This window comes from Vidua macroura, chromosome 14 (genome assembly GCF_024509145.1).
Source record: "Vidua macroura isolate BioBank_ID:100142 chromosome 14, ASM2450914v1, whole genome shotgun sequence".
NCBI classification, from domain to species: Eukaryota; Metazoa; Chordata; class Aves; order Passeriformes; family Viduidae; genus Vidua; species Vidua macroura.
The window spans coordinates 8,404,031-8,980,746 of record NC_071584.1 but is presented as its reverse complement, the minus strand read 5'-3'; the positions used below and the strand labels follow the sequence as shown (position 1 = coordinate 8,980,746).

The window sequence follows — 576,716 nt, the reverse complement described above, 5'->3', positions numbered from 1 at the left end:
GCCAACCGTTGCCAATCAGCATTTAATGAACCAGAATACGAGAAAACTACCACCATAATTATCTGCTGTGGTAATTTAGCATTTTCTTTTATTAAGTGAATGAAAAATAAAGTGACTACAATTATCTGAGATTCTAAGTGAAGTCTCCCAGCCATCCCACAGTTACTCGAGTATGTGACAGTACAGTGATTCCTCCAACTGCACAGATGTAAGAGGAGGCCACCCTGGGGTGCAGCACCATATGCATTGTACAGGCAAACACAAGGGAGAGGCAGTTTTACCTACCACAGGATGTGGATACAGCTATTTTGTAGGCAAGGACCAGATCTTGTATTCACCAACATCAATGAGCTCCAGTGAAGTGCCATCAGGCCAAACCTGGTGTCAGCCAGATGAAAAAGACCAGGTTCATTGGTTACAAGTGCTCAATGCCAGTCCCCTGGGTGGCACTGGGTGGCTCAGAAACACTGGAAAGCCCCCAGAAAACCCAGAGGAACAAGGACATTCCCTTCCAGCATCATGCCACTCTGCTAAGCTGGGAAGGGGTCAGCAAAGGGAATCTCCTGTTGGGTTGTGGTACCTGTGATATGACATAAATTAAAGGTGACTGCACTGCTGCCTCCCAGGAGTGCCGCCACGGCTACCAAGGTTGTGCTGCTGCAGCCAGGAGGGCTCTGAAACACTTCAGCCTTCTGCTCTGCAGTGAAGTCTGTAAACCCAGTGACCTGACACTGCTTGACAGACAGAGGAGAAGACATCCAGCATATTGAAGCTGTTAGCAAGAGCCAGGGAACAACAAACAGTGTCAAGCTATGAAATTAAATTGAAATGCAATAAAAGTCTCACATGGGAAAATATGCAGATCAACCTGAACTTTGTCACTTTGCTGAATTCCAGCACGTTTGGTGACAGGGATTGCTTTTCAACTGGAAAGTAACAGATTTTTCTCTCTGATGTTGCTGAAATCTGGACATAAAAAGCAGTTTTCTTAGGAAGTGACAGTAGAAATACAATAGAACTTCTAGAGGATGTTGCTTCCTTTCATTCAAAGGGATATCGGTTTTAAGGAGAATTGAAGTTTTAATCAAAGATCTTTCTTATGTTTGTCAAAAGCAGGGAAAAATGACAACTGCTTGTTGGCTGTTGGCTCGTGCTGAGCCAACCCTTTGAATATTATTCCAGTTGATTAAATTTGCATTGCTAATGGGGGAGAAGCCATATGCCTTGCACACCTGTAGAATACAGCTCTGGGTTTTGAAAGGTTATTAATGCACCATTGTGTTCTAGCAAGGAAGGATTTTATCAAAGCAGGATGAGGAGCTGCTGGGGCTGCAGAGAGTCCCCTGTCACTGCTCCCCTTCCATGCTGTGCATGTGCTCCCTACACAGCTCCCCCCAGAGCTGGCTACACAAGTGTAGCACCAGGGGAGGGGAGAAACCTGCCTCTTCCTAGGCAAAAACCCTTCAGCTTCAGCAGGGAAGTGTCTATCAGGGCAGCATAAAGTCTCACTTAGAAAAAGAAAAAAAAAAAAAAAAGAAGAAGAGGAGCATGCAAGAGATTTAAATCTTACAGAATGGTTTATAAGGATAATGGAATTGGTGCTCTCTGTATGCCTTCAGCTGAATTTTAAATGTCTTGGGTAAAACAGAGGGGTTTCTTTTTCCTGTTGTCCAGTTAAGAAATTTGTCATCACTAGAGATTGCTGAAATTATTGCTTTCTCCTTCAGGTCATATTAAAAAAAATTAAACAGACTACTCCTACTCCCCTTAAGACTTTGTAGAGGGATTTTATCCTGATTAAAGCATTAAAAATTAATGCCACTCAGAACAAGTCCCTTTGGATTCTACAGACTGCAGCTATTGCCTGTCTCCTCCAGGTATTTCAGTTGACATTATCTGTAATTAACATTACGTGTCTTAACCAGTGGCTTTTTGACAGAGAATTTCCAGCAGTGTAAATGGGAGACAGCTCTGCCTACTGTGAAAACCTGCCTCAAATGCTAGGCAGATCCAGTCTTGTCCTCTTCCTGGCATGCAGCTTTACTAGCAGTGAAACAAACACTATATTGAGACAACTTAGTGTGCATTTAACTTTCCAGGCTAAGGATCCTGGCAGGAATCATTTCTCAACCCTCACTCCCACCCCTGCCACATTCAGGCTCAGACACCATTTGCTTTTTCCACTTAAAAACTGTTGTCTGGGGAGAGGACAGTGCATTCCAGGCAACTCAGCTGAGCTCACTCTGTGTTTGATACAGGTGGGAAAGTGTTTGGACTCAGGATGAAAAATGACTGCCAGGAGCTCCCATCCACCCCCAAAAGAGCCCTGTGCAAGCATTACTTTCACCACTTACCAACCCCATTAACCCAGCCTCAGTATTTGGGAATTACAAGTCTCATTCTCCCCTGAATTTCCAAAACTTTATTGGACTACTTGAGAACCCTTGAAGGACAGTCAGACAGAAGTTCTTCACAGCAGTGGTGCAGAGAATGTGATAAAGGGACAGAAACATGGGCTGGTATTTCTTCATAGGCACGTGTGTGCATTCTCCTTCCTCCGTGGGTATCTTTGGACAGACAGAAGGAAACAGAAGCCTGAGTGCCCTTTTTTCCTAAAGCACACTGATAATCCTGAACCAACCAAGAGGAACCAACCAAACACTGCTTTTTGTGCAAAAACATACAGGAAATACCTGTTGCTACCAGCTCAGGGATGTGTCCAGGCAGCAGGATCCAGAGCACAGCCAAGCAATGCTGGAGAATGGAGGCAGTGGTTCCCCGCACAGGGACTGGGAAGGAGCCCTGCAAGGCAAAGGGACATGGGGAGGCAGTTCCAGTGGCTGCAGGGGACACCTCTGGCCCAGCATTTATGAAAAGCAAATTTCCTGCAAATACCCAAGGAAAAAGTTGGCACCTGGGACTTTTAAAGACAAGAGGAGAGATGCCCTGTTTGTTGGCTATATTAATGTGTATATTAATGTTAAACTTGCACTGCTTTGGTCCCCCTGCACTGGTTGGAGAGAGGCAGCATTGGCTGCATTTTCTTCTGATGCACAACACCTGTCCCTTCCACCTGCATCCCTTTCTCAGTTTTACAAATACACCTGCATCAAGATGCTGCTTCCTATCATGATGCCTGAAATAACAGGTTGTCGGAAATAAAGGTTTTTTTTCAGAGCTAGCAAGAACATTACTGCAGTCAGTTTGTCAGAAACTTTTGTTTGGGTTCATTAGCAATTTGCCTTTTTTAATGGCAAAATCATTTAGATTTCATAAAACTTGTCAGTTTCCCAGAAATGTCTGAGGTTAAATTGTCATTTAAAAAATATTCTTCAGAGAAACTTTCATTTAAACTTATTTGTCAAATTATGAGATGCTTTTAAAACCAACAACTCCTTTTTTTATGTTTCCAAACAAAAAATATCTGGGATAACAGACGGGATGAAGGAGGCAGTGGTGGCATGAAATGACTTCAAAATTTCATGTTCTTGACCTTACACAAGGCAGAAATGTCAAAGCCTCAAAACTGAGTTTGACAAGAAATCAAACCACCCAAAGGAAGCTATACTGATTCCTTAATGCCCATGCAGGGCTCGCTGTAACATCAGCCATGATCCAGATGTTGTTGGAAACCTGCTTTACCTCAAGTTCCAATGACTGCCACTCCAGCACAAACAAGGTGCCTTCTCCTGTGACATCCCACTCCAGCAGCCAGCAGGGCTCTCCAGTCTGGCATGGATGCACAAACTGTTCCTGTTGCCTTTCCCAGAGCTGTAGAAGTGCCTGTGTGGTTGGAAAAGGCTGGTTCCAGCAAGGGGCAGCTCTGCTCGTAAGAAAGGCACAGAGCACAGATTCCTATGGCAGGCTTTTTATAAGCTTCCAGTGTTTACTCCTTCCCAGGCAAGAGAACAACAACCAAGGAAAGCAACAATTGCCACATAATTGCAATATTCTGAAAATAATCCACTTCCTTTGATAAAGGAGCATGTTACTAACAAATGTACAGGGGGAAGATTGAAATTAAGCTGTAAGGTAATGAAAAATATGCAAGGAATCAAAACAATTCCCAGCAGAACAGCACAGCCTCTCCCAGGCTCAGCAGTGACATCCCACATCTGGGACAGCTCACTAAAAACACCCAGGGTACAGAGCAGAGCCTGAGCTAGGGGCAGGAGCGGAAGCTCAGTGGAAGAGGTCAAAGCCCTCTCCAAGGTGAGCCAAGGCAGCTTATGTGGTGTGAGCTGGAGAAGCCATGGGCACAGTGAGCCTTAGGAGACAACTAACAAGGCACAAACACATCCTTTAGAGCAAAGACAACTCCTCCCTAGCCACACTGTGCACTAAGCTCAAGGACGTGGTGTGTCAGCACACAGAGCTCCACTCTCTACTCTCTAACTTGGAAAGGGCCCTGAATGCTCTGCTTAAATTTAATTTATAGGCAAGAAACCCAAAGTTTCTTAAAAGAGCACATCAATAAATTAGCATCACATTTTGCTGCCTTGTCAAGGATTAGCAGTTTTAATCCATTTCAAGTATGAATTGGGAATTAGAAAATAGTGCTGAGATATTAATAACAAGTAGTTCAGTGTGTGCCCTTAATTCACACTAAATTTAAAAGGGCTGGTAGGAATTTTTATGCAGCGGTGATAGAGCTGAGCAGATAAAATAAAAATGTCTTAATGGCACAACATACCTAGAGTTTGGGGCTAAAGCTCTGTTTTTCTACTGCTTTCTACACCAGATATTTGCTGGCTGTCTGAAGTCTTCTGCTAAATCCTTCTGTCACTGATGATTGCTGTCTCCAGCCATTTACCTCCTCTTTCCACCAGCAGCTGGGAAGGCAACTGAAGATGTGCTTGAACAAGCAGAAGTTGCCTATTAGAGCCTGTAGCTGGGAGTGTCAGAGTCAGCCCATGCTCACATCCTCACATCCTCTCTGGACACAGTACCTGCACACACGGGGGCCTCCAGCCAAAGCGCTGCACTTCCAAAAGCAGAACAGATGGGGACAAAGAAGGGAAGATACACCAAAGGGTTTTTAAAATGATTGTCAGCACCTCAGGGATAAAATTTACATACCCCAAGGTGTTTGGAGAAAGCCCACAAAGCCTCCTCTCCAGCACAGCCCCATAAATCACCGATTTAATGGGTGTTAATGGGCTGGTGCCTTCAAAGGTTTTCAGTCAGTGCAGATGTTTCTTCTTTGACAAACCACTTTGATCATTTATGCTACTAGTAATTTTTAATTCAGAAAATGTGATATTAATTGTTTGAAATGTGCTGTACAACAGGCCATGGTATTGCTGATTGCCTTCCCTAAAGTCCTGCAAAACAAGTATCAAAAGTTCGGTCCAGGCACATCAGAAGGAGATGCAATTAATATAAATTGAGCTGTAAGCTAAGGTTCTGTTTCTCCTCCCAGATAACAGTAGATGCCATTGGGATAAATTGTGCAAAGAAGTTGAGACAAGACTGTGATATTATGGTCATAAATCACAGTGTTTTGACATAACCTCATTTACAAAATGCACCTCATTCACATGGCCCTTGCCATTACACAGGAAAACAGAGGTCCTCCAAAACAAAGGAGAGATTGCACAACTGAAGTGAAGAGAGCAGAGACCATGCTCATCAATAGTTACATTCCAGTAGCAGAAAACAGTCCTCAGGCAGAATGACAACAGTAGAAATCTCATGTCACACATTATATTACATCTCTAATCTTGTCTGTCCAAGGTTTTTCAACAGTTCAGTGCATTTTCCCTTTCAAAAGAACTGCTGTATCTGGAGCATAACAAGTAGGGTGACAAAAAAAACCCCAAAGCTAAACCAAACAGCTGCAGATCAACCAAAAACTGCCACTAGCTGACACATCAGCTCCATGCAGAGGGGGACAGATGACCTGCTCAGCTGCTCCATCAGTAGCACTGAATGCTGGTCAGGAGATGAGGTCCCACCATGGGATGTGCAGGACTGCTGATTGGTTCCAAATGTTTTGCACAGACTAAACTGTTCCTAAGTAAATTTTTCCTGATAATGTAAGAAATTTTTTTTTTGCTGATAAAATTTAAGCTGTTTAGCAGTATTTCCTATAAACCACTCCATACCTTTGCTAGGATCTCCTAGGCTAAGATGAAGGAAATCAAAAAAACATTAAGAAACACAGAAAAAAAAATGGCTAAGATGGTATTTGTCCTCAGTTTGACCTTATTTTGGGACAGGCCATAACAAAATGAAAGTAAATCTTTCAAAATAGAGGTACAGGTTTCAATTGTTCCTAATTAAAAAATAGCTGTAAAGAATCTATTTAAATGAAAGTGCTTGAATAAATGAGGGGAGGAGGTGCATCCCACCTCCTCTCTTCATTTGAAACAGACCAAATCAGCTTACTGCACTTCCAAGTTGTTGACATTATTCCAGAAGTAATCATGTTGCTGTCTAGCCAGGGAAGATTGATGCCTATCTGTGCTGACATACATGCTGATGCCTCTTCTCCTCAGGTTTCCACGATTATGGTTTGACAGTCAATTAAAAAGTTCTCTCTTCCCTGACAAACTGCTGGGCTCCACTGACTTCTCCTGCCCCTTCCCTACTGATAAAACACCTTCACATTGTCCCCTTGACCACAGGCATTTTATGAGCACCCTCTTTCAGCAGCCTGTTTTGGGATGACTTTCTTCAAGCTTGTCTGTACCACAGAGGAGCACCACAGCACCCACAACTGGGCACTGCTCACATCTCCTGCCAAGGTGACAGAGGGACACAAGCATCACAGCTGCCCTCACTTACACAGGAGGCTCAGCATACACCACAAAATTGCTGGTTCCCTGCTGCCACTACCAACCCTGCCAGAGAAGGATGGAAGGGGTCTGTCCCCAGAGTGCTGCCCGTGCCTTTCCCTGCACAGCAGAGCTGATCGCCACCATAGCAGGATCCAAGAGAGCAAACCTGGACAGCGTCAAAGTTGCACATTCCCAGCTTTATTCTTCTACCTGTAGATGGCATGGATATACCTTGCTATCTCAAGCAGCTCTCCACTCCTGCTCACGTGCTTAACAAGCAGTGTTCTAGAGATCAGCACTTTTAAACATGAAGTAGTATCTAGTGGGCGAAATTACCTCCCACTGACTCAGGACACCTATATAAAGTGTCTGTGTGGAACACCAATGCTTTTAAGGGCACTGAAAGTATTACTCAAGTGAGAAACAGCTGTAGGGACTATTGCACTTGGCTTTGCAGTAACATCTTTATGCAGTGATTTCCCATGGCACATGGAGTTGCCTGCAGAGTGAAAAACAAAACCTGACACGCTTCCATAAAAACAAACAACCAGGAGAAAGCCATCTGAGCAGAATCCAAGTTACACAAAGTGTAGGACAGCGTGCCTGTGCACTTCACCCACCGAGACATCCCTCAGCAAATACTACTGCTGAGACAAGCTGTAGGAGGCTGCTCTCAGGAGAAGCTGCCTATCTGGCTAAATTTGTTACTGTGCCTGTGTAGCTTTGGGCTGCTTATGCAAAAAGTATTTCAGTCCCTCAAGGGTCACAGCAGTGCTTAGTAAGAATGACAGGAAAAAGTCAAAAATCCAAGCAACTGTGACTGAAAGGAGAAGGAAGTACTCTTGCATTTCTGTAACTCTCATCCTCCTTCCCTGCCTCCCTCCCTAATTTAACCGGTTAAGCACCTTTGTAAATCAAACCCACAGCATCTTCCTTTAGGCACTCCTGAAAAGTTTATTCTTAACCTTAACTAAAAAACCCTCAGATTTATTTTTTCCGCCAAAACATTTCGACATTTTTGGCATTTAATTAAAACAAGGGATTTACTCTGCGCAGAAAGCAAATCTCAAACAGAACTTAATACCTTCAGCTGAGAACACCCACAAAAGTGATTCAGTGTCTGCAGGGAGCTGGAGGTTATCTGTACAAACTTGCTTGCTGCAATGCCTGTCCTCCACAGAAAAATAATAATATTATTAATTTGTGGCATTTTGTTTAGCTGCAGTGTTCAGAAGTCATTCCTGCAAAGGCTTCTCACATGGTGCCATTAGCACCTACTTGCAATGCACCACATTAAGTGTGTAGGCAGGACTGTGGAGAAGTGAAGTCAAAGTAATTTGTATGTGCAGCTACCTAGGACACTGCTTAAAAGACACAACAGAAATCCTGCACATAACTTAGTTCTCACAGCCATTTCATTAAGACTCCAAAATTTTCTCATATACTAAGAGCACCAAGCAGTTTCAGGTCTTCCTAGCTCCTGACTTGGATAAGTAACCTCACCTTAGAGCAACAGCTGTGTGCTGAGAGTGTACCCTTATTTTACCTCCCCCCATACCTGAGCCTAGCTCTGCTAGTCACTGTTGAACACATAAATCACACATCCTTTTGGAAATGAAAAAGCATTTGAAATCTGGACTGACTTCACACTCTGGACATGCCAAAAGTTAGAAGAATTAAGTTGGCATAAGAAACAATAAACATTAAATCATGCCTGCATTAGGGACAAGGGTTCACTCTGAAAGAACTAGTGCTCTGTTATTTTATTTTCTCATTCTTTTTAGAGTTGAAGAAGAGGGAGGATGACAGATTTGTAAAAAATTTTATCAAGGACAATATTTTAATTGCAGCTTTTAATTTTGAGCTTTGAAAACACGCCCATATTCTTCAATGGGTTTGAGAAATGCTAACCTTCATTCTTAAGTGACTAAAATATCTTGTTCACATTCATAAAAATTCTGATTCACTCTGTAGCATGAACCACAATGGACTGTGTTTATCCTTTAAAATGATCAAATGGAGCAACTGGCAATGCAATTCCTTTTTATGCATAAGAAAATAAAGAGGCAATTTCCCTGAGTGTGGAGTGATACCGCACATATTTAGTACCCTGCACCGAAATTAGAATGTGTTTAAAATAAAAAGCCACATGGAGAAATGGGAGTGAAGCACAAGACCCTGTTACAGACCTGTGAAATATTCAGGGCTGTTTTTTCAGCCAACATGTTTAAGTTCAACTCATAACACTAAAGGACAGTGCCAGAAGCAAAGTTTCATCTTTTGTACTTAGACTTCATATTGATTTAATCAAGATAAATTGGCATTGCCTTATAATTTACTATATCTGAGGGTTCCATAAACACCTCTAGCTTGTTTGGTGCTATGCAAATTATTAAATTAATATAGAAATGAAGACAAACTTCTCCAAGATGTTCTAAGTTCTGAAAAGAATAATTAAATTTGATCTTAGCTCTGTATTTTGGTGTTTGATTTCTCACCTTTTACTATCAAAATAATCCTCCTCTCCATATTTATAAATCACACTCCTTCTCCAATTCTGCCCCTCCTAGAGATAAGTAATTGCACAATCTGTCCTCTGCATTCAGTTAGCTGAGAACATATTCACAGGCTCTGAGGGAACTGGCAGAGGGAGTGACTAAGCCACTGTCCCTCATATTTGAGAAGTTGTGGCTCTCCACTGAAGCTCCCACTCATTATAAAAGGTGGAACATAACCCCAGTTTTAAAAAAAGGTAAAAAACCCCAAAAACAAACAAACAAACAAACAAAAAAAAAAAAACAAACAAAAAAACACACAGGGAACTACAGAACAGTCATTGTCATCTTGGTGACCATCTTCTTCAAGATCATGGAGCAGATGCTCCTTTCCATGCTAAGGCACATGGAATATAAGGAGGTGGATGGTGACAGCCAACACAGCATCACTAATGGCAAACCATGCCTGACAAATTTGGTGGCCTTCTAGGATGGGGTTGCAGCACTGGTGGATAAAAGAAGAGCAGCTGACATCTACCTGGACTTGTGCAAAGTGTTTGACACTGTCCTGCACAACGTCCTTGTTTCTAAATTGGAGAAACATGGACTTGATGGGTGTGATTGGTCTGGTGGAAGGTGTCCCTGCCCATGGCAAGGAGAGTAGAACTATATGATTTTTAAGGTGCCTTCGAACACAAGCCATTCTGTGATTCTATGATTACTTATGCCAAATGTTCATTTGGATCCACTGCAACCAGAAACAACGTGCCTTCCATCCTCCAGCCCCATCCCAAAGCCCACATTTTAAATATATTTGGTCAAGTTGTCCTATCATTCCCCTAACAGAACTGCAAAAATACAGGGTTTTTTTTGATAAATGAGCTATTTTTAGTAAGGTACAGAGAGTCCTTTGGGTTCAGCCATTCTCCATCTCCATTGCTGCACATTCTCTACCCTCAGTGCAATTATATTAAAACAACACAAGTTGTTGTGCTAAGGCCACAGAAGGTCTTGACTACTTGGGGTGAGCCAAGCAATAACTCATTTGCCTCTTAGTCACACTCAGTTATTTTGTTGTTTACAGCTGCACACACAGGGCCAGCCTGGGACTCCTGAAGAGCTTGACTAGTATGGCCAAGGCAGTTATTTCTTTTACTGTTTATTTCAGTTCACTCTTGACCTCTTAACACCTACTTATAGTCAAAGGTATGCCAGTATCTCAGCCTAAATAAATCTGTGGGCAACCAAATGACAGTAACTGTCTCCTCAACTACCACACGAGTCAAATTCTTCCCTAAAAGTAATGATCTAAATAATCTCCTACACTCAGCTACAGGCTGCTGTGAAGAAATAACATACATCCATGGAAAATAAGTGTCAAACTTGGAACACAAGCACCCTTATAAAGTTGATAAGCTAGAGTTTCCAGAAAAATAAAAGCTTAAAAAAACTGCCTTGAGAAAGTTGACATTGGCATTGATCACTAATGCCCCAAATCAAGAGAGAGCTGTGAAGTCCATGAGCCTATGAAGATCTCTCTTTGCACAAGGGTCTGTAAAATAAGACTTTGCAAACAGCACTTTTTACTGCACCTGATCATTTCTGGACCTCACAGCAGAATAATGGAGAGAGAAACCTCCAGGCAACAGTTTTTATTCCATTTTCCCTGACACCCACTAGCATTATTCAGTGTTGACTTCTGACAAATGGAATGCTATGGGTGTTCCAAAGGACTGGAAGAAAATAGATGGCCAGAATAAGCAGATGGACATGAAACAATAATCTTGTGTGAACCCAAGCAAAATCACAGATAGGCTAATATCCCATGCAAACACAAAAGAATTAAGATTATAACATAACTGAATGTCCCATGAAGATAACTCTGCTGTGAAACTCTAAGCTCTGGCTAATAGAGATGACCCTGTTGGTTCAACATGCTTCTGTATGGTTTTTTACTCAAGTGAGTGACTTTATGCCTGCTGGTGTTGCAGGACAATATGGTCTAAAGTCAGCACTATGGATACATCAGTGTAGATCAAAGTTAATTGAAAAACCATTAACTGACATACCACAAGAAGCAGTTGTAACATTATAAACCCACTCACACTGCAAGGTGATTTCAGGCAAGTCACTCTTGATTTCCTGGCAATAAGGAGGTTCACAGAGAGACACCAACAGCTGGCAGGTAGCTGTAGCCTCATTAGGTCTGCGAACTCCAGGCCAAAGAATCACATTAGATCTGAAATTAAGACAACATGTTTACAAAGCCTGATACTTGATCCAATCCTTCTGGAGAAAAAGGACATTCATCTGCCTCTCCCAGCTGTGTTGCCAGTGGAGGAACTTCTGTAGAGTGTTACCTGGCTGGCTTCTCTTCCTAGAGATGTGTTGGATGAAGGGCTGAATGGATTCTCTCCTTGCCAAGCCCACTTGTTTACCTTCTTTCCTTTTACCTGAAGATACAAGGGGCCACTGGGACCAGCCACCCTTCTAATTGGTCATAATATGGCACCTTAGGCACCTCCTGTGTTCTCATAGTCAAACTGTGCCAGAATCCTGCAAACTCTTTCAGGATAAACTCAGTGCACAGACTCTTCTCTACCTTCACCTAACCAACATTGTCATCTGGGTGGTTGTTCCATGTCTGGATCACTAACACTGACTTCCTTCCAGCTTGCAAAATATGATCTTGCCCTACATGCTTCTACAGAATATAATCTGACAAGGGTTGTTAACTTCTACACATATTCCTACTACAGTCTCATTCCCAGGTTTATAAACTAGGAAAAAAAAAGGTAAAAAATTTCCCAAATGTCTGAACTGCAACTTTCACAGTAGTTTCTTGATCCACTAGGATTGTATTTGCTATTCATGTGAGTGTTAACACAGCAGGAATAATAAGCTTGTCCTAATCAACACTGCTCCTTCTCATTTGCAGAAGGGCTGATGGACAGAACTGAACATGCCTGCAGACCCCCAGAGCTGCATGACACACCATCCTTTCAGCTTTCAGAAAAAAACACATTAATGATTTATTCACCCAGCAGAAGTTGTGACAAATCAGCACTGTCCAATCCTGGGGCATCAACACCATATATTCTGCTGACTCTCATGTTCCAGCTAAGTGCATCCCTCCTGAAGTGATGGGCATTCTTCCCCCTGGTACTCCAGGGGGTAGGTGCAGGTGCAAATTGCTGAGCAAAAATGCATGACTCAATGGTTCTCAAAGCCTGTAACCTACTAGAAGACTCCTCTGCTATTCAGTTTCACTGGGGGAAAATATCTGGGGTCAGTAAAGGCTCTGCTGATCTCTCACTGCTGTCCTCCTTCACTCACATAATCCTGGCCTACATTAAAATCCCACTGGAAGCTGAGAGCAAATTGAAAGTAGCCCTCAAGGAAAAACCAGTTTTACAAAAAAAAAAAAAAAAAAAAAAAAAAAAAAAAAAAAAAAAAAAAAAGGTGTCCAGTTAAATCTAGTTAACATTTTTAAAAAGTAGCAATTCTTGGCCTGGAGCAATTTTATGCCTCACCTGGAGGCTCCTATCCTTAATCACAGCAGGACAGAACTACCAGTTTTTTAGAAAACACAGGGAAACAGGGAATCAGGCCTCAGCAAGAAACAAAGATGAGCCATGTAAATACAATCTCTTGGACACCAACTGATGCTCCACTCATGTCTGTCCCTACACAGCCTGGCACCTCCCTTATGGCAGCATTTCCCTGTCCCCACCTTCCTCAAGAAAACGACCTTTTCCAAGAAGTCCTGATGAATTTGCAGCTGCAGACCTGCACTACACCTTCAAATCTGGAAGATATTTCCTTTATGCATAGTCTTGGTAGCAACAAAACACTTTTATTTACCCACAGCAACCCAAGAGGCAGGATTCAGACCTACTACTGTGGAAGAAAGCAAATTCAGCACACAAATTTCAATTACTTGGGTTAGACAACTGATTTCCATTACTGCTAATGGGATTTATGCATCCATTCAACTGGTATGAGCATGGTACTGAAAATCTGCTCCTCATTCTGACCCTAGATGTTTCTCTTCCCCATATAGCTTGAAAAGAATATAATAAAATGCAAATAAAATGAATGCTGTGTTTACCACTCCTTTAGTTTTGGGCCATTAGCAACACCTCTGCCTCTCTGGAGTGGCTCATTTTATTTTCAATAGACATCTCTCCCCACTCCAGTGATGAAGCCATTGTCCCAGGTAGTCTGTCTGCCCTGGGTTTATGTGCTGCCAGTACTGGCAAGTTCTGTTTTCATTCCTCTTCCTAGAAGTAAGAAAGCTCAAGTGCTTTGAGATCCTTGGCTTTGTCAGACATCTTCCAGAACTCAATCTTTCATATGTGTTGAATTAACACTGCATGGGGAATCTCTTCCCTCACCTGTTTCCTACATGGAAGGCACAGGTCTGGAGGAACAGTCACCCCCAGGAAAGTCTGCTTAGTAACACTGTGCTGCCACTAATGCTCAAAAAGCACACAGTCATATTTTTTCAGTGGTAAGAAACAGTTAAAACTTGAATTGCAGCAATGAAAATGAGAATGTCAACACCTCTTTGTCTCTTGGATGATTTCCAGACTAGCTCTGTTTATTTAATAAGAAACCATGACATGGCCACCTGTTTAAGGAAGCCTCTGCAAGCCTCTTGCTAACCACCTTTGCATTTCATTTTTCTTAAACTGTTTATAGACACGGGAGGGCTCTGTCCCAACCAGAGTCTTGAGGCTTCCTGGTAGTTTTAATGAAAAGGTCAACATAAGAAAATTGTGTGCTGAAGAAGGAGGTAAAGCTTGCGGGAGCTGCATCCTGCATGGGATGAAGCACAGAGGGATGACACCAAGGAAATTCTAGAGATTTTATTATTTTTGGTCAGTTTGGTTGTGTTTTCACACCAAGGAGTCTGTGAAGCAGGTACTCTGGTAATGGAGTATAAGGGGATGTTAGGATTTATGCGTTGGACATAATGGTTACAGGTGAAAATGCCAGGAATACCAGATCTCTACAAGGTTTCCCATGGGGCTGGACTCTCACATCCCTGCTGCTGAAGGAAAATGAAAAAACATCGTCTTCGCTTTCTGCTTTGACTTGTCCTTCTCAGACATAGCCTTTTCCCCCTTTCCAGACAGTTTGGTCACTCCAAGAGCATTCCGATACCTTCAATCTCTTAAAAGCAGTAAACTGTTTTCATTCAAATGTCACCTAAATGTCATCCGGATTAAATTTATATTTGCAAGACACAATGTCACTTCAGACTGTACTAAGTCCACTGCTGATGGAAGCTGCCCCCACTGACACACATGTTATGTAGCTGTCCTCCTGACCCCACTGAGCTGGGACATCTCTTCAGTCTTGACCATCCTACTATCTCCTCATGGGATCTGCCAGAGGACATAGAGACACTTTCCCAGTTTCTTCCAAATAATAAACTAGTGTAACCCAGCCTTAATGCAACAATCACAGCAGGTCAATACTTAATACAACACTTTAAGGTAGCTGAAAGTCACATCCCAGACTGAGCCTGAAATAGCTATAGGCAAAGTTTTAACAGCTTAAATACCAGTTTAACAAGTGTGGAGAAATAAAGCACAAGCTTGTACTTCAGGTGAAATTATATTTCCAGGGCAGCCAAAAAGCCAGAAACCATGTCTTTGGACATGACATTAAGAGGAGAGGTTCCTTGCCAATATCCCAAATGTAAATGGGGGGTCTGGGCTCCTTGGAGAGTCAACTCAGCAGCAAACACTGCAGGGCCCAAAGGAACCCCTTCACATCCAGGCTGAGCCGCTGAGCTCCCTCTGTGAAATACAGGGAATGATCTAAGCCCAAAGCTGGACAAGGAGTCACCATAGGTGGCTGAAGCACAGGCTAAGAAGGTTTTGTCTCAAATCCTGCTCCCTTTTGGACACTTCCAGCCTAGCAGTTTTGCTGTAGCAATGCAGACACCTCCACACAACAAGAGTAGGACACATGACTGAAACCAGGCTGGGGAACCTGTCTAATGTAGAGTTTGTTTTGGGAATGGCAGAGACAACCGCGAGAGCAAGGTATAACAGGCAGAGATCAAAAGAGAATAGGCAAGCACAGCAAGTACAGCCATCAGATCATATTTTAAGATTAGTTCCGGGGATGTAAAGGACTATTGTTATTCGTTTCATGCAGGTGTTAGAGATACCTTCTGCACTTCAAAACAGATTCTCTAGCAAGGGCTTTAAAAGTTTTTAGTCCTCCTCACACTCGTGTTCTTTAGGTCACAGAAATCACTTTCAAGTCAGCAAGGAAAAAACACCCTGCTGTCTTCCAACAAATAAATGGGGCATACCCTCGGGCTGTCAGCAAGATTGAATGTAGCCTCTGTGCTCTGAGAGACCATAAATCCCTTTATTGGCACAGATTACCAACCTGATTGCTTGCATACAGATTAATGCAGCAGCATGAGTCCTCTGGGTGACTGCTGAGCAGGGAAAGAGGAGGGGGGAATTTATTTGCTCAGAAGCTTGTGATATGTATCTATCAATCACCACAGAAAAAAAAAAAACATTTCATGAACTTAATTCCAAAAATAGCTTTGTATACAGAGAACAGAGAGCTGAGAAATTTACCCAGATTAACAGAGGGAAGGAAACAGCTCTGTAGTTGTATACATGAAAACCCAAAGTTGTGCTAGCTGCCCAGGGTCCACATGCTGTGACACCACACCTGTGACCACACCTCAGGTCTCCCCTCCAGCTGTGGGATTTCCCAACCTACATCACTCCAGCAGTAAGTATCAATAAAAGGGAGAGCACAGTTGAAAGAGGAAAGCTAACACAGAAAACAATCATTCATCTTCCTGAGAGCCTCAGCAAATTCTTTCCATTTCCAGTTTTAATTCACCACTAAGTACGATGAATTGAAGAGAGGTTGTGAAACCTTTCTCACAGCAGGGAAGAGGAAGGGGCAGCCCCGTCACAATTTGAAATAAGGATGATGACAATTGATAGTTTATCACCTCTATTTCATGCTCCTTACCCAGTCCCTGCCTTGCTGATGTGACCAGCCATAGGTGGCACAGTGTAAGCCCCTCAGCCCAGGGAGGGGTCCATCCCCCCAGCCCCCTCTACCCCAGAGATGCTGCTGCCTCTGCTGACAGACCACTTGGGCACAGCTGTTTTACTGCTGGGGGGAGCCAGGGCCAGCCTGTGACACACTGCACCTCTAACAAAGAGCCACCACCAAAATGTTCCAGCTGCTTCCAGGGACCCCACAGAGAGCCAAGCCAGGAGCCAGAATTTTTCTTCTCCAAGAGGCTTCCAGGAACTGGGGACCTACTGCTCAACCAAGCCACCCAATTTAAAGACCTGTATGATTAGTAAAATATTGCTCTGGTGCTCAAAAGCAGGTATGTGCTTGCTGGCACCCAAGTCAATCTGGGCTCCCAGACCTGACCTGCCTAATGCCAACATGTTTTTGGCAGCTGGATGTACTAGCTTGGCACTCCTGGGAAACAGTCCCCACATTTGAAAACTGGCCTCAGACGTTGAAAATGTGACTTAAAAATATAGACACACAAACTGTGTTCAATTAAGACAGCAGCACTTTTTTTTTTTTTTTTTTTTTTTTTTCTACTTTCCTGTGCTTGGCTCTCCCTGAAATTTTTTACTAATGAAATTATTTGAGCAAATTTCTCAGGAGACAATAAACATTACAGACTCATTTACCAAAAGGGAATTCTTCTAAGCTGAATTGACTCTCATATATTAAAATTGAGACCTGCTGCTAAATGCTTTGTCTCCCCCCAAAGAGCAGACTATAAAGTCAATAATTAACATGATGATATATTTACCAAAGTACTAGATGGAAAAAAAAAAAAGAAATTATCTGTTCCTAAATAAATTTCAGTATCAGGAAAACAGTCTGGTGCCATTTCTGAAGTAAATACTGCCACTTGCACCACCTGTGTTTTACCCAGTTCAGTATCAGAATGGTTTGGGTTGGAACAGAACTTTGAAGCTCCCAGTCCAACCCCCCTGCAATGAACAGGGACATCTTCAACTAGAACACCTCAGAGCCTGATCCAACCTGATCTTGAATATTTCCAGTACAACTCATTGATGCAGCTTTCTAAACACAACAGGAGCAATAACCAAAAAAAAAAAAAATCCCAGTCATCAGCACAAAAATATTCCAGCCATCACTTGATTGTTTTTTGTTAATTATACTTTGGACTACATACAATATTTGTTTTCTGACATGCTACAGTTACTCTGTCTGAGCCATAAAAAAGTGACTTTACTTGGGAGAAAACAAAATACTATCTATGGGAAGTGTTATTGCCAAAAAAAGAAAATTCTTCCAAAGTAGCTTCAAAATTTTTGTGTTCAGGCAACAGGCCATCGTTTTTAGGTAATTTGATTTAAAGAGAAAAAATGACAACGTCATAACAGCACTATCTGGATACAATCCAGTAACGTGGACTTAATTCAGGACTTGGATGCAAAATTGGGTGGAAAATTTGAAAGGAAAAGTAAGTATTGAGTTGCAGTATTTGCAATTATTCTACTTTTTAAGTTTTTAGAAGTTCCACGCTGAGGATTGGTTAGCACAACCTAATGGGGATGCGCCTGTCCCCAACACTGATTGGCAACATCCTTCTGAGAGCGTCCAGGCCTCCACACTGGTCCACACAAGGGAAACATATCAGTCAGGAGGCTGATACAGAATGAAAATAAGAGGAAAGAAAGTAGAACTAACAGGACTATCACTGAGCATTTGGGCAAAATTAATGGCCCCTCCTTGTCCCTGTTTTCCCTCCTCTCCCAGGAGGGCAGGGAGCAATCACAGGTCAGAGTGGCATCACAGCTCCTCTGGCCCTGCTTAGCTAGAGGAAATGACGAGGCAGCTGCTGAGGGCAAGGCTAAGAAGGCAAATCAGAGTTCATCTGAAAGGCAAATGCAGCCTGTGCCATCAGTCAGGCTTTGTTCATTGCCTGCACAGCCCTCAGGATGCCTTTCCCAAGAGCTCACACTTGGTTCTGGTGTGACAGGGAGAGCCAGGCCTCTGCTAAGGACGGCCAGGGAGGGGAGAAGGGGGGAAGGTGGTGACAGCCACAGGTGCACAGCAATTCTCTTCCAATCCAGAGACAAAACTACAGCCAGCTTGAGTCTGAGAGATAGGAATTAAAAGGCAATTAAAGAATAAAGTGTTTTAAAGGAAAAGTAGAGTATAAAGCTGCTTGTGCCCTGCAGTCCATGCTGAAGGCAGTGATGCTGTGTGGGTGGACTGGGACAAGGCTGCCAGGAGGCTGCACGGACCTTCTGGAGCCACAGCACACAAGCGCAGGATGACAAAAGGAAAGGATCTGTTTGTAATGACTTGCATGGACCTGCCATGCTCCTGAGCACTGACCCCTGCACACAGTCAGGTCCTGTGCTTTTGGAAGCAGAATAGCTCTTTGATTTCCCAGAAAGTAACAAGTTGTTCCACACTAAGAGCAAACACAGCCTAACGCAGCATTTATGCAGCACAGCAAAGCCTGCAGAGGGTGGGAAGAGTCCTCTCACGGAAGGATGATGACCTTTGCTTTTATGATCTACACTCTGAGCACACTCCCCAAACCATACATGGAAAATCGAAGTAAACAGAAGCCAGGATGTGCTAAAAGCAAAGCAGATTCCCTGGCAGTTTCATCGAATTTAAGAGATTTAACCTTTTCTTTCTCTTGCTCTAAATTGTTCTTAAAATAAAACCATGACTCCTAGAAATTTGTGTATCCAATTTAATAGGCAAAGGTGTCACGAAAAGCTGTATTCATTTTTGATGTAATTAGAGAGATGCATTTCCTCTTATTTTTTGTGTTTTCAGCCATAAACATCAAGTATGACCACAGCTGTCCCTGGTCCTGCTCTGCAGTTACAGGCCGGCCCTTGAGTCCTCTCCAGCTTGAGGACTTCACGTGCTGCTGGGTGCCCATGTCACAAGTGGGGCACTTGGAGACTTCCCACACAGCAAGTGAATCTATCAATGCTGGATCAAAGGTGACATTTCCAGCCCAAGCACACGCTGCAGCGTTAGCAGCACACCTACAAAGGCTGCAGCAGGCCTCCCTAATCCTCTCAAAGATGCTATTTCTTGCACATTTCCTTGGTCCCTGTCCTGTGCTGGCAGCCTGCAGGGCAGCTCTCATCACAGCCACATGCATTTGCCTACACTGTAGTTTCATGAGGGGCCTAAGCTGACATAAAGCAGCACTTAAAGGAAAGAGCTGGTTCCTCTCTACTCCTGTCCTTCCCTCCTGCACTCTGAGAAAAGCAGTACTGAAGGGTTGCTTTAGATCACAACTGTTTTTTACTGCAGGCTGGTTTTCATTGGACTCTCATCGCTGTCCTGCCCTGCACAGCCTCCCAACATCTCTGCCAGCGCCAGGAGAGCCCGGGGGTCACGGGGCAGGAATGAGCAGCACGGACAATGAAGAACAGACTTGGCAGGCTTCCCACTTTGAGCTTTGACATTGGTTTCAGCTGACCTTGGCTGCCCTCACTGCTGGAACAGGAACCTCAGTGACTTACCCCACATCCCCATCTATGTTTGCATCATTATCTTTGTGCCAACTCCAGACTGCAGGAAAAACAAACTTATGAATAAAATGCTTTTCCCTCCTTTACCTTTTGTCTAACCAAGACACAGGTGTTACCCTCAACTAAAGTGGCAACTAAAACACAGCACTAGGCTCAAAATTCAAACATGTCATTTCAGCTGCAAGTTTGGAGGCTCAAAGCCCCCCAGGACACAGGTCCAGCACCAGGTTTGGCTCCTGGCACTAAACCTGAGTGAGCACAATACACCTTTGGGGCGGAGCATCCCTTGGCCCCAGTGTTCACAGCTTGCTCAGTTCTCCCATTTGAGCTGCTTTGCTTCATCTGAAAATAAACACATTAATGAATCCTTGGTTTCATTTGCTCTGCAAGCAGGGAGTAGGCTCAGACCTTGGGTGTGAAGCAAGCCACATCTTTCACATCAGTGAAAGCAGAGCAAGTGTTGTTCTTACCTGAGCTCACAGTTCAGGACCTTTCAGCATCAAAAGGGTCTTATCTGAGGTCTCAGGGGAAAAAAAAAGAGAAATGTGCTAGCCTTGGCCAGGGAAGGGATGAAAACATTGATAAAATCTTAAAAAGGAGCCTTCTAATCCATGCTAACTTGATGGACACGACAATGGTATCAGCAGGGCCATCCTCCAGGCATGCTGCCAACAGATGGACTTGGTACAGGGAAGGGCTGAGGCCGCACACCCTGCACCCCAAAGGGCTGGGGACACCATCCCACTCTTGACAGGCATGGGAGCCCAGAGATCTTGTAACAACAAACAAAGAGCAGCCTGGAGAGAACCTCTTCGGAAAAGCACCAAGACCGATGTGGTTAGACAGCCAAAGGGTAAGCAAATTGATTAGGAAAACCAAAACGAGTACCACCAAAGCTGCAGACAGCTCACACACCACAGCTAACACCACCAGGAATAAGAGAATGGGAAAAAGTAGTTGTTTGGCTTTGTCCCCTACATCAGGTACTTCACTAAGTAGTTCAAAACACCCTCCCTCCAGTGGTTGCATAGCAAAAATGATGTGGAAGGAACTGATGTGTGCAAATATCTGTGTAATTGTCTGTTCTGGCTCACAGACTTCACGTGATCACAGCAGTACTCCTGCGTGGGAAAGTGAGCTCAGCTATGCAAGTGGAGATAGAGGAGCTGTGCCCAGCCCTGGCCTGGGAGGAAGAGTCACAGGGAAGGGATGAAAATGCAGTAGAATTAATGAAGAATAAAGTACTACTTTAATGTACAGTTTCATTTTTTCCTATTGGCAAGAAAGTTTTGTGCATTTTTTGTTGCTCATGAGTAGTTAATTTCTGCGTTGATAAATGCTCCTATAAATTGATTTTTAGGGTCTGCCTAAACTCAGAAATATTTCTAGCTTATTTTACAGCCAGTTCTGCCTAAATGATTTCTAAATTGGTTAAAGTCATCACATGGATTTCAGATAGTGTAAAGCAAGCAGCCAATTTTTTTCCTGCACTAAGTTGAAGGTAACTTTGAAAAGTCCATTAAAGCTGATGCAATAAAAGTGTTCAGATCACCTGTAGTCTTGTTGTGCTGGTTTTGGCTGTGGTAGAGTTTGTAATATTAATAGTAGAAGCTGGTATGGGACTGTGGTTTGGATTTGTGCTGAAACCTGTGTTGATAATACAGAGATGTTTTTGTTGTTCCTGAGTAGTTCTCACCCAGAGCCAAGGCCTTTCCTGCTCCTCACCCACCCCACCAGCAAGAGGCTCCACAAGGAGCTGGGAGGGGACACAGCCAGGACAGCTGGGACACAGCCATACCAGCTGACCCAGGGGATATCCCATAATATGGCACCATGTTCAGCCTATAAATGTGGGGAGAAGGTGGAAGGGGGGACATTTGGAGGGATGGTGTTTGTCTTCCCAAGTCATTGTTACAGGTGCTGGAGCCCTGCTGTCCTGGGGATGGCTGAGCACTGCCTGCCATGGGAAGTGGGGAATGAGTCCCTTGGTTTGCTTTATCTGTTAAACTGCCTTTATCCAACCCACAAATTTTCTCTCTTTTACCCTCCCAGTTCTCTCCCCCATCTTGATGTAGGGGATGTGAGCAAGCAGCTTCAATAAAATCATTGTGAATAAAACACTTGGGAAAAAATTTGGATTGCCAAAACCAAGATCCAAGCAGGTACTGAGTTAACTGGTAAGGAATCACCTTATTCCTTTCTTCCAACTAAACTACAGAAGGTAACAGCTACTGCCAAAAAAGGTGGGGCCATCTAGAATCTAACTATTGCTGGAAGGAGGAGCTGGGAACAGGCTGTCAAAGAAAGGTTTCCCATTGTTGTACTTTCATCTGCACTTGTGATTTACCTCACCACGTTGTGATCTCAGGTCTTGTGGTCCCTACACATGCTGACTCTTTTCCTGCTCTAACTCTCCATTCCCTCCCTTTAAACTCCATCAGTCAGGAGGAGCTGGGAGCAGCTCTGAGTTGTATTTACTAGCTCAGCAGCCAGCTCCTGCGGCTGCTCCTTGTGGGCTGACTTGAGGCTATATTTAGAGCATGAAATCCCTCTTACCTCTATAAATTCTTTCAGTGACTCATCACAGGGAAATTAGCAGCCCTACACAACCATGCAAACAGAGAAAAGGATACTTTTGGGAGTATTGCCAACACCCTTTATCTCCAATGAGACTTTTAACTGGCACCAGCATTTGTGCTCATTTTGATCCACACTTCCATACTCAACACCGATATTTAAGCATGAGAAGGCGTAGAAGTGGTACAGATGAGGCATGTGACTATGAAAGCCATATGGGAAAGTGCTGATCCCCTCTCTCTAGTATCAGCCTGCATTTATTCCAGAGTCTCTGCTGCAACTCAAGGTTTACACAAATGCAGCAAAGATGGTATTTGCAGTCAGTCAGGAGCACACAGACAGATGCTGCACCTCCGCTGACAGGCAGTAACACCTGCTCTGCTCCCATGCCATCATTTAGAATATGGCTGGACCAACTTACTTTCCAAATGCCACATCCAGGGTGGCAGGCAGGTGTCTACTCAAGCTCTGCTGTCAACAGGAGGCAAGAGAACAAAAGGTCTGGTCCTTACCCCCTTCCTAGGCATGGATGGATCTAGGGCACAGCATCCACCACAGCCTCTGTGTCTGCCAGCCTCAAAGAGAAGCCACTTGCTGGAATATGCAAACCTTTGCTCTGCTCTGAACTAAGTGGAACTGGAGTGAGAGAAGCTTTAGCATTCTTGAGCATATAAATGCTCCTGAGATCAGAGTTCAGTGCACACTTTGTTCTTTCATCACTTCCAGCTATTTCGCCCTGCACTAACAACTATAACAACCCATAACAGGGGAGCCACTCCTGTGGGCTATGAGCCATGCCAGAAGCCTGGCTGAGACTATGGAAAGCAGTAGCTCAGGAGACAATTCAGCCCCCCAGAATTACTTCACCAACATCACTGATAATAATAAGCAGATGCAGACGATTAGTGACTGGGGAAAAGCTCTGTGGTTTCATTCAGTCCTCATGAAGTAAGAACCCTACAGTGAGAAAGTCTCTCAAAACCAGCTGAGTTTGTGTTTGGGTTTTGTTTCCCAGTGTGCAGAAATTAGGAATGAAATACTGCTGTAAATCAGGCTGTTAGAAGAGCTCCCCCAGCCCTTTACTCACATCAATCATCTGATTGCCTCCAGTGAGAGTGTTTCCATGAGTGAGGACTTTTGGCAGGAGTAAAGTTGGAAAGATGAAGCACTTGCACATAATGACAGATTCATGGAATAATATGAATATTTATACACACTGGCATGGGAGCACTAAGCTTCCCATACAATTATTTATGCTCTGTGTTCAGACATGCCATTTATCTCGGCTGCTCTCAATCGAGCAGGTTTGTGGCTCACAGAGACAGCCAATACACACTCGGCCACACTTTGCTCTGGTTTGTACCAGCTCTGATTCCATCCCACAGCTCCTGCTGAGCCATGCCAAGGCAGTGAGGGCAGATTTCAGCCCAGCACTATCATAAGAGCTTCTGCAAGCTTTACTGGCTGGCCTCTCCTCCCCACAGCTCTGCTTTCTCCTTGCTTTTGCATGAAGCCAGAGGGGTTCTCCTCCACCGCCTGACATCTCAAGGACTCATGGAGGCTGAGGCCCAGAGACAGAGCTTGAGAGCTCTGGACTCTCCCTACAGGTTTGCCCATGTGGCAAACACCATTGTTTGGTGCCAAAGCAGTATTTTCAAGAGCATGGTGTCAGCTGCAAAGGGGTGAGCAGTTAAGCTCAGACATTGCAGAGCTGGGGTGCCAGCTTGCTACAGTATGCTGCAGGAAAAGAAAATACTTTGCTATTGTTACTTCTCATATTGGCAATAGGAATGAACCTATCAAATGTATTATAAAACATCAGGATACAATTGTTGCAGAAAAATCTACCAGACATCTCACTGGGATACGAGCAGGCACAGCGTGGAAACAGTGCAGATCTCCTGCCCAAGAAAACCCGCCTGGGAGAGGCCTTCACCATGGTGAGGTAAGAAACCTTACATAGTTACTGTATTGACTAAGATATTTTCCTACCTGCAGTATTTTCCTTTGTAGAACAGAAATCAGCAGAGTAATACTCCTAAGCCCATGGCGTGGGTGGCTGCCTGAGCTGAACTGTGAACTCCTAAGCCCAGAGTGCTAGGAAAACGTGTTCCCAGGGAAGATTGCTTTCTAGCAGCATTTTCCTCCTTATTTTTTAATATACAAATGCAAACAGCACCGCACTCACAGACTGCCAGCAGCAATAGCGTAAGGGAGCCACAGCCTGCCCCTCTCATGTAACACCTTCCCAATTACTGCTGCCATCCTGCACAATCAAAACTAATTACAGCCACACTGTCACTTCTCTAGCAAGGAGTAAAATGATGATGATAACGATGATGGGGTAATAGAAACATTCATCCTATGCACATCAGTAATCTGAACTTGCTCGTGTGTTCCGAAGGCATTAGGGTGGATGTGCTCTGAATCCAGAGGGGTTCAGATCAGACTGGGGAATAGCTGTGTGAATATTCTGACCATAACCCCTCAAAGTTAATTAAAACATCAAGTGCCTCCAAACCAGTGGCCTATAAATAAACATTTTTCATAGGTACTCTCATTCATGAAAACATAAACACAGATTACATCAGTAGCAAGGAGATATCTGCCATTCTTTCAGGTGGAAAAATCCCAAGCTCATCCTCCTCCACTGCCAGTTGCTGAAAAGTGGTTTGGGAGCACAAGATCCAGCAGCAGCAGCCCTGTTGAGGGACTCACCACAAGAAGCTCTTTGTGTGTAGCCCACACTCAGCATCACCCAAGGAGTCAACTGTAATGAGCAGAGCAGGTTTTCCTACCAGAGCATGATCTGAACAGGGCCACCATGGGTAGGCCATGTCCAGGGGGTCCCAAGAGCACAGTTTCTCTCTGAATCTCACAAGATCTTCATGGCCATAATATACAGGAGAACACCCTGAGCCCTGAAAATCTCATACGCACACAAAGCTCTTTCTAAATCATGCATGCCTAAAACTGAAACACAAGCTTTCGTGAGCATTTGAGTGCCAGACTCCCCTGTGTGAAGCTCATTTAAGTCACACAGTTCAGACACAAAGGGATTTTCACCTGTGTTTCATTACACATACCAGACTCAGATGCTGAATCATGAGCAATTAGCAGCAGTATCCTCTGCTGACAGACAAAATGCCCCAGCACAAATGTAGCTATGGGCACTGCACCTTTTGGTGAAACACAGGAGGAAAGTCAGTCTGGGTGCCCAGCTAGGTCTGGCTCTCAGAACATTTAGCCAAGAAAGGTGAATAGACAAAGACTGAAAACAGGCTAAAAGTCTATCAACAAAAGTTGTGCTGCATGGTAGAGTTTGGAATAGAGCCTGCGTGTCTCCCAAACCCATTTCTTTCTGGCCCATATCTAAACTCAATCTATTGCCTTCCCCTCCCACCGGGGAGAAGATTTATGCAAGACTCAAGCAGGCCTATGTCAAATTGAAAGGTATTAAACATACAGAATGCTGCTTTACTTATCACAATGCAAATTATATCAGCCATAAGCCATAAAAGAGATAATTTCAAACATCAGTAATTTAACAGAGTTATTCCAAGGAGAACTAGTGGCTATATTTGTTTTCTTTCTGATATTGCAATAGCAAACAATACATGAAGTTTATTAAGCCATGCTAATGTCTTTCTGTTCTAGCACATTTTAGCCATATGGAGAATCTGGCTGGTGCTCAAAATACAAAATTGTTATTTGGGGAAAAATATCCTGAAAAGCTTCAACTGCTCCAATTGTTAACTTCTTCAACAATGTGAATAATACATAATTAAAATGTCAGAATGGATGTGGTACAACATGTTGGAATCCATCAAAAGAAAGTAATTTGCAGACCCCAAGGGGAGACAGACAGGAAAACATCTGAGTTCACATGAAACATTTGCCATAACCTGAAGGGCTTGTGCTCCCCGGGAGAGCACAAGCTGGATGCAGAGCCCATCCAGACCCAAGTGCTGTGTCATGGAGAAATCCCTCCCAGGGCAGCCACATCTCCAAACTGAAGGCTGGAGATGATAAATCTGTGGGGAGAAATCGGGGTCAGGTTCAAATCTCAAAGTCTAGCTTTCACTGTGACTTTGGCCCAGAAAGCACCACAGCTCATCCAGGGACACAACCCCCACCCAGGTGGGCACTGAGTGGGAGACAGAGATTCAGAGGGAAGAAGGATGATGCTGGGGTTATTGATACCAATTCCATGAATCAAAAAGTTCAAAGAGTTTACACACAGAAACAAAAGCCTGAAAGAAGCCTTCTCAGCATAGAGAACCTCCTAAAAGTTACATTAAAGTGATTTTTCAGGTGAAAAATCTCTTTAAGGTGGTAAATTCTGAATCACATGCAATTCGCAAGGAAAATCTCAGCAAAGGTTGAAACTTTGAAGTTCATCACCATCAACTACCTTTGTTAAACTTTCCAGGCCCTTCCAACCATATAACAAATCAGTATCAATACACAAGATTTGGATTTCATAATCAATTGCATGCCTTGCCTAATTTATTTTTATATTAGATTGATGATTTTCATTTTATTGAAAGATGACACAAGGTTAGTAAATTAATTCCAAGAAACATTTTACATGCCATCATTTTTTTGCTGTCCTCGGGACATACTTTTTTTTGGTGCTGCTATAATTCATGCCACCATTTGAAACAGTGACTTTCAGTAAGGTTAGCCATAAAACAAATCAGGGCTGATAGTCTTATGATACAATCCAGTTATTTTTGAAAAAAGAGATTTTATTTTATTACTCCCTTCTGACCTAAACAATAAAATGTAAAGACTTGAGACTGCTGAGAAGGAAGACATGAGCACCAAATCATGACATATGAGATATAGTTAATATGAATGATATGGTGGAGTTTTATTTTTAAATATTTTAAGTAATACTGACTGTGGATCAACAGAATTTATGGTTGCATGATTGCCAGCTTTTCATTACCTGGCTCTGAAACAAAACAGCAGAATAATTCATGTTAATGTTGTTCTTTTTAACTGACGGATAAAAAAAAGTGAATATTAAGAACAAGGTAAAAATGTGCAAAACACCTGAAAGCAAATTGTCATCTAGGTGATCTTGAGGAAAACCCATGTGCACACCCAGTGCCATTACTCAGTGTTTTAACTGTTACTTTGAGAAAGAGAATAGAATATGTCAGAAGTGGAGGGGAGCCTGTACCAAAGCCTTCATCCACATTGCCCAAGAGGATGCTTTTGCATGAACACAACAGCCATGCCTGCAAGCATGGCCACCCTCCACAAGACCTCATCAGAGCCTGGAGGAAGAGTGGAGGCTTTCCTACAAATACATCCTGCAACCTGGAAAGGATGGGCAGGCAAGGCTTGTCCCCCCACATGCCTGCACAGAGAGCTTGTGCCAGCTCCTCCTTGAGAACATCCCACTCTGCAACCTCTGTCTGACATCCCAGTGGCTGGAAACCCCCTGCCCTGAAACATGGGGCTAGAAGGTCTTGAAAATTGGCTTCTGCAGCTTCTTCTGTGTGAGCTAAAGCAAACCAGGCCTGCTTTAAAACAAATCTACCATAAGATCTACCTTAAATTGCAATAAACTACTTAATACAAATTACAGTTTGGTATTACACAGTACTCCAGCAACAAAAGCTGTGGATTTGGTTTTTGTTTTTTGGTTTTTTTTTTTGTTTTTTTTTTTTTTTTGTTTATGCAAGCAGACAGTTTAGAAAATGGCACTTGGGGACATGATTTAGTGGGGAACACAGCAGAGCAGAGTTAATGGTTGGACTTGGTGACATTAGAAGCCATTTTCAACTTTACCTATTCTATGACTCTACAAAAAAGAGAAACCAAGATCAAATCTTTGCTGGTTCTCATTTTTACACACCTTGCTGTATGACAGAATAAAGATTTTCACTAACTTCAACACAACAACTCATGCATTGCTACTGGACTAAGCACAGTGGGTCCTGAGTATAACCAGGTGTGATGGGTTGACACTGGCAAAACACCAGTACACCTACGAAAATCATTTATTCATTATCTTATGCTATAGTTAAGCAGAGGGGGGGGGAAGAAAACTCATGGGGTGAGATAAGGATTAGGAGAAAACATTTTAATGGCAAAACAGGCTCAAACCTTTAAAAGATATAAAGATTAAAAAATTATTAACAAAATTAAAAGAGGATAATGAGAACTAAAATAAACCTTTAGAACATCTTTCCCCCACTCCAGCCCTTCTTTCCTTCCCACCGATAGTGCAGGCAGACAAAATATGGGGTTTTTAGTCAGTTTGATACTTCTTAAGATCTTTCTTCAGTTCAGTTAGGGAAAAGAGTCTCTTTTGCTATGCCATGGGGTCTTTCCCTATGGGAAACAGTTCTCTGTGAACTTTTCCAAGGTGGTTTTAATTTTCACGAGTAACAGTCCACCCAAAACTTGCTGCAACACGAAAATCCCTCCCACCGCTTGCAGTCTTCCCACAACTGATTTTTGTGGGCCATTTAGCTTATGGGGTGCAGTTTTTTAGGATGAGCTGTTCTAGTATAAAAGCAAGCATGTCCTTCCTCTACCTCTGAAAGCAAGAGCTCTCTCTGTTCAAGCCTCTCACCAGATCACAGCTTGTCAGCATCCACACGCTCCAGCACGGGTGCCTTTTTCTCATGGGCTGCTGGCGAATGCTTCATCCCCCCCATGCATCATGAATTACAGGGAAACAGTTTGCTGTATTACAGTCCTCACCATGGCTTGCAGAAGAATCCCAGCTCCAATGCTTGGAGCACCTCCTCCTTCCCTTTGGTCTTTTGCACCAACCTGAGTGTGGCCATGCTGTTCTCCTCGCGGGCAGCATGGCCTGGTGGCCGTGCTGGGACAGGGTCCAGCAGCCCCTGCTGGGAAGGGACCCAGCTGGTCACCCCACTCCTCTCTAGAGAACAGGGAGCAGAAAAGCTTCCCATGGTTATTTCGTTCTTAAATATGTTATCATAGAGGTGTTTCCAGCTTTTCTAATTGATGTGGCAGTGTGCCTATCTTAGAGCTAGCCAGCAACTGGTTTTGCTGGGCATGGAGGAAGCCTGTAGCAGGTCTTCACAGAGAATCACTTCCATGGCTGACTTCTTCCCTCCTTACCAAAAATCAATTAATGCAAAACCAGCACACCAGGCTCCAAAGAAGCTCATAAATCCATGTTTCTCCTGCCCGATGGAACTTCCTTCCAAACAGAAACTGCTGAAATCCATTGTTTTGTGGATCTCAAATGATTCTTAGAAAAAAAAAAAAAAAAAAAAAAACAGGATGACATGAAGCATCTCTCAGGAAAAGACAGTATTTTCTGTATAGTGAAAAATGTTAGAGGGCAAACAAGCCCACTGCCCCCACCACCATGCTTGACACATGCACCGAAATAAACCCTTCATTTTGCTTGCTGAAAACCAGCAGGAGATAAAAGTTTAAACAAAACAATAATCAGATGTCATCACACAGGCTCTCCTACTTGAACTACATGGGAGCTGTGTGACTCACTGCTTCAGTCACGGAGCAGAGGAATGAGTGAGCTGCACTGAGGAAGAGTAACTTCCATGACAACTTTTGTTTCCAATATAGAATTTAATTTTCAGCATTAAAAGGAGATTATTCTTTCCACAGTACTTATACACATGCAGGCATCTGCTACCAGATGGAGCCAAGCCCCACGTTGTTTTAACACCTTTATAGATGCATGGGAGTGGTTTACTCATCCCAGTCCTTGACAAGGGCTTGCTTAACAAAGGGAATGAAGAGCCTCTTATGGTTCTTATTCCCATCTGGCAGTTTTGGAAAGATAGACACAAAGACCAAGTTTTTCAAGGCCTCAGGAAGAACTGGCTTCAGAGGTGACTGTACTGGCATCTCCAGGATTTACTCCTCCCTCCACTGAGCTAACTCATAGCAACACAGAATCACAGATTGGTTTGGATTGAAAGGGATCTTTAAAGGTCATCTGGTTCAATCTCACTGCCATAAGCAGGGACATCTTCAACTAGAACAGGTTTCTCAGAGCCTCGTCCAACCCAGCCTTGAATGTTTATAAGGATGGGGCATCCACCACCTCTCTGGGCAACCTGACCATCCCACCACCTACAAGGGGAAGGGACTTGCAGCCCAAACCACCAATCATGCTGTCTGGGAAGCCTCCTGCTATCTTGCCTATTTTCAGTTTTGCTCAGTTTTGCTATTTTCAGTTCTGCTTTTCCTAACTTTTGCCATTCCCTGGGCTCACCTGCACCCTGCAGATGTCGTTGTACCACACTCCACCTCAAGCCTGTGTGTCCCCACCAACCTTGGGATGCTCCTTTCCCCTTTTTGCACTTCCATTTATTCCACAAATTTTGTCCAAGTGAGAGAGGGGTTTACAGCCCTGGGAAAGATAAACTCTAGTGAAGCAGAAGTAGGAATATTTTTGCATCGAACAATAATTACTGGACATACTTCCTTCTGAGGATTAAAAGGGGTTTTTAAAAAAAGTAATGAAAACACCTGAGTTTCTCCATTCAAGTGAGTCCTAAAACTCAAAGAATCTGAATTAGCCTCATTTCGACAGGGAAGAATTTTTTATAAATGCCATTTATACATTCTAGAGACTTAACCTGGAGATCCACATGAAAGCTTAGGGGAAAAATATGAATTTAAGTGAAACATCCTTTCAGTACTTCATTTCTGGTGGTTTGCCTTTGGAAATACAGAAAGTAAGCAGCAGAAGAGAAAAAAGAAAGGCAAGAAAATTTTCATATGTCCACCTCTACTAGTGACACACGTCAGCATTTCCTCACCTGTACAACCTTCATTGCTATTTGCATTTAATTACTTCTGTGTGGTCTATTACACAGTCAGCAAGGCACAGAACTTGGCAGCATCCTGATCATCAGCAATGATCTAGGTTAATTCTAGGTTTATCTGAGAATATATGTAATAAGAAAAAAATAGGAATAATAATAAAATAATTAAAAATATCACCTACTAGCACTACAAGAAAACTTATCTGATGCAGAATCAAGTGCAAAAGAAAGTGCAAACTCCCCCTTGCAACTAGAGGGACACTCTGTGCTGCACACCCTGTGTGCAGTGATGCCACACATCTTAGAATAAAAAGCTCCAGGGACACCTTAGAGCAACTTCCAGTACCTAAAGGAGCTACAAGAGAGCTGGAGAAGGACTTTGGACAAGAGCAAGGAGTGACAGTACAGGAGGAAATGATTCAAACTAATAGAGGGCAGACTCAGATAAGATATTTGGAAGAAAATCTCCCCTGTGAGGGTGTTGAGGCACTGGCACAGGCTGTCCAGACAACTTGTGGATGCCCCATTCCTGAAGGTGTTCCAGGTCAAGTTGGAGGAGGCTTTGAGCAATGTGATTTAGGGCAAGGTGTCCCTGCCCATGGCAGTGAGGGGTTGGAACAAGATGATCTTTGAGGCCTTTTCCAACCCAAGCCTTTCTGTGACTCTTTGACTTCATGCAAGATGAGCTGTGGTAACGGTATGTGCTCCTCTTATGAAAAAAAAGGAAAAAAAAAAGTAAATAAAAGCTCTTCAGTCATTGTATTGGGGAGAATTCCTCACAGAGTCATGCCAGGATGATCTAGAAAAGCTGTAGAAAAGCTACAAACTAATGCCAGATCTCCTTCCTCCCACTCTGATACTTTTAGCTCTAAGGCCATCTGGTAAGAGGGATATAAAGCAAATTTTAACTTGCACTCACAACACAAGCATAGTTGAAAACTAGATTAACTATAGTCCATTTGAGCTCACTGGAAATGTGCCAACCAGTAAATTAGATTGATCACCACTAATCTCCATCTCCATCACTGCTGGTCCCTGGTTGAGCCCAGGGACAGAACCAGTAGAGCCAAATGGGAAGAAATTGAATCAAGGGTTTGATTGTATGTCTTCAATAATTTTTAAGGAACAGACTGGCAGACCAGGCCACTCTAAGCTTCCAACTCCTTGTGGTAAAGAAGCTATGGAGAATTAATTTGCAGAAAGTTTGTCCAGAATTTTGAACTGCGACTAAAAGATGATTTTAGCCTCATTAACCAGACAAGTGATTCCTTCCAAGTCTGACACGTAACTGCAAACATGCAGTGGATGTATGCTACAAGGCATTCACATCATAAGCTCTGCTCCTTTTATTGTTTTACAAGAGTTTAGTCAAAACAAACCCTCTCTGAGGCACAGGTCATGTGTACTCTGCAGAGAGAGATCCTGCAAATTCCAGGTAGTGAAGAAAGGTTCTGGATGTTTGTGACATTCAAAGGCAGAGCTGGCTGAAATGACAATTATGTCCTCTGGAAAAGTAATGTTTGTCTGTGCTGTGAATTTCCATAAGAAAAACCAAGTCACATCCTGATGTTTAAATTCCTCATAGAAGGGCCAAGGGGAAAAAATAAAACAATAGAACAAGAAAATATGTTACTGTTGATTTACATTAATCTCATTTTTGAATCACTAGGGCATGAGCCTCCTCTGCTGAGCCAAACTTGAGCATGAGGCAGCCTTTAAGCCACCCCTTCCAAGTCACGGATCCCTGACCTCGCTGTGCAGCACGTCAGCAAACGCAGTGTCCTGATTTACTGATTGCCCTCATTTCAGGGGTTAGGTATCATGGGCCAATGTAATCTTCATTTAGACACAGCTTTCTAGCATTAATAGTAATCTCAAAAATATTATCTTGATTAGTTCTACATCTCACTGACCCTGAGCCATGTCATATTTTTCAGCAGCCTTCCCTCTTGCTACTGCTCTATTTCCTTCTGAAGTTTTCAACTAAATCCAACTCATTGACGTAATTCAGGCATTTTGAGGGCAAAACAACACCCAACCCTTGATCCTGAGCCAGAAGTCTTTAAAAACCATACTGAGGTCAAGTCATTAGGATTTCTCAGATGACCAGAGAACTTCGTGGAAGGAGCTCCTTGTGCTGAACAGCTCCAAGGTGCTGTTTCTTAGACAACCACAACTTCTGCTGTAGTTCACTGAGGGCCTCAGCAGCTGCCGACACTGATTGCTAAAGAAGCTTTCTTAGTTTAGCAGATGGAAGTTGGATTTCACATGTGTAGCACTTGTATACATGAGCAAAAATAAGATATCAAATGCCTCTCACTTCAAAAAATAATGTATGCATCAGTATTAAAGATTTAAGCTCTCAATTTCCAGACAAACCAGCCCCTTAATTCATCTTGAGTGAAGGCAAAACTACCCTCAAGGACTCCCCATTTGACAATGCTGAGAGATTATCAGCCATAAAGCCATAATCTAAACTGATGCCAGAGTTTAGATTTAAATATTGCTGGTTTCTCCTTGTGTCTTGTAGTTTTGCATTTTCAATATCTGCTTTCAGAAAGATATATCCCTGGTTTCATTATTAACAGAATTCTACTGTGAACATTACTTGAGTTGTTAAGGAAAGAAAGCAGGAGGTTTCTGCCACGTAAAACACCAGAGAGCAAGAAAAGCACCAAGCAGTGTTAAGAGAGAATCAGAAAATTTGTAATTGAACAGTAGTTAGAAAATAACAGCATCCAACCCACAGTGTAACTACACACCCCCCACCTCTAAGAAGACATCACTATACAAAATTTTTAGTATCTTGGCTGTTAGTAGGGCTACATGTGCAAAGCTTGTTATGAAACAATTTTAAAAAGTAACATTTCAGTAGTCTCATATCTCCAGCATTACTTGCAAATTATCTAAACCTGCAACATTTTCTGTTTTAATAATCTTTGACAATCTTTGCTTCACTACCTCTAGTAATCAAATACAACAACAGAAATATTAACCTTGAAAAATTGCATGAAGTGCAAAGCTGGGCGTATATTTTGGCAATTTAACTGTACTTTACCCAGTGCAGTTCAAGAAGCGATGTGATTTCCATCTGTTTTGTGTGACTGGCATGCTGGACAGATGTTGGAACAGATCTTTTCTGCATCTGGTAAATGGATTCTCTGCTTCACCCAGTCACAAACCAAGATCTTCACCAAGGTGCCGGTACCACTTCAGCAAAAATGGAGGGCTGACAATAGGTGGGCTGAGCTACTCAAAAATGATCGTGAGATCAGCAATGACAACATTTCAGAATTTCATATTTTAGGAAATTGAGCCAAAGAATAATGCTCTTATCTGCAATTCCATGGGAAAATTAGTTTCTCCTATGTATGTCATAGGAACATCTTCCAGTTGCTTTTGCTGAGGCTTAAACTAGCCAGTTCACACACACTGAGCATGCTTTTAGCTGGCCAAGTTACAGCACGTGGGCTGCTTGCCAGGACTCATTCAGAATAGAGCACTCGGTAAATGCAGCTTCAGACATATCCATCCATCTGCATCCCAGCGTGACTTGTCAACTGGACTGCACTACCACAATGGGCTAAAGAGACTGGAAAAAATGTCTCCGGATAAAACAGGCACTAGGTCCAGCACCTGAGGAGCTAAAGGCACCTGGGCCATGGCAGCCTACACTCTGCCATGAAGCTCTCTTTGCACTAGACCTCCGCTCTCCCTGCCAAGTGATTTACCCAGTTATTGTCCAGAAAATGCCACAGCCCTGGGGAGAGCTGGGGGCTCACAGCCATTGCTGTGATAACACCCAGGCTTCCCGTTACATGTTTGTGGTGCAAAGGCATTCAGCTCCCCATAGGCCATGGCTGGGCTGGGGGAGTGGAAAGGGACTTGTGGGGAAAGCAGGCAGAGCCCAGCCTGCCCTGCTTTTGACAGAGCAGCATCTCCCTCCATCAATCCTATGACTCTCCTTGCCAACAGCTCCATTCATCACTTGCTTGGTCGGGCCAGAGAGTGCAGACCTGTGTCATGTGTGGGCATCCAGTCCCTGTCCAGCCCCAGCCCAGATGATGCTGAAAGGACAGTTTTTGTCACAGTAACTTTCACCAGAGATTCCACTCTTACTTAAAACAGGTTTCTTGCCTGTTTTAATGTGATACTAATTGTTAGAGTAATACAGGGTCACATCACACTGATAACTGTGACATTCACATTCTCTGGACAGAGAGACATAATTCTGTCTCTCAGGATTGCATGGAGAGAAGAGAAAACAATCTTTATCTCTGCTCCTTTGTTTTCCCCATGTGGAATGTGGTATGGAGATTGTTTACCTGAAGTGATTGCTGGGTTGGATTCTGGTGAAGGTTGTTTGGGTTCAGTGACCAATCAGATCCAGCTGTGGCTCAGACTCTCAGCAGAGAGTCACAAGTTTGGGTTAGTTAGATAGGTAAGTAAGAAGTAAGTATGTAGAATAGGATAGTCTCTCTTTAAATAGTATATCAATGTAATATAGTATAGTTTTAATAAAGCTATCCTTCAGCCTTCTGATCTGGAACCAGACATCATCATTTCTTCCCTGAATCTGGGGTTCACCATATTTTTACTATAGATAACTGCTACCAAACAATGAAAAGCTTTTACATCCCATTGCTGAAACTGGGAAAATATGGATGGGAAGTTGGAAGTGCCCAGACAAGTCCCACATCTCTGTGCTCACCTATTTCAAAGGCATAAAGAATCATGGCTGCACTGTCACCTTATTCCAGTAAATAGGGATCAGGTCTTTACCAGTTATTACAGCTGATGTCATCAACCCTTTGGTGATCAGCAGCATGAAATCTGGTACACTTGTACTGCAGTGATTCCCTGGAGATGGGTCCAGTTCATGTGGGGCTTCACTTAGGAACAAATCAGCTCCCCAAGGATCACAAAGACTACATTTGCAGTAGATTTTTTTTTTTCTTTTCTTCTTAGCTTTGTATTCAGCATTCCATTTTCCTGCTGCTGCTGGAGCAGTTTGTCTGTTATGAACACAAACCACTGGGAAGGTCCTCACAGACCCATCAATCTGCTCATGTATATTCCAGTTCTCAGAGCCATTTGCTCCCCCGTTTGCCTCCTACCACCATATCTTACCCCACGAAGCTCAGCTGCAGCATCACTGCCATGCTCTAAAGGAGGTGTTATCAAACACCTACCTACCTCTTCCTGAATTTCAAGAGGCAAGATGTGGATTCATGCTGGCTGACATCAGGTACTTCACCTCTACTTTTTCACATCCCTGACAGTGTCTCACTCAGGTAGCTTAGGTGGTGGGGAGAGCTGAGTGCTAGAACTGAGCTGGGTGGCAGCAGTGGTGCCTGCTGCACAGCCAGACAGGCCTCATGTTCCAGGCACAGAGCTTCTCCTGCAACTCCAGAATGGGTGGTTGCCTTCCACAGAGAGAGGATGGCAGATCTCAGTGCCCCCAACACCTCTCGTGGTCTCACTCTAATCAGGTTACTGATCACCACTTTGCCTTTCGAGACATCTGAGTTTCCACATGCCTCACTGCAGCTCATTTCATGTTCCAGACCAAAACTCTAGAAACTGCAACTGGCACCAGCCCAGCCCTGCATCTGGCCTTCATTTCTCATCTGAAAAACACAGATACTCCATTCACCCCACAGAAGCCGAGACATCAAAAAAAAGTGAGCCAGTATTTGCCTTCAGCAGATTGCCTCCTTACTGCCCTCTGAGTGTCATCCATGGAAATGGATTACACTAGTCTGGTTCCCTGGAGCGTCATGGAGCCTCTCTCAAGTGTTTTGTTGGCCAAAGCCCATCTGCCAGCAGATAGCACCAAGCCAGCTCTCAGCAAGAGCAGCTCTGGAAAGCTTGTTTACAGTTTTAGTCTAAAAGTTTGACAAGAAGTACAAGTTCTAGTTAAAAAGTTACTCAGATATTTGTCTGAAATTCATTCTCAAGCTACAGACGGCCACCCCATTTCAGCCAGCACAATAAGCTACAAGGATTCAGAAGGAAAGAAGGGGTGGTGTGTGGAGTTGTGTTTTTAGGTGGATTTTTTTTAAACCATAAAAGCCAAACATGAAAAATGAGTATTTCTTGGGTAATACACCAACATTCCAGTGAAAAAAACAGGATTTGATTTGGAGGAAGTAAAAGGCAATGGCTTTCTTTCCTAGTAGCCTATACTTCCCCAAGCAAACAGGGATGGGAGTAGAATAAGAAGAAAACCATTGCCCTAAGGACAGTTCCAGCACTCAGCAACTTGCTGAGCACTGAAGCTGCACTGACAGACTGATGAGTGCCAGGGGTGGTTAAAAGAGTAAGGCCATCAGAAAGAACCCAGGCTTTTGGAGAGCAGTAGAAGAATCTTCACAAGACATGGGGGAAAAAAAGCATATAAATAGTAGCTATCATTAGCAGATGCATACAGACTGAAAGGGAAGGCAAGGCATGGATCACCATACCACAAATGTTATTTTAAGACATGATGAGAACATATCTAACATATCTCCATTTTTATAAAACTTTATGCATACTATGGTTGCACTGTACCCTAGTGGATGTCTATCCACACAGGAAATATTTTTGTTGTTAGCATCTATGTGTCTCACCATCAAGAAAATGCACCTCACCAAGTAAGTGCAAGCATTTAGTTCTTATTGGGCTATTCAGCAGCAGAACACCATCAGCACATCACCAGGATGCACTGGAAATGATGCAGTGCTCTGTGCTGGAACAAAACCAGATCTAAACCAAAAAACTCCTTAAGTTTTCATGATAATTAGGTGCCTGTAACATCTTCTGCCTCCCAGGGAGGGAGGGAAAGAAGTAATTATCAGCTATCCAAACTCCCTGCTACACAAAGAGGGCTCCCACGCTCCTGTCATCTGTGACAAGAGCCAGTTCTCTGTGGGCAGCACCTGTCCTATCCCCCTGCCAAACAGCAGCTGAACAAGGCTGCTTTCACCACTCTGGCATGGGCCACCCTCCTGCACAACACAAACTGCCAGGCTCAAACTAAGGAGCTCATTCCCAGCAGTCTTTAGAGCACTTTGGAGAGACAGGGCTGATGACTACCAGTCTCAATGCTCACATCTGCAATCTGTAGAGATCACATCTGGGATCACATCTGGCCAAAGCCCATCTGCCAGCAGAGAACACCAAGCCAGCCGTCAGCAAGTGCAGCACAGCAGCTTTGAGAGAAGCTGGGAGCTGGGATCACTGTCCTGCCCCACGGGCAACAGCTCTGCTCTCTCAACTCATGGATGGCTGATCCTGCCTCAAGAAACAGCAAAAGCAGAACATTCATTCTATGCTCATAGATTTCAGTAATCATGTTTCAGCCAAATTCAACAAGGGCAGAATAGATTTTTCTTAGTCAGTTTTTTCTTCCGCTTAAAAATAGGTGACATCAATTTGACTTGTCAGTTTTAATTAGTATTTGCATTATGTTCTGCTCTAAAGAAGTTGTTCTGTTTTGACAAACAAGGGAGAAAAAATCTGATCCATAAATCAAGCCTAGAATTTAGGATGTCAACATGAAAGGCAAAACTAATTAAGATGCTTCACAGGAGATCCCAACGCTTCCCACAAACACCAGTAACATGATGTTTTAGACAGGCATTCTTTATATTTGTATATATACAGACACATCCAAATAGTCAGGGATTCACAAAATTAAAACTGACATCAATTAGTGCTAGCAATGGAACACAGAACAAGACTTGTAGCTAAGTTCAAGCCTAATGATACTGGATATTGCTGCAAAAACACATCAAGAATCAATCCCTATTCCAAATAATACAGTGTAGTGACTCAAGACAAGGATGTGAAGAAAGTGTTGTTAGCAGCAGCAGCTAATGAATAGAAAATTGACAAAAAAGTGCAGATTCTCTAGACTGCACTGCTGTAGTCAGTCAGTATTGCATACAGATATAACCCCAGGGACACCAGCAGAAATAAGGATAATTTTTAAAAAGTTATTTGACTTATTAGACGTTTCAGTTGACTCTGAAGCAGACTGACTGAACAAATCTTTTCCTTTTTTTGAAGCATCTAACCTAACCAAACTTACAGGTGAAGTGTGCAGTCAGGGCAAACTCGTATGCACATTCCAAGGATTCTGTTTAATTAGTGCCATTTCTGACACTGCAGAGTGTTTGAAGCGTGAATGATGTACAGCACTGAGGAGTATCACTGAGAGGTCAGTCAGAGCACACTGGGAGGTTCTTCTCCAACCCTTTGAGGAGCCTTCAGCTCTTACAGTAGGAAGAGGCCCAAAAAGATAGGAGCCATTATCAGTCCTAGAGCAATATTCAAGTTTGAATTCTTTTTCCACTTGCCACAAATTGTTTAGATGCCACTGACGCTTTTAAAACCAAGTTAAATGTGCACAGGACAGATCTACACAACAGAAACAGCAGAAACATTTCCAGTTGTGTGTATTCCCCTTTGTTTCCTCATCTGTTCCCAAAGGCAGGAAAAGACACTGCTCCAAACAAGGCTTCCCACAGCACAGGGAGGCAGAGCACAAGAACTTCATTTCTCCTGTTTTGTACTTCTGGCCTTACCTGACCTGAAAGCAGAACCTGCCAGCATTAACCAAGGCACGAGCAAGGATAGACACAGTAACTTTAATGGAATTCAGCAGCAAGACAACCTCAGTGAAGAAGGGGAAAAGCTAGATAAGATGAAGAACAGTGCAAAAACTCCCAAACACTGACATGCAGGCAAGTTTCACTGAGAACTAAGACAGTCACTAGAACAGCCTTCTAGGACCTAGAAAGGGTTAGAGTTCCCTTTCTGGGATAAGATCGAGCTTTGTTCTGCCTATGATAGTTTGTGTGACATAGCTGGATGCAGTTGTGAGTGGTGGGGACACAGGCAGGACCCATGACCAGGGTGACCTCTTGTACATTCCTTGTGCCAACATCAACTGCTTGCTTGAAGTGTGCTTGAATTTGAGAAAGAGTATTGGGGAAGCCTTGGTGGTAGGAAGGGGTGGGGTGAACAGGGAGGAGAAGGCATAAATACTTTTAAGACAATACCTCAGTTTTGCAGGACAACAGCTATTTACTTGTTGTACAAGCAAGTTATGAGACTCTTGGGAATCAAGCTTTGTACTGAAGTAGCAATTGGCCTCTGATTACAGCAGTGTGAATTCTGCTGCTCTAATAAAACATCAAAATCAAAGCTGTACCATGCCACAAAGGGAAGCTGTTTTGTTTTTTGTTGTTTTTTTTGTGGGTTTTTTTTTTGGTTTTTTTTTTTTAATGGCTGTGACCTGTTCATAATGAGATTAGCCAAAAAGCAGTTGGTGGGTTTTTTCCTTAATATAACACAGAGAACAGTGCAGACAAGAAAGGTAACTCAAAAAAGGGAAATGTTTGCATTAATAGAGATGCTAGAGTGTTTCAATGGAAGAGACCAAGTGCTTTGGTTCATCCCCCTCTTGTGTCACAAGCTCTCCCCTCAACACGTCACTGTGGTAGGACCAAAGCTTGCCAGAGGGAAGACACGCTCATTGCAGGGATAAAACACCAAAAAAATCCTGCAGTGAAAGCTCTCTGACTACCTCCATGAACCTTGCCCCTGTAGAAATTACCAGGTTTTATTCCCCCGGGTTTTCTGAAATGCTCTTTCCTTTTATCTAAACTTGATTATGGTGCTCACTCGCAGATGAATTCAGCCTACTCCAGGTATTTACATCTCTCCTCACAGGAGGTACTCAAATTTAAATTCAGGGTTATAAATTTAAACACAGGAGACCCAAGATGGGTCTGAGCATCTTTGTACATGGGCAGAGCAACAAACTCCATCTCATTTGTCAGATGGGAACAAAGGTGACAATCTGAGACTCTCCAAGGTTTGAGCCCAAAGATGAACATAGCAAGTCTGAGTAAGACTGCTGGGCTCTGTGACCTCTGCTTCACTGAAGCTTCTCTCTGGGCACCTACATAACTTGTAGCTGTGTGCACAAAATCCTCAAAACTGAGGTGCTGAGTTGACATCACCCAGGATGGGACCTGCCCAGCATCCCAACAAGTTAACAGGATGACTTCCCATCATCTCTCAAGAACTCCATGTCCCATGCCATAGCTACAAGAGGGATCTGTAGCAGGCTGAGGATCAAGCACAGCATGGCCACATCATCTTTTTTTAAAGCTCCAGCTGAGCAGAACAACTTCACATGAATTAAGCCCATGCATCAGTCTACTGGTCTGTTTCCAAAGTTAAAGTCTTTTGTAAATACAACACAAAATAAAGGAGGCTTAAAAATTTCACCAGGCTCACATAAATGCCTCTTCATAACCTTGAAATATTGATGTTAATATAGGACATGAATAATTGAGCTTCTGATTTCTCTGAAAATCTAACCTTACCAAATGTTACAGGACATATAATTTATATTTGGGTAGTAGAGGAAATAACAAATGGTTTCACCTCTTAAACCAGTCTCATAGGCAGCCTTAAGTATACCAAAGTACAGTAATTGCTATAATGGCAGCTTGCCCACATTAAAGCTTAATAATATTATAATAAAAAGAGTCTTTATGGCTCTTCTTTTTAGGATTGAGTCACCTTAAAAAATAATCAATAAATACATTTTTTTCACTTCATCACTGCAAACAGCTGCTTGGTAGTTTTTAGCTTTTCCTGCACTCAGCTTTGCTGGAGTCCTACAACAGTGACCCACCTGGTCACAGATGCTCTAGGCATCCCCTCAATCTGCAAGTGTCCTGGGACAGATGTAGAAACAAGGAAAGACAGGAGCAGTAATTCTGCTATGTTTCAGTCTTTCTATTGGACTCCTTAGCCCCATTTCCTATCACCAGACTCCCAAGCACATTTTATTCCAACAGTACCCAAAAATAAACATCAGGTGGGGCCTGACGAGGGCTCAGCTGGCTACCAAAGCCTCTTCCACAGACTTTCCCAAGAACCACTGGGCACTGTAGAGGACCCTGTGGCAGAATTGCATCCCACAGGCCAAGCCAGTGGTGATGGTGCTACTGGCACAAGTGACTGCAGAGCTCTGTCTGACGGAGCACATGAATCCCGTGACCAGGGAGTCCTCAGAGCAATCACTGTGTACCATCCTCTTTGCAGACTTTAATGGTGTTACCTTTCCCTCTGGATCATGCCTTCCACATTGTTAACAGAACAGGGGGCCTAAAACACCTTCATTTCACCTGATTTAACCAGCTATTTAGGAATAAGTCAAATTAAGAAGTGATTGCATTTCCCTTTACAAAAAGAAATACCACCACAGTAATTATTCTTTACTGACATAATAATATTCTGATATCTCACCTAGAGCCAAAGGCAGTGCAGTGGGAGCCAGGCAGGTGCTCAAAGATCCCCATGCCCAGCCTAGTCCAGTGCTGAGGTGCTCTTAATTCAGGCTTCTATTTCTCAGGGTTCCTGCCTAACTCCATATATCATTTTAGGGCTGTAATTGAGCACTGAAGTCACCCGTGCTCCAGTGACAGAGCAGGAAACAGGTATCTAAGGCACTGGCAAAGAGTCAAGATGTCACTGCACAAGCTGCTCACCTGAAGCTGGACCAGGGATGAGCATTTAGGTGGAATTTCACACAGCTAACAACAGTCCTAAAATCAGTTAAATTATTTAAAAAGGATGGTTACAAAAGCTCTGGATATCTTTCTGAATAATGAGACCCAGCAGATAATATAATTGAATATCTAATTTCACAGCAGCTGTGAAATTGTCTGCAAAACATTTACTCCTCATGCATCTCATCCCATCTACATAAAATCCAATCCAAGTGACTTAGAAGCAGTAGAAACTCAGTCTAGCTGACAAACCAAAGCAGTGGATGCAATTTTACAGCTAATTCTGGCAAATTCTGTTTGGGCCAGTCCTGTTTATTATCTTTATCAGTTATCTGGATGAGGGGATCAAGAGCACACTCAGCTTGCATATGACACCAAGCTGGCTGGGAGGGCAGGAAGGCTCTGCAGAGGCATCTGGGCAGGGTGGATTGATGGACCAAGACCAATTGTGTAAGGCTCAACAAGGCACAGGGTTGGATCCTACACACACAACAACCCCCTGCAGTGCTCCAGGGTCGGGGCAGAGGGGCTGGAAGGTGCCCAGAGGGAAAGGACCTGGGGGTGCTGGTAGAGAGCAGCTGAACAGGAGCCAGATGTGCACAGGTGGCCAGGAAGGCCAATGGCACCTGGCCTGTACCAGCAATAGTGTGGCAGCAGGAGCAGGGCAGTGACCACCCACCCGTGCTGGGCCACACCTTGAATCCTGTGCTCAGTTCTGGGCCCCTCAGGACAAGAAGGGGCTGGAGCTTGTCCAGAGAAGGGAATGGAGCTGGGGAAGGGTCTGGAGCACAAGTCTGATGAGGAGCAGCTGAGGGTTGTTGGCCTGGAGAAAAAGAAGCTCAAGGGGGATTTTATCACTCTATACAACTGCCTGAAAGGAAGTTTTAGCCAGGTGGGTGTCAGTCTCTTTTCCCAGGTAACACACAACAAGAGGAAATAGCTTCAAGATGGTCCAGGGGATGTTTAGATTGGCTGTTAAGAGAAATTCCTTCACTGGAAGGGCTGACAAGCACTGCAACAGGGAAGTGGTGGAGTCACCATTGTGGGAAACATAGTAAAAGTAAGATTATTTTCAGAAAGCTGTAGAAGTAGGCCTCAGAAAGAGAAAGAGCAGAGAACTTGGAGCTTCAAAGTCTGAAAGTAGAAAAGTTACAATAATACTATTGTATTATTGTAGCAAGCAAGGACATGAAACAATAGTTTTAGGTTTAGCAAAGATAAACCTTAAGACTGTAGAAAAATATGCCTAACAAGATAGTAGAAGGTTTTAAACTTAATAATAGAGTATTGTGTATTGTTAATAGAAAACATACAAGCAAGCATTGTTTGAAGCAAGTGTACGTGTGCTTTTAGTGACTAGTTAGAACAATCATCCCTAAGCTTTAACAATATGCTGTTGGCTAGAAAGTTTTTAAAATACTCTATAACAAAGAAATCTTTAGCAAGAAGCGAGCTGTTGCCATCTTTCAATTGTCTCAACCATGTAATGAGACTGATACCACAATAAAACTCAAAGAATGTATCCCAGCAATCCTGTCCTGTTTGTGAAAACCTCCAACACAACCATTCCTGGAGGGATTTAAAAGACACACAGATGTGGCACCTGGGGACATGGATTAGTGCTGGACTTGGCAGAGCTTGGTTGAACTTGGTCTTCTTAAAAGTCTTTTCCAAGCTAAAGGGCTCTAATCCAAGTGATGAGATATTCTTGTTGAGAACACAAGCAATTATGCCTGTTTTGACAGGCCTTCACTGTAGCTTAAAATACACATTTTCTACATGAATTTATCTCTCACTAGTGCACACAGCCACTGCTATTTTTCCTCAAATTGAGAGACTCTAGCAGTAACAATATTACCTGTGTGAGTTTATATGTGTGTATGTATATATTAATGTAGTATCTCTGATTTCTCTCTCCAAATACAGTCTTTCATTGCATTTAAGAATATTCAATACAGACATGATGTAGTTTTGTAGAATATAGAAGTAATTTTAATACCTTTTTTATATATATACACCATTATATACATAGCTACCATTTATATAGATATATTCTTTTATACATATAATTTTTTATAGACAATTTTTTAATGGTGTAGTGAGACAGAGTGACCCCTAGCCTCACAGACTATAACTCCTACATTGCTTTTTAAAAGGGCTTTTGCCTGCCAACTCCCACTAAATCCCTAGTTCCATGTCAGCTGAACATGGTACATTTTCCCCCCTTGCAAACATCATGGATATTGTTAATTTTGCCTACACTTGAACTGCTGGAGCAATCTCCAATTTTTTAAAAAGATCTATTTATACTTCTGTTATTAAATCACTTATCACTTTCATTTTTTATTGCCACTTTTACCTCCAACAGTCCTAATTTCTAACTGATAAAACCAAATCATTTTGGATTGGGCGCAGTTCTCCTCCTACACTAATGCTACATTAGCATAACTACAGCTTTCAGTGAAATTAGTCTTGTTCACTTTGCTGGGAAACAAAGAAAAAGAATCGGTCCTACTGTTTCCTCCCTAGTACACTTACAGGAGGAGTTTAGTCCACAAATACACATGCATGACCCAATGCTGGAGGGAGAATTTCTCAGTATGGCCAAAGAGTATTGCAGCAAATCTAATGTTTCATTGTCACTAATTATTTTCACCAAGAAACTGGCTCATTTCAGTTATCACAACACCTGCAGACACTAGAATTAGACAGTAGACATTACTAAGAACACTAAATAAACCAAAATAAATTCAGTCCTATGTCTGCATTGAAACAACTCCACAATACCATGAGGAAATTATAAATGAGCTTGACTGGACTCTAATGTGTTACAGATAATTGCACATCTAAGCAAATCAAGCATGGCCTGTAGATCTGATCTTTCCCCCACTGCTTTTGACTGTTCTCACAACAGTGTTCTGTTACAGGAAAAAAAAAAAAAAAAAAGAAAAAAAAAAATCAGGGGACTGCACCAGTGTGACAACCTGTTTCACATGACCCAGGCCCTGGATTTTGCCCCAGGCCAATATAAAACCATGGGCTCTGCAAAGCTTTGTCACTGTTGATTTATTCAGTCCTCTACACTTCTAAAACCAATACTCACCTTTGATTTTCACTTCAAAGGTCCTGCTTCAGCAGGCTTAATGAGAAACAAAGAAATCACAAAGCAAATTAAGGATTAATCATTGTGCAATTCCCTTAGATAACTTGTCTCATCCTCAGTGTTTTGCAGTGTAATTAACTACATCTCGGAACTAGAGGTAAAACACGCTTCAGTTCAAGGTCACAAATCAAGGAGAAAGAGGCAAGAACAGAGGCAAGATGTCCTGACTTGTCACCTCCATTCAAACCCCTGCTTCAACCACTAGGTAGCATCCACTCTTCAAGTTGACACAAAACCCAGGAAACCAGAGTCAGTGCCAGCTGCTAACTAAAAATATGAAAACAGAGGCTGGGAAAAGGAGCCTTTTCACATTGATCATATAAAGGAACCGCAGGTTAAGGCAGCGTTTTTGTGCAGTACGTCTGACAAATAGTAACTTTGTGTACAAAGTTATCTAGCTCTTTTTACATCCTTGTAAAAACTTACAGCAACTATGGACTTAAAAGATTCAAGCACCATTTCTGAACTCAGCTGTAATTTACTCTTCCTTGCTGAGCTCTTTATCATCCTAATGGCCCTGCCAAAGCTAGAATAAATTCCTTCAGACATATCATTAAGGTATTTAGTAATCACTACAAGACAGTGACATAATTCACTAAACAGAAAATACCCCAAAATGCTGTTTCTGTCCCTTTGCAGTTACTGAAGTACCTTAATGAAATTCTATTTGTCTGCAAAGTGAAGATATGGATGGATTTACACATAACATAGAAATAGCCCATTTAATTAGCAGCTGAGATGTTTAATGGCTAGTATTAATTTCTGTTAAATACTGAGACATAACTCTCAGCTGAAAGCTCTGAATTCGGAAAGTTGTTCAGGATTCATTTTACTTCAAAGGCTCAAAGGTGAATTTCAGATGTAACTGCACAACTAAGAAGTCTGCGTTAGGGGAGCAAATCAAGAGACCAACACTCAGAATTGAGAAGACCTACAGAAATTGCTCCAAAGTGGCCATCCCGCCTCCATATCAGGCTGTAATAAGTACTCTCTGATGCAGCCCCGGGGGACAGTGAAGTTAGAGAGGTGCAATTTGTTCCTTACCCAAAAGCCTTATTAACATACTCCACAAAGCATGAAGATGGAGAGATTGTGCAATTGCCATCCCAGCTGTTATCACCAGCTGTGCAGCTCCAGCCCAGCTCCGTGCAGCTCCAGCCCAGCTCCATGCCCCTTCGAAGAGGTCACTTATATGTAAGAGCAATTCCTCAAACAACAATACCCACAAACTCACTCTAAGGCAGGCAGCCAGCTCCAAGCATTCGCAAGGTGCCGCTTCTTGGGGTGGGAGCAGTGAAGACTATTCATTGTTTTCCAAAATTTCAGCATCAGAAAGCAGAGCGAGGGAAAGGTCTGGCATCTGAAATGACACCTTCTGTCAGCCCAAGGACCCACAATTAAAAACAAAGTCTTTATTTCCTTCTTGGAATAAAGCCTGGCTAAATCTCTCCAGCCCTCAGCTGGATCAGCAGGGGAGAAGCATCCTCACTTTTGAGCTCTTACAAAGGCACTGAGCTGCGCCGGTCCCGCTGCAGAGCAGGACTCACACAGACAGCCAGCACCACTGGCCTTGCTTTCCATCTACAAACTTCACTTTTTAAACATGCTGAGCACAGGAAACCCTTCAGTGTCTGTATTACCAACCTCCTAATTCTTTTTCTGCACAGTCCTAAGAACATGGCAAAAATAAACTGAGCCTTCCATTGCCTGTTGAAAAAGCAAAAGAAAAGCTTGTGCATGGCAACTAAAGCAAAGCTCATTTTACACTTTTCAGTCACTGATACACAAAGTGCAAACCCCTGCATTCCCTGATGGAAATACAGGGTCTCCTGGGAGACCTTATAGCACTTTCCAGTACCTAAAGGAGCCAGAAGAGAGCTGGAGAGGGATTTTTACAAGGGCATAGAATGACAGGACAAGAAATAATGGCTCCAAACTGATGGAGGACAGGCTTACGTTAGACATAAGGAAGAAATTCTTCCCTTTGAGGGTGGTGAGGCCCTGGCTCACCTTACAGGTTATCCAGAGAGGTTGTGGTTGCCCCATCCCTGGAAGTGTTCAAGGACAGGCTGGATCGAGCTTTGAGCAGCCTGGTCCAGCAGAAGGTGTCCCTGCCCATGGCAGGGGAGTTGGGATTAAATGAGCTTTATAGCGCCTTCTGACCCAAATAATTCCATGGCATTTCCTCAGTAAAAATAAAAATACCAGCCATCTTCCACATGCACAAAACCCCACATTTTTCTTTGTTGCTTGTAGGTTATTGATTTTCAATTGTTCAAGTATATGTGAATCTGTAAGACTTCACCTCCAACCATCCTGCATGTGCTTTTATGTTACAGAGCAGTTTCAGGCAGCAAAATGTCAAAATAAACAAGATAAACAGGTAACTGTGACAAGTTTTCCCAAGGGTAGAAAAACATTAGCAGCACCTGCTGCGTTTTCCATCTGTTCTGAAGTACCCAGGAGGAAAAAACCTAGAACTTTTGTGTAACAAATAATTTGAAATGTATGACTGGTCTTGATTCCTCTAGGAAAACCCAGGCTGTGTCAACAAATAAATAATCAATAGCTATACACATTTCTATACAATGAGGAAAGCAGTATAAGGCCTACTCTAGAATCCAAAGGGCTTCAAGTCAAAGTGCAGTTCTTTCTCCTTCACCTGTCTGTTCCTCTCTTTCAGTGGTGGCCTGCAGGGAAGGGATGAGCCTGGGAAGGAGGGAAGTTTCTGGTCTAGGAGACATCAGGAGAGTCTCACAGTGGAATCAGTTGCCCTCAAGGTTTGCAGATAAAGGCCCAGCTACCACTTTGATGCATGGCTTGGTTATGACTAACCCAAGCAGGGTTTAACCTGTGTCATTGCCTAAGTATTTAACCCTTCTCACACCCCCAGGCAGAGCTAAGTGTACTGGGGCTTGGTGCCATCAGCTCAGTCAGGAGCACAGCAGCTCTGTGAGGACAGGTGGGCTGGGAGGGGCACAGCCAGGGCAGGGCAGCAAGAAGGACAGGTCCTGTGTGTGAAAAACACCCCTTGTCACCACTTTAATTCCTCCATCACTACCAGCAGGGCAGAGAAAGCCACAGGCTACAAGGACAGAGCAGCTCTGTTTCCCACAGGAGATATCTGCTTTCTGGAACATCTTTTGACTTTGCCATAAAGAGCATTGTGCCAAGGAAGCAATCCTACCACCCTCTGCCCCTGGGGCAGAACTGCCCCCTCCTACCATCAGTGAGGTGTCTGTCCCGGTTTAGTCTCACCAGTCCCCACTGGAGCTGGATGTGGTCCCACAGCACACAGCATCCTCCTCTTCCAACCATACACAGCCTGGGAAAGCAGAGCTTCTCCCCAGAGGGATTTAAGCCCTTGGAGGCTCCACCCTGCCCAGGGGCAGCTCATTAGCCCCATCCTATCCCTGCCTGGCTAAGCTGTGCCCAGGTTGCCATTCCCACAGCTTGGGGCTCTCTAGAGCCAGACACAAACCAAAAGAAAATTGTCTTTTGGGAGCACTTGACAGTAGACACTTCATTTTATTTACAACTACATCATAGCTGGGGAGGGAAAGAGAAAAAATACCAAAAGCAAAATCTTACTGGTTTTCTCTAGGTTTCTTTAGTTTTCCTTACTGTATTGCCTGTTTCTCTGCAGCCAGACACCCATTCCCTGCCACCTGTGTGTCCCTGTGCCATAAAAATCCTTGGGTCATTTTTTATATTAAGGGGTTTCTTAACTTCATTGTCCTCTCCAGATGCCAGTTTAGTACAATCTCTTCAAATATTTCTCTCTTATTTCAACCAGAAATGTCTATTACAATTACTTCCTGCAAATTGTTTTGGAGCTTTTTCCACACCCTTTTTTTAAAAATTACAAAACAGCTGTCACTTTTCACCCAGAAGATGGTTGCATTTTGATGCCACATTAAATCTCTATCCTACACACTTACCAAAACCAGTGGAAACCAACCTCAAGGCAAAGCAACCTGCTTACAGTTGAGAAAACAATTTTGCATCCTATTTCTAGGGAAATTCAGAAATTTTGCTTGCAGGAAAAGCACAATGATGAAGGAAGGACATAAGAGTTTATTTAATGTGCTATGTATAAAATATTCCACATATGAAATAAATTATGTGCTTCAACTGGACAGACAAAATGGTTTGATGGCTCAAGTCTATTTAAAAGGTAATCTAAGCAAACCATGACTGTACAGACATTGCACCTAATCTAAAAGACATTAAAGTTTCCCTGATCTCTCAGAAGCAATCATTTGAGTTAAAAACCTTATCAGGAGACCATGCTTGGAAGAAAACATAGAAACATATTTCAGTTAATGGTTCAGAACCACCTTGTTTGCTCTGGAACCCAACTCTGTACTGTAAATTCTATCTCTGCTGTACAGTACTTATAGCCCTTGAATAATGGATATTATAAACAGGCACTAGAAAATGAAAATTCAGTTAACAATATTATGGGGCTTCCATTCACAAGTGTAGTTCGTGAGTGATATGAATTTTATGGTTCTTATCACCAATGAAAAAAATTTACATATCCCATCACAGAGTTCTTACCAGAATCTATTTTGCATTTTTTATCTCAGGGTTTTTGTGGTAAGAAATATTGCATTAGGTCCAGTGATTTACATTTTTTTTCAATAAAAATTTAAATACATATGCAGTAGCTCTTTACTGACTGGTTTCATGTCATAAATTATAAGCTTGGAGGTAAATACATTAGGACAAATATTGGTTTCTAAATAGCCACTATGAGAGAGATTTTATCCTGGTATTAAATTACCACACCTCTTGCATTTTATATCTGTCTTATCTCACAGTTACTATACTTTGTGACAAGTAAGTAAATAAATAACACTGCCTTACTTTTGACAGTTCAATTCATTCTGTTCTACATGGTAGAAACAGCAGGTACAAGTCCATGAAAGGGTTTTCTGGCAGCTCTGCACAGAGAGACATTTTGAGATTTGCCACTATCATAAACACTGTTTTCACTGTGTCACATCACCAAGCATTGCAAGCTTTACTGTAGAAGCAGCAGGGGAAGTCCAGTGCCTGTTGGAAAAGATTAGGGAAAAAAGTAACAATACTGCTTGGGGGTGTAATTGAATGAATACTCCTTGTTCATTCAACATGTCTGCTCCATGGCCTTTCAGGAATTCTTTGGTTTAACGCATGTTCTTTGTTTTACTGGACAATCTCAGCCTCTAGTGCCTTAACACCATGGCTACATGTGACATCTGGTTAGGAAACAGGAGCTCAAGCTGCAGGTACAATTGGACCCTCCACACTCCCATATTTGCTGCTTCAGAACCAGCACAGACGCCCCCAGAACAGCTCCTGTCAAGTCAGCATGGGGATATAATCAGTGCAACCTGTGGACAGAACCTACTGGCTGAACAACTGAGTACAGCAAAACCTGCCCCAAAACAGAGGTGGGGAAAAGAACACAAGTAGAACATCTTGGATACAGCATTCTCAGAAAGCTCCATGATGGAGACCAAGTGTGTGTCAGCCCTCACTGTGCCCCCAGCCAGGGTGACCCTCTCAGTCCCATCCCTTCCCTACAATCCAACACCACCTTGTGCCCTGACTTGCAACCACCCCGCCTCCCACAGCCTCCTGTTCACAGCTCAGCTGTGCTGTCCTTCCCAGGAAAGAGCAAGGAAATGGAAATGGCAAACTCTGCTTCCATAGCAGACACATGGATAGGCACGGATAGGGACAAGAAAGACAAAGGACACCGAAGGAACACACAGTGAGAAGACCAATGGCTGTATGGAGAAAGTTTCTTCCCTGATGAGGAAGGCCAGAGTGCATCAGGCAGCTGGCTCACAGGCAAGTGGAAGAAAACATGTGGGTCCAAGGAGATGTCTCTGATGCCCAGGGTCATTCACCTCCAGGTCCAAGCTGGGCTGCTGAGATATGTGTGAACTCAACCATGTTTGTCAATTCAATCTGCTTTCTGGGAGTCAACAAAACTCGAGCTGATGTTCCAAATATTTATTAAAAAGTAACTGCTAATGGAGGAAAAAAAAATCAATAAGTAGTCCAATGGCAGATTTATTACATTTTTAACAGGTAAAGGGAATTAATCTATTTTATGAACAAAAATGCAATAGGAATGTATACTGAAGGATTCTCAATTAGCATTAAAATGGAAACAGCATATGCAATATACATTTATATATAAATATATTGGTTACATTCTTCTTAAATTGATGAAACAGCATTCATTAGCAACACCCAAAAAATATTTCTTTGTGGCAAGAGATTCATCTTTCTTCACAGCAATACTGCCTCTCCATAAGTTTCCACAACAACAATTTTAGAGCTTGGGATTAGAATAGGTATTTGACACACCATATCAAACCCAGAGCAAGTGATTTGAAACTAGTTTATATGAGATCTCAATGAGACTTAAGGCCAGATATGCAACAGGTGGGATTGGCAGGATGTGATTAAAATTGTGGGATCGCACTGAAATCTCAAATTTGGACTAAAGCTAGATTCTCATAGGGAAACTGTGACACTGCTCAGCATTCTCAGCTAAAACACACTTCTCTTTTTCTGTAAACAAATGCTAACAAAAATAAACTCTCTGTACCCTGTTAACCATTTCCTAACATAAAAATAAGGAGCTGCTTGGGTAGTTTAATAAGTCAATATAAAACTCCATCCTATCCTAAGCGCTGCCTCTCAAAGTGCTAACAAACGGCACAGTGTTTCCTGTTTGAGGCTACATTCCCTGCTTTCCATGGTTCATATTGCAAACCTCAGCTCCAGCAGGACTGAGCTCAAGCCTCCAGCCATGGTGGCTGAATCAGCCCAGCCCTGGGCACCTCCCTGTGACACCCAGAGCCCTTCTGAACAGGTTGTGCCAGGGCTGTGCTCCCTGTGCTGCCAGAGCCACCCGTGCCCACCGCAGAGCCATCCCCAGCCTGCGGGGTCTGCACTGCAGGGAGCTGCTCAGACCCACTCCAGCACAGCAGGTACTTTGCCTGTCCCCTGCAGAGATCTGGAGCTGCTCAGACCCTGTGGCAGAAGACGAGCAGATCATTTTGCATAGTTTGGTTGAGTGGTGACTCTGTGAGTCCTGGGGAGATGCCCTATCGTGCTCCTGCTGCTCCCATTCCTGCCAGGTGTAGAAGGGACTCTCACAGCTTGCCTATTCAGGACCTCTTTGGCCTTGTTTGGTTCAAATACTTGCTGGCTGTTAACTTTGGAGCTTGAATAAGAAATAGTGCAAATACAAGCTTAAAGAATAAAATAAAAAAAACCATACCACACTACCTTCACTGAACATTCAGTTAAAAAGACAAGAATCCATAAAATGAAACCCCAGCTTTGGAGTATTTGAGATATTTGGCAAACTTGCACAAGAGTCTTCACAATTGTCTTAAAGCAGTATATTTCACTTGGCACTAGATGCTTCAAATTATTTGCTAATGTGATTCTAACTAACACTGTTGTGGCTAATTGCAAATGACTTTGAAGACTAGTCATGGAACACGGGACATCTCCCAGGCATGATGGGACAAACACTGCCTGCAGTTATGTGCCCTCAGTGCTTTTCTTATCCAAGTTTAACTCAAAATGATTTTGCTTGCATGGAATGGTGTGAATTCATCCAGGGTGGTTTTTCTGGAAGGCGAACAGACAACAGTTATTTCTGAGGGTCAAAATACCTTTATTTGGCCATGCTGAGGCAGATTAAGAGGCCAAAACAGAACTCAGTTTGATTCCTATTATGGGAGGCTGGCTGCAGTGCATTTTAAAACAACATTCATCTGAAGTGGCTGAGATGTTCAAGTTTGAAACTTCCTAAGTGCCAGGGCACCCTATAAATGCAGGGCCCCCCTGTTACTGAAGTGACCTTCACCACATGGCAGCAGCAGCAGCAGAGACACTCAGTCCTCATGGAGGCAATGCAGCATGCAAAGTTCCTTGGCCCACTTCAGAAAGTGTCTTAATTTCTCTCAATTCCTCTTCCCAAAAAAAAAATCAGCAGAAGGGACATTCAGCAGCAAGTTGGTTTCAGAAAGCAGTGCACAAATGGCTTACTATTTTCACTAAGGATTAGGCACACTGCCTGCTCAGGCTTTGGGGAAATTCTACATACCTCCATCTCCAGGCACCTACAAAGTCTGGTCTCGGTCTTTCAGAGCTCAGTGCTGGGAACTAGTCCTGCCTTGGCTAGAACCAAAGAGAGAAGACTGCAGTCCTAGACCAGGGCAGGGCTGCCTGCTGTCCTCGTTAGACCCCCAGGGCTCAGACCTGCCCTCTCTCTGCTGTGCCCCACAGCACACCTGCATCAAGGCAGGGGTGCTAACCTGAAGGTAGGGTTGCACCAGGGGAGTCTTACCTGTTGATTTTATGTGATTGTTTCAAAGCAGGATCCACATTTAAAGCCATAAAGACATGAATTCACAATGAAGCTAAGGAAATGAAGAAGTCATATCTACAGACAGCTGCCATAACACACACACACACACACACACACACACACACACACCTTTTTCATACTCCATGAAAGAAACAGCCTTATCTTTGCCCGTGTGCTTATGTCTAATGTGATACTGGCCTCCCCAGAACTTCATGACGTTGATACAGACAGCACAGTCCAGGCTTAAACAGAACTGATGCATAATTATGCTTAAGTAGCTTTCGTCTCCCCACTCCGTGAGTTAATTACAGTTCTGTACATGAATAAAATGGGAAAAAAATCTCTACTTTTTCTCCCATCAGCAAATTCATGTTCTGTGATGGGCAAAAGGAGGGATTTTTGGAAAAACACTGCCTTCCCCTTCTGCCTTTGTCTGCAAGCATAAATGTTACGGGAACTTAAAAGTCGCAATCTGCGTTACACAGATGGGACTCTGCTATGTTCATCTTTTTTATTGTGATGTTCATATAGCAGTGACTTTTGAAAGATGTTTGGAATGACTGCTGGCCATGACAGGATACTGCCTAAATTAGAATCAGGCTCCAAGTATCTTACTGCAATTAGATTATGTCATATGTCATATACTTACTCATGGCCTGGGAAGGAGAGTGCAAGGGTACTTAATGTCTGTAGATACTCAATTAAAATGAGTGCATCAGACACACACTGATCTGGCTTCTGCCTGCCTCACATCTAGCCCAGGCTAGCTCCTAAACCTCAAGAGAAAGAAAAAGGAAAACACACACCATGCCCATACATACACCTGCTGGCTAATATGGTTACTTATCTGAAATGTAAAAAGCCATGCAGGTCACACTTTGTTTGATACAGTTCCGGTTAAGTTAATGCTAGAAAAATAGAATTCAGAAGGAGGGGAGAAAGCAAAGTTGCCATTTATTACAGACAAACCTATCTCTTGAAGGCTGCATTTCAAGCATTACTGCATTCCTCCATGCACTCTGAACGCTTCCCTTTTCGGGTATTGGCATGCTTGTGGCAAAAGCAACCAAACCGATTAATTAGGCACACAGTGAAAGATGACATACATACATATATATATATATATATATATATATATATATATATATATATAAAGATCAGTCATTTCCATTCTGAAAATTCTTATTCAAAGCCTTGATGTCACAGCAATAAGCTAAGCATGAAAGGTTGCAGACTCCTTCCTTGCATGAGGGCAACACCAGCTGTGCAATGAACACAGCTAGAAAGGCTCTTATATATTGTATATACAACTGTAATCCAGAATAAATAGTAGTGTCCTGACTCATAGGTGTATTTCAGCATGGTTGTTGTTGGTTGTTATGGCTGGAGAATGCTTGCTTTTCATCCCTTCTGTCCCGCCCTTGGACACATCAATGAACAGCAGCCTGGGAGTCCACAGTGTCAGCAATATCCTTTTGTATTCCTTCCGAAAATTCTGGTTAAGAAGCCCATAGATCACAGCATTGAGGCAGCTGTTAAAATAGGCCATAAAATAGCTCAGGACAAAAAGCCATTCTGGAATGTGTGGCTGCACTTTTGAAGGATTAATTGAAACAGCAAGGCCAATAAAGTTTAATGGTCCCCAGCACACAGCAAAAAGGACAAAAACCACAAACATAGTCAAGAAGTTTCGGATGTCAGCTGCCCTGAGTTTCTGCTTGCAGTCTTGTCTCACCCGGTGTTTGACTTGGATCACCAAAATCCAGATCCGTAGGTAGCAAAACGTCACGACGGAGAGCGGGACAATGAAGTGAACCACCACCACCGTGATGGTGTACGATGTGCTCACTGTCTGGGCAAAGGTGCAGGAGTAAATCCGGGGGTCGTACTGCAAGGAGCCAACAAAGAAGTTTGGCACAATTGCCACCACCGTGAGTATCCAGGTCAGGCAGAGATAGCAGCAGGTGTTCTTCAGGTTGAAGAGCTTATCGTACCGAAGGCTGTGGCAGATGTAGCAGTAGCGGTTGATCGCGATCGCCGTGATGTTGAAAATGGAGCCAATGACACTTAAGCCCATCAGGAACCCACTTATCTGGCAGTGGACATTTCCCATGGTCCATCCATTGTGGAAGATGGCACTTAAGATCAGAGGGTATGGATAAACTGCAACCACAAGGTCTGCAACGGACAAGCTGACAACAAAGATGTTGCCTACAAAAAAGAAGAGACCGTGAGAGGTTAGTGTAGGTCCAGATGGACAACTTGCAACTCAAAACTCCCCTTTAGGCCTAGGTCTTCTGATGGGCTTCACTCTACTCTTCACTTGGAATTTGAAACCCTAGAAAATAAGACTTCGCTCTACTAGTGACAGCAAGGGAGAGTGCATGATTGACCTGCATGTTCCTTCTTAGGAACAATCTACACTAGAAGTGTTACCCTTAACTTGGCTACAGCTGGGAGTCAGCTGGGAGTACAGCTGTGGTCCTCTAAGTTGTGTAGGAGAGAAGGATTTTGTTCTCCTTGTTAACCAGCCAGCTTGACTCTGACCATCATGGGCCAAAGGAGTATGATAGGCAGGTTATGTTTTCAGTGCTTTATTCATTTCACTGACAGCAGTTGCACAGGAAAAGTCTCTTTTATTCTTTTGCATGTAAGCAGGTATGCATTCACCAGAATTTCTGCACTGTTCATGCTAATGATTGTGTGCTCTTCAAAGAACCATGGTGCAGGCAGCCTTGATATGCTTATCTCATTTCATATATTTTCCTGTCTTTTTAATGTTAAAGCTGTCCAGTTCAATATGGAAGGTCAGTCACTTCTTCACTGTCTGGTCCTGGGCAGAGATTGTGATTAATAAGCTGCAGTCAGTCATCTCTGCAGAGTATGTGCTGCAGGTTGTTCATTTAGGCTCTACAACAGAGAGTTGAGAGTCTCTGCAATATAAAACAATTTAAGCCTTATTGGATTGAAGATGCTGCATTGTGTGGGACAACACCTGCCAGCTCCACTGTGAGGATCAGCTTCCAATGACCCGGGTGACCAGTGACCTTCTAACATTACTTGCTGCTCATTTCATTAGTCTGATGCATTTTTAGGGAGGCAAAAAGCCTTTCTGTTCAGTCTGCCAGTCAGCATAGAGGATTGCATTAAGAAAATGAGCATTTTTAGGGAGGCAAAAAGCCTTTCTGTTCAGTCTGCCAGTCAGCATAGAGGATTGCATTGAGAAAAGGACCCCGAGGTCTTGTGGAAACTGGTGTAACTACAGGACTAGCTGTAATGTTGAAAAGGACATCTGTCAGTACTCAGCATTTTGATGACCACAGATAGTGTCATTTCAGCAGGAGCTCAACACTTCAGTTAGAGGACAGCACACTAGAAAAAGTAGTTGGTTTTCTTAACTATGCAACTTTCAGGTGTATCTGCAGCAGTGAGAAGGAAAATATTACTAGACAGCAGATAAATATACACATAGAGAAAGTATATATACAGAATAGAGTTATATGTAACACATTTAAGGTGTGAAGACCTGTGCCCCTATGTGATACAGGCAACATCCCATCCAATTGATCACACGTGCACCTCCTCTTCAAAACCTCATATCCTGCTGTCTAGTGAAGCAGATACATATTTTAAAAAAACACTAAAAGGAGGTATTTTTGTGTAGTATCCCTGAAAAGACTCCCTTACATCTTGATTCAACCACGTCACAGGCTTTAGCACTTGGGAAAGACACCCAAAGGCTGTTGGAAAGCATGGCTGCATTGCCATTGCAGTTGGGTCATGGCTATGTTTGTGCCAACAAAAACTATCAGGACAAGTCAACAGCTCATATCAGGCCACTTCATTCTGACCGGAAAGCAGTCCAGACTGGAGAACAGCCCCCGGCAATGTGCAGCTGAGGCAGCTGACACAGACTGTCACTTAAAAATAAGTATTAGCAGAGGTCATGTGAAGTGCTAAAATCTTTTTAGAGAGAAATTTTACATACACAGGTTTACCACAGCACACAGCTTCTGCATCTGCTGGGCCTCAGTGCTGCTTTCTTGCTGATTTAATAACTTACTGAGAGCCTTTTAAAATGCAGTTACTGAGCCTGGTCCCCCATATAATTAATTCCATTTATGCCCATTGTCAAGGGCAGAACCAACTGTGGCCAGGCTTAGTGAGGCTGCAAGTACCCCAGGGAGGGAATGCTCTTCTGCAGCAAAACTTTTATTCACTCAATCAAAAACATGCACTTCACCAAAAAGAAAATGTGCCCCCAGCACCAGAATTTCCTTTTGGAAACCTTTTCTAAAACAATTTTCAAAAGAGCAAAACAGAGACAGAAAAGTATCAACAATTCAGTTTAGGAGACTTCCAGAGGATACTGGAGACAGACTCCACTATCTGGACCACAACTCTCCCTCTTCATCAGACCTGTCCTACGTGGATACACATTTATACACAAGCATCTAGAAAGCAAGTCTCTGCCTTTGCTGAGCATGAAAGAGACACATTCAACGTTCTGAACCAGGCAGAGCAGAACAAAGCTGAATATTCCCTACTTAAAACACCACATCCATGGATTTAATCCAAATCTTAGAAAAATCATAGGGAAAATCACTACTCCTACTTCAGTGCCAGCTGCTGGAAGAAATAAACCATTTCTGCTAGTCTTTCTTAATCAACTTGAATATTTGAAAGGAAGTAAAAACATAAGGAAAAAAAAATCCATAGAAATAATATTCACAGGATGAACTTCATAGTTTGGATTCAACCCAAGAGCACAGTATTGTGTGTATTATTTTGACACAACTTCATGGCAGGGAGAAAATGAGATGGTTTTATCAAGAAAAGAATAATCTCCTCCTTCACTCAGGGAGCAAACCTGCCCTTCCTTGCTCTGTACCTTCCATGGTGCAGTCTCACCTCTCCTACCCACCAGCAGACCTATGGCCCAGGCAGGGTGCTGGGTGCCTGGAAATGCAGGCAGAAGGGTTCACTCAGTACTGTTTCCCCAGTTTATGTGGGAATGTGCTCAACTTCATCCTTTTCTTCTGGTGAGATGAAAGGTCAAGTCAGACCCATATAACAGCCGCTTGCAGGTCAGTCCTGGAAATCAGTGCATTTTTAATGGCTGAGTACTGAAAAGAGGGGGCACATTGCATGTCACCAAAGCAGAACATGCCCTTCAAAGTGTGGGAACTGGCTATTGGCTATTGGCTAATTATTAAAGTAGGAGTAATCTGAGTTAAACATTGCTTTAGCCTTGCAGTCCCTGGTTTGCTATGAGACCACCGTGTGCTGAGCCCTGCACCAACAGCTTGTGTCCTTCCCTCTGTAGGATGAGGTTGGACCCTCCTTCCCAAAGACACTACAGAATGGGAAGCCATCTAATATAAGGCTTTTAGAAAAGGTAAAGAGCAGTCTCCTGCCAATGATCTTCATTACTGCTTTTTTTACATTTTCCCACTATAAAGCAAAAGAGTCTGGCCCATAAATAATACCAGTAGGGCTTTATCTCCAATTTAAATTTATCTGCTGCAACAATATTTTCAGATGTATCTTTTTCTCTTTGTTGGCATGTGACTATATTTCCTTATTAGCTTTCACATTTTCCATCCTTTTTTAAATTTCTACTTAGTATAAACACAGTGGCTCATGTGCCACTGTGCTCCATCCCCAGTTAAAGAGTCAGACATGAAGAGGCAGGAATGTGGAGAAAGGCAAGTGTAACACTGGTAATACAAACTTACCCACATTTTCAGAGAAATTATAAATTCTTTTACATTACAGAAGTCCAACACAAAGCTACAGATTATAAAGGTACAACACACTGTTCACAGTGTAATCCACAATTGCTTAGGGAAAAAAAAACAACTCCAAGCAACCTGAAGCCCAGCTGCAGAGCAGATTATAAGCATGTGCAAATGATGCAAAAGGGAATTTATCCCAGAACATCTCGTGCCCTAGCACTTCTTTGAGTTCCCCCTCTGCTCCCATAAACCTATTTCTGCCTACTCCAGCAGTCTGCTCCTGTACTCCAGCAGTTCCCTGGCTCTACCTCTCATTCTGCCTGGATTATCCAACAACAAAGGTTATCTGAGGACTTATTGTCATGCCCTGGTTCTAGGAAATCTGGAAATATCTCAATGAATTCTGCAAATCAATAAACCACATACGTAAAAGTCTTCACTGGCAGGCTGCCCCAACAGCACCTGACTTTCATCCAAGCAGGTATCGTTCTACAGAGATTAACTGAGCATCACTGTACAAACACCAGGGTCACTGGCACTGCCTGCCTCAAGAGGCTGTTGGAAATCCCCTGGTGTCCAAGCTCCAGTTGCACAGATCCAGCCTCTCCCTATTTTTCCCACACAGCAGCTGTGGGCTGTCCTTTACAGGCTGTGGTTTACATATCCTGAACCTAGAACCAGAGTTAAAAGGTGAGGGAAGGGAGAAGGAGATAAAACAATTTTCTGAAAGTTGTCTCTTTTTGTACATCTCAAAATGTTCAAACACCCAAAGCTCTTGTTTCTTTGTTATTCGTATGAAGTTCTTTTGCATCCCTTGCTGAAGTATTACAGAACTACAAAACTGTTTCCTTCAGGTGAACAACACAGAGATGCTCAATGCAACCTGAAGTTAGCACTGTTACCTGTACACCCAATGCTGAAACTGAATTGTCCTGAGTGACAGGATTTGCACCAAAGGAGAGACATAGTTGTGTGGATCAACTTCTGCTCACCTGGAACAGTCTAACTCCAAGTGAGCCTGCTGTCCAGGCTGCTGCTTCCTCCCCTCCTCTGTTCAGGGATTCAAGTTGCTCCCAAATAGACAGTGCCCAGCACAGCATTTTGAGGCAAACAAAACCACACACAACAGCTTCAAAGGCAGCAAGTGAGAAGCTGACCCATGAGCACAATGGATGAGTGCCATGGGACTCACTGCATGACTAGTCACCTTCCTCTTCCAACCTCTTCCCAGCAGTGAGATCAGACCCTGGTGTCTGTCCAGCTTCTGCCAGATTAAATGACAGCTGTATAAAAGCAGGTCTAAAAACCTGTATTGATAAAATTGTGCTAAGATACACAATAAGAGAATTACAGAATCACAGAATGAACTAGGTTGGAAAAGACCTTTAAGATCATCTAGTCCAACCTATGACTTAATACCTCCTGGTGTTCGTAGGCACTGAGTGCCATGTCTAGTCTTTTTAAAAACACCTCCAGGGACGCTGACTCCACCACCTCCCTGGGCAGATGATTCCAGCACGCAATCACTCTTTCAGTGAAGAATTTCCTTCTAACATCTAACCAAAACTTCCCTTGGCACAACTTAAGGCTGTGTCCTCTCATTCTGTCAGTTGCTGCCTGGAGAAAGAGATCAGCCCCCACCTGACTACAACCACCTTTCAGAAGTTGTAGAGAGTGATAAGGTCACCCCTGAGTCTCCTTTTCTCCAGGCTAAACAACCCCAGCTCCCTCAGCCATTCCTCACAGGGTTTGTGTTCCCAGCCCCTCTCCAGCCCCGTTGCCTCCTCTGGACACACTCAAGCGTCTCAACGTCCTTCCCAAACTGAGGGGCCAGAGCTGGGCACAGCACTCGAGGTGGGGCCTCACCAGTGCCGAGTACAGGGGAAGAATGACCTCCCTGCTCCTGCTGGCCACACTATTCCTGATGCAGGCCAGGATGTCACTGGCCTTCTTGGCCACCAGGGCACACTGCTGGCTCATGTTCAGTTGGTCCAGTACCCCCGGGTCCCTTTCTGCCTGGCCACTGTCCAGCCACTCTGCCTGTAGCACTGCAGGGGTTGTTGTGGCCAAAGTGCAGGACTCGGCACTTGGACTTATTAAACTTCATGTTGTTGGACTTGGCCCATCCATCCAGCCTGTCCTGGTCCCTTTGCAGAGACCTCCTGCCCTCCAGGAGATTAACACATGCTCTCAGCTTCATGTCATCTGCAAATTTACTGATGGTGGACTCAGTCCCCTCATCCAGATCATCAATGAAGATATTAAACAAAATGCTGGAAGTTTATTGATGCAACTGGTATGTTTGCAGTGACTTCTTACTACTACAATTATACTATAAACCACAGCTTATAATAAAGTGAATCTTAAATTTTATGTTTGTTCATTCACAGTTTATGAAAAAATCAACAGACTCAGGTCTTCCAGATAAATGGGATTTAAGACACACATCAGCCTCAGAGACATATATATAATGAGGTTCAGTAAACAATTTAACAGGCCATGACTGTAAAGCAAGCCTCTGATGACCACTTACCATAATCTAATACTCTCTGTTTAACCTTCCAAAGCTTATGCTCACTGCAAAACAGAAACAAAATGTACTATTTGCTTCAAGCAAAAAAATTAAGTCATAAAAAGCTTTATTCAGCATGCAACAAGACTCTTTATTAGCTGTGATAGCCTCTTTTTCCTGTTTGTTTTTACCTGCCACTTGCTGTGTGATTGCTTGTATGTCACTAACCTCCGGCCTGCAGATGGAAAGTGTGTGCTCAGTTCTGCAAACTAAGTGGCAGTTCATAGAAAACGCTTTCAGATCAATTTTCTTCTTTTTATGACATAAAAATACCACTGAGCATGTGCAATCATACTGATCATGTACTGCTGTAATTAAGTGCATGGCCATGCTGTGGTGTTGGGGGATGCTGAGCCTGCAGCCCTCTCTCTGGCAAGCATTTCTTATGTCACAAACTCTAAAGGGTCGTTCCTGGGTAGATAATATTTACCCCATCAAAATGCATTAAGAGTAATCCTTCTGTAGGGGAGTGTGCCCCATTGCACTGATCCTTACAAGCTCCTGGCTTCCAGGGCAGTGTGAACACCACACACAATGACACAGGAAGAATCCCAGACTGTTGTTATCTCTTTCCATCATTCTGATAAGCACTGATACATTGATGTACCCACATGACAGCCCAGTGTATACTTACCCATTTTGACAACTGAAAATGTTTGACAGGGTAGCACAAGTGAAAATCAGCAAAATTCTCACTGAGATCCAGGCCAAAAAAAAAAAAAAAAAAAAAAAAAAGATTTGTTGTTCAATTCATTAATCCATAAATTTTAATTGAGGATTTTATTTGTGTACTTAGGGAGTATGTTCAAAGAGAGGAATAAAAGAAAGGAAAAGGCATTCAATTAATTATCTGTTATCATTACTCCATTAGCATTCAGACAGGGATAAAGTGTGGTTTCCTGCAGTTAAACAGACAGTGCAGTTGGGCTGTCAGCTGCTCTCAAATCCTGACTGTGCTGCATAAAATGATACACAGGGTAATAACAAAAAGGGCAGGAGGTATTGTCAGCCCACAGCATTCTTAGGATATATGATTAGACATGTGGAAATATCCAATTTAAGGACATTATGAAAGTCTTAAAAAATGCATGAAACTCCAGAATAATTTAACTCCTGAAAACAGTCCTTTGAGATTTCTCAGGACAACCACAAAGCCAGAAAGCAGCAGTATGCTATGGGCTACCAACTATTATCTGGTTTGCTGGCATCATTCCCTGTGGGAAAACTGTGGGCACTTAGAGCTGCTCCCTGCCTTGTGCCAGCCCTGCAGATGCACAGAGTAAGGCCAAGGCAGTCCACAAAGCAAACTTTCCTCCTCCTCCTTGCTGTGACCAGGCACTTTGCACAGGTTTGGCATCACTGACTCCGTGAGCCTTCTCATCAGTACATCACTAGAGCTGTGAAAGCTGCCCTTCCCTCTGGACCTCTGAGAAAGGAGGAGAAAAACCTCAGAGTATTTACTGGACAAGAAAGGACCAGCCCTGTAGGGCTTCAATTTCATTTGTTATGCACTATATATTACCTTGGCTGATGGCTAAAGAATTGCTTACATTGCCAGGTGAAGGACTGGATGTACCAGATTTACACTTTTAAGTCATGACTTTCTAATTGTCTTGCTGCCAAACCATACTTGAGCCATGCCTTCAGCCACTCTAACTGAATGCAGAAAAGGGCAATAGTTGGCAGTGTTCACACCCCAGAGATTCATAACTTTCATTTGTCTAAGATCAGCCAGATTCACAGCCTTAGCTGAGCTCAGAAGTCTGTGGAAATGAGCTAGAAATTAGAGAATGGCCCCAGTAGCATTGTTTTGTACCTTTCCTTATATCACTTACCATTACACAGGAAGCAATGTAAAGGGGAGGATTTTTCTCTTGCTGTTACACAAATGGTAGCTGGACATTCATTCTCAAATGAATAAATATTATTTAATTATGGCTTCTGAATGCTTAAAAAGTGGTCAGCCTTCTTTTGGTACGAATGCAGAGCAACTTCCCCATCTTCAAAATTTCAAATACTTTATAAAGAAAAAAAAGTTTTTACACCATCTTAGGGAAACAGTATTTGGCAATTTTCCAAATGTTATTACCCATTAATCCTAACACATCCTGCTCACCTTAAGGACTCCTTCCTGAAAAGGTGATCTGAATATAGTATAAAGAAAGGAAAAATTATATGAAGTTGACATTTTACCTACCTTCAACATTTTTCAAGTTTCTAAAATACCATTTAATGTTCATTTAAGTGCCTTTTAATGACTTCTTCCTGTGTTTTCCTGGAAGTTCTGACCCTTTGCATGAGGGAAAACTACAGTGCTGTAATTCTTATGGATTTCTAAACTTGGCTCTTGCTAGTGGGATGTTTTTCCTGGATGCAATTATGGCAACTGAATCTGCTAGTAATGGAGGAGGAGTAAGTGGTGGTCTTGATCCAGCTCCTAATAAATACAAAAAAAAGCACTAAAAAGTACCCTTTCAGCTTATGAGCCCCAGACTTCTGTCATTTCACTGTTATATCCACCAAACTCATCGCCTGCAGTAACACTGTGAGACCGTGAGCCAATCCACACAAAAATCTTGATTCCTTCTCATATAAATTCCAAATTCTTGGACTAAAGATGGGCCTGGAAACACTGCCTGCCTTCACAGCACATCCCAGCAAGGCTGATGGAGAGCGTCAGAGTCAAGAGGGCTTTGGAGCCACCCCCAGCTTGCACAGAGTGAGAGGAAGCCTCAGCAGCTCTGCCAGAGCCAGGTGATCTGCAGAGCCCTCGCTGCCGTGTCTGACTCTGCAAGGACAGCATGGCTGGTGGCTACCTACTCCCTAAGGCAGCTTCTTGTGGGACACAGATGTCTTTGGGAAGAGTCTACACAAAACTCCACACAGCCAGAGGTCAGCCCAATTACCCAAAGTAGCACCTGACACCCTGGATACCAGTGTCACCCCCTGAATTCCAGCTGTGTACCCTCCTTTTCTGCCGGAAATCCCTGCTGAGTGGCACTGTGGTATGTAAAGCAGCTGCCTCATCCACCTCCAGGCTGTGTAGGAAGCACAGGCCAATGCCCTTTACCCTCCCACACTGGCCACACGGGCACAGGGATGAGCTCTACCAGCCCATGTTAACTCCAGGCCCATTATTTATCACCTGGTTTGTAAAGTGCTCTCAAAGAGGAAAGACCCTGTATAAACATAAATATGAATTATTGCCAGCATCCACTGAAACGACAAACCAACATCCATCCTCTCCCAGTCCTAGCAGCTGTACCACCACCATTTGCCATCTGTTACTATTCTAGAAAAAAAAAAAAATCTGTCAACTCAGGCTTAATAGACTTAATAACGCTCCTTTGCTATTGGTGTTGGTCAAAGTGTGTTCCCAGAAAGGAGCTGTGTGCAAGCAACCAATTCCTAGGCAGCTGTCAGGCAGAGCATACAGTCAGATATGAACACACAGCTCATTTTAGTGTTAAAAATCTTGTCTGACTGCCCTGGAGAGCCCTGCTGAGCCACCACAGCTGAGCCTGGGAGCTGGTCCTGCTCCTCCTTGTGCCTCACCAGCAGTTTGTTGACTAAACCATAGTGCCAGCACCAGTCACTACAGCCACAAACATCCACTGCAAAGGAGCAGATGCTACCCTGCCACAATTAATAACTTGTCTTGACCTCCCAGCCTTAACATACCAGGGATGAGTCTCTCTCCAGTCCCAGCTCTTCCTGCTTAGCTGGTGAGAATGGGAGGTGGTTTTTTTTTTTCCCACAATTTTTTTTGAATTGCATAGGGAAATGATGAAGCTACTAAAGAAACAGTCACCATACAAAAATGTTTCCATTAATGCAGGCCATTTAGTGTTTTAACTCATTCAGAACAAATTCTAGGTCACCTAAATGAAGGCTTGGGTGTTAGGGCAGTAGCAGGGTGATAATCACCTGTGCTTCTGCACAGCATTTGCCACTAGACTTAGGGAAAAGAAACATCATTTGGATCCAAATTATCTCCAAGGTGATAGCCTAGTTGAAAGCTACAGCACAGTCCTGGTATGCCTTACAGGGAGTGCTGTGCCCCAATTGATTGGCTTTTCTTCAGAAGACCTTAACATATTTTTTTCAAACAAAAAATCTCCATGGGCTAGATTTAGATCATAGAATTCCCTAGAGCCCACAGTTTTTTCTCCTGTGGCCTCATGCTGAACCTGGCACACAGCAGGCACAGCCACAGTATGCACCAGCAGTGGAGATGAGGCTGGAAGGGAAATGATGCCATGAGGGACAGGAAAGCAGCATGACCTAGGGCAATGAAAAAGGCTGAGATACCTGAAGTACTGTTCATCCAGCTTTCACAATCTGCTAGGAAGAGAAGTAATATTCCTCGCAAAATTAACAGGCAAAGAAAGAGTCCCAAGATGTCATGGCTTCATCAAGACTGTGTGAACTGTGAGAGACATAGTGCATGCAAGTAGGAGAAAAGAAAGTAAAAGAAAATCTGTTCTGGACCTCCTGGTTCATTCATAACTATTTACTAATCCCACTGGAAATGGAGAGTTACTTTCACCTGAAAACACTTTAGGGACTCTGATACAATTACATAGGCAAAAGTCCAATGCAAACAGTTAAAGTTGATTCAGTAAGAATATAATGATACTGGAAAATAAAAAAAATTAAAAAAAACTCTCATGCCCTCATTTTCCCAGAAAGGAGTCCAAAAACACTGTTTCCCAGAACATCAGCAGAAGTTTCACTCTAGATATTCCACAGGGTTTACAGAACTCATGTCAAGCGTGGGTACAGGACGAACAACAAGAAATTATCAATGATATGAAAAACTTGGACTAGGGAGTCCCAAATGTATTGCTGGATGGCATGTGCTACTGTTCTTTTCCTAATGACTTACAAAACACTGAGGTGCAATGTGTGGGTCTATAAAAGGAGAAAAGATGTTTTTGCAGTAAAGTCCAGAGTAAATGTGTTCCAACATGAGCCTCTGTGACAAATGGTTCAAGTGGGTGTGCTCTAACACTGATCTCAGCGGGAGTCTAGTGGTGGATAATATCCAAGTGGCTTGAAGGCATATAAGACTCCATGGGACAGTGACACCTAAATTACTGAAGGAAGTAAATAGTCAGACTTACAGGCAGCAATACACACATTCAAGGGCAGATCTCACACTTGTGGATAATACTTGAAGAGGCTGGCAGACACTTTGCTATCAACAGCTTCCAATAGAAGAGCATTGCTGGATTCTGCTCTTACAAACTATACTTTGCCCTCAGCAAAAAAAGGGAAAAAAAAGCTCCAGAAAGAATAAAAGTTGCTGAAAAAAGGCCATCCACATAAGCCATAGAAACTCTGACGTATTTAGCTAAATTGCCTAATCCTGGAATACCCCCGAGTCCTACTTTCTAATCTGTAGTGATAAGGGCAGGCCTACTTTTAGAGTTGTATAACCACCATCAATTGATGGTGCTTTCAGCATCCCCTTAAAACTCTTCCCCTCCTTTCCCTTTTTCTCCCTAATGAAATTTCTCAGCAAGAAATAAATCACAGACATTTCTTCTCTCTGAAGCTACTTAACATCCACATCCACAGCTCCATACTTCAAAGTGGAAATGTGTTAACTTGAGCCTCACGATTTCCATCAGGAACCCAGGAGGTGAGGGCTGCATGCAGCCCATTAATGCTAACCCTGAGAGGACCTTTCAAGCCAGTTGGAGGTTGGTAAAGGAGACTCTGCTCCCCAACTCCATGTCTGTACAGCCAAGGGTGTGACTATAAAACCCATCAGCAACAGAGCTGAAGGGACTCTGGGAGGGTGACTGATCATCCCCCTCAGCCACAGCTCTTAAAAACTGCTGACAAGGAGGAGCCTTTCTTCACTTGGAACAGGCTGCCTAAGTAAATGGTGGAATCACCATCCCTTCAAGTGTTCCAAAAGTGACAGAATGTGGCACTGGAGGGATATAGCTTAGCGGAGAACATGGCAGTGCTGGGCTAATGGTTGGACTTGATGACCTCAGAGATCTTTTCCAACCTTAATTGAATCTATGATTCTATGATTTCTATAACTACATTGACCTTACTCAAATCCAAGCTACCTTCCACCCTACCTGCTACCATTAAAAAAAAAAACCTTTAGGAATGTGCTGGTTGAGTAAACTCAGAAACAAAGGAATAACTCAGCATCTTCAGTGTGAGATCTCTCCTCTGGCAGGGGCACAAAAGAGAAAAAAGCTATAGCTTTTCACACCACCTTTTGCTCCTAAGTGTTGGAATTTCTATCAGTTTTAGAGGTCATGCTTTCATTTGCCACCCTCTCCAAAGACAAGAGAAATGGTCAAGTTTGCTAAATTTTCAAAAGAAAAGCCTCTCTCACTCTGTGCAATTTCTGAAAAGCCCTCTTCTCCACTCCTATATTGCTTTATCTAACAGCATTTTTTGAAGAGCTGTCATTCATTAAGCATTAGATATTAATTCCTGCCTTCAAGTCTCTTCAGAACCATTTATGACCCTCCATTTCCTCTCCTTAGGATTCCCTGCTACTTTTCATTTAATTGCTGAAACCCCATGTTGTTATCTGTCCCTAATAAAGTAATTTTGTTTATGAACTAACTCCAAAGTAAGAGAAATTTTAAGGATTAAATGAAGCATGGGCTTAATGCAGAGTCTTCTAGGGAGAAGTATTTGTAACAAATACCAATGCCATACATTCACCGTGAAATCTTCAGGGCAGTGGGAATATCACATATCATTAAAGATACTTTTCTAAGAGGGGTTGATTTGGCAAGGTTAGAAAGGATGAGGGCTTGTAGTCCTCAGCCGCAGTGTAACACAGACATATCCAGGTAGGGAATGAAAACTCACGGCATGTTTCCCACCTCTTCCTTCAAAGGGAACCCCAAAAGCACAGAAACACAGAGAGGACAGGGAGACATAAGGCAAGGTAAGTGTGCATTACAAAGAGCTTTGCAGAAATTCCGTCCAAAAATTTGTTTGGCACATTGCTGGCAATGGATGAGAGGTTTGCACATTAATGAGTGGAGTCCAGCAAGTTGTCTCTGCTTCCCAAGCAGAGCTGGCAGCAATGATATGGTGTGTATTTCCCTGTCAGGCAAGGGAGCACACCAGTGTTGGTTGCACATTCATTTAGGCAGCTCAAAAAACATCTTGAGAGTATGGGAGTCACTGTCAACCCAGCAGGACCATCCTTGTACAACAGCCACATGAAATGTCTAACACTGAAATAGCTCAGCTGAGTTCTGTATGTACTTTAAGGAATCAGGGGGTTATTTGTAACATCAGAGTAAGGAACCAGGATTTGCAGATTCAATAACAGGTTTACACAAAATAACAGAGTCCAGCTTTTGCAGCAAACTCTGCAGTCTGGACCACCCAAGAGCCTCCCCAGGGTCACACTGTGCCCAGGCCACCACGTCACCCTGCTCTGGCTGCCACATCTCCCCGCTCTGGGGCAGACAAGATGAACCCCAGGGAGCATGGGCCATGTCTGCTGACTCAGCAGGTCTCACAGCCCTCATCTGGGAGCACAGTGCAGGAACACACACTGTTTACTGCACTGCAACGAAAAACAAACCTCGAGTGATTGCCAGAAGTCAGTGTCTTGGCACTGGGAGCACAGGGCGTGGGGTTTAACTGCTAATTAGGACAGGCCAGCAGCAAGGGGGAGAACAGGGGAAGAGGCTGGCTTTGGCTCCCTCAGGAGTTGAAAGGCTTTCCCAAATTCAGCCTCATAACGCATCCTTTAAAAGGAGAGCGATGGCTTCTTCTGTGTTAGCAACAAAGCAGAAACTCTCATGCCAGCACTGCCTTCTGATACTAGCTGTCCTTTTATCATCTATTCAGGAATAAAACTCTCACAAGGCAGAGTTATATCAAATCACAAATAACAGCTGTAGGGAAAAGAAAAAAGTGTTGCACTTCATTAGAACTCTGTACGACTCTGACAACCAGAAACACACTGCCAAAGTGGCAAACACAGCCAAAAAGACAAGAGAGATCTCAGAGCAGCTGTTAAACCAAATGGGAACTTGTTAAAATTAAGGGCCATTTCCCCTCTTTCATATTTAGTCTCAAAACATCATGTAAAGAAATTCAACCTCTTACAAAGACAGACTGAGTCATTAGCGCAGAAGAGATGCGACACCCTTGCAAAGTTTTCAGTTTAAAAGGAAGCAGTTAATACCCAAGCAGTTCCTAAAAACCCTATGAATATGTTAATCTGGTATCAGCTTAAATCCTGCAATATTAAAGTAATAAATCTTACCAGACTGAATTTTACTGCTGTTCACTTGGTGGTACAATATTCCATTATAATATGCAAGGATTCAGCATGGAGGGTGCTGATGGGCCGGTAGCAGCAATGCCATCCTGGAACAGACTACACATTTCCTTCTTCCTAGAGAGGTCAAGGCCATACCTGTCACCACCTACCAGCACTCCCAAATTCTTTGTGCCACTGGTGACATGTGACCAGTGAAAGCAGCTGGGATTGCTGGGGAGACAGGATTGTATAAGGCATACACAAGTCACACCTGGAGTTGATTTTGTAAAGGTACCACAGAAACCACAGGGAAATACTTGGGGCTAAAAAGTATCCTGCAAGCCAAGCTGTACATTTTGCTGGAAGGACACTGATTTCCAGAGGGGGCAGGATGATTTTGCTTCAATCAGACTCCTAATAAACACTGACAAACCAAACAAATTAAGTACATAACCAGCAGCCAGTTCCAGATTATCCCACAGCAGGAGAGTGCGGTGCTGACAGGTTTTCTTCTCTATTTCTTTAGAGGACAGAAGGTGATTGCACTGTGTAATTCTGCATTTAATTAGTAAGAGCTAGTCTTATATTGGAGAACTGAATGTAAGGACAAATGAGAGACACATTCTTGTTTCAAGCAAGGACTTTTCCAGTTAATTGCCATGCAACATGAGCAAACCGCTGCCTCGGCATGTTTCGGCTTCCTGCTCTGCCAGCAAAAGATCTGCCTCCAGTGGATTCACTGATACCTACAAGTACGAGGATGACATTGGCTGGAAGGCAGAATAGAAATTGAAACATTTCCAACATGCTCACCTTCTGGCTCTTGGGCAGCCCTCCCACACTGAACACTTTGCTCCATACAGCTCTGTGCAGAGCGGGCTCAGGGGCCTGGGACTCGCAAGAACAACCAAAAGAAGTGGGATATAACTGACAGAAGCACATCCCTGTTTACCAGTCCTGGAGTTCCCCACAGTCCCCCACACTAGGAGGAGTTTAGGTGAGAAATGCTGAATGTAGCACGTGCAACTTTAAATTCCAAAGGCAAAACTTCCCACCAACTCCGTGGAGTCATTCCCCACCATGGTACCAGAGGAACATTTCCTGTTGAGAGGTTGCTGCTGACTTTAAGTGAAAGTAACTCATCTACAATCTCTCATATTAGAAGATGAAAACTCATTGTGGGCAAGAAGTTATTAGCAGAAGTCTCCTCTAAACCAGTACTTTTCCCTAAATCCCTAATTGCATCAGCGACACCAGCAAAGGCAGGGATAATAACTGGCATACATGTTTCTTGGAAGAATTTGAAAAATGTAACACCAGGGAATTAGCAAAGAATCCTCAAAATATGGACATGTTAGGAAAGGTGAAAAAAAGTGAAAAAAGTCTCCATCAGTGGTTAGACTTCAACTGACATCAGAACCTCTGTCTATGAGGAATCTCCAATTCTCTGTCGTAAGAAACTAAAATGAGGAAAGCAAAGGCTGCCAAGACAACCCCAAGCACGCAGACCATGGAGCCTGCAACACATGTTCCAGTGAACAGTGAACTGCGGTACCTTTACAAAATGTTTCAGTTTCCTGAAAGGAAACTCAGAGCTGGCACTGAATAATGATGGACACGTAAAAATGTGCAGTTAATAGAGGCAACTTCTACTACAGGCATGTTCTGCAGAAGCCTACAACAATGATTAGGATTGCATAGCTCCAGAAATCAGTTTTCAAAGAAACGGTTCATTCACAGAAGAAGCAAAAGTTGCCATGAAAAAAAAAAAAAAAAAAAAAAAAAACAAACTAAGTGAAATCTGCTTACAAAAAAAAATTTAAGAGGCCAGTAAATTTAGTTTTATGCAGAGCAAGCACCATGTAATGCTGCAATACAGCAGTGAAATTGTGAGTTACCTAAATTGTCACCTAAGGGAAAAAAAAAAAAAAAGAAAGACAAAGAGGCTGAAATGGTATTAGCCAGCACAGATAAATCGGTTGACTAATGGATTTGATGCTGACTTAATCTTCTTTTTGGCAACGCCCTGAAAAGCCTGCTTTTTTGCCCTTCCTTACCTAAATGAAATTAACCTATTCCAGAAAATTAAGAACAATTTATCAAGCCACTGAAGACAGACTGCTTCTTGGATCTGGATCTATATTATTCCATCCAAAACACAAGATAAACTTCACAATTCAAAAAACCTGAAAATTGAAGGATTGGTAAAGTGTGACATCTGGAGTGTCACTGCTCTTTCCTCACATACTTCCTGGCACACAGATTGTACAAATAACCTTTTGTTTGGAACAAGAGTGTTTGGCTCCTGCTACAACACAATTTGTTCTTCATTACTTCGGAAAATGTAATTTCCAGTGCATCAAACAAGAAGAAATTTGGGAGCAGAATATTTCACTGTGACTTCAAGCTCTTTTACGCTCATTATAAAACTAAAGTGTTGGGTTGGGGTTTCTTTCAAGAAAGTTTTACATAAAAACCTTAATTTCTGAAAATGACAAAACCACTATTTTGTTCTTCCTCACAACACAAAAAAAAATTGTTTTCTGCAAAAAAGAATCTAGGAAATTGATTACATAATTTTCCACCAACAAAGGTTTCTTCTGTAAAACATTATCACCTTGAACTCATTGAGGACCTGCAGTGTTGCCATTGCTCACTCCCTGGAAGAAAATGCAGAAACACATCTGCATCTCAACATTTCAGAAACATCACTGGTTTGAAAGCAAACAGGGAAAAAAACCTAAGAGTGAGAATTAAAGGCCATATTTTCTTCTAGTATTAACTGGTCACTTTCTATAATGAAGGTTGACAAAGAAAATGTGGCTAAAGAATTGGCTGGAGCCAGAATGCTCCATCACAAAGGAAATCCTCTCAGGGAAACCCCAGCTTGGCACATCTTTCCTCTCAACCTTTGAGCTCTGCCTGCAGGATGCAATAAAAATGCAATTATCTGTAAAACCTTTAACGGTGATTTTTAACTTGAGACATAAAGTAGGGCAGGAGGAAACACGCTCAAGAAAAACAAAAAGGATTCACTTAAAAGGGTTTTAGGTGAGAAAAAGGCTGTGGAAAACACATAGGTTGCACTACATGCCTACATCAATACGACTGAGTGGAATTCCCACCCTCCTGCAAAACTCACAGATGTGACTACAAGGCCTGGCATCACCAATGAAAGCAATGGGAGCTGATGAGTAAAGTGTCCCCTCCTTCTGCCCTGCTTGCTTGCTGCAGTCAGCGGGACAGTTCCCTCTCTAACGTGAGGTTGCATTCAATGAGTAGAGAAAAATCAGGAGTAAGAGCAGTACGTGCAGGGCAAGGCTTAAAACTGCTGCTAGTTCACTTTAAGTGACCCTCAGATTCATTCTGGGATGCATGTGACAGCAGGAGGAAAATGACAGCCCCTCCCAATTCCCTCTGCTGTTTTCATAGAGGATTGGGCTGAAACAAAACCCAGGAGACAGGTTGTGAGGGAGGAAGGGGACGAGGATGGATGGAATGCTGGGGAAGTCAGGGGGTGGGGGCACTGCACGCTCTCTCTAGAGACCCAGAAAGTACAGTTGTCTTCAACTTTTGACACTTTGGGAATCATGCAAGACCCCCGTCAGCAGAAGCACAAGGCTCAGCCCTGTCCCTGCAGATAGCAGGGCAAAGCATAATGACACATCTGCATTTCACATTATCCATTTACGCCAGGATTCACATTTTTTTTTCCCCTCACATTGCTGTGTCATGGGAAGCCAAACCCAGTTCTCACTGAACTAGTGTGACCTCTGCAAGGAGAAGCAGTAGATCTTAAAATGTTCCTTCATTTCCCTACAGGCAGAGCTAGAAATTGAAATGCTCTGTCCAGTACGTGCAGCCTGAGCCAGGGCGAGCGTGCTGGAGACTGCATGGGAACAAGCCCTCTGGAAACAAACCCAACTTTGCTATTTCCTGGATGTGTTGAGTCCAGCCTCTTTGGGCACATGATGAGAAAGATGCTTTGTGCCTTACCTCACCACAGTGCATCCTAGAACATGTTTTGGGGTGACGTGTCCACAGCACACACCCACTAGCTACACGCTATGACAGTACCTTCTCTAAATATTTACCCTCCCTTACTTATGCATTCTCCTGCAATTTGCCAATGGTGTATAAAGATGGTATCAGGATTAATTTGGATTGTTATCCATGTACAGGGGTTTGTAAAAGAAGGCAAAGCTGGCTCCTCTCTGTATTAGGAAGAAAAGGGAAAACACTTTGGGAAGGTTACTATGCTGCTGACACCATTTAAAGTCCAGAAAAAGAAAGCCTTACTTTAGTAGTCTTCTGATCATTTACAGATTTCTTTCCATGGATGTGGTCATATGTTTACAACAACATTTGCAGCTGCTGCAACAGTCACATAAACATTGAAAGGACACAAATTCAAAAGTTCAAATAATGGCATTCCTTTAATTATGATTAATGTTCATTACTAATCATCCCAGAACCAATACTCTGGAGATGTATTTTGCAAACTTGAATGACATAATATGAATTACCCTCGAAATATCAAACAGAAAACTAGACACTTCATAAAGCCCAGGTTGGAAGCCACAAATTTCTTCAACTCTGTAGCACTTAGGGTATGCAGTTGTTTAGATAATTACACAGATTTTGACTCTGGCACAGAGTATCATGTGAATGATTATCTGTGTACACACATTTCCCAGAGACACAATCACAGAGGCCTTAATGGAGAACACCACACAACTACATATGGAAAAAATAATAAGAATCAAACACACTTAATCATAGAATCATAGAAAACCAGGCTGGAAAGGGTTCCCAAGAATCATCTGGTCCAGCCTTTCTTGGGAAAAAGAAATCTCCCCAAGACATTGTTGAGGCACTGAAAAGATGTGGAAAACTGGAAAGAGCACTCATTCTGAGAGCATAAATCATCATGCTCTTAAAGATAACAGAATTGGATTATTATTTCTCACTAGGAAAAGCAGAAAAGCATTTTATGAGACTTATAAATCCACATTCCACAGACAAGGGAATCCTTACCATTCCTCTCTTCCTCATTTCTACCCCACTCCTTTGGTGCTTTCTTCTATTTTTCAGTGAAAAATAGGAAAAATAAGTGCAGTGGGAAACCTGATGTGGCAGGAAAACTAACCCACTTGGTACTTCCCTTCCCACTACTGACAAGTCTCAAGGGTAAATTCCTTCCTTCTCCTTTTATGGGAAGGGACATTCCCAACAGGGCTGATCCTGGTGTACTGAAGGAAGCATGAACACTCACACTGCTTCTGTGACAACAGCATCAGCATCATCCCTTCCAAGATGTTTTTGAAGGGTGGATTTAGCAGAGTATTATAGGTAACCTTATAAGAAATTGTTTCTGGTGCTTTTCTATTCTTCAAACTCCATTTCATCCCATCCCACAGCATTAACTGTCCTGTTTTCAAGTTTTAGGAGGATAAAGAGCATCAAGCACCATAAAAAAATAAAAACTGCAGAAAGTACCCACTCATAAAGTAACTTTAAATTCTTCCTCTTGATTGGGAATATACTTGTATACATCTGAAGTGTATGAATTCACATAGTTATGTCTGATATAATAAATAAAAGGCTTCCCCAGAAATCATATAGAGCACTAATGCAAGGGGTTGCAATACATGGAGCTGTAGAAAGCTTACATTTTGATTGTTTTCCTTTTGGTTCAGTACCCTGCATTTTCAGGTCTATCTATAAAAGATGGCTTGGACTTTCTGAGTGCCACTAGAAGCTAAATGTTTTCAGAAAGCCAGGTAAATAAGGTCAGTATTTGCCACGTTGAATTAATCCACAGAGGTCTGTTAAGGTAGTGTTGTCTCATACCCCATGGAGACCAAAGGGTTGATGAACGCTCTGAGCCTGAGAACAGCCACATCAAAGCAGACCTGAAGGTCATCTGGTCCCGTGCCCCGTACCACCCCTGCCAGAAGGAGCTGCCTCATGGAAAAGTTCCATTTTACCTTATATGCACATTTACATTTTTCAGCACTAATAGAGTGTTTTGACAAGCTGCAATCGACCTCCAGTCTGCAGTGAATTTTGACTTTTTGTTCCAATTTTAAACACCAAAATCCAAATCTGGACATGACAATTCCCCATAGTACAGAAATTAAGAGTCAAAGACATTCACTTCCTAAAACAATATACAAGGCCAAATTCATAATATTTCACTGCCTTTCCCCATTTGGCAGAGGGGAATAATTCCATATAATGGCACATGTCTGATATGACTGTCATGGAGAAATTAGAGTCTTATATCTAGAGAAGGAGAAGTTCTACATTACTAAGGTTTCCTCTGCCACCAAGGGAAAGAAACATTGCCTCCTGGTGATTAAGACTGTAATTATTATTATAAATTCTGAAACACTTTGAATTATGAGGTACATTTTCTTTAAATGGGCACCATCGTTAGTGCAAGTTGATTTGAACCAATGATTTATTCATGGTCTAATAACCCTGTTTGCTTCACATTCTTAGCACATTTTGCTCAGTATATTGTATTACTGGCTGGTTGCTATAAACAGTCCATTTAAATTTAGACAGAAACTTTTGGAAAAGTTCTATTTCTAACAGATATGTGAATTAGAACACTAACTGCATTGATCACGGACTAATGGTTTCTTCTGAATGTTTTAACATTTACCTGTGTGCCTCAGGTTCTCAAAAATGTTCAAAGGTTCTAGCTGAAGTTCCCATTCAAACAAAGCTTTCTATTCAGGCCAATCCTAATATTCAGTCAATTAAAGATCAAAAGGAACTCTGCCAGACAGCACTGCCAAATTGTGAAGTTTCTGCAAATAAATCAGAATCAGACTTCCCCATCGTGGTGTTAATAAAATACATCCAGCCTCACCAATAAATCTGCAGTACCTTTCTCCATGTCATGAAGTATAAAAGCTTTGGCTTTACTGGTGTTGTTGTAAAGCAGGTCTTAATCAAAACTAGCCATGGAAGAAGAGAAAAAAAGTCTTTTAAATTTGTCCAGATACACTTTTGTCAAAAAATTATATCTTTTTAACCACTGTGAAATTAAAATGTACTTTTTTTACTGAAATTCTTCCAAAGTTCTGTCTTGAAGGTGTTGGAGAAAAACCAGACTACACCACTGATGATGTACAGAGCTTTACAGCCAGCTCCTCTTGGGCTACTTCATATTCTAATTTTTAAAGATATTGCCAGGAACCAAATACAGTTGTTTGCTCTCCACAGTGCTTACAGCACTTTATAAGGGTCATATGCTGTTCCCTCTCCTGAAATTTCCATGTTGCAGTTTCTTAACTGGTCATCATTTTCAGGATGACAGTTTTTACTTGGCTCTTTGGAGAAGGAAACATTTCTAAAAGCAGCATCACAGTCAAGTATGCATAAACCTGGGAGAAGCAACACCTGTTCCCTATTATATGCCTTTCCTCTGCTCAGAGCAGGAGATGAAGTTACATCTATGTTAAGAGGCATTGCTTGTTTAAAAGCTTTTTTCTGAATGGTGCAAAAAATCAGAGTCTAAATCAAACATGAATTAGATAAAGCCATAAGTTAGAATGATGGGACAGTGATTGTCCCAGTGCTGGGCACTGGTCAGGCCACACTCTGAATGCTGAGTTCAGTTTTGTGCCCCTCAAAAGGAGGACATTGAGGGGCTGCAGTGTGTCCAGAGAAGGACAACAGAGCTGGAGAAGGGTCTGGAGCACAAGTCTGATGAGGAACAGCTGAGGGAGCTGGGGATGTTTATTCTGGAGAAAAGGAGGGTGAGGGGGAACCTTATCACTTTGTACAGCTGGCTGAAAAGAGGTTGTACCCAGGTGGGAGCCAGGCTCTTCTCCCAGGTAAGAAGCAGTGGACAAGAGGAAGTGGCCTCAAGTTGCTCCAGGGTAGGTTTAGATTGAATATTATGAAAAATTTCTTTACCAAAAGGGTGGCCAACCTTTGGAACACACTGCTCAGGGACAGAGTAAAGTCATTATCCTGTCGGGGATTTAAAAGACGTGAAGATGTGGCATTTAGGACATGTTTTAGTAGTGAACATGGCAGTGCTGGGTTAATGGTTGAATCTTGCAGGTCTTTTCCAACCTAAATAATTCTATGATTCTCTGATGTATTGATATCCTAGTGATGCAATCATTATTTTTGTTAACCAGCACATTTCAAGAAAACATCAGGCTATCAATTAGTATGCAAAAAGTCCATTGTTTAGCTCAAACAACGTGGCTGGCAGTATCTCCATTGTCTCAGAACAACACTGAAACAAACGCCCTTGTTTGGTTCCTTTAGCCTTTAAAGCATCTGCACATACAAAACCCCTGCCTGAGCTGCCAGAATCACTGATGAAACAATTTACTTTTTTTTAGAAGTTGCAGCTTTTGGTAGATGACAAGACACATGATACATTCATGTTTGTATATGAGTGCCTGGGCCAACAGGATCGGTTTTGTGTGTTTTTTTAAACACTTGACTTGGAACAATTGAAAATAAAAATCTGGTTTTCAACATAGATAAAAGACAATAAAAGTTATATGAATAAATAAATATTAAGTAAGTAATTAATAGGTATCACACTCTCAGATTCCAATGCAGCTGTAATTACAGACAAGACTGTGCAGGAGATATTCAGAGATTAAGGAAGAAGACTGGCAGAAGAGAGCAAATATTTTCCATGCTGTGAAACCCAGCTCATTGGCTTTACATTGCTTCCCAGAGTGAAACTGTCTTGGCCTACTTCCATGGGAGTGTCACAGGAGAGGGAAGCTGAGATGAAGACTCATGGCAGGCAAACCTAAACATCAGACTTGATCTCACCCTTTCCTTTTAAACCCTATATAAATCCATTCACATGGACAATGGCTTATGTTTCTGAACATTGATTCAGAACACAGACCTTAAGTCAGAAGGCAACAAGCTGCTTCACAAATTAATTTTGGACTCTTCTTGCTCTATTTCTGCCTTTTTGCTGCTTAAAACTAGCTGTGTTTTGTTGCTCTGCTAAATTGTTTTAATGCAGGTCATTTACTACCCAGACAGAAGGGAAAGGGCAAAAGCAGAGGTGCTTGATCTCTTTTATGCACAATCTTGCAGCACTTTCAAAATCCATATGAAGATTGCCTTGGCCTGCTTTGAATTTTATCTGGCTTCTTACTTCTCAAGATACTCACAACACAATTACAGGCAGACACTGTTAGCCCCTGAAAAAAATTAATACAGCAGGACTGTGAGGAAGGCAGGGAAGTACAAGAGACGTAAGGAACAGAGCTGATGCATTAGCAGATATCCACCTTTTGGATTCATAGATTTAATATATTTAAACAACCCATAAACATTTGCAAACTTAGGTGTTACTGGACTGATGAGTTATAATACACTTTTTAATAGAAAATGCAGATGAATTGTGCTGTTGGTGGTGGAGATTGAGAGTTTATGAATGTCAGTAGCTTTCCACAGCTTGGAAATGCACTTAAAAGCTAAAATAATTTTAGATGAAGGGAGAAAGAATGAGACAAAGAAACTAATACAATGTGAGGGGAAACTATAGCTCCACAGGCAGGTGATCTGTAGGTCTCACATCCTACCACCAGCATTTCTCACAAGGAAGAAGCATTGTCCCTGATGCAGCTCTTAAAATGCAAACTAACAGAAATAAAGTACTTCTGACAGAAATAAAGTAAACCAGATGATGGGATAGTGTCATGCTTTACCTCAGAAAGTAACTAAATTCCATATAGCTGCTCACTAATCTCCTTCCAGTGGAATGGGAGAGTGAATGGGGGGGTGGGGGGGAAGACAGTGTTGAGAAAAAGACAGTCTAATAGCACAGAAATGGAAGGGAAGTAATAAAAATAATAGAATTAGAGTATGCAAAACAAGTGATGCACAATGCAATTGCTCACCACCTGACAACTGATGCCCAGCCTGTCCCTGAGCAGCAGCCCCTGGCCAGCTTTCCCCATAATTTATAGGCTGAGCATGACACCATACAGTCTGGGATATCCCTTTGGTCAGCTGGGGTCAGCTGTCCTGGCTGTGTCCCTTCTAGCTTCTTATGTCCCCCTTGCTGGCAGGGCAGCATGAGAAGCTGAAAAGTCCTTGAGTTAGTGTAAACACTAACTCAGGCTTAGTTAGGCTTAGTTAGTTAGTGTAAACACTAACTCAGGCTGAGTTAGTGTAAACACAGGCTTAGCAACAACTAAAACACCAATGTGTTATCAACACTATTCTCATCCTAAATCCAAAGCCCTGCACTGGGCTCCAATTAACTCCATCCCAGCTGAAACGAGGACAGATGGACACAAACACATCTTAGCTTCTTTCACTTTATCACAGCTCTAGAAATCTCCTTGTCTAGGACAGAGAAAGCAGCACATAGTCTGTCTGAAGTGTATTGGTCTGGCAGCAGTCCCCTGGAAAGGAAACTTTTTACAGTCCACAGCTCATCATCATCCCAAAGAAATCACATCTTCTGTCTTCCTTTCACAAGGGTGAAAGATAAACATTAACAGGCCCAGTTTTGTGGAAGGGATATCAATAGCATTGGGGTTTGTTCACAGCTGCCCAGAAAGCCAGCACAAGAGCTTTCCAACCATTCACACCCCCCACAGAAGGAAACAAAACCGTGTTTGACAAGCACACAGCCACAGGGATCACAGGCAGAGGCATATGAAAGGGGCTGTATACAAGCCAAAGGTACTTTCATCTCTTTTGCCACTGAAGGACACTTCAGCTTCAGACTGTCCTTTTACAACACTGCAGGGAACTTCCACAACAGCTTCCCCTGTTCTATTCCTGTGCCACTTCAAGGCCACTTCAGCAGAGTCCTCACCTTAAAGTCAGCACCAGCCAGGACAAAAGGTCCAGAATCAGAAGACTTTTATAAAGTCTCATTTTAGCATGATTGCAAAATATCTATCTTCCTATTAGAGCTGAGCTGTTCAAGTATTTGTTCAAGTAATGTTCAAGTGATTTGTGTCCAAAGAAGGACAAGGAGGCTTGTGGGAACGTTAAAAAAATGCGTAGATGTGACACTTAGGGACAGGATTAATGACGGACCTGGCAGTGTTAGGTTAATGGTAGGACTCAATGATCTTGGAGATTTTCCAATTCTACTTTGAGCTCTAGGATGACTGGAGTCTTCTACTTTGAGCTCTAGGATGACTGGAGTCATTCTCTCTCCTGATTCCACTCTGTTTTCCCCCACTCTCCTGCCCCCAAGGACCACTCAGCACAGTGGGAGAACAGGATAGACACTCAACACCCTACAGAGACACAACACACAGTGTCCAATGCCTTTGTTCCCAACAGGGAGCTCCCGAGCCCTGCAGTCCCTGTTGGTGTGGCAGCTCAGAGCTATGGCATTGCAGCCAGGATGCCACTACAAATACAGCTGTACCACCAGCCACTTACAGGATTTAGAAGGCTCCCAATTGAAATCCAACCCAGTTACTTTAAAAAGCATGCAGCACACACTGGGAACCCTGCTTTCAAAAAAGTCCAGGAGTTAAAACAGATCCCTCAGAACAAAAAGTGCCACTGGTTTCTGAAGTGCAAGCCACTGCCACATGCTTATCTGTGCTGGCATCCTCATCCACCCTGCAGTCAGCAACCAAGTGCATTTAGATGCCCCACACACAGCACCTTTCCCCAACCTTCCTCATTTCCTGGTGAAAGATCACTCTCAGCAGAATTAGAGAAGCAAGGACAAATACAAAATGAATGTTTAGCAGGAATTGGCTTCTCTGTCTGTTCTTTAAAAAAAGAAATGCTTTTCTAGAACAACACAATGCAGAATAACCATTCAGCTTTCTATTTTAGAATGAATTTGTCTTACATGTCCATGGCAGAAAGTTAAACTCAACAAAGAGCTGCTCAGCACTTCCTCTTCATTGACATGCTGTATCCTCCCTTCCCAGTTTGGGGACAATTTTAGCCCAGCTAAGGAAAGCTTGTGGCCAAGGGCTTGACACAACTCCCCAGGCAGGGACATCTTCCACTAGACCAGGCTGCTCCAAACCAAGTCCAAACTGGCCTTGAACACTTCCAGGGATGGGGCATCCACAGCTTCTCTGGGTAACCTGTGCCAGTGTCTCACCATCCTCATACTGAAGAATTTTGTCTTAATATCTCATCTAAACCAGCCTTCTGTCAGCATGAAGCCCTTCTGCCTTCTCCTGTTCTCAAGTTTTCTTGCAGGCCAGGCCATAGACAGTTTTGTTGATTACCGGGAACTGAAACTCATTTAAAAACAGGGAAGAGAAAAATAGAAGAGTTGATTACAAACCAGGATCATATTCCAGGAAAAAGGTGTCAGAGTTTGATCATTTGTCTTCATTCCACATGGGAGGAAAACCTGGTATCTTTACGTATTTGTTACAAATTATTAAAAGAATCACTTTTAAAGGTAAGAGGAAACTGTAAAAGACTGGTCTGCCAAAGCAATGGGAACAGCCCAGCAGCAGCAACTGGTTTTGTAATGTTAACGATCAATCAGAAGAAATCCAGCCCCTCCTGGGAGAAATTTGTCTCAAAAAGGAAATAACAAATGAGAGAACTGGAGTCAAAATACCAGTAAGGAAGAACAGATGCTGCCACAGCAAGACTGAAACAGTCCAGCTCCTTGTAAGCCCTGTTAGTTGCTTCCTCACTCCTCTGTTTCCATATCTGTATAATTTATTCCAAAGCAAATTCATTATTTTAAAGACTCCATGGAGAAGGCTTTGTGTGTGCTAAGGGACACAGTGCTAACTACTTCTTCCTCTTCCCTATTATCAAAGGTTTTGTCTAGTCTGGGATTTAGCAAGACTTTTAATTAATGGCTTCCAATGGTACATCCACAATGGAAAGACTTCTCTCATTAGCTAATTTGTCTATTGTCTTAATTAGGCAAGTCAGTTTTACTTCCTCGTTGCCTTGCATGGGAAACCCTGGTTTTCCCACCTAGGTTTTCCCTCAAGTCAGTTCCCGGCTTCTCTGTCCTCACTTGCTTTTGGAAGGACTTAGAGCAAGGTGCTGGCAGACAGCATTGCCTCACCTTTCCATGCGAGTCTAGACTAGGCAGGGAATGTTTTGTTCACTGCAGCTGTTCTGAAAACAAGGCCCTCTCGAGTCCCCAGCAAGGTCTTGGGTCATTAGGAACTGGCTCATCAGCATCTGTCAGGAACAAGAGTGCATCGTCTTACAAATTCTGTTTCCTATGAGGATAACACCAGTGCCAGCAGGGTTGGAATGAGATTATCTTTAAAATCCCTTCCAAAACAAAGCATTCTCTAATTCTGTCCCTGAAGGATCAGAAGACCAGCACATGTGCTGAGACGTTCAATCCTCCTAACCGAGGTGAGGAGTGACCTGAAGTTGGGCACCTTCCAGCAGGCTGTGTTTGTTGAACTGCTCTGGGTCCAAATGTATCTCAGCAAGGAATGCAGGCAGATCATCTGCAGGAGCTGCAAACTTGTGCCTTGTCAGAGACAGCAGAGCTGTGACTCCTGCTGCTCCTCCTTGCTCTGACTGCTGGCCATGGTATTAACTCTCAGCAGACAGGACGGCCTCTTCCAAGGCAGGGATTTGCTCAACAGCCTCTCACCACAAGTATCCATCCTCTTCCCATCACACATGCCCCTCCTTCTCCCATCACACCTGTGTTTTTCTGCAAGTCCTCACACTGCACTTCTCTCTTCCCTACAGAAACTCCCACGGATGAGCACGGCAGAGTTTGCAATCCACATTGTAATGTCTGACCATTTTGGTGCCTATCAGCTACACCTACTCTTGAAGTGTTTTGTCAGCAAGCTTTCCACTTAGTCCAATTAATTTTGACTAATCATTTTTGGTTAGTAGAAAGACTGTTTAAGACACAAGCCATAATGGCAGAACTAACCACTGACTTAATGCTCACATCTTAGGTACAGTAGAATTTTTTTTTTTTATCATTTCTAGTCTTCCCTTGAAAAAGCCAACATATAATCTCTGCCTTGACAACATGTACTTCTACATAAAGGCACCAATATACTTCATTCTAGCTTAATTTCTCCCTGCAAAGCAGAGCACTGAAAACTCCAGAGATGCTGCCTATATTTTTGGAAAGGCCAGAAAGAAAACAGGCAGAACTAGCAATAGGAAGCAGAGGATAGCTAACTCTTCAACTCATTTTCATTTTGGAACACCTCTCCTATGAAGGAAAGGCTGAGAGAGTTGGGAGTGCTCAGTCTGGAGAAGGTTCCAGGGAGACTTTACAGCATCTCCTAGAACCTAAAGAGGTCTGTAAGAAAGATGGGGACAGACATTTTACCAAGGGTTGTTGCACGAGGACCAAGGGGTAATGTGTTTAAATTAAAAGAGGGTAGATTTAGATTAAATATAAGGAAAAAGTTTTTTATAAGGAGGATGGTGAGCCACTGGTACGGGTTGCCCAGAGGGGTGGTAGGTGCCCCATCGCTGCAACATTCAAGGCCAGGTTGGACAGAGCTCTGAGTGACCTGATGTAGTTGAAGATGTCCTTGCTCTGTGAAGGAGGGTTGGATGGACCAGATGACCTTTAAATGTCCCTTTCAATCTAAACCATTCTGTGAATTCTATGATGTTTGCTACTGCTGTTTATTGAGGTGCTGAGATCATACTGACCACTTGTAAATAAGCTAAAGGTGCCAAACTCAGAAGAGACAGATATTTTCAGTCAGATATTAACAGCTACTGCCAGTGTGAGCATGATCTGCCTTCCACCAGGAGTCAGAAGAGCGGAGGTGAGAGAGGAGCTTAAGAGAAAAGCAGGAATACTAACTTTGGCAACTCCAGACTACTCCAAATGCTACTGGAAACCTCTTCCAGGAATATTCTATGTTGTCATGACTTGCTTTCAATCTCTGTACCAGGAATTGGAAAGGGTGTTTACTACACTTGAGGTAAAGCTGAAGGTAATAAGGTAATGCACCTTATGCCCACATCTTCATTGCACCACTGGCCAAACTCTTTCTGAGTTTCAGCTCTGACCTCCTCCCTTAACACATAGAGAAGCCACAGGACTGTCCTGGGGGTGCTGTAAGGCTGCGCTACATCACTTGGCTGGGCAATCAGTCACAGGGCCTGGGGTTTGCTGTTATTTGCGCTGGCTCATGTCAGCTCTGCAAAGAAGCCATCAGGCCAGTGGTGAGAGACCTCCACCACCTTCCCAGCACTCCACAACTGAGACGCTTCAGAAAGTTCCAGAGCATCTCAAAGATGAGGAGGGAAGACCTTGACATGTAGAGACTGAAAAACTGTCTCTAGAGGTACTGAGGCTGAAGAACAAACTCAGCTGGAAAAGGTGTAGTAGTAGGGGGAGACTGCCCAGCCATTCAGCCCTGGCTCTGCTCCCTGAGGCACCTCTGGCAGTGCCAACATAGAGATGACCCAGACAACTTCAGGGAAAAGCTGCAGGTAGAGAATGACACAACGCACAGCCCTTGTCCTCAGACAGCATGGGGCCAGGCTAATGACACAGGCTATTGTCCTCCCGTTCTGTTTAAAAAAGCAATAACTTGCGTGGATGTCAGCTTTGGAGTACGTGCTTGGCAATGCCAGCAGATAAACAGAAAGGATTTCCATGGAGTACCACTTCTGAAAGAAATACATTTATGTTATTTTTGAAATATTATTAAATCCAGTACTGAGTATTTTGAATGTGGTATAATCCATTTTCCTAGAAACCAGCCAAGAAAAACTGACAGCAGCACAAGGAAGTGCCACCATGCTGCCATCCCTGTCTTACTGTTCCCTCAGGGACATGAGCAGGAGCCTCACACACCTCCCTCCTCCATCAGTGTGCCTTAAAAACACAGTTCCTATCAGCTCTTCCCTCACCAGGCGAGCCTGGATCCTTCCTGCTGACCCTGACCCTGCTCTCCTATGAGCCAGGGACCCTCCATTGGCCCATGGAAGCCCCAAAGCCGAGTGCTGACAAACGCATTGAGAGGGCCCATGCAAGCCACTAAACAGACTGGGCAGGGGTATTTCAGCAACCTGCAGGTGGGACTGAGGGCCAAAGAACTGACACAGTGAGATCTGGATGGCTCTTGCCATTGAAACTGGCCAGCAAATGCAAGCAGGAGACAAGCAGGTGGATTGGATGGGTGCAGAAGAACCACCCCTGAGCACAGATCATCATCTCCCAGTCTCCTGTAGTTTTACCCTAAAAGCAGAGCCCAAATCCATACCCAGGCACCAGGACTCCAGTCTTCTACTCCCTCTTACCTTCTATGTGCTGTTTACTCCACAACCCCCCCTATGCCATGTTTGTGTGCAAGTCCAGGAATAGCTTAAGTTGCAGTGATCACCTAAAGGAATAGAGTCTCCTCACCTTAGGCACATAGGAAAGAAAGTTAGTTATTCTGCACAAGTCATTGGAATATCCTGTACCACCTGGAGAACATCTCCTTTCCTAAATCACTCCTTCTGAATCTCCTCACGAGTAGGATAGAGCTGAAGCCACCAGAGGAGCCTTGTGCCCCCATCCTGGCCCTCCCACCTGGCTGTCAGGCAGCATTCCCTGGGGTAGCATAGGCCAGGGCTCCATTTCTTAATGCATCCAAATGCAACTCTGCTGTGGATTTCACCCATCCCATTAAGATTCAATTTGATCTATTTTCTGCTGCAGTATCTGCAGAAATAAAACTCACAGCTGAGATCTGAAGGCCAGACAACAGGCCAAGAGTAAGATGAAATATGTTAAACTCCATTTAAGTCATAGCTTATAGAGCCCATGGGAACTGCAGGTTGTGTGCCTGCTCAGCACCACAAGGCTGGGGTTTGCTCCTAGAAAACACTAGGGTCTCTCAAGCCCACCTACCCTTACTGCAAAACATGAATGTCTCCAACAGGCAGAGCTGCCAGCTCTCCCCACCTTTCCTCTCGGGATGGGGAAGAGGTACAGCTCAGTCAGTCTGAGTATTCCACTGCCCACCCTGGGCACAGCTTTTGCTGTGCTTGGTACATCCCATCACGACTCCTGCTGCTGCCAGATTCTCACCAGTCCATTAGCACTCCCACTTATCCCCCTCCTCCCTCACCCTCTGTGCATCCTCCTGTCCCAGGCCCAGAAGCATTGCATCCATGTCAAAGGACAAGCAGGGCTTCAGGGCAGGTGGGACTCTGGGCTGCTGGACCCCAGCCCCCTACAGACACTGCAGCATGTGTCAGCATCACATCTGAAGGTGATGCTGGAGTTTGTTCAGCAAAGCAAGATCTGAGCTCTCAACACAAGGCATCACAGGGATGGTCTCAGAAGAGACTCACTGGTCCTCATCCCAATTTTCAGAAACGAGGAGAGTTAAACATGAGAAAGCTACACCACAGGTTTCCTTTAACATCTTCCAGAAAAAGCAATCCCATCAGACTGGGGCTGTTGCAGACATGACTGTCCTGGGATTGTAGCACAGCCTTCTCCTAAGGACTGTCCTGTCCTCCTCCACCCCTGCTCTCTGCTGAGGGACAGACTTGGAAGGAATTAAACATCCTCCACAGAGAGACAAAAGCAAACAAAATGCAAACAACAAAATGCAAACAAAATGCAAAAAAGAGAAAAGTATACAAAACCCATATCTGAATTAATTTCCATTTTATTTATAGGCCACGACATGACAGTTGTCTTTCTAAGCCTTTTAATTAATCACAGGGAACAGTTACCTTGAGCACGTATGCCCACCTTCCCTCTTCCTGAAACATGCTCCAGCTCCTATTGAAGGACTGTCTGCAAGGTAATTAATTATTTACCTTATCTACGACAGTACTTGGCTCTCCAGATTTTTTAGGAACATCAAGTCCTCAGGCAGCAATCCTCTTTGGGGCTGAAAAGAAAAGAAGAGCCTTTGCTAGAGACAGGGAAGGGCACAGGGCTTGGAGGGATTGAGAAAGGGAGAAGGGGAGCTCAGCACTGTGCTGAACATGGCTTGCTCTCTTGTCCATAGGGTGGCCATCTGGGGAGGCAGGGTGTTATTTTACATTATACAAGACACAAATCTGCCTAATAATAGGATTTTTGTTTCAACTAATTTGTGGGTAACTGTATAGAGACCTACATGTGTAACAGAACTTTTGTCAAATACTGCAAAGACAAATAATCTTCAGTTCAGAAATGCCAGAATTACTGTTTCTAGTGGAAACCTGATTCATTGGTGTACTGGTTTTGCACAGCCTGATTTTTGGTAGCAGGGGAGCCACAAAGATGACTCCTATGAGAAGTTCCTGGAAGCTTCCACCTTGTCCAGCAGAGCCAATCTCTGATGGCTTTGAAGATGTACATGCTGCTGGCCAAGGCTGGGCCAATAGAGAGGCTGGCAATGCCTCTGTGATGACATATTTAAGAAGGAAATCAAAACAAAGTCACAGGTTTTGCTTCTAGTCAGAGGAGGAGGTGAGAACATGTGAGGGAAAACAACATGGAGACACCAAGGTCAGTGGAGAAGGAGGGGAAGAAGGTGCTTCAGGCGCCAGAGTCGAGATTCCTCTGCAGGCTGTGGTGAAGACCATGGTGAACACCACCGTGAAGCAGCCCATGGGGATGCAGAGATCCACCCACAGCCCCTGGGGATCCATGGGGGTGCAGAGATCCACCCACAGCCCCTGGGGATCCATGGGGGTGCAGAGATCCACCCACAGCCCCTGGGGATCCATGGGGGTGCAGAGATCCACCCACAGCCCCTGGGGATCCATGGGGGATGCAGAGATCCACCCACAGCCCCTGGGGATCCATGGGGGATGCAGAGATTCACCCACAGCTCATGGGGATCCACGGGGGATGCAGAGATTCACCCACAGCCTGTGGGGGAGGTGCCCATGCCAGAGCAGGGGATGCCTGGATGAGGCTGTGACCCAGTGGGAGACCCAGTGGAGAAAGAGGGACCCTTCTTCCAGGCTGGAGCAGCCTGTCCTTGGAGGATGGCACCCCGTGGGAAGAGAGACCCGTGTCAGAGCAGTTCTGGGAGGACTGTGTGCCCATAGCGGGAGTTCACGTTGCAGCAGGTGTGGTAAGGCTGCTGCTCATGAAAGAGGACCCAAGTGGCCAGAGAAGTTCATGGAGAACTGTCTCCTGTGGGAGGGACCCCATGGTCTCACAGGGGAAGGACTCCTCTCCCAGAGGAGCGGAAGAAAATCTCAGTGATGAGCTGACCAAACCCCCATGCCCTGTGTCCCTGCACTGTCAGTTGGAAAGCTGGGGGGAAGCAGTGTTTTAAGGGCTTATTTTACTTCTCATTATCCTCCTCTGGTCCTGTTAGTAATAAATTCACTTTCCAACCATAAGTTGAGCCTGTTTTGTCCTTTAAGTGTTTTTCCTGGTCCTTATCTCACTCATGAAGCATTCTTTTTTTTTTTTTTTTCCCTCTCCACTGCCCAGCTGCAGCAGGGGAGGGTGAGCAAAAGACTCTCGTGGGTGCCTGGCATTGGGCCAACAACAATTCCTCTAAAATCACATATATATCACTTGACCACATACCATCTGGCTCCCAAACCACTGGTACACCTGAAGAGCATGCTGAGCACTGCTGACTTACTGAGTGACTAACAGTGCTTCAACTCCATTCCCCAGCCACACATCCATGACTTACAGTGTTGTGTTCAAGTCCTGCTCCAACTCGGAGTTTGGGAGTGGGAGGAGCAAAAATTTCTGCTGGGAGTTACACAGTTTCACAAAGGGGCTCCTGAGATCCAGTGCTCCTAAAAATACTCACATCTACATAAAGACTTTTTTTCCCTGAAAAAAAAAATAGAAAAAACAAAAAAACCCCAAACCCAAATATTGGAAGCTTTGACCTCACAGAGCTGATGGGATGGAATCCCCTTGGGAACCCCAGTGGAGCTGCATGAAGGACCAATTTAGAAATATTTCTGAAGCTACTGTGCTAGAAAGCAACTTAGGAGCTGCTCATGCCTGAGTGAGCTGCCGCTTCCTCCGGAGCTCTGGGAGCACAGCATGGGAGCAGCACAGCATGGGACCACAAATGCCACTTGGAGTAAGACAAGACCGTGGCTGAGTCTCCTCCTTGGCACTCTGGACACAGCCCAGGAGGAGCTCAGAGCAGCACTGCTGGAAGGAGGGATGTGCCAGGGCCTGGATGGGAATCCAGCCTGAACCCTCACCAATGCAGGAGCAGGTGAATGTGAAGGTGATGCCATCAGAGACCTCTCCAAGTCAGTTTGGCCATGGGGCTGTGCCTGTGGCTCCAACACAGCCCAAACAAATGCCCTGTCTCTGTGTCTCACTGTGCATGACATCTTCTAGGAAAAGACAGGTCGCCACTTTATGCTCCTACTACACTTAAAGTTCGCACTTCACCTTAATCCAAATTTCTCACAGGTTTCATCCCAGTCACTCCCACTTCTCCCAGCTCCCGCAGGCAGCAGTCCCACTCCAGCACCCACCTGCAGAGCCACGGGAGCAGGGGCTGCAGCAGAGGGCAGATCCATCCCCACCTGCACTCCTGCTCCGCTGCTCCCAGAGCCCACCACACCCCCACAAGAGACCACTTTCAACAACTTCTCTGCAGCAGCCCCACAGCCCATGCCCTCGCTGAGCTGAGCCCCAGCCCCAGCCCGGCTTCTCCGGAGCAGCCCTAACGCTGCAGGTACCGTTCCCATGGCTGGGGCACCGGGGAGCACTGGCAGTCAGCTGGATACAGCAAACTCATCACCCAGCAGCTGGTGCATCAGTAACAAAGCTAAAAGCTGACATTTGTCAGCAGCTCACCCCTCTGATGTCACAGGTGCCCATCCCTGCTGAAGGGCAAGGGCTGCTGGGTGCCACCCTTCCACATCAGAGGGCACCCAGGAGTGCCAGCAGCCTTCTTACTGTTTAACCAACACACAGCCTGCTCCCCTCAGCAGAACCCCCCCAGAAAGCCCAGCCACCTGCAGCAGGGCTGCCTTCATTTCAGGGGACCATGGGCTGGCTCCATCAGCAGCACTGGTAGGAGTTTGCTGTAGACAAGTGAATCAGTGGAACAGATGAGCAGCTCCTGAAGCATCTACCCACAATGTACAGCAAGAAGAGATGTAATTTCAGGCTTATGGCAGATGCTGGAGGGTTTGTGGTGCTAAAAAAAAAAATTAAAAAAAAAATAAATCTCAACACCTACATATAATAGATAGCTTTCTAGGACAAGGAAATCCTGCAGTAGCTGGAAGAAAACCAGTCACAGTTCCCAACTGCATTTGAGGTAACGAAACAGAACATGGTCCAAAACAACATCTCCTAAAGGTCAGTTTCACAAAACTAGAAAGAACCAGACACAAAAATAACTGAGAGAAAACATCTAAATATAAGTAAGTGTGACAATGCTTATTGGAGGATTTTTAAAGATGCCTTAGTAGAGCCCTCTTTCCCACCAAGAAAAGCAACAGTGTATTTTTAAAAAATTATTTGGTTTAAAATAGAAGTTTTTAAGACACGAGCCAAATTAAAAAAAAAAAAGAGCAAAATAAAATTTTAAATCTACTATTAAATTAGAGCCAATTTTATAGAATTCAACACATCTTATAAAGAAAGCTAAAAGATATTAAAAAAACCTAGAGGCAATAGGTCTATCAGGAAAAAAGCAACAATTTATCAATACATTAGGCTTGATGCTAAAAAAGTACAGTGAAAGTATCCTAATATAGATAATGCAGAAAGTATAAGCATTACTTTTATCTTTGCAAATAAGGATGACTTAAACCTCAGCTATAGCAAAATTCTCTGAGAAGCGAGTTGGGAAGATCCCCAGCACCATCTGCTAACCATCCTTCACATCTGTAATGAGAAAACCTGGACTCAGAGCCTATGAAGGAGCTCACCCAAATTCCTAACATTGACTTTAAAAAAAAAAAACAAACCAGAAGCCTATCCCAGGCCAGCCAGGAAGTTCCAGAGGTCTTGGGATAATAAATAAAAAACCCTGCTCAAGCAAACAAAAACTTAGCACAGTGCCAGTATTTCCAGAGGGCCAACGGCTGACCCGGAAAGTGCAGGCTGGTCACCCTGCCCGTGCCCTCAACAGGGCAGGGAGCGTCCAGCACTCAGGGATGGAAACTCAACTCCTGTTAGTCAACAGAGTTTTCTGGCTGGAGGGCTTGTCAAACAGATCTAGGATTTCTTCTTAAGAGTTTGCATTTGGCTGACAAAGGTAACCGTGTTGACATAATACATACAGACTTCTGTGTGACGCCCGACTTTGGCTGGGGTGACAGTTCAAGAACAAAATCCTCCTCGCTATGCAAACAGCCATGTATAGTGTATATCCAGAGGATTAAAAGCCAGTTGAGCCCAGTGACCTCATTAGAGTTGTACCTGCACTGCCTGCCCCTAGAGAGGTTGTGGATCCCCAGAAATGACATTCCCAAGAGCGAAAAGGGCCTGTGAGGCAGCAGAAATTGCTCTCTGCACACAAAGCTCCAGGCAGCACTGCTGGGAGACACAGGTTTCCAGGGAATGCATGTTTGGGCTGTGTGCCTGAGTTTGCAGTGAGCTCAGAAGAACTAGAGAAGGGTATTGCCAGCCTCTGCCTAGGGAGCAGGCTAACTCATTTAAAAATATTGGCTGGTTTTAGAGCTGATTTTCACACTTGTAAAGCTGGCCAGAGGCAGAATGGAAAGCTGTAAACTCAGCCACGCCAGCAGCCTTCGGCTGGTCCTGATCCCGCACGTGCCCCATTATACACGGCTCACTATCATTGTTTCTTACTTGGGTCCTAAGCTGTGCTCAGCACTCCGAGCACCTTCCAGTAACAAGATGGGACACATCACCTTCCCAGATGGAAAGAGAAGTGTGATTTCTCTTGAAAGAGCAAGTTTTTCCCAACTCCCCCAGTGCCCAGTGCACTAGAATGATGGTCAGGTTTGTCAGAGTTTTCAGCTGCCAAAAAATTTCACCCCTTCCAAAAAGACATATAGACATCTTTCCTGTGAGAGAAGCAGGGTTATTCCTCGCACCCTTCACCCTCAATCATGTCACTGCCCTGCCCTGTCTGTATGTTTGGACATACAGACCAAAGCCTGGAGCTTTTTTTGAACCTCTTTGACCACACAAATATCTCCAAGTGTCCAGGTAACACTGGATGCAGGAAAGCCTAACACCAGATATTCTACAGCATGACTGGCTGAACAGTCAGCTCTGGATGTGAACTGTCTACCACAAAGGGCACCTGGGGCTTTCAGTGAATCCCAGTTTCCTCTGCCCACAGGCACCACTCACCTCCTTCTCTTCATTCAGTTCCAGGCAAATGCTGATGTGAGATGCTGCCCAACAGTCACACTCTTGTAGCTATGTGCCATTGCAGCTGTGGGGAGTGCTGAAGTGACAAGTGACAAGTTCTTCAAAAATGTCCAGGGTAAGAGACCAAAAACCCCCACCCTCACAAGAGTGATCACCCCCACAGCTACTGAAGCATTGCCAGTTACACATCCCAGCTTGAATCCAGCTTATACTGACAATACAGTTTTAGCTCCAGCTGGATGACCTTGCATGAGCTTGCTCCAGAAATGGAAGACTTGGTCCTTTCAGGATTTGGCAAGAGCTGACACAGCCATCACAGGTGCCCTTTTCATTTATTGAACTGGCTTAGGGTATATTTGCACATGAGCAGATAAACTCTTTGTCCAAAGGACTTCAATCTGGCTGCTGGGTTCCAGATGAGCCCCTCTCATTCACGTGGCTGTTCACATGTCAGGAGGAGCATGAACTGAGCTGAGATCCCTGACTTTTTGTCCTGCACCCAGGGAGGCTGACAGATTGCTTACTTCCCAGCACAGAGAGATGCAGTATTGTCTGAACTCCCTAAGCACATATGATCTTTTTAGCAACACAAGATGACAACACTTAGATGCAGATTAGACACTTTACTGAACCAGACCACCACCAGCATCCTTCTGCAGCTGAACCCCTTTGTGATTTAGCACAGGCATTCCCAGTTTAGGCTGTGACTGAAGGAAGAACAAGTGCTCAGGTGAACAAAACAGGATGGGTCTTGGGACTTACGACTGCTTCAAAGTCTGTTACGCTGAATTCCCCACTAGTCACACTCAAGTTCTGTGTGCAACAAGAGCCACGTCCCCTCAAATCAGGAAGGTTAGCACTGTTTGCACTTGTGTTGACTTTATTTGTACACACGGACAGCTTGTACAGAGAGCAGACAACAGGCTACTGACAAGGACTAAGATCTGGAAAATATCTACGTGATCACTTCAGCACAAAGCTGTTCTTTTTCACTTTCACGGGAGCTTTAACTCAACTCATAGTGGAGGCAGTCTTAAAACATGATATGCATTCAAGTGATCAACGATTTGAAAGGTAATAAAAGCCGTTAATAGCTTCAAATCGGCTTGCAGCCAGATAACATAAACAGCTAGTTATCTTGGGAGAAGGGGAGGGTGCTTTTCTTCCTCAGAACCACTGATTACAGGCTTGCAGCACCACATTTTAAAGCAAAGCTGAAGAGAAGAGCAAATACCATTTCCAGCTATACTGCAGTTTCTCATAAACGCAGTACAGCCTGTGTACTGTGGGTGCTCTGGGCAGCGTTTTATGCACCAGTTAAAAAGCAACTCACTATTCGAGGTCACTGCATCCAGCGCCTGGCCAAGCCAATGGCCATTTCTGTGCTTTCTATCATTAATAAATCAATCAGATGTTAGAGGCACTGGAGTGAAATTGTCCTGTCAGCCTTATCCATCCAGTACTTCTACTGAACCTTGTTGAGTTACTGCTTATTTACAGAAGACTGAGAGAGACACTGAGACATCATCATCCCAAAATACTTACAATGTGCACATCATAAACACTACAGATATTTCATTAAAGCCATTTTACAAGCTATAAAACTGAAGGTCAGTTTATGTCTCTCTCTATAAAAGCAGACAGTGATACAGTCCTCAGTAAAACATACTCTATGGTGCAATTTAAGCAGCACTACATAGACTACTTGAAACTCCTTGCTTATATCCAGGATAAGTTCTCTGTTAATACTGATATCCAGTATTTCTTTGCTAAAACAACAAGACTTTGAAGGAAAGAAATTTACACCCTCAAATAACACAGCCTTCTTAAAAATATTGAATAATACTGGTTTAACAATTTTCCTAGATTAATTTATTAGGGGGGTCAATACATAAGGCTACAAAGCAGACTTCCAAGTTACCCGTGGGAAAAACACGTAAATTCTTGACTCTGCTTTCAGCATAGCAGATTTATGATAAAAATACTAAAACACTGAAAGGCTGGAACACAAAAGCAAGTGTACAATGTTGTAATGGACTTGTCTTAAAAACCCGAGCACTCTTGCTCAGGACCTGACGCGGCACTCGGAGTCGTCCTCACCTGCACCTCTGCCCCGCTCCTCCCAGCGCGGGTCGGCTGAAGGGACGTGGGTTTTACCTGAGTTGGCTCCTCCGTCTGCAGCTGCCTCTGGGGGACAAAAGTTTCGAAAAGTCGGAGGACAGCAGCAGCAGCAGCAGCGGGACGGCACAGGCAGAGAGCTAGCCGGGAAGCCGGCGGCAGCCCGGTCACCGGAGAGAAGCGACGGGCGGGCACTGCTCCGGCACACCGGCAGCTCGGAGCCTTGGCCGGGGCAGACCGGACCCGGGGCTCCCCAGCGGAGGTGCCCTCACCGCCCCGGTGCGGGACTGCCTCTGCTCTCACCGCCCCCCGCGGGCTCCTGCCCCGCCACAGCGGGGCCGTGCGGGGCCGGGGCGGCGGAGCCCGGGGCGGCGGAGCCCGGGGCGCGGTGCGGTGCGGTGCGGTGCGCTGCGGGGCCGCTCCGCTCCGCCCGCCCCTCGCGCCCGCCCCGCGCCCGCCTCGCGCTCACCGGCGTTGCGGAGCTTCTTGTTCCGCAGCACAGAGAGGATGACCAGCGCGTTGCCCAGCACGTCCACCACGATGGTGAAGATAAGCACGGCCGCCAGGCCGGTGGCGGCTCCCGCCGCCGAGCCCCCCTCCAGCCGGCAGCCTGGGCAGCTCCCGTTGCTCCCCGGCCGCTCCATGCGCGCCTCTGCCCGCCGCCGCCGGGGCCCCTCCTCCTCCTCCCGCCCCGACGGCAGCTCTCACCCCCGGGCCCCGTCCCGGCCCGTCCCGGGGCGAGCCCGCCGCCCCCTCCCCGGCGGTGCCGCCGCCCTGCCCGGGGCGGAGCGGGGGGGGCCGGGCGGGGGTGCCCGGTGCGCGGCGGGGGCACTGAGGCGCTCTCCGGGCCGATGGCGCCACCGCGCGGCGGCGACGGGCGGCGCGGGGCGGGGGCGGGCGGGGGTCCCCGCTCGGCGCCGCCGGCCCCGCAGCCCTGCCCGCCCGGACCCGCACCCGCCAGCCTCCGCTGCCGCCGGGACGCTCGCCCGGCGAGCCCTCGGGCAGAGGTGCCGGCAGGGAGGCACCTACCAGGCGAAGTTTCGCACCTCGAGTCGCTGAAGCCTTTCCCGGTGCCTTTGCTTCCTACCGCCCTGCGGCTCCGCTCCCAGCCAGCCACCCCTCAGGCAAACCCATCCCCACAGGGACTTTTTCTACCAATTACGCCAGAATAAGACCATTCACTTTCGGTTTTATACTTTTTACCGATTGTAACGTGTGCACTGCAGAATCCCCGGCAGTAATGTAAGCTCAGCAGCCCCCTCACTCAGCGGCTTCTCAGCCGCAGGAAAACAGCGCTCAGTCAGGATACCCAGCTCCTGTAGCCGGGATACCCAGCTCCCTCAGTCGGGATACCCAGCTCCTGTAGCCGGGATACCCAGCTCCCTCAGTCGGGATACCCAGCTCCCTCAGTCAGGATACCCAGCTCCTGTAGCCAGGATACCCAGCTCCCTCAGTCGGGATACCCAGCTCCTGTAGCCGGGATACCCAGCTCCCACAGCCCAGCCCCGTGGCTGGGGCTTCCAGGCACCTTCTGTGCTTTATTCCACACCAACATGAGCAAGAAGACACCAAACCACTTGTGGTCAGGCTGTGGCTGCAATACTGCAACCGCATGAGCTCTCAGCTTTGTTTAGAAAACAAAATCAGAAAAGAGAAAATAGGGATACTATAGAACCATAGAATGGTTTGAGTTGGAAAGGACCTTAAAGATCATTCTGTTCCAATTCCCCGTGCCTTGGGCAGGGACGCCATCAGGAGCACCAGGGTGCTGAGAGCCCCATCCAGCCTGGCCTGGAACATTTCAAGTGATGGGGCATCCACAGCTGTTCTGGGCAGCCTGTGCCTCATCATCCTCAACAGGCAAAAATTTCTTCCTTATATCTAATCTAAACCCATCCTCTGTCAGTTTAAAGTCATTCCCTCTTGTTCTATCACTTCATGCCCTTGTCTAAAGTCCTTCTCCAGCTCTCTTGCAGTCCCTTTAGGGACTGGAAGGTGCTATAAGGTGTCCCTGAAACTTTTTCTTCTCCACGTTGAACAACCCCAGCTCTCTCAGCCTGTGTTCATAGCAGAAGCGCTCAGCATCAGCCATGGGCAGGACAGAGGGCAGGTCCACACTTAGGCTGTCCAGCACCACCTCCTCTGGCTCCTGCCCAAAGCCACCCCTCTGTGTGCAGGTCAAAGTGTCCAAGCAAACATTAAGGTTGTGTCACAACCCATCGTGGGGGTTTTACAACTGCCTGGTCGAGTAAGTCAATAACAAAGCAGAAAGCAAAGCCTTTGATGGCTCATTCCCTGCCAGCAGAGTACAAGCAGCAGCAAGGCACAGCAGAGGCCAGCAGCAAACAGGATCTGCCCTGGCCTGGTGGCCCAGGGTCAGAGCCAGCCCCACATCTGCATTCCTAACCTTGCTGAGCCAATCCACCTGAAATGTCTTCTTACCTTTTCCCCATGACTGAAGAGCATTCAATTAAAAAAACAAAACAAAACAAAACAAAACAAAACAAAACAAAACAAAACAAAACAAAACAGGGTTTTAAACAAAATTATCAAAATCCTGCATTCTTGAATTGTTAAAGACAGCATTTTGGCTTTGATATGATCTTTTGGCTTACTTTTGACACTCTGCACTGAATTCTGCATAGTTTTCAAAATATTTTCTCTGTGTAAACCAAATAATTTTGTTCATGGACTTTCAGCTGCTCTGTTCAGGACATACCTGCAGGCAGGAGTAAGGTCAACTCTCATGGACATATCCTTTCAGCACCTTTCACCTTCACTCTCCTCATCTCTGTCAGTCTTGCACCATTTATAAGATGCTCTCAGGAGTGTTTCAGCTGTGGAGAACGAGGATGTGACTTCAAAGGACCTGAACTTTACATAAAAATGTCTTGACAAGAGCACCAAAGCTACCCAAAAAAGATTTTGGCCTCACACTTAACAAAACCTTGCTCACAGAACAGCGCGAGTTGCATTCATTAAATGAATGCAACTGGGAAAATATAAAAAGGGCTTTTTATCTGGCCACTCTTTTGGGTGTGTAATTTGTACCTGCAAAAAGCAGTCTTTTTCCACAGCCTGGAGTGACTGCCCTAGACAGGAAGGTCTGCAAAGCTCTACCAGGCATGTGTGCATCTGCATAGCTGCAGCAACTAATCTTCCCTAAGAAACTTAGAAGAAATTATGATAGATGTAGTGAGCAACTGTTTTCATCACTGGAATGATTTAGATGAATGATCTTCAGGCTGTTTCCTCCCACCTTCCTGCTAAATGGACTCTTCACTGGTTCAATTAAGACAAGGCAAGCACTCTAGGAAGCAGTGGCAAGGGAAAAAAAATTAAGGTAGAGGTATCAATGAGACCTTTTTAATTACACTTTACCAGTACTGCTGACATAAATCACACTGAAATAAGAGTATCCTCCATGTGTTAGAAGAATTTAGGCTCATTTGATTGTGCAAGGATTATGAACGTGATCGCAGGAGAAGGCATCTGAATTAGGGTCAGAACCCTTCAGTACCTGAACTACACCAGGGAGAGTAGGTACATACATGCAAACAGGAAGACCAAGTAGAATGTAATCAGTGCAAAATATTCAAGAACCATAAATGCACACTCCTTATGCAAAATTGTCACAGCTTTGCCAACAGGGAGGCTGAGAGGGGCAGTGCCTGGCACCCTCCTGCCATGCCCATCACAGCAGCCCGGTGCACAGCATCTCTCATCCCTTGCTGACCATGTCCAGTGGTATAAAACAACCCCGTTTCCCAACCCTACCTAGCAGGGCACACAGCTTAGTAAGAGTTAATCCAGGTATACTGTAATAAATGGAAGCTTACATAATTGAAAAATAGCTGAGGCATTAATCTTTCTTCTCACTACCTTGAGTCCTCTTTAAAAAGATTATTTTGTCTTCAGAGACAGCTTTAATGCTACTTAATGAATCGCTTATAAATGAAGAAATTTTTCTCCTCCTATACAGGGACAGGCTGACTACTACCCTGATTGTCACAGAGACAATTAACTTTTGTCAAATATACAAAGATAATAGCTGTTCTCTACAAATACTACTATACTGAATTTGGCATATTTAAGGCAAATTTTTCTTGCTGTTTTGACTAAGCATGCTTAGTGACAGTGACATTCCCTTTAGCCAGACCTGGGAAACTCCTCATGCTTACCAAAATAATTAGTGGCCCCCTGGGCACATGCTGGAATAGGTAGGTTACACTGGATAAGGATTACCAGGTTGGGAATTTCAGAATTCCAACATGAGCTCATTCAAAGGTGTCTTGGCATCCCACTTCAAAGGAGGGAGGAGACATGAAAAGAAATGAGAGAGATACAAAATCAGAGCCTCAACTTCCCTGCTGCCTGTCTCAGTTGCAGACAGGGTGCAGGCAAGCCATCTTTGATCTGTAACTCCCTCCTTGCACAAGCAGGCACCAGGACCACAGGCACCACCAGGACCACAGGCACCAGCAGGACCATGGGGCAGGTTAGTGGTTTCCTCACTAAAAATAACTCCCAGTGAGCTGCAAGGGCAATTTTATAGTCACTCCTGACACTGAGGAGTAACACTCAGTTGTCTCCCTTGCCCATGTCCCACCAAACACCTGCTCTGTTCCCCAGATCCACACATGCAGGGCAAAGGTGCTGAATGAAGCTGAACCCCTCTTCTCCCACTACACCAGCCTGGCCAAGTACTTGTATTTATTTCTAACAAAAACAGCAGGCAATGAAAGTTGTAGTTTCTCAACACGTGGGCATTTTAACTCAAGCAATGGCCTTTGGGAGACACACTAAGCAGAAGCAGAAATGAGGCTGATAAATCCTTTGCCACATGGACTATTTCCACACTCTATCCCCTGCATGGCTGTTCCTGGTGATGGGCAGAGCAGGTTTCCTCCACCCCTGAACAGAGTGGGTGAGAGTGTAGAGGTCTCTGCTGCCTCCCATATTGGTACCAGCAGCCTACGGGTGTTGAATGCCACAAGGATGCAGTGCTCAGCCAGTGGATAGCTTCAGCACGTGCTTTTCCAGTACAGTCTGTTTTATTTGTTTAAGATTCTGATCTAGAGCCCAGACAATGGAGGTTCATTCCTTGGTGCAGTCTAAGACTCACTGAGCCCATGAACACAGCTAAAATAAGTCATTTAGTCCTGCCATGCATCATAACTATTAGCATAAAAATAAGGGCAAACACCTTCCCCCAACACCCCTTATCTCAATTCTGCCCTTAAATCCAGCACGTGGCCAGGAGGCAGAGTTATTTCCAAACCATTACCTACAGGGGAATCACTATTGCCCACCTGCAGCTCTCTAGGCAAACATACAGCAGTCGTTCCTCTCTCCCAAACTTTTCTCTCGTCCAGTTGGACTGTGCAGCTACGTGCAGAGGCGACACAGCTGTACTGTGCACGGCGTAAGAGAATCCCAGTCCTGGGAAAAACAGCACTGGCTGCTTCAGCAGTAAATAGATGAATGCAGCAGCTTGCCCTGAGCTGCCATCGCAGAGGAGATCAACAAACAAGCAGCTCTATTTATGCTGTCGTGCTTGCCTAGAAACTCCAGACAAACGAACAACCTTGTGTTCAGCCACTTCCCCTCTTTGTCCCCGAGCAGCAGCCTGACGCAGCGCGCACAGCCCGCTGGCCCAGAACAGGCCTTTTTGTTAATCGCTGCGAGAGCCAACACAGCCTTTTCATCCAGCCCAACTGCTTAATGCTGCAATCTAAACAAAAAGGGAAAGAAGGAAAACTCTGTATTCCTTTTGCAACCCTGAATAATAAATGATACCATCAGTGTTGCCTTGGGAAGCAACATCAAACCACTTCCTTTGCTCCAAGATGAGATTTAAGAAGAATGATTTTTAGGCTGACTTGCCTTTTCCAATATCCCAGTTTTTTCTCCCATCTCAAACTCGAGGATGCAACATGAATGAAATCAGAATTAGCCTTGTTACAAACAAGCAAGGGTGGGGGGGCTGACCTAGATTCACTCTACCTCTCGGAAGGAAGTGATGGCAAAAGTTTAAAACCTGTCATACGGGGCTGCAGCACATTTAGGTCAAAGTTTGTTGCAATCAAATCGTGCTTTCTGAAAAGGCTTTTACTGGTGGGATGATTTATATGGCAGCAGCTGAATTATGCATGGGATTTGTATAGTCTCTGCTGGCAAATAAATATGTGTGAAGAAACTCAGGCTTCTTCCTGCAGCATCATCAGTGCCTCAAACCCAGCTCTGCGTCCCTGGGGACACTCGTGCTGGGTTTTGTGGTAGCTCTTACCACCAACTACATCGGCAGCATCCCATGGCTGGAACCAGTCTTGCTGCACGTCTCAAGATGCTAGGACAGAACATGGGATTTTTCATTGACTTTACTTAATCCTGACCAAAAAAAGCCAAATTAGAGGGCCTGCTCCCAGCAAAGACAGCCTGGTTGCTGTGTAGGCTGCTCAGGGAGGATGTTCAGATGACAATTGAGAGGTAGCATGGGACTCTCCCAGGTAACAATCATGGCTGAAGGAAAGATATGGAAATGGTCCAGCTGGTGGGGTTTGTTGGGGGGAAAAACCCTCAGGGAAGGATTTAATTGATATATTTATTAGCTAACAAAACCTAAAGAATTAAGTGTTTTAGTATCCAAATAAGAAACTTCTGCAAATCAATATAAGGCAAAGAGAGGAAAGCTTGTTCATGACAGACCAGTCCCCCCACCCCATTTGTGTTCAAGATCTGCCTTTGACTCAAGCAGAAGAAAGACCACTCATTCTCCTCACACCATCCCCCAAATGTGTGTGCTCAAGTGAGGCTGGGGGAGATTTTTCCCTTCCACAGAAACCTCTTGGGATGGTAGGATAAAAAGACGGAGTAAAAAAGGAGCACTTCATACTTTTTCTCATTGAGATTCCTCATCCAGTCTGTTTTCCTACTATTAGAAACCAAAGCCAAACCCATTCCTGCTCCTTACAGGTCTCCTTTCACCATTCCCTTTCCTTTTGCCCCAACACGCTGTGCACACAAAAATCTTGCTGTTCTCACAGTTTCCCACATCAGCACCTAGAGGGACACTGGCTGAGTTGCTCTCGGTTTTCCTAATGCAGCTCTCGCAGCCTCTCTCATTTCACTTTGTCTCCCCTTACTTCCCCCTCCTCCAGCCTGGGGTTCTTCCCAGTTAGAGATCAGCTGGAGGTATCAGGCCAAACTTTTGGAAACATCAGGGTACTACGCAGTTCACCACCACCTGTATGTGGAGAAGAGACCTAAGTTTATCCTCTGACTGTTCAGGGGCAAGAGTGTGAGAGGAAAACTGCTGAGATGCTCTGGGGACTCTCCCCTTCACGTTCCCTGCCTCCCCAGCCTCCATGTGCATTCAGATCCACACCCACCTGCAAACATTCTGCCCACACCACGTCCAAGCTACTTTTCCAGCTGGGGATGGCACAAGGCATTGCCATTAGCAGTTGCTTTCCAATGCTAAGGCTGAAATTCCCATGGTTGTCCTCTGCCAGGAGAGAAACAACTGTCTTAAGAAAGAAGACAAGGAGCTTTCCCTCTCCTGGAGCAGCCCCTCCTGCAGCCTGGATTGTGACTTGAGCAAACTTCAGGAGCACTTGGCACTAAGCATCTTGCTATGAGGCAGCAGTGTAGGAAGGACAGTGTGACACTTTCTTAATTATGTCCCAAGCAGCACCTCTGCGCCTGCAGTAATGAGGGCTCAGCTACATCCATGGCTGTTAGTGAGATCCTGTTTTACTTCATCCTCATTATAGGAAATAGCCTGCTCAGATCCAGCAGCCGTGGAGATGTTTCCTCTCATGAAGCAGATTGCCTTCCCCTGTCAATTAGGAGCAGAGAGCTCGACAGCCCTGTGCAAATTGCTGGGTGAGAGCATAAATAGAAGGACATGAGAACCGATTACAGCCTTGGTGGCAGGCTTGCTTAAAAACACCTGATGGGAACAGGAAGGTCAAGAGTAATAAAAAGCAGAGAGGTGATGGTGATGGTGGCTGGCACAGCGGTGCTGTGGAGCCAAGGGGGATGTGTGGTACCTACCTGCCCCTGCAGAAGTGCAGCCATCGGCAGTGGCAGTGTGGTGGGAGTTAACAGAGGGGCTGCAGCCAGCTGACTCCACAACCAAAGCTTTTTCTGCAATGGAGATTCCCTTTCCTCAGCCTATCACTTTGGTACGTAGCAGCAATGTGCAGCCCGTAGATGGGAAATCCGTGTCCTTTGTGGAAACGGAAATGATTGTCTTCTCTCGCTGTACTCCCACTAAAAGCTCTGATTTCACTGGACAATCCAGCACACCTGCAAGGCTCTGCAGCATTTCCAAGAGGCGAGCAATCAGTTCTCTGGGCTGAGGTTGCACACAAACCTCAACACAGTGCACAGCACTGGTGCTCACACAGCCCTCAGCAGCTGCTCTTACCTGGGGAAGCCCAGTGTTAACTTCCATAATAAACAGATTCTTGTCCTGCTGGGTGCCCATTCCAGAGAACAGGATGAGAAAGTGTGTGTGGATTTTAACCAGTGGTCTTGAAGATGGTTTGTTCAGCCATACAGACATTGCTGACTCCTCCTGGGCCTGCTTCCCAGCCCCGTTGCCCTGCTGGACCCCTGGAGCCTGCCTTTACTCCTTCCTTTGGGCAAGGAGGTGGCAATGTCTCTTCTGCCTACGGGTCAGCTCAGGGTCAGGGACAATTAAGTAAAGGAACAACTTTCCTGCAGCAAATAGCTGAGTGCCCATCTCACAGAAATCACTTTGCTCTGCCCTACAATACATCATTGCTCATGAACTTCCACTGGTCTTCAACCCACCCCCCATTGCCTGGTCTGATCTTCAGCTGCCCCCATATCTTCAGCCTGCCACTGTAAGGTCCACACCAACACCCAATGCACATGTGAAGTACCACTCATGTTTGCTCTGTCCCACCCATCCCTTCAATAACTGCATCCAGAAACCTCTGGGACTCAGCTCTGCACACTGACACCTGTCAGTGTTTTTGCAGGCTCTGCAGGAGGGCATTGATTCCTGCTCATAGAGCAGTTCTGTCTGAAGGAAAGCTATTGTGTTTGCCTGAGTAGGCTTTGAAAGTGGGCCTCTCTGTGCCCTGCAGATCCATTCTTCACCTTTCCACTCCTGCCATCCCCACAGACGCACTGGGGTTGTTCACCCTCCTCACCCCAGCCCCTTTGCTTTCCTTCTAGACCCTTCAGGCAAAGCTGCCTGTGATTTATTTCCTTGTATTTAATTCTGCTAAGTCATAGGCACCAGAAATCTGCAGCTGGCAACTCCAGGCTGCTTTCCAGCTTCTCCATCCAGACCTGCCAGCAGACGTTTTCAGTTTTGGTTCTCAGATCTCCAAAACAGTGTCTGGTCTCAAAACAGTGGATCCACCAACCCTCCAACTGTGCACATTCAACTCCACAGCCTTAAAGCTGCTACAAATGAGCTGCAAGTTCCTCCTGCTCCTCGAGAGAAGAGGGTATCACTCCAGTGCATATTTCTTTGGCAGAGAGTGGTATCCTTCAGATCTCCTTAGCACAGTTTGGTGCCTGGTTTTCTCCTCCTCCCCAGTTATAGGCTCATAAGCAAAGACAGCTCTCTTCAGATCTTAAAGCTCTTCTTTATCAGTAACTCCACTTACCTCTGCAACAAGGTGAAAACAGTGCTTGAATTTCTGCTGCTTTCCTAGAGCACTTAAGTGACACTGGGCTGTAGGAGCACCCATCCTCCTGCTGCCTTTCCCTCAGCTCCTCACTCCTGGTCGTGCTCTGCCCTTCCTTCAGGCATTTCTTAATAAAACCGGGGTCCAGGTTTTATTCAGTCATGGGGAAGAAATGAGAGCTTCGGTTTATACCTCATAGGAAATTTATTGAAAGTTGAACGAATAACTTCAGAGAAGAGAAATGGAAAGAAAAAGGAAGGATTTGCATGTCTCAAGTTCACCCCACTTTCCTAAAATCTGATTGAAGAAAGCAAATTTGGAGATGTTAAGTCAGTTATAGGGTTTAAGAGGGTTGTATACAGTTAAAATGAAACCCCCAGTAGATGGGATTACCTCCCCCAGTCAGAGTTTGTCCCTGCTCCCAGGCAGTGTGCACTCCAGCCTGCATGCAGTGTGCACAAAAGAGCCTGAAGGAAAAGGCAAGGCTGCTGAAGGAAAGCTGGATGCAAATTAGATCTGTAATACAGAGAGCTTGAAATTAAATATAAATTCGACTATAGAAAAGGTTGCCAGAGATATTTAGGATTTGTATGTGTACATTACATATATATATATACATACACACACTCATATATATTTATAAAGACCAACAAATCCTATCTTTGTTCAATGTGGGCAAGATGTTGCTATAGCAATCTTAATTTTACATTCCTTACATTAAAAAGAAGATTGCAAGTTGTTTGGCACTCAGACTGTCTTTTTGTTATAACATGTGCTGCATTTAACCCAGTGGGACTCTGTTCTCTACCTCTTGGAACTATGGAAATAGAAAGAACTACTAACAATAATGTCATCATTACATGGCAGCCTTGGATTCAGTTTCCTTTAAAAAAAGGGGAAAAGAAAAAAAAAGGGGCAGACAGATAAAGAAACAGCCTGTGCATGTTAGCACTGAATTTAGGCTTGGACATGAACATGTCCTTGAGGACAGGCAGAGACCCAGGGAGACACTGGGAGCTGCAGGGGAAACAGGGGAGTCCTAGGTGGGAGCGGGGCAGAAGGAGAGCACCTGCTTCAGATTTCATGTGACACCATCTGTAAATCAGAAGTGACTCCACCAAAGCCAGGAAAGGCACCAAAGGGAGGTAAAAAAACCCAAGTGAGGTACCTGTGCTGCAAACACACTGCCTGTGATGAGATGGGGAGCTTCTCCAAAAGCTGCCGTGGGACAAGGGGCTCTCTGCCCACACTGGGGGTCTCTACCTGTAAGTGGGGAACTAAAAATAAAACTTTAACACCTCTCCCAAACCGGCCTCCCTCTCTGGTAGGAGCCCTGCAGGTTGGAGGGTGGCACAGGGCAGCTGGCAGGAATGGGGCTGCACCCCAGCAGCTGCACACAGCCACATGGCCAGCCTCAAGGCCACCCCCAAAGTCTCTACCCCACAGGAGCTAACTCCTACCTTGGTCCCCTTCTGCAAGGAGCTGGGGGCTGCATGAGGCACTACAGCCTCCAAAATCTGGGGACCCAAGCCCTCCCAGGGAAGAGGACAGACAGCACTTTGTCTCCCTGGATTTGCTGGAGTTTCAGGTGGTGCCAGACACGGGGAGGTGTGAGGTGGGGATCCACGCAGCCCATGTGCACATCCTGTGCTCTGCAGAGACAAGCGCTGACTTCGAACATCCCCATCTGACATCAGCTCCCAGGAGTGTTTGTTTTCTCCAGATTGATGGTGTTTACAACTCCAGGCATCTTCTCAGTCATCTGTGATCTCTGGCCAAGAGTGGGTCTCTTTGGGACGTTGAATGACAAGTGTTGCTACAGTGCCAAGGAGATGGGACTCCCAACTGCCTGTGGCTGGCAGATCGCTGTGAAGTCATGATTTATCTGGAGTTAGATTAAGTTATGTCTCTCGTTCCTGCCTGCCCTGGCAGTGGCTGCATGCAGGTATGCTGTATTTCTTCCTCTTAAGAGGACAACGTGGGGCCATTTACCAGCAGCCAGAGGTCAGAGGGTGCCCAAACGTAAACTCCAGGACAAAGCTTGTCTGAGCACATTTGAGGGACGGAGCTGACAAGTGACAAACGGCCAGAGCTGAGTTCGCTCTATTTTGGCATTGCTTGGGGAAATACATGAAGGGAAAACAGGTGAATTATTGTCACCTTCAGACTTAAACAAATGGAGGCTTCAAACAAAATTGCATTGCTTAGACGTTCAGAGGGGGAAATATTTACCTCGCATGCAGAAATAAATGTTAAAGTTTATGAGTCACATAAAGCCTTTTTATGCTGAAAATCCCTTCTGGATGAGAATGGGGATATTTCTCATTGTGATCTTGATCCATCCAATTTATTTGTGGATCAAAAGGATCAGTGAGGGCCTTATTCTGCAGAAGATCTGGCAATGGGAAAAGTTCTTTCAGTGGGGGCTGGATGCCCACCTGTTTCTCCCCATCCTGACTCACACAGGTACCTTTCCCCACCCCACCTTCGCACCTGTCAGGAAAAGCTCCGGTTGCCTCTTCACACTGAGGGGTTTTGGCTGCAATAACAGGTCTGCTCTGTCATGTGGTTGCTCCCCAGAGCCAGGGGATGGAGTGGGGCTCCTCCAAAACCCCCTGTTCACAGGCAAAATCAGGCTTTGGAGGAACACAAGGAGCAGAGCAATTGGAACACAGGAACAGGCAGGCTAGGCAGGAGGAGGGTGCTCTCTCTCTGTGTCACTTCTTGCAGCCCTGAGCACCCACCTTGCTAGGACACAGGATGCCAAACACTGGCATTCAGTCCTCTTCCCTTAGCATGTGAGAGGGAGGTGCATCAATGCATAGAATAATGGATGAGACAAAGAGGGGCAACCCCAGCCCATGGGTGCGCTATTCCTGAGCTGCTGGCACCACATTCCAGGGAGACAGACAGCAGCAGACCCTGGGAGAGGCAAAGGCAGGGAAAACTCATTCATATGCAAAGGATTTAGATCTTGGGGAGACTGGCAGTGAGCTCATGCAGCACAGAATGAGCCTGCCCAGAGTTCTCTGCCTTTTGGAAAAAGACATTGCTACTGCAGGAGCCTCAGGCCTTGTGGAAAAACCACCATTTCCTTCATTGGTGATGATTTATTTGGGGAGAAGCCTCATTTTTCACTGATTGTATTAGAAGCACAGAATGGATTACAGCATGGAGTAACCCTGATAGCTGAGAAATTCAGTGTATGCAAATGTGAGCCTTAAACAGCTCATTCTGTGAAAGATTGCCTCTAGCTGGGTGGGACGTGTTGGAGATGTGGCACCAATGAATAGGCCGGTATTTAAAAGCAGAGGCTCTGCCACAAGGTCTGCTGACATTTACAAATGCAGCTGCTCCCTGTGAGCACAACTTGCATCTCTGCTCTGTAAACCTGCTCCTTTTGCTGCAGAACCCTGTGCCCGGTACACACGCATACGTGCACCAAAAGACTGCTAAAAACAAACACTAAGTCATCTGCAGCGTCCATGAGCTCCCAAGGTCTCCCATGCTGTTCCCTTGTACCTAAACTGCAGCCCAGGAGTGGCCAAGAGGCATCACCAAGGCCCTAGGGCTGTTTCATCCTCTCCCACCTCCTCCAGCCCCTCAGAGCTCAGGCATTAGAGGGGAAGAAGGCAAGAAGTTCAGGTGAGAAGAGGGATGAGGTGAAACTTGTGTTTTGCCTGGACTGATGCTGCCTTTGCCTGGGTCACCTGCTGCATCTTCCCTTGGGTATCCCTTGTGGACCCAGGCTGGACCCACCACCTCCAAGCAGCACAGGGATGGACAAGGATGCACAGGGATGCTGTGCAGTGTGTGGCAGCTGCCTGAAGATGGCAAGCCAGCACTGCAGTTTATAATACATGCAAATAACCCTGCTGGAGGAAGAAGGGGGCTCCCTACAAATAAGAGGGCTATATTTTCTTGGCAGCCCATGTAATGCCAGAACAGAATTTAAATTGCGGTGTTTATCAGATAAGCCTGAGCCTTTTTTTCTTTCCTCTTCTTTGTTAAATGCTGCCCATCTTGCAGAATTTTGAGCAGTACTCCTGGTACTGCATTAGTCCTCAAGCCCAAATGCAAAGTCTGAGGAAGAAATTGCAATGCATCCTTTGGCACCAGGGAGCCATAGAGCTGGTGTGTGCATGCAATAATTTATCCTAAGCCTTCTAGTGGCATTTTATGTCTTTTTGCTGTAGTGCTATTACAGCTTTGATTACTCCATTTTTATGTTTGTCAGCACAGCATATGGGCAAGATAATTTGTATTCAAAGTATTAAACTGGTAATGTAAATTATTAAAGACCCAATTCATAAACGCATTACACACCATATGCAGATTTCTTCCCCTTAACTCCCCCCTTCTCCTCCTCCTCCCCATTTTGCAGACCTGGATTCACACAGCTGGAGCAGGAGTGGGACCACTGCCAGCTCCCACCCCATGGGCACCAGGTTCATCAGGTGCAGTGAGTGTCAAGTGAAGACCCAGCCTCTTCTTTTTCCTGCTGCCCCCTGCACAACTCATTCATCCCCAGGTGCCTGTTGCCCATCAGCTCATCTCATTTTGGCACCTCCAAAGACAAGAGAAGAAGCTTTTCCCCATTTTTACTCCAACCCCTATTTGCAGCAGACTACCCTCCAAAGTATGTACATCTCCCAGTGCAGCCATTGCAAGGAGGCATTGGAGTGGGCACAGGAGGAGGAGCAGACAATCACTGTGGCACTCCCATCTCATGCCCATCTCCAGTTCCACACGTGCAGGACAATGGCAATTTAGCTCTGGTTTTGTGGCAGGGGCTGCTGCACCTGTGGCAAGCACTCTGCCTCATGGGCAACAGGTCATCTCTGCCCCTGCTTGGCCCCAGCAGGATTCCAGCAGCGGCTCTGAAGGGCTGGGGGCAGTGAAACCCTCCAATCCTGCATGGAAATTGGGCTGTTCAGCTGTAACCCCTCTGATAACAGGCATCTCCTTTCAATAGCTGTTTACCAGACCATACACAGCGCCATTGTGTTGAGCAGATGCCGTCTTCTGTTTTTCTCATTACCAAGATTTACTGTCTTATAAGCTTATTATTGACCCAGGCTTTAGGCTTCCTTCAGGGCTGAGGCCGAGGGGAATGCAAACTCCCAGCACTCCTGTTTGCAGGAGCATTCCCCACTGAACCCAGGGAACTGACACGGGGCTCAGGGCTGCCTCCTCCAAACCTGGATTCCTCCATCTCACAGCAAAGGTTTTGACAGCCCAGAAAAGTATCAGGGAGCTGCCCTGTCTCTGCCCTGGGGGATGCCAAAGCCCCTGGACAGCCCCTCAGACTTTCTCCTTGGTATAGAGCAGTTCCAATGTTTTGTGCTGCCAGCACTTCTGAAAGTTACATTACAGTGTAGGAAGAATTGGGACTGCGATGCTTAACTGCATTTTGTGTATGTAAAATCAGGCAGGTCTCCTAACCTGGAATCCCCCCTAGCATACAAAAAACCTTTCTGGCCCTGCTTTTCAGGCAAAATACATGCCTCCTCCCACCCTGGGACAAAAAGGAGTATTTTGAATCCAGCTTTCCAGAGGTTTGGCTTCCAGGGTGCCCAGGGGTGACCACAGCAGTTGCTCTACTTTTCCAGACATGCATTTCCCCAGCCTAAAGGTGCTGTTGGCACAGACCAAGAGGCAGGATCCCTGGTACATTGGCCCTAGCAAAGGAGCTGTTTTACCTGTGTGCCCACACTCCACCCAGTGCTAAGAAATCGCCCTTGGCAGAAGCTCCCTAAGCTTCTACCCAGAAAAAAACCATACAATTACATTTCAACCCAGTAGGACACAGAAGTACACAAAAAGTAAAAATGCTGCCGGTGCCAACTGGGACTCAGCTCTGCTCCCCCAAGCAAAAAAAAAGCAGTTTTGCCAGATGAGAAAACAAGGCAGCACAGCAGGAGCCACTGGCCATTGGTGCTGTACCCAGAGCCTCAGGGGTCAGATTAGTGTGTGTGTAGCTGACAGGTAAAACAAGAACATCCCCCACAAATTATGAATTTTGCAGGGCTTTCACACAACCTGGCCACATATTGCTGAGTCAGAACTTTCAGCGACGCTGCCACACGGCTGCATCCGGCTCCCTCCTCAGCCCTGTTTTAATTCCCTGGGAGATCACGTCCAGCAGCAGTGGCATTGCCAGAAACAGAGCAGGGTGGGAATCACGCTGCTCCCTGAACAAGAAACCTCTCCGTGCCGGCTGGAGCAGTGTGACGCTTCCCACCTGTGGCAGGCACAATGCTGCTCCAGCAGCAGTGGATGTGTGCTGGGAGCACTGCGAGGCTCCAGCTGTGAACAGCCACGTTTGGGTACGTCACAGCTGTGGCCAAAATTGAAGCTGCCAAGGCAGGGTATGCAGGAAAAGGATGGAAACATGAGCAAGGAGCTGGAGATAGAAGAGCAGAACGGGAGCACATGCGGAGAGGCTGGGAAAGAAATTACTTTTTGGGAAAAAACAAACCAAACCACTGTTCTGTTATTTCTGTTCACAACATATTTGCCATTCCTTCTCCAATACTGTTTTAAAAAAAGCAGAAGGATTTTTCAACTCCTACTTCATCATCAAATGAAGAAGACCCTGATCCATCTCTGATGACCAAGCCATGAACCTTGGGCCTGCAGGGATGAGGGTGAGGGGCTGGGAATGAAAGAGGGATGGAGCAAGTGGAGCTGGCCCCGGGCAGACAGTGCTCCAGAGCAGATGCTGCTGGTGGCAGAGGCAGCCCTGCACTGTAACAATGGGCTCAGCTTTGGGAGAATTGGGCTCTGCACATGGGGAGGGTTCAGAAGCCCCAAGCTAGGTTTTCTCCTCCTCCCCCATACATCTGCTTTTCTGGTGGGCTCTGCAGAGCTGCCCCTGCCCAAAACCACAGGGGGCACTGTGCAAGCAAGGGCCTGAGCATCTGCTGTGTATCACCAGCCACGGGGATGCATGAGGTTTCCCCCCAAAACCTCGGAGCAGCAGGCAGAGGTGGGGCATGCAAACAGTGCCATCAGACCAGAGCATGTCCCTCCAGCGTCAGAGGGGGAGCTTGAATGCACGGAGTTCTGCTGGGGAGGGTGGGGTCCTCTGCAAATAACAACAGTGATTGTTATTTTGGAATATATCCACAGAGAACCACCGTGATCCCAGCGTGCTGCTCATTTTCGGCGCCTATAACCCACATTACAAAGACACAACCCACCCCAGCAGACGAGCTCAACAGCAGGCTTCCAGATGTCCACCCGCTCGCCCATCTCAGACTCCTAATCCCCTACTTTGTCTGAGCTCTAGCTCATTTCTGATGCATTCAGATTATCCAGCGAGCATAACTGCTAGTGAACATCTGAATATTTCCCCCTCCATCTCACATTTCACCTTGGAGGAGAAGCACTCCACAGAGCCCAGGCCCTTCTTTATCAAGCCAATTAGTGCAACACAAAAGCAGTGAATAGGACCAGGCAAAGCTCAATGGCCTGTAAAATCCACAATATTTCAAGATGGGCTTAGGCCAAATATGACTGTTTTTTAAAAAAAAGGGAAAGCCTAGGGTGAGTAAACCAGAGTGCTGGCCTTTCCAACCACATTAAAAAGAAAACCCAGCAAATCAGCGCAATGTACAAGGCAGTGCATGGATCATAACTAAAAGTTTACAAACAGAGCAGCTATAATTCCTTCTATAACATCGGAGGACCCAAGTTTGCAAGGAACAAAAGGAAATGATTAACAGGGGAAATATGCATGGTACAAAAAGACTTTTTAGTCCAAAAAAGGATGTCCATATTTAGAAACACTTGATTCCTGTTGTCAGGGCCCTGCTTTTCCTGAATGTGTTTCTCTCCTGTGAAAGAAAAAAGTCACAAAGAGAGTTTGTGAGCAGCCATGTCACATGCACACAGGGCACTGCTGATTTTTCTCTGGGATTACGGGAAAAATGCAAAGGATTCCAGCACTAGCAAATAAAAAATTTTAAATAATCATGTCCATATTTAGGAGAAGGCTTCTAGCAAACCAGCAGCTCCTCTGGCAGGATCCCCTTTCCCACAATGGGCACCCTGAGCCCTTGTCAGGGTGGGCTGCCCCCACAGAACCTTCCCTGGGGGGCTGCTCAAGCACCCATGGCAAGAAAGTGGTTCTTGCTCCCCTGGGGCTACGGGGCCTGAGGCAATCCTGCTCCGGATCACAGGAATCTGCAGCTCTGCTCTGGGAAGCGCTCCTGATACAGGGTTCTGCCACCTGCTCTGGCACAGCCCCACCAAGCAAGCATGGCCTGGAAGGGGGAAAAGAGACCCTAGCAGAGCACCTCTGATGGACAGGAACCTTGTGTTTGGCAGGATGAGAATGTATATGAAAGTGCTTCCCACCTACACATTCACTAACGCCTTATCTCCCCCTTAGCAGCCTGTTCGTGTCCCTGCCACGAGAAGGTGTGCCCAGCACAGCCTAACATTGACAATAACCACCTCCACGAGAGACCTGAGCACAAACAGCAGCAAAGATTTCTGAGCCCAGCCCTTGCCTTTCATCCACAGTCACTGCTGAAGCTCGTGGCTCAGGCCGGCTGTGAAATACAGCACCATATGGTGCCCGGCACGGGCAGAGACCCTGTGGGCTGGATGCCGTCTGCTCCAGACCTGGGGACCCGCATCCCTCAGCTGCCTCCTGCTCCTGTTTCCCACCTCCATCACAACTGTTCTCCCCACATGGGTTGGCTGGGAGAGCACGTCCCAGTCAGCAGCAGCTCCTGCATCCCCGTCACCTCCATCCTCATCTTGTGAGCACAGAAATCTTAGGGGAATGGCAACAGTGAGTGTCTGAGCTGGCACAGAGCAACAGCCCATGACAGTGGAAGGTCTTCCCTAAAGCACCTGACTACTGGGAAAACACAGTCCAGGCTGCTCCCAAAACTTAAATGCAAATCACACCGCCTCAAGTAAGCCTTTGGGTCAGATGTGCTGACCACAGCAGCTGCGCTGGACTGAGAGAGCTAGGCAGAGAACAGGAGACAGTGGGGCACCCACAGCTTCTCATGGGCAACCTGTGCCAGTGCCTCACCACTTCTTCCTAACTTCTAATTGAAACCTACTCTCTTTAGTTTAAAATAATTTCCTCCTTGTCCTATCACTATCTGCTGGTGTAAAATGTCACTCTCCCTCTTTTTCATAGGCCCCCTTTAAGCATGGGTAATGGAAAAGTCAAAGGGCTGAGCTTTACATTCTCCCCAAGCAGAGTGCTAAAAGGAGACAGGCCCATTTGTTCCCTCTTAGCAGCAATGCATCGGGAAGAGTAGAAAACGAACAAGGCTAAGTCCTTCTATGTTCAAAACCACTGAAAGCCTTTTGGGAGTCACCCTCAAGGTTCAAAATATGTGGTCTAGTGGATTTTTTTGCTAGACAGCTCAGGTGGGAATCACCAACAAATGGAACACAAGTGACAGTAAGCAATTAGACAGTCTAATGCTAGCCTTGTCTAGGGGGAGGTGCCCCTGCCTATGGAATTCAAAGATTCTATGATTCTGTTTGGTCAGGTTCTATTCCACTTTCAGACACGTCCTTTGAAGAAAGGGCTCTCTTTAAGAGTTTTACTGACATCTTGATCTTGGAGCTTGACTTGAAAAACCTCCCAGCAGCTTGCAAAAATTAAGTTAATATATGAAGCAACAAATAAAGCAACAGGAGACCCAGCATGTTTCCTTCTGCTCTCCCTGCTACTGGGCAGAAATCCTAGCCAGGACCTACAGGTAGTAATGCCTTAAACAACTGCAGAAGCCAAGCCCAAGGAAGACCCCCAGTCTAATGTCTAAAGAGAACAAAACTCAACCAACATATTTTGTAAAAAGTGGGAGACCAAATTGACCCTGTTTATACCTTTCTCAAGCTTCTTTTTAGGGCCATGTATTACTGCTGGCACAGCCAGGTAACACACAGTAAAAGAGCAATCACACACTCATTAGCAGCAGAAAAGAGGCATTTATCTCAAGCAATCCCTCAAATCACTTCATCCTACTATGGGTATTAATTTTCTAAACTAAATAAAGCAAATTTTAAGCTTCACAAAGAAGCGGTTAAAAACACTTACAAGCTATAAGCTCTTACAACAACAAAGCCAGACCATGTTTGATTAATATTTTTAAAAAGAGCATTTTTCTTACTTTAAATACCTGAGGGAGCTTTACAAGTGGAAGGGCTGGGAAGAAAAAGCAACTCTGTCACTCACAGCATCCTACGTGACCCCCTCCTCACACAGGTTTGGCTACAGTGGTGTGTGACACTTGTGCAGAAGGGCTATTTTGGCTCCCCAGGTGTCCCACAGAGAGCACTGAGCCAGAGGAGGTGGCAGGTAAGGAGGCAGAGCAGCACCACTCTGCACTCACAGGCTCAAAAGTCAACCACAAACACCATCAAAACCCCCAGCCCTACATCAAGGCTGGGCTCCCAGCTGTGGTTTGCCTGGTCTCTGAATTCAGCCAGAGACACGAAGTCAGCTGTGTCAGGGGACACAGTTACAGGACAGGCATCCCTTTACCACAGTACGTGCATTTTCATCTCAACAAAACAAATGTCTGCTTTTACACATCCCAGCCTCCAAGGGTCTTAACCCCACCAGAACAGCAGTTTGCTCCTCCACACAACGTCCAGGCTCCCCACTCCTGGGGAAGTCACCTGCCACCCCTGCTCTAGCTTACCATGAAGCCCTGGCTCAGCCACTTCACAGGTGTTTCTGTGAGGCCGTGCCACATCCAGGAATAAGAGGAGGAGTTACCACCCAGGATACAGAGCTGTCAGCTCCAGTATGGCTGTGCTGCTTCTCCTGCCTAATTTAGGGATCCAGGTGCAGGAGGGCACTCAGGGAAGAGCTCTTAGCAGCAGACAACTCCAATCAAGAGCATTAGCACATGCAAGAAGACATTCCCCCCCATTCACATATTGCTTTAGCACATAGAGATCAGATCTACTGGAAGGATGAGATGTTTGCAGAGTGCTTTGAACACAGGTTATCAAATGCTGCCCAAGCAGGGGCAGGCACGCACCAGAGCCCAGCCTGCAAAAGGGGATGAAGACACTTCATAGGGCACAAAACCCCCTGTCAGGCATGCTGGTTATTCAGTCCCTTCCCCACTGCAAGCTGACACATTTAGAGAGCAACTGCTTGGTAACAGGGTCCCCAGCACACTTTGTTTGCAGCACTGCTGTGATTTGCAATTCAGTTTATTACCTTAAAATGTGGTGCAGCCGTAGCCCTAGAAGGAAATAAACATGCCACTTGTCACAGTTCCTCCCGTTATCTTTTAGAGGAAAGTGAGCTTGGGTGAACATTCATAGAGGGGAGTCTGGGGCTTGTCAGAAAGCACTGCCAGAAATGCAGCATCCTGCTCTTACCCCACTGGGAACATCCTATCTCCTCATCCAAGCTCCCCAAAATCTGCAGCAGGAGACAGCTTACTTGGGAGATATTCCTCTGCTTGTGGAACAAGAGCCTGAGCAATCAGAGGGAAAACAAACTCAAGGTGGCTGCCAGGACTGTGCTGGAGGCTAGAAGTAAAAAGCCATTCACCTGCTGATCCAGGACCAAGAGAACCTTGCAGCACCTTGCTGCTGCTCCTGCAGGGTTTATTAGGAGTGAGTAAAACTACCTAAAAAAGAGCTGTTCAAAGGGAGAAGGTATGAGAGATGCTTTGACTGTGTTTGTATCCTCAGTCCCATCCCCAAAGAAGGCTCTCTCTGTCCTAGGGAGATATGCATTTGTACTAGGATTTTTAATTAATTTTATTATATAAAATTAATACACTCCTTCCCCACAGATGTGTTAGGGTCCTGACACAGCAGTAGGAAGCTGCTACATCCTGCAATGTAGTTTTCCTTGTGTCTGCTTGTGAGGAGCGACTGCCACACCCATGGTGGGACTCCCCTGATTCAGCCCCTTCCTCCCAATCTAAGTGCTCAGATTTGGCTCACACCAAGTATTTACCATATCTCAACTGAATTTTGGAATATATAGGCTACAGAACAGTGGGTCTGTAGCCTCTGACTCTCTGGGTCATGCTAAGACTCCCAGGCTTCTTTTCAGGGGCAGATTCTGCCCTTCACAGAGCAGCTCAGCAGCCCCAGAGGGTTTGATTCCAGAGCAATGTGATGCACTTTGGTAGCAACTGTGTTCTCAAGAGTCTGGACAATCCTGAGTGCAAACCAAACAGCACTAACCACGGGAAATGACCTGCATGACATGGGTCAGTGCTGTCTCTGCCCCACATCACCATCAGATGCTTTCTCTTGAGCAAAAGTTCTCAGACCTCTGACACCCGTTTTGGCATCCAGAGAGACCATGCCACACAGTCAAGCCTTCCTCTGCCTGCCCCCAGCAGTAAGTGGGTTTTAACAGCTGCAGAACCAGCACCATCCCTTTTTCTTAGCCGAGCCCTGGTCCCTCACCCCAACTTCAGCAGGGAGAGGGGCATCAACACATCACATTTTGGAAACATAAGCAGTCTCACAGTCAGTTCTGTCAAATTCATGCAAGGAAACTCTCTTCATCCATCCCCTCCCTTTGCCCAATCTATTTTATCTTTACTCTTCTCTACATATCATGGAGTTATTAAGAGACATATTTACTTTGCCTGGCTTGGGACTAAAGTTGAACTAGAAGTTAGAGTTGTGCTGCAGCACAAAGCAGAAATGTCTTCTCTGAAACACCACAAGCATTTCAAAGCAGAGACAAAAAAAGAGCATTTAAAGGGTGTTCTATGAAAATAATGGAGCTGGGTGAAATCAAGCAGTTCCCAGTATTTGAGATGACATATCAGAACACAAAACAGTGGGGGGGGGGGGGAATTTTGTGTTATTTATATGCATTCACACTATGGCATTTATCAACAGCAGAGTATTCAGGGAAGAAACGTCACCACTACATCTGCAATATCCAAATGTGAGTCCCTGGAATCCCACACTAGTGCTGTATTGAACAGCATCCCCAAGGAATGCCATATTTTAGGTGTGTGCAGAGCAGCAATAGTTAGTGCACTGTAAGGTACCTTGATCAAGCTCTGCAACTTAAATGGATTTCCAATACAATGAAGACAAAGAGGTGTCAGCTCTAGTCCTCCTTTGCTGATACTATCAATAGGGGCTCAGCTCACTAGCAGTTAATTCACAGCCAAGCTCGATTTGCACAACAGTGATCTACACCAAGTCCCATATGTGGCTAAGGGGAGATTTTGCCAATGAGACAATAGAAAGAGCATTAGAGCTCCTGAACTAATGCCATCACTTTTTTTTTTTTCTGCTCCACCACTTCCCCATCTAATTTCCACAGCCTGGGATATCCAGCTGCCTACTCCCTTGCATTAGAAGACATGAAGAAAGGGTAGCAAATACAGAAGTACCTATTTCTTTTCCAGATGCAGTTTATTGAGGCTTTTAAAATGCAACTGCCCATAAAATAAGGGCGAATACCACTTTTCTGTGCATTAAGGATACTAAAAATGACCATAATTAAGCAACTATGAAAGTATTTCTGAGTGATTCAACGGTCACTTAGCCTTAAAAACGAAAGTTGCTACGTGTTGCTATGTTTCATGAAAGTTTTCTAGCTTGCTCCATTCTGAAAATTTTGCTTTCAGGTTTTAGCCCACCTCAACACTAGACCAGACTGTTTTGCCAAGCTGTTGTTGGTGAGAAGTTGTCACATTGTTGAAAAGACAGAGGAAGCCAGAAGTGCTACCCAATTAGGCAACTAAGTAGTTTTACCCACTTTCTAATGTTACTGCCTGTAAGCCTGGACCCCACTAATCTCAAACTTGGCTCAAAAGCAGAGGTGGCAGCAGCCCATGCCCAGTGTTCGCACCTGCGAGTTACTGTGTCTTCTGAAACCAGCTGGACACAACAGCCCACAGCTTTGAGGCTGCTAATGCAAGTACCCTCACCTCCCCATCTACTCTCCACCAAGCAAGCACCAACCACTAGAGCCAGCACAGGGAAGGAATTCAGGGGTAGTGTGGGGTTCTAGAGTTTTCCCAACTCATGCTGTTCCCATGCTAAGGAAAAACAAGGTGATAGTCACCAGTTAGAGACCCAATTACCTTTCAAGTGCCACAAAAACATCCCCAGCTTGGATTTGGAAAGAAGGCAAGACTTCGACACAACCAGCTGGTGACCAGGGGGGAAAGAGACCTGTCACTCCCCCACCCCACCCTCAAAGCCCCCAGTTCCTACTGAAACTTGTGTCATTAGAGAAAGGACAGAGACCAAGTACCTGTGCCACGCTCCTACTTCAGCAGGGAGTTAGACATAGGTGCCTGGCTCCTGCCACGAAACAAGAGGCTAGAAAAAACCACAAGTCTGAAACAGTTTAACACAGGACAAAAAAGGCACATTTTAATATGTACAGCAATGCATTTGGGCTATAAATTTACCCAACACAACTGAAAAAAATCCAAACTATGCTTTTATACTTATTCCATGGTGTCAGCCTCATTCCTAGCCACCTACCTTTCTCTGCATCTCTGAATGCTGCTATATACACACACAAACAAACAATTACGTCATGAATGTTCATTTAGGCTCCCAAGTTCAAGTAATAAAGTTCAAACTTGCATAGCATCTTATGCCACTCAGCCATAAACAGTTACGATTGCATATTAGCTGGAGCAGCCATCTCTTTCAATTCAGCCAGTTTTGGCTGGCCACCATTTTTTTAATTTTTTTTTTTTTTTTTTTAATCCTTGAGTCAGAATGTTTCCTAAGTCACCAGCCCTGAGGGATGCCACAGACTTCAAAATGAACCTCTTGCTGTTGTTAAGATCCTCTTAAACCAGAAATTTAGAGTGTTGTCAAGAACAGTTTTAAAAATGTAATACTGTTTATTTTGCTTCAAAAACATTTCAGCATTCTAAACATACAAAAAAAACAGAACGTTGCAAATTTGTTTAAGTACAGAGTGTTTTTGAACTTCAGTTGCTGCACTGGCTCTTCACTTAGTTGACGATGAAGAGATGTCTACAGTTTCAGTTTAAAAACTACCGCACTTAACTAAAAAAACCCATACACTTCTCATGCCAGCTGAACCCCCTTCCACAACTAAGAATGGCAGCAGAATGCTATTTCACTATATACAGAAAGACAACTTTAAGCTAAATGGACGCCCACTGTAGTGTAAATAGATCTACCCTCACAGTGCATGCTTTGGGCCATGGCACCTCGGGGAACGTACAGCCTTTCCAAGTAATCACTGCTCCTCTAAGGCATCATCACTCTAAGCATGTACCACAAGAATCTGTCTAGTTTTTACAAACTATAGATATGTACAGTTTATAACCCAGGATTTTCTAGCCAATAACCATATAGTAACACCACCTTACAAATTAAAAAAATGCTTGAAACATTTTTAAATGCTTTGTTACACCAACAGCAAAGTGCACAGAGTTAGGAGAACACTAGAGCGCCTTTTCATTTTAAAAATGTTTGGAAATATGTACAACTTTGATACAGTTTCAGGGTGCTCACTACACCCATGGCCACTTCATGTAAACCAGTTACAATTTCTAGAGCACTTTTAGAAACTACAACGCGATCGGAATCCAATTTTTTTTTTAATTAAGCCTAATAAGGGCAAGAGACACCATCTCAAATAAGAGGTGCTTCATTTATGGTGTTTCCCCTACTCTATGGTATTCACATGGAGACAAGTATTGTACAGTTTTATTCATCATCATCATCTTCATCCTCCTCTTCTTCATCCTCCTCCTCCTCTTCGTCTTCTTCCTCTACCTTTTTCCGAGCAGCTTTGGTTGCTGCTCCCTTTGCGCCATCAAACTTTCCTTTAGACTTGTAGTCTGCAACATCCTGCAAAGTCAAGGGGATGTCTTAATTTGCTCTAAGCAGCAAACACACACAGCATTTGTACAGCAGCGGGCGTTAAGGTAAAGGGACTGGCCTTCCCTGGCTGCACTCCCAAGGGGACACAGCCAGCACGGGAGCACACAGCTGTGCAGACACCTCAGCATGCTCATGAGTCATGGAGGTCTGGAACCCTGCATTCATGGCTATTTCTTTGAGGAGGAGAAGAGAACCCAGCCTCTCAAAGTTTCCTGATAGTGGGACAGAGCTCCAGTAACAGCACAGCAGACCCTTTTTGAAGCAACACGAGCAGCCCCTGCTGCACATCACTGGGCAAAGCTCTCCCTCCTTGCTGAAATCTGCCTGTGGATCTCTATCCTGCTCTGCGCCAACCTGAGTAAAGCTTGGCTCTAACTATGCTGGGGCCAACTGAGCTGGGCCTATGTTACAAAAGCACATCAACAAAAGAGCTGGTACAGAGGAGGCACGAGTGACAACTCTCCTTACCTTCTCGTACTTCTCCTTCAGTTTAGCTGCCTTATTATTGTAAGGCTGCTTTTCACCATCACTGAGGTTGTTCCACATTTCGCCCAATTTCTTCGCTACATCCCCAATAGATATGCCAGGGTTTGTGGACTTGATCTTGGGACGAAACTCTGAACAGAAGAGGAAGAAGCCAGACCTCGGGAAGAAATACCAGAGGACAGTCAGCATTTGCAGCAGCACACCCAGGGAGCACCCCTTCCTCCATCCCTACCTCCCCCACAACACTGACACATGCATGAGCACAAAGAGTAGAAACTTTTTTTTAATTTACAAATTCAAACACAAGCTTAAACATGTTTTGATTTTACTGAGGCCCAGATCTGCAGCCTCCTTCCCTCAATGCTCTTTTTTAATTAAGCATTTTGCATCCCCTCACCCAATTCCATCTTAGATATGCAAGTCTCACTGTGACTCAGCCACTTGTGTTTTCCATCACTAGGAGTTTGAGTACCAAGTATTGACAATTTGTGTCAGCGGCCCACATGCTGCCTAGAAGGTTTATGAGACAGTATCACTACCAGTCCTGCTACACCAACACTGTGTCCCCCATCTACCTCCTTCCTGGAAACCCATGTTACATACAGGGTGTGAAAATGAACCAGAACACTTATGCATTTAATGTCTCAAAGTTACTTACGGTGGTCGTTTTGGAGCATTGGGGTCCTTCTTCTTCTTGCCACCCTTAGCTGGTCCATAGTCCTTCATTTCTCTATCATATCGTACCTTATCAGCCTTTGCCATTTCATCAAATTTAGCCTTTTCCTTGCTTGACATGGTCTAAAAAACCAAAACATGAGACACCAAACTTGTGATTACCCAACTGTTCAATAGCTGGCAAACTTTATGTAAACAAGCCAACACTTATCAACTCAATACGAGAGTTTCAGAATTTGTTTGTTTTCTAACTGGACTGTCCTGTACGGGAAATCACAGCCACCACAGATATACTCAGCAACAGAAATGAGACAAGCACAGTCAGAGTCCTCCTTTGGACACACATTTGGAAAGAAGTAGCTGCTGAAGGGCATTACTTGGGAATCAAAAAATGCCAGACTCCAGGAGAAGTGTCTAAATGCACAGATACACAAGGCTAAAACGTTCAGTATTGCTACTGGCTTCAGCAGCACCTGACCAATGGCCAGGTCAGCTTGCCAAGAACAGCACATAGACCAAAACAGCACCGGCTCCCTTCATGTTCAGACACACACGCATCATCCTAGCAGATACTATAAGAGGTTATCCCTTCAGGAAGTCACAAATTAAGGTACCTTCCACCTCTCTGAGCACTTCTTGGAAAACTCTGCAAAGTTGACTGGAACCTCTGGGTTCTTTTTCTTATGTTCCTCACGGCATGTCTGCACAAAGAAGGCATAGGCAGACATCTTGCCCTTGGGCTTCTTCGGATCACCTTTAGCCATCTTGACTCTGTAGGGACAGAGGAAAAAATAACAAATGAATGATATATAGATGAATGCACACACATATGGTAGGCATATATTTATATACACATACACCCCCTCATCCTCTTCTGACATGATGTCCCATCAGAAACACACCCCTTTCTTTCCCCCGACACCTCTTACCATCCCCAATACAGAGACTTAAATTATTCTCCCTTGATACTTGGGTTGCAGACAAGCCAAGAGAAACCAGTCATTGGATTTAAGTGTTACATTAATATATATTTACATCATGTCCAAAGACTGGAGACAGACTATTAAATATACATACTTCTGCCTATTAAGCGTTATATATGAACTAATATAAAGTATCTGTTTTAGTTGGCTACCACACTGGGGCTGGAGCGGCATGCACAGTGCCAGGCAGCGACTTATCCCTTCAGGAGCTGGAGTCTATGACTTAGCAGCTACTGCCCAGGTAAGCAGGCAGGACAAATTAGTTGCCCCGAAAAAGTGCAATAACCTTTTATATATAAAAAGGGCACAAATACAGGCTGACTTTAACCACAATAAGACCCGTGGAGCTCTGCGAGGCGAGTTGTGCTTGCTCTTGCTCCACCAAGTGACACATGTTTGAGGCATAGTGGTCAGTGCAAAGATGCAATCGGCAAGTTACCGAAACCATGGTGCTAACTTTTGGGCTCCATTTATTTTCCTGCTTCCGTATGAAATTTTCCCCGCTTAGTAAAAAAAAAATTCATAAGCCCGGAACAGTATTTTCTATTTACAGCTTCTAAGTCCCTTGAAAATTTAATTTTTATTAGCACAGCGTTAATATTTAATTGCGCCCATTAACCCGCCAAGTGCAGCAAAAGTGGCTGTGAGCCGCCCTGCCCGGTCCGGCCGCTGCCGGGACAGCGCTGCCCCCGCGGGGGCGGAAAACGCGCGGTACCGGGGGTCGGGGCGCGGAGCCGGCCCCGCTCCGAAGTTGGGGGCGAGCGGCCCGCGGCGGCCGGTCCGGTCCAGCCCAGCCCGGTCCCGCTCCAGCCCAGCCCGGTCCCGCTCCGCGCCCCTCCCGCATCTGCGCCCCCCCAAGGTCACAGCGGCGGCCGCGCTCCGCGGCGCGGGCACCTGCGGCGGGGCCGGGGCCGGCGGGGGCAGCGGCGGCTCCGCCAGACGCCAATAATTCATCTTCCATTTTGTGAAACGCCTCCTGATGAAAGAAAGTGCCCCTGAAATGCGGTGGGGCGGCGGGCGGGGGGCGCCGGGGGGCCGGGCGGCGGCCGGGGGCGCGGGGCGCCGGGCCGGCCCCGGGCGGCCGGGGCAAGCGGCAGCGGGAGCGGCGGCGGCCGCGCTCCGCGCCCAGGGCCGGCCCCGCTCGCTAAGATGGCTTCTCCCGGCGCCGCCGCCGCCGCGCCGCCGAACAAAGCCGCGTTCCCCCTCCGCCGCGCTCGGCCCCCCGCGCCCGCCGCCCCCGGCAGCCAGCCCCGCCAAAACGCCGCCCCCGCCGCCAAGGGGCTCCCCGCTGGCCCCCCGGCGGGCGGCGGGGGCGTCGGGGCCGGGGCGCGGGCGGGAGCCCCCCCCCCCCCGGCCCCTGCCTAGCGCAGCGCTCTCTAACAAAGGCTCCCGTGCAGCCATTACCGCCGCCGCTACGCTCCTCCGCGCTGCCAGAAAAAGAGTGCGGGGAGCCCCGGGGCGGCCCCCCAGCGCCCGTCCGAGGACACGGGAAGGTGGGGGGAGAGGAGCCGGGGCGAAAGCGAAAGGTTTGAGCCCCCGACGGGGCACCGGGAAGGAGATTTTCCTCGCCGCGATCCCCCTCCCCATCCCTGTGCCGCTCACACGTCTTTCTTCCCTTCGCCGGGGCTCTCCAGCGCCAGCCATATTAATGCCCACAGCACGGGCGGCGCGGCGCGAGGAAAAGGCGATGCGGGGCCCCGCCGCGGGCGCAGCCCCACCAGAGACACGTTCTCGGGCAGGGGAAGAGCGGCGGAGGCAGAAGCGAAGGGATCGGGGGAGTTTGGAGGTGGCGGCGGCGAGAAAAAAACTGCTTGGCCGGGACCGCCGGGCGCAGCGCGCAGGGTTTATCCCTGTCAGATGCTAAAGCGACAGCCATATTAATGCAGAATAAACAGCGGGCACGGCACTGCGCACGGCCGACAACTTTCCCACCGCCACCAGCCCCACCGAGCCCACCCTGGGAAAGGGGTACATAAAAGCCGAGGGCGCCGCGCGTTTTGCCGTGCGACATTAGGAGGCGGCAGAGAAAAATCCCTGCCCATGCGGGGGAGAAGAGGAGTTAGTCCCGGTGTAGTTGCTGCACCAGCCATATTACTCTCGGCGGCACGGGAGCCCAGCGCGGAGCTACGGGGCTGCACCGGGGGCAGGTGGTCCCTCGGCGGCGGGGGGAGCTCCCGGCGGGGCAGGGCAGGACGACGGGGGACAAACGCTGCGCCTCGCCCGCTGCCCACCGCCCCGCCAGCTGCGCACAGCATCTGCCCCGGCACCGCCGATCCCCGCGAGAGGGGCGAAACAAAGTTTTGGGTGAATTTCCTGATTTTTTTCTAATTAAAAAAAAAAAAAATCAAAAACTCAGAGGAAGGAAGAAACGGAACGCAACGTTTAAAAAAAAAAAAAAAAGCGGAAAAAAAAAAAAAAAAGCATGCCGGGGCAGGCAGGACAGAGGGACGAAGGCGCGGGGGCAGAGCGGGGAGGGGGCAGCCGCCCCCCGAAAAGTTGCGGCGGGGCTGCACGTACCTGTATTGTTCGCGGTAGTGTGGACAGGAGCGGAGCGCAGGGCACGACGCGGGGCTCGGCGCGGCTCAGCCTCGCGTTGGCTGCCTACGAGAGCGGCCTGATTGGCTGCGGGGCTCTGCCGTTTAAAACAACCTCCTCGCCCGCTCATTGGCGCGGCGCCTCATGAATATTAAGCGCGGCCGCGCGGCGGTTGGCCGGCGCGGGTGAGGTCATTCATTCAAAAAGAGCGCCCGCCGGGGGGACCGGGCAGCGCGGCGGGCGCGCGCCCCGCGGAGCCCCCGCCACGTGCGGCGGAGCGGGACCCGCGGGAGCGGGCACCGAGCGGCACCGAGCGGCACCGGCCCCGCCGCAGAGCCGGCCCCGCTGCCAGCGCCGCGGGACGAGGGGCAGCCCCGGCAGCATTCCGGGAGGGGCGGGCGGGACCCCCCGGCCGACAATAGCCCGTTATTGCTGCTTTCTGCCCTAAAACCGTAAGGGGCGGTTCCAGTTGCAGTGCACTGTTTGGGAAGCCGGCTACTACTGCGCGTAGTGGAACCGAGCCCAAAATAAACTCTGCTGACAGTCCCAACACACAAGGGGTGGAGAAGGAACTACAGAGCAAGAAACTGCGTGTTTGTGTGGGGAGGAACAGAGCTTTACCCACTCGTTCATCCATAAAGAATCCGTTTGAATTACTAGTTCTTACACACTTCTACAGTTTGTTTGGTATTAACTTTCCAGGATTTGCTTGTTATTAAAGAGGCTGTTTGCATACAAGGAAATCTGTTAAGTGGGTACTGCTGACTGAAACCAGCTCAGTGTGACTCTAGGGCTCCTTTGGCTCTCTGGAAAGAGCTGTTTCCTATAGGGCAGCTGCCAAATGGTTAAACTGGTATTCGTGGCTGACCACAATTGTTGGTTGGCTCGGAAAAAAGAGCTGTTATTTTTAAGGATGGAGCGGTAAGACTCAGAAACCACCCCATACTGTTATGGGTTGTTCATAACTGCCACCCTGTTATGATAGGCAGAAGAAACAGTTGCCCTCTTTAAGGAACAGATAGTGAAAAGAAGCCTCCACCCTGGGTTGAGGCGCTGTCAGGCAGCAGGGTTTACCAGATACCGCCCTGTGGAAGCGCTTGTGGCTATAACAACATATGGTCACAGGTTGCCTTTGCCGGAAGAGATCAAAACAACACGACTGATGAGAACAGAAGAGTGCCAGCCTCCTGCTGACAGATCCACTGGGAAGCATGCAGAATTTCACCCAGGACTTTAGCCAAAGTCCTGCCTGGATTTCTCCCTTAGGGTACGTCTCTAGCAAGCACCCAATCCAATTGTTGGCCCGTGCACATTATATGCTTATAGAAACCTTACAGCCACATCCTTGGGCTTTTCAAAGCACATATGATAAAATCAGTCTTACTAGCCTCTTGCCCTATTTCTACTTTCTCAAACCAAAAGTATAAAACAAGGGGTTCGTTCATAAACATTAATGAGGTTACCTGAGGGACTGTATTCTGTAGCATCATCATAAAATAAGACAAGCAATACTACTGCAGGATAATCTCTTTGTAGCTGACAAACATCCCTTTCACCTATTTTTAGGGATACTTTCAAGTGTTCCAAACTAGTTGAATAATTAAAGCTTTTTTCTTGGCTCTTGAATTGCACAATTTTTTATTCTGGATCGCTTTCTTCCTCAAACCACAATCTCACCCTTAAGAGCACACCAAGCAGAGAGCATTACTAAGGGGATGGACAGGCTGTTCAGGGGATGCAGCTGGCTTAGGAGAGACACCTGGTATGGCACTGAACATGCTGTCCCATAGTCATCTCCAGAGCATCCCCCCGAGTTCTCATGAGCCAAAGGAAACATCCCCTAAGACACTTGTTCTAGGAAGGCCAGGAAAATTTTGACAGCTGGCCAAGGGGCAAAGGAGATATTTTGGTAGCTGAGAGACAGCTGGCTTGGAGGTTTTATCCTAGCACTTGCACCGTGCTTTTGAAAGCAGAGGAGGGCTGAGTAGCAAATGGGTGAACATAACCCCCAGAGGGAAAGCTTCTACTCACCACTGCTGCAATTCTCCTATGGTGCCCTCAGCTCCACACATTGCACCTGGCCCCTGTGTCTGGGACCTTTCCTGCCATGCACCAAGAAAATCACCCAGAAAGCTGGCTGAGCAAATCTAACCCTTCACTGCAACCTCCTCCAGTCCATGCAGTCCCCCTTCCTTATGCAGCTCACTTCTCTCCCAGCCCCGTTTGGAGACAAGGCAGCTCACTAACCCAGAAAAAAGTAAACAAAGCCCAAAATTCCACCTCCTTTTATGCTGGCTTAGCTTTCTGCTGGATTAGTGGACCGAACCAGTGTACCGAGGAGTGAGGTGACTACTGGAGCCAAGGCAAAGAAAGGAGTGTGCAGAAGGATACAGCCAGCAGCAGAGACACTCCCAAGTGTGGGTTTGGTAAGTTTTAGGGAGTTTGGGGGTTCTTTTGGTGAGTTTTTTTTTTTAATATTATGTATTACTATGTATTTAACGATAGGAAGCATGAGAAAAAAATCACAACTTAAAGAAACTTTAGGATGCCTGGCTTTTGGCACAGCAGGCAGCAGTGTTTGCACTGATGCTAGGAGAGCTCAATACATAGTTCTGCACCTTCCCTTTAGAAAGTCCTGACCTGATCCCCACCAGGCAAGATTTATTTTGCAAACACATACTACATTTTTAAGCAGCTGTCAGCCATAGCCTACATCCCACAGCAGGGACCCAGGTCAGTCAGTACCTGAATGTAAGGACTGAGGCCTAAAATGTTGGCCAAGGTCCCCTAGCAAGCAGACAGCTCCCAATGCTTGCAGTAGCTTGTTGCTGAGAAGATGGATGGCAAAGACCTGTCCCAGGCAGAGTCACCAAACACTGAAGGCCTCTGGCCCATGTACATCATGTTGGTGCTGTCCAAGAAACAGCAGAGATACAAGCAGCTGAGTCCATGCTGTTACCTGCCAAGATGAAGCACTATCTTCTCTTCCACTAGAGATGATGGAACAGGGAGGCAGCTGTGAAAAAATCTGCAGTCACTGAGGCCCCTCCAACAAATAAAAAGACTACATAAACATACTTTAAATTCAGTAAAGTCATCCACAACTGAAATTGCCTTTTTCTGCCCCATGTAACTGCCTGAAGTTTAGAGTAAGTTCACATATTACCCAGCCAACAGCCACATCTCATGTGAACATCAGTGACAGCTTGGTGGGACTGGCCTTCTTACAGCTCTGTCCGTCTTCTGTTGTGCCAGAGGGCAGCAAATTAAGGCCCACTGTGTTCTTAAGCTATTCAGAAATACAAGTGCTAAAAAGGACCAGAGCTATAAGTGAACTTTGTGGAACATTGATCACTACTGATCAGCTCCACAGCTCATCCAGCCATTCTCACAATGTTCCTCCACCATCTCATTCTCATTGGTGAGACCATGAATGCCTTGGAAGGATCATGGAGGACAACAACTGTATGTTAAAGACCTTTAACAAGCTTCCCAGTGTGAATCCAGGTTGTCTTGATGTAGGAAGTTAGCCTGACATTAACTGTGCTCGAGCTTTTGCTAATTGCACTGCGCCACACCTGGGATGATGTGATGTCTTTACTGGGCTTGTCCAATATTGATCAGAGCATGTTGTGCTTGCTATGTTGGATATCTTCCTCACAGGCAGCATCACCTACTAGTAGCTAGAAAGAGGCTGCTGTGATTTCACACATTGAAATTGTAAAGCATCTTAGTGAATTAGAAGTACACCAGTCACAGAAAAATTATTTGGGCCTGTAATACAATGATATCCCCAAAATGAGCTATTGTGCTGAAAAGCTTCCCAAACATGCACCATAATTTCCAGGAGGAATAAAATTTACCTGGTTCCTGTTTTGGAGTGGCAGCTCAAATACACAGTGCATTGTCAAAGCAGTTCCCTTACTGACGCGTATCTTGGGCTCAGATTTGGCAACATTTCTGGGAATAGCCACATAAGCTCCTCTGGTCTGTAGCATACATGCTTGGATATGTGCTATTTCAGCCCACCAACCTTCATTTTTCAGTGCTGATACCTGAATTTCCACCTTTTTTATCTATCAGCTGATGCAGGTATCAGAAAGCAAAGAAAATTTGCAGAGGCAAATAACTGCAATGAGGCATTGGATACCAATATCAGTCCATTTGCTCTTTGCCTACCTTTGGAATATGTTGAGCCCATGATTGTGATGTTAAATCGGAAGCACCTATGCTGTTGTGCTCCTGACCATAGCACTGGGGAGCTTATTCAAGGCAAGGAGTAGAGGAGCCTTCAAGAAACCTCACAGGAAAGCTGTGTGCAGTCCCCCTGAGATAAGAACTAATTTTCTGAGGTCTTCTAGGCCACAGAATACCATGGGTCACAGAAAATAAACAGAAGTGTCCCAAGAATAAACACGGTTGCTGTTCACAGAGTGAGGAAGTTCTGGAAAACATTTGAGAAAAATACTCAGGTCTCTCAGGTATGCAGCTTGGTTCCCATGAGATGCTGCTTCAAGCAACCTGGACATCCAGCATCAGCACACTAAAGGTGTGTTGGCAGCCCTGGCAGAAACACCACATCAGGGACATCCCCTCTGTCCCGAGGGTGTAGCTACCAGGCAGGTGCCAGCACAAGGCACCCTCCACTAGCCCCACTCACGGCCCTTCGCGGGGCTGGGAGCGCAGCGCACTCGGATGGTCACAGACAGCTGAGCTCCCTCTCAGCAGCCCTGTGAACCTGTCCCAGCCTGGGCACAGCAATCCCAGCACATCATCGGAGGTATCAAACCATCCTGCCCTCAGCCAGTCGTTCCATTGTGGTCACTGAGCTGCAGCTCCAGCAGGATAATTGTAACTGCACTTGGCGCTTCCACTTCTATCTTCATTGCATCTCTTCAACACTCGGGCAAAATTCTCTAGTGGAGACTTGACCCGAATGAAAAGGCTGATATAAATACATCCGTAGGGTTCTGCCAGCAATTAGGAGTAAGGATGGGGGGAAATCCCTCCTAGGAATCTAACAAAGCCAGGAAACCTTTTTAAGCAGAACCAGCCTATCAGAGTGACAGAGTTGACATTTAAGGTTGGATGGACAATAGCGACATGAAAAGTGTTAAATGACCTGTTTATCTCACCAGCATATTCATTAGGCTAGTTAGGGGGCTGTTTCAAAAGCCTTCAGTGTGGACCTGGCTTCTCCCACCACTGACCTTCTGTGCTAACATGCAATGGAGATGAAGAGGCTCAATTAACCCTTCTCTAACTGGTATAGTCAAAAGCTGATTGAAGAGGTTTCATTTGCAAGTCCAAGATTTTTATTTTATTTTTAAACTAAAGTTTAACTTTAGTAAAATGAGAAGGAATCCCTCCACACACAACCCTCCCAGTCTTACAACACTTGGGATTTCCACACGTGGATTTTCTGATGCCCACAGCCTGAGGCTGAATTCCAAGTCCTGTAACTATAATAAAATATTTGTAATTGCTCACTGGGATCTCAGCCAGTTAGAATATTTCCTCTTTAACCTATGAAACAAAAAGAATTATCTTAAATACACGATGAAAGTAGAAAATAAAATTAGCAATGGTGTTTAAGGAGCTTGGCAGCATGCAAGTTCAGAGACACAGAGGTTAATCTGTTCCCAATTCAACTATGAGAAACCTTATGTTCCAACAATTAAAATATTAGTCTAAATGACCAGGTGACCCCCCAAATTCCCTAATGGGGTGGCACAGTCTGTTATCCCCTGTAGCCATATCCCATTAAGCTGACACCTCTGCAGGAGTGGGATACACTCTCAGTTGCACACACAAAATTAATTATTGTCAAATGCACTTCATGGGGACTGAGGTGAGAAATACAAGTTAAAATAATTGACAGTCATAACCAGGCAGCAGTTCAAAACCTCCTTGCAGTATAAGCACAGGCAAGATAAACAGAAACTCATGGTTACCTTCACAGGTGGCTCCCCCCATGTCTTGTCATATTGTCCACATTCCTCTTGGGACTTTTTCCTTCCTTTCCCCCCCCCCCCCCCCCCCCGCCCTCTGCTTTTGCTTCTCTTCACACCTTGGCCCTGCTCCTTCCCAGCACATGCTGCCAGGATGCCCAGGGGGTGGCAGGCAGGCGATTTGCCCCTGCACACCTGCTCCACGAGATTTGCCACTGCAGTACAGCACCTCCTACGCTTCCAGACTGCTGGAAATTGTGTGCCCCCTGCATACTGCCTCCTTACATTCCTGGCTCGTCTCTGCTCCCTCATCTAACACATCCCTCCTGCCACAACACACTTTCTTCAGGCGTCTCCTTCCATGCTCAGCTACCACAGGGCCATCTGCTTTCATGTATTTCCTTTTTAAAGATGCACTGTCACAAACCTTGTAAACTCTAAGCAACCTGGCATGAGAGCAACGAGCAACACTCAGCTTCAGAGGGGTCTTTCTGCTTCTGCTTCACATGCACAGAACTACACCAAAAAAAATGCATTTAATGAATGAAAACAACAACAAAAAAAAAAAAAACCAAAAAAAACCCAAAAAAAAAAAAAAAAAAAAAAAAAAGAACCACACACACACAAAAAAAAGGCACATTTATTAACCTACCCCACCAAGCCAAAACCTAAAAGTAGAAAGACAGGACAACTGGAAACAAACTCTTCAAGTTTCCCATAGCCTTCAGAGAAGGTGGAATTGAGGCACAATTTTAAAGGAGAAGATTGTAAGTGTTTCCCTTGCACTTTAATTGGCAAGTAATCAAGACCACATTCAATGCAACACAAGTTCTTGCAATCATGCTGTGACAGCAGACCAAGAAACTCTATTAAGAATCCCATGCAATTACAACCCAACAGCAGTCCAGCAAAGGGCTGGATATAAAGGGAGGCATGACCCCACATTAGAAAGAAGTTGGTGATGATACAGCTAAGGTGTAGTTCAGACACCACTGATGTGACACTAAATGAAGCAATCAGAACGTCTGGCACTGGAACAAGTAAGCTGCACTGGATACTTATTTCACAGTCCTGAAATGTTGCTAGAAGGAGAGCTGCTTTCAGATCACTAACTGTTCCCAAAGCCAGGAATACCTGCTCCCACCCCACACCCAGCACCTGCACTCAGCAATATCTGCACTCCAGTGTGCATCCTTTCCTCTTTGGCCATCCTGCCACTGTCCACACTTCCAAACAGGACCATGGCAGCACACAGCACACTGACAACATGATGCACCAAAACCACTCGCATTCAGATGAATGAAAGAGGAGAATGTTCTCCAACAAGCATAATCTTGGTGCTACTCTATCTCACAACACGCATCTGAATGAAGCTTTGAGTCTGGCTATGGTTTTCAACGTATCAAGATAGGCTCCTGTCTCCAGTGTCACTGTGAGAACAGGGAGTGACGTACAAAATCCTTGGCTAGAGAGAAGGAAAGATGAGTTCTCTCCACAGGAGCTGTGAACTGAGTGCTTGGTCTCTTCCCCACCCAGTCAGGCTGCCCAGAAATCAGCTGCAGGGCTGCTTTGCACAGTCCAGCTTCTCCAGCTATCATCTTAAGTAGGCTGAAGGTCCAGGTGTAGGAAAACACAGAGAACACTGGGTGATTCCAGCCGGGTGGGGAAATACACTGCTAGCACAACAGGCCTTTAGGAAGGGTTAAAAATCTAATTCTCAGAAAAGACATTAACAGCACAGATGCTGCAAAGGTGGAGAGGAAAGCAGCTTTTCTTGATCTATCACCTGCACTACACTGCTGGGACTTAAGATCTCCAAAACTGACTGTAAAGCTATGAAAAGAATACATTGCTCATATGCATGTAGATGCAGGAGAAGCAAAGGAAAAAAAATGTGGATTGAAGTTATAAGTGTTTACAGTTTAGGGGAATATTTAATTGTTTGTTAAAAAACTCATTGGGGTGACACTGCACAGGATGAGTCTTGCCTTCAAAGGGTCAAGTTAAAAAAGGAAGGCAAAAAACTGGCTCAGGAAAGTGCTTAAAGCCCCTTAAGCTTTCCCCACTCTTCTCCATGACCTCTCTGTCCCTATACTTTTTTTCTCTTCTTATAAATCTGTTCAGAAAATATTGTTTCCTTTTTGGTATCAGTTTTGTGCCATCACTTCACCATAGCAACAGACAGCAAACAGCAGTTCGAACAACTGAAGTTGTTGGCTTACTCAGGTAGGCTCTCCTGCTGCAGCAGCCATGAATGACTCCCTGCTTTTGGAAAAACAATCAGTTGCATAATTCCAGGTTTATTTCCACTAAAAGAGAACACGCACAATTAATTAAATGCCACCAATTAAACTATCAATAAGGCAGGGATATTTTCAGTACTGCCCTTGTACACAGCTACACTGATTTTAGAGTACACCAGCAGCACACCAGGCTGATTTTAGAGTAACTACCTCAAGTTCTGGGGACAGACACGGGCCACAAACCCCCGAGGACAGCTGGGTCCATCCTGGGCAGTTCCCCTGCACACACCTCTGTGCTGGCACAGGCCAGGCTGCCAGCAAGGCCTGAGCTACCAGACTCTGGGGGTGAGGTTTTGTGAAAGATCAAAAGTCCAGCTGCCTCCCAAGAAGTGCCCAGTGGTGAGAATGGATCTGAGCTAAGACACTGGAGCAAAAACTGAAGCACATGAGGCTCAAACTCGATACTGGACCATGCAGATGTTTTAGCAGATCAGCAGGAAGATAAAGAGGTCAACAGGATGATGAAGGAGAGGAAGGGAAGTTGGAACTTACATGAATATCTTTACATCACTGAAAAGCACGGGAAAGTCATAAACTGTGACAAGGTACCTAACTCAGGTTGCTACCAACAAGTGCTTACACTGATCCTTGATGATGTTGAAGGAACAATTGTTCTGGGGAGAAATTTAATAATAAAGGGTGTAGATTTCTGCCAAGTGCTCCCAAGTTATTCTTGCTTTACATTCATTGGACATCGTGTTTTGTTAACATATTTGATTCCTGTTTTGCTTAGGAGTGTAGGAACATTACAGTGAATGAATAAAAATATATTTACAGTGAAAATGTTTTTTAAATTGTTTCATTTATGCACATTCCTTTTAGAGACATACATATGTATACAAGATACATTAAGAATCACTTTAAAGGAATATGAACTTCCCCACAAAAATTGTGCTATTTAAATTTTCTTTTAGGTTTGTTAACCCATTTTCGGTTTAAAATACATTGTCTATTGAGATTGGGGAGTGTATTGTATATCTATAATTAACTTTTTTATTAACTACAACTTCTCATATCAAGACAAGTGTTTGATAAAATTTCTCCAAATATCTCAGCTGTCTGCTTTTCCCCATCTAAAATTAAATGCTTTTCAAAGAAAAATAGCTTCAATGACAAAACAAAGACAAACACACTGAAAATATTAAAGCAAAATAAAAATAAATCTGCCAAACTTCCTTCCCGGTATCATCAGTGACAACATACTTTCAGGATATCAGCAGCAGCCTAGTGTGGCATTTAAGAATATCCAAATAGCTTAGACCCTGCACAGCCCCTGATGTTCTTTGATTTATAGACTTGATTTTATTGTCCAAATCCTGACCTCTGGTTACAAAACCCCACTGAATTCACTAGAATTTCACAGATGAAGTTCAGGACAGAATTCAGCTTTGAGCTGCTTAATTTTAATTAACCCATAGTATGTTTGTTGTTGGGGGATGTTTTTTCCCCACCACTAAACAAACTGGGAAGATAAAAATTTAGTAAGTAAAAATGTTTTCCAGAATCCTACTTTCCTAAGGAAAAAAAAAAAAAAAAAAAAATTACATGTAAATGGCAGAGTTGTTTGATCTTACTGTGAACATGGTAACTGTAGTGTCTGGGTTGTCTTGTGATCTTTCTGTCCTTCCATCAGCTAACTTGTTTTCCATGTGACTGCTTGTGTACTCACAATTGTGTCTGGTTATCATATGCTGAACATGATTGTTTTTCCACTCAGACTTATTCCCAGCATGAAAATTATTTGAAAACAGGCAGAAGGAAGAAACACTGCCATCATTTGAGAAACTCACACAGTAGAGTGCTCAAGGGCTTCCTTTCAGATTTGCTTTCCATACCAAGAAAAGGCATTGTTACAGTGACAAGTGTGTTACAACAGGAAAATCATATACATGCAAAATTAAAATCTCAGTCACAGGTGAAGAATCAAGGCAGTAGAGGAGAGCATACACAGAACTTCTCTTTTCTCCCTGCCTCCCAGGAAAATTTGGCAATGCCTTGTGCCTGCAGAGGTGATGCTGTGAGATGTCCAGTGCCCATGGCAGGGTAGTGAAGCACCCTCCCAGCACCGTGTCCTTCCTTGGCTCTGCTCAGAGCAGTGACTCCCCAGCCACCAGTCAGCATCAGTGCCCCCAGTTCCCCCAGCCTGGGTCCTGCTCCTCTCTAGCCAAGCTATCTCCATCTGACCCTCTGCTCCTCTCCCAGCTCCTGGAATTGCTCAGGAGGGGAGACTGCGCCCACGGCAGGGGCAGCAAGTGGGACAGGTCACCCCTCCCGCCAAGCCCACAGCCCTTCCAGCCCCAGCTCAAAGCTCTGCCAGCACGGCCAGGCCTGTGGAGCCCACCAAAGGAAGAGGTGACTTTCTGATACCCCGAGCCAGCGTGGCCACCCTGGCAGGATTCTGCAGCACAGCCCGAGTGTCAGTGGGACTCCCACGCTGTGTTAGGGTTTCTTCAGGGGAGCACAGGCTGGCACCTACGCTCAGCCAACGATTTGAATCACCCCTGGTGACAATTTAAGTCACACTCATCAAGCCAGTGCAGATCCAGACAGAAATCAGGTGCGATTTCTCCACGCATGGAGCACTGTATTTCTGAATGGCAGATTATGCTCCTCAAGTTCCTCTACTTTCAGCTACTAAGCATTTCTTCCCTCTTGTAGCAATTCTGGCCAACAACCCCCACTACTACTTACCCTCTTTGAATAATCACACCCTTACAGTACCTCTCACAGCCTAACGTTTTACAATGAAATCTGAGAAGCTCTGAATAATCCTAATAGCAGTTAGGCAGCGGCAGTCACACAATTATGATATAAAAGGTAAGTGTGCTCCCACCAGCTCTCTATTTAAATTTATAGTGATTGGTTCCATACAGTAACATGGTAAATGAAAAACATCCCCCAGCCTTCATTTAAGAGGTTTATAGTAAATAAAAAAATGCTGAGGGTTGTGTGCTGGCATCCAGCCTGGCAGCTCTGTGTGCAGGAAGGGGATTCAGGCTCCTTTTCCTAGGCACACATAAAATGCTGGGTGATACATGCTCTGCTCCACCAGGAGTGTGGCTGCAGCAAAAGCCTGAGGCTGCTGGTCCTAAGGAAACCTTCTCTGCAAGCCTAGGCTGGGAGGGTTAAGGTAGAAATCACCTGTGTTGTCCTGCGACCTGCTTTCCAGAGAGACTCCAGCATCTCTCCAGGGTTTGGTGATTGTACTGTTTCCCGGCTACGAGGCAGAATGGAGTTCCCTCATTAATTCAGTACACACTGCCCTGATCACATTGAACAAGGGCTGGCAACTGTCAGATGTGTCAAGTGCTGACTAAATTTTTTTTTTTACAAGGAACACAGACCTGGAAGATTTTTAAACCTTCTCCAGAGACTAAAGACTGCTCTGTTGTTCTGAGCTTAGACTGCAGGGAAAACAGGTCTTCACTCACGAGAATTTAATTTCAGTACCTTCACTAGTACCTTTAGAAAATGCAATGGGGGACTGACCCTGACTCTTACACTTAACTTGCACAAGATCCTGTGAAAGTTAATTAGAAGAAAGGTGTAATTCTGCTACATAAAGCCAAGCATCTGGGGGATACTCAACCCTATCTTGCTACAAAGTACATCACTCCTGGGTGAAAACACCAAGGTACCTGCTCCTCTGTGCTCCTTCTGTCTGAGGGGCTGGCAGCTTGCAGGTCCCCTCTGCCCCTCAGCACCAGACCCCACACCACAGCTTTGGAGTAAGAACAGCCAATACAGCCACACAGCGAGAAGTGCCCATGGCTGCTCTCCTCAGACCAGCTCCAAGATGGGTCCTGCAGCCCAGTCAACCAGTACAGCAGACACCAGAGAGGCTTTCATCATCTTTACACTCCCAACATCACCTGTGCATTGATTCTATGGTGCCCAAAACTTCCTTCCTTACCATGAGCCTGCATTGCTTCTCCTGGTGCGGAAGGGCAGATCCTTCAGGCTTTCACGCCTTCATCAAGCTGCTTCTACAACAGTGCTCAACACCCTTGCACTGCTGCAGTGTCCTGACACTGCTTTTCCCTCATGTTCCTCTCCATCCATTTCATCCTTAAAATAAAGAAATTAAAGAAGGCATTTCTGGCTGAGCCTCAACCCTACACAGCCCACACTACTGACAAGCCTTTGCTGTGAGGCTCCTCTCCCCCAGAGCTGCCGGACACAGCACACCCAACCTGCCTCCGTCACCCTGGTTCAGCCTTCCCCACTGCACATCCACACAAGGGATGTTGCCTGCCTCTAATTTGCTGGGATTTCACAGCAAGAAATGAATGCCAATGTTCATGTGAAGGGTGAAAGTCACCAGTCGTGCAACATCCATTGTCAGATTGCAGCTCCTGGCCTAGCTGGTTGTGACTGGCATCTATCTACCTTGCAATCCCTTCACTGTTATATCCCAAGGCTCACCCTATACTTAAGGAAATTCTCCCCTCCCTACAAGAGGGCACAAAGCAGAATGGACCAGTTTGTGTTTCTCAAGGCACACTGGGAAGTCAGGGGTGAAGGAAGGGTTGTGCAAAACTGCCTTAGTAAATCCCTCAGGAGGAGAAGTTACGCTGCCCCCTCCCCCAGCTCCGAAGCTTCACACTCCAGCAGCGTGTTCCCGGTCTGCCTTGCACATCTGCTGAACTAGGGTAAAACCAGACACTGCAGAGCTGTGATTGATGTCACCAGGGTAAGGCACTGCTGGAGAGGTCCCTCCCTGCTGCAGGAGAAATACTCCTGCACACTTCTCTCCCTCTGCTCACACATCCTGCCCCTGTGATCACGGCACAGTTAGAGGAGAAGCCTCTTAGGAAATTGTCACCTCCTCTGCTCGGACTCTTGCAGTGTCCAGAAGTCCCAAGGCTTGTGGCTACTGTGCCACCCTAAAAAGGCAGAGGAAGGGCTTGGGCACCCCTGATAGAGTTCCTTCACACAGTACCCCCCAGTCACCGTGCTTTGGAGCAGCATAGGCAGCTTTACCTTTCACAAGCACTAAGTGAAGAGCTCCAGCAGAGCTGGCAGCCAGCTTAGCTTCAAGAAGAGTTAACTCGGTGGAAGGAGGCAGAGGAATAAAAGGCCTTCCTTTCTCCGTTTGTCAGGCAACAGGTCACACATGCTTGCAGACAGATCCCAAAGCCTGTCTCTACTCTCACATTTCCTCTCTTCCTTTCTCTGACGCTTTCCTGACATATCTTCTTGTGCACTTTGCTCAGCTTTTGAAGTAACACTCCTCCCTGCTTGTTCTCCTTCCCACTCCTTGTCACTGAAGTCCTGCTGCTGTCATCACACTCCCATCAGACTTCTCCTTTCAACTGTGCGTTTCCACGCTGTCTCTCCCAACTGTCACACACGCTTCTGGTTCAAACATCTGTTCCTCCCCCTCCCAGGGAAGTTTCTCCAAAACAAGCTGCTTTCTGTCTGAATGGCAGGGAGGATAGATTTGGTTGTACATGTGGCACCACACGACCATCATGCTGCCAAGTGAAAGGCTCCTCTTCTGTGATTTGGTCACATCAATTCCCAGGGCTACAGGCTTAGGACCTCCTTATTCTGCCAGGAAGAAGAGTGAGAAGCCTGTTTCTTGCACCTTACAACCTGGTTACTCAGGGCTCAGCCTCTGCTCTGCGAGAAAGCAAAGGAAGGGGATACTTGCTGCCCTGCACAGAGGAAAGGTCTGCATGATCATTCTCGTAACATCTAAAGGGATGCCCCTGCAAGAATGGCTCAGCCCAGTGAAGTACCAAGAGGCCAGCAAGGAACTGGCAAATTACAGGAGCACTGTGGCTACCCAGTGCCCAATAGCTGGTGTTGCCTGGTGATCTCAAAGGTCTTGTGTCCTTGCAGGTGAGTCTCAGGCCAGTTCCAAACTCAAAGTGGGGTTAACCCAGGCAGCATGGCCAGCAAGGTGTTCTGCACAGCCTCCCAGTACCATGGGGCTCAGAGGCAGAGCACATCTCCAGGTCTGTGCAGAGGTCACAGCAGCCCCACTGCCTGCATGCCCAGCTCTGCTGGCAGCCTTGGACTGCCCAGCCTCACTGACACCATCAGGAAAGAGAACAAGTGGTCTCTGGCCTGCTACTTGCTCTGTCCCATGTGCTGGCTGGAGGCAAGGCCCCAAAACAGGTGTCAGAAATTAGAGAAGAAGGTTCAGAGAGGTTTTATCAGCATTGCCAAGTTGTGCCCATTGTGAAGAAACAGAAATGTAGTTTCTATTCTATTCCCTTTTCAGCTGCTTATAAGTTTTTCAAACAGATTCCTATTCAGGGTGAAATGTTCAGTGCTTGGTCTCAGATCAGAGATGATTTCTTTTATTTTTCCCTACAGGAACTGTGAGCAAAATACTAAATTGAGTAGATTTGGAGTTTGGGGAGCATGAGCAATCAGATATTTCCCCCTTGTTCCCTCTGATACCATATGTTCCAGTTGGAAATTTTACACTTGCAGACCGGTAACTCGTAAGTGGTGGAGATGATAGACTTCAAATGTTCTCATTGAGAGGCAGAAAACAAACCCAGATTTAACAAAATAATTGGTTCAATACTGTTAAGATGAGTTTAAAGAATTCTGATAATGTCCCAAGAGAGACAACTACACACATTTTATTTCAATCTCTTTGCTATTATTTTAAGGATAGCTGACAAGAGGTGGTCTTTGTTAAGATGTATCTATTTGCTTTGAAATCCAAAGAAGTTCAGCACTTGCAGGCTGCCAGAAATCACAGACTTATTATTTAAGGAACTTTTGAGCTGTGCTGTCAAACCCATCAGAAGTCTGTACACTGAACAGCTTCCATTCAATGCATTTCTGTGCTCATTTACAAACTCTACAGTGGAATTGCTTGAAGCTTTATTCTCCTCAACTTGAAACTCACTTAAAACTAAAGCCAGAGAACCCCAGCATTCTTGTAAAGGCATGTTTGGAAACCCAGCCTTACAGAAGGCTATATTGACACCTATATTGTCAGCTAGGTCACTTAAAACATCACAGACCAGCTGATTTTTTTACTTCAAAGTGAATCCTGCAAACCCCAGGCAAGCTTTGGATAACCTGTTAATACCCTGCATGTTGGTATAAATGCAGAAGTTGCCAGACAGACAATGAGCTTTAAGCTCTGACAGTTCCTGATCACAAGTGCTCCGTCAGGATCAGATTCATGTATGCACCATACCCAAAGATGGTTATATACATTATCTTTTCCAGGAGCCAGGTTTACTAAGGGAGACAATACCCCTGTTTCCCTCTCCCATTCCCACTGCACAGCACAGATGTCCTTTTGTATGTGACTGGGGAGACACTGAGCAGCTGCCCAGCCCATCCTGCTTCCCCCACTCTATCCGTGGTCCCACTCACAGCCGAGAGAGGCACTAGTGGCAGCTCACATGTATTTAACAACTTGGGCAGCAGGTGATTACCAAAACAGCCCAGCACATTGTGGCATAGTAAAACAGCATACAAAAATCACCTTGTTTGTGCAAAGAAGTCTCCTGAGCTGGAACTCACCACACACCAGGGCTGGCAGACCATCCAGGAGGCAGGTGATGGCTCTCTTCCAATCCCACTGACCAAAGTGACCCAGCAGCCACCTGGAACACAGCAAGAGATGAAATCTCTGGCAAGCAGCTCCCAGCCTGTTCTCTGCCTCCACAGCATCTGGCACAAGCTACTTTCACCTCAAGCTCCTGATCTCTGTGATCTCCCAGATAGTTATGTACCTTAATGATTCATGATTGTTATTTGAGTCCCACCTGCAAGCAGGAAAGCCTCCCCACCGGCCTACAAAGGTTATGGGATAGCTGTGGGCTCACTTCCCCAACCCCTCCTGGGAGCTACTTCCTTACACCAGTCTCACAGCATGGTAATTCTATTAAATGCTATGGAATTAATCATGATTTACACCAGTTGAAAGGAGAGAATAACCAAGTCCTGTATCCTCACCTCCTGTACTACTGGTACTGCTCTAATCTTCTTCATACTTTGAAGTGCTTTATTCCAGCCGGGTTGTTAGAATTACTTTGTGCCTGTACCCTTAAGCTCTGGTCATTCTTTGCTGTAATTCCTTGCTGTGGCTTCTGGAAAGGTGTTTTTCTGGCTCCACTCCCCACAATAAATGAGTTTGTCACTTGAAATATACTGCCAATGTGTTACATGTCCCACAGTGTTTGTGGTTATATCAGAAGTGTTTGTTTATAGCACCATAATTCAGCAATATCTTGATTACAGGAGAGATGGTGTTGTAACTCAGTGTGGCTTGAGAGAATATTATTTTTCTTTTCCTTTAATATAAAATGTTGATTTTCAGTCAATACACTGAAAGAAAAAGGTGCAGTTGTTGCCCTAGTAACCAGCTGCCTTGTAAACCATAAGATGGTAGGAGCACAAGGTGTTAATTGTTCCAAGTGCTGCCTGTGGTCAAGGGTAAAAGCTAGAATGGGAGAGATCCTAAGAAACATCTGGGAAGATAAAGTCAGCTGGTGTGTGATTGGAGAAAGCCTAGCAGGTAGAGCTAAAGTGAGAAGTACCACTGCCACCAGAGGTTACAGGATGAGTGGAATTGTGGCCACATATGAAAGAGTCCCTGAGTGAAGCCTGCAAGAGCACAGCACACCCTGGGAGCTTGATGGGTTTTTACCAGGCACGCTGAGGGTTCAGCACTCCATCACCACAGGCAGTAGCCCTTCCTGACAATGCTCATTCCCTTCTCCTGACCAAACCCATCTCCATTTACCCTTCTGCTCTGTGTCCTGGTGTCATGGTATGCTCCGCTCCAAAAGGTTCCTTCCTTCAGCATGAATTTAGGCTTGTCCTTCCCATCACACACCTACCTGGGCTGCAACACACCTTCACTGCCCTGCTGAGCAGGTCCTGCTGCCGGGCTCTTTGCATGGCACAGCTTGGCACAGCACAGTACCAACATCTTCCTGGATGATCCTGCTGTGCTCATCCTGGCTCTGCTGACTGTGGATGGCCAGGAGGGCAGACTGAACTCAAAGCATCTGTGCCTCTGCCCCATCCCTCTATGAGGCACAGCCCCCCAAATCCAGTGGGTTTCGTGCTGGGGCTGGAAGGCAGAACCAGGAGGACTCTGCAAGGGGCCTCGGAGGGAGAAAGGCTGCAGGAGGGCTTCTCTCCCATGTCTCCTCCCTCAGACGAAAGCAAGCTGGCAAGACAGCAGCCTCATGCTCCACAGCATCTGCCGCCTCTCCCCTCTCTCCCCCTGCCCAGCCCTTGCCACCTGGAGGACAAACAGGAATACTGTTAGGTCTGGGGGAAGGTTTTCTGCTTTGTAGCAATTTACCGTATCTGAATGCCCACTGAACCTGCCAGCACGTGCATTCCCTTAGGAAATAAAGGCAAAGAGCACAGAATGGACAGTATATTTGCAAGATAAGCCCCTCCCAGGGGCAGGGTTATGCTAAGCAGGAGCCTCTGCCTCAGCATGGGACATGGATTACATCTACACGACAGTAACATATGGAGAGGAGGGCTCATGTCCTGCAGAGAAGAAGGATGGGACACCAGTATTTTTCCCCCTTAGACTCCATTGTCCAAGGATGTATTCCTGATGTCTCATTAACTTCTGGGGGGCAGCTTTTCCCCCTGTTGCTTTTATTTACTAACTCTTGGTGTTTATACTTTGCAATAAAGACATTGCAGTGAGCCATGCCACAAAGCCCTGAGTGCAATCTAATGACATGTCACACTGGGGATGAAGCCTACATTTAAGCAGAGGCTTATTTTCTTTCTCCTGGTACAGCTGCCCATGACAACGCAGACACCTTTCTCTCAGCACAGCCTGATGTAGACCTCTACTGCTGAGCAGGGCTGGGATTTCTGCCATTCATCCTTTACACTAAGAAAACACAGTGTGAGTGAATAAAGCTGAGAAACCATGAATTTTTCCAAGCAGAGAGTGCCTGGGCAGCACTTCAGATAGCAAAACTGCATTTTAACTGGGATCTGTGGGAAAGGCTAAAAAATAAAGATGAATGAGTTTTGTTGGGTAATGAGATAATAAAATTGAAGGCTCTGGAGTTTAGCCCAGAAATATAACCCAGTATATGTGGCTGGCTAGCCTGCTCACTCTCCTACTGCTGGCAGCACCATCTTAACCCAGCGAGGACATCCGTCCTTCAGAGTCCAAGCACAGAAATGCATTTGTGTAGCACAGGATCAGTGGCACAGGATCAGTCCTGCCCTCTGCCAGACTCCCAGCAGCTGGATTTACTCCCCACAGGTGAGGCAGGGCTGCAGAGAGGTGCTGCAGGATTCAAAGTGGGCTTCCCAAACCCAGAGGGGAGTTGGGCACTGGAACAGGCTCCCCAGGGATATGGTCACAGCACCAAGCCTGACAGAGTTTAAGAAGCATTTGAATAATGCTCTCAGGAACACAGTGTGATTCTGGGGCTGTCCTGTACAGGATCAGTGGCTGGACTTGATAATCCTTGTGGGTCTCTTCCAATGCAAGAGATTCTATGAACTCCCATGCATACCTTGTGCCAGTAAATACTACTGTGGCTCTGTAGAGGGTGGTGTTTCAGGGTAAAAAGGGCAGCAGAGCCAGTCTGAAAGGAAAACTGGGAGTGATTTTGCTTTCTTGAGTGACTGTTTTCCTAGATTCAGTTTCCAAATTGCTGCAAAGCTGAAAAGCAAAGCAAAGGCAAGTTCTCTTTGACTTGGGAAATATTTCAAAAATAAAGCAAACTCATTTTGAAAGGCACTTTGTCAGCTGCCCTATTTTTAGGATTGACTCCTACAGGTCCTTCCTTCAATGATAACAGTTTTGCCTGAGCAATGACTAGGGACTGCAGGATTTAGGCTTTTAATAAAGCAATTGTGTAATTAAAAATAAATGGGTCTCTAGTGTCACTATTTAAAAGAAAAGAAAACTTAGATCAAATAAGGTATTTCTTTCTTTTTGGTTTAGTCTGCTTGGATCATGCAGAGCTTTAATGACGCAGTCACAAATGTTGTATTTAAAAGGCCTCTTAGTTGCTGAGAGGAGCCCCAGGAGAGGGCTATTAACTGGCCAAATTAGGCTATTTATTTTTGTGAGTTTTGCAAGTTTGAAAAAGAGAGGCACATTTTCACTTAGGAGAGTGATATTTCAAATAGGTCACAGGAAACTCTGGCAGGCGGGGAGCAAAGCAGAGCGTCAGTAGGAAAACATTAACCAGAGACATTTTGCAAGTGTAAGTCGACATTTGGGTTCCTAATGGCTTCTGAAGTCCATTCAAAAATCTTTCAGTGAACATAAAATAGGAGCAAGGCACCGCAGCTGTGCAGGAGCCCCAGCCTGATCCTGAATCCCTTTAAAATGGCAGAGTCATGCCCAGGGTGCTGCTGTGAGAGAGCCCAGGGCTGCCAGCACAGCCAGTGGGACATGTTTGGAGGAGATGGACTCTGTCTTTGGTCAGGAGAGAGCTGGGGCTCACAGTCAGTCCCAAAACCTCACTGCACCTTTCCTGCCTTTAGCTGTGATTTTGATTCTTAGGACAAACCATGAACTTCATTTTCCTCTCACATAATCACAGTCTGGAGCAAATCGGGAGTGACTTTAGTAAATCCTGTAAAGCAAGCTGCATGTACAACTTCAGCATCAGGCACAACATATTTTCAATACAGGTTGGAAAAGGTGCCTCCACACCACCTCTGCAGGCACAGCACATGCTCACCAATAGTACACCTTTTTCTCCTTTTCACCTTTGCAAACAGAATCAATTACCTTAAAGCCCACTCAGGAATGATTCAGGTGTAATTACTTTGAAGAACTGATCCACCTCCCATTCCCTTCAGCAGCTGAGGATGAAGTTACCCAGGAGTTAAGAAGCCTCTGGAGCAATGTCAAGCTGTCACTGGGTCCTGTCCTGCTCCAGCAGGGCTGGGGTCCCTTGAGCTGCTGCCACACAAGCAACAAGAGCACCACAGCATCTGGATATAAAAGTTTTGCAGGATCAGGATGAGAAAAGAAATTATATAGTAAGATAATAAAAAGCAGTGCTCCTAGAAAGTGAGGTCTAATGGGTTCCTCTTGGTGGATTATAAATCCAGCAGCCATACATGTCATGAGACAAAACCAAAGTTAAGTAACCACATGCCTATTAGAGCAATATTCCTCAAGTTCTTTCCCTACATAAACTGGGTAATTGAGGACTCAAAGTACTGGCATATCTGAGGCTGTGACTGTCGCATCAGTGCTTCCATCAGTGAATAACAAATCTCTATAAAACCACCTTTCTGTGACTGTAGTGGGACAGGCTCCCAGTCACATTCTCCTCCTCTGTCTGGGTGACCAGGAGGAGCTGCAGCTGCTTTGTGCCCAGCGTTTTCACAGGACTTCAGGTTTTTTATTACTCAGACAAACCACTGGTTCACTGGATCAGAATTACTGGTGTAAAGGGAGCTGAAAGAGAAATTTGGAGCTTCACCAAAAACCTTGTCAGCTGATATACAAAATGTCAGACAGACCTGACCCACAGCTTTATTTTTCTCATAATCATTGTACTCTGTCATACTAACATAAAACAGCCCATCCCACCCTGAACCAACCCAACCAAAACCAGGAGGGGTTTCTGGCATGGCCTTGTTCTGCACTGTAAACAACACTGCACACTCAGCAAGAGGAAACCAGGGGTAGAGTCCTTCCAGCTGTGGCGTAGAAGAAATCCCTGCTTTGACCCACGTGGCACGCGACAGGGTGGGCATATTTTTCAGAGGTGGGGAGGGAATTTATAGGTAGAGGGAAAGCACAAACATATTGCTTGTCTGTTTGGCATGAAAGAAGCTATAAATAGTGTGACAATTGTCTCGAGAAACCCAGGACAACCTCTGCCCTCATTAGCAACCACATACTGTCCCTTTGGACTTTACTGATGCCATGCAGGTTGCAGTCACCAGCTCAGCTGGCTCACTTGTCTGTTATTGCCTTTAAAACTGCCCTAGCAAAAGCTTCCTTTTCCAAGGAGAGACAGAGGCTGGTTCTCTGCTTCAGACAAACCTGCTGTAGCTCCAGTGTTGATTATCATCCAGTTGAACAGTAGAGTTCTCCAGCTGGACCCTGTGCCTGCTTCATGGTTGTAATTTTTCCAGACCCCCTCTGTATATTAGCTTAGCCCAGCAATATTTATTTAGCAGATAAAACTTTGATGCTGCTCCTGTAGAAATAGTTTGCAATATATTAACAAGGCCCTAATATTAGTCAAAAGCATTTTTCATGTGCCCCCAAATGTTTGGTATAAAAGAACCAGCAGATGCCAAAGATGACAAGTTAACCAATAGGTAAAACAAAAGGATGAGGGTGATCAGGGGTGCCATAAAACACTCCCTCCCCCAAGTCCTTGCAGCTCACAGCATGCTGTGTATAATCCATGCAAGGTTATTGCTTAAAAGAATTCAATATGATCCAAGTCCACCCAGACACAAAGAAAGAATTCATCCTTTTCCCATGGTTCAATAAACCATGCCGTAGTGCCATCCAGGGACAAATAGGTGATTCTTGTTCAATGCATCTGTATTAACTCACACTGCCTGCCTGGCTGAAGTGGAGCTTTTAGGAAGGCCTGCAAAGATTTGGGTCACTCTTGCTTTCCCTAAACCACCCCATCCCATTGCTCCCCTCCCAGTCACAGCCACGGTGATCAGAGCCCATCACAAAACAGCTCCTCCTGGCCCCATGCTGGGGGCCCTCCAGCAGCAGGGCCACGTACCCCAGGGAAGGGCAAAGACATTCCTCATGGTGATGGGGGACTGGCAGTGCCCACTGCACAAACCTCCCCCTGGCCTGTTTTCTTTCTTTCTCTGTTTCCCCATTCAGGAAAAAGCTTCTGTCACAACAGCTGCTGATTCATTTTCTGACTTGGTGCCGAGCATGCCAGACATAACATTTGTTTGCTGCCAAAGTGGTAAAAACAATGACTTACCAGCTCATTTTTCATCAGTTGATTATGTGGTGGGGGGAGATAGGAGCTTTAATTAAAATTAGATAAGGAGGAGAATAAATCCACTGAGATGCAAAGAGCAATGCTCTGGAAGGCAGGAAAGGGGAGAGCATCTGAGGAGGTGCAGGAATAACCATCACTAAACAAAGGAAAACAAGGGAGCCTATAGTCAGTGGTGAGGGACTCTGTGGTCCCTTGCTGCCCTTCACCAGCTTCTCGTCTCTACACTTTCCACCCTCCTGATGTCAACAGCTTCCCAGACCAGGAACTCTCAGATCCAATACTTTGCCTTCCAGATTGAGAGGAGAGAAGCCACCTAAAGATGGCTCCAGTGAGGGCAGGCAGGTATACTGCTCTTTGATCCTTTCCATTTTTCTTCCCTGATTTGTCTTCTGTGATGGAGGAGTCCCACCATCAACATTTATTTGCTTCTTAATACACTAACTAATAATTTGCTCAGTAGAGAGAATCTACATCCAAGTCACATTTTGGAAGTGTTCAGGGCAGAGTGACTGGACTGAGATTTTGGCTTGCCTCTTATGCACTAGAGCCAGGTCTGGCTCCAGTGAGTGAAAAGTAATGGTCACCAATGTGAGGGTGAGGACCTGCTGTGGATGAACCATCCAAAGCCATTATCCCAACACAACCATTATCATTTCATCTGATGATAAAGAAAAGGCTAAATCATTCAGAGGCTACAAGAGAGATTTTCAAGGGAGATGGGGAACAATCCTTCCACCGGTGGAATGTGGCTGTGTGGTCAGATGCTACAATTCAAACCAAGGACTTATCAAGGACTACTTATCTAATGCCTGCTAACCTCTCCAAACACATGAGGAGGAAAAGCTCACTTTTATACTTTGCAAGCTCTTGCATTCTTTGCTTTAAATAGTTGTTTGCTCTTTTCATCTGAGGGGAATACAAAGAATGGATATTTGCAAATGCAAAACCCAAGATCAAGGAGTCATTCTTGTTCACCAGAGAAAATAAAAAAGACACTAGAGAAGCTCTTTAGAAGGAAGGAAGGATTTTCAAGAATACCAAATGAGGCACCTAGATACCACCAACAAGCCACAGAAAAAGCTGCACACCTTCTTGGAATATTTTTGGAAAATCACCTCATTATGTCAACTTGTATTCAGAACCTGAAAGGAATATCTTCACCACCATACTTTCACAGAATGGGAAGAGGGGATTTAAGAGGTATCTTATGTTCTCCACTCTTATCTCTGCTACACAACTGAACTATTCTTTCCTTGACTTGATCTACCTCCATCACTTCGCAGGTCTTTTATACACTGTCTCCTTGGATGGCATTGCTAAATTACTTCACCATAGCAAAATATAAGTGTTTAAGAAAATCACAAGTTGCTCTCTCAACCAAGCATGTTACAAGAATACCACCAAGAAAGGTTTCTCCCTTCCATGACCTTTTGTTGATTCAGATCCTACAGAAAGCAATGCTGCACTGCAGAGCAATGCTCAAGCTGTGGATTGACATACCTGACCATCCAGAGACACCCTGACCTTCTTGGCTTCAGTTGGACCTGTAGTTTCTCAGCACCTTTGCAAATTAAGTCTAGAAACTAAAACATGAAATTATATTGCTGCATAAGGACCTTCATTTCCAGTCTTTTATCAGCAGGAATGATATTGCCATTCTATGCACTAGACCTGTTTTTGAAATACTATGGTTCATCAGAAGTTTTTATGTTAATACCAAATCAGAAATAATACACATGTGATTCATAATAATCTAACTGAATGGCTGCACTGAATGTATTGTAAGAAATTCTGGTTAGGCAACAAACTCATTAAAGAAATAGTGACTACTATTATCCCACAGCATATATTGTTCTACTGGAAAGTTTCCTTGAGTAGTTTCTTTAATTAGCAGTTTGATATTTTGAAATAGTGTGATCTCCACAACACACAATTTGTAACAGACTTGGCTGGCAAAACAAAAGAAAACAAGCAATCTTTTCAGAGTTTGCATCTCTAGGGCATATCTTGTCATTTGCTGCTGTATATATGTGTATAACATGGTGACACTGTTCTTGTGGGATTTTGATTCTTAAAAGTTACTTAGATAAAGAGCTTTTTTATTGGAACATTATATATTGTCTTTCTTTTCCTTTTTTAGAAAATCCACATAAAATATTTGCATAACTTTGGGCTATTCAAATAGAAGACATTGACCCCAGCTGTGTTCTAGTGAATGAATCATTTATGTAGGAGCTCATTGCACAGAACGTATGGTATTTTATCTTTGCTGGGTTTCTGCCAGATACAGTCTGTAACAATTTTTCCCCTTTGCCGCATTTACTGTTTGATATCCTTTAAAATACCAGCTCCAAGTGTGAGAAAGCAAAAGAGATTCTGGCCAGCTCCGGCTGAGAGCTGTTTGTATGGATACCCCTGTGCTGGCACCGAGGTGCCCTTGTTTTTGGAGAACATCCATTCCAGATCTGAGGCTCTCCTTGCACTGACTGCTTTTAATAAACATTGAATCAAAGATAATTTAAACCTGCAGGGAACTGCAAAAGCCCAGGAGCAAGGGAAAACAGGGATCCTCTTCATAAGCATAGGAACTGCCCCAGTGAGAGAGACAAACTTCCACTGTCTTGAACATGCCAAGCTCTGAACCTGCAGGGAAAGCCCGCAGGGAGTAAGGGAGGATGTTTCTACCACAGCTCTGCTCAGTTACAGCTATCCTCCAGGTATCACTTAAGTGGAATTTGGGCAAGACATATTTCTGCCCAGAAGGGCAGGGAAAAAGATTATTTCATTAAGTGGCTGAGGCATTGCATGACCAAAGCCACTATTACAGCAGGTTTGATTTGAAACGGTAAGCGAGAGGTCAGACTCACTCAACACTGATCTCCCAGGGGAGAGGAGATAAGGCAGAGTGCTAAGGTTTCCACGCTCCCACATGAATAGATAAGGTCTGAATGAGCAGCTCATCTGTAGGCTGCTTCCCTAAGTGTTTTTCATAGCTTTCACTGGAAACCCTCATACCTTTCTACACTGAATCACATAATTATGGTTTCCACAAGAAATTCAGAGCAGGATCTCCTCCCACAAAATTTCCTCTCACCTGCACTCCTTTCATCACCAAAGATGACTATTTGTCAGCACTATCTCTACTGCTGAAAGGGTTCACAAGCAGCTCAATTTAGCAGCCAGAGTCAAGAATATTTCCCCATGTGCAAGCTTCTAAAAGGTGTTTGTGTGTGGCATGAGCATCTCCATGAGGAATCACTCATTCAGGACACACTTGCAGTCTCGACGTGTTCTCCCTGCTAAGCAAGGAGCTTCTTTTACAACAGACAACCTCCACCATCAGGAGGTTACCTTCCAGTTTCCCAGAAAAGCCTTGCTGAGATGGAGATATTGCTAGCAGGATGCAGCCCCATTAATCTCTGCCATCCCAGTTCCTTCAGCCTGAGCTGTTCCCTGTCACAGGAGGCTCCCTCTTCATCACACCCTCCCACGTGCAACAGGAACATAATAGTCTGGTTAAACCTGACCCTGGGTAAACTCCAAATACAGACAAGACAGTGCTCTGAAGGTCACCAGTTAATTCATCTTTCAGCAGCAGATTATTTCTGATGTGAAATGTTTGCTCCTATTCCCTTAAAAAAGCAAGCCAGAGTTTATCACAGCTCTGCAAGTCCTTCCTGAGAGAGTCACCCAAGAACCTGCACTGACACCGGTGCCAGTGTCCCAGAGTTGAAAGTGCTGCTGTAATTACACGTGACTATTGTACAAACTCCAGTTTTGGTTGCTCATAACTTCATCTATAATAATTGTTTAGGCTGAAAATTTCTCCAGCTGGATTCAGCCTCAGGCTAAACTCTCATTTTGGCTGAAATGGCTTGTGTCTCTCCCAAGAATATATTTAAGGAAAAAGACTCTCTTTTGCCCCTGTTAAAAGGGTCTTTTTGTAATTTACTGAAATGTTCTCACAACTCCATGCTTCTAAAAGCAGCACTTTGAAATACTGGCAGACTTGACTGTTGTGAAACACATTTCTTCATATTGTCATGGGGAGAGAAGGATCACAATTTGGCCGTTTTCAGCCTCAGACTTAAATAAACATGTACAGGTATGTATATACATACACACACACACACACACACATATATTTAACTCTGACTACCCTCAGTGCTGAGCAAGCTTGGTGCCCCACTGTGCCAGACACACCAGTGAGGGGACACACACAGAATCCAGCAGAGACCAAGGACACTTCTGCAGCCACAGGGCCTGTAGAACTCTCACTGCAAATGTGCCCTTTGGTTGCAGGTTCTCTGAGGTACCAGGCCAGAAGAGAGCTGGGGGCAGGTCAAGCTGAACAGGACACAGACACGACATCTCAGTGAACACAGGAGAAGCAGCTAGTAAAAAGAGCCTGTGATGAGCCTGGCCACAGAGCAAGGTCTGACCTGTAGGCAGTGAAGATAACCCTGGGTGCACATGGAGCAGCAAAGACAAGTCAAAATGTTCAGAAGCAGTTCAGTAATCAGCTTCTCTCTACTCTGAAAACAGCAAGAGGTGTCTCTACAGAGATCTGTTCTACAATGAGACAGAAGTGGAGAAAATGAGTATGTGATCACTCATGATAAAGAGCACAGCACAAGGCAAGGGGGTTGAATGCAACCTGCATGAACCTAAAGTTTTCTTATTCAGGAAGATCTGAAGTTGAAACCTTATGACAGACTAAAGATGTTGTTCCCACTTCCAGAGGAGGTGCACACCAGTGATTTATGGCCATGCAGAAAACACATCTGGCTGCAGAGGACAAACCCTAGAAAGTCTTGAAAAATCTGAACAGAAAAGTGGAAATTACTTTGTTAAAATTTTACCAATGCAATAGAGTCCAGAGATGTCATTAGGAAAAAGAAACCCCAGCACACATCTGCCTCCGAGTGTTGTATGCCGCATCTGAGCTAACCAAGAAAGCAAAATGGCCCCACTCTAACTAAGAAATTAAAACACTTATAGACAGTTCTTACTACTCTGTGAACATGAGTCAGTACAAGTGAAAATGATGCACAGATGGGCCAGCACAGAAGCAACAGAAGTGCCGTGATATTTACAAGGGGGAAAAAAAAATCTTCCTTTACAAGTGTAAATATACCAGAGAAATCATCCGCTCACAGCACAAACTGGGCTTTGATGTAGCAAACACTCCCACCAGGGACGGCACCGCTCCGCCGGGAGGAAGAGGCATGGTAGACGCTGCATCTGGAAGACAGTAGGCTCAAAGCACTGAGCTTTTCCAAAGAGTCACAACACACAGGAACATGCCAGACACACAGACCATTTCATAGTCTTCATGCAACTAGCAGCAAGGGGCCAAGCACTGTGCCAGGCCATAGAGATGCTGAGAAGGAAAGAATTGCGGTGAGTGCTGGGTCTAACAGCTGGAAAGAGCATTGTGCCAGCCCCACCAGCCTGGGCTCTGGTGCACCGCCCATGACACCAGACATGCAACAGCTTAAACACACGAATCAAAGCTGGTGGTGTTCTGCACAGAGCCAAGAAAGTGGCACCTGAAGCACTCTGTCCAGCTCTGGCATCCACAGCACAGGAAGGACATGGACCTGCTGGAACAGGACCAGAGGAGGGCCATGAAGGTGACCAGAAGGAAAAGGATCCAGGAAGACCTTAAAACACCTTCCAGTACCTAAAGGGGCTACAAGAAAGATGGAGACAAACAATTTACCAGGGGCTGTTGTGATAGGACAAGGGATAATGGTTTTAACTAAAAGAGCTGATTTTCACTAGATGCAAGGAAAAGCTTTTTTACAATGAGGGTGGAGAAACACTGGCACAGGTTGCCAAGGAGGGGGTAAATGCCCCATCCCTGGAAACACACAAGGTCAGGTCGGACAGGGCTCTGAACAACCTGATGTTTGGCCTGAACTAGATGACCTTTAAAAGGTACCTTCCAACACAAATCATTCTATGATTTTTGGGGTCCTCAGACTCTCACAGAGCAGCAATAACACAGGGGGTCTTTTTCTTCAGCCTCTCTCAGGTCTCTCCCTCAGTGCAAACTGCTTTGAGTTCACAGCAAGAGCATGGGGCTGAGCTCTCCAGACTAATCACATTCCTCCCCACACGTCTTCCCCTCACCTGTAAAACAGCAGTAACAATATTTACACTTCTCCAGTTGGCTCAAGATGTGGAATGAAAATTTAATTATCATCAGTGCTATTCACCTGTGAGGAACAGCTCACAGCCTGACCACAGCAGGAATGAGTCGAGCCTGAGGAGCCCAGAGTGGAGCTGCAGGAGACAGCACAAATCTCATCCCAGTGGTAAAAAGGTGTGGCAGGTTTGAATGGGAGAGAAACAGCTTCCCCATCACTTATGAACTTGTTTATAGCAAATTATCACAGAATTTTGTAATGGGTTTCCAGTTTGCAGGTCAGGAAAACTCCTGGCATTCAGCTGCTCTGCCCACTGACGCTGCAGTGACACACATACTTGTGTTCTATGGAAAAACCAGTTTTGAACAATAAATCCAGCTTTCCAAACCTCTCGCCTCCCCCGGGTCCCTCTAACAACTTTTGTGGGTTTGTGCTACATTGTCTCACTCTTGAAGACCTTTTTTTCCCCAGTGTTGTGTGAAAGACCCAAGCACAGCAGGAGAAATTAATTAACGGAACAGACAGCTATTCTGCCATCAAATGAACAAAATTAAATAGTACCAGAGACTTATAGTCACCTCACCCCTAAGTGTTTCACATGACAACAGCAGGGAAAACACAGTCCAGACTGTTGTTTTAATGTTGATAATATTCCAAAATCCACAGCGCTTACCAATTTCTCAGTGGAAATAAAACCTTTGACACCAGTGGGAATTCTGTCTGGGCATGAAAGCTGGTTGTTATATTATGATCCAGCAATAAGAGTCTGTTTTGATTGTCAGATGTTTAGCACCATTCCCTTCTAAGCCTGCCCAGAGCACCTGGACTGACAAGCAGAGGACAAAACTTCAGTGGAATTGCATTAGACATGAATACATCTGTGCACTCATGTGCTTTCTGCCAAGGTTTGTGCTGGTGAGGAGTTGATTCTGTTCTCCACTACGGGCAGGGTTTATTTATACTTTGCAATCACCTCCCAGCAGCTGGAGGGCTGCCTGATGTGTCAGCCTGCTCTGCTGCAGAGGGTTGGCTTTTTGCATCTCAGCTGCTTTGTTATGCTCGGATGCTGACCAGGACTGGGCTGCTAATTTCTCCCAAAATCATGAAGATGTTAAGGAATATAGGGTGAGGGAAGGGAAGAAGGAAAGTGTTACGAAACAGCAACAGTAAGAGGGAAAAGAGTTAAAATGAAGACAGGAACAAAATTCAAAGGTGCACGAGTGTAAGACAGCATCACTTCAGGCATATGTCAAAATAGTGTCAGATTTTTCTCTGTTCATTAAGTCAACAGTTAAACACCCACCAGCTCTGCTTTTTACTAGCCCTGGAGTTTTGCTGCACCTGGAGAACCTCTCTATGACACCAGCAGTAGAAAAAACTGGTTTTGTCAGCAGACAAGCTCATTCATGAGTAGGTTGAGTAACCCCTTCCACTCGTGTCACCATGAGGGCCACAAACAGGGGTCAGGTCACAGACTCCATGTGGTGAAGACCAGCCCAAGTACAACAGAAGCAGTGGGAAATTGGCCTGAATTTTAACAATTTTTCCTAGTTTTAAATAACACGCAACAGCACGTAACAACACTAAGTATTTGTCCCCAGAGTTTGATAAAAAGAAAAGTATCCCCATAATACTAAATTAAAAGCATCAAATTAATATCTATCCAGCTAAGGTGGTAGAGATCACCAGCCTGTGGTGAGGAATGGTCCCAGCAAGGGAACATCTGTGCATTCTGGGAAAAAATCTCCCCTCTCCAGCACTTGGTGTTCTTAACTCCCTCTCATTTACAGAAGATTCACAGAGAAAGAACATGAGTGCTTTTCAACAGGACTTTGAACCTGTAACAATATTTGATATAAAATTACTGCCCAATTATAAAATTTTGTGGTGTGGCTAAAGAAAACCCAAACAACCCACATGCAATAACTTCAGAAAAAAATGTTAGTTTCCCTTTTTGTACATAACTTTTATTATACTCATTGGAACTTTTCCATTACAGGTAGAAGGATGAGTAAACAAGCAAACCCTTATTTATAAAAGAGGGCTAACATTGTCCAAGAGAGAGTGCATATTAGATTGAGACTATGGTAATTTCCTAGGACTGCATTTAGATGAAAGAGTCTGGGGTTTTTAGCGGTTTTGGCTTCAAAAGCCTTCCCAAGGGACATGTATAATTTAGCTGTGATAAGTCTCCCTTAAGTTTAGGAGCCAAGAAGACAGACTCATCTCTCTTCTGCAAGAGCCAGCATCCAGAATTTGGCAATAAACACACTTTCCTCCCAGGCAGTGTCAGCCCTGAATCGTACCTGCTCTTTGCCATTATACCAGCCCAGGCACATAAATCACCCCTGTTCAGTCTGAGGGAAAAACCCCACACAGACACCTCAACTGCCCTGACACTACCTGTTCTGCACTCCAATTTCCACATTTCTCAGTCTAAATAAGGCTGCTTTATGCACTCTTTTATTACTTCAGGTAATACTGCACACTCTCAGCAACAGGAACAAAGACTTTGGTGAAAGCAAGCTTGTTTGTCTGAAGGTTTTGGGGTTTTTCCCATTAAAAAAAAAATTCTCCCCATTTGTAACTATGAACATTCCTCAACAGTCCTCACCTCACTCAGCCAAAAATCACATGAGGTCTTTCTGAAAACTAAGTTCAGTGCAATGAAGTTATTAACTGCTGGGAAAGGCAGAAAAAGCTTTTTTACAGCTGTTCATTGATGCACTGAACGTCACCTTACACTCTATAGCCCTTTTGGATTCTGCAGACTTCTGGAATAGGCTAAGAAAAACCAAAAATCTTGGCCAGAGCAGTTACACTGCTTCTTCAGACCTGTTTTTTTTGGGTTCAGGCCTCAGATTCTCCGCCAGCAATTTCTGTCCCTGGTGGAAATAAAAAAAAAACAAAACAAAATGCCAAAAAAAAAAAAAAAAAAAACCACCAAAAAAATCCAAAATAAAACAAAAAACATAAAAAAAAAAACCACCCCCCCAAAAAAAACCCCAAAAAAACAAACAAAAAACCACCACAAACCACCACCAAAAGAAAACAAAAACCACCCACAGAACATAGCATGTTTGTCTGCTTTTTAGGAATCCAGAGAACAAATATGAGTTCCTAAGGCATTTGCAAGGGATGTGAATTGACCCCAAAGCCCCAGCATCCTTCCATGGAAGATCACAGTCATTCTGACAAAAGCCAGCAGTGCCTGGCTCTGGACCAGAGAGCTCCCAGACACACAGTGCTGGGAAGTGGGAGAGGAGCAGCCTGGCCATGCCAGCTCCCATTTGGCACCCTGTGAGCCACGTCCCTGTGCACACTCCAGTCGTGCTCCCACAGGAGGAAGGGGACAGCCTGGTCCACCTGATGCTGAAGTCCCCATCACTGATGCTTGAGCCTGTCCACACAACGGCTTTAATGACTCTCAGAAACTTTTCACACAGGGACCACGGCTTGTGCTGCTCAGTTCAGTTTCAGACAGGTGCACAAACCCCTTGGTTTAACCAATTGGCTGTCATCCTGCAGTGAATGAGGACAGAATTAATTTTCTCTGTTTAATTTATGTTTCAACATTTTTATTCTAAAACTGTACAGGGATGCTTGGGTACCAGCAGGTGCATTTATTAGTACAAAAACCACACCCAAGCAGTCCTGTTCTCCTCCCCGCTCCTGTAGGAGTACACCACTCCTCACACCCAGTCTGCTGCTTGGCTTCCTTTCCTCTCTCTTTTTTAAATGGCACAGACAGCAGATGAAGAGCCAGGCACTCACCTTGACCCAGACTTGAATCTCCACCAGACTTTCTCAGCAGGAACAACCAGGTTTGAAATGAGAGGAAATGCTTGGCAAGTGCTCCCAGGGGACTGGCCAAAAATAACTGCACTCTCTAGTTAATGTCCATCTGAGTACTACTAACATTTCTCCTTTAAGAGTGCGGCTGAAGCATTTGATTTACACAAGGTGAGGCATTTGTTTGCAGTTGCCCGGCAGACCCAACACACAACAGGGAACAGTCAAACCCATTTTAATCACCTATGTAAGGTGCCCGTGCTCTCCATACAGACAAGGGATCTTTTAGGGTGTGATTAACGGTAATTAGGAACCTACCTCTCACCTTTGATTATAGCAGTAGTCTAGACAGCTAGTGTTGGCAGAGAACTGACAGACTTAAAATTACCTCGTACAAATATTCCCCAATGCATCGGTTATGCAAGAAAACAGACCGGAGGCTCTCTGGGAAGAGGGTTATACCGACACTTGGCAGGCAGTGAGGAGCAGGTAAGGCTGTTTACAGGGAGCTCTACTCAGCCGTGACTTCCACGAGGCAACTCCCTGCATCCAGCACAGAACGCCGCAGGTTGAGCGAAGCGGGTCCCGACGCCCCCGAGCCGCTCCTTTCCGCCCAGCTGCTGGCGCTGGAGGAGAAAAGTCTGCTGGATGTCAGCTCTGGCGCAGGACCAGAGCCAGCAGCATGGCCAGCCGCCAGCCCATTGCTCAGGAAAACCTACTGAAAACCCACTCCTTCCTTCGGCACGGGGATGCAGCTGTGCCTGAGGAGCCCGGCAATATCCTCAGTCCTGTAGCCGCGGGCTGCTGGGTGATGCAGGCTGCCGGCTGCTTGTAGCTCTCATCTCCTACTACTGCTTGCCTTTTTTTTTTTTTTTCTTTTTCTTTTTGTTTTTTTCTGCTTTTTCTTTTTCTTTTTTTCTTTTTTTCTTTTTTTTTTTTTTTTTTTTTTTTAAGGAGCCACTTGGATCATAACTTTAATCAAGACTTTAGAAAACAAGGCATTTAGAAAATTTGGCCAAATGCATCCCAGCTTCATTAAAGAATTTAGAAGCTGCCCCCAAATTAGCAAAATTTCTACTTGAAAAAGAATTATTGTATTTGAAAATACTGCCATAAAACAATACCTCAGACGGAAGATAAGACTAAGGTCAAAACATAGTTCAGCCCCTGAAATTACTCGCTTTAAATTGCGTATTTTCATTTTCCATCTCAGATAACTGTGTGGCAAGGCTGTGCATTGCTACATGACAGCTCGTTCTGCTTTTAAAACAGCAGCACTTCAGTCGTAGCTAAATTGATGCCTTTTATGGGTCCATCACTTCCCGAGGGTAATTGATTAGTGCCTGTGAGGGGCTCTGAGATCTAACAGATTACATGTTCTGAGCCTGGTAAATTATTTTAATAGATTTAGGAAGAAAAAGATTCAGAATTTTCTGTGATCCAGTATTACCTTTCCCAATCAGCATTTCCCCTTCCCATATATTTGCTAAGTTAGAAAACATGTGTGCTAAGCCCCGGGAGCAAGAAGAGTTGAGCATGACACCTGTTAAAATATAATAGAAAGCGAGTATATTTTTCCACTGAGAATTTCTCTGATGACTGTTTATTCCGCTATTTAAAGATTACAGCTTTAATCTAGCTCAAGAGAAGAAAATGGAAAGGTCACAGCTCCGTCGAGCTCGGAGCGATCCGCCGGGCAGACGGCACTGCAGCCCCAAACAACACGCTATGTTCGAGGCTCCAGCCTCGCAACACATCCTCTGTGGTGCAATTTGGAACCATTTAAGCTCAGCTGCCTTAAACACAGCCCGAACCAAGAATAGCCTCGGCTCCCGGGCACAGGTCAGGCGATGCTGAGTCACTTGCTGGCCGGGGCCCAGGCTTTCCAGCTGCCTTGGGCTCGGCCTCCTTAAAGACACAACTTGTGTCTGCCGCACACAGCCCCAGCTCCAGCTGGCCATGACCAGCCAGGGGTGGCACACTTGGACGCCGGGGGTTTAGCCAGATGATTCCACTATAAATTCCTGGTTCGTACCGCCCTGTTTCCCTCCAGCTTCGGAGCGCAGCAGTACTGCTGCCTTCCTGCTCATTCAAAGCTTCACTCATACATCTCTTCGTAATTATGAATCAACTCCCAGGCATCGGTGCAACACCCCAGGCTCACACAGAACGGCAAACAATATACTGTCACGGGTTGCATCAGCTGCACGATGCTCTCTCATGCCTTCAGGCTTGCTAAAGCTGATCCAACGCTAATATAATAATAGCCTTTTTACCCACCTCCTCCCCCAACAATTACCGGAGGCTTGGAAAGCCATTGAAATGCAAATAGCACACGGAGAGGTTATTGGGAACCAGGCTGGGAAGACACAAATGCTGTCCTGCTAGTTTCCTTTAGTTTGACACGAACGGGACTGTAGTCCTGAATTCCTCTCTGTAGAAACAGGGAGAGGGGCAATATCGTGGATGTACAGACGGCCAAGTGTAGAAGCTGAAGTGCATCTTTTCCAGCACGGCTTCTCTTGTTTGGGACCACTGTTACTGCCCTTAGCTGCTGCAGTAGCAGAGAACTGCGCAGCACAGAAGTGTCTATAGCTCCGATAATACGAGCGTGCCCAACTACACAAACTCACAGAAACGCGTGCAGTGTGGGTTTGAAAGATCTTGCCCTCACGGGCAATGTACTGTGGAGCCTGCAGTTTGCTCTGTGGCCACAGATGGAAGTCAGAAATACAGCATCCCTCTCCCTGTTATCCCACCGCATCCTTCAGCCCAGGCGCTTCTACAGAGGACAGGACCCCCTCCCTCCTTCCCACCCCATCACGGTCTGTTTGCCTACTATATTTTCAGGTAATGTTTCCACCAAGAATAAAAAAGGGCTTTCTGGACCCAAGGCAGTCCTGACACTTGTCTGGAGCAGCCGGGAACAGCAGCGTGTACCACCTGCTGTGATACGACATGGGACTACGATGACCCAGACACTTCTTCAGCCTCTCAGTCTCCAATAAAGCTTCAGGAATACCTCCTAAAAATAGGCTGCATCCTCATCCCTTTTTCTGTAGCAAAACAACCTATAAATATCACAAAGATGTTTACCCTGTTATTAACAAATTCCTACCCCCGTTCAAAAGAGCCATAGAGAAGAGGGTCCAGCACCCGGTGCACAAGGGGTAACTTCTTTGCTTTGGCGAGAAGGCAGCTGAGGCAAAGCTAACGGCAGTGTACAGCTACTCAAGCACGGTTAGTAACACGGCAGAGCCAACAGAGCTGCGGCAGATGGCTAATGGGTCAGTGGGAAGGGCAGACTGAACCCAGGAGAATCTTCTTGCCAAGGCAGTGAGACACACGGCCACTGGTCATCTCTGGGGAGGTAGGGGAGCTTTCAGGCCTGGACGTTTTCAGACGTGGCTGTGGCCGATGTAACCCGGTGTCCCATGGGTCCCGCTCCGATGGGGCCTTTGGGCTGGAGACCTCCAGAGGTCGCTTCCAGCCAACAATTCCATAGCTCCGTAACCTCCACGTTAAATACTTGGCAGTAAAGGGTGAAACTGCAGCAGCTCCTTCCCCTGTACTTCTGTACTTTCCCTGGAGCAGGGCACAGCGCCCAGGCCGCACCACCGCCCCACGCCAGCACCTCGGCGGCCTCCCAGCGGGAACGCGCGGCCGTCCCTGCCCGGGGTGCGGGCACACGGGGCTCCCCAGCGCCGGGGGTGACGGACGGCGGGGGCCCGGCAGCAGCAGTCCCCACCCCTCCCTCGTTCCCTCGTCTCCCCATCGCTGTTTGCCGCCCGCGTCTCCGCGCTCGGGGCAGCAGATGCGGAACTGACGCCGGCAGAAGGATGCCCGCCGGGGCCACGTTTTCGGCGAGAGGAAAAAGCCGGCAGGCTCCGCCGTCCTCCGGGGGCCGCGGGGCTCCTCGCAGACACCCCCTCGGCTGCGCGGGGCCGGGGCGGGGGCGCGGCCCGGCGGGGAGGGCGGGGGGCGGTGGCGCGGAGCGCCCGCCCCTCACGGCCGCGTCCCGCCCCGGCGGAGACGGGAGCCGAGCCCGCGGCAGATGCAGCCGTGCCGCGCCATGGCCGCCCGTCGCCTCCTGGGGCTGCTGCTGGCCTTCGCCGCGCTGCTGGGCGCAGGTAGGGCGGCCCGGGCCGGGCCGGGCCCGGCGGGGCGGCGGCGGCCGGAGGGGGCGGCCCGGGGGAGAGGGGCCCCGGGGGGTGCGGTGTGCTGTGCGGTGTGCTGTGCGCATGATCGCGGCGCCGGGCTCGGCCCAGGAACGGCGGACCCCCGCCCCCGGCCGGGCTCCCCCCGCGGGATGCTCCCCGCGAGGGATGCGGGCCTTGCGGCCCCCTCGCCGTGGGGGCTTCTCGGGCTGGATATTCTCCCGGTAGCACGGAGCCTGCCCCGGGGGGGCGGGGGGAGGCTCACGGGGCCGGAGAGATGCGCCCCGAGGAGAGGCCGCAGCTGGGAGGGTGCAGCCCCGGGGGATCGCCTCGGGGAGGGGGCTGCACCCTTCGGGCCCCACCCTGCGCAGAGCACCCCGACTCCGCAGCGGATGGCGGGGTGCCAGCCTGTGCATCAGGGCCGGGCCGCAGACGATCCTTGTCCCCCGTCCTTCTCCCGACCCCCACCCCGCCTCCGTCCCCCTGGCCCTGCTCCCCCGCTGGCGATGGGGCCGGTCCCGCAGCGGTACCCACAGGTAGGGCGGCTCGAGCCCGCCTTAGGTGACAGTGCTGGTGACGGGCGCATCTCGGAGCGCAGCGTCTGCCTTCGGGTGACAGTGTTACAGCGATGCTTAAGAAGCGCGATGCTGCAGGTATAAAGCTCTGGAGCAGCCTGGGGCTCAGTTAATCCTAAAGAGAGGTAGCCATGGAGTCTCCGCGAAAGGAGTTTCGGTTTGTCTCTCTGCTGGCTGAGCTGATGGATTAGCAGATTCTCTGTGTGACCCAAATTTGTCGGGCTGCTGGTTGTATTCTCACTCTTTTTTTGTCCCAGTGTTATTTCTGCAGATCAGAACAGTCTAACCCAGAAATTGTTCCCAGATGAGCAGCAACTAGGAAGGAAAAAATAAAATCCTGGTTTTAAGAGGGTGGGGAGGAAGACATTAAGATCAATGCAAAGTTTACCACAACTCTTTATCTTCTTAAAAAAACCTCACAATACTCTTAAAAAACTGTGTGTTTGAATTGCAAAGAAACGTCCTTCTAAAGGTTTTAAAGAGAAAACAGACAACAATTACGTCAAAAGCCTCAGGAAAGTTTTTCGAAACAAAATCTGCTATTAACTAGAAGGCACCCGGCAAGCACAGACTGGTTAGAAGATATCAGCATCAAAGCAGATAGCGAACTGAAACCCAAGCAGCTCTTGCTGTTGGAATTAGGTTTTCCATGAGTCAGCCTGGAATTAGTTTGTTTTCATTTGGTACCTACCTGTTTGTGCACCTGGAATGGTAACAGCGTGGTACAGAGTTGCTTATGCTGGCCAGTTTAGCGGTGCATTTTTAATTGATGGATATCAGTTTGACAGGCAGAGCTGAGATGGTGCATAAAATCTTGATTTTAGGTTAAAAAAAAACCTGATTACTCAGTACTAAAGCTATTTGCATTTTGTGTTTTTCGCAATGTGGGTAAACAAAAATGCTGTTCTGTTTAATCTTGGAGCTCTTGGGCTGCAGAGTCCAGTTCTTAAATATCCTTGGCTGTGTTTGTATCAAAATGAATTTCATTGAATCATTCATACATCATTCCTGCCAGCGTGAGGCTTCACAGGTAATTGAACAACATTGTTTGTCTCCTCTCCGAACTGCTTTAAATTGCCTCTCCGTGGCAATCACTGTGTCAGGGGAAGCGGGCTCTGCTCTTGCCTTCCCTCCCGTGCAGAGCATTGCCGACACGGGACACAGCAAACCGAGGTGCTGGTGTGCGGCACTGCCTTTCCACGTGGCCTCTGGTTCCTCCCCCGGTGTATTCCGGCAGTGGCTGTCCCATGGGTGGGTGCCTGCTCCTCCCCGCCTTCCTCTCCCAAATGTGTTGGAACAGCTTTGCAGCACCCCGAGAGAGCCTTGGGAGCCCTTCCCCACCTGAGCACTGAACTGGCCTTTTAGATACCAGCACAACTTCCCTGCCGTCATCCTGTACCCACAGGAAAAGAACAGGCAAGGCAGGGCATTCTATGCCATTTCTTCAGCACAGCAGCAATAGAAATCACACTTCTTCATTGCCTCTATTCCCCGGTGGATATTTTTTTTTTTTTTCCTTCTTCTTGTTCTGAAACAGTTGCTCCAGTAGTGCTGAAGGCAGGCTGTGGACAGCCCAGTCTCTTGGAAGCTCAGAGATTTACAAATTAACAAGAACTAAGAATAACAAATAATAAAATCAGTACCTAGCGTGATTCCTGCTATTGTGGTCCAGCTCCACTACTGACACAAGACTGAAGTGTGTGTTGTCTGTGATTGTCCAGTAAAGCAGGAGCAAACTTCACTTTTTAATTGGAAAAAATGGCTTTGGGTTTTTCTTTGATCAAATTCTAGTGCATTTCCCTTCATTCATGGCTGTGTGCTTCAGTGCCCTATCTGGGCTGTCAGATACAGCTGTGCCACATCTGTCTGTGCCTCCAAGCTGCCTCTGCCCACAGCCCATCTGCCTGTGGCTGCAGTGCTGGAAACAGGCATTGCTTGTAGGGCCCCAACCCATTAGCCAGTGCTGCTAAACTCTGCCCTATTCCCAGTGTGCAGAGGGGCAGAAGCATTAAAGTACTTTGAGATGGTGGAGAAAACCAAACACCCTGCAAAGCCTATTGGCTGTAGCCAGAGGCAAGCATTCCATGTGCCAGCATGTTGCATGGTGCTTTAAATCCACAGATCTGTGACTTTTCCAGAATGCAGTTATGTTTCATGTTTATGAGTCATCCAGGGTTAACCACATGCTTGTGGAAAACAGTAAGAGTCGAGTAAGAAACTTAGCACTCTTGTTGTTTTCCCCTCTCCTGTCCTCAGTCTCATAAGCCAGTACATAAATGCATTGATGCATTTTCTTTGAAAGCTGGCAAATTTGACATCTGAGGGTTTTTTGGAGGGAGCACAAGGTTTCCTCTCGCAGGCCAGGCAGAAGGGGCACGTACAGTTTTTGTGCTTTACGTTTTGTAAGAAAAGGTTGAAGAAAAGCTTCACTCGCAATCGGCTATAAGAGCAGTTGGGCGTGTCCTCCAAAGCTGCCATCGCAGCGCTGGCAAGCTGTGTTGTCACCCGTGTTTTCACAGGCAGCATCTCACAGGTCACCTCTCCTCTCGAGTGTGACTACCAGCACCCAGCAGCAATTGCAATAATTACTTCAATGTGAAGGCAGTGTTGGACAGTACAATTAGCTCTATGGAACTGGTGCACAGATGGCTGCAGTCACTGCGGGCGGCTCCCCTGCACTGGCTCCACTCCACAGTGCCCAACGGAGAGCACGGAGAAAGCGGAAAGGAGCCATCTCTTTTCCAGATGTTTTTAAGGTGTCTGGACTGTTTTGCACTGGGCAGGTGTGGATGCAGCTGGCAGAAAAGGGGGTGCCAGTGCCAAGTGACCCTGTGTCTCTGTGTCCCATCACTTGCTAGGGTCACTCGCAATGGATGTTCCAGAAGAGCTGCACAGAGGAATTATTTGGAGTAGAAGAGAAAGGCTGGGCTTGGCATTGTTGTCGAAACTAAAGGGGATAGCAGCATTGTATAAAGCTGCTAAAAATCTTTGTTATAATATATTATTGTGTTATTAAAGTTATAATTACCAGGTATCAGTGGCGAGTCAAAGTAATACATTTAAAGAATAATTTTTACTTAGATAATGTCTTTAGTGTGTATGACAAAGCAGGAGACGCCAAATTGGTTTTCTTACAAATTATCTCTGATCTTTGAGCACATATGCATTAATTAAATGTGCCATGTTCAGATATTTATGTACATAGCTGTGGAAATAATTAATTTCCATGGTTCTGCTTGTATTTAGAATTTTTTTCTTCTACCAGCCTAGTGATAAACATGCTTGGAAATGGCTGTTTAACTTTTGAGTTTTTTTCCCCCTCTACAAAAATGTGATTATTTCCTTACATCTGTTGCAAACATTTCAGCCCTTAAAGCACATAAAACAGAAGTGTCTATTGATCTCCTGATTTGACTAGAATAAACTTTTAAAACTACTTTGTTTAAACCCAAATTTATTTTCTTTTGGAAGAATATCCCCTGGAGATTTAAGGCATTAGCTTTACAATTAACTGAAGGAAAAACTAGGGTTTTATTAGACATTGCTTCTGAAGCAACTCACTGAAGCCACTCTAATAACAAAACATATGCTTAATAAACTACATAACACTGATGGCAAAGAGAAAAGCTTTGCAATAATGCCTTTGTAAGTTGATTGATACAATTCACAATCAGTGGAAGTACTCAAATAGAGGAAAGTGGGAGAAGATGAACGTGGCACATCAAAATGTAGAACATGAAAGGACTTTGAAAGAGAAACTTCAAAGTTGGGGATCCAGATGCTGGAGTAACTAGCTGTGATTTAGGATGTGATCACGGGAACGTGACTGCTGAGGGAACAACACTTTTGAGAAGAAAACAGAGTCCTGATACAAGCCCAGTAGCCATGGCAAAGAGAGAGGTGAGTGCTGCCTCTGCACTCAGAGGGATTTCAGTGGAGCTGCTCAGGGTCAGCTTTGGGTTTGATCTTCTTCGAGCTCAGCCTGCTGGTGTGATGGAGGTGAAGTTAATGCTAATACATATTTATGAAACTGCCTTGCAGTCACTCCAAAATCCTTTTCCTTTGCTTTTCAACCTTGTCTAGGAAACCCAGAAACTTATTGTGGGAGGAGAACTGGGGCCACAGGCAGAAAGCTGATGCTGAGTGTTAGCTTTGTTTCCCAACCACATGAGCAGTATCTCCAGGGAAGGAGATGGCCAGGTTACTGTAGGGATCTGGTGTGGTCACTATGTACATGTGTAAAAAAATCAAAGCAAGGAAAACCAGAGGCATTGGCAAGATTTTGGAGATGGTGGCTCAGACAGGGAGAAGGGATGCTGAGAACAGCATCATTCTGCTGTTGCAAGGCTCTGCAGGTTGGTACAGGGTTGTCTCCAGCAAACAAGGTGCTGAGGAAAGAGAGCTGCTCAGAATTTTGCTTCTCCTTTGAAATGCTCTCTTTTCCCATGCACAAAGAAGACTGGGTAAAACAAACTTGTCAAAGTTGGAATTATCTTACTGAAAGCCTGCTTCAGAAGGACATGCTCCAGGTTGGGTGTTCAGGGTAACTGCAGCTCTGGCTCTGGGAGAGCAGAAGGCAAAAGCTAAACAAGCAGAAGACATTTCCAGCCCCAGCTGTGGATGTCAAAATAGGTGCTTGTGCTGCAGAACAGATGTTAGATAGCTGATGAGATTTTGAACAGCACATTAGTCTGTGTCCTTAAAACTTTGTCTGCTGACAAAAGTGTCCTTTTAGGAGTAGGAGCTTGGGAAGTGTCTCTGTCTTAATGTCTCTCTGTGGGGTGAACTTGAGCAGCTTGGTGGGATGTCTCTGTGGTGACCAGACACCTCCATTCAGGTGTTCCTGCTAATGCAGGACTTGGGTCATCTTTCTAGACAGTAAAATCTGAGTGAAAATAATGCCAGGCCAATGTAGACTCATTTAGAGTAAAAACCTCCCCAGGTCCCATCCTGCCATCTGGTACACAGCCTTCCTCTTGGAGCTTTGCTTAGTTTCCACTACAGAGCCTGAAGAGGTAGAAAGACTCAGAATTGGTGTAAGTTCACCTAGCACATTTTCTCACCCTGGAAGTTATTTTGGCCAGAGAATCACAGTTAGGTCAGAAAAGACCTGTGAGGTCATTGAGCTTAACCTGTGACCAAAGACCACCATGTCAACCACACAATGGCACTGAGTGCCACGTCCAGTCTCTTAAACATCTCCAGGGGCAGTGCCTCCACCACGTCCTTGGGCAGTCCATTCCAATGTTTCATCACCCTTTCAAGTGAGGAAATTCCTCCTAAAGTGCAATATAAAATCACCATGCAACCTTATGCCAATTCAGTGCTGGGCAGAAGAGGTTGCATCCCCCCAAATTCAAAGCATCCCATCCAGCATGCTGTTTCTAGCTGATGCAAGCCTGCTCTGAGCGCCTGCTTTGTGACCCAGCCACAGGCTGGGTTCTGCCCCAGGTGCTTCCACTGGGATGGGTGTTAGCCTGGCCCTGCTCGCCAGGCCCCAGCTACAGCTGCTGGTGCCAGACCATCCCTTGCACTGTCAAGAGACAGTGAGCCCATGCCTTGCAGTTCTGTGTAGTTATTTGAGGAAACTGGAATGCGTTATTTCCAACCACTGCCCCCCTCACCACCCCAGGACAGCACTGAGCTTTGAGCTCATTATGCTTTGAAAAACACCCACAGATCCCAAACGTGTCTTTCACCTCGTGCAGAAAATAGAGCTTTTTAAAGTGAGGTTAAACATATATTTGAAAAGATAGTGTATTCCTTCTTTCTTCTGTGTAATGATGGTCTTAACTGAGTGAATTATTTATACTTTCACAGAGAAAATCTCAGAACCACAACAGCTTACAGGCAGTTGGGTTTGTAAGTGTTGGTGCTATTTCCTCTCCAAGTAGGGTCAGAGAGAGCAAGAAACCTGTTGCTGGACTTTTCTTTGAACTCACTGAGCACCTAGTTTTATGTTTAAATTATTTCATGCCACAGTAATAGCACAGAGTGCGCTGTTTATACAGCACCTGGTCCCCTGGTGATGGGAATGCAGCATGTGCTGGGCGTGGGAAGTAGCAGAGGCTGGATGCACACCCCAAACTCCCCTTTTCAGAGACTTCTCCAGACTCCGCTGTGAAAACAAGGAGCCAAACTCACCTTATTGAGAACAAGCTGTTGGAAAAGGCTGAGGGATGTGGCACAGCTTCCCTTGCTGTGGACGAGCCAGGAGGGGTGGTCTCACAGCTGCTGGCTGGGTGGTTAAAAATCACCACCAGTTCCTGCACCACCTGCTCAAAATTATCTCCAGCAGATCTCTCTGTTGCTGCTTCCTACTTGAAGGGTGCAGCCTCCTGCTGTCTCTCCGTGCTGGCTCCTTCCCATGGCAGCTCCACGTGGATCAGGGATGCTCCAGGAGCAGCAGAGCCGAATGACCCAGAGCACAGTGGGAGTGTGGGTGGGCGAGGAGGGTGCAGACAGTGAGCAGCACAGGCTGGAGTCTCAGCCTCTCCCCACCTGACCCGAATAGCCCATGTTTGCACGGGGAGGGGCTGTGGGAAGGCGGGGACAGCAGTGGCCAGGGGCAAGCCCTGCAGTGCAGCTGCGGTGACAGGGCAGACAGATGCTCTCAGCCCGAGGAGCAGGCTGAGCCCCCCATGCTCTCCTAGAGCCCTGCTCCATTTGTCAGCATTACCCGAGTCTTCATTCCCACTACTGCTCTGCTTCTGATTTTAAATAGCACAGTATGACAGGAGCATCACATCCCAAGTGATGAACCAGCATTTTTACTGTGGAATTCCCTATTTACCTACTTTTAACTACAGCACCTCCTCTTGTTCTTTATCTGATGAGAGCAATCTTTTTCCACCGGGAATCAGGTGATAAGCATTTAATCTCCTGCTTCAGTTTTCTTTGGGCTCCTGCATCACTGACATTGTCATCAGTTGTTCCTGCACTCAGTTATGAACAAAATGCTTTCATGCCACAATTTGTTGTCTGGTTGAGGAACAGGCATCTTTGGCAATAGAAAAATTCATAGCCATTACTTAATGTGTAAGTAGAAATCATATGGATAATGTGAATGTACGTTGTAATCTTTCTGTGTGGACAGCAGGCAGGAAAACATGGAAGCAGCTGTTGTGGTGTAATCCCAGCTGGCAACTCAGCCCCACACAGCCACTTGCTCACTCCCCCCACGTCGGGATGGGGGAAAGAATTGGAAGGGTAAAAGTGAGAAAACTGAGTGGGTTGGATAAAGGCAGTTTAACAGGTAAAGCAAAAGCCACGTGCCCAAGCAAGGCAAACCAAGGGACTCATTCCCCACTTCCCATGGCAGGCAGTGCTCAGCCATCCCCAGGACAGCAGGGCTCCAGCACCTGTAACAGTGACTTGGGAAGACAAACACCATCCCTCCAAACGTCCCCCCTTCCTCCTTCTCCCCACATTTATATGCTGAGCATGGTGCCATATTATGGGATATCCCCTGGGTCAGCTGGGGTCAGCTGTCCTGGCTGTGTCCCCTCCCAGCTCCTTGTGGAGCCTCTTGCTGGTGGGTGAGGAGCAGGAAAGGCCTTGGCTCTGTTAGTGCTGCTCATGATAATGAAAACAGCCTTGAATTATCAACACTGTTCTCAGCACAAATCCAAACCAGAGCCCCATACCAGCTTCTGTGAAGAAGATTGACTCTACCCCCACCCAAACCACCACATCCCCCAATTTTCAGCCCTGCAACCACAGTTACAGGAGGAAAAGGAACTTGCTGTGCTTTTGGACCTTCGCTAGGAGTCACAAACCAAGCGAGCTAGGGTCCATGTCTCCCTCTCTCTGCCTGCTAAGGCTGGGTGAGTGCTGGGGGCAGTACACTTGAGAACAGGGAGCGCCAAGTTTGCCCCTAGAGTGGTTTCAGATCAGATCCTGCTCCTGTCCCCACCAGCCTGCCCCTGACAGGGGCTGGCTCTCAGCAGTGCTGCACCAGGCCGTGTCTGTCTGGGGAAACCAGGCTGGTGCCTGCTGGGCAGTGATCATGGCACCCCCACGTCTCCCCTTCCCTTGCTGCCAGGGCAGTAATCTAGTTCTCCAGCAGAGGCCTGCACACAGCATCTGGTGGGGACAAACCTGAGCCCAGGGTGACACTGTTATTTTTTTCCATCACTGAAAAGTCATCTTTAACCATTCTCTGTCCTGTGCAGTTGGTTCAGTGGTAATTTCCCCTTGACCTCTTGCAAAGTGGTTGGGCTGGGAATAAAATAATGGTGCTGTCCACATCCTTTACCTTGTTCTTCCTTAAAAAATTCCCAAACAGCAAGAAAGTGGAAAGGAAAACCAGCTCCCTTTCTTATAAGAAACACCTTTAATTTATTGAGGGCTACACCTGGGGCATTTTCCCATGAACCAGGGAGGATCAGAGATTTGCAGAGCTCCTGTAAGGGCTGAGACAGGCTGAACTCTTCCTGCCCTCCTTAGTCCTTGGCTGCAATGTCTTGGTACCCACTCCAGGCACAGAAAGTTGGGCCCCATCCTCATCACAGGTACAGAGCTGGGCTCAGGCATGCCTCAGAAGGGGAGGAACGTTAAATATTTCTGCTCTAAACCTTTCACCCTTTTCCTCCAGGTGCAATTGATCTGGGACTAATTGAAAGCAGGTTTTGGCAGTGCTGTGGCAGAGCCGTCTTTGACACAAACCTCAAAGAACAGCTATCATATTAAAGTTGCTTAGAAAGCATCACCTGCTCCATGCGCTGAGATGGCAGAGAGCCCTGGAAACCTGGAAAGCTTTGAGTGCTTTGTTTCACATGGGGTCAGAGAGAGGATGCTGCTGTGGAGCCAGAGATGGGGCAGACCTGGTCAACAGCTGCCAGCCCAAGGCATTTCATGGGAAACCCCCATACAAAGCCTTTCCTGGCTTTAGTCCTGCTGGCCTTGATGGGGCTTTGCCTTCCCTCAGAGCTGTTCAGGGTTGCTGCTGGCACCTGGAGGTGTTTGTCTGTCTGTGGTAGGGACCCTCAGCTTTTAAGGGTTCCTTGCAGCCTCTGTGGCAGCTCCTGGTAAATAGGGTGGGCTCTGTGCAAGCCAGTTACCAGATGCAGCTATTGGCAAAGACAAGTCAAGGGCACTTCCCTCTGGGGTTTTAAATCTTGCTGTGGAGGAGTGGAAAGGCTGTTCAAGAGGGCAGCAGATGAAAAACTCCTCCATGGTGTGTTTTTTGTCTGGTGTCTGCAGAAGGACCTCCTGGCAGCTCCCAATATGGCCGTGTCAGCACCAACTGAGTGCCCAGCTGCTCCCCCGGGGCTGTGGGACATGGCAGGGCATGCAGGGTGGTGCTTCTTCTTTAGGTGCTTTGGAGGCAAGCTATAGGTCTGTCCTTCCACACCAGGTGGGGAGAAGATGCGTTCAGACCTTCATGCTGCCCTCAGCATGGTGCAGGCTGTTTGGGCACTGCATCCCTTGAGCATCCAGTGTGTGGCCAAGCAGGTCCCAGTGAGGGCTCACCTTCTGCTCACCAAGATGCCCTTTTGGCCCTGCCCTACATTGTGGTGCCAGTGATGTCTGCTGGGAAGGAGCCTGATGCAGGCTGGTTTTGCCGGTCACATTTTCCTCACCAGCTCCGTCACTCCTGCTGGGTGTAGAGCTTATTGGATACCACTGCCAAATAATTTATCTTATTCCTAGTAAGCCTTGAAATCGAACTGCAACAGACACCTGCTGCTCATGCGGCTGCCGTGGCGTACAGAACCACGGTGTTATCCTGTGGCTTAGAGCCCAAGTGAGGTGTTGCCCTGAGCTGCAGACTTCAGAGCTTGCAGTGGGGCTGTGCTGCCTCTCCTGCCCTGTCCCAGGGCACTGGCTGGAGGAAAGGGCAGAGCTGGGGTTGTCGTGGGGCTGAGGTTCCCAGCAGGGGCCTGAGGGCAGCGTGGGTGCTGGAGCTGCACCGGTCAGGACAGCAGTGCCCTGGCTGTAGTGGAGGCTTTTAGGCATTTCCCTTAATAGGTTTCAAACACAACTACCATCAGTCCCTCCACAAAGAGAAAGTCTTCATTATGCAAATTCTCATCTTAAAGCTTTATTCATGTGCTTCCTGGCAGGCTTTCCTTTAATCTCAAGAGCGAGGTTGCTTGGAATTACCATACACCCTTGTTAATTGCATTTAAAAAAAAAATTCAGCAGAGGTTGTTTTTGCCATAATCAAGAGTGATTTTTGATTAGTACTTCTGAAAATCAAAATGTTTCACTGAGAACAGAGAGCAAGGACAGCAGCATTCCCTCATCCCCTGCAAGGAGTAGGGATTATCCCAGCTGGGGGAATGTGTCCCACCGCTCTGTACTGGTCATGCCCTGGGCTGGATTGCTGTATCCCCAAAATCATCTGTTGGTCTCACTGCTGTGGTGAATGGAAGGAGCTGTTTCTCCCACACTTTGCTTCCCAGCAGAGCCCTTCCACCCCTTGCCCTGGTGGGCTTCTGACAGCTTGTTTCTGCAGGGCAGCCAGTCTTCCCTGGCAGCAGCTGTGGAGATAAATGGGAAGTTCAAAGTCTGCTTGTCAAGGCAGAGCTACCTTGAGAAGGAGGTCTGTGCTGAGGAGGCAGCCTAGCCTCTCTGCAGGGAGCAGTGCAGCTGCACAGAAGCTGCCTTTAGCCACCTGCTCCACTCTGGTAGCACTGCTGCCGGAGACTGTCTGTGACACCCCAGCTCCGAGGAGCACTGCTCTCCCTACACACAGGGAACTGTGCTTTGGCCTTAGCAGTCAGCAAGAATTTGGGATTTGCAAATAAGTTTCCCACCCATTTGGCAGTGGCCGGGGCCGGTGCCCAGACAACAGTGAAGGCATTGGCGGGTGTTAAGCTCTGCTCTGTCCTGACTGGGATCTGCTCTGCTCTGGCCGGTGGTGTTGTGCTGTCGCCTGCACCAGGAGAGGTCCCTGAGGACACTCGGTGCTGCCCCAGGCACCCCAGCTGCTGCAGGGCAGACCCATGCCCATGGAGGAGCAGCCGTTTACTCCCCACAGACTTCTGGGGCTGTGACTCTGCTGAGATGGCAGAAACCCCACTGCGAGGATGCAGCCCAGAGGTCCAGCAACACGGCTCTGCTCTCAAAGCCCTCCTTCCCCAGTGCCCTGCCCAGAGGTCCCAGCACAGCTGTGAGTGCCCAGCCTCAGGCCCACCCACCCGTGTGTGCCAACATCATAACGTGGAGCCAGAGAGATGAGGTTGGTCACTGGGGATACCCTTTTGGCTACCACAGTGCTTGCTTTCCTGCTTTCCTCCTGCTCCTCTACCTGCTGTGTTGCTCCTAAGGTGGATGCAGTGCTCATCCAGCCTGCACCATAAAAGTCAGGCTGTTGGAATTACTTTCTGCTGCCCTTGTACCTGCTTTGCATTCTCCCGTAATCTCCCGGGCTGTCAATCTCATACCGTTGCAGACTCTCTACTCCCAGGGAAGCTAAACACATATATATTGCACAAAGGGATCTGTGGGCTGGCACTAAAAATGGAATACACCTCGCTCCGAGTACTGCAGACAGCCTGGCAATATACTGGGTGTGAATTATGATACTGTAATTCAAGCTTTGTCAAACAGAGGGGCTTAATTAGAATATATATATAATTGTAACAACTAAAAAGCTGACGAGTACAATTGTGTGTTTGAGCTGCCTGCTACAGAAAATAATGAGGAGAGAATACATTAAGGCACAAAAACCTTCTACCTTCAAAGAGCAGCTAGCTCTGATTAAAAATACCCCCAGCACTCAGCAAGAGGTGGGGGAGTCTGCAGTGCTGGCTCGGCCATAACTCTCATCCCTGTCCTACAGCTTCTGCTGGACACAGCTGCAGCCTTGAGGTCCCCCCTCCATCCTCCAAAGACTCTGGCTTTGGGGGGATTCATATTGGGTGCCATGTGATGTCCCAGCTTGGTCTCTGTGAATTGCCAGATTAAATAAAAATATGGAAAACTTATTTCATTTGCCTATTCCCCCCTCACCATAGAGCTGCAGTCCCATGGGTGCTCCACTGCCCTTTTCTGGTGGCCCATGGGGCTGGAATTGCTCCCAGTTGCCCCAGGGAATGTGCGTTTTCTCCCAGCACCCAAAGAGCAGAGTTCTTCCAAAGACCCAGTGCATGGGTGGGGAAAAAATTGACCCAAACTAGCCTAGTCATCAGCCCTGACAAGGATTCCATACTGCTCCCCAGCACTGAGCAACCAGCAAAGGGGGGTTTTGTGTATCACTGCTGTTGTGGCCCTGTAACAGGTTTGTAGGTGGGGATGTCCTATGGGGGAGGTGACATGTCAAGGCATGCACAACCCTGACTCTGCTTCATGGGCACAAAACTCTGCTGCAGCTCAGCAGCTTGTGAGTGCTGATGTGTAAGAATGGGCCTCAAGGTCTCACGAAAAGTATAAACCCTTACTGTGAAGATACTCTGTGCTGTGCATGAGTTCCCATCAGTGGGCTTTGGAAGCTCCACTCCTGCAGTGACTGTGGAACAATGTCAGGGCCCCAGGAGCAAAGGGATTGCACAGGACAGTGCAGGGACAGTGCCTCCGAAAAACTGCATGTGCCCGGTAAACAAAAATACCAAGAGATGGTGGGGTTTTCAGTGTCTGGTCACAAAGTATCAGATTTGTTACCACTTAATAACAGAGTAAAAGAATGAGGAGAGCATTCCATTCTTACCTGTTGAAGGGAGCAGGGAGTTTGTGTGGCTGTGATGGCAGCACTCAGTTATTGATCTATAAAAGGTCTAATACATCTCTGTAACACCCTTTGCATGAAATACAGATGTTGTCAGCTTCAATTAACTGGCAATCTACTATTAATCCTTGCTAATGCCTGGGGGAATCTGGAAAAGGATGTTGGTTTGCCATGGGCAGCGTTGGGAAAGCCCTGGGTAACGGGCTATGCCAAGCACTGCTGCTCCATGGGGAAGGTTTTGCTGGGCAATTCAGTGCATCCACAGTTTTCCCATCCCTCACTTGGGCAACATTGCCTCCTCTCCCGCCAGGTGGGGAAAGCCCCCAGGATGCAGCTCCAGCCCAGGACTCTTCAGCAGTTGTTGTTTACCTCAGCCCTATGAGGACAGAGGGCCCTGAGCACCTTTCGTCCCTCCTTGGCCCCCTCTTGTGCCAGCTGGCTCTTTGGAGAGTGGTTTTGGAAGGGGCATCCTCCTCTCATCCTGCGGGGAAAGTTGCCAAGGGAGCTGTCACCAAACGCAGGGAGGTTGTAAGTGCTTCTCAGTTGGCAGGTCCAGTGAGCCCCCCAAAACCAGGTGGAGGGAGCCCATTTTTTGGGACGCTGTGTTCCCTGCCAGGCCCATGTCCCCATTGCGGGGACATCTCTGTGCAGCCCCACATTATACCCCCACAGCCCTTCATTCGAACGTGTGAGCTGCACACACCCCCCAACTGTCCACTCCTCCACTCGGTGTTTGGGCTCCTGCACTGAAGGCGAGCGTGGGGAGGATGCACTAACACAGGGCTCAGCGTGCAGCAAGTCAGTGCCTTAATGTTGACTTAATCGTGGAGAGCAGAGGGAGCGAGGGAGAGGGAAGGGAGGGCTCCTGGCATGTTGATGCGAGTTGGTGCTGCCACCACATCCCTCCTGCCAGCTCACATGGTGATGGAACATTTTCCTTGTTCAGGTTGGTAACGCTTCTCATCCCACCAGAGATGCAACATGGGCTTCCCCTTCTGGCTATTTTTAAGCATGCTTTTAAATAGAAAGACAAAAATGGTGGAGTCCTGTTAGTTCCTGGAAATCCAGTAAAGAACTGGGGAAAGAGCCATTAAGGGAAAGGAAGACTGCACAGAATTGTTAGACTGACAAGGCTGGGGCAGTTGGCCAGGACAATGATGAGTGTGTTGAGTCTCAGCAGAGATGTTGGTGGTTTGGCAGCCCCCTGTGCAAGCCCTGGAGCTGGGCAGGTGCTTTTCAGCACTGTGGATGGTCTTGCACATTTCTGACTTTGCTCCTTCACACTGACAGAACACTTGTTAACCCTGCGGCTTCACCTAGGCTGGAAGGAGCAGGTGAGCAATGCCTGTCTCACAGTGCCAGTATTTCACCAGCAATAAGGCCCAAGAGGGAAAGATTTTGGGAAGGGAGGAGGGAGTCTGAGGGTGGCAGACACAGCCCTACTGTGCTGAGCAAGGGGCTGTTCCGCCTGCGTCTCCCTGTGGATTTCACACGGGTTTTCCCTGCATCGCCTGCTGCTGGCCGTTCCTCCAGGCTCGCAGGGAAGTGTTGGCATCATTCAGCTCGATGAGAAGCACAGCGTGGGCTGGGACACTCATTCTTTACACACCCCCTCCAGCAGCGCCTACTGTCGAGCCTTTGCAGGGGGGAGAAGCCCACAGCGACTTGCCAGCCCCTGCCCCTGCACACAGATCACATCCATCGCCCCCAGGGCTGCTGAGTGTACGTTTCACAGACGGCAGATGAGATGGGAGGTGATGTGTGAGTAAGGAACCGGAACTGCAGCTGTTGCAGTACTTAGCGACCACTCTCAGTGAAGTTTCTCACTGAAACGCTGATACCTGCTTTCTGATGGACTGGTGCCTTCCCATTGTTATTGTCCTTGTCAGTAAAGCTTTAAATTTATTCATGAAGCACGCTGGAGCTCAGGTGGCAATAGCTAAATCCATTTAGCAGTAGGAATAAGAGGAAAGCCATTTTAATGTTCTCTTGCAGTGCTGCAGTACTTAGCAAACCCAAAGGATATTAATTACTCAGCATGCTCCGAGATGTAAAAGCATGAATTTATCAAGACAAATACATTCAGAACTAGGGTAAGTCAACAGTAATTAATGCCATGCAAAAAAGAGTCAGAGAAAGGAAGGATTAGCTGGCCCTGTTGCAGGAGAACATGATGTAGCTCTGAGTTATCCCTGGGATATGGGACTGGAGCTGTAGTGAGGCATCTCTAACAAAAAAAATCTGCCTGTGCCTGTCACGTATATCCCTGGGATGGGGATGGGGGTTTCGTCCTGGTTCACGTTTCCAAGACAGAATGATGCAGGCAGCCTCTGAAATGCTAAGTCGTGCTTGGCAGCCAGCAGCAGCTTTTTAATGCAAAGCCTTTGATGTTGGAAGGCTTGAGAAGAAGAGGGGCATAGGGCTTTTTTGTTTGCCACCGAATTTGTCTGCACTGTCCCAATGTTTTCATGGTGTTTAGCAATCATATAATCATGAGCACAGCCAGAGATGAGTGGCAGCTCAAGAGATGAATTGGTAGGTTGTCCTTGACAAATTTAAGCATAACATGTGTCTTTATACCACATCCATTAGGGCAGACAAATGGAAAATACAGAGATGGCTGCTCTGCATTTAACAGTCACAGCATTTGGAGAGGGCTGATGTCTTCCTTATCACCAGTGTTGGGTCAGGCTTGGAAAAAAACAGCAAAAAATGAAAGCAATTGGAGCAAACAAGTCTAGCCATGCCTTATTTAAAGGTAATTTACTCTGTGTGGAGCAAGTATAGCCAGTGCTGATTCTTTGTCTCCAGGTCATGGGGATAACACAGATGACTTCAACCTAGAAGATGCCCTGTTTGACCCCGTCACCAGGCGACGTAAGTCACATTTATGTATTGTTTTGAAGAGGAGAAAACAAATAGGTGTTAATAGATGCAGTTTGTTCTTTGGGATCTGATGCTGGTGGGAGGGTGGTAGAGGATACAACTGCCTTATCCTCTCTGCCTGGGAGACACAAGGTCTGGGTTGCACACGTGGAGCTGGGGACAGTCCTGGAGAAGCTGCCTGCTGACCAGGTGCCCTTCGCTTGCTGGTTCCTGCTGGAACCACAGAGGCACAGCACACCTGTGCTCTGAGGCAGCAGTGAACTTGCCCTTTTGGCTTCCTTGCCTCCCTCAGTAATGCCTACCAGCAGGCCTGGCCCTGTTGGCCTGGCACCAGTGCATCATGCCATCCCTCCCCCAGCTGGGAGAGCAGCTCGCTGAGCCCGGCCAGGCAGGGGCAGCGCCGGGCCCTTCCCTGCTGCCGCTGCAGTGTGCAGTGCCTGGAAAGCACACGGTGCCTGAGGTCACAGCTCTGCCTCACTGCAATTCAGTGTAGCCCATCAGTCAAAGGAAACTCACTTCCTCAGGGGTGTCCCACTGCTGGCATGCAGTGTTCAGTATTTTGGTGTTTTACACCCCAAGGACAAAACCTGACTGCCAGCATAGCAGCTGAGGGATGGGAGGAGGCTCATCTCCCTCGCTGGGAAATGTCACATGCCTTACCTCAGTGCCAAGGGCTGAGCTCCAGACCATTGTGCACCCACACACATCTCTGGCTCCATTTGCTACCCAGCCACAGAGATGCTGTGGCAGAGCTGCAAATGCCAGCACCCAGGAGCCCTCACTGCCCAGCATTCCCCATGCAGTTCATGGTGGCTGTCCCCAGACCCAGCACCTGGCAGGGCACCAGTGGGAATTGCTCCACGGGTGATGCCAGGCTCTGGGATCAGGCAGAATATACCCACGTGTATGGAAGGGAAAGCTGTAACAGTGCTTGCAACCTCTTGTTCTATAGTCTAACAACAGACAGACACTTGTGCTGTGTTACTTTGGAGTTTAAGTGGAATAGAGGGTGCTCTCTGCAGCTCTCCTCCATCGGATAGGCCGTGGGGTATCAGGACAGGTCACAGGGCTGATGCAGCTCATCTAGGATTTTGCAAAAGCCCTTTAATACAGCATGTGAGGAGACCTGGTTAGAAATGACTAATGGCCACCTCAAGTGGAGGGAAAGTGGTGTTCTCCAAGCTGGAGTTCCTGCAGTGAGGGAAGGGAGAGGCAGCACTGTCCCCATGGCCTCCCCAAGTGCTGCATCCCACTCTGGATTCATGTCAGCCCCAGAAAAAAGCAAACCAAGGGTCTGGAGCTGGGTCACATCAAACCATACCAACATGCTGGAAATGAAGCCCAGTAACACCACTCCAGTCTAATGGATATTAATGGGAATGGAGCAGCCACAGCTCTTGCTCATAATTTATTCATATACTTGGTAATGCCAGCCACTATTAATAGTCAGTGGTTTCCATATTGCTTCCTCCCCCCACCCAGTGGCTGTCTGTAGCTTGTTTTAGCCCAGGAGCAGCCAGGGGAGGCTGGATTTGGGTATCAGGGTATCACTGAAAGCTGACAGGGAACCTCCTGTGCACAGCACAGCATGGGAAGTTGTCATTGGACTGACTGACCAGGCCAGGGACACCAAAACATTGGCAGCTCACTGCTGTTTTTCACTTTGTTTTCCCTGTGTGCTGCTGGATCCTGGAGCCTTAGAGCAGATTGTTGTGGCTCCCTGCTCTCCACCAGCTGGGGTGGGATGCTGGCTTAGCTCAAGACAACAGTGCCCTGTGGAGCACTGGGCTCCATATTCACCCCTGCGCTGTCCTGATCCCTGTGGCCACACATTGTGTGCAGGGTGTTTATGACCCTGTGCCCTGAGTTTACAAATGCAGGCGTCAGAAAGCTGTGGTGAAATCTTTGCATTCATTCTCAGTCCAGACGTGACATTTCGTGATGCCTATGACTAACACTTTTCCTCCCCATCTGTTTTGTCACAGCCACTCCCAAGAGTCCCAGAAAGCCAGCAGGTGGGACAGGTGAGACCTTCTTGCATGCACATCATCTCAGCTCAGTGTGGGGTGCACTTCCCGTGGGATTGAACTGTGTGAGCCCCCGTGGGCTGCCCGTGTATGGCTGAGTGCTGCTGCCTCAGCAGCTGCTTTGGGACCCCTTTACTTGCCCATGGGGAAGCTGGAGCTGGTGTGTGCACCTGCACTGTTCCTGTGCAGCCAAAGAAATGCAATATTGATATTTCTGTCCGTGCTGAAGGTGAGTGGCAGTGGAGCATTTACAACCAAGGCACAATTTTGCACACTTTGCAGTATCCTAATGGAGAAGACACAAATCACTGCTCAGCTACACAAGAGCTTTTGTTCCTGTCTGCATGGCACCTACTAGCTTTCCTTCCAGGAGGAAGTCCAGAGGATATTTTCCTTCCTTTTTTTTTCCCCCAAGATATCCCTAGCCTCCACACAAATTGCCATCTTGGTGACACTTTCCCATCCAGGGGAGAATGGGTCTCTTACTGTTGGTGCACATCAAATGTGCTGTCTGGCCAGCTCCCAGCAGTGCCACAGTTGAGGAAGCTGCCTTAAATTCACATGAGTTTCGTTGCCAGCAGCTCCTCTGGCTCAGTTTTGGCCAAAGAGTCCCTGTTAAATATAGCACGGTCACAGGAGCTGAAGGGTTGTTCAGTTCTGCTGGAGGAGCCTGCAATAAATTGCATCAGAGGAGGGCTCAGAAGTAAATCCACTCATTCCTGCATGAGGATCTTGGCACAAACTTGAGCAAATTCAGCTGTCTGGCTCCTTGGCCACCATGGTCTTTGGTAGGGACAAGAAAAGCCAAGTGCCAGAGGCACACGCAGGGCTTCAGTGCTTGGATCACAGCCCAAACGAGAGGTCGTTCCAGCCAGTAAACTCCCCCTGGGAAATGGACACATGTGGAGGCTGAGGCTTTGTCTCAGCCAGTTGCTTCTTCCCCAGGGAGTGTTTTTTGGATGAATGATAGCACTGAGAGGCTCCTGCAGTAGATTCCTGTGTCCTGGCACCTGTCTCTGCATGCCCTGCTCAACTCAAGGTCACTCACAGGCAGCTGGACAGGGAGCAGCGTCCCAGCCACTGGCTTGGTTCCACAGCCCCTTCTCATCTCCCCAGCTCTCAGGAGATGCTGCAGGCACCAGCAGGACTCCCCCAGAAGTGAATTACTTTGGGATTGCTGGGGCTCGGCAGCAGCCACAGCTTGGATGGGGAGACTGAAATGGTGGCCAGGCTTTTCTGAAGCTTTTGTGATAGGTCACGATTGAGCAGCAAAGTGGCTGGACGCCCTTTCCAGCTCCAGCCTGATGTGGGAGGCCCTGGCAATGGTGTAGCACCATTGCACAACACCCACAGAATGGGATGTGTGCCAACAGCCTTGTGCTGTCCCCGCAAAAGGGAATGTAACAATTCCTTCTCTCCTGCAGACTTCGATTTGGCTGATTACTTTGACACGCCCGTGGAGACTACCACCAAACCAGCCAAGCCGACTCCCAAGCCCTTCCCCAGGCCAGGGAAACCAGGTAATGCGGAGTCCTGCAGGCTTGAGCACACCCAGGGCACCCGGAGTGTCCTCTGGGTGCCCCCAGTATCAGCTGGAACTGTGTGAAGACCAGAGCACTGAGCTGGCCCAGTGCAGCCCCAGACTCCCAGCAGGGTGGGTGTTTCCCCACACAGTACTCACCTGAACCCACCTTTCAGAGGGTAACATCATTTTGGTCTTTTTGTTTTCCTCCCTTCAGACAACAGCTTTTGGGATGTCATTCGCACCACCACGACCAAGCAGCCAAAAACTACAAGAGCCCCTCCTAAGCGTAACCCAGGTGAGAGTCATCTCCACAGCCCCTGCTGCTTCACTCCGGCCCTGCCGCTGGCACAGGGGGAGGATTTGGGATGAGCCATGATGGTGGCACTGCCCTCATCCTGGTATTTCCAACCTCTGGTCTGTTTGCTCACCTGAGACACCTCAAGAAAAAAAACTGAGTATCAAAAGCCACAGAGAGGACAGGACATCTGAGCATTACCCTGTGTTTCCCAGGAGACCTTGGTGGTTTCTGGCCCACCTTTTGTTCCCCTGCTTGCTGGAAGGCTGTGAGCTGGTTGTGCTCCCTGTTATGGCACAGGCATGTTGGACTGCACTGGCAGACACCCACAGGCTCAGGGCACCCTGTCAGCCGAGCATTTTGCTGCCTGCCCAGGCAGGGTTTTGATTTGAATCAGAATAAACTCAGAAGTGCACAGGTGGGAGGGCTGAGGAGCTCAGTTGGCTCCATACTGGGTTTTTAGCTGCTGTTTGTCAGAGACAATATCCTCTGTCAGCCAGGCAGCTCAGGGGACCAACTGAGCATTCACAGAGGAAAATAGCTCCCAAGGAATCAAGTCACAGGCCATTCCAGCCAGCAGGTGAGCATGGTACAGCCACTTCCCTCCCTTCCAGTGGCTGGGCCTTCGGGGCACAGTTTGGCTCTGACTTTTCCTACTGGCCTCATTTATCTAATTGCCTGGCACTTCAGCCAGGGGGACCCTGTTCCTGCAGGAAGGACATGGTATTTCCACCACAGCAGTGTGGGGGCGTGGAACAGGATGGGTTTGGAAGATCTGCCATGAGGCCCCATAGCAGAACTGGGAAATGCTTGTGTCTGGAGCTTCATCTCTTTCAACAGTATTTTTCCCTGATTAATTAATTAATTAATTGCAGAGTTCCTCAGCCTGTCACCACATTGCTAACCCTGGTCTTGTTTTCTAGAAAAGGATCCTATGGATTTCGACTTGGCTGACGCCCTTGATGATAAGAACGATAGGAAAGATACTGGGAGGCCGGACGTAAGGCCAGGTGAAGGTAGGCTGACCTCTCCTCTCTGTCCTGTTTGCTACCAGCCCTGCTGTTCCCTGGGGCCTGCAGGAGATCCTTCCCAGCCTGACACCATTCCCCCCAAGAGATGGGATAAAGAGAAACAGGTGCTGCCAGGTCTAATGTCCTGCCCGCTGACAGCATCCACTGCCCCTGTCCTGCCTGCTCAGAGTGGGGACATTTCCACAGGCAGCTTGATCGTGGGGAGTGAAGGAGCCTCTTCCTTAATGGTCCCTGGAAGAGGGGAGTTCTTCCTAACAACTTGCTCCATGTCTGTGTGCAGGTTTTTTCCCCCCAGGGTCTCTTCTGATCCATTAAGTTGCAGTGGTTGAGTTCCCCCCATCCTCATACCTGACAGCTCTTTAACCGAGGGCATGAGCTGCTGGGAGTCACACTAACTGCCAAGGTGTAAATCTAGAGCAGGCTCAGGTCCTGGCCTAACACACCCTGTGGGCTGGGAGGCTTCTTTTTCCATCTCTGAAGTACTCCAGTGAATGAATCATTTGTCTGTGAGGATTGTTCCCCTGAGCACTTGAGCTGGGAAACAGACTTTGCACGGCTGGTTTATTGATGTTGGGATGGCTGTATACCCTGCTCACACACATAATTAACAGGCAGGTATTTCATTACATTGTATTAACTAGGTGACTTGTCTGCACTTTGGTATTCTGGGCTTGCTGAGTTTTCAGGCTCCTGCAGGAAAGGTTGAGGTGTTGAACTGCTGGAACGTGGCACTGGCCACAAACCAGCACACATTTCCCCCAGCATCGCTGCTCCCTGGACTGCCTGGGACCTCTCCAGGCTCTGGCATAGTCAGGGCTTTCATTCTTTTCACACTCATTACTAAGCCCATAAATCTGTTTTTTGGGGTAAGCTGATGAATAAGGCAGTCTCTTCCAGTTAAGGCAAAGGAAATCCTTCCCAATGCAGGGCATCAGAGGAGGAGCCTTTTGCTGTCTCGCCGTTGGGTCTCTGCTCCCATCACTCACCGTGCTGCACCCCAGGGCTCCTTCTGGGACTGGAGCTGAGACGTTCAACAGCACCACTCATTCAGCTGTTCAGACCGTGTTTCTCTGTACTTACCCTGCATTAATTAGACTTGTCCACTACAAGATAACTTTTTCATGTGTACCAAAATGTGCTGGTGCTCCATTTTTCCCCTGGACTGTTCTGTCCCTCTGAGAAGGATAAGGGTCAGCTCCTGCCAGCAGGACCCCAGGCCCAGCTGGTGCAGGCAGGGGCTCACTGATCCACAGCAGCATGGCCACGGCACACACAAACCACTTCTTCCTGCCTCCTCCACTCTCAGCCAAGGCTGACCACCAAAACATTGAATGAAATCTTAAATTATCAGTTATTTGTGATTATCAGTCATCATCACTCCTAAAAATCACTCATTTCAGTTAAAAAAAAATAATACAGTAGCATTTAAACTAGTAAATTATTACCTCTTCTATGACATTAAAGTAATTCAGGGTTAGCATCTGGTAATTGTGAGAAGCAGTACTACTTTTTGACCAGTCCCAGTTCCCAAGGGGGGATGCAGCAGCCCATGATCCCAACCTCTGGCCCAGCTGTGGCTCCCTCAGGTGCCAACCATTGCTTGTCCCCGTTCCTTTTAAAGGATTTTCAGACGATGACCTGGCCAGCATTGTGGACGGTGGCTACAGCCCAGACAAGAAGAAGGGTAAGTGGTGACCTACATGTGGTTATTTTCTTTAGCAGTTGTGGCTCGGGGTTACCCCCAGCTCCTAGAAGGAGCCCTGTACAGACAGTGCTCACCTCTATGGTGGGGGCAAAGGGGCCTCAGCCTTGGAGCCAAGGGAAAAGTTCTTGTCTTCTGTGGTCACACCTGGTGCCAACCATTGGAGATGCTTGGTTTTGATTCCATGGAGGCTCTGCAGTTCCAGCTGCCACCAGGGCAGATGGGATGTGTGTCTCCCCATCACCTTGAGAGCACCCTGGTGCCATGCATGGCTACATGCCTTCATTTGCTTTTCACCACATGACCACCGATGTCTGGAACAAGGGGGAAATCCAACAACAATCGGATAAGCCATTCACAAGCATCCACAGCATTAAATATTAAAAGCAGTCACATAAAGAGCTGAACACCATGAGCCTAATCAACATTTAATAAATCCCTGTGCCAAGGACAAGATGCATCAGAGGCATTAATACAATGATGACCTGCTTCCATAAATCAGGATGTAAGTGACTCGGCAAGGACTGCAGTGGGAGCAGCTTCTCCTCCCAGCCCAGTTTCTCCAGGGAAGGTGATGTCAAAATAGACTTCAAGCCGATTGAGGGTTCCCTGACGTGATGGAGCTCAGCCAGTCACCTCCCTGTGGTGGCACCCATGTGCTGTGTAACACTCTGACAGCCCTTCAGGTGTTCCCTTGACACTGAGCAGAGGGGTGAGGCTAATTGTCAGACACAGGCAGAGGTGTCCCATGCAGAGGATCCCACAAACCCCCTCCATGCACACAGAGAGGGAGAGGAGCAGCTTCAAAGCCCTCAGAAGCAAAACCAAGCAGCCCAGTGGAGTCTGGGGCAGCAGAAATGCTGCAGCCCATGGAGGCACCTGCCCACTCCCAGGCCAGGGCTGCCCTGCCACCCCTCTCCTGTGTGCCCCCTCCCTCGCAGCACAGCAGTGGGGCACTGACAGGATTGTGTCTCTGCAGGTGCCAGTGGCAACACCGACAACGACTACAGCGGAGGTGGGTGTCCCGAGGATGGTGAGAGGGGAGGGGTGGTGTGAGTGCCCGTCACAAAGCTCTCTCTGTGCCCCACAGTGGCAGAGACGGGGACGATCGCCGGCATCGCCAGCGGCCTGGCCATGGCGCTCATCGGGGCCGTCTCCAGCTACATCTCCTACCAGCAGAAGAAGTTCTGCTTCAGCATCCAGCGTAAGTCCTTCCCTGAGCACACCAGGGCACACAGCAAGCACACACCTGTTTCACCCTTAGCCCCACTGCCATTCTCCACCCAGTGCCCCCAGCTGGCAGAACAAAGCCCCAGCCACAGATCCTTGAGCTCCCCCATGTCAGACTTTGCACAGACAGGAACCCACCAGCAGCAGCAGCCCCAGGACACACTGCCACCCCCAGGGCTCACACTGCCCCTCACACCCCACACAAACACAGCCCAAGACCAAACCATCAATACCAAACACAGTAAATATGAAAAAAAAAAAAAAAAAAACCAAAATAAACAAACCAACCCCCCCCCCCCCCCCCCCAATCTCAGCAAACAGTAAAAACTGACTGGGCTGAAAGGAAGGAAGCAGAGGCAGTGTCTGCATCTGGGGCTTCAGCCCACTGCACCCTCAGCAGGTATGTGACAATCACTGTAGTAAACTGCAAATTAAGCAGCAAAACTTACCATAAAACACCTTTTGCCCAAGCTGCCCCTTAAAGCTGCTTGGTGCAAGCATTTCAGGAGAGTCCTCTCAGCCCATAACACTCACCTGACTGTAGTGGGCTCCTGCAGCTTTTTATGAGAGGGAAGTTACAAGCAGCTGAGTTACAAGCTCTTTCTTTAAATTAATCAGTTGAAATCTCCTGTGAGTCCCATTTGCTCTAGGGAAAGGGTGTTTGGGGTTGGAAATTTCTGTTGGTATCGTGCTATTTTCCCAGTTGTGCCTGAAACAAACAGCATTTTGGTAAATTAGATCAGCAGGAAAAGTCAAATGAATGTGATGGAATGAAACACTCTTATATATTCCCCCCCACTTGAATGATATTTTGGCAAGAATAAATAATAAAAAAAATGGAGTAAAGGCTTTGATGAGGAGGAAGCTGAGAGACACAAAGCCCCAGAAAGGCAGCAGGAAATTAAAGTTAATTATAAAGGAGGATTAATTTAAGCCATCAGACATGGCATGCTGGGCTAATGTCAGGCCTTAGATGCATTGCAGTGCATGACAGAAATCTAAGAGTTGTCAGCCGCTGCTTTTTACTGAAAAACATAAATTGCATTTGGTGTTATTCCAGCAAATGTCTGACCACTCACTTGATGCACGGAGGAACAGGCTCACTTCTTTCTCTGTCCTTCAGCTTTGAGTCTCTTCCGAGGAGCATTTGCTGATGATTCCTCTGAAGGATATGCACAGTGCTGCCTAGAGCTCTTCATCCCACTTTCTTTTCTTACACCTCACCTCGTACTCGCCAGCCATGCCCTGGGCTGTGGCTCAGGCTCTTGGTGTGCCTGAGCTCTCGCTGTACCTGGGCAGGATGGGAGCTGTACCTCTCCTGCCTCCACAGCTGGGCCAGCTGCTGCCTGCACTGTCCCTGCTGGTGTGAGGGCTTTATGGGGGCTTTCTAGCCAGTTGCAGAACCCTTTTCTCCTGTGTCTTGGAGGCAGCAGCTGCCCCACTGCTGCCTAAGGCTCCCACCACACTTCTGTGGCTTGGCCCTGGCACCGTTCCCTGTGTCCCTCCTCCGCTGGGAGATAACAATGAGCCCTACCCAGACCTGGTGGTGAGGCACAGCCACACCCTGAGCTATATTTAGATGTGCAAACAAGTTAGAGATGCCTAAAAAGTGTGTGCTGCATGGCCTGATTGCTTCAGGCTTCATTTGCAGACCAGCACCTGAATCCCTTTCCCTGGTCCTTCTCCAATGGATGCAACAGTTGGCACAGCACTCCCACCTCTGCCTTTCCCCACAGTTGTCCCTCAGAGGAGCTGCTGAGGATGCCTGAGGTCCATGGCACACCCCAGACTGGCTTAATTCACCTCCAGCTCTTAGGTGGACCACCCCTTTCTCCTGCCCACCCTCCTGCAGCCACCTCTGCCCACCAGTGCCCAGCCTTGCTCCATGGCCTCGGCTCCACTTGTTGATAATGTTGGAAACTTCTTTGCATTTAAAGAAGGGACTTATTTGCGATTTGACACCCCACTGGGACCCTGCTTCATCACCACAGCCCTGCTCTGAACTGCTTCTTGAAGCTCTGCATAACTTAGCTTTTAATGAGGCTGTGGCACATCTCTGTGCTGAGGTGCAGCCCCCACACACAGCAGTCCTGTCCAGGAAGCTTTCCTCCCTTCCCCTCCTGCACTCCTCAGAGCTCAGCGCCTTAGACAGGAATTAGCTGGGCTGTCTCACGTGATAAAGATGAAGCAGGAGCCTCAGACAAAAGAGCTGCTGCTGGAGCTCCACGGACACTTTGCAACGCAGCAAGTCTCAGCGCTGGCTGTAAGTTACCTTACTGGCTGCAAGAGGCTTCTGTGCTGCTGTCACTGCAGAGGTTTCAGAAAGGCGTCTCGGCTGTTACAGCTCCACGCCCATTATCAGAGTTTTTAAGGCATCAAAGCAAATAATTTTACTTTCTACCCTTCCCATCTCACTCTGTTTATTGTACTTCTCAGAGGGACTCAACGCAGAGTACGTGAAAGGAGAAAACATGGAAGCTGTCGTAAGCGAGGAACCCCAGGGTGAGAGCCTTGTATCCCTTACCCCTGCCTGCATCCCTCCACAAAAACAGCTTTACTGAGGGACTTCCTTAAAGTCCCCGGTGCTGCACGCAGCTGCTGTGTCCCTTTGATAATGGCACCGCTTAGGTGATGCTACAGCTTTTGTGAAACACCCACCACCGTGCTTTACCCCTATACTGCACACAAAGGAAAGCCTGGTAAGAGCCCAAGGAGCTCGTGCTGCAAACGATAGCAGTTAACATTTAGCTTTCATGTATCCAGCCTTTGAGAGTCTTGCACAAGAGAAGCATGATCCTTCTTTCAGTGACAGACAATCAAAGCTGCTGCAAAGGCTTTTCCAGTGTCACACACAATCAGCCAGTGCTGGGCCCCCGTTGCTTGTGCCCTGGTTCCATCGTGTGCTATTGTACTCATGGGATTTTTTCTTTCTCCCCAGTTAAATACTCTGTCCTGGAAACGCAGTCAGCAGAACCACCAAAACAAGACAGTGCGAAGATATAAAGCGTGACCCAGGGCTAGAAAATAATCAGTCAGCAGCAACAGAGATCTTACATGCTTGTAATTTAGCTTTTAATTTAATTTGACTCCAAAGCTATTTAATGTGTATTTAGGCTTGAACTGGCTTTTTATTGCTCTAGGCTTTAGGGTTAGACTGGTAGCACGTGTTTATTTTTTGTGAAGAGGTTTATGTTTACATCGAAGTAGTAGTGTAGGATTGGTGTGCAGCTGGATGGAAATCCACAGAGGGTACTTCAGCTGGGGTCAGTTTTCAGGAGCTTACAGGTATGAGGACAGTGAAGTGCCTGTAAATAGCAATCCAAAGCCAAACCCTGCAAAGCCCTCTGCAAAGGGCCTCCAGCCACCTTCTGCCTTCAGCTCCAGGCAGTGTCACTTCCAATGGTGGGGACAAAGCTACACATTTCCTGAGGGTGGATTGCAGTCCTTCGTGTAGCTACACCTAAAAATGAAGTGCCTGTGGTGGGTCCTCGTGTGGGGCCTTGGGCTGAGCCAGGTGACTCCCTGCTCCCAAGCCAGGAGTTGAGGATGCTTCACCACCACCACCCAGCGCTCGGCTTCGAACCAAAGGACCTGATTTTCACACCAAGTTACTAATACAGTGGATAGTAGTGTGGGCAGTGTTCACTTTTACCAAAAATTTGAATGCTCCACTGTGCTGCACATCAGAATGGAACTGAAATGATACAATTTGTCTTAAGCTGCGCCAGGGGAAGTTTGGGTTAGACATGAGGAAAAAATTCTTCACTGAGTGATTGGGCACTGGAATTGTCTGCCCAGGGAGGTGGTGGAGTCATTGTCTCTGGACTTGTTTAAAAAAGACTGGACATGGCTTAGTTTGATGAGGTTTAGTTGATGAGGAGGTGTTAGGTCATAGGTTGGACTTAATGATCTCAAAGGTATTCTCCAACCTAGTTCATTCTATGATTCTGTCATTCTGTCTCTGTGACTTGAGATACCTACACTGTCACCAAAATTAAAGCTGTGTGCATATGGAGGCTTTCAAGGACAGGTACAGATCTCAGTCACATTAGAACAAGTGACTGATTTAACCCAAAAGAACATAAACAAAGACTGTAATGCTCAGTACAATAGAACTCAAGCTTAACAAGACACAGTCCATTCCTTCGTTTATCAGCAACTATCAGGAATGCTCCCAGAGGCAGAAAAAAGATTTAAGCTTCACTCTTTGTGTCACTGGCTAACCTTTAAAATAGGCAGTACCTCCTGAGAGGACAAATCCTCCATCACTGTCCTGCATGGGGTTCCTGCAGCTGCCTGGAAGCACTGGGCTGTGAGTGGTGCTCAGCAGGACACTGGGCTGCACTGGGACCGTGCACACGCAGCCCCTGCCACGCTGCTGAACTGCTGCCTGCCTACACCTGACCTTCACCATCTTGCAAGAATTTCTGTTTCAATTTCTAATCCGTCCCCAGCAACCTTTTTGACTGCTGCTAAAATACGGATAACTGCCACTTTCCAGTACATTTTTCCAAATCAGTGATTGCTTAAAAAGCATGCTCTCAAGTGAAGGAAATTTCACTTTACATGGTATAAGAAGTACTCACGATTTATATACAAACCTGAAATGTGAGCATTTTGTACGGGTTTGCAAATTCCGTATTTTATGAGCGTGTATTAAGAAAACCAAGCCTTTCAGTAAGATGTACAAATTCACAGCTTTCAGGTAGACATGACTTCCAGAAGGCCTTGCCAGGAGGTGAATCAGCCCAGGAGCATTGCTGTCTAACAGCTCCATTTGGAATGAAATTGCCTAGTAACTTGGTTAAGTATTTTGCAATAGCTGCACAATTCTTTATGCTCTTTTTAACACTTGCATTTTTAAAGCCTTATACTAGCTCTGGCAAAACAGCTACAGTGGTTTATAAGGTGCCTCACAACTATTCAGAATGCTTAGGCTACAACAATACTGCTCTGAACTAGTGCTGCTTTGTTTTATGAATGTCTGGAATAGGAAAGAAATGTTAATTATTGGCTCAGATAATGGAAGCACAGGAAAGAGATGGGATACACTGTTTGCTTACTCCCAGAGAAGGGTTTTCATGGAGGAAGTGTGCTCTGCAGAATTGGCAGCAGGAGCTCAGATGCCGGCTAAGCCACACAGCTGAGTTTGTGTATCTCCAGTCCCAAGCACCAGCACTTTTTTTTTGTTCTTACCCAAACACATTTGAAAGCTGTAGCATGAAATGTGTTTTCTGTAAGTTATTGTAGATGAAGTGTTACAACAGGGCATTGATGATGACTAGAAGCTGTTTTCCCAGCTTAGATCTAGTGCCCATAATTTCTCCTCTCACTTTTCCAATGACGGTGTCAATAGTCAGTGTGGTTTAAAGAGTACAGCACCTACCCCTCCTCTGGGAACTCTTCCACCAGGGCACAGAGGGAGCACAAGTCCAAATCAAAAAGTCAAAATCCTACAGGTCACAGATTTAACAAGGAAAGCCAGCAAGCTGTTTCACTAGAAAACCCACCCCAATTTTTGGGACTCAGAAGCTGCTGCTTTGCTCAAGGCTCTTCTATGATGTTGGTGACTACTTAAAACTTAGTGTAGTGTGTAGGTATGTGGAAATCCATAAATGCACAGTGAAAGAAGTGTTCCAAAGTGAATAGTGACAGAATTCAAGATTTCTTTCTCTAGGGTTTCAAATAGGAAAATACTTGCAAATTCTGCAGTAGAGAAATTAGGCTTGGCCTTCTCTTCAAAACTGAACAAAAGTCAGAGTCTTAGTGATAAATGTCAGCAAAGGCTCAAATGATTTTTTTATTTGCTGTTTGTCCTCTCTTCCATCTGAACTGCCACCAGTCTCTGAAAAACAGTGAGTTTATATCATCTATATTTTAGGCATTATAGCAACAGAGAGGTTTTGTGTGTATTTTCTTAGTAGTGATCCAAGTTCTGGAACAGGTGACCCAGCGCTGACCTCTACTTTCACTTAATTACTATTTATTCACTTTAAATTGGGATATGGATTTTTAAAAAAATCCTGCATTTAAGCTCTGTATACATGGCATGAACTTTCTCGTCCTTTATTAAAAAAGGCAATAAACCACTAGGAAATTGGTTTGCTTTTTTTTTTTTAATGAGTCCAAAACCTATATATACGGACGTCCTGAGAGTTTTTGTACTATGTATGCTGTGAGCTCTTCTTCTCATGACACCTCACTTCTAAAACTATTTTAAATGGCAATAAAACGATTCAGAAAAGGTTTGTCAAAGGTTTGACAGAGAAAAGAGAGAATGGAAAGAATTCAGCTGGCTCTTTTCTTTCAATTACTTTGTGTTTATTCTTTCAATTACTTGCATTTTACTTTGGCAGTACTTCATTTCAGATTCCTCGACTGAGAATACTCTGACACAAATTTCAGATCTTTTTGCCACTATAAACTCAGTCATTTTCAAGCAATCCCACTAATGAACCCTTACAAGTGCTCCACTGTCATCCTTAACTACTCATTTGTTGTGATAAAAGTGGAATTAGTCCCTAATACTGTTTCAGATTCTGAAAGAGGATGAGTCGGCAGGCTTAGGCTTTAAAAATTGCTTCTCTAACAGATGAGGTTGAGGAACAAATGAAGTTCAGAAACAACAGGGTTGTGAAACTGGAGAACTCCTTCTTTTGAGTGCTTCTAACTAGAAGCAGGACAGATTCCTTGCTGCTGAAGAAGTGACCTGTACCAAATGAAGGTTGAATGTTATGCTGTAACAAAATACATTTTGTTAATGTGTGTGTAAGGGTCACGGGGGGGGATGAAAAACAGAATTTAACTACCTTTGGAAAACACAAAATAAACCAAGTTGACTAGAAAGACATTTTAGACTTGATTTTTTTTTGTATGGTTTTTGGGGTTTTTTTGGGTTTTTTTTTTTTGGTTTTTTTTTTTTTTTTTTACACTGGAAATTAGCTGCGTTTGGCTATATCCTTATGGTACATCATCTCTTCTCTAACTACACTGAAGACTTCCTTTAAAAAAAAATCGAAACTGTGAGAAAACAAATACCACTATGAAAACTTTAATGCTAAAAATTGAGTATTTGCATGCACACACATTCTCATTCTCTCCTCAGGTCAGCAGCAGCTAAACTTCAGGCAGTGCCCTAGGTTTCCTGCAGTTTTCTTTACATTTTCACACCCAGTAGGATAAATCTCCCGTGCAGTGCAAACTAGCCTTTGTATAATGATGTGACGCTCAGTCTCAAAGTCAAAAAAGGTGGTTTATATTTCAAACTATTTCTGACTCATGTTTCTTAACTCTTTCCTCCCAGCTGCCCAAGATCTGGCAGTTAAAAGCTATCAATACCCTCTTAGTTCAGCAGATACAGTCTGAGCAAATGGACATTCCTTTTTGCTTTTTACCATAAATGTTTCACCTGGGGAATAGTCTGAATTGCCCATTTTACTGTGTCCTCTGTTGTGAGGCTTAGTGCACATGAATGAGAGCTCTTGATTCCTTGTTTTCAGGTTCCAGAGAACCAGCTGTTCTTGGTGTTACTACATAGAGCCCATGAATTAGTACAGCTTCTCCTGGAAAATGAAAGCAATGAAACACTTCTTGTTTAAAGCTCTAACTCCTTGAGAAGGCTGCCTCTGCAGGGAACAGAACCAGGCAGTTAGGAGTATTTACTGGCTTTTAAAGCCTTCCATTTTAATGAAACAACAAAACAATTACTTATCTACAAAGGGGAAAGGAGTGTAAATTCAGCTCTGAAACAGGACTTTAAATGGCATAGTCTCTGATGCTGATGATTCACTTAACTCACTTTACAAGCAAAAATGTGTCAACTGGTTACCAAGGCTTCATCCCCTTCTGGGACATTGGATTCAGGTTGTACCCCCTCTCATATGCCGTTGACAATAGGAAAATCCTGCAAGCCAAATGTAACTGCTTGCTGTCTTTGCACATTCTCTTTATATCAGTCAAAACCAAAAGCCAAAGCAGAAGATCTAGTGTTTGAACCAGAAGTTAATAGCTCTGTCCAAGGTGCAGACAGGGAACAGGATTAGTCCCTTGCCTAGTTCAATACTGTGTTATTGGAAAAAAAAAAAAGGACAGAATTAGTTGTTAAATCAATAGGAAAAAAATCTGATTATCAGGAAGCAGACTGAGTAAAAAAACCCATCATCCCTTCAGTGTGAAGCTATGCTCTAACTAACCCATATGAGCTACAGAATACCTCTGAATATTTCTATGCTAAGTGTGTACCAATGCATCCATTGTGCTGACACATGGGACAGCAGGACTCTCCCCCAGAGCTCTCCCAGCACATCAGAGACTCACTGAGCTGTGTTGAAACTGGTGGATATGCAGCCAGTCAGCTGAAATAACTGATATTCTTCTATGCAAAACCAAATTCTCAGAGTTTAGCTTTAAAAATCCAAGCTTTAAAAATCTCAGAATGCCCAAGCTAATCCAGTCATCGCTTTTGCAATAATTACAGAGAAAATGTTGTGATTATTAGCACAAATATAGAGAAAAACTTCAAAAGATTTTCTTTAGCACTGCATTTTGGAGATAATGTGCTTTACTTTAATATACAGTTGAAATGTCAAGGAAATCTGAAGTATGGAAGAGTTTAATTCAACAGCAGCTCAACATATTTTGGCAATGTAAAATGCACTGCTGGCACACTGTTCAGCAGAACCATTTTTACAAGAAAACATCTTTCATCTATTTATAAAAAGCTTGAGGTTGATTAAGAGATGCAACATTGCAAACCTTCCCAAACTGTGTTTGTACAGGTGAATATTTATTATAAAAAGCATTCACTACAGTAAAAAGGACATGTTGAAATACCCTGCACTGCACAGTAAACATGTAAGACTGGATACAGCACTTCAGCCTCTCCAGCTGAAGTCAGGAAGGTGCTCAGCAGCTCACTTGACTCATTAACCATGTGCTGGGTAGAGTTAATGCAGAGAACGAGACACAGAAAAGCGCCGTCGTGCACTGGGAACAAATGTGCAGTAGCAAATGAATACTCACAGTCAGTAAAACCCACAATCACCATATAGAAACAATTGGCTCTTAAAAATGGGGCTTAATTCCCACCAGCAGAACCCAGAGCAATACAAGCATGAGTCAAAAAGCAGAGCTGCAATATTTAAGTTTCCTAAGGAGAAGAATCAGATTTTCATGAAACACAGCAGGAAAACAATCCAGGGAAAATTTGCAGCATGCACCATTTCTAGGCCTTCCAAGAAGGCCAGTGAGTAATTTTATAAAAGGAGGAATGTTACAGTAATCAAATCTCTCCAATATGAGTATTTCTGGGGGGAGATGCAAGAAAGTTGGGAATGTATATTTAACATGACAACACAGTTAAATTATTACAGAAAAAATGCTAGGAATTTAAAAAACAAAAAGCCAAGAGACTTTATTTCAAGAAAAACAACATCATATTATTCAAGAAACTTTGTCAAACAAAGTCATTGCAAGTTAAGGTCCTCAGAAGGGTTTGGACAGGCAGGATCCATTTTCTGAATGTACAGCTTAAACCCACGGGAGGATGCGTATGTTTAACATCACATACACATGGGTATAAACGCACACAGCTTTGCATTTTGTGTGTACACTTAGAAACAAAACACACTTCACAATGTGGAGCTATACAGACTATACAATTTACACAGCTGGGTGTCATTCCAACCCCAAATATTACCATTTGCTAGAAAACAAACTTTTACTTTGTACAAGACCTTGACATGAGCAAGTTTACCCCTTGCTCAGGAGGCTGAAACTGAACAATAAGCTAAACAGTCAAAAGACTTTACTTCAACTTGTACAAAAGGCATTAAAAAACCTAAACTACATGCTTTACCAAATATATTACATCATACAAGTCAGTGTGGTGTACTTGATAAACCCAGCTCAACTTCATCCACTTTTAATGGCATATTTAGTTCAAAATGTAAAACTGATTACACTGGAAAACATTTATTTTAAAATCAATTTCCAAGTGCATTACCTAAAAAAAATAAATTGCTCTAGCCAAAAAAAAAAAAATAGAAATATATATATATATATATATTACTGAGTGAAATAAGGAGCTCCCATTCAGAAAAAACATTTTGTGTTCTGTGTAAGCATCATGTGGCATTTCATCTGATTCTCTCAACCAGGCATAGTACTCTAGACAATGTGTGAGGCATTCTTCTGTCTGCTTGGCAGATGGATTCCTTTTTAGAATGGTTAAATTGTTAGTTGCTCAAAACAAAGTTTAACTTCACGATTGATGGCTTAGCTAGAATGTCAAAACACATGTGGGAACTGCCAACAAGAAAATACATCACATCTATTGAAGCTCTTTTTGGCCTCATAGTGATAGTATCAGACACAGAGTAAGGCATGTAGATCAGAGCAATCACAAGTCACTCACAGTCCTTTTGAGATGGCAAAAGCATTTCACCTTCCTCTCTGTTACCTGACACTGATTTTTTCACGTGGCTTTCGTTCCACATCACACAGAGGTGTGCACTGGTGTGGCGGAATGGGAAGGAGACGAGCCTCTGTCAGAGGAGGAGGAAATGGAACGCGTGGCAGCTTCCCGCTGCAAATCCTCAACCTTCTTCTGAAGCTCTGTCCGGATGGCCAGCAGTTCTTTAAGATTTTGGTGGATTGGAACCTGCCAGGAAAAGAAACAAAAGGCTTACTTTGACTCTCATAGTGAGTTATCTTTTCCAGCAATGCATCTGCTGCTGCTTTCAATAACAAGGAATTCAACACTTCTGAATTTCAGTATGTCAATATTTAGGGGAAGTGTTTCCTTATTCATTTGAAATGAAACATTGCAGGAAACTGTCCCTTTCTAACAACACAACTGGCAGAGAACTATTAAAAAGTGTTTGCAAATGGTTTTGATGGGATACCAAATATACTCCAATAAATGTACCTGAATCCCTTATCAATACCACTATCAACTGAACTTAAAATGCCTTTCCTGGGAATGATTTCTCTGGCCTGTTGGGACAGGATTTACTTTATACATAGAGTAGAGTTTAAAAAGCTGGCTCCATATGGAGCATCTTGTTACTCTTCTACCCAGGCATCTTTCCAGGAGTCTGACCCCTTCCAGTGAGAAAAGTGCAGCAGCTAAGTGAATGGTGCCGGGACCTCCCAGAGTCTTGCTCCAATAAATCTTTCACAGAAGTGAATTGTACAGGTTTCTGCTTCTGACATACCCAACAAACATCAGAGATGCACCAGAGCCCTTTCATATTCATCTGAAACATTCAAATATATTGTGGCCAAAGAAAGATTCAAGCCATTCTGGATTTTGCAGCTGGATTTATTATTTCAGACAAGAAGAGAGAACCCTCCCCCTCTTCCAAATTCCACAACAAGGCCAAAAAAGTTTTACTGTAAGTTGCTTTTAATTTATTTTATCCTGCACAAACTCTAATTGTTTATAGCTTTTGGAAAGAGCAAGATGGGAAAAGAATTTAATTGCACTGACGCAAAAATCATGGGGAAATGCAGCACTGGGAGACCTTTGGATTGCTAAATGAGTAATTTATACCCTGGGCTTCTGGAATGCATTCACCCACTATCAGTTCCTACTGTTCAGCAGTGATTGTTAAGGCTGGGATGCGTTCCTGAGCCTGCCATCTGCACGTGGTGCCATGTGAAGGAAATAGCAAAAACCAGAAAGGGTTTTACTTGCTATCAATACGCAACTGAGTCACAACTGACATTTTTGTGAATTCTCATTTTTTAAAGAACATACATACAAGATCCATGCATTTGATACTGATATTTTCAAAACCTAACACAAAAAAATACAATTTCATTTTTAATTCTTGTTCTAACTTAAAACAATGAGATAGTACGAAAGGTCTTTTTAGGTCTACAATTTTTATGGCCACATAGTTTTTTCTTGTTTGTGGCTTAGCCCATGAACAGAACTTCAGTGTATTGAGAAAGTGCTGCTCCCAGTACCCTGGGAGTCATCAATTCATCCAGCATGTCATCTACAGCAATTTTAAAAGCCTAACTTTTGGAGTCTTCAGCACAACTGCTGCACACCACCAGCTCCCAATGACCCTGGAGCCCTGCCCTCACTATGCAATGAATTCCCTCTCTTTTAGTTTTACCCTCCATCCTCCTCAGCAATTGAGGCCACAAATCTACAGATCTCCCTCAATAATCAAACACAAAGCACACCCTCCAGAAAGCCAATCTCATTTTTCTGAGGTAGACTACAGAAAGTAGAACATCTAGAAACATGGCAAAACTGAGCCTGCTGATGGAGATTGTCCAAGATGCTGTAATACACACTGTGGAAGCTTCAAATTTTAGTAAAGTTTGAGATTTCTGGAATTGGCAACCCCTGTATTTATTTTTCCCCCTCAATAAAAGATCCCTTTCTCACAGATCCCTTCTCTACTTTAGATCTCTTTAGGAACACATTTCCCTGAAACATTTAGGTCCCTAACAGAATGATTTACCATTGGAATCATCAGTCACACAATGGCTCCCTGGGTCATGGGAGATCTGTACACCTGATTTCTGCACAGCCTAACCATGACTCAGTAAACCAGGCCAATTTCTCTCAGCCAGATTTCACATGGCATCAGCTGCTGGGTTCCACTGCAGAGCTCAAACACTCTCAAAAAGCAGCTCCACACAAATGGCTTTCAGGGAACCTACTACAAATCCTTCCAGGATACACCACACAAAAGCTGCAGGACTTGGCTCTGTAAAGTGCTTTGAGGAAGAGAAGTGTGGCTGCACCTCTCAGTCCCTCTGCATGCCCAGAGCCTAATTCAACAGGCACCTGCTCCAACTTTGACGCAAGTGCTGTTCTCCCCACAGGTCCATCCTGAAGAGCAGAGCTGCCTTTCAATAAATTAGCTAAATAACAATAATGACATTTAAAAAGCCTGTGTACATTCAAGTCACACACAAAACTCTTCAACATTAATATTGCAACATTATGCTCTCAAAGAATTAGGAGGTGTCAGAATGAAGATTACTTCTCCAACCTCAATTCAGCCTTCCTGTACATCTGTATAAAATCATTGGTCAAATAAATATTAAAATACTAGCTTCCCCCTTGTATTCCTCATTTACTCGGTGCACAGGCTGATGCAACTTAATTAATGGGAAGTTATTCAATATTTAGTTTTCTTTGCAATGTCTGACCCCATCTTTTATTTATCGTTCTGAATTTAAAATGCTAAAGTTTCCTTTTCTGTACTTTCATCTCATGTCAAGAAACAAATGTATTTCTGCAGCACCCTAATGAGGTATGGGAGTATTAACACTCTACTTTTACAAACAAGGATCTGAAGCCAGCACCTCCTAATTTTGTGTACTTTGGATCTCAAACTGATTTAACAGAGAACTTGGGAATTCTGCAGCTGGGGCACATGGGTATCAAGCAGGACACCCAGGAAATAAGAAGGACACACAGAGGGACCATTCTGTTCCAGGTGAGCTCCCTTACAACAGAGGAATCCTGTGGCAAAGGCAGGGAGAAACTTTATTTCTCTCAGGGGACAACTCCTTCTCTGCCTGCAGCCGTGTCCCCTCCACCTACTTTCCGAGACTTTGTTCCATGGGTTGAATAGAAACAAAAACACCTCCAGCACCCAGAGGATTATTCACTCCTAGCTCCTATTCCCAACTAGCCACAGCTCTCTCATAGACTCCCTATAAAATCCATCTCTCAGTCCTTTGATTTATTCTCAGTTCTTGAAAATTCATTATTTCAGCCTGAGACCTCCACATTGGAGGAATTTCCTTCAGGATATGAGCAGGACAGTTTCTGAAATATAATCTTACTAAAACCTCATGTTTTCCTTAGAGATGGAACATTTATAGAAAAACAGCCCCTTGCCCCCACAGAAGTCCCATAAGTTTCCCAATATTTTCATATGGGAAAACATCTTTCTTAGTCACATTCTCATAAGCAACTGAGCCTTCTTGGATTAAGTTTTACAAAACAATTCAGTCAGACACACAAACTTGGGGACTCAATGCAAACCATTAGAGCCCAGCTAAGCTGTAAGAAAGGCAGAGTAGGGTCTTATAGCAGGGAAAAAAAGGGGTCACATTCAAAATATTGGCAATCTCTTAGTAAGGGCATGTTACAGTGCATGTAAACACTGCAAGAGAGTTCCACATAAATATCATCATGCCATTTCATCTGGTAGTGTAAACACAAAGGCTTCTCTGATACGATGCCTTTCCCAGGAAAAGATTCTTTTTGACTGCCATTAACACAGCATCAGGTAGATGCACACAATATTAAACAATAAAATCCAGAAATAGGTTTTACATATTAAACTTCCAATACACACTTTAATTTCATGAAGTAACACACCAAATTCAGTCTAGAAAAATCTCAAGCAGCTCAATTTTCAAGCAGCTGACAATAGCTGATTTTTTTGTAATAAAGGTTCATGTTCAAATTACATTATCACAGGGCAAGGAAAAGGTGGTATAGGCAGCTGAAGTATCACTGAAGTTCCTACAAAAAGACCTGAAAAGCAGCCTGGCATGAGGAGCCATGTTTTCCTCCAGATGTCTTCAGTTCTGTTACTGTAACTGCCCTTTATTGGAAAAAAAAGCAGCAAATTCAAATGTGAAAGAAGGAAAATATAGAGTGAAAAGGGGGGGAAATGCCCAAAACAAAGCCTCAACCTCAAGTTATGTGTTTTGGGGTCTTTTTTTTTTTAACAAAACCATTAAGAGAACCATGGAATTATGCAGCTTTCTGGAAGCCTCCTTCCATCTTAGATGGAGGAGGAAGAACAAAAAGATGAAACATCACAAATTCAATTCTGTCATGAAAAACATTAAAAAGTCAGTTCATTTCTACACTTTCTAAAGACTTATTCCCATGCAGACCTGTTGCTGTCAGTGCATCCTCAAACCATCCTGTACAAATTCTTACAGATAACCATCTCCATTTTTGTCACTTCACCCTGTTCTATTCCATCATGACATTCCTCTCTCAAATAAAACCTTCAGAAGGAAATGGGTCCAACAACCTTCACAATAACACCTGTAATGGCTTGCTGTGAACAAGGCTCTCCTTCACTTTGCCACTGTTTAGAATGAAAGAAGTGGAAGAGTGACAGATTCTGTAAGGAACAAGAAGTTTGAAGAAGATCGTTTATTACAAGATCTTGTTACCACCTTAACCCTAGAACTGTGTACTTGCACAGCACAAGTAGCATCTCCAAGGCAAGCTTCTATTACTGTCTTGTTAAGAAATCATGTAATTGGTTTGCCTGAGATGAATTTGTTGGGAAGCTGACAGCAGCTGTACTGTTTTCTACTCTCAATTCTGCCTCTCAAATTAGGAATGGAAGCTCAAAGGATGACTCTGGACCTATCACCCAGCTGCATTCAACTTATTTTTGCTGCTCTAGTCCACAGATTTTCAGCAGAGTATGCATCCTTTCCTTTGTCACACCAGTGTCCCCACAGTGATGCTGCCAGGCAACACTCAGCTTCTACAGCCATCATTTCTGTCCATAACCCAGCTAAAAGCACAGAACTACTTCTGCTGCATGAGAGGAGCCTACACAGATGAAACTCTACCCAGCAGCACATCTACAGTTTGGCTGGGCTGGAAAAATTCCTGGGCCATTGCTCTTCAGGATGTTTTTCATATGCTATTTAAACTATTATCTCAATGTGCTGAAAAACAGTACATTTCATTTCTGTCATTTAACACAACAGTCCAGTAAAAATGAAGTAGAAACAGAAAGGTGAATGTACTACATACCTTTTAATGGTTTTGGAAGAGTGAACTTCATAAAAAAAAATCTGCTATGTATTATTTACAAGGAATAGATTTCTCTAGTCACATAAAATTTACTATGAATAGTTAGAAGCTGATCACCCCAAAACAAAATTGGCACTTGCATCTAATATAGCTAACAACAGACCCAAACAGGGACAAGAATAGGGACTTTGACAGCAGCACTAAGTAGTGGGGAAAAGGGCCTGGATCCTTGGGAAGCCTGACCTCACTCCAGGCATTAACCAAAAAGCTGGCCCAGTAAAAGCTGCAGAAGAATCTACTTGCAAGACTTTTCAGTGTTGGGGCTTTTTTGTTTTGTTCCCCTCCTCCTTTTTCTTTTTGTTTTGTTTTGTGGATATTTTTTTTTTTAATTGCTACTGTAATATTGACTCAGAAAGTCAGACTACACGTCACTCCCCTACCTCATAACTTAATTTTTCCCACCACTTACCCAAACCCTATGCCCCAAGTCCTTTTACCTGTCCTGAGCAATACCCTCAGCATTAAATAGAAGCTTTATAGACTTCTCCCTGTTGTCCACGATTCTGGCATCTTTCTGTTCGGCTTTAAGCTCTAACCAAATTTTGTACCATCATATTCAAATCCCTAGTTTTATTCCATTACCTCTCTTTCACTGAGTTATGTTAAGGAGCTAACTGGGTTTTTTTTGTAAACAGAAAGTAAAAAGAATATTCAACTCACCAGGTAGATTTTATTTAGGGAAGCTCACATTTTTTCCCATTTCTTCCTATTTCAACATTTCTCTAAGTTTTTAGTTCAACTTCTCTCCACCAAGCCACAATTCAACAGCGGACCTGATTCCCTCCTCATACAACCTATTCAATCACTGTAGCTACCTTCAACTTCTGCAATTCTTCACTGTTACTTGCTTCTTCTCCCTTCCCTTCCCTTCCCTTCCCTTCCCTTCCCTTCCCTTCCCTTCCCTTCCCTTCCCTTCCCTTCCCTTCCCTTCCCTTCCCTTCCCTTCCCTTCCCTTCCCTTCCCTTCCCTTCCCTTCCCTTCCCTTCCCTTCCCTTCCCTTCCCTTCCCTTCCCTTCCCTATCCAGGATATTGCCAGTTGCCCCATCACCCCAAAGAGTTTGTCCTGTCTGGAACATGCAGTCTCTTTCCCCTGGCAGCCATGACATGATTCTCACACTGCTAATAATAACCTGCAATATCTGAAACCCCATTCCCAACCAGTGAAAAGCAGTAAAATGCTGCCAAAATTGAGTGAGCCAATTGAGTTCTTCACTAAGGAAGAACTGATTGTAGGTTTCTGCAAAGTAACCAGTTAAAATGGGTGGTGGTTGTTTTCCTCCTTTAGCTTCCTTTGCTGCCTATTTCATTCAAAAGCAGGTACTTTTCCTGCACCTTAACGGTAGGGTACCTACTGCCTACATTGAGCAGAAAAATATTTACAACACTGCTAGAAACAGTCTTTATTACTAAAAGAACCATTGATATGAAACCATTTTTTAAACTGAATTATCCACATATATCAAAAGCAGAACCTGGTACAGTATAATGCTGAGCACATGCCACTCCACAGTTATGATGAATTATTCCTGCTAGGGAAGGATTTGAGGAAAAATCAAGTGTTTTTTTTAAACTATGCCCACTAGAGAAATTATAGTTATGCTATACCATATACGTACTACATCCCAATAAAAACCATCTAGACATAAGACACCTTCATTTCCTCAGAAATTCAAGCCTTCCTCTTCACAGAATTACTACAGTTCACTTTCAGTATTGACTTTCAGGTTTTCATTTCCAAGGAATCCTTCAGGATCCTGAAGTGCTTTTGCATAGCAAAATTTGTCAACACAAGGATAGATATAAGAGAAATTATAATACTCACTTAAGAGTACCACCAAGTCTTAATTGGACAGATATGTACCATGTGTTACTCTACTAGCTCAAGGACAGCCATTCACATGAAAATTGCTCAACAGTGAATGCATTTTGTCTTGTTCAGTGAGCACACTTTATCTATTTTAGCAACAGGGAAGAAAAGCTGCAGAAGAAAATGGTTATTTTAAATTCATTGCTCAACTTAAATTGTCAGTTTTCCAAAAACCTACTCTGTGCATTGGAAAGACAACAATATCTTTCATTTGAGCTTTTTTGTTCCTCTCTGTGAAGAACTTGAACTCTGACAGCCTAGTTAACAGGACACATGTAGCAAAAGGCAATCTCAAATGATGAAGACAGCAATTTTCAATAATAGTCAATATTTCCACACTTCTTGCAGAGGTGTGCTCCTGAGAAATCAAGCAAAAAGTCCTGGCCTCCTGGAAAAGCAAGGACAGAAATTATGGATGCTACCAGGTGGGAAGTGGAACAACTGATAGATTTCCAGACTCAGGAAACAGTACATACTACAAGCTGATGCCATTGCTTGTTAAAACCTACAGCCCACTTAGATTTAGACATCTGAGACATGAGAGAAATGGAGTGCTTACCCTTCGAAATGTGTTAGAAACTCCCCAAAATGAAGATAAGTTGCACAGTACTAGCTTCTCCCATTCTCTGCACATTCTGATGCTCACTATAGGATACCAATTTCTTTTTCTTGGGTAACTACAGTTTCTTTCAGCATCCAGGATTAGCAGTGAGTTTCTATTTTATTCTATACTGATTGAATACTGAGACTTCTATCTGTAGATGAAAATTATCTGCAGTAAACTAGACTCTGGAAATCTTTACTTGACACTCAACTAGACAGAAACTGCCAAGTACTGGCCAAAACCTGCCTCATCTCACAAGAAACTTTTTGTTAATTGCAGGGATGAAATCTGCTTTGTTAAGGTAACACCCAGCTGTCTAACCCACAAGGCAATTCCTTCTCCTGACATTTCCTACTTCACTCTTTCATTTGAAGAGAGAACTCAGGGCCAGCAATGCCAAGCAGTTCCAGAGCTGTATGATAGCTCTGTCCTGCCACAAAAAGGTAGTAAATCAAATGTGTGGACTTTCAAAAATATCCCAATATCAACTTGCTTGGAAGGGAACATACCAGGCAGTGTGACTGAAGGCAGGGATAAGGACATGAGCACTCCATGTGCCAGACAGTAAGTTCTGTGCAGTAAGTTACACATTATCCTGTTACATGCAGGATAAAGCATTTCAGTAATTATGTTTTCCAGCTTATTGTCAGCAATTTTCCCAGTGACACTGAGGATCTTATTTGTTGTTTTCACTATACAATAGTCTGTGTTTATTGACACTGAAGCTCAGCTAACATCTGATTGCTCAACTGTTCAACACATCAAATCCTTCAGCAATAGCATCAAATAAAAGCAGCAATTGTAAGCTATTTATATACTTTACAGCCATTTCTTTATATACTGAACAAACAGCTTTACTTATTCCTACCTTTCCTTTCATGTCTTTAAGTGAGCTGCTAACCAGCCAACAGAATTTCCCTGACTCTTCCACAGAAGTTTTGAGATTGCCTTTATCAGATGATCCCATCAAAGTAGCTGAATTGAATTTCTAGGTGATGGATGGTGCTAGCCTTTTACTCTGGATGACAGTCCACACACATGAAGAAAAGAATGAATTTGAAAAATTACCGGGATCTCTATGGTACTAACATGAGCACTGTGGCCAAATTTACAGGACAGAGCTTGAAGAAAAATTACCAAGCACAGAAAAATGAAAGAAACCCACATATAACCAAAATTAAACTAAGCCCTGTCTTCAAAGGGTTAAAACATGATTTCCAAGAAAGCATAAAAACAGCTAAACATATTCTAATGGACTTGCAAAGTTTGGTGACTAAAATGCATTATTTTCCTTGCCTCTCACAGCTTGACTTGAAAGGACTGGAACTTTTACTCATGCTCTGCATGTATGAATGATGGGGTATGTTAGTTCAAACACTGCCTCTGCAGAGAACATATTCATTGTTGTGTCCTCCCCACCTTCCAGAGATGCCCAAGGAGATACCCAATGACATCAGGCAGCCAGAACTTCTCCAATCAGTGTCAAGAAGAGGATGAAATGACTACATAGAAAAGGGAAAATATGTATCAACTGAAAAAATTCAAAAGCATCATATTATCTAATGTATCCCAGACTAGCAGGGTCATCTGTAAGCCCATACCCACAGATCCCACACCTCTGTATGACAGAATGGAAGAGCTTCTCTTCCACATGCCACATACAAATACACATTTCTCCAACTCAAAGAAAGGGCAAATCTGAAAAAGGTCTTCTCAGTCAATGAACTCAAGTAAGACAGAACTTAAGTCTCTCTAATTTTCTTGGGACAAGAAGCCAATAATGATGTAACGCCTCCAAACTCAAACCAAAGAACATTTTATTTCACTTAAGAATTAGAATGACCTTGTTGAAGCACAATTTAGCAACAAGAAATGTCCACATTTAACACAGAATTACCCACAATGTTCACTTCTCAGATCCCTGAGCTTTGAACCCTATGGAAAGAGGCTGTGTGTCCGTAAGTGCACAAGGTCTATTGCAATACAAAATAAACAGGGCCCTTGATGGAAATAAACACAATCAAAACCACCATCTCAGGCTTCTACAAAGCTTAGACAGAACTGAAGTTGTATCATTCTAAGCAATCTTTATAGAATATAAGAATAATGCTAAACTCTGTATGTCCGAGAGCAATGAAGAATATGCTCAAACCATATCACACTGGCAAAGGTTGAGACACAGATATTTGAAGACAAAGTACAATAACACAAAAACAAATAAATAGTTACATCAAGTTAGTATTCAGCAATTTTCATATTTAAAAAAAATTACAGGTCATATATGCTCATTTCCAATAGAAAAGGGTATGAAGTGCAATAAAACTTCTCTCGGTCTGTTTGAAAATCAAGCTCACTAATCAAACGGAAATGAGAAAACCTAAAATATTGCCTCCAACCAAAACCTGCCCTTCTGCTCCTGTGAGATTTATCTCCCATAACACCAAGTTGGTTGAAAAGAGGTATCAAGGATCCATTCTGATTATATTCAAATTACTATTATTCATCTTCCCTTAAATTCACCTATTGGACTTTTTCTCCTTTTTGGTGATCTCCTCAAAAACAATAAACATGGTTTAGTTTTCTAAAGATGTTTTTGCAGCTAATAAAACAGCACAAAGTTGCCTTGAACTAATCATCAGATAACTTATTAATGTTAAATATTTAATTTTCTCTTATATTTACTTGAAAATCAAGATAACACATTAAAAGGTATTCAACAAAATCACCTTTTATCAGTAGGCAGGGATGCCCATTATTTTAATAAATGCACTGATTAAGAAATTTTTTCGCTGAAGATAAGTGAAGACCTGCTGGGTGTCACAGGGGTCATTGCCTTTTTTTTCCGTCACTGAATGCATCTAAATGTTACCAAATTGGTTAAGAGGGTGTGACACCAGACAATGCAAGCACAGAGGAAAGCAAACTTAGTATACTCTGGCTGGAGAAACTGTCTATTTACTTGCTTGTATGAGTTTGTGCTTTCATAATTAGACTGACAAATGCAATTCTACAACAAAATATTGTAATCTCTGCTGCTAATTTATCCAAGTAGATGTGAAATACTCCCAAATGTTGGTCATAAAAATAAATTCAGGCCAGAGACAAGAGGAAAGGGATGATGTATCAAGACAAAACTTACATGTCAGAATTAAGAAGTTCAAACACTTTTTTAAGTACTTCAAGAAAAGCAGGTGGCAGGAAAGTTACGGCAGTTACCAGGACCATCACCTCCTTCAGCTGCTGATGGAGGGAGCTGCTCTCACACAGTGACTGAGTCTCATGTGCTACAGTGACAGAGGAGCATCTCCCAGAGAAGCAGGCAGAGCACTCAGCAGTGAGCAGAGCTTTCACTAAGAGATGACAGCTCTGGTATTTCCTCATTATGTCATCTCTTTCCCACCCTCCCTCTTTTGGACCACGACTGGCTTTCATGTGGTTCACAGAGCCTGCTTGCTCTCAGGGCCTGGAGATCTTAATCAAATATAAGTCATAAACCAACACTACTGCAGCTAGTGCAAACACTACCCAAATGGTATTCAGCAAACAGGCTGAAGGAAAGATGGTATTTTGCTAAAAAGCAGCTGACAATTTCACTTGAAAATTATATAACCTAAAATACATAATCTTTCAAAGTTTTAACAAGTAAGAGAAACAAAGCAGCTCAGAGGAAACACCTCAGTGAGAAAAGTAAACAATTCAGACTTTTCCAGGACCTTAAAAGGTATTTCTCAGAAACCTAGACTTCTATCAGTGTAGTGGCCTTGAAACTTACCTTGGAAAACCATCTTTTACAACAGCCTCTGACTTGTGGATGTCTAATAAATCTGAAACTCATACCTAATTCTAACTGCTAGAAGATGAAAGCAGCTTTTGAGCAATCACTTAATACAGGTAATTTATCATAATATGCTTGGAGGTACCTTGGAATGTTACCTTAATAAAGAGATGGTGTAGCACACTCAGATATATTATGGTTGTGACACAATCTGAATGTTTTTTCCTCAGACTTCTAAGCATGAGAACATATGGAGCATTTGTCTGATGAGATTTAGAGATTTATCTGAATAGCAGACATTACTTATAAGAACAAATACTGGATGAATCAAAGAGCATGTATAGGGAGCGTTTAATCTTTAGTGTGCCAGCTTAAAACTACAAAAGTCAATTGAAAACAAGCATCCATGGGATGCTTAGTTTAGAGAGCCTGAAAAATGAGTTTGTATAGTCCAGTTCTTTCAGAAACTGCTGCTGTATTTTATGTCAGTGCTGAGGAAAGGGCAAAACATGATTAAAAACAAAGGTACACAAAAGCTAGGAGAAGGTTAAGGCAATGGAAGTATTAAAAAGTGTCACAAAGTATTATAAAAGTATTATAGAAGTAATCTTCTGACAAAAAAATACTGTTAATCATTACAAGCCAATACAGTGATACTGTAACTCCCTAGTCTGTAGGTGACTGTAGAAAAAGGAAAACATCCTTTTCCAAGTTTGACCACATCCTGCATTATCTTCACGACAAACACCTTGTTCCCTATCAGCTGAAGTATGTGCAACAGAGGAGCACTTTTGTATCAAATGCTGCATTTGACACTAGGAAAAATAATAATTTCTCTTTAGCTCTGTGACCTTCAGTAAAACACTGAAGACATGTGAGAGCTCATACCTGAGGCCGCATCCTGGGGTTCCACCTGATGTAGTAGTTCACCCACAGCTCCAAATGGTTCAGACTGGCCACAGGATACAGGACATGGTTTTCATAGTTTACATAGAAGGGATTTGTGAATTCCTCTAACTGGCTGTTTATATAGGACCACAGAGATACAGTCTTTGTGCTCACCTCCTGATTGAAAAAAAGTTAAAATAAAAAATTAATGATGTGGATTGCAAAATTTTAAAATATGATGTTAATATCTACGTATTACTAATTCTGTCAGAATTTTACCTTATCTACTAGAAAATTACATGCAGTCTGAGAACACTTCCAGTAGCTGATCACTGAAAAACCTTAAAACTTTAGCAAAACGTCTGAACACTTATTTTGGTCCAAGGCCAATAGAGAAAGGAAATTTAGACATATTATCTTCAGAGACACTAAAGTCTAGTTGAGCAAAAGCAACCTGTACTGCTCATAATTTACAGCAATATATACAGCTACTTAAAGACATGATTACACACTGACCAACTAAACTAAAAAGATTAGCTTTAACAAGAATATCAGTGAAGAGACAGGGAGTTTGGAAAAGCCAAAACAGTGTCTGTGAAAAATAATTTTTTAATCTTCCCACTCATACTATTTGCTCCTATCAAATAATTGATATTATGCTTTAAACTGACTACTTGTACCTTTATTTTATACTTCTGAAAGTTGTATTATTCTAAATTTAATCAGCATAATATTGGTTAGATCAAAGATTGGAAATCTGAACTTACATCAGATTCATCTTGCAAATTTAAACTCCTTCAGTGTTGTAAAGCATGTGTTTCTACTACCGCTGTGTCTTAAATTGCATTTCTCTATTGAGAATTGCATCTGACTATTTATTTATGAAAGAAAGCAGTCTGGAAACCCTGCATTTGCTGAGAACATGTTATTCAGCTCCATCTTGTGGTATTTACATGCAACTTTTCCCCTACAGAAGCAGTGGAGACAGATCAAAAAAAAAAAAAAAAAAAAAAAAAAAGCAGAACTAAATATAACAAGGAATTGTAACTTGCTCAAAAAAATGACACAGTAAAAACAACAAAGCCACAAGTAAGCAAAAGTGCACTTGGAATAGCAATGAACTTCTATTTTTTCTTCACAAACACCTATTTCTTTGAAGCCTAACTTCATTCATTTAGATAATTTTAATTTCTGTACTCGTCAACCACAAGTTCCATCCAGTTACGTCCTACAGTAACCTGCCAAATCATCCATAAGAGTTCCTTTGGAAATAGTGAAAGAAATGCGAATATAATTTGATAATTACTATTATTTAAAATTTTGTATTTTGGCTAAAAATACGTGCAAGAGGACTTACTAAAACTCTCAACCCCCCTAAACAGATGATAACTACAGAAACCTAAGTGCCACCTCACTTAATAGCAGGGCATTCAGTATATATTTCTCATACCATGAAATTTAATGTCTGCACTGTTTTTTAAGACTATGTAACAAATGTATTTAAAAACACAGCTCAGACATTCTTAGGTCATTTTCTAGGCATTTTAATATAAAAATCAGAAAACCAAGAATGCGCATTATTCTAATTATTTACCTCTTTTAATCTCTCTTTTTCACAGTTGCATAAGAAAGTCCCGAAGAGACAACTATAAAGGTGATCCAGAATGGTAATCAAAAATAGCTCATTGAATTCAAAGGCTGCAGGAAACTGGTATTAAAAAAAAGGGTAAAATTACTTTAAGTGTTATTTTAAGCAGCATAGAAAGGAAGAAAGTCAGACATAAAAAGTAACCAAATTATCCAGGTAAGATTTTTGTCCTATTTAGGGATTATTTGCAGGAAAACTCAGCAAATTTCAGTAACTCCCACTTCAATAATTAATTTCACCTACGTACTTCTCTACAAATACTTCTCAGCTATATTTACATTCATTATCCAAGTATACCAGAATACAAACATTAGCTGATGTGAAACTGGTGATATAAAGCAATCCATTTTAAGAAGCTCTAACAGTGTTCCGTTCTACCCCAAGCCCTCTTAAACATATGCTTTATATCTCTTATTACAGAACAAGAAAACATTTTGAGGAAAAAAGAGAAGAAAAAATAAGATAATGGCATTTAGGAGTTTTATTTCCTATTTCAAACATGCAATGAATTGAATAATAAAGACCAACCACTACACATACATTGTACTTAACATTTAATTAAAACTTTTCTTTTGCTTTCTACTCAACTAAGTTACTTTTCTCCATTTCACCCTGAGTTTACCATCAGCTATATACAATAAGCCTTTAATCCCTCTTCTTCTGTATGGGAAAGTAAATCCTCTACATCTGAAATGAAAGAACTCTTATTCCCCTGAGCACCATTAGGTATTCTATTCACAAGCAGAGGTTACCTGATATATTCTAAGACAAACAGTCAGAAATCTGAAAATGTTTCTCCTAATCTGTAGAGCTCTAAAAATTCATAAAGGAAAAAATTACTGCAAAATGCATGGGCTGCTGCCCATTCAGATGGAAAAAGTCCTTCTTCAATCAAATTTTATGGTAGGACTACATGTGGCAACTGCTTGATGTGCCAAAACAACTTTGTGTCCAGTATGACGAGGGCAGCAAATACAGACATGGAATGATAGACATTTAGAAGAATAAAAAATTGAGAAGACTTAAGGAAAACTTAAGAGGTAGCACTTCTCTCATTAACAATAAAGAGCATGTAATAAGAGAATAATGTTCAGGACAAACAAAACAAACTTTGTGCATTCCCTCTAAAAGAGTACATCTTCACAGAAGTCAAAAGGGCAAAGTTTTAGATTAATAAGGCAGAATTTCCTGCTATATGGAGAAATCTTAAGTCAATATTTCAGATGTGCAGAAAGCAGAGGACTGGTTTCTGTTTTGTGCCACTAAAGAACACTGAATACCTTGGCAAGTGACTCAAGAGCTACTTAAAATAAAGATGACTCCTTTAGTTAGGAGGAATAACAGCAACTAGGACTGCAGGTGAACTAGCTGATCCAGAAATTCCTCTTCAGTGTCAGCTGTGATTTATGAAGGGCAAATGTTTATTCATGTTGAAAGTAAAGAGTTGAATAAAATACAATGGGCGTGCTTGTATTAAACCCAGAAATATCTAAGTTTTAAACAATGTTTTATAAAAAAGAAGACTGATCTAAGAGAAACATTGAAAAGCATTCTCTTTCCAAGACTTCTCAAGCTAATACATACCACCTTTCGACTGAAAATTTTGAGTAAGGAGATTATCAGCACCATGACACAGAAAATGAATGGGAGCCTTCTTATGACTCTGCTATAGATTGTGCACGGCTCGCCAGCACAGTGTGCTCACACTGGGGCTTCTCTTGCAAATCATGGGTTGTTTTCAATCTCCTCACCATTTGTTTTCATAAGGCATAGAGGAAACTAAGATTATCAAAATCTCTTTTTCAGTCATGTTCATAAGTTAACTACTTTTAAACTTCCTTCTCTCTAGGAAATCATGCCAAAATTTAATTACAAAACAATGATGTTAAAAACACAGCTATTACTTTAAGGAAGTATGAACAGAATTTGACAAGCAGGTGTGCTGAACCAAGTCAGGAGAAAATTCACTGGGTCTTAGATCTCAGCCTGCTGTGTCCAGCTCAAAGCAGCAATCAGATACAGAGAGCAAAAATAATTTGCAAAGCATCAAAATGATATTTTGAAAAAACTTTAAAGACAAAGTGTCTCCTAAAGGGACTCTCTTTAACTGAAAGCATTTAATGAGCCTTGTCACATCAGGGTTCTGTGTTGTGACAGGTCCCTACTAATCAGAATGATGCCGACATAGCCACTATTCCAATCCAGTGAAGCATATTCAAAATTCCATACATCAGTGGTTGCTCTCCAACTAGTTTATTAATAAGTGATAGCACTTTATTGAAACCCAGTCTTTGGATACAAGAGTTGTACTGTTGGAGCTGATGTATCAAGACTGTAGAGCTTCTTTTACTGCTGCTGAAGAATCACTGACCTAAAAATGCCTTTCTCTGTAGTTCCAAGCCTATTAGCGTCTGCATGAAGATTCAGGTGGAAAAATTCCCCAAATGGAAATTTACTTCTTCTCAAATCCACTAATTACGAGAAAACACACGGGTCATTAAAGTCTCCCACTTGTTGCTGCGGAAGTTATTGAGGGTTTTTGTAAAGTTGCATTTAAAAAAAGAAATTATCTTGTTTGAGTCTGATGATGACAAGTGGCATTTGATTCAGAGACATGCAAAAAACACTTCCTTTTTAATCAATGAGCTCGTTCTATACTACAGTAACATCGAAACACTTGGCAGAACAACTGTGCAATGGACAATAATGGTTAACTGAACTCTAGACAGAGGAACAGTGCACTGCTGAATCCAGTGAAAAATGCATCTACAGCAACAGCTGACACCCAGTAACAAAACAGGATGAAACTTTCTGCTGACTTTCTGCAGACCTTCCTTCTGTGAGGGTTCAGTGCATGAAAGGTAGGAAGTTAAACGGCAGTGCTACATGCAAATTTTACAGTTCTGTTTCATTTTTAACCAGGCACCAGTATTTCATCAGCTCACATGTGGCCTTTCCAATTTGACATCTGCTACTCAGTATCACCAGAATTTACTAACAGAGGAGGGAAATCACTTCACCATGAGGTTTTTTATTAAAATCTGATGTCAGTGTACATCTCAGGTTCTCCGTTATTTTATTTGTGTGTCATGAAGACCATAAACCCAAGGGAAAATATAAGGCTGCCAAGGCCTAAATTTCATTGCCTGAAGCTATCTGGAAATTTGTATCTTAGTGGGAAGTTAGAGATTCTCTCACTGTTTTAAGGTGACTGTTTTACCAATGCAACTCTTAGACCCCAAAAGAGTCTATTTGCTTGCTTCAGCCAATGCCCAAACCAGAGCCCTTACACCCTCCTCCAGTCACTGAGCTTTGGAACATTTCATATATGTTTACCATGAATTCTAAAGCAGAAAACTATCCCTGTTTTATGAGCAAATGATCTACACAGTGATAAAACAGAATCCTGTTTTTCGAAGGTGTGTGTCAAGGTAATCTCAGTCTTCAGATCTATTCTCTAAGTGTTCAAGTCAACTGAAAACTTAAAATAAGTGGGCAAGAACTGTTCAAGAATAAGTTTTTCTATTTTTTTTCCTGTGCAACATTAATGATTTTTCAATGTCACTGCTGTTCATGAATTTCAGAACAATTTCTGGATCCAGGTTTTGAACAGATGTGGTATTGGCAAAATGTTTCACAGATTCCCCTCTGTACCCATCCCTTTCTCTTTTTTAAACTAGAGGCAACTAAACTGTTTATAGCAAGAAATAGGAAGCAGTAAGGGAGATCACAAAAACAGAAGAGGCTGCTCTCAATTAAGGATCTCCCCAGAGGACTTTTGTTCCTACCAGGTGTTTAGAACTGTTCCTCTTTGCTATTGTTATTAGCTTTCCTCTGAAAGAGGGAAAGAATTTTTCATTTATTTTCTCCAGCCACACTAAACAGCACATTAATGCTGAAATAGAGATACACAGAAAGTCTACAAGACCCCCTGGACAAGGGCCCAGTATAACAGCAGGGAACTTTCAGAACTTTCATCTTTCACCAAAGATGACTGTTTTGAATACAAGTTTTGGAAACTATGAAGAACCTCAGAACAAGAAGACTAAGGTAAGATATCTGGGAGCGCTAGGATCATATGGAACCAGACTGTTACCCTCCTCCCTTCAAAACAAATCACATACTATAGGGATTTCAGTATAACAGTTTTTACCATAAAAGCACAGACCCATGTTAGGCTTCAAGGAGTAAAAAAAAAGGAAAGAAGAAAAAAAAGAGGGGAAGGTAAAAACCAAAGGAGTCAAGCACCAAGAACTTCTCAATCACTTGGAAATAAAGCCTTCAGGTGGCCAACCCATTTCAATAACCCCATGAAAAAATGGCAATATAAAACCACCAAAAAAAAAGCTTAGGTTTTTGCTCATGGAGGAACAAATAAGGGAAATGAAGACTAAATCCATTTGATAACTTAACATTTCAGTACAAAAATGAGAATCTGAATATTTTGGTATCTTAAGAAACACTAATTTCAGATATCTCCCCTGATCTAGAGGTAAAAGCAGCGATTAAGTAAGAAAACTTATCAGAGAATAGGCTTGTGTGGTATAAATGCTGTCCTGTATACATAAGGATGAAAATGTTCACATTTGAGACATATAAAAGAACTCTCTACTACCCTCAGTTCACAATCAGCCCAGATTTTTGCTGTTCCTTAAGGACAACATAAATCCATACAAACATTTACTCCACCAGTGAACATGCAACACAAATACTTTATTTCATCAACAACTCTTATTTATGCAAACCCCTTGTAAGCCTATTTTAAACAGAAAAAAAATGCTGGTATTTTGGTTTCAAGACAAAATCTCTACTCTAGCTCCTTGTACCTCACTTTGAACAGAAATTTCCCTCTGTGTACATAGTGCAGCCACAGAGCAACCAACGTCAGCTAAATGTGCTACTACTCTGTAAAGGAATGTGTTCTACACAAATCATGTTTCAAAGATAAAGACTGATACCTCATAGAAATACACTCTTCAGCATCTTACCTGCTTTGTCATTTGCCAAACACAGTCAATGAACTGCAGAAAGATGGGAGATCTGTCGGCATCTGCATGATCATCATCTCCATGTCCCACTCGCTGGAAGTCAGAGCACAAAACACTGATTTCAGTCTTCATCCCAACATTGCAAAGCTCAGGAACTCTTATATATGTTCTAGCAGTGAACAAGACAAGTGAGTCTTCCATAATGTTAACCTGTATTTTTCAGCTACTAAAATGCATCCCAATATTAACTTATGGACATGCCTTCAGTGTTGAGCAGAGCTGGAAAGCTCTACCAGTTGCTTCCCCACCTTCTACTGCACAGCCACTGATTTCTACCAGTGGCTGAAGCTGGTAGGAATTTATTAAGACTGAACTGAAAAAATGGTTATTTCATATCCACCTGTCATAACTACATGCCATTTCTACTAAATCATCTTAAGAGTCAGAGCCCACAGAATGTCATAACAATTTATTCTAATTCCCCACTAGCCCATGTGTTAAATAAACACTTCAACCTTAAATCAGAGTAATAACTCCAGCTATTTTACACTTTAGAAACCTTAATTGTTTTCCTTGGTTCTCCATTCATAAGCTCCATAACATAAGTTACAACCCCTCATTCTCATAAAAAAGCCACATGACTTTTTCTCACCATTGCATTCAAACCACTTCATTTTATTTACTTTATATTATATGTCACATAGAGGTTTCTTGTTAAAAATAAATGGGTCACAGTTCTCTGACACACTCAGACCATTAAAAGGACACCAGAGACAATAACTAAGATCTAGCAGAGTACTGTGAAAAAACATGATATTCAAAGCAAAAGCTCTGAAGGTGACAAACTGCACACCAAATTTTCCAGCTTACCATTGCAAAGCGATGTCCAAAACTTATCCATTCTTTCTCTACAAGAACTTCAAAGCCCTTGATGGTTCTGTAATAGCTGTCCAGCATAAGCATGGCCAGTGCAGTGAGCTGTGCAGTTCGATCCCAGCCATCACTGCAGTGCACCACTACAGAGGTTTTACCAGATTCAATTTTATCTGCAATTCTTACTGCTCCAGCAAGAAGCATCTTAAACAAAAATGAAGAAACAAGCATATTAAATACTACCAAAACTCTACCAAAAAAAAAGAGGTTAAGATTTTATACTCTTTATGTCATTATGTTTTAAAATTTCAGATTAATTACATGATCATCCTGATGACAATGCTTTAAATCAGAGATTCCCAAACAGTGGTTTCCATGTTCCTAGAGGTACAAAGACTGTGTGCACTCTCTTGTCCAGAGATCTTACCAGCTCTCCATTACTAGCAGCACATAACGAATAAACCTGGGAATCCTTTCTCTAAATTAACTGATATTCTGTATTATGATGAAAAGACACAAATACTGTAAACTATTCCAAAGGCTGAAGTTTCGAGGTTTTCAAAAGTTCATTTCACATTAATCAATCACTCTTTCTTGCTCCATTTTCAAGTTCAACTGAAACTACTGAGTTTAGACAAAGGGACAAATCATACAACTAGTCTGTACCAAAACACAACCCAAACACAGCCAGAAACCCCTGGCTGGGAGCCAGTTCTGATTTGTGGCTGCATGAAGTGTACATTGTACAGTGTACATCTGAGCTGACCATCAATAGCCTGGATTCCGGAGCAATGCAGGAGAGCACAGGACAGAGATGACACAGGACTGAGGTCACCAGTGTGAACTTGTTACTCTTCTCCCCACTCAAAACCCCACCTCTTTTGTTCCCTGATGTCACCCTCTAATTTTTAAAAAACTTAAATAATCTGTCTCCTGTGAAGACTTGTCTCTAACATGACTATCATGGCACTGAAAAATATGTGGAAAAAAACCCTACGACTAGAAATGGGACCACAGAAGAATTCCTATTCTACATTCCAACATCAGAAAATGGAATCTTGCAAAATATTTGCACTTTTCCCTTCCCAGGCATGCAAAAACATCTTCTGAGAAGTAGGAAAGCCAGCATTTGCTGGAGAAGCTGTGCACAAGACCAGTCTTCAAACCTATTTCAAGAACCCTGTTTTAGAGACAGTTTCGATTGATTCTCCCTTTCATTGAACATATCTTTTATGGTAGAACTGAAGGATCCCAGAGGGGAAATATCAAGCAATGATACAGAAGTGTCTATGAGAGAACAGAGTTTGTGGTATGAACTAGTTAACTGCCAACCATTTCAGTTAGAAAACTCTATTGCATTAATATTAAAACAGTTTGGTCTTCAATAAAAGCAGAAAATGAATCTGTTTAACATACAGGTATGCACTAGCTTGCTTTAAAGAGAATACAGATGTCTCTGAAGGAAAACAGCTGGAAATAAACAACAGAACAGGTAGAGGAAATGACCAGGGAACAGGAGACAGAAAACACATTTACTATTAATTCAGCAGATATCTGTGGAGTATGTGAAGCACTTTATTCCACTTCGGACAACAGCCTTTAGAAAACAGCTTCCTCTAGAAATTTATTATTCTTTACAGATTTTTCAAAACTTGGTAACCATCACAGTATTTCAGTTAGGGCTCCTAACGAATAACTGCCTTTGGACTGGTTTACAAAATGAGAACTGAAAAATAGTTAATAGCACAAGTTCTACCCTCAGACAGAAAATACTCCGGGTTTGCAATGAGCACCAAGTGTCTCTACTCATGTTGTTATCACTGTCTTCACACACAGAGAATTACACTGGTGCCTTCACTCCTAGACCATCTCTGAAGCACTGTGGGTGCCAGGGGCTGGAAGGTGAATTTCCAGTAATGCATTGCATTCAACTGGGACACGTCCACACATTTGAGCCCAGAAAACAACAGATGTGTTTAGAGTAAAGCTGTGGATTGTTAGTGCTACTGCAAGCCAAATCAAAAGGCAAAGAACTCTTGGAAGAAATCTCAGAGAGGTACTATCAACACTGTTAACACAATAATGGCAGCCTTTCAGAAATCAGCCTGCAGTTTCTGCCGTCAGTACCATTAAAGTGAAGTAGCATGTAAGGGACCGATCCATGAAGAATGTCACACATGCATCAACTCTTCAAAATAATTTAAATGAAATTTCTAATTGCTATGCTATTGTCACCTATCTGACAGTGGTATCAAAGTTCACTCCCGACACTGCTTAATCCAGGAACCCCACCAGAGTAAGTGGCAATGAAAGGTGACAACAAACACAAAAAACTACAAATGTATAAGGCCAGGCTGATAAGAAAAGCTTTTGAGATGCTTGGATTCCCAAAGCTGTTTCAAATAGCTCAAATTCAAGCTAACAAGAAAATTAAACTGTTCAAAAAATATCATTAAATTTGGCTCTTAATTTCGTGTTTGCTCCCTCTACTGGCTCTGCTGCACTTGTCAGCAGGCACTGCTTAACGGAGTGTCAAACTAATGAATGATCCCAAACATGTTGTGCATGAGTGACAATTGAGCCAGCTGCTAATCAAACAAATTACACTCCATCCATACTATTCATAAACAGGGGATTGAATGTGGTAATGAAATAATCCACTCTACAATAATTTCAAAGGTTAGTGAAACTGACTGTAAAACTGAGTGTGGTAGTGATTTATTTTAATATTATGTTAAATAATAGGGCAGATGATAGCCTGATAGATCACTGGTTACCAACAGCTCATGAAAATGTAGGTGCCCATCACAAGAACTGTAACATTGTACTGAAGGAGGGAAGGATGAGAAGGACTGTGGAATTCACAGTCAAGTTCTTTTGGCAGTGGCTCAAATATACTCTGAAGTTCCCAGTGCATTCTTCCAAACAAGAGGGATAACCCTGGAAGCCCACAAACATTCCTTCTCAAGAAAACAAAACACTGCAGTAAATATGATACTGTATTATCGGGAATTAACTCACTATCTGCCAGTACATAAAACTAGAAACACTAAATTAGTATAGAATGCTTAAAATGCTGCATTCTAAGTGATTATTTTAAAATGATACTTTTTCACAAGATTATTCTGATTAAAGCAACATGCTTGAGTTTCAGCATTATTTTAGCAATATTTTCAGAAGTGCAAGTTAAAAACATGGTTCAAAAAGTAATTGATTTTCTACATCAAAAGCATTTTACCCTTATATATTCCAGCCAGTGTGTGGAGTCCACGTTTGACAGCCACCGAGTCTCATCAATAGTAGGATAAACAATTTCTTTAAGTTTCCGCAGGGATTCTCTCATGACATGTATGTTATGAATCTCCAGAAAGACCAGCTCTGCATTTGGGTAGGCACTTTCACTTTCATATCCTCCACCTTTAGCCTGTCATTCAAAAGGTAAAAACAGACAATGAGTACATGTACAAGACTTCAGTATAAGGTGGAGAGAGTTATTTTTCTCAAGTTACAGCATTTTTTTCCGATAAGTGATTATTTTAGTGCTGATAAAAACATATTTTTGGCTTCTGTTTTTCAAAAAAGACCTGGATTTTTTTATGTGAAAGAAATTCTAATTGTAACAGGATACATTTGATAATAGATCCATGTGTCTTCCTCTTTTTATTAATGAAAGTTTTGGTCTTCTATGAGCTTTACTGCATAATTTCTCAGCTGTATCTTCATGATGCCTTTGATTCCTGCCAGCCTTTCCAAAATGCTACAAGCAACTTACCTTCCTTCCCCTGTCCTCTTTAGGCACCTTTTCATATCTCTTTTCAACATCAGATTCTCCACATTCTGATATCTGGCTCAAGCTTCAGCCTTGCAATACGGCTGATGAGCCAATGCCAGTTATGATACAAACCTACCTTGTTTGTGTCTGCAACACTATTCTGCCTGGCATCAAAGATGATAAGTTTATGTGACTGAGCATTGGCATCCATAATTGTCTGCAAATATTTTTCATCTTCCTTGCAACGCTTATCATTTGGGCCAACTGATGGCTGGCTGCATCGTGTTATTGTTGCTTGACTCTCAGGATGAATCCAGGATAACACCTGGAATAAGAGAAAACTATTTCATTTACTACACTACTATAAAAGCAGCAGGCCAGAGAACAACTAGACAATCACATTGCCTATCTGGCATTATCTCCTGGCAAATCAACAAATGAAAGTTTAAGGACAGGCTGATGCAAAAGCATATTGACAGCACAACAGCACTGACTGCTCATCCCAAATCTGAGCCTGAAACACAGAGTGATTCTAAACATCTTAGCTTTTATTTCTAACAGCAACTAAGCCTGTATTATTCTATTTGGGAAGAAAAGGGCAATGGAGGAATAAAAACTGCTTCCATGTGAAAAAATATGGACCTATACACTCCCTTGCTAAGCATGAAAACCAACACAGTCTAACATATTTAAAGGAGTTCTAATGCTACCTTGTCTATTCTATTCTCAAGCAAAGCACTATGGCTATGACACATTCTACTCCAAATCAGAACACAAGCTAATACATGCCAGAGCATCAGATACCATTGTGGCCTAGAAGTGCTAATCCAACAAAAAACTTACCACATAGCACAATAATTGTGCAATTAAACTCACGCTAGAGTTGCTCCCTTCAGTTCTAAACCCATTGAGTCTAATTCTTCTTTCTTTGCCCCCCACCCCAATTCAAGAAGGAAGCCATCCCACTGTTGTTTAAAAAACAAACCCTAAAAGAACACTATTAATTTCTTAAAAGCTACAAATTTCTAAAACACTTCTATTCTCTTGTACAAATTTCACTTACAGGAACTCTCCCTTTTGCTCTAAATGCTGCCACTTTTGAGAGGTCATCGTCCTTTACACTGGTTGGCACAACAAGAACAGCAGGGTATGTATCACAGAGCTCATAGCTGCTGTTAATTTTGGATATCTTCCAACTCTCATTGGGCAAGCCCTGCATGGAAACAAAACAATTTTGTATCTTTCAAGTTAAACCTTTACATATCTGAGTTTAGGGCAATGAAAAATTTTACATGCTGCATACTTTTAAAAAAAAGGCATGCCCACATTTTTTTAAAATAAGCTATAAACTTAGGTCTTCATACTGAATCATAATGCAACGGAAGTCTTTCCTACTAAACTGATAAGGAAAATAACCATATGGAGAATGTAGATTTAAAATTACATTTTAAAAATGTAATTTTTGAATTACATTTCTCTTTAGTGATGCTTATTCAAATCAATTTTTTTATAAAACCTGTGTTTTGTAGAAAAAGCACTTGAAAAATGTGGATTTCAGAACCATGTTAAGTTAGACCAATTCGCTCAAGTACTCAGCACCTGTATCTCCACCAACTTTAGCAGGTGCTCAACACACTCAAACGCAGGCCACTTACATTTTATTATCTAAACAAGAGATACAGACAGTCAGTCTATGTAGCAAGAGCTGAAAATGATGAGTTTTCTTATTAACATTTGTGACATTTTTTTCCTTGTTTAAATGGCACTGGGGGAGATGGAGAAAAAAGTTCACCAACTATTCTGTAACTTACCTGCCTCTTATATTCTGCCATTGGATCATACACTTTCCAGCCATTAACAGCAAACTTTTCTTTATAGCTGAATGCAAAAAGAGGCTAAAAAAACAAATCATAAATGACTGCCTAACAGTTTGTAAGCACAATAACTACAAAATAGTCAACACTTCAGTATTTCAAACCTAAAGCAGACATAACACCTTCAGTCAGGACTGGAAAACACTGAGCTAGAAAGAAGATAGTTTTTTCCCTTAAGTATGAGTTCCATTACGTATGAGTTTAAAGTTAAAAAAACCAAGATAGGAAACAGAAAATTGAAGTTACTTGCCTCTGATCACATAATACATAAATGGCAATGCCAAGATGAAAAAATTGGTTTCCCACCTCCCAACCAGTTCCTTACTCACACAAGCAAATGAAATAGAATTCTGCAGCAACTAATAACAAGACTAATTGTACCTATTTGTTGTATTAGACAGAACTTCTAGATTTAACGATCTACTGCAGAAAATAAGAGACAGTACGTACATACTCTTAATCAGCAACATTAGGCAAACCTAGATCTAAAGGGTTACATAGAAATTAACTTCACCAATAGCAGGACACAGCAGTGTTTGATGAATTAATGCAAAAAGCACAAAGGGTCAGAGTGGCCTGCCTGCTCTGCAACAGATTTTATGAATCAACACTTCAAAGTTGGTTATACAGCCTTTGTATTTCCTCCCCTACACTTTCCCAAAAGAGGAGAGCCAGTGACAGCCTCCTCTCCATCTCAAGACTTACCAGCCCATTAGAAACAGGAAATGCACGTGTTACAAGGTTTTCAAAGATCTCCAGTCTGTTCTGCTCTTCCTGTTTATAGGCCAGCCGCAAATTTCTCATATCCTGTCAAAAATAAGTTGCAGTTTTACTCTATGATAAATTAAAAAAAAAAAGAAAAAGCAGTTATAAGACATTTGACTGAATGAAGACATAGCAACACTAAGTCACTGACATCACCTAACCCCCAATAGCACACAGTTCTGTAATCATTCATATGAGATAACTAGGACTGTCATTAGAGATGCTTGATATAAAAACTGCCATTTTTCCTTTGAATTCACTCTTCAGACAAAAGGCAGAAGTGTTTAAGACTGCTAGTATGATAGAGGAATTGAAATAAACGAAGCACGATTCGAAGACGGAACTGATCAGGCAGAAAAACAGCACATGGGCTGGCAGATTCTTCTTACAGAAAAATGAAATGAAAATACTATTAACAAATCTCTACCATGCCTTACCTTGCAAACTATTTCTATACCACATGAATTATCTCCATGGCTCTGTACTCCAATTTTTTCAACCCTACTTATAACTCCAAGGGGAACATCAACAACAAAAGGTGGATCCTGAAATTTGTATATAAAACAAATAGATTTTATTACATTAGAAGAAATACAAATTAATATTATTCATGTGTGTTTCATTAGAGCCAACAGTAATTCCTGTTTAGTAAACTGCTGTGAAACATCACACTTCACCGAATTTGTCACTTTCTGAAATCTACGTCAGCAACATTCCTACCTGAGACAATAGGCAGACAGATAGTGCTTACCCTCTCAACACTTTTGATAAACATTCTGAAGTCCGTCACTGTGAGTGTACCACTGACTGCTCCCATAAATGGACAGATATACATAACATCCTTAGCTGGAAAACAGATCAATTAAAGCTTTGTTTTACTATTATAGACATTTGTTGCATAACAATCTATTTTGACTTGAAACTCACAACATTTTGGCAGGTCTGTAAGACTTTGATGCTTGAGCTCTTTAGGAAAGTCTATTCCTGCAGAGTTGTCTTTATCTCAACAATGAAAGCAATCAAATTCCTCAGCCCCACTGCTGCTCAGCAGCTCCTGGCACTTGGGGCAAGGCTGCAGCAAGGGCAGGCAGGTCCCCAGTATCCGCAGGTACCCCCAGGTGCAGGCAGCTCTGCTCCCTGCCCTGAGGTGCAGAGCACCCACACTCACCCTAAAGTGGCAATTACTGATCCACATGCACCCAATCTCCAAGTAATTCAGTTCTATGCCCATATCTTTTTTTCGCTGGTATTCTTTCTTAGCCAAATACTGCACTGCTAGCACAGAGCTTGCTGTCACATGCCAGAGTGAAATAAATCCCACTAAGTACTGGAAGCTAAGTTTACCATAACTTCATCTTTTTTTCTGTAAGAATTTTGAATCAATGACCTATTCTTGGCGCCCCCAAGCAGAAATGCAATACATACACCTCTATGGAACAAAAAATCCTTAGGAAAAGAAGTATTATCTGCATGGAGCAAGTCATCCTCTGGATCTAATTTCTCCTTCCTACACTTGGACTTACAAGACAAAGAAAAGAAATCCACATCTAATATTAAGTGGCATTGAATTAAATAACAAAGGTCATAAGGAAGTAATATTCTGTTTTTAAATAAAGCAGCAATTTAATAGTATTCAGTGCAGCACTCAGTGGTACACTTACCGATAACTTTGATTGATTCTCCAGGAAAAAGTGGAGCCTCTTCCATCTGTGCCAGTTTGTTTCCATCCCGCAGTGCCTGGCAAAAATCCAAAATCATGAGTAAATCTCACTCTCCATCTGTACCACATCGATATATTTCGATGCAAAGTGCTTTTATTACCAGATTACTGGAACACAAATATGTCTTTTTTAAAATCACACAACTGTACTAAACAGTACCACAGTAAAAGAAAAAAACAAAAAAACAACCAAACACAAAACTAAGAATTATAAATTTAACACAGAAATACATGTTAGTAACATATTAGTAAGAAGCATTCATGCAACAATTAGTTTTACATGCTAGCTATATACAGCATACAAAAATATGAACAGTAAGATCAGCCCAAATTAGTAATTAATAATTTGTTAGTTTTGCTGAATGCAAGTATTATTTGGGGTATTTTATCTATTTGAGAACATTTTAAAGCTCTTTTTTTTTTTTTTAATTCTAACGCTGCTTATTTAATATTTTAGTATTTTAATTTGAGAGAATTATGTGGCAGAAACTTTATTTATTTAACGTTTTAACTTTGTGATTTTGATAGCAGAAAGCACCCCACGAAGCTCTATTTCAATCAATACCTTACTAAGAGTGCCACAGGTTATGGAATAGGGTCACTATAGGAATTTTGGATCCAGATGGTCAGATTAAGAATGAAGTAATAACAAAATATAGAAGAACAATTAGCAATTTTAAAGTAAGAGTTAGTTTAATAAATTTTCATTAAGGTAAATGGCTTCATTGCTGAATGATACACGATGGATTCTTAGGGTCCTTTGTTGGCAGTTGAGATTTACAATGCACTGATGATTGTAATAAAGCATAAAACAGTTTGTGGGCCTGTTAAGGACCATGTAAGAAAGTGATCTGTCTCAGGTCAAAATGATGAGATATTAGGGTCTCAATTTTTTACATCCCGAATAAATATAATGGGGAAACTTGTTACAACAAACAATTAATCCTCCCCTTCTATTGCAGCTCTGATCCACACAGAAATAATTGGCAGGATCTCTCTGCTTCCACACAGACTACCCCAAGCTCTCACTAATAAATAATTTCTAAAAATATTTCATCTGATCTCTGGCTTCCGATTTCCTTGGAAAATTTTGGAATTTTACATTCAGCACCCAATCACAAAAAATAATGTGCAGAGAAATGGCCAGTGCTTACAAACTGAGGGTGGATGTGCTCTGTTAGATGGGGCTTATGTTCAGTATTATATTTTAGACTACATGACCTTACAAGAGAACTCTGCCTGGCACATAGCCAATTACACACTAAATGCTTTCTAGGGCTTCTCTTGAGTGAGAAAAGTAAGATTTGTATGCACTGTATGAGTACTACTTTATAGTACCTTGCTACATAGTTAATGAATGAAAGATGAGTAAAACTTGCCACCTGATCAGGTTCTGCTTCAGAATGATAGCCATTGTGTCCATCCTGAATCTCCTGCTTTGCACGAGGCAGCAGTAGGGCAAGAGAGAAGTAACAGCAAAAAAATTGCAAACAGGTGAAAGGACGGAATCTTATATTTTTTTTTGTTTCCCTTTTTAAAATTTCCTTTAAAAGACAGCATATACTTTAACTCCAGTTTAGCTTTCCAAAGTCTTCTACTCCTGGCACAAACTACTTTCCCCAGAAGGGAATCCAAGCTATTAGCACTATCCCTTGAATGTTACTTGGCACAACACAAAATGAAAAATTTACTCCCTTTTTCACAAAAGAGTCAGTGCTGATAGATAAGAACATAAAAGTATGTACTGTCTTTTTAAGACAAATAACCTTACAATGAAGAAAATTAATTTCAGTATGCCACATGCTTATCAATAGAAGAAATTGAGTACAACTTGCAATGGCAGCATTATGGAAAACTCATGCAATCTTTCACATAAAAAAAAATAGGTTGACATCAAATAAAAGTATCTAGACACTTTAAAAAAACTTTGCTGTGTAAAACATGTTGTAATTGAACTCTCAATCTTACAGTTTTACATATTTTTCTAGCAACTTCTATTTTGTTGTTTGAAACTTGGCCAGTAACTTTACAGAATCTAAAATTACTACTCATAGCAAAATATGCAAACAATTCACATTTTCATGGTAATTTATTTTTGCATCATTGGCAGCAAATCCTGAACATTAGTTCAATTTCTTTACTAAACATAAGGTCCTTTTGCACACTAGAGAGAAGCACAAATGTCATCGGGTCAGCTGAAGGAATTATTTTAACATGTTCAGCCAAAAATGTTCTTCCGTCTTCTTTCTTTAACAACTGGAGAGAAGTTGTGCTCATGACAATCTACTACTCCCAGTTCAAATGCAAAGAACTTCTCACTTGGTCAGACTGTAAAACCAGCTTCAGTCTAAATTTACAAGTGTTTGTTAGAAGTCAATTTTTCTTTTTACAGTATTTCCACAGAACCCTCAAGAAACAGCTTAGAAGGAAAACTTCAGATATCTTCAGATAATTTGAACTCTACATGAGTTAAAAAAGTTGTAAGTACTTAAAAAGCCTTTTCAAGTTATAAAGTTATAATGTTACTAACATTTAGGTATGGGTAGAATTCTGTCATCTAGGAAATACTTAAATTTCAGATCATAATTATGTTGTTTCTGAAATTAAAGAAAAGTAGACATTGTGATCTCTGGAAGAAAACCAGCAGGACAATGAGTGAATACACCAAAAAAAAAATTAAATATATGAAAGACAAAAGAGGCAGAGCAGACCATTCAAATATCAAAGCCTTTACACAGAACTGGGAACAACTGAACAAAACCAGTTTCTGTAACTCAACTCAAAGCAATTACTTGAAGTGCTATCTATTCAAAAGAAAAACTAAGATCAATTTGTGGATTTGTATGATTGGACTAAACACATCATTTTTAAATAGGTAAACAACAGATGAGAAAAAGAAACCATTCAGACTTCATCTCTTGGTTTCAGACTGAACAAGAGGTCTTTGTTTGAATAAGTGTTGGACGCATTTCATGAACAATGTCAGAACACCATCCAGATCATTTCTCACTCCATAAATGTTACTAAGAGAGAAGGGCAAGAAAACAAGGCATGCCCTTTTAATCTTCAATGAACAATGGGCAAGTCCTAGACTCAAAATTATCATTAAAAAGATGTAGGTCATTGCACTAGAGCCTAACTTCAAACCTAACTCTCAATCCTATTACAGCTTGGTTAAAACTAATTTAAAACAAGTACCAACCAAGGCAAGCATGAATTTGGAACTTACTTAAATAGGACAGACACAGACATAATGCTTTTACCACTGGTATTCTTTAGCACAGACATGTTAGAGCTGCTAACACAGTACTTTGCAGTCTGAAGCACGTAAACCTGAATTGCAAGCATCCATTCTGTCAAAACTAATGTAACAAAACTGAAGTTAGTATTGCACATTCATAACATAATTTTAAAATATTGCTCTCTTACATACTGACTTTCATTGCTCATGAAAACATTGTAATATATATAAAGCATTTTTGTGGCAAAGAAGCTGTTGCACTGCATAGCAAAATGGTCTGACTGGTTCATAAAACCCATTAATGAGGTAAAGAACGCTTGACACACCAAGATCTCACACGGCACAAGAGACACACAGGTAGGAGGCTGTTCACTGCTAGCCAAAGGTAATCTTACCCGTATAACTGGCCTCCTGTACACCTGTTAGTTAAAATATAAAATATATCCAATGAAACACATGGATTTGATTTGTTAAAGATACTATAACTTATTTCACCAGATTTTCGAAAGAACTCGACTCCCAAACATTTTAATTATAGATGGATTTTGAAAGAACAAAACAAAACTATGCAGAACTAGTAACTCTCATTTGCAGAATTGTTTTGGTCTAAAAAAAAATTTCAGCCACTTCATTTTAGTGATGTAACAAATTCCAAGCTCTTTGGAAACATTCATTCCTCGTCACCCTTTTATCCCGCTACACTGTGCTATTGTTAAAAGAGAAGAAAGAGCCTGGTAATCCTTCTAGGTAGAAGACAATAAGCCTGCACTAACAACCATGAAGGAGAGGCACCGGACCTTTCAGAAAAAGACAAGTCTTCTCAACTTCTGAAGGTGTTTGTAGTCAGCAATCTGAGCCATTTTCATTTATATGAGCCCCTCATTCAAGAACACTCTGCAGGCAGAGCATGTGTCAGAGAAGACACACAGAGCAGAACTCAACTCAGACTGAGATCACTGCTGCTGTAGGGTTCAGCAAGCAAGAGCTCCCCCAGTGCTCTCCAGTTCTGACCATTCCATTAGCGGCCCCTTTGCTTCCCCTCCTCCCTGGCAAGGTAAATCACATAAGAGTAACATGAGTAATGCTGTTAGATAGAAGAATCAATATATTTACCTGGTTTTCCAAGCATATTAATTTAAACAATAAAAAAGAAAGAATAAAGTAACGAGTTCCTGGTAAATCCAGCACAAACTAACAGAACTGCCCGACCAGCTCCAGAAGAAAACACACCCATCTGGCCCGATCTCAAGGCTCTGAGTTGTAAGACAGTCTCTAAATGCAGCAATTCGAGGTAACCAAAGGTAATGAAGACCCAGGAAATGCATCAAAAGAGAAACATGTCTCAAAGGAAAACTGAGCTATCATATGGGCATTGCCTTTTCATGTGTGGATTCCACAATAATAATGAACAAACACAACCTGTTAGTGGTACTGAGTAAGAAACTATAAAAAATTCCATCATGTTATATACATGATGGAATTATTTGAAATATGGGATTTCAAATCACAGCAATGCAATGATGCCAAATACAATTTACCCACAAATATTCTTAATTTAAACCATCAGGCTTAAATCCTTTTCTTTCATTTCTCAGAGATAGAGAATGAAGTAGAATTTTAAGATTTATTCCTGTTAGATAATACCTGAGATGAGTTTGGTATAGAGATGGAAGCTATTCAAAATTAAACAGTGCTCTTCATTCCAGAGGAATGCATTTTACTCAGAGATAAACTGAACACCAAGCTTACACACATGGATTTTACTAAAATGAAATCCTTGGCAAATACATCATCAACAGATGAAATGCAAGGTTTCCCACAGTGTTTTACCAAAAATGATGGCCTTGACCTGAAGGAAGCTTTTGCAATTCAGCTGCTGTAGTATGGGAGAGCTACTCTTTACAAACTGCTGACTGTGCCAACAGTGTGAAGCTCTGTTGAGGTTGAACTTTTAAACACACTACAGCCAAAAACCTTTTGTGGACTCATGTCAGACTCAGGCTGAATCTTACCTGCTGTCACTCAATGTAAAATATGCTGTTTCCAGACAACATACTTTGTAATCACAGAACATATGTGAATTAAAATCTAGTTAAAAGAAAACAAGAAAAAGAGATAAAAACCTTCCTGTGGCCACTCTCTATGAAGACAATAAAATTGTTACTAATCTAGGAAGAAAAAGGGATCTAGACAGCAGCAAGTTGGGCTTCTTAAAGGGAATTGAAACATGGGTAACTTTTGTCACGTTGTGAGAGGAGAAAAACTGCCCATGCTCCATTCTTGACAGCTGAGCTGAGTGGCTGCATGAAGGGAACAGCCAGTCAACGTGAAAGAACAGGGGCACAAAAGCACAGTGGAACTCAGAGAAACCATACTGTGCAGTCATTACCTTAGTGACAAAAATGTTGCTGGGAGGGAATGAAAAAGGTGACTTGTTTGTCTGATGTTAAATTCTGTGTCTCTGGAGAAACCCCATAAAAAATTATACTCAGTTATGTTCCCAGCACAGTAGCAAAGACATTCATTTTTTTGTGGAATCTGAGGAGTTCAATTCTGTACTCTGAATAACACACACTAGAAACCATTTCAACCTGTAACTATAATCTACTTTCCTAATTATTTTATATAGTAATCAAAAGAAAAGACAACTCACTTTTGATGTTTTATTCAAAACATTGACTTTTAAAATTTCCATTCACTTTTCTGTTTATTTTTATTCTGTAGACTTCAATGGCACAATTATAAATATGGAGGAAAACAGGAAGCAAATTCAAGAGACTTCTATGCATAACGAGATGTTTCTAGTTCTGAAACACTCAGTGATCGCTCAAGTACTTACCATCAGCTAACCAAGATAGAAAGGACCTTCCCCATCTTCTACTCTTGTATCTTAAAACAAATCAATGCATTCCTCAAGTCACTTACCCTGTAGTCTCTGGACACACCCTCTGAAGGGACAGACCCTGAAATCTGACTCGAAATGGTTGCAGCTATCAGCTGTTTACACCATTCCACGTGGGATCCAGTCGGGCTACAAAACCAGAAATTTCAAATTATTTATCAGTAATTCAAAATGTGTATTTTGAACAGCACAGATCCAGAAAGCAACAATGTAAATGATCACTAACATAATAAAATTTAGTTTACTTTGTGGGCAGAACGCAACCGTTTTATTGATCAAATTACATAAAAGAATTTTACTAGATCATGTCAGAGACACAGAGCTGTCAGGAGGTTAAAAGTGAGGTTAGGGTCCTAAGAACCTAGAAAATGTTCTGTTCCTTCTCCAGTGCAATTTTTACCATTCACATGCTTTTTACTTAAAGCCATCCATGGAATGAGTTTGGCCAAGTAATAGGGAACTCCCTATACTGTCCTTATTAATATGTCCTAATCGTTCTGTAAATCCTTAGAATTGAGTTACTTCATGCTAGTATTAAAAAATTCAAACTATGCTAATATTGTATTCTATATTAAATGTTGAAAATACATGTTTTCTAAAGGGCAACTTCTAGTTAGCTGCAGTTTTTTCCAATTCATGAAATAACCCTGGATAATCTTCAGGCTGGGCTTTCACATGCCACAGCACTGAAATGTACAGCACAGGGTGTTTACAAGAACCCCAAAGCACCTGAAACGCACTAAAGCCCAGGTGATGCAATTTCAGAATAGTCCCCTGAACCAGTGCTGCTCACAATTAATGCAGTACAGGGAGGGAGAAGCAATGACAGTCTTAAGTGCACTCAACACTCTGCTTCAACACACACTGGTTGGTATCCAAGGAAAAACTGGGAATGCCAGAGGGAACTGTTCCCCGAGTGTTACCGCAGCCTCAGGTGGTATCTTAGATAACTGCCTCTTTCCTTCAAATTCAGCTGTGCTTATCTTGAATGCTTATTCAGACTGAATGCTTATTCAGAAGTCAAATACAGAAAGAAAATGTTTTTTTTTTGTTTTAGTTAATTCATAAAGTAGCTTTGGATTCTATGAATGCTCCATGACATTGAAGTGAATATACTTACATATACCCAGCAGGTGCACCACACCTCGGACATTAAGAGGGTGGGGTAACAGCCTTGGATGATCAATTCCTACTCAAAAAGAGGTCTTTCCTCACATTAACTCTGCCACTATAGCTAGGTGTAAGGCACAGATCCATGCAACAATGTCACAACTGAAATGGAAGATCTTTCAAATTTTTTCTGATAAATTTTAATAGCTTTCTCCTCACCTGTACATTCTGCACAAGACTAGATCTCACAATCTTGTTTTGCAAGTAAAACACATCTGTGATAGTCTTGCTTGAACAACAAAGACAACTCCCAGGTTAGTGCTGAACTTCAACCCAGATTTACTTAGAGAACTCCTCACTTAAGTTCTGCAAAAGAGCCCAACACCTAAATCCTACAGAAACCCTTTTCTTACCTCATTTATTTCTCCTTCTCTCACATCTCTTTAATTTCCAGTGTAGCTCTTTAGGGCTTGCCTAAGTTTGTTTTCAAATAAGCACTCACTTGTTAATTAAGAAGGGGATTTATTTTTCTATGGCTTATCTTCACAAGGAATCACTACATCAACAGAGCTAATAACAGCAGGAAAACGAATATGAATGCAGGACCATCCCCTGAGAGCAGTGTAGGGGATGTGTCAGTGTTCCACAGAACACTGATCACAACAAAGTGCCTTCTCCCATGCACCAGTGGGACACACAGCAATACTGACTGCCTTTGCATTCCATCTCATCTGCAGTCATGCACATTAGACTGGCCTGGTACAACCATACTGGCAAGTAAGTGAACTCTATGACAAATGGACATATAACTGGCCCAGGAAAGAGCAAGATCAGAAGAAAGGAAGATGAAAATTAGGATAAGAAAGTGTATTAATAAGGAATACAAAGGTGTATGTTTTTATGACAGAAAATGGACATTTGATTTCCATCCTCACTAGAACGATGTAAACCCCCAGGTTTCTACTAAGAGAAAAAAGAGAGAATACAGAGACTGGAACCTAGCACTGCTTTTAAATATTCTTTTTTATTTAGTTTTCATCAGGGTGAGATTTCCATTCACTTCTACTCCATGTTAAAGGATTTTTAAGCTCAGTTCTGAGGCCCACCTTCGGCTGGAAACTTCTGAGTGAAGTCGCCAGAGGAGATGTGGTCCCACTTGGCACCGCTCTGGTGAGACGCTGCGGACCCACCGCACACACTTAGAGACACAACCAGGGACACAGCGCACACACAGACAGCATTCCGGCACTCACCGCACAGCGAGGGGGCACAGCGGTGCCTGGGGACAGTCCCCCCTCTGCAGATTAAATACGAGCACGGGAAAAAAAAAAGAACAACCCCAAACCAATCGGCAAGAGACACCGGAGCTCAGCTCGCGGTCTCAGCTCAGGTTTGCAGGACGCTGCCCCAACCCCCGGGCCAAAGCCCCGCGGCCGCCTCAGCCTCGGCCAAGCGGGCGGCGGCACTGCCGGCACACGGCAAGCGCAGTAGGAAACTTTGACAACAGCCGGTTCCCGCCGCGGACCATCCGCCGCTGCACAGCAGCCGCCTTCAGATGCAGCTTCTCGGGCCGGAGGGGTGTGGGGAGGCCGCCCTGAGGCCGGGGGACCGCGCTCGGCCGAGGGGCGCCCGCCGCCTCCCCCGGCCGGCCCCACAGGCCGCGGGGCCCCCTCTCCCAGCGCCCGCTCCGCCCGGAGCCGTCCCCGGCCGCCGGCCCCGCTCACCTGTCCAGGGTCTCGGTGCTGGGCTGCCGCGACCCCGCGCCCGCCGCCGCGCCGCCCCCCGCCCGCACGGCTCGCCGGCTCACGCCGCCGCCCTCCACCGCCGGCCCTGCCGCCGCCGCCGCTCGCTCCATGGTTCCGGCCGCGCCGCCGGGATGGCGGGCGGTCTCCCGCCTCTCCGCGGCGCCCCGGCCCGGCCGCCACAGCCCAGCCCGCTGGGGCCCCGGCCGCGCCGAGGGCTGTCACCTGGCGGCGGCGCCTTCCCAGAGGCCTCCGCGCCGCGTGGGCGGGCGGCGGGGCCAGGCCGGGCCCAGGGAGGGCCGGGCCCAGGGAGGGCAGCTCCCGCCCGCCGCCCATTCCCGCCCCAGCACGGAGACGCGCCAGCAAAAGGGCTGTCGGAGGCAGAGAGTTCAGCACTGACATCTTTATTTTCCCCTCCCCGCACATACACGGCAGACAGATGATGTTCACTGCTCCCCGACCCAAGGCCTGATACGTAGGGCCCGGCTCCAGAGCAGTCCCGCGGCATCCAAGGAGAGCGGCCGACATGGTTAGTGAGGAAGCGGCAGTACTGAGGAGATCCTGCGCTGTTACAGATCATGTTTTCTCATGCATGACAGAATGCTCGCTGCGACACAACACCCGAACTCAAGGCAGAGGTTAACAATACATCAAAAGGAGGTAGCACACAAGTCATGTCTTAGGTACAGCCATAACTGATGCTGGGGGGAAGGGTAAGGCATGAGCAAATAAAGAAGGCATTCAACAAAAATCTTTCTATATAAGTAACAGAAGCCCAGCACAAAACTTAGCTTATTCTCCTCATGTCCGTGGAAGGAAGAATACAAAAACCTAAACTAGCATTCCAAGACTGACATTTCTTAGGGGATACAGGGCATTCATTGCTGATGATGCTGACACCCCAGCTCTGCTTTTTCACCCCTCCTAGAAAAGGCACTCAGCGCCTGCAAGTCTCGTCTTCACGACCTCAGAAGCTTCCCCAGGTGTGCTCCTGGCAGGGAAGAGTGTGCACAGAGGACAAGAGATCTGTGCAGAACAACAGCCCAGAGCACCCAGTTAAAGGGGAAGGAGAAAGATGTTCTGCTAGCATTGATAAGTTTGTATGCCTACATTCACAAGTAGTATTTTCCAGAAAATACTGGATTAAAATCACCTTTATGTTGGTCTCATATGTAAAAACAACTCAAACATGTATCTTATCTGCTGACTTGAATAATTCCAAGCCCGCATAGAGCCATGTTAGAGAGCTTCAAAGACAAATTCAGCTGAAGAGTAATATGAACAAAGTAATATGTAATGAAGTAAGTGCAAAACGATCCTTTCCATTATACTTTCCCAAATGTAACCGGTTATCATGTAGTGTTTACACAGTAAAAACTATTCAATTTTCAGAACTTTTTCACACAGCTCAGAGATGTCACCAATATGTTAAACTCAAATACAGACATTTTAAATATTCTAATAAAAATAGCTCTTTTTTCTTTAAATAAACCACAAGTAAGTAGAAGGCAAATATACCAGAGTATGCATAGCTTTCAAAACGTAAAATACATCATGAACAACTGAGTATCCTTCTTCATTTATCTGATGTAATGAATCTTAACAAGTCAAGATTGGGGGACAACATTGTTATTTTGGATACACATACTGGAGGAGCATAGATGGGAGAATGTAATTTAGAGGACAAAAGTCATATAATTCTGCATATTTAGAACACACATGCTGTATGCTCTGAACTTCCCTGAAAACATAGTACAACTCAGTGCATATACTGAATTAAATCCAGAGGCGGTATATTTTTATTCCTTTGAAAAAAATACTGTTTTAAATATTCAATGTCCTCTAAATTTTGACTTATTTTATGCAACTATACCTTTAAATTTAGTTTTCATATACAAAATATTTACACTTTATAAACTTGCAGAATTTCTAATAAACTATATTATATACACTTACACAAAACTTAATTTATATATAATCCTATTATATCTTGCAGATCAAAACTCACCACATGTACAATAATTTACAATGACAGAAACCTGAAGCATCAAAATATCTCCTTTAAAATAACAATATTAAGTCCTTTACAGATTCTGACGTGTAGTATTTCCTGGATTGCTTGAATATCATTAAACTTCTGAGAATATGCAAAATTTTAATTAAATATCAAGAGCAAAGTTTGTTCTGTCATAAGAAATGCTTGCAACTATTTAAAAATTACCCGAAAGGAACAAATTAAAGATTCATAAAAAGCCTCTGAAAGGCAGGCTTGAAACTAGAACTCACTTGAATGTTCAATATAAGTGCACACACTATATGCAAATCTTGGATACTGAAGCCCCTTAAATACTTTAGAATAAATTTGCTGAACAGGAGTTAAATTAAACAGTAAAGTATAAATGTACAAGTTTTCAAAATTATTTATAACTGAGAATTTTTGTCTACTTTGGTATAAAAGCTCCTTTGAACAGGCACATTTATGTTTAGAAGACAAACAAAAGCTTTAATACTATGGCTATTGCTGGATATTTAAGAAATGTCTCTGTGGTTCTGTTTTTCATTTTATAAACCTTCTTTTGGAAACATTTAATTCTGTAATAATCCAAGATAGTGATAATTTGTACTGTATTTTAGTGCTGAACTAGCTAGCCCAAACAGAACTTCTCAGAAACCAGTACAACTTTGTTTTTAAAAAAACTAAAATCAATTTACAATAAAAAAGTTTCTTTTATTTTGATACCTACTGAGCTATTTGAATTTTTTATTTAGAAGCATATCAGTGAAACGCCTTCCATATTTCTGTTTATTTAAAAAAAGGAAAATTTGGAATTTTTGGGTAATCAGAAAGTTTCAACACTTCTCTCTGACATCTTGCAATAGAATTTATTTTTCTCTCCTGAACTCCATGAATGTATTCCTAACAGGAATACAGACATACCTAATTCTATAGAACATCAGTATTCCTATTGCCATTATTATGTTTATTCATGACACGTAAGACTGAGCACAAATTTCCTTAAAGAAACATGACCTAAAATGTAATAAATTAAAGCATTCTTATGAAAATAATAAATCAATTTCATTTCAATTGTACCAGACCTACCAAAATAGCTCTTAAAGCCCTCCATAGCTATGAGTTGATTAATAATGTTCCCAGTCCACAGGTTCTGAAAGGCACGTAATCGAAGAGTTGGGTTTGTTTGTTTTGAAGTCCTCCTCAAATGAAGACAGTCTAAAATAATTTGTGTTAGGACAGTCTAGTGTAAGGCATTAGAATATTCCTCTTTATGCTATAGATTATGTTAAGCACCACTTGCTATTACAGTATAGAAAGAAGCCAGCATTTTCTTCAAAAATGTGTTTGTACTTGGGACACCATTTGTGAGGGAGATGTTGATGAGGCTGATGAATTGGATATCTTAGAATTATTTGTGATCTGAAGCTCTTCAAGTCTCCTGATATAATCATCACGCAACGCAAGGAGCTCCATGTAACGCTGCTCCACGGGGTTTGGCTGCTAGGAAGAGATCCATGTTAGTCTTAGCACTTCACTCCAACTACTTGTACACAGGCTGCTCGAGTATCCAGGGCTTCCTGGCAGGTGTAGCAAGTCAGAGCTAAACAGAAATACTCATTGCTGTAACCTGAGAGCCCTCTGCCTTCCAGCTGTCTCCCCCAAAGTCCATCTTTGCACAAAATTGTTTGTCCTAACTCAGTAAAATCAGCCACCACTTCCTGGAACATATAGAATTTATTTTCTTGTTAGTTAATATTGTAAGATAGTTACTTGTATACCTTGACCAAAGCTTTTTTCTTGACTTACTAAAAGGTTTTAGAGTCCAGGAGCCAAATGTCTCAGTATTTTCCCTAAAACACAGTGTTTAGCCAGATGATTTTAGCTGCACTGATCAGATTAAGATCCATGTTTTCAGCTTAAATAATTTCTCTCACTAATTAAATTTACTTGAGTTTTCAATAGTAAATTTGCAACTTAGTGTAAATAAACAAGTAAAATAAAAAAATTTATTAGTGAATTCTCTAAGTAAACTTGCATGTGTTTAAAATCAACTGCTCTGGCTTTCAGGAGATTACTCAGAAAGAGCCTTTTAACTGTTTCCACTTTGAGCTTAACTTCCTTTTCAGACTAATGAAACAAATGGAAAAGAACTATGGAAAAGTTGGAACTAAGAACTATGGAAAACAAATGGAAAAGAAACAGATGTCCAAAGCAGAGAGCCTAAAGTTACCTTCAGCTGAATATACCTGTTTAGCAGTTGTTGCTGTTTCACAGTTAACTGCCTGTAATTCAAAGCTATCAGCAGTGGAGTTTCAGCAGCAAATGGTTGAACACCTCACCAGTTCAAAACTAGTTGAACCAGCAGTCTGACATGCACCACTCACTATGCACCCATCTGAAGGTCATGATGAATGCTGAGGCAACTGTGGAAGTTGGATCAATGCTGAATGTAGGTACCAAGATGACTGGCAATGTAGGATTATAGTTTTGCTAGCAGAACATAATTCTAAGGAATGGCACTAAGAAAGGTCATCCAAAAAATGGTTCAGCCCACATGTTCATTATTCAGTTGCTTAATTGAAGATGAAATGGTTTCACGATAAATTTCACATGCAGAAAAAAAAGCTGCATTTTGTGTAAAAAATGGTGAAAATTAGGGACCAGTAGTAGCATACTGCTGTAGGAATACTGTCACTCAGGTTTGCATTTCTAAGGAGAAACTTCTGCCAAAAAGCTTTCCCGAATAACGGCAAACTGCATTTTTAAGTAGATCTACAGCTAATTTGCATGTCTTATAATCCTTCACTTTCTAAACTAAATCTTTACATTCACCTTTTACAAATCACTCTTATCTTTCACAACAAGCAAAAGCTTTAAGACCACAACTTTTAATTCCAATAGGCAATGTACTTGTGAAAAGCCATAGCAAACTGCCAGGCTTTCCTGAAGCCTCTGAAGTGCTGTAAATAATACAGGAGATCAGCTGTGGAAAAGGAAGCGTATTGCTTGAAAACTACTGACTCATTCCAAGGGCAGGACTGTGAAGACTACTTCTGTCAAACAAATTGCTCCTCTATCTTCTCCTACTCACATCTCCACAAGCTGTTAAAAAGGACAAAAAAGGCTCTATACAAAATCTTTATGTGCCACATGGCTGAGATTTCCAGCAGGACTGTAACAAACACTGAGTGTCCATCCATATGGATTAAAACCACAGAAGTGAGCTATGTGTCATTTGATAAAAGCTTTTCTGGACTTCTAATCTGATCTACTTGTACAATTTTCAATAACAGCTTTCATCCACAGCGTAAACAATGCTGGGTCATCAGTGTTACATAAAAAAATTAAATCTTACCATCAATATATAGAGGTTTGAAAGAGAAAGGCTCAATGACTCAATAGGTCATTTAATTTGTAAATTGTTTCATGCCCTCTCTCAGCAAAAGGAGAAAGACCAAGCAAATGCAACTGTGCTTGTGTTGCTAATGCCCCAACTCTTCAGGGATCAGCAAGCCCCATTTCTAAGCATTGTCATTCAGGATTTAGTAGCATCAAATGCCCTTAGACATGTGTCTAAGAAAAAGGGCTAAAAAGAACTCAAGGTTGACTTGCTACTAAACAGGGAAGTAAGTTCAATGAGCTAAGAGAGAGCTAAATAATTACTTACACTTTTTTCCTCCATCTTTACAAATATAACATTATAAACCTGAACAGATTACAGGTACTGCTCTTCAAGTCAGATATGACACAAAATCCTTATTCCTAATGTCTAATAGCATCTTCTGTACGTTAGAGAGAATTCACTTACTTGTTGCCGAATCCTGGGGTTCCACCTGATGTAGTAATTAACCCAGAGCTCCAAATGCCGCATGCTGGCTACTGGATAGAGTGCTCGATTTAGCTCTTTACTATAAAAAGGATTGGTGTATTTAGATTTTTCACTGTTTATCAAAGACCATAAGGATAAAGTTTTCTCTGTCACTTTCTAAAATGAAATCAAAATAAGAACAGTAAATATTTACATAAAAATCAAGAAATCCATCATAGAAATCCATCATTATTACATTCTAAAATTAGTACACTTTTGGTTTACTTAGAAGCATAATACATTACTGTATTAGAAAAATTCCAAACCCAGTGCTTGACAAGTATTTTACTGACTGCATGGCACTATTCTGTAAGAAGAAAGCCAGTTCAAAAATCACTGTCTGCAAGGACCATAACCAAGTACAATACAACAAAAAATTTCACAATCACCTAGAGTAAAGACAGCAATGCAATGATACAATCAGTGGTTTGACTAACCTCTTTTTCTCTGAGGAACTCGCTGTTATACAAGAAAGTGCCAAACCGGCAGCTGTACAAGTGATCCAGGATTGTAATCAGGAACTGCTCATTGAACTCAAAGGCCGTAGGAAACTAAAACCAGGAAAGACAAACTCGTTGTTTACATGGAAAATGCAGAGGAATATGCACATGCCCTGGTTAAAAGGCTGAAGGTAACGTTTAGAAGTGTGGATACCTCTACAAATAATTAAGGTAATACTTTCATGTACTTTATAGCAGACTAAGTGTTCCAATGACACAAGGTGTTCAACTTTCTCAAACTAGCCACTGAAAAATCTCTTCTCAAAATGTTCTACCTATCTTTACTTTATAAGAAGAATAAAGTACAGAATGGTTACACATACACTTTTACTATCAAGACAGAATAAGAACTCTTCAGTGCACTCTTACAGTGCAGCACCATACAGGAAAATAAAGGTCCTGATCCTTAGCCCTAAGTGGACTAAGTTCACTGCTTTGTTTCATTACTTACTGACATTACAATGTTTAAATCACAGCACTCAAAGCTCCCTAGCTTCCTTTTTAAGCATAGATAAAACAACACGTGTCCTTGCAGTTCAAGGGACAGCTTCACAAAATGGTCAAACAAAACAACAGGCCCCATTAAGACAGCTGGGTGCAATTCCTGTAAAAGCTTTCTGCCGGGTATGAAACATCCCTCAGAATGTGTGTGAGAATCCTGTATCCAGGAACACCAGCCATGCCTGCACAGCCAGTGCCATGTTCAGCAACATAACCACAGCCTGTATATCACTTTCACAAAGGTAAATGCATGCTTTTTTACTACAGGTCAGAGAAGAGAGGTATGCTGTCCTCTTCAAAAACTTTTTTCAAAAAAAAAATAAAGATGTAGGGTTTTAGTTCAGTAATCTCTTCACACTGTTACCTTCTGAAGAACAACACCACATACCTGTTTAGACATCTGCCACACACAGTCAATAAACTGGAGAAAGATGGGAGATCTGTCTGTATCAGCATGATTTTTATCACCGTGGCCTATTCTCTGAAATGAAGCAAAGCAGCCTCCTGTTAACTGAAACACGCTATTTTATGGCAACAGACATGGCTTCTTATTTTGTACCAGAGCATTAATCCTTTTGCAATAAAGCAATCCACTGTTATAATTTCAAAAGTAGTTACTGCACCAAGGTGGAGAGATTCAGATACAGAAATACTGCAAAACTGTTCCAAAGATATCTGAAAAAAACTCCAAACTGATAACTGGTGCTGTTATAAAAACTTGCTGATTTTTAGACAAGAAGAACTGTTGAAGCATCCATTACTTAAATAATCAAGACATATTCTGAACTACATTTACATGGTAAGTCTGTCAAAAGCCAAGTTGCATACTTTGTCTTCTTTTTTATTTTAAACCACTGCAGGACCTAAATCATCAAATTATTCACACATAATCTTCTCTTTCTCCTCTGTAATTGAACCTTAACATTCACCCTGAGATAGTAGGCAAACATGAACAAGATCAAAAAAATGTTAATGTTCTTGATATAAAATTAACAGATCGTTAAAGTTTGGGTGAGCCCCGTATTCTGAAGTGCCCAAAGTAACAATCAAAGGAATTTGCCCCACTGACAAAAAGTAGATTTGGTAAAAGCTGTTTTACTTCCTTTTTGCATTTGATAGCTGAGAACAGGCAAGAGATTCAGGGAAAAAGAGTTTCTTTTCATTCCATAATTCTGTTTGAATGTACTTGCTGAAGGAGACAAAAGAAAAGCAGGTATGTTGACCTAAGATGTTGTCTGGCTGTAAGATAGCAAGCTTAATGCCTCAAGGACATGAAAAATCGTAAGAGCAGTACACTACTCTGTACAGTGGCTTGCAAGATAGTTTAAAATAATAGAATTGAATGGGAGGAAATAGAGGGCAATGAGGAATTGCAGCTGAACTCAGTCAACAGTAACAAATGACTAGAAAAGGGCTATAAAGAAGAAAACCAAATCGGCTTCCTTGGTCTTCAGTTTTCACGGTTTTAAATTCTTGTTATCTATTAAGAGTCATATATGTGTTTAGTAAGGAGTGAAAGTCTGTCCACTTCCACTATAGTTAGCAGTTTCACAATGCCTATTTTCTATCTATAATTATGTCTCATATTTGAATGCATAATTAGAATTAAATTCCACATAAGCAAATTTATCTGGAGAGTGCACAAAATTCAGCACACATAGAAAAGTAGGGTAGGGAATTCCTTTACCATAAGGAAACTTATTGCTCACCTCATTTGATATAAAATATGGAAAGGAACTATTAATAGTCTACTGTTTGTTTATTTGATATTAAATAATCCAAATTGCAACCCTGGTATCATAAAAACATGAGTTGCACCAACCCAGACAATGTAATTAATGCTCTACTCTTCTACTCTCTACTAAAGGGAAAATGAAACAACAGTTTCAGAGACGAGATTCAGGAACTGCTCTAACTGCACTAAGTGTCTAGTTCTCACTATTCAAAGTCACAATTCTGTCACATAATTACCAAGCTAAAAAGGAGTACAAATTATCATAATATTTTCTTCTTGAATTATGATTTTTTAATCACAGAATACTTAAGATTGGAAAAGACCTTTGAGATCATGGGGTACAACTGTTAACGCAGAACTGACAAGTCCACCACTAACCCATGTCCCCAAGCAACACATCACATGTCTTTTACATCTCCCAGGGATGGTGACTCCACCACTTCTACAGAACACTCCAGAAAAGACTGACCTTCACTATAAGCTAAATAACCTATCAAATAAAAATTTACAGTACTCTCAGATTACAGCAGATGGCTAAAGAGTAGCTTCAACCATTTCCAAAGATTGCTACTTGACTGAGCAAGTTGGGAAAATAGCAGTTTAAGCAAAAGCAACTACTTAAATCACTCTTATTGCTGCTACATTGTCAGACACGAACCAATGAACTGAGTGAATCATTTGGAGGGGATGCCAAGTCCTGCCTCACTATTTGGAAAAAAACATCTGTTGAGGCAGAACAAAATCCTTTGATTATCCAACTAAAATGAATGGTTTAACAAAAAGAAACATAGATTATTTGAATTTATTAATAATTATGAAGAACACACAGATCTCTCTTTTTAAGCTCTGTGGTAAGCCATAACACATGTGTTTGACTACAAGTGCCCTAGTTTTACCATCTAATTTTATCTTCATCCTGACTCTTAACTTTTTGAAGTACAAGATAAAACATGAGAATAAAAAGTCAAGCCACTGGCTTCACATTTTCCTGTGGCTGTACCAAGACAGAATACTTAAAGGTTTATAAAATATATCACTGCTAAAAGACCACAAGTAAGTACACAAAAAACCAGACTACATCAGCTATCACTCCCAACACCCAAAATGCAAACCTCCAAAGCCTCAAAGCACCTTTTGAATGTCAGATCAAAAACTGCCACAGCCTACAAGTACATGGCGATTTATGCTGAGTAGCTATACATGGATTTCCAAATGACTACAACACACTTATACATTTGCAAATGTAAAATGGGCATGAAACACACAGGTAGGTATATTTTCCCATGTCTTGATTTTTTCCAGATTGCTTATTTTCTGAATTTTAGCAATATTAATATCTTTAGAATATTGCACTAATATACATACAAGTAACTTCTACTGAAGTTGTAGGAACTTCTTACTGTGAATTACAGGTTCAGCTCCAACAAGCAACACTGTTGTAAATGTTTATAGTAAGTAACAGCACTGTCACCATGGCAACCTAGTCTGCTCCTCCAGGTTCCTCATATAGATTTCCTGGTTAAATGGTTAGCTGCCACATTTAGAAAAAGTTCCACTAAGACTTTGAAAAGTTTTCTAACACAAAAAGGATGAACAGGGTCCCTTCCCTCTCAGAATATTCTGTGAATTTTCCGTGAAAATGATTCACATACCTGTGAAATATTAAGGACTTCCTATGGAAGCAACTACTTGAACCTTCTGAGTTTCTAACCTTCTGCCCAGAAAACAAATGAACAGAAGTTGAGCCAGCATTACCAATGACAGCCTCTTGGGAGCTATTCTGAGAAGTTTAGAATACTTGGGAATCAGCATGCAAAATCTCTCTTAGAAGACATTGGCCAGACTCATTCATCTGCTCCTTGTGACAGATGAATGACTCCGTATTTTCCTTGCTCAGTAACCACAGTGACCCTAGCAATTCCATGCTTTTAAAAGGATGCAAAGGACAACATATGAGTTCTCAGAAAAAGAAGAGCAAGAAAAAGGAATAGAAAAAAAGAATAATATCAAACAGGTCCAAACTCTAAAGTTCTGCTCAGTTTACCTGGAAATGTTTTAAACCTAAATTCAAAAATAATGAAAGGAATTATCAAACCCTGACGCAAAGGGAGCAGTTTAGCACTGGAAGCTTTTTTTTCAGAAAGGTAATACAGCACAGTCTTTGCAATTATCTTCTAGTTCTTACCGATGCAAACTTGTGTCCAAAGCTTATCCACTCTTTCTGCACCAGAACTTCAAAGCCTTCGATGGTTCTGTAGTAGCTGTCCAGCATGAGCATGGCCAGGGAGGTGAGCTGAGCCGTGCGGTCCCAGCCGTCGCTGCAGTGAACCAGCACCGAGCTCCGGCCCGAGGACACCTTTTCTGCCACCTGAATGGCTCCTGTCAGAACGAGCTGGCCAGGACCAACACACACCAAACAAACAACACAGCTTATTTCTGCTCAAATTATAACACTAAGTTGATTTCTTTGTATCTCAAATAATGTTGTTTCCATTAAAATACCTGAAAAGAGCAGTGTAGTTAATTGGAAAAGAATTTTCTAGGAGATCAAGTGAATTTCTTGCATAAAAATAGAGAAACAGATTGGTTCCCTAATCCCTTAGTAAGATCAAATTCATCTTACTGCAAATTCTTAAAAAATGGGGCAGAAAACAGTAACCTTGATAAGCCAAAGAACATAAGCTTCTTTTTCAAAGAAAGAGGAGATTTACCATAGGATATACTCTCTAAAAATTCAATGTTATTTCATTTGACTCCTTTCTTTGAACTAAATGTCTGAATTATCTCAGTTGTTAGAAAAAGGAGCTTACGCCCTTCTAACATACTTATTTTCCAAATATTAAATTAAGATGAAAATTTTATTAAGTAGGATTCATTACATAACACTCTAATTACTTTTGCACAGCTGTACTTGAGGCAAAAGATCCAAAGGTCAACTAGTAACAACACTAGTGAATTACCAGCTTAACTATTTTATTTGTGCTACCAGATGAAAATTACAAAATTGACAAATAAATTTAGGAGGTTTATTTACAAAACCATAATTCACAAAATAAAGTCACATACAGACAGCTGAAGTATTTACTAACATCTGCAGGCCTGTATTGCAAGAAACCAAAATAAATCAGTTCTCATGCATGTAAAACTAATCAGACTAAGAATGCATTCTTCTACTGAAGACTCTTGAGGCATGCAACAAACATGCAATTTCACCTACTGTTGCTTAGTTATGAGTCTCATAACATACTCTAAGATTAGTTGGCAAATAAAGCCACACTCAGGGATGTTGTTTTTGTAAGTCCAAGTAGTTTGATGTGTTCTAGGACTATTTCAAAGCTTAGCAAAGAAAGCAAGTATGATATGAGAGATTTGGACAAACATCTTTCAAACAATCAAGGAGAAGTTACCTTTATATGCTCTAACCAATGGGTTGATTCCAGACTTGACAACCAGTGTGATTCTTCCACATTAGGAAAAACAATGTCCTTCAGCTTCTTCAAAGATTCCCGCATGACATGAATATTATGAATGTCCAAGAAGAAAAGTTCTGCATTGGGATATGCATCTTCACCTTCATATCCTCCCCCAGTTGCCTACAAACAAGAGATCTGAAATTAACTTTAATCATATATACACTCTTTTCAACAGAGCAAGAAAGGAATGAATGTCATTTGACATGGAAATCTACAAAAATGATAAAATGTTTGGCCAAGTAAATTTAAAAGTTCAGTTAAGAATAAGATACCTTTAATTTAAAAATTATGTTCAACAATCTTAGATTCTGTCTTTAAGAAGTAAATTAGCAACAACATTAAAGCTTACTTCAACTTTTCTGAATCTAAATTTTAGTGCTGAAGACTAAACACATACTTAGACTGTTAAGATATTAAAGAGCCATGTAAGTAAAAATTCTGTTCTGCTGCTACTCTTTCAAAACATTTTACCATCACCACTACAGAGGATGTGCCTGGTCACAAAAGGAAGCAGAAAACCCACACATATTTTAGGCTACAAAGCCACCAATTAGATTTTCTAAAGATAAACATTAAATTGTTTGGGTTGGAAAAGACCTTTAAGATCATTGAGTCCAACCATTAAACCAGCAGTGCCAAGCCCACCACTAAACCACACCTCCAAGTGCCACATCTTTTAAATACTTCCAGGGACAGTGATTCAACCACTTCCCTGGACAGCCTTTCCACAAATAAAATTTTCCTGATATCCAATTTAAACCTCTCCTGGTGCATCTTGAGGCCATTTCCTCTTGCTACTCTGGAGAAGGGACCAACCCCCACCTGGCTACAACCTCCTTCAGGCAGTTGTATCAAGTGATAAGGTCCCCCCTGAGCCTCCTTTTCTCCAGACTAAACATCACCAGCTCCCTCAAGCTCAGAGTGCTGCAAAATTGCCACATTTCCTGAAGACAGCAAAAACATGCCATACATTTGGATAAATAAATTTTGCCTTTATATGCCATTGCAGCCACCAGCTATACATCAGACAAGAGCCTAAAGCACTGTGTAGCCTTTCCCCATGAGCGCCACCTACACTGCTGTACAGCAGCACAGTATCTCTATTCTGTGCTCTCTATCTCTTTTCTCAGATGTGAGGTTATTATCAGAGCTGTCAGGCTCTGCAGTGAAAGAAGCAATGAGTGTATTTTTCTCTTTCCTTTGATTGTTATGAAGTCTTCGTGAGGAATGACTGTAATTTCAGCATCAGGGCTGCTGCAGCTCCTTACTGTCTTGACCTATGTACAAGGAACACACAGTGCATGAGCAGCACAGCCCAAGATTTTGCTTAAACAAATCTTCACAGATGTTCACAAAATATTTTCAGTGCTGATCAACACTGATTTGCACTTTTTATGTCATTCTTCCTCAGACCCAGAAATGTACGCAACTGTGTCTACTGCACTGATTGAGCATTTCATATTTAGATATATGAAGAGTTAATTAAAACATGTACATATCAAGTTTGTCTATAAGACATTACCTTAAATTTTTATGCAGTTCTTGGACAAACTCAATTTTTTACCCCATTTCTTTCAAAGATGTAACTGACAATCTTGCCACAAGGCAAACAGAAAGATGACATGTTTTGTTCACCCATAAAAATTTAGTGTGCAGAGGATAATGGGATTTCTACAGTCAAATGCAAACAATTGAGGCAGACCCTCAAAATACATACCATCAGGTTAAAGCACCCCCTAGGACAGAGTCTCTGAAAGAACGTGTGCTATAAGAATGTGTGCTATACACACAAACAGTAACAAAGCTTAACAAACTACATTCTGTATCATAGAGAAGGCTGTACAGGTAGAAATACCTAACTTGCACAGAGCAAACTGCCAGTATTATTGTCCCCCTTGAATTATTATTGTTATTCTAGAAAGCAACTTAACATTTGTTACACATAAACTTCTTAGATGCAACCAAGTTTTGCCATTTCATATTCCGTTCAGCACAAACACTAAAAAGGACTCATTTCACTAAACTGGTATTTGTTTTGTTCCACAAAACTATTTAGAAGCTAGAATTCCTTCTCTCCAGATAAGCACACTTACCATTTCACTCAGGTCTCAAACCCTCCTGAGCTCAGCTCTCATGCTCTTTGCTGTGCAGACACACACCTTCACTAGAAAGTACTGAAGAGCACCTCCCCTCCATGTATGTTTCAAGTTCCATGACTAAGGGACTATCCCCAGGCATGGCACATTATGACAAAAGCATTAAACTTGTATCCTTCACCACCACTCCCTAACATGGTTTTTGCATATAAAGATGGAGCACATCCATGTCTACTGTGTTCCACGCTAAAAACAACACTGACACAGTATACTGGCATTATCTGAGCTTGCCTAAATAATCTAATCCTCAAGAGAGCTGAAGGGGAAGCAGAGGAGAAAGTAATCCACAGGCATACCTTTTCTTCCTGAAAGGTTAGAGGAGATGATTTTTCAAGATCTGCTCCAGCCTGGGCTGGTGTAGATGATTCTGATCCCATTTAGGTTTCGATCGCGATAACAAAGAAACAGTCACTTTACCCAATGAAAACACTGTTTTTGTACTTGCCAGCTGCAAGCATCTGGGGAAGAACAACGTGTACCACGGTATCCAAGATCATACCCATGCAGCTGTTTAGACTGCCAGCACTCTAACTTATTTATCACTTTATTTGCTGGATGCCAGGATAGGTCTGAAGTAGTCCATGTAATGGTTAGGAAGACCCAAACAAAGGATGCCTGTTAGTGGGCTGGGATTTATGCACACATCCTTTCTAGGACAGAATTTTCCTGGAGCATCTGGAGGTTGCCCAGAGGTGGTCTGTCATTCCAACAGGGGCCATGCTCTACAGACCAGCCTACAGCTACCTCCCAGTGCAGAGTGGAGTCATGCCCAACTTCAGTCCCATGCTAAGATCTGTGCTTGGCTGAGAACAGACACGGTAAAGCGTGTCTGGAAATCCACATACGGTCCTGAAACTCTGCTTAGGGACCTACTTTAGAAACTCATGTCCTTTCATGGCCTTGAGGCTCAGTAGTTGATTTTGTAAATTTATCTATATTAAGATTACTACTATTCTCCAAAACCTCCTCACAGAAAACTTCAAAGTAAGTCTCCTCTTCATTCTCTTCAAAACTAAGACATTAGAAGCATCTGTTTACCTTGTTTGCAACTGCATTGACATTGGGCCTTGCATCATAGATAGTCAGTTTGGAGATCTGCCCATTGGCCTCCCTGATGACATCAAGGTATCTTTCATCATCTTTATTCCGCTTGCCACTCATTCCAACCAGGGGCTGACTGCAGCGCATGATTACGGCTTGGGTCTCCGGATGAATCCATGACAGAACCTGGTCACATGGCAAACACACAGCAGAGGAAAATCATAACTTAAAGCTATATTCTTTAAAACACACAGTATGAAAATTAACACCTTCCTTCTTATATCTTCAAAATATAATGCCTTGACATCTCAATTGCTTATAGTCTCCTAAGATTTAATAATAATCTTCAAAAGAGCTGTCTTACATATTTAATGCTTACTGAAATCATACTTACCTATATAATCCAATGTATTTTAATATTTTCCTACAAGTCTCAGGTTACATAAATATCCTGAAAAGTAAAGTAGTAACAAACATGGCAATCTCTGCTGAAACTAAAAAACAACTCAGGAGAATGAACTGATGGTGACTAAGACGCTCCAATTCTACAAGAACAACTTTTCCTTTTTTTTTTTAGATAAGGAAGGGAACCTTCCTGCAGTATCTTGAATGTTTTCTCTTCTCTTTAAAGCACATTTTGTTCCTCAGCCGTCTTTACAAAGGGAAGGCACTGGAGTGAAGCACATGCTGTCTTTGTTGTTCTGAGCCAGAGAGGACTTGCCACAAAAGGCAGTGAGCTGCCCAGGGAACAGATGCAGTGCCAGAGATCAAAGATAAGCAAGAAACCCAAGAAGCAGGCAAAAAATGCAATTTCATTGTTGAAAAATATGAAGGAACACTATTCTCGCCCACTCTATAGGTTGTGGGTTACAGAGTAAAAGAAGATCAGAGTTAAAACAAAAAACCTCCCAAAATCCAATCCTCAGAAAATATCCGTTCCTGAGGTGTGGATCAGAAACAAGATCTGCCAAGGGGGAAGGGAGGCAGGGGGGTGAGGATGAGTGGCTATTTCTTGACAAGAATGAAATTGCCATTAAAAATTATTATTTTAATAACGTTACTATTAACAAGGAAATTACTCTCACTGTACAGGCATACCAAAAGGCCTGTCATGAATTTTGAAGTAACAGGGATGACACCGTTAGGTTATTAGAACTATATGCACAGGCTGTACATTACACATATGTATTCTATACACATTATATATTATACTATATATTATATGCGTGTGCATATATAGTAAATTTATAATTATAGACCTAGTCTGTCAGTAAATACCATATCTAATAAATATCTGTCATACTGAGCTGTGCATCTGTTTGAAACTGAGATTCAAGGCAGCCTTCCAATACTGTCTAAGAATCCAGCACATCTTCCATGTTTGCCAAAGGGAAATACCAGTTAAAGAAAGTATTGGGATAGAAATTAGTATCTTCTATAATGCTGTATAAAGCTGATACATAAAAATTCTCTTACCTCACAGAATTTTCATTACAGAAACTCAAGAAGTCAAATTGATTTCTCTTATTCTACAGATTAAAAAGCCTAAGAATTCACTGAAGAGACTATGCATGAGGTCTTATTTTAGGACTGACCAGTGGAACTATGTTTAAATGCCATGTCGTTTGCTTGCAGGACAACATCTGTGATTACTTTTACAGGCAGTCAGCAATAGTAACCAGTGCATATGGCAGTAAGGCTCATTCCTCATCAAGGGAAACTGCACTGCTGGCCACTGTTACTGGGCAAGTCGAGTTAAAACCAATGACACTGTCATGGGTGATTGTTATGGTGGAAAAACAGAAGTGTGGTTTGTAATCAAGACATCAGTTTCAGGCAGTGAAAACCAACAGCCAATCAAAACTATTTTGCCACAACCATTTCCAAAAAAAAGCATCCTCTGCATTGTGTTCAGCAAGAAGTTGTCTGGATGCAACTTAAGAAACTAGCTACACTATCAGGCAAGTTCCATCACCTAATACTCACCGGGATTCTATTTCGGGACCTAAAGGCAGCAACTTTCTTGAGATCATCATCTGTTGCATTGTACGGCACGACCAAGAGCGATGGGTACGTGTCACACAGCCCGTAATGCTCGTTAATGAAAGTCACTCGCCACCGTTCGTTAGGCAGCCCCTAAAAAAAAACTTGAAGTTATTCAATGTATTTTTGGCTGAACAAGTAATAATTCTGCTTCTGAGTTTTACATGACATTATGGCCTCATGGCAACAATTTAACTAAGTACTGTTTCAAAGCAATAGAAGCAAAAAAGATTACAAGACCACACAAACCAGCTCATTGCAGATGGATTCACAGCCTTAAACAGCTGCGGAGCCATCTCATACCCTCATGCACACAATTCTAGCCTTATAGTAAGTTTCAAGGCAATGACTGAAACTAGAAGATGTATTCCTAACTGAGGGTTTGTGGAAAGAAAATTACCTTCTCTCCTTCCCTAAAGCTCTGCTTTTCCACCTTCCCTGATGAAGAGAGACTGTGAAGGAGAAAGTCTCACTATAACCTTTCTTCGCTGTAGCCTGGTACTACCATCGGGTTAAAAGATTCAGTGTAGCTTTCTTATAGAAAAAGAACATCTCCTAGTTGCACTCTGACCAGTAAGGCATTTCCAGGAGAAATACTGGTAAGTCCTCCACACATGCACAGTGGGGTTTGTGTGGGTGTTTGTATTTTACCTTTTTTGGGCCTTAGGCTTCTAAACCATGAACCGAAAAAACTACAGCTGGTAAAAAAAAATTAAGGAAGTTCTTACTGTTCGCTATTTAATTTTTTTAATGTCATACTTTAATTACCTAACAGACATTTTAAAATGAAATATCCTTGTTCATTGATTTTTTCCAAGATCACATAAAGAGCAAGGAAGAATACTGATAGATGTGCATAATTTCTGTTTCTAAAGCAATGCTGTTTCTAAAACAAGCTGCTTTTTTTTTTTCCCCCACTTCAGTTTGGGAAGAAGGACAAATCCAATCTATGTTTAGGACACTACAATTACATATTTGGCACATTCTTCCCACCTGTGCTCACTTAGCAGTGGCACATTGTAAGAGGCATCAATAACTTCCTTCAAAGAGCAAAGATTACCTTCCTGTGACATTCTAGGTTTTTTTAAAGGCTGAAGTGTTTTATTTCTTTTCTTTACTTTTCTTCAAGTTGCAATTCCATCCTCTCCCAACAGCTGATAAGAGAAATGTACAAACAGTAATTCCTCTATGCAAGTTGGGAGATGTGAAAGCCCCAGGCAATGGCAACTGTAATAACTCACCTGTCTCCTGTATTCCGACATTGGGTTGTACACCATCCATCCATTCTCAGAAAACTTTTCTTCATTTACAAAGGCAAAAAAAAGCTGTAAGATAGAAAGAAGCTTATTATACCAAACTCTGACTGCAAATGGCAAATACGGCTCATCATCAGTTATACCCTAATGCTCACTCCAAAATAGGGCTGACTTCTCCATGGCAGCCCCACTCACTCCATTTGTACCTGGTATGTGAAAGACTATGAAGCAAAGAGCAACAAGTAACAAAAAATACAGATCTGGTAATGAAAATAATGAAAATATGACAACAGTTACCAGGTAACAAAAAGAACAGAAATTATAAAGATTAACTGGTTGGCTTTTTTCTTTTTTAGCGTCAGGAGATTGAAATGTTTTAGAATGGTTTATTTCCCATATTTCACATTATCACTAAATAAACTACTGCCTTCTCACCAAATTTCTCCAATAGGCACAGCCTCAATTACAACATACAACATTAGATGCTAAATTCAAAGTGGAAAAAGGTTTTAATTGCTTTAATTGTCATTAGGAAGCAGTTGCCTTTCTGCATCCCCTTCCCGATACTTACTAAGAGATATCCCAATTACTGTAAAACTCCATTGAAGTGAAAAAGTTGCCATTGAAAATGAAATCATTAGCTGCTTCCACTATTTACTTTTTACTTGCTTTGTTGCTTGCTCTCACAGTTCATTTATACAGCAGAGCAGCCTTACTGAACATTCCAGCAAGTTCCTCATACCTTTTATCTTCCTTCTCCTTCCAACAAATTTCAAGTGGGCTGTATTACCTAACTAAGCCCCTTCTCCTCCCTTGGTTTATTTCTATAGTTTAGGATGAAAGCAAAAGTAATGTTTATGTTAAAAATCTTCCTCATTGAGAAAATTGATTTTGGTGGCCTAAAAACTCCTCAGATACCAAAAGGAGCATGAAACAAAGTTGTTTCAAATTAAAAAAAAAAAAAAAAAGAGAAAACACAAAAGAGAATGTGTTGTCTTGACCTAACTGAGCAACAGCATACAGAACAGAAACACTCCAGAGCCCATCATAGCTCATCTGTAACAAAACAGCTGAAAGTCCCCTAGCTATTAAAAAACCTTAAAAGGAGAAACCGAATGCTAAACTGAACATCCCACACATGCAGAAAACCCAGTAAGCAAGGAAAAAACTTGTGTCTAAGGTGCCGTGATTCCACCTACAAAAGTCCAGAGAAAAGGCAATTCTTCAAACCTGCACCACCCCCAGGCCTGTGGAGGAGGCTTTGAATCTTAGCAAGGCTCTGGGCAATTCTGCTCAGCCCAATAAGTTACACTGCTTTAAACACTGAACAGCTCGTATCAAAACACAAAACTGAATCCCCTCAGAAGGAGAAGTTTTTTCCTCACATATTTCAAGCAAGCGAATATTTTAAAAGGATGTTACTGCTTACTCAAGATGCTTTATGTCACTAGTTTTACAAACTAGAATTTTAAATTAAATCATTATTTTAGAGCAAGTGCACTCATTGGCATGTTTGCAGAAGTAAACAGTGCATTCCCTGGTTTTATTTTCTAAATGCCTTTACCATTTTTAAAGAGGCAGACCTGCAGTGCAAGTAAACATTACAAATTCTTTTTACTAAGTAAACTGCCATCAAGTGGTACAGAGTTAAAAGATGAAGAGGTGACATCTACTCTATCAGAAAAAAAACCCCATTCCATTAAAAGTAGATGCAAGTATCAAAAGTTATTTTAAAACCTGAAAAAGATTGTTTAATTGCAAACAAGGAATACAGCAAAATGGCAATATCACTATCTGAAGAAGTAGATGCAACTGATTTGCTGAACTATTAATAAACAGCTACACACAAGAACCATCCCCTCCTCCCAAAGGAATTTGCTATATCCCAAAGAGCAACTATGCTAAGAATCCACCAAGAACCCAAAGGAGAATCTTAGAACAGTATGAAATAGAAATACTGGAATCCTAACAGGTCATTTAAAAGATGTCTTGAAGGCAGGAATAGGTCTTTTATTTAAGTTCCTACTTACTGCAAGTTTCCTCATCAGAAAGTAAAAATTACCCATATGAAGCCCTGGTAAGTAAAATGAGTTTATTACAGTGCACTGTGATAGCTGGTACATGGAACAGGTCTTTGCTGACAAAAATAAAGTGTTGTTCTGAACTAAAATAAATGGCAGTTATGCTGCTCATGTCACCCACAAAAAATCCACAAGACAGAGGGAAAAGTGCATTTTGTTTTCATCTTTTAAAAGCCAGGGTTAAACTTATTATGCATGAGGGGATGGATTGAATCCTTTCTGAAAGAACAATGTCCTACTATGTACAGCATGATTCATTTAAAACGCTTGGCTACAGCAGCTTTACCACGTCTGCTACCAAAGCTTACAGTCATACAGTCCTTAACTATTTAAGTGGACAATTATGCTTCATCAGTTTTGTTGATATTTCAGGGAGCAAAAATTCTTCCTATGTTGCTCAATAGAAAGAAATTCATTAGTAGAATAGATCAACTAGCAAAAACCTGAAGTCTTAACAAATCACAAAACACTACAATGCAAAGACATATAGAGCAAAATTTGGACTCAGATTTTTATGTGAACAATCCACAGAAAACTCCTGCATTATACTACACGAGAACAGTATTTAAAAATTAACAATCTCTAAAATCCTGAAGACTAAAAATTATTTTTCTTCTGCAAGCATTGACTAAATTATAGCAAAAGGTTTACATACACACACATTTGGATGTGCACAATCATGCACAGACTGCACAGTTAATCTGGTGACTACTGAAATTCTTGCTGTACCAAAAGATTGAAGATCTGGATTCCATTCCCACCACCCCAATAGCTTTTCAGATAAGACTTGAAACACTCTGTGAAGACAGCCTGAGTTTAAATCCAGCCTAACTGCTGGAGTTTGAAATACAGTAACATCCCCACCCTACCTTAGGCCCACTTCTCCCAACAAAATACACAATTATTGCTGTGTTATGCTGTCATTAAAACAGAGTAGGAGATACACAAATGCAACCCTCTACATACAGTTATACTCAATTCATATAGGTCTATTTAATTTCTAACTACAGTTTACCTTACTTGACTGTAACAAGCAACCCACACTTATAACCATTTTTTTAGAATCATAAACTTAACATAAGATATATGCTTAGATACAGTTGCCTTTTCTGACCTGTGTCAGTACAAGCCTTATTTAGCACGTTTGGACATTACTTATTTTTGTTTGAAATAAAATGTGATAATGAGCAATATGAAGTAATTTCTACTGGATAACATTTTTTTGTTGAATTGGGTATTTTATTATTCTAATGCAACCAAACTGATAAATCACATTAGAGTGAACAGGTAAAGGTGATAAATACATATTTAGATCCCAGAAGGGTTTGCTATAGTTCAGGTTAGCTTCATATCTACATTAATGACCCATATTTCTACTTTTGTCCTGAATAATCCAAGATTACAGATTGAATGAGGTATGTTTGCATATTTATGTCTCGATTAACTCAATACTGCTGAAGCTTTCACCTCATCGTGCACAAAATCTGAATGCAATTCTATAGTGCAGCAGGCAAATGGAACAGAAAAAAACAGGAAGGAGAAATTATGCCATTCACAATATAATGTGCATAGGTTCTCTTTATCACCTGATGTAAGATTTGAGAGGTGCTATCTTAGTAAAATTACATGGCTTAGCTTTTTGTGGCTACAGGTTCCTTCACATTAGAGCCCCTGACAGACACACATTTGCATGTGGGGAGGGAAGCAGGGAGGTCTCAGCACTGAGTACAGAGCAGCTGGGTGGGTATTTATAGCCTTCAGATGCAGAGGGCAGAGCAAGGTCGGAGACGAGCGACAGGAGCAGCGCTCGGGATCGCCTGGCCCCGCAAGGCAGAAAAGCCCTGCCAGCCTCTCTCAGTGCACCATTATTCATACAGGAAAGCCTTTCAAATACCATAGCAATAAAAGGTTGGCCAGTTCTATGCTTTCTTCACACATCTTCCCTTCAAATCTATGGTACATCCCTCCTAGATCCTCCTTCTCCCCAAACAATACTCTAGGTACTCAGAGTCTCCACCCTGATCTCCAGCCATTTTTTCTTCCCTCCACACACACAAAATTCCATTCCTTTCTCTCATTGTTAATCCTGCCTCTCCAACAAAAAGCTCTTCTCCACATCTCCTGCGGCACACAGTCTATCTTCCCAGGAATTAAATCAACTGCAGCTTCATCAGATATGTCCAGATTTGAGTGGAAATTTAAAAAAATATAAAACCTACATATAAGAGATATTCAGGTTCAGAAGAATATTGCAGTAAAATAAAAGTGTGTTTGACTTTGGATTTTTTGAGATCAAGATTAGGTTTTTCAAAATCAAGAACATATAATCAAAAAGCAGAACTATGGTTTTGCACAGGTGCACCTGAGACAACTCTGCAGTAATTTGGTTGGATACTAAGGACAAACAGCAGCACAAGTTTGAGGCATACTACCTGCTCAACACATCAGTGTTTCAGGCAGCAAGCCTGAGCTGGCACCCCTCCTCTCAGCACTGAGACTGGCTTGCTGAAAGCTACTTAAATAAAACACAGATTTCCCTCAAGTTATACTGATTATTTATCTCACATCTTGAGTTCAAGGTAGGATAATCGGCAGTCACTTCCAATGCACTAATTATGTCTGTTCTAAGTTTGATGGAGATTAATACTACATGTCTGATGGAAGCCAATCAACTCTGATTAGTCTATCAACTAATTAAAAATAAGTTTCAAATTCTTTTCAGCTACCATGGGAAACAGAAGAAATCAAAGAAAACATTAAACAAGTAAGGAATCAAGAAAGCATAGTAAATCACCACTCAAAACACTTTTTGGGTGCAAAGTTTTTGACTTCTTAGTACCTATAGTTGGCAAAACCAAGCAAGACTCACCATTAATCAGCTGAGATTTTTTCCAAAACCAAATTAAAGCCCCTGCACAAAATGGAAGTAGGGATTGCACTGCAGATCCACAGTCTAAAAGCAGATGACTACTGCTTCACTTGAACCAGAAGGCTAGTACACTTCAAAAAAAAAAAATCTTTCAAATCATCACATTTTTGGTAAGCTTCTTTTTATGCTTCACTGTGCAAATAATAGTTTACTTCCTTGCAGGTGTTAACCAACAATTTCAATAGTCTATTTTCAAGCCGCCTACAGACAGAGTGCTTGTCTTTAACATTCAATTTCTCATTCCCATTTAGTTCACAAAAATAATATGTAATACGCTGGTTGCTCAAAACACAACATAGCTCTCTGAGGTAAAAAAGAAAGCATCTGCAATCTGACAATTACAGTTTAGCAAGCAGTCTATTTAGCAGTATAAATGTAATGTAAATAAATATCAGTATAAATACAATAGCTACATATTTACTCTTCATGGAATCACAGCACATGAATACATAATGTAGACACAATCTGTGAAATATTTGACCAATCTATGCATTACAAAAGAAGAAAGCAGCAAAACTAGAATAAGAAGGTACCACACACCTGTGAAGAAAATAAGTTGCATTTTCTAACTCACTGATATATGCTTTTTACATATAATAAATTACTAAGTTTTTACTCACTGTAAAGGCTGACAGTTTCTCAGTGTATTTAAAAATAAATATATCATTATCCTTGCCATTATTAATGGCATTTAGTATGCCATTACTACAACCTAGCCAGTTACATCTTACCTGTTGATCTAAAAACTTAAGGTCAGACACTGTAGTGTTGGTATAACTTTGTGAACACGGTCACCTCACACCACTGCTGCCCTGGCTCTGACGTGTCATGGGGAATAAAGCCTCAAGCCAAGGGGTTCTTTGCAAATTCAGGTGCTCTGTCAGACAGGCCCCTTTGCCAGCCTTGCTCCATCTGAAGTCATCTCTGCAGATCCAGCAGCAACACTGGTGTGAGCCGACCCTCAGACATTTGAAATGGCCAGGATAAGCAGTGACATCAGGAGCAGTTCCTGTCAGCCAGCACAGCCACCAGAGTCTCATCAAAATGGGCATTCCCACAGACCTACTGGGGTTAGGAACAAATACACACTGGGCAGATACCATGGTGCTGAACAATCATATAGAAATGATGATGTGTACCTTCATGGTAAAATCAGGAAGTGAAGCAGCTGCTACGTAGAAACTAAACTACAGAGACCAAATATATCTCATCTTTTGTGGTGTACTAAAACATCTCATTTGGGGAGGGTTCAGCTATTTTGGTTTTATTTTTTCAAACGTTAAAAAAAAAAAACAAACACTTTCAGCAACAATTTTCTTTCAATTAGCACAAGTTTGCAAATACAACAGAGGATTAGCAAGAGCAGCTACTTGCTCCCCATCAACTACGCTGTCAGTCAGATGAGCTATCAGATTTTACTTTATGTTACTGATTCAAGGATATCTGAACCCAACCTATGCTCAAACTGGAGACACACAAGAATTAGTTTCTGCAAGTAAGCACCAAGGACAATGCTGAGGCACAGAGGAATAGCTGTGAACAGGCCTGTGATTTATTATAGGCTCTCAAACACTGCTCTTGGGATGGTGATGGAGCCAAATCTTGGAAACAGTAAGTACACTCCACTCAGAACATCTTTGGGTTTTATTTACCATCCATTTGTATGAGAATGGAACAGCATGAAGAAAACAGAAGCAAGGCATCTCTACCAGTTCCAGAGCTGATCAGGATCAGCTCTTAGGACATAGTTCTACTACAGCTGAAAATCAATCACATAAAAATCTGATATAAAATATAAAAATACAGATAAATATCAGGACAGTAAAGCATTAGAACTTTATTGTCTTGATGGTATCTTCTTTCTACTGCAAAGCTGTATAAGCATCAGTGCTGCTGAACCAGCTAAACATCAAGGATGCAGTTCACAAGATGGTCAAAGCTAAATTAACATTTAACATTTAATCATTGCTAAAAACAAGACATCCCCCTCTTTTCTCTCCTGCCTTCTACCTGCTCCACTCACATATCCACTGGTTCTGATGAATACCGATTTCAAACCAGGTCTCCCCAAATTATTCAAAGCAGCACAGGACTAATCAGAATATTTTGTGCTGGATAAGTGAGTGATGCTGGCTTAGTGATTATACAAATACCAGTTTGGTATTAGAAGAATAATCAACCACACAACTGAAAGGTGGAGAGGAGATCAGAGAAGAACAAGAGCTCAGCATTTGAGTATCAGAGGGCTTCCATCTCCACTCAGCTGTCATGGGGAACTACGTTCTTTGCAGAACATCTCCCTGAGTGAGCTGGCTACACAGCCAGAGTGTTAGAGAGCGCTCCAAAGGGAAGGCAGGCATGCACAGTCCCAATGCACTGCCACATTCACACAGTAAAACCTTGATCTAAACCAGCCACTGAAAGCAGTGCCATCATCCCTCCTCATTCACATCCACCCAGAGATGCTTTGACCCCACTCTCACTTTGGACTAACAAGACAGGAAATAACTCAAGAGTAAAGCTTTTATTTCTATCTCCTTGTTAATTTTAGTTCCTTTGATTTCCCTATCTGGTTCATCATGCAGCCTCAAACTCATGCAGCAAAAATCAAGACAGGAATGGAAAACTAGGCAGAAACACTCACCTTTGGCAGGATCAGTTTAAACTGCTTGTCAAAATACAATGAAAGCACACCAAAAAAATCACACACTTGCTTAGCTCATGTTAAAGTTAAGGGCTCATCCACACTGTGACATTAGAAAATACAGACAGCTGCAACTTCAGATGGAGTACAGGCTCGCTTTATTTCCCTCCAAAATAATCCTGATTTCTAACAGGCACACCCTGCTTCAGACATAGTTATGAGACAAAGTACAGCCACTCTCCCAGCACATTATCACTATCTCCCCAACTTCTGTGCTTTACTGAATCTAAGGGCCAAATTACTACTGCCTCAACCAAGACTTTTGCTATTAAGCTTAACTTCTGTGGGAAAGTGGCCTTCACACGGGCCATACAGTGATGAGCTTTATTAGGTTCAACAGGTCCAGCAAATAAAGCAGGAAGTGGACAACTCCACATATTACTCACTGCCATCACTAGACAGCATCTCTGGGTCTTTTTGGATGACGAACCTAATACAAGTCCACATCTCATCACCAATGTATTCATGCCCCATAGTTGGATTATCCCACAAGACACTCTAAATCAGTTACAACTTGATTTGCCCATATTCACTACATACAATCCTCAAAAAAAAAAAAAATTCTTCATCATGATAATGTGGATGAGATTGCATGGGCATGACACAATCTACAATACCGCAAATATTCAACTACACACTTGACTGTGCCCTGGACACCCTCTTGCAACAGAAGCCCATGATGCCTAGAAGACACTTTTGACCTGAACCTCTCCATAACGTGGTATTTCTACATACAGGTTCTTCTTTTCCATCATATTTTCATGGTTGACATATCCTGTCATCCTTTCAATCATTCTCTATTTTAAAATGGATAAAATGACAACAGAAGAATTAGATATATTCACTTCTTTAACAACTATCTTATTTGTGATTACAACTCCTCACACCTACCCAAATATAAAAATCTGTTTCATTTCTGAAGGCCTATTCATTAACAACACAAAATATTCTAAGCAAAAGCATTTATTTTCTCTTATGCTTTCACTCCACAGTTTGTATATAGAATGAAAATTTCTGCAGAAAAGTTTTAAAGAACTAAATGTTTATAAAGTCCACTCCATTGACTGACACATACATTCCTGGAAAGAAGCAAGATTCTTGCTGCAGCCTTGTATACTCAACAATTATTTGAATAAAGTTCTTAAAAATGAGAGCAGAAGCTCCCAGTACTCTGTGAACAGTGCTCTTATACAATTATCTCAAAGCACACCGATAAAGTGTAAATTGAATATTACAATGGAGAAAATAAAGCATTTACTAAAGAGATGTCAAATGACTCACAATAAGGACCGTGCACAGATTTCAAAAAAATGGAAGATAGTGATTAGCTTGCATCATTGCTGCTCAATCCCTTCCATAAGGCACTTTTTAACCTGAAATAAAACCTTTGAAAATTCATAAATGAATTCCTGTTATATTTTTCATTTGTTTCATCAATAAAACAAGTGTTGTCTTACCATATCTCCTCCTCCTGAAGTAAAACTCTTGGTGATTTATACTTATCATTGCCTTGGAGACTGCTCGATTAATGAATGTTTTCAAGAAATCAAGTAAGGTATGTATTCCCTATATTCCCAAATTAGGGAGGATAACTTGCAGTTTCTTAGCAATGAAATCTATGGAGCAGAGGTGCTCAGTAGTGTATCTGGAGTACATCCATAATTTTACAAAATATATAGATTTAAGTGTTGTAAATATATAAAATAAAAGCTGCTGTTTAGTTTATGCTGACACCAGATTCTGTGGTTATACTTTTTAAGCAGCCATGATGTAGCCATTACTAGGTCAAATAGGTAGTTAATTGGCAAGAGCTCTGCATTAATACAACTCAGCAATAAAAATGATGTAACTTACCAAGTTATGTGACTGGGGAAAAGCATATTTTGTGAGGACTTCAAATATATCTCTTCTACTGTGCCCTTCTTGTTTTAATGCAAACCGTAAATTCCTCATATCCTAAAACAAAGCCATTATCTGTTAGGTGAACCAAAGCTGTAAGATGCTTCTCTCTGTACAAGTGCTATATTATACACTAAACATGACTTAGAATCTGCTGGTAACACACCTCAAACCCTTGTGAATGTTCAGTTTTGTTTCTTATCCCATAAAATAGAATAGAATGTAAGAACTGTACAAATACAGCAGTACCACTCTGCGTGCTGCAAATGGTTCTTTGGCCTGAAGCCATCAGAAATGGCTCTATTTGATTCGCTAAGAAGTCTCACAAGCTATTGAAAGTTTGCAGGATGGGAATTACTCTGTGTTTGAAAGAAAGATTTGCTAATAATCTGTGTAGAATACATTGTTCCTATGTTCTCATCACTGGTGTCAAAAATAAGCAATCTGTGCATTAACTGCTAAGAATCAAATGGGCACATATTCAATGAATCTAGCAAAGGACCCTGAGTTATCCACTGGGAACTCCCCTATGACCATGGTTTTCCATGGTGACAATTTTTTGTAAGACTATAGGTATTTTTTAGATAAACTTTTCACTGGCTTTATAGTTTACAAAGACCCTGTTTGGTAGGTTCTTCAAAGATATCAGAATTATTAAAAATATTCCTTTTAGAACAGATGAAATAACAAAGTGGTGCAGGAATAATGCCCTAAAATACAACTGATGTGCAAAACCTTGTCAATTAGTGATTTGGAAAGCAAGACCAATCCCTCTCATTGCATGCAGGGAGGAGTTAAAACAGCCCTTTATAGAAAAGGTATTTCCCTGTCCAGTTTCAAAAAAACTCTTTTTAAATTCATCCATAAGCATGTACTTTTCCCTTCCTATAAATAGGTAATCAGTGAGAAAAAAACCTCTAGATTTCATTTCCTACTGAATTATTAGAAAGTCTTACTTTACAGGTTATATCTAATCCATAAGAGTTCTCCCCTCTGCTTGAAGCTCCTCCCATTTTTTCAATCCTTGAAATTACACCCAATGGAACATTCAATATCACAACTGGATCCTGCAAGAAAAGTTTGAGTAAGGAAAAGATTAATGTGAAAAGAATACAAATGTTCTTATACATTCCAGAGTAGAAAGCAGACATGAAATACATACAGGAAATAAAAGCATGTTTCTGCCTTTGAGTCTCCTCTCCCAGCATGTTATGAAGTCTGTACAGTCACTCTACAGCCTTGAGCATCATCCAGTATAACATGCTACAAAAATATTTCATGCCTTGTTCAGTATGCAGAGAAAACTAAGAGATGCCTTCTGGTACATACTGGTTGCCCCTGCTTGCTAACACTGCTTTATTGATATACAGCATAAAGCAGAACTAAATAAAAAGACATTACCAGTACAGTTAGCTACAGCCAGAAAGGCCTTCATTCAATAGTCCCAAATCCTTATTTAAAAAAAAAAAAAAAAAAACATATTATGAAAGAGATCACAAGCACATTTTACTCTCTTCCATGTCACTGCTTATCAAACACATTACCACTCCCCCCACCCATATAAGGTTCTACTGATCAAAGTATTTTTCTTTTCTAACAGCAAGGACAATCAAAGTCTTGGTTTACTGACAGCCATTTTAAGAACTATTGCACATCATTAGTTACTGCCCTTGATCTATCACAGATTAAAGTGTAAAGGGAACAGCTGTCAAAAAAGCTCTGACTGACAAAAGATAAAGGTATCAGTTCAGTGTAAGTGATTAAACTGTAATTTCACCAGGCAAAAATCATACTTTTACAACACAATTAATTTTAAAGAACTTATATTTTAATACAGATATCTCAGTGGCACAATGGCAATTACTATTTAGTCATTACAGAATTAAGATATGGTTATTACAAACATTACAGACCATTTCAAGCAAAAAGCCTCCCATGCAATCCCACAATCATATGTGTGCCGAAACAAAAACAAATGAACTGGTCACAAAATAAATCAAAGGCAGTGGGGGTGAATGGAAGGGAGTTTAAAGCCAACTCATCCCATGAAGTAATTGTGGCGTATTACTCACATTTTCCACACTTCTTAGGTACAGCCTGTAGTTTGTGATGTACACTCTTCCTTTAACGGGGCCATTAAATGGACACATATAAATAACATCTTTGTCTGTAAGAAATGTGGTACTTTAAAGATTGTGAAAAGATAAAATGAGAGCTGAGGACAGTATTACTTAAGTAGCAGCAAAATAAAACAAGAGCTGTACTCAGAGGTGAATTCATTTAGAAAGCAATACATCTGAGTTTTATCTACTTGAATTATAAAGAAAATGTGAAAGACTCATATACTAAACTTGTCCAAATTAACTGCACAGATTTCAGTAGCCTTCCCTAGTTATATTTGTGTTTTCTTTCACAGCACTACACAGGAGAGGGGAGGACATAGAACAGGGACTACTGTTATTACTGTATCTCAGTCTATTCACCATCCCAGAACAAATACATTGTTGATACTATTACACCATTGTGTAAACAATTCTCTACTGAAGTAGTAATTCAAGTTGAAGAGTGTTTAGGGAACTCACCATGCTGCAGAGAAACATTACATTTCAATTTGAGGCAATCAAGCGGAGTAGGGCCATCAGTAGTGTTTCAGAAAGGACAGTAACAGAACAAATACTAACACATACCACTCAAAAATCTTTAAGTGAAGCAATGCAAGCAGAATCACAGAATTGTTAAGACTGAAAAAGATATCTCAAGATTATTGAGTTGAACCATGACATTAAAGACTTCCATTTATTTCTTCCTGTCCACTAATTTCTTTAGCCCAATCTACTTATCTGTCTTCCACAAAAAGTGCCCTATTCCAGTGCAGTGCCCCAAAGCACAGACAATTTCCATAAGGATAACATCACACATCCATCTTAGTCCCATACCCTCTCCCTCACACCTTCTTCATTAAAAACAAAACTACTTCCTCTGAATCATCACTTTGTTTTCAACTAAGCCAATCTTGTTTACAAATCACCCAACAAATCTGGGCATAGAGGAGGGAAGTAAAAGACAGACTCCAACACAGACTTCCATTTCAGGAAGAGCCTCCATCAAGAAAGAAAACTACACAGTACATTAATCTCCCTCAGGCTACAGCATTTGTGTATGTAAAAGTCAACAAGAGAAGCCCTGTTTGTGCCCTCTTGTGTCAAGGAAGCATAAGACGGTACTTTGGGAATTCACATTTAGGCTTAAATTCCACACCACTCTACAAGGTATCAATGCATAGTGGGTGGAACAGGATTCTCTTGAAGAAAGCTTGGAGGAGCTCTCATCACTCAACATGTGCTGTTTAATCTGTAGATACAATTAGGATGCAACTTGCAACTTCTTTCTGTGGGAAGATCTGGCATGTGTAGAAACCAAGATACCCAAGATTTTAAACACTTAAAAGTTATTTGTGATAAGTAATAAAAGGAATCTTTCACAATTTCTTTGAAAAACTTATGACATTTCAGCATGACTTACCTTTGCCCCAGCCCAAACTACAAAACAATTCAGTAAGATACAAGTGTCTGCCAGACTGCTGAACATCACTGCATCAGGCACCTATTGAGCTTCATACCTGTAACCCTGGTCTCCCCTGGCAGACGAGGTATTTCTTCATTTTGTTCCCAATTAGTTCCATCTTTTAGAGTCTAAAGAAGAGAAGCACAACACAGTTTATTTACAATTTCAAATTCTAGATTAAAAATAAAACCAACCAAACTTAAAGGTAATTCCTGCATGGGAAAGAACAGTAGGAAGCAAAACAGGAACACACATCACTATCTTACAATGCAGCTATGAAACGTTTAAAGGTTGAACAGATCTGAAACATAAGCAGGTTTTAATCTTTCTCCTAAAAGAATAGTCAGTTATCTGTATTAAATTGGAATTAAACCTCTATACTCAAAGTTCTCTGGAAGTTGTGTACATTTGTTTTTCCAAGTATGTTGGGATTGGAAGAACAAATCAACTGCAATTACTTAAGCAATGTACTCACAACTATCACACACAATCTACTGTTTGCATGCACCCCGGTTACATTTTCTTCAGCTGCACAGCATTAGAAAGCAGAGGGACATGGCATTTAGATTGTTTCAATATATTTTTCATTCTAGATGAACATCTTAAAAAAGAGCCAGACAAACATAGCAAGGTATAACTTAGCAACTGCAATACAGAATCAAAGGAAACAAAGTGCCAAAATTTTTCAAGAACGTCACAGAATATTTTAAGGTAGAAAGCAAGGGTGAGAGTAAGTTAGAATTGATTTTAAGGAACCTCTCATTACCTATGATACTGAATACTTTGCCCATCCACTCCAAAAGATATTTAAATCATCTCAGTTAATTGCATTAGAATTTTAGCAATAGAAGTAAGTATATACATTCAAGAAGCCATTTAAATACTTATTTTTCTAACCAAATATGTAAGACAATGCTCTCTGGGAATTCTGATGTAGAAAACCAGAACATGAAGATAGTTACACTTACCTGTTTACTTGAGGAGTTCTCCAAGGAGTTTGAATTATATTTAGGCGTTGATGATGAGGCCATGCCGGGTATCTGACAAGTAAACACAAATTGAAGACTTAAACTACCTCATGAGCTACAAGACTATTTCCAGGAGAGATTTTAGACTTTTGAGGTCCACAGGCAGACATCAACAACTTAAAAGAATGTTTTGCAAGGTACTAGTAATTCAAAAGATTACACAATCCCTCGTAATTGAAGGTTACTATTCAAAAACATCCAAATCTTACAATAAATTCATTACTAGCTTTGCAATTGGGTCTTATTATAAGGAATATTCTGACTCAAGCTCTGTAATGGAATTCAGATGCTGGAATAAAAGTATTGGTTCAGTAAACAGACATTAGAGTGCTTGTTTTAAGTCACTGTATACACATATTATGAAATGCTACCTACTTGGAGTGTTATTGCACAGCTCTTGAAGTCACAAGCATGTCAATACACTCAAGTTTAAAAAACACAAGAAAAAGAAGGGCTTCCACAGTACTTCTCTGTTTAAAAGCAATCCCCCATTTCCTAACTGAAGCGTTAGTACACCAAAAGAATGAGTGTCCAGCCTTCTGCTCTGAATAACCTTCACATATTTAAAGGAAAAGGATGTTCTTTATTTTTTAAATGGTAGTCATTACAGACAGAATCTTGTGTGACAGAGGATTCATCATCTTAATTTCCCAACACTGCACAAAGGGTAAAACTAACACTGGGGAAACACCTCCCTTTCACTACTCACACACCTTTCATCAACTGATCTGACATCACACAGCAGTCTTGAAGAGATTCTGTTTGTTTGTTTGGGGGGGAGGAAAGATCATTACAGACTACACAGTCTTTGTTTCTATTGCACAAATTTGTAGTCTTTAAAAAACACTGTCTCTCCCCTCTCAACACTGGAAAGTTTGGCCAGATCTCTGCACCATGAAAGGCAGCCCATGCTCCTGTGTCACAGGAGGGTTGACAGTGAGTGACACTGCAACAGTCCTGTGACAGCAATACGTTAAACTGCAAGAGGTAAAATGCTCTGACATTACTTTAACATTACACGAATGTGTCTGTACAGGAATAAAATGGAAAACCACATCCTGAAGTTCTATAGGGTTGTGACCCAAATCCTTTATCTTTCATTAAGAACACAGGAAACTTGACATTGTGTTTAAAACGGCAATATTCAGTGATACAGTTTATCAGTAAAAAAAAAAAAAAAAAATCACATCCCTCCACAAAAAAAAACCCAAAAAAAAACCCAAAAAAAAAAAACAAAAACAAACAAAAAACAAACCGCAACCAAAAAAAAAAAAAAAACAACAAAAAAAAAACCACAACCAAAAAAAATTAAAAAGGAACACACATTCAGTTGAAGAAATTAAGGCAAAAAAAAAGCTTTGAATGTCACAGAGCCTATGTGACCCTGCACATAGAGGTTACTGCCTCCCTTCTGGGTGTCCAGCTATCTTAACTTTCTCCAAACACTGCAGCTGGGGCTCTGAACTACTTTTAGTGCAATGCCAACAATTTCAATGAAAAGCTATTTAGCAATCAAAATTTCAAAATTAAATCATTATCCTTTCAAACTACCTTACACAGAAATACTGTTGCAACACTGGAGTCTAATATTTTGACCACAGAATATTAAAAGAAGATATTTTCACAGCTTTTCCTTCCTTGCAATAAAGGTAGATTCACTTTTGCTATATTGCCATGCCAACTTGTCAACATCCAATACGTGCTCAGGAAAGATTCTTCAATTTATAAAAGTTTAAGATTTTATAAAGGTAAAAGGCATATTTACTCAGAATATTTTTTTAACATTTATCTATATGAAGTGTCCTTTTTGCATATTTTAAAGGAGAAATGCCAGGTGAGACAAAGGCACAGCAGTCCCAGTTTTTCTATGTCAGCAGAGACTAAGTAACAGTAGCTTTCAACTGGAGCTCACATAAATTTAAATTAAGGCTGCACCAACCACAAGAGACAAGTGAGCGCAAACAAGCCCTAGAAAAGTGACTTTTAAAGGATGTGACAACCCTGAATAGATCTGCACTGCAAAATGGAAATTCTGACTGCAGCAGGTACCAGCACACCCGAGCCGACTGTTGATCTTGCAACCACAGCTACTCCAGCAGCGAAGCCACAGGGAGAGCTCAGCGGAGGCCACAGGAGCCCAGCCAGGAGCCTGGACACTCACCTCAGAGCCAGCCCACTGCCAAAGCTCAGGAAAACAAAAGCTTCTTTGGACACTCCTTCCGCCTTCCAATCGCAGTGTACTCCTGCTGCTCACACAGGGAACAGCACCAAGTGTTTCAAAAGGCTTCTGTTTGCCCCTTTGCTTTCTGTATTATTTTTTTCCCTTACTGCACATTCACTAACTTTGGACTGAACTGTAGCATTACAAGAGGTGAGTTAAGATTCTGAAATAATCCAGAACACTGACTATAATTCACACTGAGATGTGGAAAAGTTAAAAGAAACAGGCAGAGATCCTGTCAGGTTCTCAGAAAAAAAATTACCTTTGAGGAACTTGACAATACAGCAGGACAGAGCTTCCTTTCCCCCCACGCTGCCACCCCACCAGGCCACTTCAAACAAACAAGATGTGTGTGGTCTTGTAGCAGATGTTTATGTTCCTGTGCATGCAAATTTACTTTGTGCAAGATTCCCCCAACTCTCCCTGAGACTCATTTCTTTAAACATACTTTACAGTGAAAATAAATTCATTATCTGACTTCAATTTCTATAGAAAACTTCACTCTAGAATTACAACCAACTACACTGTTTCATTTCCAACACTTCTGTGATTCAAATTAGACTTATTCAGAGCTAATCAAGTTGAATAAATATGTAATGAAGATAAGGTGTTATCTGTGACAGTATTTTTTAAATCCATCAAACATTTTCACTAAAATTAATGTGAGTTAATTTCATCAGTATGCAAGTGGAAGAATACTTCTAATGCTAAAAAATTTTGCTTTGAAATCTAGTCATACCTAAAAATCCCATATACTAACAAGCATATTTATAACCACTCACATTTCCATAAGTAAACTAAGTCCTAGTAATTAATTACAGAGCACTCATTAGACAGCATTTAGAAGAGCGTCCACTTTTGGACCCCAGTACAAGACAGGCATTGATAAATTGCAACAAGTTCAGCGGAGGCTCTCCAAGAGGAGAACACGGAGCACCTGCCCTCCTACAGTGAAGGCTGAAGGAGCTGGGAATTGTTCAGCCTGAAGAAGAGCCAGTTTCAGTAGGACCTCACAGCTGCTCACTGCTGTCTTTGAGGTAGTTGCTGAGAAGGCAGAGCCAGGGTCACCAAAGTGGTGAGTGACAAGATCAAAACATGTGAGCAACAGAAATCAAAACAAACTAGATTCCAGCTTGATTTCTGGGAAAAAAAGAACAATAAAGCCCTTCATTTGCACTATAAGGCAGTCAGGCTGTGAAAACAGGCCCCAAGGAAGTTGCAGACTTCATGCTCAGAGGTTTCTAAAATCCAGCTGGATAGAGCTGTGAGCAACTGGTTCTGATCCTGCTTTGAGCGAGAGGTTGAACTGGAGGCCTCCTGAAATTCCTACCAACCTGGATTATGTGTCTGTGACCTTCAGACAACAGACAGGATTCATTAAAAGTATCCATCAAACACGGACACACCCTTAAGGAAGTGGAATTCTCGATATCAAGAGAAAACAGGTTTTCAAAAACATTTAAAACAAACATGAAATATATCCTTTTTAAAATATTATTTCTTAATCTAATTGTAGAAGCAGCTTCTGGCAGCCACCCAAAGTAATACTGCCATGAACAATTAAAAAAAAACATACTCCACCACAGTCTTAAAATAGCTACAACTTTTTCATTATCATGGAGCAGCAGCAGTCCTTCCACACAGGGAGAAATCTTTCAAGTAGTTTTCCACTGCAAGCACATTTTATTCCCCAGTATCACTCATGTGTACTTCTAGATGTGCACAAAAATTGATAACCATACAAAGCTCACACTTGTGAGCAGATGAACAGAATTACTCTGCAAATTTAAAACACATCAGACAACTTTGTTTGTGATATTCTGCAGTTAGCCATAGTTGAACATTCATTCCTGAATCTAGAATAGCAAGGAGACAAAGCAATTTTACTGGATTTAACTTGAGCTCATAAACAAAGCTTTGTTAAAGTTACCAGAACTTAATATAGTAACACTATCAAGAAATGGAGGCTCCAGTGATCTTACAATAACAAACTACTTGGAATCTGTGTTTTCATTAAGCATGGTATTTATATTTGTATTTCCTAGGATTCATGGGAATGGAGACACACAGCAATGTTTGAAAGGTATGCTGGTAGAGTTTTCCTTGCTATGGTAATAACATACAGAGCCAGTATGAATATACTGCCCTGTATTTCCCATACAAAATTAAAAACACAAAATACAAAGTCCTAAAGCCAAAGGCACGTCTGTCAGGACCAAAACTGCACAGATGAGATAATACATAATATGTAAGATTTCAGAAATAACATACAGAATAGGAATTTCTAAGACAGTATCGAAGTTAAGCTAGGACAACCATGAAGGAAAAAGGCAAAAAAAAAAAAAAAGTATTTCACTCTAAGCATTAAGCAGAAAAGAACATAAATCCTTTACAAAATATATATGGAAAAGCAGCAGTCCTGAAGCGTCAAGCCAACAGCAGCATCTAAGTTATCAAAGTCACCAAAGTAAGCACCAGCATCTTAACACTAGTAAATACGTATTTAATCTAATGAAGTCAAGAGTAGACATTCATCCTACAAAAGCTTAACAAAATTTTAGGATAAGACATAAGGACATACAGGGGTACAAAATAAGACACAAGAATGATCTAAGGCAGTGAAGGCAATTTTCCAGATATCAGCTGTCCCTAACCAAACAGCACCAACCAAACAAAATGAAACACAGTTAAGACAACAGCGCCACAACCAACTAACCAAGTCCACAGAAATAAATACATCTCTTTCAAACTCACTTAACCAGCTGTATTTTAGCACAAAGGAACTATACTCAGAAGCAAAGATAAGGTAGCAGAAATCTCCAAAGTTACAATGCTACCCAAAAAAAAAAAAAGTAGCATAAAGCAGAGCATTCAAATTTCAAAGAAGTTAAAATAAACAAACAACTAAAACCCCACAGAAAACCCACACCAGAGAAATACTTGCTGATAAATATTTCCAAAGGATAGAAACCCAACAACAATTTCTTGCAATAATGAAAGATGCCAATGCAGGGGGGATTTAGAAGCAAAACTACTTGGGCTGGAAGGGACCTCTCTAAGTCATCTGGTCCAACCCTCCTGCAATGAGCAGGGGTATCTTTAAATAGATCAGGCCACTCAGAGCCCTGTCCAACCTCACCTCAAATGTTTCCAGGGACGAGGCATCCTCTCTGAGCAACCTGTGACAGTGCTGCACCACCCTCATGAAAAGCTTTTTCCTTTAACTAGTCTAAATTGACCCTCTTTTACATGAAATCATCACCCTTGTCCTATCAAAATAGGCCCTGATAAAAAGCTTGTGCCCATCTTTCATTTAGACTCCCTTTAGATACTGGAAAGTGCTATAAGGTCTGCCTGGAGCCTTCTCCAGGCTGAACATCCCTGACTCTCAGCCTCTCCTCACAGGAGAGATAATTCCAGTCCAACATCATTAACCATAATGATGTTGTTTGTGCTCTCTTATCTCAATTGGTAGATCACAGAATCTCCTATTTCTGCTTTACTATCACCACTACAGGGTCTAAAATCCTTCCAAGCATAACCTCTTAGTAATGGAAGTCACAGCCCTCACCTTTCCTCAAGTGGATCCTCACGATTCTTCTGATCCGAGACTGGATTATGCCACTAGTGAGTCTTTTCCCTTAATGTCTAAATAACAGTCCCTATTCACATCTACTTACTAAATTTGCATTTTCCAGGGAAGCCATATGAGCTTTCAAGTCTCTCGGAAAGCCTTATCAAATCAAGTTGTAACCAGAACACACAAAGCAACCCAGCAGTGCAAGCCTCAATGGAATATTGTCCATGCAGAATCCATCTGCCCTTCTGCACCAAGGTTTCCAAGTCAGTTAAATCAAATTCATCAATAATCACTATATAAAAAAGTCTGTATCCTACAAAAACAGTGTCACAAAACCTCTCTCAATCTGAAGCTGTTTGTTCAGCACCAATTCTACAACAGGCTTCCCATCCCTAAGAAAAATGCACTCCAGAATTGTTGCCAATTCTCTGCTAGACTGTACAGCAGCTGCACAACTCAACACAGACTGCTGAATTTGTTTGTGAACAGCCAGAAACACTCCCTCTCCTAGAAAAAGCATTCTCTTGTTCCCTAATGAGCCCTGCATTTGACAGGTCAAGTCATTGTCCTCAAAGGACTCAACACAAACAAACACAAACAAACAAAATTCACAACAGTCAAGTGACTACTAATTCACCAAACCAATTACAAGTGTGTCAGCTGTCTGCCCACTCAGATTTTACAGGCTCACTATAGTAGGGAGTTTTCAAGCTATTAGAAAGAAGACCTTACACTAACAAAAACTGGTATCTTGACAATGGAAATCTACAAATGGCAGCAAAAGAAAAAACTCAGCAGAAAGTTTGGCAGAAAACTTCTTAGTGCCACCAGATCCTACACACTTCTATGTATAAGTTCTTAAAAAGAAAAACCTCTTGTAGCCTGTACATGGAAGGCAGATATTGAATAAAGAATAGCTGGAGGAAGTGAAAAAAAATCTCAATTCTGTCTTGATTGATATTTGATATCTGCATTTGAAGTTTTCTGTTTTACTGTCTTAATGTGGAATTTAACTCCTACCTTATTTTCAAAGTAAATCACAACTTTCAACAAGACCTAACATAAAGGTCTGTAATGTCACTTTTTCTAATTATCAACCAATTTCTGTCCACTTGTACTCACTTATTGCTTATCTTGTATTTGCTCTATGTGTACCACCTTTCCCTTGTCATGATTATCTTTTTTCCTGGACTGCTTCTCAATATTCAGTCTGGTATCAGAGTTCCAAAGTGGAAGTTCAGTCCCATGAGTGGATCATGGAAGGAAGCAGTGGTTTTCTCTCTAACAGCTAAATCTACCTAGATTAGGTGGCATGACAGAAGTGAGTAGGTTTTTAAAGAAACCATTTGTCAGATTACCTCTAGAATCAACATTACATCTGTAGGAAAACTATGCCTGAAGGCTGATCCGTGGCTTTCTAAACCCACCCAGTCTATTTTCACTACTTCACATCCCTGCAGGAATGCATACCTCCCACACTGTCAAAAGCTGATGCAGTTGACAGGAAAGCCTATGGGACAGCAAACACAGCTTCCCAGCTTTCTATTAAGAAAGCCTTCAGTTGCTCCCTGCTCATTCTTCTTTAAAGACATCCCCTTAGGCCACTCTAGTTGTGTTGCTGAAGATTTAAGCTTCCACTGGAGAAATGGAAATTGCATCTGTTATGCAATGATATACTGTATTAAAAAATGACACTGTAACACTTAAAACTACATCCCCCTACTCAGACTTTCCTCCCAACTTTCCTTTAAGAACATGTACAACCCATCAAGACTCATCCTCTGACATCTGCTGTTTAGTTCCATTTTCCACTACATGAACAGACATAATGCAAAAGAGAAAGTACCATTCTGAGCTGGTCTGTACTTTAAAAAAGTAAACTATGATTTCATAGACTATGACAAAGTCATTTACAAATCATTGCTTGCTTCCATCCCTAAGTAAGGAGACACTGGGACTACCCTGCCTAAGTCATTCACAGGGCAGCACCACACTTTCTGGCGGTGTTCTTTTGCAAGGAACAGGCAGGGTGTCTTTGCTGGGCATAGAAACTTGGATACTTTCCACACTGGAGGGTCCAGTCACATCCCAGTCTCTGCTGTACAGCCTTTCCACTCATTACACGCAATAATGTTGCACAGGAGTTACTTAGATATGGTTGGGGAAAACCACATTCTATCTTACACAAAAGTGTACTCCAGTCTACTAAAAGGCACTTACTTTTGTTCTCTCTTGCTCAGAAGTCGCCAGATTCAGCCAGTCATTTCAGTTGTATACTACAGATGCCCACTTCAGTGTCAGACGACAGGAAACTTGTGTTCATTCCTTTAACTTTACAACATTTGACTTTTGTGCTGTAGCTGGCCCCTAACAGGGATAGAACAGGTAGGAAGACATTGTTAGCACTGCCAGAAAATTTCAATTGACATTACTTTTGAACGCTTCAGAAAGGAAGCAAAATCCCAGAATAGTCGCCATTAAAAACATCCTGGAGAAAGGAAACAAACAGTACTAGTTCTTTTTATGTTTTACCTTATGTCAGGAGGTTTGGCACCAAGTAGGTGGAATTGAGAACTTTCTCTTCTAAAATTCTAAGAACTGTTGCTAAGTTGGTTTCTTTTCCCAAACACACTCAGGGATGACTTTCATATGAAAAGCTCTGTAACTTGGCAAAGTCAGAAGCAACATACCATGAAACAAAAAACCTATTTCTATCCGATTCAGGTTCTTAGAGAAACTAGTATTTTGTGTCCTTTGAAACAACTCACGCAGTATCTACAGTTTTACAGTTACTTCTCATTAAATCAGTCGTGCACTCTAAATTAACTATTGGTAATTAACTCTGTAACTCTACATACAGGAATACAATAGCACAGGGTTTGATCAACCTTGATGATGCTACATGCTCATGTCTTCGGTGAGAGTGTTTTCTGCAAGGTTCCTTCTGACCAAGCACAGAATGATAAACAGTGCAAAAAGGGAGAATCCTACATTTTATTGAAAACAGCTCTATAGCTCATCTCCTGGGACACTTGCCACACAACAACGTCACAAACAGAGCCAGAAATTCCGTGTGTTAAGACTCTGTTAATAACTATACAGCCTAACCTTTTTAACCACCTAAATACAAATCAACTTTACAAAGAAAACTGTAGCAAGGAAGAGGTTCCGGTTTTACATAGTACTATTCCTGTACCATCAGATACCTGGGCCTTTGAATATGACCACTAGCAAGCAATGGGCAAAATTCCTGCCCCAGAAAAGAAGTTGTGCCATTGAGCCAAGCTACTTTTTAAACATCCAGTTTTTGTTAGTGCCTATTGTGGCAAGCCAATCCACAGACCCACGACAAAACAGTCTCACAATTTTAACACTGAGTTTGCCTATGGTGCTTTTGTAGCACTAAGAAAAATAGGGGTTTCTGTGAAAAAAATCTAATACCCTTCTTATGCTCTTAAAACATGCACATCTGAAAAAAGTCTACCCCAACAAAACACTATCCACCAACCACACAAAGTCGAAAACATGCCTTTTGACTGCCACAACACAAAAACCAGCAAGAAGGAGATCTCTTATCTTCAAGAACAATTTCCTGCTTTAAATCAACTAAAAAGTTGATTTAAACACTACAGCGGCTTTAAGGTCTGAAAGCGAGTCAAGAGCACTCGGGATATATTCACATCACGAAGAGCACTGAACAGGAAAGATAAAAATTACACTTCAGAGGTGTCTTTGCTCAGCCACACTTCAGCAAGATCTCGCTCCCAGATGGATGCTGCGCATCGGGGTGGGAATCAGGAGAAGCCGCAGCCGAGCGGCCACAAACAGCCCGGGCAACCGAGCCCCGCCAGCCGCTGGGCCCCAGCGACACTCCCCAGACCCACGGACACTGCCGGGGCCTCGCACGGACACTCCCGAGCCCCAGTGACACTCCCCGGCCCCACACCGGCACTCACCGGCACTCCCCGGCCCCAATGACACTCCCCGGCCCCACACCGGCACTCACCGACACTCCCCGGCCCCAATGACACTCCCCGGCCCCACACCGGCACTCACCGGCACTCCCCGGCCCCAATGACATTCCCGGGCCCCACACCGGCACTCCCCGGCCCCACACCGGCACTCACCGACACTCCCCGGCCCCAATGACACTCCCCGGCCCCACACCGGCACTCACCGACACTCCCCGGCCCCAATGACATTCCTCGGCCCCACACCGGCACTCACCGACACTCCCCGGCCCCAATGACATTCCTCGGCCCCACACCGGCACTCACCGACACTCCCCGTGCCGCCGCCGCCGCCGCCACGGGCCCGAACGCGGCGCTCACGTGACGGGCCCCCGCCCCTCCCACACCGCGGGGGCTGCCGGGAGCTGCGGTCGAGGGGCGGGGCTGAGGGCAGCTGGGCGTGGCTACGGGGAGGGGCGGGTCCGGGACACATCCGGGGGCGGGGCTTCGCCGAGGGGCGGGGCGAGAGCGGCCCCCTCAGGCCGTGAGGGCGGGCGGGGCTCAATGGCGCCCTGAGGCGCTCGGGCCTGAGGCAGCGGCTGTAGCCGCCGCCGTCCCCGCCCCGCAGAGCTGTCCCGAAAGAAACACCCGGGGAACAGGGAGGGGGGGAACGGGACGTGCGGCCAGTGTGAAGTGGATCAAGCTGATGGAGTAATGAGACACCCCAAGCCTTCTGGATACCCACTGGACACCAATGAACACTATAATAAAAGGAGTAAACTATAAAAATGAACACTGTACTAAAAGAAGTAAAAGAATTGGTGATGCAAATGGCAGGTGTATCGTTCATGTAAAATTAAAACGAAATAAAAATTGTCCATAAAATGGCTTCTTGGCCCTGTACAGGGAGCAGCTGTGTGTGTCTGGAGGACAAGGTGGAGATAGGGGCACTCTCTGGGTTTGATCATCTCTGCTCTCAGGGAAAGGGGATTTGTGATATTGTCAAGCCTTTTTGATGTCAAAAAGCATATTTTTGAGCTACAAAACAGCAGTGTCCGGCTTCTCCAGTGGTGTGACCGATGCTAACTTGATCCCCCATCAGTGGAAGGACAATTCTTCCCTGCTTGCAGGGCTGGATACCACAGAAGAGCTGATCAAAGAAAACAAAAACAAAAACAAAACCAAAACCAAAACCATGACACAAAAAGTAACTTGGGTTCCTTTGTGAGCAGTTAAGAGCTCCACACTCAGTTTAAGCAGATCTCACAGGGCCAGCACTGGCCCTGGCTCCTCTGGGGGAAGACCATCCCCTGCCAGTCCATGAGCATTGTACCAACAACTACATCAAAGATACCATATCACCTCTGCTTTTCCGTATCTTCTTGGAAAAGTCTTCGTCCAGTTTAATTTTGGCAGTTATTTCTTCTCTATGAACAAATAGTGACACCATCTGAAGAGCTGACTCTGACCTAAAGGCTCTTTGAAGTGAACCATACATTTGTGCAAGGCAAGAAGTACTTTCAGAAGAAGCCACAAGACAGTAATTTTAACAATAATTTTATGCATTACTTTTAGATGTCACCTTTACTATCAGTAATTTACATCTGGAATTCCAAAAACTTTAGAAAATCAAAACCAGAAAAACACAAGAGAACTGGGCTGGTGCCTCTTATGACAGAAGAAAAATATTTCTGGAGTGAAAAGTATTTTCCTACAATAAGCATGGAACTGTGTGTTTTATATTAATAAGCAGCAAGAGTAAGCAGTGAGCAAAAGGAGGTGAAATGTTCACCTCCCTCACACAAGCAGTCTTGTCTGTTTTCTTCTGGTATGATATGTCTTTGCCTCTGACATTATCCTCTTAGCTAAAAAATCCACTGATGCAGTTTTGAAGCCTTGCTTTGATGTATTCCACTGTGGTGTATATATATATATATACACATATATATATGTATTTATGTATATGCAGGTCTACATACATTTGTGTGTGTACACACAGAGGATCCTTTACTTGATCATTCTTTCAAGGTTTCATTCAAATCACGTTTTAACGTTTTTTCTCTGTCATCATGAGAACTAGAACTCATTTCTGACACTTCATGACTCAGACCACCAAAAGTGCTCTCCCTAAATGTTCTCATAAATTTATTTCCATCAGTTTTGTCCTAGATTTTTTCCAGCCTGGCTTATGCCCTTTGCATTTCTTTCAGAAGACAAAATCTCAAACAGCCTCTTGCTCATATGACCTTTAATGATCACAACTATTATTCCACCTGAATCTGTCAAGTGAAATACTCACCCTTGTTCAGTGACTGACCTGTCCCTTTTTTTCCTCCTACATTTCCAAAACACCTACTGGCACATTTTTGAGGGACTGTTTTTTACATGCCTTCTGGTTTCCAGTCAGTATTAACCAGGCCTTTCTCCTTGGGTCTCTGCTCTAGCCACTCCACACTTTATCCCCAAATAATGTGTACTATGACCACAGCTCAAATGACATTTTCCACTCATTTTTTTTTCCCAGCTATGCCTCCTCAGTGCAGATTGACTTGCTTTCCTAAAAAAATTTAGCTTGTATCTCTAGTGCCTTCCTATGACTCTTCTGTGTGATTTCATCTTCCACTGCACTCACAACCGTCCTGTGAATCCCACACATGCATGGTCAGCCACCCAAAGGTGACATGAACTGGAAGAAATGTGCTTAGTCCCCTGACTGATGAGTCACCCAATAGCTCCTTGGATCTGCAAGAGCATAAATTATTAACATTATTAACATTTTGTTAATTAACATAATGTGGGACATGAGTGGGCTGTGGGGACGTTTAGGCTCTCTCTATTTCTGAGCCTGGTCCTCGTACTGTTGTACTGCAGGATATGGTGCCTCCCTTGTAATCAGCCCAGACGGCACACAAATACTCCACCCTCCAATCCCTGGACCATCTGGATAAAAACTGGTTAATTGACAATGCTAATGTCGTTTTAAGCTCAGTACAGTTAAAATAGTGTCAAGCCTTCTCCCACAAGTACTCTCTACTTTATCTATTAGGCTATTATCTGCCTGTATGTAATCATCTTTGACTCAGACCTTTCCCTAGCCCTTTATGGTCAGACTATGTCTAAATCTGTCCATATAGCTAAAACTCCCATCGTCTCAAATCTCAATTACTGCAACATCCTTTCCTTTGGCCTTGAAAAATATAGCCTTGTCTTGCTTATATTTATTGAGAACACTACTAGAGTGACCATTTTTCTAGTCTGTCATTCTCACCGTGTCATTCTCACTCTTTTCATCCCTGTGCTGGCTCAGCCTACTCTATCATGTGGATCCTCACCTACCTGTCTTTGCTTTGGAAGGCCTTGGCAGCCTGTCTACTTGCCATTTCCATTCCCTGCTCAATATCTAACTGCAGCTCCAATCAGCTCATGATGCCAGTTTTCACAGCCCACTTGTAATACATTTAAACATGTTCTTTTGTGCATTCTTTTCACTGCCTTTTATTTCCAAGGAGCCTATAAACGGCCCAAAAGTTACTGGCAATTTTCCTTGAAACCTCTCCTTAAAACTTTTCCTTCCTGTAGTCTCTACAACAGAGGATCACAGTTCATTATGCTGCCTCTCCTGCCTGTATAAGTCAGTTCTTTAATTTCATAATTTGTAAAGTATAAAAAGTATTGACCCTGATACACACCAGGCTCTTGTAGCACTATGGTAATGCAAATAATAAATACACATGTAGAACTGAGATACCAGGGGGAACTAAGGTATTATGAGATTGATGATATCAAAGTGGAGTTTGAGAGCACAACAATACCTGATAATAATATTAACTCATTTTCCTCCTATTCTGGAGAAAAAACTAAGTAGAGGTGAGGAGTCTGCATCTTTAAATCAAGCCCATAGGTCAAGTTAAAGATGATTTATGTCCATTTAGCACACAATAATTTTCTCTTGCTGTTTTCAGTTGCTGTCATGACAGATAAAATGGAAAGGACAATGCAGTGTTAAACATCAGAAATCCAGAGACGTGTCCGTATGTTCACATGTGTACATTTTTTTTCCTTTTACAAGTTAGATATTAGAAAAGATATGGTATATCAGTGATTCTTTTGCTTTTCTAGCACAGTGCTACTTACACCCTTTGTTTCCTGTCATTGTCCTTTGTTTGCTAACCTGATGTTTATTTTTGTCTCTGCTAAATAAAGACCTCCAGATTTAATTCTTTTAAGCTGTACTTTAAGACCTCTTTAACCTATTTCTGCCTAGCTTTCCCCTCAATTAGCCTAATTGTTTCTTTATCAAGTAACATGTCACCAAATAAAACATATATAGCACCCTAAAAAAAATCTGTCCCTTTCTGCTTGACTCACAATAGCAATAAGGTGAGTTATATAAGAGGTTTCTTGTATTTCTGGATCCTGCAACTCCCAAGGGCTGGAAATAGTAATTGTATTTTGGGAAGCGCTTTCAGAAACACTGACTGAATGCTTGTTATTGTGATTTCAGGCAGCTGATAGCTCGCTTTTGGATACCTGGGCTTGCATACACAGCACTGCTGTCACCAAAATCTGGCACTTGGCAACTGATGCATACAATATATACCTGTCTCGGTGTATGCACATAAATACACACATCTGCTGTCACCACTAGGTACACACTGATTCCTTGTCTTCAAAGACAAGGAAAATTAGTATCAGGTATTTGTTGATCCTATATTCATGTAGGAACCCCCCCTCCCCCCTTATCTTCTCTATGCAAATATTAGAAGCAGTTAGTATGTTTTATTTGAGAAATAGCTGCATTTCACAGAAAGGCAAACTCATTCTCGCATGTGTCATACCTAATTTGCATAGTACATAAAGGTTTTAAGAGAACTGGAGTATTTGGATTAGAAGAACCAAACAAATGGAAGTTAGTAATATCCACTGAATTACCTCATCTGTTAGTGGAATTAATTCTAGTATAACAATGCTACAAATTAAGAGAAATAGAAGAAAATCTTCTTAAAGCAAATAGCACACAAAAGCATAAGCTTCCAGTACACTTTCTGTTGCAAAATGCAATAGAAAATTATCTGTTAAATGTATAAATATAGCTTGCAAAAGAGAAGGACCCTTTAGACTAATACCTGTTAAGTGCTTTGCTTTTGCTCTGTGCTCTGAAGTTCTATGAAGGGCTGAGGTTTCATTCACATCCTGAAAGAACTCCAGTGACACAACTCAGGCAGCTAAGACTGCAGGAGTGAAGAGGTTGAAGTTAAAACACCTTGTAAAAGCAAAAGCATCTTGGCATCTTGGCATCAAATAGTTTTATCAGCGAAAACTGTTCAAGATGGACCCCCAAACACCCTCCTCCTATTGTCAAGGTCCACACATGCGAAACTTTAACCACAGTAGTGTCTGAAGCACTTACAATTCAGCATGTAAGAATTATTTAAAGCATCATTTTTAGTATGTGAATGAGCACGACACAGACAGGCTGTCACAGCAGAGTTAATACATGCTCCATTCAGAAATACTCTTTGTTTTATAGCTCAAGAGTCACAGCAGTTGATAGGGCAGGACAGGAAGCCAGCATTTCCTACTCACAGTAGAATATCTGTGAATTTTGAAAACACAGCACAGCCCCTTTCAGCTGTCATCCCACAACAAAGAGGAGGTAGCTTCAAAATTCAGACAAGCTCCAGACAGCAGATTGCAGTTGCTGAATGGTGAAGAGTCTCAAAGTCACAGACCAGCTAGAGAGCTTGCAGAAAGACCAGCATTTTGAAAGCCTTTTCTCTTTCAAATAGTGCATTTAGATCAGATCATATTTTTGTTTGATTTCCATGATAGTATTTGCTGTCATATTGTGAACAGCAGTGAGTGCTTGTGCACCATAGGCAACCAATGAGTGGGCAAGCTGTTTCAGGCACCACCGCTCACCAGAGCTTTACTGATTTCTGTTTCTCTAAAGCCCAGTTGATCCAATAATTTGGAAGAAATTCTTCACTATCAGGTGTTAGTGATGGCCTTCTTGTTGGATTCAAGCCTCTGTCAGCAGAGGCTGCCAGTGCATAGCTCAAGGAACTGAAAGGAGCTTTGAGTTCTCCAAAGTTCATGCTTTATTGATTCTGGTTTAATTCAAATTTTCCTTTACCATGTTTTGTAGGCAAAATTGATCCAATCTTGTTATTCTGGGGTGTTAATCGTTATAATGAAAAAGAAAACACACCACCATAGTCAGTTTGCCTAAATATGTCATGGTGGGAAGAAGAGAAACTGGGTTTCAAATGCAGTCTTCTTTCCTATTGTTAGAGAAAATTGCCATTTACAGGCAGGATTAAAACCAACTGGCATTCATGGTGTTAGCAGGAACCTTCACTGCAGCTATCAATGAAGACCTTTCAATGAAGTCCTGTGGGACCAAGGATCATTCCTATGGGACTGAAAGAGCCATACTGCTGTGGATCATTTGGCCTGGCACATCTTTACACTCTGGTGAATAGGAGAAAATAACTTTATTATGAAGCAGAATTTCTTTGGTTGCTCTAATGAGTGAAACAAACCTTCTCTCAGCTCTGCAAAATCACTGAGACAAGGTGGGGTCTCAGCAGCCCTGAATATCACATCAGGTGCTGATATAGGTTCTTCAGACAATTAGCAAATCTTCAAGCAGCCACCTGAAAGAAATAATGGCTTTTATTGGAGCTAATGCAGTCATTTCTTCCATGAAGCTTCTTGTGAATAATTCCCGCTGGAAAAATTGTACACAATTTCTTTTCATTTATATTTTAATGCAATTTATTATACAACAGTGACCCTCATTCAGGGTTCAGAAGATCAGAGCACTTACAGTAATCTTCGCAGCACTTTTTATCTCCAGCTTACATTCACAGCATGAAAAGAATAAGAAGTTAATGTACCAAATCAGAAGGTCTCTATGTAGCAGTGTTAATCTCAGTGTTGAGCTATTATTTATTAGTAGACTTATGGTAGCATATAGAGACTAGGGCCTCTCTGTTTGAGCACTGCATAAAATACACAAAAATACATAAAAGAATATATTTGCTCTCTAGGGTAGCTCAGAGTTTAAGTTTGAGGATGATTTCAGGATGTGGACAAGAGGTACTACAGCTGTAAATACTGCCACAGCCAGAGGCAAAACTTCTCATGCTTATTGTGGATGCTGACAAGAGGAATAAAATTACAAATTGACAGACAATTAAAATGGAAACATCATTCTGGGATCAGACTTCTAAGTGCAGGAAGATGAAAAGAGTCTCCCTGTCTGATTTCATGCCAGGACAAGCATGGATGCAGATGGTGTCTCACTACATCTTGGGTACATTAACCATCCATTAGAAGCTCAAGAGGTGTCAGGTTTGAGTGTCTGAACCAGCCAGTCATGAAGATGTCTGCAAGCTGAAGCAGGGGGTAGAACAGTAAAGCAGTTTCATATCCCTGTGAATTAGAGTTCTGGAAAAGCATGTTCTTGTGGTGGTAGATCTACACAAGGCTTAGCATGTTAGCTCTTGGCATAGCAGCTAGAAGTGGGGGCATCTTTTCTGGCTTGTACACTGGTAACCATTCCAGGATACAATGACCTTTTTTGCTACCTCTAGTAAATAAGGTTTGTCTCCTCTCTGTTGAATGCTGTATCCCTGTCACAGCTCACTTCCAGCCAGGTCCCTCTGAGAATGAGTCTGATGCAATCAATTCTTGTGTGTCTAAGCACACTCCCACTCATCTTCCACCCCCAAATAGATGACTTTGCACTGTTGGTTAATTGTACCAAATTCAAAATACACTAGGTCTAGTGTAGTTAAACAGCTACCCCTCAAACTATCTGTGGATGAGGGACTATCTGAATTTTATGGGTAGGTAAGCTGAGGCACAGGCACCAGCAGCCCCTTATTTATAGCGACAAGCTCACCATGGCTAGAAAGCCTCCCCAAAGGAAGGAAAGGGCTCTACAGAGCAGCAGAGGAGTATTCCACGGCAATCAGCTGTGCAAACCCACCTCCCACACTCCCAGCTCTGCACTAACAAAGACACACTATTACATTTCTGCAGGCTCCACTCTGAGGGCAGGCTCCAGGGGAGGTGACTGTGCCACAGGATTTGGGGAAAGGTTGTCCCTATTCAGAGGGGTCACTTCAGGCTGCAAGTGAAGCTCTAGCCATGCTGTCTCCAGCACAATTATGCACCCTCTTTCCCTCCCTCCCTTCCTCAGTCCTTCCTTCATTTCAGGTTTGCCCCAGGTGATGTTACAGGCCCAGCAGTCCCACTCTGGCCACAGCCAGCTGGGCACTGGAGGGGGATGCTGCTCCCTGTCAGCCAGAGCAGCAGCCATCTTCCAGCTCGTGCTGAAGGAGGCTTGTGCATCACACTGCACCTTGTGCATCACCTCTGTGCTGCACAGAGGCTAAAGCCAGGCTGCTTCCCATCCAAACGTGTCCATCCTCCCCACTGCAAACAGGAACCTCCTGCTTCCTCTGAAGGTGGATCAAAAATTGCCCCTTTTCTCCTGCTGTCTCTCCACAGGTCTTTCCCCTGCCATCTCTCTGGGTACTTGCTGCATTAGTGTTAGCAGTGTACCACAGATCATAGGCCAAAAACCTTAGCCGAGTAAATAACTGCAGGTTTGAAGCAGGAGTAGGACTCTACCTGCCCTTCAAGATGCACAGGTGGCACTTTTGAAGAGTTTGTTGGCAGGAATATTGGCGAAGAAGAGTGACTTGCTCATGTTTTCTGTGTGAGCCCAAGCCCTATGGCAGGGCCAGGTGTGCCACATCACAGAGGTGGGAACAAAGTATTGAGTAAAGCAAAGAACTTGCACAGAGGAGAGGTGGAATCCATGGCTGCTGCCTACCTGCCAGGCTGCATGCTATCCCTGCCAGAATTAGCCAACTGCCTAAGGTTGGAAAATTAAGACACCAAGGGGCCTGACTCACAGCCCTCTTTTGCCCACAACAAGCCATACAGAAACAACCAGCTTATCCTCCCAGATCTGCACAGCTACTGGTGGTAACACACAACCCACTGCCCATGAGATGTGGCTGCTAGTCCTGCTTAACTACACTTGAAAAATCCTACTGGTGTCTGTCTGCCTCATTAGGCACCTAAATATCTTTGGGATTCGAGTCTTGAGCCTTTTGTGCCTCATGGTCCCCCACTGCTAATGGACATCATCAACTATCCTGAAAGAGCACAGGAAAACATATATATTTATTAAGAACTGTAAGGCTCAAACAGGGGGTTAATGGGAACTGCTTAGGCAAATAGTGCAGTCAGCTAATAGGTGAGAGAGAATAGTAATTTATGGACTGAGAAGAGGAAAGGAACAAGGAGCTGTCAGGTAATTCTCTTTTCCTGGCTGCCATTCAAAGCCAGCAGGGTTGACAAGGAGCAGTCTGTAAACTTGAAACAAAACATGTTTCTGCAGCTGGATAGTCAAGCACAACTCTATCAGCAAAACAAAAAAGAGTTTTCACAACTTTGTAGCTTTGGGCTGGTTTCCCCTCAGGGAGTGAAAATAGGCCAGTCTCACTACCCCTGCCACTGCCCTGGGTCTTGTCTGTCCCAGTCATCCATCAAACACAGCACAGCTCCAGGACAGGGAACCCAGCAGGGTCAGCACACGTGTCTTTTCACTCCTTGAAAAGGGATTAAGGCAACATCAGAACAATTTAAACGTCCTTTTTAAAATACAAATGCAACTTTAAGCTTAAAAGGGCATTTCTTTTTTCTTTTCCAGCCAAATTGGTTAAAGACATAAAATTGAAGCATCAAAAATCTTGATAAGGAGAAAAACAATGTGATGCACAAACCTCAGGAGCTTCTCAGTGGTTTTTGGCTTTGACACACGTTGAGACTGGCAGCAGGGTTCAGCCATGGGCCCTTTGGGCTGTGGGGACAAATCACTGCTGTGGCAGTGGGTTGTTTTAATCAGCATGTAAGCTGTTGTGAGAAATGATACTTACTTTCAAAAAATTTAGAAGGTTTATTATAGCCTTATCAAAAAATACAACAGAAGACTGAATAGAGAAGATAGTACAGCGGCAGGAGCAAAGGATTCTACCACCATATGCTCATCAACACAAGGGATGTTCCGCCCTTTAAACCTTTAGCCCCTCCCAGAGTCTTGTCAATCAATTTCATCTTTGCTGTCCAGTGGTGGAAATCACTTTCTTACATGTTGATTGGAGGTCAGGTGCTGCCACAGCAACAAGTGACCCTCTCAAATACACCGACTACCCAGGCCATCTGTGATAACAATGCAAGGGAGGGGGGAACATAACTATACATCCACAAAACTTCTCTTAACATATACATAATATTTTCCCTTTAATTGTGACACGCAGCCATTGCATTACTCATCTATAACACAACCATGGCTGTGACTAACTACAGCTCCAGTGTTTCAGCCTGACTGCTTTAATAACCTGCTTGTCCCTGGTTTCATGCAGGATACAGGAGGCCTCTTGCCCAGGCAGAGTCTTAAGTTCTCAGGAACTCCTGCATCTGCCGACCAATACTTCTGTTTTAGCTTGCCCAGGAGAGAACCTTATTGGTATTTAAAACATCTCACTTTTTTCTAGGCTTTTTAGTTATTTTTTAAAAATTTGCTATCTATCTATCTATCTATCTATCTATCTATCTATCTATCTATCTCTATACCTGTATCGATATAGCTCTATACATCTATATCTATATCTATCTATACCAGGGAATAGAATGAGACAGGCATTAATCTGCAGTTTAGCACCAAAACCTGAGCTCAGCCTGAATAATTGCCTGGGCAGATGTGCCAGTGTCCCTCCAGGAGCATGTGCCACCTGCCTGTCAGTGCAGACGGCAGCAGAGAGGCAGAGCTGGTGCAGTGGCCACTTGCCTCATGCCTCCCCATGTCCTTGCCGCCCTGTAGGGAGCAAGTCCTCCCTTGGGGCCACCCTGCCCATGTGTGGCGCCTCTCCCACCATGAGGGTCATCCAGGCAGGACCATGAGACAAGTGTCAGCTTCTTGCCAGGTGCTTGCTCTACTCCCAGAGAGGTGTAAATCAGGGGTTACCCTGCGGCAGGCAGTGGAATAGCTCCTGATTTACAACATCCTACACAAGAGGAGAGCTTGACCTTACACTTCAACATCAGTGCAGCTTCCTTTGTTGAAAGCTTAAGACAGACATGTAATCAATCCTGGAGAGCCACTGAGCAGCAGGGCTCAGGTTCTGCATAAGTCAGGGCTATGTTTCCCAGGGAAATTGTCTGATCCAGGCTCCCATGACATCTATTCCTAGGCACTCCCTGCCTACTGTCGAATAGAAGAGAATATGTTTTTCTGTTTTTCCTTTGTTATAAATGGGCTGCTTTAGATTAATACAAACCACAAAGAGAATTTTTCCATAGTAAGTCTGGCTTACCTATGCTACTAATCTTTCAGTGAGAGAGGCTTTCAGTGAGCTCAGGTCTTTGGAAATTCTGGACTTTACAGGCATTTGATGTTATTTTAGAATCCAAGAGGAAAAGCTTACTGCCTTGCCTCTGTTTTTTCATGGCCATAATTATGAGGGCAGTCTGGTGACGTAACTTGTATGGAAAATAAATGATGGCATTCAACAGTGAATGCTGTCAGACACTTCGTTCCTTGTAACTATTTTAGAAATCCAAATTCAGTTTGCACTGCCAGAGCACCACATGCTGCTCTTATTTATGTTTGTATAAAACCTGTACTGTACCACTGCCTTTAGGAGATCTGTTGTGTGTTTACACTGCATGGTGGCAGAATTTGGCTCACAGTCTACGTCCATGTACATCTTGTGGGGTGATCTGCTGGTCCAGCAAATACAGCAGGAGAACTGTGCAGATATGTTTAGTCCTACAGCTCACTAGCCCTTACTAGCTGTAACTATTTGCCTTAATGATCAGACTGTGAGAGTGAAAGCAGGATGACACTTTGAACATTTTCACACTTTAAACAGAGAGAAGAAAAGGCAAGGCAAAGTACAGACAAAGTTAGTTTTTCTTTCAGAAAAAACAGACAATTAATTGTCATTAACTGTTACAGCCTGACACCAACCAGGACTGCAGTGCTGGTACTCCAGCTGCTGGAATGTTTGCCTGTGGTCATCATGCCTTTGCCCTGCACTTCCCTGTGCCTGTGCTCCAGCCCAAGCTGCCAGCAGATCCAGGGAGAGGCAGCAGCCTTGTACTTGGGCCGCAACCCAAGCAGGGCATTGGTCATTGTGGTTATGTGCCAACTCCCCAAAAGACATGTTTACTAAAGAGTAGTTACAAATGCAACCAGCAAGACAATAATAATTATACTTAGTCTGGTTCTTCTTCCAACAACACCTCTGTGGCAAGGAAGGATCATCATTCCCTCTTGAGGCATGAAGAATGGGATACAGAGGATGAAAAACTCTACCAGCTGAAAAGGTAGACAAAAAAAACCAGAGTAAAAACAAGTGTGTACATAACAGAGGTACAAGATAAACTGTTTTCCAAAAATTCTGTTGGAAACAGTTGGCTTTTGAAGACATCCTCCCCACAGTGTTTGTAACCCAAATCATGCAGAACTGAAAAGATGACAAACAAAATGAAGAAAGAGGACATTTTTGCTGTTTTTATTAATATCCCAAAGAGGAGCATGCGGGCAGTAGCCTTCTCTACCATCAGTGGCTGCTGCGCTGCCGGCCTGGAGGGCTTGAGTGCCTCTGGATTCCAGACCTGTGTCAGACCTGCTACTCCCTGAAGCTCCCTGTGCCCTGGCTGGATACAGCTCATGACAGAAAAGCTGCTGAAATGGTGCCAGTTTTCACAGCCAAACAAACTCACCTTTGTCCTTACCACAGACTCACTCATGGGCATTTCTCCCCTCTCTGCTGTCCAGAGGCAAGTCAGCATTTCTGCCTTACTCAGACACTCAGCATATTTTTGGCAATAGTTTGATTTCCTTTGCTGGAAAAACTGGCTTTTTTTCTTTGTCACTCTGGTTTCATACAAATACACATCAAACTTGAGATAAAGCTGGTTAGGGGTCATTCCCCTCAAAAAACCTCTGGCTCTGCAGGATCTGCCTTTGCCATCAGGAAGCCACAAGGATCTCTGACAGGCCTGGAGTGGTTGTACCCAGGGAGGTCTTCTGCCCACCTGTGCAGCAACAGCAGAGCATGTGCCTGGCTGCTTTCAGCCCTGACTGTCCCCTCTCATTTTTGACTTCAGGAGCTGTTTTCTGCCCTTCGGCTCTGGAGAACAGACTCCTAGAAGGACCCACTCCAGGACGGGAATGTCCTTGTCAAACCCCTCCCTCCAGCAAGGAATCCCCCCAGATTTCCTCAGGTTTCAGTGCCCACAGTGTGCCTTGGACAAAGGGCAGCAACAACACATCTCCACCAGAAAGCTGGGGCTGTGTGTGGCTCAGTTAAATGGAGGCAATTTTAGCTCCAGATTCTACTTGTGCATTTATTTAACATTGCTAAAGATTTCCTGTTCTTTCCTACCCCTCCTCTCAGCCTGGCCTCCCCCAGGACAGGCACCAGCTCTCCCATAAGACAATTTCTATGTCAAAGGAGTGACATTCTGTACCCACCACTTTACTTGCAGATGTCACAGAATGAGCAAGGTCCCCTTCTTACTGCCTCACATTTGGCATTTACACACAAGAATTGTCACCTAAATAAACATGGTGCTGTGTAAAAAAAAAACCCAACAGAGATTAATTTCACATTCACCTATAAATTATACTTGAAAAGGACAGTGGGCCTCAGCAATCCCACCTTAAAATAAAATTAAAGCCTGCTTAAACTCTCTGTCTGGCCCACTGCTCCTACCAACAGCACACATGCATTTGTACATGTTATTAGATTGACGTTGTAGCATCCTGGACAAATCAAATTAATTCAAATATCTGCGGGTACAAAACACTAGCTGAAAAATGAGCACATGAAGATATGCAATTTTCCCCTGGCAGTTTATTATGGTATGAAGAAAAAAACATTCTGTGCTTGAAGCTGACGTTATATTACAAATGTATTGCGAAGTATGACGTGACTATTAAAATATGATTACACAAAGTATGAACATTTTAAGAAGTTTACAGTACAGCGAATCTTTTATAAAGAGACTCTTAAATATACAGAGGACAATAGTAGCTGACAGAGAAACATCAAAAATTAACTATTAATGTTTGTAGACTTTTCCCCTGAAAAAAGTCTTACATTAAAACAGAAATTATGAAAAGCCTTAAAACCAGGAACAAATCACCTGTACACTACAAATATACATGGTAGAGGTGCACAAACCAGAGCTACCTTTTTGCTGAAGGGTTCAATGGCTGGAAACTGGGCAGTGCCTGCCCAGCACCTTCTGTCCAGTGTGGCCACCATGGGCCACACCACGCCGAGCCTGCGACCCCAGGCACACACCCATCAGCACTGGAAGGTCACGAGCACACACACCCTGCAGGACAGCGCTGGCACAGCGACCTACTGGAGTGTATCAAGCTGAGAACATGCCCAGGATCTGGCAAATGGATCTCTGCAAGCAGATCCCTGAATGCACTGGGTGCCTGGATGGGACCTGTGTACCAGGTTTGGTCTGCAAGACTAAGTGACGAGGGAATCAGCAGCTCCTTTTTTTTTTTTTTTCTTTTTTTTTTTTTCCTTTAATGCAACTTTTCAATATTTCCTCCGGATATGGGAGAATAGATGCCACATTTGATTTCTGCTTAGTCTGGTTGCAATGACACCCCTAGATCATGTGTTAAGTTATGTCAAAAACATAAGTATTTTATGCTGTAATACACAGTATTACTGAAACTAACAATATTATTTGCATATTTATAACAAGGTATAATGAAATCCCTATAATAAAACCAAAAGTTATGCTATAGATTTATTTACAAAGAGTCCAGCAAAGAAGTATAAATACTTCTACATTTAAGGTTTAGGAAAACATAATTTACAAAATATTCAAATATATACAGTCATCTGAAAAATTGCCAATATTAAACTTTGATGCAGGCAAAGAATTGGCTGAGTCTATTCCCTCTGTATTGAACGAGGCAGTGGCTTTCACAGGTTGTCTGTTCTGTTCAAAGCCATACGTGTGTTATTTACAATGAGGCTGCTTCTCTCCGAGCTAAACGTGTCCAGAGCTTTGAGCATGCTGTCCCAAAATGTCATCTATCATTGTCAGATTGTTCAACCACTCTTCGTCGTTGCTGCTGCTGTTCTTCATGAGGGAGTCGAGGAAGTCAGTGTCGCTGCAGTTGGCAGGCATGATGGAATTGCTGTGCTGGGACACAAAGTCGTACTGGGGCAGCTCGGCGGCGGCGCTCATCCTGCTGAAGGTGTCGGGCTGGCCAGTGGAAGGGTAGCTTGGTGGGCCGAGGCCCGGGGCAGGATTGAGGTGGTTAAAACTGGACACTCCTTGGGGCAACGATTTCATAACATTCATAGTTGGCAATGGTCCCCTGGTTAAATTGTGTCTCAAGTTCTGATTACTCACTGAGCTCAAGCCCTGGCCAGACTGTCCCATGCTCAGTTTCTGCATCTGCCTGACCTGGATGCCAGGAGCGATCTGGTTCGGTGGCACCACAGCCTGCTGGGAGAATGCCTGACCTGGTGTGCTCGGCCTCACGCTCTGCTTGGAGAACACCGTGTTCCCGGAAAACTGCTGCATGCTGGTATCCATTTGGCTTTGATTTGGCATTCTTGGCACAGTAGTCGGCGTCCACATCTGGGCAGATGAGTTGGGGTAGACGTTGGGGATTCTTGGCACGCTCGGCTGCCTCAAGTGCTGCTGTGTTGCAGAGTGATTTGCTAAGGAGCCAGAACTGAAGCCTCCCATTGGCATTCCCGGCCTCACAGTGGAGTGGCTGTGAACAGTTTGACACCCCGAGTTCATGCCTAGTGAGTTCTGGCTTGGCCGCAGTGGGATGTTAAAGTCAGAATTAGGTGGAAAAATCCCTTGCTGCTTGCCAGGGTTGTGTGGAATCATCACCATCGTCCCGCTGCTCTGGCTAGCGGTGGCTGAGGCCATGCCAGAGCCCAAGGTGCTCTGGAGCATGGCTGGGTTTGATGGCAGCATGCGGTGGTTGGGCGGAGGAGCAGGAATCACCTGGTTGCAGTCAGCAGGAATGGGCTGCTGCACGGCTGTGGACAAAGAGACATGTTAGCTGGTGAGCACAGATTCACCCTGTGGCTAAACCTTTAAAAACTGCTGCTCTTTCTTTCATGTCATGGGGGCTTCTCCTTTATGTTCTTTGTTAACAGAGTTATATGGAGCCATAAGGACACAGGAATCTCACAATATGTGATAAAATGCAAAATGCTTGTAATTCAAGGCAGAGAATCATTAAGTGTTTCTATTTTACCAGACACCAGGCCCTGGCACCTCAAGGATTTTCAGACCATTTTCAGGCCATTTCCTTCCTTACCTTGAAACTGGTTTATCTGCTGAGCCGAAAACAAGCTCCTCTGTTCAGATGTTACTCCTAGCATGTTTTGTCTCTGCTTTTCCTGGAAAACAAGGGGAGTAATAGTGAAGTTGCAGTCTCTTGACAACCAAAAGAGCAGCAGACACTTGAAATGTAGCCACTATCGTAACAACCTCTTCCCATACACCCTCTACCCCCCTCCTCTGATGAGACTCAGCCCAGAGAGCTCATTTCAGACTGAATTTTAATTTCTCACATTCCCCTTCTTGCAAAGGTGTCCTGATGCCAGCCCAGCACTGGGAACTGTGACCGTCAGCAGATGTTATGCAGGCAGCCCAAGTGGAGCAGGACAAACATGGAGATTCCTGTGTTCACCAGCTTATGAGTCAAGTGTGCTGCCACTGGAAGCTCTGCCCATGTGCACCATCCCCTTGTGTGCTGGCTGTCACTTCTATCCAGAACACGGGAGCCAGGGACCCACAGCAGGTGCTCCCTGAGCAGGCATTGCTGGGCTAGTCCAGGTGACCTGATTCGAGTCTCCCACCATTTAGCCCCAGAACCCAGCACTGCACTCACATCCCTGCTGTGGGCAGCAGCTGTGACCTGGGGAGCTCTCTGGGGATGGTGGAGCTCCTCCTGTGTTAGAGCAGCCCAGAAAAAGTTGAAGCCAATTGATGTCAGGGAGGCAGAGCTGGGTTTGAAAGGGAATTTGATCAAGGAGCAGCACAGGACTTCACTGAGGGTTTTATTGAGCTATTTCTCATCTCATTTCCCATCCACAGAAATGAGACTCCTTGACCCAAATCCAGTAGCACATTCAGTCAGTCAGAGGCACGTGGTCAGAGCTGCTTTACCCAATTCATTTGTGGGATTTCTGCATCCCAGCTTCCTCACACAGCCTGTTGCAAACCTCCTACAGGGGCTTCTGTTGCTAGAGAGACCAGGCAAGTCCCGGACAAACTGGAGCCTAACATCTGCTCTGCTAAATCCCCAGGGAACCAGAGAGAAAGGCAAGCATGGAGAACATCTCTCTGGGGCTGATTCACTTTCCAAGCCTCTCTTCTCTGCATCTTCCCTCCCACCTCTGTGGCTGACCAAAAATGACATCAGAGATACGGAGGTGACCAAATCCTTCCCTTGCGTATGAGGGGGCAGATCTGCATTCAGCTCTGGTAGAGCAGTACTTGGCCTTGGCCTCTCTTGGCTTCATGCTAGACTCACCACAGCCTTAGTCTGACTCAGCCTAGCAATTCCAGGGTCACTCTTAGTGTTTGCTGACTGGTGATTTCCTCATTCCAGTTAGTCCTGTCCTTCCCAGTGAGGTGGAGAGCACAGCAACCCACAGAGGCATTCGGCATCGTACCTGCATCAGCTGCCGTTTCATTATCTGCTGCTTCAGTAAATGGTTCCTCATCGTGTACCCATTGACCGTGGCTGGTGCCGGCACGGAGCCGCCGCCTGGGATGGAGCCTGGCTCCTGCAATCTGGCAACAATTCCAGGGTTTTGATCCTGCCAAGAAAGAGGAAAAAAAGAAAATTAATCTCATCAGGGAGGTAACAACAGAAGCCCTTATCCTCTCTGCTGATGCCTTCTCTCCAGTTTTTAGCTGTCCCAAGGCCAAAACACCTCATGGACACACGTGGCGCTGTGTGTTACAGTGAGGACAGTGAGAGGTGGGGGAGTGCTCTGATTTCTAAGGATCAGCACAAGAAGATGTGAGAGAAGCTAAAGATTAAACCAAAATTCCTCGTGTGTTGCCCAAGGCCATGGGGACCCATTCACTACCACTGCTGCAGTCACAGGGCTGCCTGGCTGGCAGAATGGGTGGGAGTAAAGCATCACATTTCTCACAACTTCTCCAACTGTTATACTGAAAGACAGAAGGAAAGGAAAGTTGCATTAGGGTAGGATTTGGCATGTGAATGTGGAGGAAAAACCTACAGGAAAAGAGTGAACTAAAGGCAGAGGAATGGAAAAGGTGCCATCAGACCCAGGACCCAGAGAGATAAGGAAGATGTGGGCCTGGGATTAAAGTGGTTCTTGTGGGTTTCAAGATGGGATGAACAAGAAGAGGCCACTGTGAAAGGAGAAAAGAACATACAAAAATGCAGGGCCAGGTCATGCCTAGGCACAAATCAGCAATAAATGCAGTGAGCCCTGCTCCTGCCTGGCACAAACCACTCTCTTTCTAAGTCCTCAGTGAAAGATCCAAATTGACTTTGACAGCTGAGCTCTTGCCTCCAAAGAAAGAGTACGATGGGGAGGAGAGAAAAAATAATTCACCAGAACACGGTGAAGACAAAACCCAAAATGGAAAAAGAATTTAAAAAATACGGAATTCTAAACATCTTAGGAGCTGGCAGGTATTCAGGGAAACACAAGAGAAAAATGAGGGAAAAAGTCAAGGCCTCGCTGAGTACAAGATCCTGTGAGTGCTGTACCCAGGAACAGCAGCACCAGCGTATTCCCCGTTCTCTGTTTTCACATCCACCTTCTACATTATTTATGATGTATTGTTATTATTGGAAGGGAGAAGTATGTATATTATATCCAGCATCCTTAGCTGGGCCATGCTTCCTTTGTTTTCAGAGTGGAAGCCTACATCCTTTGTTTGTGAATCAATGTTATCAGGAGATAAGCAAGAAGAAAATGGTTGTTGCCTTCTGACATATGACAATTAGAAGCATGCTCAGATGGAGAAAACAGGATACAAGCCATGTTTCAGAGGGGCCAGAAGGAAGCCTTGAAAGGCATTTGTCACCAGGAAAGCTCCTTGAGCCTGGGGCACCTTTCCACAGAGGCTTCACCATGAGGAATCATCCAACTCCTTCCAACACATCCTTTCTAAGAGGGATTACCAAGAAGGCCACTGAAATTACTCATTTTTATGGTGCCTCCTTTTGTTGTAGCACTTTGGTCTATTATGCAAAAGCACAATTGATGAAATGTAAATGCCTGCTAGATAATTTACTAAAAGACACAAACCTGCAGCTCATCACTGCTCTCATTATCATTCCTATTCATGGGCAGTCTCGTAAGACTAGATTTTATTACTAGTGCTTTGCTTACAATTCTGCTGGACATCTCTCCTCCTCCCCCTTCCCTCCTACCCATTTTATTCCCTCTCTCCCACGGAAAAAGAGGAGGGGAGGAAAAAGTAAATATGATTTACTACAGATGTAAATATGAAAGTTCATTTTAAGCTGGCAGTCTGCTTTCATGTCAGACAGGATTCTGCAACCACAGTTAAGCTTTGAATAATGCAGATTGCCTCTGGGGGAATATTTGAAAGTGGAGAGATTCAGTTTGTGTACTCTGCACATGAAAGACGCTGAAATGTTCATACCACCAAAATCCCTGCCATCTATCCAATTTCCTCCAAACTTGTCTTGTGGCATGCAGAGGGTCTGTGCTTACTGAAGCAAAGGAGTTTTAGTGCAAGGACAATCATTCTGATGTCTTGCTCTGGGCTATTGCATTAACAAGTCATAATATAAAAGTCTCTTTTCCTAATCATGTCCACCTCATTCTAATTTCTCCTAAACATCATCAAGAAAATAATGTTGATGTTTCCATATTATTAATGGTAAAGAAGTGTAAATCACATTACTAATTGCAGCTCTCGTGCTGTGGCAGTACAACTGCTTAATTATATGGGATTTTCTGCAGGCACCCTATAGCAATAATGACAATCAGCAAAGTTCATTTGCAAATACATCGAATAGGTTGCTGAGTTTTTCAGAGCAAAGTTGTATAACACTTAATTAGCCAGTAAAGAAACAATCTAGAGATATGCAGTTTGCTTTTGGGGAAATTAGGACAAAATAGCATAGCTGAGAAGCCAGAGCGAATTCAAAATCCTGACTTCTACAAGTTCACATTTAGGTTAAGACAAAAAAGAAAAACAGAAAGGAAAAGGAAAAAGTTCTCTCTTTTCACCACTAGTGGGAACTACTGTATTCCTGTACAATAAAAAATAACCACTCGCACGTCATGACTAAGAATAGCAATGGTGTAGTCTAAAGGACACTGCAATCTGTACCAAAGGTTAATGAACTTTAAACATTTTTCCTTTTCATCACTTCCCAAGAAAAATCACTTTCCTTCCCCTAGTAAAACCAAGCCAAAGCAGCCATAATCTTGTCTGTAGTTTGGATTTATCCCATTATAAATCCAGGAAGACAGCAAAGAGAGGAAGATTCTGGTGCCAAAGCTGGGAATGTTGCAAGTGGATGTTCCCACCCAAGGGTCCATGTGGCTGAGCTGCACTGACACACTGGACGGTACAGAGAGCTATGAGAGGTTCTGACTCTTTGACTTAAAAAAAAAAAAAAAAAAAAAACCCAAAAAAAAAAAACCCAAAAACATTTGCATGTGGGTATCAGGGCTTTTTCTCCATTCTCCCCTCCCAAAACTCACATTAAAATGGGTAGAATCCCTAACTAAATGGCACACCACACAGACCTGGAACTGGAGAATGAGCTTGAGAACATGTGTTCCTGTTGCCAGGCAAAGTGCCACAGCAGGTCCAGAGCTCCTGCAGCAGTCCCCGGGCTCCCTAATGGGGCAATTCCTGCTCAGAAAGGCTTTGGGGAAAACTACACAGCTCTGACTTAGCATCTCATGCACTAGTTCCAAGAGCAGGGAGAAAAGAGTCAGTCTCCAGTCTTGCAGGAATGTGTAATGCTTCTGTTCAGGCCAGCTCAGGACTGACTGCCACTGTGAAGGCCACGGCACAGCCCAGTGAAACCACTGCCCGCAGCCGCCCCACTGGGCGCGATGGGCAAATCCGCGGTCACCGCACCCCGCTGCAGCCAGCGTGAGCCTGCTCCAACAACCACTCAGGCAACTGCTGGATGGAAAGGGTGCACACAGTGCCACTGAGCCCCACTATGTACATTCATTAATTGACATCCTTCCAAAAATCCACTGACAAGCTCGAGCCCCATCATCTGACTATGTAGAAAATGCACAGCTGCAGCAAATAAGTGTGGAGATGAATCGTTCTGTGTGAACACGGTTGATAAACTTCAGCCCTCAATACTTAGTGATACATCCAGTAATCACTTTGTGGCTTCACTTAAAGCAAGAATGAGTAAATTTATGGCCCCTAATTCCTCTGAATCCTCATTAACAAACAGTCCAAAAAGAATTTAAAAGCAAGACTTTCTGAGAAGCTGAACCAGAGCTGTAATCACTCTTTGGTAAGTATGTAAAAAACCCTCTAATCTTTAATAAAGAACATTCATTGTTTTTAGGACTATGTGAAAATACTAAACTCATTTATCATTATTAAACTTTCCCATCTGCTCTTAACGCTGTAACTCCAAAGAATATAACAAAGAAATTGTACATGTTAAACTGTATTGACTTAAGCCCAGAGCTGTTGGAGATGTACAATTTTTTTCAGTCAGGGCAGGAAGGGGACTGCAGGCTGCCAGACAGTCTCATTTGTCCAATGCTGAAAAGACAGTTATCTGCACCAAAATGGCTCTTGGAAAGGCACATTTGCTTTATAAGAAATAAGCTGCCAGGTAAGATCATTCAGCATTATGTTAAAGGCTCAGACAATAAAACTAAGTCATGAATTTGAATAGTTAACAGATGGACTAATTAGAGACTGAATTTTTCTTGGTTCTAATAGATAACCAGGTCACAGCAAGGTTACTGAGAGAGAGGCAAGCAGCACTGCAAATTTCAGTAGATATTTGCAGAGTTGGGGAAGAGCTGTACTTCCTAACTGAAAGCATTAGCAGTAGTGGAGGAACAGAAAAAGGGCTAATTTAAAATACCTCTAGTACCTGAATTTAAAAAGTTTATTCCATTTCAAAAGATGCTGCTGATTTGAGAAATATTCCCTCTACTTCCAATGGGGCATCCAGCTGAATCCAGCAACTTCAGAGCTTAAACCAGAAGGGCTGTTGAGATGAGCCACAGCATAAAAACAAAAGACCAAAGGAAATGAGGCACCCAGGGTGGATGTTTGCTCCAAGAAAATGGACGGGACAAACTGCTTTTTCCACCAGGTTTGGGGTTTTTTTTTGGCAACCAAATGATATCACATGGTAAATAAGAAACACAAGAAACAACCAGAAAATCATGGCTACAGGACTTGAGCAGAGCCACTCCTGACCTGCTCTAAGGCCCTGGCTCCTGGGCTGGGGACTTGTGGGCAATCTGTGCTCATGGCAGGGACAGCTATTCCCTGGGGGTGAGGTGAAGTTTCACAAACCAAGTTTTGTTCTGTATTTTAAGAACATCTGTTACATACAGGGAGTTCTGTACTCTGCTGAGAAAATGCAAATACTAGTTTCAAACAAATGCCCCTGCATTTCCCTGCACTCCCACCTGCCCCCTGATGCATCCTCTTTCCTCCAGGAGCTGTGCTGCATCTCTTTGGTGGGGACTTCAAGCTTGGGCAGCACTTCATTCTGAAGCCCAGGACTGAGACCCCAGGAACAACCACACCACAAATACTACATACTAAGCAATTAAAACACCAACAGTATTAAAGCTGTCTCACCCAAATTCATGGTTTTAAGTTTCACGTCTTAGAATGACAGAGAAGCCACATGTAGACTCCTGGTGTGTAGTGACTTTGTGCATACCCACAGGAAACCTTGATGCAACCTTTACAAAGAAGGCTCCTGGCCTCCACAGCTATTAATGCACTTAGATACTAAGATAGTGACCTATGCATACAAATAAAGCAAACGAAATCCAGGGTCAATTTGTCAAAAAGATCATGTCAGCCCCCTCTAGAGTGTGATGTCTTTGGGATGCCACTGTCATTTGCTTCATGCAGAACTCTGGGGTTACCTGTGCTTCTTTCTTGCCTCTGCTTCTTGCCCTTAACAAAACTCTCCATCTGCTCTTTGAAAGTTTTCTGTCTTTTTTTCTCCTCTATTCTGTTCACAATTCAGAGATGCTCTTCAAGATAAAACAGCCTTTCAGTTCAGAAATGCTCCAAAGCTTTCTGTTTGTTTGTGTGTTTGCTTTAGCACAATGTATGAACATTGATAAAACAAACTGTGCAGTTCAGTAGATCTGGGGTTTTTTTACCCATCTTTCAACCATTTACTTGATACACAAGCATATGAAATACTGCCAGACTCAAGTTTCTAAGCTTATCTTGGGGGCTGTCAATCAGGAAAAGGCTTTGTTTGAAGACTGTAAGTGATCCGTGGGTATATGATTTGGTTAAAAAAAATCTTCCAAGATTTTTGTTCTTTTCATACAGCATGATCATGTACAGTTTCCTTGAAAGGTAGTCCTCCTTCCTTGCTAGGAGCAGTGACAAGATCACCACACCTGGCTAGCAATTTTATCAGGATCTTCTTCATGCCTTCAAGCAAAGCAGATGAAACAGTGATTTCCCCATAGTTGTTCTTACACTTCATGCTGTTCAAAACAAAACAAAATTCCTTCAAAGTATCCGAAGTGCTTTTAAAATGCACCCACAATTCTAATACAATGGAAACTGACTCCACTTCCCCTCTTAAAAAAAAAACAAACGAATTAGATAAAGCTTTTGTGCAAAAACTTTACCAGTAGTGTCAGAGCTGGTTTCATCCATCAAAACATGTCCTTAAAGAGCAACAGCAACTAGAGCAACAGAAAGACGGAAAATCCAGAGTGAATTATTGCAATGGGGATTTTTCTCTTAGACAAAAATGCATCCTTTAGCAGGCATGTGGAAATCAAGCTGTGATGCTGTTACCAGCACCAATTTAGTTATAAGGAACAGCTTTGGGAGCAGCCAAGAGCTTGAGGAATGGAAGAGTTGGTGTGTAAGAGACAGATACAACCTTCCAGGGACTGCAGTGCTTGTAAAGAGGTGTGATCAAGATTCCAGCAACAGCAGCTCCCTTGAAAATAGCTCCTTTGGCCCAGATAAACTCCCAGGCCATGGGTGAAGGTAGCCTGGAGAACTGCTTTGATCCACGACCCCAAATGCAAGGCAAACCTTTCAGGAAGACTCTCTGCCAGGCCCCTGAAGGCAGTGGGACCGAGGTGCCTGCAGTGTTCACACACTTTTCTTCCACCTGAGAGCAGCACTCTGGGGTCAGATCATCCAACACCACCATTCTTTAACAGAAACTGTGGCTGTTACTGTTTTTCTGTGTATGCACCCAAAGATGCAGGGATGGGTGGTTTGTACCTCTTTGTGTAACATATAGTCATGATCCAAAATTGAATTCTCTGCACAGAACATATATTTATATTGGGTTGTACAGCTGCCGTGAGTCTCCAACCCTTGACACCACTCTCTTGTTCCCACGGAGGGCAGCTTGCCTATAAATTGAATGAGATAATCTAAAACTCTATTTATCTCACCTAATTTCAGCTGGTAGTCCTGCCTGTCTCTACAAGGTTGCGCTAGCTGTGATGACAAACTACAATATCTTGTATCTTATAAAGTGGTTTGACTCGAGCAATCCTTGTGTTATGTCAAGTCATGCTCTCAGAGGTGTCAATGAGATTCCAAAGGAGTCAAGTTAGCTCAACACCCAGCAGAAGCTGTTACAGGGGAGTGCAATGACTGGCTGGTAAATTTATGTATTAGGGAGAGCAGAAGAGATCTGATAAAATAAATACTGATGATTTTACACTAGCAAAGTGAAAGTCAGAAAATCTTGAGCTAACGGGATAAATCAGTTCTCTACCTGCCCATTTCTGAAAAGCTCTGTGAACTGCAGTGACGTGTAGATCACCGAGATTTTTAGAATCCCCTGCTTTCTCCAAGTTAACATTTCCATTAGTTTCTTTTTTCCTTGTCATGCAAAGGATCAATTTGCAGAGGCAGATGCCCAAGTCTTCTTCACTTTCAATAGTAGTTGGCTGCCTAACAACTTCTAAGAAGCCCTTTGCATGAAGACCTCCCCACATGCAAAACCCAGCATAATTGCTCCTGATTTCTCATGTAAGTGCACAAACAAAACATGCTCTGGCACAAAGATCACATCACTTTTTCAGTATTAAACTTCTCACAACCCTTACTCTTTCCTAACAGATGAAACTAGTCCAACACCTAAAAAGGGTTTCATCAGATCCTCTGCCCAATCAGGTATCAAAAATCACCCCATAACTTACAAAACAAAATGCAGTGATCAAAAATATACTAAAATAATGGATACAAAGAAGGCTGTGACTAGGTACTCCTCATGATCAAATTTTTAAAACCAAGATATTGACACGTTAAAAATGAAAAATGTGTTAAGATGACCTTGAGTATGGGGAACAAGGAGCAATTCCATTATGTTTTTAATGGAAATTATTATTAAAACACCTGAAGCTGAACTGTTGTAACCAAGTCAACTCAGTATCCCCTTAAAAAATCCCTTTTCTCCTTTTCCATTCAGATTGTATTTACAAACTGTTAGATGTCTCATTTTTTTCTTGTGTCATTTCATTATTACAGAGTTGAGACTAGCCATCTGCAGCTTCATTTCCTAAAGCTCGGATTTGTCCTTGGAGCAAGGTCATCCAGAACAAGAACATAAAATTCTGCTTTCCTCAACTGACAGTTCTTTATATCTTCCTGTAAATACTCCCTACCAATTTTAAATAATATTACCACTTTATACTCCCCCTCATACACACTGAAAGGCTGATATACACACATATTAATAAGGATCTTGTCATTTAACCACTGCATGTCAAATTAGAAGCAATTAATGGTGTTTATTTGCTGATAACACAGGCATTTCGAGCTCCAGCTCAAGAATTCCCGGTAGCTCCATGTGACTTGCAGGATATTAGCTATGGGTCAGAAGTTGGGATCCCCCCATTCAGCATTATCATATGCTTGGAGCAACACTGTTTTCTATCAAGCATAAAAAAAAAATGCAGTCAATGCACAAAAATTACCAGCTGCTATAACACCATATGATAGGTGAGTGATACTAAAACATCACTAGGTGTATGTGGGTTCATTAATCGAAATCAACAGACCGGTAAAGAAAGATTTTCAGGCGCATTGAACAATGTTCCAAGCTAAAAACAAAGAAAACTGAACATGGAATTTCTACACAGATCAGATATGACTTGCCATAAATTCTGGAGCATCTTCTCTGAAGCAGATTGCTGTTCTGGATTACAGCAAAAACCAAACCAAGAAAACAAAACAAAACAAAAAGACAGGCTAAATTAAATTGAGAATCTTCAAAAGAACTACCAAAAAGAAACAGGGAATAACTGAGAATAATCAGCATTAGCTCTGGGGGTCAGTCTCATCCCTGATCTCTGCCTGCAGATGCTGGCAACAGCAGACTGAAGGTCCTGGTTCTAATCTCCAACACAAGGTGCCTATCTTTTGGCACTGGAAAATTCATTACTGAGCGGATGTGGTGGATTCTGAGATACACTGTGCTGTACGCAGCCATCTGCCTCACAAAGAACCACGTGAGAGCTTTTACCTGGGTGTCTCTAATGGCCTCAGCAGTCCTAGTCATGGAGACATGAAGGAACTGGAGGACTGTTTGCAAACACCCCTGGCTCTTTGCTGTGCATGCAAGACTGAGCAGTACAGCCACAAAAGCAAGTGTCCCTTTGGACACACAGTGCAGGGTGAGCTCTGAGACAGTAAGCATGTGATTTGTCAGAAGTAGAAGTGGAAGCTGGGATCACTACAGGTGAATTCCCAAGCCTCTAAAGGAGATGATCTTGAACTATGAGTTCGTTTCGTTACTGAGTCACAGGACAAAAGCCATTTGTATGGACTTGGGCTTACTCGATTAGGTCCAGTTTCCAGTTCTGTCATACAGAGATTCTTCATGTGACTATGGGCAAACAACTTCATTGCTCCCTGTCTCAGTTTCCCTCCAAAAGGAATTAAAGATCCTCCCAGAAAGAATGAGGGATATCTCCTGAGGCAATGTGAGGGTTTACATCTGAAACGTGCCTCTCCCTTGCCCTGGGGTCATGACCCCACAGACCTGGCAGAGCTGCTTTCCTTGTTGCTCACCAGTGAGAGGTGGAAGGGCTTTTCCTGCTTCACTCCACATACAAGTCATTGTCATGTTCTCCTCTCTGCACCTCTCCTCCAGGTCTGGCCACAGCTGGTTGCATCTCAGAACAACACTAATGGAGGTGTAATGGTCCCCCAGGGCCTCTAACCCAGCTGCACAGCCCAGTGGAGTGCAGCATGTCCCAGCCACATGCCCCATGATCTAGTGACTTGCCCCTTTAGTCCTCAAAAAACTTTGCTTGCAACAGCTTTGGACATCACAGCACCTGGAGAATCCCTCAGTGCCCAGCTGGAAGCTGTGTGAAGAGAGCTTGGTGCTGGAACAAGTCAGCCCTATGTTTTGTCTTTACAAAAATAAGAAACTGGCTGACATAGTTTCCTGTGAAAATCTTGGGATCTTCCTGCAAGTCCTACTTGATATTTATTATGACAACTTCTACTGCAGGGAGAATGGTCCAGTTTCACTCCGCATCCTCTCACACATCCCTGTCTTCGCCCTGTTCCATCTGCATTATATGTCCTTCTCTGTCATTTGCATTGCAGATGTTTTTCATTCAAAATCTATCCATGATGAGAAAACCTTCCAAGTGCCTCCAAATACCATCTTCTCATGTCAGTCAACATTTCCCTGAAATCTGTGGGATTCTGGTGTCTCTGTCACTTATGATAATAGGAGTCTAGGAAACACGTGCCTTTGAACATTTGGCCAGCCACACTTTTGCTGTAAGGAAGGAGGGACGGGTACAAAAGAGGCTCGGAGGCTGGAGCTCGGCCACGCTCCCGGCGAGGCAGAGATGTTGCAGAGCACTGCACGTGTCGCTTCTGCGGAGACACCGAGTGTCAACAGTTAACTTCCCTTTGTTCCCATCCAAATGATTAAGCTTAGAAGCTTGCCTGGTGACATCACCAGAGTTTAAACATGCTGGATATGGTCCAGGGAGCCAAAGTTATTGCTGACCCCATGGTTACTGATCCACTCTGCAAGTAGCTGATGTCTGCTCTCACTTTATGAATTATTTAATGGGTTAAAGATTGGTCAGATCTTCTTTATGCAAATACAGCTATACATTGGGCAGGGGGACGTAAACGTGCATTAACAAGGTTAAAGTCATATACTGTAACTACACTGTTTTCAGCTTGCAGCTTTATTGACTTAATCATGCCAGCACCGCAGCCAACAAATCATTAAATCCATTCCATTCTTCTGCTGGTTACCAACCACAAATACAGAGGCAGGCAAACACGGAGCAAATCTGGGAGGGGGTGGGGAGGGCAGTGGGGTGCGGGGCCGAGGAGAACAGTGGGATCACTATGGAGGGACGCTGGCCTGTCACCGCCAGCACAAAGACGCCAAATCTGTCTTTATGGACTAAGTGGTTTCATGGTTTAAAGTGACACACTCATTTGTTCCTGTTTTGCAATGATTATAGAAAAGAAGAAGGGGGGACTGGGGAGAGGCAATAAAAAGCAAGCTGAGCTTCTTCACACCATAACGGGGGGGTGTGTGTGTGTGTCTGTGTCCATGTGTCTTGTGCATCCTCACAGAGCCACAGACCTCAGCTGCAAACATCCCCCAGGCCAGGGCAGAGGAGATTTGGTGCTTGTGGCACCCGAGGGGTCTCAGGCTCTGTGCTGCACTCACTGCTAAGCTGCCGCCAAATGCAGGCATGATTTAGAGTTCAGCATAAAAGCAAGGAGACATGGAGCATTAAATCAGTCCTTCCACTGCCCTCCAGGAGCAGCTCTGACCAAAGAGAGCCATGGGAGAAGTCTCTGCTCTCAGACTGAACTAACAACTTCACTTTCAGAAAAAGGCTTTCATCTTTGGCCTGGCACTTAACTGTAGCTTTTCAGATCCCTGTTCAGGACTCTCAGAAGCTCCCTGATCGTCAGTAGTGTGCAGAACACAGGTGGTCCACCATAGTCAGCAGATTACTAAAATACTGTTTCTAGGTGGTTAGTTGAAGACATCCAGCTTTGGAAATGGAGCTGTCAGTCTATCAGGTTTGAACGTCTAAGATCTTTATTTGTCACTGCTGTTGCTCCTGTTCATTTTTTGATGGAAATCATCTTTTCTATCACCAATGGCTTGGTGCCTGTGCTAGCAGAGCATCCTGTCAGGACACAGGCATATGTGTTACAAGGAGGCTACAGAGTAAGAATTCAGCATGAGCTCTTGGAAACCTTCAGACATCAGGATGTTTTGCTTCTTTTACTGATGCCTATTTGCCAGCTTTCCTCCAGTGCAAGAACATGAAATAAGATCTCCCTGTTTGGGGAAGACTCAGCTACACCAGGAGAGATTTCTAACATTTAACATTTCTATTTGTTATGAAAAGAAGAAATGGCCCACAAGCTCCCTTTGCTTCGCCTTCTGGGTACAAGCAGCTCAGAGCTCCCTGTGAGAATAACCCAGATTTTAGCATCCTCCCAGTGCAGGGGCTTGGCAGATACATTTGCACCTTGTCCTGACATACACCACTCCAGACCTTTTTGAACACCATCATTATTCGGTTTATAGTTGCTTTCTTTAGACCCAAACAACTCTTCTTACAGTTTGAGTTCCAACCTTGCCTTTTTTTGTTTACTAGTCTCCAGATCCCTATCACCCAGAGACGGCTCCTGGCTCCATATACTGCAAATAAACATATCATTACTTGGTGCAAGAGTCAGCCAGAATTCCTCAGAATTCCAGCCTCCAAGAAAGAGCCTGTCCCCCTGCTGCTCACCCTCAATGTGGAGGCAGTGGAACACACCATCAAAGGTGCTTCTTTCCAGCCACCACACTGGAATAGCAGACAGAAATGAAAATGATTTTTGAAAGTCAGAAAGTAAAAAGTCAGCTATTTAAGGTACCTGCGTGACTTTCAACTTAATTTACTTTTATGTATTGAATCACCACAGCTGCTGTTGCCTCCACAGAGTGGGAATAAAGGCACCTCCAGCAGGCAAGGGCCAAGCCTCCATGTGTTTTCCAGGCTTCCCTCACTGCAGCCTGTCCATCACACCTTGGAGGTGCACCTAATGGTGAGCTGAAATTATTCTCTAAGTATCTTCTCCTCCACTGGCCACAGGAGAGGTCTAAATGATGGGAGCAGAAAGATGTATCCCAACCAGCCACAGAGGAAGACTGACAACAGTGAGCTCTAAATCCACAGCTCATGAGGCCCAAACCAGCTCTTAACCACACAACTGTTTTGCCTTTCTTCTGGGGTTCAGCAGCCCCAGCTCCAGAGCTTGATCTCTACAGAACCACCTCTGCTGCACTCAGCCAGCACTGCCTCCCTCCACTGAATCCCAGCTCCACAGCTCCCTGCCAGCCTGACCCACCTCCCATTCGTGTGTGCTTGAAGGCCCCACCTGGCCATTTGGGGGCTGCTGTGATGGACTCAGCCTGGAGAGCACCTTATCAGTGCCCTGTGCTTATCGGGAGAACACGGGAATGTGGAGGAGGCTCCCAGCTGCGGGCATTAGCGACAAGCCGCTTCAAAGGGAAGTGACAGCTGTGCTGATGTTTCAGGACCGACACACCCAGCCAGGAGTAACACACCAGTTGGGCTATTTATAATCCCTGATTCTCGAGTCTTAAAATAGCACTGCTTTTATTTTTACATTTTTAGGCACACTGGTATGTTCAAGCAACTCCATTCGCAGGCTCCACATCAAACACATCACAGTCAGTCTCGGAAATGACACTTGGGACTCTATGCCTCTCCTCGAAAAGCAGAGGTGAATTTCCCTCTCCCCATCACCCCTATCTCCTTGGCAATTGTGACTAGGCCTATTTCCATGTATTTGCATACAGACTGCCTCTTCCAAAAGCACAAAGGAGGGGCCATGCAGGATGTCTCTGCAGACACCCAAGGAAAGCAAACAGCAGAGGTGTTCCAGGCTGCAGTACATGGCCACACGTCTGCTGCTCTCATCAACAGGCACCACAAAGCCTCTGAAGGAGTCAATGGGTCCTATAAGAAAGCTATACTGTTTGTGCTTTTCGTAAAAAACAAAGGTCAATATACAGAACTAGTCAAACAAACCAGGGCTGCAGGTCTGAAAGGAGTACTCCCTCCAGCTGCAGCACAGCCCCAGCTATTTGTTCTCTGCTCCCTGGTGCCACAATGTACCTTGGCTGGCATTTCTTAATGACTGGAGCATCCATGTGCTCTTTGTAGAACAATTATAAAATATTCAGGGCAGGAGAAAAAAACTCCTTGCACAACCAAGGCTCCTACAGCAGACTGCATAGGTGTCAAATGGTAAATCGTTAGGTGTTTTAATTGCAGAGTTATTTATACCCTGGAACTTGTTATTAACATAGGAAAAATAGAACCTATTGTTACCCATAATTAAAGGGATTATTATGGGACTGCAAAAGCATGGATAGCCCCAGCCAGACCATCTCTTTTGTCAGTGGTGACTGTCATGGGGAGGAACATTAAACAGAGGCCCAGTCTTCAGCCAAGAATTTCAGAGGGGTGGTCCCAACATGTGAAGCCCAGTTTCTTTACTCAGTCTCACCCCATCACCCCTCTGCTGCCTCTGGCCACAGGCCTGGCATTAAGCAGGGGAGCTCTGAGGAGAGGGTACTGCAGGGGTCCAAACCCATCCTTCCCTATCAGCAATGCTTTTTTGACCAAGAGGTGCACAGATAAGACACATCCTGGATTTGGCCTGGAGTTGCATAACTATCCTGTTAAAATTCAGGATTAACAGGTTATATTTTCATTTGCGAGATCATTATCTGCCCCAAGAAAGGTTTCCAATTTCACCAGCACTAATCAGGAGCCACAATGGATTTCCGGTCTCAGCAATGAGGCTCGAGAGCCTTTGTACCTTGTGGAGCCAGTTTGAATTCAAATCTAACTGGAAGAGCTATCATAGCTGCATGTTGAACAGATTAGGGGGGAGAAAAAGTCACTGCTACTTACTACTGTAACTTATTTCTAAATCCATTTCTTACAGACACAAACCAGACTGAAGCATCTTGTAGCTACACTCCCTTTCCAGGAATGACACTCTCAGTCTCCCCGGTGGCACTGAGCAATGACCCCCATTACAGTTCTGTGCCTTAAAATAAATGTGTCAAAACTCTGCACTGGTGCCCACCTCAAGTTCTGGTTTAGGCTGCTAAGGATATCATAAAAAATAAGCAGCAAACAGGTCCAGAATAAAGAGATTAGTGTGCCACAAAAGCCTGTGCCCCCAACAACAAAGAGCTGCGTGCCCTGCACTGGGCTGTGGGCTCAGCAGCATTTCCCACTGGAATGCTTTCACCCAGACAGGGCATCCCAGCACAGGGGGTGCACTGGCATAGGACAGTCAAGTACTACTGGTGCCATATTTATACCTGGGAGGCCAAACAGTCTCACAGGAGGTACTATCTTTGTGGACAGAGAGGCGAAAGGCTTACTGACAACTGGCTCTACCAGATAAGTAAATTAGGCCTGGGTTACAGTTTTCATGTTCTCTCACTGCCTCCACTCCCTGGACTGCATGAGTCAGTAGAACTGGAGGGAAAATATTAAAAAAATTCTACAAGTTCAGGAATTAAAGAGACATCTCCGAAACTTGCCTGTGGCACTCAATACCAGCTGAAAAATTGGGTTAGCTTGACATTGCTGCTGGAGGTGAACTGAGCTGGGAAGGCTGGCTGAGTAGCAGGCGAGCAGAGCCCCTCTCTGCAGAACAGGTGAGCACAGTGCTGCCCACAGCCTCATTGCTCCAGCATGGAAACACCTTTTAAATTTTTAAATCCGGGAGTGAGAGCAATTAAGAAAACAAACTTTGTTTCCTGAACAAACATGAGGTTCAGACAGTTTGGGATTATGAGATACATGCAAATCTGCAAGTCCAGCCTGAGCAGTTTTTGAGGGCTGGAGAGCTCTGTGAGTTCTCCAAGGTTCAAGAGCTTTGCCTGAATAGTCCTGGCAGGACCATTTCACTGTTGAGGCTCTTCTACCATCACCAAACCAGCCCCAGCTGACAGTCACACTGCCTGACAGGAGGCTGGGAGAGTTCTGTGAAGGGAGCAGCAGCAAACCCCAGATGTCTTGTAAATCCTGCTGCAGGGAGTGCCACATCACAGGGGGCTCGTTGGAAGACTCTCCAGGTTTGTCTGCTCAGATGGGATGCCAGGTCCTGCTGGGGATGACATCCTGCTGCCTCTCCTGATACGATGCTATCCAAGCCACCTGCCTGGTGCTGCCCTGTCTTGTCCTAGCAGCTTTCAGAATCAGGGCACCAACTAACCCAGGAAAAAAACAACAAACCACCAGGTTACACCTATTTTTTCCTTAATACTTTACTTTCTGCTCCCATTTGCTGCTGGGCTTGAGGAAAGAGTATAAAGACTGGTAAAAATGAGTCCACAAACCTCTGATACTCTACCCCCAAGTTGGGGAGGCTTCCAGGGGCTGGAGCAGGGGCTGCCTCCGGAGTCAGCTGGGAGGAGGGAGAGGAGGCAGGGGAGGGAGAAGGGGAAAAAATGAACAGCTGCAAAGCAATTAAGCCTGCCTCCCTGCCGTACTGTCCAAAGCAGGAGGCAATCTAATTCAGCCTGGTGCCTCTCTTCCTTCAGCCGTCTGGTGCCTGCCTGGGATTCAGGAAAGGGGCTGTCTGACTGCCCACTTTGTCTGACGAGCCAAAGGGGCCCTTCCCAGCCACAATTTCCAGAGGAAAGAGATCTTGGCTGGTGGTGTCTCTTCTCTTCTGAGAAAAACATGAACCGAATGTAGTGGCAGCAGCTTTATAACCCTCTCCTGCCCTTCCTCAGCAAACAACCAAAGTGGAGCTGGAGCAAGAAAATGACCCCGCCGGCTCCCCGGCTCAGCACTTGTCTCCCAGCACAATGAATCAATTGGCGTCCCATCATTATTGTGGTAACTGTATCTTTCACAAGCAAGATTTTATATAGAGATAGAATAGGATGTTTTCAGCTCATTTCCTTCCTGTCATTCCAATCACGAACTACTGTTAAAAATACAATGCATTTAAAGGCTGTAACATTTGAAAGCCTGTGTTCCAGTTTCCCAGCTGAACGGCTGGGCTTTTTTTTTTTCGTGCCCAGTAAAGGTGTGGAGAAACAGTGATGGAGGGGAGCCTGTGGTGCAGCTGGGTTAGAAACTCACATGTACCGAAGGTCATCTCATTTTCATGTTCCTAATATCAGGGATTACTTTAATTCCTTATTCTGGCCAACTGTTTTGGTTTATAATCCACAGCACAGGACTCCTTCCAGCCTGTCTAAGGTGGTACTTGTTCTGCTATTTCTTCAGAAACTGACAAAAAATGTTTTATTTGGAAAATGTTAGTGAGGCAGGGCAATAAAAGCCTTTTAGTAACCAGTCCGAGGAGCAAATAGGGACTGTTAGGAGAACAGAGTACAATTCAACTCTACTTTCAGTTATGTTTGACAGTAATCTAGGCAGCAAGTACATACCTTTCCCCTGTCTTGATCAAGACAGAAATATGCAAAATGTGTATTTTAAATGCAGCTAGACAGCATTTAATCTTATGAAATTTCTCAATACTATTATCATAAGTCGAAAAAATAAAAAATCATAGCAAAAGCAAGATTTTAGCCCACCATTCTGATAAATGCTTTATAAAGGATGAAGTTTGAGGATTATTATTTAGCTGTTCATAAGCTAAAGCACAGTAACTTCATATATTGTATCAACCTAGAATGGAGCAACACACTGAAAACAGGAGGTCCTTGCTAACCTTGTAACACATAAGGTCCCTCATGAAGGCCACAATTCTTTCTAAAAATATAATTCCTAGACATATAGATATATGCCACCCATCTAGGAAAAAGCTCAGACTCTGGACTGGGCACAAAATAGATCAGTATATATCCCCCCTCAATGCCAATTTTTTTTTCTTATGAAGAAGTTCTTATTAAGTAGTAATATTTAATTATCTTAAAAAAAAGTAAAATGCAACATAAATAAATGTTGGGGATTTTAGTCCAAGTCCTAAATATGAGGAAACACTGTTATGTCTACCTTTTTCAGTTAAACATTTACTCACATTTCAGGACCATCACACAGTCTGTGGTGATGTTATCAGCATTTCTCTGTTCTTCTGACCTTAAGTGCTCTTAAACTATTATATACATAATATTCTCTGATAATAGAATGCTATTCACATTTCAGTAACAGTAATTCACTTTAATGAGATAAGAACTCACACGTCAAATGACTCTACCTCTATTTGAGAGATATTAGCACACTTTGGGTAACTGTAGAATCACAAATAATGATATCAAGAGTCTGACACTATTCCTGGAGAGCTTGTACTCCCAGTTACATCAACAGGAATTTGAGATCTGTAAGAATTGCAAAAGCAGATGTTAATCTGCAGCAAACACCACAGGTATGGGCAGTCTGCATTTTTGCCTTAAGCAAACAAGAAAAACAAGACTATTAATGAGAGAAAACAGCACCAGTTTCTAACTGCATGTATAAATAGGCATTAACAGCAACTATATTCCTGAAGTGACTCATTACAGTGTAAAGAAAACTTTTACAAGAAACTTCATGTTGTTTACAAATTTCCCGTTTACATTTTGTTTTAATTCTTGCTTTCTCACTTGTATCATGTGCCGCAACCTTAGCAAAGATCTTCAAGGGACGGAAACTCGATGCTTAAACTAAAACCGGAATCATCAAGATTTACTCCTTCAGTGAACTGGTTCTCCACTTTTCCTGTAGCCAAGTAACTAAAGCAATGTAAACACCGACCTTCTTATCAAGCCAAGCCGAGGTTGCCCGGCCGGGCTTGTGCTGGCCCAGGGGATGGACGCTGCCCTGGCAGGGCTGGCCCCGGGCTGGGCCACTCAGCGGCCGCTCTGCCTTCGGCACTGCGCTAGCGCCGAGCCAAGGACGAAACATACAGCAGGAATAGCCTAATTCCAGCTCTAAATGAGCTCAGCAGGGAATCTAAACAGTCAAGTCAATTGCTAGAATCTGCACTTTTCAACCTCGTTCTGCTCCTTTGATCAGACTGAATTTTGAGCTACGGCGATTAATGGACTAATAAAGGAAGTCACAGGGCATCTCTGGGGAAGGGAGGGAAAGGAGAAAAAAGTATCTCGTACTCATCATGCAGCTATGCTGCTGAACACAATTCCATGTAGAAAACTAAAATGCCACTGCAGAAAGTGTGCTGACTGAGCGGGAAAGGAGGAGAAAAAGGGGGTTGTATGAAACAAGAAAATAACGCTGATGTGATTGCTCATTCATTGCTTAAACACAGCCTTCGGAGCAACGGGGAGAGAAAACAGACTGCCCGAGCACGAGCGTCCTGTAAACCACCCTTCAACCCAGTGCTGCAACTGTTTATTCTTAATGCCACAGAGTAAAGGAAATATTAAACATTTTTATTATGCAAAGAGAAGCTTTCAAAAGCCCTAAGTAATTAAGCACTAAGAGAAATTGATTTGTTTATGACTGGGAAACATACTACTGATATTCCAGAGTAGTATGTCCTCATCTCGCTGGAAAGGGAAGAAACACATTAACATTAGAAGTCTGCTAATCACAAAAGAGAGGGGGAAAGTGTTTTGCCAAGATTTTTTTCCCATTTGCTTTTTTTATTGTTGTGCCTGAGAGGATGGGGCAGCTTCTCTTCCTACAAGGGGCAAATTTTCCTTCTGCAATTGAGGAACAAGAGGACTTCAAATAACCCCTGGACTGATTAAAACATTAATTTATCTGAAGCTTGGCAAGTTTGTAAAATGCTGGTACTAACCCCTAGAGAGAAAAAAACCCAGTACCACCACCAACAACAACAACACCAGAAAAGCCAAAAATAATTCAAATGTAAACTTGAGCTGAGGCAGGAACAAGTGCATCAAAGCTTCCAACTCCCTCTCTTTTTTTGCTGCAGCACTAATATAGCATTGCCAACGACTGCTGGGCCCCTTGCTGCATCCTTCTGCTCCACCTTTGGTCTTTCTTGAGCATACAAAGCCTAGATACATACATGATTCACTCTGCTCTCAGAAATAATCCTGCAGTCATCCTGGAATGACTTCCCACTGCGTAAATTTAGGCATGTATGTTTGAATCTTTACAAGATCAAGCTGTTCATGTAATGTCTTAGGCCAAGATATCACACTATTTTGGCTACATTAAAAGGGCTTACCCTCCTTGTGGGTCTCTCATCAGTTCTGTAGTGGGGAAAAATAGCTCAGCACAGCTTGTGCATAACCTGCATTCACATCTGTATCTGCCTGACAGTGATCCAAGGAATTGCATTTTCATTAATTCAATGACAAATGTTAAATAATTCTGTTGGTTATACAGAGAATATTATTTATACTGAAGTAATGCATTTACTACCTTCATCCTTTAACATTCCTATATTCCAAGGGTTAAATTGTAATACAGGATTACTTCTTGTTAATGGTAGTTAATGGTAGCTTTTCAGAATTAGGTACTGATAGTGATGATATTTGCCTTTATATGTGCTCTAAAAAAATTAACTTTAAAACATGTAATAGAGTGATTAGCCTTCAAAGCCCTAAGAAGAGCTCCTGCATTCTGATTGTGAATTTCTATCAATTATTAGTGCTGGCTGCTTGAAATATCCAAAGTGCTCGAGACAGAAATATTACACAGCCAACAGGGCAGACTGATAGGCTTCCTAAATGTACAGTTTTTGAAAACAGCTCATAATAGTGTTTGGCTTTCAAACCTTAATGTTAACAGCTTTGATGGGACTGCTTCTAATTCGTATTTAAGACCCATTACCTCTACCTCTAAGCAATCTTCATGAAACTTCATTTGTTCTGGGGGGATATTTGCCATCCAGTGCAGCTCTGTAATGGCCGTTAATTCACACCATTTTGCTTGCTCCTGTATTAATCAGCAAACTGTGAATCATCCCAGTGTTTCCAGACTCACAGATGTATGAGAGAATCACCGAGACCAGTTCAGTTTCTCTCCCCATTCAGTCCCACAGACAATATCAGTTCCTGTTTACAGACACGGCTTTGTTTTCCCCCACCCACACACTGAAATTTCTCCAAAATGCCCAAAGGAAAAAAAAAAAAAAAACACAACAAAAAACCCCACCGAGTTCATTTTACCAGGAAAGTTATTTCTAGGTATTGCATCTGAATCAAAACACGTTTGTACTTTGAGCTGGTGTGCAGTGTTGGCTGCAGCCGGGCAGGAACGACAGAGGAGCAGAAGAGGAAGGCAAAGGGGCAGCTCCCGTCACCCCGCCCTGCCGGAGCCAGGCACGGCATTAACAGCATCCCAGGGACTCTCCTACACACTTGTCTGCCTTCATCCTATTTGTTAAACTGGACTTTGGTTCTGCACGTATTTTTGCCTTGTGAAGTACTGATATAATTTTAGACTATAACAAGATAATACCAGGTAGAAAGCACCCCAAAAATCAAGGGTAGATACCATGCTCTAACAGTGTCACTGTGGAAAATATTACAATTATTTATTAATTTAGGCATCAAATTTGAGGAAATAAGTAGGGCATGGTTTTAGGGAAGTGAGAACATTTTCCAAAAGCCAGGCTGCTTTTAGTTCAACACAAGCTCCCCAAACTGTCATTTAGTAAGAAAGAGACAGAAAATACAGACAACGTACAACCCTACCTTCCAAAAACATGGGGAAAATGGAATGAAAATGTTCTGATATTAATGGGGATTTACAGCACAGTTGAAATGAGCTGGGTGTACAACAGGGTCGTGGAAACCATTTCCTCCTTGCTATTCCTCAGCACGCTGGGCCATGAACGCACCTTTGCAATGTAAGAATTATGGGTGTGCTGATTTGTAAGTGAGGATGTACCTTACCCATCACTAACCACTCTACAAGTTGTTATTTTTAAGAATGATACACAGAAGGAAGTTATGGCATTCATCCTGAAGCCAAGGAGTGAGAAGTGCTTGGTCAAGCACTTAGTGAGAAGTTTGTCAAGTCCTTCTCTAGATTCCCAGGATGTTTAAAACGTCATTGTATCTAAGAGCACAGTTGAAAAAATATGTATGTTCAAAACCTTTTGCTCAACTGCTTTTAATTAAAGATTTCTGCATATGGATTTTTTTCTAATCTGTGATAATAAAGAAAGTAAAATGGGTTATGTGGGAGGAGAAAAACAGGCAAAATCTGCAGATGGGGCCTGATTCAGCTGATGTTTAGCCCAGAACACTTGTGAACTGCTATCAAGCTGTCTGGAAAACCTGAGAGGAACAGTCCACCCTGGCTGGCAGGGTCAGAGGGATTTGGGTACAACAGGTGAATCAGACATTTTTCAGCATGATAGTACCACTTTCCCTACACCTTTGGGAGATGAGGTTGTCTCCCATCCTGCACTGCAGAGCAGAAGGAAGCAATTGTCTCTTGCTTAGAGCTGAAAACCACAGAAGTGAAGGGTTTTCAGGGCTCACACAGAATCCTGGTGCCATGGCTCTCCCTCCTCTGCTCACCCACGGCTCTGTGGCTGTGCCTGGACTGGGGCAGGGACACAGCCCTGAGACAGAGCCCTGCCACACATCATGGACACAGAGCATGGACAGACAGCCTGGACAGACAGCATGGACACACAGCACGAACACAGCCTGGACACACAGCGTGGACACACAGGCTGGACACAGAGCCCTGCCACACAGCATGGACACACAGCCCTGTCACACAGCCCAGACACAGAGCATGGACACACAGCCCTGTCACACAGCCCAGACACACAGCCCCATCCTGAAGCACCTGAACATTGCAAGCAGCCTGCCAGGCTGAAATGCAGCACCTTGCCCTAAATTTCTCTGGGGTAACTCCCATTTCCCTATAGTATTCACAGCACATGAGCACTACTTTCTCTTTCTCCACCCTGGACAGCCCTCCCTCAGCCCTGCAGGCATCGCTTCACTGTCCTGCACATAACGAAGAGAAAGACTTCCCTGAACGCCTCCAGCACCCCTCACTGGTGTTCACAGTACCTCCTGAGCCTCCTTTTTCTTTCCAATTGGATTTTAATTTGTCCAGTGTGCGATTCCCATAGAGTTGTCTGTGTCCTAAATGCTCAATTGCTGGCTGAACATTTTCCATTTTATTAAACAGGTCATAACCAAGGGAAAGACCCGTCTGGATGCGGAAAGTGCTGCAGCTTTGGTGTAGTGTCCACATTAATTTCAGATCCAAAAGGTGGGTGATGGTGAGAGTGGGGGGGATGCTCCCCACATGGTCTTCAGAAGGATTTGGTCTATTTACAAGCTTCTTCTCTGCAGATTGCTTCCCCTAATGTTGTGCTGTGTGATGTCCAAGAGTGCTATCAGCACAACAGAGAGCTAAACTGGAAGGAATTATGAGTGCATTAGGCAGAGCTGTTGGAAACATCAGCGCCTGCAAACATCTTAAAATACAAGCCAAAGAAGTGGGAAGGTTAAGACACGGCCGCAAGGGCTCCACTACAACAGGGGAATGCTTTGAAATACCCAAAATGGAACACAAGAAGACAACAAATGCAATTTATAAAAACACTGTGAAAGAGCAATGGGCTCAGAAGATCAGATGTGAATAAGGTTTTTGTATCTTGATTACTGCACTTCTGAAAATGCTGTATTACTGTTGACATGTTGAGGCCAAACATCCCATTTTGTTCCACAAGTTTATTTCTTACTTTCCAAAACTTATCTGACATTATTTATTCACAGGGGAGGGAAGGAATAAGAAGGCAGTTGATAACTTCAGTCAAGCTCCTCTCAGACTCTTGAGAAGAGAACAGAGAATCTCCAAGTTTGAAGAAAATATCAACTCACTGGCAAATGTACATATAAACATAAATTCAGAAATGACCATTCAAGAAGATATTTTAACATCTGTGGAGATGTCAAACTCCAGGTTCAGCCTTATTGCTCTCTGTAATCCAGATTCATCACCAGCTTCCTTTATTCCCCTATTCAAAGGCACTTAATTAGCTGAAGGGCTTGTTGCTTTGCCTTCAAAAGCTCTCCATCCCTCAAAGGCTTTGCTTTGGTATTGTGCTGCCACTGTCCTTTGAAATCAAATCTGGTTTTCTCTTCACAGCATTGGTAAAAGAAAAAAAAGGTAAATTTTAAAAACTTGGTTCCCAAGGAGAAGAGAAGAGAAGAGAAGAGAAGAGAAGAGAAGAGAAGAGAAGAGAAGAGAAGAGACCAGCAGAACTTCATTCAAAGTGGCTTTAAAAGTAAGTTTGACCCTGAAGAAAAAGGGTAGGGGATTGAAGATGTAGATAAAATCTGGCCAGGACTTTTGGTTTTATTAATAAAGCATGATACTGTAATTGTTTTATGCATTAGGAAGATGCCTTGTGACATCTTGGAAATCCCAAATAAAACATCATTTTCCTTGTACTTGCAAGAAGACTGTATGTACTCAGATGATGCAGGTTGTGTTCTCTGCTTTTCCAAACTCTTTATCAACCCGCATCTGAGCTTATAAAGTGCTGCTGAGTCAGAACAATCTCACCTAACAGTCACAGTGCACTGACTTTTCACAGGCAGAAATAACTTCCCATAATATATGGCACCCAGAAATCAGGCCATGGTATTACCATTTCTTCATATTAATAAAAGCTGTATTCTGTATTCCATTATAGTTATTTAACCTTTGACATCTAACCTCTGGGTCAGTTTGCTCTTCGTAACAGCACATTTCTTCTTCAGTTTTGTTCCTATATTTAGAAAACTTATGCTCTGAAAGAAGATTTTTTAACTTTTAAAAAAAAGTATATTTAATCTAGCTCAGAAGTTTTGGTGTTTCTCTGCAACCTATAGTTTATTCTTCCAACTCAGATACTGTATTGCTGCTTTTACCACAGTCAAAGAAATACTCTGCTTTTCAAAGGATATTTTAGTCCTCAGCATGTTCTTCACTATCCCATATGTAGTCCATATGTAGTAAAAATACAGCCACTTTTACTGCAAATAATATTAGTTTTCTCTCTGTCTCTTCCCTTGTCATTTTTTCTCTATAAGTATTTTTGGCAATGGAGATGAAACAAATATACCCTTCACTGACAATCCAGTGTACAACTCTCTGGATGTCAGCAGGAATGCAGAGAGCTCTAAGAATAGCACATTTGGTTCCTACGGTGCAAGTGGAGCTCAGAGACACAGTGTGTCCCTCCCAGACAATGGCTGTTTATCACCTACATCCCCCCAACAAAACAACCTTTTCAGCTGTGTTTTGGTTCTCAGCATTTCACACACAGAGCAGTCAGTGGGCAACCCTGCCCTCCTCCCTGAGACTCCCAAGTTTTAACTCAGATCAGCTTGGGTTTGGAAAAGAAATAGCCACCAAAGGGTTTATTGTATTCCAGCCTGACTTCCACTGTGAATATCACCGGCTGGTTTTCCTACCTTCAGGGAGGAGGGGATCCCTCCTTCCCCTGCACAGAGCCCTGTGTCTGCTCTTGCACTGGAGGGACTGACAGAACAGCTTTTCTGCAAGTGGGGCGTTGGATCAGCATTGCTGAAGGCAGAATTGGGCCCAGGGTATTGGACATTCCAGAACAGGAAATCTGCAAGTACAAACTCTATTTAGACATGAAAATCAGGGAGATGCCCAACTAGGCAACCTGCCTGGGCAAATGCAGCTTTTCGTGCGCCCAGAAACAGACGATAGAGTCAAGTGGTGAAGCCTTACCCCTGAAAACAGCGTGTGATAGTTCTGGAGACTACCTTTGACTCTGGCATTTACTACCATCTTTCTATTAGGATTTACAAGTCCAGACCTTTGAGTATAACTTCACTCACCAGTATCAGCACTACAGGAATAAAATGAAAACCTGCTCTCAGCCGGAGAGCAGCATTAGTGCCACCAGGCTTTGTGCTACCACACAATGCAAACTGTCAGTGCCTCAATCAATACCCGTCCATGCTCAACAATAAAGACATAGTGTTTCAGATGGGGGGAGATGAGCCTTATCAGATTCAGCAGTTGTCCAGGCAAGACAGGATCTGGGACACATATAGATTACACTTAAAAGATACATCACCACAAAAATGGTGAGGCACCAGAAGTAACCCTGCTTTTGGAATGTGGAGTGTTTGCCTTAATACACAGTGAAACAACAGCAAAACGCTCACTCTGGGTCTACGGCTGCTGCTCTGTTCCCTATGTTGCCGTGCCTGCTACAAGGATCAAATTTCATGGTTTATTGTTCTCCCTCCAACTGGCCACCATCCACATTCTTCTTCTGTACAAAGCTGCACCTCTTGCTCCAAAGAAGAAAGAACTGTGCCTTCTTTTTATAAATTTTAGTCACATTTGCAAACACACACACACATAAAGGAGATGACTTTTAAGCACTAAACAACATTTCAGGGAATGCTGTTATTTTTCCCTGAGCAAATTTCTGGGAATTAGGCTAAAAAAGGGCCATTTTCCACCAGAAATTTATTAATTTTTGAGATGCAGAAGTTGTCTCCCCCGTCTTCTGAATCTTTAACATTGTTTGTTTTAATGAAACAACTGCTCTAAGTTTGAAAAGTCCTATTTATCACCTGCCTTAGGAGGGAATTGGCACTGAAATTTTGCAAAGCTCAAATTCAGCTCTGGGTACACTGCTGGAAATCAAAACCACAGTCACTGGGGCTATTTCACTCTAATGGAGTAAAATTGGTACAAAGCAGGTGGGGTCCACAATTCAGTACTATCTCTCAATGTAAATAAGAAATCTATTGCAGACGAATAACAGATCTCCATGCTAGATTCCATGAAACACAGTATCTCAGACTCAAGGATTCCTACACAGAATAATTTTCCTATGTAATCTTCCTTTTAATTCAGCACTCGGGATCCATTGTCTTCTATGAGATTTGCAGTAAAGTTATCAAAACCTTACAAAATGCTCCACTCCTGAACATCCACCATCTTTCTTCAGCAGCTCAACAGACTGTAAAACTGGAGCACTGTCATCTGGTGTGTAATTATTGGTCTAAGTCTTCCCTGTAAAATGAGGGAGGCACCAAAAGCTTACCTAACTAGTCTGAAAATGTAAAATGCTCATCACCTGTAATCATTGTCTTAACTGTCCTTGATCTTTACTGATAGCAGCAAGATTAAAATAACTCTCTTTCTGACAGTGAGAATCAGCTGAAAATGCAGCACAGGCAGCACACCAGGAAAGTTGCTCGAAGAAGGAATATTTCGGCCAATTAGAGAGACTGACTTCAGGAATTATTATTTTTATGTCAAATCAGTGATGCAAGGGGTTCAGAGGTATAAGCCTAAAATGCAAAGCAGGGAAAACTGGGGCATAGAAACCTCAGGAATCCAACAAGGACATTTCTACTTCACAGACTCAGTGGTGAAGCCAAAAAAGAAAAAAAAAACCCTCAAAGCTTATGGACGTATGATCAAAAGTGATCATGTCACAGTGGTTAACAACTTATTAGTCCTCATGCAAGATGCAGGAAAACACCATAAATGTCTTCTTCACCCACACCTGCCTCCAGAGTAAAACATCTGGTGGGCAGTAATTCGTAGAACTGCTCCCTTTCAATCATATGTCTATCTGCAGGCCTGGATCCCAAGCCAGCAAGACTCTCTACTCTCTGTTTAACCTGGGTCCCACCGAACACAAGCAGGGTCCTCATGTGCTTGAAGCAACAAACTGCTCTAGGTCTTTGTTGAATAAGGGGCCTTTCACTAGTAACCCTTTAAAGAGCACTAGATGTGCCCCCCTGTTACCTGTTCTACACCTGCATAAGCAAATTCAGTGAGTCACCAGTCCTTCCCATCCTGTTTTAGGCTGCTGCATGCAGTAAGGGAGAATGGGGGGAGCACGAGTTGGAAAAGAGTGAGCTGATCCTGAAGAGGCACAGTGGCAATTGACTTATCACTCAGAAGCTGATATTTAGTAACTATGCCGCATTTCTCATTGCTATCACAGGACATAATGATATTTAGTTACACCAGCGTTACACCAAGACTGATGAAATCCTCCTCCTTAAGAACCAGTCACTTTGCAGGGAAGAAGGGCAAAGAAGACCTGGCTCTGGAGTGCATTTCACACTTCAGCTCTCACAGCAGATCCCAGCAGAATTTCAGTGATCAGTCTCTGCTTTGCTGGGAGAGAAGTGTCTCAGTCCTTCCCAAGCTGCTGATGGAGTGACTGTGTGCACAGCTAAGCAGCTTGGAGGAGTCTGCTTACAAAGTGTTGGTTCAGCCTAACAAAGCCCTTGGATTGGTGGTGAGGTTTGGTGTTTCCAGCTATTCTCCCAATCAGAAAGATGTTTATTCATCACAGCCAGGCTGCTCTCAGACCCAGTCCCCAAGCCCTTCCCTGCTCCCAGGACCCTGTTCACAGTACACCTCTCTGATCTGGGGTGGTAGCAGATTCACATCTCCACTGAGTCTCAGGGAGGAGGTCGCTGGACAGAAACCAGGGCTGTGCCTCACTTTTGGCAGCTGCATTTTTGCATTTACCAACTCGATTGGTATCACAGATCACCATGGGTGGGGAATGGCCCTCATCCAAAGCAGGGAATGGCTTCTGGCAAATGCTAGTAACAGGTATTTCAAGTCTGCCTCTTTGCTATTCAGGAGCTATACTGTTTGACCTGCTGTCCATGAAGGACACATTTTAACTTCACTTCTCACCCCACCTGATCTTTTCTAGCCTCAGAAGCATAACACAGAGATGAATTTGTTGAAGGGCACTAAGATAAAAAGAAGATATTCCCTCTGAAAGGATAACATGAAACATGCAACGAGAATATCTCTGGAGATTATAGTATAAGCTAAAAGACACTATCACCTGTACAAATAAAAAAACTATTTTAAAATAGCACAAAATTCTCCACCAGGCTAAAACAGGCAATACATAGTGGAATTATGGTACATTTTTAGTTGAATAAATAAATAAATTTACTATGGTAACACCAGAGGTTGTTATTGCCTTGTCCATGTATGCACTGTGCACACCTCAGAAATTACGTGATGCTGCATTTGAAACACAATTGGAAAAGCAAAGATAAGAAAATAAATGACTCAGTATTTTCACATAAGCTATGTAAGACAGAAGAGAGGTTCTCACCTGTCTGCTTTGAGATGGCAGAGTGGCAGCCTGCATCTGTCTCTGCATCCGATGTGGCTGCATGAGCTGTCGGAACTGCTGCTGGAGAAACTGGCTGTTGTTGGTCTGCTGGGACTGCTGCGTGGCTGGAGACTGCTGCTGCTGCTGCTGCTGCTGCTGCTGCTGCTGGAGATAGTGAATGAGGGACTGCTGTCCTTGTCCTGCTGTCAGAGGGGACATTTTTTGAGTAGCTGACTCTGAGGCAAAGTGAGACAGTGGTTTGGTGTTGTTGAAAGAAAACTGGTCTTGGCTAACAGGGCTCTCATTCACCAGACCTGGCTGTAAGCTACTGGATGGCTGTTGCATAATTATGTTCATATTTTTGGTCTGGTTTGTAGTCATTGATTTAAAAAGCGAGTTCTGCATACTTGTGGGATTGCTGGTGGGAGTGATGTTAGAGATTAATGTACCTTGAGGACTGAAGGGCTGCTGATGCAGAGCCGGGCTTGACAGCTTTTCTGGCCTGTATGGTGGAGAAGGTCCAGTATTTGTGGAGGCCATGCTGGCAACCAAGTTGTTCTGTGGGCTTTTAATGCTGCTGGCTGGCAAGCTGGCTGCTGTCAGAGCAGGCAGCATGGAGCTCTGAGGGCTGAAGGGCTGCTGGCTCAGAGCTGGACTGGAGAGCTTCTCAGAGCCATAAGGGGGAGAGGGGCCATTGGATGGGGTGCTGCTGGAAGTCATGCTTGAAAGCAGAGTGTTTTGAGGACTCTGAATGTTGTTTCCCGGTAAATTATTAGCAGGCAAACCAGACACCATAACATTTTGAGGACTAAAAGGTTGATGGTGTGGGGATGATCCTGCCCTGTAAGGTGGAGAGAGACCAGGAGGAGACATAGTTGGCCAGCTGGGAGGCTGTACTTGTTGCTTGGTACCAGACACCTGCTTGCTGGCTGCCAGCTGCTTTAGCTGCTGAGCATGCCAGTTGGAGCCAGGCATGTTGGGCAAGGGTACTGGGAGCATCGGTGGTGGCTGGTTTTTGTTCTGAGCTGCTGTAGAGATGGGTGATGCAGCAGGTTTGTTTGAGGGAGGAACTTGGAAGTTAGCTCCAGCAGATGATGGTCTCATCTGAGGGGATCCTCCACTGGCTGGATTGCAGCCTGGAGAAAAATCTTTGTTAGCAACATGGTTCTCCAAGTGGGAAGTCTGCGGGGAGGACTTTGGAGTGGTACTTATGTTTGGTTGGGAATGACTCAGACCAAGTGGATCTTCAGCCTTGCTGCACAAAATCTTCTCCAGGTCCAAGTCATTGGGAGAAGGATCAGGCATTTTGGTCAGCTCTTCCAATAGATCTTGCAGCTCCTGGTCCACAGACTGTAAGCTGTTTCCTTTCTCATCATAGTGGACAATGTTGTTGGCTTGCCCTCCTATTGACCCCTTCTGGTTCATTTCTGTGTTGGCTGGCACTGAGAACGGGGAGCCAATGCCACCACCATTCATGTGATTGTTTTCGAGGAGCACCGGGTGCCCTGCGACTCCCAGGGAAGAAGTGCTGTGACCGCTGGAGAACGGAGAACTTTGCATCTCTGGGCACGCCATGCTGGGGTTGGCACCTTGGCCCATGGCAAGGTTTACATCGTCAAGACAAAGTCTTTTACTGTCATTTGGGAAAGTGACATCAGGCACACCACTGGAGGCAGGAGAGCTATCATCTTCCAGTTTCCTTTTAATGGATCCCTGTAACTGTGAAAATATAAAAGGAAGAAGAAAGGATCCATTATTGACGATATTCTGACATGCGCTGAAGCTCCACACTACAACACTGGGTTGGAGATAAAGAAAATGAAACAATACAGTTAAAAAGCCAATCATGTAAGACAAATTCAATCAGGATTTAAATGTGTGCAACTTCACCAAAATCAAAAGAGTTATAGTCAGAGAAAGGCTAAATCTCATGAATTGGCTTTAAAACAGATGTTAAAGCTACAAAATACTGTCTGTCATGTGACTATAATAGAAGTTTTTTAAATAGTTTCTGGTTGCATTTCAATTAAGACATTATACTCCCTGCATAACAAACATGCCAACATTTTTATGGTAACATTTTTTAGATCTAAATGGCAAATCTGAATGAAACTCTGGACTGAATTTAGTGACCTTCTGCCAGTGACTCGAATTAAATTCAGACCTGAGACAATTAAATTGTTTTACATTCTTTATAGGCCAAACATCTGAAATAACTAGCATACTTTCTAAACAAACCAAAACAAACCAAATTCTCAGCTATCTATCTAAACAGACTTTCAAACTTCCTATCACAGATGTTTTAAATTCCAGAAAGAGTAAGTAACAGCTAAACTTCTTAATTTTTGTTTATTCTTCTATGTCTAAGGCATTGTGAGCTTCATTCTTTTGAAGGATTGCCACTCATTCATAAAAATGGACATGTTTTCAAAATACAATTATATAAATATCTTGACCTACAAGAAATGATGGAGCTGTAAATTCACAAATCTTAGGGAAAAGAAACTTGCCTTCTACATATCAAGAAAGTGAAACTGGAAACAATGCTTCTCATACTATTTCAGCATATGGCAATCTCTTCCACATAAAATAATCTATGGCTTTCAATTTTAACAAGCATGACCTGTATGGCACAGGATTAATCAGACCTTAACATTGCTGCTTCAAGTTAAGGGAAATAACCATTATGACCTTGTTTATCAATAGTGGGAAACAGTATATAGAAAAGTAGCTGATCAGCAATGGGAAAGTGAAAGAACACTGGTTCCTCTAAGCCAGCTCCCAGTAAAGCATCTCCCAACTCTGGGCTACAAGTCCAAGTGCTTCCTGTTATGTAGTGTCATAAAAAAAATCCCATCTAATAAAAGCTCATATCAACAGAAAAGTCCCCCCGCCAACCCCAGCATAACCAGATCCACTCTAGGGCTATGCTGCATATGGCCAACTTCTAAATATTACACTGATTTTTAAACACATTGCAGTTATGCCTCAGTCACTGCACAACTGCTGCACTTTGGTATGGTGTCACAGCACTGTCACCACTGGGTGTGTGGAGGCTGCAGGGCACAGGGTGGGTACACCATGTGCAGCTCCTTCTGCACTGTGCAAACAGCTGATGCCCACCTCTACATTCAGCCTGTCTTCAAGGCAATCACCCACAAACGTCTATGGCTCTGACCTGGGAACATGGCAGGGCTGCCCGGTGGCTCACTCAGCTGGTCTCACACCTCTCATCACTTATTTCCAAATTAGTGGGCAAAGGGACAATGGCAGATTTGTGCCTACAGTTGCTGAGGGTGCAGATGCAGTTTGGGATTAGAATCAGACATTGCCATGCTGGTATCCAGTTTACAGAGACATTTGGAAGAGAGGATACAAGCTGGTTGTCCACGATCATCATAGCAGGTCTGCAGATTACAGTGAGCTGCTGAACAGCTTTTAGGAGGTGTTAATCAACCCTCCATCACCAGACACAGCAGCTTTGGCACTGTGGCAAAGAGACCTTTGGGTATTTTCCCTTTACTCCCCAAGAGTTGTCCCTTACAGAGTTATAGTGCTTGTCTCTGGTGATCTCCAGTCACATTGCTTTAACATGGGCTGCACTCAAAAATGACAGGAGGGGAGAACTGAGGAGAGCTGCTTCCAGTGCACATTGTCTGGTTACCTGAGAGCCTCTTTGGGCAGCAGTGTCTGTGCTGGGCCAGGATTGCTGCTCTGTGAGAGACTGTCCCAGTGTCACAACCAGACACTGCTACACCATCAGACATTTGCTTAGCTTTAGGAAATGGAACCAGGCCTAAATCTTCTCCCAAATGTTAGTCTAATGACAGATGAAATTGTTTTCCTTCATTTTCTCTGCTAAAATTAAGCCAGAGCTGCATGTTTCAACAGATGTTGCCCTGTGTAGGCTGAAACATGTTGGTAGAGCCTATCTACATATACTTAAAACTCAGACATGTATAGAGAGTATTTACAGGGGCTTCACACATCCAAAACAAACAGAATGTGCTCCCAAGCTGCACCCTGGGAACCTTTAGGCAGGAAGTGGTGGGGGATCTCCCACCCTTGGCCAGCTGACATGCTGGCATGCATGTCCTTGCCAGCTCTTCCTCTGCCATAGGACATTCCTATGCTCTGAGTTACCGGGGAAAAATGTGGGCTTTCTAAACACTCTGAAAAACAGTTTTTTAACTGTTGCACTGGGGAATAAGTGTGATGGGAAAACAAAACTTAATTTCCCCTAGACTTTTACTAGATATAAACAGATAAAATATGGCCATAGCTTTCTGATGGCACAGGTATTCCAAAACTGGGACAGGACTTTTAAATAGGATGCTGTTGTTTAGCCCTCCCGAGAAGATTTGCTGTAAGAGAGGCAGTGAAATTAGCTGGGTGCCATGTTCTCTTGAAAAGCAAGATTCCTGTTTCCCAGGTGAGTATCACACAGGTACCATAAAATCCAGAAGACCAATTTCTCCCAGTGCAGGCAGGTATAACTCCACAGAATTTAGTAACATTGCTTTTGCTTAAGATATATTTGACTACAGCCCCAAACTTGAGAGAGAAAGATACGCTCCTTAAAGTAACTAAACAAATCACAAAATAATTCTGGTTAAAAGGGGCACTTGGGTGCCATCATCCTTCTGCTTCAAGCACATCACCAATGTAAAAAATAGACGATAGTCACCAGGCACTTAAGTATGAAGTTTCCATTATAAACAAAAATCCCTCCTTGCTCTGGCTGAGAGGTTGTTTTCAGTGCTCCCCACTGACACCTCAGTGGTTGTTTCTCCCGCACAGCACGCTCTGGGCTGGTGCTGGCTGTGAGGAGCCCCAGCTCCCAGTGACTGCTCTCCATGCACATGCTGCTGTGGAAGCCCTGACCAGTGCACGGGACAGGAACACAGTTTCATGTTACTGGGACCCTGCCTGGCTCAGACACACCAACCACAGTGGCGGCAGGACAGCACCAACAAGGCACTACAACTTTTAGGATGGGGAGATCCTGGCCTCACTAATTCAAGAAGCTGTTTGTTGCAGAACATTCCTTCATCTGGTTCCAGATTCCCCAGGAAGAACCTGATTTATTCCAACTCTTTCTCCTCCTCTTTTTGTACACAATTTGACAAAATCAACAGAACTGAGAAGAACACTAAAGCACGTTCTTCCCCTTTCTCTGCTGATTAGTATATTTGGCAGCTCTGTTTCAAACTGAATACCTGAGAAGTGAATGAAAATATTTTAGAAATGCATCACACACACATACACACACACACACACATACATACACACACACTCCTAAGCTGGCTGGCGGCTGCCTATGGCTCAGTATGGGAAAGCTTCATTCAGATGTGCAAGCAAGGACGAAGCAGACAAGCAACAAAGGGGCTCTTGTGACATTGTCAAAATGCATTAAAATGCACTGGCATGCACAGGCTAACTTCTGTTTGGGAATACCTGGGAAACAAAGGCAGCTCTCCGATTCAGGGCATATCCGATTATGAGCTCTCCATTATCTCAGGTTTGCTTTTAGCAGTGATCCCAGCACTGCTGTCCTCTCCAAACCAGCAGACTGTCTTTCTGGGAAAGACCCGAGTCATGCAGGAGCAATGCTGCTGGCTCGACATGGCAGCACAACCAGAATAAATAATAACTGTTTACGCTGTTCTGTCCACAGAAGCTGCACAGCTGTGGTTACAAACAGCTAATTTGTCACACGCTCCCTCCCTGCACCAAACTGATTCCCTCCAAGTGGGCAGAGCACTCCACAGGCTTCTCTTGTGCAAGGAGAGAACGGCAGCCTTGGCAGGAGAAGGCAGTCCTTGGCTGTGCCCTCCTCGAGCTGCTGGGGCTGCCGTGAGGGTGACCTTGGGCATCAGGCACCTTCCAAACTTAGGAGGTGGTGCTGGCCTTGAGGAACTTACTGCTACTCAACGAAGGGACAGAGGGAGGCAGGAGTGGCAAAAACTGAAGCAGAGTGACCAAATTGTTAATAAATACATACTGTGATGGTTCCATTGGATTTTAAGAACCAACCACATATCGGTATCTCTGGACTGGCTCCCTGTTTTGCCAACACGCACAGCCTTTCTTCTCTTGTAACATGTTGGTTGTCCTCAGCTGCTACTCCAGCTCTCCCTGTGAGCCAGACTGCCCCATGGCCCCCCTGTTAATCCTCTACCTGGAACTCATGCCTTCCTTCACCTGCAAGTGGGAACCTGGGAAGGAGCACCTGCATCCTACACTGGAAAGCCTTGTTTCTCCAGCCTCACAATTGAATACTCCACTAAAAACAAGCCACCTCTAACCAGATATTTCTATTTAGGCAAACATACTGAAGAAATGGGAGAGGAAAAGCATTAGGCAAGGTATTTCAGTGCCTCTTCCTGTGCCTGCTGCCTGTCAGAGAGTCAAGCCTTGATTTACAACAACCGCAGGGTGCTGATTATTGATCTGCACCATCCCACCCCACGCACTGCCACGGACAGATCCAACCTACAGCAGTGATTCCCACACCTACACAGCCTCTTCGAGGGAGCACTGAGACCAGTGGGATGCTGCCATCCACACCCTACCTTGGCAGCTGCCCCTGTGTCCAGCAGCATGGCCGGAGACTCTCCTGATTTAATAAACTGATGTTCGTGGATCCATGACTGGGATATAGAGAATTGGACTCAGATAACCTTCTTTCACTAAGAGTCTCAAGACCCTTGTAACCTTGGGAAATTCCATGTGTTAGTTTTTCTGTTTGTTTCACTGAGGAAAAGAAATTATTGTAAAAGGAGCTGGGGCAGGTGGGGAAGACATCAGTCTCACCACAGATCCTGGGATTTGCTAATGTGGTGGCAGCTTTGCACAAAGATTTTCAGAACAAGACACCTGGGGAATCCAGGTCACTGACAGGCTGCTAAGATCTGGCATATCTGAATTATTTTGACAGATAGAGCATATTTAATTCTTGGTGGAAGGACTGAGCAAGGCAGAAGCCTGAGATAAACAGAAGTATTTTTCCCCCCAGTATTTTCTCAAGGCATACTGCAAACTGTTCCCTCTGCAAAGTATAAAACCTGAGTCTAAGGTTTGCTTAGCTGGACTGACCAGAGAATCTATCAGTCTCTGTCTCTTTCAAACACTAGACACTGCCAAAACTGGAAGTATGTATTTGCCAGAGGCAAACTGTTTGCAGCATTCAGCGATCAAGACTTCAGCCTCTGTGGCTTCAACAAGCTTCAGCGAGACCTATCTGCCCATCAGCCCAAAATGTTTCTATTTGTTCTGACAAAAACAGTCATGCAATGAGAAAATGGAGCTGGCAATTTTCCATATAAAACAAGAAAACGTCACAATTTTTTTCTCCTGTGCCTTAAATTCACAGTTTGGAAAGTTTTGTGCTCTCTACTGCTCATTTATCCACACTCTAGACAGATTTTACTGTCTTGCTAATATTTAGGGACAGTTGGTGAAAAAGAAGTGAGAATGTGCCTGTGTGTTTAAAGGCTGGAAAGTGGATCTGATATGTAATGTTACCTTTTAAATAGCAGCAGTTACTTGCAGACCCTCTGTGTTGGGCAGTAGGCCTTGCACATGAACAGCAAATCCCAAATGCTCCTGGGCAACAATCCCACTCCAGTACAGCAGGACCTGGCACTGCAGTAAGTGCATTTAGCACATCTGTAGGTTTCTGTGCATGCTGGCTGCAGTTTGGTAAAAGACACTCACATTATATACCTGAATCCAAGGAAAATTGCCTCCTGCTGACCAGTGAGCAGCCAAAGCAGTACCTGACTACAAGAAACATAAACTACATTTTATCAAAGTCATATCTCAGGCTACAAGGAGAACTCAAGGAGGCTCAAGCAATTAAAACTACCACTCACTTTTTCCAGACTAAAATTAAAAATAAGCTAAAATCCCATTATTCCTACTACTTTGGGCTGTTTGACCCCTCTGATTTCAAGCAATTTGAGCATGGATGGACATTAAGTTGTCATTTTACAGTGTCAGGAATGAGATCACAATGCAGTTCCAAGATACCAGAGGCATGCACCAATGTGCTTAAAAATTGCAATTCCCCAATTCTTCAGGTAAGGAGTACCAGAGTAAAGTCCACTTTGGGGTCTGTTGGGTACTTGTAGGCTGCAAAGGTGGCAGATCCTTTCGTAATGAGGTGTGGAGGTAGAGAAAAGATTATGAATAGGGAAAATTCACAGGGTGGATTTCCTTCTATTCATCATGCTCATAGATATAGGCAACTGGAAGTGAGGATGTAGGAAGAGGAACTGGGGATGTAAGCAGTCACTTCAACCATGAAAGGATGTTGGTTATTAGCCAGCTTGTATGCATTATGTGGATTGTTTTTACCTGACACTACAGCTTCTCCCAACTCCCATCTTTAAAACAAATGTAGTAACAACAGGTACTGGAAGTTGCTACTTAGGTGTGCACATGTAAATCACCTCCTAAACACTGCTGCTATATGTGGAGAGTTTGATCTCTCAGCACACGAGCATCAGTTGACTTGATGGGCAATCCTTGACTTGTGTGCTGATCCTTTGCCCCATTTCTTGCACCTCTCATGGAGATCTTCCCCAGTTATTCCCTCAGTAAATCAGGGACCACATGCTGTGTTAAAAGAGAAAGAAAAGAACAAGGTGTGTGCTGTCCCTTAATAAATCTGACACTCCTGTTGTGAGTGCAAAGCTGCAGGAAGCAGGGGCTGTGCTCACACACCTGCTGAGTGTGCACTGTCAGAGACCACAAAACACAAAACTCTGCCCTTTAGCTAGTAAGCACAGAAATCCCAAACATCAAACATCATGACTAGACAAAACCAGAATTATGTGATCTTACAATACGCTTAAGCCGTGGAAACTAACAGGAAATTCAACCTGGACTACCATGAGCCTAAGCTATTAGCGTTCTTTTTTTCTAAATTTTAACAAAAAATTAAGGGGAAGAAAATACTACAAATATGATTTTCCCATTCACCGATTTGTGTGAATGCAATTACACTTATAAGGATAGAAAGATGTGTGATCTGTGTCTTGCTTTCAAAGGGAACAACTTACAGCCTACAGAGCAGCAAGTTTGTGAACAAGATTTTTCCAATTACCCCTGTGAAAAATCACAGGAAACATCACTGATGTCTGAATAAAGGTAACAATGTAGGATGAGTTCCAAGGAGAAAAAAGATGTAGCCAAGAATATACTTATTTTGCTATGCTACACAAGCAAGATGCATGCAAGAGGCCAAGTACCATTCACTGTAAAGAAATGAAAAAAATAAAAACAATCAGCAGCTTTGATACTTTTCAGGTCAGACAGAATTACCAGACTCATTTGGTAGGCACCAACAGAGATCTGCCCTATCAAAACAAATGTTCAGAGCCTTCCCATCTTGTCTTCCCTTAGCAATTCATCTGCTTTTGGTATTAATGTCACTGTTAAAATGGAATTTTTTCCAGGAGAAAAATTGCCGTTGACAAATGGATCTGGAAGAACAGGACTACTGCCTGCTCCTGCGTTGTGCTGCTAGCAGGAGATCTCTGTACAGATGCCTTGTAATTAGTCATCTGAAGACTTACAGCAATCACGTCACGCACATTGTTTGGCTTTAACTTCCACGTTCCATTTAATGACAAGTGTTATTAACTAGACATCTGAAGACAGAACAAGTTCTTTGCCTCTTGGTTTCAAGCTGTAGTACAAGAGCATTTCTTTCATATCTGGCTGTAAATCAAGATCAATCTTAGACTCAATGCCTTTCCATCAGTATTACCTCATCTTAGCTCAGTTTTAATACCAGCAGTATTGTTTTATATCTTTTTTATAGTCCATTAATTTCAAAGTCCTATGGAACACTTTGCAGTAATTTTGTAGACTACATTAATTTCTCACAGCAATGTCTAGGCTGGAGAATTGTAGATCCTCTCCACTGAGCAAGAAGTGATGTTTTTGCTACTTAGGTCTCCCAGGATTCATAAGATACTTTTTTCTCTTCTTTTTCAGCCCCTAACACTGGCACAGTTATGCAATGACCACAAGTAGAAGAAACAGGATGTACGTGTTCCTAAATTATGAGGTAGGTTTTCCATTTACTAGATAACCAGATAAAACCCAGTCTGACACTTCTTTTCTACTATATATTGTATTATATTTTTAATATCTCAGAAGACTTAGTCCTGTGGTTTTACCAAATTACAGTTGCCATTCTGTCAAAAGGTATAGTTGGGGAATTAATAGCCTGGAGGCAGAGCCTCCAATTAGGTCAAACCTAGGGACAAAAAGCTTTCAAATTCACAGAACAGTACAAAACAATGGGATTTCTGTTTGAAAAAAGGGCATTTTTATTCCAACAGCTGAAGTACTCCCACTTACTCCTCCAAAGAATAACAGCTCCAGCCTCCTGTGTGTAGCTGCCTTGAACACTGAGACCAGCACCCTCACATCTGCCAGCCCAGTGCCCTTCTGCTGACTGCTGCACTGGAAAATGATCTGTTACTGAATCTAGAGTTCTCCTCTAGGCTTGGGCAGGACTAAACGTTTAAAAATTCAGTTTGAGACTTCTCCTAAGTGGTACCAAAAACTGGAGCACAACTCTTAAGAAGGAGGGAACAAGTGGGCAAGGAAAGAAACATCCTGAACAGCTCCTCTCCTGCTCCTTTGATGGTCTCTCTCTTTCAGAAAATGAAACAATAAACAGGATATTGATTAATACAGATCCAAAAAAACAGGCCTCACTTAGAGAAAAAAGATAATCAATCTAGTCCCACAGAAAGTGGGTGTACAGAGAAGTCTATAACAGCCAGAAGCAGAAATCTTTTGTAAGGCATGAGGAATGAATATTTAATTTGTTTTTTACTACTTCATGTTGTCCCACCACTTTCATCTTTACCAGCCCAGCACCTCTGCTATGCTCAGTGTGCATCAGCTGGAATATGAAAACGATTCATTGGAAAAATGCTGTGTGTACACACCTTTCCTCCTGCAGCAGGGAGATGACCAACTCAGCACATAGCTTTTGCTCCTGTAGTACCTGCTGTTTGAACATGGCTCTTGAACTTACCCAGGGACCTTTAAAGGGATTCTGCATGTCAGTGGTACTGTGAACCCTAAACCAAACACAGATTCCAGTCCTGAAGCCTTTGTTCTGTTTAAAGCTGCTGAAATCTTGGCCTCAATTAAATAAATCAGTTGGACTCAATGATCTTAGGTCTTTCTCAACCTTTCTATGAATATTTTGGGACGCTGACTTCATCAGGGATGACATTTCACTCTTTGCTCCTTCATCCTAACTAAAGGAGTGAATTAAAAATCCACAGGAGTTGGAGAAATTCTCTCTGTCAGAATATGCAATGCCAAAGTTACTTGGGTTTTAACCAGAGAACCTCTTGACTTGCTCTAGATACCAGCTCCCCTCTGTCCTAGAAGCAATGTTAATCACACATTCATCACTGCAAATTGACAACATAAATGCTGACTTATGCAAACAATGTTAGAGAAAATGGTGTTCTTGCTGCAGAAGTGAATTACACAGCCTTTTAAGCTTTCTACACTTCTCAGTTTTATGTAAACTCTAATTTCTAAGCTTTTGTTCTGCCTTGAAAGGTCACACAGTTGAAAGCCATGAAGCATAGCATGTGTTCCTACTGATATTAAAATACTGTTTACCAAATCATGCATATAAATGTAAAGAAGAAACTGTTTGCAACCTACTGCGTTAATAAGAGATGATTTGTAAGACAACACAATTCCAAGTATCAACATGTGGAATGTAAAGATCTGATCTCAATCACACAACGTGGGTTTTTTTTTTGGCTGTTTTTTGAAGCAAAGTCTCTGCACTGCAATCACACTAACTTCTGATGACACTGTATTTGACTGATTAAACTCTTAATCGTGCCAATGCTTAACTTCAGGAATACAAGTGGCCTTTTCAGATTTGAGCATATGATTGCAAATTTGCAAGATCAGGGCTTCATTTGCATATTCAAATTGAAAAACTGCATCCTCCCTTTGTCTGTGTAAGGCCAACTATAGCGCTGCAAATGCTAAACAACCACCGTAGAGTTGGACAGTATTTTTAGCATCTCTGTGGTGCACTCCTATCTTTAGCTGCTGTGTTCACAAACAATCCCACAGGACATTGCATAGCTAACATAGCTCAGGGTCTTCACCACATTCCAACTTTTCTCCCAAAACATGGTGAAAGCAGAGTATAAAACAGACCAGTTCAGGACCTGCTACAGTTTCCTAAGATGCATTGTCTTGAGCACAGCAGAAATATTTTCAAGCACAAGAACAATAAAACCTCAGCACATTCTCCTCTGGAGTGGTGATGGAGCTTGCTGTGACTTCCTCGAGGGAAAATACAGCTCTACACTCCGAGTTTGCTCTGTGCAGATAAATCAAGTAGGACAGCGAAGGATTTTTGCATGTTGTTTCCTAGCAGGATGTGCCCATGAGTTCATGGCAAACTTCTGGTCAAAGCTTAACCCTGCAAGAGAAGTTAATAATTGAACTTGCCAAATCATCACAATTTCTAAATCCAACTGCGCCTTGTTTTTACAAAGGGGCATATTAAACCAGTGAGCCATTTTATTAGACTCATGCTCATGTAACAAAAACATGTGTTAGCTCTTGAGTGCCAAGTACCATCCTGGAGGGTTACCAATCCCTGATACAGACTTTGTAGCCAGACTGCAGTTATCTGTCATAACAGAGGAGGTAGTTTGGAATACACAGGATAAGCATGCTGCTCCACTTGGGAATACTTTACATGGTTCTGGTCTCTTTGTAAAACCCTAGGGAGATGAACTGCAGTGGGGAAAAAAGAGGTTGAAACTTACTCCTGACTGTAGTGGAACTATCTAACAGAAGTCTCCTGGATGGCTGGAGCTCCCTCCTTCAGGAGGAGTTCCTCCTTCCCTTTAGGAACTTTTGCAATGGGTGTAGCATCAACATGCAGCTGCAGCAGTTGGGTCAACTCTGAGTGCATAGGAAATGCTTTTAGAGTCATCTGCATATGGCATTTCAAAACTACAGGGATACCACAAAGAGAGAAAAGACTCATCGGGGGAATGGCAGTATTAATCAGATCATCGACCTTTGAAGCTTTGAATATGAAATGCTTTGCACACTGAGCTGGAGCTGCACATGGAGACAATAGCCTCCAATATCTTGATTTACAGAGGAAGTACTGATGGAATTCCATATATCCTGTTAATGGTGAGAGGAAGGGAATTATGAAAAGGAACTACTTTTTTCATTAAGTGTCTTAGCTAAGCCTTGTAGATGAGCCTAGACACTTGGCTGCAATTTAATTTCAAGGGGACAAAATAACCTGAAAACTCTCAGAAAACCCTAGACCTTGTGAGTGCTTTACAAATAGACTCCTCATTTCCCCATTTCACTTATCTTCTCTCCCAGTACTATGTCTGATCAAACATTCTCTTATTAGAACTCTTTAAATGCTAATGGACTTTCAAGCAGAGTGTGTTCATTTGCTTCCCCAACCCCACTACAGGTGTAGCTGTATGTCTGGGAGGTGAGAACTGAGGAAATAGTACCAAGGCTAAGAGAGTGTCCCTTGGCTCTGCAGCAGCACCAGAGCAAGCAGAAATGCACAGGAGGCAGTGGCCAGGCAGCAACATGTACCGTGCACTATGGCTGCAATACACCATGTCTACAATATACACATGCTTTTTTTTGTTCTGGTTAGAGTTATTTTTTCCTTTTAAGCCTAGCAGAAGTTCAAAGTATCACAGTTTCTTGTCTGAAGTGTTGACATTACACAACATGAGCATCAGGTTAAAGAGAAAACCAAAAAACCCTGCAGGTACTTTAATTTTTTTCTGAGCCCCTTCCTAAAAGACAAATTTTCAAATGAGTAGAGGCTTTCCCTCCACCCACAGAGAAAGGCTGACATCCTGGGTTATAGTCCTTACCCTAGTAACAGCTCCTTAACTGAGAAATGTGGGTTGCAAGACTTGGCTTTTACTAAGAAACAATGATATTACAGGAAAACTCACTGTATGCTTTTGAACATCAACACTTAATTACCCTTCTATTTTCTAATACAGACACGGTGTCTGGAGTTGAACAAACACATTCTTCAAAGGTCAGAACACTTAAACTGTGTGTACCTAGTTTAGGATGACAAACCTGTTGCTGCCTTTTAGCTATGATATTTCAGTTTGCCCACAAAAATTACACTACTTCCCCTAAAAGCTAGTGAAGAACAAGCTCAGGAACAGTGTCTGAAAGTGAAGGCAAAACTCTTTTCAACACCAATCTATCACAGCTGCCACTGAATCCTGTGACTTATTGAGAATTCTGACTTTCCTCTGAAAAGGGCCTGAGCCACCAGCAGACACAGGCACAGGGACCTCCTGTCCACTTTGAGGAGAGGGGCTGGCTTGGCTGGCTGGCAGCCAACAGAGAGCTGCTGCCCAGGCCAGCACACACAACCATTCACCAAACTGTGCAAACTGGAATGAACAACTGTGAATTCTCCCAAACCACACAGCTGGAGGGCAGGTAGCTCTTCATTTTTTTCTGAAAGAAAGGGAGGAACTTCCTCTTTCAGCTGTCGTTACACGGGTTGGTGAGGGTATAACTGCTGCAACCATCAGGAAATTACTGTCCAGATGGCACCATGGAGCATTCCTGGGGAGCTGCAAGGACCTTGCAAACTGGGAACTAAACTTTGGATTTCCTGGAAGTGTTCTCATCTGTCACTAAACACTGTGTTGTGCCCACCTTCAAGTTTCAGGGCACTCAAAGAATTGAAGGGGCACCAGTTTAACCCTAATCCAGAGAGGGGAGGTTCACTTAATTTCAACAGAGCTGTTTGAGGTTACTTCATCACTTAAGACCATATTCTTTCCCAGGGGCTCAGAGATCCAGAAGCCAAGGCCACACTGAGCTAGCTCTGGGATTAATTAGCATGGGTGGACACTGTTTTAATGCAACCCACCTGGCTGGGACATGCTGGGACCTCAGCAGGATATTGCTTGTGCTGTGCTCAGGTAGTCTCAGCAATCTTAACTGGAATTGTCCTGAGAGAAAGTCCCCTTTAAGGACATCTTAGGCACAGTAAGATGACTGTCCTCTATAAGAAATAGCCTCTCAGGTGGAAGTAGCTGAACCGCAGCTGAGAAGTACTGACTGACTGCAAACGCAATGGAGATGGAATAGGTGAGCCACTCCAAAGTGGCTGAGGGTAACCATTTTATCTCACATTGGCACAGAGGCTGTCAGGTACTGCTCTGTAGAAGGAAATGAAACTTCTTCAAATGCACTAACTTGAGTACTTCCAAGTGCTTACCATGGCTGCAACCCCTCACCTCCATCTGTACCTATTCAAAGCTCTGCCAGGCCCCCAGCATTTCCTGCATACATCATGACCATCAATTCACCAGCCATTTCACCAGCCTCCCACTCCCAAGTTCCTGTAAGAGGGCCTACTTCTCTGCTGAAGCAAATTTCCAGCAGTGTCCCTCCTAGTGCCCACCAGCACCACTGGTTCCTCACCATCCCTGTGAGGCAAGAGATCTCCAGTTCTTCAAAACTAACTTACTTTCTACTGAACTGAAGAGACTGCAAAGAAATTGTACCTGGTTTCCTGTGCTTCACTCACTACATTTACCAGACATGATGTAGGAAATGGGCAGGAAACGCCAACCTTATGTATGGCAGCAATTCTTCCCCCTCCCTCCATGACACGTTTGAGCACTCCAAAACCTGACCTTGCACTTTTTAGTGCAGCCTTTCTTACACAAACATTTGAGTCAGATCTGGAGCCAAAACCAAATAGAAAACCAAACACATTGCCAAACACATTAATTTTTTTTTAATGAAAAAGGCTAACATCCTGTTTTATACCTATTTGTACCCAAATTTTAAATGTACTGTGTATTTTTAACTGCATGAATTTGGTAATATCAACAAAAATTTTAAAAACAACCTATTTTATACTCCTTCCGATACTGATGTAAAAACTGTTAAAGAACTGATATTATTTGAGCTCCATACAGACACCAGAGGTGCTGATGAACAAGAAAGATGTACTATGATTAAGCACATTTGTTAGGAGGTTTCAGCTGTTATATTTCTCCCTTTTACAGTCATCTTCACTTTGCTTCTATTTCAAAATCTAATCAGTAAACCAAGACAGAATTAGTCCTTCACCTTGTTTCTTTGCACAATTGTTTGGACAATGTATTTAAAATAGCACTGTTCTAACCTGGCAGCATTTTATATTTACTTTATCCTGGCATAAATGACAGCCTAAAGAATAAGGAATTGTAATCAGATACAGCATGTCTTTCCCTAGTAAAACTACCTCTTTTTTCCTCTTGAGCACCTAAAGTTGAAATACAATTTCTCTCTTTTGTATCCCCATTCATTATATGAACAGGCACAGATAAATGTCAAGTGTATCTTTAAAGGAAAAATGCACCACAATTTATCTGTTCTCCAATGCAAAAAACCCCTCCTTTTGCTTGAATTTGAAGTACTTTTTCTTTGTATACAACAAGACACCAAAAATAACACATGGGAGAAATGGGGTGACATTGGGGCAGACTGCTGATTTACGGAAGTTTCTGCTCCAGCTGCGCCCTGTGTGTTGCCTTACACGGCGTTTCCTGGTTTCTGTGAGACAAATCTGCTCTGTAACAAGACAGACAGTAAGTCAGAAGTGTCAATATGAGCAACTCCCTGAAAACAAACTTTGCTCATTTACAATACAGCGTTTCCAGTGTGGGACATGGAACTGCACTGTGGGGAAGGAGCTCGCCTGGCTCCTGAGAGCAAGCTGCGCCCACGGCAAAGCATGAGGCCCCACTCCTCAACTCTGCCAAGAAAAAGGCATTCCTGGGAAAAACAGCGAGCTGGCCCGAAGCTGGGTCACCAGGTTTCCTCACCCAGCACTTGTGCAAGATGAGATTCTGCTTGTCACTAAGTGCCCCCACTCCCAGGGCTCAGGGTGTTGGGGTGCCTCTCGGGATGCAGCCAAAATAGGATGGCACCTTGGGCAGCTCTTGCACAGCAGCTCTGAAAACCACGGGCTCTTCAGGACTGCCCATTTCATGATGCCAAAGTGAAGCTGTTATGGGATTCCTAGATGGCTCTCACGTTGCCATGGTCCGGATCTCTCACTAACCCACATTAGTTTTGGGTTTTCTGAAAGAGGCCAAACGTCTTTTCCCCTTAAAATGTGTAGAAGCTCATGGATTGAATGGGAAGGCAGGAGAATTAACCTCAAATACATTGCCACTATTTTCTAATGATTTGTGCCTAACTCTAAGAACAATCCAAGAACCAGGAGGAATTTCTATTACCCCTTAAAAACATGTGTATCTCCATATAAGAAAACAGTGGCAGCCTTCACCAGCACATAGTAAGCTCCTGGCTTCTAAAGCACATGGCTGTCAAACAACTAAACACTTTTAATAGAAACCTGATCCATTAACAAGCTGAACCATCAAGCAGTCACACAAGAAAAGCAAACAACTCCAGGAAGAGTTGCTGTCTTTCCATGCTGAACAAAAAACTATTTACAGTAAGCAAAATAATGTAGCTTCTAATAAAGCTTTTCCTCCCTCTCCAATGCATCTGCACACAACTGTCCCTTCATTCCTGATGCAAATTTGAAGAAGCAAACCTTGCCCTTGTCTGTGCTCACCTGTTCCTGGAGGTTCCTTTGTGCTGATGTCCTCCCAGCACCCATTTTGCCCCATTTCAGTTCCAGCTGAAGATTTCAGCTGAAGATTGGGTCCAGGCTCTCCACTGCCCCATGCATCAAACACATTTCTGTTTGGGTATCTGTTTGGGTATTGGTCATCCGTAATATTTTTTAAAATAAAAAGCAGAACTTGGGCTTTTCCTCTCTGAAATCTGTCTTTAGGATATTCCATACTCAGAACAATCTGTATTCAGTTTTATAACTAGACCTGAGCTGGTGAAAGAACTGGAAACTTTGCTGCTGATTTCAGTGGGCATTTCTCTGTGTAGCCACTCACAGTTTGCTCTTTTTAGGATGAAATGATCTCCACATCTTTTACAGCAACACCAGCACTCACCCTCACTTTCCGCATACCTGTGCATCTAGACATGAATAGAGATTTTATTGTTTCTGCACTCTCCATATTTGACTTCTTTCAAACCCCACGTGCAATACAAATAACTGCACTACAAGGAAGAGAAAGTACATGTTTAACACAAACATTTATAATTCCAAAGCCTTGGACAACAATTGAGATAAACCCAGCATCAATGGCAGTACAAGCTGTGCTGTGTGATTCACGGGGGTCCTCAAGGTGCAATTTGCATTTAATGCTTCTGCCATTAGCTCAGGCTTTAGGTGAAACAAAACACCCCACCTCATTAGGCAGGTGGAATAAAATGAAGGTGAGGTTTACAACACTCCTACTTGGTGTGGGAAGAACCACACTCACTTGACAGGCAAGGTAATGCTATGTCCTTTGATGAAGATCTAATTTCTGTAATTTTTATTTCTGAAAAAGGATTGACCTCCTCCCCCGCACAGTTTTAAGTATGCTCCCAAAGGCATTCCTAACAACAGCAAATCTGTGTGCAATGCTCTCCTCAAATCTTCTGCCTTTCACATATAGGCCAGCTGCTCTCCAGACACAGCACTGGGCTACAGAATCGGGCTGCTCTGATTTATAACCGAGGTGTTTAAAATAAGGCAATCTAATTATCGACTTGATAGCCCACAATGTCTGCAGTCAGCAAAGTTTAAAAAATGCAAAATATTGACAGGATCAGACAAATACATAATGAGGGAGTTATTAAAATGCAAATTGCCTGCCTTCTGGTACTCCTGTGGTGCATGGCACAGGACCCCAGAGCCTGCATCCCTCTAGCTCTGCGCTGGAGGAAGAAAAGAAACAGAGCTGGGGAAAACAAATGGGTAGAGCTATCATAGGCCAGCTGGATGGGACCCCACACCATGGGGGTGCCCCAAAGAAAGACAATGACTACATGGGAATGGGAGGCATTGCAAAAACAGGCAGCCCTGCACATATTTTCCAGACTTTTCCAGGATTTCAGACAGGTCCTGGAGCAGAGGGAAGCACAACAACTGTTAAGTGCTACACCTATACATCTATTTTGGGGAAACATCCAGAAATGAAACCTTTTGCAAGTTGGTGAAACTTGATATCAAAATGCATGAAAGGAACCACATTACGACTTATTAAAAAAAAAAAAAAGTCCAAAGAAAGGATGTAATAGAAATCCTCTGTCCAACCTGCTCTAGGATGCTAACACCTGGCTTTATAGGTTGATATGTTCAGGAGAAAAAGTTCACTGCCCTGATCCAGTTTGAGAAGTCATAACTGGAAGATGAAACAGGGTATTGTTACAAGGCATAGAATTCCTTCCCATCTCATCTCTGTACCCCACTTTTTCTTCTCATTTAAATAGCCTTCTAATCCTGTGGACTGTCTGGTATACACTTATTATTTTACCTTGCAGACACATTCCTTTAAGTCTGAGGGCTGTGTATGTGTCTAGATGTCTATAATAGAACAAGTAAAATAATACCATTCCCAGCTGGGCTGGATGATCTAAGCCCCCACCAGGAGAAAACTTTGATGCATAATATAATTTCATGCAATGCATTTCAGTCATGTTAATATTACTGTAACAACTTCTAAAAATGACTCCAATATAGACAGTGATACCTAATTAACAGGCAAATTCTAAGGGGGAAGTTAAATGCTAATTTTACACTGGCATTTAGCCTAAGAACTTCATTATGCCATCTTCTATTTTAAACTGTAGCCATCCCACCTTGTGCTGTGCTGCCGCCTGTTCTCAGGCAGTATTGCGTGGAGCACAAGAATTTCTTGCAAGACAGACAAGGTCACAATGGTTGGGGCTGGGTACCTGCCTGAAACCAGGAGAAAAGCTGGTCCCTGCCCCCAGGAACCTTCAGGGATTCTGAAACTAAGCTTTAGCATGCTTCCATGCTTCCCCTTGGAAGGGGAATTTTGCGCAGGGCACTAAAGTGATGGTTGGGACAGATGGATGTAGCTGCTCCAGGCTCCTGAAAAGGCATCAAAAGGAAAAGGACACTGCAGCAATACAATCCCCACTGAATATTGGCCCTTTCCAGTACCTGGTTAGAGCAGCCATGGGCAGTGTGGGATCAGGCAGCCAAAGGTTGCTGAGCCTTCCACACCACTGGTGAGCAGCACTGATACCAGCCAATTCTCTATCTCATCTTTCAGAAAAATAAAATCCTAAATAGATGGTGCTTAAAACACACTGGCAATGGCAAAGGTGCAGAAAAATACTGAAAAATACTACAAAATAGTTGAACTTACAGCCAGGGCTGTGGTAAAGCTGTGTCAGATTTGCATAGAAATTAGATGCCTCGTTAGCTGCAGATAGATGCACAACTGCCCAAATTTAAACTTCCTCCTTCCCCCAGCTCACCACAGTCATTACAAATCATGCGGCTGAATGAAAGCTGAAAAAGCACCAAGAACTTGGCAGTTTTGCTGCAGTGAGTCCCATAATAAATGAGGGACAAGGGGTGGCAGCACTGATAATAACAAAAACACATTTTGTGCAAAGCAACCGACTATTGTTCATATGTAAAATAGATCATGTTGCTAAGAGGGAACAAACTGTCCTGTGCTTTATAGATAGCCATTTTATTACAGATTCCCCCTGACTGTGACTCAAAACTCACACAATCCACACACCCTTTTCTTTTTAATAAATGCACAAGATATATAACATGGCTGGATGATGTTATGCTGCTCTAGACAGCGGTTTCAAATGCAGAGTTGGACGTATATTTCTAATGTGCAGTATCACATATAAATTTTTAACGAAAGTTAAGGAATGAAAGCAGAGCAAAGCATCATCTGCCCAGCAAAAGTCAGTTCCTGAAACATGCCGAGCAGCATCCCCCTGTACTCAAATCAAATGGGCTGGAGGCAGCACAGTACCCAGGAGCCTTGCTCCCCACGGCATCTCTTCCTTGCCTCCTCATCTTTCTCCCTGAAGCAATTCAAAAATCCTGACAGCTTCTTGGGAAGCCAATTTTTCTCTCTCCCTCCCTCTGAAGTGACAGTGGCTTGGTGGGGTTTAGTTTTGTGAGCACTAGGCCTTTTTCCTAAAGCTAAAAATGTTTGTGTAGATGTGAACAGCCTTGACCACGTGCAGGAAAATCTAGTGCATTGCTTATCAGTCAATTTGGCTTCACACCAAGAGTAACACACTGCTATAAAGGGCCAACACAGTGTGAAAAAGGAGCTGTTCTACTAGAATACACTCCGTTAATTCTGGTTGAACTGACATTCTCCTAGGACAAGAGCTCAAAACACATTTAGACTGTTGTACTAAGCGTGGCAGGGAATGGAGCAGCAGACTGGTTTCTCTGATGTCACTAAACAACAGGCAGACACCTCCCCACTTTCCACCCCCCCCCCAAAAAAAAAAAATCAATCTCTTGAGAAAGCAAATGTGGGACAAACTCTCACAGCACCATCTTCCACCAAAATAATATACCAGGTTTTGAACAAAAATCCCCGCCACCCCAGCAGGGAAAAAAACCCTGAAAAGTCAAAAATTCCAGCCTTGCTAGACTTACTGTAATTGTCCTTTATAAGAAGAGCCCTCTAGTTATGTGAAATGACATTGCCTCAGCGACCCAGGCTCCCCACGCTCCACACAGGAAGGAAGCAGACACACATCTCTTTAAGAGCCATTTCCTCTCTGCTCTATTAATTTCAGAGATTAAGCAAGCCACTCCTCTGTGGCATAACAGAGCAAGATAGAGCCATTGTGTTCTAGGAGAGTCCAGCTCACTGGCTTCCTACCTTTCAGTGGGGGGGATGCATTAGCACTTTATTCTCAGATGAAACACCAGAAAACTTCCAGCAGCCCCAAAACCCCCCTTATTCTTAAATTACAGTTTCAGCACAGAAGAGGCCACCAGCACCATTCCTCTCCCCCCCACTGATGAGGGTTTCAGTGTCTCACTGACACAGTTCAGGATGCAAAAAAACCAAACTGGTTGCATTCGAGAAGGAATTTTCTTTTCAAGGGCCCTGAAACAACAGGATTTATTTAATCAGGATTATTTTGCCTGGACACACACATCCCACCGCCTGTCCCTCCCTGCCATGTTGAACCTGAAGCACTAAATTTACCATAATTTTTTTCCTCTTCTTTTCTTCCTTTAAAATTTATACACCCTTTTTACTCTTCTGCTTGCACAAAGTCCCTTCAGCTTGTACCAGACGCCTGATGACGTCTTTAATAACAGGGAGGCCATTGCCTCTGCATTTCAAAGACTATCACCACATCTCGTGTTAGAGCCTGGGATTACATGGGCAACCACCAGCTGACCAGAGCCTCAGCTGTTCCTAAAGTTTTCTGATGGAAGAAGAGAGAAGCAAGAGAAGATTCAGCCAATGAAGGGTAATTTGGGATCCCCACTCCAAGCCTGGGCTTCCACATTTCCTCCTAAACTGCACTTAGATGCTTTATCCTCAGCTTTCCAGGTTTCTTTCCAGACTGTTAAGCAAGCGAGGCTGGGAACACAGGACACTTTTGGAGTCAGTGGCCATAGGAAATACCACTTTGTGGGGGCGCACAAAGCTGCAGAATCCTTGAGACACGTTCACATTTCTTACAGCGTCAACATGGCCCTTACTAAACAGAAATGCCATCAGCAGCAAACAGACACCTTCAGGGGGAGGGGGGAAAAGATAACACACGCTCAGGGCTTTTGAGCACAGCAGAAGGAGCGATCTGCTGGCTGAAGCAGGAGTGTGTGAGCCAGAATACTGTTTGTACTGTACCTTCCCTTGCAACACAGTCAGGAACACAAAACTCATCCAGATAAAACAATCTGCCTATTCAGCAGCTTTCTTTTCATGAGCTGCTTCATCTTTGCAGGCTGCCCCCCCCCCCCCCTTCCCCCTCCCCGCTTCCCAGTCACCAACTGAAAAGTTCAGAAAGAAAAGAAAAGGAGAAAGGAGTTGTTCAGACAAAGGGCCGATTCTCTGCGAGGGGAGGGCACACACACAGAAAACACGGTCACGGTGTTCTGGGCACAGTGCTGGCACGTTGCTCTGCCAGTAGTTGTAGGAGTCTGCTCCCCAGGCTCTGCTTCAGGTTTTGGGACCATGCATTTCAAAAAAGGAGGGAGCTGTAGCTCCAGCACCTCCAGCAGCAGCCTCCTGGATGTGTTCCTGGCCAACACTGCAGCTGGGTATTTGCACCTCTGCACCTTCTCCCAGCAGCTACACGGGGCAGGTCCCTTGCAAGATTTTGCCTGTCTGTTCTCAATAGAAATCTTAACCCCATCCAGAGGTTTTTCCTCTGGGACAGTCTCTTGCAAAAACTAGTTTGGGTGTTTGGGGTTTTTTTTTCCCACTGTTAAACACAGACACTTTTCTGGTGTATGAATGTAAATCACCAGTTCATATTGCAGAGGTGACTCAACAGCTATTTAGATGCCAACATGTAGTTACTTCTGGATGGAGCAGGATGTGATTCAGCAACTACAGGCAAGTAGCAGTGTATTAATTTCATCCTCAAGGCTCCTTTTTTTCCTTAAATTAAAAAAAAAAAAATCAGTTTATTCATTTTTGCTTTGTTGGTTTTTTCTTATTGCAGTCATTACTGGTCTAATATAACTCTTCTCTAGTATTCAGAAAACCTGTGAGGAATTGTAGTATTGCCACACATCAGTAAGGCTAAAAATCCTCTGCTTAGCATCACATTTGGCTTAGCCTCTGGAAAGCTTTCTTCTACATTTTATCAAAATTTCACCCAAAATGCAGCCCCCACTACAAATGTTTGACACTAACAGCTGGAAGCAGCTCCTCTGTTGCTCTGTCCTCTTAGGACAGTGCTGGAGCAGGGCACATCAGGTGATGGTCCCTGCTCCCTGGGCAGTTTGGAGGATCACAGTCACCTTCCACCCACGTCCAAGCTGCTGGGAACAGCAGAGATGAGGTGATTGCGAAACACAGGTGAGATGTTTATTTTTCACTCTGTTCTTTAGGAGGTACAGGAATGGCTGCACTGAACATATCAACCTATAAAGCTGAGCAGGAGAAGCCCTGGTTAGCAGTGATGATGCAGGACGTGCACAAGGATGCAGGGACAGGCTCAGTGCTTGGAAGTATTCCTTAGCATTTTCTCCTGAGCAGTTCTGAGCGCCTTCATCAAAAGCAGAAGTGTTTACTTTTACATAGTACTTTGCATCAAGGCTGGTAGGGGGGGAGCAAACTACCTGAGTCCTGGAAGATCTAAAAGGCAGGATTTATTAGTTTTAATACTAAAAAATTAAAAAATCTACCCTGATAATAAACTCAGGAGCTTTGAGTCACTGAAGAAAGAGACAGGGATTTTTAAAAAAATTGTAATTTTGGAGTTTAGAAGCCCAAAGTGAGTGATAATATTAAAATCATCAGTCACAGCAACCTTGTTTCCAACATACAAACCTTTGCTCACATCTTCTATACAGACAACTCCTGTTCACTTATTGCCTTTATGCCCAACCTAAGGAAACAAACATGCTCTTTGCCACCCACTTTGTGTCTGGCTGTACTTCCCTGTACCACTTCCAGGGATTAAGGGGAATTTGGTGACGGGGTAGGTCTGGACCAGGACTTTGCATTAGCATGCTTATTGACAGGTGTTTTGGTCCCCAAATCTGGAAATCAGCTCCCCATCTACTTAAAGCCTACTGCTAAACAAATCTGCACTGGGTTAGTTAAAACCATGAACTTAAGTGTTTGTATAAGAACCCTTTTTCTGAAGTGCAATAATGGCCTATTAGTTTTCATTTAAATTGGCTCCTAATGGAGGTAAATAAAATGAAAAGGATTGTTTTCACCCTGCCTGCCTAAATCCCAGCACACACCAGCTGATGAGCAGTGTCACTACCTTGCTCAGACAAGACCCGAGTCCTCCTGATTTAAATTCTGCCCTTAACAGTTCACCTTTCCGATGTGTTAAATCTCAGCCCTGCCATGCAATAGTTACCTTCATATAGGCTAAAGCAAAACATAGTAGAAATAAACACAAACAGGGCTCAGCACTCTACAGGCACTTTGAGGAAAAAAGGGGGGAAAAAAATTTAAATTAACCATAGGGCATAATTGCTTCAAAATTTGGTTGTTCAGAAAAAATCACCAGTGTTTCTTTGCACAAGGAAATATGCTTCTAATCTTTGCCAGACACAACACCAGGAGCAAGGAATTAAGCAACGAGCTAAAAATGGTTCAAGTCTAAAAGCAGATTGTAAAGCGAAGGGGAAAACTCCCAGGGAAAGCCGAGAATAAGGTTTCTTAATCTTACACTGAAGGGTCATAAATGTGCAAGCTCAATACCTCACAACCCTTTTTAAGTAAATAAAGGTTTAAAATGTTCTTTCTTTAGTGAGACTGAATTCCTTTCCAATGTGACCTCAACATGCCATTCCTCTGTCTTTATCTGCCGACACAGCAGAGCTGTTGACCTTTCACCAATGACCTGAGCAATCAATAAACAGCCCACAAACTATCTCCACAGAAATTCTCCACCAACGAGTTCCTCCCTGGCTCTCTGCCGTTCCTGAACTTTTCCTCAGGCCCTCGGCTGTGCGTCACTGTGACTTAACAAACAACACGAGGCTCAGAAATACATTTTCTTGGGCATTTCCTATCCAAACATATTAAACCTGTAAGTGCTTTTGCTGTTGTTTGCAGTGCCACAAGCTGCTTTCATGTTACTGTAGGATCTACAAGATCTCTGCCTCATGCTAAGCACTTTGTGTTGACTTCCAAGGACAGAATCCTAACTCAAAATAACACAAATATGCTCAAACTGTTGGAGAGTAAGAGAAAAAATCAAGAAAATAAAAAATAAAAATTTAAAGACTTGCCCAAAGAACAACTGACAGAATTTCATGTTAAAGAAAATCATTAAAGAAAAAATGAACACAGTCAGTTACAGATGCCTGGAATAAGAAGAGAAATTAAGGCAGGTCAGAAAATACTAGTGGTTACTATGGGTGTCTCTCAGATGAGTTCCAAAGCTATAAATTCTGTTGTACTGTCACATTACATGAAAAAGGTTCGAATGCAACTTTTCTGTCAATATGATTTATGAAATCCTGACTCAAACAGAGCCATATTTTAAAGGCGTTACAAAATGGGGAACCAGTCAAGTGGTGCAATATGTGTTACTGGGGTAAAGAAGAGAGAACAACCATTCCCTGCAGAGCTTACAGCAAACACACCAGAGCTTTGACCAAGATCTGAGAAGCCAAAAGAATGAAAACTATCAGATATCAGCCATAAGCAGAAATGAAACTAATTAGCCCATAGAGTCTTCATCAAACTGAGTGAATACAAAGGTAAAGCAGACCTGCAAGTACTGAAAAGGGACTTAGATTATTAAAACTGAAAGAATAACAGTTTGAAGAGCTTATTCCCATGACAACTAAAATGCTCAACAGAGATGGAGTTTCTCTACATCTCTACATATACATACACTCATATATATAAACTTTTTAGTCTATATATATTTATATATATACAAAATCTAAGGAAGATCTTGCAATGGCTCTTAAAACATTAATAATATTAGCTGATCCAAGATGTCTGAAGTTTCAAAACCCAATAAACCTGCTAAAATTTGCTTGAACTTCTACTTGCTCATATGCTCCACATACACCAGAAGACTGATTTATTGATTGTCTCCACACCATTAAAAAAAATTGGCAGCATGATTACAACTGTTTTCTGAATTGTTCTCTTACATTAATAATGTAAATCAGTACTAAGTGAAGCATAACATGGTATTCTTTTATATAGATTTTTTTTCAGTCTCTCTAACTTGAAAGTATGTTCACTGGGCATTGTTACAACCCACAAATGACAAAGATTAGGTCTTTAAAGGGCAGTGGCACCAAAATTTTAATAAAAGTGATGAAGTGATTAACCTGCTTGTTGCAGAAGTGTTTGCATTATTGTCTGCACTGCAGAGAGCTGCAATGTGTGCAGCAGCTCTGGGTTATTTATTTATCCTTAATATAAACAAGCCAGAGTGGCTCAAATGGCAGTATTCAACAGATTGCATTGATGGATCAATACAATGTTCCACTGAAATTAAGCTTCAAGCAGACAAGAGCTATCAAAGCCTTTAAATAAAAAAAACAAAAAAAATAAAAAAAAAATCAAAAAAAAACCAAAAAAAATAACCCCCCCCAAAAAACCCCAAAAAACAAAACAAAAAAAAAAAAAAAAAACAAAACAAAAAAAAACCAAAAAACCAAAAAAACCAACCCAAAAATCCCCCCCAAAAAACCCCAAAACAACAAAAAAAAACCAACCCAAAACCCCCCAAAAAAACCCAAAAACAAAAAAAAACCCCACTTGGCCTTCTTGTAATTTCTAAGTCCAGATCTTACAGCCTGATCCCTCTAGCAGGATTTCATGGGTAGGAGCCCTGCATTTCACCTGGGCTGTTTCATGCCTGGCCAGGGTGCCTGTGAGAGCTGCTGAGGCTCTGAGTGATGCACAGGAGCCACCTGCACTAAGCCCCAGGCATTTCTAAGGCATCTGCAAATAACCTGGTGAAGGAAAAGAATTACACTTTGCAGATTTCTACACAGATTTCTACTTCTCAGTGTGAGAGTGGGAGTCAAACATCCTGTTTGGGATAGCTTAAATAAACTGGCACAGATTTCCAGCTGGGCATCTCTCTTGCATGGTCTGTGAGTGCAGGATGCTGGGTCAGGAAGGAAGTGGTGTGACTGCTGGACAAGGTATACAGAAAACCAGGAGCCCTTGGCTATCAGCCCTGGTGCTCACCTGACTCACTGTGACTGCATCACCCCACAGTGCTGCACAGCCACACTGCTCTGACAAGGGGGCGAACTGGAAATAATATGGTGGAAGAAAATGCAAGCCCACTTTCCTTTTTTTTTTGCCTCTCAGGATGTACAGAAAAGCCCTTGAGATCCCAGCACTCTCCAGGTCAAAGCTATGTGGGAATACTTGAGCTGTGCTGGGTTTTTGGCTTTAGCTTTTTGTTCTTTTAGTTTTCTTCCTTTTCTTTTTTTTTTTTTCCCTTTTAATCTAGATGGAATTAATTGAAAGTGCTGCTGAAGAAGAAAATAAGAATGTAAAACTGGAGAAGCACGTTAAGTAGGTGTATTAATAAACAGGCTTCTAATTTCTTATCTTTGATGGTATTTAGTACTATTTTAAATATTCTCAAAAGAATCACAAACATACAGAAGGTCATATACAAAATCCCTGATTAAGCAATTTAATGCCAAATTAAAGCTGAAAATAGGTAAGCCCAACTCTTGGGATCTTGGGTATTTTCAAAGACTAAAAAAGAATCAACACTACCCAAAAATACCGTGTGTTTTTCAGATTTTTAAATATTTATTTCCTAAATTAAATAGAGCAGGATTAGCTGGTTCTTACAGCTTAGCAGGAAACAATTTAATTTCCAAGCCAATTGTATATTGACAGTTAGCAACAATGGGTTTGCTTTATAAAAAGAGAATGGGAAAATAGTTGTGCATTTCTGAAACATTTCCAGAGAATTTCCTTTGAGAACACACTGAGTGAAAAGTATACAAACAGGCATTAAACACGAATGTAATTTAATAAATATCCACTCAGCTATATGGTGTGATAAATAGGTAATAAGAACATAATACAGGCATTTACCTTTCAGCTTCTAAAGGAGCTGGAAGCTAAAACAATAATACTTTCATTAGACTCTCCTGCCTGGCATCACGAGCCAATTTCCACCTATTAATATGGATTTCTATTACCTGCCTTGTGAACACTGTTAACCCATTTATCAAGCAAGAAGCCATATTTTGTCACTTATTACAAGCAGAAGGGGAGCAGAAGGATTGCTAAACCATGTCACATTAGAGCATCAGATTAAATCATTTGACCTAGAAGATATTCCACTTACATTTAAAAAGGAAAATAAAAAAACCCACTGCAGCCCTGCTCATCTTACATTCAGTAAGACCTCTTGCAGGACCAAATTTTTCCTTGTGGTGTCAGGAGAAAAAAAAAAAAAGGAAAACAAAATCAGTCTGCAGACTAATTGTAAACTGGGTGTACGTGTAATTAAACATGCCTCATTGGTTCTCTTGATCTGTCAATAGTGGGTAGGAGGAGGTTGATTTAAGTTAAACGATTCAAGCCTTATGAACATTTGTCCCTTTTTGTGTCCTCAAAGCAAAGCATCACTGAACAGAACCACAGCCAAATATGAGGAGCTTGGAATTAAATGTTTATTATTCAGATTACAGGGATGCCCAGAACACGCCGGGCAGTTTTCTAAGTGCAGAAGGAGGTGCCGGGACAGGTCCCTTTCTCAGCTCCTGATTCCTGTGCTCTTGCTACCAAGAGCACATGTCCCCCTCACCCTGAGGAGTCCCTCTCCTGCTCCCCTCCTCCACAGCTGTGGAGATGAATGGAGGGACGACAGTGCTATCGCAGAGATGACAGGCACACAGCTATTAATCACATGTTTGGTGCTAAACACACTAAATTCCCACTTTCCCACAGTGCTGAGGTCTCCTTGTCCTCACACGCGGTTCTCAGCTGCAGTGAGCAGTGCTCAGCAGCTAATGGGTCCAAATGAGCATTTAGCTTTAGCCCCCTCCTATGTCCCTGCTCCACCACTCACCTCTCGCTAGGGTATCACGACTATGAATTTGTCTTGCTACTCACTCTGGAGCAGATTATAAAACATGTCTGCTTCCATGCCTGTGATAAAAGCTCCACAATATGCACCTCAGCCACTTTCTCTGGAGCAATGACCCAGGAGCAGTACTTGTGTTCCTCCCACTCTACGCAGCTCAGCTACAGATGCCAAAAATACTTAAGACCTCAATCCACAAGGGATATATACAGGATCCGGTAAAACCGCAGAATGTGAGCAAAGTTTCTGAAGTTATAATACCTCAAATTTTCTGCTCTGTGTTCACTGGAGTCATTGAAGATATTGAAATTCAACTGGGATGTCTCAGCTTTCCTTGCCCCATTCCCTACTGCTGAAAGACCACAAACTTGGTCACTTGACTTCAACCACTTGGTGTTTAGTTACCCCCCTCACCTGGCTATTCTTGTTTCAATTCAATTTTGTCAAGCCACTGAATTCTCCTTCTGTGTATCTTTTTTGTAAGACTTCCATACAACTTCCACTCCAGGCACAACAGAAAGCTCTCTCTCTCACTCCAGCATCACACATTCCAGTGGGGCCAAGGGACCTCCCAAAACTCCCACTGAGAAAAGAACATTTCTCTTTTCCTTCCCTGAAACCTTGCAGTGATCCTTAAGTTAGTGAGTTACTCAGAAATCATTGAGCAATCAGGCTGCTCATTATACTCCTCAATGAAATTATTACCACGAGTAATTCTTAGTGCAGTACTACAGGTTAGCCAATCTTACATCCTCTTCAAAAGACTCAAAGAAGTTCTGCACCTTTGTGAAACAAATTTTTAATTCCTCTCGTACTCTCGGGTAGTAGCTTTATCCCATATTTTACTGTTTCTCACACTGCAAGTTGATGCATACCCATTTATTTCTCAGTGGTCCTTTAATCCTTTTCTGTTCATGCTGCAGCTCAGCATAAGGATGAGGGTATCTCTATAAGCCATGTGCTCAGGAGGCTCTATCAATATGCATGCATGGTACAAGGCAGAAACATATTTCTGCTGAAGAAGAATCAGAAGTTGGGGTCAGACATTTCATACTTTAGCCAGATTTTGATAAGACATATTAGGAATTCATAGGGCTTTTATCATTTTCAACAGCAAGAGGATTAGACCCTACACTGACAAGAGCAAGAACATCAGTTGTTAGAAGAAGTATGTGCCACACTGAAATACAGTAAAGTACCTGAAAGACAAAATGTATTGTCTGACAAAAACGCTCTAAGCACTTTCGAATTCAACCCAGTGATGACTTGATGAGTCAGTGCTTCATTTGTCTGGCAGAGTAAAAATTACAATGACTTCTTGTTCCAAAACTCAAAAATGCAACAGACGTGCAAAGGGAAGCCAGGATTTAAACCATGGCCTCACACAACAGCAAGGATTGAAACTATGCATAATATACTGATGCTTAGGCCATAGGGAAGAAAGGAACAGTAAGAATCTTTATTTGCATTCTAAGACTTTATGCAGCAAACTTTAAATATTGACAAAAATACCAAAACTTTTTTTTAACCCATGTTCAGGAAAAGGTAAAGATAATTATTCAAAAAGCCCCAATCTCCTTCCAGTCTGAAGAAAGATCCCAAAACCAAAAAGAATCTCAGTTTCATCCTTCTTTTCCTTAAAATATTCAGAGTGCTGCAAATATGTTACAAACTAAATGACTTTTTGTACAGAACTTTTAAAACCCTTGACTTTTAATAAGGTCGTGCATCATTTGATTTTAATTACAGATTTTTTTATCCCTTAAATTTGACTAAAAATGATGTGATTTACAAAGCAAACAAGCCAGTTAAACAAAGCTAATTAAATTCACTAGAGACAGCCTTGCTTTTCCCCTCAGTGAGTGTTTATTTCAGCTCCCAGTGCTCTGATAGCTCCTGACAGCTTGCTGGGACACAAGAAAGAAGTAGGTCAGGGTAAGCTGGAATCAGCAACAGAGGATCCCATTAGACAGGCTTGTAGGGTAATGCGGAGATCGAGGAAGTGTGTGATGTAGTGACAGTGTTAGAGACACATAACAAACAGCCTGAGGACAGCCTCCAGCAGAACCGGTACATTTATCTTCTCTGTGTTATAATGACCCCGCACACGGCTTATCCAGTCTGTGGTTTCTCGTACAAGAGGTGCTGTATAAACCCAAGGACAAAGCTGCACGCTCGGCCAGGCGGTGCCGAGGCAGCGGCTCCGCTCCCCGGGCAGGGCTGGGCAGGGGCTGGGAATGCAACAGGGAGCTCACTGCGCACAGAGATCAAAGGAGAAGGCTGCTAAAACATACTGATGATGGTGGTTGCAGTGTCTACACTGGATCTGAAAATACAAAGCACCCCAAAGGGGCAAGAAAGGCCACTGTGGTAGCCAGGGAGTGCAGCAAAACCGTGTGATGTGGCACAGAGGATGCCTGCTCCCCACTGAGCTGTTCTCTGGGGGCTCCTGGGGAACCAGCACCCTGGTCCTTTTATGGCACTGGATGGGGCAGGAGGGCTTGGGTCTGTCTCTTCATGCCACAACACCTCTGCCTTTGGGAGCAGGGACTGGCAGGGAGGAGAGGCTGAGAAAGCTGTGGCTTCTGCTGGTTTTCCCAGATGGGTTCCTGTGAGATGAGGAAACATCAGCGGAACCAAGGAGGAGAATATAATTAAAAAGACCAAAGTAATCCTTGTAAAATATAAAATACTCTATGCACCACTGTTTTAGATGATTTAATGTAACGTGTATTTTTACCACATGTGTATATACCCAAATACTTGCTAATGCAACTCCTCCTTCCTGAGGAAAAGTATAAAAGTATTTTGTTTAAATGCCTGAGCACAAGAGCGGAAAACACACCACCGTAAACTCTCCAGTTTTAATATTAAGTCAGAGGCAAATGGAAAAGCAGAGTGATAACTCCCCTTGTTCTTGTGACTACTGCTCACACCATTAAAAGTTCAAAGTGTCCCCACCATCTCTGGTAGTGCTGTACATACACCAAACATTTAAATTATGAGAGTCCCATTTCTCAGGCTCATGCACAGCCAGAGAGATTCTCCCCAAACCCAAACTGTGTGGCTCACATTAAAAGGAGAGAACAAGCGTGTGCTGTCTCAGAAAATAGGTACTTTTGACAGGAACAATTTGAATCGCCATGGGCATAAACAAACACAAATGGAGAATGTTGTTTTGTTTTGTTCAGAGCTCAATACATTCACTCTGCTCAGAGATGTCTCCAGCATCCACTTTACTTGAAGTGCCTGACTTGGTTTGCAGCAGCAATGGGAGGTCATCCTAATAGAACAGGAGTTTCATTTTTCTCACCCCGACTTAATTTCCCCCTTTACTCAGTAAGAGTGCATCATGCTCAGCATTTATCCCCTCTGTTTCTCATTACAAGCTTTCTGCAGCACAATCCCCATCCGGTGGCAGCCGTGCTTCCTGTTCTTCAGGGGGTCACGCTGTGTGGTTACTCGCACCCACCCATTTTACAACACCACACATCCCTTTCCTGTGATTTTTCCTGATAGTTCCACTGACTTCACAGAGGTTTGGACTGATTGACACCTATTTGCTCCACCCCTGAGCATGGAGGTAAAATCTCCGCCTAGTTCAATGTCCTACAGAAAAACATGCATGCCCTAACGAAAATATGCATTAGGATAAAAGCATTAAAATAAAGGAAGACAAAGAGAATCATCAGAGCAGCATTGCCTACAAGGAAGGAAGGAAGCTTTTAATAGCACTAAAATATAAAATTGATTTGTACACATATTTGATAAAAATCAATACAATTAGCAAGTAACTGAATACTAGAAAGGGAAATTGATTGCTCGAGGGCCCAGAGGACTCAGGGCAATCAGTCCATTCTTCTAGCTCCTCCACTCTTAATAAAAATTTACTTTTTCATAATCCTGCCTGAACTCTTTGCCCATTAATAATGCCACTAAATAGCTCTTCTTTTAGCACTATTATTGCAGACCTGCTTGAATTACATTTGGAGGCAGTTTCAAGTGGCATGTCCTGGCCATTTTGCTATCTGCAGCACAAACCTCCGAGCAAGAGCATAAAAGAATAAGGGCTAATGAACGGCAGCACAGGCACACTTGAGAAGAGCTTATAAATTTAAGTACCAAAGTTTAAATAAACGGATTACCATAGAATTGATTTGCTACATCAATTTGGTCAGCTTTTGCTGATACATCATTCCTGCCTCAAAAGAGAAGAGCCACTGGTTTGAAATAACTAATTAAGCATTTTGAACTATGGCCTTACAAGGGGAGTGGGGCTGCACTGCTTTGCTCTCCTGCCTCCCTTCTCTCAGGCAGTGACTCCTCACTGCAGCATTAAAATCATTACTCCACGTGAAACAGGAGGCTCAATTTATAGTCAAATCTAGACAAAATGAAGTGGCTTTTATGGCCACCATCTCCGAGTGGATTTCAGTTTCAGGCAAGGGCATATTCTCTTTCTACTTTAAGATAGGATTGGAGGAACTAAAAGGCAATTGCTTTTCCCCACACAGGAGGAGGGAGGCTCCCAGGGGAGCCTCCCAGGTGACAGTTTCCATTACAGTTAACCAGCTGCACAACCAGATTGAGGATGCACAGAACTCATATGCATCTATCAAGAAGGCTTCTCTTTCAAAAGATCAGATGCCTTCTCAGACAAGAACTTTCTCAGACGTTAAGCTTTGTCCACTGACTCCTCTTAACAGGAAGCTCTTTAAGCCAAAAATTACCTTTGGGCCCTCAACAGATTCCCTGCCAGTCTCCAGTTCAGGGTGACATGGCCTTTGCTGCAAACCAGGGCCCTGATGTGGCAATAAACTTCAGTGTATACTCAAATAGAGCTCTATGAGTAGCCATATCCAAACCAAAGGTAAACAAATATTTTTTCAAGATTAATGAGATCCCTTGCATGCTTAAAATTCAACAATGTGATTTAAGCACTTTCTAATGCAGTAAGCCATTGAATTGATTAAAATAGTATATGCATCTCATCATATTCACTTCAGCAGAGACTCTTATTCCAGAAATCTCAACATACACTTCTCAGTGGTCCAACCAGACCAATGACTAAACTGGGCCATTATATAAGCCTAAGGAAAGATCCACAGGTGCTTTGCAACTCAAGTGGCAACCTGTGGGAATGCCTCTGTAAGGGAGGAGGAAGGAGAACAGGCTGGCAGGGCACAAGCCTAAGTGATCCCTCACTGAGTTTTTATGATGTTCTTGCTCTGAAGTCTGTCCTGCTGCTTCTTCTTACCAAGAAGAGACATTATCTGGACTCAGAAACAGAAATCTGAAATTACACAGTTTCAGTGCTGACCTTCTTTGTAACCATGACCAAACTACTTTAATCTCCTTGCTTCCATTTCCCTGCCTTTATTAATAAAGCCAAGGGAGTAAAACTTACTTCACCTAACTCATACATCTTTTTTGAAGATGAAATGCTTGTTCTGTGTAAAGTACTTGGAAGATGAAAGACATCAAGTAAATATTAATCATAGTCACCACACCTACCAACAGGATCTTCAGTACACTGATTTGGATCCGTGCTTGAAGAGGCTTTCTTTGTGCAATTCAGGAACTATGCTTTCTTGGAGTAGTAGAGCTGAATTAAAGCTAATCAGGAATTCCCATGTTAATCGGCCTTCTAGCATTCACAAGATCATAAGAAGGATGATGCTTCCATTTCAAAAGAAGCACAGTGCCACAAAATAAATTACATCAAACTGGCTGAAGCCCATTTACAGCATGGTCATGGAGGAAACTATTGGAGTTCATCCACCGACATTCATCTCAGGGCATACACACTTGTAAATCAGCTCCTATTCAGTAATGAAATGTTGAGTGACTCATTCTTTCTACATTTGAAAAAGCTCTCAGAGAGAACCAAAGAGTCTTTTACTTTCATGTCTGCTTTTATAAACACTGAATTACATCTCTTTACTTCAGGGAAGCTACAATGCTTCAGAACCAGCTGTAAAAGAGAACATTACCGTCTTTGGTTAACAGAATCCAAGGCCACCTTAAGATCCCAAATTGCTGTTGAAGGAGATTTGAAAAGATGTTTAATTAGCAGCTCAGATGATCTTCTGACCTAGCTTCCCAGTGCACAGCAAGGTGCACTGGTCTCATGCAGACATGCCCCCGAGGCTGTCCCAGGGAAGGCTGGCCCAGGGAAAGCCAGCCTGGGGCAGGCTGGCAATGCTGCTCTGGGCACTTCTGCTGTTCCATGTGTGTCAAGGGCCAGATTGTTTACTTAACGTCTTAAGCAACTTCCACAGCTCAAACTCAGCTCACGCTGCCATTGCTGTCCTGCTGGCAGTGAACTGCAGTTTGGCCAGGTGAAAGCTGCCCTCACTGTTTCTGCTTAACCAGCGAATTCACAGAATAAGGACAGCAGGGCAGTCATACCTTGACTTTTGCCTCAGTGTTAGCACCACCTCACATCCAAGGGGCACATCCTGCAGCCGCACAGGGAACAGCAGCTGTGTTTCAGCCAGCTGTACGATACCTGGGCTGCCCCAGCCCTATGCTCACCCAAAGAAAAATCCTTCTGACAAAATAAACCCAACCAAGCCATGACTGTGATCATGGGGAGTGCTGCTCCCTGCCACAGCTCCACCTGCCTTTGGAGAGGCGACACCAGGTGAGATCCCAGGAGCAGAGCAACCACAACAAAGGTATGAAAGGAAGAGTAGGGAAAAACAAGGGTTGCAAACTTAGACAACAGAAATAAAGAAAAGCAGTGCTTGGAAGTCAGTGTCCAAGGAGCACAGAGCAAATCTGCACACAGGAAGCACTTACTGCTTGAATGGAAGTTGTAGGAGATGCTGGACCTTGTGGATCAGGCATGTGAGAGATTCCAGCCTTACTGGGGCAGTTCTGGACCTGCTGTGCCTCCATCATCTCCCAGACACCTGCCCAGTTTCCTTAGCTCTCCTGTCTCCTTGGCTTTGCCCTCCCTTTGGTCCCAGCCCATCCCAGCTCTTTCTTCCCTACCATTGCCTCCTTGTACTTGGGACCTCTTCACCTCAAGGTCTCTGGTTCTCCATGTGTGGCTGCAGCAGCCCCAGCCCGCGCAGCCGGGCCGGCCGGTGCCGCAGAGCGGCTCCGCTGGTGCTGGCAGTGCTGGTCCGTCTCCTCGCCGGGATCCAGCAGGATGAATGCACAAACAAACAAGCTACACTACCAACACAGCTATGCTCCAAAAGGAAATGACCACTGGATGTTATTGCATAACCCTTCTGAATAATGAACATGTATTTCTTGAAAATACACGCCACCTAATTCCCTCGGCATTGCAAACATGTACCACAGGATGGTAATTTAAGTTAATCAAGCCCTAAGCTCCATGCAAAGTTTAACAGTTTGCTTCGCTACAGTTTGAGAAGCAGATGGCAAAGCACTCAGTGGCACATTTTCTGCCATTCTTGTACAAAGGGCTGTACCTGTTTCTGTTCCAGGCATGAACACCAACAAATGGATATTTGCTGGACTAGCCGGCCACTGAATACCCTGAAATAACATACACGTAGATGCTCCACAGGGAGATCTTGTGGGCAGCCAGAATTGGTCATTTCCTGGCTAGTTTGCCATTACTGCCATTCTTAGATATGATAAAATTAAAGCTACAGGCTAGCATAAGGCTCTTTGTAACTAATCCAGGTCTTATCTGCAGAAGTACCCACATCCACAGTCAGTTCCATGCAGACAAGTAGTACGGGTTTTCTTACTCAACAACACTTGACACTTGCTATAGCTCACTGTATTTCTATGTACACTGTCTTCCAAATGACTCTGCCTGGCATGTGGGCACCAGAAACCAGTCTGAGGGTGTCATTTGGATTTCAAACCACCTCTGTGGACAGTCACCGAAATGCTCTTTTTCTGGCTAGTTTGTGGGATGCTGGGCTGAGGGAGAGAAGAACTGACAAGGGGAAAATAGAAATTTGTAGGTAATGTGTAAGGCCAAAATGATTTTAAAGAAAGGGCAATTCAGATAGCCTAAGTCAAGCTTTTTCTAGGTATCTAGAGAGAATGGGAAGCGAGGTGGTGAGTAATGAACAGTTTATTCTGAGACATTCAACATCTTCATAATTTATAAACAGCAGAAAAAAACATGCTTCTCTTTCAAAACAGGGAGCTCAGCCCCCAGCATGCAACTAATGGTGGTGTGTACAGGGGATGGACTTACACTAATTGACTGGGCCATGGCCACTGCTGCCCCAAGCATTTCTGGAACTAGCATTTCTACAGCAGCACCGAACAGAAACGCTTCACGTTTATTAACTTGTTTGGTTTTGATTGTTGGATTGGCTCCCCATTCCCAAGGCTCTCAGATTTATTCTTTTAGCTTAACACTACAAAGTAATCAAATCACTCCGTTACAGCTGACAGACTGTGGGAGCCCTGAAGGGGAGGGGAGAGCGCCGTCAGAAGAAACAGCTACATTTTCTCTTACATCCTTCGCACTTGCCCTAAACTTCAGATTTGACTCATCTACATTTCTGGAATTCAAGAATATTGAACTTTAACTGACATGGGAAGTTATTTGAAGATGCAGGACTTTCACTTGAAATTAAGTCTGATCTACCTCCTGGGATCAGGGACCAAGATTCACGTCTCATAAGTACTGAAAAGCCCAAATGCACTCTCATTCTGCTTCAAGTCAAACACAAGTGTTGCTACAACCAAGAAAACATCTTTCCAATGCTATATAAATTCAAACCAACAAATTCATACCTGAGAAGAGGAGATGAGATGGAAGATTCAAATATGCCTTTGTGCCCTTCCATCAAATGTGTAGAATAGGTAAGAACAAGAAGACAAAAGAGATGGCTCAGAGAGTCAAGATTAATATGGAAATGGAGAAAAAGGGTATGCCTTGGGCTGGATTTTGTCTGTCTCTCTTCAGTACAATTTATTTTCAGCTTTACGCTATGCAGTATTAGAAAATGCTTAGCACACAACTCTTGATGTGAAAGACAAAGAAAATTTTTCTGATTTAGATGAATTCCAGTGTCCTTGTCTAATGTTACCCAATGCAAAATTAGAAAGAAATTACTGCTTGCTTGGTCATGTGTTTTTAAAAATAATTTGAATGACCCACTGCTGAAAGTATGGACAGGGTCCTCTGTTATTAAAATCCAAACAAAGTCTGTACTCAAACTGACAGGGTAAAGCTTGAAGAAAATCCCCCAATAGGTTTCTTTAATCGAGAAAAACAAACAAAAAACCCATGAAGCCTGTGAACAAACAGTCTTACAGGCTTTGGACTTAATATACCAACAATGTCAGGCATTTCAATGCAGTAGCATCAAAAGTAGATATTTACTGTTTGGTAGTGAGTAACCCTCTGAAAAGGGAGGAACAAAAATTCCTTTTTAATGAGTCACCATTTGACAGTCAGAGATCAAAACCTTTTGCCTGTATTTCTGACTAGAAGATTGAATAAACTTGAGTTTTTCTCTGTGTGAATTTATTTAAATCAACACAATTAATTAAGAAAATAAGTATGGTAACAGAAAAAGTGAGGTCCTTAAAAGTACTTGACCATCAGCAAGATACCTGAAGTATCAAATACATTCAGAAATTATTTCCTTATATAAACTTGGACTTGTGAAAATCCTAGTAAGATTTTAAGTAACTAGTCCAAGCAAAGTGAAATTATACTCAGTATCCACCCTGATAACCAAATAAAATGAATGATACGTAATTATTCTTAAAACAATGTGAATGTTTACATACTAAATGTTGTATACTAACACTTGGGGACAAAGCTACTGGTGTGTTTGGAACTGTTACAAATGTCTCTTTAAAATACTGATTTTTTAATGATTGCTGAAAACTTAAACCCATTAAGATCCATGACAGAGAATGAAACATTAAAATACATGCCTGAGGGTAGATGCCATTTTTGTCTTTAAATATTTTCTTTACCCCTACATGAAATCCTGAAGTTTCAGCAAAAGGAAAGATACTATAATGTCATATCGGGGGAAAAATTAAAAAAAAAAATCCACCTAAATTAGCATTACACCTAAGCAAAGAAATAAAACTATTGTTCACAGTGAGGGGGTTTTCCAGGAGGATATACCTGCCTTTATTTTGAATATAATTTCCAACTATTTGAAAGGACTCTAAAGACCTCATCTGGTGACAAACACTGATGATTTATGAACTATTTAACTCGTTAAGGAAACTTAGTGTGAAGGCAAAGGTAAAACACCATCATTTCCATTTTACAAGGGACAAGTAAGAACCTAGGAACTATTTACTCCTAAAATTGCCTCCAGCAATACATACATACAGATATTCAACCCTTTTGAAAAAAAAAAGTTGACAATTTTGAAATTAGAGTAAGTATTACTCAGCCTTGGCTTGTTATATGAAAACTCATATCCACAAAAAATCCCACTTGCTCCACAGAGCTATCAAACTATCCCGTGGAACTTCTGGCCAGCGAGAGCATCTCCAAACCTGACTGTCAGCTCATGGAACCACCCCGTCCCTCACATCAGTCGATCTTAATTCATGTTCGATTTACTTGCAGATTGGAAGTAATTAGAGTAAATAATTACAGTAACTGGTTACAGTTTGGAAATTGAGAGAACTGAAGAAAGAATTCAGAGAAATAATCTGATCTACTACTGTAAAGAGAATCAATCATCACTTTCCTCCCATTAGTCTTTTTGGCAATCCTGTGTCACTATTGTCACAAGCCTGGATAATGATGCCACATTAATTCTCCTTTTGAGAAAGGAAATACAAGCTGTGACTCTGTAACTGTGTCCTACCTGACCTTGGGGAATCTTTAGGGGAAGTTTCCCATCAAATACACCTACAGTTTTTACTGAAGGAGAATTACTGAGTTGGGCCCATGCTTTGTAACTCAAATGCATGACACAAAAATATACAACCAATCTTCTGTTTCCATTTGAAATAAACTATTAGTATGTAACTATGATTTTTCAAGTCCAACCTTACATGAGAAATTACATTTTCAAAGTAATTTTAACAAGCCTGGCTCAGAGTTGATGAACACGGTGCTGGATAACAAGACGGCTACTGCACATTTCTGATTTAACACCAACAACATTTAGCTACATTTTAGCTACATTTACCTAAACTGGAGATAGCCTGCATTTCCCAGACCTAACCTTTCCAAAACAAAAAACCCCAATAACTGACACCTTTGTTGTAAATAGTACACAATTGGAAAAGAAGAAAGTCATCTCGTGTTTTGTAGCAGGAGCAGACTCACTCTCTTCCTTCAAGACAGCAGGCTGCTCTCAGTGTGAACTGTGGCACTGCTGATGTCACTGAGAGCAGGGACAAGAGGACATACGGCCTTTTGTACTGTTCCCATGATGCTGCATGTTAAAAAAAATCAAAAATCAAAAATCATTATCCAGGCTGGAATAAGCCCAAGCCATCAAAAATGTCTGTTTACTGCAATTTGGCAGACCTTTTGAGAAAAAAACAACAAACTACACTTAGATATGCAATCCTAAACCAAAATGTCAGATGGGAATCAAGTAGAAAACATGCCATTACTTTGAGAAAACCATTAATTATTTGGGGGAAACTTTTGCTGAGATGCTTATTTGAGTGTTTCTCTGTTAGTAGATATCACTTCTATTACTGTGGCTATAACTAACGAGTTAACAACACTATTTACACTAGTACTGTTGTATCATTAGAAACAACAAGATTATGTACTTTAATTCTAATGCCAGCACAATTATTTTAACACCAAGTGTGTCAGATCTGACTCTGTACCCCCTAAATTAATTTCAGAGTAGTGGCTAAATAAAATGACATACTTCTTTGTGCTTTTGTTACAACACGCTCATGTGCAGCAAACTGTGAAGAAAATGTAGTAATTAGAGGTTAAATTAATCCCTGACAGACAGGCAGCTTAGTAAAGCTGGGCCCTCTTCAGAAAACAGAGCATAAAGCCTGCCAGTCTTTCAGAATTAGGCACAAAGAACAGGGAAGATTGGCAAGTCCCTCACTGCTGTGATCCAACCAAAGGGATGGAATGCTGAGAAGTCGGTGTAAGTCTTGGAGCAGCCAATACTACCAGGCGGATCTTGTGACAAATGTGATTTAGAGCTCCAAGGGATTGTTGCTGCAGCCGCTCCAACTGCCTGATCAGGATCAACCACTTGAAATTACAGACAGTCTTTTGCCCAGCAGAACAGGCTTCTAACCACTGTGTAATCCACCTCGAGACATTAATAAAAGCGAACAATGACATTGTATTTCACAACATAACTAGAAAGTTACCTCGCTGCTTCAGATTTTAATGCAGGTAATGGGTTTCATTGCCCTCAACAGAGTAAATGTGCTGGGTTACACTGAAAGCAATAAATAGGTAGGTCTGGGGTAGGTGTAACTCCCAAATCTACTCGGAGTTTTGAGGTACTGAATTCTAAAGAAACTTACACAGAAAAGAAAAACCATGCAAGAAGAAAGAGGCAGCCAGGTCATGACGATGATACCCAGGTAAGTATTTCTTTTCTATGTGTGTCAGCAGAGGTAAATGTTTTTTTCCAATCTCTCTAACTGTGGCACATGAAAGTAGCCAGGTTCTAAATCCATGCAAACACAACCTGTTATCAACAGGGGGTTAAACTGAAGGGCACCTGTTCTGTGCTGTGTGAGAAGCTCCCGTGCTGGCAAATCGTGGTGCAGGAATCGCAGAGACACCACTGCCTCCATTCCCACAAGATACTTTCCCTCCAAAGGTGGAAGACACAAGGGACAGGCTTCTCCCCGACTAATGCTGCTGCCACTCCAGAGATTGCCTGACGTGGGGTGACACACCCCCACAGGTAACACCTGGCCCTGCAGAGGGTACCTCGATCCTGCCTGCACCAGGCTGAGTACCCAGCTGTCCCTGACCAAATGGGAAGGCATGACAGGCACCTGCAGTGCAATCACCAAGAAAATAAAAATAACCCCAAAACCAAATGGGAAAAAAGCAAAATGCCTGTATTACAATTAAAGTAAAAGTCAAGCAGGGGGCCAGCAGAGACTGCAGATCTATGTGGAAGTGCTTTAACACCACCAGCATTTCTGTACTACCCAGACCATCAATTATTAACAAATTAGGACATGCCTGATGGGGTACTTATGTAACACTCCTTTATCAATAAAACTACCAAGTCCCTTCAGGGAAAAGCACTGTGGATCTCAACAAGTCACAATATGACACCTTCCTCTGAACAGGACACTCCAGTGAATTCTGGTCTGCCCCTCCTCAGTCTGGCCACCCATTCCCGAATAGGAATTCTGGGCAGCCTGGCAGCCCCTGCCAGAGGCCCAGGGTGCACCCCAGCCTCCTGTGAGCAGCAGCCCTTTAATCAGGTCAGCGCTTATCAATGGCTCATTGTAGCAAGGAGGCAGCTCCGAGCAAAGGGCCATACGAAATCCTGCATCCCGCTGCATCTCCCACGCCTGGGCCTCACCGACTCCACTGGCCCCACGGATACAGCCTCCAGCCACACACTCCCTGGGCAGTCTAGCTGGCTACTGGGTAGGGAGGGGAGGAAGGAAACCCACAGCTCTTTCCTCTGCTCTTCCCTTTGGGCACAACAGGTTCTCCACAGGAGCCAGGTAAAATTCATCCATCAGAGATAGTACACTGAGCCCTGCTTTGCTTCCATTTAGCTTCCCCCATCAGGCTAGGATGAGCAGGGTGGAGGCACAAAACAATTCCCTGTCTGTACTGAAGGGCCTGATCCTTGAGCCCATAACTCCTGGATCAAATCTGAGCCTCATCCACTACAAAATTAAAAAGGACTGCTAGGCTGGGCCCTGGAAGGAGAAAGCTGGCTGTATTCTCCTACCACCCAACCCAATGAACACCTTGCAGTTAACCCAGGGCGCACACCAAGGGTAACAGCTCTGAAAGACCTACTACACCTTGGCAAGTAAATGCTGCACAAAATAGGTATTTTCTTCTTAAAGGAAAGTAATGACTTAGTAATACTTTTCCCTCTATTTAATAAAATGAAATGGAGCCCAGTGAAAAGAGCTCCCAAGAGGACTAAGTACTCCTTCCAACTCATTTGCATTTGCAAGTTATCCCATTCTGACTGCACTGCTCTCTAGTAGTGTAACTGGTGACTTCTAAAACCATGAAGTCACATCCTAAGGGCCACAAGCCCTGCTTACACTGTGACCCTGAGATATATTTTCATTGTGAACTGAGCTAACATACCAGTCCATAGCAATGCAATGAGAAATATCTACCGGAAGACAAGGACGTAAAGTGAAACCTCTAAATGACAGACTTCAATTTTCTGTGGAAAGCACTAGCTGTGATAATGCAGAACAAGGGAAGGAGACCATGATACAAGCACAGACTGTTTTGCAAAGTTTCCCTTCAGCTGCTGGCAGTCCTGAAATGGGTTACAGAAAGTTAAAATTGTGGTATTCATCACCGCCTGTTCTACAGGGCTGTTTTTAAAAATTAAACAGCATTTTTCTATTTCTGTTTTCACTTAAAACAATATTCCAGTATCTTCCAAAAGTCAGTCCAATCCTGAAGCAACCCTAATGAGGGCAGTACTATACACCCAACCAGTTTCATAATGTATTTTTTCAGCTATTGCCTTTTCAAGGGTACCCCTTTTATGGATGCACAACACAAAACTTACTACAAGCATACAGTGGTATTGTGCACATTTGGCATTTTACAGCTGTGCTCTGAATTTGCCCTTCAAAATTACTGGCAAGGAAGGAAGTTCTGTGTAATTTTAGCACTCAACATCTGAAAAAATTAGAAATGTCCCAACTGTTTGATATGTATAAAAGAACAGTTGAAAAACTTACAGTTGACTGGTGCTACCTAGGTTACCCATCAATGGCATTGAGACTGGTATATTATTAAGAGAGGTGTATGATGGGAATTGGTTTATTGTGCTGATCCATAGTAACCAACTCCTGTTCGTCCATCATTTATCTCTCTCACCAGCGACATATGGGTTTGTCTATTCACACTCTCAGCATTCTCTCTGCTCCAACAAACAGTCAGCCTTTTCTGCTGGGATAAGGAGATTTTTTAGTTACATCCATTATGTGCGTATCAACATTTATGGCAGGAAGATAATTGCCAAAGAGCTCAGGGGGATAAAAGATCCCTCTTTATAACACAAACCCCCTTAAAAAATCAATATTGATACAAAACAGTTCAACACAAAGCCTTGGTGTGTCTTTGCTTCCTTCAGCTCAAAATGCTGGTTTTGGGGTTTTAAACATTGCAAGTCAAACTGGAACATCAGGTAGAAAGCCTTCTTAGTGAGTTACATCACTGCTCTTCCCACAGAGGATAATATAGCAGTGTACAATATTAATTGTTCCTCAAAGAAGTTTGCAGCAAATGTGTCAGATATAAAGAGGACTCCTTGGAGAGGTGCCAGCACCATTTAAACTGATTTAGCTATCTTTATTTGGAGACCATACCAATTACTAATGAATCGTAACTTATAGTCACCTTTGCCTAAACGCTGAAAAACGCTGACACAGCCAGCACCAGGGAACAATGAAAACCTGGGAATTCTGGCCCTCTCCCTATTTCAGGAGCTCAACCTTCTACTACTCCATCCCCCAGTTTGGATAAACCCATTTGTCACAGCTTCTACAAGATTTACTTCACTTTTCCATGGCTATGTACCCATAAAAGTTATTTTAAGGCGACTTTTATCAGAGTAGCAAGTAACATAGAACATTGTTTGATTAAATTACAGGGAACCAGTGAGTTGCACTGTACTTAACCTACAGGACGACTCAGGGATTTTTCTTACTGTTATTCTTGCCCTTGTGTTTCCTTCTGCCTCCCTAACTTTTGTCTCTCTCTCATGAAGCCCATTATTGGGTCAATTCTTGTCCTACAGTCACACCCAGGCAGGTTAGTGACCTCTTTAGTCAGGGCAAGAGTATCACCCTGACACCTGGGATCATGAACTCTTCCAGTAAATCTTCCTGCATATTCAGAAACCATCTAGCACAATAGCTTCCTAATCCCGTTTTAAATCTCCAAATGCTACCACACTGTAACATTTACAACGGGGTCAGTAACAAACAAAACCAAAACCACTGTATTTATTAAACACTCCTACCTGTGTTAAGAGGAAATAATACAAAAGAATTTTAAAAATATAACTGCTTCCTTTACTTACTAATTCCTCTCCAAACCCTCTAACAACTACCTTAGCGTTAAAAAAATCCAAGACACTTTACAGTTCAAAATACTTAGTTACAAGGAACCAAAAGCAAAGCCCTGTCAATATGTGCTTTTTTGATTTTGAAGTATTACTTAAAAGGAATAAAAATAGAGTTGAAAAACCACATGTAAAAAAGAGAAGAAAACCCTCTGAAAATAAAAAGCTGGATTGAATTTGAGCTGCTCAATTGTGAACATTGAGCAGCTTTTCACTCACTCGAGGGCTGTTAACTGCATGTTACCTGCCTTACAGTACAGACTATTTGTTTTTTATCCCTGAGCAACAGACTATTTCCTGGTTGAGTTTAAAAACTCTGTGACGTTCCAATATCAACCCACACATGTGTGTCACTGTCAACGTCAGTCGCAGGAAAACATTAGAAGTCACCCCTTGCTAATGCTTTCCTAACATGGAATTTCCTTGTACCTCGCCCCCCAGCCCACCTCCTCCTTCAGCTGAGAGCATCCTTCCCAAAGTGCATTTTTTTTTCTCCCTTCTAAACATATGGCAGGGAGAGAGGACTGAAAATGGGCAGTGCCAGCACTAGATCGCTGCTTTTTTAGGTGCTCGCGTGTAACTTACTCAAACTGCTCTCGCTGCCTCGCACCCGGCGAGCGCGGCCGCGGGGAAAAGACCCCCCCCCCCCCCCCCCCGTGCGCGGGGGCTTCCCCCCTGTCCCCGGGCCGAGGGCTCCCCCCGGGCACTACCAGTGCCTTCTGCCGCCGCTGTTCTCCCGGCACGCAGCTCCGCCCCGGGAACGGAGGGCACGTCCCGGGCAGCCCGTTTAGGGGGCGGCGGGGCTCCGCTGACCCGGGGATGCCGGTGCGCCAGGGGGAGCCCGGGGCGGGGGAGGCAGCGCCCAGCTGCCGGGACCGGCGGGTTCAAGGCCGTTCCGGCTCCCTGGCTCCCGCAGGCACCATATGGTCCATCTTGCACATCAGCAGCTTTATTTCCCCATCGACTCGGCCCAGAGGGGGAGCTCCGGGAGCAGCAGCCGCCCCGTGCCCCGTAGCCCCCCGGGGCACCGGCATTAGGCATTACCCGGGGATTACGGGGCTAAGCAGGGAAAGACTCGCGTTATATAACCGGGGGAGCGTTCCGCCCTCACGGCGCTCCCACAGCCCGCCCTCCGCCCCAGCCGGGGCGGCTGCACGGCGGCATGGAGGGGGGGAGCCCGGCGCCTCCGCCCCCGGCCCGCGGAAGGGGCCAGACGCAGTTAATCCCCCCGCTGGCGGGGCGGGGGAGGCACCGCGGGGTGCCCCGGCTGCCCGAGGAGGCGGCGGCAGAGGAAGGCTCTTCCAGGAGGTTCCTCGCAAGCGGCCGGCGCTCGCAGCGTTCAGCGGCTTCCGACGGGACGAGGCGAGACGGCCGCGCGTCCCCCGCACGCCGCAGCGGGGACCTGCCCGCCCGATCGCGCCAGGCCGCGGCTCCGCGGCGCCTCCCGCCCCGCTGCCCGGCCCCGGGCTCCGCCGCCCCCCCGCCGGGAGCACCGTGGAAAACAAAAGCGGCCTTTTAATTTATTGTTCCGGGGGGAGGCCGGAGGGGGGGGGGCGGTGTGAAAGGAAATCAAAGCCCGTTTTCTTCCCAGAAACGGCCGTTCTCCCCGGGATCCCTCCGAGTCACCCTGGTGACAACTCCCCTCCAGCCAAAGACGAACAAAAGCCGCGGTGCCCCCGGCACCGGCGCTCCTCCGGGCCGAGCAACAGGCCGAGAGAGGCGGCGGAGGAGGGACCGGGAGGAGGGACCGGCTATTGACTGGGGAGAAGGGCAGCCCCTGCCTTGGGGGGAAACGTGGGACCGAGCCAGCGAGCGCCGTGTTTACCCTGCCATTGCTCTGAACCCCGATCTCAACCACAGCATCAGAAACCAAAACAGTTTAAAGCGTGAGTCAGCACGCGTTTTGTTCACGCGTTCTGTTGCGAACACACGGACGGTCCGGCAGCGAGCGGCGAAGGCGCCGCGCCGGCAGCAGCGCCCGCACTCGGGGCTGTTCCCGCACACGCGCTCCCGCAGCTCGGCTCAGCGCCGCGCTCCACGCTCCCGTCAGAAACAACCCAGGGCTCCTTCGGGGCTCGGACGAGCCTTTTGTTCACAATCCTGCCTATTGAACGTGCGCTTCAGGTTCCCAAAATAACCCGGCGCGCGGCTGCCAACGCAAATACCAGGAATTATTAAAAAAAATAATACTAGAGGGACCACCGCTAGCCCCTCCACGCGTGACACCCTCCCGGCGGAGTCTCCGGGCGATGACGGGTTTATCCACCCCTGCCTGTCTGATCCAAGTTTAGCTGGAAATCCCCGGACGACGGCTGAGCCGGCCCGGCCGCACTGACACGAGAACCCGCGGGCTGGCGGTGCCGGGCGCACCGGCGGGTCCCCGCTCCCGCTCGCCCCCGACAGCATCCACCGCCTCTTCCCGCAGCCCAGCGCGTCACCACCCGAGCAATGACACGGAAACCCACGGAGCGTCCCCCGCTGCCGCGCACCGGCTGCCCCGCCGCCGTGCCCGGGACCGCACCGCACCGCAAATCACCTTCTTCACCACCATCTTAAAGCCCACGGACCCCCTCCCTCCTGCCCTCCTCTCCGTGGTCCGACTTGAGATCTGACCAGAATGGAGGGCGAAATTCCCCCCTCAGGTTTCTGTCCCCTTCCCTCCGGCGGCCCCGGCACACGGGACCCGCGGGCAGAGCGAGCCCAAGGCGGGCACTTTCTTAAACCACCCCTGCAAACTTTCCAGCCTGGCTGCGACTGTGCCGAGCCCGGTGAGCAACTGTTCCGAGGCTGTTTAAGTCCTTTTAAACCAGCTCCTACTTTCCCAGCCCATATCGATTTCAAATGCTACTTACTGGAATATGTGGCTCCATCCGTGGTGCTTCTACCCGCTGGGAAACCAGCAGCATCTTGGACTGGGGATCAACCGGCTTTTAGATCCACTTTGGCTGTATTGAGCAAACCCAGCGCCGCAGAGGACTCGCAGCCTGTTTTCTCCTTTTAGGTTCCAGACAAGTTCATCCTGGCGTTGCAGTTTGCTAATGATTCACTGTCTGTCTCGATCTGCTCACTACATTTCCATCAACCCACAGCTTCCTCACTTAGAAGGTGGAGTTTGTGGGGTTTAAGTTACTGATAGGCATATCTAAGTGCTGTGTCACTCAAAGAGGAGGAGACACACACACACTCACACACACAGCCCGCACACTCACACACACGAACGGCGCCAGGCTTAAAGGGGAAGTAACGCTTTCTTCTCTACAGAAATTGAACACCTCACAGATCCAAGGATTTATTTTTTTTTTTTCTCCGTGCATGAAGGCGAAAATTAACCAGCCTATGGTCAAAATTATACACACAAAAAGCTGCTTAGAATGTTTAGCACCTTCCTTGTAGAGTTTCAAATTTATTTAGTACAAAGTCAGATAGGTCAGAAAGCTACTGGCAATTAAAAATTTTTTTTCCCCTTCCAAATCAAAGTGCTCAAATCACTGAAAAGAGAGCCCAAAGCATGAAGTGTAAGGGTTTGAGTTATTCTTACAAAGGGTAGTTTCCTGTCCCTTTATGACATACGATATTCAGCACTTCTCACACAAAAGGGTTAAACTCATTTCGCCCAGGTGAACCCAGGTTAGCAAGAGGGAAACAGCAGAGTTCTTTCATTTTCATCTTTTGTGCTATATACATGTCTTTTTGAAGATAGACACAATTCCAAATAGAGAGCTCCCATAAAGCCACACACTTCTCATATGACTATAAATGTGCTTGCTACAAGCTGCAACCTCTGAATACTAATTTTGATAGACCATCAACTGAAAGCTGAGAACCTATTCAGACCTCCTCTTGGACTGTGCAGAAAGAACTGGGAAGAGCAAGCTGCAGGCAGCTAGGAGAGCACACTGGGTCCACAAATAATTGCTGGTATAATTTTGTTTTATTACCTTGCTAAATCACTACAATTGTCACTCCTACCCTGATAAATTGGAGATGCTAGAAACCCTGTCCCAGTACATTGACTCAATGGATGAGGTGTGGAAGACTTACTAGCATTTGTAATAAAATGTCTAGTTTCTAAGATCATTCCTGAAATAGTGATATGAGTAAATTATGCTCTGTAAAATTAGGAAGAAAGTTATTTGAATACAACCCCTTTACTGTAACCAAATACATAAAAGTGGAGCCAGAATCTGGCCTTGCTTTCCTGAAAGTTTTCCAGACAGCAATCACCTTCAACTTGCAGTGAACTTAGAGACCTCCAAACCCACTTTGTACCCTGAGCTAATAAATATTGGCAATAACAGTTCATCAACAGAGAAACATTGTTTTTTAGCTTTGTTGAAGCCTTTGGCTTGCCTGTGACAGCTAACAATGGGCCCGCTTCCCTGAGCAGTATTTGTGGTATTTCAGTTTGCATTGTTTGGAAACTTATTGGTTTGCTTTCCTAGTGGTTTTGCCTTTTATACTATTTAAAATTACTTTGATCTATTTTGTCAATTGAAAAAAAATAAAGACAAAAATAATAAACTTTTGTGGGTGCAAACACCCTGAATTCTACAGCCTCTGAGGGCCAGATCTCAAAAGCTTTCAGTGACTAAGAGGAGGTGTATCGACATCTGATGTTTGGGTTTGCTGGGCTGCCCAGACCGAATCTACTACCCTGCCTGAGGTGCTGAGGCCCAAACACAGCATTAGGGCATCAGCATGGGATCTAAAAGAGCCAATATGCCGAGCAGGAGCCACCTAAAATGAGCAGGCTCAGCGAAGATACACATTCATCATGCTTGAATTAAGCTCCACCTGGAAGGAGGTGCCACTGTCTACCCAGTGTGCAATGTCAGAAACCCTCCCCTGAAGATACATGTGTGTAAGGGCTCCCATCTTTCTCCCTGGAGATTTTTGAACTAAAATACATACATATGGAACATGTAGGGCACCTAGGGATTCACACATGCTGTAGCTGGACCTACTGACAACGCCATGATCAGATGATGAACAGTGGGTCCATGTCAGTTTTTTTACATCAGTTATTGTCAAGAAGTTTTGTCATTTATGACTCTTGCCAAACATTTGAAGTTCCTGACAGATGACAATACTTCCTAAGAACTGTCATTTCCTTTGTTCACTTCATAAAACTAGACCAAAGGCCTCCCCCAAAAGGAAGATGATGTGGGTAGGGTATATTGGAGTCCTGTCCCTGCTCTGCAGCAGGAATGATGCTGCTGCCTTTAGTTGCCAAGGGCATCTGCTTGCCAGGTAGTGGTTTGTGTTGTCCTCCGTAAGATGGGGTGTGCTCTCAGAAGGAAATCAAATCAAGACACTTTTAGCAGTTAGTCCATGACAGAACTGTGGCAACATTTTCCTTCTGAGCCTGCTGGCTTAAGGCATGTAGGCTCTGGATGTCACTCCAGCAGCTCAGTGCCAAGTGTGCCCATGCTGCCAGACCTGGTGCACTGGGCTGATTGACCTGTATGGTATATGCTGGGGTGCTCAACAGTGGCAAGGACAGCTTTGTGTGTGCTCAAAAGCCTCATTTCAGGCAGTAGAAGCATTTAACAAACCCCTTGCAAAGATCACTCATTTTCAGCAATAGGTAATGGCTAAGCAGGGGATTTCAGGGCTCCAATTTTGGTCTTTGGTGATTTAATTATGAGCCCTTTCTTTAGGCATATTTACTCTAGTTGACCTGGGGGAATCCTTGGCTGCTCTGGAATCAATAATAAAACTTTCACTGGCTTCTTCAGGGCAGTATTTCATTTCTCAGGTTAGGCTCACCCTAAGCATGTTGCAGGCTACCTTATTGCTATGCTTCTGTCCTACTTTGAAAAAGTGACTTGTAGGATTCTGCAGAAAATATGTGATTCTAATGGCATCAAGGCTGTTATGGCCATGAGGCTTGACAAAACATATTCTAGTACCTCAAATGCTTCTCCCAATGCTGGGCATCAAACCTGGGCCTGACTAGCTGTGATTAATTGCATTCTTTATCAATTTTACAGTAGTTTGCCACATTTCATTTAGCTTCTTTAATATCCATAGAAAATATAGTTTGTTTTGTTCCTTTGTAAAACTAGTATCATTTCTTTCCACATGGAGATGTCTTATTCAAAAGCCAGAGTCAGAGAGCTGAGAAATTATAACTTTATCTGAAAAATAACAAAAGGATGAGAAGAGTGCCTTGAACCAAAACAAGAACCCAAAAAACATAACAGACCAAAAATATCCCAAACAAGACCAATGTTTTTCTTGTACTCACTGTTCTGAAAAAGCAGTATCTTTCTACCTAAGGAGAACAGGAAAGGTGCAATATGCTAAATAACTGCCCAAAGTTGTGTTCACCAAACAAAAGGATTGTGCACTCAGACACAGCCTTGATGGGCTGTGTCAGCAACAGGCACTGCCAATGTAAGATGGCCAAGGGCTAGAGAAAAGGTCTGCATCCTCCAGGCTGGTGTGAACTAAAGATGCTACAACTGAGCATCCAGGTAACCATGATGCTGGGGCTCTGTTCCCTCAGGAGAACTGTGCCAGACTTCCAGCTGGCCTCTGGTGTTCCTGACATCAGAAAGGACAACAGGAAGTCTGAGCAGACAAGGGCTGCCCCACAGCAGGTCTTGTACACTGAAGGGACTGAGCAGCAGAAGAATTTACCACAGATTCACTGATTCACTGATTTACCACAGATTCACTGAAGGATTCACAAGTTTGTCAGAAACAGATGGATGGCAAGCTTGTGATGCTTTCTACTTGCACATTTGCCTGAAATCAGGTGAAATCAATGGCTTGGGCTGGATGAACCTTCAGTTGGACTAATCACTACTGCATTTCTTATGCTAGATCAGATCAGCAATCCAGGTAATTTGGTATCTTGTCTCTGACCACAGGCAATAGCTTCTGATGTTACAGAAGACAGAAAAGAAACTTCTACTGAACAGTTGCAGGACAAATTGCAGATAGTGGTGCAAGCCTCTTAGCAAGTTTCTTTTTAAGCAAAGCCAGTCTGTAATTGGCTGATGCTCACAATCAGGAAGGCTCATGTCCTTTGGGTACTTCCCCATAGTACAGTGTAATAAACTAGGGATGAAATTGCTAATGCATGCAAAATTTCAATTCATTTCTGAAAGTCACAATACTATCAGCATCAGCAACAATGTGTTGGGTAAAGCAGCATCTCAGGTCATTTCTGAATGTGTTTAATTGCATGTCCTTTTTCATAGAATCAAACCATTCTTTGATGCTATGGTTTGGGTTGGAAGACATCTTAAAGACCATTTACCTTCAGTCCCCTGCCATGGGCAGGGACACCTTCCACCAGACCAGGTGGCTCAGAACCCCATCCAAGCCCACTGTGAACACTTCCAGGGATGGGGTATCCACAGCTTCTCTGGGCAATCTGTGCCAGGGCCTCAACACTCAAAGTAAAGAAATCTTTCCTAATATTTAATCTACATCTACCATCTTTCAGTTTCTCTCTTTTCAGTCCTATCAATATATGATTTTTTTCCTACTAGAAGTATATAGAAAATACCTAAAAATAGATAAAATGCATCAATAAACAATTTAAATTTTCTCAGTAATGCTCGCTGCACTGAGTAATTCTCTAAGTCATATATAAAAATATATGTATATGTTTATAATTGGTAATGTAGCAGTTCAATTCTTTTAAAGAAATATTACTTTTAGGAAAAAAAAAAGCTTTTGATTGTATGCAGTTAACTAAAGGTTTTCAGCACGATCTTCACTGGACATGAACGAAGAACATGTATGATCAACTTTTTATAAGTCTTTCAACTTCCGTAAGGCATTATTTACATGAGTTCCCATGGAAGAATCTATAGGTAAAAATCATCAAAGGATGGATGCCCATACTAACATTTCAGTGGGTACATGAATTACTTTAGAAAATTATATAAATTAAAGTGAATTACAATTTTGTCTTTTATATAGAAAAATAGACACCAATCTAATCTCTGTTAGAAGTTAAGAGATAACAACTCTGTGAGTAACTTCATATTTTCAGAAAAGTACATCACATAAAGTGTCTGTCTTCTACTAAAGTATCACTTAAAATCAAGTTCTTTATGTCTGCTTAGTGGCTAAATGCTTGTTTTAAATTGATATCTTTTGAACTTAATTTTTAAGTTCAGAAATCAATTATTTGCATAGCTCAGAGATCCACTTAGGCACATGCTAACATTATGTATGAGTGTCTCAGAATGGAAGGGATTACCCAAATGCTGAGGGAAGCACGCAGATGATCAGTGTGGTGAAATGCTGACAGGTTGCTCAAAGGGTTGGGGGATGTCCCATCTCTGGAGACTTTCAAGGTCAGGTCAGACAGGGCTCTGAGCAACCTGATACAGTTGGAAAATGTCCCTGCTCAGTGCAGGGGGTCTGGACCAGATGACCTTTAAAGGTCCCCTCTGACCCAAACCATTCTGTGATTCCATGAGCCGCTTTTGTAGAAGATGTACGGACATTTCAATTCTGACCATCTTGCAGCTAATAAGATTTTTCATTAAAACCACAGAAGCTGATACAAATGAACATAATATCACATTTAATAGCTCTATTGTCAGCAACAATACATTGAAATGTTTGATAATGCATGACATTTCTCCAATTCTGACTTGTGCATAAAACATCTTCCCTCTTGAATTGTGATGTGTGCTCTCAGCAGGGCTGCTGCTGGCTCTGCCCAGTGAGCACAAACCCTGTGCTGGACTGCAGGTGTGTTGGATGGCAGGTCTGAGGCTGCTGCACATTCCACCTGCAGCCTCTGTCACATCTAAGAATAAAGTGACTGTCATTTGCTGAAGTGAGAGGTACCTGCAAACACTCAGGCATTGTTTAAACAAGCCTCTGTCTCTCCCCAGGAGATGCCTTTTCTCCAAGCATTATATTCAGCAGCCTTGTCACATTTATCAATTGCTCCAGCAGCCAAATGGGCACAGAGCCAGGTCCCAGCACATGGGGGGTATTGGATCAGGAGCAAACAGTGACAGGCATCACTTGCCAAATTTCCAGGTTAACAGTAGGTCTAGGCAATAGGACACACTTATTTGACTCCTGTACCCCACTGCAAGTAAGACACCACTCAGAATATGTAATAACACAAACAAAGCTTAGCAATAATTCTAGCCTTGCTGTTTCTCACTGCTGGATCACACCGTTCATATACAAGTGCAATGATCAGGGACATACAAACCTGCCTCGGTTCCTCTTGAAGTCAACAAAAAGGCAGATCTGACCCATACCTGCTACAAGATATTCCAAAGTCCTTTAAATATTGAAGCATAAGAAAATGCTTCTACATTCACATAATTTTGCTTTCCTCAGGAAACACACCATATTCCCTTAATTTTCCCTTTCATTTCTAAAGCTGTCCTCTCTTTGCTAAAGCTATTTTTTAAAACATTTTCTATTTCATGACTGTCAAAGTATTCTTTCCATGCCAGATACATGGCAAAGTTACATATTCTTCAACTCAAAACAATTTACATGAATATTCATAAACTACCTGATGGCAGAATTGGCCCTGAGATTTAAACCCATAAAACTCACAGAAACAAATGTTACCCTCTTTCCTTTGTCAGAGATCCCTTGGATCATGCTTAGAAATTATACTTTTATACAGTTGCCAAGAAAATGCAAAACCAGTGCATGAAACATTGTATGTTCTGTTTATTAAAGAAGAGTGTCTGTGATGATACAGATATTCAGCCAGACTAGGATGCTGCCAATGTCAGTTTGTGATTTACTAGAAATTATTGATTTCAATTCTTGGTTTCCCAGGGCTACTGAGCATATCCTGTCATATAAATATGCATCCGTTTGCTAGAGGCTGCAGCCTTCTGTAGAAATGAGTAGTGTCTCAACTAGTGTCAGATTTCTTGAACCAAAAAAATAAAGCTTTACTTCCCTTCAGTAAAGGAATGAATAAAAACTATTAAGATACATTTCTATGTCAAATACAGTATCAACAAAACTATGACATCCATCCAGAATTGTACATTTTGTAATTCAAATAAATATGGTGGCATGGTCCAGAGAAATTGTGCTACCACCCTCCCTGTTCCCCAAAGGAAAGTACAAGACCAGTAACATCAGACTTCTCATACAACTCAAGAAACAGCCTGAACTTAACTACTTTTAGGTACATACTTACAAGTCAGTTATACATCATGCAGGTGCAAAAGGATGATGAGTATAGTTACTCTTTGTTCATTAGGGCCAAGAGTGATAGCTGAAGCGCCAGCACTTGTAAAAGGCAGAAAGGAGAATACCACTAGGAGCTCTTGGGAGCTCCAGCATGTGAGTCCTCTCAAACTGTCCCTCTCCCAGGACCCTCTGTTCTGCCCATCTTCTGCTCCTGGTCACCCAATGCATTCCTGCACAGTGTTTCTTTCATTTAGCCCTGCTACTCCTTAAGACCTTCTCTTGGTCCTTGTGCTGTGTTCACATCTCTAATTCCAGCTACCCACTCTGCTGTCTTCCCTTTCCCAAGGGAACTACTCCAGGGTGGAGACAAGTCTCTCATCTACTGCTTGAGCTGCCAGCATGTGCCACAGGGTACAAGGGCATTTTTGGAATTTGGTGAAAGATGCTGACAATTCTGCTGCATGCAGAATGTGGTCCATACCAATCTCAGTGTTCAGAGAAGGGGTATGGTTCTATATTTTTCTCAAAAAAACCTCCCAGTTTTACCATCACTTTTCTCAAATCAGTTGCATGCCCTAATGAATTCTATGTTTACAAAAATACAAAATATTCAAGGCTGACAGTGGTGGCAGAAATGACAGAATAAACAGGATAGCATTTTCTTTTGTATTCTCGCTTGTTTATGTGCAGTGCAGAATAGATTAAGTTTGGGAACAAGAGAACAGGGCACAGCCTCACAGGACCAGCCAGTGTAATCTTTGCAGGTAAAGATTGTAAGATGGACAAGAATCAGCTTCGCTCCCTCCCTGCTGCTGTGGCTGGTGCAGCTGGGATAGGGAAGGCACTTCCTTTCAGAGAGGTGATGGTGATCATTCCTGCTCTGCCTTCCAACTATACCCACCGCTGTTTGGAGCAGCATCACCTGCAGTTTGCACATTACATTGAGGGAAGTTGGGTTTTGCCATGGCAGGATGGAAAAGGTGGGAAGCAGCTTCCAGCCGTGGGGAATGTTGCCTGGCTGATGCCTGTTTCCCACAAACACAACAGCCCCACAGAACAATGATCACCACACTGTGAAGGAAGGAACCCTCTCGTTTGGGGACAATTTTCAACTGGCTTGGAAATGAACCCCGGAATTCCTTCTGAGCACTCTGGCTCTTCCTAAAGTATTTGAAAACAACTTATTGCCAGATTATGGTGAGATCATCTTGCTCTTGCAGGAAAAAGAAAGGAGAGAGAAAAAGGAAGCACTGCAGCTTCCCAAGCCACTTTAGTACTAACAGCAGTATGATCCCTAATCAATGCAGAGGGGCTGACAGCAACAATAAGTGTTAACTGCTGAGCTGAAGGGGCTGTTTAACCTGGCTAGGAAAAGTTATTTCTGCCACAACTATTTGAAAAAAAACATTGGCAATTAAATTAATTCAAGCACATCCTCTCTTTTCATGGGAAAAACGTGAAAAAAAATCCAGGCAGAGAATAAGTGGCACCTAGATTAATGAGAAACTGATCAAGAAGAGAAAAATAATGGTTTTCTAAAGTATATTCATATTACATTCTGTGGTAGCACCATATGCTAGTTTCCTAGATGCTGGTAATCCTGATGTATTTTTATCTTGGCTAGTACCAAGGAGGGAGCTGTACAAGGCCAAGTTCTTCCCACATATCCATGTTGAAAGCAGTTTACCTTCACTCTGCGTTGTGAATGTGAACCAAGACAGCCATGCAACTGCTTCAGAGCATGCCTTTATTTTCTGGCTGTATCTGACTGGCTTTTAAAAATCATCCTAATGCATCTCTTGACTCTTTCATGAAGCCTCTTTTTCAATGATAGAGCCCAGAAATGTTGGACTTAGAAATCACAAGCCTCAACTGCTTCCATTTAAGGGTCAGATTCACTGATTAGATGCAGCAGGAGACTATAAATTGTTCAAGTTCCAGACAGAGGAGAACAACAAAAAGCCATTCTGTGTTAGTGGGGATGTATTAACATATATGTAGGACTTCATTCTTCTCTAACTTGAACAAATATTCTTTAATCAGTCCTTAGAAATCACTTCTGAAGGTGGTGGCATTCTTCCATTACTAGACAGGGACAAACGGCTCTGACTGTACTAGAAAAAAGAACCACCACTAATTAACATTGTTTAATTGGATACATTTGAAATATCTATACCACAGGTGACCCTAACTCCAGCCTGCTGCTGAATTACCATACTAGCAGCCATGCTGCTCTGCTCCAGCTGCACCTCTAGACACTTAACCACAGACCTCGATGCAATTTCTGGTGCAGTGATTCTGAGGCTTTTGGGGAGTCAGCGGTCCAAGGACGAAAGTGATCACACATTCAAAATTCACATTATTTTGAACATTTTTGATAGATGCTGGTACAAGCATGTATCACAATTTCCACAGGGGCCATGGGAAAGGGTTTTTGAGACAGCAGGATTGAAGTCAATGGCAATGAAATGCAGCACAGAGCTCGGAGCAGTTTTCTCAGGTGGGGCTCACCTGATAGAGAGCAGCCTAAAGAGGTGGGGCAAGAGGCAATTGCAACTTTGGGTGTAATGCCTAGGAGGAAAGCAAGCCATGATATGTCCTGGGAAAGCATGGGAGCCAAACAGCAATTCATCCACAAAAAAAACCAAAAAAAAACCAAAAAAAAAAAAAAAAAAAACCAAAAAAAAAAAAAAAAAAAACAACAAAAAAAATTTGTACATTTGTCTCAGTCAGGGACTTCAGACTTCAGGAGGAAAATCCAAGTGTCCCTGACCGTCTAGTTAGCAATTCATGCTATGCTCATCAGCACGGTATGTGACTCCCTGTGACCACACTGCCTTTTGGTAACTTTTAGCCACTCTAAAGATAGGTGTGGTAGCACCTCGGAGTCACTCTGGAAACCAGGAATACACGTTTGGGAGGCATCTTTTATAATTGGCATGGCTGAGCTGCAGCTCTGCCTCAGGCAGAAGGTAGACTCTGTCTCGCTGGGGGTGGTGAAATGAAATCTCTTAGCACAGAAAGAACACAGAGCAGCTCAGAAGCCTGGAAGAAGGGGCTGGCACCTGGGGTTGCACAGAACCTCCTTGCAAAGCAACTGGAGGGAATTTTTTTCCCCAAGTGAGGGAACTGTGTGGAGGATGTTGTTTCCGAAGTTACCAGTGAAGTAGGGAAATTGAAATACTGAGCTACAGGAATCTTTCTGCATTTTGGCAAGATTTGAATCCACAGCTGTTTATAAGAAAGTAATCAGTGGCCTGTCAAGCACTTTGAAGATGTTCTGAGTGCTAGAAAATTGTGATAAACTTATCTTTCTGTGCCTCTGTGTCTTGTGAGCGATTATTCAATCAGTGGGGTTGTTGACTGGAAGACTCAGCCAAACAGTGATTGGGTTTCTAAACTATTCAATTACCTCTAATGAAGAAGGATCAGAGAAACAACCTTTAAATACCTTAAACAGAGCAGCAATATTAACACACAACTCTCAGGAGAAACCTCCAGACACTTGCCAAGGTTGGCTTTGGAGCCAACTGTGATACAAATGCATAAAATATTAGTTCCTTAATGGTTGTGAAGTGTTGCTCTTTAAAGGTTACTGTCTTCCTGTCCAGACAAGGCTGCAGTGGAATGATGAATGAAGTGATCCATAAATCTGAGGTTTTCAAGCACCTGCAACTCCCATTGGGGTCAACAGGAATTTTGGATTACTGGGATTTAGCCAGTAAAACCTGATTCTGCATGAGATTAAGAATCCCCAGGGCTATTGGCCTCATCAGCCACAGTGTTTACCTGATGAAGTACTTGGAATGACGGCTCCAAAAATGCTGATTATTTGGACGCATGTTTGTGATGGGAGACTTGATCTCTAAAGCACAGGGACCAGGTCTGTGCCAGAGAGGCTGCCTGGAAGTGAAATTGGGAAGAAATCTATCTGTGGCTGGCAGAGAAGCATAGTGATCCCTGCAAAAAGTGCAAGACAGGATTCTACTTCTGAGGCAATTTCTCTCTCTTCTCCATTACAAGTCTCACCATATACAAAGAGCTGACTTGTTATTGGAGCTCAAAGGAATGAATGAGCTCAGAAGAATGTGACGAGGAGAGAATGCTACAATTCCACTGGGAAGAGCTGCTTCTTTTTCTTTAATTTTTCCATTCAGTTAATATTTGACTGTGGCCTTGGAGCACAGTATCATCGGAATGCCTCTGCCCTGCTGCAGCACCGGACAGTCGGCTGGAGCATAAACACTGCACCTGCCTGTAGCTGTCTAGAAGCGCTGTGTGTGTCTGCATTTTTGAAAGTGTCTCACGGTTTTGTTTCCTGTGAATGTGCATTCAGCCCTGCACACTCGTGAAATGCTTAGCTGGGCTTGGGAGCGTGTACATAGCAGGCCACAGTGGGGGGATGGGGAAGGGGAAGAAAGAGGGGCTGTAAGGCAGCTTGAGAACTGATACCATGCTAGTGTGAAACTTCTTTGTGAAGGGAACAACACTGCCAGGTTTTGGCTTAAAGATTCTCAAACACTCCAGCAGCTTTAGAAACTTGAACGTGTCCTAGGCTCAGCTGTGTGCAGACACAATGCTGGAGAGGAGCCCCCATTTAAAATGGTGCCAAGGCTTCTGAAATTCCAGGATCAGGCCCTAAAAATAACAACACGTTTGACCCAACATAGCCAGCAGAGCCAGAGGAGATGATAGGCTGCACAGCATAGTTCTAAGCCAGCTTTCCTAAACTGCAAACCCATTAAATATTTAGGTGGCCATATGCAAATCATTTAAATTCTGTTTCTCAGAAGCACACCATGGTGTACAGATGTGCTTTGTGCTGAGATCCTCATCCTAGGCTTTCAGCAACTGTTTATTTTAAACCGGTAAAGGACTTAAGTAATGGCTAATTGTGAGCTACCTTTTTTTTTAAGGGTATTTATTTATGAGGGGAGGAGGGGGAGGAAGCAGAAAGGCAAAGACCTGAGTTTCTGTCAGAGCAAACTCACATAGAAGAAAACACACTTTTGTGACTGTACCAAAACCCCAGGATTACTCAGATATTTTCAACCCCCTCCATGGGTACCAATTTGCTAATTCAACAAATAAACAGCCCTTTATGTAGGAGCTGTCTCGTGGGCTCTGTGAACGCTTTAGAGACTAGGGCCCCAGATCTTCTTTTCTTAATGTCACTGTGAATTTGCTTGTGGAAGTGTATGACACCGCACGGAGCCCAGCAGCTGAGCTCATGCTTCAGGCATTCTCCCAGGACCGAGGGGGAGGGGGCTCTCTGCCAGCCCTCGGCCGCCTCTCCCCTCGCATTTACACACACACAAATCATGTTATCATAGTGAAAATATGTAAGAATTCCAGGAAGCAGAGGAAGTTTGTATGTTGACCTTAATTTATTTTTTTCCAGAGGAAGATCACACCGAATGTAAAAAGGACAGTGGACGCTAGCTAAATTCATTTGCAGATATTTTAATTTTCATTGCAACTCTTTCTTCTGCCATTTTTTGTCTTTTAGGATTAATGCTGTTTGTATTTTATCCCATGTGGCTACTTTGACTTAAGAGAACTGAAATCACTTGGTGAGAAGTCTATGAGACCTATTTGTATTAAAAAAAAAAAAAAAAAATTGTAAAGGAGGTCCCAGGGCATTCTGGTTCCTATTTTCCATTACAGTACAGTAGAATTGGGTGAGACTGTTTCTGGAGGGAAGGGAAGGAAAGGGTGGATTAAAGAGCGGGCTAACACATTAGGCTTTGGCACATGGAGGCCTGGGTTTTATTTTGTTTTACAGTTCTGGGCTGGAACTCTTAAAATGCTGATCAGTTTGGCCCCAAACTCAATTGCACTTCTAAAAACACACTTAACTTTAAACCTGCAAATGCCTTTGGAAGACTGTGGGACCTTAGAAGCTGCTATTCTGGGAAGTGCAATTACCTGCACTGGCTGGTGCACAGCACCTTGCAACATCCAACCATTCCCAGCAGCTCATCCCTGATTCCCTGCCTCTCTCCCTGCCACCAGCTCATCCCAGCCTCCCTGCTCCTTTCATTAGTACTCACACCTGTGAGGCTTTACACACATTCCAACACAGCCACTCCACCACCCCTAGCACACTGATGCAGAGCCAGGGAAATAGTACCTGAGTCCTTAAACACTCATCTCTCTCCTTGTACTGTGGACAATGTGGTCACACACTGACTTGTAAAACGGCAAGTAAAGATACCCCATTCCTCTTAACTGGCCAACAAGGAGCCCAAGCATGGAACATATTTCTGTTTAATTGCAGGGGTCAGTTGTCCCTCATCCTGGCAGCCTCCATGAGGAACACCAGCCATGCCTGGTGGAGCACTGGCTGTGCCCTGTGCCCCCAGCACACCTGAGCCTGGTGGTTATTCCTGAGGAACCTCACGCCCTGTTGTGTGTTAGGGCTCTTCAGGTTTTGTAAAATATTCTTTGGCCAGCATATTTAACTTGTAATATGACTGGGCATTAATCCTGGACACATATTGAAGAGTTTGGTTTGAGAATTTATCAGATTGCTCAGAATTTCTTTGCAAACTATTTCATTCCTTATGTTTCTCTGTTGCAAACTTAAGCTCGAAGCCTGATTCAATTTTAAATGAGCAAGCCTGTTCTTCTAGCTAGCAGGCAGCCTGTGATGTATGTTTGGGCCAGGCATCCCCACCCAACAGCTCTGCTCAAACAAGTAGGGCCATCCCAGCAAAATCTCCTGAACAGCTCGGTGTCGGCAGCCTCCCTGAAATCAAGGGATATGTCACTGAAGCTGTCAGTGTAGGACTTGTCCCACAGAATTTATTGCTCTATTCAAGTTTTCCTTTATTCTTTTCTACATGTTTTCTGAATGAACTTTTTTCTCTCTCCCTCTGATTGCCCCCCATTTTATTCTCTTGTCACATATTTCAAATACACACCTGCCTTCCCTGCCTCAGCTCTGGAGGGCTCAGGCAGAAGGTGGCAGGAAAAGCAGTATTTGAATTATATTTTGGTTTTCAGACTATTCAGACATAGAAGTAGGCAATGCAAGCCTGCTACTTTGCATGTTGTGGCACTGAGGCTTTTTTCTTTTTAAGCATACAACCCCCTACCAGCTGCAGTCTAGATTTACACCACAGGGTAGAATACAGTAGAACCAGATTGGAGATTAATCAAAGCAAATTCTGACCCGCTGTTACATGTGTCTCAAAGATTTAAAAAGTAAAAATAAAAAATGAGGAGGCTTTGCTTTGGTAATAAACATTAAAACAAAAAGGCACAACTTTCCCAAATATGCTGTGAAGAGAAGACAGATGCCTTTCTAAGGCTTCTTGGTGTCTCTAGCCATTGTTGTGGATTCGTGGCTGTACGCTGCCAGCACGGGGAGCTGCCCCAGCAGGGTCCAGCATTCCTGGCTCCAGCACATGCTGTAAACATCCAGCGCCTTCTGGGGTGTCCGAGGCAGACTACAGAGCCCAGCTCACCTGCCTCCTGGTCACTGGGAAAACTCATGATCCAGAGCTTTTGGTGTAAGTTAACCACACTGCCCAGGAGAGAGCCAAAAAAAACCCCTGGGATCTTTTCTACACAGAAATCCCTTCTAGTCACTTGTTTGTGACTCTAAATTGTAAAGCTTGTGAATTATAAAAACAGAGGGTCACATACAGTGATGAATTATCAGTTATCCTGAAATGTGACATATTCTTCAGCTTTTAGGGGTATTTTTATTCTGTAGGGATTACAATCAGGTGCAAGTTTGTAGTTAGCAATCACTAGAGTAGCACTGCTAGTCTTCATTAAGAACATCTACTTAAACTTTTGGGCTACCATCCTCAAGTGGCATAAACTAACATAGCTCCATTTAAGTTAATGTAGCTCTACTTAGCTGCAACTTCTGGGGAGCCAGCTTTTGCTTTCTTGGGAAAAGAAAAAAAACCAAAAACCCAAATAATTACTAGGGTGAATATTTTTTATTTTTAAAAAATACATTCACAGGTGGCACAGGTAAATCACTGTGTTTAGATAGAAGAATTGAGAAGATACCAGGACTTGTGAAAACCATCTGTATCTAGAAGAAGGAAATACTCCCATCCTTACTGGCCTGTATGAGATATTTTAAACACATCACAAATGTTTTTAAGTATCTTTCTCAGCAAAGACATGGCTGAATTGGCCCATGTGTGCAATCAGGGCAGGGTTATACAGTAAGGCCCCGATTCAGCTAAGTGCTGGAGCACACCTTCAGCTTTTAGTGCATGAGTGGCTTCATTGAAGTCCTTAGTAATTACATGTTTTGCTGAATCAGGACCTGAATTTATTTGGGGCAGGAGGACCTTAATATCTTCCAAAGAATTATACTTATTACAGGGGACAGTCTATAAATTAGTGTTTAAGTTAAAATCAATTTCTAGATAATACATATCCCTAAAAGACAGATTGTTAGTTTGTATGAGCTTTGTAACAAAACTTTAATTAAACCCTTTTTAAATAAAACCTGTCGTACATTATACTGCTAATTGACTTGACCTGGTACAAAGAGGACTCTGCCAGCTAGAGGAGACTAAAGGAGATTATTCTGTCTGGTGCTGCAGTGATTGTGTGTTAATAAAATTTATTTCTGCAGTCTTGCCCAACTCCCTATTGTGTATTCAAGAAATGTGTGGGCTTGAAGCCAGTCATCACAAAGCAAAAAGTAATAAAACCTCAAAAGCTGACTTTTTCTACCTCATTCTGCTGCTTTGCTGTAGCACAAAGTACATGGTACAGTCTGCTGCATGCACATCTCAGAGTTCTCTTTTTAAATTATTTAAATTTATTTTTTCAATTATGTTAAACTCTGCACCTTATTAATGTGAGCACAGTAACAAGCAAAGGACAATTAAAGGATTCAAAAAAGCTCAGTGATGAAATAGTCTGGGTGTGGCAATCATATTTTATTGCCACTACACTGATTACATACAATATAACACATCTAGCAATTAGAGAAACATGTTAATCCTCCTGGCCCAGACCTATTTCACACAGAATTCATTTCAGGGGGCCAAATTCTTCATTTACCCTCATGTAAGTAAATCTGAAATAGCTTCTTGCCAATCAGTAGAATCATTTGGATTGACATTCATGTAAATGACAGCAAAATACGACCCGCTGACTTCACAGAGTTATTCCTGATAGATGCTGGGTGCAATCACAAAAAAGTAATCACAAGAACTTATGCAAGAAATACATGGAATAAACAGGAGGACTTGAAAGTTTTAATACGTGCTCAAAATTATGAATTAATTGGCACAAGAAACTTGTTGGAATAATTCACACGACTAGAATATTAATATATCTAGTGGAGCTTGTTCAGGGAGAAGGACAAAATGCTGTCCACAGACACATTCATCCCACAGTGTAAAACATGGGAAGATATAACCAGCTGAAAATCTCTAGCTAATAATAACAGAGGGAGTGAACACAGGTGCTATCACAGTAGAGGGGGGTGTACAGAGTAAAGCCACAAAGAACAGATGGACAGAACTCCTTTTGGAGGGCAAGAAGATGAATCATACACACATCCAGGCCACTGGGCTTGGAGACAATGGAGGCACAGGCAGGAGGCTGATGGAGATGCCTGCTGGGACACTGGGATCACAGGACAAACTCCATGCTGCCAATGTCTTGTGGGACACAAGGCTGGAGAAGCAACTGAAGGGAACATTCTTTACTCTTCATTTTAAGAGTCAGGAGAAATAGGTTTAAAAATAAGCAAACAGAATGCAATTTGGTGACAGTTATCATGGAATGAGAAAACCCACTGCTCCTGGAAGGGAACATGAATAGCAAATAGAAGCAATAAATTCGAAAAAAAGACAGATTAAATAAACTCAGAGAATTTTAAGTATTATCTCATGGGGAATGCACTCAGAGTAGCTGACACTTCCTTAAAATAGTTCTATTAACAGCATGAGTGCAAATTATCCCAAAGCAGCAAAACTATTTGAAGTGTTTTAAGAAACCACCTTAGCTAAATCATGGACTCCTCCTCTCTGACCTCAAACGTGAGGAAGGCATAGAAAGGTAAACCTAGGTCAGATTATTGAAGACCAGGAGGAAAGAAAAGAGAAAGTGTAGGGCCCAAATCACAAAGATCAAATGAAACCGCATTGATGCAGAAAGGACAAGAAGAAAACGGGATGTAATCATACTTCATAAAGAGAGGAAGATGAGGAAAATGTGTTGGCCTTCTATTGAACAAGGTAGGGAAAGTTATTGACAGGTGATGCTTGAAGAGGCTGAGGGCTTGAAGGTTTTTTCCTGCAATCTTTACCAAGAAGGTCAAATGAGGTTAGGTGGGAAACAGCAATAGTGACAGAGGTAAAAACACAAGTGGAATCAGGAAAAAACAGATTAAATAGTGCTTATATAAATATGATCTTTCAAATTGGCTGGGCCAGATACAATTCATCCTAAAGTACTCTACTGAACTACCTGAAACAATCTCAGGGCCATGAGTGGTATTCTTGGAGATCTTAGGGGATATGGGTGAATATCCACAAGACAGAAAAACAGCAGATAGTGTGTTGCCTTACAGAGAGGGAAAAGATTGTAATGGGGAATTAAAGAGCAGTGAGTGAAGGTCAGTTTTTGGAAAAATATGGAAACAATCATATTATTTGTAACTGCTCAGGAAATAACAAGGAGATGAGTAACAGCTAGCATGGCTTTGTCAAGAACACAGATTTGTTAAACCAATTTAATTTCCTTCAGTGGGAATGGAGGAGAAGCAACAGATAAATCTCAACTTTATTAAAGCCCTCCAGGATCAGCCTCCTCATGGTCACAAGTGAGCTAGGAAAAATACAGTCTCCCTCTACCTACAAAATTCTCTCTCAAACTGGAAGTATGTTAAATACATTTCTGTAGGTATCTGCCCTGGATTTGCTCCTATGAAATACTTCTACTCCAGTCTTTTATGCTAGATCAGAATGACTTAGTTTCTGCATACAGTAAAAGTGAGAAGGGCTGCACAGGTGATACCAGGCCATTCTGAGGATGTTTGCTTGGAATACAATGTGATTTTTCACAGCTGGGGCAGTGTAGGCAGTTTGTGGCAAGTCCTTTCAGTTTTAAATAAGATACCAAACAGAAAAGATCTAGCAGAGAGCACTGAGAATAGCCAGAGGCCTAGCAAACACAAGCTACAAGGAGAACTGGAAGAAATGCTCTCATATAGTCTGTATGTAACATGCACTTAAAAGAGGAAAGGAGTAAGTAGTCTTCCTTATCCAGTGTGGATAGGGTAAGAAATATTGGGTTAAACAGGAGCCCAGGAAATTTAGGTTAAACATTAGGAAACACTGGGTAATAATATGGCTAGTTAAGCACTGGGAAAGATCGCCTGGGGAGGTCGCAGAGCCGCCCTCCTTGGAAGGTTTCAAGAGTATGCAAGATGTACACTTAACAGAAGTTATGCTTTTAAAGTTGCGGCAGATTTAGATGACCTCTAAAAACCCACTTCCCTTATGGCTACCATTCCCCCATTTGAAAGGATAATTCCCTCTAGGGAAATGGCAGCCGTGCCTGGATGCTGGAATGGCACATCACAGCAACCCCAGCCTGCTCTGGCGTCAGCGGCTCAGCAGGTGCGTCAGCCGGTGCCTCAGCTCCAGCAGAGAGGTGATCCCTCCTGCAGGCACCTCTGTACCTGAACCAACTTCTCAGCTCCTTATTGAACCAGGAGCTCAGCTGGCAGCCTTTCCCCTGCCAAGGTGCAAACACAACTGCCCAAGATTTCACCATCCACTGTTCACACCTGTGGCAGCACTCAGCCGGGAATCGCTGCTGAAGGACACAGAGGGACTTCACTCAATGCTCCATGTTTCCAGAGAAAACTGAACTGCTGGGCAAAAACATAACCTGCACTCCGTGCTCTAGCTAAGAATTCATTTCAGAGGGAAACAAAGTACTGAATATTGAAGTCCAAGTTAGAGTCTCATGCAGCAGATCAGGTCCTACCCACTGCACCTCCTGCACAACAACCTGTGGGTAACACACATGCAGACAGGAGACATTGGATCATTGGCCACTAGCCAAGAATTTATCCCTGCAACAAACGTGTTGCAACCAAGACCTAGCCATGTGTAGAATGCTGAAGTAGTTGTAATTGCTGAAGCTTTCCACTAAAATGGTAACTAGAATATCTATCACTAAGCTCACAGTCACAAAGATATTAATGTTCCTAGCACCCCCAGCAGTCCCAGACATGTCACTCTATCTCTTCCCACTGAAGCCACAGTGCTATAAGAAAGTCACAGCAGTGCTGTAAGAAAGTCACAGCTCCCAGAAAATGAGTAAGTTACTTTATCTGGACTTACACAGCATGAGATGACATCACTAAAATGATAATAAAATTGGGGAAATCAGAAGAAGATAGAGCTTGTCTGCTGGTTGAAAAGGCAAAGTGTACTAGAATTCTTGCATTCCCCTCCTGTACAAACACTGATCTCTATCTTAGGGTGTCAGTTGTAAAGGAGGTGTGATCTGTTACACAACATATTTCATTCAGTTAACAACACTTAGTTACATGCTAATAAAGCATGTATTAAGAATACATCAAACTAATAATTTAATCACAATTTCTTCTCCCATTCTCCTTAGCCTGGACTGGATTTGAGGCATAAAGAGGATCCATTAACTATTTTGTGTTTCAGTAGGTTTTTCTGACATAGTGGGCCAAGTTTCTTAAATTTGTAGGAGGAAGGAGATAAAGCCACACAACACATACATACTCACACACACACACAAACACAGAGCAGGGAATGAGGAGATGATGTAGCCACTGGCAGGATGTGTCTGCTCTCGATTTCATAGCGCCACCGAGCCCTTCCCTGGGTTACACAGTGGTTTTTTTTTCCATGTTATTTTGTGTCTCAATGCGAGCACTGATTGTAGTGATTGATTGACTGAGCTGGTGCTGCAGGATTCAAAACAACAACCCTGGTGGCAGCAACGCAGGGAAATGCAGAGAACATTGGGTTAATCCAAGGAGAGAAGAAACAACGCTGGTGATCTGCCAGCTCTGAGCATCCTACAATAAATTAGAAATAGCTATATTCATTGTTTTAAAATGAAAGATGCAAGCAGAGCCTGGCAGAAGCATTTTAAACACTCTCCGCTGGGCTTGAGCCTGTGGGCACTCAGAGAAGAAGCCCTTTTTCCTTCACATTGAGCTCTTCCTCACACATCTCATCCCACCAGCCTCAGACGCAGGCTCACAAAAGCCACTCCCTCCCTCCCACTGGGGCACAGGGGCTTTCTCCCTGCCTGTCCCTGATGTGACCATTTACTGTTGTTCACCTGCACTGAAATGGAAGAGGTGCTCCTCACACAGCAGCTTCTTCTGTGGCAGCAGTGTCCCTTTCTCTGGGGTCTCCCCCCTCCTCGCCGAGGATCAATGAAATCCTCTCAGCCTTCACACCTGCACCTCCTACCAGGGTAAAGGAGGTGGAGATTCTTTTCCAGAAGCAATGTTTCTCCTTGGGAAAAACCCCTAGAGAATTCAAAGACGATCCTTGAGCTTTTTGCTTTTGTTACTTTTCCCCACCATCCCTTTATCTCCTGTGATCTCCTGTTCCTTCTCACTCCACTGCTGCTGTCTCTTAATTAAACATTTTGACACTGACCCTATTTTCATTTTATCTAACTCCCCTTTCACTCCCTTCAGTAGAGGCCCACTGATGTGGTCCCCACTATGTTTCTCCTCCCACTCAGCTTCCACTCAGCTTATAGTAGCAGCTACTTGTTTGTTTTCCTGATAGGAATTCAGCCTTCCCCTGGCTGCATTATGAAGATAAGCTGCTCCTGGTGACAAAGGAATCACTAATGGACGTGCCTGCTTTCCCATCCCAGGGACAGAGGCTGCTGCTGGCAGGAACTTTTCCCCTAGCACAAGTAGTTTTCCAGCATGCCCTGTAAAATAGACCACATTTATGATTGCTGGCATACTCACAGGGTTACCAGGCAGCTTTTTTCAGGACAGACTTTACAACTTGCATATAGATGGACCCAGACATGGCTCTGGCTAGAGACAATGGGAGATTTACTATTGCATGTATTTGCACCATGATTTGGTGGCTTTGTATAAACAAAATAGAAACAGAACATAATTATTTGTTTGCCAACCCACTGAATGTAGGGAAGAAGCACAAAGTTTTATTCATCTGCAAGCTCAGCAGATGTCAGTGTATGAATGGCCTGATTTCAGTCTCGTTTTTGGACTAATGAAGATTTAATATAGCTAACAGAACCATGAGGTAATTCTGGGTTTGAACAAAAAGTGATTCCATATCATCCCATAACTTGTCATGATAAAACATTAACTAACCCCATGAATTTTGTTGGTGGTGTTTTGTTAGAACAGCTTCTGAGGGGAGTGATAGTTCAGTCATTATTTGAATGTCTGCTATAGTGGAGTTTATCACCACTGAAAGCCCAGAATAATGGCCTGTGTTATTCTTTTGCATCTTTTTCTATACAGCTTTTGAGGGAGCTGTAATTGAAGAGAAATGAAAGGGCAGCCAACCAAGAGACAATACTGCAAGGATCAGTACTGGAATGTGAGACAACATACTTTAAAAGCTGAAACTTTAAAACTCCTGCTACGTGTGTACTTTTGAAAAGGATAACATCAATAGCAAAAAAAAAAAAAAAAAAGAAAAAAAAAGAAACCCCAGCTATTTTATCCTGATTAAGAAATAACCAAACTACTTTTTAATTTTTTTTTTTTGTTTATAATCTGGTGGCCTCCTATGAGGGTATGAAAAAAAGGATTAATGCCTTCACTGGGTACCTATTTTTTACTGCTGTTCTCTTTAGAAAATGTGATTAACTAAAAAGGTGAAAAAGAGACACATGGAATAAAGATATGAGAATACCAAGGCAGGGTGTTACGAAGCAGGGACCCTACAGCAATTTCCACAAAGCTTGCAAAATATGAACTGCTACTTAGCATCAAGTCCTGTGTCAGCTGGGTCTCCAGTGATGTCAGTGTTATACCCCCTGCTGAAAGCATTCCTGGTGCTTACAGAGAGCTGAAACACCATAGACAGCATTTTCCATACTTAAGTTTCAAACTCCAGTACTTAGAGGATAGCAAGAGGATCACCACTGCGCACTGACTGATGCACCAAGCTTAAATTTTCCTCCTGTTTCTACAGATATGAGGAGTAGAAGCTCTTTAGCAACCTGGTGTAAAGCTACTGAAGCCATTTAAAAGCCACTGAAGTCAGTGAGAATCTTTACATCTGTCTCTTGTACTCTTGGATTCACCAAATACTTATGTGTGTACTTAAATGTTCACATGAACAATCCCACTGGAGAAATTGTTTGTCTTAAGCAGAGCCAAGTTTAAGATGGCTTTAACTAAATGTGGCCAGGGCAAGCCCAGACATAAGCCTTTCTCTTCTCCAGACAATTCAGCAATACTGTCAATTTCTGAAATTATCTGTGCATCTGAAGATATCTGGAATATGTTTGTGCTCAAGACTTAAAATGATACAGTAAAGGACTGAGCTTGTTCAAAATAAGCTGGATCCCAAACATAGGAGTCACTGGATCATAAACATAAGAATACTGAGGCTATTTCAGGCTGCAATAAGCAATATTTCCTCCAGTGTACACCCCAAAAAGATTAAGTTTATGTTGCTTTTAATGATGAAGAATTTAACAAAGCATAATTTGGAACTAGTTTTCAGTACTCCTGCCAAACTCTGAGTAAAACATCATTTACCTCCTAAGTGAACATTTTTTCTGGCAGTTTTGTATGAATTAAACATTTTGGTCATTTAAAGGAAAAATGTTAAAAATCTGGAGTGTTCTTAAAATAGCAGATCAGTATACTTGAAATATCTTTTCTGATTTTAGGGAACTCCCCCATGCATGTAACGTGCTATGAAAACTATTTTGCACAAATTTCAGAGCAAGCTTATGAAAATAGTATAATGAGGCAAAGTGCTCAGCAATGCCAGAGCATGGGGACCACAATGCTGTAGTAGATGATATCAGGATGATGGCAAAATAATGTCACTGCAATCACTGGAGACTACATTACTATGTCAAGATGATGGCAAAATGAATTTGACGCAAGTCTATTGGAACTCTGCTAAAATATCCAGATGATTGCAATGTATCAGGCAAATGCCCCAGAGGCAGTGACTGATAAATTTGTGTTAAAGTATTTAAAATACACCATTCTAATCTATGTTACCCCAGCAAGATCCTGGTCTGCTAATGCTTTAGGCTGACACCACCAACACTGGCCAAGGCTCTCAAAAGGAAGCTTTGCCTTTTGGTGGAAAGTTCTGATGATCCCAGGCCATTCCAGGATACGGAGATCATTCAGCCTTCTGTGCATGCACAGCTATTAGTTTGAGATTGCCATAGCTGAAAAAACAAGTCCACCTCAAATGTGGCCTCATCTGAGGTGAGCAGTTCTAGGAGTTTAGGCTGTGGAGAGACAAACTGTGCCCTGTTGCTCTAGATGTGAAATATCAGGTGATAACTAAGAATCACAGCCAAAACAAGGAGAAAGCTTTCCCTTTGTGGAGAATGGTAAACATGTCACAGGTAACAGAGAGCTAAGGTAGCTTTAGCATCTTCTCCCCATATAAAGTAACGAGTTAATCAGCAAGGGATGCTGTCTTAGATGAACTAATCCTTTACCCAAAGGGGCTAATTTTTTTGCAGCAGTAAGAGACTGTTCCTGAGAGTCACAGCAGAGTTCATGGACATTGAAAAAAGTTAGCTGTGGAGAGCTTGATGGAAGCAGCGCAGATTACACTGGAGTTCAGCTGAGCAAATGACACTGAAGAACTGTATCAATAACAAGTAACGATGTCTTCTCCTTTTATGCAAGAAAATCTTGCAGAACATCAGCCAGCATTGCTCCCTGCTCTGCTAGGGCTGACAGTCCCTTAGTTTTAAGAGCAGCATGCTCAGCAGGAATGGTACGTACTGACTGCAGGACTGAGCCCTCGGAAGATTGTTACAGCAATTAGTGCAGAAGCAGCAACATTCCTGCTATCAGAACAAGAAGCTGCAAGAGCTATTTCAACAGAAATAGTCAAAGCTGCTCTAATTATATGTTCTTTGCATAGGCTGGCAAGTACGATGATTTTAGAAACTGGGTTATTCAAGCTTCTGAGGTTACAAATGCTGCTGTGCCAGCTCCACCCACTAAGTAAAAGGTTGCATGCTGCAGTCAGCTCTGGCTGCTTCAGTGCAGCCACAGCCATGGGCAGCTTAGAAGGGGAAATAAGGCTGTTCAAAGGACAGCCAGGTGTGTTTAGGAGGTGGCCTTGCTGGACTTTCGGTTCTACCACAAGTATACTTCAACAGTGGTGAAAAGTGTTTTCTGCCATTTTCTAGTGAAAGAGGCCTTTACTGCTTGCTTTCTAATCTTGCTGCTCTGACCCACTTGTTCCTCACCTCCAGCTGACAATGCTGGGCTGGCCACCACATTCAGCTGTGCCCTGGATCTTGGGCTCATCATGTCTACTGTGAACAGATGGAGCCTGGGGTTCCTGCAAATCCCATCTGCTCCTGCAGCAGCCAGTATTAGTAGTCTTTAAGAAGAAGCCTAGGTCCCTCCAGAAATCCCAGTCATCTTTCTTGCTTTGCACTGTCACTTACTGGGGCAGATGGACCAGCGAGAGATGGCAGAAGTGTCAGCAGCACCCCCAGAACTGGGGGCACCTCATCTTTCCAAAGAAATATGAGCAGGGTCTTTCAGGCCTTGCTCTGCAAATGTGGACTTGTGGCCACCTCTGCCAGAAAGCTGCCTCACCACAGTGCAAATTCAGCTGCAGGAGCCTGTACATTATGGGTTAAATGTGCAAAGGAGGCTGATGAAAATACAGGGTTTTGCACAACACAGTTCACAGCCTTAGTTGACCCTGTATACTTTTTTGGCTCAGATTTAAACACACAATCCTAATTTACAGAATTTTAATTGTTCCTGGGCTAAGTTATGTGAAGACCTACATTCAGGCACATCTCTCCATGCAGCTACACTCACAAAAGAAACCACATCCAGGAATTCTGTCGCTCCTGAAACTCCAAGAACAGGGAGAACAAGTACCCTGTGGGAGATGAGACTCAGCTGGAACCCAGCCTGCTTCAGCTCAGCTTTTCTGCTCAGAAAAGAGGTGAGAGATGAAGGGAGAGAAGGGGAACACAGACAGCAGGAGTCCCTTTGCATGCAGCTCTTCAGGTGAGAGGTTTGCCCATGTTTATGCCACAGGCTCAGGCTCGGGCTCGGCTGGAAGATACAGGAGCACATTCCCATTTCAGATTCCTGCCTCAGCTGTCTTGCTAGCTCCTGTCAAGGGAGACCCAGCCACCCACCACCATCCCTCCCAATTTCCCAGGAAGGAGCCTGGCTGCCTGGGCACCAGGGAACTTGATTTGCATGCCCAGGATCTTGGACCCACAGGGAACTCTCCCAAACCATTTGGTCTAGATGCAGCCCCATACAGGTGAATTATAAACCCCAGATTAGAATGCCTGGTCCTGTAAAAGTGGCACAAAGGAACAGATATGGCTTTATGTGAACAGAAGAAAGCCCTCCCTCGCTACAGGGATAAAGCCAAGTGGAAGTGATTTCTGTGCCTTTCCAATCTCATTAGGGATTTTAACTGGGAACAAAAGGGTATTTGGTCTTTGCTCCAGTGATCTTCCACTTCGTGTAAACTCCATTCCAGTGGTGGAGAATGGAGTGATCCCGTGATCATTTTTTAAGTCATCCAGAGTCTGTCAGTATAGATTGATCAGCATGTAAGAGGCTATAGTTGCATCTTTGACATCTTCCCCATTCTCTAATGCTGAGCACAATTGTGCTTTTACATCTTTTACATTAGAATCTGGTAGAAATACAGATTGTTTTGTTTCCTATCAAGACAAAATTCTGCTTTCAATAGCACTAGCTGAATACAGAATAATGCCATTAAATTCAGTGTTGATGGCTATTAAATTATTTGGCCCTCAAACATGCTAGTCAGTGGTTGAAATACAGGCATCTCTCCTGGAGTCACCATGACAGTAGCAGCAAGCAACTGGAATGTGAACACTGTTCTTTCAGCATGAAACTAGCTGTTGTAGCTCAATTATTTCCTTTATTTTTCTACTGTCACTAATATAAATCAATACTTTTCCATCTGCTGCCATTTCTAGACTTGAACCATGTATCGCCTTCTGAACCATTATGCAACCTCTTGACAGAAACCCATTATAAACCTTTCAATTTATTCTGCAGCACAGCCCTGCTAGTGATATTTACATCTATAACATACGCATCTCATACTCTTTTCTTTCTTGAAGCCTCTTTTATTGCACCACATTTTCACACTGTACTCACTTCAGCCTCTGGCCAAGGCAAACACAGACAAAAGTATACTTCTTAAACGTATTTCCGTTTCAGCTGCAGACTTCAGTATTTCCAGTGAGAGGATCATAAAGAGCTGTCAACAGAAAAGGGAGTTGATTTCAATTTTTAGTGCCTTCACAGTACAGGAGGCTTGTTAAAGATCACAGCACTGTAATGGATGTTGAGCTGTTCCACTCAGTGTATAAAGCTGCCCCTTAGATGTGCAAGACACAGGCACCCACCCCAGCTGCTGTGCCCATCAGACACCCTCTCTTTTCCAACAAACACATCCATACATTAGTTTCACTGCACAGAAGGAACAGCCTGTCAGGACCTCTGTCTTTGGTGGCAGGACACGACAGGTTTCACTGCTGATCTAACAGGACCGTACTTGTTCAAAGTCACACCTGCCTTCCTGACAGACCTACTCACAGTTTCTGCTGGTCTTGAAGTAAGGCAGGTGGTAACTACAGAAGCAAGACTCTGCTCAAAGTAGAGCATGAAGTAATTTCCCTATTCATATATATATATATATATATATATATATATATATATATATATATATATATATATATATATTTTCCCTCCAGGCTAACTGCTATCTTGCCTGCTTAGCCCACAGCCCAGTCTTCAACAGCAACACACAAGAATGAGAACATTCCTTGCTGGACCAGGCACTGGCTAGTTGGGTGTAACATCAGATCAACAGTCAATCCACAGCAATTTTGGAAATGTTTTTAACAAGGTTACCTGGGAAGGAGCTTAAAATTATGAAAAACAAGTAAGTGGAACCCCCCATACCACCTTGGTGAAACCCCCAAACAGGCTGCACATTGGCAGTAGGCAAGGCTCCAAGAGTACAGGGACTGTCAGGCACAGTTGTTACCTTGCAGGAAGATGGGAGCTGCCACTGTGGATCACACCTGCTGTCCCTGGTACCATGGACCAGAGGAAGTGTACCTGTAATGGCTGATTATAGAAAAGCCTGCCCTGGAGGGAAATATTTCCTTAAGTCTCATCAGTCAGTACTTACATATGCTGTGAATCATAAACATTTAAATCTCTTAAGATTTTTATCCTAGTTAACATCAGTGTAGATAAGCTCACAACCTGTTTCTGAACATTTAATTGTTCTTTCTTGAATACTAGTAAGGTCTCCATGTTTTATTTCTCACAGAGGCAGAAAAACAATACTTTGTTTGTGAGTATGAAGTCTGAGTAACTTTACTCACTGGTGATGTCTTGTGCAAGCAAGACCCAGCTTTGCAGGCAGGCTGCTAAATAGGAACATCATGCAAGAAAATTAGGAAAAAAATCCATATCTTGAAAGAAAATTATCTTTCCATGTCTGGCATGGCTTTTGGCTTTGTTATGAAAGATGTCTTGAGAATTCCCTGATGCACCTTTTGTATTAGATTCATTGTTTTACATATCACTATTCTGTCAGACCTAATTTGCCCATTTCCTGAAGTGTTCTAAAAATCAGTTTTCCTCAGATATTGCCATGTGTTCTTAATGAGAGGAAGCTTCATTTTCAAACAAAGTGCAGCCCCACTCACTGTGTTCACTGCTGCTCAGTGGTTTAGCCACAGCTACACCCTTAGCTAACTTGTCAGTGTTAGTCAGGTCCTAGCCAAGAACAGCCTCCCCTCCTGTGTGCTCTGCAGCATTGCTCCAGTTGTGATCACTGAATGGCTTAAGAACTTGCTCTGGCACATTTGACCAGTTTATAAGAGGGAAGCTGAATTCACCACTTATTACTGTGTTACTTAGGGGTTTGGGGTTTTTTTGCCTCTTTGATCTCCCTCAATGTTTTAGTCACAACATTTTCTTAGGCCAAATAAATGACTTTATTTATGTAACAGTATTCTCACTGACTTAGGATTTTTCTGCCTTGTGTTTGCAGCATAGTTCAGTTCACACAAAAATCTAACCTGTACACAAACCCCTGGCTATGGCACTGGTTGCTCTGCTGATGAGCTAGTCTGCTCTTCATATGCACTTTATACCTTGGCACCATGGCGTGGCATTTGGCCATATTTCAGTGCTGTGTTCACAAAGGAAACAGGACTGTACATAACATGATAGCAGAGCTACCCAAAGAATATTAGGGCTGAGGTATCTGGTTGCAAGCAGGAGCATGACTAAGAAATGAAATAATAATTTTGGTGTATATGTGACTGTGCTGATAATCACACAGAACTACTGAGAGCATCCTGCGTCTACCAAAAAGGTGAAATGCTGGTTCTACTGAAGTAAAACTTCAGAAGTTTCCAAACACCAGAGTAAAATCAGCCACAGCTGACTGCTCATGCACTTAATAGGTAGTGTGCCTTCTGTCCTGAAAAACCTGCCTCTTGAGTATTTATAAAGCATTACATGGTGTCAGAAGATATCTTAAGCCAAAGATGGAGCACTTGCTTCCCCCAAGTCTACTGGCTTTATGAGGGAAGTGTGCAGAAAAATCATATCAGCTTAGCAACATTTTGAAATACTCTTCTCTGCCATGGGGGCTGCTGGGGAATTAGCTGAACGGCAAGTGATGACACTGCTTGGGGCACGGAGTGCTCAGCAACTCCCTAAGTACACGGTGGGAAGGGAGAAAAATAATTTAACACAGCATTAAGTGCTAAATAAAAACCTTACAGTGATTGGGAAGATCAGTCAGATTAACTTGCACTGTCCCAAAGCAGAAGGATCAACTTCAGAATCAGTGGGATATGCTAGGGTATGCCATCCATACATAAGCACCACAGAAGTACACACAAAGAAGGCAATCACATACACACTAATTTCAAAAATTTAAATCCTCTAATGCCAAAATACAGTGCCAGAGTGGTAAACATATAAAATGAGGTTTTCAGTCACAATCTGGTTTCTTTGTCCCTTTACTCTAGGAAATAGGGGCTATAGCAGCTGGTGTAATCCAATAGGCAGCAGGTTTACCTAGTTCTGCTTTGGGTAGAGCTGAAACGTTTGGCTTCCCCTCCTTCCTTAAGTTTTACTCGTCATATTTGCCTAGCCAAATGCGCCCCACTCGCTCGTGTTGACAGTGACCCCGCAGAGACTCCCAGCTTGGCTGGAGCAGCGATGAACTTTCTGCTTCTCCTCACTGGGTGTGCCCTGTCCTGCTGGGGATAAAGCGGCGCATTCAGCTGGTGCTCACCACAAGGAATAAATAAAGCCAGGAAGGAACTGGAGGCTGGCGGGAGAGCCGTCGGTAGCGGTGACGTCCGCGGTGTTTGGCCCCGCTCGGGGCTGGCCCCGCGCCCGCCGCTCCCCGCGCGTTGTTGGCGCATCAGCCGCGGACGGTCCGGTCCCATCGCCGGCCCTGCCCGGTGAACACGGCGGCGGCCCCGCCGGCCGGCCGCGGTAACTGCTGGTGGAGCCTCGTGGGGAGAGGGCCCCCAGCTCCCCCCTGCCTGGGTGCCGCTGTGGTGCCACATCGCTGCTGTGCCACCACATAATCCAGATCTGTGGAACCCACAGTAGGAGAGCCCAGAGGAATTTATTTTTTTTTTTAATTTTTATTTTTGGGAGGAAAAAACACAGAAGAGAGTTTCCCAGAGCCAGGCCAGCAAGCCAGCACCACACTCCTAAATTAGCACCACTGGAGCAGAGCAATTCCCAGCATCAGCTGGGAAAGGGCAGGAGCAAGTGAGCGAAGCAGGCACAGGGGAAGGTTTAATAGAGAGCCTATCTAAATAAGTACCATGTGCTACTGCCAGGAGCCCCAGCTGTCAGCACCACCTTTCACCTGAGCCCGCCGCCTCCCGAGCCAGCTGGAGGAGGATGTGTGTAGGCAGTTTCTGGTGACATTCAGGGAGCCGAGGACCACGAGCTGCTGCCTCCCACGAAGTGCTCAGTGCCCGGGTGGAAGAAAGGATGGGGCTGAAGGAGAAGGGTGCTGGTAACAGGGATCTGCGGTGGCTTTCATGTACACTGCTTCACCTCTGAGCCACCTGAGGTGTCACCTGAGGTAAGGGACAGTGAACACCGAGCTCAGCTTACTGGCCACAGATGCTTTTGATAGCTCAAGGCTGCCCATGCTCGGCCCAGCTGTGCCCTTTACAGGCCCAGCCAGAGGTTCCTCACATTGCTGGGGCACAGCCCAGCAGTGAAGGCACAGAGCAGACAGCCACGAAACCACCCTGGTGAGGCACGTCTGTCTCATTTCTTTGAAGCTGGACAGATTTCCGAATGACTCAATAAAAGTTACAATTAACAGTATTGAAAAAGATACTTTAAGGAAGGCAATTTGAGATAATTCAGCCTAAGACCATACACTAGTCTTCTGTGGAAAAAAAAAAATGAAATCACTATGGAGGAAAATGAATATATTTAAAACACTGCAGAAGTGTTTTGCCACTGAAATTGAGGAAGGAATTGATCACTAATACCTGGATCCAGGACCTGATTTCCTATTTGAAAATTCTAGATTTCATTATGTCCTTAAACAAGTGCCTGATTCAGTATTCTAGTTTGCATTCCAAAAAAACCCGCAAAACAAGATATTGTATGAAACAACTTATGTTTATATGTTCTTCCATGCCTTAAAAAAATTTGGCACACAGTTTTCTATGACATTGTTCAAAGCAGTGTTTTATATAATCACTGTATTTCAAAGGCATATTAAACTGAAAACTTGATAAGAAAATGAGAAGTGGAATGTTTAACTTCAAAGAGAAATAAAACCTCGCTTCCTACTTCTGCCCCACTGTTCTAGGTTGAAATGTGAAGCTTCATACACAATGCTGTGATTTATCACTAGTCAGCATGTAGAAGCTAGCTTCTACTTTAATAAAGACTGCCCAGCCTGTGGAATTTTGTGATGCCAAACTGTGAATATATTTTACTAATAAGTTACATCCACTCAAGAAAAAGACTAATAAGTTACATCCACTCAAGAAAAAGACCTTCAAGATGAAGGTAAGGACCAGGCATTAAGAAATAGCAGGTTAAAACAGCCCAAGGCTTACATCAAACTTCCATTTTTTTTGTTAATTTCTTAAAATGCTAAGACAAAGAATAGAAGTACAACTCCAAGGCTAGAGCAAAGGCATCAGTAGGGGAAACCACATCAGTAATCAACAATATAGAAACTATTCTATGGGGTTAAATTAGTATTTTCAGGAATCAACATCCTATCCACTCCTCTGTTTCAAGTTAAACCACAAACAACCAAGACCAAAAAACCCTCACCAAAAAACCCTTATATCAGAAAAATAACCTTTTTTGTCCCTGCTACCTGAGGCCCACCAAGGACCAGAGGGAAGCAGGATGGTGCTCAGAGGACTCAGAGAGCTCAGCTAAACCAGACAGGGCTCACCAGGGTCTGTTACCCACCCAGTGGGAATCCCATGGAGGAGCGAGTGGGAGCAGGAGCCCAGCTGGGATCTGGATTTCCTGACTGCTTCAGTGCACACCGCCTTTTATCCAGGGCTTGTGGCAACTCCACAATTAAGAGCTTAATGCATGTAAGATATACTTTGCAAGCAAAACATTATTCATTAACAAATCTGATTAAACTGCTAATGCAGTAAGCGCTAGCACAAGTTCAGAAAGACAAATAGTCTCAGTGGTGCAGTGTTTGTGAGGAACATTACCTGTAAATGGATTTTAACTATTTAAATTGGCTTCTGTTCAGGAACTATGAAAAGACACAATGTAGCACAGAACGCTTCATTTAGTTTACTGGGCTTAATGTGAGGATGAAAAAATCCTAAAAATTAAGGTTTCTGACTTCAGAACACTAATATGTGTAATTCTGCAAGGATATCTGTGTCATAATCTTGGACTAAAACAAAACAAAACAAATAAAAATAATAAATAAATTCCCCCAGCAGCACTTCACTGATTATTAAAGATTTGTTGGTAAATGGTTTCTTACTGTGTGTAGAACATTTTAAACCCATTCCATATAGACTAAATCATGTTCATTTCTGGATTCCACAAATGTACACTGTGCTTTGCTGCTGTACTAGTAAAACTGTTCAGCTTTCATCCCTTTATAAGCCTTGTGATATTTCAGATCATGGAGACAGGTTGTTACAGGAGAATTTTAGCTTTTATCTTTTTAGTAAAGGTATATTTTCATCATTTTGGCAGAACTAAAAAAAGTTCCCACTGGCCACAACAGACATTTGATGGCTTTCCCTCCTTTCACACACCAACTTTTCCCAATTTTTTTCAGAAGCCTGATATCAAATCCTGTAAGCAAGTAACTCAGATTGATACATGCAAATAAACTGTAATAGCTACTCCTGCTTGACTGTGGCCCTGCTAAATACAGGTCCATTGTGAGGCCTTTAGAAGAATTATTCCATTGCAGGCAGACACCAAGCCCTTATCTGCAACTGCTGCCAGCGGCTGGGCAGGGTGTGGCAGCCCGAGGTGTGGGATGTCTCAGAAGGATTCCCGGCGCTGTATTTTACTGCCTTCCTTTGATCCCTCTCTTGGAGGTGATAGGTGCACAGCTTTGACCTACTGAACTGAGCTATGCTAATATGGCCAGAACATCACAGTAATTATTTAATCGTATGACCGAGAGTTCCAATTGCTTCTTTACAATACCAGCCTACCAAAATGCATATTCCTGTGTAACCTGAAAAATGAATCGTTAAAAAAACTCTAGGTGGTGGTATTTTTTTTTTTTTTTGCTTTTCCCATTGATCTTTTATTTCATTCTCTAAAACTCAAGATAAGCCTCAACTCAAAAGATCTGAGATCAATAGGAGTTTTGACTAAATCAGAGCTATAAGATTTGGCCCACAGTTTCTAGAACTACTCCTGCAGCCTGAGAAACACTGCTAGTCGAATCTCCCAGTGATAACAAGCTGTGTACACACACTGTTTACAGTGGCCTAATATAAACTTTACATCATAAACTCAGCACCTTTTCCTCTTATAGCAGCCTGTTTCATATGTTCAAATCTTGTTTGATGGCAGTCACAAAACCAAGCAGTTTGCAATTTCTGAAACATCCAGGGAGATAGAAATCAAATGGTGCTCAAGCTAGTTAATTAAAACATTTCAGAATCTTTCACCTGTGGAGTCAAGCTGTTTTTGTTAAGAGAAGAATTGAGAGACTAACAGAGCAGGTGCTGCTGCAAGCACAGATTGCCAGAGAAAATCACTTTATAGAAGCCCATCAGAAGTAGTCTGACTACAGGATCTAATAGAGAGGGCAGTGTATGCTCATTGCTTCTCATTACCTGATTGTGAAATCTTTAGTTTAGGAGAGCTCTTATTGAAGTCAATAGGGATTTTCCCAGAGTCAGACTGCAGGACTGGGACCACACTGTGCCATTATGGTAGATATCACAAAGACCAGGCTGCCTATATTAGAGTTTTCAATGGCAGCATCTGATCTGAAACCAAATGAATTTAATAGAACACTTTCCATTGATTTCCTTGCAGATCAGACCAGGGGAAGAGTCACCTAATGGCTGAAATAGTAGAATGAAGCATCCTTGAAGTTGTTTAACAGGTTGTGAATATATATATATATATATATATATATTCTCTCCCTCAAGGAAAAAAAAAAAAAAAAAAGAACAGTTATTAAGGACTATGAAATGATAGCACAGAAAGGAAAAACACCTAAGCTGCAATCAGCTGGAATGATGTGCATCCTGCTTGTTATTTCAGGGCATCACTTATTGATTTTTAATGGAAAAGAATGTTAAAAGGTCAGAAGCAAACATCTGCACACCACTGCACATCGAGCAGTACCAATGAAGTCAATGATGCTTGATCCATTTGTGCAGAAAGACTAAGGCCAATGCTTACAACACCAATTGTCCAAGACTTGTCCTGCTGGGAGGTCTCTTGAGCCCTGGCTCTGGAGGACCCCCTTGAAATCATTGCCAGTGTATGCAAGTAAGAGTATTTGCCTCAGTCAGCAGTTTGCAGGACACAAGCCTTACTCTGTGTGATCCTTGGGGCAGAGGGGGTAATGTATCTGCATTTATATGGATGCCCCAGTTCTACTTAGGATTGCAGCTAACAGCATAAAAGCACACAGCTTCTTTCCAGGAAAAGTAAGAGAAGGGAAACTAGAGGATATTTTAGAGGACTTGTCTGAAAACATTGACTTCAGGAAGAAACCTTCCCAAAACCTTGTATTCCTACTAGGTTTTTAACATACAATCCCATCTTCCTACTCACCCCAATAAAAGTTGTAACCAAGATAAGGCATTTTTACTGGGTTGAATCTTGATTTTCCCAGTGACCTAATCCCCTTCTGGAAGTTCATCTTTGCTAGGACAGATGTGTTATCTGTGTTTGTGTTAGCAGTTACCTTTGTGTTGTCCCAGAAGACAAGAACATGGACTTTACAGAAAAGAGAGGGATATTCAGAAAGAGCAAGTGGCAGAAAGGTGGATGTGCAGTAATGCAGCTTCTTTTTCCAACTTACCTCTCTGTTCCCTCCCATGAGTGAGCCAAACCAGTAAAGCATTCTCTTGGTCTCAACTGTACTGCTTGGTATACATGTGTGAATCAAAGCAGATAAACTATAGTTCACAAGAGCTGCCTTCTAACATATAGGAGTTTTTTCTTAAAAATATCATGAAAAGATGATTCTATTGTAATACATATTCTATGTTTGCAATTGCACTATTGTTTGATACGTGTTAACTTCCCAGGGTTCCTAGCATGCATTACTGTCAGTAACCAGCCCCCTCAAATGAGCATACCAGTCAAGATGAGATTGTACAGATGAACTTCTTTATTTTTCAGAGGCAATTTGTCCTTCTGGTGCCCCCTCCCCCTCTTAGGTGTTCTTTCAGAGAAGTAAATAGCCTTTTAAGCAGTTGCTTCCTTTCCATCCCTGTTCTTTTCTAATAGGCGATGGCTCAGTTCTAGAAGACTTGAGAAGGGTACTGAACTGGAGTCAAACTTGAGATTCCCCATGCATCTACTTCTTCACTTGCCAGCTGCTGTAACACTGAATCATCTTCCAGGCTAAATTCATTACATGGAAGTCCTTTTATGAAAAGTGGTATGTATTATTATGGTATCAATGTCTGATACCATTTTAAGACAAATCTTAGTGCAAGATTTTCTCTTCACTCCTGAAGTGAAGAGGGAATGAGTAAATATAACTACTACTCTTCTAGCTGCATTTTCCTCAGGAAGCAAACCTAGACTTCCTACACCAAAATCCCTAAGCATCACTATCTCATGTGAGAGGACCAAAGCTATGGTGGATGATAAGCCATAGCAGATTGAAGCCTCTGAGCACATATAATTGGGACAAAGAGCCATACGAGTCAGGATTACACATGCGTGCATAATTATATGTTACCCAGCAATTATGTGGAGAAAGCACTGCCCATCTAGATCTGCAACAGCTACTGTGCACACACACAAAGCATCTACATGCTGCCTTACTGAGGAACAGGAATGAAACAACTTTAAAAAAAAAAAATCACCAAAGAGGACAAAAAAAGCATATGTTAAGGTATGATTGACAGCTGCCATAATGGACTGTCATGTCAAAAGAACTGCCTTGCTAATTCTCTTACATAATGAGCTAGATGCTAGGCTCTCCTTGCAAGTTTGATTGTGCACCCTTCCATCAATCTTACCGACATCTTGGCATCTAAAATACAGCAAAACCACTTAACAAGGGCTCTTTAAACAGGAAAGAGGAGGGATGTCTCTGTGTATTAAATGTGATGTGGAGGTTGCTATGGTAAATTTGAACATGAGAACATTGCAGTGCAAAATTCCATACTGGTGGCAAGAGCTGAGGCTAGCCATGCCTCCAGGTTCTTTAGGAATACTTGGATTGCATTATTCGATCAGTGGAAAAAATATGGTTCTGGTGCCACTTTCATGGTAAGGATAAAGAAAACTGCCTTTGTCTAATTCTTTTCTTTGTGTGTGTCTGTAGATCCCCAGAGTATTGATGAGGAATATCCAAAATTGGTTGTAGTATGTTCTCTCTGCAGCTTTCAAATATGGGGCTCCATCCCCCAGACTCCCTCAGTAACTAGGACTGGAAATATATATGCATTTCTCCCTGTTTTTTTTTTTTTTTTTCACTTCGTCTGGTTGTCACAGTTACATAATGCTGCCAGTTGTAATCGCAGCTCAGTGGTGTTGTTAGGCAACTCCGTTAGCTTTAGTTATTGAATTGAAAATTGCCATATAGGTGTCGACTATCTGCCCTGCAGTTCTGGTGATTATAGCTTTAACTATTGGCACTTCCCTCATTACCAGTTCTCCAAGTTCCCATTTTGCTTGCCAGATTTATAATCCACAGAGCCCCTTGAGCTGTGAACTGCTCCCACCCAAGCTATTTGAGATTAATTGCCAGCTCTGCTCCAGGGCCCTGTAGCAGAGGGGGACTGAGCTGCTCATCAGAGTGAAGTTTAGTGTATAAACATTTACTGGGATTTACTGTTCTCAGGGTTATTTCATGTTTCCCTTTTATAAGAAATTCCATAAAAAACCTACTGATTTCCCAGCTCCATCATGACATTTCTTAGAACATTTTTGCTGTTTCTACTAATTTATTATTGCAAATGTACCAAAATAAGTAACACACTACAAGCTCAATAATATCTCCACCGTGGCCCACAGCACACAGGAGCTGCCACTACCATTATGCCTACTTTATCCAGTGCCTTTGGAGTTATTTATTATTGTTTATGCTTGTTCCATTTCTCTGTTTCTTCCTATTTTTCTTGATCACATTTTAAAGTTTTAATCATCAGTTTAGCCTATATTCCCTTTTTCCTTTTGGTCAAGAAACAATCCTCTCCATAAAGTAGCATTTTTTGCATGCACGATTCCATTGTTCTCCCTCTGCAAAAATCAAACTGTCTGGCAGACAAGTCCTGGGCTGACTGAGCACAAATGCTGATCTGACTGTTCAGTATGATCCTCACAACTGGAGTTATTTTCAACGCCCTCAAACGTCCCTCTTTCCAGCACTTGGCTAGTTTCAACTTTCAGGGGTTTTGTGCAATTGCTAACAACATTAGAACCATCTCTGTGCTTTTGTTTAAACACATTTAACAGGATTCTTGACTTTCTTTAACTCAAAAATATTCTCCTAAGGCACCTCCCTCTCATGGCTCCAGAAATCAACCCCATTCTTTGTACAGCATCTCTGACAACAACAGCACCAATTCTGTCTCACCCAGCCAACTTCCAGAGTTTCACAGTCAAAAATACCAGCCACAAAGAAACAAATTTCATACCTGAAATATAATTTCTCAAGTTCTGTCAGTCCAACACTTGTTCAGCTGGGATTTCTTACTCATCTCATGCTCCCATCTCTCCTCATTGTAGCTCCAGGCTCCTCCAGTGCTCTGGATTGCTTCCAGCCCCCCAGTGCTCCTTCTTATTCAGCCTTTCCTCTCACCTCTTTCCCAGCAGCACCCAGGAAGCCTCAAAAGCTTTGTGTCCTTGCAGGACCCTCCCTTATTTGCCACAGCTGTTGCCAAATTACTGTTTTAACTGTTCAATTATTAGAATTGCACCAAGGTATTTAAAAGCTTGTGGCTGTACCTTTTAAATTCATGGGGTTAGAGGTGACTTTCTGAAAGCATGAACAGATATGGGGAAGTTACCAAGTCCATTTTATTAACTTTAAATTTCATTGCTGTCCCTTATTTCTTTAACACTTCTGATAAACTTTCCCCCAGTATTTCTGTGTGTATTTTTCAAAGCTGTATGGCTGTTTTGGCCACATATTTGTTCAATTTGCTTATGAACACTTGCTTATGAATGCTTGGTAACAAATTCATCCTCTGGGTTCCTGAATCCCACTCCCATATACAACAAGTCTTGCCCATTCTGCACATCTCAGTTTAATGTGAGTGAGATATTTGCATAGGCACTGGGAGTGAAATTCAGGGTGGCAAGAATATTTATGTGATGAAAGCACATGTTACAGACTCTGTTCAGCTCTTGATTTCTAGCTCTCACAGGCCTTCTTGGTGATCTCAGATACTGCTTTACTCCTTTATGACTCAAGTTCTTACCTGTAAAATAGTGAGGATAATCTGTTTGGAATGAGTGGTGCTTGTGAGGTTGTAGGGAAAAAGCTACTAGACAGGAAAGTAAATAGAAAGATAAAATGATCTTTTGCACTCATCTGTTGGAGTAAGTTTTTTTTTTTCCACCTAGCCCTCTTCAGAGTACTTGAAAGTGAAAAAAGAATTGTGTTTCTCAGTGGGCTAGATAGTCTCAGCAAGAGCATTTCTCCATTTTTAAAAAGTATCTCTCATTTCAGTAGTCATTCAGGGAATCTGTTTTGTTTGGGTTTTTTTTTCCTCCACTTGTGTATCTGTTCTACTTCTAGCTTTGTTATCTTGAGTTCAAAAACATTTCCACTCTTACTATTCAGATGGTTTTATGTTCAAAACTCCAGACATCAGCAGTATATGACTTGTAACACGACATTTAATATTTTTTCAAGTGTACGTTTCTCTATAGGGCTTTTGAAATTGCTTTTAGTAAGGGCAATCTTTTAAGAGAAGAAAAAAAAACCATGGATGTCTTGCTTTGCATTACCATGTAAAATCACCTTTCTCCTTTTTGCAGTTTTGTGGTTTCTTCTATGACAGTACAGATTAATGGATGCATTTTTTGTTTCTCAGAAAGATCTAATCATAGCACGGAAAGAGAAGAGAAGCCAGTGAGAAGCCTCTGATCAGCTAACTCTCCCTAGATCAAATGCTCTCTGTTTGGGAACACCTGCCTTAAAACATACCACCTGTTCATAAAAAAATATCAATAATAAAGTGCTCATATGTCAGATACTGCAAGGAATGTTTAAAAGCTTATAATAATCATTCCTTGTAAAGTAACTAGGTTATAAATTTAAGCTGAAAATATTGAAGAGCCAAAGCAAGTACATCTGCCTCTGTGGTTGGTATGACAGGATGGTACATGTAGAGCCATGAGCACATTATAACATTTGATATTTTTAATCAAATCCTATTTTAAGATGTGATGTGTGTTACTCCACTAAAGGTCATTTTAGTTACAGTAGCATTAAGGGTTTTCAATAAAACATTTTAAATGCCAGTTATATAACTGCTTTTAAAACATTTAACAGCCACATTGGTTACATGACCTGAGACAAAGGATATTTTCTCAGCACTTTGATATATTGTGGCTAGATTATCCTTATGGGAATGTTCAGTTCCATAATGGCCCCAGGTCATCCTGTAATATGTAGTATAGGATTTTTTTCACCAAAACAATAATTGCTAATGAAGCCAATGGTGATGGAAGTTCAATGACATGGCAGAGGATGAAGACTGCAGTCAATAATAGCAGCAGACACTGGCCAGTACAAGAAGTTCATCAGCACTCTTCAAGGACAAAGAGATGTAGCAATAAGGAACGAACACACACAGATCTGGGTCTTAACACTGCATGGACATTACAGAAAAATAACTCAAGGAAAGAGAAATTCTTTCCTCCTCTGCATTTCCAAGAGTTTTTGCACCATTAAAATATGCTAGAATATGAGATATGTAAGACAGGATGTGTATGATATAGTTTCAGGACTGCATAGCCAGGTGTACCTGGGCACATACAGAGATATACTACTCCATACCTCTCCTGTGAGGTGAACGAGCTCCACGTGATGTACAGGAGACTCATGCCAGATCTTATCATTAGGGTAGACAGCTATTTCCTGTTAGGTTCTCTGCAGAAAGGTATCAGTGGAGCAGCATTTTCAGCTGTGGCATCTCCCCTGCCAACTCCCAGATGCTGGATCTCGCTCCCAGACCCAGCAACTTTTTGACTCACAATCCACGTGGCAGATCATCAGCCAGTCAACAGGACACATTCCTCTCTATTTCTTTAATTTTTTTTCCTTACTTATCTCTTTGGGTTTTGGGCTCTTGTGGTTAGAGCAACCTATCCACCTATTCCTATGCAATCCTGGACTGTGGAGCATGGATGGGGTTGGCAGAGGGTCCTAGCCATGCCTGTAGACTTCTGCTCCCTCAAAGCAAAGCAAGTGGATTTTTTTTTTTAATAAAAAGAAAATATTTGTTGCAAAAAATGAAATAAAAATATTATATTGTTATTTTCTTCTGCTCTTAGCAGGAGTTATTTGATGACCTTCTGAGGACCTGTCCAGCATGAATTATTCTAAGAAAATGTGTATATTTGTTGAAAAGCAATATAAGAAAAACCAACAGTGGCAATCCTTTTTCACTGCTCTTAGGCATCATGTCTTTCTCAGTGACTTCAGGTCATAATGAAATTAAGAAGTTTCTGTGTTTCAGAATAATATCTTTCACAGCCAATTTTATCACAAGCCAATGAAATAAATGTTTCCAAAGTGAACAGCTGGCATCTCTTTTCATAAAAGATTCCCTTTTAGAACACTATTTCCAAACAATATTACAGTGGCTCCATTCACATGGCTATAGTTAAGACTGTGTCAATACTTCTCTTATAAACCTTGTTTTTCAAGGGTTTTTAACTTTACAGCTGAGCCATAATTAGCTGGGATTTGAGTTAAGACACAAGAGTTTAGTCTGCCTGTGACAGCATTTTTGCTAATATTAATAAAATCAGTTTAAAATCATAGAAGACTAAAACACAGTAATTTATATGCATAAAAAGGATTCTTGAACATTCAATGGCTTTGATTTTTAAAAAGGGATTTTGACAAGTGATTAAAATATACTGTGATCTCCATATATTTTGTCTTTTTAAAAGAAAAAGAGCGAAAAAAAAACATTTTAGAAACTCATTTTGACAAACATGGAAATTCAAAATCGAAGTAGATGGTCACTCCTTAATTTATGTTGTTATGAAGAATGGGTACAATAGTCTTATTAAAAGGCACAGAATCAAGCTTGTGTTCTGTGGCTTTACTCAGTTCTTGCTGGCATGTAAGCAGAGATTTTAATATTTGATATCATTTTGTTAGAGTATTTTATGACAATACCAATTTGCATCCTGCCTGTTGTTTTATGGGCACTTCAGTCTCAGCCAACAGCCCACCTTTCTGCACCCCCTGTTTCCAAAGCTGCTCTTCATCACAGTGCAAAATGAACACCTCCTGTTTCTCATTCCAGTCATCCTCAGCTGGGCTCCTCTGCCAGCCCGAGTCACCCTTTCAGCATTAGCCCACCCTGGTTTCTGTTGCTGGGCTCTCCTGGCTGCATCAGGATTGCATGGCAAGGAGAGCCAGATTTGGTTCACTCCCTGCATATCTTAATGGCAGCATCTGCTGTCTCCAGAGAGGGAACAGTGAGGAATGTGGAGTGACACACAGGGTGGGTACAGCCAAGGATCTCACTCACAGATATTCAGAGTGACCTGTGCATTAATACAACCACATGACCCTTTCTTCCCTGTCTTGGCACTGTCCATGTTTTCCTCCTTCTTCCCTTACCAGGCAGTTCTTCATACACCCCGAATTTGGTCACATAATCTTGGCTGAGCTAGGAGACTTTTTTCCTGAACAGAAGGACAATTGGGGTGATTTGGAAATACACCTATTTTAGCCTAGTATGTTATCTCCAGTGATGCTGAACAGAGCAAAAGGGATAGACTTTCACCTCAGCGTTCCAACACTGTGGAAACAAACACAAACCTTTAACGTTAGAGTGCAAACAGCAGCCACAGAGCTCTCCTTGTTACCACTGCTGACTGATCTGTTTGGGAATTGCAGGCTAGGATGACTGTATCCCTCTCAGGCCAGAGTTAACTGTATTTCATAGTCAGAAGCCTTCCTGAACTCTGTGGCCATCACCCTCCACAAAGCATGAAGTTAAAATTGCTTCTTTGAATTCAAATGGAATCAATACTTCCCAGGAGACAGATGGGCTTTTCTTTTCTACACTGAGAAAAGAATCAGTGTCTGGAATTCTGGTTTAAAGTTTTCATCCAGCTACAGGACACCACCACGAAAAACCAGCAGAGACTGGGCATCTGCTTTTTGGCCTTCATCAGCCCTGAATCATAGAATTTGCTATTTTATATAAAGAGAGCTTGCTGTTGCTCTTGCATGCAGCTTTTTATACTATACAGTCTGGCTCAGGCAAGAAGGCCATGCTTATTCTTTTCTGGAGCTTTTTAATTTTTACGTGTAGCTGAATCCTCTAGGTCAATTGTATCTGCAGGGGTGGGAGAGGAATTTAATTGCTTTTACTTCCTACCTTCATCTCAGGGTGACCAGTCCATTAATAATGCACAGGAAGCAACTAGGAAATGCATGGTAGATTAGGGATTAATTGATATTTGGAAAGATTTCAATCCACATTTGAAGGAAAAGGTTAGGCACTGTAGTCCAGCTCTAGTTACTATGTGCATTTGATTATTACTTCTTACAGCCCTACTTCTTCTGGTTTTAGATGTTTTCCCCTTCTTTGGCCAACAAGGCTTTTACAAAAATTTCCTTGTTTGTTTCTTGCTAGAGGTATTTTCTGTGTTTCTGATACACACCACCCAATATCAAATAAATACATATATTCCTCTGTATTTTCCACTAACTATGAGCTTTTTCTGCACTGACACCACCCACAGTTCCGTTATGAACAATTTGACTTTCCAAAATGTTATTGATTTCTCTGCTTGGAAGGTACAAGATTAATAGCTTTAGAGGCAAAAGTCCTTCAATCCATTCACTGAATAGGTACTGCAAGCTTGCTTCAATGCCTGCAGATGTGCTTCAGCACATCACTTTTAGTTAGAAACATGAGAGAGACACTTCTCAAATCAACAAGGCACTAAAATACAGGAAACAGATGGGTAATTCCAGTGATGTCAGGGCAGGAAGGTATGATTTAGTTGGTTTGAACAGGATGAGCCTGACAACTCGGCTTGTTTTGCCATAGAAATGATAATGACTTCAGTAACTTCTTTAGCCATTTCAGAGGCTCCAGAACAGCTAATACTGACACCCATAAAACCAGTAACTACTGGCAGCAGAACTTGACTCTAGCCGTCATGAATAAGGGATGAGTGCAAAGAATAGAAGACCCCATAGTAAAAGATGTATTAGATTTTTTTTTAAGACCTTGAGAAATTCACCATCTTTTCTCAATGCTAGTTACATTAAAAATAGACTAAAATAAGGAATGTAACATAAATGTCCAGTTACAAGCACTTTGATAATGTTAGGTGAATTGGGCAAAGACCTTTTGAGGACCCCTGATGTTACAGCAGCTTTTATGACGGTATTTGAATTTGAGAGTAATGGATTCTTCTAAGCAGCTAAAGCCAGACTATTTGGAAAAGGTTCAGGGCTGCTAAATGCACACTGCAGAGAATGTAAAATTTGAGTGGCCATCTCAATTTAGGACTAAAATGTCAAAGGAGAGGTAGACCTGTGTTTCATATGTGGTGCCATGAAGAATTTGGAATGCTAATCATGGAAACACTTAAATACTTTTGTAATAAACTGCCCCTTTGGGAGCAGAGCTAGACTAGTTACAAACGTCTGTCAAGATCCAGTAAGTGAGTAAAGAAACAGTGATGATGACTGTCCTTTGCAGTAATCGGTTGGGATTGGAGAAGTTCATCTCCTGAGCTAGTAAAGGTCACATCATAAGTGACTTTCACAGTCTACCAGTGAGTGTTTTGCACTGCCAATGCAGTTCTGGTTTAATTCCCTCTTTGACAGACCAAGAGAAAGGGAAAGTCGTTGAAATATAAGAAGTACCTCAAGAAGATGCCCTGAAGGAATCTTTGCTCACATCATCACATCACATGGTCATAACAGCTCTGAAAATGCCACCTTTTTGCCATTGCATGACATCTTATTCAAATACCCTCGTTCTAATGAGTATGAACAGTAAACAGCATATCCTATATTACAGTATTAAATTTAAAAATATGCTTTTTACAGCTATTGTTAAGAGCAGTTTTCAAATCCCTTTAGTATTTTTCATCTATAGAGGTAGAGGCTTTATTAATGTATTTGGTGAAGGTTATGTGAGTTTTGTCTCTTAATCTAGGAGACTTTGCAAGCACTATTTGCAAGCACTGATTTATCTGCTTTGATTCATTAAATAAATGAAGAAAGAATTGTAAACTGTAGTGGTGCCACAATGGAGTAGTTACGCTTTATTTTAATTAAAATCAGGATCTAAAAAATATTTTATTCAGCAGCTATCTACCTTGCTGTTCTTGGCCTAGTTTCTTCAAGTACCTAGAGATTCTGCTGAAGTCTTCGTTTGCTCAATCTGACAAATCCAGAGCTGCATTCTGTGTACAGCTCAGACTGCAGGCACATTTTCAGCCAAAAGAATCTGAATTCTCTGGTCACAAGCATTTGTGTAAAGCCAATGTTGCTTTTAGACAAATCTGCTCTACTTTCCACAGCTTCCAGGCTTTGCACCTTGCTGTGGTTGCAAACTTCCCCTGTAACATTTGAGGAAAGAAGACTCTTCCATTTCTATTTTACTTTCCACCCTCCATAATCCTTTCCACCCTTTATTTTCCACCCTCTTTCCACTCTCCACAATCTCTACAGGAGCCCAGAGACTGTCACGGGCAAACCACTGGCTCCAGCGAGTTTTCTGACCAAGAATCACAAAAAAATAATAAAACTTGTGCAATCATCACAGCATAAAGCAATACAAGTTCTTTCAAACAGAGGAAGCAAAACATAAAAAGAGTTTTCTTACCTTTGGTGAAACTCCCAGCTATGTAGTTTATGGCTGGGCCTCTGTTCTTAGTCATGCCCAACATATCCTGAGTTCTGCTGGAAAAAGTGATTGTAATTACCAATCAAATAAATATGAGTTTCCATCACAGCTTATTTTTCATGTTAGTTCGCAATGATCTCATCCCTCTCAAAACTAGCTACATATTGCCTTGGAGACCACAGGTTACCTGAATGTTGCTAGGATGCACCATTTGCCTGATTCTCTCTCCTTTTCCTCAGCCACATTGCCCACTCTCTGTGCTGTTAATCCATTTGGATATTGCCATTCTGTACCCCTGTGCTGGGAAGTTCCTAAGTGGCCAGGTTGCTTACCTTCCTTCTCACTGCACTGTGCTTATATTGAAACACTGAACAGATAATATCTGCATGTGCATTTATTCCCTAGATGGGCTGTGTCGGCCTTTTGTGGGAAATGTTGCAAACAGACCACAAATTAAGTTCATGTGAAACTGAAAAAAGCAGGTGGACAGTGTTATATATGGATAAATTGAGAGGGGATGTGCAAGACAGAACAATCTACTATCTAGACTTCTATACAATCAGTGCAGTGTATCTGATTGACCTGTATTACCACTGGCAGCAAAAAGCTCAAGTTGGGAAGCCCTTGTTGGTACTGGGAAATGGAGTGGAGAAACCTGAATGAACTGAGTTGAAAAAAATAAGTAGCCCAACTACTTTTTCCTTCCTAATCATCATGTTTTAATATAACAGAATAAAGTGGCATATAAAAGGGTAATGTGCATTTTCTTCAAGGACTTGTTGAAACCCGTAATACAGTAGCTTTGTAATTTACTGGTAATATGTACACAATATAAAGGATCAGGAGCAGAGTACTATCACTGTATTTAGAGATAATGCTGCTTTTCTTTCATAGGCTTGATATAAACTTTGATTACATAGCATTTCTTTAATTTGCTGCTATTCAAGAAAACCCTTAGAGCACTGCAGCATGCAATGCCTCTCTTTTACATTTGCATTTTTTAATTTGCATTTTTTAATTTCCCAGACTGCAGCTCCACACCTACACAGGCTTCCCCTGTGGGAAGGAATAGAATATATTTCAGTATGAATGATACTGTTTTTCTTCTCAAATAGCTGTAATTATTAATTCCAGAGATTTACAAAAAAATCACTTTGCTACTGTTTTACTTAAGTGTGTAGGGTTTTTTTCCTAACTAACATCAGATGCCAATCTATTGCTCCACTGGTACCCATTTTAAATAGGGCAGCCAAGCAAAAAGTTCAGACTGCTCAAATGACTGGCTGCTGCTCTCAGCAGCCTGCTCGTGCATTCCTTGCATACCCCAAAATGACACTGAGTGCAAGAGGAGTTTGGTGCTTTTAAAGGAAGAGCCATTATGTCCAAAATATGTTAAGCCCCCTGTGGCACATTAAAGGCAAGAATCTAGACCAGGTTACTCAGCACCACAGACTATTTGCTAACCAGCAGGGACCAGTTTAGTCAATACCTTTAAACATGTACTAAACCCTACATTGTAGGAGCTGGGGTACGTGCCTGTGGCCTGGGTGATCCACATTTTAAACCCCACTGTTACTCTCCTGGATGGGGACCTCAACCCAGATCTCTTCCATCTCTTAAGAGTGTCAGGCTCTTCCAAAACATTCAGAAAAGGCTATGACAGGAATATCCTACAAAACAATGGTTGTATCACTCACATGGCAAGTGACAAAGTTGGAACATCTCATCAAGTAATTCAACCACTAGCATTTCACTGCATAAAACACAAATTGTAGCAGTGACACTGGAAGAGGCTAAGAGAGCCCACAGCACTCAAAAATCCTGGTGGGCAGAGCCCTTCTGAGAACTAAATTTAATTCTATATGCCAGATTTAGCAGACATTTAGCTTTCCATTTCCTAGAAGATGTCCAGTTAGCAGAAAAAAAAAAAGAAATTATTTCTTCCTCACTCTGTTTGTAGAGAAGTGTTAGCTTCCTTTGTGTACCAGCCTTCAAGAGAAATTTCAGAATCCCAGATGACACCTATGCACTCAGAAGCCAGAGAGCTGTCCTTCCCTGGGAAATCTGCTCCTGTCTCACCCACTAGTTTCCCTTTCAACAATGCTGGCTCCTGGGACTGTCACTTTAAACTTCCCCACCCGGTCCGGCTTTGCAGGCAGAATCGGTGCCTAAGTTGGATTTCTGTATCTCACACAGACTCTTGCCCCTTAAAAGCCTGGGATGCTAAATTTGAGGCATGACATAAAGAGAGAAGGCAACAAGCAAAATTAGACCTGGAAAAAAGATGGCAGCAGCAGGGCAATGGTTCTGCTCAGGAATTTAGCAAAGTACTAATGCCTGTCTGAGAGTATGTGTTTCCAGAACAACTCCATCCACAGGCTGAGGCAACAAAATTAATTATTTTACTTTATCCAAGACCTTGAAAAAGAAAATTTACAAACACATTGTGTCTTCCCAAGACTGAATGTTTGCTCACATAATGAGTTGGGGGAAAAAATAAGCTTGGAAGACTTTATATAACAGTACCATCTCACGACACCTGCCGTAACAATATTTTATTTGTCAGTCTTTTCTTATCCCATGTCTCTTGAAGCTTGGCTAGGTTACTCCATCAAAGGGCAGGAGTAATAGCATCACTTCAGATAAAAGAAGAAGAGGGAAGTGTGCTGTACACAATCTGCCCATCACATCAGCTCACAGTTACATTAACCAAACAGGCACCACTCTATGAAGAGTTTACAGACATGGCAATCCATGTCAGCTGCAGCTTCTTCTCAGGTATGGGAAAAAATGCTCCACTCTTATGTGGTACCTCTAATTCAAAATGCTGTACACAGATTAATTAATGGAATGTTCTTTATGCACATCAATACACTGAGTCAGAGAAAGATTAAATAAATGACAAAGCCTGACATTTAACAGACACAGGAAGTAGCAGAGCCATAAGCAACACTGAACTCCTGGATTTCAGAAAAAAAAAAACAAAAACCCTACTCTAATGCAACTATATCATTTACCTTTCTTAAAGTATATGTTTCAGACAGCAAATTCTGCTGTACACAGCACTGAGCACATCATCAGCTCTTTGCATGTACTGAACTGAATAAATATTATCTATAATTCCAGTACCATGTTCTAAACCACTAAATCTATTGCAATTTGAAACCTTTGTATTTAACTGATTTTGGTAAAGATAATTGTGAAAGCTGCGCTGTCTTGTTACAATTAATTAATATGTAATAATAATGATAATCATGACCAATAATGCTGCTTTTATAAGGATTTAATCCTACATATCATTTTACAAAAGCACTTTGATAATAATGACTGTTTATTCTTACAGTGCGTTTTTCATGTTAGCAACTTCAAGTACCATGATGATTAATGAAGCTAAAGAAATAAAGATATATAAAAAATAACAAGCTTATGAGATGGCTAATATGCTCAGCTTATTTAATAAACTTTACCAAATATAAAACTGTAAAGGACATTCTCTTGGGAGAGGGAAAAAAAAACCCCAAACATAAAGCCCCTTAAGGCTATGTCAGCAGGATTGAATTGACCTGTGTATCACTGTCATTTCCATTGTCACTCTAGAAAACAAAATAAAATAATACATAGCATTTAGTGCATTATGGGCTAGGCTGTCAGCTGGTGTAAAGAGGTGCACTGGTATTAATCTAAAGGAGCTGTGCATCTGGTCCAGCATTTTCAACAGCCTGCATAAGCATAAGAAAATACCTAATATGTCTTGTCCATGATGACTTCAACACCCAGCAGAGGAAGGACACGTACTGTCCATGCTCACATCCTCTGGTGACAGTGGATATACTCAGTTACTTAGCTAAGTATTGGGACTGGGCATACTGAGATCTTTCAGGGGCTTTTTGGCTGCAATAGAAGTGTCTCTTGCTTTCCTTCTCTTGTGTTTCCACTCCTGCAGCTACGCCAAAGGCTTTGGTATGACCCAAGTTAGATTTTCATAGATATTCATATCAGGCCAATAGAAAAATTCACCTGGTCCAAAAAATCCTCCATAAGGAGTCCTTTTAGCCTACAAAACATTGCATAGGCAGCATTTTGCCAAATTAGCTTAGAAAGGAAATCACCTGAGCTGGCACAATTTATAGCAGCAAAAGAAATCTTCTGCAGGATGATTTATATAATTAGAGAAGTCTGGTTAGCAGTACAGGCTGTTTTTATACACAGTACTCAATCCTTATCAAGAAGCTTTTACTGGTTTGACTTTCCTGGCAAAGTCTTGGAAGTATAGACCAATTTTAAGAGACCTATTCATCAGCAAAGGTCTCTCCTGGAAGGTGAAATTTCTTGGATTGAGTAACTTTCTACTTTAAAGAGTCCCCTGAATTTGTTCCTACCTGGCACAGATTGCTCCACTAGCAATGTGAAACCAGGAAAAAATGGATTATGGATGCACAAGAGAGGAGAGAAGTCCCATCGAGGAGGTACACTGAGACATGAGATGCAAATGGAAATCATCCACAGTGATTTTGCTCATGGGCTCCAGCAATGTCCACATGTTGGAGCCAGGGAAGTGGAGAAGGGAGATCAACCTCAGGTGTGAGACAGGGTACAGGAGCAAGTCTTCAGAAGAAAAGCTGAAGAAACCATTGCAGGCAAATTCTGCACTTCTTCCTCTTCATAATCATATTTGCTCAGGCAGTGTAAGAAATGATTGCACAGAGAAAGATACAAGAGAACAAAAAGAGATGCCAGGTAAACAGAAGCCCTCTGATAAAAGAGAAGCCCAGCTCATGGTCAGAGAAACTACATGATGGTAAGAAATAGCTGGCATGTTTTGAATACACACTATATAAACACTGTCTGAAGTTCATGGAAGTACTGAATGGAACCAACTATCTCTTTGTTAAGGGGATGAACAAAATTTCATTCCAAATAACTATCAAGAGTAGCCTCCAGCCACAGAAAGCAAATCTGAACAGGAAGAGATCTTAGCAGATCCAATACCAGCTTTCTACACTACCGGTCGATCCTTCTCCAAACTAATTTGTGAACAAAGAGAATAAAGGGCACATCATATTTTCTAACTGAAGAGTAAATTATTTTGAATGAGAATACAAAGTCATAAAACATATTCAGGCTATTAGCTACATAAGAACTGAAGAGAAGATAGAGTGCTGCACACTGCATTCCTAGTGTTACATATGATAAGTAGAGACAATAGAAATCAGTGGGAAAAATTGGCATGCAGTGATTTCCTTCTCTGGGCCTCCTGCAATTTGCAGAACTCTGCAGAATTTCTTGGGCTGCTTGGTCAGCTTTCCCTTTTGCTGAAATATACTTGGATTTCAATGCTAACTACCACTGCTACAAAAGGAGGGTAGTTATAAAAGGTTGATTTGCAAAAATATTTATAAATTCTGCAGCTTTCTATTTTTAGGTGTTCAATTTAAGGCTTCTGGTGGCTGCAGACATCTGTCTTGTCAGAGATTTCTCTGTGGTGCTAACAGAAGTGAAGACTTAGATTCATCATGAAATGGGAACTAAGACTTTGATTCTACAGAAAATAGAACCCAGAGGAGAATCATAAACACACACATACATTTTCTTTGCATATAAATGTTTCTATTATTCTGATGCCAAGATGATTTTTTGCCTTTTCTTTTATATACCTTTTATATAACTTTTATGTATCCTCAGTATTCTTAGCATGCATACTTGTAATTCCTTAAGTCTGATAACTTAGCATAGCCCTAGTATTCTGTTAGGCCAGGAGACCAAACATCCTAACTCGTAGTAGGAGGCCAGAAAACCCTACACTATCTTGGGAAACCAAGGTCATCTCTAGAACATAGCCTGTAAACTGGAGATTTGGCCCATTCAGGGGGGAATTCCATGGATGGGGGAATATCACACCATTCATCCAGGCCTCCCATTGGGGCACCCTTGTTAGATCTGCTAATTTGTAAGGTCTATAAATTGTATAGGTGACTTATTGTGTGTGTATATTGCGGTGCATCCCACCTTGGCAAAGAGGTGCACCATAAAGATCTTTATTAAAATATTGAAGTAAAAACCCTTTATCCCTTAACTGCGCTGGCTCTTAATTTTCTAAGACCTGGATAAAGCATCAGTTCCCAGGATTGTTCAGCAATTGAAATAAATAGGGATTTTGTTAGGGATTTCCAGTGGGATCAAGATGGAGCCTGGCTGTAGTCAGTAACAACTTTCAGGACAACAGCAAGCCTAGAACTATAGAATCTTTTTTTATGGAAAAGTCCTCTAATATCACCAAGTCTAACAGTTAACCCAACACTGACAAGTCTACTACTCAACCATGACCCTAAGTGCCATCTACACATCTTCTAAATGCCTTCAGGGACAGTAACTCAACCACTTTTCTGGGCAGCCTGTTCCAGTGCTTGACAACCCTTTCAGTGAAGGAATTTTTCCTAATCTCAAATCTAAAGCTCCTCTGGCATAACTTGAGGCAAATTCCTCTTGTCCTATTGCTTATTACTTGGGAGAAGAGACTGACCCCCACCTGACTACAACCTCTTTTCAGGCAGTTGTACAGAGTGATAAGGTTCCCCCTGAGCCTCCTTTTCTCCAGGCTAAACAGCTCTCTCACCTGCTTCTCATCACACCTGTGCTCCAGACTCTTCCTTAGCTCTGTTCCCTTCTCTGGACACACTTCAGCCCCTCAATGTCTTTCTAGTCATGAAGGACCCGAAACTGAACACAGGATTTGAGATGTGGCCTGACCAGTTCCCAGTACAAGGGGACGGTCACTGCCTTGGTCCTTCCTCCCACCCACCTTGATGCCATCCACATCTGAGGATGCCCTCAGTCCCCTTGTTCAGATCATTAATCAAGATGTGATGAGAGAACTGGCCCCAGTACTGAGCCATGGTGCACACCACTGGTGACAGCCCCAGCTGGCTGTAACTCCATTCCCCACCATGCTCTGGGCCTGGCCATCCAGACAGTTTTTACCCAGTGAACAGTGCACCATCCAAGGCACGAGCATCCAGTTTCTCCAGGGAAATGCTGTGGGAAACGGTGTCAAAGCGTTGGCCTGTCTAATTTTCTCTCTGCATAATCTCATGACATTTCTGTAGTCTTCCTGAGGAGGAGGAGACCCTCCTCCTTCTGTGTGCCCCTTCTTCCAAAAGTCATAAACTCTCCTTTTGTTCCTGAGTTACAGCCAAATCTCCCTGTGCAGCTGCCTAATCTTTTGATACATGGGGACAGCGTGCTCCTGTGCTTTTACACTTTCCTTCTTAAAATGTGTCCAGCTCTCCTGGACTCCCCCTCAGGACTGCCTCCCAAGGGACTCTGTCAAACAGTCTCCTAAACAGGACAAAGTCTACCCTCTGCATGTCTGTTTGTTGGACTCAGTTCAGCCTGATGTGAGCTCCTAAGGTTTGTGTTCCCTTTCACTCCTAAGGTTTGTGTTTCCCTTCCAGTCTGTGTTTCAGCTACACACAGCTTAATATCTCTGCTTAACCATGTACTCTTGGTTAATGGTTCCCTATGCAGTCTGTCAATGCCCTCCTCAGTAATTTTGTATTTCTGTATAATTTGGAATGTCATCTGAAATAAAATTAAAGTTATCAGAAGCCCATTTGCTCAGTGTTTGTGGTAGGAGACCAAAGTCCAAGACTTGAAAGGGAAACTTTTCCCTTGAAGGATTATCCCATTTTCACAAAGGCTGGAGAGTGTATCATGCACAGAGAAGAGATCATGCAAAACTTCTCCTGGAGTCTCATCAACACCATATTTGAACAACAGAAATGCAAAAGAGAGAGGAAAAACCTGCACGCACGTCCGTGGGATGATCAGCATGGACCATGTGATAGGCATGTGGTGTTGTTAGTTATGAAAATTCTACTAGCTAGGAGAAGGCTTTAGTACGGCAGAGTCTAAAAATGTGATCATTCAGGCTATAAAGAATAAGAGGTGCTGGAATGTTCTGCAGTACATGGAAGGAATATTAAAGCAGAGCAACTAGGGAAAATTTTTGGTAAAATCACCCTGCTTAAGGGACTAAACTCAGGTGTGTTTCACAAGGCAAGCAGTGTGCTTCTGCCATCAGCAAGGTACAGGGCATGGAAGGCAAAATTAAGCTCAAGAATGAGTTGGTAAAAACTGGGAGAACACCTTCTTGTCTCAGATCCAATCATGTGGTTTCTGACATGGTTGGTTTTGATCAATTTGATTTGCATGTTGTAGCTTCTACTACAAAATCCAGCACAGGATATAAAATACTTTGTTTGTTCTTAAGATTTCCATTTTTCCTTTCCTATAAGGTTCAAAAGAATCGTTTGCTTGTGCTATTTTGCTCATACCATACTTGAAAGCAGAAAAATGTGAACTGTTTGTTTATCCTCAGGGCAGGTGCTCTGTAGATTATCACAGTCAAGCTTTGTTGTTCTGCACTACAAAGCCTTCAACCTTGACCTGAGAGGTTGTTTTTTCCCATTTCCCCTCCCTCTGAGAAAAGGAAAAATAAAGTGAAGATGGAGAAATCACTCTGTATTCTAAGCTAGTGCTCTGTCTTGCTTTAGTAAAGCCTTTGTTGTACATAAACATGTACAAGTTTTCGAGTTATCTGTACCTGGTGTTAGTCAACAATGAAGCTGGTCCAGGGCTGGTATCACTGTCTTAGTGTGGGTACAAAGTCAGAAGTGCAGACTCTTGTGGGGAATTCAGCCGTGTTAATTGTATGACTTGGCAATACTCAGGGGAAACCTTCCAGGTGACATGTAAGGAAATAACACACATATATCTTACTTCAATATGAAGGAAATCAGAGTGCTCATCTCCCTGCAGTCTGTTGACAACTTCACCCTTACACTGAATGATGACACACAGGTGGAATTATCTTGTTCCATGAAGGATCTTTTAGAAAAACATATATAACAACAAAAGTCTGCAAAGGTTTTTTCCTCCCAGACAAATATTGGATAAATCCTAAATTCTGGAGTTATTTCAAAAGAGTAAATCTGTAAAAAATACAAAATGTTTTCAATTTATTGGTGTATAGGGAAAAGTAATACAGTAAATTACTGCTCCAATCCCATCCCCCGGTATGATCTGTGAGACAAGATAAAAAAGCAGACTGCAGCTCAAAACAGGAGGTGCAAAGGTGACTTTTGAAATCCCCCAATCCCAACCTAATTGCTAGACAGTCCCAAAGCATAAGTTAGAGCAGCTTCCAGCATCAGCATCTAAACATGCTTTTTGTTCTAGTACAAAGCCCATCAGGCACCGGGCACCAATACCACAGGAGTATTCTCTGGGAAAAGAATTAATAGGTTCCAGAGCCATTTGCTTCATCAGCCTGGAGAAAGCCCTATTTAACTCTTTGCATAACTACAGTATTGACAGTTTTGACCATATCTTCTGAGAATATACCACAGTGGCTGCTATTCATAATTTAACAACGTTTCTACAGTATCTTGTTGAAATATCCTCCTGATAATCCATGAGTGACTCTTTCATTATCTGAGCCTGTGAATGTTTCTGTGTTTTTGTTCTTCTGCAGAAATTTAAAGGCTTTAAACAGCCATTAATCTCAGGTCTATAGACCTCAAACTATATCTAATAATCTTAGAAATATTTTCTCAGGCCCAGAGAGACACAGATTTGAAACTTCTGACCAGACTGGTTAAATGGCTAAAGCATGAATATATCCCAGATGTTACCAGGGATGTTTGTCTTGATTAGTTATTAAACTTTGATATGCATAGATACTTGGCATCAAATGACGTTTTCTTAAAATTCCTACCAGTGGAAATTTGACAGTTATGAAATTTTTCCTATGAATGCTGAAATGTGACAATTATCAGTACATAGGGCCACTGGGTTTACACAGGACATTCACATATGAACAAGCGAAATAACTATTTATCATGAGAGACAGAAATATTTCCCTTATTTCCTGCAGTGACAGAAGGGCAGATGGGACAAATGGGTTGGATTCTGATCACATGAGGTCAGAGCTTGCAGGAATGAGTACATGGGTGTAAAAATTACATAGGTCTAAAAGCAATCTGAAATAGATCTTTTTCTAAAATAAGAATTTTGTTGACTCTTGTATTTTAAAATTAGTCAAAAGATAGTTGGAAACTCTCTTAGTACAAAATGTAGAAGTTAAATTGTTTAATGCTTCTAGGTTCATTTGATAAAAGGAACTTTCCTAGTTGTGATAAGAACCCCTAAACCAACCCTATCTCTATTTATCCTTTGGCTATTCCATCTCCTTCTCCAGGAGGACCAATACCACATAATCAGGTGGCTGGCAGCTGGGGCACCTCTGTGCTGAACCATTAGATGTGAAAAAAAAAAGAAACTGTCAAGGAAATCTCCATCAGCTATGCCCTGTATCTTAAAACTAGAAGCCCCAAAGTTCTTGCAGGTTTACAGGCCTCCAAAACAATCAGCTCTGCCAATTGTGAAACACCCTAGAGCATGTATTGGAAATAATCACTGTCTTTTAAGGTGACAGATGAAAATCTCTAGTAACAAAGTTCTTCTTTCCTTAACCAATCTGTAAGCAATTCCACTAACTCTTGCAGTGAAGGATTTGGGTGTTCTTCTGAATAGCTTCCAGGAAGCCCCACCAGCCTGCTTCAGATTGATTCTGATCTTGCACCAGCAAAAAAATAAATGTCAGTATACTGTATCAGAGGTACTTTGGTGCACATCCAATATTAGGCTCCAGCTGCAGACCTGTGTATTTTTATGCTAACAAGTCCTAAGTTGGGCATGCAGAAGAGCTGTGCTGGAGGGGCCGAGGAAACACTCCTATTTGGGTACAGTAACTCAGCCACACAATCCAGTTCCTACTGGCTATTCTGACTGATTTATGCCTCCGATGTTTGTCTCAATGCTGTCAGCATGCCAAGGAAGCATTGGGCACACAAAATCAAGGCAAATATCATGTCTCACTAAGCCATTCATGAATGACTGTAGATACCTGCCTCCAAAAAATTTGAAAGCTCTTTAGCTAGAAGTGCCTCTTTGTGTGGTTATGTGGAGTCCTCTGTGTTTAACTGAGGGAAAGGTCCTTGGCTGTAAACAGAGTATGAGACCATACCCAGACACTACTTGAGAGAAGAGTTCCAATTGCATTTAGTACTCTGCAGAAAGCACCTTGAAAAATCCTCAGTAGTTGCAGTGGCCACAGGATCAGCCATGTGTGCACTGTCCTCACCCCAAACAAAAAACATGGCTCATGCCTGTGGTACTGGCCCAGCAACAAACTGCTCAAAGAATGGAAGAATAAATCTGGTGGAAATTATTCTTCAGTATAATTTTAGTAGAAAGAAAATATTTCTCAAATTGGGCAAACAGTAACTCACAATCAGGACTTGAAGACAACACGATTAATTCTGTCTGAGTTTTCAAACAACTGCTCCAGGAAGTACAAATGACTTTTTTATTTGTAATGGACTAAGACTGAAACCTAATGATGGCAGTTAAAAAAGGAAAGTTTAGTAATTCATTACCTGATAGCACTAGCAAAATATTTAGCCCAGTATATCTACCCATAAGCCCCATACAATCTCCCTCCGCATGTGAAATCCATGTGTCCTCAATTTGTTCTCCACTGACTTTGTACATGACATTTTGCATGACACAATTAGGCAATTTCAACCTAAAAAACCAGTTAGATTTGCCATACAACACTGCAGATGGAAAATGGAGACAATGGACAAGACATTATGAGATACACTGAATATCATAGTAGAAGAAAACCCATGGTGTGGCCCCTGTTCTGACTACATTATTCATTTTCATATTTAATTAATAAAAAACTTTGTTTAATTTCCACAAGGTTTTCAGCCTCTTGCAATAAAATACAGCCCTGGAATCTTGACATCCTCTTGAAAAATTCTGGTTGAGCTGGGTATTTAAGAGTAAAAATATTGAAGAAAAAGCTCAAAGCCCTGATCACACAAGAGCTTTAATGCTTAAGCTGTTGTAAACAATTTTGGACAACAGTTTTCAAGAAGAAAGCGCCTGTCTTGTCTACCAACATCTTCTGAAAAGCACCAGGTTTTGACCAATATGTAAGACTAATGTAAATCAGAAACAATCTTCTTGAAGTTAATAGAGATCAGATTCCAGGCTTATAAGCTTTCGCACACTGAATTTATCTGTCATGCCTGTGAGGTTACAGCACAGACCTAAAAGAAGGTATGGTGTAAGATCAATGTTAAGGAAAGAGTTTCATTTAAAAGACCATCTTTTCCCATCAGACATGATAGGAGATTTATTATTCCAATATTATTGTTGAAACTAGAAGAGAGAAAAAAAATAAACAGGAACATATATTTTCATTTTATGACTGTGAACAACATTTCATACTGTAAACATATCTTGGTCTATAACATTTACCCACTAAAAAATAATTTCAATACAGTCCTTATTGCTAGCTCGGCAGAGCCTCTCCAGAACATTGTGTTAATGATTAATATGAAGTCAGTGGAATTCCACAGTTGCTGAGAGTCTTGTGCCCAAGAATGAACTGCATTGCTAAATCAGCAAAGACAGTTGTCAAGGTAACCTCTATGTAATCTATTTAACTGGCTCCCAAAACACCAATCAAGGTCAGATAACGCACTCAAGCACCATATGAACACACTCATACGGCATAAAGCTTTGTATCAAGACAGCAGGGAGGAAAAAACCTCATTAGGAAGCAGGGGAAAAAAATTTCAGTTTTGAGAAGTGTTAATTGGGATTGCAGTTAGCTTTGTGGGGAACGCATGCTGCTCATCTGAATATGTTTTATCTATAGTAGAAGTAATTTCACTCCAGTTCAGTTTGAATGGTAATATCCTTCTACTAGTGTTAAAAAAAAAAAAGACAAAAACAACCCACCCAAAAAGTAAAACCAGCCACATATAAATTATTAATTTCATTTATTGTTTTATTAATGCATGTCTGGCATCTACACCCTGATACAGAGTTCTCATTTTGTTCTCTCTGCAATAGATTATTGTGTAACTTAACAACAAATAAAATGCCATCAGCATCTCAGGGCTAGGGAAACAGCTCCCTGCATGACACAATTCCACAGGTCCTGCTCCCCTGAGGCCTCTCTCCTCCCGTGAAAACTTTCCAGTCAATTCTGCAAAGGAGAAGGATCTGTTTGCATTACAATCTGATGGGTACCTTGAATTTTCAGTTGTATTTACTTGCTGTGAATTCAGATTTCTATAGCCATAACAAGGGCTGGCAAGAGTCACTGGGGTTTGAACTGATTTTTATTCCAACAATTGCTGTGCATACAAATCAACATCCTTTGCTTGATATTTACTGCTTTGCTTAACATTTACTGCTTTGCTCATCCTGGAAGCAAAGGACAATAAGCATTATGAGAATTAAACAGGTTGTCTATTTTCCTTGAAGCCTCCATACCCTTGCCTTCTGCTGGGAAGCCACAGTATACCACAGCTTCTTACAGCCTCTACTCCTCAATGAATCTCAACAAATATCCCTATGCTGCTTACAGTAACAGTACATACCAGGGGAGCTATTTCCTTCCTTCAGTTATACACTGTCAGTACCACTGAGTGTGCTAATTCAGGACCCTGCTCCTGTTCCACAAAGATGCCAAAAGGCCTTGCTGTGAAAATGAAGAGCTAAAATTAACAGCTCCAAAACTGCAGAAAGCAATCACAGTAAAGGCTATATAACATCTATGTTATTAGACAATATCTCTGGCCAATGCCATTCATACAAAATAAAAATTCTTCTTTAAGGGTAAAAGACTGCATACAACATACGTGTACATCATACATCTCAGATGTGATCCTGAGAATCAAGAGTCACCAGCAACTCTGCATAAGTTCTAGACATTTAGCATTTGTCAGGGTTTCCTCCTTTGTAACAGTGCGTGAGATCTGTATGCCTGTTGGGATCAGTGCAGGATCCAAGGGCAATAAAATCATGTACTAGATTAGGAAACAAGGAAGACAACTGCACATTCTAGTCATCCCCAGTGTGGGAGGGTGTGACAATGCTACAAGCTGCTGCTTATCATGTTGCTGCTGAAGGCAACCATGTAGGCAGAACTCACAGCCTTCTCAGAAGTACCCCAGGACTGCTCCGGATCCACTAGGCTGGGAATAACAAAGCTGCTAAGCTGCCTCCAGCTTCCTTGAGAAAGTCAGGCGTCAGGAGAAGACAAACTATGTTGCCTGTCACAGCATCTCACTGTACAGATGTAGGGCAGATGTGCACTCACATGGTGCACCCACACACGCCACACATCATGGTTGGGTTGCAACACATGCTCTGAGTTTCCACCTCAGGGAAACAAGACTAAAGGCTGAGAAGGACCTAAATGTTGCCTGGTGTGGAGTCAGGATAGATGAAACATGAACAATTTCATATGAACATCTTAAGAATCCAAATATTATTGATGACATTTTATGTTAAAATAACCATCACCATAAAACCTGAACACATTTCCAATACTCAGGAATCCACCATGGACCTATTAGATACAAAATCTGTGGGCTTCATTTTGAGATGAAGAAGCTAATGAGGATGTGGACTAAGTGACTTGCTCACTGTCAACAGGATGCATGTGGCAGAGTCACAGGTGGATGCCAAGAAACCCCCAAACCCCAGCCCAGATGAAGCACTGTGGGCTCTGTCTTTAAAAAACCGACTTGAGAGCTCTGAGCACCCACAAAATCTGTTGAATTCAGATTTCATCCAGAGGTGAGAGCATTTGGTACTTGTCAGGTGTGTTAGCATAAAAGGAAGGAGCTTGTGTATCTTTTCAAGCTCTAGAGACTGTGGCTGCTTTCAACAAGAAATTAGTAGATTGTCTCTGGGTTTTGACATGTTAGACACAGAGACATTGACAGCTAATGAAGCTTTGAGACAATTACAGTGACTCTCCCATGATGAAGAGAAATCCACCCCTGCATTGCTGGGCACCAGTGTAATGGAAGCTGGACTATTCATAGCATATCCCCTTTTGTGCCACTACAAACACTGATCTGACAATGCAGATAAAGAGGAAAGAGGATGAAAACTGAATGCTCATTCCTTAGACAGACAATGCCAGAGATGCTGTATACAGTCAATCAATGTAAGAGTGTTTCTTGTCCGGGCAAATACATGATAAGCCAAGTTTCAGACTAACATGACTGTAAATATAAATATTTGTTGCCATGCCTAAAGTAATTTGACATTTCAGCTCTCAGAAAGTGGTTCTGGATTCACAACGACTTCAGCTCTTACATGCCTTTGAATGTGGATCTAGGTTACTTTTGAGTTAATTTTGTAACATGAACAGAACTCATTTAATTTCAATCAATACCACTGTACCTTTTGTGTGTCAGCTATGTGTTTTCTTTATTATAATCACAATTAGAATTGTAAACATGGACTGTACCAAAACCATTCTTCTTTGCATCCATAAAATTGCTCTTATATTTCCAGGAAGTTTAATGTAGGCATGGGCAGCAGGTAACAAGACTTTCTCTGTGAGGGTGTAGCACAGCCAGTGTAGGAAATGCTGACAGGACATACCATGCACTTCCTACCCAGAGATAGGATAATATAGTTCTTGTGGACAGCCAAATATAAATATGCATATGGAATATAAAGCAGGATAGTTCTACTATCCAGCCACAGAGGTAATTTTAAAAGCCATGAGTAAATGTATATAAAACCATCACATTTACTGCACCATCTCTATTTTGCAAATTGTTACAGTAAAGTCATGGTTACAATCATTTCAGTCAGCACTCCCTTTATGGAAGTAATTTCTGGAGGTCACAGCCTGAAAGCATGTTTATATCTGATGAAAAACATCATGCTTGGAGATTTCTGAGACTTAAAAAAACATCATCAAAACCTATCTTGAACAATACTATTTGTTGATTTTATTAAATAAACAAAGTTTTTAAAAGGGGTTTCTTATTTTTTTTCTATTATCTTTGAAATACTAAATTTAAAGACTTAATTTGCTTATTCCTAATCCCAACATATAAATGAAAAGCTCTGAAGCAGTTAAAAAAAATTGCAGGTGTGGTTTTCATGCATCTCCCACCCACCCATACACTTCAAATGTACTGCTAGAGCTGTGCTTAAAACCCTTGAAAGCTGGAGGGGAAGTGATCCCTACAGACCCAGCCCCATGCATGGCATCAGGATCAGCACTCACATCTCCAAAGGAACATGAGCTAATCCACACAGTAAGACAGGATTTACAAGACAGACTGTAATAGCTCCTAAGATAGCTGTTACCACCTCTGTGTTGTTAATGTGTTTGCAAGATTAGTATTAATTACCCAATAAGGAATATATCTGTTTTGAGAGCTTCTAATAAGTCTGTACTTAATATTAAGCAAATCCCATGCAAATGAAATAACATATGATATAAGCAAGAAAGTATTTAATTATTTGTATGTATATTAAGGGTTTATAATAAATAAATCTGTCTTTGCAGGATCTATTGTAGGAATATATTTATGTATCTATGAATAGTGATTGTATAAAAGGATATATTCAATACTGATATTCAAGGTTAAATAATCAATGGAAAGGTGATATGAACTTATGATTGTCAATGCACTCAGATTCCTTTGACTGTAGCTGTTTATCCTTTGTACAAAGAATGGTGAGTACCTGTCTGCCCATCCACCTCTCCCTTCCTCCAACTTTATCATTCCTGGCTTAGGATCGTGTTCTGAACCTTCTTAAGCATCCTGCTTAATATGAGAATTGCAGCATTTTTCTTATGTAAACAAGAGAGAAAAAATAACTGATAGAAGGAGTATCATTTCACTGCAGCCCACCAAGCAATCCTGACTGCTACCAGATGGGACCCCAGCTAGAGACTCTGACCCCCGAGTCAGGCACTTGATAACAAACTGCAGGAAAGACGCTGCTTCTCCTCCTACTGTTCATCCTGTTTCCCAGCTCCTGTCTGGCAGGGGAGGGGGTGTGGGAGCAGGGGATGCCCAGCTTGGCTCGGCCCGAGCCAGGCGCGGTCCTGGTCGTGGCGCGGGTGCGGAGCGCTGCCAGCCAGCGCTGCTGCCTGTGACTAATCAGCCCCCACAAGGCTCATGCTCGTTTATTCCACTTGGATTCTTCCGCTCCGTATCAAACCACAACAGCCAGTGATACTAATTCATCTTCATTTTCTCAAGTAAAGAAACCAACATGGCAACTCAGGCAAATGCTTATATAAAAATGTGCTTTTTATCTCTTGATACCTCTGTGACTGAATTTTTGTTCAAGAATAACAGATGGCTTAACTGTACCAGGTAAAGACTTTGCATGAGTAGGTGACAAAAAAAAAGGGTTGTACAGTGGGTTTTTTATAACATAAATCTCCCCCAAACCCACTCCTGTAAACAGTAATAAGAACATGTAGGGCTTTTTAATTGAACATCAAACTCAGAAGTCCCATTACATTCACAGTACAGTGTTCAGTTAATACATCCTTTGGGGTTTTTTTTTCCCTTTGTCCCACCCACAGAGATGTTACAAATTGGATTTAAATTAAATTTCATTCTAAACACATATATTCAATCATAACAAAACAGTGACAAATTAGCTTATTCCATTTAAACTCATTGTATGCTGAGGCTGAGTGCCTCCTGCTCCAACCCAGGGCCTATTTCCCAAAGGTTGGGTATTTAAAGAACTGACGCACAAATGTGTGTGCAGCTGTTAGCAGGGGAATTGGTTTGATTATTACATGAAATATCAGGTTGAACTGCAGTGTGTTTTAAAGTGTGAATATGGAAAAGAGTTGTTTTTATTATTGCATGAGTAAAGGGGTACAAAGGGATGGACACAGAGTACTGCAGAGGTAGGTGCAGCCATTCTAGAAATGCCTACATTTACTTTTCCCTATTTCTTAAATATAATCTGATACAAAAAGAAACCTGACTGGCAGCTTCCCTTTGTTTGAAACACTGTTCCTCATTAGCTACCTTTCCTGTATAGGAATAACATATAAAGAGATTTTCTTGTTTAGTTGTGGGTTTTTTCCCATCACGGCTGGGCCCTTGCTAGTTTTAGTATTTAAAGGAAGGCAGAATGGGTCAGGTGTGGAGAGAAAAGAACAAATTTGATATCACTCCGGAGAGAACTTGGATAGATTCCAAATCAATCTGTCTCAGGGGGTGGAGGGAAGGGCAGAAAATCAACAGGCATGAAAAAAAATCCTGAGTGTTACCATGGCTGAACATCAACTGTGGTTAGATCAAACACTTGTGAAACAGAGGATATTGAAACCGTTATTTGTAAAGAAAAAAGCCATCATTTCAAAATTATGGTGGAATGTGTTTAGAAAATAAACATTCTCAATTTACCCAAAAATTTGTTAGGCGTAAACAAACACTGCTTTTATCAGATTTATGCAGTCTGTATGCACTGAGAATGTTCTGGAGATAATTCAGGACTCATTGTTAGAAATTTCTCTAACAGGTAGGACTTCACTGTCCCTACATGGGGATGTACTTTAGCTATCTATTGTCCTAGGGTAGTTAGTCACAACTGCTAACAAACAGGAAAAAAAGAAACAATTAAAATTCTAATTGGTTTGAAACTTTAAATCCCATCCCAGCATGCACTCTCATTCCTTTACATACTACCTAAATCCTAGCAAACCTTCTTACCTTCTCTCTGTGGGCCAGCCATGCACAGATTTGCTGCTTCCAAAATTCAAACTCCAAGTTTAACTCTGGATTTAATCCTGCCAGATACCCAGAAGCTATGACCTTCCCTGAACATGCTAACATCCTCACAAGAAGGGCCCAGTACCTAATGGAATTGGCTCTAAAGGAACATTTCACAGAACTGCTTAGGGTGGAAAAACCTCTAATATGAGGAAGTCCAACCATTAACCCAGCACTAGCAAATCACCACAACACCACGTCCCCAAGTGCCACATCTAAACATCTTTTAAATACCTTCAAACACTTCTTTGGGGAGCCTGTTCCATTGTGTGACAACCCTTTCAGTGAAGGAATTTTTCCTAATGTCCAACCTAAATCCCCTTTGACACAACTTAAGGCCTCTGGTCCTATTGTCACTTGGGAGAAGAGCCCGACCCCCAGGTCACTACATCCTCCTTTCAGGCAGTGTAGGGAGCAATGAGGTCCTTCCGCAGCCTCCTTTTCTCCAGGATAAACACCCCCAGCTCCCTCAGCTGCTCCTCATCAGCCTTTTGCTCCAGACCCTTCCCCAGCTCCATTCCCTTCTCTGGACAAACTCCAGCCCCTTCTTGTCCTGAGGGGCCCAGAACTGAGCACAGGATTCAAGGTGTGGCCCAGCACGGGTGGGTGGTCACTGCCCTGCTCCTGCTGCCACACTATTGCTGGTACAGGCCAGGTGCCATTGGCCTTCCTGGCCACCTGTGCACATCTGGCTCCTGTTCAGCTGCTCTCTACCAGCACCCCCAGGTCCTTTCCCTCTGGGCACCTTCCAGCCCCTCTGCCCCGATCCTGGAGCACTGCAGGGGGCTGTTGCATGTTTGAAAAATAAATAATCATAAATCAGGACACGATTTATGGTAGCTGTCACGTGAATTTCTCCAATTTCATGCCAATGGTGTGAATACTGTGAGGTTCTTCTGTACCTTCACACCTGTACCCAACTCACTGCCCAGGTGTAACAACTCCTGGCACTAGTAGTTTTTCCTTTGCCACAAGAAGGAGAGCTACAGAAGTGCTGATTACACCATCAATAATTTTTTACAGCTACAGGATCTCAAAACACGTTCCCATTTTGCACAAGGTGTACTGAGCAGTGTTTGAGGTTGTACCATCTGCCCAAACAATACTTCCACATTATTGCACCCTATAAATCAAATACAACTGTAGGAAAGCAGGTGGTCATAAACTAACAGAAAAATCAGACCTATAGGGCATATATATTAGACTAGATCCACTCATCATGTTGCCCAGTGGTTGAATGCAGACAACAGGCCAATTTATTTAGTTTATCTGTGGCTGGCAGGGGTGCTGGGAGAGTGTGCACATGTTCTGGATAACAAGACTTGCATGTTCTGACTGGTCTGACAGGGAAATACCTTCCCTCTGTCCTCGCTGCTACTTGCCTGCTGGGGTCCCCAGAAAAAAAAACCATCCAATGCAAGGATACTCTGGAGGAGGAACACTTAGCAAAGAGTGAAGTGGGGCACCTGGGGTAGATAATGATGCTTAGGTAGACGAGCAACTGCAGCCGGAGATAAGGAGAAGGGATGTCTCAAAGAGGTAAAGGAATTGATGTGGGTGGGAATTACAAGTGGGGCAGAAGGGACTTGAGTGGAGTGGAAAAGTTGATTGTAGCATTGATAAGCTGGAATCTTCAGGAGCCTGTCCACTGTTTGACACCAGGTTTGCTGAAGAAATATTAGCCTCAGTGAGAACTCTGCCTGAGCAAGAATCTCAAGCTGAGAACTGTAGTAAACAGTCTGTTTTTTTTAGTTGCTTGGGGGTATTTTTGGTTTTTTTGTTTGTTTGTTTGTTTTTAATAATCAAGGACCTTGAGCACCACCAGCAAGATAAGGACAAGAGACAATGGCACATCCCCTGGAATAGGAAATGGTGCCCATAGCACAGGATTATACTGAGCACCAGGGCACAGTCCCACGGCAAGCAGAGCAGGGCAGTGACTGTAGTGGGTCTTGGTGACAGCTCAGAGAGCCACAAGTGGATAGTAGGCTACACATCAACTTCAAGGTCAATTGAAATCCAAGTGACATTCCAAGACGGGGCTGGAGCCATGCACACCTACACTGCAGGGACTGAAGCCCCAGAGAGGAGCTGCAGATGGGTTCCTGGGCCATGGACAGGCTGCCAGGGGCTGGGCAGAGCCACTGGATTGTCAGGGCAGGCGAGGACCTGATAACCATCGAGGGGTATCTGTCAAATCTACCAGCACACACAGGGGCAGCTCAGTGCAGCAGCAATGCCAATAGCATGTCATATCCTAACGCTGAAATAAGGACAAAGCTTAATAGGCACAAGCGACCCTCATTCCAAACCACTGGAACTGCTCCGGTGAGTGCAGGTTACACCAGTCAGAACCAGTGAGATCCAGCCTCTCTTGATTCTGAGGTCAGTCCAGGCACATTTTAATTAAAGGACAGAAAAGGAAGCAGAATGGTATGAGTTAAAACCTACTGCCAGCAAAAGCCTCATCTTTTAAATATTCTTTAAGACTACTTAAGTATTCCTGCCCCAAGGAAGCAAACGAGATTATTCACATAAGTAAAAACTACTTATACAAGCTACGGTTTGCAAGACACTTTACCAATTACAGAGATAGATTTCTGCAACAAAGTCTTACAAAATATGCAAAGACCACTTTTTTTCTACTCTCAAAATGATAAAAACCACTGACTATCCAAAACTGCAAATTGGAGGGAAGAAAGGGAAAACTGCAACAATAACCCCTCTGCCAATGGTGTCGTTTAAAAATTAGTTTCCTTCTAAAAACCCTATATATCCTCTTTACTTTCAGTTATTAGAGTATGATTTCAAATAAAAAGGAGCACTTGAAATAAGCACCAGAAGATGCTTGGACACAGAAATGTGTCTGATCATAAAATTGCTTCCAATGTTAATGATAAAACTGTTCCTGTTTGTCATGGCCACAAAAAACACCCTGTTTTTTGAAAGGATGAGGTCCTTTATGATGTTGATAAAGTACTCCTCTCGCAGAAACATAGGGTACCATCAATCAATAACATTTGTCTCTGGCTTCTTTCGTTGACATCCCAATATTGCAACAGCAAATCATAATCCTAGCAAAGTGAACAGGCTCTGGGGAAAAGCAGCTATAAATTGGGCCTGCTTGGATCAAATGAACTCTATCATGAAGGTCTGTTAAGCATTGAGTGTTTTACTTTCTAGCAGAACATTCAAATAGAAAAGAAATAGGTGAATTGAAAGTAAGAAGCAGAGTTAGAAACCAGACAGCCAAAGTAATTTGGTTCTTCAGTTAATTAGCAGCAGATCACCCTGATAATCACTGTTGTGCGTGTTTTTCTTTAGCAGTTCCTGATTTCAGTTTACCTCAATATTTTCATGTTTTTTCCTCCTCAGACTGGGAGATTTCCTTAGGTGCAAAGCTCAGGCTGGAGCAGAGCAGATATCACTCCGTTGCTTTAAGGAGCACGAAGGGCCTGTGGACGTCAGGAGGCTGCTGCAGATTATAAACAGCCTGTTATGTAAAACAGCTGAGCTGCACGGGTTTAAAGTGAGTTCATCAGGGTTTAGCTCAGGGTGACCACGCACCAGCCTAAATGAAACCCAGAGTTTTCCCTAGCATAGAAAAAGGCAGGCAAAGAGAATCTTGCACCAAAACATGCACATTCAACTGATGCAACTTTGTCACAAAGATAAGTCTGAGCTCTTTTTGTTGACCCTTTAGTATATAAAGCTCCAATTTTCATAAACAGATTTAATGGTGTCTTGTTATCATAAGAAATTATCATTACAATTATTCCCCTTCAGTACCCTGGAGCATGCTGTGTAGTGCAGTGTCAAAGTTCAGTTTTGATCTGGGTCACACATGCATCAGGCCATGAGAAGGAACAAGCTCAGGTACATTAGTATTGAGCTGTTACTTCCACCTAAGACAAGTGCACAAGCAATCTGTCAATACATGGCGGGCAGCGAGACCTCGAGCCAGGGACAGAGCTCACCTCAGAGCAGATTTTACTGAGGTTCACTGATGCCAACACTGTGCAAGAGGTCCAGCTGAACTCCAGGACACAATCTAGACCTTGACTGTAGGTAAAATGCAATGATGTAAAGGGAAAAAGTAATTAAAAAGAGCCAGTGCAGCCACACTGACATGCTGCATAGACACTTTGAGAGTGATGTCTCTCCACGGTTCTAGAGTACAAAATTCTGCTGCCTGTGTACTCTAACAGATCCATGCTTGATTTCCATGTGGATTTTGGTGCACACAGGTAGTACATTCAAAATCCAATTTCAATCACAATTATTATTGTCAATTATTATTGTCAATTCCAAGTAAAGTAAAAAGTACTCCTGGGGATTGTGGAGATGTATTTCTGACACGAGGAACAGGATCTAAAGGCAGATAGCTTACCTTCTGACTCAAGTCTTGACACTATTTACAATTGCTTTCCCAACTGCACAGGTGTCAAAAAAAAAAAGCAAACTGTACTGTGCAGAAAAAGTAACTTTGACAGGTCTAATTTACTGAGACTGATTCATGTGACAGCATAAACAAATCATTCTTTTCAAAGTCTATATTGAAAATGGAGTAAATTGATTGTGGAGTCAAGTGCACTAGTAATTTCAGGGAGTATTGTGATTTCATTTGTAAAACTATTGCAAAGAGGAGAAAAACCTGTCTTTCAGAGCTGGCTTCAATTTTTGCACTAGTCAGAGCAGTAGAAGAATATGCTGGTTAAGAGCATACTGCTACTAACAGCACTTTTCCTGTGCAATCCTGCTACTGTGTATGCAGGGAAGTAACATGAGAAATCCCCTGAGAGCTTTTGTACAAATATACAGTGGAGATCAACAAGAAATCCTCAGAGTGAACAAAACATTCTGTATGTGTTTTCTTACTGCTTCTGTAGGGGCAGAATGTCGTGACTGATTAGAACACCAGCGTAACATGCATTTTCTTACTGGAATTGGTTTTTATGCTTAGGAGCAGTTAGAGAAACAACATTATAAGAATGATGTTTTTTAACATGGGTTCAAATTATATAATCTCTGAAGTCATTGTTTTCTTGCTCTGCAGGGGAGAGGGCACGTTCCTGAGAGTATTCGCTAACTGACAGCACCCGAGCTTCTTATCTGGGAATGAAAACGAGGGAGACGTAAACTTTGTGAAGATAAGCAATAGCAAAACTCGTGTGTAATGTATCCAGCGAAGCTAAGGATCCTCCAGGCAGAGAAAGTGAAGCCAATAAGTTATGCTAGACAGGCACTTACAGAGGGCTTCTGGGGTCACGTTTACTAATCTCTCTCTCTCACTCTGTCAGAGTGCAATGAAGGACCACAAAGCATGCAAACTACAAGGCAGATAAATAGTGAATTATTCAAAACGACACCTTCGTGCTTTCTATAAAAATAACAGTTAAAAAAAGTTAAATCAAGAATGCATTTAACCAAAGAAAACTTTTTAATAGCCCAGATCCTCAGTATGCCAAGATCACAACAACTGGAATGTGTCTTGCAAGAACAATTTTGTCCATTTTGCAACAAATGGATTTAATAACATGCCCCTGTTTTCTCCAATCCCTTGACTTGGTACAGCCCTTTGGCTTAAGTTCCAGATGATCCCCTCTCCTTCCTTCCTTTTTTTTTTAATATTTTCCCTTCCATATACAAAAGGTACAAAATCTATTGTTTGTATTTCCAGGGGAAAACCAATTCTGTCTCAAGAATATTCACCTTTGTGTTCATCTTAAAGCTTCATAAGGTCAACACAAAATAGGGAAACAGAGCATTAAATTTCTAAAATCAATAGCATGTACATAAATTGACATTCATTACTTTACAGCGATTTCCAGTTTCTCCTTGATTGATTAAAGCCAGGGGTTGAAAGTAAGTGCTTTTCCCCTGCCTGGAGAAATTCCCAATTGTCCATGCTGTGAACCTTCCATTATGAGACATGAGACAGCGGTAGCAGTACATGGTTCATTTCACACCGCCACAAAATAGACTTGTCATTCCACAATCGAAAGTAAGGAACCTGATGGAAGAGCAATGTGTCAAAAACTTGTCAAAAGCGGCCCGTGCTTAATGACAACTGAGAACAAGGAAACCATATCCTAAGGTTTTCACTGGCCAGATATCACACATGGGGAGCAGAGCAGAAAAATTATCCTGTTAATTTGTTATAAGTTTAAATGTGATATTGAATGGCAAATAATATTTTTCAAATGAATTAATTTTGATTCCACATTAATTTAGGAAGATAAATATTTACAATACAATTATATTAGTTAATTTACAAAAGCAGACGGGCAAAACCATTTAAATAAGGGCTGCCTAAATTAATGCAGAAAAAAGAGATATTTTCTCCACTCTAAAAATGCTGGAAAGCTAATGCTGCATTAAATGTCCTCTTATTAAGGGTTCTCTCTACTAACATGATAAGTATAACAAATTGATATTTTGTATGAATTATGTTAGACCCTGAGAAATGATAATGTCAAATTCTGCGGCACAGTGGAGCTGAACCAATTAGATGGGTAGATAATTTGGCCCTTCATACTAATAACACATCGTTAGTTAGAGTATCTTCAAAGAAAAACATGTATTTGGGGAATACTTTGCAACTAGGTGATGCTTTTTAAATGTTTATACAATGGGGATGGGGATCTGGTTTCTTAAACCTCAAATACTAAGAAGACAATTCCATAAAGTGGGGCTTATAAGTATATAGAGATGACAATATTGCTGGGTTTATTAACAGTTACAGAGCACATGCATGTGCATATGGTGTGTATGTCTAAAATATTTTTTCATGGATGGGCTGATAAATGAATGATGGGCAAAGCTTCAGAGTCACAAGGATTCATGAGGATTTACAAGTTTGGCTGCTTATATCTGAAGTCCTTCAACTAAAAAAGGCTAGAAATGCCACTTTAAAAGGACCTAATGTTAGATTTACAGTACATCTTAGTCTAGCGCAGACCAAGAAAAATTTTGGAGGACTGTCTTTCCTCACAGTGTGTTTTTGCATTTATTCTCCTCTCTGAGCATGTGGAAAACTTTCCAGAAGTTTATATTAGACCCTTAAAAAGGCTTAAGTTCACTTCCTCAAAGCAAAGTTTAGAGGAAATGATACACATGCCAAATCACTTGACCCTGCAGGAACCTGCACAGGCTGCAAGTCAGGCTGCCTTGAGAGACCTCCTCGTGTCACAAATGCCAGAACAGTTTTGTTCAGTGGGGATCCAGGGAGGTTTCCACCTGCGTCCTATTTGGTCATGAACTTCTGAGTGGCTGCAATTTCCCTGAATTACACGTGTTACAAGAGCTGTAATGGCATCTAACAGCAAATTCTTCCAGGCAACTCAAGAGAGACTCAAAGGCAGACATTCACTGAGCCATAGGGCATCACAGACATGTAGAGAAGCACCACTGCTGGGGACACAGGGCAGAATTCTCAGTACCCTGAGGATTATTTTGTCCATGCACTTCATGATCCTTCAGTGGCAAAGGAAGGATTAATGGATGAGTACAGTAGATAAAGAACGTCTTGGAGGTCCCTTCACTCCTAGGACTCCCAGGCTATTTGCTTGCCAGTGCAGTCTCATTACCTTCATTTGTCTCCCACAGAGCTTGCCATGGAGTCAGGTTTCCACTGGCCATTTACAACCTGTGGACTTTGCCACACTCTTCTGGAGCTCAGAAGGTGAAATCAATATTATTCCTGGTGACTCAGTTACTGTTTCTGTGTGGGGGGTGTTCATGAAAGCCTTCAGGAGAGTTTCCTGTGTTCATGGGGAAGTAGAGAGTTCGTGTGGAAGGAACATCTTTGGCAGGAAAGGCAGTATATTGTCAATTCTGAAACCAGCCACATCTAAACTTTCAAAAGGGGAAGGATGAATAAGGTTTACATATATACAACTCCTAGTCCACAACAGTTCTTTAGGGGGAAAAAATTAAATAAAATCAATGTTAACATAACAGGTAACCTGAAACTGCTCTCTGAAATTATTTTCTAAGGAATAATTATCATTTCAAGGTGAACTCAATCCAAAACCCAAGGCCAAATGAGGTCTTGGACTAAATCAGGCAAGCACACCATGCTTTGTTGCACTCTCTCCTGGCTTTCCTTCTGGGAAAGATTCTTCCACCTCCCATCTGAGTTAGTTACTATTAGCCTTCCTTAGCAGATCCACTGTGAATACACCACAAGATGGTTGCTGTAGCAGAGCACCATGGAATTTGAAAGGAAAACCCAAGCACAAAGAAAAAACATAGAAAATGTAATGTGGGACTTTAGGAAAGCAGCTGTTTAATTCTGAGCCTTTTCTGCAAACAGAAAATCTCAAAAACAGCAAGACTCACAAGAAAATTTGAACTTTGAGGCATAATTATAATTTAATTTTAATAGTATTAGCAAATACCTTGACTCCTCTACTCCACACTGAAGGAACTGTGGCTGTGGAGTGAAATGTGAGTGTGTGTGTGCCTGGCAGAGGGGAGGGCAGCACTGATATTCCCTCTCAGTCTCACTGTTCCTGTTCTCAGAGCCATCTCTGTCTATTCTCCTCCTGCTACAGACACTAAACAGCATATTTGGTAAAAAAAAAAAAAAATCCTTCCATATTTAAAGGACAATAGGACAATTCGCTAATTGACTAAACTGATTATTTTAAGGGCATTTACAAAACCATTCAAAAACCATTCACCCCATCAAGAAAGAAAATTCCAATTGGTGTCGGGAGCTGTCCTGAGGGATATACCACTCTAAGCCTCTCAGCATTGCGCTGCCAGTGTCTTTGTTCTTGACCTGACCTAAAAAAGTGCTCTCTTTATGAGTCACAGAGGATTTATTTTCTGCCTTAGCTTAGCCTCAGCTTCTTTTAGGTAGAAAATGACAGTTTTGCTCCATTGTGGCAAATGACCTGCACTTTTTATGATGTAGATGATTGTCCAACAGGATCTATGCTGAAGCCACCAGTGTAATTGAATTTAGGAGCACAACTGCCTGGAAATGTTTACTAGAAACACCACTCTTGAGGATGGCAGTAGGTTTTGGAATTTTATCCTATTTTCGTAGAGATGTTTAAGCCTAAAAGTGCAATTTATCAGAATGTTTTACAAGATACTCTTTTATTGTCCAATTAAATATTTAAAGTGTGAATTAGATCTGTAGTTCACACAAGTCCCTAAGAAATGTACAGGTTTATTTTAATTTGCACCAACTGAGGGTCTGGTTGTATGAAAACTCTCTCCTTTCCCCAGTTTTATATATTAATTTGTCTCTTGAATCAGCTCAGAACAAAACCCTACAGTCTATATGCTCCGTTCTGTAACTTGTCAGAGATTTTTGTACATCTGCAGGGAAACCTTTTATAATCTAGGCATTAAAGCTTACTGATATGTGCTTTATGAAGAAAATTCTGAAAATATGTTTCAGGATAGTGTTTATTTGGATTTAAAATAAAACTTGTGCAGAGAGAAGTTATAAACACTATCTACTCCTACAAATTTGAATCAGTTACTTAAGATTTGTCTCTCCCAGATTACCTAAGGGGTAATTTCCTTAAAATGATTCCTCTTTGAAACCTGAGTCTGGGTTCTAGTCCTGCTTTAAGACACGGGAGCTTGGTCAGAGACAGCTCCTTTCAGCAGCTCAGGGGAGGGATGGCCACACGTACAGAGGGCCTGAGCACAGCCCTGCAGTGACACCGGTGTCACTTCACATGGAACACATTTACTGCAGGTGTGAGCACTCTGCTCCAGAGAGACAAAGTCCTTAAGCTGGTCCTAATAACAGACTGGAATTTTCCAAAGCAGAAATATAGCTCAAATTCTTGCACTGGATCAAGACAGGCTGTTGGTCCCTGGGCCAGAACTCTTCATGAAAGTCTCATGGGTCTGAGGCAGTTTATATCACTGAGGAGCTGGGCCTATGTTTTTTCAGGCTTATTGAAGACTGCACTCATCCTTCCATTTGCTGAGTATTTTTATTAATATTTTTTTACTTAATTCCTGCTCTGTAAATTTTAATTTCCAGATCTCAGGTCTTTGTAATCAAATCAAAACTTCATTATCTAAGTAGTATTGGTAATGCTCAAAATCTGTAACCCTAATCGCACAGTGTTGTAGTAGGTGATTTTAATTATTTTTCCTTTAAAATTCTGATCACATTCAAGAGCTACTAGTGAAAAAAAAAATCTGAAAATAAGACAAAACCATCTCAGAATAATCAAAAGCTAGAAGAATAGAAAATTGAAGTATATTATTTTGAAATCCTCATGAATTTTAAGCCAAATTTCAACCTGAGGTGGCTGAGCAATTAATTTTCTAGGTATGCTAATTATTTATATATTTTCCCATAAATAAAAGAGTTTAGACTTCTATCAAGGTTTTACAGCACTGTATTCTGTACATTATGTAAACAATGCAGTGCTAATACTACTTCCCTCTCTTTCAACCTTCCCATTGGTTTTACATCCTGACATTTAAAAAAACGTAAATGTTAAAGGTTACCTACTTCTATAAGGAAGTAATTTACTCTACCATTCAGGGTAAAGACACACCATTACCATCTGAAATATTAAATCACTACCAATTCATACTGTGTGGGAATTTTGTAGAGCAAATGGATTTCTCACTGATTGCCACTGTTACTTTCAAAAAAAAAGTGCATGTGATGAGTGGAGAACCAGCTTGGGGATCCTGCAGTGCAGTGAGAGGGCTGGCACAGTCCTGCAGATGCACAGTTGTTGTCTGCCACACATGTCCACCAAAAGGGAGAAGATAAAGTTTAGCATGGTGAGACTGGAGCTGTGCACATTGTCCACCCACGTTCCTGGCTAACAGCCCAGCTGTGGCCCACGTTCCCTGTCCTTCAGGACAACTGAGAGCAGGATGTCAGTGCTGCTGGACAGGCTGTGGGTAGTACATGCTGCCCTCTCTGGATCCAACCCATCCTGACAGACCCATGGAGCTTTGTTCTGTGTGGGGAACTGAGCCTGACTGGGCTGCTGCCCTTGGGTGTGCTCTGGAGCTTTGCCTAAATCCACACTTCAGCACAGGCTTGTGCATAAACAACACTGATGATGAACAAGCTGGGACTTGAGAATCAGCTCAGATCTACATTTAAGCAGTGCTGTAGATGCCACATACTCAGCTCGAGCATTCCCTTTCACCTTGTCTGGAGCAAGGGGTGTACACAGCTGCACAAGGGAGTCCAAGGGCTCCAGAACCCACTGAAGTCAACAGAGGCTTTGGATTTTAAGTTGTTTCTGTTCCATAACTGCTGGAGTTTTTGAGATATGCAAACCAGAGAAGCCCACAGACTTTCCATAAACAGTATGAGAAAGCTACAGTACTTCTCTAACCACATCTTACACATTCTGTGTATTACTGCAGGACACAGAGTCCCACTGGATGTTTTTTATTTCTAAGAGTATTTCCATAGACTTCCCTGACTTAAGAAGCCTGTATGCCCAGATGCAAAGGCAAACATTGCTCTTTGTGTGTAATGTTTGCTGAACTGGGCTCTAACCAGCTGTCTGCCTCCTTTTTTGTTCCGTTTTGTTCCCTTACAAGTGTACGCAGTATCAGATGTCATTTAGTTTTTGTACATATCTACCAAAAACACATAAAATCTCTTACTTGATTAGCTTTGCTTAATATGACATATACCAAAGCCCTACAAAGTCAGCTGTTTGTTAGATTTATCGTCCCTTCAAAAAAAGTTCATCAATACCCGTGAGAGGTTACTTTCATGTGGATTTGTGCATTGAGAAACTGCTGTCTGATAACTTAAGCATAAAGTAAATCTTCCTTAGCTAGCAACATCACAAACAATTTCCAACAAAAGCTTCTAGGAAATATTCAATTCACTGTACAAAGATTCATTTTTATCTCTGTATTATACCACTGATGTGCCAAATGGGAGCAGAATTGTCTGCACTGATAGAACAATATGCTCTCCCCTCCTATGGTAGGCATTTGCTTTATTTTTCTTTCCTGCACTCTGGGCAGATAAAGGCCATGATATTAAACTGTTCTGCCATCTCGTCATACTTTGTTGGTTACTGTTTAAAATATAGCAGATGTAGCTTCAAAGTGATATGAGAATGCAGTCTAGTACCTAAGCACAATACACATCCCTTACTGAAGGCTATTTATTGAGGAGAAAACATTCCACACATTTGTGTGTTATACAGAAGATGCTTTAATAAGGTTATTGTATTTGCCTGTCATATTGTACTAGCTTTGTACTGGAAATAGTCTTATTAAAGAGAAAGACTGTCTTTTCTATGACCAGGGTCTTTGATATTTAGAGAAAGATAAAACAAAAAGAACAAACTGCTCGAGCATTTCTCTGACATTCTGACACACTATTTCCTAAGCTGATGCTCTTGAGGTGAAAGCTAAGAAAAGCAGAGAATGAAATGCTTTGCCTTTTCTACTCCCTAGCCAGTAATAAGCCCTTTCATAATCAGCAATAGTCAAAGATATTCCACTCCATCAAAACCAAACACAAGTCATCCCCTGTGGAGCCAACAAGAATTTTCAATTTTCCACCCTTTTAGTACAGGTGCTTTTTATGAGCAACTTCGAAGAAGACTACTCAGTGCTCAGCCATCTAGTCATATCCAAACCCCCAGATACTTTGTCTCAAAGGCTGTTAGAGAATAGTTTTAAGGCAAATGAAAAAAAAACCAAACTAGGTGCAGCATTCTTTATTGTGACCTCTACTGTAACATGCTGCTCTCTCACTAATTCAGGTACATCCCCTCCTGAATTCTGAAGTGAGTTTCATCCAAGTCCTTCATTTTCCAGGATGGTGGCCACCAAGGGAATGAAGCAGAAAAAATGTGAGGATCTTCAAGGCACCATTAGCAGCTCCATTTTTGTTCATACACATGCACATACCACCACAGGAAAAGAGATTTTTACTAGGAAATACATTCTTTCTTATACTCAAAATGAAGTCTTTTGCAAAAAGTGGTCGTAGGTGTTCCACCTTGGATTAATGTTCCATTTCCTCCAATATATCTCTGCATTCACTGTTTTTATCTGTCCCCAGTTAATCCTCTTTCACAGTTTTCTCCTCATTTTCTCTTTTACCACCTTTCTCATTTTTAAAACATTTTTACTATTGATTTTCAACCCTAATTACAACCACAACTGTGCATTTTATTTTCTCTCACACAGCAGGTGAAATTTCATCACTGACTACAGTGAACTTGCACTGATGACAAACAAAATGGACTACAACTGGCAGCAGCTCATTTATCAGCTGCTGCCATCAACCCATTTGAAATAAATATAAATGCCTGAGTGCAAAACAAGTGAAAAGTTCATAGAGCAGGTGGATAATAACTTCCATCCTGAGCTTCAACAGTCTTTCTGCATCTCATTTTCTGTCAGCCAAGAGAAAACACTATGGTATCTCTCATATTTCTGACCAATCATTAGGATTTGAAAGCAAGCACCTGACAGCACCTTTTCTCATGCTTATACTTTTGTCACCTTTCACCTGTGGAGTTGGTTCTAACTTCTGCTTCAAGTTGCCCTTTCTGATGAACTTTGCTTCCAAATAATTCCTTATGTTTTTATAGTTTGTTTTTGTATGTGGGTTGGTTTTTGTGCTTGGTTTGTTGTTTGTTTGGGGTTTTTTTAAGTATAGAAAAGGTAACAAGAATGATGGCAACAATACTGCATAAAGGGATAGAATAACCTTTTACACAGAGAGGATTAGGATTTTTCAGAATGGAAGAGTGATAACAATCAATGGATAAGGTGGAAGGCTATAAAACAAAGAACTCAACTATGAAAATTTTTTTTCCTCACATCCCAAGAATTTTTTGGTGTACCCATGAAGTAGCAAGATTAAAACAAGGAACAAAAAGAAGTATTTTTCCACACAGTACAGAACTGAATTGCAGAGGCTCACTTTCACAGATTGTTGCAGATGCAATATGTAGAGTGACAAAGTCACAGAGTAACTCCAGTGGCTGCTCTAAGCACAATGGTTCAAATCCTACTCTACTCATGAGAAATGCAAACTGGTGTTTGCAGGTCTGTCTCTATCTGTCCTCATTCTTACCCTTCCTTAACTATCAGGTACTAACTACTATTCAAGTAAGAATATAAGATTTAGTGTGGCCTGGGTATCTTCTTGTGTTAACAGTAAAGCTGCAATGTAAATCTTTTGATTTGACATTGTTTACTGGAGAGTGGGAGGAAGATGTTTTCCCACATTCAGCACTGGCCTTACACGATCCAGATCCACCCCCACTGCTGTACCTGGAGTCACTTGCACATGAATCTGCCTTATGAATCATGCCTAAAAAGCATACACCACTTGCTTTGCACTGAAGCGTACAGATAAAAAATGTCTTTGGGGGATGGAGTTTTTCATTTCTTCTTCTTTTTTTTTCTTTTTTTTCCCCCAAGTCTGTGAGTGGATGCTTCAGTTGCTTGCAGAGATCACACACAGCAGAAGTGTTTCCTCTCTTAATGGTCTGCTATCTTTAGAATATGACTAAGTTTCTAATTTTTTTCCCCACCCACTTGCATAGCTCAATACAGCTGAGCAATACTGTAGACATAGCAATGAAGATAAACGACGTACTGAAAATATTTTTTTACTTTAAAACTGACAGAAATTACATACAAATGTCTGATCCCAAAGCCAGTATCACAGATCTATTTGCCTTGCCTGCTGAAACCAAACTTCAAGTAACTAAAAAGCATTAATTCTCTTTCTTGAAAACATTTACAATGAGATTTCATGTACACCATGGCAATAAACATAATGTAGTAACAAATTGCACTGTTGTCCAGAATAAACTAATCTATATGCTGCACTGAATGTCTCTGTCAGGCACAGAGATGTGCCCGTTCTTTTCTGTAACATTCAGGTTGTTTCAAATTGTGATCCAGTCAAGCCTCATTTCAGCAGCTGTCTCTTGAAACTTCAAATACAGAAACCTTCTTCTAGAGACTCCAGTGTACAAAGAAATTAAATTTAATCATGCTTAAGATACAATGCTTACTCTTTGAGGAGTCTTTTTCTCATACAGAAATAAGTTTAAGTTGAACGCTTATTACTCTGGATTCAACATTTTATAAGCACTGCAAAGTACACTTACAGACATGATGGAAAGATTCTGGAAAGCTGTAAAAGAGTACATGTTAGATCAGCTCAGCAGAAATATATCCTATTGGCTTAATATGTATACACATATGCACAGAAAAGAGCAGCTTCACAAAACATACATTTTAAGCTGCTCTGCAAGTAACTGTCTATTTAATAATAAGATAGGTTATGCAGTACCCTTATTTTATGATCAACATTTATCCTATGTTTTGCACTGCACACTTGTAGATACATGCTTGAATTAGTGTGAGACAAATGGCATAGTTCCAGATCCACTAAACCTTGGAGACCTATATTGTCATGCACACACAGCATGCACTTTACTACTACCTAGGAAGCTGTATCTCTTCACCTCCTCCTCTTTTTCAAAAGAAGCCACTTCTGAATAAATGGGATAAATAGCCCCCAGGCAGATACTTAGAAATCACAGCTAAAACAGGCCCTGGTTTATCTGTAGGCAGCCTCAGCGAAGTGGGTGCAGGGAAAACCTGATCTCACACAGTGCAAGGCAGCTGAACAGAGTGGGCAGAGATGCCCTCTGTGGTGCTCCTGCTAGGGAGAGACTCCCTCTTCCCACAGGTTTATGAGGCAAGGGTGAGAGAGACTTTCTAAACTGATCAATATCAGGCACTATCTAAAACAATCACATCCCTGAGAGATGCTCTGCAGTAACTTGGGAAGCTCCAGGAGCAGCATATTCTGCACAAACTCCATCTTGCCAGGCTTCACTCCAGCCTGGGGATTTTGGGGTTTGTTTTGCATTTTGCTTTTTTCTGGTTGTTTTTGTTGTGTTGGGTTTTTTTTTTTTTTTTTTTTTTTTTTTTTTTTTTTTTTTTTTTTTTTAAATGTGCTTATTCCACTTCTGATCTGGAGAGCAAAGTCTCCCCACAGTACAGTCCTACATCATGGGACACTGCCACTTCTGTGTCCAGCAAATGAGGCCAACTACTCCTTCATCAGGGGAAATTTCTGTACTGTGCTCAGTCTAGATCCATGTAGGAACTGCTCTGGAAAAGCAATGCATCCCCTTTATCAGCTAAAGGCATGCTGCAGATATCCCCATAGCAGCAGCAGCCCCACTGCAGCGACAGAGCATCCTGTTCACTGTGCCCTCACAAAGAAGAGACAGAACATTTTCTCCAGTCATGCTAAAATCACTTTCAGGCTGCAGTACATTTGACAAGAGTACTTGTGAGGAGCTTAATGGCTGATATATAGGAGTAGCAGCATCCTTAAAAAGAGCTGCAATGGTCAAATGTGAAACCTTCAGGAGCCTCAAGCCACTGACTACTGCATACAGCACAACCCTTCCTCGTACTGCTGGATCTGGGAAGGGGCAGGTACTGCCAGGTATGACAGGAGAACTCTGTGCTGCAGGAAGAACTCACTGCTTCCATGTTAGGGCTACTACACCTAAGCTGACCAAAGAACTCAGCCCTGGACAAAAGAAATATTGAAAAAGTGTGAAGTTTTCAAACATTATCTTTAAAGCTCACTATGATGCTGACATTTACCTCATAAACATTGTAGCATGTGTTTCAATATTAAATTTGCTTGGTAAGACGAAGAAAGAGAACAAAAAAGAGGAATGCTAAATAAAGTGATCTCTAGGAGCTGAGCACTGAATAAATCCAGTGTGTTGTCAATTAAGTGGCAGTTTTACAATTAAATTATTTGATTTTCATAAATCTGTTGCAGCATGTCAGAGGAGACTAGGAAGAGAAAGTTTGGGGGTGGGAAGTCACAGAAGGAGGCACAAAATTTTCCCCTGCAGAAGCCTAACATTCATTTTACAATTGATTCATTGAACAGAAGCATCTTGCCACAGCAGCCACCCACCTAACGATGACAGAGCACGGCAAGTGCAGTGATGATGGCACAGCACAGTCAGGCAAGACACCTCACATTAGCCATGGGTGGCTAATGCCACTACCCCAACACCCATACTCTGAGCTTTGCCCACCCTCTTGCTGGGTAAAAACAAGTTACTTCAAACCTCAAGGCAAGGAATACAAGAAATGAATATGCATTCAAACAGGAGGTCTGTGTTCCCTTATGGAGTCCCTTAGGAATATGCTTCCTGACACACTGCAAGGTGTGTTATGCAAAGAGAAAACACTGACATTTCATATAAAATAGTCAATCAGGACTGTATCATAAATATATAATTTCATTTTCTAAAAAAAACTCTAAAATGACTGACATTATTCCCAGGAATTAATCTTGATGAAATTATTCAGCTTTCTTGTCACTCGTGAAGGATGCAAGTGGTTAGGTTTGTTTAGGACAGAGATGGACATGTCAAGCCGCGGCACAGGGTGAGCTGGAGGGAAACATTAATGCACTAACTCTAACCTGTTTTTATATCATGACTCTCTCTCCTCAGTCCCCTCCCCCAAGTATGTAAATTGGCAGTAAATGACTGGCATTCACAAACGTGCCTCCAAGCAGGTTAGGGATAATTAGTAAAGCATGTAGACACCCTGTCCTGAGAGCCAATTGTGACAAATCCACAAAATAATGAATCTCTATTAATAGTTAATGATGTATGTCAAGAAGAGCCCAGACTTTGGGCTCTTCCCCTTTAAGCCTGTGTGTTATCCCCTTGTGTTTCAGCTGGTCCAGCTGAATGCCTCCCTCCCCGTGTGCCGGCCTGCTTTGAATCCCAGCCAAGATGAAGTAATTGAAAACTGCCAGCCCAAATACTTCAGAAGTCTATCGTGGAACAAGATTCAACAAGCCTCTTCTCAATTTGTAAATATGTTGGAATATAAGTAGTAAAAAGGCTCTGATGTCAAACAAGTTTAAGCATTAGCCGTGTTCCTTTATGAGTGCTACAGCGGTGCTTAATGCTTCATACATTAAACCCTATTAACACTGCAAAGTTATTTCATCCCTATGTTCCTCACACTGTTTTGCTCATAGATTTTTTGACGTATTTTTTTTAAATCATTCAGACCATTCAGTTACTGCAGTGATGCATATGTACTGATAGTTTTAAAGTCACATTTAGAGGTCTAGGTTCGCAAAACATCATATTGGTATGATCTTGCTTGACACAAATGAAAATTAGTTTTAGAAAGAACTTGTGTTTTGTATATTTTGTCTTTAACATGGTAAGTTACATATTTTGGGTATATACATATTCATGACCCACTTTGGGGTTGTTTGAACATACTAAAATACCAAAGTTAAATGTAAACAAAACATAAACCTTTGCCATGCGAAGAGCGACCAAGAGTAACAGTGATAATTGAGACGACATTACAATTTTATGATGAATGTTTTTAAGTCCTCCTGGCTGTTTGCAACTTACTGGCTCTTGATACCCAACCATTACTGACAGGCCATGTGCTGTTAATTGGACTGAAAAAAGGACTTGCTCCAAAATTCATCACTCTTAATAGCTTAGCCTCTTTGTTGTCTTCACAATTAATCTTCTTATTACCAGAAAAGCCAAAAGAGTTAACTCTACACACAGTGGGTCATCAAATTTGAACCAAAAAATTTTAACCCAAACTTCTGGGATGTGTTGATCCAGATCAGTGTCAGCTTATGTCCCTCCCTAATTATTTAGAAGAACAGCTGGTAGAGTATTTGTAATACTTGATTCCTTGTGGCATATACAGGAATCGTGGGTTTTAATTTGATCTCACAGAAAAGGCAGAGTTTTAAAAGAGAATTCAGAATTACAGATTTACTGTAATCAGCGGAAGAACAGTGCAGCCAGCAGTGATAAAGAAGAACTTTCAAATTATCTGATTTTAACATGACAGGGTCCCTCTGAGAAGCTTTTACACCCTCTGTTTAAAAAGAATAAGGAGCCTATAAAACCTAAGCAAATGTTTCTGACTACAGCCCCTACCTTTGTGAGACAAGGTTAGTGAATCCCCATCCTTTATTTGCCTTTCTTTGTTGTCTCTTCAGAGACACATCACTGCAAGTCATCGAACCCTACAGAACCATCAGAGCTAAAGAGCAGCTGAGGGTTTGAAAAGTGCCAGAGCATTAATTAGCTCAGAATTCCTCAATTTCTACTGATACAATGAAACTTACTCAATCACAGGATTATGTGGAAAGCCTAATAGCAGCTTTATAGTTAAAGCACAGGAGTGGGAGGCAAGAAGTGCAGGTTCTATTCTTACTGCCAGCACCTGTGTGCAACCTTCAACAAACCATTCGTTTTCATTGCTCATTTTCTCTGTATGCAAAGTGGGAATAATTGTGCTCACAGGACTCTTCTTAAGCTAACTTCATCTCAATCTGAGAAGCACTTTGGGATCTTCAGGTTAGAGAAACCACTGAACTGTAAAATATAATTTAAAATATGTATTTTACTGGATGCGCTTAAAATAAGTATTCCCTGTGCCAGTGTAAAGAGGAATTTTGAGTGTGGGATACCAAGTCTAGATAATTTAACTGTTACCTTGAAATGTAAAAACGTTGTTTACAAAGGATTTTTCAATTCAGCAGATGACTGTAAAGCGGCACTTCAAAAAGCTTTGCCCAGAATATCTATTATTAGTAAACAACTGTGCCTCACAGGATTATTTGCAAGACTCTGCATTAGGTACACTTGAGGTAGGTTTCTGAAAATAGAGCTTCAAAGGTGTTAAAAGATAATACGTGTGCACGTGGATAAACTTCTACATTTTTTACAAACTTGCATTTCTGTTCTAACAGAAACAAAGTAATTTCAAAAATGACATTCAATATCTGATGCATGTTTATGCTCAGTAAAGGTGCCACACTGCAGAAGAACAAAGCATGGAGCTGGCCTGGCTTTGGCTGTTTCCTGTTTAGTCAGAAAAAATAACAACAATCCTCACTTGCAACAGCATCTTCCTTATCTCATGACTTTTATTAGAGAACTCTCCTGAAGGTTTTCCTCTACGGATACTCTACTCAAAGGGAGACTGAGCCATGCCAGGGATTACAACAGGAAAGATATGGCAGCCCTATTTCAATGAACTAAAACCACTGCCTCACAGTTTATCTTTACTACTTTTGCAGGAATGTGATTGTCTGTTACTAGTGCTTGGCACCAAAGGACATCTACTGCCACCAAAATTGCTAGTAATAGATAGAGACACAAATCTACTACGTCAAGGTAAACGTAAGTTGTAAGCAAAGGAAGACAAGTTACATTTTTTATCCATAACTACACTTTCCAAGTCTTGTTATATAAAAGCTCTCACACTGCATTTCCACCTGAAATTTCCAGTGTGTTTTAGGATTTCCCTTATTTCTTTTAAGTCAAGGGAGAGACAAATCACCACACAGGACAGACCTGCAGTACTGTTGCAGTGTCAAGAGGAATGGTGAGCCACTGTCACGACCTTCTCCATTTTTGCAGTGCAAAAGTTCCAAACACCTCTGCCAGCAAACATTAAGAAAGCAGCTGAATCTTTGCCTTTGCAAAAGGAGAATAGCAAAATTACCCAAAGACAGGGTAACAGCTATGCCTTTACTTTACACGTAAGCTGACTATGCAGGGACAGCTACCAGCATTCTCCTGTAAGAAACCTCTAGAATAAGCTGTTATTTTCAGCCCAAGAATAGGACACAATTTCCAAGGCTACTTATCTTCTGCAAGTTAGTCTCAGCTCTTCCCAGCACCCTAGAAATCCCTGGCTGTGGAGCCTTTCTCTGCCTTCTCTTCTGCAAAAGCTCCCAGTCCATAACCCCCTCACCCTACCAGGCAGGCAACCTGTTCAGTCTGTCAGCTGGGACTAGACCATAGCTGATTCCCAGCACCTCTGCCATTTTAAAGCCTTGGCCAGCTGCTCTTGCAGGGCTTTAAAGACCAGGAAACTGCCATCCTGCTCACCATATAAAAAGAGGATATGCCCTCACTGTGGGGGAATTACCAGCTTTGCTGTGCTTGGCAGAGCACACAACCCAAACCCCTGTAAAGCATTTGCTTTACACAAAAGCAAGCTGAGACTAGAGAAGTGGAAGCTGTCAGATATGCCTGAATCAGGCACACAGCATTACCTTTATGCAATGTGACTTTGTCTCATACTGAAATAGGGCACAGCTGAATTTGTAAATAGCCTAGTACTCACTCCTCTGTCCTTGTGTAAATTAAACAGGGACCTTTAGAACAACAATTCTGGTGTCCTCTGCAATCTCTTCTGGAGGCTCCACGTGGAGCCACCTTGTCAGGTGACTCAGATCTTCCAACTCCCATGCCATGAAACATATCGGAGATGAAGGCAGCTTGTAGCCGGTGGTGAGATATGGTGACATTGAAATATGGAAGCACCTATAGGAAAGATTTTTGTAGACACTGCTGTTACAATTCTATAAATGATTTGGTGGTGATTTAAAAATTAAACTACATGGTGAAGTTTATTTGCATTATTATCTTACAGAAAACTTTCCTTTGAAGTGGAATATTACATTAATCATTTTGGGTTCAACTGTAAAAGAATCTAATCTGGGCATCTGCAGTCCTGACTATTAGCTGCTTTTATGATCTTGTGGATGTTGAGTTGAGCAATAATAAAAAAGTGTTACAGTATAAATATGTATGTATTTCCTGGAAAATGGATACAGTCACCAGTCCTATTTGTGTTACTGCCCATGAGCCAGCCATGTTCAAGGTCCCACTTGTACTTACACAGCAGAACTTGCATGTCTCTAGCAGCTGCTCAATGAGAGTGGTTTTGTTGAGAAAATGTAGCCCAAGCTTTCCTGCTAAATGTCATTTATTTTATTTTTATTTGATTTTCCCATGTCACTCATGTCCTTGTTTTGCCACCTGCTCTCAGTCAGCAAATAATTTATGAAACTCTGTAAGAAGGATGGAGACAATCTTCCTGTTACTGTTCTGTACAACATGAAGACAAAGCGATCCTGGGTACAGGAACGCAGCCACAGTATGGTTTCAAACTAGATCTGGAAAAAAATTGGAATGATTTGGTAATGCTGAGATTTCTGGGTAGTTTAAAATGTGTCCATTTGTTTTTGCAGTGCAAATAGACACCGCCAAGAACAAATGGTTCCTTGAAGTTAATGAAACAGGGGATCAGAAAGCTGCTGCTCCTGTTTAAGTCATTTGGAATTTTGCCACTGGTACAACAGGGCTGAGATTTCATGCTGGGATCTAAACGTGAATGACTAACTCCATGCCAGAGGGGAAGCCACACATCCTTTTCTGTTTTGGTAGGCTCAATTGCAAAAATAGGTAAAAGCAAGACCATGCAAAAGTCACTCTGCCTCAAAGGTGAGATTTCCCAAGGAAAAAAAATGGTCCTGACTCTCCATTAGCAGTGATGTGTCATGACTGATTTTGGTGCAGATGCAAAAGAGGGCAAAGAAATGGATCTAATACATTTCTCAAAAAAACAGGCCTTCCAGGCTTCCACTCAGATATTGTGAGATGCCAAGTTTCTGCTGACCATGCTTAATAAACATGTTCTCCTTGCATTTGTCTGTGCCAAACCATGAACACTTTAAGTAGCTCTAAACTTTGTCTTGATAATTATTTTTCTTTTTCTCATTCATACTCTGACTTATGTATGATTTATAATGATTCTACTGGGAAAGTTTCACATGCAAGTAAGCTTTCCCTTGTGAGAGTTTGTACATTACCATTTGGAGGCATCTTTTTACTTTTACTATAGTAATATTTCCTACATCGATTTTAAACTTCATCATACTGGAAATTGTCTAGGTAATAATTTTAAAGATGTTAAAGAGCTGCTGGTATTTCATGCAAAAGCCTGACAAACATTCCATTAAAAATTGTACTGGTGATAATTCATGCAAAGGCACACGTTTCTAATCCCCCTCTTTTACTGCAGACTTGGTCACCTGAAGTTACACACTTAATTTCTAAATACATGATTGGCCCCAGCTCCTCTTGTTTGCGTTTTCTCCAGAGGAAGATGCTGAGTCAGACAGAGATAAAGAAAAGAAACTTCTAACACAACTAGTCATTCATCGTGTTCAACCCAAGATAAAGAGGGCTGGGTTGCAACTGTCTTTGAAGCTTTTTTTTTTATCAGAATCCTCTAAAAAACTCATATTGAGACTTCACACAAATGGAAAAGAAATAGCAGTTTTATTGGTACCAATGCAAGATCATCAGCCCCAGCACATGTTATGCAATGAGCAAAAATGAGATGGCAACAATGAGGAGAATAATTCTCACTCCACTGAAGACCCTTTTTCAGACATTTTCTATTCATAGTTACCCTTATTATTATTTGTTTTTAGTCACTATTCACACACTGGGGATAAGGCATTCAACTTTTTATCTCTATATATTTTTACCTACCTATTACTTTCATAGGTATAACAAATTAGCTGCGTTTTCATTCCGTTCTTTTGCTAGCATGTTGAATTTAAGCAGACAGTATTCAGATTACATGGATTAATTTGATGTTTTATTAAAAAAAACCCAGGAAAATTAGTTGCAGAGTATAATATAAAACACAGCAGGCTTTGACTTTCTGCCTGGAAGCTGTTTAAAAAAATAATAATAATTAAGAAGGAAATGAAGAGAACACTGTATTCTGTGCATAAATGAGAAATATTAAAAGCAAATATTTGCTTTTAGATTATGATGAACTCAGATTTGCACCAAAAAAATGGACTTGAGATGTTAATTTAGCTAAATATGAGCTCTAATCAGTCATTCCTCTTGCATCATCTTCCATGGCTATGCATAATTATAGTAGAGGTGCTCATACTGTAACACAACCTTTCACTGTAAGCTACAGCCTGAGGATGTTTTCTCCCCTTATCCTTGAATCCCCTTTGCACAGCCCTAAGCCCCATCACACATTTAGAAGGAACAGTTCAAAAACTAGATGGAGTATAATAAATTAATCTGGACTTAGTGGGTGGATAAAAGGTCCAGCAGGGGTTTGTTACAGACCCTGGGGACAAGAAGAGAGAGGAAAATGGAATACTGCACAATGACATTAGTAAGGCAAACAGAGATAATACTCTGTGTGCATGTGTCTGTGTGTGTCTGCAGAGTGCTGGGGGAAGGGTGGCATCAGTATTCTCAGCCTTGAATCATCTTAATGTAATAACGATTGAGTACTGCCAGCCTGCTTCCAGAGAGCCAAGGAAGGAGTGTTTCTACATCCGCCCTTAAATTGTCACACACCACCAAATCACAGCCACAAAAACTCTACAATAAAAAGCAAACAGCGTTAGCAAGCCTCCATTCTGAACACTCCTGGGAATTGGAAACCTTTGTTCTCTGACCAGATCTACCCAGAGAGGGAAAGCGTGCACAGCCTACATCAACTTACTACAGTACAACTTTTTAATAGGAGATGCAAGAATGAATTCTTGTGCTTTTGAACAACAGGTAAACACAAGTGTTAGATACCATAACCAGGTTTGTCCTGATACATACTCTTACATATAGTACTAGTGCCACATCAGTGTTTTGACCCAAGGTGGCAGCTGCACTGTGTTGGCCAGTGCTGCCACCTTTCCAAGGAAAGATTAAACAACAAAAATGCCTCTGTCCTACCCATAACTTGTGAAATGGGCCCTCCTTTTCACACAGACTTGGACTTCCTAAAATGCTATGAACCATCTTCAGGAAGAACAAGGTAAAAGTGTGTAATTTCATAAAGGAAACATTTCAGAATGCAGAGGCACAGAGCAAAACAGAGTGCAAGGAAAGAAGGAGGGGGCTCAAATGGATTGAGGATTGCATTGTCAGAAGCCTACAAACCAACAGGTTTGGAAAAGTAATTTCTGATGATCCATTTCAAATTTCTACCTAAAATACGAAAGGTATGAAAGAATTCCTGTCTTGAATATATATTCATCACAACTCAACATGCAATATGCACTTTGAAATTGAAATGAAACAAAACTAATGTAATTGCAAAACATGCCTAAATAGCAGCTGTTCTTCATTCCCTTTTCCACACCTACTGTAAGCAAGGGCTTCCCATAGTTCATGCAACTTGGGTCATTACACATTATAGCAGAGACTATAGATGCCAGTGCTTCCCATTTTACTTTTCCAGCAGAATTCTGGATGACATCTTTAGGCATACACAAGGAGAGGGAGATAGATATTGTACCTTCTGCTCTACTGATACCTGAGAAAACAAGTTGGAAGTGCCTTCTACCACTGCTTGCACCACTGACCAGATCCTCCTCTCAGCTCTCCTAGAGCTGTTGAGGAAAAGCAGGGACTTGAAGGAGGTCCTCCTGCACGTCACTCATACTCTCCCCATATCTACTCTTTTCTAGAACAATTCTCCCAACACAGCAGACCTGTGCTTTTTGAAGAGGAATTTCCAATTTTGAGCCTAGCTTTAGTTTAAAAACATCTTTTTTTTTTTTTACATTCTCTCAAAAACTGCATCTGCAATGGAATCTTTAGAGTGCAAGAATTATGTGTGGTTACTGGCTTAATCTCTGCTGGATTCCCAATGGTTTATTTTTATCTCATGATCTCAGAACAATTTGGGATGTTGCACAACAACCAACAGCTCTGACGCAAAGAAATGGTAGCAATGCAGTTTTTCATGTTAAAAATCTGGATATGATGCTGGATTTGCAACATTTGACTGGCTGAAGATTGTGAAAGGAAACAGCTGAAGTAAAGGATATTACCCAGAAAAGTACCCAGAAGAGCTAAAAGTTAAAATAAGGCCAAGGTTATCAGGTCTTTAGCAACACCTTACATATAATAAAAAATATGAAGATATGTAATTATCTGTAATTAACTGGACAGTGGAGAACATTTCCAGAATATGCAGAGAGTTCATTTTGAAGTCATAGCAACTTTCTTCATCTGCTGGGGCTGCATCTGTCTGTTGCCAGAACATACTCAATGCTGAGTATCTCTATTCCTGCATAACTCTTATTCACAAAACACAAAAAGAACACAAACAATATTCTTCCTTTAATCTGTTTGTATGTTTTAGATAAAGCTATTCTGATAGTTTAAGACTATTTGTTCAGATTGCACAAGTGCCAGAGTTATTTAAATCCTGGGAAGAGGTACTACAATAGATAGAAATGATGTATGAATAGTACATAAATGATGATAATGGCAGGGCTGATTTAATAAATGGAAACTTTAAGCTGAAAGCATTAATGAGAAGGCCTTGGATCTCCAGCTCCACTGATGTGGAACGTGGGGTCACAAAAAACTGAGGGCAAATGCTGCACATTGCCCTGCCCATATTTATCCCATGCTCTGAAAACTGGACACTATTGGATAAGCTACTAGAGCTGCCACCTTGCAGATGATACTTGAAACTGACAATCTAATCATCTGCAGCACTTTTTGTAAAGAATAAGGAATTAGCTGTAGTGAACTGGCCTCATTTCAGCCTGCATAATTACACCCTGCACACCTATGATTCCTTTGCCTTTTCTTAGGGGGAAAAAAAGAACGTGTTCTTCCCTCGCTGTAAGCCTTTTGCCTAGGAAATCTCAGCTATAGCTGTAATCATCTTGTGCTTAAGTTGATACCAAACTGTTAAATTTGCAATGTACTTTGAGATCATTTATTCTATATCTTAAGATTATTATTGCAGATGTCTCAAAGGAGTACACATTCCACCCTGCATGTTCCAATAATGAGGCACGAAGAGTAAACTGAGAGTTTGGTTTCTGATTCCTCCCCCTTTTTTGCCCTGCCCATTTATATGCTTTGAAAACTGAAGTCATAACACTGTCAGAACTTTTTTTTAGTGGTTTAATAAACATGACATGCTTGCACTTGCTTTGCATTTTAATAGCAATGCAGTGGCAATAAGACACTTCAACAAATATAATGCATGCAATTACATAGGGTTTTAAGGGCTAACTTTTTGTCAGGCATATATATACACACATATTTTTAACATCTTTTGTTCAAAATCTAAAAATCCTCTCTCATTTTTTCACTTTCTCATTATGGGTACCTGATTGCCTTTCAGGTGGGATTTGAAGGGCACACACCACTTGGAGCTCTTAAGAGCCAGATCTTTGTGACTGTATCACTATAGTTAGCTTCAGTGGAAACTTTTCAATGGTACCAGAAATGTACCTATGGAAGTGGTCACATGGTTGCTCTGGCAGTTTTTAATCTTTCTTTTTCTTCCTTGAGGACAGTTGCAACATAAGGAATCTGCTCCCTAATCTGCATATGTATATACAGTTCTACTTGATTGTATTTGTATTCTTCCTCTTCTGCCTTCTTTTAAATACTTCAGTGCTCTCCTATATTTCAGTATACACAGCAAAAATGTAGCTTGACTGTGTCCAGGGTGTGCTGCTGCCCTGGTGTGGTGTGTTTCAGTGTGGTGTGTCTGGTGCTTGTGACCAGCAGACAGATATGACAGAACACTCAGGAGCAACCACCGAGAGCATCAGTGCTAAGAGCAACAATGGCCAAGCATTGCTAACACAAGAAGTTTGATTCAGGATTTTCAAGTCCCAAAGTATTGTGATGGCCTGTCCAGGGTTTTGGTTTGACCCATTTTAAATATCTTGTGTCTATTATGCAAGTAGACCTTCATTAACCTGCCCCGAAGTTCTTAAAAATGAAATTAAATCTCACTAGAAAAGATTCAAGTAGTAAAGTGGTAGTTTTAGTTCTAAGGGATATAACTTCTACTGTGTTATGCTTCTGATTTTGGACCATCACCTCTCTCTCCTGCCAGGCTCAGGGTGTCATTTCACTCATTTTCATTCAGAGGTAAATTGGATGACCAGGAATGAATTCCAGAGTCTGGCTCAAAGTGCATTAAAATAAACAAAAGGACTTATAATAACTTTTGTAGAATACCTACAATGTTTAGCAGAGCACTACAGTTAAGCCAAAATATGCATATAGTTTTAAAGGAAAAGCTTTAATATTCCATGCTATATTGACAATATTTGATCTATGTTTATTCTAAGCAGCATAACTTTCTTTTATGTTTCAGATGTCCACATTCATAAATTTACAGTACAACACTGTATTTTGCTTTTGCATTAGGTTCAGCTAGACTGTTATCCTGACAAACATTTTCAAAGATTTTTTACTTACTAACTCAAGAGACTACAATCAGAATTTTTCTGCTACATACCTTCACTGGTCTAGGGATTATAGGCTTGAGCAACTTACATTGTATAATAAGCTGCCAAATGAGATGAGGTAAAACAGTAACTCCACAAAAGGATCTAATTCCGTGTACTTACTGTGTGCTAGCATTAGTCAGTGATTAGGTTATTAAATCCTCTCTAATTATTATTTGAAGCTTTTCATAAATAGCTTTTTGCAAAATGGATCTTATCTAAAAATTTAATTTATTGGATGTTTACAGGCTTAAAAAAAAGTGATTTTATGATATAAACCCAGAATTACTTCCTTTTTAAATAAACTAAATTGGTGCTGTAATTGAGATGAGCATGCTATTTTTTTCACACAATAATCTGATATGGGACTTTCTTCTCTCAAGAGACTTGCTTGATCTGCTCTTTATAGACATTCAGTCTCTGTAAATATGCTTTTGGTTTCTTTATCAGTAATAGTATTAGACCTGAATGCTTCAGTATACAGTATAATGGGATATTAAAGGGCTTTCTGTATATGTTTTAGACAAGCTAGTCTAATAGAAAGCTAGTCTAATAGATAGAAAATCACATTGCTTTCTTTCCCTTTTTTTTTCCTCTCTGTCATTGTTTGCCTTTTCTTCCTGCTCGTACTTTGCTACTGAACCATCTGACTATCTGTGTTGCCATGGGAAGGACTGCAATGCCATAAATTCAGAGAAAATAAGTTCCTATGTTATTTTTTTTTCCATTTTATTCTTGAAAAATCATTAGCACAGGTTAGCTGCTTTCATAAGGGTATTATGGCACTAGAGGAGGATTGTAAAATATTAATTTCTGGAAAAGATACAGCAAAAACATTCTACTTGTTTCACAGAAAGGCACCAACCTACACAGGCAAAAATCCATGCTTCCCAACTTGTAGATACCTGACTGTTTGAGAAGTGAGCCAAATTATGGGCAGTCATCCATCTAGTCTTATGGTAGCTAATGTGAATTCCAGAAATGCTACAAAATTGAGTTAAAAACATGCTGAATCAAAAAAAAAAAAAAAAAAAAAAAAAAGTGCTGGATGCCTCAGAGGATTTGTGATGTAATTCAGAGGTTTTCATTTTCAAATCACTGGTAAAACACCCCACAGGCTAAAATTTGCCACCTTCTAAAATCTTTGAAGTGTAGCCCATCCAGAGGGAGCCCTGTGGCCTCAACTCAGTTGCCAGTGCCAGCTCTCCCAACTAGTCAAAAGAGCTCCCTTATGCAGGCAGGCTCTCACTCAGTGGACTTGAAAGGCAAAGGTCAGAACACCTTCCAAAAGCAGGTCCTCCAAGTACCACTGTAAATAACATACCTGGGTTTGCTCAACAGAAAACTCTTTAAGCCACAAACTAAATGTCTTTGGACAATAGGTTCCTCAAGTCAAATCTACTGAAGGAAAAGGGAATGTACCACCTGGGCACGGCAGAGGCAGAATCACACACTGTAATGGGATCCAACTTCCTCATGTAAAGCCAGACCAAGTGCCTTTACATGTCAGAGTAGGGGCCTGCAAGGGCCACTCTGCATCACCAGGCCATATCCCCACATTACCTGCTTTTCCCATCCCAGATGAAGACTGAGGGCTCGCACTTATTCCCTCTGGATAAGTTCCAAAACTCCAAACAGGCAAAATGAAGACCCTCACTGGTACTTGGCAATGAACACAACCTGGCCCTACTTCTGTCACTGTGTTAATCATCAGTGCTGACATGAGGAACAGCTCATTTTGACCAGTAAACAACAGAAATGTGATTCAGAAGATACAGAGAAAGCCGAGCATAGACTCACCGTCCTGTCTGCAGCTACATGCTAATCTCACGTTTGGCTGATGGCTGTGTGCTGAGCTGCTCTGTTCAATATTTTGCATGTTGATTGGCTTGTTATTCACTTCTGCCTCTGCTGGAAGCCAGACTAACCTGTGGGGGAAGCGTGGAAAACAATTACAATATATTGAAATGGTCATACAAGTGCAGTACACTGCAACACTTTACATAATTTATTAGGTGTTACTACACGCACTGGCACTCACATGACAGAGATCTTAACAAGACCAACAAATAGGACAACCCTGCATTTCTGTAAGAACATTTGAGATGAAAATTTAACATTAAACCAAAGCTGCATTTATTGCAGTGCAAACACTGCAATCAAGTGGTCTGCCTTGACTTGCGATGTGTTATGTTAACATGCTATGTTTGCCAGAGAACAACAGAAATGTTCATTACAGCAGCAATTAATTGCCTGCTATTTTTGAAAATTAACAGTTAATATATTTTTCCAAACCAATCCAATTCAGTGCTACTCTGAATTTTCATGCATCATTTCTTTATTTTTGTCCCTATTGTGCACAAGGTCAATTAACTGGTAAATATAATTATTTTACAAACATAGCAAGCAGCAGCTATTATAAATAACAACTTATTTGCATATTTCCTTGTTTCTGAAGAAAACAGTGATGTTACAGGTCGAAAATCTTTGCAACTCTAATATAGTGAGATACTGTTTTTAAGTAAATCTTCTGTTTCCATAGGTATTCTAGTCAACATGCTATTTCTTAGATTAAAATCAGCAAGTAGAAGCTGGGTTGCAGATTTCAGAACTTGTCTCATTTGCATCTTCAAAATGGAATGGAACTGAAAGCTTTCAAGTTTTATTGTTCAACGCCACAATTCTGTTGCTCTTTGTAAATGAAACAGAAAGAGATGTATGTGAATATATCACACATTTCAGGGTAAATGAGTTTTTCAAATTGTAAATGAATATCATTGTTTCTAGATACTTTCACGGCATTGCTGAAGTTGAAGCTGTGAGCTGAATTCTGACTGAATTTTATGAAAGATTTGGGAAAACATGACTCACAAGATTTTAATACTGGTAGACAAAGACCCCTTTCTGACTCTATTTTTGATTTCCAGGGTCCCTTTAAATAAAGAAGATATTCAAGACTGAGGCACAATGGAGAACAGCTGCAAGGATGATGTCTTTTAAAAGGAGAAATCAAAGGGCAGCACTCCTCATGTGCACTATAAATGGCAATCTCTTTGGCTGAATATCGAAGGACTGGCTGGTACTCAAATGCTGCACTGAAGCTGTGTGGCTAGGGAGGTTTTCCTAGACATATTTCTTGATGACAACTGCATGCTGTTGGATTTGTTTCAATGACTGTGAATCTGTGAGCCATGCATATTGTGTTCCATTTGCCACTTCACAAGAAAAAAATATTTAGTGAGCTTATGGCAAGCAGGACACCTCATTTGTGCTGATTGGGGTAGATAGGGTGATTTGTAGATTCATGCATGCTGAGCTTCAGGCACTTTGAAAAAATTACATTGGGTAAATTTGAGATTTATGCCCCAGCCTCAGTGCAATTCATGTGTTGGGTGCTCCTACTGAGACCCACCAATGGGAGCTGACAGCTGCATACAGTGCAGTGGAAACATTTTAGAGCTTGCTGTAAAGAAAATAGAGCAGTCTTCGCCTAGCAGGGAGAAAAATCGATGAGTCGGCACTTGGCAGTGGTGACCAGCAGGAGGATGCTTCTGATGAATGCTGAGTCATTGATTTCCTTCCCTGATCAGCAGCAGCTGCTCCATTCACACTGCAGAGCCTTCCTGCCACGACCACACGTGTCAGCAGGCTTTGTTGTCATTAAAGCAAGAGGTATTAGCTGACAAGACACCCAATTATGTATTTTTGGTTTCAATAGCACTACCTTACAATTTCTAAGTAGCTTCTCAGCTAGGGCACCTAAAAAGACATTCATATCAAGGCAGGAGATCCAATAGCACAGGCAGCTCACAGGTACAGGCAGTATTTGCACAACAGATGTGTGAATGTCACCCAAGCCTTTGGTTTCTTTTCTCACCAGGAGGCATAAATTTCACAAACTCAGAGCACAGTCAAGCCAAGAGGTTAAGACATCATCTGAGAAGGTAGACTGCAAGTCAGCACAAAGCTTACATGTTTAAAGGCTGACATAGGTGTAAATATGCAGAGGGACTGGGCTCTGCTCATGTGCAATGCCTTCCATGTGTATGGTATAACACGGTACTACAACACGGTATGGCTGAAGACCAAAGCATAATTAAAGTTTGCAATTTTATGACAGTAAAAAAGCAACAGGTAAAACAGGTGAGACTGCAGTGAATGACTACAATGAAATTATAGTCAGAGCAGGTTATTACAAATCTCAGCATTTGATGAGGATGTATGTATTTCTTAACATGTTCTATCATTTGTTATATTGTTTACATTGCCATAATTGTTACTTAAGAAGTTAATGTGTTTGTATATCTGTTTGAATTGATCTCTAAGGAAGCAGTTTACATAAGGAGAAAAAAGAAGAGAAGGGGCTGTCATGAGATAGATGCTGTTTCTCAGGATTAAAATCGACTGAAATAGACTATTTATAGTTAGGCACTTCACTGCTAGTAGCAATGCTGAGTCTCTACATTTCAGGTTCCATTCATCGCAGAATATGCACGACTTTGCCTCAAAAACACTCACAGAAAAAGTCATAGGTCAGGCTTCTGTGCTTGAACTGCTATTTTACAAAAGCTCACGTGGCCAGCCACAAACCCATTCTCCCTTAACTCTACGGGTGTTTGTCCTCTGAGGAAGAGCCTCTTAACCACAGTGACAAGCCTGGATTCAGGAGAGCCCATCACTGGCAAACTGTAGTTTCCCAGTTAATTCAGCTGCAGATTGAAAATTGATCTTTTATAGTTTGCTCCCTGCGTTCATAAGGCACAAGTCTACTTAAATTCTTTTGCTTTTTCAAGTGACCTCATCTCCTGGCTTCAGTGAGTTAGAGCTGCAGTGAAATCAGTGGTTTTAGTTTAGATAGATTTTGGAAAGTGTACATCAATTACAACATCCACTCAGGTTGGAGTGTTTTTTGCATTTATGAACTCTAAAATTTAAGATAAGCATCACTGCCAGCACCTTTCTTTTGCCTTATCTCCCTGCATTTCTGAAAGCCTGCCTTCACTCTGCTGTGCCTGGGGCAGCTGAGCAGGCTCCTCCTCATACCAGTGGTTGCATTAGTGCAGAAGCTTTCAAGGATAACTGCTGCTCCTCGGGGAGCCCCAGAATAGGAGCAGGCAAGAGTGCTCTTATTCTTTTATTCTTTCACACATCTGGGGTCTGAAGTGTCTTAGGCTATGCTAAAAATCTGCTAACTTAAGAAACAAGTCTTTGAAATCAGATTGTCAGCTATATTGCAGGTAATGAGCTGTGCAACTTCTGAAATATCATACACGTATCACTTTCTTTAAAATTGTTGACCATGGGTATGAAAAAGACAAAACAGAAATAGCAAATGAATTCAAAAGTATAATATGACCCTGTCTCATGTCTGAATTTCTTTGGTATGATCCACATGGACAGAAATTACTAGCACATTAGCAGTTGCCACTGACACAAGTAGCAGCATTCTTGTAGTTCTCCATTTAATTTGCCAATGATTTTAGTAAAATACTAACTTTGCAATCTGAAGGCCAGGTTCTGGTACTGACTGATGACCAGGTGACAAGTAATAGAAGAGGAATCAAATGAAAAATAAAGAGCACAACAGATACTAAATAATTTCATTATTGACTGAAAATTAAAAAACACTCTATTCAGGACAGAATTCAGAGAGAATAGGATACTTGGTGTGTAAAATGTTTTTAACTCCTATAACCCTGATCAGAAGGGGATATGCTACCCATAAATAATGAATTTCCAATACATATTATGCATATTGGGACACATAGTCCAAGTTTTGGATAACAAGAAGTTTCATTAAATAGATGTTCCAATGAACAAGATACTGCAATGTTTAGATCATATCTGACTAACACAATTAAAGATTTAGACATAATTAATATAGATCCAAACGTTTACCTAATTAAAATGAACAGGGTAGAAAGAATTGATTATACATTTCCTTATGAATGAAAATAAACATACAAATTAGTGTTCTTCTAAAGATAATGTATAACTCTAAGGCTTTGATGATAGGAATCTCACATTATTTTTAATGTAAGATTGCTAGCGATCAGAAAAAATGTATGTTATTACAATTAGTCAGTCAGATTGTCCAAATCAGCATCTGAGTTGATGGAACAATGACAATTTAGCATATCTGAGAATCTGCTTGTTATCTTCAACCAATGAGGAACACAGAATCAACATTTGTAAAGAGGAACGCTTCCTTAGAGACACTATGAAAAAAAAACTTTTTCAGATGAAAAATGAAAATCAATGATAACACTGCAAAGGCTGTCACCATCACCACTACTCAAACAGCCTCAGTATACGTAAAATAAGAAAATTTATCTGAAAATAAATTCAAAAAAGGCTTCCCATAATGATGTGAAATTCTGAGAAGGGGTTTAAAATTTTTCTTGTGCTCTGAAATCATATAAGATCCTTGAAAAAAGACTTTATCTAGATGGGGTAACATTTGGAGTCATTATAATGTGTGTATCCCTTTCTGTTACATTCCTGAAAATATAATCAGAGTATTCAAGAACAGCCCCAAATAGGCTGCCTTTTGGACACAGAAGACAACCTTAAAATATATTCCAAAAACTCTCAAATGTTCAGAGAAACAGCTGTTCAGTCTTATGTCATATCACTACACCATTCTTGTTGCAAAAGATAGAGACCTTGCATAATCAACATATTTTCCTGGCATGGTCTCCTATCACTCCTGTTCTCACTCTCTAACGTAGCTGCTGCATTAGCAGCACTTCTGTTTGACCACATATGCTGAAGATTATTTTCTAGAATTGACTTCCACAGTTGAAGCTTCATGAATACTGCTGGTCAGAGCTGTCAGGAGCCTTCTTCACAGAAGACATAATTTTACTTCTAAAGACATTTGGTCAATATTGTTAAAGCTTATAGATTAGTTTAATGATGTGGGACTAGTAACTTTGCTGATATAAAACTGATATAATTGTAATATACTCAGCAGAGATATGCTGAATTAACATCAGTACAAAATATGTCCCTAAAAGCTACAAAATAGGAAGACATTAAGCAAGTATGCATCTTTTCAAAACTGATTTAAATGTAAAATCTTCACTTCCCTAGATGTAACTTGGGAATATTCTAGGCCTTAAGCAAAGCTATTTGAAGGTAATGTCCTAGTGCAGATAAGAACTGAATTTGGCTCAATGTGTGTTCACTGGATATGCTCCACCCTGTAGAAACACCTCTCCCAGACCAGTATGGCAAAAATGTAGGACAGAAAGCAGAGAGTACAAGTTCATTTTTGCTCACTTTTTAAAGCCTTCTTTGCAAGCATCTTTTCTCTCTCTGTGTATGTGCATGTGTCTACCCCTCCCCTTTCATTTCTTTTCTCTGTAGGGCATCGAAAGTGCTTTTCAGGTGGGAGGGCAGCAGTGTAAAATTGACTGCCATTCTAGTCAATTTGCTTCAGCAGCCATTCCATGTGTAAAGCACTTTATACAGAAGGAAGCTTTTTAGACATGAAGACCAAGAAATCTATTCTTTTACATCCACAAAGTCCCTGTGAAATCAGAGGTTTCAAGAACTCATGCGAGGATAGAATTTGGCACGAAACCCACTGAAAAAAAAAGCCCGTTAAGATCTTGCAATCTGTTTCCCCTTGTTTTTCTTATTAGCAGAAGAAAAATAATTTGTTCTAGAGATGAAAGTCCTTACCCAGGAACTTCAAGCAGACTGTACACAGTACCAGTGGAGCACTTATCACTGACTTCTGCTGTCTGAAACCAAATTTTAGTTTTATTTTAAAATCAAATAGTGCCTAGAGAAATACAATTATCTGTCTACATCCAGCTCGTGTGTCTCATGCTTGGTTGAGTTGGTATCACCCAGTAATAAGTACCAGCCATTTCAGTCTTCCGGTGTTTACTGTTTTTCTATGACCTTACATAACTTTTACTTAACTCAGTATTTAAGCTGTAAAGGCTGTAACCACCTTTAACCACTTTCACTTAATACGTTGAGGGCTGGTATTGAGGACAAACACGATTGCTTTTGTTGCTGTTGATCTGGAAGGAAGGTCATTCTCACTGAAAACATGCGGTTGCTACTTGACATAGGAAAACCCAGCAGCAGCAGCCTTCCACATGGCCAGGACAACATCAGACCGGTCAGATATTTAGTGTAACAAACAAGTCTTTTAAAGACAAACAGTCTCACTGATTCTTTCTCATAAAAGCTTCAAGGCCATAATTTAAGAAAAATCCAAAACAACAACTAATTGCCAAGTCCATCATGTAATCTCAATTAGGGAAAGTCTGCTACTAGTAACCCAGAAAGATGGCCAAAGAAACAGTGGGCCAACCTGCATTTCAAAAATATGGATCTGGCCTCAGGAGACTCTTAGAGAGTGATTTAAACCAGTCAGGCCCAGCTGAGAAACAACTCTCCTGGAGAGATTGCTAAAGCCTCTCGTTACAGGTCAGAGAATGCTATGAAACAGGAAGGAACTTCAAGAAGAAATGTGGAGGCTACCCCAAGATGTCCTGAACTATATCCTTCTCATTCCAGACAGGCACTTTTTCTAACTTCAGCTTAACGAAAAAAGGTAATGGCTCTAATTTGTGTTTATTGTCAAAAAAAGCTTTTGCCTAAAGCAACATTTTGTTCTGTGCTTGAATCACTCGCTCTGTCCTGTATGCAAGGTCATTCCCTTTGGCTTTGCACCAGCTTTCTTCTGTATTTGAAGACTGCTATCATGTTTCTACTCAGTCTAACCTCTTAAACTAAACCTCTAGTCTAAACAACCCTCTTTTCTCATAGGTTGCTATAATTCTCTGTTCTGGTGCACACGAGAATTAAACCTTAGCTTAGAACTTTTCACAGCAGTAAAAGAGAAGAAATACTTCATTTTGCAGACTGTGCTCCTGTTTCTAGAACTCAAAATTTTTCCCCTCCACTTCTTTTTACACTAGCAGGGCATTCTCCATTCATGTTCAAGCTGTAGACAGCTACAACCCTTAATTCCTTTCCTTTATGACTGTAAATTGGTTGGTTGTTTCTCACTGAGTTGATTCTATGAATGATTCTTCTTGTCTAAGTACAGAAACTAGACTTATTTTTAATTGCATCCTGTTTTTTTTTTTTTCATACCATCTTTCTAATTTGTAAAGATCCCTTGAAATTCTAATCATGTTCTCCTTTATACCTGGAGTCTTCAAAGCCTCAAATCTGCAAATTTAATATGAACATTCCTTATCCAATCAATGAAGTCACTAATGAATATTTAACAGTATCTGGTTCAGGACAAATGCATGTGAAACCACATTTGATATATACTTTTCTATTTCCAGCAAATCATTGTTAACTATTCTTTGACTTTGTTTTCCCAGCTCATTTTGCTAATACTCCATAGTAGGTCTTCCTATTGATCTTGTTTTTCCAGCTTAAGACAATGTTATGTGAAACAAGAACACTTTTAAGCATCTCTAAAGTTAAGATCCATAGCTTCAAGAGATATGGGATAAAAACACAGTTCCTAGGCTTTTAGTAGCTTTGCACCTGCAAAGAGCCCTTCCTGAGCAGTTATACACCCAGGGGGTGTTACCCCTTCACTAGCCCAAACTTTCTCCCACTGTAAAGAAATCATGTCCAAGGGAAAAAAAGCCCATTGAGCTGATACAGAAATTCATGGAGTTTGGAGTGATATGAAGTATGGAGATCAAGTTATAAAGGTATGCTGTCTCTGAGCATTCCTTCACACCCTGGAAAAATGTTATAACTAAAGATCCCTGTTCCCACCTTCTAATTGTGGAGGGATTCTGCAAGTACGTGCAACAAAAGCTATTACCTCCCAACCACTTCACCCAATCTTGCCTGTTCCATCAGTTTTACCTCCTTCACCTCTACCACTGCTGGAGAAAGGGAGTATCCAGACCCAGACTTGTGTCCTAGCTTGGCCCAGCTGGGTGATCAAAGGAAGGAATGTTGGCCTGAATTTCCTCAGTTACGTGCATTACATTAGGCCCTTATCATTACTTTGATGTCAGTTTTTGTGGTTTAATTATATACTAAGAAGTATTCTTAGGTAAGCCAGGAAGAGCTGTCCTTATGACTCAACCAGCTACTTTTTGGCCAGCTGACTGTACATTTAATTAACATCCTGGGCATCAGTTCTGCAGTCCTACCCCAGGCAAATCTCCCATCAAAGTGAATAGGAGTTACCATCTGTGCAGGGCTGAGCAGAGAGTCAATAGAACAGCACTACAAGTTTGGGCAAACAGTCAATCTTTATGAATTTTTCAGTAAAGCTGTTAAAATTGTTTTTAGATTAAAATATTCCTTTTAGTTTGAAGAGATTTGTTTTTTCCTTAACTAGTGTGTTTGAGTCATTTGTAAGCCAGATATTGGTGAAAACATTAAGAGAGGTCTTTTGTACTCAGTCTTCTAATTTGTATTCCTTCCGTGGTGTGGGGACATTTGAGCATGGTGCATTTCATAGAAGCAGCATATATGTACCACATCAAGTGCACACCAGAAAAGTTACTCCTTTGACATAGATAATTATGCATTTAAAACTCCAGGTTGAAAGATACACTCTGGTCAATGCCCAGAGGAAGCAAACATGAAGGTGTTTAATGTTTGGTAGTAGGCTAACATTTCACCCATTGAGCTTCATGGTCAATCTGCTCTCAATTTCACAAAAAATAAGTCAATTCTCAATACTTCCGAAGCACTGTCCCAAAATTTCAAATTCTGCTACTGGATAACCTTAATCAAAAATACGTACTATAAAATCAAATAAGTGATGGGTTACAACCATTTGGATCTTTCGCAACACTGACTCTAAGAGACAGTATAAGAACACAAATCCATGATGGTATTACAGACTTTGGAAAAAGCTCAGTGGGATTGAGAAGAGCTGAATCCCATGCTAACCTCTACCCTTCCCAATTCAATCTGATTTTGCTGTTACCAAGGACACAGGTTCCACAGTGGTGCTGGGTCCCTTGTTAACTCTGCTCACCTCAACACAACCTCATCCCTCAAAGATTTATAGACTTCCCATACCAGTCACAGCTCTGCCTCACTTCTGAGTTGTCTTGGAGACAAGAAGGTGCCTCGCTGGCTGAGGGACAGAGGAGCAGCACAGCTCGCCTCAAGCACCAAGTCACTGCTCTGGAGCTGCAGCAGAAGGGCTGGAGCAGCAGACAGTACTAATGCTTGAGGGGGACAGAAATGGGTCAAAGACCAAAGCACAGGATATAACACTTCTACTGCAGCATCAGGACAGTCCAACAATGCAGTGTATTCAGCATGTCTAATGCACATGTTGTATGGGGATTGTCTGATGTGCTTCTTTTAAAAAGCAGGTGATATCCAAGCACACACCCTGCCAAACTCAGAAATGTAATTTGGATTGAAAGAATTTGTCATGCTTTGCCTCAGAAGGCAATAACCTTAATTTGGTCCCCAACCACAGTGGCCACAAGAAGTAGCAGTAAACTGCATCTGTGATTCAGGAAAGAGTAAAAACTATAAGAAAATCAGTGATGGACCAAAAATATCTGCACTAGAAACATACATACATTGTATCTCACATGTCTCACAGAAAGGCTGTTCTTTGGCAGAAATAGCAGACACTGGTTTGTTTTGTGGAACAGGAGACAGAAGATATTTCTTTTTTCATACTGAAATGATCAAAGAATAAATTTAGGTTTTCGTTTTCTCTATATTGTGTTTAATTGGGGCAGGGGAAAATGAGGAGGTGGAGGGGGGGCAGGGGGAGGAGAATTTAAGAATCTGGTTGCCCTTAAAGAAGGTTTTCAGCAGTGAACTGTGCTGGGTAGAAATCTATCTTGCACTTGTCACATCTATATTAAATTATCTACTTTTTTCATTTTACAAGGGAAGACGTGAGCAGAACATTACTCAGCTGTCAGGGCACAGGGATGTGCTGCTGAGTAAAGTGAATATATTCTACAATGCTGCAAATCCAGCACAAAGGTACCAGAGGAGGGATTTGTGTCAGTTTTTCCTCCTGTGTTCCTGGAAGGCAGTTTTCAGTAGGCTTTGTTTTGACTGCTTTTTGCTATGATGATATTTAAATGTGATCAATGGCCCTTTTCTTCTGTAAAAATAATGTCTCTTGACTACAGTGTTACAGATAAGGACTGGAAAAATATTTTTAGCTTTCATCAAATACAAACTGACCAATGTAAAGCTACTGTGATGACTTATACAGATCCTTGCCTAAATATCACAGGGTAGTAAAGAACAATCCTTGCAACTCAGTTTTTACTATGTTTTGCATGTATTTTGATCTATCAGAAAATTATTAGGTTATAAGAGCACTAAGACACATATTAAGAACATTATAGATATTATATTCATGTTTCCCTAGACTATATATATGATAGAACAGAAAGAAGACCACAGAATATCCTGATAATTCCCCACTTTTATCTTGAAATCTGACCTCATGGGTCTTAGATTTTGCTGTAATCAATTTTCCCACTTACAGGAATAAACATGTAAAAGAGAGACTTCTATTCCTTGCAAAGACAATTTTAAGACCACAGAGTGGTAAGACTTCCATGGTTCAAAAAATGCCAGACAGCTAAACCTGAGTGACTGAACTGTGACCATAGAGGGTAGACAGGGAATATGCTTGGGGACAGTTAGAAGTGATATTATAGAAAAATAAACGCTGAAAACTGAGATAGTTCCTGTGCCTATCTCTTCCTTCCAATACATTTGCATGTCAGTAGTGCTTTTTATTACATTTCCCTGACTGTCAAGGTAGTACTGTACTTCTGGGTATGGCAAGAAGTTGAACGATAGCTCTTATGTGAGAAAGTTACGTAAAATAAAAATAGAAAGTCATATTACAGTGTGTTATCAACTTTTCAATGTATGCATGTACTCAGTATTCTGCAGAGTAACCTCCCTTTATGTTTACTACTAGCTGAGAATATCAGAATATAATACTAAGCAGTTAGTGCTGTCCACATTTAAAGCCTAATATATTATACAGTTCATCAGACAGAAAAATTGCAGAAGACAAACAAAAGAAAAGAAGAAAAAGCAAATTTACTCCACTAAATAAATAAGCAACCAGAAAGGTAAAATATCAAATACTAACCCTGAGACATTTTCCACAAAAATACAAACACCCCAACTCTTAACTCTGTTCCTAACTCCTACCCTGGTGAGTCACTGTGCATGAAGAGCTGGACATTATTTGTTTGCCAAGAACATGTTTAATCTAGAATCTGCAGACTGACACTAGAGATGCAAGAGATGCATACAATGCACTTCCCCAGCTCATTTTCAATAGGGGAAAACACCAAATCAGCTGCCAAAACAAGTGCAAATCTTCAGTGTCATCAGAAAGCGCTGAACTTAGACTATGCCGTCTGTCTCGTCTGCTCAGTTTCGTTTTCCCTCTCACAGATTCCTTTCAGCAGTTGCACTTCATGTGGCATTGGGTTACACAGAAGCCTGCTCAGCTCGTTTGATCTTGTTTGTTTACCTTAGCCATGTTATAAACACTAAATCTATTTTCCAGCTTATGACAAGTGTGTCCATTATTCTTTCTTTCCAGCAGCCTAAGCATCCTTAATGCTGGCCTCAGAAACGCTGCTGTTTTCTAGTTTCCATTTTCTCCTTTGACAGAGACAGCTACAGAGGTTTATGTGCAATTTGACTTCTAAAGTTCACCAAGCTTTTGCAATTTCTTACTAGTATACTGAATATGGAGACAAATATAATTTTTAGCTTTTTTTTTTCCAACTACTTTTGTGGAATGAAAAGGCAAATTGACAGTTTGAGCCCAGCGATGTAATTTATCTCAGCTCGGGCTAAGTTGTGGCAAAATACCTTGAGAAAGGGAAGTAGGAGGCAACACATCTCTTCCTCAACCAGAGGTTTTTGCTAGGAAAAAACAAACTTCCATCTTTGAAATTAACTGTAAGTCAGGAGGGTCCAGGCTGATACCCACTCCTTTGAGCTTGTTAGTCTGAGGATGCTGCTGAGCCACCCCATGAATGAGTTTCTGGAATGATAGTAACAGTGCATCCCTAGACCACCTCCAGTTTCCACTTGTGCCAGTAGCATATCTCATGGATCTCTGCCTTTCAACATTTCTCATTTAGCTGTATTCCAAAACTGAGGACCAGTATTTTCTCTTAAAACAAAGACAGGACTTACCAGAACACTGTTTGATGAAAAGAACATTCTTCTGTACAGCTGAACATCCTGCACTACTAATAAATTTATAATGAGAATAAAAAGTGTTCAGCTCAGTGGGAAAAGGACACTTCTTATAAATATAGATACATATTTTACAAAGATCATTTATAAGCCAAACCTAATACCTCTTTGTGTCACAGCATATGTCACAGTTGAGCCAGCATGCTATACAGAGTAACACCACACCACTTCAGAAGGCTGCAAGCATCTGCCCTTCTTGTTCTTCAGCCCAACCTTTTATACACTCATGGTTCATGCATGGCACCTGTGTGCCCTCTGCTCCCTTTGTGGTTGCTCAGTGCCCCTGGGCACTCCATGGCTCATTGCTGTCAATGCTGCTCACCTGCTTCTCACAGCTGTGCCCACTGGAGATGAGGCTGGGCCAGCCCCACTCCCAATCACCACAAACTGTGTGCCTACATCTTTGCACCTTCTGTAGTAGAATATTGGAGACAATGAAGAGGATGTAATTAGTCCTCATGCCATATGAGGAACCTCCTACTTACGCTCACTGTGAAACTGCTAATAACCAGCATTCTAAGGAAAGCAGCATCTTTATCTGCTTTGGAGTATATTTCTATGTATTTAGGGTATTTCAAAGGCATTTCAAAGTCATGCAGCAAGATCTCATTCCAACACTGACTTCTATGGCAGCAAGAACCGGACTCTAAGATACTGCCCAGTTTGCAGAAGCAGAAAACTTTTTCAAAACCTGTTCTCTGAAACATGTGAGTTCAGGTCTTTCTAGTCCTTTACACCACAGCTTGGCAGAGCCACTGGAAAGCAAGATTGCTATGGATCTTCTTCATTATTAGCCTTTTGCCCAAGATGCTTTCCTTACCGTTTGATTTTTCTTCCTTTCCATGCTTTTCTTTAGCTTAAGAGGTTCTGTATCAGCTGCTAGAATATGGATGCCCAGGAGCCACTGTGGCATTAGGAAGTGTTGTGCTAAAGCTCTGCAGGCTCATGTGACAATAATTCCCCCTCTGCCATGCACAGACACTGTGTATGGTGGATCTGTCTTGACATCCACCCTAAAATTTCCCAGAGCTTCCCTTCAAGACCTCAAGGGAGATATCTCTACAGTTCATGTGCCTTATCACTATTATTTTCAAACAATGCGGTATGTGGAAGTAAATGCCCTGTCCTCACACAAGGGAGACAGGCAGTAAAACCAGAGTGCCACTATATGAATTAAGAGAAAGATGAAAAACATTGAGATAATGTTGTTAACCACATCACTTGACAAAACATAGTATTGTCGCTAAAAAAAGCCGTCACCTAGCACCCAATACCTACTGTTTTTATCTCAGTAAACAAAATTCACACATGTAGTTATTAAAATTAAATTATTAATAAAAATTAGATTACATGATACAGCTGAACTACAAATGACAGGACTTTCTCTATTCTGTTCTACTGACTTTTTTGCTTGTGGTTTTATATCCCACTGTTATTTTTTATGTCACTTCAGTTGTTTTGGAAAAAGACTGTATTTTTACTCACTTAAATGTCATATATACATACTTATTTACCCAGTAAATAATAGGAAGAGTTTCTGATAATTTGGGAAATCTCGTAACATACTGTTTATGAACTCTACTTGAAGTTGAGGAGGGACCAAGAAAAACACTGAAAAGGACAGTTTTCCTACGAGGAGAAAAGTGGTTTTTAATCCGTAAAACTCCTGACATTGAAAGATGCTGACTGGAAAGGTCAGAGTGCCACTCTATGTTTGAAGGGCAGGGCCTTAGCTAAAGAGGTACTTAAAGAGAAGGAACTCACAAATCCTGGCAGGACAGATACCCAAATCCTAAAGAATAACTGTAAGCACTTAGGACAGCCACAGAAAAATGTCAGGGGAGAGGTGAGTGTTCTATATGGATATGGCAATTTTTCATGCTGAAGCAAAGAGGATTTACTCTTAAAATCTCTCTGCACGATGTGATGACTTCCTTGTCTGTGTTTGTATGGCTGAAACTGATGCATCAGACAAAGAAAGGAGAAAGAGAGGATGAACCTCAGCAGGTTAAAACTGCTCCTGGAACTTCAGGCAAGGGGGACTGAAAGACCCTCCTTTTAATCAGTGATGTCAGATGGAATATCTCTGCCAGAGAGGATGGCAAAGGTGGTGCCTGGAGCATAGTAAGTGGTCCTGGGGAAGTTTGGAGTGATATAGATTCAGACACAATCCACTGAATGCTGAATTTCAGGAATGTTACCAGAACTGTGCAACAATCCTCGCAAGTAGTGCTGCTTGTGAATGTACACATAAAACTACTGTCCAGACATGGAGCAACACCTTGAAATAGCTGCTTGGTGTCTCCAGAAAGAACTGATTAACTTGAGCAGCTCCATCTTCCTGCAATTACAAAACATTAATGAAATTCAAACCCCACAGAAATGCATGGATCCGAATGTTCAAGAATACTTAGGAAGCGGACAATTACTTGGCCATTTTCTAGAAAGTTTGAATTGTAATCTAAATTAATGGAGTGCACTATGAGTCACACAATTATTTCACAATATATAATCATCAGGCATCCATCCCATTTGTTTAACAAATTTCGTAAATTTCCTAGTGAAAGAAAAAACCCTAATCTAGCATCAAAAATCCATTGCACTTCCCAGTATTACTGCACAGGTCCTCTACCTGCATATCACTGTTTGTATTTCTCTGGGCCAGCCGCCACATCAGGAGGCTGCAGCCAAAAGCACAGCTGTTATGGATACTCACTGCTACGTCCTACAATTATAAACTTCACCAAATTCAGCCCCAAAGCTTCTTAAACAGAGCTACATTTGGTAGTGCTTGTGCACAGCACGGCTGGTATCGAGACGTTTGATATTGAAACCTCACATATGCCCTTCGTTCTAAAATAATTAGTGATTGTAATTTTGTCCCAGGCTGTGTACTGTCTGCTCAGACACCACACAGAACCCATGGCTGTGCCATCTGCAAATACATTTGAACGAGGAAGTTTTGAGCACCTGCCAGAAAGCAGAATATCAGCAGAAAAATACATTTACTCAAAGAGAATGAAAATTTGCATGGCAGCAAAAAGAAACCAAACATTGCCATCACCATTATGCTGCTGAAGTGCTATTGTAAATGTGCATTGATTGTTTGCTCACCGACAGCAAACAAGAAACGGGCTGCTTGTGTGGGAGCCGGATACAGTCTCTTCAAAAAGAAAAGGATCTTCTAAAATATCAAGTCAAACTGCTAGGAGATAGATCTGTCCATTTTTATTTTTTAAGTAACAAGAATAAGTGGGTTTGGTAATTACAAAACCCAAAACAAATAAATCAAACAAACAACAAAACAAACAAACAAAACAAACAAAACACCAAAAAACCAAACAAACAAACAACAAAAAAATAAAACAAAAAAACCAAAAACAAAACCAAAAAAAAACCAAAAAAAACCAACCAACCAAAAAACCCCAAAAAACCAACCAACCAAAAAAAACCAAAACAAACAGACAAAAAAACCACAACAAAAACCCAAACCAGGCTTTTCCCTGGAAGTTCCTGAGACAAACTGTATTGCCTTTAGAGCTTAATTTTTTTTATTACCATCTATAATTGTTTCCCAGGGTGTAATCACTCATATGTAGCTAGAACAGTACTGAATGGAGAATGTCTCCTATATGGGCTCTATTTATTTTTTTCTAGAGAAGGGAGACAGAGGCCTGAAGCCATGATTTTGTCTTCATTCTATGTGCAACATATCTCAAGGACAGAGCACTGGACTGTAAACAAAAGGGACAGCTGTAAGGTCATGAACATTCCTGGAAGCCTATTATACACAAATACAATGTGGAAAGAATATGGAAATCAGACTGAGCTTTAGCAATATTCATTTTATGCAGAGTTTTACATGTTTCTAAGAACCCAAGCTATTTCAAATTCTATTAGATCTTTTGTGTTGTATCATTTAATGTATTACAAAGCAGCTTTAGCTAACAGCAGAGGTGGGGGAGAAGTACAAATCTCACAGCAGAGCATAAAATAACCTTATTGAGTCAAAATGTTGTCTTTTTTGGAACAAAAAGTAACCCTTTATAAAAATGGGAGTTTCAGTGCTAACTACACTACATGGAGACAACTGAGGAAGTATAAACAGGAAAGAGATAAGAAATGTTACGTATGTGTTCTGAAGGTTATATTATTCCTACCATCTTCCATTCTACTAGTAGGCTGATCATTTTACACTTGTCCTTTAAATAAATAAATAAATAAGAAAAAGGCCCTAATATTAGCAGCTTCATGACTCCAGGAAAGGACAGAATTCGGGTTTTGTTTTGGTTTGGGTTTTTGGGTTTTTTTTCTCCTGTGCAGGGTAATATTTTCAAGACATGTTTTTCCCTGCATATTGTGCTTACACAGACTTTTTGGTGGTGCTCCAATAGAAAAATGTCTGCATGTGCAGTTCTAAAAAGCTTTTCAGCAATGTAAATTATTAAAGACACAGGGACTCAAAACCATACAAATGCAGTGAAAAGCAAAATCCCTGCTGGCTGCTGTACATGACTGAGTTATGCATTGCTTTCTCCTTATCTTCATTAAAGGTTGCACAGGAAAATTATTCTCTGTGGTCCCTCTTCTGTGTCAAATGCTTAGCCATATTCTATGTCCAAAGCACTCCTCAAGTTAGTATGTGGACTAGAGTAAAGTTAACTGGATACTTCTAAATTCTTCAGCTTTGTATTATCACATGTGGCTCTTGGCACTGCAATTGCAAGAACAATTACCCATTAATTCTTACCCATTATTTTACTGGATAGTATGTGCCAAGAATGACACAATGTCAAGTTAAAAAAATATATAAAATCTCTCACCTGCTCCTAATAACTCCCCCTTCCTACCTAATCCTTTTTTTTTTTGCCTGAAAGAAGAGATAGGCCTCACAGTGAGCCCTCAAGGTCAACAATCTTGAATTCCACTGGAGCAACAAGAGCAGCAAATTCCACAATTAAGAACTAATATAGGAATGTCAGAGACCCATGTGATTTCAGTGGTTGTAGTTGAGGTTCAACTCCATGCATGAAAGCCCTGCTTGTTAAAAATCAACACAGCAAATTACCCCTACAAACAAACTGGAGGCCAACGCCTCTTACAGATGGCAGAATCATACCCTTGAATATTGAGCTAATATTTATTTATTGCTGCAGCATCAAGTTTGTGTGACAAGCATATGCCAAAGTGCCAAGAACCTCCAAAGACAGCACCTCTTCTGTTCCTCCCCAACTAACAATTGGCAGAAGGAATACAATATTGTTTCTGTAAGAGCTGAACAGTGAGAAGTGACCTGCATAGTCTTCGACAGACGGAAAATCACAAGCAGAAAATTCATTTCTCACTGAAATGCATTTCTCACCACTTTTTTTCCCTTTGATACCATTATAATAAAGTATTTTCTATTCTAAGGAGGTCTCCTGAATCCACACATCACAGGCAGAGGCTAAGTATTTTATTGGCACTTTCTCCTTTAGCAGCTACTCAATCCAATGAATCTGTCTATTCTACCTGCTCTGCACTACTCCCAGTAAAATGTGATCAGTAGATAAATGGGAGAGCAAGAGGGAGGAAACAGCATAGATGGTCTCAGTGCCAGCAGCTATCAACTAGGCAGGTTTGTGTGCCATTAGGAGAAAGAGATACAAAGTGCTCTTTCTGTATGCTCTTCTTTGTATTAAAGCAAAAGCTCCAGGGAGTAGCTTAAAATCAAAGGCTGACAGGGCACAGTGAATCTGAACAGTTATAAGACAGCTGGGGAAGGAGAGGCACACAGGTGCAGAGTGGAAGGAGGAGAGGAAGGAGGAGATGTGGATACAGAAATAAAGTTGAGCAGTAAAGTATAAATCCCCCTCACCCCTTCATCTTGTTCCAGCAGATTCTGGCAAACAGCTAAGTTTAGTTATTTTTGAGTTTTTCTGAACTCTGTTGAGATGCAAAAGTGCTTTCAGCATGTCAGAGACATGTGTTTTCCCCTTTTATATTTTTCAATTGTTCAAATACATTTAATGAAGCCAACATAACCAAGAATTTGAAACTCCCTGCTAATATACCAAAGTGCTGAGGCAATCTGAGTGGATCTATTTGCAAAATAGTTCCTGTTTTATTTGCTTTCTGTGTTAAGAGTCCAGTGCCACAGAGGACTTGGCAAGCCTATACTGTTCAGTGTTTATCATGAGGAACTGGCTTTTTATTTCTTCCCAGGACACAATGTTGATACAGAGTGAATTCAGTACTGAAACAATGCCTCAGGATGACATTAACAGACACCGCTGTGGCATATGAAATCTTTCAATATTTATTCTGTTCATATTCCCAGCAGTAACACTGTAGTTAATAAATGCACCTGAAGTCTCCACTAGAATATTTCATTTCCCATTCTAAGCTGTTTTAAAGTGCTCCTGTGCACTTTGCAGTAGTTGCTCTCTTTTGTCACAAACATGATTTCTTCTTAAGAGTAGAAGAGTCTGATCCCTGTAGATCCTAGAATTACCATATCCTACATATTAATCAAAGTTTGTGAATCTACTTAAGATTATAAGATTAAAGTAACCTAAAAGTTTAAATTATAAATAAATGTGTATTTATTTTTAAAAAGAGCTGGAACATGTTGGCAGTCTTAGAATTCACACTATTTTCTTGTTGGGTCAATAGAAAAGGATTTTCTCAGCTGATATTTGAAACAGACTGCTGCTAAATCCTATGCAAAGTCTGGAATGCATCATGCCTACATGTGCCTACATTTTTTTATATCACCAAGATAGCTAATTACACAGCATCGCCTATTTATTTATAACTGTATGACTTTGGTGCTCTGATGCCTATGAGATTCCAAAAATCAAGTACAGCTTCAACACAGGTATCTGCTTGTGGATATAAGTACCTGAACAGCAGGGAACTGGACCATCTCAGCTCATTTCAGGAGCTCATTCAAAAGCAGTGTGACCAGCAGGTCCAGGGAGCTGCTTCTCCCCTTCTCTTCTGCCCTTCTGAGACCCTGCCAGGAGTTCTGCATCCAGCTCTGGGACCTCCAGCGTAAGAGAGACATTGGAGTGAGTCTAGAAGAGGCCCCGAAGATGCTCCAAGGGCTGGAGCTCCTCTGCCAGGGACACAAGCTAAGAGAGCTGGAGGTGTTCAGCCTGGAGAAGAGAAGGCTCCTGGCAGACCTCAGTGCCTAAAGGGGCTACAAGAGAGCTGGGGAGGGACTTTCTCAGGGGTATGGAGTGATAGGACAAGGAGGAATGTCTTCAAACTGCAAGAGGGTAGGTTTAGATTAGATATTAGGAAGAAATTCTTCCCTGTGAGGGTGGTGGGGACCTGGTACAGGTTGTCCAGGGAAGCTGTGGATGCCTCATCGCTGCAAGCATTCAAGGCCAGGTTGGATGGGGCTCTGAGCAATCTGGTCTAGGGGAAGGTGCTCCTGTCCATGGCAAAAGGTTCAGAACAAGAGGTCCCTTCCAACCCAAACTACTCTGTGATTCTGTGATGATTCAGTGATTTCATGCATGGAATATGGCAGGTCTTACTTTGCATCATACTCCAGGTTATGAGAAAAGTTAAAAACGCAGACTAAAATCCTCTCCTGTTTTAACTATCATACCTCCACTTGCTTCTGTGAAGCAATGCTAAGTGCTGAAGAACTGGACACATTTTAAAATTCCTAACGAAAATTCACTTCAGGTTTCACCATTGGGATCACTGAATGCTGCATCAGTGTGTGGGCTGTATGTGAACAAGGGTTTTCTTTAATATATGTTGAAAATGGAAACTATCATTAGCGATGATGTTCTGACTGTGAGGCATTTTTTCAGTGACAACTTTTACAGAGAAGTGAAGAGATCTGGCCTAACACTGAATTCAGGGGTTTTTTTAAGCACATGTCCCATACAGAAATCCAGTGACTGTTACCCAGTGTCCTACCTGCACCTCAAAGAAACATATCCACAAGAGGAGTTCACCTCATGTTTTCTTAGTGCACCTCCTGGAAAAGCACTTAGGGACTTAAGCACACTTATATGTGGTTATTTGTATTTGTATAATATTTACAGGTAAATGTGTGCGGATCACTTCACCCTGACTAAACTAAAATCCTTTAAACTGAGCAAAACAAAGGTTTCAGAATAAAATTCCACTGGGGCTTTAGGAACTGAGGAATATTACAAATTTCAATTACTACTTGGTAAAAGGTAATTATCCTTGAGGAGATGCTTCCTCTAAAAGCAGTTCCTATCTTAAAAAAAAATTGTCATAATCTTTAAAATATATGTACTTACAAATTTAAAAGACCATTTAGTAAGAACTTCACGTGCTCAAATTCTTAATTCACACTGTAAATTAATAAAAAAGGGATATATTGTGAATTTAAGTCAGGACAAAAATCATGTAAACATGAAAGAGCAATTTGAAGAACAGACAACTGTCTGAAAAATTTCTGGCAGTTCTTATTAATCATATATAATCATACTTCTTCCATTTGTTTTACATCACTGTGAATTTGAGTAGACCCAATATCCCATTTTTACAGACCCTTCATATGGCCAAGCAAAAGACAAAATGTTATTAAGAACGGGTTCAAAACCACCGCAAGATCAAACAGCAACTACAAAACAACTTACATTATTACACTAAACCTCAAAAAACTTAGGCCCTGCTTAGATTTATTGGAAAGATACAGAATAATGTGAAAATATTAAAAAACCTATTCTGACACACGTCTTTAAAAAAAGTTCTGTGGTAAAGGCTGCCTGTTGTAGCAGTTCTTTTAACTGTTCCTATTTAGGAACTCTGCTATATTCTGGTCATATACTGATCCTGGTCTTTTTACATCTTCTCTTTAACTAGGTACACAAGCTCTTGTTTTAATTGAACAAATAAAACTGTTAACTGTAGGCTGCTGTACTCGTTAACCTGTGATCTAAATGCAAGTTTCTTTAGCAAAGTTTCTATATCTATCACCAGGCATGAAATGCATGCAGACTTCACATGTGACTTTCCACTCACTTTCAATTTAATAAAAATAGAATCCCTAAGTGTTTGAATGTACAGTTCCCACTTTGTTTCTAAATTTGGGCCATTACTTTAAATTGTTGTTTGAAGCATCTCTCCCTAAAGGAGATCAGAAGGAAAAAGGACAATGTCTAACTGTAAAGTCGTGATTGTGGGGGAGTTTTCTTTTACTCAGTGCTCTGCAAAAAGCTGTTTTGTGGCATTGCAGAATGCCATGATTTGTTGCATCTTACTGCAAGGTGAAAGGAAACCTCATCATCTGATCACCACTGTATCTTTACAAGCCCTGAAGATAAAGTATAGAAAATCTATATCTGCAATGTTATGTCTGTTGCTGCTGTGCTCTTTATTAATCAATCAATGCCTCTCAACAAAGCTCTTTCAGCCTCCTCCTGTAGCAGTTAGACCTATAATCAGCTAGACGAAAACAGTTCAGAGATGCACCCTTTGTGCTTCTATGTAATTTACATACACTAAAAAAATCCCTCAGCGTGCTATTCATAACATATTATGTAGTATAGAACACACCACATTATGTGCTATATAACAGCCATTACTTAAATTGGCTAAAACGGTTTTCTGCATTCTGGAGTAAATTTCACTATTAACACCAAATGGATTAGATCATTGTTTCCCTATTTCCTCCGTAAGTAAAACACAATTGTTAAATAAGGCCCTGACCTTCCTGTGCATGTAAGGTAGGATGAAAGTACTGTTACAGAAATGACTGTTGTAACAATTTGTAAACATTTGCACCTGATATACAGACACCTTCTGGCTAACTTTTAATAATGAAAGGGAAATTTCTGTATTTTCTGAAACTGAACCACAGTCATCAGTGGAGCAAAAAGCATCCCATGCTGCATCAATAAGAGCTTCAGCTGCTGCCATTACTGTGCCATTTCAGACACTGCTGTCCTACAGCACAGATCGATTCACTTGCCTTTGCTTCACCATGGTTCTCTAGGGGCCTTCTCACCTGAGTTTAGCCTGGTCATTTTCACCCCCTACTGTTTTAATAAAAAGTCAGATTTGGAACAGTTAGCACCGCAGCTAGTGGCTGTACACCGGATTTTACTTTGCTTTTTTTTTTTTTGTAGGTGAGTAGTCCAGAGGGGAAGGAGCCTTCATTTCACCAGCTTGCCCTCCTCGTGCAGCCCCTGCACAGGAGGGTCAGCAGATTTGCAGTGATCAGAGCTCTGGGTCAGCTGCACAGAGGCTTGCAAAGAAAGTCATCTGTTAAGTACTCAAGGAAAGATTTATTTAGAAAGCTTCTGTAGGAGGCCAGTGATGTGGATACAAAGGGTGACAAGTCCCAGGTGCTCTACTTGTTTTCAGGGCAGGAGCAAGGCTTACAGTGAGCTGGGTTGCTCTGGAAAAGAGGTAGGTAGATGCTTGGTTGTAGGTATATTGTCTGACTTTTACAGAAATGTTGGGAAGCAATGAAGTTTTACTTTTAGTTAAAAACACATATAACACTTCTATAAGCTTTTCTGAAGATGTCAGCACTGTAAGAGATGATTTCTGTCCCACTAAAATCAAACATCTGGCTGTTAGAGAAGATGAGAGTACCCCAAATAAAAAAGAGGATGTTAAAGCATTACAAGAAATGTATATCTTATACAAACCAAACTATAATATGCTGTGGTCACAACGAGCAGTATGAGCTCTTCAAACAGCTGTTTAGGTATTTTGATGAAAAAAATAACACACAAGACTTTCCTAAAATTTAAATCCCCTCCTTGTATAAATATCTTTATTTTCAACTCCTTGAAATAAGTTGTGATGAAATAGAAAGAAAAAAAGCTAGAACAGTACAGAAGTTAAGATCAGAGAGAGTTTCTTCCTCTGTATTTTCATATCCCACTTCCCTTAACAGTACCTGAAAATGTGAATTTGGCTGGTTCCTTTGAGAAATTCATGGTGGAACATACTCTTACCAAGGGTCTGAAATCTTAGAAACCATCACTGGCTACAAGTGGAATAATACACATTCAGTTTGATTTTTTCAGCATGACGCTAAGACCATTAACTATCTGAGTTCAAATCCACACATGCCATGAACAGATAGTAAAAGTGTGAATCACCAAGCTGAAATCTAATTCTTCAGACACCAAACTTCCCTGCATCATTTATTAGCAGATACAAAGCCAACAAAACATTTCACCCTCCAATTCAAGGTTCCAAATGCTATCTATCATCATTTTGATCTTCAGTGATAAGAGACTACTGGAGACCACAGAACATTGCACCTAAGAACAAATTCAGAATGTGGGCAAACTGGGACAACATTCTCTCTAGAATCTTGCTAAGCTTCCCTTCATTACTGTAAGGTCTTAACCTCAGTGTTGATCTGAATAGACCAGAATTTTGTGGAAGTCTGAATCCAGTTCTCTACTTCCTAGTTGAGGTCTGTATTTACTGATGCAAATACAGCACCTGACTTTTGATTCAACGTAATCTATATATCCATGTCACCTTCACAATACAGCACGGGCTGCATGGGGAGGTGTGGCAGTAAGAATGTCCCTGAGGGTGAGCTATATTGGATGTAACATGCTCCAGAGAGCTGTATCCACTAGCATGGCATCAAACACACAACAGGATTAGCAAATCTCATTGGACAAGTCTGGAAACCACAACAGATGCTGGCAATCACAGAGACAGAGCTAAGTGCATCCTCACCCTCAGTACTGTTATGTTGAATTCTGACAGGGACTGACCTTTCAGTCAGAAGATCTTTTCTGTTTGTCTGCTATCAGATAAATAGGTCTTAACATGAACAATATTTTAACAAAAATATCTAGCTGTGTCAGTTCTCTATATGAGCAAAAAGCCTTCCACCAAAATAAGGCGACAGAATTAGAAGAAGACAATCTCTCTCAGTTATGTGATTACCAAAACTGAGAGAGACTCTACAGCAGAATGTGCTGCAGGCCTCAGAAGTCTGCAATCACTCAAAAGTTAACTGGGAACTTTAAATTAAATTTTTTCTATAATCTTCTTTTGTCAAGTATCGGTACACTTTGCAGTTAATACAGGAATCAGGTTGATTTGACAATTTACCTGAACAAGGCACCACAAATGTGCCTCTTTACAGCTTTTATACTTCTGCAGGTGTTTTTATGATGTCTACAGCTGGAGAGGGAGCTGACTGACTTGCTGGCTTCTAACAACTGACTAACCTAGTTAGCATTCTCCTTCAGGCTTGATGTTTTTAAGAGAAGCTAACATTCTTCCTTTTCCAGTCTTCTCTAACTCCCTGTTCTTTTGTCACCCCCTCCCCAACCCTCACCTTTTCTCTTCCTCTCAGAAGCAATTGCTAACAGAATTTATATTCAGCATTTTGTCACATGGCAGACATCTATTTTTCACTTGTCAGATTGGCCAAAATTAAAGTAAAAGCATGTTAGTATCTAATCAACTAATGCAGATTCTGAGTGAAATTGTAGTCAAAAAAGGGTTCAAAAAATACTTGAAAATTACTGAAGTAAGAATACTCAGGCTTGCATAACAAGGGACGAAATTTCTGCATATCCATTAAGGAATTTTTTTTAATAAACTCAGAAAAGGCAGAGGATGGGGCACAGCTAAAAGCAGACTGGAAAAATCAATAGCCATAAACAGCAGATCCTTTTTAAACAAATCTATCTGTAAAAAGAAAACTGTAAAAAGTGAAAAATTCTTTATCCTCCAATAAACAGCTAAAAATTTACATATGAGGCCAGTTTGAATAGGACCTACCATGTTGAATGTATTCTGGGTTATATTTTGCCCTAGATGAATCAATTAGAGGCAGCCATTCCCCAAGGTGAAAATATACATTAAGAGGAAAAGACATCACGCTAAACAACCTTTCATTTATTTAACTAGTAGTAATAATAGCAGTAGTGGTGTTTTCCCTTGCTTGCAATGAATGTAGGTGGATTTTATCTCCAATGAAACATCAGAATGCGATGTAAGAGTTGTAAGGAACCAGGTAACACTCGTCCCTGTTTGATAACACAGAGCTCACTTTTCTCTTATTGATTCTCCCACATAAGTGACCTGTATGGAACATAACATGCTGGTTGGATTATACTCCACAATGCTTGAGAGAGAGTGAGCCCAGTAAGCAAAAGGTTCCCAGCTGCATAAACAATCATACCCTGCTTACTGCCTGATATAAGAGTGAAACACCTGTATTAGCCTTGGCAGAGAATTATTTCAGACACAACTGCACTTGATTTATGTAGGAGATCCATGAACATAAAGCCAGACTTGAATTTCTAGGAGCTGATATGGTCAGACTCACTTTATCTACTGCTGTGTGCAACCAAGGTAAAGCAGCAGCAGCAGCCAGGACTGGACTGGGACTGGACACTTTTGCCCATGGTATAGTAAAGTCATTTAAGAGAGGATGATTATTTTTCCCTTTTTCCCAAAGGCATGGGGTGCAGTAACATCTTTTCTCAGTGATGAAGAGATCAGAAGGGGTTTTGATATTTGAAGATACAAATCACAGTTGTATCAGTTTTAGTTAGACTGCATTATATTTGGGTGGATGAGTTCTGACAAACTACAGCCCTTTAAAGACCCTGTCCTCTCTATATTCCACCACACCAGCTCCTTGCAGCTCCACCCCTGCCATTCTCCTTTCTGTCCCCACAACTCTACAGTCATCTCGAGATGGCACAGCACTCTTAACTTCAGAAATGGCCAATAAAACCATGAAGCAAAACTTTCTAGCCTGTCTAGCCACCCACTTCAAGTTTATGAAAGCAGGTTCTCAGAGTTGACAGTTCTTTTTGATATTAACAGTGCCCCCAGGAGCACATGGACACATGTGACTACATTCTGAGAACTTTTCTTATCTAACAAGGTAACACTTTCCTAAGGAAGAAAAGTAGTGGTATTTACTCTCTTATAAGGCTATATACTAAAGCTAAAATGACATAGAGTAGTAATTTTAATTTTAGTAACCTCTGTAAAGGCTATAAAAGCAACAGAGCCAGGCATCTTTTCAAATTTTACATTTTAAATAAACTATAAAGAGAAGTGTTTTAAAGGTCAACGATTGTAGCAAAACAAAGGAGTTCAACTTCCAAAGCACGTTGCCTAAATGCACAAAACTTATTTATATGTCTAAAACAAAACTGGGTTAACGGGGTGGGGAATTTAAGAAAGGAGGGTTAATTTCTGTATTCCAGTAATTAACTACAAAAAACCACCACAGAGTGAGTGAAGTATTTGGAAGTATTAGCTGCTCCCAGAGAAAATACACTGAACTCAGTGGCTCAGTAAACCTGTCCCACAAGGCAACTTCTTTGTTCCCTCACGCAAAGCACATTTAAGCATGTTTTTACGCAGGATTCAGGATTTGGTTCCGGTATATTAAAAGTGGTAAAATATGTGTACCCTGTTGAATGCCATCCTGAACTCAGGACTTCTATTCCCAGGTAAATTCCCAGTTTCCATGTGATCTCAGGCTGGTCACCCAATCTTGCAGTCTTTCAGTCTACCAGCCTGCAGTATGGGTATAATGGTATTTGTCTGTGTGAATAAGATATTTTAAGACTGAGCATTTATAGCATGGTTTAAGAGTCTCAGATGAAAAGTATTACATAAATCCAAAGGATTTAATGCTTAGGAAGATGAAACATTAAAAATTCTTTTCAGTTATTTTAAACTATTGACAAGAAGAGTTTTTAAAACCCATTTTGTTAAATTTGAACATATATTTATGAAAAAAAGGCTTTTGGGGTAAAGTTTCTAATTCTTTTTTGATTACCCATTTTTAACAAGTTTGCTTCATTTGCAGGAATGGGAGAGCAATTGAAATGAAACTGTAAACGAACAAAAGTCAGAATATATTGTAGATGTGTACAAAACCAGTTTACAAGCTGCAAAAGCTTCCATTCAAAAAGGAAGGCAACCTGCCACACGCTGCAGAAGCAATCCATTTTGATAAAATGCATGTCTTTGTGAATCATAAGCAGACTTTCCACAAAACTGTCTCTCTTTTTCTCTTGATTCCCTGCAGACGTGTGCAATTTTCACTGCCTGTCAGTTTATCAAAAAGACCAGAGCATCAAATTTCAGCTCTGGATTGTCAGGTCTGATCCCTATTTCCTTTCAAATTCCAAAATACTGACACATTGATTGGAGTTCATAGTGTCAGACAACAGCACTTAAGAGACATTTTTGCTAAAATATAGCTTCTGATCTATCTTTTACGTTGGGTTGGAGTTTTTTGTTTTGTTTTGTTTTGTTTTTGTGGTTTTTTTGTTTGTTTTTTTTTTTTTTTTGTTCCTTTTCCTCAAGAGTATTGATCTGGGACTCATTTATATATGATTTTTCACCAAGTAGAAAGCAATTCACTCAAACAAAACAGTTCTTTTGTATAACCTTTTAAATGGGGGCCCATCAGAGGGGATTGATCTAGCTTATTTAGCTTGCCAGGACATCCCCCTCACACTTCCAGGAATTGCCTGGATTTTTAAATTCCCAAATGCAAGCCAGAAAGATCTATAACAAGTGCTCACAGCTACAGAGAGTGCTCAGTGTATCGCAAAGTTCTTGTGTTTTAACAACATGTAAAAGTTGTGACCCCTAACAACAAACATTTTCATGTGCACACACACAGAGAAAAACCACTGAATATTATCTGTAAGGCATCTTTAGCAAATTCATTATCAGAGCAGATTTTCTCCATCAGATGGTATCTAGGAATAATGTCTCAACACAGTGTATTGATTCTGACACGGGGTCCTCTCTTAAGTGTGGATCTCTGAGGTACTCCAAGAGTCATCCTGTCTCCTCAACTGCCCTTTCCCACTGGAGACTGTGAGACTGCTGGACACTGCCCACACCTGTAATTCTGAGGCAGCAGCAGCATTGGGGTACTGCAGTAGCTCTACAAATTGTGTAACAATGGATTTGAAGCACTCTAATTCACGTGTACGCTGTAATTTAATGTAAATGGTTAATTTGATTCTCCCTCAAGTGTGGAAGTCAGAGAATGCTGCAGTGTTTCTCCAATTACACTAAGTAAGCTCACCTTTTTTCCAAAAGTTCACAGTGAGGGGGAGTTTACTTCCTCCCTTTCCCCCACCAGTATATTTAGCGATTTGAGCAGACTGTGTGTATTTGGTTGCGATGAAGACTGAAAGGTTTGTTTCTGTCTTCCCCTTCATAGAACACACTTTCCCTTGTTCTTAAATTTTTCATATTTAAACCAAGAACCCTTTGAGGGCAATCCTTCTAAATAAATACACGTGTGTTTTTTTAAAGTGTGTGTATATGTATACATACACAAATATTTTGATCCAATAATCATCTTTTTCTGGGATGGCCATAGAGGAAGCAAAAAATGAAATACCTGTTCCACCATACTCTCAACTAAGCCTCTCCTTTCAGGGACAAAAATTGTCAGGGCTAACTGTGTTGTTAAACTCTGGTCACACGTGGGAGAAAGATGGACAGGGTAACACTGCTTGTATTCACTGGATGGAAATTTGCAGAAGCTTCTCAATAACGTTTGAAAGGAACGAAGAGTAAGAGTAAATGGGAAATTTTACAGAGTTTGAATTGGGATTAGAGGCTCAATGAATAAGCAATCCTTACAACTTCCAAAGATGAAATAAAACCTAAAATAATATAAAATAGATCTACTAAATTATTTGTATTAAAGCAAAAATTTGCTTATCTAAAATTCTTTGCAAGATATCTACCCCTTCAAGAATGGTATATGAAAAGTTACATGGATTTTATCACATTCATTCTTAAACCTTTTCATATCTGAGCCGTGATACAAAAAGCTTTTGCATCCTTATAATTAATTTTTGAATCATGTTAATTTCAGAGAGCTTCAAAACATATATGTTATTTAAAAAAAATACTAGGGAGACATTCAGGGTGGGGGAGGAGAAAACAATACAACATTATATCTGTTCTAACTGGTAAAATCCTAAATTTCCAAAAGCAGAAATGCTTTTGTCAAGCACCTGAACGTAGAATGGAGAAGGATACTCCATAGGCAGCTCAGACACATCAGGCAGCCAAGGGAAAAGATGTATAATTAACTGAAGAGGAGCCTAAGAAGTTGTGCTGGCAGCACACGGAGTTGGTGGGAGCAGGCCCCGCGCGGGCGCGCTGCAGCGCGAGCACAGATTTCCTTCTGCGGGAACTGACCTACATTCATTGCACGAGCTGGAGCTGCCGTTTGCTCCTCTCAGCTGTTCTAAGGCTTCCAGATAGCACTGGTTATATCCAGACAAGCCATGTACAGAACAATGAAACCACAAAAAGCACTTATCTAATTACAAGGATACATTAAACATTTCTTGTTAATACACTGTATTTGTTTATTGTGTACTCATTATAGCACACACATATACAGCTGCATATACTAGCTAAAAGAGCTGGTTTTCATTTTTAGGCATAAAGGAAATTGTAAAACCTATAATGGCTAGAAGAAATCCTATCCTTTTTTTTTTTTTTTTTTTTTTTGCTATGCTCTTTGTTTTACAGGATCTAAAATGCTTTGCTTCTATGTGAATATGGAATCGAAGGATAAATAGATGAGTGACAATAAAGAATATGTGCTGTGATGTTCTCCCTTTATCACAGAACCCTGTCTTTATGCAAGTAAATGAGTACTTTACCAAAAAGGTAAAAATGCCTTTGGCTAAATGAGGGATTGGTTATGAAGTTTTCAGCATTATTACTTTTGATCCATTAGCACCTGAAGGCCAAGCTAAGATCAGTGTAGAAGTCTTGTTGACAAATCATTTACAATTTAGTTAATTAATACCTAAAGAAAACCAAGGCACTGAGAAGTTGAGCGACTTGCTAAGGGTCATAAAGTAGTTCAACAGCAGAGGCAATAAAAGAGTCCTAGATGACTTTCAGCCCACTTCCCTTCCCACTGTGCCTTTCACCCTGCAACACACAAGGCCCAATTTTCTCCATGTGATACTTACTCTGTCAGATAAAAGTATAAACTGGTAAAAACAACATGGAATTCTTTCTACTGGAATTAACTGGCATTGGTATTTCATTTCTGAGAGGATTCCATAATTTATCTTTCATAGAGTGAAAAGGAATTCCTTGCTACTCAACCCACAAAACAAGAACAAAAGCAAATTAAAAACAAAAACCAAAACCAAACATTTCCAAAGATCTAAAATATTTTCAATGCCTTTTAAAAAGAAATTGAGCAGAAAGCTACCCTTCACAGTTTCTTAATTCTTCATGTCAGTTCTTCTACAATCAGAACCTCATTACTGCTAAGTTTTGAGGGAAGCAGGTATGGGAAAGCTATGAAAACTCTCAAACTATGAATGCCTTCAAATGCAGAAGACTCTTCTGTCAGCATGGATACACATATGTGGGTTGGGATGCGAGATCTTTGCAAAGGCATAAAGCAACTGAGTGTAAACTGGTCAAGAAGTCAGATACTTTTATTTTTAGGGAGATGAATCAACATATGACTCAAATATTGTGCAGAAACAAAACACACAAGTGAAACATGCCCTCAACTCCCCTGGAATCACCATGGTGAGACAGAGCTCTTTCTTTCTTCATCAGCTGTCATGATTTGCTGTTTATGTGCAAGCCTTCTATGCCATCTATGAAGCACTTACATAGTGAAGTGTTGGACTCAGTATCCACTGGCAGACCCCCTTTCCTTCCCTGTCTGTCCTCCAGTGCAGAGACAATTTTTCACATCTATTTCTAGTCAGGTCATGGTAAGGCTGACCCAGCTTCAATCAGACTCAGGTTTTGCCTATACAACTCTAAGAAGTGCAAGACCAAATCCACCTGCAACACAGGTTTCCCTACAAAGCAAGCCATGCTCAGAGCAGAGCAGGCAGCAGTGCTGTCAGCTGCCCATGGAACCTCACAATCAGCTGGCAGTGATGCCTCACTGGAATGGCCAGTGATCTGGGGAAGTGGGCACAGTGCCACACCAACAGATGGGCAGGGGTCTTAGGCAGCCAAGAGACTGTGTATGTGTGTCAAGTGAGGGTACTTAGGGCAGGATTCCCATGGCTATCCAGCCTAAGCTTGCACTTTGACAAAGGAACGCTCCATTGCTAATCCAGCTCAGGGCTGGATTAAGTAGGAAGGAAAAAGAACAGCTTCTATCACCACTTGGGACTCAGGATGGCTGGGTGGCTGGAACAGAGAAAACCCTATTGCTGCATTTTCTTTTGTCTTTGGCTGCAACACTCACATGGGAAACTATGTTCTGAGCGGATACAATATGAAAACCAGGAGCTACTGTCTTCAACTGAGAAAGAGTTTTACTTCCTCTTTTTAATATACATACATATAAGGAATATTCCTCTTGCCAACTCCCTTATTCATCGGAGCAAGAATGTGAAGTGCCAGTAATCGTTTTTCTTTTTCTGCTGTACTTTGGTTATGCAATATTGGGAATAACTGCTACGCAAAACATACTCCACACATTCCACTTACATTCCACTTACTCAATTTTTCCAGTCCCTGCATGGAATTAATGTGAGGTATGCAAGGCAGAGGTGTCGAGCAAAATCTCCATTGATGTCAAAACCTAAACTGCGTTAGAAGTGAACATTTTGGGTCCAATTTAAGCTCAAAGTAAATCACAAAATAATCAACAGGATCACAGAGGGTTAAGTAAGGGCTGGATGTGTAGCTTTAGTAACTACAGTACAGAAGTGATTACCTACATTTAATTTGATGATAATGCATGCATAAGCCTTCTGAAAATAATATTGTAAACAACCAAATATTCCATAATCAGGACTAGTTACACTTAGATGACAACATTTAGTACTTCTAGGTCATTCAGGATCATGGACTTTAAATAATTTCCATTACACTTCTAAGAGGCCAGAGGTATTATCACCATACCACATGTAAGAACTGACACCACAAACAGCTTTAAGGAGTTGCTTACTTTGGATGAAACAAGTGGCAATGGTGATGGATTTACAAGGAAGTTTCTGGTTCCTAATTTTGTGGCCAAACCACTAGATTTTAGCAAAGGTTTCAGGGCCAGAAGAAATTATTTTTGCTAGGACTGCTAGGATTGTAGCTAATATAATGTATGCTATAAAGAAAAAGCAGTCATTCTGAAAGTTAAAAAACAACAGGATTTGATTCACAACGGCATTTGCAGGAATGCTGCACAGCGGAATAGGAAGCAGAAGAGAAAGGGACTGCACATCATTTGCAGACCTTTGCAGTCCTTTGGGCTCATTGAATGCATAGAGCCTTGCAACTAAGGTCATTGTGAATAGGTTCGAGTTTGAATTCAAGTATTTAAAATGCCTTTAATACTGATAATCTTCATAAGACAAAGTTATGTTTTTTTATTATTCTGATCAATAAGGGTTAGAAAAAAATTACATTCATGTTCTCACCAGTATGTAAATCACATTTGTCTGAAGAGTTCCCAGGACTTTTCTGAATTTAGTTGCATGCCCTTAAAAAAGCAGCATACATTTAATGAATGAATGAATGATGTTATACTATATGATATGATTATAAAAAATCGTCCTAAATTTGATATGCTGACCTTTCACTTACCTCTCCTTCAGTCAGAAAAAACAGAAAGAAAGAAACTTGGTTTTAATGAAAAAGGTGCAGTGTAGGAATCCTCAGATCTATTTAGAAACTCAACAGTCAGGCTGTATTTAAGCTGCAATCTTTTTTTGTGAATGATACTGATAGTTCAGTACAGCTACAACTAGACTTTTGTACCTTGGCTCTCATATTCCAATATTTACATCATGGTGATTAGTTACAATTTTCAATGGTATACCAAGGAAATATTGTCTATTTTTATTGCAGCTGAATTTTTTTCATCAGTTCCAGTCGTTGTGCAAAACCACGAAAAATATCATGCAGGAGAAGTACCAGAATGCCAACATTTAACAGAAGAACAACCCCATCCTCTTTAAACATGGGTTGATGAGCTGGGGAATACAGAATGCCTTTGGATTTGCCTGTCTCTAAGTGGTTCTGTGAAGAGAACATAACAACATAAGCTTTGTGAAGCTCCCAAAAATGAGAAAAGCATGTTGTGCTGTATCTCATTTCTATGTAAAATTAATGAAAATAAAGCAATGCACTTCCCATGCATAATGAATAACCATGCCAAACTGTATCAACTTTTTCAGACTTTCCCTCTAGAGGGCTTTTAAATGAGGTCAACAGCAAACATATCTTTACATTTGATCTGAGTGGGAGCAGCACACAGTAACAGTGCTTGGCCATGGAAAGTGCAGTAACAAGCTCTTCTAATTCTGGTCATGTAAAATAGAATACAAAATACTACCCTTGTATTTGTACCAGATATGGATTTCACAGATTCAGTTATGGAGAGAAGACAGGACTGTGAGTAGAGCTACACAGTCCCCATTAACAATGCTGAAAAGATCAATGCTAACTAAGCACAAGAATGACAACCCCATATGTCAGATTCAGTAGGACCAACAGCACGTGCCTGCTGAGGGGGAATATTATTCCTTAGAGGAGTTTCAAAGAATCAGGCAAAATGCTCCCGTTGTACCTCAGAAACTGATAATTATGATCCTATCTTAACAGAAAGCAGCACCAGTATGGTCACGATAAGGAAAAGGCAGCACTAATTAAGTAAAACTACCACAAAAGCTTTCCTGGTTGGAAGCTGATCAGATCAGCACAGCTCAATTCAATATTGTACATTTTTTTCCCGGTCCATGCAAAGACACTATTGCTTGTCTATGATAGACCACATTTTGGAAGTACAGTAATATACAGCAAATGTGTTGCATAACTCATACTCTTTCATTCTGTGCTTAAAATAAATCAACTACTTTTTTATTGCTTTTATAAATGTGCTTTTATTATAGAAGAGAAAAAATCCATTAAAGAAATTATTGTTAGTGTTCTGGAGATCTCTCTTAACCCTGGCATCTCCTGCTTGATTTCTCACTAACTCTGTTAATCCCTTTTTTATGCCCAGCAGCCTCACACTGGTATGTCCCAGGGAAGTGACAGGCATAGGAGTATTGGGGATCCTTCCCAGACACTCCTAGGATCTGTCTCGTCTGCACTGCCTTTCCTAGGCTGTTTCACAACCTCCTTCACAACCTAACCACAGTTAGGACTTAACTGTGGCATCTGTGCTCCTGAGAGGCTGCAATGTAGTGGCCATGGATAAAGCAGCACCCCAGCAGCTGCAGGCTTGTCGTGCACGGGTAAGTTTAGAACATGTCACAGTTCCCATCCCCAAAGCAAGATCAAATTGGAGCAGGCAAGGCTGGAGTCCCTAGGCCGAGCAGCTCCCTCTCCTGGAAGGATGCTCTTCTTGGCCAAGAAGTGAGATCTTACCCAGCCACTTGGGAGAGGGCAATTCGTGTGAGAGAGTTGTACATAAGAGTCTGTTGCAGGTGTTTCATTAACATAACTAACCTAATTAAGAACCAGTGGGGCTAGAATTTGAAGATAACATCCTTGCCTAAAATTTTGAATATTAAGGGTTAATTTTTTATTTGGGGTTTTTTGGGGGTTTTTGTTTTTTTTTTTTTGAGAGAGGGGGTTTTGTTTTTATTTTTTAACAACTCGTATTACTATTATTTTAATTATCATTAAATAGATTTTCAGCAAAACTTACAATATCGGATTTCCATTGAAAACACACTGTTCTAGGAACTATACAATATACTCCAAGTCTGTTGTCCTGGAGATCTTGTAGTCTGTAGACCGTTTTGTTTTGCTTTTTAGATGGAGGACATAATCACTGACAGAGTGGTGTCATAGGCAGTCTCACAGAAAATGTCAAGAATCAAATCCACATCTCCATAGTGTTACTCTAATATTTTAAAAGCAAGGCAATTACTTTTATAGATATATTAAAGCATTTTTTGTTATCATTTGAAATATTTCCCTTTTCCAGATCTCTGCCGCTAAAACTTTCTAACTCTGGAGTGGGAATGCTTTCATTTAACTGGCAATTATCCATGATTTTTCATTAATGAGTACATTTTGTGAAGTTCAAAGCAAAAAGGCTACACTTGATGAATTCATTCTTTCTTGCAGAGGCATTGTTAGAGTGTTTCTCTGCAGCCCCTTTTGCACCACTCACAGGACAAATCAAACCAGGCATCAGGATTACAGAGCTAGGCCACCAAAACTTTAAAGACATCTTGATTACAAACGCAGATATTGTTGTTTGCTTCTCAACAGAAGCACCCATAAACCATAAATCACTTCACAGTTGCCTCTTAGCAAATCTCCACTTAAAATGGTAATAAAAAGCAAGAGGCACCATTTCCCCCCTTCCCCCCTGAAATGCTGAACCCTGGGATGGGAGCCTCACAGATCTTGTCAAACTTTTTTTTTTTTTTTTTTTTTTTTTTTTTTTTTCATTTGCTCACATAATTTAAGACTTGTTGGGGGAAAATGCCTTATTATGTTTGAAATATGGGGTCTTCCTAAAATTATGAGAAAAAACCTAATCAGTACAAACATAAAAGAAAGCTTCTTCCTTTAACTCAGCCCTTGTCACACTTCATCTATTCAACCAGACAATTCACAGCCACGATAGTGGGAACATAACATTTTTATGTTGATCTTCAAACTGATTATTCAAAATGGGTGTTTCAACTTCCACCTCTTATTGAATAGAGAACTTGGAATGTATTTGTTTCTGGTGTACAACTTGTTAAATACATTTATTTGTATAGTAAATTCTAATGCACTCAGGCCTGCCATTAAAAGCAAAGAGAATCCTCAGAACAATTACAGCTCAGGAATGCGAACTGCAAAGCCATACCCACCCTGCTCTGATATTCTTCTCAGCTGTACGTCAGCATTTCTCCCCAGGATGAGTCAATGCAGTTGATTTTGCCATTTTCTTTATACATGTTATTTTAAAAAAAAGTCACTTACTTGCACTAAACTGGCCGAAAGGGATTTGGAAGAAAAAAGACATCCTAAAGTTCCTGGAGAAGATGCTGCAACTATGCAAATTGTTCACAATCTCAGCAGTCTGGATGGAATTTAGGGAATTTGGGTTAAGCCCCCAAAGTGAGCAGAACCTACTGGGAAGGTGGAATGGCTAGGCTAAGTGATCACTAATTTGGGCTCTCTAAGGTAATTTACATTATAGTAATTAAAGTTTAGGTTCCCTTGCTGTTCTATTTACGAACTCCATTAACCTATGACCTTTCTCTGAAGTTTACACCCAACTGTTTTAATTTTTTTTCCTGAGCAAAAGAAAAGCAGTTCCTATGGAAGTTATTTCTCATAATAATTAATTGTATTTAGAGCCCAAGAGGTAGATATACACTTTAAGACAATCCAGCTGCAATGTTGTGCTGTGTAATTATACTACAGATCCATCTTTTTGATCCTTCAGATGAACCATTGCTAATATTCTTGGTTTTGTTTGCCTTGATTTTGCTTTAAGTGCAGTCTGCCATATGCTTTTCATTTAGTTGAATTTAAAATGATGGGTAAAATTCTGCTGCAAATTACAGAGACTCAAACAAAGAACATGCTTTGACCCTACATTCTTATTTGCCTGTTGTTAACTCAAATTTAATGACATTTTAATAAGCAAGGGTAATAACTTTTATGCTATGCATAAACACATTACATGGCAAGAAATTAAAAAAAAAAAAAAGTCTGTAGCTCTGTATTGCAGCTGAAACAATATGGTATCTGCTTCTCTGAACAGGTATGACTACATATCCTCACATGTTCCAGTCAGGGAGTCACAAACCAGCTCATTCTAATCCACAGCTGAAAGGCTCTGAAATACATGTCAGTTTCTTGCTATGTCTTAATATTTGTCTCACACTCTTCCAGCATGTTATGATTTGGAGAGTGCTGCTTCTCGATGATAGACCTTGAAAGCCGAGGGCAATTGCTCCCATCCAGAGGCTCATCCTGTGCAATACAATGGCTTAAGAACATGAAGTAGAACAAGGAGCCTACTTAGTGTGGGGGAAAAATCCTCTCCCAAGGGAAGGGAGTTCATCTGAGACCTTCGGCTTTGGGGGGCTGAAAATGGGCAACATGGATGGAAATTTGTGGAGAAAGGGGCACGTGCTGGGCTGCATAAAGAGTGTGCTGTTTCTCCCAAGAGGGGGAAAGACTGCACCGAGAGAATTAATGAGTGTGTTGGGCACCAGCGAATAAAATAGCATCATAAACATCAGTAAACAACAAAGCTCCAGAGTTGGTCTCAATCTGTAGAAGACCAGGCCTCAGGAATCTACTGCCCTTCTACTGGACCAGCCCTTGAGAGGCAGCTGCGTCAGGCATTGACACAGCTTTATCTACAGATTAATACATTTATATGTAGCTAATGTGAGGAGCAGAGATATGTGCACATTCACAGAGACACTGCTTTTCTGCTGTGGGAGGTATGAAGGAATATCTTATGCTTGGCTCCAGAGTTATATTCATATAGATATCTCATAGATTTTTTTTTCCAGAAATAACTTATGACAAGTTCTCTATATAAAATAAAGTTTTAATGAAAAAATGGATTTCCCAATACCACAAGCTAACTATCCTTCAAGTTCACATTTTCCCTGAGAACCCAGGTATGTTTTTTTCAATTTACATCACTAAAAATACACAGCATGTTCATTTGTATCATTGATACAAAGACATGACCATCTGCCATCCTCAAGACACCTACAAGAAATTGGTGTTTTTCTAACTAATCTTGGATATGATATAGTCATATCACTTTTAATGTCTCTGGGAAGAGACATCAAGAGCTTAGACACCAGAATTTGAAACAAAAAAGTAGCCTGCACTTATTCCTTTAATAAATTAGAAATTTTGTCTCTTCCAAACTGCAAGTAAATTCTGAGTTAGTGCAATAGATTATGTTAATCAGATCATCAAGTTGTCATGCTGTTAGTCCTGTTCTACCAGTAAAACATTAAAGGATGTAATGCTATTCATAAACAGAGATAAATTTTCAACCAAAAACATGAGTTAATTGAATTCCACCAAAATTACTGTCCCTAGTCAATCTGAATACAGTTTCTTATCCACATTTGCTCACCAATATGTAAATAGGGTGAGTGATATCTGAGAGCATCTTATTTATATGCTGATTAAATAGTGATCATTCCCAATAATTTCCCAGGATGTAGATGCCACTGCTTGGGATTGGTTTAAGATTATTATCTGTGAAAGTGCAAGAGTTTGTTTAATTAAAGTTAGTTCAAATTATGATTAAAGCACTTCCATTTTGACTAATGTGTATATATCATAACCCATGATATATGTGGTCTTCTATCTGTTGTTCTAATCTATTAAAGGGTTTGTATTCACAGAGGACAGATACTGTGAATGTTTTGCAGGAAAGATTGAGACAAAATGCACATCCTGAAGTAAGAAGCCAAAGGGATCTTATGTGAAATCCAAAGAGGAAAACATATAACACATGTTCAGAGGTATGGGGAAGAAATGTATTTGTGATAAACTCAATCTACATCAAGCAAGCTATATCTTAGGTTAACCTTTTCTCTTGACAAAAGCAAAGGCATTGCTGATAACAGAACAAAAACTGTCTCCAAATAGGATTTGAAACAATACAGAAACTTCCAGTTTTCAAATAACTCTTGCTAATTTACTCACATAAAGATGACAAAATTCATTGGACAAGAACACTGGACATTCATTGGACACTCCTGTATAACTTTTAAATTCCTGTGTAACTTCCAAACTTGCATATTAGTCTTAGACACATTCCAGAAAAACCCAGAATGATATAACACATAATTTCTAGTTTTCCAGGGTTCTGTTAAAACTAACAAACTAATTGCATTTTTTGCATAAGTTTATTTTTAAAAATTATATTTTTCATACTTCACATGAATAGAAATTACATTTTTAGTGTTGTGCAAGGATTTAACTTTTGATTAGAAAACAGAAGTTGCAAATCCATTAGGTAAATAATCTGTAATCTGTAAATTACTGAACTAGCTTAGTTACCTCTTTACCAAACAACTTCTACACTGGCAATAATTTTGACATTTCACCTGAGAAGAAAAAGAAAACACCAGGGTTTTTTTTGGTTTATTTTTTCACTTTGATCAAAAGCCCACAGAACTTCATTTCCTGGCCCAGGAAAAGATAACATACCAGTAGTCTCCAGCAGTGACAGTACCTATGTCCAGTGTTGGCAGAGCTGAGCCTGTGCCTACTGTGTCCCCTCTTCCCCTCACCTAGGAGCACTATAATAGCTATGTGTGTGCAGTACATACATATTGTATATACATACAACTAGTTCACATGCATTATCACCAAAAAAATACAGCAAAAATTCTTCTGCAAAAGTTTTCTTAAAAGCATTTCAATTGTGTCCCCTCTTCACAAACTGTTATGCCATTTTTCTTTTTATTAATATAATGAAAATCCTCACACTTTTGGGGTTGCAGTTTACAAGTAGCCAAACTTTCAGCAAGAACAGTGTAAGCTATGTCCCAGTGCTGGCTGAGGCTACAGAAACATTTACTATGTAGATTCTGGAGTATTTTAAAATAATTCCACAATCTGAATCCATTCTTAAAGATGTTTCCAAAATGTGTATAAATCACATCAGTCTCCTTGGGCAGCAGAAAACCTATCTTTTTTCTCTGCTTGGTTTCAGACTGTGCATACTGTGTGGTATCATTATTAGATATCAAGAACAAGTGTGATTTTCTTCCTTGGTGTGAAAAGAACATACAATCACTTAGTTTCCAAACCTACAATATAGGCTAGAGCAGGCACCTTTGTGTTAGCGTAGCTTCAAATCTATAATTTTCATTCATTCCCTGCTGGCATTGTTACTTCTTATCTCCTCTCTGCTCCCCCAGTAACATAAGAGAGGGTACTAGAAAAATAAATAAATAAGTGGACAGATGAATGGAGCATTCCTCACTTTAAAAAGATACTATCTAAACCCCTAAGCTAAACCTAGTCCCCAGTATTTCAGAAACCACCTGCTAATATCCACTAGAATGTGTTTTTTCACCATACTCAAATCAACAAAGCTTTGTAGTAACTATATCCCTGATCAAGGTTTTAGTGATGACCATTCTGTCAAACATACTACAGACAGCACAGAAGAGTTACTATTTTCTCTGTTTTTTCATTTACAGTCTTGCTAGTTGCAAGAAAAATTTATGTAAAATGCCACCCTAAATTCATCTCTAGATTTAGCACCACGTTTTTAGCAGAGCTACAGATTGACTCAGAATACTTTAAGGACAAATCTTGTCATAAATATCATATATGAAAACTTCTCCCCCCTCGTTTATCTGCTCTCCTGAGAGAGTAGTTATGGTATTTTTATATTCAATATGAAAACTTTTAACTGATGTCAATCAGTGTGGTTGTTGACATCAGAACAGTTAACGAATCAGTGGGTAGTTACTAATAACATGTACATCTGAACTAGTAGCTGAATCTAAAGCACACTGCTAATCCCACTGGTTCCAGGATGTTTCCTACCTGCCTGAGCCCCATGTGCAGTGTTCACTGCAGGCTGCTGTGTGTGGCATCTGACCCTTTCCACTGCAGACCAATCCAGACACTGAGGGATAATGAAACAACAGAACTACAAAATGACTCATTCTGCATTCAAACACAGTCCAAGAGATGAGAGCTGGCACAATCTCTTCCTATAATTTTACCAGTTTACCCTTAAAAATGTCTCAAAATCACTTGATGCAGTAAGATCTTGAAATCTGAAGACCAAGTGCCCCATTTCTCTATAGCTAATTAGTCCACACATCCTGCAAAGCAAAAATATAATTGTCTCTGTGTGTAAAGCTATCTGGGGGGAGCCAGTGTATTTGAATGCTAATATAAGGGACTGTTCTTAAAGATAGACCCGTCCATTATAAATGGGATATCAGAAAGGTGCCAATTATGAAGAAGGGGTGTACTGCATTATAAACCAACTGCCTTGTGCAACTAACTAATTGCTCTACATGCTGTACAATCCAAAAATATAATTGACCCTGTCTGTAAAGCTATCTCTGGGAACAATAAATCATTAGCATGCCAAAAACAAGTCCCAGTTACAAAGCAGAGAGTATGACCACTGTGACCACCTGCCTCCTAGATAAGTGAGCTACACTTTTTTTTTTTTTTGGGGGGGGGGGGCGGAGATAAAAAGACACGCCCCCCCCCCCCCCCCAGTCCTCTCTTTCTTACTGCTGTCCAAAATACAAACAGGGCTTATGGGATTTTATGTACAGGGCATTTGCAGTACGCTGCAGTAGAGGAATATCTTTCAAAGGAGTCTTCTGTTCAGACTGAAATCCTGATGGGAAGGATCCCTGTCAATGGGAGTACTGTATCTTTGAATACTGTTTTGGGTTGGCAGAGATTATCTCCTAGGGATGTTCCTTATTTCCACCTGGAGAACGGGTTCCACTCAAATACATGCAGAAAGTCCTTTACTCAGGCAACAGACTTAACCTTTTCCATTACTAAGCAATAAACATCAGTGAATTAGAGACATAGGGGAATGGCTCTCTGTGTACTTGGAGTAACAACAATGGGACAGATGCTGCAGCTTATATGATCCCAACCCAATGTGATTAATCAGCTGTGCCAGAAAAATACCCAAGATTTTGATAATACGCTTTTGTGTTCAGAATGCACAAAATGGTTCAAAACCACCTGCATCTTTCATGTATAAAGCACTTATGTATATCCATGATCCAGAAATACTGATGTTTACATTAACTATCTTTGTCCAAATTTCTTATGCATTGAGATATTCATGAGAAGAAGTTTCTTATTCACAAGTTTATTATCCTTAAGGAAAGCTGCAGAAAAGTTTCCATTAGATTGTACAACTTTAAGCAGCTCCTGACAAATGCTTCTGTTTATTTTCCTGGTACCATTTTTCTGGTGGTAAAATAATCCAAATGTGTCTTTATAAGTGGACACTGTGAAGAGTCACTAAAAGACACTTGAATTATAAACTGAAATTAACTGGATCATGTTTTTGTAGATTCTGATGGGATCTGGTAAGAACATGAGTTTTCTCCTGCATACATCTTGTATTGGAGCAGGTAAGTGGAACAAAGTTTATGAATTGTGCACCATTACTTCTGTGCTTTCAAGGATTTCCCAACACGCACTGCTCATGTGAAATAAATTCTACAGTCTGCATTCGGGAATTTTGACTCCCGAGCTTTGATCCGCAGGCTTCAATTTGTCTTGGGAACATGCCAGAAAATCCCTGGTGAAAAGTACACAAATAAACTTCTTGTAAAAGGGTTTACATGTGTATACAGAGGTGAATTCCTATCAGTAAATATTATCTCACTAAACCCAAGCATCTGTCCTGCTGTGGAGCGTAAGTTGTTTTGCTGCCTCACATTGCCTGGCCATATTTATTTGCTGTTTGCAACTAAATGTTTTTTACAGACCTGTATTCCAGTTTTAATATATTTTAACTATTTCTTCTAAATTGTCTATAATGACACTGTAGAATGTCTATAATTTACTCATTCTTTAGTAGGCCTTCACTTTAAACATAGAACAGGTTAATTTCATTTCACAGTATTTCAGAAGAGGTATGTACCTCTGAGCTGTTCTTGGAATGTTTTGTTTACTTGAATTTTCTGCCTAACTAAATGGAAACTGATAGACTGAGTCAGCAGGAAAAACAAAAAAAAAAAAAAAAGTAAAAAGAGAAGAGAAATGCAGTCAACAAAGATTTTCTTCCAAGAATGTTCACAATCTAAAATATTCCAAAGTAATGATTAGCAAACAAAGGCTACCAATCTGGACAGTGGAGCTTTATTTTCTGTCACTATCCCCACTCTCTTCAACATGCTTACATGTACTTGCTTGGTTACTCACATCAGGAGAACAGCATGAAGTCTGCCCTCAAATTATATTACAATAATTAATTATATTGCAATAACTAAATAATCAACCTGATTTACTAGGAAAATTTTCTAGCTTTCCCACACCATACTTTACTAATACACAAAATTGTAACATTTATTTATTAATAAAAATATATTCTATTAACACAGCAATGTGTATTAATAAAATTAAGCAGAGTTTTACAAATTAGAAAAGTTTTGCTGTCACCAGAACTTTGTGGTAATTTCATTTTTCTAAATACACGTTTTCAAGTCTGTTGAGAGGCACTGGAATATAATGGTTTCCTACTGTGTATTTTTTTGAAGTGCAATTCCCCATCATTTTTATTCATAACTTTACCAAGCATCCAACTGCAGCAGTAAAGGCAAGCTCATTTGTACAACCACATCTGACCCAGAGTGCAAGCCCTGAGAGCAGGGACTGTGAGCTTCTCCCCCTGAAAACTCAGCAGCTGCAGTGACATAATCAACACTCCCCCTTATGTGGATATTAAGGCACATGACTTTCCTTTTTTTTCTAGTTTCTGTTCTTTTCTAGAAATGTCTTGCCAAAGTCCTGAGGAAAGCCCAGCCTCTGCAGCAGCAGCCCAGGAGAGGCTCCTGGTGATGTAAGAATTATTCATCTGAAAACCCCGCGATCCCTCGCTTGCAGGGGCTGCTTTCTGCCGAGAGCGCTGAACGGAGGAAGTGGCTGGAGCGAATACGGAGAACTCGCTGCTCTTATGCAATAACACATTTTCTGTTTCCTCTAATTGCAATTCTATCTGTATCTGATACAGCCTCACTGTCAATATTTGGTGGTGTCATCAGTTTCAGCTTCCAGAGCTCATAAACATTATCAGAGTTCACATCTCTCATAGACATCATGTTCACAAAAATTATTTGCTCTGATATAAAACTCATCTTAAAATTCATGCTTCCTAACAAGCACTAAAGCCACCTCTAAAATTTAATTTATCAGACTCTAAAATACAACTACTATTTTATAGGCATATTTTAAAAAATCAGCAGGAACTGTAATATTTTTAATTAAGTTTCAAACTGAAAAAAGCAAATGTTTATAGTAAGCAATTCCAACTTCAGGCTGAAAAGCTGGTGTGCTCACATTGGTCATAACACATCTATGAGTATTACAGTGCATTCTCAAATTACCTTGAGTAATTCCAAAGAAACTAGCACAGTTTGCAAGACATAAAACATCTGAACAATTAAAAAAGAACCAAACCAAGAACAAAAGAATAATAGCTGACAAAAAAAAAATTCCTTTTTTTCCATGCCTTTAACTCACTGCCCCACTGAGAAAGCACTATTTGACTTCTAACATGCAATTAAAATAATGTTAAAATTCTCTTCAGTGTTACTGCAGCATCTGCTTCATTGATTGGTGTCAGCTGAGGTAAAATTTTAGTCTTTATTTTGTAGGATTCTGCAGTGACTAGCAGATGCTTAGCTATTGTCTCAAACAAGCAGAATCTAAGCAGTGAAGACAACCATATCACAAACAACTGTTAGAATAATCACATAATATGAGTATTCAATGCACTGCCTTCTGCATTTCTTAGATCTCACAAACTATAAGGAAGACAAGCATTTTGTGATGTAATCCTCCTCCTTCACTTTTACATGGGGAATGTAATCTGTTACAACTGTAATGATTTAATGCAAATACATCCATCAAACCACACGTGGAAATAGGCTCCCCAAATTTATAGACATTTATTTTATCAAGTATCCTAAGTTTCAAAGCTTAAAAGGACAATTATTTGAGGGTCACACAATGTGCACCCTAACAGTTGTACACAGGCTGCCTGGCAATGAAATGCAGGGAAAGTGTGAATTTCTTGTTAGAAAGTCTTTTTGTTAGTGAGATTCAGTTTGTCACCACTGTTTTGAGGTTATGTAATAGAATAAAAGTCAAAATGTTGGAAAAGGCGGTCACAACTCTCAGCTCTCTTTGGCTGAGACAAAGAAATAGCCCAACATGCTGACTTCAGAGGCATCCAGAACTAGGCAAGAACTGTCCCTTCTCCCTGCAACTCTGCCCAGGCACCTTAGTCCTGGTCCCCAGTATCCCCATGCTTCAGCTACCAAACCTCTCCTGTCAGAACCTGTCAGTTATGGAAAACTGGGCCAGACTCCAGCTTGGGTTTGTAATTTGGATAACAAATGTCTTCTTGGAATCAAATTGAGAGGACCAAGCTCATTAAACCTGTCCTAGACAGCTTCTGAAGCAAGGTCACCAGAGGTGGAATGTTATGAGTTAATATACATATTCCAAAACTTGACTTTTTCCTTCCTTTCTTTTTGTTTTGCTTCTCTCTTTTAAGAGTTACTTATGCTCATTTATCAAAATGTTTGGTAGCGAAACAGGAAAATAAAATAATAAACAATAAATAAAAATAAAGTATTTCTTTTCTTCAAGTTTTAACAGAAATGAAGCCTAATAATGGTACCTTGAATTTATTCTCTTCTTCATAGGATATAAAATATAAAGAAAGAAAAGACAGGAACTGTCATATCTCCTCAATGCAGATCTAAAGAAGATGCAAAGAAAACTTGAACAAATAGCTTTATGATAGCTGATTCAAAAATGATAATATGTAGGTTACCTTTTCGTTAGAGGAAACACTACATATTCTGGATTAACTTGAAAGCATGTGAAATGACGTTGCTGAACTTGTTTCAAGAGTTTCACCAGACCTTCATTGAAATGTTCTGAGATCAGCACTATTTTTCTGATTGGCAAGACCTGCATGTTGATCAGAGACCTGCAGAAAGCACCTGTGCATGTCCAGCTGCTGTGAATGCATCCTGCTGCAGCCAGGCTTTTGTTATTTATGGCCTGGTGGATATGCAGTCACCATACTGCTAAATGTCATCCTGATTCAGGCAGTCCTACTGCAAGGAGATGAACTTTGTTAGTGGTCAGGCTGTCATAGGCATTGTAATAAAGTCCTTCTTTGGCATCCATCAGGTATTGAAGTTGAAGCCTCTCTCCCCCAAAGCTTTACTCCAATCACTGAATCAGGGTTTTAACTAAAATCGTATAAAATTAGAACTGCCATCACAGTGATCTCACTGTTGCAGTATCTATATATCTATACATTTATATAGCTATAAAATCCTTTCCCTGGCTCCTTTGCATTACTCTGCAGTATTACTATTCAAGGCTTCCTAGTGGGAGCTGCTGCTGAATTGTGTGGTGACAGGGTTTGCTTTCATAATCAATTATGAATTCCACTGAAAAAGGCAATCCAATTATTCCCTAGCTCCCAACTATGCCAAGCACAAGAGCTTATGAGGCCACACATTCAGTCAGACAAGATCCAGCTTAAAACTGACTTACCAAAGAAAATAGTTAGCCCTCATTTGGGTGACCCCATGGCCACATGCCAATGGAAATGGAAAGAATCTTCCTCCAAGAACAAGAAATTACACTGTCTCAATATCATCATTCCAATTCACCTATGGATTTTCCATTTTCACTTCTCAGAACACAGCCCCCATTTTTACATAGATTGTACTGCCTGTTCCTATGCATCCAGCTTTATGAGTCTGTATTTGTCTGTACTAAATGAATAGGTAGATTTGTTTGCACAGTCTGAGGTCACAGAGTAACACATACTACTCTTCATGGGTGCCCTGACCAGGTCATGACCTGCCACCCAAACAATTTTTACATCATCCTTAGGTACCCACGATGATTTTTTATCTATCATTCACGTGCAGAAATGCAGAGGGTCAGACCTCCTACTATCCCCACACAAACATAGCAAAAAACCTCTCCCATTTACATGATGATTCCCTATTAACAACTGCTTTTTGATAACTGTCAGTTAACCAGCACTTAATCCACTTAAGATGGGCTTTGCTGATATTGTAGTGTTAATTTTTATCAGAATGTCACACAATAGTAAGTCAGATGCTGTACAAAAGCCTAAGTCTATTACATCTACATACATAATAAAGACCACCCTATTATCACCGTAATTTTACAACTTGAGCTTCCAAAGCTGCTGAATTATTTTCCATTTTTTAACATTCCATGTCTAAGTTTTCAACCTTGAACAGTAAGTGAAAAGATGGAAATTAAATAATTTACCAGTTTGAGATTCTAACCAGTAAATTGCTGTGAATTTGTAACCGCACTATCATTTTCATTGTACTACATTGGCCATTTAGGTGAATGATAACCCAGGAGACAGCACCATGCAGGGCTAGCAAACAAGTAAATCATTTAGATTGCACACTGCTTTCAACTGAAAAAGGGGCAGTAAATCTGTCCTGCCATTGCCTTCTCTTTTGTTGAATTTTCAGGATGGTGCAGTCTTTTCATTGAAACAAATAAAAAAAAAATTCTAGAGATTTAATTTATTGTCTGGGTTTTGCGCATAATGACTGAGGCTGACCAATGCAAGGCAGTGCCCTAGAAGAATAGGCTTGGCCATTTAAGATCGTGCCAGATTTAACACGCAGCTGGCTTTAAGCAGCCGAGGAGAAAATTCTGGTTACAGCATGGCACCATCTAATGGCTTCGGCTTTAACTGCAAGAACTCAACCAGTGTACAGTGCTGGCCATACAAATTGCCCTTCTATCATTATTTTGCTCGCCCATCTCACTATGTAGCAAAGCCAAAAAATAGGAAATAAGGTAAGTTTAAATATAAGTCTGGGCTGACAACTTACATAGCAGTAATAACTACAACCTCTTTTTAAACCATGACTGAACACTTCAGTCAAGTGTTTTAACAGAAACAAAATTTATGTATACAAATAACACAGTGTTGTCTATACACAGAAATAACATAACACTGTATTTTCATAGACCCTAAAATGTTTGGGTTGGAAGGGACCTCAAAGATCATCTAGCTCCAATCCCACTTCCATGGGCAGGGAACGTTTTTCAACGTTCAAAGCTCCCTTCAGCCTGGCCTTGAACATTTTCAGGGATGGTGCATCCACAGCTTCTCTGGGCAACCTATGCCACGGCCTTGCAATCCTCACAGGGAAGAATTTCTACCTAACATCTAATTCAAAGCTACCGTCTGTTAGTTTGAAGCCATTCCCCCTTGTCCTGTCACTACAGGCACAAAGTCGTTCTCCATCTTTCTTGTGGGCTCCCTTCAGGCACTGCAAGGCCACAATTCAGTCACCCCAAAGCCTTGTCCTCATCCAGCTGAATGGTCCCAATTCTCTCAGCCTTTCCTCACAGCCAAGATGCTCCATACCTCTATCACCCCGGTAACCTCCTCTGGATTTGCTTCAACATGTTTCTGTGTGGGGGACCCCCAGATTTTTAACTTACTTTTGGATCATTTCTGCTAAGAAAAGGTATGCCTAGATTTTAGGTTATTGGTAGAATTTCACATTTCTTTGAAATTATGCTAAGAACCACATAACTTTGTACAATACTATTTATTGTACTTTTTTGTTTGTCAGCAAGTTCAAGGTAAGAGGTAATCAGGACACTTGGGTTGCATTCCCATCTGCTGGTGACTTCCTATGTTATACTGAGCAGATCAGTATGGCTGCATGAAAATTGTTTTTGTTGCAAGTATGGAAATGCTAATATTAAAATTCCTTCTAAGCATGTCAATTATTGAAGACTATTAGAACAAGAACTAAAAACATGCATTGTCATGAGACAAAAAAATATTGTTATAGCAACTGCCTTGTAGGAGATATATGGCCATCTATGCTCAGAATATCCACAACATAGGCAGAAATCTTCATTTGAATATTAAGTGTTATTTAAGACCATGATTGACATTTAGATGTTAATAAAAACCAAGTGGTACTTGAAAGTGAAAGGCTCCATAACTTTACCATTCCATCAATTCCACTCAACACCATTAAAACGTAGTTTAAAACTAAGAAAAGGGTGATTGAGCAGAGGAACAGGTTTCCTGGAAAGGCTGTGTGGTCTCTGCTCTCAGAGGTACTGAAAAGTGAACACAGTTTAGCCCTGGACATCCTGCTCTAGCTGCCCTTGCTCTGAGCAGGGTTGGACTGGCTGTTCTCCAGAGGTGCCTGCCCATTTCGGCCATCTGTGGGGCTGTGATTTTCTAAAACTTCTGTTGCTGCTTCAGAAATAAAACCCAAAACCTCATGCAGAATTAAATTGTGTTCATCTCCAAATCTTGTGATTATCCTTCAAGTCTTCTAAGATTTAGAAAAGCTCCCTCTCTTATAAATATTTAAAATAATATCTCAGGCTAGCCAGGGAGTGCACTACTGGAAAGATTTAATACTGGATCTGGAACTAACTCAATGGCTCCAGAGACAAATGAAACATAATGAAAATGTTACAAATCACTGAAGTGGAATTTGGTCACAGTGGGGATATTCCATAAAATACAGATTTTTTTTCATTTAAAAAAATAACCCTTTGAATAAACCAGAAGAAATTTAAAGGCAGATCTATAATGTAATTCAGCTGTTCTCACATATTGAAAATATATTTACAAAAGTTCTAAGAATTGAAATAACAATTTTTGAAAAGAGTGAATAGAAGTACAAAATCTGGTGATAGGGAAATAGAGTTAACACACATACCCCAGACCTCCTCTCTTTTAGTCTTTAAGAGACACAGTCAGAAGATCTCCTTGCTACCATTTTCTCCATACAGACTTTCCCATGTTCAACATATGCCCAGCTAACCAGCTGTTCTTGTGACCACTGCTGCCTTGGAGCCTGTTCATACCACTACTGCAAAAGCCTCTGCTGGCTCAGCTGTAATTTGGTTGTCCCCTTTTAGGGTTACAGGGAGAAGCTGTGGAAGTGCAGCTGAGTCTGACTCATGTTCCAGGCAGCAGGATGTGTATGGATACACACACTTCAGCAAAGCCTAAAGCACCATGACACTGCATTTCTACGAGATCCCTCAGGTTAAACTGGATCCCAAATACAGCCTTGAGGTCTGTGCTTCAAGGATGCACTAACACCCTGCTCCAGCTCACAGCAAACTGAGATATGAATAGGGAGCTGCTGCTTCAAATGCTCTGAACAATTAAAATCATGGTCACTTGGACAGGAGTGCAGCGTATGCCACAACCAGCACAGATAAAAGAGAAGACAGTCTGAAATACACTGTTATTAGCTGTAAGAGTAAATACATTATTCAAACATAAAACATTTTTAAAAAGCAAAAATAAAAAAATTATTTTGTGTACTAGAAGCACCTGCCTGTGGAAAAAACCCAAACATAAAATAATTACATACTCAGTCACACAATCATATATTATAATTTTGTATTTATGTAATATATTTAGAGGTCTGTTCCAACTACAGATTCTTGCAATTGGAATACAAAAGCCCTCTGGCAAAATTTAAATATAAAACTGTAGACATAGTTCTTGTTTACAGGAATAGTTGTAGAAGCAAGAAAGAGAAACAACAGCCTGAGGCATTGACAACAAATTCTTTCCATCTGGAAAGGCCATGCACATAAGGTAAGCTGCTTTACAAGGTAAGCAGAGGAATAGATTTACCACTGGTTGTACAAACACACAACAAAAGATCACCATAGGATATACATGGGGAAATAAGTAATAAGTGCATAAATGTCTAAGTGTATTTTTTGTATGAGAAGAAATCAGACCATTTGGCAATGGCTAGCATTAAAACCAGGGGAAAAGATTCACCATCTTTCTACACTGAAGAGAAAACAGAACACAGATCCAGACCCAGTGGACTGCCTCCTGTTCACTGGAAATATTTGTAGAGTTGTATCCCTTACACTGACTTTAAAATGTGACTTCAGTGGAATTCTTCCTCTTCCTTTAATACATCATTCAAGCTTGGTAGCAGAGAACAGACATTTCAACAAATAGCACACTTTCCTGTCTGCATAAATTCGGCTCATCTGGCTGGACAATCTTCATCCAGGGGTTGAAAAAACTGGTTTTGTAAATATCCTGCACTCCACTATCAGTCAGAATCTCCACTTTCCCCAGTTCTCTAAAATCATGCCACATCCTATTTAAGTGTTAAGTAGAAAGACAGAAAAATGCAAATCGCTGTTCACATTGAATGACAGTTTAGAGGGCTTGTGTAGCACAATTCAAAAACTCTACATTATTTTACTCTGCTACTGACTGCTCCAACTACAGTGCCACACACTCCTTCTCAGAAAACAACTAAGTCATAATTTGTAACTTGAACATTTTTTTCTTAGCAGAGTACTTCCACAAATTTCCTCCCAAATAGTTCCTCTAATAAAGAATCTATTTATCTTTTAATGTCCAGTCCTTTGTATTTTATACATACAAATATTACATTATATTCTGTGGTTTTAAAATTAATAATTTGGATACATCAACAAGGAAAAATACAATTTTCTCCTTTGTACAAAAAGAAGCCTTTCTGAAGAATGCCTGTGCAGATCTGATAATGCTCCTAGAACAGAAAATACATCACAGCTACCCAGCAAGAACAAGTTTCTCAGCAGCCACTACCTGTTGTTTCTCCTCTTGCTGTATTTTGCTCAACAGTAATGCCTCGCTGACACTGTTCACTTTCCCTAAATTGCTGTTTGTGTTACCAGAACTGGCTTCCCTTTTTTCTGTATGTGCTCCCTCCCCACAAAGCTCTCCCAGTCACCACCTGGTCCCATGAAAATGATGTTATATCGGTAATTCTGTCCTCTACATTCAGTACATTCTCCAGTTTACATTTGCCTATGCTGTTTATCAGACCAAACATCTTGTAATATAAAATGTAATATAAAATGTAACTCAAAGGACTTTCATATATGATTCTCTATATTTTCTTGCTGTGATGACTTACCCTGGAACTGCCAAATTAAAAACCAGTTCAGAGTATGTATTCACTACTGACTGAAAACCTTTTCTCTGGATTTTCTTTCTAAGAAACAAAGAACCAGAATAGCATTGAGAATCTGACACTATGCTGCAACAAACATGACTGTATCAGTTGGCATGAAATGTAGATGAATGGTTTGAAATTGATGCTGAGCTGGGTGTGTATTATACACCAGCTTTAAGCTATATGAACCAATCAAGTAATAATTTTCAGTTATATTTACAGTAGAACTGAGTTTTAGTTCAAGTGCTTCAGATGGCCAGAGGCCCATACACATGCCGAACTCCTACTTTTTTGCTCCAGCTGGATGGCCTTGCAGGGCACTGAGCAGACACTGTCAGTGGCAGCACAGCCATGCTGTACAGTAAGCTTCACAGCACAAGCACTATTTCTTTAGCCTACCTATTTTGACTTATACTGGGCTAATTTAGCTGGATTTATCATTAATTAATACTACAATGAATACAGCAAATTCAAACAAAATTCAATTGACTACAAACAAAATATAAAACAAGGCACTGAGTATGTTCATTGCTAACCAACTTCAGGTGCTGAAGATTCATTCCCAGTGTCTATTTTTCAGGCAGTTGAAATAACATCCAAGGAAGTGATTCGATGTAATGAAATAGTTTCAGAGTAGTTTTACATTGTATATCTAGAAAGAACGTACCAAGTTTTGTCTTAAAGTCTCAGTAATGAAACAAAAATCTTGGGAGAAGGATTGTCATATATTTGTAAAGAAATAATCTGCCACTGTAAGATGAAAAAAGGCATTTTATAAGAGGAAAGGAAAGCAGCATAAATGCTCAGACCATACTTCTAGATCTTTTTTCAGTAGTGTCCCATGGTATACAAGATACTCTTAACCAAAGAGTGGCTACATTTTAATTTAATTTCTATAGTTCTTAGCAGAATTCTCAAGACAGTGGAATAATCAGAACACAGAAGGGTGAGCAGTCCAGAGCCTCTCCGAATGAGATCCCTCACCCTGCATTTTAATCACTGGGAATGTATGAAGAGGCAATACTATATGAAATACATATATAAAATAACTTGGATACATTACAGTGGTGTCTGCTTAAGATGATTCCACATTTCTTTACCTCCAAATCTCCCTACTAACTCTATTCTGGTATTATCAGCAAAGCTGTAAGGGGCAAATAAAGCAGGGGGAGAGAAGCATAAAAAAGGCAATACCATTAACTCAGATATAATGAATAGTCACTTATGGCACTTTAAACCATTCCTAAAATTCATGGAAACTTTGCTTATGTGAAGTTTCTCTCCCACACAGTCTTCTCTGAATTACTCTTTAGTGGGATTTCTTCTGTGATCAGCAGCTCTAATAATCAGGCACTACAGACAGGTTCTGCTCTACTGGTGCTGGGGTGGTCACAGTGATGCCTGACAGACTGTACAGATGAGAGGATGTGCAATACTGGAAAGGGGTAGGAGACTATTAAGTCTCTTTTCCATAACCTTTCTATCCTTTTGCTCCCAATGGGATGATTTTACAGTGGCATAATGCAGGGTTTGTACACCCCATTATACGAGTCTGGAAGGAGCTCATGGGCTGTTGAGTACCTAACCAGCCTCTCCCAGAGGCAAACAAGAGACTTCAAAGGAGGAACAAAAAAGAAAGAGCTCTGCTTAATTAGTGCTCAGCTAAGAGGAGCAGTCTTGAGGGAAGATACAAGGAGAACTGATTCCTTTCAGAATCCCTTGGTAGAGAGGAAGACCTGGCAAAAGCTGTTCCCTTCTTTGGCTGTCAATGCTCAAATTCAGCTTCCCTGGGCCAGGGCACCACAGACACTTCCATGAGTCAGCAGTTCAGAGAAAAGAACAAAGAATCTGCTGTCAAAACACCCTAGAAACAAACAAAAATGGAACACTTCTGTATGTCCAGGTCTAATTTTACATACACCAAAAGAAACAGAGGTTGCCCTATCTTAAGAGGTTTACATCCATTCAGTCTTTTGGGTGTCCCACAGCTGCATGGAGCAGCAGAATGAAGCTGCAAAAGGCTTTTAAACATTAATTTTGTGTATTTTCGTGCCTTATATTATAGAAGACATTAAAAGATTTGGTTTTGTAATAACAGGTGGTTTTAGGTCTTTTTCTGTCTTACTTTTTACCAAAGAAATGTCAGTAACTAAATCTGGTCTTCAGTGCCTTGCCCATGAGAGTGGACAGTACCTGAAGAGAGAACAATGTTCTAAGACAAACATATGTTCATAAGGAGCTCATAAATGATACTAAATATAAGAACAAATGAATCCTGAATTTCTCTTACAGAATTCCTACTTCTCAGAATTGTGAACCATATACATATCTCATCTGACTCTTGGCAGGTTATCAATATATGATTCAAAACAATAAATTTAAAAAAATAGGAAAATTAAAAGGATAACCAAGAAAAGTTTCAATGGATTTTTATACCTGTGCCTTGTCTTTAGCAGAAATAGATTATGAGAAAACACTGTTCCAGAAGAATTTTTTTCTAAAACATTTCACTATGAAACCAGTTAGATATTTTCTCTTAGCTGTTTTATGTATGCATGTGTATACATGAATATATTTAAATAAAACCGTTTGTCCTTTTCCTTGGTATGATTAATTTTAAATGTTCTTTCTCAATTCAATTTTTCTCTCTCCAACTGCACCTTGGATCAAAGTTGGGATAACTAGGTACACAGGTATTAACAGAATATACCATTTGAGTGTAAAGACTTCCAACATGAATATTTTCTCAGAAACATTTTAATTTCTTGCTTGCATCTTGCTGTGTTGGAAACAAAGTAGATTGATTTCTCATAGTACCCAAGAGAATTCAAGGCATTGACAGCTGAGGAAAGGGACACAGAAGCTTTGGAGACATTAAAATAACAGAGACAAGAGTTTAAAAAGAGCATTTATACAAACTGCTTCACATCCTATATTATGAAACCTACTCACGTCTAGAGGATACCACTTTGTTTTCAAAGACCAAATGAAGTGCACAGTCAGATTTATTATATGCTTCAAAAAAAGAGAGATATGTTCTCTGAATAAGGAATCCATGCTCTAATGCACAGCAAAACCAATGTACAATTTTCCTCTTTCACATTCTTCATACTGAGTATCATAGAGGTGCACAAGCATTTCCATGCAGGTTAATTCATAGACAGGGAAATAAAACTCATGTTGATAACAGAAATTTGTAAAAGCTCAGATTCTCAGAACAGAGGTTTAAAAAGCAAACAGAATTAAGAGTGGCTGTTCACCACAAGGTAACTGAGGGAAAAAACGTTAAGGATGGATAAACTCTGGTGAGAGTGTCTGTTTATTCTTTATCTTAAGACTAACCAAGCAGGACATAATCAAAATATTAAAATAAAGAACATGATATAAAATTAATTCTTAAAATGGAGAGATTAACTGCTGTCTCTCCTTGTATTCACTATAAGCTCTTGACAATCAAGCGCCTTCTGTAAAAATACCTAACACTTGGGTTTTAAAACACAATGAATAAAATCTAATTCAGAAGCACTTGATTTCTGCATTTAAAAAAACAGAAAGCAGAAAAGCATGATGAACTAAAGAGGAAAAAAAAACCAGCATGAGGAAAATACTTCTAAAAGGGAAGAAATTATCATCTTTTCATTTAATGCAGATCCAAACTCAGCATTAAGATTGCCATTAGAATATTGCCTAAAAGCAAAGGGAAAAGGCAACCTATATTAGCTTCAGCTGTTTCAAAAGAAGGGCTATCTCTATCATTAAGATGTTAACTAATATCTATTTAGTATTAACTTCTCACCTTAATCATTCCTTTTATTAAATATGTATTAGAGTAAAAGTAGTGATGGTATAAAAAATAAGGATGTTCATTCCACATCTTATCCTGAAACAGTCATGTGAATAAGTACATGCAATGTAAAGCTCATGTTTCTGAATTAAGAATGTGCTCCTTTTGCCACCTAAACAAAATGAATACAATATCCATAAGGTTATTACAAGACATTTCATTAAACACTAGTGCTGTCCTTTCCTTTTTTCTATTAAGTCACTTTTTCTTGATATCGAGCTAATAAACTAAGGACCTTTACTTTATTGAAAAAAAAAATCCTTCAGGATCCCTTGCAGAGTTTGTAAAACTAGGAATATTAAATGCAGCACCTCAGAAACTTGGCAAGTCTTATTATTATAATTCACTTATCTAAAATCTCAGCACACTTTCAATTTGATACAGACTGGTTCTCAAACTTCTCTTCCACCAAACCACTGTCACTCTGATACTGACATTTTAATCAGAAGCTGATCATCTTCAGGCTTCTCCTCAGTGGCATCACCATAAGCACAGGCCTGTGCACATCCCACTTCCCATCCTGCACTATCTGTACTGTCAGTGTAAGGCAAACTTTAGAAATTTGGAAATTTAGCTTTTCTAATCAGCTGATAAACCATTACCAGTTTTTCTTTTACATAAAAATATATTTAAATTTATTCAGAACACCTGAATGAATTCAAAGGTTCAAAGGTTCAGACATGCTGGAACCACATGCCTAAGCATCATGAATAATTATTAAAATGCAACTATAAATAAAACTCTTTATTGGAAAACATCCTTATCATGCAGTTCATTTGATGCCATGGCCTACTTAAAAATAACAAAAGTCCAGTAACTCTTACAGAAGAATCCACTAGAAACACTGCCAATTCACAGCTTTCAACCCCAAATCCTGCCTTTGAAAATCTGGGACAATGATTACTGCAGGAGGCCCTTAAAAAGAAGAAATGCAGTCTCTAGTTCCAGAGGTAGAATCTTCAGCCATAGCACAGTTCAACAGGTGTCCCCTCATACAAATAACTGCTGCCTAGGGAAACTCAATCTTCCAGGTATTGAGTTCAAAATACTCAGAATATTTAGTTTGAGAGCTCACCAGGTGATATTTCACTAAAAGTTACAGAGAACAAAGGGAACAAAAGGTATCCTTGGCCTCCTGTTGCTGAATAAATGTAATCTTACATTACTAAGTGCAACCCAGTAACAAACTGGCATCCCCACAACATTTTTTTCAGAGGAAATTAATATTCAGCTGATTCTTTTGGTTGCTTTCTTCACACAATGTGTATTTCTTCAGGCTTCTCTGGGTTGAAGTTCAATTAGCTCCCCTCCAAATCACATTAAAAGTCATAGAACTGTTAATTTTTTAGGTTGGTTACCATGAAAACATGTGAACAACATTTTACTGGGGATATTTTAACATTTATTCTCTCATTTCTCTTACTACTAATCTATGACTATGGAAAGGAGAGGGTGTTAGAGGTGGGTTTATGTTATTATACATGTAGGTTTTGGGAACAGGTCTGTAGAATTCTGTGTGATTGCCCAGAGAAAAAGAAGCGAGCCACTCCAAAACAATTTTCCTGACTCTTTCAAAGGAACAGCAGCACCAGTGGCAGGTGACAGCAGTAAGGGTACAAGGGCAGTAACAAATTCTCAGTATCTACAGGAATTGACTCCTGTGCTATGCTTCAAACCATGCCTACATGATGTATGAACTGATTGGGATGAAAGAAATATGAAGATTCCAGGCATTTCTATCTACTCACAAAATCCTAACTTTACTCCCATGCATGCCACTTCCACAGAGACAATAATCACATAAACCCTTCATTACCAACCAGTCGGGGAAAGCCCTATGGGATTCCTCACCCCTGTATAGCAGCACAGGTATCTGTCACCACTTTCCTCAACATATTCCTTTTTGCTTTTACTCCATTGCAAATCTTAATGCAATGTCTTCAACAGACTTCTCAGATTCTAGCAACCATGCTCCATATGCTTTACAATATTCAATAGCCTATTGTGACTTCACTTCCCTATTACCCTACATTTACTGAAAAGTCCAGAAAATTAATTGAAATACAACTTTCCAAGTGACAAAAATGAGGAAGGCAACCAGGGAACTCATTCTGTGCCACTGCAATTGCTCCTGGAGCTGGGCGAACACAAAACAAAAATGGGCTGTAGAGGGACATGATATATAATGTAACAACTGAAGGAGCAGTCCAAAGTGTGCAAGATGACAGGTTTCCTCCTCTAGGAAAGTACACGGCTTGAAGGCATGCACATTGGCTCTGCCATCTGAGCACAAATAACTTTGTGTGCCTCAATTTCCACTGCTGCAAAACTAACAGCATTTAAGTGCTGGTTTTGGTTGGGATTGTTAAAATGCTATTGTTCCACAATATGGTTTAGTGGACACAGTGGTACTGGGTTGAACACCAGACTTGATTATCTTGGAGGTTTTTTCTAACCTTAGTGATTCTATGATTCTATGGGGTAAATTTTCTTTATAGAAAACCACTATATATGTGGTTTGGATTTGTCTGAGAACAGTGTTGATAATTCAGGGCTGTTTTTGTTATCATGAGCAGCACTAACACAGAGCCAAGGTCCTTCCTGCTCCTCACCCACCAGCAAGAAGCTCCACAAGGAGCTGGGAGGGGACACAGCCAGGACAGCTGACCCCAGCTGACCCAGGGGATATCCCATAATATGGCACCATGCTCAGCATATAAATGTGGGGAGAAGGAGGAAGGGGGGACGTTTGGAGGGATGGTGTTTGTCTTCCCAAGTCACTGTTACAGGTGCTGGAGCCCTGCTGTCCTGGGGATGGCTGAGCACTGCCTGCCATGGGAAGTGGGGAATGAGTCCCTTGGTTTGCCTTGCTTGGGCACGTGGCTTTTGCTTTACCTGTTAAACTGCCTTTATCCAACCCACTCAATTTTCTCACTTTTATCCTTTTGATTCTCTCCTCCAGTGAGTGGCCCTGTGGGGCTGAGTTGCAAGCTGGGTTTAAACCATGGCAACTTATAAACTTACCTAGCAGAGGGCCCTGAGAATTTGGTGGTGATATTATAAGACAACACTGGTAGAGACATAAGATGCGTCATTTACTATTACTGTACATTTACTGTTACTATTTACTTAAGACATGTGACACAGATCAATAAGCAAAGATGTGAAATGTTACTGTAATACTTTCTCATTATTTACTAGAAGCCATCCCTCCTTCACATTCAAAGTAATCCATATTTCTCAAGGATAACAGTAATTCTTAATTACAAAATGATGATTTAGTCAGTGCACCTGCCTTTTAAGCATAAAATACATTCTTTACAAAGTATGTGCCTCTTTTGTGATTTCAAAGAACACTGCAAATATAGAAGAGTGTGAAGATCAGCAGCCAGCAAACAGTCTAAAAGCTTTCTGATGATGAATAACCCCCTTTGAAGTGGTCTACTTCAATATTGTTATTTCTGGAATTTCAAGCATGAACTCTATGAGCAGCCAGACTACACATTTCTATTCAGTGGCAATAAAAGTCAGCTAATTCGGTACCAACTACAACAGGATATTATCATTTATGTACGGTTTTTATCTCATAGTTAAGGACAAATCTGCCAAATTCCACAAGATATTTCCTTATTAAAGGGAAGTTTAGAAATGGAGGAGCCACAGTGTTAGAGTGCAGATCTCTAATTTTTTTCCATTGAAATGAAAACGTCACCCTTGGAAAACATGTTTCAGTACTGAATATATTCCTTAGCTTTTTTTGCATTTGATCTTAATTAAAAGGATGTCATATTATAGTAAATGCAGTTTTGACAGTGGGTTCACTTATTCATTGTACTAAGTCAGAAAAAAGTCTTGTATTAAAACAGCTTAAAATTTTCAAAGAATCATCTGAAAAGGTGATTAATTTACATGTTAGCTTAAGGAAAAAGTCCTGTCACATTAATTTTCATTTTTTTTCCTTAAAAAGTAGTCAAAACATATTTGCACATTGCAACAGCATTGAGTACCCCCCTGAAAAATGACAGTGCATAAATTACAAAGCAGGCTTTAGCACAAGTTAGAATAACATTTTCTTAATCCCTAAAGCAGAGCAGCGATAAATGCATCTTTAATATGTTCAAAAGCTGTTACTTTTTCCTTTTTTTTTTTAGCCAAACTGCGGTGCTATGAGCTTAAACCTCTCTCATTGCATTGCTCCAGGCAGTGGATCTCTGAGCATACACACTTTCATCCTGTGAATATAGGTGAGAGAATAAACCAACGCCTCTTTGCCTGTCTTCAGCATAAAGGCATTCGTAGCTAGACAAGAACCTGTGAGATATCAATCATGCTAATGAAACCTGACTGCTCTAAAAGGGACTGGCTGAGAGCTTGGCTTTCGTTTGATAAATAAACATCTGAAGTTGTTATCTGCTGCAAATGCTTTCACTTGGGGTCCAACAGTAACTTTCTTGTTGTAACACTAATATTTAAAGTAACACCAGAATGCACTGTATGTTAACTGACTCGTAGTATTTGTCTGTCATAACTATATTAATATTAATTTCAGAAACTTCGAGGCATCGAAAATATAAGCTTCTATAAATTTGACAGAAAAATATAGAAATTTTATTCAATTCCTGAATAAAATTTCCCAATAGTTGTTTCAATTTTCTACCACAGAGTCGAACTAGAAACATATTATCATCAATAAGAAATCTTACATCTCTTCATATAATGTGTACCTATCTTTTGGTGAAAATGTGGTTAGATTACAAAACAGTAAAATAACAAAGTGATATTAGTGAGAAAAATACTAATTCACTATATCCCTTGTACCTACTCAATATGCTGTATTTATATGGCAGTCAGCTCCCAAATAGATGGCACCAGAAGATAAAAATAGTTGCTTGTCACAGCATGCAAAGAAAAGGGAATTTTCTTTATCTACACACACAGTTCTTTGAAGTTGTCCTGATCCCAAGGTATCTCTCAATTAAATATCACTATTTCCCCTCTCTTCCCACCAAAAAAAACCCGATTGCAAACCCTTTTATTATGCCTAGAGGGATGGATGAAAAATTATAAACATTGCCAAGCGTGTAACTAGAAAAACTTCCTAGAAGTGGAAGATCTTGTGTTTAGATCTTGGCAGCTGCTGTGTAACCAAAAGCTTTTACAAAAGCTGAAGTAATTTAAGTCTCTTCAGAGAGACTCACTGATTCTGGTAGTTATTTTCCTGCAGACACCATAAGTTGATCAGCTTTTCACACAGCATTCACTGGGCTGTCATCCAGACTGAGTGCTCTGTCTGTCCCCTCAACAGGACCAATCCACAAAAGGACAAGATTTTAGAAACAATGCAGAATACATCCTTTAGCAAGCATGAAATGTAGCTAAGAACTGAAACTCTGGCTATTTGTTTGCTAATTTAAGTCCTGTTAACCAAAGACATCAGTAAGGTCTAGAAAGGTACCTTCCGTGGCTGACAAGGATACTCAGTACATCTTTACTCATATTTCTAAGGGAAGCCAAAGGCATTGCACACACTAAGATTTATTTTTAACTGTCTTTTGCTTAGAAAGTTGAGCTTTCATCTAAACTCCTCACTTTCTCAGTTTTGAGATCCTTGAGATCCAGCCTTGAGATCCAAGACGGTGCCCTCACTATTATGCCTCAGGTGATACAACAATGGCTGGGAAAAGTCCTCAACACTCATGAGAGCATCAGCATATGCAGACAGCAAGAGCAAAGTTGCACGGTAGAATGGGATTTTGACATTTTCTGGTTTTAACCTATAATTCAAAAGAACTACAGAATATGGAAGTCATCTGCACCTGGGCACCCGGACAGAAGTTGAACAGCACACCTTTATACACAGCCTGTGAAGAATTGCTAAAGCATCAAGAAGACTCAAGTTTTTGTTTAAAAGCCAAAAAGCAAATACAAAAAAGTTTGAGCACAATCAAGCAACAAGTGCTTTTTTAAAAAAGAGAATATGAATTCTTTCCTCAACAAAGTATTATAACTTTGTATTTATAAATCATATAGCCAATTGGTCGGATGTCTTCTGAGATTCATATTGAGTCACATACCAACATAAAATCAAATGAAGTTTAAAAAAAAAATCTATTTTTTACATATAATATGAAATGCATAACAATTCCCAAAGAGAATACCACAATATAAGCAGAACACCCATATAACTTCTTTTTTTTTCCATGTGCAAGAGACCTATGATTAAAGTCTGAGCTCCCATGGTTTTGATACATACAAACATGCATTACACAAACTGTCTCAGCAGGCATTCATTATAAAGTCACAGCAAAGAAAAAGTAAATGCCTCACTGAATTAGAAGGAAGAATGAGATTTTTCACCAGTTCTGTTGAAAGGCAACAACAACAACTTAGAGAAAAGAGGAATTATTGCATATCCCCTTTTTACTCATCATTTGGGATCAGTTTACTGATGTAAGTAGCTAAAACAGTAATTCAGCTAAAAATAATTTCCAGAAGCTATAAGCTTCAAAAATTCCTTATCATTCAAAGAGTAACTAAGCAATTATATAAGATTAACTAGACCTGAGTAAATTATTAATTTAAGCCAAAAATAACAACCTGCCCTTTAATATTTTGGGGATAAATTATATCTGTTCAATTACTCAGATGCGCAGTCACTGAAAGCAAGAGTTACTCCAGGAGATGTGGTCTAGTTCTTTACAGTATTTTTGTTCCATGGTGGTTGTCAATTAACCCATCCGTTTCAGATATATTCAGATAATACAGATTAAGATTCAGATTATTTATTAAATAATAAAGATTAAGATTCATCCATTTCAGATATATTAAATAATACAGATTAAGATTCAAAGTAGTCTAAAATTAAAGACATTACAGTGATTTCCTATGTTTAGGACTGTGTATCACACTATAGCATCCAAGGCAAACCCTTCTGTAAGTCAATGTCATTTCTCTATACCTGATGGAAGAACTTATTTTTAAGAATGCAAATGCTGGTTACATATTTAGATTAATGAAGCATGTGATGTAGGTCAAGGACGAACTGGAAAGAAATTTTTTTAGTAGTTTTAATGCTATCTGCAGCAGTTTTCACACATTCTTAAATTAGTCTGCAGGCATTTTGAAGGTTAAAGAACAGTGAACTTTGAGAACATAATCATGAAGTTCAATGTGAAGAACAACTTAAATCATATGCTGGAAGGGTGGCATTTCAATTTTGCCAGAGGCAAGGTAAAGAGCTTAAAAACAACTGTGTTAAATGGAAACTTGCTACATAAAAATACAGGTAAGAAAGAAATAGTAAGACTAAAGCTGGAAATGACACATTTCTCATATTTCTTTCCTGCAATGGTTCTCCTGCTCAAACTTTACAACCTACGGAGTCAAAGACAAAGGGTGCAGTGACTGCAGAAATTAAAAAAGTATTTATCAATAAGGAAAACAACTGTAAATCATGGAGTGGCATTTTGAAAGAATATCTCTGGGAGATAAATGCTTCTCAGCACATCAGGAATGTCATCTCCACTTATTATTACACACTGATTAAATTATTTAATAAGATATTCCACTTCCATCTTAACACTATTAGAAGTTCATAGTTTTTACCAAGACAAATATTCCCACAGAAACACAGCAGCTGGAACTACACTGCTGGGTCCTTTAGCCAAATTCAGAAACTCCAGCTCCTAAGTTTTAGACTGGTATATGGCCAGGCTTCAGCTCAGCTTATATTTCGTGTACAGCCAGTGTGATACCATAGGTGCCTACACTAAAGTATGAAATCTAAACATGGGCACTAAATCAAGCATTTAAATAACATGACTAGCAGTTTTAGGGTAACCTTTTTAACAGATGCGGAGAGTTAGAAAATATTTAGCATTTCTCTTTCCCCTCTAGCCCTTTCTTCCTTGTACTGCTTGAAATTTTACCACTCTGCTGCTAACAGGATTTGCACAGCCACTGTTGCACCTAAGGTCTAAGGCAAAAAAACTCTCGCCCATCGGAACTGTGGGCTTCTGCTGACTATTTTTGATGGTTTAAATTTTCTGTTGAATATTAAACCCAAGTCTTCCTCTTATTAAAAATATTACTGCAGAATTATCTCCCATTTTTAGTAATGTAAATGCAGAATTATTTCCTATCATCAGCTACTACTGATCTGTCTTGCTAAATCCACTCCTTACCTTCCCTTTTTCTGGAATAACCATGCTACAATTGTGGAACACCTTGAGTTGCAAAGAACCTTTGGAGGTCATTAAGTCTGAACACCTGCTCCAAACAGAGCTAGGCTGGCTTGATCAGGGCCTATCCTGCTTTGAGTAACTCTAAGAGCAGAAAATCTATAACCTCCCCAGACAACCTGTGCTGCAGTCTAATAAGAACCTTCCTTGCTGCTAATTGTCACTAATTCTTATCAAAATAAGGAATCTGAAAATGTTGTTTTGATCAAGCATAGCAAAAACTTCTGAATTATTTTGCTCAGTTAGGAGAAAAATGCTTCAAAGTATTTAAGTCCCTTAGAAAGTACTAATAAAACCCACTTTTACCACTTAGAAGTGAAACTGGAAGAGAAAGGGATGCAGCACCAGCAAATTATCCATTGAGTCCAGGTTGCTTTATTCACTGTGGAAGTACTGATTTCACTGCCATATTTGAAGAAGAGTGTTTTACTATATATAGTTTTACAAATACGGAGTCTAAGTACCATCAAGTGCCTTGTATAGATTCCCACCAAAATATGAGCCCTGTCGATGCTCTGTAGGTTTTGCAAGGTAACAAACTTCACATCCATTCATCTCCCCTCAGACCACCTGCTGGTCACTTCGACATTCCAAATTTCCTGTGAGCCATTTGCAGAGGTCAAAGGTGGCTTCGTTATGCCAGAAGCACTGTATTCTAACATTAAGGAAAGTCTCTCACCAGACACTGAGACTGGTATATAAATGTTGGACTAAAAGTGCCTTATTAGTCAGTTACAAGCACTTGTGTACTTGCAACCCAGTAACTACTTCAGATAATTTATTAAGAGAATACGAAATAGATTCTGTCCCTCCTTTCACAGAAACATCTAAACTTCTAATTATGCATTTAAATGCTAAGAGTTACCAGCTCATGATCTGCAAATCACAATGACAGAGATGCTTGAAAATTATTTGAAGTACATTTTACAAGATAGCCTACTTTGATTTGTGAGATAGGTAACTTAAAAAGTGTTTTCTGTGTTTCCAAAGGATGTAAAAGAAGATGATTTTCATTCTTTGAAGCTGTCACAAAGAACATACAGGAAATGCCAGCAATATACTATAATTAAACAAATATGAGCAAGTAAATCTCAATAGTGACTTGTGTAAGATCAACAGTATTTCCTTGTTGCTGCAATTACACCTTCTAACAAGGTCACCATTCATCAACTGAAGGTCTCTCCAATAAGAACCTCAGCCAACAAATCATTAAAATACTGTACTTCCTTTTCATACAGTATAAGGGTAATGAGAGCAGTATCAGTCACTTTTTCCTTTCCACCCTTACAGACACAAACAGCACTGGAAGCACCAGTCAGATTTAGACCACATGTTGATGCCACAACTGCCACCAACAAATACTTCCTTATAAAATCCTTATAAAATAACTTGCTGCTATGAGCAGCTCCAGATCTTCAACTGTGGGCCATATGTGCAGGATGTGTTAATACAAAGGAAACTTCCACTTAGTCTGTTGAACCAGCAAGATTTGATTACTATTACAGCTGGATCTTTATGTGCTAATTAGTTTCACAAATTCAACACTGGCACATTACAGAAGATTCCTACATAAAGCAAACAACAAAAGTCACAGAACAATTATGCTTGTTGGGGCTTTTTACTGCTGGACTCATCAGAATCTCTTTTTATTGTTTTTTTATAAGTCTATTGTCTTTGAACAGATTCTTTTGGTAAGAAATCCCAAGAATTTGTTAAAGTTTAATAATTTGACATGCTATTTCATGTTACAGGTGCTACACACAACTATTGGTATATGGCAACACACATCACTGCTTAACGGGTTGTTTACAACAGGCCAGAGCATTGACAGTGTCTCAAGAGTGTGTCACTTGAGGAGCCAGATGAGACAGACTCTGTGTCTGATCAGGAGCCCTCATGCAGGTGTACCACTCTCACATCTCAGTTCCAAAGACAGGACAAGAAAAAGGCACAAGCACAGAACACAAAAGCATAGCTTTGCTTCCTTGGAAAGGCATGTAACAAGCAAATCCTGCTTAAAATCCCCAAAACCTTATGTGGTTGAGGCACTGCATTAGGAAGATGCACTCTAAAACATTCTTTTCCCAAGCCCCATGCATTTGCACCTCCCTTGGGATAAAAGGCAGATCATCCAGTCTTCCAGTGCTCTCCCTTTCTATCTGTATATTAGGATATATATTACATCTGTATATATCTGTATATTAGGACAGACCATCTCACACCTAATTGGAGTGTTGAAAATGTGTTCATTAATGCTTTTATGACAGTTTCATGATTATGTTACAAAGGATATCCAAGGACTGTGAAAGATAACATCATTTTTTAGTTAAATCTAATTTCTGTTATCTCCTTCCTTGTGGTTAGTCACCACATTCTAGCCCCAAAACTGTTCTGCTGAACCCTGCTATCTACCTTTTTGTTCTATTTCAAAATAATCCACTTCAGTTCAGGTCTAGACTGCCATCATCAGCATTGCTACATACCCCTTTGTGCAGCTACAGCAATGATTTATTATTCAATGACAAAAATGTAGCACAAGTGCTGGTGTTAGGATTCTTCATATATATCATGAGTTCAATAAAATAATCTGAAGATCTTTTTGTTTCTCTGATGTACAAAGACATTCTCTACAGATAACACAGGAGGTCACATAGTAGTAAGTATGAATCTCAGCAGGGAACTAGTATGCTTTATTTCAAACCTGTCAACATTTTTCATGTATCTCCAAAAAAAATTATTCATTGCACTTTCCTCCCACAAATTCTCCAAATCAAATCTGCTTAATACAGAAAATACATTCTAAAGGCTTTGAATGGAAAAAAAAAAGCACGTATTAATAAGGTCAGAAAAGCATGTTAAGTTTTCTCACATCTCACTACTTCTTTCACTTTTAATAACATAGGGTGCTTAGCTAAGGACAACATTCCAATGGAGGTACATAAATATTTGCATACAAATATTTGTATTTGTGACAAAAACATTCTCCCAGTAATTCTGAAAAAAAAAAAAAAAGCAAATTCAGGGCTCATTATTAACAAGCTGAAGATTACTAATTAATGATTTTACTTACAAAGAGTAATGTTTAAAAGCAAACAGCTACATTCATAATTAACAGGAATAAAAAGTATATGGATGAATCAATCATTTGTTGCTCTTACATATTGGCTAAAAATTGATGTGTTGCGAAATTACAGTTTGGAGTAGGGAAGCATCTACTCTGTGAAAAAACCTCAGTATTCATCAGCTATTTGTTTATTCTCTTGTTTCTGAAGCTGCAGAGAAAACTGCTACCTGTCTGTGGTAACTAGCCATTAAAAACAAAAGAAAAACCCAAATTAGCTAAAGTAACTGCTATCTTACTAAAATGGAAGCAGGCAATAACAAAATAAATAAACCAGAACTGCAGCAACAAGTTGCTTCAGATGTCCAGTTTCTTTAGGCAGAACACACAGTGTATGGATGATGATGTTTCTGGTAGCTTGTGATGTACTGTACAAGCATTTTAAACAGTGATACAATATGCCATAGACAATAAATTAGTAAATACTGTAGTGGCTTCACAGTCCTGCTCTTTCTTATCAACATGATTTCATAGTTCCTGAGGTTAAAAACTGTCATGACTTCAGATTTTAAGCACTCAGCACAGAAATAATTTATATGTGGGAATCTAAAGTTGCAAGACTTCATTACACTGCACTTGCCCTGTGCCATTTTCACAGGCAGTAACAACACTGGAGGCTCTACTGTCTTCAGCACTGCCAAAATTGATACGTCAGACTTCAAGAAAGTTTAAATATTTATATCCAGAACTGTTATTTTCAGGCTTTGCACAGATTTAACAGCATTTCATTTTAACTCTAGTAATTTCTGTGCACACTTTAAATTTGTACGTCAGATGTTTAAATGCCACAGAGGATTATTATGACATATTTACTTATATAGATCCATCCCTCATGTATGTTCATGTTAACAAGAAAGTAAAGACACTTCCAGAAGAGGTAACACCTTCTGACCAGACTCATAGCAGGAGACTTGTTGATTCTGAGTTCTGTGTATGACCAACTTACTAATTTCACAAACTTATATCTGCATTCTCATCAATGAACATATAAATTAAAAATGTTCAATTTTTCATAGGCTAAACTTATGTAATCATGTTTTAAAATGTCAGCCTTTCTTCAAACATTTGCAAGTCAAAGTACTTTAGAACACTATACTATCAATTGTTTGTTGTTATACAGAGGCAAAACTACAGAACTGTTAGCAAAACCCCCCAAAGTGATAACAACACAAACAAAAACATCAGAGTCACAGAGTGGTTGGGGTTGGAAGGGGGTCCAACCTCTCTGCTAAAGCAGGGTCACCCAGAGCAGGTTGAGCAGGGTCACATCCAGACAGGTTTTGAGTATCTCCAGAGAATGAAACTCCACAACCTCTCTGGGCAGTCTGTTCCAGTGCTCAGCCACCCTCACAGTGCAGCACAATAGCAAAGAACACAATTCATACAGAATTGAAAAGGGAACATGTGCAGATTACTCACAAAATTTAAATCTGAGTATAAATATGAACTTAGTCCTACAAAATACCAAAGCTAATAAACTAAGGTTTAAAAAACCCTCAGACTCACAAGAAACATGAACTTTAAGAAACTACTGAATAATGTAACAACGTGAAAAAATAAAAGTGGTAAAATAAAGGAAGCAGAGATACTGAACTTACTAGCACTGCAGCATTTGAGTTTACATTTTAAAATTACAACTAACTTCACAGGGCACTACCAACCCTACATTTCTGGACATGCTCAAGTTGGCACCAAAGCTTGAATTCTCTATTAGAAAAGAATACTTTGGTGATCCCATTCCAGATTTATCACTCTGGCCACACTGTGCAGACTCCCTCTTTCTTTGCAAATAGCCTGTAGGACTGGGCAGTGGATATTATGTTGCCTTTCAATTAAGTTTCTACCCTCAATAAAACACTGAAGATTCACAACACATCTTTATCCAGAACATTCTGCTACTGTTTTGCTGTCAGATATGCCAGAGACATAAGGTTCCTTCCCCAACAAAACTAGCTTTTCTCTTTTTCCCTTGTGATGAAATGGCTACTGGCCTCTACTCCAAAGAGTGAAGAATATCCTTTCTTCACTCTGAGTATAAAGGTAACACATTCACTGAATGATCACACAGTGCAGTCATCCCATAACATTATGTGGTTTTTCAGGCCATTAGAATAAATTCTTTTTCCTTGATCTTAGCATGCTTGAGGAGCAGGACTTCCAGATACCACAGGTGTTTGAACTTCTGGGGTAATGAAACAATGCAGGAGCTGCAGAAGAGTTTTAGTGCTGGTACTACGGCAGGACTAGAACAGGAGCTGGGAGTAGGAAAACAAATTACATCTAAATGAAGCACATACTAACATGAAACTTAGTACAGACAGTTCTTGGTTACCCAAATATACAGCCTATTGCAATGCACAAGGTGTAGTGTTTTCCCTCCCTTTAATGCAAGGAATATCTGAAAATGAGATATTTTCAGGTTGATTTTTCAAGTAAATTACAGCGCGGGCTACTAAAATAACTTGTTGTCCCCGTTCTAATGGTGGCTGTTTCTGCCCCAGAACGGGAGCAGCGCTGTCTCCGGGGAGCGGCCCAGGGCAGGAGCCGAGCCTGGCCCGGCCCTGGCGGGACCAGCCCCGCCGCAGCCGGGACCGTGCCCTGGCTCCGGGCGCCACCCAGGGACAGCGGCACGGCGAGCCACCAAAACCCCGGCCACAGCTCGTCCGACACAAGAAAGCAAGAAAGCATGTTAAACTTCGAAGAGGGGAAAAAAAAAAAATTCATTTAAGAGTTGTATGTCGAGCTCTCGTTTTGTGAGGGGATGCAAGGTATTTTATAGAGTTTACCTACAACTAGGGGATATAAACCCTCAATTCAAAACTATGTTTGGATTTTGGACAAAATCAACCTATATATTATTTTCAATGTATTTCTGCTTGTTGATGTATTAGAAATTAGATTCATCTGACATGTTTATTAGTGATTAAAACACAATATGGAGTACCCCAGTGTACATTTAGATTAATGCTGTAGGAATAACTGATAGCAGACTGCTTTCTCTTTGCAAGTGTACCTAAAGAAAGGGAGCCCTTCATATAAGTAGGTACATGTGATGAATATAGACTGCATTTGCTAATGGGGACAATAAGGAAGTGGAAATCCAAACACCTGACAACTAAGAAGGCAATTAAGTCTGATATATGTATATAAAAAAACATCCTGAAAACAAAGAAATAAAAGAATACAGAGAAAATATGAGATAGTTTACTTCAAAATATGATATAAAATTCAACATATATAAAACAAATAATCACAAACAGATAGAATGGTTATTACTGCAGTGAAACTCACAAAACTCATTCAGTAATAGACATAAGAGCTTATTAAGAAGAGCAAGTCAAAAGGTAACTATTTTTAAATCTTATGTAGAATGCAAAAAAAAAGTTTTAATCATCACAAGTCAAACTAATCAGTTATATATTTGACTTTTATACATTTTTCTTATCATCACAGTCAAACACGCACAGCAACTGAGATATCTGTGTGCTTGTGTTTTGTAAGATTCCCCTTTATTGCAAATATTTTTAGACAGCAAGAACAGAAAAACAACCTGTATCAGCTAGAAGCAACATCTTCACTGAATTCTTTAATAATTTTCTTCCCAGTAATATAACAAATCATTTATTGGTACCTGCTCTAAGACAGACTATACAGACACTAATATTCCACATCAACCAAACAAAAATTATCTCAAAAGCCCTCAAACCACCAGTGAAAAAAACCTTCCCACCAAAAAGACAAGAAGAAACAGAACTAAACTGACCCCTGATGAGGAAGCACTTCTCTCAGGGAAGATCGCTCAGAGAAGAAGATAATTCAGAGGAAAACTGCATTTTCCATTTCAATTAGTGTTTTATCAATAGTCAAAAAGTAATGTTTTAGTCATAAAAGAACACATAGGAAAATGCAATTGCTTCTGCACACGAATTCTTTTTCTTACAGATCTTGTCAGGAGTATCTTTTGTGGTTAATTCAAAATGGTGAGGCAATTCATTTTCTCTTCTTTAAGTGTCTCCTGATTAGATGAAACGAAAAGGTACTTAGACAAACACAGTAGAATTTGTGGAAGAACTCCCAAGAATTTTAACTGTCATATAAAGTAGATTTTACAAAGGAAACAAAGGAAGTCATCAATAGTTTAGTAGTGCAAACATTCTATTACTTATCTATTAGAAATAGCTCTTTATGATTTTTTAAAACTTGCAGTAACACCTTGCATCTGAAAACAGATTAAACCCCCAAATAATTATAAACCTAGACAGACAGCATCAATTAGAGAATTAAAGATACCTACTCCCTTTATAGCAGGAGTGCAAATTAATTTAAAAGAAGTTTTCAGCATTTCAGAGGGCATGAACCCTGGTTGAGGGCTTATGGCCATAAAAAGGTGTTGATCAGTCTTATCTTTTAAAATGTTTTATGCAGCCACATACAGCAGAGTTGCCTGTGGATTGGACATAATAATCAGCAGGGGAAGGAGAGCTCATTACTACAAGCTCTCCTTCTCCTGCAGATTACCTCAGCATGAAGCCACGTATCTCAATCAAAAAAGATTGCTATGGAGAGCTACACAAGATGTTTCTAAATCAGCTAGCTTCAGGCTCAGCCTATAGCTGCAACCTTCTTTTAACCTTCAGAAAAGCAGAAGAACCAGGATGGTCTCTAAATATTAGCCATCTATAAGTTTAGAAATAAATCACTTAGCAGATGAAAGTCACCAGCAGACCTGGCTGTCTCATGCTCACACAACTGATGGCCAGTGCAAACAGATGGAAAATTCAGCAGCAAGATCTAATGGAAAAGGGACAAGGCAGGACATTGCACGTGTGGGGGGCAGTAGGGGTCTAGGGGTGTCTAGCACATTGTAGAGTACTGAAAAGAATACTTAATGCTTTGGCCTGTTGTATATACTGTTGTATATAATATACTGTAATATTTAAAATATTTCTCAGACACAAAGAAAACTTTGCTCTAAGTCACCAACAATCTATGACTATTATAATGCCCATATTTTTGACAAGGCTAGTGATGTCACTGATGTGTTACAAACCAGAAATATGCTCTACTTGCAGGGTGCGGGGGACAAGGTGTTTGTAAATAAATAAGAGAAAACACAGTGTTGCAACAAATCTGGTAATAAAGAGAATCATCTAAAGAAACTGGAGATATGTCTGCTGAACCAAGCTTAAGACAGTCATAATTTCTCATAATAACAAAGAAATACAAAACAGCATGGAAAAATGTAAGTATTATTTTAACTATAATGTTAGAAGCAGAGACTGACCAAAATTAAGGCAAAGGGGGCAAAATGTAGAAAGCTGGTAGAAGTCCTTATGATGGAATTACTGCCAAAAGAATACAGCTGCAGCATCACATTTCACATTGTTTGATGTTCTAAACTGCAGTGTGTGTTCAAATGTCAACACAGTACAGATTCTCATTCATGTCAACTATTAAAATAGTGACCATTCAATACAAATAATTGTATTGAATTGTATTTCATGCATTATTAACAGCTGAAATTTCAGTTTTGACCCCCAGCTTCCTGGAACATACTGCACCACATCAGTCCCCACTTTGGAAATGAACTGTAGCTGATCAAGTCCCTTGACCTGATTTTGACACAAGATATCCCAGCCCGTACTGCTGTGTTCTGAACCCTGTAAAATCAGCTACTAAGTGACTGTGACAAGGAACACAGCAATGCTTGCCTATCTAGATGAGATCAGACCTGAGTCCTTGTAAATGATGTACCATGCATTGTTTTAGCTCCACAGAAAGCAGTAACACATTCTGTAATGGGAATTATGTAGTTTTTGTTCTATCATTGACATGAAGTAGAGGTTATGGAAGCACAGACACATGTGGCAGAATTTCCTGTTGGTGGGATTGTATGTGAGGTACTGCACCAAGAGCAGATAATCTGGGATTGGTGTTAGCATGTGAAAGCCACAGTGACCAGAAAACAATAAAGTGCATCTAAGATGCCAAGCATAAGCTGATCATCTGTTAAGATCAGAATGAATTTTCTTTTTCATATTCACTTTGTACATTATCTTTGAATGTACACTTTCAATCATTATCTTCAATCCTGAGAAAACCTACTAAGAGTCCCTTTACCACTCTTCACACAAAAGGCTGAACAATACACAAGGACTGCTAATTACAGAGCCTTATTGACATGCTGCTAGAAATTGTTAAGACTTCTGGTGAGTGTTCCAATATATAGGACAAGGTTTCTACAAACCAAGTAACACTGTTTTGTGAGAGGAGATTTTCAACATATTAATTCACCTTTGGTAGCAGCACACATATCCTCTGCTATTTATATTTTATTTAAAGCTGTTATACTTGAGATTTTAAGTACCCTGGAGATTTTTCCTTAGATTGAGGAAAAAAAAAATCTATTTTATTTATGTGATGAAACACATGATACAAAATCATGCCATAAGGTCCATGAACAAAAACAAAGCTGCTTACATAACATGAAAACACTCTGAAATAACTCCCACATAAAATGCAATGATACAGTGGAAAAATACCAAAAGCAAATACCAAAACCCCCATGAAAGCTCATTACTCACTTGCAACTTTAAAGAGATTCAACAGGTTTCTGTACTAACTGTGCACATCTAGTAAGATGGAAAGAGCTTAAAGCAAAAAAACATTTAAAGTAATAACCCTCTAAAAACTACAATGAACTTAAGTTCACATCATCTATTAATTTCTCTTCTTATTATGATCTTATATAGAGAACAGGAATGCATCCATCTGGAACATTTCAAACAAGATACTGGAAATATCCACAGGGAAAACAGGATAATGAAGCAGAAATTGCAGAAAGTGGTAATAAGTAAAACTAAGTCTCAACAGTTAAATTCTATCAGCCATAAAATACTTCAAAATACACAATATTCACTGAAGGTATATTTAAAGTATATGCCAAAACTGGCTCTCATAAGAGTTATGTGAAGGGCTTATCATTAGAAAATAATCACTTAACCCTGCAGCTACAGAATACTAAAGTTACTTGTAAGGTTTTACCAATAAATATCCATTATTCACAAAGTCAGAGACCTGAACAAAAAAACCCATCATTAGTCTTACCTTTTGCTATATGAAGTTCCTCTGCCCTTCTAAGCATAGGATCCACCCATCTCTCTCTCAGTGTAATTCCAGCAGATCACTTTACTCTTTCCACTTGTGAGTTCCTGGAATTGTTAAAGTAACTTTGAGATTTCTCATGGTTAAGAAATGTGGTTCAACAGAGAAAAAGACAAAAGAAAGGTCATCATTACTTTTCTCCTTTACAAATACTACCATTTTTTCTTTTCCTTCTCTAACACTTTTCTTTTTCCACTTGACTGTCTCTCCTAACTCACTCCTTTTGGTCAACATTCTCTCCTCCCCTTCTTTCTCTCAAATGCTGCGTGCATGGCAAAGCTCCCCAATATTTGTATTTACCGCCCTCAGCTGAAAGCTATGGCTTTACAGGAGAGATAAATCTCCTGTGATTTTTATTTGGACAGAAACACATCTGCAATTTTTTTTATCTTCTATCTGTATCTATCTATCTTCTATTTTTATCTATCTATCTGTACCTGCAGAAATTCAGGCAGGACTCAACAACTTGCTGCACCAGGAGCCATTTTTAGTATCACTGTCTGCCTTAATGAGGACACTTTGATTTGTATACCTTGGAAATTACCATGTACAAACACGTATTTACTGACATAAAATATACACGTATTCACTGACATGAAATATAGGCTGCCCGTTAAAACCGAACATAGCATAACTATACATCTATTCTAACCCTCTCCTTTTCCAAATTGTCTTTTCCTGTAAGGTCTCTGAATTGTACTGTGCTTACTAGGCCCCCCACACGTTGCTCCCTGTTGCCAAGGTTCACAGTGGGACCAGCACACACAAAACGTATTGTCAAACAGTAACTGCGTTGTTCAAAACGCCTGTATTAAAAGGGCAAAGCCTTGATGCAAAACACGCCATTTAACGCACCAGGATACGGGTAAGACTGTCCTCAGAGAGTAGGGCTGCATGAGAGCACTTTGTGAAATTCAGTCCCAAGCAAACTAGGGGCCAGAGAAAGCAAGGAGGTGTGAGCCACTGCATTTTCATGTGCTGAAGTATTTCGGTTGTGAGCAGAGGCGCGAGGGGCCCGCACCGCGCGGCTGCAGAGCCGGACAGGTACCCGCGGTGCCGCGGACACGGCGCTCCCGGGCTACGAGGCACCAAGCGCATCGCCCGAGCCTGGCAGCGCCGCACCGGACACCCCCCGGGCAGGGCACACGCAGCTCCCGCCTCCCCTCAGCACCCACCGCCGGGCCCTCGCCACTCCGGATCGCCGAGGACCAGGCCATAACCCCATCCCTCCTCCCGGGACGGCCGAGAAGCCGCGGAACGGCGCTCCTTTCAGTACGGCCGGCCCCGCGCCCCCAGACGCAGGGCCGCCGCCTCTCGGCCCGCCCCGCCCCGCTCCCGGCACCCACCGTGCGGGCGGGCCGGCGGAGCGGAGGGCGCGGAGCCGGTGGCGCAGGTAGGCGGCGGCCCCGGGGCCTCCATGGCCGCGCGGCGGCGGAGCGCGCCCCGCGGGAGCCACCGCAGGGGGACCGGGCCGGGCGGGGCCGGGCCGGGCCGCGGGGGAAGCGCCTGCGGCCGTGAGGTGACGGCCGGGACCGGGGCCGTGCCCGGCCGCGGGAGCGGCTGTTCGGGCGGCGCGGCCCGAGCCCGGAGCGTGGCGCGGGCAGAGCGGGGCCCGCGGGGGCGGACCCGCCCCGGGGAGGCCGCGCAGCTCTCTCCGCGCAGCTCCGCGGCTCCAGAGCCGCGAGCGTGTCACGGGCATCGGCCGCTTCTGGAGACTCATCCCCGGGCGTCTGTGTGTTTACAGGAAATAAACGGCCTCTAATGCGAGAAGTACGATGAAATTCTGTTGCCTTTCCTTCCGACAGCCCTACGCAGGGTTGCTTCTAAACCAAGTCAAAACGCTAGAGACTCGCTGGCGTCCTTTGCTAGCAGGGTACAAGAACTGCACCATTGCTATTCATATAGCTGTTAAGGACTGGGAAGATGAAACATGGAGAGAAATTCTTCTGAATAGGCTCGGCATGACTCCGAAACAACTGCAAGATTTGTTGGATGAAGGGGAAAAATTTGGCAGAGGAGTTATTGCAGGTAAGCGTCCTTGGGTTATATTTTCTAAGCAAACTTTCAATCCCTTAACAGTCACTCAAATACACATCTGCTTTATGTGTTTGTGCTCACTGTGATAGTTCTTTAACTCTTTGAAGGAGTGGAGCATAAGTTGAGATTGAGGGGGTTTATATCAATTCCTGTATGTTTCAGCATAATACATGTCAATTTCACGCTTTTTGCATTTTGAGCTTAAGAACTGTTGCTGAAACCATTTTGCAGTACTCACGGTCAAGCAAATTCATGATGTAGCAGCACTGTGTATGCCATTTTAAAGTATACATAAATAATTACATAAATAAATCCTATTTCAGTTTTACAAGCCCCCTCTGTCACTTTTTTGTATTTGGGTAGTGAAGAAGTTTGTTTCTGTAACACACAGTGAAGAGGCAATGATATTTCACTGCATAACTTGCAGATGTTGTGCACTGTACACTTAAAAAGTTTAGTGCTCATTTTGTACTATTTAGTTGTATTTTTTTACACCATTTTTCATTGTCATTTGAATACTTTTAGCTATTCCTGCAAAAAAAAAAAAATCTATCACATACACTGAACTTTGTGTTTCTGCAGTGCTGAAAACTGTAGGTCTACATAATATGCAGATTTGCAGCCTTAACATAAATTGTATGCTTGTGTAGGTAGGAATTTCAAAATAGTTTAATGATTTAAAAACGTTAGTAGAATAGTGGCTTGAGAGGAGCAGAGAGAGTTTTATGCTTTACTGAAGCTGGTCCAAGTCCAAATGTAGCTCAGGAGTTTTGGTAGCAGCTGTGTTTCCTTAGATGCAGGCTGCTTTTCACAGAATTCGGCAGCAGTGGGTAGTGGTGATTTTAACTGTGCCCTCCTCCTTTTCTTCACCTACCTGAGTTGAGTCACATGGACTTTTGCAGCAAACAACACAGGTGGGAGGTGTACCTCTCTCTAACTCTGCCTTTTTGGTAACAAACTGGCTGTTCTCTGTGTCCTCAGGGAGGGCTACTTGTGGAAAACCTTCCTCTAGCAGATCAAACTGGCAATTAATTTTGTATTTTAATTGTCATATACAGGATTAATTGATGTTGGAGAGACATCACTATATCCAGAAAACCTGCCTCCTGAAGAGATTCTGGAGCTGGAAAACAAAGCTGTCCTCAGTAATCTAGAACAGAAATACTTGACTGTTGTTTCAAATCCCAGATGGCTCCTGGAACCAATTCCTGCCAGAGGGAGAACTGGGGTATGGCAGGTGGACATCCCTGAAGAACTGATCCCTTCAGAATTTTAGGTGTTGCCCTTTACTATTATTTTTCGTGCCTAAATGCAGACTTGTATTTAAGATGCTGAGTTGTGAATTACATCAGCATCTTGTTTAGGATTCTATTCCAAAACTATTTGAAATGGCAAATACATTTGAAGAACTGCTTTTTTGAGACAAAACAAAAAAGATGTGTCTTTATGGCATTAAATTGTTTTTCTAGATTTTTCCTGTATAAACAACTAAGTAAGTGCCATTTTTAAATGTACAGTTATGTATTGTGTGCCAATTTAAATGTAAATTAAAATTATTTTTTGATAGCTGCATCTCTGATTATAGGAAAATGGTGCTTAAAAGCAGGTTGCCGCAATTTATAGGACATCTGTCCCAGACCACTCCTTGTCCTGCCTTAAGGATAGATTCTTTTCATTCACATTTCAGGCACACAAGATGTGCATATGATGAATACAGCTCTGTGACCTGACAGACATTGCAGAAAGTCCATTTTGAGAAGGTGCTTGTACAAAATGAAATTGAGCAAGTATTACATTTTTTCCTCTCTTATTTAAGATTAAAAATACTAGTTATCTTTCAAAATATAATACTGAATTCAAAACAAGTGTGAAAAATTACAAATAATAGCCACTAAGCTTTGGCACTCTCAAGAGTTTTTCAAAATTCACACCCTACATTACAGTGAAAATCCTTTTGCTTTTCTGGAGCAAGGCCACACCTAGGCATGGCTCTAAGAACAAGACAAGTGGCAGAGCCTTTGTATTCAGACACTTCACTGGAGGACTTAGGAACCTGTTCCCTTGGACTACAGCACTTCTGTCAGAGCTGTGGCCCAGGGCCAATGCCTGCAGCTCCACTGTCTGAACCACACGTGGAACTGAGCCATGACCTGGACACAGAGCGAGCTGCTGCCAGCACAGCTGCAGGGGTGGGAAGTGACTGCAGGGCAGGGCTGGGTCAAGTTCCCTGAGCAGTTCCCTGGCCCCAGCCAGGCGCTGCTGTGCCTTGGCTGAAGGGAAGGTGCAGAGGCTGGAGCTCCTCCGTGTCTGAGCAGCAGCAGATAGAGCTGTACGGGCACCACTGCCTCAAGGACCTGCCTTAGCACTGTGCTAGGCAGGTGAGGCCGTCCCCAGTGCAGAGCTGTGCCTGTTGTCCCTTGCCCCTGCTGTGCATGGACTGCTCTCCTCCTGGGACCTGGTTTCTCGTTCAAGCTCGGTATCTGGTTTTCTTTTCCATGGTGGTGTGCAGGCAAATGGATGTCCGGTAACAATGCCGCTGATGTTTGATTTGTTGAATCAGTAATAAAGTATACATAAATAATATATAAAATAAAACTGCAACAAAATTTAACTGTGGGATGGGACAGTTCTGGGATGAGTTTCAGGCAGTAGCTGGTCCACAGGCAAGAAAGAGGAGCTTTGGAGCATCAGAAATGGAAGTACTGCATCCAAGTTTTTCAGGCGTACACCTTGAACACATGCAGAAATTTCCACAGACTCCCTGCTCTTCCTGCCATGCTAACACTAAAGAAATGAGACCCAAGGTATCTAACCTATCTAAACTGTGCGTTACCTGAACACAGAGAGCAGCTGCAAGGGTTTGGGAATATGAGACATCTGGTTTTATAAACTACAGGACTACACATTTCGTAGACTCCATTTCTCCAAAGCATCTGTAAGTCCAAGGCACACTGTCAAAGCAGGTCTTTCTTCAGACAAGAAAATGCTATGCCAACACCAACAAGATCCTATCTTGAAAAGTTTAATCATTTACACTGACCAACACAAAGCTGGTAACAGAGACCAAGCTATGATATTTTTACCAGCTAACCAACAGCTGTGAAGCCTACCACAAATGTTTCTGGCATAGACCACCCAATGTGAGAAACAGGTTATTAAACAGCCAGTCTAATGGGAGAATGGTACATGCTGCTCGAGAAGAATCAAAATATGAAACTGGAAAAGCAACAAAAACAACATGTAACTCCCAAGCCAGCACAGAAGTTGAAATACTTACATGAATATTTACACAGCTAACTCAAATGCATCATGTAAGTCACCATACATTCTACTTCCCCTCCCAAAAAAAGCTTTCCAGTGTTGCCTCTCAAGTGCAACACTTGCGCCTCTGTGATGATTGCAGCTGAACAGAGGAAGAAGTAAAGAGGTACTATGCTAAGGCATCCCAAAGCATTTAAAAGAGACACAAAAACAAGTGTATATTTAGGACCTAAAAGACACCTGGAATAGCATAGGCATTTCATACAGGGTTTTTAAAAAAATACTTTTAGATAATACTTATACTGTACACAACAGGACTTTTAAACAATATATTACACTGCTAAAAATGTTCATATAAATACTATACAGGCAAGCGTGCAACCAACCTGTTGGGAAGGTTCACATATTAGACAACCACATTTCTGGAAAAGCACTCAGATTATCTTCAAAATTTCTGATTTGTGTAATCCAAGCCACTGATTCAGCAATATCTATTTTAAAGGAATTGGGACAAGGCATGAGATGAAATACATCTGTCTGCTGATGACCACTTCAAGTTTAATATGCTACTGTCATCTTAATCTGGCATATCAATGTTTAACTTGGGAGGTGGAATCACGTATTTTCCAGGACTCTGTGTAATGACCACTCCAGTCTTTTTTCGAAACATTGGTGCAATTTTTGGCGGTTCAGGCAGTGGTGTTTCTTCTGTCTCCTCATTATCTTCATGATGAAGATCGTAAGAGATATTTCCATATTCTCGCAGGAATGGGAAAATTTCAAGCAGGAACTGGCAAAAGTCTTTGCGAATTCCAAACCACCCTAAAAGAAACAAAATCATTTTACATTATTAACAGAATCAATGCTTAATTAAGTAGACAGACTATTTAAGGTCTCTTGATTGTTTGCATATAAATAAGATTTGTTAATGCTGCTTCTCAGTATTCCTTACACCTACCGTAACATTACAATTCAGGTTATATACACACAGTCTGGACAAGCATTTGCACAGTTCCATGTCTGCACATGCAGGCCTGTGTGTATATCTATCTGCATGAATTACAGCTACACCACCCCAGCAAGAATCCATTCATGTCACACATTACACAGTGTTGGGTCACATCAGTACAGAGAAGGAACACAAAAGACTTTGCACCTCAACCAAAGTAAACAGTGCCACAGGGGAGGACACTGTAAGCACTGAAACCTTATTACAACTGCCTGAAAATAGTAGTAATAGAAAAGCCCTTTCTGAAAATACAAATCTTAATAAAATACATTGATTTTTAATCTGTTTCCAGGATTCTGAAATACTTACAGTGATTGCCTCCTTTTTGTCCAAATGTTGTTGCCATTAATGTTATCAGTGAAAGCCAGAGAGGAACAAATATGGGTATGAATGAAAAAGAATTATGCCCATCCAGTCTGTGTACTAGCAAGATCTAAATGCAAAAAAAAATTATACAATGTCAGTTTAATTGCAATACTAACTTTCAAACTGCTTAAAGCATAGGCTGATCTGAAATCATTAACTTCACACATCTGTGAGGAAAAGGTGGCCTTCACAGAAGCATGTAGTTACACTTCCAATGTGATGCAGATTTTACTCAAGAAACTTGAAAGGAACACAGAATTCTCGTTTGTGTTTCATCTTTGCTGTTAATATTTTAGTCCAAAAACAAAGAGCAGCATTCTCATTTCAGTAGGTTCAAAAATCATCATTCATTACTTACTGAAAAAAAGAACAAGACACATCAAACTCATTATGGCTTTTTCTACCTCAAACGTGAGCAGTGGAACTACAATTGTCATCCAGCTGACAGCCATGGTTATATGGGTCCTCCTCTGCTCAGCGATCACGTCCATGGAGCGCAGGAACAGCACAGACCACACGATGTAATAGAGCACGACGAGGCACAGGAAGGACATCAAGATCCACAGTGGAACACAGACAACCTGAAAGAAAGACACATTTGATTTGTTTCAGTTGTGGGGTTTTTTTTAAATAAAGCAAGTCTACATATTAAGCCTAAACAAGAAAATTAAGTCTTTAACTGATGTCTAACAGAAGGGCATCAAACTCATGTCTGTTGTTTCGAACCATAATCAGTTCAGAGGTTCCTCAGCTTTCTAAACCCCATCAAGTTGAAACAATTTAAAATTAAGGCAACGTAGTTCAACTTAGGTAAGACTTCTGTGACTTTGCGTGGGCTCAAACTGTACTTGAAACTGAATTTTAGCAAGTATTTTCACACTGGATACCTTACTTTAAGGAGTTTCAATCCTTTCTCAAGTTTTTTGACAATAGAAAGGACAGAAAGACTGTCAGTTTTATGGTAGTTTACAAAAACCCAGACACAGAAACAGCCCTTTTGTATTCTAAAGGCACTTGGGACAGGACATCTCAGCAGTTTTGACAGTGACTACTTGCACAGTAAGTGGATTTACATTCATGGTAACACAACAAATAGAAGTAGTTATTTACCAGACTGTATTTACCAATACATTCTCTAACTCACCAATCATTTTCATGGCTTGTTTAGTGTTCCCATTGGGAACTGTGAGTGAGGGTTTCTCTTTCAACTGCTGCTCAGAGATGAACTGCAGTTGATGGCATATTCCTCTCCCTCAGAGGATGATGGACCCAAGGAACAGCCTCTGATTCCCATGACCACTGAATGAGATGCCAGACCTTCAATGAAGGATTGCTAAGTGAGCAGAAATGGGATCATGGAGTGACCGTGTATTAACTGCTCCCTAGAATAAGTATCTTTATGAAATTCAACATTTAAACAAAGATAAGAAGAAAACACTGGTTACATACAAGCCATGGCCATCTGATGATCTCATCTAGTCTGAGTGCAATAAATATGAACTGTAGAATATTGACTGAACACAAGATTTCCAGCTAGAAAAAGAAAAAAACATTAGTTAACTCTTAGTATGATAAACTTACTTTCAGGATAACTAATGAATCTGTCAAAGCACTCCTCTGACCCCATTCTTATCACTGAAATACGAAAATTCATTTTCATTTGCATTTTTTATTACTAAACATCCCTAAATTTGTGTGGGTATGATCCCAACTAAAATGTAGAGTCTGCTGTTTTCAAGATCTTCCTGGTATTTAAAAAAAAAAAGGGCACTTAAGAGTGATTAGAGAAATAAGAAAAGCCAAACTAATCAGAAAGAAAAAAGCAAAGCATCAGGAAACAGCTGTACTTTTCATACAAGAAATACTGCTAGAATTAAATTAAGTAGTAAAAAGACCTTCAATTTAAAATTAACAAAATTAATCTTTTGGAATATTTCATAGTTTCACTAATGGGCAAAACTACCAACAGTCCAAATTAAAAGTCTAATTAAAATTAAAAGCTCTATCTAAGAAAGAAAAGAAATACATGGAGAATTGGGACATCCAAATTCAAATAATTTACTGTATAATTGAGAGATATTTTAAATGACACTGAAGACATAGGTTTTGTGGCAATAGAGAAAAGCAATACTTCTCATTAAAATGTTAGTGAGAGGTTTTCATGAGTTCTGCTTGCCACTATGAGAAACAGCCCTTCATTATACTTTGTTTTTTTTAAAAAAAAAGTCTGTGTCTAGCTTGAATAAAATGAGACAATGAAACACCATCACATTTGGCAATATTCTATTTCCAAAGTTTATGGGCAGCCCTACAATTGGTAGGATTTTCAGAGACCACAGAATTATTATCTGAAAAGTCTAACTGAAGCTTTTGAATGCAAGCTAGAAACATTACTCATTTTAACAAAAAATATGCAGTTATGTAAGGCCTCTTTTAAATGTAATATTTATCTGAAGGCAGACACTACATACTACTTTTCACTAGCACACGATTGTGTAGACTATCATCTGGATAAATGCCTTTGAAAGTTACAGGTCAGGGAGACAAAACTCCAACAGGCAGCAGGCACTTGCCAGCTTTAGGGACCACACCAAAGTTTCCACTGTTCAACTACAAATTACTTTTAAAAAAAGTAGATTAAGTATAATTTTGTACCACTGGCTTTCTTAAAAGAATAAACCACCGACCCCGCCCCACCCCAAACTCAAGCATAAGACCAAGCAACCAGAAAGCTGCAAGAGCAAAGAGAGAGAGAAAAATATAAAAATAATAGGGTCAATTGCTGTAAATAGTTTATAGAATCAAGTTAACACATGAGATTTATATGGCAAGTGCACACATATTTGCAGTGGCTCACAACTTAATGAATTCAACATGCTTTAAATAAATAGTGCTTTACTGACTATAAAATAGTATAACACATAAAAGGAAGCCTTTTCTGAGCCCACCATGACACAGAGACAAAAACCCCAGCATGTACTTACTGATCACCTAATCAGCTGCAGAACAGGAATGAGCAGATAATGTATTTCAGATTAAATACTTATGAAAATAATAATAGATTAACAACTGCTTTGATTACTCATGTCAAAAACTGATGTCCTGGATTAAAGGCAGACCCCTCATGTTTCTAGCAAATGAAAGGGAAATATGAAATCTTAACAGAATGAAAAGAAGAGAAAGTAGAGCAGCACTAGGTGAAGATGACTAAGAGTAAAAAACAAAATAATAAAAATGGATTGAGACAGCTGTTGCCTTTTATGGATTCCACTTTCTTCTGCCAGCACTTAGCAGCTGTGCAGTCATCTGTAAATCAATGGGCAATCAAGCATCATCCAGTAGATGACAAGCACTTCCACACAAATTTTACTTTTGGCGATGCTTAACTGATAATAAAACCCTGCAAAATAAATTTCTATTGGCAAATGTTTCAAAATGAACTTAGGATATCAGTTTACCAGCTATCATAACACTCACTTACCAAAAATGTTTCTCTCTAGTGAAAAACTCATCTTATGCTAATGTTAGAGAAATAGCCCCTTGAAATTAAAATACCTGAAAAAGCTGAGCCTCATCTAAAAACCAGATTTTTAATTGTCATGGGGTAGTTTGAGGACATAGCAAAATGAAAAACTCCTTTAAAAAATTCAGTATGAATTCTAAATTTATTGCAAAATGTCATAATTGTGGGAGCACCTTGAGAATCCTTCCAAGGTTCTTCCAAAACCAAAGGGAATTAGAGATAAGATAGAGGCAGAAAATAAAACCCTAATGTTACTGCCTATCATTCACATTCCCAAATTAAAGATTAAACACACAGATTGTGATATTAAGATTTTCAGCCCTGATTATGTAGAGCTCTGGAAACTCAATTCTGCCTAGAGACAGTGCTTGCAATCAGTGGAATTTTTTCTGTTGTTTCCATGTAAGTGTCTGATATTGATCTATACTGCAGAGTTCCTGGCGAGTTATTTTAACACAAAATAATAAAAAAGCAGGTTCAAAACCTGCTGCCATTTGGTAGTTGAAAAAAACTAGAAGATACTAGAAGAAGTTATTCCTGACCCTGAGTTCACTCCCATTTACAGATGAGTGCAATTAATTGGACTGATGTAGTTTTCTCTATTGTGCTCTCCTAAGAGACAGCGGCCCCAGAGCTGATCCCAAGCCCTGCACTGCCATGCAGTGGCACGTGAAGGGAAGCCTCACCTCCAGAGACCTGTCGTGTCGGAATCCCCACACACAAGCTGCAACTGAGACTGGAGACACAAAGAACAGTGGCATGAAGACCAGAAGCCAGAAGTGGGTTCCTCTTTCAATCCTGTCACACACCAGGACTTCAAACATCAGCAGTAGGAGGTGGATGCCTACTGCAATTAACATAGCTTTGAACTCCACACAGGTTTCTCCTTCTGCTCTGAAAGAGGATAAAGAAGAATTTACTTGCCTGTAAGAAAGCATATTACCCTGCAAACATCCCAGAACATTTGCTTGAGCTTCAGATATTAACACTTGCTTTTAATAAACATACACATTATACTCATTAAACTCCACTGCTGATGACCTAATAGGATTTCTTTCCCATAAAGCTGCACGTTTGAAGAATTTTACTCAAAGGGTGCAGTGGGATATTTACAATTTGAAAAGTTTTTAAGGATTAAAAAATCTCTGGGCAGATAAAACAAGATTTATTTGCTAGTATATCAACAGTCAGCTATCATGCAGGCTGTTAGAAAATAAGCTAAATTTAAAATGATCTGTTTGATTTCTGCATCAGCATTCATTGAATCAACATCTTTTCCCCGGATTTCTTTATTTACCCAAGTCAGAGTACTGCAACACATATTTTCTGTTACTAAAATGCCAGCACACACAGAGCTTCTCCCTACACCACTAGACCCATTACAAGAAGGGGCAAACAAGACCTGAACCACACAAAAAGTGGCTGTATCAGGAGATCTGTGCACCAAGATTTTTCATTTAATATTCACCACAGACAGAAAAGACATTTATTGCACTTCATTTAAGGTCATTTTTCTTTTGGTCTAGGATCTTCAGATTCTACTCAAATTTCCAAAAAACTCAACACAAATGTATTTAAAGATGTGAAAGTTATTTTGTCCTAGACTGACAAGACACGACATTCTCTGTTTTGCCAAACAAACAGCATCAGCTTACCGATACTGTGGGTTTCGGGCCCATACTCCTGTTCCCACTGAGGCACCAACAATCACCATTAACTTCCACAGCCATATTGGAGCAAACACAGCCCAGTAACTCCACTGAATTTTGTCATCCAGACGTAGAGAGAGCAACACGGAGAAGAGCAGCAGGCAGGCATAAATAAGGAATTTGCTATTGAACAAACAAAGAAAACAACCCAGTCAGGAATCAAGGCAGGCAACTTCACGTTAACTTTGTAGAGGAAACAAAATCACAGCTGAAATTTCACTGGGATGCTTCCTAATAGCAAATGTGTCAAGCTTCTTTGCAAAGAATCAAATATTTCATCATAGATACAGCATATGTCATCTCTTTCACTTATAAAACCATTGTTTCAAGGAAACACAGCAAAAGCATTTTTGCATAACAATCTCAGTGAATGGAGTGAGTAAATAGTTCCCTTCCACAAGGATCCAGCCAGGAGCTCTATTATTAGAGGCTCACAAGTATACCAGCTGTACATGTTTTTAAAAAATGTGTTCTGTCATACACATCAAATGTAGTAGCTTTTGATATTCAAAATTGAGTTACATAATTTATGACATTTTATCCACACCAAGTTATTATGAATTGTAATAGGGCCAACTTCAGATAATTTTTTTTCTTAATATTAATATTGTGTTAAACAATCAGTATTATAGAAAAGAAAAACCCAACAGGTTAAATGTTTAGCAAAGTTACCTATTATACACTGAAGTTTCTCTCTGGAATACTGAGTATGATGCTTACAAATTTAAAATAGCTACATTGATACAGCTTCTAACATAGTCAATTTATGAATGAATAAACATATCCGAATACTTGAGCAGTGGAACAGCAACTGCTCGCACCACCAAAAATCAGACAAAATAATTACGCAGTAGGCAATTTCCTCAAAGGACAGGAAGGGAAAAGTCTCCCACCCATCCACCAGAAGCTCACAGACTGCTTTATAAAACACATAATTAGGTTTCAACACTGTTTCAGTGAAGTAATTGTATGCCTTTTAAAACACGGATAGCCTAGGGAACAGATTAATGCAGCAGCAGTGAGGAATACTACAATTTCTCCAACAGCATAACTGAAACTACCTACCTTCACTCACATCAAATAACAAAGCATTCATCAGGTCAGGATTGCTATGTTTGATATCAAGCTGTTTTGTCTCTACTCAGAACAAGTGTCTCATCTGCACCTTAATAATGAAGAGCAGATTTATTGTGTCAGCATCTCCCTGCGTGCTTCATGAAACTACCTCGGGATAGGATGATATAAACCGGTCACACCTCATAGCAACAAAGAGATGTCTCAGCTCCTCGGCTAGTCATCCTTTTTTGACATTCAATATTTGTGTAACTTATACGTTCCCTGGCTCCTCAATAAATACAACAGTGAAATATCCCTGCTCCCCGGGTGTTCCAGGCACATCAAAACATAAAGACACCTGCAAAAGTGCAACACTTGGCTTGCTCATTCATCACTCGGCACCCAAACAAGCTGCAAGCATCGCGCCGCAGAAACAAAACTTTATAAGCTTCTAAGACTTCTTCTTTTACTTTTCCATTACTCCGACCACACATATTTCAATTGTTTATTTCAGCCTCTGTAACAATGCATTTCCTGGAGCTTTGGTTACCCCTTTGTTTGTCTAAACAACTGACTGAACACGGCTCGCTCTAACTGGCATCATATAAGGACTCTTTCACGTGCAAGGCTCTTCCAGGACTCAGCTTCTCAAGCCACCTTGCACAACTTCCTTGCCGGCCCTTAGTCTGCGGTCTTAAAATATCTGGTAAAACCTGGTAAAATTTAACTCATTCTCTCAGTTTCTTTAAAAGTTACATGTCCGTACTTGCTTGGAGAGGCAGCAGAAGCCCGGGCTGTAGTGACGACCGCATTGTTAATTGTAAGGGAGGCCGAAGGAAGGGCTCGCCTCCCCGGAGCTCCCCGCGCAGCCCAGGCTTGCTCTCACCTGCGGACACGGAGCCGCCGCCGCACGGTCAGAGCCTGCGCTGGGGCGTGCGGAGCCAAAGCACCGCGGTGAAACATTCAAACACCAGAAAGAGCCTGGGAGTCATCTGAGAAAGTTACACAACAACAAAGCAGATGACTGGGAGCGCGGCTGGAAAGCAGATGTGGAGCGCTCGCCTTCCCAGCCCGGAGCGCGAACCAGCCGCGGGGAGCGCGCACCGACACGCGGGGCGCTGGGACGGCTGGGTTCGATGAGCTCAGAGGTCTGTTCCAGCCTGGTGGATTCAGTGATTCTGGGCAGGAAAACCGGCCGGGAACGGCGTGTTCCAAACGCCGCCCGAGCTCGCGGTGAGGAAGGGCCACCCGAGGCCGCTCCGCTCCAAAGCTGAGGGGTCCCGCACCCAGCGCTGCTCCCGGCCGGGCCCCCGGGCTAACCCTGCCGGGCCGGCGCTGCCCGTGCCACACTCACCTGGGGTTGAAGTCCTGGAAGAAGCCGCGCAGGTTCATCGCGGCCCCTCTACCAGGCGCTCATGGCGCGGCCCCGCCACCGCTCCAGGGCCTGGCCTGCCCGGGCCTCGCCGCCGCCCCGCGCATGCGCGCGGCCTCTGCCGGGAACCGGGCCGGCCCAGCACTGCCGGGCTTCGCGAGCGGGCGCTGCGCATGCGCGCCGGGCAGGGCGCCGGCTCTGCCAGAGCAGAGGGGCAGAGTCGGGAGGGGCAGAGCCGGGAGGGGCGGGTCCGGGGCGGGGCTAAGACAGTGGGCGGGGTTGTGAGCGGGGCCAAGGCGGGAGGGGCGGGGCGTTCCCTCACCGGCGCTTCGGCGTCTCGGAAGAATTTTTTTTCCTCTTTTGTGGCCCAAACCGGGTTCCTGCCGGTGCGAAGCCAGTCATGCGGGTCCTGGTGCTACATGGCCTCGGAAAAGTCCTTCTGCAGTTCTCTCGGAGCTCCTTAGGTACTGGAAGGTGCTCTAAGGTCTCCCTGGAGCCTCTCTTCCCCAGGCTGAGCAGGATTTGGGTGACAGTTTGAGAATCTCTGGGCAACTCTGGGACATTTCAGTGTCTCGGACAATTAAATCCTCGGGCATTTAGGGACATTCGGACAAAAAGTTTGTCATAATCCAGTATTCACTGAGATATGTTCGAAGAACAAATTTGAAAAAACCCAAACAAACTATGTATGTACCTTCCTGGAGACAAAATACTTTTCTAGCCAAGCTAGAAAAGGCATAAAAAGAATCAAGGTGGACTTAAGTGAAACAAATTGGGGTCAGAAAGGAGAGAACTGGGCTTTCTGTTGTTTGGGGGTTTTTTGTTTGTCCATTTGTTTAAGTGAAAGTAATTAGCTGTTGGAACAAATGGCCCTGAGAAACAGGAGATTTTTCATTTTTCAGTAAAGTCTGTATGGCTCTCTGGGAGATAGATGCTAATCTAACTCACGCTGATCAGTTTGACTGTAACAAGACTTATGAAATTCCATAGCAGATCAGGATAGTTTACACAACAACTCCATGCCAGGGCAGATTATCTGGTGGCAGTTTTTTGAAGTGAAAATCCCCAGAGCTCCCCCCTCATGGTTATATTGCAAGTGAAATGCTAATAAAAACAAACAAACCAAACCAAAACAAAAAACCACAATCATATCTTAAGCTTTCGCTTTTGCAGAAAGATTAAATTAAGTGAATAATCTAAATCTTCCACCACCTGCTAGCAGGACTGGTAATTTATACCAAAGAAGTTAGGTGTGCATGCAGGGTGATTTGTTGAATACCACAGCTGCTCGTAGCCCATGACAGTACTGCTACAGATCAAAGATTTATCTGGAGATACTCACTGGCAGATTGTAGTCACCTGTAACTCCACTGGCAAGAGCACAAACAGCTGACAGACATCCACACCAGGAGCTTTGTACACAATATGTTCAACTGATAAAGCCAGGGCATGTCAGAGGTTACAAGAAAGCAAGGACATGCAACACAAGGAATGGCAGTGGGAGGTGTGAGGAACCTGGGGAGGAATCAGGATAAGAGAGAAGCAAGAACACATAATGGAAGAATGGGAAGGAAAGGATGAAGGCTAGACACTCTTCACAAAGATGGAAAGGGCCATGATAGGATCTGTGCCAGGGCAGTACAAAAGCTTGTAAGTAACCAAAGAATTAACAGGCTTAAACATTTGGAAACTAGAACCTTGGTTTCCATTATGCTTTTGAAAAAGTTGAGCCTCATTGGTTTGGAAGAGAGAACAATTATGTGTAATGTATTTGTCCAAGATAAAATACATCTACTGCAATGCATAAAGAAGCTACTAGACAAGGCCTGTAAGCATAATCTGCAACCAGATGCAGTCATAAAACAAGTCAAAATATTAATAACAAGGAATTAGCTTGAGAACTTTTAATAATTCAGAAGGCTAATAAAGCAGCTTGGCATTTCTGAGAATATTCATGAAGTTCTGTAGAAGTAAATCAAGAAAGATTTATTCTGCATACAATGCTTGGCTGACTGCCAGGGCAGCAAAACAGTTCCTATGAGGTATGAAGAACTAGGAAAGAAATCCCTAGTTACAAAAATGAAAGCTTAGGGAACATACTTTAGTATTGGCACCTCAGGAGAGCTAGAGGTAAATTTTTTGGTTTGAAGTCAAATAATTGTGAATTTTAGGAGCTTTCTTAGAATTTTTTTTTGTGGTCTCAGATTTCCTGATTACTACAGATACTACATATGTGAGGGTGATGTTAAGGAGAGCTGGAGAGCAAAGAAAACCCAAGCTCTTGTCTAAACTTAAAGACTTAAAAGATTTATCTTAAGTTTACATTTTATAGTAATTTAAGTGTAGGAGGAGTAATATGGGCAGCAGATAAAAGAATCAGCAAATCTTCTGCTTTCTGTTAAGTCTTTGTGTCTACAGCTGATCGAGACATGAATGCTGGGAATTGAAGTGAATCCCCTGAGACAGTTTATGTTGGAGACCAAACACAAATTTTGGTTTCACTCCATTTATCTATTTTCTCAATTAGTTCAAGAAGAGATATATAGAGTCTCTTTTATAGTCACGGCCATTACTGCTTTTATAAGCCATCTACTTGTAGTCTTTTCTGTTTAAAAAGTATAATGTAGGAGTATCCCTATCCTTGACAGGCCAAAGTTAAATGCAGGAAATAAAACCTGAATCAGCCTTCTAATTTGAAAAGCTTGCTTTGCTGTTGACTGTCAGCCTTGACTCCTTTCTAACATACCATATAATTCACATGTCTTATTTGCTTTATAGACTTCTCCAAGTGCCACTGTTAGGTGACTACTGCAGCATTGAAGGGAGGACAGCAGTTCAGCAATAACTGACTGATGTGGCTGACAGCAGTCATGAACTGTTTCTAGAATAATCTTTCGTGGTCTGTGACAGAACATCAAATTGTTTACAAAAACAAATCTACAGGTTTAAAAATCCCCATTTGAATTTCAGTTGATTTTGTTGTAGGCCTTGCTGTTAACATTTATTCACAAAATAAACAGAGTTTGACCGATAATTGACAAAGAAGAGCTTGTTCAATCTATTACAATGTATTTATACCAGCCAGTAATGTTGCACAATTAAGAAGAGTAACGATCTAATAAGTACTACCTGTTACCGTCATTGACATTACACCGAGCTGCTTGGTTCTGAAATGAGGGCCTTCAGTTTCAATGAAAATTTCAGTAATTCCTGCAATAATATTGTTTTGTGTCCTACTTAGGCAGTTAGAATTATTTAAAGCCTTTACCCTTGAACTTTTTGCTTCTGTCTGTTGGATGTTGTGCCTCTAAATTACTGTCCTCCAGCCTGAAACCTATTTGTAGAGTTGTAGCAGTTCAGCAAGTTGCTGTTTATATTAATGCCAACTACGATTGTGATGTGAAGCAAGTTACAATACTTAACCACTATGAATTTCATAGGCTGTTCTGCCAGTTGGATGTCAGAAAATACATTATTGTGCAGCTCTTTGGCCTACGCAGGATTTGACACAATGATTTGACATCACCTGCAAAAGATGTGTCTGTTTATAGTCTATGTTTCTGTCTTAAACTGTTCAGCTGGTTTTATTCATTACTTGTTTTCCTGTTGAAAGGAAGGTCATTTAAGCAAGTTGTGTTCCATGCCTCTTTTCTTGTGCAGTCTGTGTGGTTTTTCGGCCTCACCACAGCTTCCAAGTTATTCATTTTTTATGTTGCTCTACCCCTGAGCTTTCTTGCACAACTTTTTCTTCCACTGTGCTTAGTAGCTGCTTAAGATAAAGCATGAAAAGAAGGCATTGGATCTTTGTTCTATAAATAAATCCTATCAATTTCCTAATAACAGTGATTTATCAGAGCAAATTCTTTTCTTCAAGGCCTTCTTAATTACTTTTTAATTTTTTTCTTCTTAGCTCCTTCCTTTTTCATTTCCTTTAAAACTTTGATGTAGGATCAGATCATGCATATTGTCCTGGCAAAATTAATATATTGTTCTATTCTTAAAACCCATCCAGCACAAAACAAGGCTTATTTGTAGTTGTTTACTTTCAACCTGATTGAGCTACTTGTTTCAGATGAACACTAAGCTTCTATATTACTCCTTTTTTTGAGTAAAGGCACCTAGAAATTTTACCTAAAGCATTAATTAGATTAAGAACTTTAGTACTGGCACAGGTCAGGTGTTCCAAGAATCTCAAGGATCTGTGTGTCTGGATAACACACACTTTAAATGCAATTTTTGTCCCTGACTCATCTGGGCTTCTCTCAGAAGTCAAGTGAGATAGAACAAGATAAATGCTTAAATATCTCCAGATTAAGCAAGATGTTTTGGATGTTGGACACAAGAGGTGAGTTCCACTCAGGGTGCCTGCAGCAGTGTAATCATTTGCAGCAGGGTTGCACATGAGCTACAACACTGGCACCCTGATGTACTAACACTGTGCAACACATACTTTAGCCAGAGATACTAGACAAGGATAAATCAGACTTCATCTTATCAGAAATCGGATATATCATAGCTCCTTTTGCAATGCATTCAGGGAAAAGCAGGATTGGGTTAAATATCAATATTTTTGTGGCATATTTACATGGCTTTTACACAGATAAAACACTTAACCAGCTACTTGTTGCATTTTATTCTGTGACAAGGACTTACTTACATCTCACCACATTGAAAAGACACACAAAGATATCCAAAAATAATACAGCTCACTTAAGTCTCTGATGTTTCAGCCATGAAGTAAGAGATGAATTGTTAGCGAAATTGGGTGGGAGACAGGAAATGAAAGTGAACAACACCAAAGGAGATTAGATTTTTTTTTTTACCTTTGCTTCAGGTCTGAGGCCTAGCAAGATGACATTTAGGAATCATCTAGGAGCTATCCAATTTAAACATAAGTGAAAATCAGAAAGCTTCAGCTCAGTGGTCCAAAGAGGAGTGTTGGATTACCACCTCTCACAAAGGATGACTTCAGTAAGAGGACAGCATGAGGTGATTAATCTTCCCTGGGCTTTCAGCTTTACAAAAGTCTACCAGCCAATTGGTTTTTAACTTGTACTGTAGTGAACATGTGTATATCTTACAAGGAAAAAAAAAGCAGCCTAAAAAAGTAAGTATTTTAAAGTATAAAAGTATAAGTATTCTCACACAGCCAAGCTGCGCAAAACAACTTTCAACAACAAGATCACATGCTGCTTTCCCCCATATATTCCTGCAGTAAGTTGGAGTTGTCTAGTGAAGCATCATCTTGGGTATGGTTTTGCTGCTGAAGGTGAAAGGTGTTCTGTGAAGGAGTCAAGGAATTTCAGGAGGAGAGAGAATGATCTTCCCTAAGGCAATCAAATTTTACTTGTGTCTATGTGAGTACAAGCCAGGCTTCACTGGTCCTTTTTTCCCCTTTGCATTTCTTACCCACAGGGTGTCTGTGCTGGAGATCCTGGGACCTGCTTCACTCACACCTGCAGTTGTGATAAGTACCTATGCTCATTCAAACCTGTATTACAGGATTATGTAACAGCAGTAAATTTGGAAAATCAAGTTCTAGATGGACAAAATAAGTGGGACAAAATCTGTTTGTCTCCCATTTCTCTCTCTGCTGTAATTCCATCCTTTTATCAAAGGGATGAAATACTCTTAGTGAAGAGATGAACACTTCTGTGCTCCATTGAAACAGCATGATAGCTTAGCCTCCAATTACCTCCCCACTCCCTGGCCTGCCTCCAAAGGCAGACAGGAGCATTGCCCGAGAGGCAGCACTGCAGAAGGGATAACCAGATCACAACTGCTCACTTCTTAGCAGCTTGGTTCTGTGCCTCTCTTGCAATTGCTGGGAGCAGCAGGAAATTTTGCTCAGCTGAGGCTGGAGTTTCTGCTGAGCATGTGAAAAGTGGTTTCTATTTATTTATTTTTAAAAGAAGGTTCATAAGATTATCACCTTCATGGAAGCTGACAGCAAGATCCATACTTATTTTTGGTTGCTAATGCTTGTAAAGTTAAAATTTATATTTGGTTTGACATTTTAAGATGTGCAGGGGCTTTGTCTTTATTTTACTCCTCTGGTTTTTCTTTTAGTTTCTTGTGGATATTTGCAGTTTTCATACTCTGCTGCTCCCTGCCATCACTATGACTACCTCTTCTCTGCAAATCTGTTGTCCAAAATTTATTGCCACTATGGCAGTCATATGTACCATCTCATGGTACATATGAAAGTCCTTTGCATAAAAAGTGATCAGAGATTCATTTGAACTAACACATTCTAGAACACATTTGTTCCTTTGTGGTTTTTACCTGAACATTTTGAACCGTAGAAGCCTATTGACAAATTACAGGGAAAATAGTGTTTGGAAAGGATGTACTAGTTTGAACTGTTCATCAAACAACTCCTGCAAAACACCTTTGAGTCTCACTGACTGAAGGGAAAATGATGGTATCCAGAAGAGACAAGTTACTTTGCTGAAGTGTCATGCTTAAAAGAGTAAGCTCAGCATGGGGCCTTTTGGATCCAGCACACTACACTTATTATGGTAGGAGATCAAGGATGCAGGCTAGACAGAAACAATCTCTGACTTTTTCCTGCTTTTGCACTTATAAAACAATAAAATGTAGAATAATTATTTTAGTAACCAGACACAAGCTATTCCATCCTGTAGTTGTACACAGAGTAGTACCAATTCCTGAATACATTGCGGATTATATCTTGGTATGTTACATATTGATTTGGGAAAATTACTGTGGTGCTTCTCAAGAACCAAAAGAACACAGCCTCCTGTGGGGCTGGCTGTGTACTGGGGTCATCTCTAGTGTGTTGATGGGATGCTCTCGGAGGTGTTGGCCATTTTCAGCACATGAAGCAGTGCTGCTCATGAGTAGCTGTAGATCACTTTGTATCTTCTTACAAATCAGTGTTTGGAACACACTAATATAGTAACAGAACCAATGTCCTAGTGTGTACATGGTAAACTCAGAGCAGTGCAGGAAATGTCTACAGTGGTTGTGAGAAAAATATTTTTGTACTTCTGAATCTTTTGCCTCACAGTTCTGTTCCCTAAGGTGAACTGTGAAGAAAGAAGGTAGTAGAGAAAGGAAGAATCTTATCTCACTAAAAAGACACTGTTACACACTACTACAATTGTTAGTTCTATGTCTCTTGTTCTTACTACCCTTGATTTAGTCAAGCATAATACAATGTGTCATTAAAAGAATCCTCATTAGCAAGTCCTTGCTAATTTCTAAAAGGCTTTATCCTAACCTTGAGCAATTTTTTTTCTACCTTGCTCTGCTTAGTTACAGATCCCTGTTTATCATCCCCTGTGCTTCCACCTTCATGACACTTGCTTTGCATCCCACAGTTTGCACATATGAGAAGGCAGAATGAGAGGAATCACTCCTCTCATGCTTTGTAAGTAGAATTACACTCAGAAAACATCACCTGAGTCAGAGCAAAGTAGTCATGTACTTTGGTGTCCTTGTCAAATTACTAATTGCAAGGTTTTAAAGTTTGAAATTGAGAGTTGCTTAACAGAAGAAGGTGACCTCCCTGTTAGCAATACCTGAATACTGATGAGCTTACTCACTTCCCCTCTAAGGCAGCTGTAGAAAGGGGAAGAGAGGGTGTACAGGAAAAAAGAGGGAATAGATTTCACTATTAAAAATAAATGGGGGATGGGTTATTTTGGGGTTTTAAACAACTGCAATGTTGTTACTATGCAGACGATGCCATTCAAAAATACCCTCTAAAATCTGCAGCAACTATTAATCCTGAATAATAAACAAAACTGAATTTGTAGATGTTTAAATAATAGACCAACCGTTGCCAGCTATCCACATTAAAGAATTCAGCACCCTTACATGACATCTTGTTTACACAGGCTTTCCTGTTTGGGGGCCTTATCTTATTATTGTATTCACCGTGTAAATTGAGAAATTGTCTGTGTCTTGCTTATGTGCATGGAAGTTATTTCTGCACTGTGCTTGCCTGCCCTCACTAAGCATTTGGGACAGTGTATTCCTTTGAGCAGTAGTTGTAGGCACATTTCCTGCATTGGGAGTAGGGAGGGTCAGGAAGAACTCCAGTTCCTCAATCCACCCAGCTGTTCTCTGGCCAACACATCAGAGCTGGAGCTGCCAGTGTCTAATTTGCCATGTTTATAGGCCCAAACAGGAAATGTGAGAAACCAGGATTGAGGTGTGCCTTTAATCAATGGCTTCTGGTGGTGATAACAGCATCTGCCTTACCTGCTGTCCAGCACTCAGAAGCCTAAATAGTATTTTAGAAACAGCTCTGATGTCCTTGGAAAAACTGGTGTGAGATCACTGACCTGGGCATGGGGAGAGAGGGAGCATGCTGCAGGTGAACAGATCTGCATGACTCACTTCAGCTGTAGAGAAATGACTGTATATGAAATGAAGGCTTATAATGAGTATATTTGCATTAGGAATGTTGATAATTAAAGTCTCCAATGTATTTTCTAGAGCATAGCTCTGCAATTCAGGCTGCAAGGATGGACTACAATGATACCATCTTATCATAAGAATGTTAACAAACTGAAAGTCTATGCAGATGCCTCTCATACAATGTTTGTACCTTACCCTTGAGTGCTAATGTTCACAGATGGCTTAGAAAGTATGATTGGTTTGATTCTGAAAGTACAGCTATGGAATTCTTCAAAGATAAAAATGCTGTTTAGAGATATATCAATGTTATTTCTCAAGGGCTCATGTTTGCTATTAGTATTTCACTTCATCCCAGTATGTGCCAGAGGAGGATACAGATATTAGTGCAGGTGTTAATACTTTTAACAGATCTCTCTCTCATTTTCTTCATGGCAGCTTGTACAGAAATAAATTTCATCGGTCCGTAAAAGGAAAACAGTGCTTTTTTGATAATAACCAATTTAGGGATAAATAGATTTGCCAGCCAGAAGCTTCCTGTAGTGATTAGTCACTTTCTATAATGCATGAGAATTAAATTATAATCGCTTTGTGATTACTTATTTCTTATTACTTCATTGAAAACTGCTTTGCTCTTTTGGCATTTGAGTAAACTGGCCACAGTGCCCAACCATTTGTGAAAACCTGGTTTCTTAGAATTACTGAGTGATGCATAAACATTCCTTAGACTTGCTTTTGTGCCAAATGCCACTGCTGGTGAAATCACTGGGGAACGTGTGCCAGGGCAGGTTTCACTGGTGAAGAGTCAAGATGTCCTTACCAGGAAGAGCTCAACGCCAGGGCTATTATGTATTGCCTGATCATATTCACAGTCTCAAAACACTCTTCCTTGTCAGAGGAAACCTTATTGGAGAGTGTACCCAGGCATGGAAATGATATTTTGTAAGATCTGCTACGGGTCTAATAGTACAGCCATTTCTTACAGAGTCCTATGAATAGGATTTTTCCCACTAAAAATATTGCTGTGCTGAATTTTTACCATGGCTTAATGTGTGTCATAGAAAATAGTTGATTTTAAGATACTTAGCTGTTATGTTGGTGGCCTCACCTATATTACTAACACTTGTGCAAGCACTGTGGTAGACCCCTGAAACCTTTGGTATATGTCTTGGCATATTACTAAGTTTAAAATTGATTTGATCCCCAGTGGTGGTGGTAGGTGGAGAAGACTGACATTCACCCTGGGACTTCCAGCAGAGTGACTAAGGAGGAGTGCTGTACAAGGTATTGCCACTTCAGCCAAGGTTTAGGTTTAACCTTTCCTGTGACACTCCCGACTCATCACACTGAATCCAGCAGTGGTTTAGTCCAGGAGCTGAACAACAGGCTGCTCAAAGGCCCATACATCCGGGGTGGAGGGAACATCTGAGCTGTGAGACCAGTTTGTCCAAGGTCTGTGATTTCAGTGTCTGCAATTATTCACTGGCAGCATCCCAACTTGCTTTTTAACACCAGAACTTGTGTGCTGTGTGAAAAAGACTTTTTCTCTGTAATTTGTTCTTCTATTGGACTGAACTTAATAAGATTGCTATATACTCATGTTAGGCTAACCAGGAAATTCATATCAAGTACCACTTAGTGTATTTGCATTTGAAAGAGGCAAGCATTATGGTAATTAAATACATGTGCAATAGTGAAAAAAATCCTTGGCTTTTTGCATAAAAAGTCTACAAATAAAGAGAAGTGTCACTTGGGGATGCAATGTTCAATGCATTTCCAGCAGCTGATCCATGTTAGGAGAGTTGCTGATACCTGTGAGATATACTGCTTATACACAACATTAATTCCAAAATATGCAAACATCAAATATACTGAATAATATTCATGAGTTGATTGCATGTCATGTGCTCAGTGGTAGCTGAAGTTGTAGTAATTGATTGAAGTTGTAGTAATTGATTCAAGCTTTTCCAGCGTGTGCAGGAAGGAAGTGTAAGATTCACATCCAAATAAATTTCACTGTAATAGTTTAGAGGAAGTACACGTGCTTGAATATGTATGCACACACTGTGTAATACACAATGTACTGCACTTTTGAGTCACACATCTCACTGAACAATAGCATTGTGACAGACCATTGTAGCCATCATTCCTGGTCATCTTATGGTGAGTGCATACACAGCATATTTGAGGCCTCAGGCATTCATCTTTACAGAGCAGAAAAGCAGATTATTTTCGATCCCAATCTTTGAGATGAAAAAGTAACAAAAGAGAGCATTTTTGTCTCAGGACTTTTACTTTGGATAAGAAAGAACAACCAGTACAGTCCTGAGGCACTGAAAGAATCAAATTATAGATTTTCATTAGAGATGCATTAGTTTTCTGTAAATGGGGCTTTTTTCTCAAGTTGTTTTTGGGCTTTTTTAGTAGTCTGGTCCCAAAGACAGTGATACTTACCAGTACAATTTACTGTTAAACTTTCATTTGTATTCAAAGGTGCACCTATCACTTGCTAAAATAGAAAAATGCACATACTGTCAGATGTTTCATTATCATAGTGGTTCCCACATCCAAGTGAGTTCATGTTAACTATTTTCAATATTGGTATACTTGTCATCAGTTTATCTGTCTGTTAAATGTGTAAGACAACATAGTTACAGTCTTTTAATTCTTTTAAAATCATCCTGTGAGCTGCTTTATTATGCAACTTTGATAATCTTACGGTTCCTAATTGGGAAGCGTTTTGTGTAGTTAACAGTGAGTTTATTTTGTACAGGAATATCGGCAATTAATCTATTCTCTCCACTGCAATTAAAGATAGCAACCATGAAAAATTGCTGAGCTTTTAATAAAACTAGTTCTTAATGAAACAGTAAGTGTCATGGGGAGCTTTTTAGTTTATGTAACTTTTTGTACATTGGCGACTCCCTGGCTCCGCAGAGTGCGTGTCCGCACAACCGGAAACACTGTTTCTTTAAAGAGCAAACAGAGTGTTAACTGATTCACAAATAGCTCTGAAGTACTCAGACAGCTCCCGCAATACTAAACCTTGATTTCCTCATTCCCCAATGTTCTTTTCACCAAAAAGAAAGAGCGTCGAGAATGCCACTGACATTCCCTTTCCATGGGAGCTGCGGTGGGTGGTGAAGAACGCCGGCAGGAACCGCAGCAGCAACGCTGCGCCCAGAGCAGTGCGTGCGCTGGATCCCACTGCCGGCCGGGCCCAGCCCCGCACCGCTCCGAGCCCCGCACCGCTCCGGCCGGGCCCCGGGCCGGCACCGCTCCGAGCCCCGCACCGCTCCGGCCGGGCCCCGGGCCGGCACCACTCCGAGCCCCGCACCGCTCCGGCCGGGCCCCGGGCCGGCACCGCTCCGAGCCCCGCACCGCTCCGGCCGGGCCCCGGGCCGGCACCGCTCCCGCCGGGCCGGGCCGAGCCCCGCACCGCTCCGAGCCCCCCACCGCGGGGCCGCTCGCTCGTGGGGCCGTAGCGCCCCCGCGTGGGGAAGGGGAAGCGCCGCTCCCGGCGGGGTTCAGGCTCTGGCGATGGTTCAAGACACCGCCCCCGGGCCGCCTCTGCCCGGCCCCGCCGCCTCGCAGAGACATGGCGGCGGCGCGGCTGTGCCTCTGCCTGTTCCTGTTCCTGTGCCTGCTGCGGCTGCCCCGGGATGCCTTCGCGGCCGGCCCGGCGGTGGCGGGGCCCGGAGCTGGGCGCGGGCCCGGGGGTTCGTTCTGGCGGCGGGGCCTGGGCTGGGGGGAGTGGCCGGCGGGAGCCCGGGGCCGAGGGGCTCGCTGTGTCCCGCTGGGTTCAGTGTGTCCCGCGGGCCCGCTGTGTCCCTGGGGGCTCGCTGTGTCCCGCTGGGTTCAGTGTGTCCCTGGGGGCCCGCTGTGTCCCTGGGGGCTCGCTGTGTCCCTGGGGAGGTTGCTGCTTCAGCTGCCGGCGCCGAGCGGGTCCTGCGCACGTCAAGCCCCCAGCCCGCCACCTTGCGAGGGCGTTTTAAAAAGACGTGTGTCATCGATTGAAGAAAAATGGTTTTATCTTTTGGGAACAGAATTACACAGAACTACAGTGTTGTTTACCTGTGGTTTAACACCCTTCTCAAAGCTTGCAGGCTGTAGAATTCGGTAGTAGGTAGACTTATAAAATACCTCTTTATTTTGCACCACCCTACTTTAGCCAGCTGCAATGTGTTGCTGTCCGTAGCACCTGGAGAAAATACCATGCGTGCAAGCAATGAAATAGGAAGGGAATGAAAGCTACTATATTTCTGTCTAGGCCAAATAAGAATTTCTGTCTTTGAAGAATTAATTGCATTGTTTGCATTCTCTTGCAAAGATATTCTTGCTCATTTTATTAATTTTATTTTTGTCCTCAAATGTGTTTAAGGATTAAAAACTTTAAATCAGCATAAAGTAACTGCTCAGGTTAATTTATTGGTTGGAGCTCAGGTTAATTTATTTCTAATTCTGTTTCTTCATAGATGGCATGAATGTCTTGTTTATAATTGTGGATGATCTACGTCCTGTGTTAGGCTGCTACGGAGATAAGCTTGTGAAATCTCCCAACATTGATCAACTTGCTTCCCAAAGTATGGTGTTCAGCAATGCATATGCCCAGGTGAGATAAATGACTTAAACATGTTTTCTCTATGCAAAATAATTACTGGTTTTATCACAGTAGGTGTTAGGCAGGCCACTAGAAACAGCAAGTATATATTAACTTGAAGTCTTTTCAATAGAAAATAAATGACTGGGCTGAACTGTAGTGTTTGAACCTATCTTTACTAAGGTGAGAAAAATGAAAACAGGACATCTAAATTATGGTATTTGTATAGCCCTTGGAGGAGTAGATTGCCACTCAAGTGTTTTCACTGTTTGCAGCCAAGTGCTGCTTAAAAATACTATTTTACTAAATTAAAATTTTCTTTTTCTACTGCTTACAAAAGATTATGTTTTACTTTTTAATCTTTTGAGGAAATCAGTTCTATAGACTGCTATAAAGGAGCAGTTTGTGTGGTAAGCATCACTCTAAAATAGAGGACTGAAAACATCACTAATTGCTCTTCACTTGAATACTCTGTATAGGATGTCTACATTCCCAAGTTCCTCTCTGCTGAGAAATTAGAAGTTTGGGTCTAATTCCAACCCAAAGCAGTAACTCTTGGGTTTTGTCAGTTTTTTGAGGCAGAATTGGTCAGACCTTTGGACCATAACCCACATCTCCTGTTTTTATCCTTTCTTTATTCTTAAGTCCAGATCAACTACACCTTTGGCTCTTATCAGCACAGTCGACCTGCCACTGCTGCTTAATTCTGTGTAATGTGAGCAACCAGATTTCAAAAGCAATGCCTTTATGGAACTTGGCTTGCTTTTTTTAAAAGCTTGCAGTTTGGAATTGATGCGCTTAATAAGGAAACTGTTCATTCCTGCCTGAGGTGATGTGAAACTCATTCTCTGTGATTCCCAAGTTTTCAGATGGTTGTGGTGCAGCTATCGATGCCTTGAGAGGCTGCCTAGAACAGAGGCTAGACAGTGTTGAAGGAATAAAGTAGGTATTTATTAAAAAGGCCTTCAAAGGATACACCTTGGACAGTACAAGAGCCCAGCTGAGGCTACACCCAAGATAGATGATGGGTCACAAGTTTTCACACTTTTATAAGTTTTGGTCCATTTCCATATTGGGGTTAATTGTCCAATTACAGCTTCAGGTTATGAAGTCCCATCCTCCCAGTTTGTTCTCCTCAATTCACTGCTGTTTATACTTTTTGGGCCTGGCGCTGCAATGGTGTCCTTGGTTCTGGGGCTGGAAAAAGATTGTTTTGTCTAACTAAACTGTGAAGAGAACTTGCTAACTCTTTATATGAAGTTCAGAGTTATATATTAATGCAGTACAGAATCTGGAAAATATGAAAGCTAAAGCTTAAGGCATATCACTATGCCCAAGGTAGTTCACACGTGTGTTCTGGTTTTTGTTCCAAATGTCTCTCCTTGGCTGCCTTTCTCCTCAGCAAGCTGTGTGTGCTCCCAGCAGAGTGTCATTTCTCACTGGCCGCAGGCCTGACACCACCCGGCTCTATGATTTCTACTCCTACTGGAGAGTTCATGCAGGAAACTATTCCACCATGCCCCAGTATTTCAAGGAAAATGGCTACGTGACCCTATCTGTGGGGAAAGTTTTTCATCCTGGTATGGTTTGAATTGTCATTTGCTTAACACAGAAATGCTTGATGTATATAGTCTCACAAACTTAAATTAGTATTGATGTGTGATTCTCGTCTATATTAAGAACCTAAATCATAATCATAAGCCAGATTTTACAGTGGTTGTCATTAAGTCTTAAGGCATTAGAGATGAATGTATTAGATGACTTTTTCTAATGGATGTTTTCACATCTTATCTGGGAATTGTGGGAATAAATGTCGAACATTCTAAAAATACATTTGTACGGTAGGTATCTGCTGAAAATGAAATTACTTGTTGGCTTATTTCTGCCTGTACATGCTTCATGTTTCCTAATAGGCTGTGAGTCTGGATCAGGATATGTAGAATGTATGACTAATGCTTCAAGTTCAGTAGGAAATTAGTTCACTAGTTAAAAAGCAGTAATACTACTGAGGTGAAAAATATTGTAATACTGATCCTCTTTTTGGCAGTTCCTTATCCTAGAACTAAGCTTGTGTGAATAGTTTCAGTATGTGTTTCGGTTTATAGTAAAGCTAATCAAGGATACACATGAAGACTGTTATTAGTCCTGGGTAGGTTTTTTTTTTTTGTTTTTTTTTTTTTTGTTTTTTTTGGGGTTTCTTTTGGTGTTGCCTGAAGTAAGGTTCTTCAACAGGCTTGTGTCTCCCTCACTAGTACAAGGTGTATTTCAGAGAAGAATGTCTGTCTTAAACTTTTTTGACTTTTATTTCTTATCTTTTCCTCAGTTGTCAAAGATTCATTTGAAATGTCTCTTCATTTAATGTATTTGAAAAAAAAAAAAACAATTGAAGACAAGTTAAACTTCTGTCTGAGCTCTTCCTTGTTCAATGAATTATTTGAACATTTTTAATATCTTTATCAATTCCAGGGGTTTCATCCAATTACAGTGACGACTATCCCTACAGTTGGTCCATTCCACCTTTTCATCCTTCAGCTGAAAAGCACGAGAATGATAAGGTAAGTGTGACTTGTGGCATTCTAACAGAGAAGGGTGTTCAAGATATAAACAAGTTCTTTGTATCAAGGATAGGCTGTGCCCTCTGGGTTTTGAGGCTGCACCCTTGCGCAGGAAACAAGTAACCATTTCAATGCTTTGTTTCTGTGCTTTCCAAAAGAAGGCCTAGATTAACAGATGTGTGTTTTGTTAATCAACGTCTTGCAGATGGTTTAAGTATTTCTAAATTGGTATTTGGAAACTTCAGTTACTGAGATATAAGCAAGAATTATCCTTATTTATGTCTAGGTTATGAATTCCTTTATCTGAAAAGTGTGGTTGTCAACTTGCACCTGCAACTGATCTGGCTTTGCTTTAGTTAGTGACAAAACATTGTCAGTAGTGATAAAGAGCTCAGGACTCAGTGAGCAGGGGCCATAATTAATATAATGTTTAAATAATGTGAATCTTTATAATCTGATCCAGTTTTCTAGAACGTTTGTTACTCTTAAGTGTGACGCAAACATTGCATTAGCATCATGTGTGGGAATCTGTACACAGCCCAGCAGGAGCTGCAGTCATGAGGGTACAGACAGCCTTGGCAGTGCTTTGGTCTTGGGTTTACTGCTGGAAGAAGACTGGTTTTAACAACAGCAGCATTTACATCCATGACATAAAGAGAAGTAGGTTCATTTAGCAACCCTCCCAAACACCCTGCTGGGGCCACCTTTCCCTGGTCACTGTTTAGTCTAATTTATCTCTCTTCACTGCTTACACATCAGCCACTGCTGGCATTTGCTCAGAAGCTAAGTCAGTAGTTTCCAGGCAGCTTTCTATGAACTCTTGGGGTCAAAAGGAACTAAAATGTATGTATATATAGGAGAACCAAATGCTGCTGCATCTCCATTAGATCAGAGATTCTATTCATCATAGAAGCTGTGGGCTTTTGACCCATGTGACTACATTTAATTTTCTACCCAGGTTTAGAGAGGATTTCTGCATTTTCATAGGCATGGAAATTGGTAGAAACAAATTGGTTTTAAAGTTACAGAACAGGGGATTTTGTCATTGTATTTAACAGAGGTTACTGAACTATTTTTTTTTTTTTCCATGAAGACTTGTAGGGGAAAAGATGGAAAACTTCATGCAAACTTGGTGTGCCCAGTGAACGTGACAGAAATGCCTGAGGGGACTCTGCCTGATATTCAGAGCACTGAGGAGGCCATACACTTACTGAATGTCATGAAAACCACCAGGCAAAAGTTCTTCCTGGCTGTTGGTTACCACAAGCCACATATCCCACTGAGGTACCCACAGGTGAGGAGACTGGAACCTGCGTGAAAGGTTACTTAGAAAAATGTTGCTTTTGTTTTAAAAAGCTGTTCCCACAAATGCTTTATTGCTGTTTCTGGAAAGAGAGTTGGAAAGCAGCCTTGATTTGGTGTAACTTCAGGAGTCACCTATGATGTATTTCAGAGCATTTAATGAGAATGAATTGTGACTCCTCAGCCAGAAGCCAGGCTTCTGCCACCATGATGGTGACTGCTATTGCATGGAGGTGGGCTTCAGCTTGATGGAGTATGACATAATGAGGCCTTAAAGATCTTGTATTTCATTCTCTGTTTGACTTGGTGGCAAAACTCCTACTGATTTCAAAGTGGTGTTGGACCTTTTATTAGTGTTGTTTTGAAATACAGGAGGCTGGGTTTAGGTATTTACTAACTCAGTATTTTTCAGGAATTGGTTGGGGATGTCTAGTATTGCTGTTTCACACTCTGGCAGAAGGGGAAGCCTTGTAAACTGTAATGTTAAAGAGTTCTGCAAGGGAAAGTGGTTGCTGTTTAAACACAAAATTAACAGGGTATGTTGCAGGTGAGGACAGTCTTTATACGTGTTTTGTGTTGTAAAGGAATTTCTCAAGTTGTACCCCTTGGAAAATATCACATTGGCCCCAGATCCCTGGGTGCCTAAGAAGCTACCTTCTGTGGCATACAACCCCTGGATGGATATCAGACAGAGGGATGATGTGGAAGCACTAAATGTTAGTTTTCCTTATGGACCACTTCCAGATGATTTCCAGGTAAGCTGTCAAGCTTGTCTGAAGTCAAACTGCCTTCACTTGTTCAAATGCAAGGGAGGAGTCAGCTGCTCTTGGATGCTCCCAGTTATTCAGCAACTGACCATTTGCAATTATGAATTCCCTGCCTTGTATGCTGTCACCTCTAGCTCTGTAGGCAAGCCTTCACTGTCACTGCAGTTCAGGTTGCATGTGAGGGAATGTATGTAGCAGCTACCAATGCTGTGTTTGTGTTCATTATCTGAGTCTGTTTATCTGTTTTAAGCCAGCACACAGTGTAACTTCTTTAGCAAGATTTTCCTTGACTCTCCAGTGCTTATGCCAAAATTAAGTGCACTGGCTAGACCAAGAGATGCAGAATGGGTTGCTTTGCAGTGTTTTTGCTTGAAAGCACTTCTGGGAGGGGGAATTTTCTAGCTGCCCCCTCCCAGTTTACCTTTTCTGGGACATTAATTGGGCTACAGACAATTAAAGCTTTACAAGCAGAGTCCTTTAGTTCTTTTACACAGCCACCCCCTGGTTCTGCTGGATGTGTCTGGGGAAAAACTTTTTTTTTTCTCCCGTTCCCTTAACTTGGCAGCGGCAGATTCGTCAGAGTTACTATGCAGCAGTTTCTTACCTGGATGTACAAATTGGCCTGCTTCTGAGTGCTTTGGATGATGCAGGACTCTCAAATAACACAATAGTAGTTTTTACTGCTGATCATGGTAAGCATTTAAATCTTCCTCGAGCTTACTGTTAAGAACTTCACTGTGCATCTCAGTGCTGGCATATTAATTCAGTGTGTGTTTCTATAGTGTCAGGCAGAGCTGTCATACCTTTTTCCTCTGGCTTGTCTGAGCCAGATTGAGGGGACTGGCACTGGCTTCTGTGGCTGCACAGTTCTGTCCCCACAGGCACTTTTAATCAGGTTGAGGATTTGCTGGTGAGGGATGAGGCTGCCTGCCAGGACACAGGGCTGAGCTTGCTGTATTCCCACCCCCTACCCAAGGAGTGACTGTTGCTGGGAACTGTGCTCTGAGAGTACAGCCACCACTTCTCCCCCCTTACCATTTGTAGAAAGCCATCTGGTACAGTGGGTAACAGGCTTTCTCATTAACTGCTCAAGTGTGTTTTCTTACACTTGTCATTGCTGCTTGCAGATCATCTAAACTGATAGGGATATGGTTCCCTCTCATGACTAAGATTCTTCACACTCTGGATCCTGGTGGTAAAAAACTTCATTTGAGCTGTGGGACAAATACCTCATTTGTATACCTCATATACAAGCATTTAATGCTTGCTTCAATACTCTAATATTCATTAAAATACCCTGTCTTGATCCATTTGATTGTGGGATTGCTTAGCTGATTTAAACCAGTTAGGGTGCGAATTAACTACATAAATTTAAAGTCACATATATAGTAAATTTGGGTTGACTTCTGTGAGCATGTGTATATAAAAAGCTCTTACAAGTTGCAAAGCAATGGGATTAATACTTTTGGTACTAAAGTGACTCTAGATGTTCCTTCTGACTTGTTTGTAAACTGATTTTTTTCTTTTCTGTGCTTTGGATAACTGTAAACAGTTGGTGTTTCCAATACTATGGCTGGCAAAGTGATCAAGAAAAAACATGTGTTAACATAGCTATCACAGAGTTCCTTTGTCTTCCCCCAAAGTGAAGTTGGCAGTGTATCTGCCTGGAAGGAAGTCATGTTGGCATCTCTTTCAAGAGGATGAGTAGAGCTGAAAAGTTTTATCTCTATTGCTTCCTCAGGGGTGTAGCATCCTGATAGGGCAGTCTGGCTTAGAGAGCAGCCTTGGCTCCAAGGGATGTTCAGCTACAGTCTTAACAGGAGCATTGGAGAGCTGGCAGCTGCCCAAAACTTAAATGAATGCTTTGTGGAATTGATCTTGAGACTCTTGCAGACACTGTGACACACCCCAATTCCTCTTTTCATTTCCTAATTCTAATCTTGAGAATCTAGACATAAGGAAAGGTGTAATTATTTTCTTTATGAAAGAGTATCAAGTTGCAAGATTTAGGTGGCTGTTGAAATAGTTTTCACATTAGAGAAAAGCCTTGTTACATCTAAATACAGATTATTTACCTTTTAATATAACCTTTATAATAGACTAGTGGCCTCAACAGTCAGATTCAATTTATAATGAAGAAGAAATCACTACTAGATTACAAACCAGTGTCTGCTCTGAATTGTCTTCTTTGTCACCTAGGATGGTCCCTGGGAGAACATGGTGAATGGGCAAAATACAGCAATTTTGATGTTGCTACCCGAGTGCCGCTGATGTTTTATGTCCCAGGAATGACAACTTCCCCTGTCAGTCAAGGAGCAAGAGTCTTCCCCTACCTTGACCCTTTTAGCCATATTGGAGGCTCAGTACCTCAAGGTACTTATTTTTTGTTTGCAGTGGGTAGATAGAGGTGGTTATGTGTCTCCAGGCACCTTGAGAATTTACTTTGTCTTTCTGAAGAGCACTTTTTCAAACTAATGGTTATGATTATCTCTAAGGCTATTGGAGAAACATAAATGCAGAAGTTTTCTTGTTAAAAGTACATCATAAGTGCATTGACTGGCATCTTCACAGCTAACTGCCACTCCTTAATTGCCTTGATTTTGGTACCCCCAAAATTCCTGTACAGAGCACTTTGAATAAAACACCAGCTGAATTATTAGAAAAAGTTGTTGTCCAACCACCCTGTTCCATAACTTATATTTTGATATTATTTCTTCTAGGACAAAGTAAAAAAGTGGTGGAGCTGGTATCTCTGTTTCCAACGCTTGCAGAGCTGGCTGGCCTGCAGGTCCCTCCTGCGTGCCCAGAGATGTCGTTTGGTGTTGTGCTATGCACTGAGGGGAGAAGCATTGTCCACTATTTTAATATCTCTGAAGGAAAGGTGGAAGAAGGAAAGGAAGGGTGTGATGACACTGACAGGTGTTTTAATGAAGAACCTGTTGCTTTCAGCCAATATCCCCGGCCTGCAGACACTCCCCAGTGGAACTCTGACAAACCAAAGCTGAAAGACATCAGGATCATGGGCTATTCCATGCGTACCATTGACTACAGGTACACAGTGTGGGTGCAGTTTGATCCCAACAACTTCAGTGCTAACTTCGAGGATGTCCATGCAGGAGAGTTGTACATGATGGAGAATGACCCAAACCAGGATTATAACATCTATGACAATACTTCACATGGTTGGTTTTTCAAAAATCTTCTTGGCTTTCTAAAGCACTAGGGTTCAGAAACTTCTTTGTGCCTCTTCTTGCAACTGAATTAATGCTTCCTTCTTTTGTATAGAATCTTTCTGTTGTACAGAACACATTTGGATTGAATAAAAATCCTGCTTGTATCAAAACAAGCTATTGCCTTTGTCTTGTTATGGCCCTTAGTGCACTGAAGTAGCCAGAGGGGACTTCTGTGGCTGTTTTCAAACACAAGCTTGTAAGGCTTCTGAAAAGGCCACACAGAGCACCAGGCCCATACTGTGAAACATCTCAGTGGTCTTCTGTAGCAAGTGAAGAATTAAATTTCATTATCTGTGCTGAAACTGTTGGTGTGAAAGGTGGAAAACCAGAAATTTACATGTTTGAGTGGCCGTGTGGAGAATGTAAATTGCGCCACAGGGCCTGTCCCCTTTACCCAGGAGACTTGGGGCTGGAGTGGTGAAGCAGACAGTTGGTAGTGGGAAGGGTTGAGGTGTTTGCTCTCATTAGCCTTACCTCTTACTATTGCCCAGGGAGAAACTTCATATGTTTTATCCAAAATTTAATTATTTTAAACACAAGCTTTAATTTGGAATTCATGCTTCTTATGATACAGCAGAAGAATCTGAATTTTTAATTAGTTAATGTGCGTGAAATGAGTGCTTTCATCACTGAAACACTAAATAAGACTGGGGGGTTAAGGTAACACCAATATTCTCTTTTGTGGATTTTCCTGAGGACTGGTTTAATGAGTCTCCACAGGTGAGAGGAGATGGAAACCTTTAGCTTTTGGAGCTGGCTGGTTGCAGAATTGCTCAGTGCACTTGAGGGTTGTCACATCCAGTGGCATGTTTGCCTTCCTAGGTGCTAATGGGCTTGG

The 576,716-nt window shown here is 42.3% G+C and overlaps 9 protein-coding genes across 23 annotated transcripts; 3 read left to right on the top strand and 6 right to left on the bottom strand.

The window, feature by feature from the left end:
- Positions 1-51,956: 51,956 nt before the first annotated feature.
- GPR50 (G protein-coupled receptor 50) lies at positions 51,957-96,980 on the bottom strand. 2 transcript variants are annotated; one of them, XM_053990472.1, is made up of 3 exons: positions 96,748-96,980; positions 96,261-96,347; positions 51,957-56,565 (listed from the first exon to the last, which is right to left on the bottom strand). In XM_053990472.1, the coding sequence occupies exons 1-3, from the start codon at positions 96,920-96,922 to the stop codon at positions 55,697-55,699; spliced, it is 1,131 nt and encodes a 376-aa protein (XP_053846447.1). In that variant the 5' UTR covers positions 96,923-96,980; the 3' UTR covers positions 51,957-55,696. The 2 variants fall into 2 exon arrangements, with proteins under 2 accessions (XP_053846447.1, XP_053846448.1); XM_053990473.1 differs by lacking the exon at positions 96,261-96,347.
- A 23,315-nt stretch (positions 96,981-120,295) lies between these two features.
- On the bottom strand, positions 120,296-126,592 carry HMGB3 (high mobility group box 3). Its single transcript, XM_053990484.1, has 5 exons — positions 126,484-126,592; positions 123,598-123,754; positions 122,967-123,106; positions 122,291-122,465; positions 120,296-121,789 (listed from the first exon to the last, which is right to left on the bottom strand). Exons 2-5 carry the CDS (start codon positions 123,745-123,747, stop codon positions 121,646-121,648), a joined length of 609 nt encoding a protein of 202 aa, XP_053846459.1. The 5' UTR covers positions 123,748-123,754; positions 126,484-126,592; the 3' UTR covers positions 120,296-121,645.
- A 36,089-nt stretch (positions 126,593-162,681) lies between these two features.
- CD99L2 (CD99 molecule like 2) lies at positions 162,682-192,840 on the top strand. The gene is made up of 11 exons (XM_053989994.1): positions 162,682-162,772; positions 178,859-178,924; positions 180,919-180,957; positions 182,385-182,480; positions 182,700-182,780; positions 183,704-183,796; positions 185,433-185,495; positions 186,493-186,528; positions 186,604-186,717; positions 189,180-189,245; positions 189,682-192,840. Exons 1-11 carry the CDS (start codon positions 162,697-162,699, stop codon positions 189,744-189,746), a joined length of 795 nt encoding a protein of 264 aa, XP_053845969.1. The 5' UTR covers positions 162,682-162,696; the 3' UTR covers positions 189,747-192,840.
- Positions 192,841-195,507: 2,667 nt separating this feature from the next.
- MTMR1 (myotubularin related protein 1) lies at positions 195,508-234,427 on the bottom strand. Of its 3 annotated transcripts, none has more exons than XM_053989992.1 (16): positions 234,330-234,427; positions 231,519-231,624; positions 228,989-229,012; positions 225,294-225,369; positions 224,384-224,478; positions 224,070-224,177; positions 223,573-223,674; positions 222,805-222,888; positions 222,057-222,206; positions 221,130-221,318; positions 220,460-220,645; positions 217,219-217,425; positions 216,349-216,441; positions 211,307-211,420; positions 209,713-209,889; positions 195,508-197,403 (listed from the first exon to the last, which is right to left on the bottom strand). In XM_053989992.1, the coding sequence occupies exons 4-16, from the start codon at positions 225,337-225,339 to the stop codon at positions 197,239-197,241; spliced, it is 1,716 nt and encodes a 571-aa protein (XP_053845967.1). In that variant the 5' UTR covers positions 225,340-225,369; positions 228,989-229,012; positions 231,519-231,624; positions 234,330-234,427; the 3' UTR covers positions 195,508-197,238. The 3 variants fall into 3 exon arrangements, with proteins under 3 accessions (XP_053845967.1, XP_053845966.1, XP_053845968.1); XM_053989991.1 differs by lacking the exon at positions 228,989-229,012 and adding an exon at positions 226,735-226,785; XM_053989993.1 differs by lacking the exon at positions 228,989-229,012.
- Positions 234,428-234,735: 308 nt separating this feature from the next.
- Positions 234,736-277,279, bottom strand: MTM1 (myotubularin 1). 6 transcript variants are annotated; one of them, XM_053990009.1, is made up of 16 exons: positions 276,850-276,860; positions 275,164-275,310; positions 267,083-267,154; positions 266,170-266,242; positions 264,623-264,717; positions 263,507-263,617; positions 262,506-262,607; positions 252,923-253,006; positions 251,625-251,774; positions 249,636-249,824; positions 246,376-246,561; positions 245,154-245,360; positions 241,622-241,714; positions 240,670-240,783; positions 240,173-240,349; positions 234,736-237,864 (listed from the first exon to the last, which is right to left on the bottom strand). In XM_053990009.1, exons 3-16 carry the CDS (start codon positions 267,143-267,145, stop codon positions 237,697-237,699), a joined length of 1,812 nt encoding a protein of 603 aa, XP_053845984.1. In that variant the 5' UTR covers positions 267,146-267,154; positions 275,164-275,310; positions 276,850-276,860; the 3' UTR covers positions 234,736-237,696. The 6 variants fall into 6 exon arrangements, with proteins under 6 accessions (XP_053845984.1, XP_053845985.1, XP_053845983.1 ...); XM_053990010.1 differs by having other exon boundaries at positions 234,736-237,861; XM_053990008.1 differs by lacking the exons at positions 234,736-237,864; positions 276,850-276,860 and adding exons at positions 237,876-238,082; positions 277,221-277,279.
- A 13,543-nt stretch (positions 277,280-290,822) lies between these two features.
- MAMLD1 (mastermind like domain containing 1) lies at positions 290,823-541,644 on the bottom strand. Of its 3 annotated transcripts, XM_053989943.1 has the most exons (6): positions 372,145-372,347; positions 323,777-325,046; positions 323,328-323,530; positions 294,674-294,820; positions 293,311-293,392; positions 290,823-293,026 (listed from the first exon to the last, which is right to left on the bottom strand). In XM_053989943.1, the coding sequence occupies exons 1-6, from the start codon at positions 372,196-372,198 to the stop codon at positions 292,011-292,013; spliced, it is 2,772 nt and encodes a 923-aa protein (XP_053845918.1). In that variant the 5' UTR covers positions 372,199-372,347; the 3' UTR covers positions 290,823-292,010. The 3 variants fall into 3 exon arrangements, 2 of the variants coding, with proteins under 2 accessions (XP_053845918.1, XP_053845917.1); XM_053989942.1 differs by having other exon boundaries at positions 323,328-325,046; XR_008439337.1 differs by lacking the exons at positions 290,823-293,026; positions 293,311-293,392; positions 294,674-294,820; ... (1 more) ...; positions 323,777-325,046; positions 372,145-372,347 and adding exons at positions 416,928-417,203; positions 417,470-417,546; positions 466,172-466,299; positions 540,644-540,747; positions 541,556-541,644.
- Positions 541,549-545,348, top strand: LOC128814277 (protein EOLA1-like). Of its 3 annotated transcripts, none has more exons than XM_053989949.1 (3): positions 541,549-541,565; positions 542,445-542,728; positions 543,796-545,348. In XM_053989949.1, exons 2-3 carry the CDS (start codon positions 542,476-542,478, stop codon positions 544,011-544,013), a joined length of 471 nt encoding a protein of 156 aa, XP_053845924.1. In that variant the 5' UTR covers positions 541,549-541,565; positions 542,445-542,475; the 3' UTR covers positions 544,014-545,348. The 3 variants fall into 3 exon arrangements, with proteins under 3 accessions (XP_053845924.1, XP_053845922.1, XP_053845921.1); XM_053989947.1 differs by lacking the exon at positions 541,549-541,565 and adding an exon at positions 541,898-541,972; XM_053989946.1 differs by lacking the exon at positions 541,549-541,565 and adding an exon at positions 542,016-542,093.
- Positions 545,349-545,743: 395 nt separating this feature from the next.
- On the bottom strand, positions 545,744-555,170 carry TMEM185A (transmembrane protein 185A). Its single transcript, XM_053989945.1, has 7 exons — positions 555,016-555,170; positions 552,552-552,728; positions 551,583-551,790; positions 548,823-548,906; positions 547,778-547,954; positions 547,317-547,440; positions 545,744-546,820 (listed from the first exon to the last, which is right to left on the bottom strand). Exons 1-7 carry the CDS (start codon positions 555,051-555,053, stop codon positions 546,576-546,578), a joined length of 1,053 nt encoding a protein of 350 aa, XP_053845920.1. The 5' UTR covers positions 555,054-555,170; the 3' UTR covers positions 545,744-546,575.
- A 10,354-nt stretch (positions 555,171-565,524) lies between these two features.
- On the top strand, positions 565,525-575,983 carry IDS (iduronate 2-sulfatase). Of its 3 annotated transcripts, none has more exons than XM_053990469.1 (9): positions 565,525-566,609; positions 567,897-568,033; positions 569,424-569,601; positions 570,488-570,576; positions 571,670-571,870; positions 572,463-572,633; positions 573,211-573,337; positions 574,845-575,018; positions 575,366-575,983. In XM_053990469.1, the coding sequence occupies exons 1-9, from the start codon at positions 566,543-566,545 to the stop codon at positions 575,866-575,868; spliced, it is 1,647 nt and encodes a 548-aa protein (XP_053846444.1). In that variant the 5' UTR covers positions 565,525-566,542; the 3' UTR covers positions 575,869-575,983. The 3 variants fall into 3 exon arrangements, with proteins under 3 accessions (XP_053846444.1, XP_053846443.1, XP_053846445.1); XM_053990468.1 differs by lacking the exon at positions 565,525-566,609 and adding an exon at positions 566,931-567,140; XM_053990470.1 differs by lacking the exons at positions 565,525-566,609; positions 574,845-575,018 and adding an exon at positions 566,931-567,140.
- The last annotated feature ends 733 nt before the right edge of the window (positions 575,984-576,716 follow it).

Excerpts from the sequence above, each read along its gene's own strand:
- GPR50 (XM_053990472.1), bottom strand. The coding sequence starts at position 96,922 with ATGGAGCGGCCGGGGAGCAACGGGAGCTGCCCAGGCTGCCGGCTGGAG. Across the intron at positions 96,348-96,747 it reads CAAGAAGCTCCGCAACGCCG|AGGCAGCTGCAGACGGAGGA; the intron begins GTGAGCGCGAGG and ends TTTGTCCCCCAG. Across the intron at positions 56,566-96,260 it reads GGAGCGGGGCAGAGGTGCAG|GCAACATCTTTGTTGTCAGC; the intron begins GTGAGGACGACT and ends TCTTTTTTGTAG.
- HMGB3 (XM_053990484.1), bottom strand. The coding sequence starts at position 123,747 with ATGGCTAAAGGTGATCCGAAGAAGCCCAAGGGCAAGATGTCTGCCTAT. Across the intron at positions 123,107-123,597 it reads AGTGCTCAGAGAGGTGGAAG|ACCATGTCAAGCAAGGAAAA; the intron begins GTACCTTAATTT and ends TTGGTTTTTTAG. Across the intron at positions 122,466-122,966 it reads AATGCTCCAAAACGACCACC|GTCTGGCTTCTTCCTCTTCT; the intron begins GTAAGTAACTTT and ends TTTCTTCCCGAG.
- CD99L2 (XM_053989994.1), top strand. The coding sequence starts at position 162,697 with ATGCAGCCGTGCCGCGCCATGGCCGCCCGTCGCCTCCTGGGGCTGCTG. Across the intron at positions 178,925-180,918 it reads TGACCCCGTCACCAGGCGAC|CCACTCCCAAGAGTCCCAGA; the intron begins GTAAGTCACATT and ends GTTTTGTCACAG. Across the intron at positions 183,797-185,432 it reads GGACGTAAGGCCAGGTGAAG|GATTTTCAGACGATGACCTG; the intron begins GTAGGCTGACCT and ends TTCCTTTTAAAG.
- MTMR1 (XM_053989992.1), bottom strand. The coding sequence starts at position 225,339 with ATGGAAGAGGCTCCACTTTTTCCTGGAGAATCAATCAAAGTTATCG. Across the intron at positions 224,479-225,293 it reads AGAATCAATCAAAGTTATCG|CTAAGGATGTTATGTATATC; the intron begins GTAAGTGTACCA and ends TCTGTTTTCCAG. Across the intron at positions 211,421-216,348 it reads TTTGGCAAATGACAAAGCAG|TTTCCTGCAGCCTTTGAATT; the intron begins GTAAGATGCTGA and ends TTTTAATACCAG.
- MTM1 (XM_053990008.1), bottom strand. The coding sequence starts at position 267,145 with ATGGCCTCATCATCAACGCCTAAATATAATTCAAACTCCTTGGAGAAC. Across the intron at positions 245,361-246,375 it reads ATTGGTTAGAGCATATAAAG|CTCGTTCTGACAGGAGCCAT; the intron begins GTAACTTCTCCT and ends GGTCCTGGCCAG. Across the intron at positions 241,715-245,153 it reads TTGGACACAAGTTTGCATCG|AGAATAGGCCACGGTGATAA; the intron begins GTAAGAACTAGA and ends GCTTCATTTCAG.
- MAMLD1 (XM_053989942.1), bottom strand. The coding sequence starts at position 372,198 with ATGCTGCTGGTTTCCCAGCGGGTAGAAGCACCACGGATGGAGCCACAT. Across the intron at positions 325,047-372,144 it reads GGATGGAGCCACATATTCCA|TTACAGGGATCCATTAAAAG; the intron begins GTAAGTAGCATT and ends ATATTTTCACAG. Across the intron at positions 293,393-294,673 it reads TGAAACGGCAGCTGATGCAG|GAAAAGCAGAGACAAAACAT; the intron begins GTACGATGCCGA and ends CTTGTTTTCCAG.
- LOC128814277 (XM_053989949.1), top strand. The coding sequence starts at position 542,476 with ATGAAATTCTGTTGCCTTTCCTTCCGACAGCCCTACGCAGGGTTGCTT. Across the intron at positions 542,729-543,795 it reads TGGCAGAGGAGTTATTGCAG|GATTAATTGATGTTGGAGAG; the intron begins GTAAGCGTCCTT and ends TGTCATATACAG.
- TMEM185A (XM_053989945.1), bottom strand. The coding sequence starts at position 555,053 with ATGAACCTGCGCGGCTTCTTCCAGGACTTCAACCCCAG. Across the intron at positions 547,955-548,822 it reads TCATCAGATGGCCATGGCTT|GTTGTCTGTGTTCCACTGTG; the intron begins GTATGTAACCAG and ends TCTTTCTTTCAG. Across the intron at positions 546,821-547,316 it reads ACAAAAAGGAGGCAATCACT|GGTGGTTTGGAATTCGCAAA; the intron begins GTAAGTATTTCA and ends TGTTTCTTTTAG.
- IDS (XM_053990468.1), top strand. The coding sequence starts at position 567,020 with ATGGCGGCGGCGCGGCTGTGCCTCTGCCTGTTCCTGTTCCTGTGCCTG. Across the intron at positions 568,034-569,423 it reads TCAGCAATGCATATGCCCAG|CAAGCTGTGTGTGCTCCCAG; the intron begins GTGAGATAAATG and ends CTTTCTCCTCAG. Across the intron at positions 571,871-572,462 it reads TCCCACTGAGGTACCCACAG|GAATTTCTCAAGTTGTACCC; the intron begins GTGAGGAGACTG and ends TGTGTTGTAAAG.